Source organism: Camelus ferus, chromosome 11 (assembly GCF_009834535.1).
Source record: "Camelus ferus isolate YT-003-E chromosome 11, BCGSAC_Cfer_1.0, whole genome shotgun sequence".
NCBI lineage: Eukaryota > Metazoa > Chordata > Mammalia > Artiodactyla > Camelidae > Camelus > Camelus ferus.
In genome coordinates, this window is record NC_045706.1 from 31,399,777 (window position 1) to 31,976,492 (window position 576,716).

General features: G+C 37.7%; 6 protein-coding genes, 2 long non-coding RNA genes and 1 other non-coding gene across 21 annotated transcripts; 3 read left to right on the forward strand and 6 right to left on the reverse strand.

Moving 5' to 3' along the window:
* The first annotated feature begins 936 nt into the window (after positions 1–936).
* On the forward strand, positions 937–89,951 carry IDE (insulin degrading enzyme). 3 transcript variants are annotated; one of them, XM_032491317.1, is made up of 25 exons: positions 937–1,170; positions 28,243–28,427; positions 29,428–29,635; positions 32,749–32,918; positions 45,464–45,586; positions 49,802–49,914; positions 50,429–50,591; positions 51,291–51,383; positions 51,829–51,920; positions 52,909–52,989; positions 54,527–54,630; positions 62,379–62,481; positions 63,496–63,618; positions 65,638–65,720; positions 69,449–69,593; positions 71,461–71,571; positions 72,568–72,688; positions 75,443–75,534; positions 76,448–76,559; positions 79,245–79,412; positions 80,776–81,048; positions 82,052–82,113; positions 86,171–86,243; positions 86,974–87,041; positions 87,658–89,951. In XM_032491317.1, the coding sequence occupies exons 1-25, from the start codon at positions 1,073–1,075 to the stop codon at positions 87,751–87,753; spliced, it is 3,060 nt and encodes a 1,019-aa protein (XP_032347208.1). In that variant the 5' UTR covers positions 937–1,072; the 3' UTR covers positions 87,754–89,951. The 3 variants fall into 3 exon arrangements, with proteins under 3 accessions (XP_032347208.1, XP_032347207.1, XP_032347209.1); XM_032491316.1 differs by lacking the exon at positions 69,449–69,593 and adding an exon at positions 68,813–68,957 and having other exon boundaries at positions 943–1,170; XM_032491318.1 differs by lacking the exons at positions 937–1,170; positions 69,449–69,593 and adding exons at positions 24,083–24,227; positions 68,813–68,957.
* Positions 89,952–146,475: 56,524 nt separating this feature from the next.
* On the reverse strand, positions 146,476–189,016 carry MARCHF5 (membrane associated ring-CH-type finger 5). 2 transcript variants are annotated; one of them, XM_014558353.2, is made up of 7 exons: positions 188,842–188,977; positions 175,581–175,645; positions 174,077–174,279; positions 156,211–156,341; positions 150,431–150,614; positions 150,141–150,307; positions 146,476–149,355 (listed from the first exon to the last, which is right to left on the reverse strand). In XM_014558353.2, exons 2-7 carry the CDS (start codon positions 175,604–175,606, stop codon positions 149,239–149,241), a joined length of 828 nt encoding a protein of 275 aa, XP_014413839.1. In that variant the 5' UTR covers positions 175,607–175,645; positions 188,842–188,977; the 3' UTR covers positions 146,476–149,238. The 2 variants fall into 2 exon arrangements, with proteins under 2 accessions (XP_014413839.1, XP_006183730.1); XM_006183668.3 differs by lacking the exon at positions 175,581–175,645 and having other exon boundaries at positions 188,842–189,016.
* Positions 189,017–189,209: 193 nt separating this feature from the next.
* On the forward strand, positions 189,210–353,728 carry CPEB3 (cytoplasmic polyadenylation element binding protein 3). 6 transcript variants are annotated; one of them, XM_032491321.1, is made up of 11 exons: positions 189,210–189,475; positions 218,242–219,284; positions 248,461–248,620; positions 257,985–258,041; positions 273,658–273,681; positions 285,354–285,521; positions 287,180–287,269; positions 307,114–307,232; positions 320,114–320,228; positions 329,277–329,458; positions 349,899–353,728. In XM_032491321.1, the coding sequence occupies exons 2-11, from the start codon at positions 218,253–218,255 to the stop codon at positions 350,124–350,126; spliced, it is 2,175 nt and encodes a 724-aa protein (XP_032347212.1). In that variant the 5' UTR covers positions 189,210–189,475; positions 218,242–218,252; the 3' UTR covers positions 350,127–353,728. The 6 variants fall into 6 exon arrangements, with proteins under 6 accessions (XP_032347212.1, XP_032347214.1, XP_032347213.1 ...); XM_032491319.1 differs by lacking the exon at positions 189,210–189,475 and adding an exon at positions 215,365–215,476; XM_032491320.1 differs by lacking the exon at positions 189,210–189,475 and adding an exon at positions 217,897–218,025.
* On the reverse strand, positions 204,933–219,337 carry LOC106729447. 3 transcript variants are annotated; one of them, XR_004323880.1, is made up of 4 exons: positions 219,218–219,321; positions 217,355–218,009; positions 215,311–215,408; positions 204,933–205,731 (listed from the first exon to the last, which is right to left on the reverse strand). It is a non-coding gene; the product is annotated as an uncharacterized LOC106729447 (long non-coding RNA). The 3 variants fall into 3 exon arrangements; XR_001365863.2 differs by lacking the exon at positions 217,355–218,009 and having other exon boundaries at positions 219,218–219,337; XR_004323879.1 differs by lacking the exon at positions 204,933–205,731 and having other exon boundaries at positions 215,281–215,408.
* LOC116667121 lies at positions 300,588–310,520 on the reverse strand. The gene is made up of 3 exons (XR_004323881.1): positions 309,615–310,520; positions 307,329–307,332; positions 300,588–300,598 (listed from the first exon to the last, which is right to left on the reverse strand). It is a non-coding gene; the product is annotated as an uncharacterized LOC116667121 (long non-coding RNA).
* TRNAA-CGC lies at positions 312,042–312,113 on the reverse strand. The gene has a single exon. It is a non-coding gene; the product is annotated as a tRNA-Ala (tRNA).
* A 2,595-nt stretch (positions 353,729–356,323) lies between the features above and the next one.
* On the forward strand, positions 356,324–467,847 carry FGFBP3 (fibroblast growth factor binding protein 3). Its single transcript, XM_032491327.1, has 2 exons — positions 356,324–356,496; positions 465,980–467,847. Exon 2 carries the CDS (start codon positions 466,069–466,071, stop codon positions 466,846–466,848), a length of 780 nt encoding a protein of 259 aa, XP_032347218.1. The 5' UTR covers positions 356,324–356,496; positions 465,980–466,068; the 3' UTR covers positions 466,849–467,847.
* On the reverse strand, positions 379,909–454,593 carry BTAF1 (B-TFIID TATA-box binding protein associated factor 1). 2 transcript variants are annotated; one of them, XM_032491325.1, is made up of 38 exons: positions 454,277–454,593; positions 442,918–443,041; positions 439,354–439,468; positions 437,648–437,794; positions 430,246–430,409; positions 427,980–428,116; positions 425,517–425,646; positions 425,181–425,249; positions 424,010–424,099; positions 423,212–423,307; positions 422,937–423,113; positions 422,088–422,228; positions 421,126–421,250; positions 418,523–418,643; positions 415,630–415,734; positions 414,369–414,518; positions 413,932–414,074; positions 413,492–413,666; positions 411,806–412,009; positions 406,299–406,725; positions 405,153–405,343; positions 403,526–403,679; positions 402,990–403,099; positions 401,390–401,591; positions 400,256–400,404; positions 394,686–394,838; positions 394,335–394,456; positions 394,077–394,244; positions 392,461–392,538; positions 392,192–392,321; positions 390,929–391,070; positions 390,670–390,800; positions 388,932–389,057; positions 387,380–387,532; positions 384,331–384,542; positions 383,441–383,600; positions 382,892–383,062; positions 379,909–381,450 (listed from the first exon to the last, which is right to left on the reverse strand). In XM_032491325.1, the coding sequence occupies exons 1-38, from the start codon at positions 454,288–454,290 to the stop codon at positions 381,307–381,309; spliced, it is 5,550 nt and encodes a 1,849-aa protein (XP_032347216.1). In that variant the 5' UTR covers positions 454,291–454,593; the 3' UTR covers positions 379,909–381,306. The 2 variants fall into 2 exon arrangements, with proteins under 2 accessions (XP_032347216.1, XP_032347217.1); XM_032491326.1 differs by lacking the exons at positions 437,648–437,794; positions 439,354–439,468; positions 442,918–443,041; positions 454,277–454,593 and adding an exon at positions 437,021–437,100.
* A 33,404-nt stretch (positions 467,848–501,251) lies between the features above and the next one.
* Positions 501,252–558,241, reverse strand: TNKS2 (tankyrase 2). Of its 2 annotated transcripts, XM_032491328.1 has the most exons (27): positions 557,744–558,240; positions 544,143–544,367; positions 541,577–541,672; positions 539,997–540,033; positions 539,743–539,818; positions 539,286–539,380; positions 537,270–537,336; positions 534,940–535,126; positions 533,762–533,883; positions 531,343–531,434; positions 531,181–531,259; positions 528,297–528,468; positions 527,544–527,623; positions 524,313–524,458; positions 523,569–523,734; positions 522,790–523,009; positions 520,300–520,409; positions 519,434–519,622; positions 517,897–518,149; positions 516,966–517,048; positions 515,761–515,881; positions 512,953–513,050; positions 512,053–512,127; positions 509,589–509,694; positions 507,587–507,773; positions 504,560–504,716; positions 501,252–503,712 (listed from the first exon to the last, which is right to left on the reverse strand). In XM_032491328.1, the coding sequence occupies exons 1-27, from the start codon at positions 557,940–557,942 to the stop codon at positions 503,650–503,652; spliced, it is 3,501 nt and encodes a 1,166-aa protein (XP_032347219.1). In that variant the 5' UTR covers positions 557,943–558,240; the 3' UTR covers positions 501,252–503,649. The 2 variants fall into 2 exon arrangements, with proteins under 2 accessions (XP_032347219.1, XP_032347220.1); XM_032491329.1 differs by lacking the exon at positions 519,434–519,622 and having other exon boundaries at positions 557,744–558,241.
* Between the last annotated feature and the right edge of the window lie 18,475 nt (positions 558,242–576,716).

Consider the following 576,716-nt stretch of genomic DNA (forward strand, 5'->3'; position numbering starts at 1 on the left):
TATGAAGGATGAAGCGTCCACCTGATTAAGGGATTCTCCGCCTGAATTCCCATTTGAAGCAATAATAGGATTCAGAGCACTGTTTTTCTTTGCAGTTTTCGGTCGGCCACGTCAGGAACTTAAAAGCACTTAAGCTAGGGAATTGCTAACCCTAGTTGTGCTCTTCTTTGAAGCCTCCTGTAAAACAGTGTAACGGAAGGTCAGATCCATAACAACTATTAAATAGTTCTCCGATGCAAAACGCCAGAAAGCCATCAGAGAAAAAGGTCTTGTCTTACAAATAGAGACTTAAGTACATTGACAATAGTAGTAGTTGTGTGTGTGTGTGTGTAATTTAAACTATAGTAGTAGCACAGAGTCGTAGTTTCTATTCTGGGTTTGTAAATTTTGCCCGAAAGGCTTGTTTTGTTGTGGCCTGTCCCATCTCCACCTTGCTCTTTGAAGGGCTGCTAGATTCCCAGGATGGAAACTCCTCCCAGGGTCCTGGCCTCTCTCTGAGGGACCCTCGGTCTAACTACTCCGGCGTCCCCGACCCCGCGGTCCGCTTCTCCATAGCGCTCTAGAGGGAGCCCGCGGGTCGCGCGCCGGCAGACGACTCCTTTTTCTGGGAGGCCGCCTCGCCCGGGGACTTTGTTCCAACACCTGCACGGCGGAGCCTACAGCCGGTGGGGGCGCCTCCGCAAACATGGCCCCCTGCGTCCTCAGGGTGTTCGTGAGTCCCCTACCTCCGGCCTACACAGAGCCAGATACACATCGCCGCCCTCACGCAAGCGCCCGCTGTGTCTTAGACAGGCCCTTCCCGCCCGGGGAAGCCCGGTGGCTGGGTTCCCGCAGCTCCCCTGCGAGACTCCGTCCCAACCGCTAGCTCCGGCCTTGGCCGCCGTTCGTCCCCGCGTCCCCGTCGTCTCCGTCGTCCCCGCCCTGTCAGGCTCCAGGCAAAACCTGGAGCGGCGGCAGCTCGGCGGCTCCCGGGAGGCGGCGCGGCGCGGCGTACTGAGCATGCGCAGTGAGCAAGGCCGGCTCCGGCGCTAGAAGGAAGCGTTCGCGGTGATCCCGGCGGCCGCGCTGGGGTATGCGGTACCGGCTAGCGTGGCTGCTGCACCCCGTGCTGCCCGGCACCTTTCGCTCGATCCTCGGCGTCCGCCTGCCGACCCTGGAGCGCCTCTGTGGGTAAGCAGAGCGAAGCGCCCGGGCCCTCAGGGCCCGCGGGTCACGATGGTTTGGAGCTCGGGTTGCAAAGTGGTGATTCAGCACTTAAAGCCGCCGCCGCCGCCCCTCACGCCGCCGGTCTCGCCGGCCTGGGGCCCGGGCGGCCGCGCTGAGGCCACCCCGCGGCCCGGAAGGGCGGCTCGCTGGGCGCGAACGAAGGGCCTTGCCCGGAGAGGAGGGCGTCCCTCGGGCGGGTGAGGGCGGGAGGGGGTTGTGACCTCGGATCACCGGCGTGTGTCACAAGCGCGGGGGACACAGGCGCAGACGGAGTCACCCGGGCCCGCTCTCGGAAACCGCGCCGCGCCGCGCCGCGCCGCGCCACACGGGAGTCTGCCTGTGAGGGGCCGGGAACCCGAGGCTGACTGTCCCTTGCCATGGGGTAAAGGCATCCGAGTCCAGGGAGACCGCTTCTCACCTTCCTCTCAGCCCTTTTTCCTGTGCGGACTGAGTTTCCACTACTGTCTGGAAACGCTAGCGTGGGGAACTGTAAAACTTTGCCTGCCTGCGCCTTAGTGAGTAGCTGAGTGTTGGCTTTTCTGAGGGGGATTTAGGAGCCTGTATCTTGGCAGCTCCTTCGTTTTACCGAGACAACCGAGGCCCAGAGAGACTGTGTGATTTCCCCACAATTGCAGAGAATGTGGCAAAAACCAGGATTAGGACGCAGGGTTTTTTGCCATCCGGTGGCGTGCTCTCTCCGCTTGGCTGCTCTGTGTGTACTAGAAATATTAAGCGTTGTAGCGAACGCTGAATACGCTTTACTGTGAATTAAGAGAAATTGGCAAAGATGGGCAGTATTGTCTTGCCCTACTTAGATATATCATTTGAACCCCTCCTGGTTTAAAAACTACCTAGGATCTACTAAGGGCAGGGCACAGTGATAGTCCCTCTGTGTAAGTAATGTGAGCTGCCTTCAAAGCGGTTGGAGTGCACTGAGATGCTAGCTGAAGAGGTGTTTGAGAGGGTCAGAAGATGGGCTGGACGGACAGTACGTGTTTTAGGAGCATAGTGCGGGGCAGAGATAGAGGCCTGGCCTTTGAAGGAGAGGCAGAAGGTGGAGGAGAGGGGGTGTAATGCAGCCTACGTGTGCAGGTAGTCTGTCTGTGTTGGAGGGGCGGAAACAGTGAGCAGATTAGTTGGAGCCTTAGAGAATTCCCTTGGAGGCATTAGGAGGAACAAGTCCTGTGTTACAAAAGTAGGATAATGCTAGTGCGGGTTTTGGATTTCAGTCGGGCTTTTTCCGTTGAATAGTAGGTAGGGAGCTATTAAAAGAGTTTTTGAGGTGGGAAGAGATCTAATGAAACTTAGAGTATTAGGAATTAAGTTTGGTGGCTGTTTGCAGGATTGTGAGGGAGTGGGGAGACTTGAGGCAGAGAAACCAGTTGAAATTTATAACTGCCTGAACTAGGATGACAGTAGTGGTACTAAGGAGGCCTAACGCAAATAAAGAATCTGTGGAACTTGTCTTCCCTCTTCTATTTCCCACTATGCCACAAAATCCACTACAGCATGCAAAAAGATCCCTGAGTTTAGAGAGGGAAGTGGGGGTGCTTAGCACAGATGGGGTACCTCTCTGGGCCTCCTTCAGGTTAGAACACTTTTTGTTTTTAGTTGTTAATAGGCTGTTTCGCTCCATATTGTCTTCATTGTACAGAATTTATGATTTTAAAGGAAGCATCAATTTTTAAGTTTTATACAACTAGAATTTTTATATGTTCTACTTACAGTTCGATTTTCTCCATGTTTTTTTCTCACTCTTCTTCACTTTCATTGATGAAGTCCAGGGCTTTAGTTGGACAACCAGAGCTTCAAGATAAGGTTGTTCTCAGAGAGGGAAATTCAGGAGGTTCAAAGCATAATATATGAGATCAACCATCTAGAAAGCTCTACACTAAAAATTAGTGGCTGAGGCTATTAAGGAAAATACAGTCCAATTGAAGGGATTGGGGTGTAGTTTTAGGAAGGAACTTAATAACATCTGAAGTTACCACATATTCAGATCGTACAGAAGGTAATCAATCCTACTCAGTATAGTAGGAAGAATGTGTTAACAGAGATGATTAGTAGCTATTTACTGGAAGAGCTGGGATTTAACCCGTGTCTATCTGGTGCCAGAGCCTATCTGTTTTTTTTATATTGCCTCTGCCAGTGTTTGGACATTTATTTCCTGTTCTAATCTCTTGAGAAGGAGGTGGTCTTAAAGCATTTGTGTAAAATCAATTCATTTAAAAAGCAGCCTCATTGTTCTCTGTTTAGCCATACTGGGGAAGAAGGGGCTCTGCAGAATCACCTGAACCTTGGGAGAACCTGGAGGTAATAAGCCCAGTCCCTGGCAACCACTTGAAATGCCTGAGTGTCAGTCATCTCACTTTGCAGGCAGCTCTACTTGCATTTCTCTGTTCTACAGGCTTAAGAAACAGTGACATGCCAGGTAGGACTATTAAGATTCATGCTTTTACACTACTTTTAACTAGAACATTGTCTTTTAACAGTTTGAAAGGACAGGATCCCTTTGAATAACTTTAGCATTAGCCACACACATAAAAAGTTACATTCTGTCTATTTGCCTAAAAGGTTAGGTAGGGTTGGGGACAATCTCACTAGGGAGCAATGTGGGGAGAAGTTCAGTATAGTTCCTTGAGAATTGGTTTCTTTTTCATTTTTCTGTTGGTATTTTAAATTTCCTAAACAGGTACCCAGAGGCTCAGCCTACCTTTTAGCCAGGATGATAAGGCTAAAGCCCTCTCCTTCCATAGGGGTAGATCCTCTAAGGAATGTTGGGTTCTGGAGGCTTGGGTTGGGTGTTCCTAAATGGCTTGTCTTTAGTCGGCCCTCACTTTTCTCTATCTGTTTGTTCAGCCTTACTTGAAGGTCTGTTCTGTAGTGATCACTCACTGTGCTCAGTCAGTGATAAATTCTGTCTTCAAGGAGCTTTCAGTCAGGTGGTCAGTAGTTCCACTCCTTCACCTCTGACCTTTCACTAAACATCTCCACTTTAGGGTTCTGTTGCTTTTTTCAGTATTTTGAAAAACAACTCAGTATTACTATCGCAGTACCCTTCTTTCAAAATGGTACTTATAAAATTCTTGTAAAGTTAAAAACTGTAAAAGCTTATATTCCTCCCAAAGTACTGTATAGTTTCTCTTTGCCTATTAAAAGTGTGTAACTTAAAAAGGGGGGGAGGGGACCTTACAAGCTGTTCCCTGAGGGGAAATTATTACAGTGCTTGACATTTATCCCATGAATCCATGAATGAATGGTTTTCCTTTAAAACTGTTTTTCTTTGTTGATTTTCCTAGTTTTGCATATGTTGGTGTTACCATTTTCTCAGTTTAGCTTGAAAATTGGAGTAATCTTTGAATCTGTCTTGTCCCTTCACTGCCTATTCCCAAGACCTAACTCCCTTAAATCTTTCATCCTAAAATTTCTTGGAGTAAAGTTGATCATCTATCACAATCTTAGTTCAGGCCATAATAATCTTCCCTGATGTCTCACATCTACAAGTTTTATAACTGGCTTTTCTAGCCTCCTGTTTCCTTATTAGTGATCCTTATCAAATTAATCCTACAAATATGCCAATTTTCCCATGCCATTGTCTTGCTTAGACATCACCAGTGATTCTGCATTATTTCAAGATCAAGTCCAAACTTCTTGACCCAGCGTTTAAGCATCTTGTAAGCTGGCCTTAGCCGAACTTTTCAACCCAACTTTCCTCTTCTTCAGTCAGACTCACTAATTTACTCTGTTGTGCATGATGTGTTCATTCTCAGTTCTAGAATACCCTTCCCTCTTTTCTTTATATGATTAAATCCATCCTTCTTTTTAGACCTTATATAGGTTGTACACTTACCTTTCTGTCTTGTAAACTTAATCATTTAAAGAGATTTTGAAACATCCATTTGACACTTAATTTTTTTTACTTTTTTAATTATCTAATATTATACATGCCAGAGTATATAGAAGGAAGAAGAAAAGCAAAATGAACACCTTTGTACCCATCATCTAGTTGAGGAAATTTCCATTAACTTTGAAGTCCTCTGTACTCACCTTCCCAGTTGGAACCTTCTTTCTCCCCTGGAGAGATGATATTGTCCTATATTTGGATAATAATTCCCTTGATTTTCTTCATAGCTTAATCAGTCTTAATGTATTTCTAAACAGTATATTGTGCTTTTGATTTTTGTGGAAAATTTTCTCTGTTTTTTTATTTAAAGTTGTTTTTGAGATTCATTCACATAGATATATGCATTCCTTGTTGAATGGCAGTCTTATGTGAATATGCCACTGATTATTTTTCTATTCTGTTGTTAATGAAGATTTGGGTTATTTTATTTTATTTTTCCTATCACAAATAATCCATGTGGTTGTCTTGCCCTAGTACCCAGTCTTTGGACATCTTCTCTACCTACACTCGTGAGGATTTTCATCCAATCACATATATGTGCTTTTTCCAATATGTATCCACTAAGCACATGTGCTTATTTAAATGTAAATTAAGGGGGGAAGAGTATAGCTCAGTGGTAGAGCATATGCTTAGCATGCATGACGTTCTTGTACCTCCCCAGTACAATCTCCAGTACCTCCATTAAATAAATAAATAAACCTTATTCCACCTCCCCAACATTTTTTAAAAATGTAAATTAACTAAAGTTTAAAATTCAGTTCCTTAGTCACCCTAGCCACATTTCAAGTCTTATGTGGCTTGTAGCTGCCATATGGGGCAGTGCAAATATAGAACATATCCATCATCACAGAAGTTTTATGGAACTGGCCTGATCTTTATTTGACAATTCCCAAATGTATATCTCTAACCAGAACCTCTCCCCTGAATTTTGTATTTAGGTAATAAACTTCCTACTTAACATTTTCCTTTGGATGTCTAATATACATCTTAAGCTTACCATGTCCAAAACCTATCTCCAAATCTTGTATCTCACAACTGCTCCTGCCAGTCGTCTCCCTTATCTCAGTTAATGACATCTCTTCTTCAACTTGTTTAGGCTAACACCTTGGAATCATCCTTAGCTCCTTTTTCTTGTATTCCTCATCCAGTCAGCATATACATCCAGATTCAGACCCTTTTCACTGCCACCACCCTGGTTCTAACCACACCCTTTTACCCAGATGACTATAATAACCTCTTTTTTTCTTTTTTAAACAGGCTTCATTCACTTTATTTTTCACATATAAAACTATGTGGTGGCCACAGCTGGAGCCTGAGTCCTCTGCACGGAAACTCTGGTGTGGGTCTTTATGAGGTGGTCAGTGACTTCCTGATAGGGAGACTTGATGAACAACTTCTCTTTCCAGAGATTGGGGGTGAGATAGCTGTAGAGACTTGGAGATGACATCAAAGGTGGTCTTGCTGAAGTTGCCCAGGGTGGCAGTGCAGCCTCTCTGGCATCTGGCTGGCCTCTCACTACCTCTCTGATCTTGTTTCCAAAATAATCACTTTCACTCCATCCAGTCTTACTGGTCTCCTTGCTTGATTCACTCTTGCTCAGATTATTTGCACTGTTTTCCCTTAGCTCAGAATGCTTTTCTACCAGTGAGATCAGTTAGGGCTTCACAGAGAACCTAGTATTGGAGTAAGTGTCTTTGAAGGAAATGGAAGATTTGGATGAACAGAAAAGGGGAAGAGAAAGAATATTTTAGACAGAAGGAATGGTATTAATAAAGGCTTAGAAGTAGGACAATTCACAATGTAATCAAGGGACAGTAAGATTTTGTCCTAAAGGAAGTAGAGAGCCTCAGATACCTTTTGAGTACTAGAGTGACATGTGAAAGCTGTGGTTTTTGACAATCTGGCTGGTTTTTGGAAGCACAGTTGAAATGCAGGCAGAGATTAACAAAAAGATAGAGAAGTAGTGCAAATAACAAGGGAAGGAGAGTGTCTGCAGAAGTTAGGTGTGAAAGGAGATTCAGCAGCTTTGACTGGGTATGGGGGGAGATGGAGGCATCAAAGAGGCCTAAGAACTTGGGCCTGAGTGACTTTGAAATTAGCTAGGAGGAACCACCAGGGTAGGGAAGTCTCTTGTGAGGACATTCGGCTGCACACAGTGGGAGGAAGTCCAGCCAGGTGAGGTGTCATTGCTGCCTGGTGGGTGGCTGGTGTTCTAAGGGCATACCAAGAGAACAGGTTGGTCAGGTGCAGCAGTGGAGCACAGTGGTGCATCTTGTTGGCACTTCAAGAGCTGGCTGTATTGGGAAGTTAGATGACTCGAGGCCCCTCAGGGCAGCAGACAAGACTGAGCTGTCTGTAAACACCCAGAAAGAGAACCAGCGTGATGATCCAGTTTGTAGATTGGTAGCTCAGGGGAAGAGTTCAATGGAAAGATCATGATGATCCTTTGCCCAGTGTTACAGGCTGCTATATTTTAGGACATGTAGAATTATACTGGGGCCAGGAGCTCTGAAGGAGCAAGGGTCCCTTATAATGGTATCTCTGGTACCCAGAACAGTGCCTGGCACATAGTAGGAGTTCAGTATTTGTTAGATGAATTTGTCAGGGACATAGGCTCCTGGAAGTAGGAAGCTCTAATCATAAACACGATTCAATTTTTGCTCACAGTTTGCCATTTCCATACTCTAAATGTCAACATAGCCAGTAACTAGCATTTGTGTGTATGTTTCTTATTATAAAGAAATTAGAGGTTGGAGTGTATTTCTAAGACTTCTTGCAGTTCTGAGTTATTCATAGGAACTAAGTTGGTTTGAAAAAGGGTAGGACATAAGGGACAGGGCAGTGTGGTGGGAGAGAGCTCTACATACAAAGCCTCAATTCAATTGGATTCTGGTCTTGGTTTGCCATTAGCTTGGCTGTGTGGTTGTGGGTGCTGGACCAGTTCATCTTTAAAGTTCCAGCTACCTCCACGAATCTGAGACATTATGTTTATAAAAACTCTGATCTGTTAGAACCTCAAAAGGAATTTTGCCTTGCTCTCTAGCTGTACTGTGGCTCTCAGAATAGGCAGTTTCTCGTAATCAATTGGAATTATGATGCTAGTGCAATTGAGTTGCTGGCAGTAGAGTTATATAATTGTTTTATGAAGTGATATATAATAATAATCCTTAGACAGCTCATCTGATGCATATCAGTATTTATAATCAGTTGCTACTCTTAGCAGTTTTAATTTTTAAAATAGCTCTAGTTTCCTTGTACTGTAACATGAGAGCCTCAATCAGGATGAGTTTATGAGGAAGATAATGCTGCTTATTATGGAGCTTTTTGTCACAAAGAATCCCAGTTCTCTTGCAGTAGTAACTGGATAAAAAATATCCAACAATTCAGTGACTTGCATAATGGGCCCCATTAACTCATTTGTCTTTGTTTTTGTTTTCTTCTATGTACAAAATAAAATGGTTTGTGGGGCAAACCTAATGCATAATTGACTTTCTTAAGGACTGAGATTCTGAATTAGGCACTGGTGATTTTTCTTTTTTGAAGAACACATGGCATATTACATATATGCTAAAAATCAAAATCCTGCGCTTTAAGGGAAAACTTAAATGAATCAATTTAACATACAGTAATACAGGCAGTTTTAAGAGTTAAATAGTGCCTAATAAAAAAATGGGCAGAGGATCTGAATAGATATTTTTTGAAAGAAGACATACAGATGGCCAATAGGCACATGAAAAGATGCTCAGCATCACTAATCGTCAGGGAAATGCAAATCAAAACCAGAATGAGATATCACCTCACACCTGTCAGGATGGCTATCATCAAAAAGACAACAAATAACAAGTGTTAGTGAGGATGTAGAGAAAAGGGAACCTTTGTGCACTGTTGGTGGGAATGTAAATTGGTGCAGCCGTTGTGGAAGACAGTATGGAGATTCCTCAAAAAATTAAAAATAGAACTACCATATGATCTAGCAATTCCACTCTTGGGTATTTCTCTGAAGAAAATGGTAACACTAATTCAAAAAGATATATGCAGTCCTATATGTTTACTGCAGCATTATTTATAACAGCCAAGATGTAGAAGTAACCTAAGTGCCCATCAATAGATGAATGGATAAAGATGATTTGGGGTGTGTGTGTGTATGTATATTCCACACAACGGAATATTACTCATCCATAGAAGGAATGAAGTCCTTTGTTTTTAATTGAACTTAAGAGATTTGCTTTTATGGAGCAAGCGCATTTGAAATTTTGCTTTTCAAACAAGAAAAATGGAAACAAACATCAGCTCTATTTTTTTCCTTCTGTCTTCAGTTGGTGAAAGTTTCCACCTCCCGTTCTTCCCTGGGAGTACTCGGTGGTTCTTGTGTGCTCTTCTGATAGCTAATACAAGTCACCATGTACAGATCATTAGTCACTATCTGAAGGGCTAGGTATTGGGTGCCATTTAATCTAGGGTAAAATATTCTTGAGCTCAGAGTCTGTTCCAGGAAGATATCAGTGAAGTGGACTCCTGGTTCTGAGTTTGTACTCCGAACTTCCATCCCATGACAAAATGTCTCATTCTCTTTTTACTAGGCATTGGACTATTAAGTAGCTTCAAAATCCCTGTTTGAATAAGTTTTGATTTCTAAACAGCATTGGCTTCTGCTGATAATGTGGTTTCTTTTCTTTATTTGTGCTAAAATGTTGCTACCTCATTACTTTGTGTAGTTTTTATTTTAGGGAGTTATTCTGGACAGCTATAAAAGCATGTGGTTGTGAATCAGTAGGCTGGGATGTGTTTTGCAGTTTATATTTTTTAAATGTGTATCAGCACTTAAAAATCCCAAGAGTTTAGTCCCTTTAGGGAAAGTCGCGAGATCTGTGATGCTGGGCCCCCATTCCTTCCTGGCAGCGACTGGCCTGAGCTAAGATTTACTTTCTACTTTCCTTTCATATGGGACATATATTCCTTCTTACTACAATTTGCTCATTTACATTACCTTTTTGGCCTTGTACACATTTAAATTTGTGAGCCTTGCTAAAAAGTGATGGGAGAAAACCAGTCTTACTAGTTTTTAGTCATACTGGAGGTTTTGGGTAATAGTTAAAATGAAACAAAATATGCATATAAATTGCTGTGAAGTTACAGAAATGATTGTGTAATCAGGACTACTCCCTGCCTTGTTTATGGTTTATAAAGAATTAACACATCATGTTATTTGATCCCTATGGCAACTGTATGTGGTGGAATAAATGAAAAATCCCACCGCTCCTAAGAAGTTCATTTCAATTGGCAGCTCTGCTGCTTCTAAATTTACCTTATAGTCTAGACCCTAGGCAAGGCTGAAGGAGTTGAGAGTGTGTGAGTGTAGAAGTGTTAAGCTTGCTTCTAGGAAAATAGGTAGAGCTGTCAGCCTGGGCTAGGTGGGCACACATAAAAGGAATAGCAAGTCATTTCTCCCAATCTTTTGAGGTGTCTTCAGAGATGCCCAACAAGAGAGAGCAGGAAAGGAGAACTAATTAGTGTACAGTATATCAAGAAGATGCTGAGTTTAATGCAACAGGGGAGGGAAGACAGAGAGAAACAGGATGACTCCATTAGGATCTCTGGTAGATCAGGTCACATACCTAAGGCAGATGCGAACACTGACTCTGGGAAGATAGCATTCCTAGAAGCTGAGTAGACAATACTATCTGTTCAGTTGGATACATGGTTAAAACAATAGCCTTTTTTTTTTTTTAAGGTAAAATGGTTATTTGTTTGTATTTAAACTTATAAATCAATAAGCCAAACTGATACTAATTCTATCATGACTCAGCAAAATACAAAATATCTTTCTACAGATATTAGAGTAATGAACAAATTAGGGGTTATAGTAATAATTATAAGTGTTATATATATATATTTATATTTATAATAACTTTATTGATTCCATACAATTCACTCATGTAAAGTATACCATTAAGTGGTTTTTAGTGTATTCACAGAGTTGTACAGCCATCACCACAATCAGTTTTAAACATCTTCATCCTCTCAAAAAGAAATTCCATACCCTTTAACATTGACTTCCTATTTCCCTCTTCCTCTAGCCTCTGGCAACCATTAATTTATTTTCTGTCTCTATGGATTTGCCTATTCTGGATATTAATCATATAATATTGGTCTTTTGTGTTTGGCTTTTTTCACTTAGCATAATGTCTTCAAAGTTTATCCATGTTGGAGCATGTGTCACTGCTTCATTCCTTTTTATTGCTGAATAATATTTCATTATATGAATATGATGTATTTTATTTATCCGTTCATCAGTTGATGGGCATTTAGGTTATTTCCTGGTCTTGGGATATTATGAATAATACAGCTATGAACATTTATGTACAAGTTCCATATGGCTATATGTTCTCATTTCTCTTGGTATATACCTAGGAATGTAAATGCTATGTTGTGTGGAAACTCTGTTTAACTTTTTGAGGAACTACTAGTCTATTTTATAAGGTAGCTGCATCATTTTATATTCCTACCAGCAGTATATGAGAGTTCCAATTTCTTTACATCCTTGCTAACACCTGTTATTATATGTGTTTTTCGTGATAGCCATCTTGTGTGTGTGAGGTGATATTTCATTGCAGTTTTGATTTGCATTTCCCTGATGATTAATGATGTTAAGTATCTTTTCATATGCTTATTATCCATTTGTATATCTTCTCTGGAGGAAAGTTGGTTCAGATCCTTTGCCCATTTTTTTCAACTGGGTTGTCTATTTATTGAGTTGTAAGTGTTCCTTATATATTCTAAATATAAGTTACTTATCAGATGTATGATTTGCAAGTATTTTCTCCCATTCTGTAGGTTATATTTTTATTTTCTTGATTGTGTGTTTTGAAACAAAGTTTTAAATTTTGGTCATGTTTAATTTATCATTTTTTAAATTGCTTATGCTTTTGGTGTCATATGTAAGAAACCACTGCCTAGTCCAAGGTCATAAAGATTTACCCTTATGTTTCCTTTTAAGAGTTTTATTGTTTTAGCTCTTACCTTATGTTTAGGTCTTTGATATGTTTTGAGTTAATTTTTGTGTATGGTGTAAGGTAGGAGTACAGCTTCATGTTTTTGCATGTGGATATCTAGTTGAGAAGCATCATTTGTTGAAAAGATTTTCTTTCCCCATTGAAATGTTTGGTATCCTTGTCAGAAATCAGTTAATTGTAAAGGTGAGGATTTTACTCTGAACTTTCAATCTATTCCATTAATATGTAAGCCTGTCCTTATCCAGACCACACTATTTTGATTACAATAGTTTTATAGTAAGTTTTGAAATCAGGAAGTGTGCATCCTCTAACTTTGTTCTTACTTTTCAAGATTGTTTTCAGTATCCTGCATCTCTTACATTTTCGTACAGATTTTAGGATGGACTTGTCAATTTCTGCAGAGAAGCAACCAGATGGGATTTTGATCTATTTGAGGAGTATTGCTATTTTAAAGATGTTAAATCTTCTAATCCATGAATATGGAGTTCTTTCCATTTGTTTGATCTTCTTTAATTACTTAGAACAACATTTTGCAGTTTTCACTGTATAAGTTTTACATTTCCTTGTTAAATTTATTTCTGTTTTACTTTTTGATGCTATTGTAAATGGAATTGTTTTCTTATTTCAATTTTAGTTTATTCTTTGCTGTTGTAGGAAGTACAGTTGATTTTTTTTTTTACTATATATACAAGATTATGTCTTCTGTGAAAAGAGCTAGTTTTATTTCTACCCTTCAAATTTGGATGTCTTTATTTCAATTTCTTGCCTAATTGGTCTGGCTAGAACCTCCAGTACAGTGCTGAATAGAAATGGAATGGGTGGACATCCTTGTATTGTTCTTGATCTTAAGGTGAAAGCATTCAGTCTTTCACCATTAATTATGTTGCCAGCTTTGGCTTTTTCATAGATACCCTGTATCAGGTTGAAGAAGTTCCCTTCTATTCCTAATTTGTTGACTTTTTTTTTTTAATCATGAAGAGGTATGAAGAGATGTATTTTTAAAAGTCTCATGCTGAAAAATTGCAACTATAGTAAAAAGAGTATTTTCCTGAAACGTTTGACAGTAAGCTGCCAATTTGATGCCCTGTCACCTCCTAATTCTTTAGTGTGATTTCCTATTAACAGGACATTCTGTATAGCCATAATATAGTCATTAAAATCAGAAAATTAACATTGATACATTACTACCATTTAAACTTCAGATTCCATTTGAATGTTACCAGTTTTCCAATTATATCCTTAACTGATTTACTTCAGAATTAGTTTTGTCTTTTTTTGTTGTATTTTTTTAATGGAGGTATTGAAGATTGAACCCAGGATCTCGTGCATGCTAAACATGTGCTCTGCCACTGAGCTATCCCCTCCCCCTGTTTATATCAGTATGGGCTTTTGATGTCTTATTTTATTTAAAGGGTTTTAATACATTACTGTCATTATTTAATCTGAAGTTCAAATTGTCCCATATATGGGCAATGGGAGCCTTTTCAGCCTTTTCAGCCTTTTCCGATATCCATTTAACATCCAGTACTTATTTTTTGACATAACAAGATATTCCAGGCTCATCTTGCAATTTCCCAGCCGCAGTCCTGGAATCAACCATTTCCCAAGGAACCCTGGTTCCTTTTAGTGGAGAATAAAATTTAGAAGCCAGGTTCCAGGTGCTAAGAGTACTCGTTGCTGTTTGGGGAGAAAGAGGAGGAGGATAACTGCTTCCAGGCACTCTTAGTATCAGAGCTAGAAATACATGTATATAAATAAATAGGTATTTGATATAGATATAGATAGATATTCTGTACACACACAGATACATATTAGCATCTACATTTACTTCCTATTTGTTTATATATATTGAAAACCATGAGTCACAAGGATAACCTCCAATTCCAATAAACTACAAGGTTCATTTTAGCTTTTTTCCTTTCCATGTTTGTAGTTCTTTGCCCTGATAGTGAGGACTCTGATTCTTGTTATCCTTTTTTTCTTTTTCTGCTCTACGGTTTTTATTTTTATTTTTCCTTAATCCGTGCCTGTCTTTGCTTTTTTTTTTTTTAACTTTTTTTTAATTGAGTTATAGTCATTTTACAACGTGTCAAATTCCAGTGTAGAGCACAATTTTTCAATTATACATGAACATATATATATAGTCACATTTTTTTTTCTGTGAGCTACCATAAGATCTTGTATGTATTTCCCTGTGCTATACAGTATAATCTTGTTTATCTGTTCTACATTTTGAAACGCTAGTCTGTCCCTTCCCACCCCCTGCCTCTTTGGCAACCACAAGTTTGTATTCTATGTCTATGAGTCTGTTTCTGTTTTGTATTTATGTTTTTTTTATATTCCATCATTATCCTTAATAAATATTTAATTATTCATCCCTCTAAATGTAACCAGTATATTATCACTGCTGCCACCTCCTTCCCTTTCAGGTGCTTCCTGGGCACTGTCACCCCATGTTGGGCTGTCCTAGGAGTGGTTGCCTTTTTTATTCTGTTAGTGCTTTGACACCCCATTCAAGGCTGTTTCCTCAAAAGTATGCATGCCTTCTTCTTCTTCTTCTCCTTCTCCTCCTCCTTCTTCTGCACCAAACTACATTTCCACCAACAGTGTAGGAAGATTCCCTTTTTTCTCACACCCTCTTCAGCATTTATCATTTGTGGACTTTTTAATGATGGCTATTCTGACAGGTGTGAGGTGATAACTCACTGTAATTTTGATTTGTATTTCTCTGTTAATTAGTGATACTGAGCATTTTTCATGGGCCTATTGGCCATTTGTATGTCTTCATTGGAGAATTGTTTGTTTAGGCCTTCTGACCATTTTTTGATTGAGTTGTTTGTTTTTTGTTAATAAGTTGTATGAGCTGTTTATATATTCTGGAAATTAAGCCTTTGTCAGTCACGTCATTTGCAAATATTTTCTCCCATTCTGTAATCTGTCGTTTTGCTTATGATTTCCTTTGCTGTGCAAAAGCTTGTCATTTTAATAAGGTCACATTTGTTCATTTTTGCTTTTATTTCTATTGCCTTGGTAGACTGCTCTAGGAGAACATTGCTACAATTTATATCAGATAATGTTTTGCCTGTGTTCTCTTCTAGAAGGTTTATGGTGTCTTGAAAGACAACTCTATCATACCTTGACTTTTTCCTAGGGGTTTTCTAGGGTAGCTGTCAAACAGGTGCTGTTTGAGTAGGGAGTCTTAAGTATAGAGTGGGTTGTTGGACTTAAGTTTGTAACCGTTTATATGGGAAAAGTATGTAAGTACATTTTCTAGAAGGAAATACATTAAAAATGTTTATCTTTTAATGATGCAATCAAGGTAATTTGTATTTTCTTATACTTAATAAAAACCAGCTGCAATCAGCATAAATAGCTTTGTTTCTTTATTATATAAGTAATTATAAAAATAAAAGAAAAATAAAATAAAGCAACACAAAGTGGGTTCACTCTTTTACCTAATAGTCTTAAATATTTAAACATTGCTTTTATGGATTGGTCATAGTATTGTGGAAGAGTCCATTCTGATACATGAAGATGTATATCATTATCTTTTGGCTTACATTGCTGTTAGGATTCTGGAGCCACAATGCCTGGACTCTACCGCTTACGTGTGTGTAATCTGGTACTCATTACTGCCCTCTTCAAGCCTTTTTCCTCATCAGCAAAATGGGGACAATAATAGTATCCACCTCATAGGTTTATGGTAAGAATGAAATGAGGAAAGGCATGTAATGTGTATGTCTCCATCATATAGCTGTGTTCAATAATGTACACTAATAACAATAACAATGCCACCATTGCTATGAAGAGGAGAAGAAAGTGTTGTATATTTATTTATTTTATTTTTGGATGCAACAACAGGGTTATAATTTCAAAGTTGTAGGCAGCCACCTAGATGGGGCTTGAGGGGTAAGTTTGCTTAAGTCTGTATCTAAATAAATAGAATAGCATCTGTGGTTTAAAAATAAAAGGTCAGCATCTAGGCTGTTACTTCCTAAACTGCCTACAGTTCTTATCCTATTTGTAAAAGAAACAAAGTGAATCCTAAAATTGACAGCGGCATTGGGCCAAACCACATTAGGTCAGCAACTGAATGAGGAGGTAGGTTCCAGGATTAGGCTGTGGGTTCTGTTTGTTGTCTGCTTAAAGCTTTCCCCTTACATCACAAATAATTTTAAAAATTTGTTTGGAAATTGTACCAGTTGTGAGCCAACAAACTGGTTTCTGAAGGGAACCAAGTTGTCAGCAACAACAGTGAATGGAAATGGAACTCAGATTTTTTCTTTATTATTAGCTCTGTTGTGCTGTAGCTGATGCAAGTTAACAACAACAACAAGAAGTTCACCTCGGGCTTATAAATTTAGTAAGCAGAGACTAGTACATTCAAGTCCATTAAGTTTTATCTTTTCAGAGATTCTTTCTGTGCTGTTACGAAAAGTACAAAGATTAAAGACCACCTAATAGTCTGCTGTCCATAGATAACCATACTGAACGCTTCTGTGAGTATCCTAGGGATTTAGTCTTTGTACATAAGATAAACTTGTTAACTTGGTGGAGTGATTAAGAGCATGGTGCTTTGGTGCCTAAAGAATTGGTTTTGAATCTTAGTCCTTTTATTTAATGCCTGTGTCGCCATAGCCAAATAACTATGCAATTTAACTTCCCCATCCAGGAAAAATGAGAATAATGGAATCTACCTAAGGGCTTCATTGAGGTAGGATCCCTATAAAGAGTTTCTGAGTACTGACTGAGCGTTCAGTAAGAGTCTGTCCCGTATCCTGGCTGTGCTCCTTTCTGAGGCAGGTCCCTTCACTTGTGTACTAGGTTGTTTACTCAAGGACAAGATTTCTGCAAACCTCTCTCTTTCTTCATTATTAGGTCCCCCCTTTCTTCATTTATGCCTTTTCTGGCTTAGATTTTTAAAAATAAATAGGTGAGGGGTTTAATACATACACAGCTTTTCTGTGTTTTGTTGAGGCTATCTCCTGGTTTTATTTTAAGTGGATTAAATTGGTTGTAGTTATCCATTATTTTTGGATGATAAAGTCAGAACTATAAACTAGATGTTTCATCCTTAGCACTGTTGACCAGAGCTGGATAATTTGGGCCAGATAATTCTTTGTCATGAAGGCTGTCCTGTGCATTGTAGGATGCTTAGCAGCATCCCTGGCCTCTTCTCACTGGTTGCCAGTTGCACCCTTCAGTTGTGACAATTTAGTTGTGACATACTGTCACATATCTCCTTGGGAAGCAAGTGGTTCTGTTGAGAACCATTGACTATAAACGGTGGCTTGCCTGTAGTAATTATAAAGTGGTAATCGCTTACCTGTCTTTCTGATAGTCTTATGAAGTACCATCCTATTACCAGCCATTCCCGGAGATGATATACAACTGGAATTTGCATGAGTATGTGTTAAGAATGCCAGTAATAACATGGTGCCTGTTGAGGTGGTCTGTTTACTTCTCACCACCCTAGAAACATAATAATATTGATGATTATAAGGTTACCATTTGTGGGTGCCTACTATGTTCTAGACACTGCCTTGGTGAAGTTTATCTCTACCTATTTTACAGGAGAAATGCTGTAAAGTCTGCCCAAGTCTGATGCAACTTTAGGTACCTCTGTTAATTTAGTGCACCCATGTGAACACTTCATGTGACTCTTGATTGGCAATAATAGATGAGGACCCAAAGTCCAGTTTGACCAGAAGCGTTCAGTAGGATCCAGGATCTGAGCAGCCAAGGGGTCATTTAGTAGAAGTGAAGGTGTATAGTTACTGAACACTGTCTGGACTTGGTCCTTGGGTCACTGGAAATGGTACCAAGATGGAGAAATCGTGCAGAGGTCAAGCTTCCTGAACCAGCATTATCTGAAGAGGTCAGATTCTCTTTCTGTCAGAACCAGGATGTGCATCTGAGTGGAACTGAGCCTTCAAGTGAAGATACACCCCTCTGTATAGAATATGAGTGCTTGTGGTTTCCTTACCTTGGAGGGCTGTCTTGAGAGAATTAGTTACAGGTTGATAACTCTTCCTAGCCTTTGAATTAATCTTTAGAGACCATGATAGGGATCTTTGAGATGTCCTTGCTGTTCTGAGATCATGGAAAATCTATAAGGAAGATGACCAAAATGTAAAATTAATTCTGAGTTTGAAGAAATTCTGATTTATGTAGTATTCTTTTTGTTTTGTTTTAAATTAAAGAGCCTGTCTAATTCAGATCTTGAGTTAGAAGTTGTTTGCTGTAAATGTTGAAAATTGTTGAAGGGAGAATTTATTCAAAGTTTAATCATTTTGCCTTTATTTGGGTTACATTTATTGCTTGTCACTCTTAATTGGTTGCTGGGAGTGTCAAGTTTTATTTTTAAATCTTAACTGAGGTCTAAAGTAATTGCTGAAAGCTAGTTTTCAAATCATACATAATGAGTAAAGACTTGTTAAAAGATTTAACATACTTTATTATTGACTTACGACTCATGCTATGCTTACATGGCTCTCCTAGTTCTTGTGGCCAAGATGACATCAATGGAAATAATTGTCTCAGGACACACCTGTGAAGGTTTAGCTAATTATTATGTTAATTGGACTATTATTTCTTATGAGCCATCTTAGTTTAGCACCTGTTTTATATGAATAGCTACTTCTCTGTATCCAAGTGGTACCATTTCCAGGATGACTTTTGGTGGATGATCTTTCTAACCTTGAATAATTCATATATCTCTCTCCCCTTTTAATTTACTGTGTTTTATGGTATTTTCAAAAACTCTATTTTAAAAAATGTTTAATTGAAATATGTCATGTGTTCAGCTTGACAAATTTTCACAAACAGAACCTACCTGTATGAACATAGCTGTATAACCAGCACATGATCAGTATCTCAGAAGCCCCCCTCATATTTCCTTCTAGTCACTACACCCTAAGTCAAGGGTAACCACCATCCTAACATAAAGGCATAGCTTGATTTTACTTGTTCTTGGCCTCTATTTAAATAGGAGGAAAAAAATACTCTTTAGCATCTAACTTCTTTGACTCCACCTTACGTTAGTGAGATTCATCCTTATCTTTGTTCTTTGTTCTAGATTATTCATTTTTATTGCTGTTTGTGTGAAGATATCACAGTTTATTTATCTTCTCACTGCTAATGAACATTCGATCTCTTCTAGTTTTGGCTATTATGAATAGTATTGCTACGAATATATAACTGTATTTATTTTGAGTATATAAAACATGAATTGTTAGGTCATATTGTCAGCTTTAGTATATATACTGCCAGGTTTTGAAAATGGTTGTACCAATTTGTATTCCCACCAGCAGTGTATGGAACTTTGGATTGCTCTATTGTTAGTGGCTAGTGAGACCCCTAAATTAGGGGGCCCGTGAAAGTGTGGATCCTTGCCACCGGCTGTGAAAGAATTTGCAGGAGAAGCAGAGGGACAAAGTGAATGGCTGTTTTATTGCTCAGAAGAGGAAGAGGAAAGAAAGCACTCAAGTGGGGAAAAGGAAAGAAAGATACTGGGTGGAGGGTAGGGGGAAAGGGGATTTACTGGGGAGCCATCAGCCAAGATGGCTGGTCTAGAGACCTCTAGCCTGGGACGGGCCACGTGGACTTTTACGCGAGACTTTCCCCATTATGTCCTTCTGAGTTTGCTGGAACCAGTAGCCTTTATTTACTTTTATTTATTTATTTTTTTAATTGAAGTATAGTCAGTTTACAATGTTGCATCCATTTCTGGTCCAGTAGCCTTTCTTTTCTGTCCTTTTCTGGTTGTTATGGTAGTCTGGTAGTCGTCAACTGTCATGGCACTGGTGAATATGTCATTTAGCGTGCTAATGCATGAAAATTAGCGTATAATGAGGCTAGAGGTCCACTGGAAGTCAAATCCTCTGCCATTTTGGGCTTTGTTGGTTCTAACCAGTTCCTATTCTCTTTGTGGCTGCCTCCTGAGACTTTGATAAGAGTAATTGGTTTCTATTTGAGGGAGGGGCAGGGGTATGATTCTGGGGCAACAGGCTTGGTAACAAAAAGGAAAGTTGCTTTTAATCAGAATGCCAACAATCTGGTGGACCATGTGTCCCCCAGGAAAAAATATCTAAGGCCTGAGAGACTTTAGCTTTTCTATAAACAAGAGGCAGAGGTTGGGGAGACTTAGTTCCTACAGAAGAACTTAAAGATATTGTTATGTACATTCCTTGAGAAGGAACCAGGACCCTGCCCGAAGGCTACACTGTTGTTTCTTGATTTTTCCTCCCTTGTTTTTGTATTCCCTTCCTTCCCTGATTAGCAGCTGTTTGGATCTGCCCTTTGGAACTCAGAGGTCAAGGAGACTGACCATGACCTATTTCCTACAAACAAGAGATGGGGAACACGGAAAGATTTGTACCAGGGAGAACCACAGGTCCCGCTCGGTATCACTGTGACTTCTCCATCACTTGGTATTTTCCATTCTTTTCATTTTAGCCATTCTGATTGATAGGTAGTAGTATCTTCAGAAAATCTCCTGTGAATTTGGGGCATCTTGAGGCTTTACTCTGTCACCCTAGTTCATGGACCCACCAGAGCCTCGCTTGTTTTTCTTTCCTGAGTAGAGCCCTTCTGGATCTTTAGCCCATGCGTGATCTTTAGTGTGAACCCAGAATTGGCAAATACCTCCCAGGAAGAAAACAGGTGATGATTATCAGCTAACCTCAGAGGACTCTGCTTTCTCCGGAATTCCAGTTTATCCAATTCTCTTTGCTTCTACAACTTTCCAACATTCTTGAAAATGTGATTTGTAATTTTTTTTGTGGCTTTTTAGTTATTGAAGCTGAATCAGGTTGCCATGACCTATTATATCCCACTCAGAGATGGAAGTTGTCAGTAGATTCTTGGGATTTTCTGTGTACACAGTTACGTTGCCTATGAATAGTCTTAGCTCTTTTTTTGCTTTCTTTCTTATCTTTTTTTTTTCTTGCATTATTGACTGGTCCTAATTACTAGTACAATGTTTAACAGAAGAAATGATAGTGGCATCTTGTTTATAGGGATGGAGGATGAATACGTTATTTCATCATTAAGTATGATAATTGCTGTAGTTTTTGTAGTTTTTTTAGATGAAGAAATTTTCTCCTATTTCTAGTTTGCTGACTATTTTTAAAGATATGAATGGTTGTTTAATTTAGTTAAACACTTTACTTGCATCTACCAAGATGATTATGTTATTTTCTCCTTTTTTTCTATTCCTATGTCTTAATGTATGTTTCTGAAAAATAAATCACCCGTAACCATGCCATGTCTACTATGGTATTATTTTCATATTTCCTTTCATCCATGAGACAACTCTACACGCTCTTGTCTTTTGAAACCTGTTATACATTTAATCCTACCATACATTTTCCTTTTTATTTTTTATTAGCAAAGTAGATAATATGGTTCTCAGCCCAGGGACTCCTTTGGCAGGTTAGACACATTCTTCCAGGCTCCTTCCACTACCTATCTCTGTTTTATATAAGGAGAAATGAGTGAAAAACTGGAAGTTTTCCTTGGAGCATTTATGTTGACCTAGTTTAATTTTTATTTTCTCGTTTTTATTATTTGGAATTGTAAGGGAGGAGAATGGGGTCAGGGAAGGGCTGAGGGGTGGTAACTGGGAGCTGGGGAAGAAAGTCACATATGATTTCCTTAAGCATCACCTTCTGCTCCTCCCCTTCCCACGCTTCCTCTGTAGTTTCAGCTTTGCCACAGATCAGTTGTGTGAATATCCTTGGGCAAGCCACTTAATCACTGAGCTTTTGTTTCTCATCTGGGATTGAGGAGAATGGTCAGGAACAGCTGCTGTGACCTGCCACTTATGGAGAATGGAAAGATTCAATGAGCAGTTTATAAAGCTTATGACAGTTTGGGAATGGTTGTTAGGATTAGTTTTGTACAGTGGCATCTGTCTCACATTTTCTAACAGCTGGAAGTCTACCTGTGGAAGGAGGATACTTGGGAAACACCCTGGATCCCCAAACTATGACTGTTAGAAACCTGTAGTTAACTGTGGCAAGAGGTGTAAAATGGAGTTTTTGTTCATTTGCTTAAATCTTCATAAAGTTTCTATAAATTATTCCATGTTAAGCTTGTTGCTTTTGGAATGAACAACCATTGATATGTATGTACCAAAACTGTAACTTGCAAAAGCTCTTTTCTCTAAACCGTTACTGCCGTAGGATTCCTTTAAATTACAACAACCCTTGTTCATTTAAAGGTTTGTTTTTTTCATTGTAAACTCCTTTTTAGAGGGCATAGAGTTAGAGCAGCTGACATTCTGCCTGGAATAAAGGCAGTTCATCTCATCATGAGAAAGTAAGATTTAATTGACAGGATTTTAGTTTGTACTCACCTTTATGATACAGCTGGTGCATGAAGTGAGATACATTGGTCCCTCTAACTGAAAAGCCATGGCATAGGTGGTTCCCTGAGACATGTTATTTTTCGGTAAAGTAACATGAATAGTATTTGGGAATATGATATGTGGTCTTATGGTGAGGCATCCAAGGGCTCCTACCACCACTGCCTTGATATTCTCTCTTCCTGACCTCTGAGTTGTGCAGGGAAGAGAGGTTTGTGATGTGATTCTAATTTCAGGCATTTTCTCTCTGGGCACCTCCTCCACATTCAGGAGTGCCATAGGTAAACTTGACTTCCACCTATGGTTTTGGGAGTGAGTGGATGGATTCCACAGAAGGGAGGTTTTGACTTATAATTTGACTAATAGCTCCATCACTTACCTGTTGAGGTTTATAAGTCATCCATTTAGAAATTAGAAATGGATTGAGTCTAACTTTAAATATGTCTGGGGCCATGGGGGTTAGTAAGGACCAAAAGGCAAAGTAAAATTGCTCAATCTTCTATTCAGTTGGCTGAGACACTTAAAGAGATATGAGAAAAAAGACTATAAAGTGTCATCTGAATAAAAAATTATTTGCATAAAAGTTTTTCTCTTGATACAGGAATTTTTATTGATCTGTTTGGGAGTTTGTTTTGCAAACCTGCAATTGAGGCCTAGATAAAAGTCCATGATCTTTCATTGGAAGTTTTGCTTGTAGTTCTGTTAACATCAAGCTCTTGTTTTTCCTCTGAATGCCTCACATTTTTTCCTCACCACCATTTTTTTGCTCAGGTATTCCCTTCCTCTTATTTGACATGCTTCTACTCATCTTCTCTTTTCCCTGTCTCCCCTCTTAGAGAGAGTTAGGTGCCCCTTTCATTACTGCCATAGTACCCAGGGGATAACTTTGTCACCACACTTAAAAGATAATGACTCGTTTTCATCTCTCACAAGTCTGGATTCCTTTAGAGCACAGGTTCTGGTGCACTTGACTTTGTAACCAGTATGCATGGTGTGGCGTCTGGACCTTAACAGGCCTCCTTAATTGTTTGGATATGGGGTGCTGAGGTGGACACAGGACTGGTAGTTAAGAGCTGAGTCCTAATTGTAGATTTTTAGTGTATGGTCTTGGACAAGTAGCCTTAAGTTTCCTTACAAGTAAGATGAAGGGACTAACCTACGTGGGGATCTTGTAAAAATGCGGATTCTGGCTCAGTAGGTCTCTGGTGGTTTCCGATGTTTTGCATTCTAAGAATTAATGCTCCCAGTTCAAAAACTGCAAAGAAGTAGATAACATCTAAAGGCTACTCCAGCTTTTAACTTCTGTGATTTTAGTCACTGTTTTAAATTCTGAACAAAGTTACAAGATACGCTATCATTACTAAACATCTCCAGTTTATCAGAATGCTAAACATTGACAGTTCTGTGCCTTATTATGAAATTGTATGATAATGTCCCTAAAATTGAAAGTAATTTTGTTACTTCCAAGATTTTGACTTTGACAGGTTAAAAATATCAAAAAGATATCTGGAAAAGCATTTGAGTTAGCACTAATTTATCATCTAAAAGTCAGAATACGTTGTTGCTTGCTCTTTGGTGCATATTGGAGAACATTTGCAATAAATAAAATGCTAATGAGGGAGCTGAGTTGGATGGACATGTGATCTCATGAGTATAAATACAGAGACAGGCAAGCTGTTGAGGAATTCATCATCAGAGGAGGAGTTCCCAGTCATTTCCTTCAGTTCTCCAGAAGGTGAGAATCATTCTGTTGTAGAACATATTGATAGATATGCTATAGGTAAAGGCAGACTGTGCCTAATGAATATGGATTGCTGGGGACGGGTCTTGTTTGAAGATGTTGCTACTGTTTCATTTGGCTTTTACTTCCTCAAGAAGTCATATTTGATTTGGGAGCATTGCCAGCTTAGAAATATATATCTGTCTTTGATCTCATATACTTTCAAGTAGTCAGATTAATTTTTATGCTTGACTTACAGAATAAATCCATCTCTTTACTCTCAACCATACCAGGGATATTAACCAGGCATAGCTTCAGTGTCCGAATGAGTTATATACATGCCTATGATGGACTCTGATAATTTTTATTCCTCTAAGAAAATGAAAAGCTGGACAAGGGAAATTGAACCCTGAAAAAAATACAGAATGTAGCATATACTTGAGGGTGGTTATCTTAATTATAATGAATTTTCACCTCCCACAGAATAAGACAGTCCTTCCAAAGTGAGCTGTATTTCATCTCCCCAATATACTTATGGATTGGACAGAAGTTTTAGAGCTTGTTTCATGGTCATCATCATTATCATCATTATTACATTTTAATAATTTGTAACCCGTGGTTTCCCTATAAATCTAACTAGCCTGGGGCAAGCACTGTAGAGGGAGTTGGGTGTAAACAATGGCAATGGAACCAAAATAAATGGCCTTTGGTTTTTGCTCCCGCTTAATGGAATCCATCACTAGAATTCCAAGCCTCTCCCTTCCTCTAGCAGAGCCTTACAGGAAGGAGCTTAGGCATCCTTTGTGGTGCACGTGGAGCTTTTTTTTACTGTTGCTTTTTAATGCTGTCTTTCTTGCTGGGGGTCTTAATGGAGACTGCCTCATAACTTATTTAATCTTAATGTTGCTGCTAGGTTGGAACTTATTTTTTTAAATAGTAATGCATATTGAACCCAAATTAAAGTTTTTGAAGCCGTCTGTGTATTGAAGGCATTTGCTGCAGTCCAAACAGATTGTCCTTTGGGAAATACCTGAACCAGGATTCTTATTGTTATGACCCTCTTTGGAGGCTTAGATAGACCATTTTCTGTTACTTTAAGAATTTTTTGTTTTAACCACAAAACACCATTTTTAAAGACTTTTCACTTAGATATTTTTGTCTTTGACATTGAACTTAAGTGGCTTATGGCTAAGAAAATAGAAAGGAGTCATAAATAATGCCTTTTCACTTCCAAATTGCTTTTGAATTTTCCATGGTGGCCTTATATCCCTAAAATGTTAGTATGAATATGCTCTGTTTTTAAAGAAAATACTTCTACTATAAACAGGGCAAGATTATTAGTACTGTCTGTGTAAAGTATTATTTGTTTTTTAAAAAATCAGTATTACACATTAAGTATGACCTATAGTATAATTCCAGTGGACATTCTTAAAATGAGTGAATCTCTTTGGTTTATCAGTTGTTACCTGGAAGACTAGTTACAGATGATTTCATAGAGAAAGATAGTCTAATAAAAGCAAACTGGATTTTTCTCTCCCTTTATCTTGAGAGATTTTAACACAAAAAATAAATATTTTATCCAAAATTAATTTCATGCCTATTTATGATTTATCTTTAAATCTGAATGTCTGTCAATCTTTAAGGAGCAGTTAGATCCGCTTCTTCTGTCTTCCAGATCAGAAGCAAATGTGTTAGCCTAGGATCATTTTTTCCTCTGTAGTTTCAGAAAAGTTTTTGGCTTTACCTGATTAGTTCATTGGCCTACTGTTAATAGCAGGCTCAATTTTTGTCTCTTAAGCAGTCCCCAACATAGACAAAGATAGTGTTCATTTTTAGTCTTAAAAACATACATACCCCAGATCTGGAAAATCCCTTCAATGCAATAATATCAACTTATACTCCTACTGGATTCTGTGTGTTAATAGTCCCTTCCCATCACTGTAACTCCAGCCTTACTAGAGAAGAAAGGAGAGGACTATTGGGGGAAGGGGAAGTCCTTTGTTTGAGAAATTATCTAACATCTCTGTTAAGGTCATTGGACTGTTCCTAGTCTGGCATTCAACTCTTCACTAGATTAAAAAAATTGCCTGGAGTCCTTCCAACGTTTTGTTTGTTTTTATGTCTTTACTTTTGCTGCCTTCATAGGACAGCCCAAGTGTCTTATTTTTACTGGGACTTCGCAAGATTTTTCCTCAGTGGTGGTGTTCCTTAGGTTTTGAGCATGTGCATATCAGACCCATGAGTTCCAGATCAGCCCTATCTTTGAATATCATAAGTTTGAGTAGTGTTTTGGTTGACCCAATAATGATACTTGTACAACTTCTCACCTCACTTACTCTAGTAAATACCTCTGAAATATGTGGGAAAGCAGTTATTGGTAATTGAACACTGTTCTAGGTCAGCACACTGACCAACTCATGGCCCAACCAATTCTGTCTCAAATTCCCATCCATATGCTCTCCTAGATACAAACTGGCTCCATGAAAACAATATTGTTAGCATTTCTCTGAAAGAATGAAGGGTAAGAGGGAGGAGAGAAATGATTATACCCTGTAGATAAGCTATAAAAAGTTTCCTCTAGAGTCTAGGTCAAGATGGTGGAGTAGAAAGATCCTGACCTTACCTCCTCCCATGGACACACCAAAACTATAACTACATGTAGAACAAACATCTCTGAGAATGACCTGAGGACTAGAAGACAGATTTTCATATTGTTGTATATGAACCTCGTGGTAACCACTAACCAAAAACCTGTAACAGATATGCAAAAAATAAAGAGAAAGGAATTCAAACATAACACTAAAGAAAGTCATCAAATCACAAGCAAAGGGAACAAGAGAATAAGAAAGGAAAGAGAACTAATAATGAAAAGTTGCAGGATACAGAAAATCAGTATACAGAAATCTGGTGTATTTCTATACAATAATAACAAACTTTAAGAAAGAGAAATGCAGAAAATAATCCCATTTTACAAATGCATCAAAAAAAGGAAAGAGAAAATTTATGAAAACAATGAACAAAATGATAATAATTATATGCCTATCAATAAATACTTTAAATGTAAATGAGCTAAGTGCTTCATGATTTTGATAAGGACATAGGGTGCCTGAATGGATTAAAAAATAAGACCCGTTTATATGCTGCCTTGTAAGAGACTCAGTTTAGATATAAAGACATACACAGACTGAAAGGGAACCCTTGTACACTGTTGGTGGAATGTAAATCTGTGCAGCCATAATGGAAAACAGTATGGAGATTCCTCAAAAATTTAGAATTAGAACTATCATACAACCCAGCAATTCTAATTCTAGATATTTATCCAAAGAGTATGGAAACACTCATTTGAAAAATAATAGGCAGTCCTGTTTGCTCCAGCACTATTTACAGTAGCTAAGATATGGAAGCAACCTAAGTGTCCACTGATGAATGGCAAATGGCAGGAATTCATTATTTTTCATGACTAATATTCCTGTATGTGTGTACATCTTCTACACACACAATGGAATATTACTCAGCCATGAAAAACATGGATCATCTTGCTATTTGCAATAGCTCTAATGGACCCAGAGAGTATTACGTTAAGTGAAATAAGTCAGAGAAAGACAAATACCATATAATTTCCCTTAAGTGTGGAATCTAAAAAAAAAAACAAAACAAGCAAACAGAAACAAAACAGACACAGAGGGAAAGTTCTTGGTTGCCAGAGGGGAGAGAGGAGGGAGGTTGGGCAGAATAGATGGAGGTGATTAAGAGGTGCAGATTTCCAGTTATAAAACAGGTGCCAATGTGGATGTAGGGAATATAGTTAATAATATTTTAATAATTTTTTATGGTGGCATATGGTTACTAGACTTATTGTGGTGATCAATTTATAATGAATCACTGTCATACACCTGAAACTAATGTTGTGGGTCAACTGTACTTCATTATAAGAAAAAGGAACAAAATAAGTTTCCTCCACATGCTACTCTTTGTTTATTAAAAAAGAGAAGGCACAATCCAACAATTAATAGTTTTTTTTTCTTTTCAGTTTCCAAAGAAAGACTTACAGCAAAATGAATAATCCAGCTATCAAGAGGTTAGAAAATCATATCATTAAGTCTCCTGAAGACAAGCGAGAATACCGTGGGCTAGAACTGGCCAATGGTATCAAAGTACTTCTCATCAGTGATCCCACCACGGATAAATCATCAGCAGCACTTGATGTACACATAGGTACAATTTAAAATTGTGAATTAAGCTTTGTTCAGTTTCATTGACCTAATTTTGACATTAATTTATTAGAACTCTCCATATTTGTGTGAATAAAGACCTGGTGGTTACCAGTTTGATGTGCCTTACTTTGTATAGTAGCCCTGCACAGCTGTTGGTAATCTACAGTCGTCTGAGTTAAATCATCTTACATTTACCATTACCTTGTTAGGTTCCCAGCTAAGGTGACCTAGCAGCAAGGAAGTTCATTCCCATCCTTTTCAATAACGGTTCTGATGCCTTCACTTTCATATACTTTTTGTACACTAGGAAATACCGTATTTCCTAAATTCTTGTGTGCACATTTCTCCCACATTTAATATTGCTTTAAACAAGTTACTTCTTAATCCATGTATACATTTAGTGAGGTGTATTTCTTCTTTCCTCTATGAAAAGCTTTTTATTTCACTCAATGGCATTTTAGAATAAGGGAAGTAAGATAATAACCGTCATAAGTTGAACGAATAATTATTGCCAAGCATAGCACAGTGTTCTTTGCAGGTTATCTAATTTGTATTTGCACAACTCTCTAAGTAAGGCACATATACAAAAAGTGACTGAAGCAAGATAAAGTATTTTGTTCAAAGTTTCACAGCTAGTAGAGTTACTAATCCTCAAACCTATGCTCTTAGCACTACGCTATATTGTTTCCTGCAATGAAATATAAGAGCTAGAAAGTGTAGAACAGTGAATTCAGCTCTTTCTCTCAGTGTGATGTATGACAAAACTAATATCCATAGAAATTAAGTGTCTGCCCAAGGTCACAAACAAACTGATGTCTGAAGCTGGGACTAGAATCTAAACAGCACCATTTTAGAGTAGCCTATGCTTAACTTGCTCTGACTGTATGGTTAGATTTGTCATACTAACAAAATTTCCAAATCATCTGTGATTCATCAGTACTTGATAGCTTACAAAATTTAAAAAAAATGTTTTTTATATAGATTTGTCTCTTCTCTTTCAGGTTCCTTGTCAGATCCTGCAAATATTGCTGGCTTAAGTCATTTTTGTGAACATATGCTATTTTTGGGAACAAAGAAATACCCTAAAGAAAATGAATACAGCCAGTTTCTCAGTGAGCATGCAGGAAGTTCAAATGCCTTTACTAGTGGAGAACATACCAATTACTATTTTGATGTTTCCCATGAGCACCTAGAAGGTGCCCTAGACAGGTAATACTGAATATCCTATAAATTATCCAACTTTGTCTACTTATCATGTTTATAATAGTAATTATTATTTTTACAAAGACGTCTTCACAGCTTTATAGCTTAACAAAAGGTATTTTAACCATTTTATTCCCTCCCCCTGGGTTTTATGAAAAAGAAAATAATAATGAGTGATATCATGTATTTACTTTGTGGTAGAGGAAAAATAATGATATGACTTTAAACGAGCCTTCAGGCCTATGAAATACTTTATTGACTTATAAAGTTCTCACCAGCCTTTCCCATTCTAACTGGTATTACATATGAAACGTGTTGAAGAATAAATTGTAATAGTGTCATGGATCTCCTTTCAAACATACCCCTGTTCCAGAATGCTAGAACTTAAATATTCTATTCTCCTTTAGGTCCTTGATCCTCAAGGATACTTAGTGGATACAGAATGTTTTGACATGCTGTTTCAACCCTGGAGACATTTTGTGAAAGTATTTTCTGGAGCAAGCTCCACTAGGCCAGTTTAATTTCTTGGTCAATTTTCTATACAGCTAATAATTTCTAATTTTTTATGATATCAGTGATTTGATTCATTATTCAAAGCATAATTTTTCCTTGATGAATTTTTATAGCTTTCTGTGTTACCAAGAAAGTGTAATTCTGCAGCCTTTTGATGGGTTTATAATGAAGCTTGATTTCACAGTTTTAGTAATTTTCAGCTTTAATTGCTGTAATTACTTATATTAATAATAGTCTTTTTTTCCCCAAACCTAATAGTTTGAATTTATTCTGTAGTGCAAAGAACATTAACAAAACAAAGGCATGGATTCAGGATACATGACTGGGTCAGAGTGGCCTGTTTCTTACTCTAGCTTATGTTTCAATCTTTAGGCAGCAGCTTTGAGGTGTAATCATCTTTTGTATGTGTTCCCAGAAGGCTTTCATTAATGAGTTCCCTGGGATCATACACTGAATTTAATTTCCTGTGTTACAAATGCCTCAGCAGATGTTCACATAATAGATCTCTGTTTGATGGAGGATATCTGTTACTTGGCTCAGAGTTTAAAAAAGAAAAAACCACTTGTAGAAGAGCATCTTTTAAAAAAAATTCATTATACTATGTCATAATCATGACCTTTTCTGTGGGCTTGTCCAGCCATGGTATGTAGCTATTAGGTACTTTTCCTAGCCTGAATGTATTGAGGTAGGTAAAAGAGGTTACATGTCCAGAAATACCTGTTTCCATATCTTTTTAATTATAGACTCCAGATAGATGGAGTGTCCCTGTGGATTGGTACGTGTGTAGTACTTAACACAGTATTGTATTCAGTGTGTGCTTAAAGTAATATCAGATAATGATAACAGCCTCTTTGATGGCTGGACTGTGAGGTGTAGTTGCTGAGATGTTCGTAAACCCAGAAGTCTCTTAGGCCCACTGAATAGTAGTCCCATTCAGATCGTGCTTCTGCTCTTGGCTTCATCTGAATTCTGGACTTTGTTTTTTATACAATGGGGTCTAAAGTTTCTTAAGAATTACTGTATGAAATCATGGTTTAAATTGCAACCTGATATTAGAATTAATTTACTAACTAAAGGGATCTTAGCTCAGCTTCAGTATACCTTAAAGTATTGCTATTAAAGAATAGCCTCAAGCATATTGTTTATGTTAGAGTTACATGCCATGTTATTTGTTGAACCACTGCTTATTCAGTTTTTAAAATTCTGTTAGTGTTTCATAAAAGCCCATAATTATGTCTTTGTCAGACTACTATGTTGTAGGTTTTTCACTCCATTACTTTTTCCACTAATTAAAGTTTGTTTCCTTTTCTTCATAAGAAGGAAGCATGTTCAAATAGAGCCTTTTAAAAATGAATCACTTAGTTTGTCCTAAAATGCCTGAGTCTTAGTGATACTGTACTTTAAACTGTAGATGCAAGATTTATTGCCTAAGCATTGTCACTTGCCTTTTCCTTTTCTGGAGAATTAGCCATATACAACAGGGGTTTTCAGAGACATGCCAAATTGCCAATCTTAAATAGATTGTTGCTGTCTCATTAAGTCTGCCTTGACTTTTTGGTGCTGTGATATTGTGATTTATGATAAGAAATATATCTTTGGTCTTAGTCCGTAGTCCTGGCCCGTAGCTTCTAAAAGCTTTGGAATTTCCTAAGTAATGAGAGCCATAGAGTTGTCTTTTTTTATTTTAAGCAGGTGACTTTGGGGAAGTCCCTTGATAACCTGAGGGTGAGGGCTGCTTGCCAGGGTTAACCAGCTCTGTGATTAGAGGGTTGGAACTTTCAGTCCAGGGGCTAGAGATTGATTTCAGTCACCAATGGCCCAGTGACTTAATCAGCCATGCCTGTGTAATGAAGCTACTCTAAAAACCCGAAAGGATGAGGTTCGGAGAACTTACAGGTTGTGAGCACATAGAGATCTGGGAGAGTAGCCTGCATAGAGGGCGTTGGAAGCTCCATGCCCCTTCCCACATACCTTGCCTTATGCATCTTTCATATGGCTGTTGCTCAGTCATATCCTTTTATAATAAAACTGGTAATCTAGTAAGGAAAATGTTTCTCTGAGTCCCGTGAGCTGATGTAGCAAATTAATTGAACCTCCGAGGAGGAGGTTTTGGGAACTTCTGATCTATAGCCAGTTGGTCAGAAGCCCAGGTGACAACCTGGACTTGCATTTGGTGTTTACAGTTGGGGGGCAGGGGGAGGAGGTGAGGGGAAGGAGGAGTCTTATAGGACTTGAGAGCCGATGTTATCTCCAGGTGGATGGTATCAGAATTGAGTTAAATTTTAGGATGCTCAGCTGGTGTTGGGGAATTGCTTGGTGGTGTGGTAAGAACACATGGAATTGTCAGAATCAGAGATGTTAATCGTTATATATTTTCACTAATTATTTAACATCCCGGGGAGGGGTAGACTGCTCTGAATTTACATGTGTCCAATGTTATATTTTTCCTATTGCTTACGAATTATATTCCTTCTTTATTAGTAGCAGTGATAGTTTTTTCTGATTCTGTAGAATTCATATTTCCTATCAAAGTTTCAAGCATATTTTTAAAAGGCCACTCCTCAAATAACAGCTTTCAAATTGTTAATTATGTTTCACACCCTTAGGTTTGCACAGTTTTTCTTGTGCCCCTTGTTTGATGAGAGTTGCAAAGACAGAGAAGTGAATGCAGTTGATTCAGAACATGAGAAGAATGTGATGAACGATGCCTGGAGACTCTTTCAGTTGGAAAAAGCTACAGGAAATCCCAAACACCCCTTCAGCAAATTTGGGACAGGTTTGTCAGCAGTGGGTTTAATGCATTAGTTTTCCTTGACCTCATTTGAACCATGGCCTCTTTGTCCAGTATGGTATTTCCCAGTTCAGGGTAGAAGATTGCAGAGCTCCTAATTCCTGTTCTTTATAAACTCACAGTCTGGAGCTGATAAGTGGTTGTTACATCTCTATTACTCCCTGTTATTTTTTAAACCATGCCCCTAAACTTAAGTTATCTGCCAAGTCCCTGTGTATTTGTGACTATATTTGTGACTCATTACCTAAAAAGAAGTTAAAGCTTAGGTATATGAACTTCAAGGTAATAGATTATTAAGAAGAATGACCAAATGTGAAGCAAGCTTATTGGATAACAAGGTATGGAATTGAATTCAGATTTTAGAAATAGTAAGAATGAAGTGGCAATGATCCTTTAAAACATGTGATTAATATTTTGACTAGTAGTTCAAAAAGAAGAATGTTAAACAAGAGTCGGGCCCTTGACATTGGACCTTTTGAACATTTTTTATCAAGGTATAATTGATGTACAGTATTATGTAATTTTCAGGTGTACAACATAGTGCTTCTGGCATTGGACTTTATACACAATACTCAGGATGATATTCTCAAAATTGTAGTAACAATTACCTATGCAGTTATTTAACCCTGTAGAGGGTTACCCTGGCCATCCCATACAAATAGGGCTTGACTGTTTAAGGAGCTAAGTGCTTAGAATTGTGCATAGATATTAACCAGCATTTCAAAAGGATTTGATAATAGATCCCTTTATTCTGAAGTCTGTCTTCCGAGTAGAATGCTATACTTCAAGGCTTGTTGAATCTTCCTGCTCCCATCACCTCCACGTCTACTATCTATAGGTAGATGCATAGCGTCTGCTCCAGGTACGACTCCATGGAAGACAGAACAGTACTGAAGACACATGAGATCTCTGCTCCTGGTAGATTAGAAGTGGAGATGACAGGGAGTAGAATAAAATAAATATTAGAGATACTTGATTTTATAGTGGTACATTTTTTCTTTATTAATTTTTCATTAAAAAGAACATTTAATTTAAATATTTAAACAATACAAAAATGTTTTTTTAAAAGCAAAAACAAAAAATTGTCCATTTCCTCATCTACTCCTGCCATTCCCACTCACCAGATATTGTTAAAAGTTGCTATGATTTTAAAATACTGCTTGAAGGATTATAAAATAGCATAAAAATAATAGATTGTTTAGTGTGCTTGAAAATTTATGCTTTATACACACTATTATATATAAAATGGATAAACAACGGCCTACTATATAGCATAGGGAACTATATTCAGTATCTTATAATAACCTGTAATGGAAAAGAATCTCAAAAAGAATACATATACATGTATAATTGAATCAGTTTGCTGTACACCTGAAACTTAAACAACATTGTAAATCAACTGTACTTCAAGAAAGGAATAAATAAATATATTCTAAACTTTTAAAAACATGTATGCTTATCATGTAAGTTAATATATCCAGCAGCAGCCAGGGAATTAGCATAGCTTTATAGAAATAGGAGTTTTTAAAAATTGCAGTTAGAAGTAGTGATACTGTATTCTTTAGACTTACAATACTTGGCATGCAATATCAGCGTCATCGCTAAGGTGAATACTGTGGTTCCTAAAATGTCTATGTAGTGATTAATTGTCTAAAAAGTGGCTTTCATAGGGAATAACAGCATATGTGATATGTCAAGAAGGGAATATGGGTTTAAAAACAAATTTCAAAATCACTACATCCAATGATTGTTGTCCTTTAAGCAGTCCCTTTGGTAGGTTAGAAACTTCCACCAACACTGCTGCTGTTGTGCAGAAAGTGTTAGAGCTCCTCTTTGGGAGTTGCCTTCTGTTAAATAGTCTCACTGTTGATAAATCACAATCAGCATAATCAGGAAGCAGCCACAAATCTTCCTGAAATAAATCCAGTGAATAAGATGAGCAATATTACTTCTGGTCACAAACAAGGAACAAACTTAAAATGTCCTAGAGGAAGGTTTCAGGAGTGATGGGCAAAGAGAAACATCAAATGGTCCTATATGTATGGGTGCAGTTTAAGAGCATATTTGTTTTTATAACCACTGACAAGGCTAGGCAGTTAGTCAGCAAAGGATGAGGTCATAGAAACAGCTAAGAGGTGAATTAGCCAGACTCAGTACGAAAGTATGGAAAATCTGATATAAGTAATGCAAATGCCAAGTTACCTACTGATTCTGGAAATATAAACTAACTTTGAACTTCTTGGAGTAGAGGTTCTGTTCATTAAGATCACAGATATGTTTGAAAAGATGATGAAAGCTATATACCCTTGCCCTAGAAATTACACACATAGAGAATTCTGCAAAAGTTATTTGAATGTTTGTCAGAAATTCATACTTAGTTTACTTGTATTATTTTATAGTAACTTCAGATGTTTTTGTGAATGTGCGCCATTTTGTTCATCAAGTATTGATTTATTATTTTAATATTAATATGTTAAGTATTACTTAATATCAGGAAAGCTGGGTATTTTATTTTTCCCCCACAAAGGCTGGGTATTTCAAAATGAACAAAAACCCAGCATTATGTTATTTATTTTTAAGAAAACCTTAAGATATTTGTCCCTAACAGTGGCTTTTCATGCTTCAAAAATAGTATAGATCAGTGAATTTCAAACTTTTCTGTATACATCCTGCAGTAAGAAGCATATTTTACTTAGTAATTCAGAGTGCATGTAAGCAACTGAAACAAAAGTTTTACCAAAAAATATCTATCTTACACCTTGGGATGTAGTCTGATATCCTCTGTTATATTCTGTTTCTTAAAAAAAAAAAATCTTGCTCTGCGAGTACAATGAATTTATTTCATTACAAATCGAATGGGTCGCAGCCCATAGTTTAAGTAATCCAGAATGATAGGCAATCATTTCAGTAGACTTAGGAAAAGCATTTGATAAAACTCGTTCATGAACAAAAAGCAACAAAAAGCTCTTGGACTGATAAAAACCTATGTCAAACATCATGATTAATTCTGAAGTTTCAAAAGGATTTCTGTTGAAAGGCAAAATCAGAACAAGAATACCCTCTAATCACTTTTTCCTTCAGCTGTGTTATAGGTGCTAGTCATTGCAGGAAGTCAAGGGGAGAAAAATGTGATAAGTAAGAGATAGGAAGGAAGCAAAACAAAACTTTTCTTATTTCCATATGACATGATTATCTGAAGAAATCTTCAGATCAATCATTAAAAATAAGATAATTCACCAAGGTTGCCAAAAGAAGAGAAACACTAAAATTACATTCTTGTGTCAATCGTAATCAATTAGAAAAATGCTACAGGAAAAATTATTTCACTCACCTTATATAAATAGCTATAGATACTTAGAAATCTAACAAAAGAGCAAGAAATATATAATGGCTATAAAAGAACACTTCAGTAAATGGGGAAATAAACCATTTTCATGAATGGGTAAACTCATCACACAGATATAATTCACTCTGACTTTATCTAAATTCAGTGCAGTGCCATTTGAAAGTCCTAGAAGTTTATTATTTTTTTGACAATCTAATAATCTGATTATAAAATTAATAAGAAAGAATAAAGGGCAAAAATAGCTAAGGTAATTTTGAAGAGCACCAAAGAAGGGACTACTTCTACCAGATGTCAAGACTTACTATAAAGTTCTAGTTGTTAACAATAGTGGAATTGGTGCAGGGATACATGAAGATAACAGTAGAACAGACTATAGACCCTAGAAACACATCCACAAATATGTGGAAACTTGACATAAGACAGGGGTATATTACAAATGAGTAAGGAAAGGAGGGGCCTTTCAGTAACTGGTGCAGGGGCAATTAGTTATCCATGTAGAGAGAAATAAAATTAGATCTCATCTCACACCATGTACAAAAATAAATTCCAGGTCAATTAGACCTAATTATAGACAAAATTTTACACAACTTCTGGAAGAAAAAAAAAATCTCAGAATTTTTAAAATCTCAAGATAGGGAAATGGTCCTCAAGTACACATAGCACAAAGCATATCTTTTAGAGATAAAGATAAACCAGAGATTTAAAGATAAATGTGACTTCATTAAAATATAAAATTCCTGTTCAATAGAGACACAAAAACAAGACAAGCACATACCCAGTGAAGATATTTGCAGAGCATATAATGGATAATAACTTGTATAAGTAAATAAGTAAAAGAGAAAACAGCTCACACAAGAAATACACAGTCTGTTTTGAGTCATTTACTTTGTTTGGAAGTCGTTTTTATAGATACTCTGCTTAAATCTGTATTCACACACATGTCTTCATTGACTCCCCTGTGTGGTTCTCCTAGCCTCAGACTTCAACCAGGAATCCCACCTCCCACTAGCGTATTCCTGGGTGATTTAAAGTTTGGCCTCTAAAGTTGGGCTATACTGAGTTCTTTGCTCTGTGACTGACCAGCCAAGAGACTTGGGCCAGTTTCTGAACTTCTGTAAGCCTCAGTTTCCTCCCATGTTGGGTTGGTGTGAGGATGAAAGGAGGTTGTGCATGTGAAGTGGTTAGCCAAAAGTCTGGCCATTATATGGTGCTCAATAAATGATAGTAGCCTTTATAATAACAGTATAACAGAGGATTGGCAGCTGTGAAAGACAGCAAAACTTTGAAAAGGTCCTTGCCATCGAAGTCGTGAGGCAGTCAGGGCTGCTTCAAGAACCAGTAGGTTTGGTGAACTGACTGTAGGGCAGTGTTATTGGAGGAATGGTGTTCTCTTCTCTTTTTAAACTGAACCGATGGTTGCCATCCACATTCCCTTTGCCCCACATTTATCACTCACGTATGCCTTTATATTTTCCATAGTTCCTGATAAATTGTATGCCTTTTCTCTACCCTATTGCCTTTTTTTCCGTCCTTTGCCTCTTCAGGGAATAAAAGCAGAAGCAGTAGAATTTTTAAAAGCAGTTTGGAACAGAAAAGGGAAAAGTTAGTTTAGGTTATTTTTTAGTGATCTGTTTCTCTAAACATAACCCCACAGACACTGTGGGAGCTAGGTTTAGTCAGCTGAGAAGGAAATAAAAGAAGTCAGGATGTGGGCGAGGGAAACAAAACAGGCACTCCTTCACAAATTGGTGGAATGAAAGGCAGGGTGGGAGGGCATGTGGAAATAGAGGGTGGAGCTGGATCTAGATATGGGTGACATTTTTCTTTCTTAATTGCTGTGTGACAATTGTGTATTGTAGCACATACCACAGGATTGCAAGAATCTGAGCAGGGTATTATAAATGTGCTCAGATTCTCTCTCTAAATTGACAGGTAATTAAAAAAAAAATCCCCTTCATGTAAAATGCATTTACAAATGCAAAGAGGTATAATCAATGTCTTTGCCCTCAAGGTGCTTCTAGTTTAGTAGGAGAGGAAAGGCAAACCCAGGATTTCAGTGGAGCATAATCTCAGATTTGATTTTCCAGGATCATTATCTCTTCCTTCTCTTCCTCCTCCTCCTTGCTAATTTTTACTGAGTGTTGTACTAAGCACTTTGCCTGGATTATTTAACTTAATTCTCACAGTCTCCCCAGTAGATACATGCTCTTATTATTTCCATCTTATAGATGAGTAAACTAAGATTTCAGAGGAGGTAATTAAATTACTTAGGGTCACTCAGCTTTTGAATGCTAGAGCCAGGTCTGGTACTTTTAACCATTGATCTGTTCTGCCTGCTTTAGGGTTGCCTATGATTAATCTCTCCAGGATCTCAGAGGAGATGTAAATTGAATTTTCTTGAAGGGTGGGTAGGATTTTCTTAAGAAGAGGAAGAGACACTCAAGAGGAAAAGGAAAAGGAACAAATATTTATTGTATGAGTGTTAAATGCCACACACTGGGGTAGATGTTTTATCTAATATGATTTCACTTAACCTTTACCACAATACTGAAATTTTCATCATCTCCTTTGACAGATGCCAAAATTAATACTGACAGAATAGTTAGACCAAAGTTCCATAGCCTTGGGGGGCATCCAGGGATGTGGGAGATAGGGTGGTAGTGGAAGTGTCTGTGGGGGTTATAGAATTCAATATCAAGTCAGTCTGAATTCAAAACCTGTGTTCTTTGCATTTTAGTTTGATCCTCAAAACCATGACAAGAAGCAGACCAAGGAGTGAGCTCAGTGTCTTCTGGAGAACATGAGTTAGAATAATTTGGCCATAACAAGGGATGTTTTAGCATAGGAAAATAGGAAGGGAAGGAAAATGGATTAGAACCAAAAAATATTGTGGAATATGAACCAGAAATTGAGTGACTACTGACCTTGGGATGGTGATAATGACACATAAAATTAGATCCTGATAAAAGTTAATCATTTACTTTTAACTCCCTAACCTCCATCCCTCTTTTTAAATGAAGAATTTGAGACACACAAAAGTAAATAAAAATACTTTAATGAGCCTCACGTATGCATCACTTTGCCCCAGCCAGTCCTGTCTGATCCACATTCCCAGTCATTGTATTTTGAAGAGATCCCAGACATTGTATCACTTCACTCATAAATATTTTAGTATATGTCTTTAAAGATAATGACTCTTTTAGAAAACATAATAAAATTACCATTGTCATTAATATCATCAAATATCCAGGTGGTGTTCAGATTTCTAGTTGTCTCATAAAAGTCAAAATTTTTTTAAGTTTATTTGAATTATGATCCACGTAAGCTTCATGTTAATGATTGATATGTCTTTTAAGCTTTTAGTCTATAGATTCATTTTTTTATCTCTCACCCACTCCCTGACCTTACCCTCCTGGAATTTATTTATTGAAGAATCAGGTTGTTTGTTGTATAGAATTTTTTATAGCCTAGCTCTTGCTGATTGCATTCCCAACAGTGAGGTTTAACATATTCCTTTGTCTTCTATATTTCCCCAAATTGGCAGTTGGATATAGAGGCTTGATTAGATTCATGTTTGACTCTTTTTGTGTAAAGCTTCATAGGTGGTGATGTGTTCTTCCATCAGGGGCATATAATGTCTAGTTTTATCTCTATTTATGATGTTGCAACCATCCTAAATGCATCACCTCTCTAAATCTAATTCTATTATTTTTTCTCATCTAGATTAATTTGAATACTACTCTAAAAAGAAAATCTCCCTTTCTGCTATTTGGCTACCCAGTGGTACGGTTACTGTAGGAAAACGCAAGACAAATGTTTGATTCATTCCCTTCATTTACCAGTTTTCAAAATATTGAGTTGGTTCCCTAGCACCCTTGAATGATGACTAATTTGTTTTTTAAGTGTCGTGATAAACTCATAGATATAAAAGTATTTTATATTTCAGCCCATTTATTATTCTCTAGGTTTTTCCATGGACTTTGTTAGTGTCTTTTTTTTTTTTTCCTTCCTAGGAAGTGTGTCTATGGAAAACTAGAAATTTACTGAAAACTCTAAGTGTACAGGTGTTTTATTATGGCATTTAAGAGGTTTTCGTTTCAAACATCTTGTACTTGCTTGTACTTACCCAGCTGCAGGAGAATTGCCTTTTAAAATTTTTAGGAAAATTCATATATCTCAAAAGGCTTTGTTCTTTCCTAGGATTTTTAGAAGATTGCTATAACAAGAAGAGAGAGCTATAAAAAAAAGTAGTTTATAGAGAGGGAGGTTATAGCTCAAGTGGTAGAACACTTGCTTAGCATGCACGAGGGTTTTGGTTCAGTCTCCAGTACCTCCATTTAAAAAAAGAAAAACTAATAATAAATAGACCTAATGACCCCCCCCCAAATTTTAAAAACAAATAACGAATTTTTTAAAGTTTAAATAATTCTGTGTAACTAACTCTAGATAAATTAACCTAATCTTCAGAATCTTGAGTTTTCAGAGAACATTTAAGACCATTTATAACCATCAAATTGACCTTTCCCTGGGAACCTTATCAGACATACAGTTGGAGCTAGCTCTGATTTCTAAAACACATTTCTAAAACTTCAAACTCAGTCCTTCCCACAGAGCATAACAAATATTTGGCTGACTTCAGAATTTTCTGGGAAAATATTCCATTTATTTGAAAATCAGTATTCATATACATCAGTACTGAGTTTGTAAGCTTTTTTAAAAAGTAGAATTTATAGTTGTTATGATGAAAAGATAAAATAAAATTTACTGAGCTTTACAATTTACAAAGCCCTCTTTATATCGGTTATTACTTTTTGTAAACTTTACAACATTCCAAGTTCTTGTAAGTAACTGTTGTCTGACAGATGCTATGCTGAGCCTTAACACAGATTATTCATTTAATCCTCATAGCAATCCTGTGAGATTGGTTCTCTTGTTATTCCTATTCACTCTAGTAGTGACAGAGCCAGAACAGTAGGATTCAAGATTGTGTTAGCAGTATTTTAATTTGATATAAATGGTCCAGCTGAATTAGTGCTAAATTAAGACAGTGAATGTCTAGAGGCTGAACTGGTATTTGTTATTCCAGCCATATTCACGTTTTCCTCCACATGTGGATTCTAACGTAGAGGAAAGTCATCTGGACCATTTACTGAGCTTTCTTCCCTACCTTAGTGCCACTGTTTCTTTGCTATCCTCAGAAGTAGTAGCTGCTCCTTATTATTATGTATGTATTTTTCTGCTGCACATCAAGTATTATGTTAAACACTGTAACATTTTTAACAGATTTATTATTTGTCATAAAAGAGATACGTACAAAAGCATTTGCCAGATCATTCTCTACATAATACTTAAAGAAACAGAACATTGCAAATATAGTTTGAGCACCTGATATATACTTCCCCAGTTGCATTTTCCTCCCTGCTCCCGAGAGATAACCACTGTCTTAAAGGTTGGTGATTATCACTCCCATGCTTTTTTAAAATAAAAACATTGCTTAAAAAAAATTGCTAGCCATGCATTTACTTCTAAGCAATATGTTGTATACTTTTTAAAGTTTTATAAAAATGATATTTTATTGTGAGTAATCTCTGCCCCTTGTATTTCTTCATTCAGTGTTTTATTTGTAGTAGTTATCCGTGTTGGTGAGTGTGCCTCTGACAAGTTTTTTATTTTAATTTTTTTGCTGCTTTTTGAAAAACTATTGAATGCATGTGCCGCTATTTATCCATTTTCCGTCAGTGGAACAGTGCTGCTTTGAGCATTCTCGTACATGTTTCCGTGGACACAGAGTTCTCTAGGGCTCTAGGAGTGGAAATCTCAGAGTGCAGTTACTGTATGATGAGATATGCACATCTGCAGATTCAGCAGATACCACCAGGTTTCCTGTAGTGGTTGATCCAGTTTGCCCTCCTCAAGCAGCGTCCGAGTTCTCATTTCTCCACATACCTAAACAGCATTTGGTGTCATCAGACTTTCTATGCCATTTTATTAGATGTTAAATATTAATCTTATGCTTTTTATATGTATTTTTTTTCTAATTTGGTATAAGCCTACCAGTATCAGAACAGCAGACTGAGCCTAAGAGAAGCAGAGTGACTTGTTCAAGGTCATGCAGCCAGAAGATGGCTGACCCTGGATCAGGTGATAGCTCTGCCAATACCAAAGCTAGTGCCTGTTCCTCTGCACCTCCCCACCTGGGATCCCGGCACTGACAGTAACAGAGTCTCCTCGGTACTTTAAGGACTAAGTTGTGGAATTCTGTGCATTATGTCCTGCTTTTCCTTTCATTTCCTTTTTTTTTTTTTTTGGTGGACGAAGGTAATTAGGTTTATTTATTTATTTGTTTGTTTTAATGGAGGTACTGGTGATTGAACCCAGGACCTCATGCATGCTAAGCATACATTCTACCACTTGAGCTACACCCTCTCCCCTCCTCATCTGTTTCTTGAGAACTTCCACCAACGAGCCTTCCTGTGTTTAGAAAACTTTTAAAAAAGATTTTTTTATAAAAGGGTTAATAAACTTAAAGACGAGCCTGGCTCTTTGGACTGTTTGTACCTGATATTCATGTTTCTCTGTCAGTGTAGTGCGAGCTGGGTATCCTGACCCCCCAGTGGAGAACCTTTTCCTCTTTCTAATTCAGGAGCTTCTAAGGATATAGGGCTGCCCGTCTGGGCTGTGTTCCCAAATTGACCACAGTTTCCTTCTGTCATTACATATTAGACTGAAAAGATCTAGGCAGCAAAGAAATGAATGTGTAGATTCACAGAATGGTATCTACTTGTGGCTTAAAGCCACTTTTCAGAACAAATGCGATTGTGCCTCTGTTTCGCAGTTTGGCCAGAGATCAGCATCATTAGATTTTTGTACCTTTGGTGAGCCAGATTGCTGTTGATAAAGTGGCTCCTTTGGCTTGTTTTTCTTTTAACCTTGTATTGAAATGTAATAAATATACTGAAAGGTGTATGTGGCTCTGATAAATTGTTTCTACTTTTGCTATTTGAAGGATCAATTGAATGAATATACTGCTTTTATTTATGTATGACTCATTGAACTTTTAAAAACTCAGCGCATCATGGACCCAGCACCCAGTCAAGAAGCAGAACCAGCACCTCTTTGTGCCCCTTTGTAGTCACTATCTACCAACCCAAGAATAACCTCTGTTCTCACTTCTCATGACTCAGATTAGCTTAGCCTTTTTTCCTGCTTTATATAAATGAGATGATAAAGTGTACTCTTTTGTGTCTGGCTGCTCTCATTCAGCCTTAAATTTGTCAAGTTCATCCTTACTGTTGCATATAAACAGTGAATTATTCATTCTTTTTGCTGTATAGTATTCTTTTGTGGTCCTCTGGCACATTGTGCTGTATAGCACTGTCAGTATTTTGCCAGTGATACATATCTAGTGTGTTTGGGGTACGTTCCTGCTTTATATCTGTATTTTAAAATGTACCTAAAGATAAAGAATAGGAATTAGAATGGTAAGTTATTCAGGCACATTAAAATCAAAGCAGAATGAGCTAGAGCTAGGCAACTGGAAAGAATTTGATGTTCTAGATGGAGGCTATGATCTTGGTCTTCGTAAACTTTGATTTGAGGGTTTTTTTTTCCCTAACCAGAATACTGCCCAGATTGTGAATAGGCACATCAGGTCACACTGAGACCGAAAATCTGATTTCTATCTAACACTATCACATTTATAGTTTGTTGAAATAAAGCTTAATTTCTGCAAACATGGGTGTCCCAGTGGTCAGTCTGGTTTACATGTTGTAGGAATCTGAGTGTGGCAGTATAAGTGAGTAAGGAAGCTCTAAGGACTAGTCCCTCTGGAATTGAGGCTTTTAGAACCTTCATTTAGTAGGGAAAGAAAGTACTATAAATACTTGAATGTTCATCTTAGTATGAGAGAACTTCAAACCTAGCAAACCACCCCCCGCCCCCACTGCGAGGAGTTAGAACTCCAGATACTTTTTTAGATCACCTGGATCCCTCAGGTAGAATGAGGGAATGTCCCAGGACCCCAAGTAGAATAGATCTGGAATTGAACTCCATCTTTAGTGAAACTGAGAGGACTAGTTATGACTTGGAAACTTGACTAGCAGGCTGCTGCTGCATACAAATGTATGAGTTTCTTGCATACTCCACTAGATCCGTTGATTCAAGCATTCTGAGGCGTGAGTCTTGGCTCAGAGTACTATGTAGCTCTGCAAGACTAAACACCGAGTCTGAGAACACCACCTAGTGGATCTCTTTAGATACCCAATTTAGTGAAAAGGAGTCTCCCAATGACAGTTCATCAGCCATTACAATAACCTGATAACCCAAGGAGGGGAAAAAATACATCAAGAAAATGTTCTGCCATAGTTTGATCTCTGCAGATGAAAGATAGGAGCCCATCTAGTGTAAGCAATAATAGTAATAAAAGTTATACTATTATTATATGTTACATAATATCTTAGGATATTTCTGGTTCAAGATGCCATTTTTAGAGAACTGTCAATCATTGAAATTCCACCTCCCAGTCTTTAAATGGCAAGATCTTTATTTGAAAGGTAGTACTCAGAGAGTTTGACTATTTGCTTTTAACATGCACATTTTATCCTAATTGAATTAGTTATTAAATTTCATAAGAGCTCTCATAGTGGTATGCTATATACATCACTTGAGACTTAGAAAAATAGCATTGCCTTCTATTTTTTACCAGTGTAGATCAAATCCTTGAGAATTCACATCACAAATTTAATGCTTCAGCCAAGAATAGTAATTTCTTTCTGCAAGCAACTTGGCAAATTCCAAAAAAGATCCCTTAGTGACTATGTTCAATTAATTATGGGGCACATAGGGAATTGGAAGTTAAAGTAAGTGTGACTGGAGGCCATGTGGATCTCATTTTGTCTTGTAAGTGCTCATAATACCTACTATCTCATAGGAATTTTAAGAAGTATAATCTTTATAAAGCACTTTAAGTTCCTGAGGGAAAACTCTCTATAGGTTAAAATGTTACTAGTTTGTACTATACCATCCTGTTTATCCATCTTATGTTCAAAAGTATTTAACTAATCATTATATGTGTATACTTGGACTCTGTTTTTAAGTTTACCTTATAACGATATCAGGAATAATCGCAAAACTTTAAAATTCACATATTTTGGTTTTTCCAAGAAATATTTTTCCTTCCTTTCAGGTAACAAATATACTCTAGAGACTAGACCAAACCAAGAAGGCATTGATGTAAGACAAGAGCTGCTGAAATTCCATTCTACCTATTATTCATCCAACTTAATGGCTATCTGTGTTTTAGGTCGAGGTAAGAATCCTTAAATTTTTTTTTTTACAGAATTGGGTAATCTAAGTTTTCCATTTTGGTTTTTTCAAAATATTGGAAGCAATATATATTTCCTTTCATCGACTCGGAGGCTTTTGAAAATGATCTTGTTGGAGAATATGTGGAGGGGAATTTTGTTTTTAACTTACTAAAAAAGAAGCCTAGGTGATTTTAAATGGAGACCTGAAGAAAATATAAATTAATAGTAGGTACTCTAAGCATATTTTTAAAAAGCAAGGAAAGGACATATAAAGGATAAGATTGACAGATTTGACCTTATAAAATTCAAAAAAATTAGAAAAACATTGAAAGGCAGATGATTATAAACTGGAAAAATCTATTTGGAATGTAAACCAACAAAGTTTTGATTTAAAAAATGCAAATTAACTAATAATGTATTGTTTTTCCCTATTAAATTACCATAATTTTGGTTTGGGTTTTGTTTTAACTAACACCCATTATGGAGGAGAGGTGCTCTTTTGTATGAGTGGTAGTGTATACACTTTATACAGTTGCTCCACACTTTCTGGAGGACAGTTTAACAAGAGGCATGACCCTTAAAAAGTACATTTTTTCTTCTAGAAGTGCAACTAAGGACACAAAGTTGTTCAAACAGATGATGTACAGGATTGTTTCTTAGAAAAAGTTAGATGCAATTTAAATGTTCATTAACAGGAGGCTGGTTTAATGGTGATGTTTTAACTGTATAATAAAGCATCTTGTAGAAAATAGCATCCCTTCTCCCACTTTTTATCCTCCCACCTGCTTTATTTTTCTTTAAAAAATTTATTACCACCTAAAATATTAAAATTTTACTTATTGTTGTCTGTTGTGCCAGAATGTAAGTTACTTGAGGATAGAAACTGTTTTGTCCACTGCTTTGTACCCAGGTTTCTGGGTTAGTGCTTGGTACATCATAGGCACTTGGTAAATAAATATTGAATGAATAAACAGTTTTATGACGACCTTTTAATAACATGGGAGAATATTCTTAATGTATTAAATAGAAAACAAAAGCACCCTATAAAAACACTGTGTGCTATGTGATCCCATTAGGGGTTTTCTAAAAAATTCTAATAGAGAGATATAAGACAAAGTAGAGAAACATACTGGAAATTTAATAATGTGGCATAGTAAGTGGTTAAGAACTCCTGCTCTTGAGTCTGAGAGCTTGGGTTTGAACTCCTAATATGCCTCCTACTTAGTGTGTGGCTGTGAGCTAACAAAGTTAACTTCAGTTCTCTGAATCTCAGTTTTTGCATTTGTAAAGTAAATGTGGTGCTTCATACCTGCTGGGAAGTTTAATGGAGATAATGCAGGAGAAGTGTTTAGCATCATGCCTGGCACACAGCAAATGCTCCACTAATGGTAGCTACTCTTAGCATCCCATAGTCATGAGATTTTGGGTGACTTTTGTATCCTTCCTTTTTTCTTTTGTTTATGGTTTTTTGTTTTCTTGGTTTTGCTTTTCTAAGTTTTCTGCTATTGACAGATGTTTTGTAGGTAGAAAATAAACAACTATATATATTTTAAGTTGGTAATAGGAATGAGGATAGAACATGGGCCCATGGAGTTTAAAAAAAAAGGTATATGTTATAGTAGGTCTGTAGAGTGTTAAAAATATCCCTTGATATTTAGAGCCTAGTCCTGGGAGTAGTTGCCTAAGCTGTATTTTTGTCCATGTCGTATTGAAATAAAACACATACTTTCAATAAGCACTTGTTGAGCAAGTAATAATGACAACAGATGAATTAGACATGAGCCCTGCCCTCAGTGTTCTTGGTTTAGTAGAAGTGACAGAATAAGCATCTAAAAGAAAACAGAGAGCTTCTTTGTTTCAGTTCCCTCGCTCAGTGTGACTGACCTTCTGTGCTCAGCTCAGTGGATTTGATGACCGGTCTGGGAAAGGTGTCCTTATAGCACAGTGGTGTGAGGAGGAAACAGGATCTCTTAGAGGATTAATAGATAATCTGCTCCTTCTTCTAGGAGGAGGGGAGAGGAAGAGTAACCACGTGAAAGGATCTCTGTCACAAAAGGACAAAAAAGTTTTTCTGTGTTCTCCCATGGGCCATCTCTAGTTGTGGCAGCGCCAGTTACCTGGACACTTGACTAATAGGTAACTGTCAAGTAGAGACCCTGGGATTGCCAAACCCTGCTAATTTAGAGGTGAATGGGACTCAGTTCCCTGATCTCTGATAGCACGCAGCTTAGTGGTGAAGACAGACGGTGCATTATTGTACAGCTGCCTTACCTTTAAAAAACTACATTGTGAGTTTGTGCTTTAGGGTAGAAATCCTCAATAGGAAAGGCAAACCTAGTAGAACCTTGCTTTAAAAGGCTTCACGGTCATCAGCACTTCAGGTCGACAAATCATTGTTGACTGCTCACCTTGTTTCCAGTCGCAGGTCCCATCTGTCTCTTTATGTCTGTTTGTCAGATGTCTCTGACATCTCTTGCTCCAAATACACCCACTCCATTACTGAGTTCACTTGTCATATAACAAGCAACCGCTGGTTGGCTTTTTATTTGGCTCTGGATATTCTGGGGTCCTTCAGACATGTACAAAAAATTGAAGTAAAAATACATGTGTTTTATAAAGAAAGTGCCCATACCCACATTCATAGGCCTAAAAGACAACTTCATACTCTATAAAGGCAATTCTCCAACAGTGGTTAAGTGTTTTCTAGAGAGTTCATGGAAAAGTTTGAAATGGGCCATAGAATATCAAGGGAAATTTCTTTTTTGATTCAAATGCTTCCTGATAGTAACAAGTGATGAATGTTTATACCATTTATAAGTAACCTATTTTTGAGAAGACAGAATCAAGGTGAGTGGTTATCTTGTTTATAAAAAGATAACCTGTTTTACTTTTTCCTTTTTAGAATAACAGTAGTATGTGTACACAGAAAAAATTTATCCCACATGGAAAGGTATAAATTGGAAATCAGATTCTTCTTCCTCATCCCATCTTATGATCACTATGCCCTCTCCTCAAAGATAGTCACCTTAAAATCATTTTTTGTTATACTTCCAAAAGTAGAATTTTGTTAATATACTTATATCTATGTATGTCTGTTAACAAATTAAATGAGATTATACTATATGACATTGAAGCCTGCAGTTTTCACTTAATAGAGCTTTGAGATAATTTCATATAAGCACATAGAGATCTCTCCCTCATTAATAACTACATAAAATTCCAATGTACCGATGTTTTATAACATGTGCACATTGATAGATGTTTAGGTCATTTCCAGTTTTTATTGTTGTTACAAACAGTGCTGCTGTGAACATCTTATACATAGAGCTTTGTAAACTTTTGCAAGTATAACTCTCTATAAAATATATCAATAGGTGATAAGATAGAAGAACTTAAGTGTCTGTATAATTTTATGAACAATTACAAATCTTTGCATGAATTTGGCATAATATAATAGAAAATCATATAGTGTTAGACCTTGGGAGAGACTTGTGATATCCTACCCAATTTTCATGTTTTATAGAACCTAGGGTGGTTTGTCCAGTAGTCTTTTGACATAGTTGGTTGATGAAGTTGGGGTTAGAATCAAAGTTGTCTGATCCCCTGACCCACAATTCTTCTCACTGTTTTATATTATTCCCCCACAAACTCAATTACTTACAAACTCTAATGTTTGACTTTTAAGAATGGATTTAGACTGTGTACTTATAAAGTGAGTGTTATAATCTGTCAGCTAGTGGTTTAGTATGTGCCTGTTGGGAATCAGATAAAATAGTTTCCAAATGCCATTAATTATCCTATTATTGTTTCTAATATTTGTTTTAAATTTATTATATGATAATATATATAAAACAGTTTTTTAAACTATAAAAGAGGCAGACATGTGAAATATAATCATTATCAACATTCCATAGCTTCAGAAGTTGTATAGGCACTGGTAAGATTTAACTGAATGCTTCAACCTTCTCAGGTGGAGGTTTTAAAAAATTCTAGGTTTTCCCTTTAATAATCCTGAGATTTTTCAGGAGATCCTAAAATCCCCCTTCCCCCTTGCCCAGCTTTATTGAAATATAATTAATGTATAACGTTGTGTAAATTTAAGGTGTACCACACAGTGATTTTATATATATATATGTATAATCCTAAGATTTTAAAATACTACCTGTCATGTGTTATGATTAGTTTAAGTTCTGCTTCCATTGTCTGTTTTCTTGTAGAATCTTTAGACGACTTGACTAATCTGGTGGTAAAGTTATTTTCTGAAGTAGAGAACAAAAATGTCCCATTGCCAGAATTTCCTGAACATCCTTTCCAAGAAGAACATCTTAAAGTAAGTGCATCTATTTCTAGTATTTTCCTCTTTTAAATTTATGTACATAATATATGCCTAGTTCACCAGAGTACATGAAAATTTTTTGAGGTTTCATTATTTATAATTTGTCCACATAGTCAAATCAGCTTCACATTTATTAGGGACATGTATCACCAAAAAGATATCAGTATGTTCTGATCTTTCCATGCTAAAAGTAGTTTTGGTAGCTATAAATTGGCCGACTGTAGAAGCTGTTCTGTTATCCAGTGCTAGAAGGCAAGCATCCAAAAGTGTTTAGTTGCATCATCCCGGGGACCAACATGGACTGTATACCAACCGTAATGAGATCCCACTAACAAAGAGCCCAGGTCATTATTTCTTTGTGGTCAGTGTGATCTTCTCTGGCAGTTGATTCTCTTTTGAATTTGGGATTCTTCCATGAAAATCAGTATTCTTCATAGTTATAAATATTTTATTCAGTAGAAATTGTATGTAGCTAACCTTTTGTGATTTGTTTGTTTGTTTTCCCCAGCAACTTTACAAAATAGTACCCATTAAGGATATTAGGAATCTTTATGTGACATTTCCCATACCTGACCTTCAGAAATACTACAAATCAAATCCTGGTCATTATCTTGGTCATCTCATTGGGCATGAAGGTCCTGGGAGTCTGTTATCAGAACTTAAATCAAAGGGTGAGTCTCTTGGGCACCAGCTTCGAAGGATACCTCCACCATAATCTTTCACTCTGGCTCTCATTTCTCCTAAATATTTTCCTGTGAATGAACGTTTTTCAGATGAGACTAATCAGGGTTTATGGGAGAGTGAGGTGGTAGTTAGTGTGCTTTTGTTTTTTGCTTTGGGGTGTTTGTTTTTGTTTTTCTCTGTAATTTGTTTTACCCTTCAGTATTGAGCAGTGAAGTATAGATATTTCAAAAGATGTTGTGGTGCATGTTTTAAATAAGATAGAGGTTAAAATAAGTAAAAGCTCACATTGGATAGATATATTTTACCATCTCTGTGAAATGTCAGCAGACATTTATTTGTTTCCTCTTATCCATAAATAAAATCAAAGGGTGTACTAGGATCAGACAGTAGATGATTTCCAAAACCCTTCTCAACTCAGACTCTGTTTTTGTATAGCACTTAAGCCCAGTAGTCTACTCTTGATTTAGGAAGTGGTTTGAGGAGTCCCAAGGAAGGCTCCCAACCCACAAAATGCCTTGAATCTTCTGCAGTGTCTGAAACTGTTTTTCTGAACTGATATTTTTGAGTCTTTTCTGCACAAGGTCCATTCTAATCTCTTGGGAATATATAGAATGCATTTTTTAAAAATTCCTTGTCTTAAAAGAAGACACGCATGCAATCATGTTGATTTCCTTTGAATGTTACAGGCTGGGTAAATACTCTTGTTGGTGGGCAAAAGGAAGGAGCCCGAGGCTTTATGTTTTTTATCATTAATGTGGACTTGACTGAGGAAGGATTATGTAAGTATTAACCGTTTTGTTTTTGAATGAAAATTGATTTCTTGTAATTTATTTTTATTAACTTATTTATGGTGTGGATCTGTTTTTTGTTGTAAAACTATAAACACTTTAAGTCATACCATTTTATCTGTTGTATTTTGCATGTGCAACTTAGCCTTCATTCCATGGATGATTTTCCCTCCTTAAAATTGATTGTTATGTTGCGTTTGTGAAATGTGTATTTGGCTTTTTATTTGCTCACTTACTGCCCCAAAGCTCCTTCTGTCACATATCCCAGAGTCTGGAGGGCCATGTGTGTGGGACCCTAAAACCAGCCTCAGGGAGGTGAGAACTCCATTTCTAAGAGGGACCATCTTCTACTTACCTGACTTTACCTTAAGAGTGAGCTCATTGCTTTGAAGGATTCGAGGACTGAACGGTTTTTAAGTGTGCCCCTTTTTTCCAGTACATGTTGAAGATATAATTTTGCACATGTTTCAATACATTCAGAAGTTACGTGCAGAAGGACCTCAAGAATGGGTTTTCCAAGAGTGCAAGGTACTTTTGTTTCACCAAAATTTTTCTTAAGGAAGTTTTTCAAGAAACAAATATATGTGAATTAATTTTAATTTAAGGCCCAATGAAACTTCTAAAGTTTTTTTTTCCCCTCTAATCTAAACTCTTAAAATTTTGCAATGCATAGCAGCTGTAATTAAGGCTTAGTTGTGCTAGTTTGATTGGCTACCTGGGGCACAATTAAGGGTTAAGGCATCATAGAGCCTTTGTTAGGAGGAAAAGGAAAGAAATCAGATTGCTTTTCTATCCCTCAGGAGAAAGCCAGCAGTTTCTTGAGCTTCAATCTATCAGGGCTGACTCTATTCTCTGCCTGAGGCTGCATGAGATGTGTCATTTTCTGATCTGGTGATAAAAAATTTATAGCAAACACTCAGAAAAGAGTGAATTGTTTCATATATGGTTGTGTTCTTAAAAGTGATTTTATTGTTCTACGTATGGACTAGCCTGGTTCTTTTTTTTTTTTTTTTTTTTGGTGTGTAAAACAGAAGGTATTTGCCTTTTTCATTTTTAAAGGCTTCTTTTAAGAGTTTTTTTAAAATATGTACTTTATATTTACAGCCTATCAAAACTCAGATGTATTTTAGCATAAGAAGCATCCTCTTTACCTAGATAAAAGTTTAAAGGTATACTCTCTGCTTATGAAATTTAAGACGGTAACTTCTAATCAGGGTGCAGTTCTCTGAATGGCTCAACAAAATCGTCATCTATGCAACTGTTGGATCTCACAAGATTCCTCCACAGTTTTCCTAATTCTTTGACTAATAGTTTCAACAATTTATGCTATAGAATCATAGTCTATATTTGTTATTTTCATTTGTGTTCTGTACATTTCTAAATCAAGCATAGTCATTTTTTCAGAAAGTGTGATAGTTAAATATGGAGTAGAAAGTCTGTAGTGCAAACCAACACTAAAAAAGTTTTTCTAAATGATAGGTGACTTATGTCTAATTGGATTAACTTTCCATTTTAGGACTTGAATGCTGTTGCTTTTAGATTTAAAGATAAAGAGAGGCCACGGGGTTATACCTCTAAGATTGCAGGAATATTGCACGTAAGTTTATTGTTGTTTTCCTGTATACACTGGCGTGTATGGTATTTCAGTGATCTGGTATACATTACTTTCAATGCTACACAAATGATAAAAATTGAAGCTACAGTCTAATACTTTAGTTTTTGTAGCAACCAGCCAAACTTTCATATGACAATATGCTTAAAATCTTTTAATTTTCATCATCCTAAAAATTGTCGTCTGTAATATTTTCATTATTTAGGCATTTTGCTTATTGGGTTTAAATATTTTTCATTTCTACAATGTGTCAGGTGCTACTTACGTGAAAGCTATACATCATCCACTTTTCTCCACTTCCATTGCTACACCTTAGTATGAGCTACCATCATTTCTTGCCTGGACTGCCATCATAGTCTCTTACCTGGATTTCCTGTTTTCCTTCTTATCCCCCACTATAGTTTATTTTTCCAGCCTCAGGGATCTTTTGAAAACCAAAATCAGATTGTTTCACTCCTCTGTGTCAGGTCCTTCAGTGGTTTCCCATCAGAGTTGGAATGAGATCTAGATTTTCACCTTGACCTACAAGGCCATCTGGCCCCAGCCTATCTCACTGAATACACTCCCTATCCCACTCCGCATCCCACCTCTCTCATCCCCATTCCACTCCAGCTACACTGGCTGTCTGCCTTCAAGCGTTAAGTTTATTCCTCCCTCTAGGGCCCTTACATTTGCTGTTTTCTCTGCCTGGAACACTTCTGGTCTTTGCATGGCTAGGTTCTTCTTAGCCTTACCCGGAGGTCTCTCCCTCAGGGAGGCTTTCCCTGACCTCCCAATCATGGCCCTGCCCCTTTTAAAATTTTCTTCTAGCACCTATCACTATACTCACAGTATTTGGTTGTTTATGGTCCGCCTCCCTCCCATTTAGAATATAAGCTCCTTAGAAAGCAGGAACATCATCTGTCTTACCTACCATTGTATCCACAGCAGCACCTAAAACAGTGCCTGGCACAGAATAGGTATTCATTTCATACTTGTTGAATGAATGAATCAATCTATCTCAGTAAGTTGCTATTACTAAAAAGCATCTTCTACATTACTTTTCTTCACTAACTGAAAATATAAACCATTTTTCCCCCACAACAACTTTCTAAATGTCTGATTTCATTCAAAGAAATTTGAGTACAAATTCTGTTTATTAAAATTAAAATGTATGTGCTTTATATTAAGAAACTATAGGTGTCTGCATTTAATCATCAGATTTTCTTTATTAACAAGCACTCAGTTTTTAGTCGGAGGTATTAATCACATTTTTCTTTGAAAAAATGTGATTTTGTTGTCTATAATGTTAAGTGTATTTGGGGATTAACAACAAAATCATCCCACAGTATGAATTTGCTTTAAGTGTGGTAGGAAAGAGAAAAGATTCAGAAATTTTTCCAGTGGAGTAAAATTTAATTGAAGGGAAGAGTGGGATATAAAATAGAGGATTTAATGTGTTAGAGATCTGTTTGCTTTAATAAGTTAGAATCTGTAGTAGCCTTGCACATTTTATTTATTTATTTATTTTCCTTTTAAAAAGTATTATCCCCTAGAAGAAGTGCTCACAGCTGAATATTTACTGGAAGAATTTAGACCCGATTTAATAGAGATGGTTCTCGATAAACTAAGACCAGAAAATGTCCGGTGAGTCACTCTATAGATTTTACTGTTACATACTAAATTTTCACTAATGATTAGAATCTGAAAATTTGAAATTGTGAATAAAATGCTTTTAAACTTTTTATCAAGCATCATTACAAAAGTAGAGAGAATATGTATAATGAACCAATACCAAACTTCAACAGTCAGAATGTGGCTGGTCTTTTTACTCTTTACCCACCCCTCTTCTCTTATCCTCCCTCCACTCTAGATTATTTTAAGTCAGTATCTTGAAAATATGAAGATTCTTTAAAAAAAAACAAAAAAACAGTAAGAGATCATCTTAACCTGGCTTCTTCCTAACTCAAATATCCAAAGTGTCAGCTCTATAAAATAGATAAACAACAAGTTTATACTGTATAGCACAGGGAACTATATTCAGTATCTTGTAGTAATTATGGTGAAAAAGAATATGAAAATGAATATATGTATTTTCCTATATGACTGAAGTATTCTGCTGTATACCAGAAATTGACACAACATTGTAACTGACTATACTTCAATAAAATATATATTTAAAAAACAAAACAAACAAACAAACAAAACAAAGTGTCAGTTCACCTGTCTGATGTATAAGTAAGTGAGGACAACCTCTATTTTTTTTTTTTTTAAGTGGAAGTAAGCATTATAATCTCAGAATGCTTCTGACTGACCAGTGGTTAACCAGGAGATCAAAAGTTAGAGGAGCTCTTATAATAACAGAAGTATTTCTATTAGAGGAGGGTCAGCCCTAAAGAACTTATGAGCTATCACATGATATTTCTGCCTTAAAATTGAATTTCATCTGTATTTTCTATAGTCAAGAATATAGAAGGGATACACTTGACTGGCACATAGTTTGCATTTTTTATTTGTCTCCTCTCTTGAGCATGAATTTCCCAAATTTTCCTTGGAACTTGGTGATTGAGTAAATTTTTTTTGGAACAGTCATTTTATGAATAAAATCCAACAATCTGGTAAAACCTTTTAAAGAAAAAGTCCTCCTGACAGAACTATTCTAGCAAAGTCATTTTCCTAGTTGTCATTGTTTGAACTTTTTTAGACACATACTAGCAACTTTTAGACCTATAATAGCAACAAACTAGACATATATTAGTAGGAAGATTAAATTAAAGGAAATATTATTGATGGTTACACAAATCTATAATGTGATAAAATGACATAAAACTATACACACACGTTGTACCAACACTAGTTTCCTAGTTTTGATATTTTATTATAATTTTGCAAGATGTAACCATTGATGGAAACTGGGTGAAGAGTTCACAGGACCGCCTTGTACTATTTTTGTAACTTCCTATGAATGTATAATTATTTCAAAATAAAAGATTTTAAAATTTAAAAAAATTATTTACAATAGCAACAAAAACATTAAATATTTAGGAATGAATTAAACCAAAGATAAACAAGACCTCTACACAAAAAACTACAAAACAATGAATGCCAAGACATATTAAAGACCTTGTTCATAGATTTGGAGACTTGATATTATTAAAATGTCCATTCTCTCCAATCTGATTCATAGGCTCTGTGTAATCACAGTCAAAATCCTAGTAGCCTTTTTTTTCTTTTAGAAATTGGTATGCTGATTCCAAAATTCATATGGATCTACAAAGGACCTAGATTACCCAGAACCCTCTTGTACAAAAAAGAAAAAGTTGGAGGACTTTAACTGCCAAATTTGAGAACTTACTATAAAGATATAGTACTTAAGACATTGTAGCATTGGCATAAAGATAGACAAAGAAATCATTAGAAAAGAACAGTCTAGAAATAGGCCCATATATATATGATCAATTGATTTTTTTTATTGTGGTAAAAAAAACACGTAACAAAATTTATCATTTTAACCATTTTTAAATGTACAAGTGTTAAGTATATTTGTATTGTTTTGAAATAGATCTTTAGAGCTTTTTCATCTTGCAAAACTGAAACTATACCCATTAAACAACACTTCTTACCTCACACCCCACCATCTCCTGATAACCACCATTCTTTCTCTTTCTATGAATTTGGCTACTTAGATACCTAATAAGATGGACTCTTACAACATGTCTTTATTTCCCTTACCATAACATCCATAGAGTCATGCTATGTTGTAGCATTGACAGGATTTCCTTCCTTTTTAATGCTAAATAACACTCCATAGTATGTATAACCACTTTTTCTTTATCCATTCATCATTGGTCAATTGATTTTTTTTTTGACAAAGGCATCAACATAATTAAGTTGGGAAAGGAAAGTCTTTTCAACAAATTGTGCTCTTCTTCCTGTTGCATATCCATATGGAAAAAGATTAAACTTGACCTTTACCTCACAACAGTCACAAAAATTTAAGATAGATCATAGACCCAAGTATAAAAGCTAAAACTAGGAAACTTATTGAAGAAAATGTAGTTTGAAAATATCTTTAAAACCTTGAGATAAGCAAAGGATTTCTTGAACATAAAAAGCAGTAGCCATTAAAGAAAACACATTGATACGTTAGACTTTATCAAGATTAAAAACTTCTGTTCATAAGACAATTTACGCATTTGCTTACATGATTAAAATACACACACTAAATCATTTTAGGTAAGTAAAACTTTTTAAATATTTGTATTTTCCTCAATATAGTTTATATATTCTGGGAAAAAAATCAACCTAAATTCTGTTGAATTTTATTATATGCCTTCTAAAAGCAAAACCTCCTCTTAAAAATGAGGGGAAGAACTTAAAACTTACTCATAAAATCAGTAAACATTTTTGTAAGTTTTCTTTCAGTGTCTAGTTATGTGTGGTTTTGTCACCTACTAGTCATGCTGTCTTGGATAGATCACTTTTTCCTTTGACCAATGTTTATTGAATAACTAATATGAAACCTCAGAGTTCATTATCCTGCAAAGGGGACACATAAAAAGTTAACTTTATATAATGTCACTGGCTCTCATTTAATTCACTTGAAACTTGTCCATCTGCAAAATGTGACAGTACTTTTTCTTTCTATGTGATGCAAAATGATTTAGCAAAGTTGAACAGTGTTGTACAAATATGAGGTAATGCTATTTAAGATTATATCATACAATAAGGATGTACTTTTTTTGCAAGGAAAATCATGATTAAAATTATGTTTGTATAATTTTTGCTGCCCTAGATCCAGTAATTTGACCTAGCAACATTTTGTAGGAATGAATTTGCAGGAGCACACATTTTACTTTTGTTTAAATTGCCTGTTTCTAAATTCAATATCTTACACAGTTAGAGTTGAGAACCTCTTTTTCTCTGTACCCTCACCTTTAAAGAAAAAGCACTTTTTCTTTATAGGGTTCCTCTCTGGCTGGTATAATTGTAACTGTAATCAGTGATGTAGTGCAGAACAGCCTGGGATAATAGTGCCAGCTGCCAGGCCAGATTGGGGTTGCTCGAGGGTAAGACTACTTTCTTTAATACCCACTGAGACAAGTTTAACATTGCAGCCAAGTAAGAAAGTTAATGGGAAAATCCTTCAGAATGAAAAGAATCTTAAAGTTCATTAATCCAACCTCTATCAAGTATGTGTCTCCTATGTTATCTCTAACAAATAGTTACCAGCTCAGCCTAAATTCCTTCAAGGATGGGGAACTCGTTAAATACCAAGGTAGCCAGGTCCATTTTTGCCAGTCCTAATTGTTAGAGAGTTCTTTTGAATACTGAGACTTGCTTTACCTTTTCAAAGATGTTGCTGTTACCACTCTATCATCATCATCACCCACCTCCTTCAGTCCTATCGTCTGGTACCCATTTTACCATTTTAAACCTACAAGTACAGCTATAAAGTCCTTTGTCACATTCCTTGATTAAGTCATAAATCCATTCATTTGGGATGAATTATTCTTGGTGAATCCATGTAGGTCCTAGAGATAACTGTCTTATCCAGATGTTTGACAGTCTGACAGTTGACTGTAGACTTTTGTCAGGGATCAAAGGCTAATCCACTGGTTTATGATTTTTAGGCTACACTCCTTTTCCTTTCTGAAAATTAGAGCATTTGCCCATCTTCAGTCTTCTGCCTCTTCCCCCCATCATCCATTACTTCTGAAAGGTGATGGGCAATAATCCTACTGGGATTTGTTAGTTCCCTAAGCATTAGAGAATGTGACTTACCTGTGTTGGAATTGTGAGTTCATTTGAGTTACCTGGCTGGATCACTCACCAGTCCTGGGCTTCAACTCCTTTTTACTGTTGTTTGGTCCATTTTTGCAGTTTAAAAACTTGTGCTTCTTTCAAAGACAATGTAGAGAAATGATCAGTAGTCCTGTCATCTGCTAACATAGGATCAGCATATCACATTTTGCTTTAGGTCATATGTCCCATTGAATTATGAGTTCCTTCCAGGTAGGAACTGTGTTTTATCTTTCCCAGAATTCAAGCTAGTAAGGGCTCAGTTAAAGTTGACTGAATTCTATAAACTGTCAGCGTAACTTTTCTTATTTCCTTCTCACTTTATGAAACACTTTTTTAAAAATGTTTTTTTAAACACATCTTCATGAACCTCAATTTCTTTATCACTTTGGCCTTCCTTTCACCGTTCTTTAAGTTTGATTTTGAGTTTCATCAGTAAAATTTTTTACACCTTCTTTCTTTTGTGTGTATCTTTTAAAAATATGATTTGATATAATATTGTAGAACTCTATTAGTAGAAGGATAGAGTTCATCTAATTTGAATCCATACTTAAAATGTAGGGAAACTGAAGCCCAGAGACTTGCCTAATTTAGACCTTAACCTTGATTTTTGGCAGGATCTCAAAAAAAGTGAGTCATGGTATTGACCAGAATCCAAGTTTCTGGTGGCCAGGTCTGTGCCCTTTCTACTAATTCTGTTTGAATCCATCACAGTTACCCATGAAGCCTCTCCTCATTCTTGGCTGTCTTCCTTCTTTTCTCTCTCAGGGATTATTTGCAAAGGTCTCATGAGAATTTATTCCTTGGGGACCATATTGCCTTTTAATGTCTGTAATTGGGGTTATTTCTGGATGGGTCCCATCAGTAACAACAGCTATTCATTCCCTCTAAATACTTCTAAATGGCTGACTTGAGGTCAACAGTCAGCATTCATTCTAGCCCACTGTTTTCTTTTCTTACTGTTACAAGTTTCATTATGAAAATAAAAGATCATTTTGTCTCGTATTTCTAAGGATCATATCAGTACCATATCAGTAGCCGGTTTTTTGTGGGTAGAATTGAAGATTAACGTTGCCCACGCACACACACACACACACACACACACACTTAAGAAAAAACTTATCAGGACTATTTTTTAGCATAATTAGGTTTGTAGCAGATAATCTAAGATGCTGCAGTGCCTGTGTCAGTATTTCCCAACTGTCTGCAGTTACATATACTACAGTTCTCTGTGGTATACTTCGATCATTGTGACTTCTCTGTTCTTTTCTCCTAATTCAAGTGCTCTTGCTCTTCCATACTCTGGTTTGTAGATTTCTATACAGGTTTGACATGTGTCTACTCTGTCTCTTCTGTTATTCCCCCTTCATAATTTATTTCAAAATACATACTCTTCCATTGTATTTCAGTTTTGAATTCCTCAGTGGTACACAAACTCTTGGTCTGCAAAGGTATCTCTTTTTGTTAGGCCAGTATTTGGTATTTGCCAGGTAAGGAACTGTGTTTATCTACTTTATATATACTTCCTTTAGATCACATTTCAAACATTACCCCTACACTTTACTTTGGTATCTGTCTAAAACCCTTAGGACTGTACCTGACATATTTCCCTTCTTCCCCTCGCCCCCCCTTCTTTAACCTGAGCATTGCTAGACAGCCTCCAGGGTCTGCTTCTTTCTGTGTTACATTGTCATCCTCCAGAGCATTCGGCAGCTTTCCCTGAGTTTTTTCACTTTCTCTCTCAGAACTGAGTTTAAAAAAGTTTTCTGGTTCCAGAGGACAAGGCCACCTCAAAATGAATGCTTCAGTCCTTACAAATTGTAATCAATCCCTTGCTCATTATTCTGATTCATGGGCTGTCATTCAGGGAAACCAAAGCTGTCTTGTGACAGGCATTTCCAAAATCAAGCATCTTGTGGAAGAGAAGATGGAAATACCACCTCTCTACCCTGAAATTCCACTTCCTAACGGTTTTCAGAGGTCTCCTTGAGAGTCAGTCCATTCATTGTTTGAGAAATCAACAGGAATGGAAGCAATTTCTATAACTGAGTCTTAGCAGACTCTGTCATGTATTAAATGAATTCCCTTAAGAAACATCACATGCCCTTTATTTGGCCATGTGAGTTCTATGTACACTGTACACATATCCCTCATAAGGGATTCTCCGACTGCCAACATGTATCACTTCTTCTAGACATGATAACAGAACTCTTCCATCTGTTAAACCCTGTGATTCCTCTGTATGTTTCTGTGGAACATATTCTTATATAGCATGTTTTCTTGAACTGGTAGTGGTCAGTAGCAGCTAGGCCAGATCAGGAACATTGTAAACTAGAAGAATAGTCAGTCATACAAACAGACAGGGGAATCAGATTGCTTATCATAATCTACCCTAAAGCAAGTGAGAAGGCCAAGTCCAGTTAGCCAGGTAGAGTATTTTGTCTAGAATAAATAAGAAATAGATGGCAGTTAAGATAGTCTGGCACTGAAATTGGGGGTTCCAATCATGGGCAGGTGTTTGGACACAGGGATTAGGATTCTGAAAATGAATCAGTGTTCAGTAGAGGGGGAGTTTTGATCATAAGTATTGAGCTTTCATCTGTGAGGACGATATTCAGAGGTTAGAACCTAACCTCTGGGAAGACAGGTGAGAAGAAGCAAGAATAGACATGAACCTAGTTATCTGAATTGGGACATGAGGAATAAGTGAAACCAGTGACTTTACATCCAGCCATCCAAACTATTGGCCTAGAACTCTATCCACAAGATTGAAAATAGGGTCAGTCCCAGCCTGGGGTTGAATTTGCTGGTCAGAGTGAAATGATTCCAACTTTGGTCATTAAAAGGTAACAGAGGCAGACTTGTCCCTGATGATCCGCCACAGGAGCGGGCGTTCCACTGGTGCAGAGCTTCTTTTACTCCTCTACTTGATCTTTGGACATTATTTTACCTCTGCCTTCCCTCCCTGAGCTTTTTTTCCCTTCTGATTTCTCCTCTGGGCTGTTTGTTACCCCATCAGAGAAAGTTAGAGATATTCTTCTTGGTCTTGTCTCCTTTCTCAGCAGCAGGAAGGCCACTGTACATGTGTACATACAGCTGATGGTTGTCTCAGGCAGGAAAAAAAAAGTACAGACTTAGCAAGTAATAATAAAAGTGTGTTTTGGATTTTTTTGATCTCTGAATGAGCCAACAAGTTGTCTTAGCCATTCTTGTAACTCTGAGCCTGAGCTGTTCCTGGAAAGGAGTACTTTGTTTTGCTTTTTTTTAAAGACTTTTTTTCAACTGACTTTGTTCCTTTTTTTTCCTAGCTACTCTTAACATTTTAGTCAATAGCATTCATATAAGAATCTTTCCTGCAAGGACTTTTTAACCCCAAAAATGTTGGGCTACCAAAGGACAACAGAGACCATGATCAGAGACTTCTATACTTACATTGCCGTTTCAGCCTAAGCCTCATAGGGCTTACTGGGTCTTAGAGACTCAGCTCATTCTTTAATATTCTTCACATTTTCATGAGTCAGGTTCTACAAATTTATGTATATAATATGAGTTTATAGGTTTTTTTCTGTTTGTTTTTTTCCTTCTATCTCTAGGGTTGCAATAGTTTCCAAATCTTTTGAAGGAAAAACTGATCGTACAGAAGAGTGGTATGGAACCCAGTACAAACAAGAGGCTATATCAGATGAAGTCATTAAGGTAAGGTTACCTTATCTCCAAGTAAGCCCGACGTATGAGGGGCACACAAGAACATGAGCTCCCTAGATCAGCCAACTCCCGCCCAGACTGTGGAGACTGATGGCTCAGCACTGTCTGTACCATCACATCCCGAGAGGGTGGACAGGGAGGTGGAGAGCTGGGGCTTAGGTTTTGCATGAAAAAATGGCATGGCAGCCAGCTTCTCATGTGTCTGTCAGCCCAGCAGGGCTATAGAGCAGACTCCCAGCCTGAAGTGGTCAAAAATCGTTGAAGTCCAAAGTACTCAGGGACACAAAGGCACTAAGGCTGGCAGGAGGAGGTGAAAGTGGAGAGCATGGAAGACAGATGCAAGGGCTTCTGTGAGCCCACAGGCAGGCTTTGAACACAGGCAGGGGGCAGTTTCTGGGATGGATACTGTCTCCACTTTAGGAGGGGCTATGTTTTATTCATTATTGTATCATTGCTCTTTTTGTCAACATAAGGCTTCGCTTGAAAGTTCACATGGTCATCTCGGAGAAGAGTGGGCCAGGCCTTTAGAAGTGCTGAAGTGAAAGAAGCGCCCTTTAACCTAGTTTTCAAGCCATACATGCAAGAAACTTAGTGCAACCGAAAGTTTAACCCTTGTATAAATGACCTCTTGTCTAGCTGTTGTGCGAGTATATCTCTGTGCAGATTACTCTGCATTTAAAGAGCTAGAGCAAACATGATCTTCACACGAACCACTTAGTGGTCCACAGTCTCAGATTGTTCCTTCACCTCAGCTGGTCATTTTAGAGACGAGTAAAGAGGAAAGATAGATAAGCAAAAAACCTTGATTCGTACCAGGGACTCCAACTCAAGTTTCTTGTAAAGTCATCAATACATCTTGGGAGTAGCCTCTTTATATATGATGGAAAAGAATGCTGTGTGACATTTATCCCTTTAATATTGGCCTGAATTATTAAGCAAAATGACCCTTTTAAATGCTTGAATCAGATTCTAACTGCTTTTGTGTGTGTTTTATTATTCATCCAGAAATGGCAAAATGCTGACCTGAATGGGAAATTTAAGCTTCCAACGAAGAATGAATTTATTCCTACAGACTTTGAGATTTTATCATTAGAAAAAGATGCGACACCATACCCTTCTCTCATTAAGGTAACATGTTAGAATCAGTGATACTGAATTTACAGGACAGACCTATTACATGGGAGGGACTAGAGAGATGGTCTCTCGCATTTGATACTATGTTGATTTGGGGGACTCACACCCTAGAGATAATAGAAAAGTTGTAGAGAGAATATAAGAAATATTTAAAAAGCTAAAGATGTTAAAGCAAACAAGTAAACAAAACTACTAAACAACATAAACTCTAGAGAATTGTTTTCTTTTCAAAGAAAAAGATAGCAAGTCTGGACTATAACCACAAAATTTGAAAGATAGTGGCCTATTTTCCAGTGCACTGAAGACCCAGTAAGGAAGTAGATTTATACTGCATCATGTAAGTAGAGATAAAAGAGAATCTCTAAAGCTTGGAAGAGAGCATATCCAAGGAAAACTGTTGGATTTCCTTCCCTTAAAAACAATTCCATTTTGACAGTGATTGTATAAAGTTAATAGAGTTATAAGCTAGTGGGAAGGATGATTGAGAGAGGAGTTACATTTTTCTTTTCCAGAATGCTCTTTTCATGTCATTATTTCACACCTTGGGTAAATTGTGTAGAAAAATGGATCAAATTAGTACAATACATCTTCTTTTCTAAACTTTAAAACCAGCTCTTTCTAAACTCACCACCATAGACAAACGTATTTCTTTCTCTTTTCTTCAGATGACGTAACATTCAGATTAACTCAGTGAGACAAGAATCAATGTTAGGAATATGAAATTTAGTTTATCTCAAGCAACTAGATTATTAATGAGACAACCATTTTTCTTTAAAAATGGCATTTTAAAGAGTTACAGTTTAGGTTATTCAAAGAGAAAGCTTTTTTACTTCTCTTTTTTTTTTTGGTGGGGGTAGGTAATCAGGTTTGTTTGTTTATTTTTAATAGCAATACTGAGGATTGAACCCAGGACCTCATGCATGCTAGGCACACACTCTACCACCAAGCTACACCCTCCCCACCAAGCTACACCCTCCCCACTTTGTTGTTTGTTTTAAATAGGCTGCCTCAGAGTAAACTAGGGAGAATGTTAAACCAGTTATACCTCTTGTCAGAGTTTCAAGGTAGTTTCAAGTGGACTTTTAAAAATGTAGTGTGAATGAGTGATGTGGAGATTCAAGGGAGTGGCTTATTTGTTCCTCCTTGGCTGTGTTAGTTATCCATTGCTGTATAACAAATTACTCTAAAAGTCAGCAGCTTAAAACCACAAACATTTATTTTATCTCATACAGTTTCCAAGGGTCAGGAATCTGGAAGTGGCTCACTTTGGGTAGTTCTGGCTCAGGGTTTCTCATGGTGTTATAGTCAAGCTGTTGGCTGGGGCTTTGGTCCTCTGAAGGCTCAACTAGGCCTGGAGGGTTCTCTTCCAAGTTTAATTGTGTGGTTTTGGGCAGACCTTAGTTCACTACATGGGCCTCTTCATAGATTTGTTTGACATGGAACTGCTTCCCCCAAAGTGCGTGATCCCAAGAGGGAAAGTGAGTGATCAAGATGGAAACCATGATTGTCTTTTGTAATCTAATCTCAGAAGTATTATGCCATCACTTCTGCCATGTTCTGTTGGTCAGACAGACCAACCTTGGCCCAGTGCAGGAAAGAGGACTACACAAGTGTGTGAATTCCAGCAGACAGGGATCCATGCGGCCCACCTTGGAGGCTGGCTGCCACTCACCCACCCATCAAGGACTCCTGCATCTGCCTCCCGGTGTCCAAAAAGAGAAGGATAGGACAGTTGGTATTGGCTTCTCCTGTCTCTTTCTCCACTGTGTCCTCATGTCTTTAACCCAGAGTGGGGATAAAAGGGTGATTTCTCTCTACTTCTGGAATCACCAGTCTTCTCTCTAGTTTCCCACCAGCTGACCCTCTGAGTATGCTTCAAGGCCATGAGACAGCCGCCTCTCAGAACAAAACTCAACTATTGCCTCTGTCCTCCTCCTCCTCTTTAAGATTTGATTGAACATTTTTGCCGAATGTGTCTGTATTTCCCTAACCAAATTGTTTTCTCCATTACAGGATACAGCTATGAGCAAACTCTGGTTCAAACAAGATGATAAGTTTTTCTTGCCCAAGGCCTGTCTCAACTTTGAATTTTTCAGGTATGTAAAATGGATCTAGCTACAAGACTTCCTATGAGAAGTAATAATTACATTTCTAAAAGTTTTCTTTGCCTCCTTAAGGATCTATGTCTGGAAATAAAAGGAATTATTTAGCCTAGACAAGGGAAGGCTGCTCCTGTTGTAAGAACCAAGGTTAATTTTCCCTTTCCATTGATACATACACCCTTTAACTGAAATAATTTATGTTAGCTATTAGGGGGACCTTTCTAAACTTCAGGCTTTTGGAATCTGGGGAGACTATAGACTCACCAGAATTTTCACTGAAGAAAGATTAAATAATTCGAGGTGGTTTTTTTTTGTTGTTACGATTTTCATTTTGTATTCCTGGAACTTGCCCAGAAGAAGAGGTAGTAGTTACTAAATGATCTTGAGTCCCTTCCAGCCATTTAATTGTCTGGGGCCTTTAGATACTGCTTTCCCTATTCCTGGCTTGGTTGCTTAAAGAGATTTAATAAAAAAGAAGAAGATGTTCAGTAAAATTTATGAATAATACTACTGTTGCAATGATTTCTCAATATAAATCTTCAGTTCATCTCTGTCTACTGTTATGTATTTGTGTGATAAAGCATGTCACCCAATTCAAATTTTAGTTTGAATTTGTGCTCTATAATTTTATGTTTCTAAAATTCACTAGAATGCTTATAAAATAAACCTATCATTTAATAATGTTCAGTATGATCAGCTTTTTCATTGATTTTTGTTTGATTTGCTTGACATGAAATTAAAGCTAGATGTGTTTTACATGTTTTGGAAAAGGGAAAAAGAACCTCTAAGTAGAAAGTATGTTGAGATTGTAGGGATGTAAACATTGTGTTTTATAGCATGAGATTCATAAATTATCTAGAACTATGCTGAGATTTCTTTTTTTCAAAAACACATCAAACATGAGCTTTCTGATTATGGCTTATTGTTGGTAGAGAGCATTACAAAGCTGGTTTTATTTTTTCATAGTTCAGAGTGATATTTTTAACACTCTAAGCAACTTATCACACTTTCCCTTTTGGGTCCTATGCTTGGCTTCAGAAGACCCTTTGAGAGACCATTTGACATTTTTGCATTCTCTAATCTGCCTAGCATAGTTCTTAGAATTAAAAATGTCTGCTTCCCACCAATCCCCCTATCTGTGTTCTGGTCTCCCTAGAGGTAAACACTGTTAGGTTTCTTGTACAGTCCTATAGAAATGTTCTGTTTGTATATATCCTTTTAATCTTTTTCAGAAATAGGATTATATTATGCATACTTAAAGTTTTAAAACTCTGTGATCCATATTAAGCATATAACATCTGATTACAAAATAATATGTTTTAAATGAACAAGTGAACCAAGCATTCCACGTGAATTGTTCTTTTAAGAGTTAGTTTAGGACCCTCGCCAACTCACCAGCACAGCTGCTATGGATGCAGCTTTTTAGGACACCTCTTGGGATTGCACTCTGAGCTTGAGCCTTGTGGCTTTGAGCTTCCTGATCTGGCTTTTCACTTCCACCTAAAGGTGCCTGTGGGGATGAACCCTTTCAAGGACTCTTTTGTTTTGATGATTTTGCTTTTGCAAGTTGTGCCAGTAAGTTTCTGAGCTATTTGCCTAAAGAAGGAAGTCTGTCATCATGTATAATACTTAAAAAATTAAATGACAGAGTATATTCATTTAGATTTTCTAGGTGGAGAATGTTTGTATAGCTGTAGAATTTTCTCTTTGATTTTAATTCTCTGGGGCTAAGCATTTTGCCCCTATTTTTACTTCACTATCAGTTTTTGATGGAATTGTTGGCTTTGCTCTGAGTACATTTACTATTTGCTCTGAGTCCTATTTACTATGCTTTAGATAGAATGAAACTTTGAATTTGCTGTCAGACAAACCAAGCCAGGCACCTGCCTTAGGACCTTTGTGCTAGCTGTTTCCTTAGCCTGGAAATTTCTCCACCCAGATATCCCCAGCGCCTGCTCCTTGGCTTCCTTCAGGTCTGGGCCCAGATGTCACCTTATCAGAGGGGCCTTGAATAACAATTTTATAAATTAGAAATCTTCCTGTCTCACCACCACTACCCATCACTCCTATTCCTCTTACTCTGTTTTATTTTAGCCCATAACAGTATCACCCCCTGATGTATCATATTTAAATTTATTATTTGTCTTCTCCAACTAGACTGTAAACTCTGAAGTTAGGGACTCTGCCTGATTTGTTTCTTCTTTATTCCTGATACCTAGAGAATTGCCTAGCACTGTAGTAATGTATTTATTTGCTGAATGAATGAATCTTTTGCTTGCTTCTCATAAAGGTAAGCAGTGTCACATAGCCAAATCCATAGGTCATTTGACTTAAATTTGAATCCTAACTAAACTGCCACCACCCAGGTGACATGAGGAAAATGGTGTTTCTTATTTGGGAAATGAAGATTTAAGTTAGGTGATCTCTGCTGCCCTGTTTAGCTCTCTCAGTATAATTGTTTCCTCTCTTTTGTTCTTTTTCACTTAAACATTTTCCTATTTTTATATTTTTTCCTAGTTCTGGCTGCAGTTATATGGTAGAAATTATTAATTACTGACAGTGTTCTAGTCTGTTGGTTTGGTGGGGGACTCAGAGATAAGCTAACATTTTCATGGGTCTCAGTTTTTCTCTTTCAAATTCATACAATCCTAGCACACAAACTTCTCAAACTCATGCTCCTGTCCACCAAGAGTGTGGCTTGCTTAGAGGGAGAAAGAGGACATGCAGATGCTGTATTAGCTCTGTCAGCCATGCCTTCTCATATCAGCCTAAATGTAGGCATGCATTTTGTCCCATTCCCCCTCCATACCTCCTCCTGCGTTTCTGACTTGTCAGTTCTGCTACACCATCTGGGGTAAGCAATTCCTTCTTTCTCTTTACCAACACCAGCACACCACGTGGTATATTTCAGGCCTCTTCTTTAGATATCTTGTTTTTCCCTCATGAGAAGAGACAGATTCAAGAATTCAAAGAGTATCTTCAGGAAATTATATTAACTGGTGTTCAGTTCCTTGATTCATCTTGAAAGGCCACATCACATTGGGAAGTAATAAATCAGCTATTTTACTGTCAACATTTTCTTCCAGCCCATTTGCTTATGTGGACCCCTTGCACTGTAACATGGCCTATTTGTACCTTGAGCTCCTCAAAGACTCACTCAACGAGTATGCATATGCAGCAGAGCTAGCAGGCTTGAGCTATGACCTCCAAAATACCATCTATGGGATGTATGTAAGTACCCACGTCTTAGAGCCTTCCACTCATCAACATTTTTTATATTGATTTGATGGAAGCATTTTTGATTGAGGGTATGAGTTTAATTTCTTTTTTTTTAATCTTTGTAGCTAATCGTATTTTCTCATCATTTAATTTTTAACTTAGCTCTTACTATGAGTATTCAGCAATATCCATTCATATTATGCAAATTTTCCTTGATTTCTTTTTTTTTTAAACATCTTTCATCAGATTGTCATATTTTTCTCCTCAAACAAAATTGGACCCTGATTTAGGTTTAGCTCTCACCCATTCTGTATCTGAAGTCTTGGTCTTTGACAACAGAGAATGAAGTCTTCCTGCCATTGTAAAACATTAGGCTGGCCTATATTGTTTCCCTAGAAATTCAGATCATGAGGCTGCATATCCATACTCTTCGGTCATGTTTCTTCATTACCATGCCACTGCTTGAGGTATCAAAGCATTTCTTTTGTTTTTCTTTTTGTTAGTCGCTACATTTATGCTGATCCTCTCCATTGCAACATGACATACCTGTTTATCAGGTTATTGAAGGATGATTTAAAAGAGTATACATATGCAGCACGCCTCTCAGGTTTGAGCTATGGCATTGCATCAGGAATGAATGCAATACTTGTAAGTAAAATGAAAACCAAAGAAAAGGCGTCACACCGTTTAAGCATTATGTTGAGCTTGGGAAAACTATTAACTTCTGCATTTTAAAACAAGAAGATTGATGGTTTTTTCCTTGCACCTTTTTAATGGTTGAAGAACTCAAGTTAGTATTAGTTCCACTAACATATGATTTAGTAGAGTTCAGTGCATCTTGTGAACATGTATGTGTGCTACATTTATTTGCATGTTCCTCTGCTTGAAATGTTTAACATATTAATCCTGAAAGCATGTTGTTCTTTCCATATATTTGATTATATTAATATCTGTAAATGAAAGATGCCCATAGTTACTATTGTGGTGCTGAATTTTACTTATAAGCTTTCTGTATTTCTGCTAACGGTAGTAGAAAGTTCCTGTGTTCAAACACACCTGACATTTTCATTCAATTTGTTTTGAAGCATGTGTCATTAACTTCTTTTAAGTATGTTTTAAGAAGCATTATTAATTACATTAAATACACTAAGAAATAACTAGATCCTTTGTCTTGAGACCATTTCTGCTACATATCCAAATTTATACCTCATTTCCAAATTAATACCCGTCTTCTGGCACACATTCATCTTCACTTTTCTTGAAAATGTATTGTATATTTTCGTAGCAGCTGAAATGAGAGCATGTGTTGTGTACTCCTCTTTCTAATTCTTATACAAACGGTTTTAGGGTTTTAAATTTTATTTATTTTGCAGTGACTTTTTTTCTTCACACAAGTGAATTTTCTAGTAGTTTTTGTTTTGTAATGTATTACAACGTGTATAACCTAATCATTTTCAGAGTCCAGGGAAATTTGAAGCTGAGAGATCAAAATAAAATCCAAATAGAAAAGTAATAATCTATGGTTTATATTTCGCTATTGAGTTTTAGTAGCATATTACCATTAAAATAAATAATTTGTTATATGTGACAAGATGGGTTTTCTGCTAGTTGTCAGTATAGTTCCCACAGTATGTGATGTGTTTTTCATGGCCAGTGACCTTCACTCCTTCTGAGATTCTTGCCTATCATTTTTCTTAAGGTAGAGGCTTCCATAGGTATTTTACTTGCAATGTATCCTCTACTGCTGTGGGTGCCACCATGTGACAATGTAATAGTAGGAAATATGATAATAGGCTTCCCCTGGTTCTCAAACTGTTATGCTTTCAGAAACTATTAAAGTAAATTATCCTAAGGCAAAATCCAGACAATGTTTCCTCACTTCACATCTGTTTTGCCATTGGCTTTTGGTACATTGGCAGAACTCATCAAACAAGCAAGTAGTGAGGCATATAGATCGTTATTGGGCAACATTGAATGAGAAAAGTGGCAAAATGCCACATAATACAAAACTGGGGCCACCTGATTTCTTGAAAGATGATTTTTTAAATATTTAAATATAGACAATTTGGGGACATAGCCAATAGTTTTCTAGATAACACTCCCCTATGATTTTTACCTTCTTAACATGCTTGTAAAAACCTTAAGCCTGCCATTCCTTAGTGATTCTTTTTGAAGATTAAACTTAAATCATATTTTGTAATTAATTTTGATTTAATAAGAACTTAAATTTTCATTGTGTAGAGTGTGCTGCCATAGTTTGCCATCAGGTGAGTTTTCCTGCTGTCAATTTTGCTTAAGAGAAGCAAAATTATGCTTTTGTGTATTAGTAAACAAAGATGATTACGTTATCTTACTAAGTATTAAACTATATTTAAAAGAAGTTAAATTAATTGAATTTCTTGTTTTATTTTTATTTTGATACACTTGGTTTGGGGATTTTCTAAATGTTTTAAAGTCAAGTTTAAGTTGTTTCATGATGTTTTTAGACTTTTAATACCCTGAACTCTTTCTGTAGCTCTCAGTGAAAGGTTACAATGACAAGCAGCCAATTTTGCTAAAGAAGATTATTGAGAAAATGGCTACCTTTGAGATTGATGAAAAAAGATTTGAAATCATCAAAGAGGCAGTAAGTTTTCTGAACTTATTTTTATAATGTGCTGTTTTTTTTATTTATAAGGTAATATTGCCATGTTATGAACATTTTTAGAGAAGTCACGAGGAAAGAAGTGTTACAACCCTGTGGCAGTCATCTCACCCTATCTTTGCTAAATCCTATACTCTACCCAGGAAGAAATCCCAGCAGACTCTGGTGAACATCTGGCCCCTTCTTTGTAGGCCCTCAGAGCTAGGACAGTTGCAGCACTTACTTACTTTTCAGAGCGAAGCCTGAGGTAAACCAGTGGCTTTCAGGGACTCATGGATAGTTTCATCCAACCTTCATTAAGAAGAATGCTCAATTCTGCGGTTGGGACCTCAGTCTATCATGACAGCCTTGTTACATTAAGGCAGACTATTTAGGCTTGATGTACCTTCCACTTAAATTGAACTCACTGTTGGTCCAGTAATGGAAATATGGGATGGATAGCTACTTCAAAAGCCAAACTATGACCTTCATTGTACACCAAAAGAAATGATCAATTTTCAGGTAAACATTCAGTATTTTACGTACACATACACACACACATACATACACACACACACACATACATACATACACATACATATCCATGTTGCTTGTTTAAAGAGACTTTTGGGATGACTTTATGGTGAAGAATTAAAGAATGCCAAGAGATGGAGGTCCTGAAAACTCAGGATAACTTTCTGAGGAATAAAAGGGGTCCCATAGTGAAGATGCTTAGAGTACATGTCAGATGCTGGGGATAAAGCAACAGCCTGGACAAAGTAAAAGCAGACTCTTTAGTTTAAGGATCAGAGAGGGGACAAGAGTAAGTCCCATTCTAAATTACATAATACGAAAATTTACAAAGAGGAGCAAGAAGCAGATATCTCTGCATTCCAGCAACATAGGATTTATGCAAAATGAAGTTTGATTATAGCTGCTCTTTTGAAATGATTTGAAAAGGATTGATAACATTAATGAACCCATGTCTCCCTTCACTAGTATATGCGATCTCTTAACAATTTCCGAGCTGAACAGCCTCACCAGCACGCCATGTACTACCTCCGCTTGCTGATGACTGAAGTGGCCTGGACTAAAGATGAATTAAAGGAAGCCCTGGATGGTGAGATTCTACATAGAACCCGATGGTTTCTTCTTCTTCTTTTTTTTTTTTTTTTTCCCAAAATCATTTTGATTTATCCTGTTATCTAGGGTTTATGTTTTCTGATAACTTGTAATCTGTTAAAGCCAGCTGTGCATACTTTTTCTGACAAAAACAGTGTGGCCTTTGAAGTGACTTTTGTGTTCAGGCAGTTTTACCACATTTGCTATTTTCAACCTAGACCCATAACAATCAGTTACTACTATTCATAGTTCCTTGCAGATGACTGAATGTTTTGAACCAAGCACTTAACCTTGTTAATATTAAAGTTTTCAGAAAAGGAAAAAGGCTGAGCTGGAAAGTCACACAGGAAGAATGCTTAGGCATTTTTAGATCTGTTCAGTTTGGTTAAAAAATGGAAAATATGTAAAGCCTAAAGAGTCATCTTTTGTTGCTTTTTTCCTAAAATCCTTGATATAGTTTTCAGAGGTTTTGCTTGAAAGCCCTAAATTCTTTGAGGGCAGTGATTATACTTTCCTTTTATCTTCTTTATTTAGTATTTAGTATAGTGAATGCCTATTCAATGGAATGAAATTAAATTCAGGGTTGTTTTGGGGGAAAGAATGTAGACTGATATCACCCTTTATTAGTGTTTTATCTTTTCCATTTCTCAGCATTGCTTTACCAGTTAATCTTTCTTCCTACATGCTCAGCAATAAGAAAAAAGAATACTATTGAATTTTTGGTGATCTTTTATGACAAGTCCTTATTTATTATGTATCACTACACCTTTGATGTCTTCAGTAACAAATCAAGAACACAGTATTGAAAACTATTATTTTATTGGTTGCTTCAGGCATTGGGTAGGCACATATAATATAAAATTCATTAACTAGATCAAATGCATTTTTAATCTGGACAGTTAATATACCTTTCTTTGCAAAATGGTTATGAGTCAAATCTGGTTAATAGCAAAAATTTTACCTTTTTAAAAAATACCAAAGAATTGATCTAAAATATATTTTTGAGCAATTAAACCTGCATGCAGCATGATCAAAAATCAGAAGTTTGGGGGTTTCTCCCCCTTTTATTAGATTCTGGGTCAGGTGGTATATGAATTTTAAGCAGAAAAAGCTCTAAAGTATCTCATAGGTATGTGAAGCCTTCCTAAAATGTGTTTTATAAACAGAAAGTCAGCACTTTTTTGTTGACATTTTCTACTCTAATAAATGATCATTCTGTTTTGAGATACACATACACACACACAATAATCCAGTAGAGCCAACATGGCTTAATCTGGAGATAGCTCAGTGTGAGAGGCTGGCTTCCATGTGATTCTCAGTCAGTCAGCTATCCAAGTGCCAGCGTAGCAAGAACCTTGGAGTTCAGTGTGGTCTAACAGCATTTTCTGACTGCGTGCTATGCACCAGGCATTAGATTTCAGGTGCATAAGTGTAAACAGATTCTTTTTGTAGAGGCAGAGAGACTAGGTGTTGTGATAGAGGTCTGCAGATAGTACTGAGAGTCTCTAGTAAAGGGGGCTCCTTGCACAGTGCAGTGAGTGGAAACAGTGTGCACTTTCAAATTAGACTAAGGATCAGATGCAGCTCTGTGACTTACTGGCTTGCTGACTTTGGACAGGAAGCTTAAATTTTTTTAACTTTAGTTTTCTCATCTTTAAAACAGGTTTAATAGCACATACTTGATAGTTTATAACATTTATAAAATGCGTGATGCATAGTAAGCACTTGTTAATTTCCTTCCCATGCCTGTCTTTAAATTTCAGTTACTAATTTTAACATCCATTATAGCGTTTATTAGTATGGTGTTCTAGTAGAGAAGAGACAACTCTTCTTAACTGAAGAATTAGATCAATGCCTGTAAAAGTAACTAGGGGAATAGAAAACTCACTATTGGAATTCCATGATAATAATTGATACAGGCAATATCCACCACTGGATGCTAGAATTAGTGGGTAAAAGTTAAGAAGGGACAGGATATTTGTATGGACTCAAAGTATTTCCCCCAAAATAAATATTTAAAAATTACAGTGGGAAAAGTAGCCATTGAGGGGTAGGTGGCTTTTCCTAAGTGCTAGTAGAGTACGCATGAGTGACTTACTTATAACCAAAAGATGAAAACAGTACACTGTCATTTCAGTACAGACATCTGGCAGATAGCACCTTAGCCACGTGATCTGTATTAACATCACTAGTCCTACGTACGGCATGTCAGCATCGTGTGCCCCCAATGTGATACCCTGAGAAAGACACATTACCTCTGTGGTAGTCTTCCTAGGAATACATAAGCTCAGTTTAATCATGAGAAAACACTAGACTAACCCAAATAGAGGACATTCTGTAAAATAACTGAGAAGTACTGTTCAAAAATCGTAAGGTCATGAAAGATCAGGAAGGAACAAGAAACTGTTACAGATTGGAGGAAACTAAGGACACATGACCACTAAATGCAAGGCAGGTTCATGGATTAGATCTTGGAACAGTAAAGGGATATTAGTGGAAAAACTGAAATCCAAATAAAGTCTATATTTTAGTTAATAGTATTGTACCAGTGTTAATTTCTTAGTTTGGATCATTGTACTAGGCTGTGAAAGATGTTAACGTTAGAGAAATGTAAGTGAAAAGAATACAGGAACTCTGCACTATTTTTGCAACTCTTGTAAGTTTCAAATTATCTCAAAGTTTTTTTATTTTTTGTTTTTTAAAAAAAAAAACTTCATAGGTAGAGCTTACTATTTCTTACATCTGTTTACAGATGTCACCCTTCCTCGCCTTAAGGCCTTCATACCTCAGCTCCTGTCACGGCTGCACATTGAAGCCCTTCTCCATGGGAACATAACAAAGCAGGTAGGTGGCTGAGGTTTTAGCAATCTTTTATGGCTCAGTCCAAGAGAAAATTTTTACCCTAGTCGGTCTAAGACCACTAACCACCACTGTGTGGTTGTGTAAGCACATTAGCATTGACTCAGCCTTCTCTGCTCTATGGAGGAAGGTAGGAGAGGGCATGGGAAAGCAGAATGGTCATGGGTAACTATGGACCTACTTTTACGGCTATCTCCTGTGTTGTTGCCTGCCTTGTGCAATCACTGGAGGAAATGGGAATAAGCATCCCTACTCTGTAGGAAGCTGAACTGTGTAGTGGATAGGAGTACATGGTAAGGAATTAGATAGCCTAGATTCAGATCCTGACTCTGCCACCTACTAGTTATGTAATCCTCTGAATGTGTTCATCTCTCTTGCTTAGTTTCTTTATCTATAAAATTAGACCTATAAGGATTAAATTAAATAGTACATACCAGAAGTTTAGAACATGGAAAGATTCCAGAATTCCTGTTGTCATCTGTCTCAAGAGCCCACACTCTGTACCACTTTGCTGTATTGCCTCCAAAACAGTATGCAAGGTCAGGTGCTAATAAGTGGCCCAGACAAGGTTCTTACCAAGGTCCGTTTTATTAAAAATAAAGCTTTACACTGACCTCCTTTGCTTTGCTGTAACCCCAGCTGTCTGAGATGATGGTCAGTCACTTGGGACCAACTTCTTATCACCAGTACCACTCCAGCATCAAGATCAGTGCTGATGACTGTCTGGGTCTCTGTTTCTCTTCACCCCTACCATACTGACTATATTGCAGATTGACAAGTTCAATTTTTATCCATTTGAATAGGATCAAATGTATTTAAAATTTAAAAATCCACTTTTATTTCACAAGCGTGTTGTTTTCATATTGCATGGGCTGCTGTGACCTCTTTCTTTCCACAGGCTGCATTAGGAATTATGCAGATGGTTGAAGACACCCTTATTGAGCATGCTCATACAAAACCTCTTCTTCCAAGTCAGCTGGTTCGGTACAGAGAAGTTCAGCTCCCTGACAGTAAGTGGAAATGTTATAACTCTGATAATGAACTACTTTGACATAATATTGTGTGATTACAGGTGGGTTGAATTCACTTGGATGATAATGTATAGTTTTGTGGTAAAGATCTACTGGGATCCTCTACTATTTTAAGAAGTATGTTGAAGGTAGAGAATTCCGTCAGAAAATTATTTATAGGAGGGCTAAAGAGGTGAAACTGGAAGTAGTTATTTTGAAGAGACTGGTACTAGAATTGGCTGGTAATTGAACGTAGAGGAGTTAGAAAGTAAAAAATCATAAAGCTAAAGAAATGTTGCTGTGGAGCTCGAAATAAAATTTGTTTATAAAAAATGGAAATGAGAATCATAATATTTAATTAGAAGCCCATAGGAATCTTTGGCAGAAGACTCACAGGTACAGATAGCAACATGTATTCATTATATCCATATTTGTAAAGAATTAACATAAAGAATTGTTAATAACAGAGAGGAGGGTATAGCTTAGTGGTAGTATGTGTGCCTAGCATGCATGAGGTCCTGGGTTCAATCCCCAGTGCCTCCACCAAAATAAGTAAGTAAGTAAATAAATAAACCTAATAACCTCCCCCCACCAAAAGTAAAAATAAAAAAGAATTGTCAGTAGCATACTAGAGTTTGCAATGCTGGATTACTTCTGCAGTAACAGTGATTTCTTTTAGTATAAAACTCATTAAGCATTTTCAGTATTGTTCAAAATTGTATAGTGGAAAGTACAGGAATGAGAAACATTGATTTTTTTTTTTTTCAAGCCACACTTGATTGTCAGCTGTTCCCCATGCATGCGTGTTCTGTGCTTTTTTCCCCAGCTGGTTTACCCAGCTGTTTTTTCCCCAGCTGTTTTACTGAAATAGTGCTCCCTCCATGCCACCCGCCCTTCCTCATGGACCCTGTTCATCCTACACCCTGTTCATCCTTCCAGGCCTGTTTTATAAGCTACCTACTCCACTGAACTTTTCCTAAAAGTAATCACTTCTTCTTCTGACCTCCCAGCATAGGTTTTCTGAACTTTTCCTTATTTAAGCTACGCAGCATTTCTTCTCTGCATTGGAACTGAAGTGCATATACATCTCTCTTGTTAGGCTATTCATTTCTTAAGGCAGGGATCTGTGTCTGGCTCCTTGGAGTAGCTACTAAAGCAGCTCGGACATAGCACTACCTCAGGATGTCCTTGTTGAATGCTCAAAGTCACCGTGAGCACAGCGTTGCTGTTCTGTGTGGCTACTCGTCACAGACCTGGTAATGGTTCATTTCAAACTTCTGTTTGTTCCCAGTCACTGCCACGTGGCAGAGAGGAAGAATCAGGAACTGCTGCCATTCAGAAACCATAGAATTTGATTATCAGGAAAAGTGGAGACAGTCTGGAAACAAAATTTCAAAGTGAGGTCTGTCTTTCACAGTGACTCTTTTTACTACACTTCCTGCTTTCTCTCTCTTCTATGGCTGTCTCTTTTTGTCCCCCAAGGGCCCTCACAAACTGCCCTATGCTCAAAAATGACTCAGTTTACTTCCAAATGCTAGGTTTTAGGAAATCATTCTAATTTAGCCAACTGATCAGATGTGAATGTCTTAAATAGTTCTTCGCTATTAGTTGTTCCTCTCCATGGGACTGTATTTACAGTTTAAAAAGGAAAACTTCAGGCATTGTGAAGAAGGAGACATTTTGGGATATGTATGAAAAGGCTGGAAGTGTGTGGGGGAGACAGACTGAGATCCTGTGTTCCCCATCCTGTTCTGATGAAGGAACTTAGTGCTGCCAGTATGCAATCAGGAAGCTCGACTATTGATCAGACTTGGACCTGGTCAGAAAAGTAAATAGACAAAATACAACTCCAGGCTTCTCTGCCTCCCTTTACTGTTGATGTCTGTCTAAATCATCATTCATGAAAGTGAGCAAGCGTAGCATTTACTGCTGGGTCTGAGAAGTCTTATTTGTGTGTCTTACATAATACTAAATACTAAGTAAGCACTGTGCGTTTGCTTAGGCACATTTACTGCTCATGAAATAGTTAACAGATTATAAAGCGTGGAATACTAAAACTCAGCATATCTGAGTTTTAGTCTTAGCTCGCTCTACCATCTGACTTTGTGTCCTTGGACAAGTCACCCCGCTTCTCAGGGTCTTAGTTTCCTCGTCTCTAAAGTGAGATGTTAGGCTAAGTCAGCTCTAAGCATTGTACACATTCATGTGAATTTGTGAAGTGACCTTTAGTGTGGGTGTTGGTAATCAATATGGGGAATAAAATGCTAAATAGGTAATAAAGGCACAACTACTAATCTAAAAAATTGTTTTGTATGGTTCTTAAAACATAGATGGTATTTCTGTTGAGATTCTTACACATATTAGCTAGTTCTAATCTAGTATGTAAACTATGTTGTACATTTCATTAACTATGGCTCTCATTTAGCATTCACACATAGTCATAAAATTTTTTTTGTAAGTTTTTTTGCCCTTTAAAGTCAGTGAGTGTTTATTGAGGGCCGCAAGTATAGATCAGTATGTTAGGATTCTCTTGGGTTAAGTTTCACATTCTTAATAGATTAATTGCTGTTTGGAACTGCCAAAAGACACCAACCAAATTGAACAAGTTCAAACAGCCAAACAAAGCATGAACTTTATTAAACTGTACGTTTTTGAACGTTTTCCTCTCTTCTTGAAATTTCCTAGGAGGATGGTTTGTTTATCAGCAGAGGAATGAAGTTCACAATAACTGTGGCATCGAGATATACTACCAGACAGACATGCAGAGCACCTCGGAGAATATGTTTCTGGAGCTCTTCTGTCAGATCATCTCTGAGCCCTGCTTCAACACCCTGCGCACCAAGGAGCAGCTGGGTGAGGGGGAAGCAGTGGGCAGCAAGATAGCACAGACCTTGTCCTCGAGAACATTCTCTGCATGTACCCTCCCCTAGCATGGTGGTTCAGGCATGCTCTGCTCAGAAAGACTTGTGAAAGCCTTGTTTGTGGGGAACCTCTAGAAGATAAGCAGTTAATATCTTATGGGCATTAGAGCAATTCTTAAGGAGCTGACAGTGTGTTCACATTACATACATGTCAATAAAGAGGTCATTTTGGGTGGGGGAGAGAGGATGTTAAGGGAAGACTGTTACGGGTGGCAAGGTGGGAGGCACGCCATCCAGAGAAGCTTAGATTTACTGAATTTTGGGTTCCCTGTAGGGGCAGGTATTTTCTTTTATTCATCTTTGTATCCCAAGCATGGGACACATAGAAGGTACTCAGTAAGTGCCTGTTGAGGAAATGTTTCAGGCAGAATTGTAGGCACTTTTAAAATCTGTGGAGATCCTGGCAGGTTTGATCAGTTAAGGAAAGAAAGAAGCCCCAGTAATATACTTTGAAGAGTCAGTGAAAAAGAATTTGGGTGAGTCTCCCCAAGTAACAATCTTCTTTTTAAACAATCACCATGCTCGATGCTGGACAGTGAAAATGAATAAATTGTGGATGGTCCTTCCCTTCAAGTTGCTCACAGTCTAATCAGGAAGGCAGACCTGTAAAGGAGTAATAATAGTATAGTGTGGTAAATGCTATACTAAGAGTGTTCCAACTCTGAAGGCTTTGCTGAATGTAGGGAGGAGTGGTTCTGGGCAGATTAGCTGGAGGAGGCAAGCCGCAAGCTCAGTTTAGGAAAGATGTTGATGGGAGGTAGTGTGTGAGGTCACAAGATGACAGTGGAAGTACAACCTTCAGTTACGTGGTCTCTAAAGATCTGCAGTCTGAATGGAGCTGGTCTGGGAGTGGGTTATCTAACAAGAAACGCAGCAGCAGAGGCGAGTTCACTTAAGGAACGTGGATGTGAAAGGAAACTGAGCTAGGACAATGGTTAGGGGATGAAAATGGGTCCAGCATTTCATAGGGATGAGAATAACTTTAACATGGATAGAAGGGGATTAACTCACAGACAGTGAGGAGCTTGGGGTTGTTGAGTTTGAATGAAGAATAGGGGTTTTGTTTTTTGTTTTTTTAAGAAGAAAGTGTTAGCTCCAACTTTCTAATTATTGAGAGAGCTCTTCTGCTCTATTCTTAGGAACTGAAGATATTTTTAATTGTTCATTTCTTCAGAGGTGAATAATATAAACCTCTAAAGTGGATTTTATTTGCTCTGACAGAATAATTTTTGAAAGATTATAAATGACCCATGTCTGAAATGCCCAAGTCCTGACTGTGGGTGTTTGTGTTTCAGGCTACATCGTCTTCAGTGGGCCACGCCGAGCCAATGGTATACAGGGCTTAAGATTCATCATCCAGTCAGAAAAGCCACCTCACTACCTAGAAAGCAGAGTGGAAGCTTTCTTAATTGCCATGGAAAAGTCCATAGAGGACATGACAGAAGAGGCCTTCCAAAAACACATTCAGGCATTGGCGATTCGTCGACTAGATAAACCAAAGAAACTGTCTGCAGAGTGTGCTAAATACTGGGGGGAAATCATCTCCCAGCAGTACAATTTTGACAGAGGTAAGGCAAAATTAAGGCCCCCAGCATTCATGGTGGGTAAGTGAAACATTTGAGGGCATTGATGCCATTCTACAAAATGGTATTCATTTTGTAGGTGATGTTCCGGTATGATTTGGGAGGGGGGGAAGGGGCATAGCACTTCTAAAACCGTTGTTTAACATAACAGCACTTTTCCATTAGAAACTTTATCTTTCTTTTTTCTCTAAAAATGGAGCTGGATCTATCTGTGCCTCATAATAATGCACTAATAATAAGTCCGATTTCACTTTTTGTGTTCAGTCAGTATGAAGGTTCTGAGCACAGATGTGTAGGTATCTATTTCTCATAACACTAAATGGAGAATGTGCAGACTGAACTGTCATGGGGCGAGTGCTGTCCTAGAGGCACAGGGTTCAAACATTTGCCTTTCGGGATCTCCAAAAATCTGTCAGTGCTTATAGATTTGGGAGAGCTGTGCTCCCTAAAGTCTCCTGCTTGTCAGCTTCCTTTCGCCTTTCTTAGAGCCGAGATTAATGATGGAGTATGTTCGGCTACCCTAGAAGTCAGGAGAGTTGGGTCGTGTTCTCATTCTGACACCAACGAGACAGAGATCTCAGCCAAGTCACCTTTTTTGGGCCTCCATTTTCTTACCTGTAATTTTCTGCAGTTGGGCCCACTCACTATTAATAATAGTACCTGCCACTTATTGAGCACTTCCCATCTGCCCTAGCATCATGGTACTATCAGTTAAGTAGTTGTTACCTCCAATTTCCCGATGAGGAAACTGAAGTTCAGAAAAGTTGAAGTGACTATCCCCAAATCCAGCAGCTTGTTAGGTAGAGAGCCAGGATAACCTCTTGCTTTTTACTTGAAATTTATTCCCTTACTACTTGCAGAAGCATATGATCACTTAAAAAGATGGATACTTAAGAGTGTTGGAGTAAAGTATATTGTCATTTAGTGTGGTATTCTGAGCTACTTAAAATGGAAATATTGGTAAATTCCTGTTCAATTACTTTTTCAGATAATACAGAAGTTGCATATTTAAAGACACTTACCAAGGAAGATATTATCAAATTCTATAAGGTAAGTTCAATTTGCATATTTAGATTTTAATTGGTAAGAAACTCCTGTATGCACTGTGCTGTGTGTTCCTGGTTTGAACCTATTCAGGCAGGATTTGTGAAGGCACTTTTATGGATGTAAGGATTGTTGACACATATTAGTGTTAGAAAAAAATAGACAGTTTCTATTGAACCCAGTACTGTTTTCCTCTCTCACTGGACTGAGGACTGTAACAGTCCTTCCTGGCTTCCCAGATCTCACCTAGGTTACCCTTTTGTTTCTTCTCTCTGTTACCCACCCCAGCCCACAAAGAACACTGCTGAGCTTCTGGGGGGAAGAAAGAGCATAGAAAACAAATAAAACTTGAGAATCAGATTATTTTCCAGTCTCTGACAACTGTTAATCATCTTCACCCATTTAGGTGCCACTGTGGCTCTTTTTTTAAATAAGTGATTACTCACCTTTGAACTGTGTTCCAAGATCTTGTGAATTTTAAATGCCTATGCTCATTGAGAACATTTATCAAGAAAAAAGAGAGACACCACCATTAAAGTTTTCCCAGTACAGCTTTAAGTGGTTTACACCATCTAAAATTTCCCCACCTATAACAAAATTCTAAGAGTAGCAAAAATTTTAAGTGGGCATATAATATGTAATAAGCATGCTAAGTGCAGAAATTAAAAACTTACACTGCAGTAGAGTTGTACCTAAAGTATTAACATGTATTCTTTGTAATGTATTAGGGCCTCTAACTTGTGTAAAATACTTCTATGTCTATTATTTTGTAGGACAAGGAGCATAATTATAGTCTGTAATTACCACTGTGCCTTAGAATTATACCCTATCTAGCATCCTTAGCCACTTCTCCTGGTTCATACCTGATTTATTAGGCACCAGTTGTTTGGTCAGGAACTCAGCCCTGCCTTGTGCTAACATCACTTTGGAGGGATATCATCTGCCTTACGTTGTCATTTTTCAGGAATGTAAGTGCTCATATGAGGGTCAATACTTGCAGTTCTCATTAGGATGATTTTGTCAAGTTAGTTGTACAGTAAAGGCTAATCACATCTAATCCACCGCTGTTGCCGCTATGTGGGAGAGTGAGGGAAAGGAAATAGTCCCTGACCTGCGGGTGCTGATAGTTTCCTAGAGGAAAAGGATACCTTGCACCGTCTACCAGTTACTTAGACTTCTTCCCCCAGATCCTCTGCAGAACAAGGCTGCTGGATTCCTGCATGTGGAAACAAATATTAATATAGCCAGTAATGCCTTAGCAATAAGAAAAGAGAGACAACAGCAATTTTAGGCTTAAAATCTGACAGTAAAATGCAGCATTTTGAATGTACCTTTCTCAGCAATGGGATGTGAGTCATGTTGGCTATGGAAGTGGTTGGCTGGGCACGTTACCATTTTCTTTACCTCATGGCTCCCTTGCATTGTGTAGGGGAAGACAGTCTCATCTAAACTAGTCTTGCTCTGGCAGTGATAGTCTTTTAAAAATACATATATTTTGATAAGGGGGAGGCTAGACCTGTAAAGGGGCAGTGGGTATGTGGGAAATCTGTGAGCCTTCCACTCAGTTTTGCTGTGAACCCAAACTGCTTTAAAAAATAATCTATTTTAAAATATCTATGTATGTAATAAACACACATTTTTTAATAAAAAAATATACGAGACAAGATTCTGATATGAAGTATAAGGCCAGATACTCTGTGTGTCTATGAAGAGAGCTCTGCGGTAGGTCTGTGAGGGGCAGAGAGGTGCAGGAGCTGTGCTCCAGGACGCACGCCCGCCACCCGGCTCTCCGCCAGCCAGCCTCACTCAGTGACCTCAGCTTCTTCCAAGGTTCTCTTACCTGTGGGGCAGCAGCCGGAGCATATATGGTTTCTGAACACAGACTTAGGGCTCAGCCCCATCACCAACTAGCTAGCTCTGTGACCCTGGCCAAGTTACTTAAGCTTCCTTATTTACAAAATAGAGATTAATTGGAGAATTCGTTGACATGAAGTATGTAAAGTGGTTGGCACTTAGTAGCATTTAATAAATAGTCTTTATTGTTGTTATCTCTTTATTAGTAATACTCAATCCCAGTGATTTTAAATGTTTTAATCAGCATGCTTTAAATCAGAGTATATTTTCCTCCTTGATGTTATAAAGTAAGTTTTAGTTGTGTTGATTTACTACTTAAGACTGTTAAACTTTGTGAGGTTAGTTATCTGTTCTCAGTTGCGTACAAAAGAGGGTATTCATGTTCAGCTCTTTTGGGTTCTTAAGACATCCATTTTAAAGCATTATTAGTTATATATGTTCGAAAAGAATGATGTTTTAACATAACTTACTGTAATGTTTCCAGAAGAAATGAAGATTTGTCTTTCCTTCCACAAATTCTAACATTTATTTGAAGTTACAAGTGGTACCAGATTACTAAATTTGTGAAAATAGTAGTTATAAGACTGACTCTTTCTTGTCATAAAAAATAAGAGTATTTATTACCAAGCTTAAGCTAAATCTAGGACAGCATTTCCGTAGCTATGTTCTGTGGTACACTTGTGTTCTACAAGATAAGGGGTACCTAGGAAAAAGGGTTTCGTGACCATGTAGTTTGGGAATGACCTCACTCTTTATTCCCAAGCTTGGAGAATCACAGAGCTTGTTAGCCTTTTAAAAGTTCTAAGAAGCTGCATAGTCAAGATTTCTTTAGCCCAGCATTTGTATAGTTTCGATTAACAAAATATTTCATAAGATGATTTCACTATGGGTCCTCTTTTTTGCACAGAATATCTGTAAATATCTCCTAAGACTCTAGTGTTCCTTAGAATACAGTTTGGAAGAAAAAGCAGTGAGTCTGTTGGTTGGTTCATTGGTTTTTAGAAAAATGGGGATTGTCCTAAGATGGTCAGGAAATTGAACAGTCTCAAACTGAAGAGGGTGTTCGACTGTTACCAATACAGCTTAAGAGAGCAGTGAAAGTTTGGGTGAAAAGGGATCTAGAACGGATCTTTGGAAGCCAACCTTTACTTTTTTACTCCAGTAAGTACAATGCTCTCAGATGAGGCACTGCACGTTACTGGAGGCAAACCTGGACTAAGCTGCTGAAAGAGGCTGCTCCGCCAGCTGGCGGGAGCTGTGGTCAGGTTTGTTCTGCAAGCAGGGCTTCCACTGTAGCTGCACAGGGCCAGACTTATATGATAACTGCTCTGTAAATAACCGGGAGTCAGCTTAGCTTTGCTGACAATGTCTTCCTCTGAGGATACAAAACAATACTTCTGGCTGAGGCATCAGGGGAAGCTTCATTACAAGGTGTGTTTTCCCTTTGGAAAAGGCAGATACAGGTCCAGCACTAAGGAGAAGGAAAAGGAGGAGACACTTCCCCACGGGATCCTTCTGCCAGCCTGCCACGCCTGGCATTCTTGGCAGTAACTAAGGGGAGTCCCTGCAAGCATCGTGGTGGGATGGAGAGGACAAGCAGACCTCATGTCTGAGACCATCCTTACAGTCTGTCATATCCTCTGTGTTTTAGCATCCAAGTCTCTAAAATAGGAACCATCGTAACACTTAGCTTAAAAAGAATCAAGTGAGCTAACATAAGAGAGAGGCTGATACAAGGCAAGACTTGAGGAATGTTAGTTTTCTTCTCTTTTGGTAGGTGAAGAACCACAGCAGTGCCCTGGTGCAGAAGCTGAGAAGGTTCTTAGGGGAACAGGCGTTATGGTTGTCCCTTGACTAAGCTCAGGCCACTGTCTCTGCAGACGCTGACAGTCACTAGGTGCAGCCCTGTGTCACACCCCCATAAGTCCTAGGCTAGGTTTTTAACCCCAGCCCAGGTACTTACTAGCCTGGGAGTTTGAGCACTTCATCTTCTTGGGCTCACTGTTTTCATCTGTAAGTTGGGGTTAAGAATAATTCTTGCCTACCCTCCTAATCTTTGTTTAAATGAAATACTGTGAGGGCAAAGAAAGGGAGGCCTCTTTTCTGTTTCTGACTTTGTGAGAGGTGATACTTTATGGGTGTAAGAGAGCACCTCATTTTAGGTTCCTTAGTGAGGCAAAAGGGTGACCTTGCTATTCTTCCCGCCTAGGAAATGTTGGCGGTAGATGCCCCGAGGAGACATAAGGTGTCCGTCCATGTTCTTGCCAGAGAAATGGATTCTTGTAAGTATTGAGTATTGACTTCTTTTTTTTTTTAAGTATATTTTTAAGTACGTGATAGCTGTCCCATGCCATAGCCACATCCCTTACAGAGCACCAGGAGGTAAAGGGGCACAGAAGGTGAACTCATTGGAAACAGGGTCTAATCTATCAAAGCAAAAATAAGAGGAAAAGGGAAATGAGGCCGTGAGGGAGAGTACCAGCACCCGATGGCACAGTGCTGAGCTGGCTGACAGCTCTATAAGAAGACATGGCCAGTTGCTGGTAGGACATCTCCAGAGAAGCTGTGTGGAACCACTGCACGTGGGGAGGATGGGTGAGCAATTTGTCCGTTCAGCCCTTCCCATCTTCTGTCTCTGACTAGCCAGGGTTTGCCCCATGACCGTGAACTCCGCTGGCGTTCTCAGTTGTTTTACTGGGCCCTTCCATGTGACCAGAGGCTCAGGGTCCAGTGAGCTCAGACTTGGGCATTAAAGCAGCTGCTGCTGAGGCTGCATAAGCACAGTAACACCATCAGCCATCGCTGGGGACTCTGGATAGGAGGCAGGACGAGCAGTCAAAGCCTTGGGAGCATGCAGCCTGAGAGGCTTTAAGAAGTACATGGAGTGGGCCTGGTGCAGTTTTTTAGTGAGCTGAGTCTGGTTTGTTTTTGTTTGTTTGTTCTTGGTGAAAGTTGCTTTTGTATGCTAGTATCAGTAAGTGCAAAACATTAAACCCTTTCGTTTTTTTGTAGGTCCTGTGGTTGGAGAATTCCCATGTCAAAATGATATAAATTTGTCAGAAGCACCAGCCTTGCCACAAGTAAGAAATGTACATGTCATGTTAGGTTGCACTGTTAGAGGTTAGAGGACTCCCTACTTAGAAGGAGCTTGTTCACCAGGGCACGTAAGACCTAGAGGTTTCAGGTCACCAAATGTTCGGGCCTCTACTTTAGGGCTTCCTTAAAGACCAGACCACCATTCTTTTCCTTTTCAGCTGCAGAGACTCAACCTCTGCCCTTTTCTGCCTTTGCCTCTGGTTTGAACAGTTGTATTACTCTGCAGTGTCGTCTCCAGTCACATTTGTCCCCAGTCTTCTCCATGGTGCTTGTGCATTTTAATCATCTGGAAAGGCTGGCATTTACTTGCAGGAAGAGGAGCTGGCAGTATAAGCAGGCCCTTGCCAGATGGGCACACCATTCCACCAAAGCCTCAGTGCTGGAACCTCGGTTTGCCCACCATTGAGTGCCCAGAGGAGAGCCAAGCATCTTCCATCTGGCCCTAGAAGAGGGATCAGCAGACATAATATATAATATATGGTGTAGAAACTAGTGTGTGTGTGTGCAAAAAAAAAAAAAAAAAAAAAAAAAGGCTGATGTCCTGTTCACTCTTCTTTCTAGGCTAAATACACTAAGAGAAAACTTTTTTTTCCTTTACAGCCTGAAGTGATTCAGAACATGACCGAGTTCAAGCGTGGTTTGCCACTGTTTCCCCTTGTGAAACCACATATTAACTTCATGGCTGCAAAACTCTGAAGATTCCCCACAGGCGGAAAAGTGCAAGTGGATGCATTCCTGAGTCTTCCGAGGGCTAGGAAAATAATCTTGGCCACTTTAATAGTTTCTAGTTCACTATTAGAGAGACAAACAGGAAAAAAAAGTCATTAAATGTCATTATGTAGAAATATTTTTTAAAAATCCAAAGTAATTAAATCATGAAATCTTATAGATGTAGAGTATTTTTAAAATACATGCCTCTTAAATATTTTAAAAGTTTTCTTTTCATTACTAAGAGAAATGTCCCTTATATAACAATAATTAAAATGATCAATGATATTCCTATAGAATCTTCCTTCCCTATTCTGTAAAATAGTGACTTCTCAGAAGAAAAATACGTTAGCTTTTTTCTAAAAGCCTCCTAGGTTGACAGAAAAGACTTGGAAACATACAGCAAGGTAAATACCTTTTTAAAAGTTGATTCTCAATTTTGCTTTCTACTTAATGGTTTCACGTAAATAATGGAGAACATTACATTTGGCAGATAATGAACAGAGCAATGTAATTTTCTTTTATTAGTGAACTTGCTGATTATATAAGGCATGGTTTTAATCTTTTTGTAAAATTTGAACATGTTTTTTATTCAAACTAGTAAAATGCTGGAAAACTCTAGAACATCCTACTTATTTACAGTGCTAGAAATACAGACTTACTGTACATCAATTTTGTCCCAAACTGAATTTCTCAGGATTTCTGTGATTTGTTTCTTTCTGATTGACTTATATTGATATTCTTGTTGTTCATAGTTGGTTTGCAGTGTTCCATCATTTTCACTTTTTCCCATCAACATGTTACTGTATTTATTTAACAAATACAAATAGGGTCGACTTCAGATCCCACTGAGTGTGTGACATGCTTTTCCAACATCAGCTATTCTAAACACCTGTAAAATTGCAGTCAGTATACAAACCAAAATGTTTGCCCCATTATGAATTTAAAAGGCAACAAGTGTAAAGATACCTTTTTGAAGGTATAAAATGAAAGCTTAGGGTTCTTAAATAGTGTGATCTCCATAGAGACTAAAATCCCTTCTTGCTGCCAGTCTAATATTGCCTTAAGTATTAAGTTATTTTTTGACAATATAAATATAAACATATGAACACACAGATGGTGACTGGAGTGAACTTTTAAAGAATATTTTTTTATCAGATAATATTTTAGATGAAATTGTTACTGTAGATTTAACAGCTGTTTTGAAATATTTACTGTTAATAAACTTCAAGAGCAATTGGAAACATACAGATAATAGAAACAGTAAGTGGCCCTGCTGTCTGCTAACTCAGGCAAAGTAAAGAATGGCATTTTCAGAGGACATTTTACCTCCATATGAGTTGGTTTGCCAGGACTTCTTTCTGTAGAGTCATGTCTTTTCACATCTTAAGTTTTCACATTTGCCATTTTTCCAAATAATCTGAATTTGGGGCAAGAATGATAATCACAACTGTGGAGGCTGCTTCTGAAAGCAGGGCTCCATGTCTACTGTCAGATAAATGTGGTGCTGTAACCGTCTTTTTATCCTTACCTTCAAGAGCTTCCTAGTACGAAGCCTGTCTTTGTCCATCAGAAGGTGTGTGAGTCATCACTAACTTCTGGTTTTATGCATTTGTAGACTATGCAGCTTTTCATCAAACTGCAAATAAATATGAGAGGGATTGAAACCTAGTCCTGAGTGTTTAAATCTACCACTGGAGGATCCACCTATACCTTTTCTGTGGAAAATTATGTGCTATTGGATAACTTTTAACTCTTTTTTTTAAAAAGGGGGTGGGGGTTGAAATCAACAGTGTCATTTTTATGAGAAAGTCACATGAAGAAATCTGAAAGGCATGTCATGTAGTCTTCCAGAAACCTGTGATTGCTGTTCAACGTGCTCCAGCATTGTCTGGTTTCCAGATTTGATCTAGAACTACCACTGGATCACTCGGGCATACTAACGGATTCATCTAAATGGGTGCAAGCTGCAGTCCATGAGCAATAACAGACTACCCCGGATACGGCTCTTTACTCAGTGCCCAGTACATGAGATTTGTGAAACACACTAAGGTGTTAGTTGCCTGCGACTTTTTTTTTAAAGTCTTCTTTTCCACTAGTTGATGTGGAAGAGAGAGCATGTGACACAGCCAGTGTGTGGTGGAGTGCCAGGGTGATCCTGTTTACAATAAATCTCCTGAATTTCACTGCTGGAGTTTGCATTTGTATTATTTTTACAGTTTCAGTGTCCAGTCCTCAATCCTACCTCTCAGTATCTCGATTTGACAGTTTCTTGCTTTCATTGTTCCTAATGCAGAAAGCAGTGAGGTTTTTTTTAAGTGAATCTGAGTATGATTTAGTAGTGATGTAATCAAATAAATGGGTCAGTCTCACTCTTAAGAATAGATCACTTTCGTAAAACAGGAATCTCGGTGTGAGAGGCTGAACTCCTTGCTGTGAGTGTCGTCATTGACCCAAAACCCAGAAAGACTCATCCCAGGCATTACAGGGAGGAAAATTTTTAAGGTAGAAAGAAATATTTCTTTCCTCTACAGCTAGTCTTTGCATCTTCCTGCCGTATCTCCAGCAGCAGGTTCGGCAGATATCTTGTCTCATCCCTGGCTTCTGGCTCCCTGTCTGCTCATAATCTTTCTACTCGTGGTTACTAGCTGACTCAAAAAGGCCTTTCAAGAAGAAATTCTGCTGGTTCCTCAGTTTCCAGCCTAGGACACTCATGCAGTGCACACAGCGTTGTGCTCAGGGTGACATGACGCAGCTGCCCTATCCAGAGGCCTGGAGTCACCCCAACTTTTATGGCTTGGGGCGGTTTTCCCCTCTCTCTAGATCTCATTGGTCCATGTGGATTTCCTGTAATAATAGGTACCAAGGCCATTAATGTACTTGTGGGACAAAGTAGAAAGGCAGTTGCTGTTACATTTGTCTGAACCTTTACCTTTTCACGGGTGCCATCTTACTTAATCTCCCAACCTTTGCCTGTTTTAGAGGGGGTGAGACCAGAACTCAGAGTCTGTGTGCCTCTCCTCCAGTCCGCTGATGTTTCCACTCTGCTGGGCTCCTTTGTGGCCAGTTATCACCACTGCCTGCAGGATCTCCTTGTTGGGGTTAATCCAGACACATGCCTCCTGTCTTGCTAAGCCCTTAAATCAATTGCAGGCGCTCCTTTCTGTTGCCCCTAGAGTGGTGAGATTATCTGGCATCCTTCAAGAAATTCAGAAGAGGAGAATGGAGAAGAGTCAAGTTCACCTGTAATCCCACCACTCTGAGACAACTACTTTTTTTTGCTTTTTTTTTTTTTTTTTTGCAGTCTTTTTCCCATGCATATAGAATGGGTCATATAGCCAGTGTTACAGCTTTTTCCTTCAATAGTCTATCTGTATTGAGAATTTTCCACATGGATACTTTTGACAAAATTGTTGTTTTTGTTGTTGTTGGGGTTTTTTTGTGTCATACTGTAGTTGTTTATCAAATCCTCTTTGTGGGATGTTTAGGGTGTTTTTCAAACTTTGATCCATGATAAAACTCCTTATGCAGAATACGTGTGTGTTTTTCTGATTATTTCTTTAAATTACTGGCTAATGGAATGTGAATATATCATTTAACTTCTCTTTGGACAAATGTTAAATCTACAGAAAAGCTGTAAAAATAGTACAGTGAATGCCCATATACCCTTCACCCTGGATTCACCAGTTTTATGGTGTTTGCTGCACCTACTCCCTGTCTCTCAGTAGGTTGCAGATGGTATGACTCTCCTAATAACAAGGTCAGTGTGTAGTCGGGAGTTGAGCCTCACCCGAAGGAAAGTCTGGCCTTCGTCCCCTTTATCTTTGTTTAGACATTATATACCAGTAAATTTGTCAGCTTAGATGATAGACACAAATTACCAAAACAGACATGAAAAGAAATAGAAAATTTGAATATTCCCTTATCTGTTTGAAGAAATTGAATGAATGCCCTCTCCACAAAGAAAATTCCAAACCCAGACAGCTTTGCTGGGGAATTTTAGCAAACATTTAAGGGTGAAATTATACCAATATTACATAGGATTTTAGAAAACAGAGGAGGGAACCCTATTTATGAAGCCAGCATTATCCTTATACCAAAATGAGACAAAGATATTTCAAGTAAAGAAAGCTCCAAGCTAATTACCCTTTTAAAAAGTCCCGAAAGTCTTCAACAAAATATTCGCAATTTGAATCCAGCAATGTTTGAAAAGGAATTTTTTATACAGTTGATTATTATAATATTTGAAAATCAATTAGTTTTATTTACCATAGTGACAGAGTTGAGGAAAAACCATGTGATCATTTCACTGGATACAGTGTTTTACAAACAAGGAATGGAAGGGAACTTGCTCAGCCTAATAAAGGGAATTCACAAAATACTTAACGGTAACATCATATTTAAGGATAAAATATTGAACACTTGGACCCTGCACCAAGATGTATGTTTTCACTACTTCTCTTCAGACTTGTATACAAGGTCCTGGTCAGTGCAATAATGATTGGGAAGAATGAAGTGAAACTGTATTCACAGATGGCATGAGCACGTACCAAAAACAACTCACCAAAACCCAAAAAACCCTAAGGACTAGAAGAATGCTACTAATAACTGAATTAACAAGGTTGCAAAAGATAAATCAGCATTAACAAATCAATTTTATATCTGTATAATGTGCACAAAGTTCATATATACTTTTCAATAGCACCAAAAAATTAAGTAGGGGCCAAATTTTCAAAAATGTGAAAAAACTGTACACTGAAAACTTCAAAACATTACTGAAGGAAATTTTTTTAAAGACCCAGATAAAAAGATGCATCATATTTATGGATTGGGAGACAGTTCCATTCTCCCCCATTTAGCTGTAGATTTCTAAAGCAATGCTGGTCAAAATTCCCACAGGCTTTTTGAGTAGACATTTGCGAACCGATTTTAAATTTTACATGGACATGCAAAGAATTTTGAATAGCTAACATAATTCTAAAAAAGAACACATTTATCCTTGATAGCAAGGCTTATATGAAACTATAATCAAGCTAGTAGATATTAGCCTAAGGATAATCATAGATCAACGGAAGAGAAGAGCCCAGAAATATATCTCCACATTTATTTCAATTGATTTTTGACAGAAGTGTCATGGTACTTTGATGGGAGAAAAACAGTCTTTTCAACTGATATTTCAAGAACAACTGGATCTCCTTATGGAAAAAAAAAAATTGAACCTTAACCCTTATCTCACAGTATATACAGAATTAACTCAAAAAGGACTACAGATTTTAAAACTAAAACTAAAAGTTCTACAGGGAAACGGGAGAAAATCTTTTTGAAGTTTGGTAGGCAGAACTCAGTCACTAACCATCAAAGAAAAAATGGACATATTGAAGCTTTTCAAGTTTAAAACTCCTCTTCTAAAGACCCCATTAAGAAAGTTAAATGGCAAGCTGCTGACTGGGAGGAAGTATTTACATAAATCAGACAAAGGACTTATATACAAGAATATATAAGACAATATATATATTGTCTTCATAAAGAAGACAATACTGTTGGAAAAGAGCTCAAAAGATGCTTCACTAAAGGAGATGGAAGTAATGGTCAATACATACACGAAAAGGTACTCAACATCATGAGTCATCAGGGAAATGCAAATTAAAGCCAACAGGAGAGGCAAAACGGCTGTGAGAAGGAAGACCAGTGATTGCCTGGAGATGCAGGCCAGGAGATGGAATCAAATGACGTAAGGAAACTTAGATAAGTGGAAATGTTCTGTGTCAATAAAATTTTTAACAACCAAAATGAGATACCATTTCATGCAGACTAGAATAGTTAGAAATACTGACAATGCCAAGTGAAAGCCTCTAGCTTCTAGCTTTTTTTTTTTAAAGGTTTCTTTTCCTGCCATAGAGTAGATGCACTTTTTTCTTGTAGCAAAAGATCATATTTTGGAGGCAGCTTTTCACAACTATAAAGTATGCTGAGTTAGAATTATGGAGTTAATAAGGGAAGTATTTTATTAAAGTTCACCTTAGAAAACAAGTGTTGATAATTCCACTTGATGAAGTTGATGGACAGATTTGGGGGACAGTTTGAAATTCTGTAAATAGTACTCAAAGTAGTTTGTAAGGTAAGTGTAGCTAAATTAATTCTAAAGGCCCTAGGGGAAATTATCAGCCAAAGGAACCCAGTTGTGAAGCCTTTTGCAAAGGGAACGTTATGTTTTAATACTGAGAATAATCACTTTCTCATCTATCTGTTTTTAAATTTTATTTTTTTATTATAGAAGGCTACACCTATTATGTGATAGAAGTCACTTAGCAAGTACTAATGAAAACTTGTAGGTAATAAATACTATTTAAAAGCACAAGAGAAGAAAGCCAAATATAGCATCTACAAGTGGGGAAATGATATGCTACTGAGTGCTCTTTTGGTTATAATGTTCTGGATCTTCAGTAGCATTTAAGAAAAATTAAGAATGTTAAGACCAAGAGAACAACTTCAAAGAAATTCAGGAGAATATTATTATTGGTGGGCACGTTAAGTGGGCCTATTACGCTTGGTCTCTATAGCTTTCAGGAGGTTTGTTCATCACTTGGTCCAATTGTACCAGTTTTTGCAAGTCACAGTCCAGTACACTGAATGTTCTGACTTGAGTCTCCTTTAATCTTCAGATTAAATTCCACCAGAAGGAGGAACCTGGTGTTCTGGTTATCCTAACCCACCATGTCAAATTGTGCTTCCCTCCCAGCTGCCCTGTTTCCCTTATCTTGGTCTTCCTCCCATCACTGCTTTGGAGCAAGATAAAAGCACTTTAGCGATGTAATCTCTGCCAACAACCATCACTGCGGGTGTAATTGCTATGATTACAGTTAGATCAAGATGGGCATTTTCCTTCCCTTCCACATATTTGGTAAAGCACAGAGGCTATTGATATATCTGCTTTGGCTAACTCCCAAAGAGTGACCAGACTGGGCACTAGACTGGAATTTTACTGGCTAGATTCTTCAAAGGCCTTCATTTATTATAGGTGACTAGCTAACCTTTTTACCAGTATCTGAATCTGTCTCAAAGCTTGTGAGTGCTGCAATCCTTTGCACAATCTTATGGGGACATCCCTTTCATGCTTTGAGTCCCTATTAAGATCCTATTCCTCAGTGGCCGACTGATCGAACTTTTAAATTGGAAATATTTCTAAATTGGTAAATTTTTAGAGTGCTCTCATTGTAAACAGCTGTTTTATTGGTCCCTATGGAAAGACCAAATTAAAATGTGGGTACAAAGAAATATAACGACTAACTAACCTTAAGAACTCCTTTAGTTAAAAAAAAAAAAAAAAAAAGCACACCTGTTCAGGAAGCCTGTTTGAATTTTTGCTTCCCTCACTGGGTCCTTCAAATGCTAATAAAAACATATTAAGTTAATGAATGTTAATTAGGTTCACTAGGGAATAGAATGGGTTATTAAGGGGAAAGTCATGGGACTTGTCCCAGCAGGATGGGAATCTTTAGATTGTTATTAAGAAATGGGATAAATAAAACTGACATTGATGGGATTAAAACAAAGTCTTTGGTAAAGCACTACCTAAGGTTGGATGTGCCAAAGGAACCTTCTAGGGGTCCACTCAGCATTAAAGAGCCCTAAACAAGTTCACTCTATGTACCCCAGTTTGGAAACATTTAAGGGGCTGGAAGGAAAAAATTACACTGAGAGACCTCACTAGCAATTGCTTGGAACAACAGTTAAGCCAGTTAATCAAGTTTAAGATTGATAAAGGGGCCTGGATCCCTCGGCTCCACCCCTCACTGGGGACCCCAACGCCTTTTATACAGGAATGGATTAAATGGCTGTGGGATAAAAAGGAAAAGTTTCTGGGAATCCTTTTAAGATCAAGACTTGATGGGGTTCTAACGAAGGCTAAGGTTAAGGATAGAAGAGTTGATGGAGTTGAAACAAAATCTGTAAGAAAATTGGTCTATTGAGCAGGCTTTGTGTAAGATGGTTGCATCTCTTTTGCATGATTACATTGTGGGGATAGACATTATGTCCCACTGGGGAATGCTTCCCCTGTGCCTGGTGTTATAAAACAGGGCATATAAGTCTGCCCTTCAGGTAATGTTCATTGAACATGCTGAAGAAAACCAGTAAGGTTACCTGAGCCCTTAAAGTGTGAGTTAAAAACTTGGGGCTTATATTCAGGGGCCACTAGAAACAGTAATGGAGACTCTTACCCCTAGGGTCAATTGCCGTAGGGTTGACTTATGTGTTTGGAAAGAGGGCCTTTGTTGAATGCTTTTGAATACATTGAACCCTGAAGTTCTGGAACGTAGAAATCTTTTGACTTCTATTTTAATTGGAAAGTTTCTTACTGATACACAGAAACAAAATTTTAAATGTAGTTGAGCAGATCCGTCTTTCCAAAGCTCAGTTCTTTGGGGAATTAAAAGTAACTGTTTTTGTCTTGCCTCTACGAATCAGAAGTGCAAATACAGCCCACCATGACCTGAGACTGAGTCTGGTTAACTCAATCAAGTAGAACCTAAAACCAAAGAAAAAAGAAGAGGCCTTTTAAAAAGTACAAGCTGCTGGCAAGTATCCCTCGCCCAAAATCTAATTTACAAAGAGCTCTGTTTAATTGGCTTAAATATAAGCACTTATGGATTAAATATTTCTAGATACAGTACAAACTAACCCAGTTGTTTTTCAAGTTCACAAGATCTAAGATTAATCTCTAGTAAATAAAAGAAAATTTAAAGTTGATTTAAATAGACATGTCTTTAGAATTATCAACATTAAATATAAAACTTTTATTCTACCTGGGTTTACTGATCAAATAAGTTCATGTTATCTGTTACAAAATTTGTCAGCAAGAAAAATAACTTGGTATGATGCTATTTCCATAAGTAAATTAAATGCAAATCAGAGTTTTTAAGTAAACTCTGTAAGAATAATTATGTTCTTTGGTATGTCTGCTTAAAAATAGTTTCTCCAAACCTTTCTGGTAACTTGAAACTGTAGAGTTTCATCATCTAAGCTAAACGATGAAAATTTATTATCTAGATCTCTCCCAGGTAAGATATACTGAAACATCAGTTACTGGACATAGGCTTCCTTTTATAGAGAAACTTAAAGATATTTAGGACTATTCATAAATATGTCTGGTGCCGTACTGAGAAATTTTCTATAAGAAAGCACGTTTTTAGAAATTATAAATAACATTTCTAAGTTTGCCAATCTACAGAATGCTAATGTAAAAGACAGTTTATAATTGCTTACTTTTTAGCTTTCACTAGGAAATAAGCTTTTTTTTAAATTTAGAATTCTAATTAATTTATATATATATAAGTTGAAATTACTAAAATTGATAAGAAAAATGTTTTATTTGTAAGAAAAAGAAATATAAGAAATAGAAATGCATCTTATTAAGAGAAAAGAAAATAATTTTGTCCTAAAGAGAGGTTAAGAAAGAGAGAAAAAGAGGAAAGGAATTTACAAGATAAAAATCTGAAGATAAAAAAGGATGCTGTACAAGATTTATGGAAAAAGAACCCTGAGAAAAGAGTTTTGTGTATGTTTAGGACTGGCTAAAATTAGAATAAAGTAAATGAATCAATATTAAAAATAAGAGGGTAGAAAATGAGAACTTGGTTCTCTCTGTTAAGAAGATAAAGCTTTCTTGGAATATTAATCTGCTTTTGATAACAGTTGTAAAGTTTCTTTACCACTTAAATAATCTTGTAACTTTCTGTAATATGCCTTTGAAATTTTTTATTGTCACTTTGGCTAAATTAATAAGTATTGTTTCTCAGTGACCTATGATCCTAACTGATCAACATTTTTTTTTTTTAACTTTTGATATCTTTGATAAACTTCCTCAAATCAAATTCCAAACTGAGTCCTTTGGACCTCTAGCAAACTTTCAGGGTGCTTCAAAAGGCCCCTGAAACATCTCAAAGAGAGATATTAAACGAGTTAGGCTTATTTGGTATGTTAAATTACATAGGCAGCATTGTCAAATGAATGATGATAAGCCTTCTTAGATTATATGGGTAAATGTTATTAATATAAATGTTCTAGAAATTATATGAGATTCTTAAAATTAGATATGTCTTGATATAGTGTTATCAGTCATAATTTTAGTTATTACCTTAAAATATTGTATGTCACAGAAATAACAAAATTTCCTTGTCAATTGCATTGTAATCAGGTCTTTAACCATGCCATTTTAAGTCTTTTGTCATTTGTAGACAGTTACTGTTTTGCTCTGATGCTTTTACAAAAATGAAGCTCTTCAAGAAGATTCATAGAAATAACCTTTTTGACAAATATGGATTTCTGATAACTTAAATCATACCACTGAACTGGGTAAGAAATTACAGAACTCTAATGGGAAACCTGATGGCTTCATCTACTGAAACAAAAGATCAAGATTAGCAAGAATTAATTACATGGGACTGAGTGAACTGATGTATATGATTTATAATTTTTATGACTTTTGGTCTGAAATATGACTGGCTTTTAGTCTTTGTTTTCCACTTATGAGGAAACCTTTCTTTTAATGCTAATTATGACTTACAGAAATTTGATGAAGCATACCTATATAAACAAAGATGAAACATTTATCTTTTTCTCTCTACCTGATCCATCTAGAATTTGGCTTCTTCAGGGGGCTCCCCTCTGGACTTGGTAGTTTATTGTGATTCAGGTTGCAACTGTCTATACTAACTGCTGTTCTAACTTGTTCTCTCTTTGTTGTTTTTAAACTATGTATGCTTTGTGTCTCTTGCTGCTGTACCATATCCTTATTAATGTTGATGGTAATATTATTTATATCTTGTTTTATGATTGTTGTTTCTTGCATTATCTGATGTATAACCAGCTCTCTGACACAATTAATGATGGCTAAGCGTCTTGAGGCAACTGATCTCATCTATAGCTCTATATAACATTAATTGTAATAGATACAGGAAGAAGCAACAAGGGAGAAACATTTCCTGGATCATAACAGATGACTAAGACAGATGATCCAGAGAATTTTTAGGTTATTAACAAGACCTAGTCCAGTTATAGCACATGAATGGCCTATCAATGAAATCCTCACTTGACCTAGAATGAGCTTTCCTAGTGCTGTGGGACAAATTGGTCATGAAATGTCTCCCAAACCTTGATTGAATTTATGGCCAAAAGGGGAGAGACTCTGAACAAAAAAGAAGAGTGTTGCTCATTATCCAGTTTTACAAGGGTTAAATCCAGCCCACTGCAGTCAACCACAAACAGTGCACCCTGAGGGGATTCAGATGATAAAACAGGATGAGGCATTCTAGATAATTTGATGCATCTCTCGGGAAGAATTTCAATGATCCCAGGTTCTTGCATCTTCTCACACATGGAAAAGTCTAAAATCATTAACTTGGGATATCTGTTCTTTGTGATTAGCAGTAATCTTTTATCAGGATTTATGCTTGGGGCAAGGGAGATAGCTCAGTGGTAGAGTGCCTGCTTAGCATGCATGAAGTCCTGGTTCAATCCCCAGGACCTCCATTAAAATTTTTTAAAGTTTTTTTTTTTTTTTAAAGAGAGGATGTATGCTTGACTACATGTATTTCCCAACCAAAAAATTCATATGTGTACTGGCTTCTCCCCTACACAGAGCTAGTGTGGCTATCTCCTGAGCTATAATTCTCAGGAGTTACCAAACTTGAACTCACAACTCTCATGTTGTGCATTTTTCTTTAGGTTAGCCCTAGAAATGCAAGAATTGTGAGCTCCACACCAGAATACTGGATCAAGTCTGCCTTTTCACAAGATTCTCAGAAGAGTTATAGGTACTGTAAAGTTTGAGGAACACTGTCGATTATATCCCATCAATTAAAACTCTCCCACTTAAGGTTAAAAATACAAGGAAGGCTTGAGTGTTACAAAACTATTTTTGAATATCCTGTCTTGCTTTTTTAACTTTTTTGCCCTCAAGTGCACAAAATGGTTTACAGCTCAATGAATTACCACAAAGTGAACGCTTCCATGTAATGACAATCCAGAGGAAGAAATAAATCATTATCCTTTCCCCTTACAGTTATTACCTCTCCCTGTTACCTAAACGTAACCACTGTCTTCACACCTAGCAACTTAGTTTTGCCTGCTTTGAACTTTATATAAATGAAAACTTTTAAATACATATTGTTTGTCCTATTTGTGCAAAATTGCATTTGTCAGATTACCCATTTATTATGTGTGTAATTCTAGTTTTTTCCACTTTTTTGTGATATGGAATTTCATTGTATGAATATATCACAATGTATCCATTTTACTATGGAAGGACATTTAGTTTTCCAGTTTTTGGTTGATGTTTGCTATAAACATTCTTAAGCCTGTCTTTGGGTATACACTCATATGCATTTCTGTGGGGGTATCTAGGAGTGAAATTGCTGTCATAGACACCCATGTATGTTCAACTTTAGGAGATGCCGTCAAACAATTTTCCAAAGTGGTTCTACCAATTTCCACTCTTACCAGCAGGGTATGAGAGTTGTAGTTGCTTACCGTCACTAGGAATTGTTACTCTCTTCAATTTTGACCACTCTAATGGGTGTGGTGGGTGAATACTTTGTAGTTTTAATTTGTATTTCTTTGTATACTAGTGAAGACGAGAGCCTTTCCATATGTTTATTGCCTATTTCAGTATTCCCCTTTGTGAAGTCTCTTGTCCATTTTGTGGGGGGGAGGTTGCCAGTCTTTTTCTTAGGGAGTTATAGGAGTTGTGTATCTTCTGGATGTGAGCTCTTTTGTCAGTTTTATGAATTGCAAATATTACTTCTCACTCTCTGGCTTGCCTTTTCACTCTTTCAATGGTATGCACTTTGTACAACTTTAATTGTTGTCTTCAGTGAGAGGGTGCAGAACCATCTGGTCAACCGTTGCCAGCAGCAGAACTTGGTCTCCTTTTTAATAACTAAATTTAATATCAATAACACATGCATCACGATGAAGGCTGAGCCATGGTCAGTGGGAATTCATTTGTGAAGGCTTTTGAAAAGATAGCAGGCTGAGGAGGAAGCTGATTCCGGCAATGTAAGATTTAATGAGCAAAAAGATGCAGGGGAAAGTAGAGTCTGAGTGTGCACCTAAGATACTGTAGGGCTCTGTGTTCTTAGGTGAGTATTTACACTCATGGGAAGAGGGAATACTCATTTTAACAAGTTCTGGAGGGAATTAAATGAGAAAATACACGAGAAAGTTTTAGTAAATACATAAGGTATCAATATCGGGTTGAAAGTACTTGATAGCTTTTTCCAGGGAGCAGTCTGATAGTGTGTGTGTGTGTGTGTGTTTGCTCATTGTCTCATCGTAGGAAGAGTCACTCAGGAAGTAGATTTAGATTTCTGATATTCTTAACAACTCCTTGATGGTTTCCCCTCTGGCAGGTGGAAAAGGGCCTCTGGAAGATTACAGAATTCACCTACGCAGATTGCTCTTTTTCCTTGTAACAAGCTTACAGGAGCAACAAATGTCCAGTGTTCATCACTGATTTAGAGCTGCTTCTAACTCAGTGGTTCTTAACCCCAATTGCACATTAAAATTAGCTACAGATCTTAAAAAAGAACAACACAGATCCTGGGTCCTATTCCATACCTTCTGACTGAATTAGCCTAGGGAGGGGACCGGGCGTTGGGCCTGTTGAACAAGCACCGCTGGAGGTAACCTCAAGTGCAGCCTGGCCTGAGAACTTCGGCTGATGTTGCAAAGATAAGGTTGTCCACCAGAGGGAGACAAAGCACTTCCCCGTTAAAAAGGAAAAAAAATAGAAGGCTCTGCTCAAAACCCTTTCTCTGTCTTCACAGCTGCACCGACTCCAATTTATGTAATGTACCCAGCAGGGCAAAAATGTGGGAAGATAGGTAAAATTATCTTTTGTACTGTTGCTTGCCAACCAAAGAAATTCTTGCCACCACTGGCAAAAATTCCAGGTACTAACTTAAGAAATAACATGTGGATAAAAATACATCTTATTCCCCCAGAACTAGCATCTAGAAATATTTTCAATTCCTTGTCTAGCTCACTTTGATAAAATAGACCATATGAACTGACATCAAAACTGAAAATAGAAAAGGACAGTAATATTGTTTGTATATTATAGAGTGGAAAATTTTGAAATAAGGTCACTCTAAGAATTACGTAAATAGAAATCAACATCAGCTTAAGATATGCTCACAGGATTTTAGGAAATATTCAGGCATAATAATGAACCTTATAGTTTATTCCTAAGTCTGAAACCCTAGATTGGCATTTCTCAACTTTCATTTCTCCCATCATGTGCCAAGCTCTACCATAAAAACTACAAAAGCTACAATCTTCTTTTTTTTTTTTTTTTTGAAGGGGGGAGGTAATTAGATTTATTTGTTCGTTTATTTAAATGGAGGTACTGAGGATTGAACCCAGGACATTGTGCATGCTAAACATGGGCTCTACCATTGAGCTATACCCTCCCCCAAACACTACAGTCTTGATCTCTGTCCCCTTTTAGCTACAGATGGTCAATGAAATGTAGGTAAAAACCACTAAGGAGGGCTTCCCTTCTGGAATGAAATAAGACTTAGTACCGGAGATTTCTCCCTTGTTCCCCTCTCCTCCTGCCCCATCTTGTTGGAGACACAAAACTTGGAATGAGAGCAACCATCACTGTCCACGAGATGACAAGTGTGAGGACAAAAGCCGGTTGAAGTAAGGACGGCAGAGAGGACAGGCAGAAGGAGTCTAGATCCTTCCTTGAATGTTATCTGAGCCAAAATCCATAGTTTGACATATCACTTGTAGGGTGACTATTTTCTACAGAACAGGACTAGAAAAGTCAGGAAGTCCCATCACCTTACCTGACAGAGCCTGTGATTTCTTCAGGGTCGGCGCCAAATTAAAGTATATAGCCCCTGCTGTGACCAAACACATAGTCAACAGAATAGAAATAATAAACCAAATAGTAATAGAAGACAGGTATTTGTATCAGCCCAGGGCTGATTTTGTCTTGAGAGTGGACAGATGACAAACAAAGGTATCCAATTGGAAAATGAGCTGGAAAAGAAGAAGATTTTTATATTTTGATTAAGGAGAGTTTGCTATTTGATGGCCAGGATATTCAGGAGAATTGCTATTCTAAGGTTCAGTGTGGGAAGATTTAATAGAAGTGGATTTCCTGGAAATCTGGGGTTGTTTAAAGAACTTGGGGGAACTGAGTTGGCAAAAAGGAGGGGAAGATAGGATAGGCATATGATGTCTCCTTGGAAAGGCCATAAAGGTGTGGGTGGGCCCTCCCTGAAACACAACATAGCACTGTGTCCTCTGGAGCTGTGTCATTCGCTCCCTCTGGGAGCTGCCCAGGGGACAGTGACCGTGTACTTCCAGAAGGCGAAGGTAATTGGCTAAGAAGTAGGAGGAAGTAAACCTCTTTAAATTCTGAACTTCATTAGGGTCTGCGTCTGATACTCTTCTCACTTTCAGCTTGTTTTACACGCTGGTAACTCTCAAGTCTTTATCTCTAAACCTAATCTCCCTGAACTTCAGACTCCTTTCCAGCTGCCCCCTGGTTATCTACAGCTGGAGTTTTGCACAGTCATTTCAAACTCACAACGTCCAAAAAGGAGCTCATTAAAATGTCGTCTCTTCCTGTGTATTCCTGTTCTCATTCTGGATATTTTTTGGACAGCTTTTATTCAGTGCTGTGTGCCCTCGCTTTGCTAGCGCTGGTGACACCAGGAGGAGCAAACCAGACGTGGCTCTGCCCCACCGCGTTCTCAGGCTAGAGGGGCAGACTGCCACGAAACAAATAAACCACAAATGCTTACACACTTCAGTCTGTGATGACAGGAGTGGACACAGGGGTATCTGAGAGTCCACAGGGGAACTTCTGTCTATTTAGGCAGAATATCACCCACCTGGTCACCCGGGCGTCATCCTCTCTTTTCCTTCTTAACATTCACATACAACCAACTACCACATCTTGCCTACTTGACCTCCTAAATATTTCTCAAGCCCATCTCCTCTTTCCCTTCTCATCATCCTAGTTGATACTGTCTCCATCTTCTTTGTGCACAGGGCATTACTCCGTGATGCTGGGCTTTGTACATTTCCCCCTTTGTCCTCTCTGCCCCTCACCCTCCACACGGCCACCAGACAGCCTTACCCAAAGCCTAATCTGACCATGTTACTTTCCTGACTAAAGTCTTTCTAGCAGTTTCCCATTTTATGTTAAAAATCAACTTACTTTTTTAAAAGATCATGTTTTATTTTGGGGGGAAAAGTTTTAGGTTTATAGAAATATTCAGCAGAAAGTACAGATTCCAAAATACCCCATTTCCCCCCATTTTCCCCCTCAATACAATTTCCTTCATTATTAACTTTTTACATTAGTGTGGTACATTTGTTACAATTAAATCAATACTGATATATTATTATTAACTTAAGTCTGTAATTTACATTAAGGTTCACTCTTTGTGTTGTACATTCTGTGTACAAAGGGTTTGACAAACACATAATGTCACGTGTCCAGCATTACAGTACAAACAGAATGGTTTCACTGCCTTAAAAATCCTCTGTGTTCCACCTATTCATCTATCCCTCCCCTAGAACTTCTGGCAAGCATTTTACAGTCTCTCTAGTTTTGCCTTTCCCAGAATGTCAGAGTTGGAATAACGCAGTATGTAGCCTTTTCAGAAGGGCTCCTTTCACTTCACAATATGCATTTAAGTTTCTTCCAAGTTCTTTTTTTTAGCTTGATAGCTCACGTCTTTTTATTGCTGAATAATATTCCATCGTCTGGATGTACCAGTTTGTTAATCCATTCACCTATTGAAGACATTTTGGTTGCTTCTAAATTGGGGGAATTATAAGACTGCTATAAACATCTGGGTGCAGGTTTTTGAGTGGACATAGTTTTTGCCTCATCTGGGTAAATGCCAAGGAGCACAAATGCTGGGTTGTACAGTAAAGCTATGTTTACCTTGGTGAGAAGCTGCCGCACTGTCTTCCAAAGTGGCTGTACTGTTTGGCATCCCCACGAGCAGTGAGAGTCCCTGTGGCTCCGCACCCAGGCCAGCATGCAGCTCGTCAGTGTCTGGGGCTTTAGCCCTCCCAGGAGATGTACAGTGGTATCTCCTTGTTTCAATTTGCAATTCCCTAATGATATTTGACATTGGAGTAGCATCTTTTCATCTGCTGTTTACCATCTTTGGTAAAGAATCTGCTCAAATATTTAGTCCACTTTTTAATGAGGTTGTTTGTTTTCTTATTATTGAGTTTTAGGGTTCTTTGAATCTTTTGGATACGAGTCCTTTACTAGATATGTGTTCTGGGTATATTTTCTCCCAGTCTGTGGCTTTTCATTTCATTCTCTTAAAGTTGTCTTTCACAGAGAAGAAGTTTTTAATTTTAATGAAGTCCAACTCATCCATTTTTTCTTTCATGCGTTATGCTTTTGGCGTTGTACCTAAAAACTGTTGCCACGCCCAGAGTCACCTCAATTTTCTCCTATCCTGTCATCTAGATATTTTACAGTTCTATATTTCATAGTTAGGGCTATGATTCATTTTCAGTTAATTTTTTTTAAAAGTGTGAGGCATGTGTCTAGGCTCCTTTTTTTTGTTTTTAAATGTGGATGTCCAGTTGTTCCAGCACCATTTGTTGAAAAGACTATCCTTTCTCCATTGACTGCCTTCGCCCTTTTGTCAAGAATTGGTTGACTATATTTGCATGGGGTCTATTTCTGGGCTTTCTATTCTGTTGTGTTGATCTACCTGTCTATTCTTTAATACACACCATCTTCATTACTATAGCTTTACAGTAAGTCTTGAAGTCAGTAGTGTCAGTCCTCCAACTCTGTTCTTTCGGTATTGTTTTGGCTATTCTGGGTCTTTTGTCTTTTGATATAAACTTTAGAATCAGTTTATTGGTATTGGAAAGGAACTTGGTAGGATTTTGATTGCAATTGTGTTCAATCTATAGATCAAGTTGGGAAGAACTAATAACTTAACAAAATTAGTCTTCCTGACCATGAATATGGACTATTTCTCCATTTATTTAGATCTTCTTGACTTCTTTCATCAGAGTTTTGCAGTTTTTTTATGGAGATCTTGTACAAATTTTATATATGTATAATACAACCACATGGTGTCTAAAGGAGACTTATTTTGGATTCAAAGACACAAAGAGATTAAAAAGATGGAAAAGATATTCCATGAAAACAGTAACCGAAAAGAGCTGGGGTAGTTACATTATTACCAGACAAAACAGATTATGTCAAAAGGTTATGAGACAAAAAAGGATATTATATATTGAAAAAAATTTCAATTCATCAAGAATATGTAAGAATTATAAAACATACCCATCTAGTAATATAGCCTCAAGATATATGAAGTAAAAATGGACAGAACTGAAGGGAAAAATGGACAATTCTACAATAATAATAGGATATTTCAATACCCCACTTTTAATAATGGATAAAACAACCAAACAGAAGCTCAGTAAGGAAACAGAAGACTTTAACAACACTATAAATCAGACCTAAGACACACATACAGAACACTTCACCCAACAATAGCAGAATGCACATTATTCTTAAGCACAAATGGAACATTCTCCAGGATAGACTACATGTTAGTCCACAACCAAATCTTAATAAATTTTGAAAGACTGGTATCATACAAAGTACCCTTCCTGATTTCAATGGAATGAAACTAGAAATCAATAACAAAAGGGAAAAAATGGAAAACCTCACAAATATGTGGAAATCAAACAACATACACTTAAACAACAAATGGATCAAGGAAGAAATCATAGGGAAATGATGAAGTATCATAAGAAAAATGAAAACAAAAATACAATATATCAAAAAGTATGAGATACAGCAAAACCAATGCTAGGAGGGACATTTATAGCTATAAATGTATATATTAGTGATGAAGAAAGACTTTAAATCAATCATCTAATTGTTTACCTTAAATAACTAAAAAAGAAAGCTAAACTCAAAAGTAACAGAAGAAAGGAAATAATAAATATTAGAGAGGAGATAAGTAAAATAAGTAATAGAAAAAAATAGAAAATCAACAAAAGCTAAATTTGGTTCTTTAAAACGATCAACAAAATTTGTGGGCAAGAAGTTGTGTATAATATACCTCTATTATTGTTTTAATGTCAGTGGAATCAGTAGTGATAACCTCTTTTTCATTTCTGATACTGTTTTTGTCTTCTCTTGATCAGCCTGGCTAGAGGCTTATTGATTTTACTTGTCTTTCAGCGACCAGTTTTTGGTCTCCTTGACTTTCTCTCTTGATTTCCTATATTCAATTTCATTGATTTCTGCTCTTGTTTTTGTTTTTTTCTATTTACTTTGGATTTAATTTGCTCTTCTTTTCTAGTTTACTAAGGTGGAAACTTACAGATTTTAGAATTTTCTTTTCTAACACATGCATTCAATGCTATACATTTTCCTTTAGCATCACTTTTGCCGGATCCTACAAATTTTTGTTATATTTTCATTTAGTTAAAAAATTTCCCTTGAGACTTTTTCTTTGACCTGTGTGTTATTTAGAAATATGTTATTTAATCTTCTACTATTTGGGGGTTTTCCAGCTACCTTTCTGTATTAATTTCTAGTTTAATTCCATTGTAATCTGAGAGTATAATCTTTATGATTTCTATTGTTTTAAATTTGTTAAAGCATGTTTTATGCCCCAGAGTGTGGTCTGTGTTGGTGAATGTTTCACATGAGCTTGAGAAAATTGTATACCCTGCACTGGTTGTATGAAGTAGTCTATTGACGTCAACAGACCCAAATGATTGATGATGCTGTTCAATTCAACTACATCCTTACTGATTTTCCGCCTGCTGGATGTGTCCATTTGTGATGGAGGGGTGTTGGAGTCACCAGCTAACACTGTGGATGGATTTATTTCTCCTTGCAGTTCTATCCATCATTGCCTCACAAATTTTGACCCTCTCTTGTTAGGTTCATCCATATTAAAGATTGATATGTCTTCCGGGGGAATTGACCCCTTTATCATTACGCCCCTCTTAATCCCTGATAGTTTTCTTTGCCCTGACTCTGCAGCTGGAATGCCAGGGCTCTCCGGCTGCAGACTCGGCCTCTGAAGTTTCTCCACCGTTTTCGAAGGGGCAGGCAGTCCCTGTTAGCCTGACGTTGCTTTAGATGACCTGCTGTTATCTGCAGAGGAACAGCCAGGAACTAGTCAGGAAATGTCTCAAATCAGTGTCAGAATTCTGGGCCTTATCTGTGTCCACATCCACTCCCGCAATGGCTTTTCATCTCGGCTCACAGTCCAGTCTGACGGGATGAAACCGGTCGTTTCCACTCCCCAAGCTCCTCACGTTCTGCGAGTTGGCCAGAGTCAAAGCTCTTTTCACCCTCGGTGGGCGACTTGCAAGTGAATTTGTCATTGTCGAAGTCTCTGCTGGTGCTTCAACGCCTCCCGCAGCTCCGCCAGGCTCTGTGGTCCGTGCCCGGGGAGCTGGGGCTCCAAGCGCGGCCGCGGGGCCATCGGCGCGAGGCCGGCGTGCGGCGGACACCCGGGCCCTCGGCGTGCAGCCCGCGCCTCGCGCCCGTCGCGTCCGTTCAGGATACTGGTGGCCGTTGAGGATGTGGATCCGTTACCAAGCTGCTACCTATAAACACAGTCACAGTTTGAACTCCATCAGAGATAATTCAGTTATTACGGAAGAAGGATTGGATCTTACTTTGGTACCTACCTTGCAATTTATTTAATATTTGGGAGATAGTGATTCTCAAAAAATGCATTTTATTTTAACCAAAAATGAGACTAATTCCTAGTAATAGACGGGCAACTGAATGTGATTACAGAGCCTCTGAGATCTCATGGTGGAAGGACGTCTGCTTAGGCTTTGGAGCCAGAAAGTGGGTTTGAATTCTGGACAGACATCTGTCAGTTGTGCTGTCTTAACCCCAGTTTCTTTCTCTTTTAAAGATTGTTCAGTTATGTCTATGCAAAGGGCAGATGGATCATGGTGAGTAACAGTGGATTACCAACTTAATCAGATGGCCACTGATTTAGCTGCTGTTCAAGATGTCATTTCTTTGTGTGAGCAAAGTGACATGTTCTTTGGCACCTGATATATCTAAGTTGGAAGTAATTTACCTCCTGAATTTTGTTTATATACATAAATAATATATGTCATTTTAAAGAATTCAAAAAATACAAACAGAAACAAGGAAGTAACGGTAGCCTGAAAGCTGCAGCCTAAATTCACCCCCAATATTCAGGAAGCCCTGTGGACAAGAGGCCAGAGGGTCTGTTTGGTGTGTAGACTCTCCCTGGTTCCCGTGTTTTCAGCACAGCCTTACTGCCTACAGGGGAGGCTGGGGCCCCAGAGTCCAGGGCTTTGTTGAATTAACATCTCCGGGGAGTAAAAGTCTTGGGCCAGCGGAGAGGGGGTGTGGGCTTCCAGCCACTCTGTGTTCAGACTTGCAGTGACTCCCCTGATTGTTCACCCACCAGGCCCGGCACGGGGTCCCTGAAGCCTCCGGTTCAGAGCTTTTGAGGGGCTGCGCGGGGCAGGGCTTGCTCACACTGTGCCGCTGCTGGCTTAGGGTCTGGCTTTCTCACATTTGCCAAAAGGTTGCGACTCACACGCATGCGTTCTTGCTTCCAAGATTTTATTGCCGTCATCTCTCTGCCACTTCTGTTTATCCTTGTGGTTTCACCTTTTAATCTAATCCCTTTACTTTCATTTCAGTGTGTTATCAGAGAGTAGGTTCTTGCCTCATCACAGAATTTGTAGACGACACAGAGGTCAAGAAAGCAAAGAGAGGATTTATTAAGCGATAGTACCTTCTCGAGGGGAGAGCAGGCAGACTCCAGGTGAGTAGCTGGGTTTCTTTGGCATCTGGTTATGTGGGGTGTAAAAAAATGAATGGATGGAATATTCATTGGGGAGGGAGGGGTTTGGGGTCGAATTCTCTGATTTTCATTCCAGCTCCACCTTCCTGAGAGGAGGAGGGATTTTTGTCCTTATTTAGTCTGGATGGGAAGTGTCATGGCGTCAGTGCATGAAGGTACTTACCTACAAGGCTAATTTTATTGTAATGAGGGCATAATGAGCAAAAGGTTACATTCAGACACTGGAGATTACCTTTTCTCACCTTTCTTTGTCTGCCTCTAGGATCCTCATCACCCCAAAATGTGTGGTTTCTTGTCATTCTGGAGGTTCCTGCTTTTGTTTGCCCAAGGACCCTCATTGTTTACAAGATGTATGGTTTCCTGCCATTTGGCCAGTGCCCCCACTTTCTCTGCTCATATCAAGCTACCTACCTGCTCTAACAAGTAGAGTTATAGGAGAGAGTAGAAGTAAATTTTTTGTTCATTTTTTGGTGGTCATTGGGAAGTATCTCATAAAATTCTTAGACACATTTTATGTACTATTTAAATTTAATCTAGTGCCCTAGAGAGTAAGTTTAGTGGGCACACATATGTGTTTGTGTATTGAGAAGAGGCCATCAGCACTAGACTCAAATGTTTAGTTGACCCTAATTTTATACTATTACTATATTTAATCACAAATGTAATCTTCTTTGCTCCTTTCCCCTCATATTTTATAAATAGTTTAAGTTTTTAAATCTATTTTTTCACACATTGGCCTTAAATCTATGTCAGTTTGTTCCTTTTCAGGAACAAGTAGAACCTGCCTTGCCTACAATGTAAAAAATTTTCAAAATACAGTAGGATCTCGTCCTTTTTTATTAAACGTGGTTTTGTCCCACTTACACATATTAAGAAAAACTAAACTTTAAAAACTAAGAAAATTGTAAAGAAAATAAAATTTATCAAAGATCTTACAGAGCTTGCAAAAATAAATCTACAATCATTTCTATTTTTTCCATTTCCTTCTGGTATGAATTAAAAGTAGTCCCACATAAGTCCATTTATGGCTGTAGTCCAAATAGAATCAACACATGTTAGTGCCAAGTTTATTCAAATATTTGTTTATTCCAGATTCTCTTGGGTACAAGTAACAGAAACTCACCTCAAACTAACTGGTTGAAAAGGTAATTTGTTTGAATACCTGGCCATTCCAAGGGTGCATTCAGCTTGAGTTACAGCTGAATCAAAGTGGGTGTCAAATGGTATTGTCCAGATTTGAGTGTTATATCTATTCATCAAACATTGTTTTATGAAAATTTTATCATGCTGTGGAGAATGATATTTAAACAAATATCCAAACAAGTGTTTCCATTTAAGGTGGTTCCCTCAGGAGAGTAATTTTTCTCCTGGATTTTCCTTCTGGTAGTGTGGATTAGAGCCACAGAATGAAATCAGTCTGGTAATTTTATAATCATAGTTCATTCACTGGTCCCCACCTGATATGCTTTCCCTTATGGACACTTCTGTATTGTTTTAGTCTGCTGAGCATCTGCAATCCGTTGGATATTTGGTCTTTCTCCAACCTTGTTAGCCATAGTGGGATGCAGAGGTTGCCTTACCCAGTGGGAGATGAAAATGCCAGACTCATGCTTTCCTAGGCTCCCTTGCATCTAGGGCACGGTCCCAGCTAGGGCATGGTCTAGTGACTTAGTGACTCAGAAGCAGGAACCAGTGACTCAAAGAGATAAAGGCTGAGAGCCTCCACTTGGCTTGAGTTCCTGTGGCAGCAGGGCCAGGAGTGGTATGCCGGATGCAGTGCTAGAGGGGTTGGTGGTACAAGACTAGAGTCTTGTGCTTGCCAGTGGTGGTAGGGATGTCCATACTTGATGAGATGTGCCATTTGGTAGCGGGCATTGATCCTGTGTTTCATAGAACCTGGCACTCCATCCATATTGGCAATTTCATGATGTACCCGACATTATAAATTCCTTTCTTGTCGAAATCACCCTGAGTTGGTTTCTGTTGCTTGCATGAACTGATGGCCCTCTCTTTCTCTGTGTCATCTCTCCTTCAGTTCTATACTTACTTACATCTTATAGTACTCCCCTTGGCCTCTGCTACTGGAATCTTCTGATAGTAGCTGGAAGAGGGGGTCTGGGAGAAGAAATCAGGAGAAGAGGAGGGAAGGCCATACTGGGTCTGGGAGGCAGAGAGGGCCCTGCTGGAGGGAATGCTGGGAGGGGAGGGGCCTGTTTGGGATCAAAACCATGATTTCCTGGGCCCCTCAGAGCATCTGGGCTGTTCCACAGGGCAAGAATAGGGAGTGAAGTCCTTGGTCTGAGCCTCAATTTCTCAAGAACAGAAACAGCAGAGAAGTAAATGAAGGATGCCGTGACTGCAACCAGCCAGTGCTCATTCCTACACCAGCTGTGAGGTTAGCAGGCAGAGTCAGGTGGGATGAGGTCACTGCTGAGGAACTAGCTGTCACCCAAATCAGTGCCAACCAAGGGAAGCATTTGGGAAGAGGGTGGTGTGTTGTGTATTCAGACAAAGGCTCTCCCAGGACAGAGATTGCTCAGAGTCCCTGTCACCAGGGAGACCAACAGCCCAGGGGCCCCCAGAGGAGCCTAATGTCCCTACAGTCCCCTCCACAATCCCAGTCCCAGAGGGCGGTGGGGGAGGTGAATGCACAGACTGGAAAGGGGTACAAACACCCGTTACAAATGCCAGCTCTGGGGCTGGAGGGAGGCCAGATCCCCCCACCCCTCATCTCTGCAGCCCCAAAGCAGCGCCAATCCCACTCGCCTAGGGGCCAGGCCAAGGTCAGGCAGGCCGTGCTGGTAGTTTGTGAGTAAACAGCTATGCGTTCTAACTCATTGCCTGTGTTTATCTTCAGAGCATCCCTTCTGGCCACCAGGCGGAAGAGAAGAGGAAGAGGGCCAAGGCAGGAGCAGGGCTCCAGGGAGTTCGGCTTTTGGCTCAGGTGGGCGAGCCCGCCCCATTTCCGAGCAGCCAGTCCTCTGGTGCCCGGGGCGGCAATGATTCTGGAGACCCTGTAAGTTCGGGGGTCGAGTTTCAATCCGTCGCGCTCCCCGCCCACCAGTCTCAGCCTCACCGGCAGCTGCTGGCTTGAGCGCCGCGCTTCCCGGCATCATCTCCTGTCTCAGCATCATCTCCTGTCACCGCATCACCTCCTCAGGCTCCACGGACCTCGCGGTCTCCGTCCTCCACCTCAAGTGTGGAGGCCGCTGGAATTTCCCCATCATTGTTTAATCACTGCCTCGGCTGCCCACCATGTGAGGATGCAGTGTCTCCCCTCTGTCTTTGATTTCAGGTTCATTTAGGTTCCTCTGACAAACCTCAAACAAAAATTTCCTCCTGTAGAGTTGAACTTGAACTTCCTGAAGGAGCTTCCAGTGGCCCTCAGCCGGCCGTGGCCATTGTCGCGGGGAGAGGCTGGGGTCTCACCTCAGGGCAGTCAGGTCAGGCATCTGTCCAGTGCCCCCCTGTGGGCGGAGCCCCCTTCGGACAGACCCGGGCTCCACTGCAGATAGACCGGAGGGCACAGGGCCACGCGGGGTGGGGCTGTGCCGGGCTTGGGCTCCTCGCCGTGCTCTCCACGCCGCGGGGCCCCGAGGCCCGGTTGGGCTGCGCTTGGATTCCTGGTGCAGGCGGGCTGGGGAGCCCGTGGCAGAAGCTGAAGCCACGGTGGCCCTGGACCTCGTGGTCAGGCTGTCTTTCAGGCTCTGCAGGGAGGCCTGGTCGAGGCTGGTCCTCCCCCGAGGACGTGGGGGATTCCTGCTCTGATTTGTGCCGGCGGAGGGCTCGCTGTTGGCTGGGGGACAGGGGTGGTCTTCTTCCCACGCTTGCACGTTGGCTGTGCCATGACCCTCTGCACTGATCCTTCTTGGAATCTTCGTTCCTCCTCCTGAGTGATCTTAGAGGAACAGTTAGAGGTGGGAACCACAGGCTGCTGAAAGTGTGCTGCTTGCAGTTGGCAGGGACCCTGCACTGTAAGGGGCGTGGGGGGCAGGGAAGGAGCGGGGCTGTTGGTCAGAGCAGCTGAAGGCTGAGGCTTCAGGGCGACTGCATAGCTCCCCTCAGATCTCTCATAACCCAGGAGCAGGTGCTGGAACGTTACCTCCTATGTCTGGCTTATCAGTGAGTCCCGATCTCTCTCTCCATGTGTAACCATGGAAACCATGAATTCAGTCTGCCCAGGGTCCCTGTAGTCAGAGTGGCTCCGTGTAGAGCTTTCTTTTTCATATCCATGACCCACAATAATCTACGATTCATGATTTGCTCTTATTTCTTACTGAGATTCAGATTTCTTAAACAGATTTTCATTCCACAAACATGTAGAAGGGAATATAATATATTCTATTCTAAGCACCCCTCAGCAGCTCCTTGAAGTTGTCTATTACAAGGCAGGAATCCATCCGCCAGAGTATATAGGTTAACTTCCTGTGGTTCTTCCCTGGAAGATTTGCGAGACAGCGTGAGGGCGATTGCCCCAGAAGGTATCCAGCTTGTTGTAAAAGGTGAATTTGTTGCTGAAGCCAAAGTCTGATGTTCGTGTTAGCATCCACCAGCAGCTTTTCTGCCCTTAAATCCCCATGGACAGTACCCTCCTGGTGGCCGTCTGCACAGCGCACACTGTCTGCTGGAATCTGCCTTCGGCCTGTTTGCTTTCCTATTGCCATGAGCCACGAGGTACTCAAACGCCTCTCCTCCACTAGTGTCCTTCCTAACGAGGTGGAGAGTTTCCTCAGCTGCTGTCACTTCAAATATTCACTGTGTTGGGATGATTCAAGCCTTTGTGATTCCCACTTTGCGCCATGGCCTTTGGAGGCTGGAGGAGTCTGTTGAGTCTCCTCAGTGATTTCCACGGCTATCGCTTTCCCAGTCAGGATGTGCCGGCCAACTTCACCGTAGCCGAATCACCCTTGCCCATGGTCTCGAAGGTCTGGAGGAGATCGTGCGAATCTGAGTCTTTCCTCAGCAGAGACAGCTTAGAGGCCTTGCAGCACTTTGGGCTGACTCTGCTGAGCTTGGAGTCAAGATGTCCTAAGGTCAGCTTACATTTGAGAAGAACTGGTGAGAACCTTGGTCTCAAGCACCTCAAAAAAAAAAAAAAAAAAAAAATCAGTTCACCTGAGGAACTGGTCTTTACAATGGGATCAAAATACAATGACAGACAAAAATAAAAATAAACTAAAGCAAATACCAACACACTATATTTAAAAAGAAAAAAAATGAGGGAAAAGAAAAATGATAAAAGCAAAATTAAAGAATAAAGAAAAAAGAAATGAGAGAAAAAAATAATATAGGGGGAAAAAAGAATCCCCAACCACCAGAACAGACCAAAATGCTGAGAAAACAGGCTGACTTTGGTCAAAGTCCCTCAGGTTGCAGAAAAGCAGCTTCCTGAGCCAGAAGGACTAATAACCTAGGCCTAACTAGGTGCTTATTTGGTTCTTAAAATTCCAAAACAATAGCTCCTTATGAGGTCATAGGAAGAAACCGACCTATCAACAAGGTTGGGGATAATTTGCAGTGATTTTCTCACGTTTGGATCTCAAGTGAGACTCATTACTCTTTTTTTTTTTTTTTTAAATTGAGACCCTCAAAGAGCTTTTTGTTTATATGGGTTGTGCCTGCCTATCAATATCTTATTTGAAAGTAAAACCTGTAGTTGCTTCAGTACCTTTCCATTTCTAGTTTGAAAAGCTGTAACTTTGGCTTTTAAAGAGCTCATAAAGTCTACACTTAAAATAATCAATTTTCTTTTTCACTATATGATTACTCTCAAAACAATGCCACAGCTTAACTGGCAGCATGATACTGTGTGAAAATGTTCTGTTGCATGAGACACAAGATACATTATTAACATCTATTAAGGAAAGATAGTTGCCAGATTTTCTTAATTACAATTTCTCCCAGTTCTTAGGAGTAGATGCCTCCCTTCCACGAGCCAAAGAACTCACTATGTCAATTTCAGCATCTTTAAATGTAGAGGTTGCAGCTGTGAGTTGAGAAAGCATGTTTTCTACTCTTTTTAAGCCAACAATCCACCTTGCTCTCTGTCGCTCTGACTCAGCATGGGATGGGGGATCCGGGTGTCTGGGTGTTGGACCTGTCTCCTGTAGCTCAGAGGAGGGAACCAAGATGCCCTTGCATGATTTTTTAAAAATGTTTTGCCTATAATATAGAAAAGTACATAAATCATCAGTGTGCTACTTGGTGGCTGCTCACAAATTGATGCTGGTACTTAACCAGCATCGAGATCAAGGAACAGGATGTTACCAGCTCCCCCAATACCCTCCCACCCTGCCTGTCCCTTTCCAGTCACTTTCTCTGTGATGGTAACCACTATTCTGTCTTCTAATAGGATAGATTAGTTTTGCTTGTTTTTGAACTTTACATAACTGGAATTACATGGTTTAAACCCTTTGTGTCTGCTTGCTTTGCTCGCTATTTTTGTGAGCATCTATATTGTTGACTTTGTTGTAAGTGCTGTACAGTAGCCCATTGCTTGTGCATTTTGCTGTTAGTAGTCAGATGAGTATTTCTAGGTTTTTGGATGTTAAGAATAGTGCTGCTCTGAACATCCTTCTCCAGTGTTTGGTGGACATTTACATGGCTTTCTGTTGGATATATACCTAGAAATGGGAGTGATTGCTTAAATGGTATGCATATTTTTAGTTTTTGTAGGTGCTGTTTGTGCTAGTTTACAGACCCACCAGCAGGGTAGGAGAGTTGTTTCCTCTCGAATACCTAGTATTGTCTGCCTTTTAACTGTACCCTTTCTGAGGGTATGTGGAGGTGTGCATTGTGGTTTTAATGTGCATTTCCCTGATGCCTAATAAAGAAGAATGCCTTTTCATAGGCTAATTGGCCATTTCCTTTCCTGTGGAGGGCCGGTTCCAAGTCTTTTGCCCATTTTTTTACTGAGTTGCCTTTATTTTTCTTATTCGTCGCAGGTGTTCTTCCATAGTTTGAGTAAGAATTCTCTGTTGGATGTGGCCTTGTGTGCACTTCCTCTCCTCCCCACCCAGCTCTGTTAACTCTGATGCTGCCTCCTACTCTTTTATCCACTGATCTTCCCTTTCCAGCCATTGGCTTTTTATTCTTTGAACATCCCATCCCAGGCATGCTCCCACCTCAGGGCTCTGCTCTAGCTCCCATTTCTGCTGGAATGTTCTTTCCCAGAGATCCACATAGATCTCTTCCCCATTTCCTTCAAGTCTTTGCTCTATTGTCACCTTCTTAGTGAAGCCTTCCCCGGTTTACTTTTCATCTTGAAACACTCCTTACACATCCTATCTGCTACCCTATCCAACACTTAAAAATGAACAAACAAAAAACATTTGTACTAATGAAATTTTCAAATATACACAGAATTGGGAAGAATAGTATACAGGCCTTTCCTCATGTATCTACCATCCAGCATCAATGATTAGCAACATTTTTATAATTTTATCCATAAGTACTTCAGTCTGCATCTTTAACAGATAAGTACTTTATTTTGGGAGAACACAGTCACCATAACATCATCGAATCACCGAAAATTAATAGTACAGTAGCAGTCCACATTCAAATTTCCCAGTTGTCCCAAAGATGTCATGTTATAGTTGACGTGTTTGAATAAAGGTCCAAGCAAAGTACACACATTGCCTTAAACCATTCAAAATGCTATTTGTTTTACATATTTAGACCTTATTTTCTGTCTCATTTGAATATCAGCTCTGTGAGTGGGATTTTTGTCTGTTCTTTGCTGTATCTTTAGGATCAAAAATTGTTACTGGCACATAGTAGGCTTGATGAAGTTTTTTATTGAATGGATGAATGAATGAAGTTGGCAACATGGATCTAATGGCCCAAGGAGTGTGTCAGCATGATCACATCTGTTTACTTTCCAGCTCTAAAACTTTAGGCAACTTTCTGAGCTTCAATTTTCTTATCAGTAAAATAAAACGAAATGACACCAACTTTGCAGGGTTGTTATGAGAATTAGACAAAATATGTGTACAGTGTCTGGCACTTAGCACACGCTCAGTAGAGCTGTCTTCATTTTTCAATGTAACTGCCTTTATAAGGCGTAAGCAGGTGAAAAGTGTGTGCTCGGCCTTATCCAAATTGGTCTGGCCTTTGTCCCTGGTTCTTGGAAGGTACCCTTTAAACCCCCTGGAATTTCCCAAGTGATGGGAGTGTCTTTGTTATTCATGGTGGGCCCCTTAGCCCACACCCGATGATTTATGCTAATGAGGTGACTCAGAATGGGCTGCTTAGCCAGGTGATAACAGCCTGACCTCCAGGGAACAGGGTAGGGCTGGAGACTGAGTTCAATTCCACAGACAGTAAATCAATTACTCATACTAATGGAATGAAGCCCCATTAAAAATCTCGACACTGAAGCTTGGGTGAGCGTCCCTAGTTGGTCACACCCCACACACATTGCCATACATCAGTATCTGTGCACCGAGGGCCATATATTGAGGACAATGGAAGCTTTGCATTTGGAACCCTCCCAGACTCCACCCTCTGTATCTCTTCTGGCTGATTTTGATCTGTGTCCTTTACCTGAAATAAACTGTAACTGTGAGTATGACAGCTTTCCATGAGTTCTATGATTGATTCGTTTAAGTAAATGAATTACTCACCCTGAGGGTGGTTTTGGAAACCTGAACTTGCAGTTGGTGACAAGGGAAGTAGGACCCCAGAGTTCTAGTCCAGGCTCAGTAGATGGCTGTGGGAACTGGGAAGAGCCACTTGGCCTCACTGCTCATCTGTGAAACGAGGAGGGTAAACCAAATGGTCTGTTGGCTCTTTGTAGCCTTGTTGTTAAATGAAGCTCTTGTTTTCTCAGGGAGCATATGTCTCTGCCTGTCCCTCACGTGTGAACACACAGATGTGTGCAGAAGACCCCTTTCCTGGAGTAGTTGAGCTGACTTGATGAATTAATGAATCAACTTGTTCTTTCTTCCCTGTTCCCTGGAGAGAATCAGCTGTGTTTGCTTCCTGGGTCGAGGAGTGCCTGCAGATGTGGGGACAACAGGGCCTTTGTGACTTTGCAGAAATGTGCTCTGCTTTCATCAAGTTCCTCCTGAGGTCCTGCACGAGGGCCGTGACCACATCAACCCTCCCCACCCAGCCCTGTACCCATCTCATCCCTTCCCTCCTCATTTCCTTCCCATCCTCCACGTCCCACTTAAAGACTGGAGGGAACGGGGGCACGTAGGGTTTCCCTGCGATTCCCCCACTACTCCAAACCCCATGTGTTCTAATGAGTCCTGGAGCACTAGTTAGGGTCCTTCCAAGCCTCTTCACAATGCATGTCATCTCATCCTCACAGCCCTAAGGGGGAGAGATGATTATTGTCCTTTTGCAGATGAGGAGCCCACTGCCAGAGTGGTTAAGTAACTTGCCTGAACACACTCAGACAAGGAAGTAGATTTGAATCCAAGTCTGGGGGATCCCGAGATGTTAATGATTCTGTTGTTCTCTGGGCCTTTCTGACAGTGGGGTCTTGGATTTGAAATCAGGGCTGGGATGGCATAGTAGATTGATTATGGCCCCAATTTTTCAGCCCTCCCTGGATCTACACCTTTGATAGTATCCTCCCTTACTGACTCTGGGTTTGGCCTCATGAGTTGCTCTGGCCAATAGAAAGTGGCAAAAATGGCAGGTACATCAGTTTCAACCCCTAGGGCTTCAGAGGCCTTGCATCCTTATGTTTTCTCTCTCTGGGCCCTCTACTACCACCTACCAGAGGATAGCCGAGCACATGGGATTTAGCCCAGGAGCCTAGTCTGGGCCATCCTAGACCAGCCTGCAGACCTGCCCCAAACGAAGATAGTGGGATAGTGAAGAGATAGTGGGAGATAGTGAAGCCATGATCAGCAGATCCCACAGCTTATAACAGCTGTATAACTGAGCCCAGACAAGACCCAGAGAACCACCAAAATGATCTGTAAACTTGTAGGCAATGATAAATTCTCGTTTAAAGTTGAGTTTGGGGATGATATGTTATGCTGCAATAACTAACTGAAATATGAGGAAAGCCTGGTCACAAGGTCCAGCAATTCCTTAGAGCAATTAGAAAGAACTTCTAAAGTCCTTAGTTCCTCTGATTTCTTCTCTGACCTGTAATACCCTCCTTTCCCATATTCCTTTACACCATTTCTCCCCCACCTCTGAAGTAACCCTGTTCCTGCTGGCCATTGACATGAACGTTCTAGTCTTCTGTGCACGACTTCTCAGACTGCATGTCCCTCCTGCTCCACAGGCAGCTTGCCCTCCTCTCAGAAGCCCATGGTGTTTCCTTTTCCTTTTTTTTTTCTTTCTTTTTTTCAAATGGAGGTACTTTTTAAAAATGGAGATTGAACCCAGGACCTCATCCCTGCTAAGCACGCACTCTACCACTGAGCTATTCCCCACTTCCTTCTTTTTAAGGCTGAAAAATACTCTACTGTATGTGTACACCATATTTTCTTTATCTATTCATCCATCGATGGATATTAGGTAGGTTCCCTGCCTTGGCTATTGTGAAGAGAGCTGCAATGAACACGGGAGTGTAGGAATCTCTTTGAGATTCTACAGATGAACCTGTGGACATGATGCTAAGTGAGATAAGCCAGTCACAGAAGCACAAATACTGAAGGATTCCTCTTACATGAGGAACCTAAAATAGTCAAGCTCATGGAAGCAGAGACTAGAACAGGGATTACCAGGGGCCAAGGGTGAGGAGGGGAAGTGGGGAGTTGTTAAATTGGTATAAAGTTTCACTTTTGCAGGATGAATTAGCCCTATAGATCTGCTGTCCAGCATACTGCCTGGAGTCAACAATATTGTGTCATGCCCTTAAAATTTTGTTAAGAGGGTAATCTCATGTATGTGTTCTTGCCAAAAACCAAAACAGAACAAAATGACATAAGGAAACTTTTAGGGGTGATGGCTGTCTGTTACCTTGATTTTGGTGATGGTTTTGCAGATATATGCATATATTCAAACTCATCAAATTGCATACAATTCATATGGGATATATATATATATAATATACCTCAATAAAGCTGGTTAAAAAAAGACGGCAGCAGCCAATGGTACAAGTGGAACCAGTCCTTTCAACACAACTGTATGCTGTGGAGTTTGATTAAATTGGCCTGTTGGTTCATAGGAAACAGGTGAAGCCAGTTTCTCCTCCATCCTTTAGCGTTGGGAGCACGAGGGTGGCTGCTGGCAAGAATGCTGGAGTTCGGGGAGCAGAAGATTGGGAGGAAGGGAAGCCCTGCTGTCACTCTCGGCCTTCCAGCCTGTGCTCTGGTTCCAAGTCCTGCCTCTGGAGGCCTGCTGGAGGTAAGTGCTGCTCTGGGGGCCCTGAGAGTAGCTGGTGGGCCAGGCTTCTGGATGCTCAGGTCCTAAATCCAACTCCTTCTGGTACTTTCAGTCTCTCTCGTCCTTTCTGGGTGAAGGAATCACCATTGCCTCAGGATGCACCCTGATGACAGGTCCAGGAACTGCTAAACTGTTTTCTTCAGAGGGCTTTGAGCGGAAGCAGAAAGGATCTCACATTTTAATAGGATCCTTCTGGTTGCTCAACTGCCAGGGAGCAAAGGCAGAAGCAGTGACACAAGTCAGGAGGTGAAAGATGGTGGGGCTTGGATTGTGGCTTGGTCCTGGTGGAAGCCAGCAGTGTGGTGGGATATGGTTGGATTCTAGATGTATCGTGAGGATAGAGCAGGTTTGCTGATGGAAATAGGTGCGGGGAATGAAAGAAAATGACTTTCCCTAAGCATAATACTCTCCAGGTCCATCCATGTTGCCACAAATGGCAAAATTTCATTTTTTATAGCTGAGTAATATTCCATTGTATATGCATACCACATCTTTATTCATCTGTAAATGGGCACTTAGGTTGCTTCTGTATCTTGGCTGTTGTAAGTAGTGCTACTATGAACTTTGGGATGCATGTGTCTTTTTGAATTGGAGTTTTTGTTTTCTTTGAATAAATACCCAGGAGTAGAATTGAGGGAAAGACAAATACTGTATGTTTTCACTTATATGTGGAATTTAAAAATAAACAAATACAACAAAACAGAAACAGACTCCCAGATACAGAGAACAAACTAGTGGTTGCCAGAGGGAAGAGAAGAAGGGAGAAGGGTGAAATAGGTGGAGATTAAGAGGTACGAACTAGCAGTTTTAAAATAAGTCACAGGGATGTAACGTACAGCACACGAAGTACTGTCAATATTTTATAATAACTTTGTGTGGTGTGTAATCTGTAAACACATTGAATCACTATTTGTACACCTGAAACTAATTGAAAGTCTATACTTCAATTTTAAAAAGCCCCTTTAGTGGGGAGGGTATAGCTCAGTGATAGAGCATGCACTTAGTATACACAAGGTCCTGCGTTCAATCCCTGGTACCTCCATTAAATAAACAAGTAAATAAATAAACCTAGTTACCTCCCCCAAAACAAAAACAAAACAAAACAAAACTAGAAAGCCTTCAAGATTTTGAGACTGAGCAACTGGTAGGGTGGAGAGTAACAGAGGTTGGGACAAACAGGTTGCGATGAGTTGGTGAAGATAAAGAGTTCAGAATGCGGGATTGGGACCCCAGAAATCAAAGCCCTGGTACCAGTTCTGCTGCACACGAATCAGCACTTACTGATCACTTGCAGGCTTACGAGGCCCTCTCCTCAGCCTGACACACATCATCTCATTCTCCTCACTGCAGCCTATGAGGCTGACTTCATCATGCTTACTTTGCAGAGGAGAGGAAATGGGCTCAGAGAGCTTAAGTGATTTGCTGCCCAGGGCCACAGAGCAGAAAAGCCAGGACTCAAACCCAGAGTGGATAACTCCAAAGCCCGTGCTTCCACTACCCTCACCCCATCCCCACCGCAGGCACAAAACTACCTCCTGAATCCTATATCCCCTAGCTGGGCCTGATCAGGGGGCTGAGGGAGAAACTGGTACGTCCTGATTCTGAACATGTGCTTAACATGGGCCTCCCTCCCTGACTGCGGACTTTCAGTGTGACACTGGGTGCACTGGCTTTGACAAATAACTGCAGTGAAAGCCGGACAGGAAAACGCCCATTTGACCCACATTCTCAGCTTGAGAATATTGTGGTGTATTATGAATGGGTCCTTCTGAAGTATGGTTGAATACCTACTTAAATAACAATTCATTCTCTGCCATGAGACATTCTGAATGATAGGCGCTAATAATATTATTCTTGTGAATCGGAGCATTCCATTAAATATGACGTTACGTTCTTTTTTGTCATCTCTAGCTTTCTCCTTTGGGGGAGGGGGTGGTGGTGGTGAAACCGGAATTTCTGTGGAAAGCAGAGGTTCCCAAGACCCTTATATGCATTTTTTGGATGTCATTAACAAGTCAGTCTTATTGGGAACAGGAGGAGAAACAGGTTCTTGTTCCAGGATTTTCACTCACATATTAAGACCTGACTCTCGACTGGGAAGTAAGTGTTCAAGGCTCTGGTCTCTGGGCCAGGACAGATGTCTGTGGAAGTCTTGGTTTAACTGTTTATCGGCCAGGAACGCCGTTACAGATAGCAGCGACCCTTTAGAAACCTTTGCGATTTCTCCTTCGACCCGAGTTATTTAAAAGTGTGTTGTTTGATTTCCAAATATTTGCGGGATTCCTAAATTTCCTACTGTTTTTGATTTTTAATTTAATTCCGTGGTGGTCAGAAAACATACCTCGTGTGATTTCAGTCTTTTCCCATTTATGGAGACTTGCTTTTTTATCTTGTTATTTTTATCCTGGAGAATGTCATAAGCGTGCTTGAGAAGAATGTATAGTCTGCTGTCGCTGGGTAGAGTGTTCTATAATTGTTACTTAGATCTAATTGGATCTAAGTTAGATCTAATTGCTGTATATCCTTCCTGAGGTCCTGTCTGGTTTTATTTCTTGTTGGGTCAGCTTTTTGAGTCTCTGTTAGGTGCATTTACAACTATAATCATTATATCTCCTTGATGTAGTGACTTTTATTATTATGATAGGTCCCTCATTGTTTCTAATATTTCTTATCTTAAAATCCATTTTGTCTGATATTAATACAGCCACTCCAGCTCACTTCTGGATACTGTTTGCGTGGGTACGTCTTTTTCCACTCCTTAACTTTCAAATTAATTATGTCTTTGAATCTAAATTGTCTTTTATGTACTTTGCTTTTTTGTCCAATTTGACAACTTCTTTCTTTTGATTGGAATATTTAGCCTATTCATAGTTAATGTAATTATTAATATGATTAGATTGAAAATCAGCCACCTTACTATATGTTTTCTTTATGTTTCATGCCTTGTTCATTTACTGACTTCTTTTGTGTTAAATATTTTTAATGCATTAATTATAATTCTTCTGTTGATTTTAAACTGTGTTTCATTGGATTATAGTCTCAGTGACTGCTCTAGGACAGTGGTTCTCAACTGGGGGTGATTCCCTGCCCTCCTCCCGCTGCCCCCCACCCCCAAACATCTGGATGTATCTAGAGACATTTTGATTTACCACAGCTGGGAGTAGGGTTGCGCTATAGGAGGAGGCAAGGATGCTGCTAAACATCCTACAGTGCAAAGGACAGCCCCCCACAGCAATTATCTGACGGAAAATGTCAGTAGTGCCACGGATGACAATACACATCTTCATGTATCACAGTCTTCTTTAGATGACTACTACCTTAATCCTGGTAAAATGTAGACACTTTCTTCCAATAAATCTCCATTTCCTCCCCCTCTTTTGTGCTATTACTGTTACATGTATGTTACAAGTCTAACAGTACACTGTTAGAGTTTTTGATTTATGCATTTTTACACTTCATGAACATTTTATTGAGATTTAAGTTATGTCCCATAAAGTTCACATGTTCACAGTGTACAAATCAATGGTTTTTATTATGCAGTCATATTTTATAAGAAATTGAGAGAACCAAGAAGCATTTATATTTATGCACTCTTTTAAATTTACCCATATATTTAACAGTTTAGGGGCACTTCATTTCTTCTTGTGGATTTGAGTTACCATCTGTAGAAGGACTTCCTTTTTATTTTTTGAAAAGTAGGTCTGCTAGCAACAAATTCAGATTTGGCCTCTTTTGTCTTCAATTTTAAAGGATGGTTTTGCTGAATCTATAATTATTTGCTGACTTTTTTGTTTTCTTTCTTTTAAGTTCTTGATGGCATTTTACTGCCTTTGGCCTCGTTTCTGGTGATGTCAATCATTAATTGTATTGTGGTTTTTCTGAACATACTGAGTCATTTTTCTCTCGCTGCTTTCAACATTTTCTCTTTGTTTTGGTGTTCAGTTATTCAACTATGCTAAGTCTAGTATGGAGCCTTCGTGTTTATGTTACCTGGAGTTTGTTGAACTTTTCATGAAATTTGGAATACTTCTAGCCATTATGTCTTCAAGTATCTGTTATATCTCTTTCTCTCCTCTCCTGGGACTCTCCTGACATGGAAGTTGCTTTGCTTAGTGGTGTTCCATGGGTCTTTGAGGCGCCATTCATTTTTCTTCATTCTTTTTTTTCTCTTTGTTCATCAGGTTGGATAATTTCTATTGATCTGTCTGTCTTCAGGCTCACTGAAGCTACCTTCTGCCCTCTCAAATCTGCTGTTGAGCCTATCCAGTGAATGAAATTTTTTATTTTGGTTATTTTATTTTTTAACTCTAGAATTTGTGTTTTATCTTTGATCTAGTTGATACTTTCTTTTGAGATTCTCTATCTACCAAATTATTGTCATATTTTCCTTTAGCTCTTTAAATGATTTTCTTTAATTATTTGGGCATATTTAAAATAGTTGCTTTGAGGGAACAGTCTGCAGAGCTTTCTGAAAGACTGTCTCCAGGGTTATAATCTTCAGGTTGGCTCAAATAAAATTTTCCATTTCTTTCTTTAAAAACAAAACAAAACAACCTCCAGTTGCTTTGAAATTTTTATCTGCTATAATCAACACCTGGGCTCATTCAGAGTTTGTTTCAGTTGAGAGTTGTTTTTTCTTTGTGTGGACCACATGTTCCTGTTTCTTTGTAAGACTCCTAATTTTTTATTGAAAGTTGAAGAACATCCAACATATGCTGTAGCACCTAGAGACTCTGATTTGCTTTCCTGAGGGCTTCTTTTAGTTTGTTTCTTTGTTTTGGTTTGTTTTGGGTTTAGTAACCCACCTGGACTTAACCTGCAGTGTCTGTCTTCCTCACAGTGCAGAGCAGTTGGTGTCTCTGCTCAGTCATTTTATTCTTATTTTTATTTTTAGCCTGACTTCCTAGGGAACCCCTGTGTCAACATAGCTTAGTAGTTAGCTATTGATTCGGGCAGAGGCTGTGTTTAAACACTTCGAGCCCATGGCATTTTCACCCTCCACTGATGAGTCTGTGTGTGAGGTGGAGAGGGCATTCAAAATTCAGGCAGTTCTCAAGTCTACCTTGGCTAATACATTTCCCTGAGCCCTCTCATGCTCCCCGAACACGTATATCATTTTCCAGACAGCCAGAGGCATATGGAGACCTTATTTAAGGCTTCTATTGCCCTATCACTTCCAGAGTCTTCCTATTAATCCTCCAGCTGATCCACCACTCCCCTACCTGGGACAACATCCCCAGGCCAGCAGAGCTGCAAATTTTCTGTGTTCCTTTTCTACTGGGCTTGATGCTTTCCTGACAACGCTAACAAACATGGACTTTTCACTCTCCATTCCAAATCAAGTTCCAATTCCTGCTGTAATTGCAGCCAAGTTGGTTTCCAATTCCTGTCCTGTCCTGGTAAAACAACTGCACCTACAAGCTGGGTAGTGGGATGGAAGCCATCCTGGTCAGGAAGGCTGCAGACTCCTCTTATTCTTACAAAGTTCCAGCAAATTCTTTAGGAATAAACATCTCACAATTTGTTATTTGCATTTGGTTGCTTCTCCAGAGCCTTGAAATGTTTTGATTTTGACATTTTTGTCCAGTTTTATTCTTGCGTTTGGTAAGAGATTTGCCTACCTCTTCATAATACTGTCATAGCTGGAAATCTCATTTCTGCACATCTTAGTTTTTAATACCTGTGGTCAAACCTCTCTCAAAAAGGCTCCACTTGCACCAGAAAGATTTACAAGCACCGTGAGACAGACTTTTACATTTTATACTGGTCTTAGTTCTCCAGACCGTGCCTAACACTAAACGGGGCTTCTTACCTGGTTTTAGTATAAAACTCATGCTCTATAATGGCAGAATTAAGTTATATATTTAGTGTTTTTCAAAGCATTCATAAGTAGAAATCAGAAAGTGACCTAGGGAATTTTAAACAATTATAAATAAATATATAAATATTCTTTGCTTCTTTCTTGGTCTGTTACCCTTCAGTTTCGATGGGAATATGGGTTTGGGAAAAAAATCTAATATATTGGCTTATTTTCTTAGCTTAGGGAGATAGGGAGTGTAGGTAGAGGAGTGAGGGTCTTGCAAAGGGCATATCTGGCCCTAGTAAGCTTTGGTGAAATGAATCCAGATTTCGTAAGACAAATAGATTTTGGTAGTTTATGTATATATGTATTTATATATATTTATATATGTATTTATATATTTTAATATATATTTATATGTGTATATATTTTTAAATATATTTACATATACATATATGTGTATATATGTATATATGTGTACATATATATATTTTTTAATGGTACAGTCTTTATTGTTTGCAATGGGAAGTTAAAATGGAGGGGATATGACAACTTTGGTTCCTGGGGCGGCCCCACATACTCAGTCGCCACCCTAGAAAAGCATGATATTTTAAAGATAAAATATGTGTGGTATTTTTTAAAACCTCAAACAATATAAAAAATTTTTATCCTAAAAAGTCTCCCAACTGTCAGTGTCCCAGTTTCCCACCCTAGTGGCAACCACAATTAACAGTTGTTTGCATTTTCTTCAAGACGTATTCTACATAGATTCAAGGATGTGTGTGTGTGTGTGTGTGTGTGTGTGTGTGTGTGTGACCCCTTTCTACACGAAAGGTAACATTTTTTTCACTCAATAATATATTTTGGAGATTATTCCATATCAGCACTAATGAGTTCTCTCGTTTTATTTTTTAGGCTTGTTCATTTTGAATTTTGGAATAATTTTAGGTTTGAAAATAAAATTGTGGGGGAAGGTATAGGCCAAGTGGTAGAGCACTTGCTTAGCATGCACGAGGTACTAGGTTCAATCCCCAGTACCTCCTCTAAAAATAAATAAACCTAATTATCTCCCTCCCACCAAAAAGTAATTGTATAAGTAGCACAAGAATTCCTTTATTACCTTTCTACAGCTTCCTCAAATGTTAACATTATCTACAAGCCACAGACAATTATCAAAACCAGGAAATTAGTATTGATATATACTAGTAAGTAGCATATCAATATACTGACTGACTTTATTCAGGTGTTTCCCATCATCTCACTAATGATCTTTTTCTGGCCGAGGATCAAATCCAGGATCATACCTTGCATTTGGTTTTCATGTCTCCTTAATTTTCTCCCATCTCAGAGAGTTTCTCACTTTTGTTTGCTTTTTGGTTTTTTCTTTCACAAACTTCACACTTTTGAAGAGCACTGTCTGATGATTTATAGAATGTCTCTCAGTTGGGGTTTATATGATGTTTCCTCATGGCTAAATTCAGGTTATGCATTTTTAAAAGGATATCACAGAAGGGATGCTGGGTCCTCCTTGCATCACCTCAGGAGGCATGTGATGCTGATATGTTGCATTCCTAGTGCTGTTAATTTTGAACAGTTGATTGAGGAGGTGTCTGCCATATTTCTCCACTGTAAAGTTACTATTTTCCCCTTTGCAATCAATAAGTATCTTGGGAGAGCTACTTTGAGACTACATAAATACGTTTCTATCCTACATTTGCTTATGAGGTTTGGCATCCACTGATGATCCTTGCTTGCAATTATTATTACTGTGTTATTTGCCAAGTGGCTTTTTTTCTATTTCAATCCTTTCTTGTACTTTTATTTAATTGGAATTCTACTCTAAGGAAGAGCTTTCCCTTTTCCTACATTTTAAAATTTATTCAACTATTTATATCACAAAGACCTAGAGATATTTATTTTACTGTGGGCAGTAATCCCTCACCGTCATCATTTTGTTGCTCAAATTGTACCAGATTTGGCCATTGGGAGCTCCTTCAAGTTGCCTCCGGGCTCTGATTCTTTGTTCTATTTTAAGTCCCCTAATAATTTTGAATAATAATTAGAATAACAAATTTACACTTGATGATTTCTAAAGCAGTTTCACAATTATGTCATATGATCCTTGTCAGACAAGGCTTTTATTATTTCTGCAAAAGACAGAATTCATTGCCTGCCCAACCAAGCCTTATCAAGGACAGATCTTCCCCAACCTACCCCCACCCACAGTCCTGGACCAGAGGTGGAGCTCTTACTCATCAGCCAATCAAAGGCCAGCTAATAGTCTACGACTTATATCCTTACCTTGACAGGAATGAAATGATCAAGTGAATGTCCTGTTTTGGAGTTGATTTAAGAGACTGAAAGGGTCATAGTTGTTGTCAGGTACTCAAGCTGGAAAGGAGAATGGAGGAACACAGTGAGAAGCAGAAACCATCTAAGAGACAGACTTACTCTGCCCCCAGGAGAGGAGACAGAAAAATCCCAGGGAGCCCGACTGTGCCTCATTTTCTGTGCTTGGCATCTGTGCCAGCTCTCCCCCTCCCCACTCAGTACCAACACAGACATGCTTTGCCTGGGTTGGCTTGAGTAAACTTTGATTTCTGGTACCCAGAGGACCGCAGAGTAGAACAAACCCCATTTTACAGTGGAAAGGCAGGCTTCAAAGTGTGAAGCATCTGGTCCTGAAGTTTGCAGCTGGCTGGCTATGGAACTAGAAACTGAGTCCCAGGTTGCTCCCCTCTTCTCACCAAATCACAACAACTTTCAAAGGAAGTATTTTAGAGGATACTTTTAAAGTTCTGATTGTGTTCCTCTAACCTAGAATGGGATGAGGAAACATGAAGGAGATGTTGTCTCACTCAAGGAATTTTTCTCAACTAAATCTCATCACAAATGTTCTCTTCCAAAAGACAACCATGGATCATACTGATTATCGAAGGTTAGACAGAAAAAATTGATTTTAAAGACTTGGTAGGTCCAGAATAACTCTATACTGGTGATCTGGCCAGAGAAGTGTTTTAATTTCTAGTATTTCCAAAGCTTGTCTCCCTAAATAGGATCAAAATCAATGGAATTTGGGCCCTGCCAGCCAGCCCTGATGCTTGGGGAACAGGGGCAGGCTGCAAGGAGGTACATCTTCATATCCTGGGCATGGCATGAACTCCAGTTCACCCATTTCAACTTCCCCTGTTGGATCAAGGAATATCATTACAAAACAAAGCAAACAAAAAAGAGATGACAGCAGCAAGTTATGGGTCCAAGGGGGTTCTGAACCCTTAATAATCATCTCCAGCCCCATCCAAACAGGAGAAAGTTTCAGACTATGAAAACTTCCTCAGTCTTGGGCTGGAGTGGGCCTAATAAGTCAGACCTCCCTAAACCATGCTGGCAGGCTAGGAAGGTTTTAAATAGAGCCTATTTCCCCAACAGCATTATTATTATAGCTCCAGAGAGGTTAAGCATTTTGTCCAAGGGACCCAACTACTAAATGGGATTGGACCTCCAAAGCCTTACACATGCTCCTAACTGTTTACACCGTATTTATTGCACAGGAACCAGCCAGTGCACTACCAAAGCAGCCTCCCTTCCTTTGAGGAAGTGGGGGTAAACGGTGTGGTGATAGCAACTTTATTCTCAATCCTTTTCTTATACACACACATATTTTAGAGTTTTATTAGATATGTTTGTACATGTACACATGTAGCCTCCTTATTCACTTAACACCGTATCATTAACATTGTCCTATATCAAAACTTTTCATAAACACTGTTTCTAATGGCCATATAATAACATCCCCCAGAGGACGCTCCCTCTTCCCTGATTCCCTTCATTTCTCACTGACTCAATATTTCTGTTAGTATGTATGTATGTATGTATGTATGTATGTATTTATTACGGTTTTATTGTGAAATATAGAGAGAAGTCCAAATAATACCAATGTATAGTTTCACAAATAATTGAAGGTGAGCCCAGGCCAAAAATCCAGTGAAAACCTGTCCCCAGAGCTCCCCTGTGTGCTCTCTCTCTCCTCCAGACTTGCAGCTACAGCGTTTTAAAAGGTCAATGTAATACGATGTTCATGATCTAACAACTTTGTACCACATTAGAGGAGCAACCTGTGTCCAAAAGGGGAAAGATCATTTTCTTGGGCTTTGCATATAGCTTGGAGGCATTTTTTGACTCCCCAGAATTTGTTTAAAATTGCACGTCTCTTGACATTCATTCAAATACCACAGCTTTGTCCTGACACTCTTTTGCTCAGAGTCACTGGTTTTCAAGATGTTTCTAATGACCATTTCCAAGTGTCTTGATCTGCTTGTCCAGCAATCTGATCTAGCATCCCTGTCCCTAAAAATAGACTCCTTTTATGCTTTACTCTGGCTTTTCAGGTCTCCGCAGTGGTCTTTCATCTGGGTCCTCTCCTCCTACCAGATTACCTCTCTCTTGCAATCTGTTAGGCAATTCTCCCTTCTCCAGTAATGCAATGTTAACCCATTTCAACATGCACTAATTAGACCTCTTTTCCTACTCTAGGCAGGCAGGAATACTCTGAAAACTACATGGAAGGGATACAGGCATTTTTGTCATGTTTCCCTACTCCTAAATGTACCTCCTACTTTGGAGAAATGATGGTCTGAAATTACACCACTGGGGTTATTCCCTCTAGTCCTGAAAACCTTTTGATCTTTTAGTATTTTTGTTATGGGTGCAAAACTCCTGGGGGTGTAAATATCATACATGTCTCCCACCCTGCAGTGCCACTGGAGGGAGCAAACATTGAGCACACTGTGCTGATGGAGGGGTTCATACTGCCCCAGCCACTCAGAGAGGACAAACATTGTAAATGTCAAACAAAAAGCTGAGTGAGATCAACCATGGAAACCATGTAGCATAAATCAGAGATATCAAGGACAGAGTAAAGTAACAAGATTTTTGAGATGGAAAGTAAAAACAAAATCTGTGAACACTTCGGTGACACTCAACCTAGGTCACCTCTGCTGGATGTATATATCGACATTGGTCCCTCCTGTTCCCCTGGATCCACCCATGCTTTTGACTTTTTTTCAGTCAAGTGGTCTTTTACAGTTCTTTGAGGTTTCATCCTTAGTAACTGATTATTTGGAAACATTGTCCAAATTAGAGCCGTTCTTATTTGTCTCTGGCAAACTTTTGGCTTATTTTCCTTGTTCTTGCTCAGGTCTCAGCTCTTCTCCTCCATACTGCTTCTCTCACTTGGTTCAGAATTCATAGGAGAGAATTCTTAAGAGAGGATGTGTAAGGGTCACTGGAGTCCTAAGAAATGTTAGGTTTGGTTGCAAGTGACAGAAACCCAAGCCAAGCTGGCTTAAGCAATGAAGGGAATGTCTTAACTCTGAGAAGTCCAGGGTAGTTTCTGACTTCAGAGCCACTTGATTCAGAGGCTCAAACAAGGTCATTTGGACTGATCTCTCTCCATCTCTCAGCTCTATCTGCCTTTGAGTTGGCTCTGTTATAAGAACCAAGGTGTATGTCTAGAAGATTGAGGAATAAATATTAACAGGAAAAAAAACAAAAACGAAAAAAACAGATGCCTACTGCATAGGCTTAGGAGCAATAAGCATACCCTAGTAGAATGATTTCCAAGCTGTAGTCCAGGCCTGACTTTCAGATTTGTCTTGTCTTTTTTGTTGTTGTTGTTTGTTTTGTTTTTTGTTTTTGCTTTTAATGCAGAGACCTGCTGAGTCAGGATATCTAGGGATGGGGTCTTTGCAATCCATTCATTTCTCTACCTTTCCCATTGACTCAGATTTGCAGCCAGGTTGTGAATTTCTACGGCAACTCATAACGATGGTTCAGGACCAAGGATAGCGGTCCACGTGCCCTACTCTTACCACAGACCATCGTTGGCTTGCTCAGTCCATGCAAGAGAGGCCTGGTAGAAAGAGGAGCAGGGCTCCAGAAGGCAGGAAAGTCTCCAAAGAGACCTCTCCTGTAGAAGCCCCTTGTCAAGGCATTGCCAGATGAAAGAATATGAAGCTGCTCTTCTTTGCCATTTGAGTGCTCACATCTTGCTTTTTCTGTCCCAGAGCCTTTGTGCTGGCAAAGCCAGGTGCTTCCTTTGTCCTTTGGCACCTGGATTCAAGGCCTTACAAAACTTTAATCTTTATTATTCCCTTTAATATGGGAATAAATCTATAGCCATTTCCTGTGAAAGAGGCACCACTGAGAAAAAGGAACGCAGCTGCTGGCTTAACATTCAATCTTTGTCAAAAAAGTTGTGTGAGAGGGGAAAATGTTTTTAACACTCATCAGTTTAAAAAGATCAATGATATTATAGCAGAGGCCTCTCACAGATCTCCCAGATGTCAGCAGCTCCAAGAACTCCAATCTAGAGTGAAAAACCCTGTCTTACAGTCAACAGAAATGGTCTGCCCACATGTCCCGAGGATGAATAGGAGGAGGCAGTCTGGTGGAGACCAGCCTGTGCTCTCTGGTGGAGACCATACCTTTTACGGCTCTCCGAGAGTCCACCCCTCTTCCTTTTCTGAGAAGCACCCAGATTTCCTGTTGAAGAATCACCTCTTCCCCATGGGGAAGTTGAACAGAGATTAGGTGTTCTTTAGGGGCTCTTCCCAGAGCTTCCCAAATTGTAATGTGCACAGATATGGGGACTTTCTTGAAATGCAGATCGTGACTTGACAAGTCCAAGGTGGGGCCTGAAATTCTCCATTTCTACCCAAGTTCCCAGGTGATGCAGAAGCTGCAGGCCTGTACATCCATTCTCAAGCTCCTGGCAACTAGATGCTTCCAGATTCTGGAATCAGAATCTGAGTGTTGAAAAGCTTGGACTTGGTTCCTGCCTCTGCCCCGTGTCACCTGCAAGATCCTGCCTGTTTCTGGTCGGGGCTCTCCAGCCACCCTTCCCATCCTGTGAGCTCCAAACATTGCTGCCTAAAAATCCCCTTTCCTTCAGTCAGCCTTGGTTTCTGAGAGATGCAAACCAGGGAGCTTAAGTGATGTGGTCTCTGAGCCTCAGCTTCCTAAGCTACAAAAGAGGGATACTAATCCCTAGTGGGAAGGTATTAACGATGCTGGAGTGACCGAGATGCAGCCCCACCCTGAGGTGCTGCTAGTCCCATGGTTCCCGCCAGGAACCCTCATGGCTCTGCCTTCCCTCCAACCACTGCTTAGGTCCATGTAGCAGTTAGGATAAAAGAACAAAGGAAGCTATTAAAACTTTCAGCTAAGAGATTGATTTTTCTAATTACCAGTTAATGTCTTCCCTTCTGGGCCTCAGAAGTCCTGTTCATTCTTATTTAAAATACAAATTGTTCAGATTTTTCTTGTGTAACTAGCTTAATGTAAAATTCTTTATACCCTAAAATATACTTTCATTAACTGACCTGTCTAGTAGAGTGCCTTTAAGTGATAATGATATAATTTTTCTTCATTAGTAATTACAACTTTCCCTATTTACTGATTTTTGCTTTCTTGAGAAGTGATGGTAATTATAATAGGGACTATTTATTAATCTTATTGATAATGATAAAAAATTAAGAACCAATATTTAATGAGTACTTAAGTGTGCCAAGTAATAAGCATTTTATATATAGTCTGTATCATTTCATTCTTACAATACACCCTATGATACAAGAACTGTTATAATTCTCATTTTACAGCTGGGGATATTGAGGCAAAAAGGAGTTTGGTATCTTGCCTATTACAAAGTGGTAGAGTTGGAACTGAAATCAGTCCAGGCTGTTTCAATCCAGATGACTAGTATAGAAGACTTCAGAAATGCTGTTACAAATGTGTAAAAAGGAGACAACCAAATGGATTGTGTAAATAGGACCTAGTATTTCCAATACCATTGAACACTACACAACTATTAAATAGTCAAGACAGAGCTAAATGAATAGACACGGAAAGAAGCCCAAGATATATTGTTTATGGAAAATAGTATGTTACGGAATAGATGTATTGTGTTAAAAAAAAAAAAACATGTAGAGGCGAGGGTATAGCTCAGTGGTAGAGTGCATACTTAGCATGCACAAGGTCCTTGGTTCAATCCCCAGTGCTTCTTCTAAAAATAAAATAAATAAGTAAGCCTAATTACTTATCCCCAATAAATATTAAAAAAAAAAAAAGAAGTTTCTAGGGGAAGGATGTAGCTTAGGGGTAGAGTGAGTGCATGTTTAGCATGCATGAGGTCCCAGTACCTCTGTTAAAATAGGACAAATAAACCTAATTACCTCCTGACAAACAGACATACAAAGTTTCAAAAAAAACCCAAAACAAAAGCTCTTTATACCAGAAGATGTACTCCACTTAGAGAGGGAAGGAGGAGGGGATGAAGAAGAGGAGAAAGAGGAAGAAATAATAATCATCAGATCAAGGAAACAGGAAAAAAAAAAAAAAAAAAAGAAAGGAAACAGGAATCCATTATCAGGACTGCCTAAATGGAGCTTTTGTGTGAACTATGAAACAATTCCTCTTCTGTAAGGATGTAAGAAAAAAGGATCCCCTCCATGCAGTTGCAGCTGCCAGGATGCACAGCTTGTTGAGCCAAGAATGGACTAGATTTCTTCCTCATTGTCCACTCAGCTGGGCACAAACAGAGGCAGCTCTACTCACATGGAGGAGAAGAGAAGAGAAATCCCGGGATTTTGATTGTGACAAATCTAGATAGCAAGTCTTCCAGTGTGGAGCAGGAAGGCAAGGGCTCCAGGAGAAAAATATCTAGAAAAAAAGGGAACTAATATATTAGAAAGAATGGAAAATATTACTGATAAGTATGTAGCAGATAGCATAGGATTTGGGAAATTTTTAAAAATAAGAACATAGAGGGTCAGTCAAATAAAAAAATAGGCAATTATGAACTACAGGAAAAAATGAAGGGATAATAGAAAAAAAGGGGCGTGGTTCAACAGTAAACAATGTATGTAGTCATAATAATGTGATATAACTATATGTTGGGGGGACTAGAAGACAGGAAAATAGGCGTTGGCCTTTTGAGAGAGCTAATTCCTATATACTAGAGTGAGAAATCAATAGATAATGGTGAAAAATAGATAAAGCAAGAAATGACTGTATACATGTATTATTCAGACCTATGGAGATAGATGCTAGGGGAAGTACCTGAAATTGTTGAGGATCTACCTTAGGGAATGAAATTTGGAGATTTGGTGTTTACAAACATAAACATGTATTACTTTGATAAAAATGAAAATTAAACAGATTTCCAGGTCCAGATATAAAATAACTGTGCATGGTAAGCAGTACCTGGAAATCTTAATTTTTGATAAAATGACCTGGAATTGTCAGGTCAAACGCAGTGCAGTTGCTCTCAGCAGTGCTTGAGGAAAATAATGTGTTAGTAGAAGTTGGTCCTTGGCATTAGTGTTCATGCCTTCCACTTTCTGACAGCTCAGTATTTCCTGGGACTGCAGAGAGGACTCCTGTGGGCTACTGGGTGTCTAAATGTCCCCCCCTGGAATCCCACATCTGCAGAAGCTGCCAAAGAGATCCAATGGCCAGGGTCTAGTCCTGTTTCTTTTATTATTAGTTGCTGGGCCCCAGGGAAGCTCATAGAATCCACTTTAACTCAAAACCTGGTTGAACTACTGGATTAAAAATCATCGCAGAGATTCCTCAGAGGAGTTGTAAAATTGTTTAAATTGTATTTGGTAAAATGATAAATGTAGCTCTGGTGAGTAATGTGTGAAAGGAGAAAAACTTTTAAAAAAGATGAGTCAGTTTAGGATGTTAAGAACTCCTTTTGAGGTTAAGATGGTAAATATTATTTTTTAACCACAAAAGAAAAAAAACTGGGGGGAGCTATAGCAGATAGTTTGGTGAGAAGCTTTGAAGAGAAATAATTATCATTAATATCTCAGAAAAAGAGGAATGTCAAATTGGTTACACATGGTTGTGTCAGAAAGTATGTTTTTGATGAATTACTCTGAGAAGGGGCAAAAGGACCATTAATTGACATGCAGTTACAATGGTGTGAACAACCAACCAAATTAGGACCAGCAGCTGCTGGTGAAAAACAGGGCAGAGCAAAGCCTTCAAAGCCTCTTAGAAATCTACCATGGCAAATTAAATTAATGGCAGTATTCACTAGAAGTAAGAGATTTGTTATATGAGTAGACTACAAGCTCCGTGAGGGCAGGAGTCACGTCTTGTCCGGCTCATTGCTGTAGCGTACAGGCTCGTCACACGACAATTGTTTGTGGAATAAATGAAATGCACTATTTGGTCTAAATGCTAATCTTTTCTGATTCAGTACTATAACTACAGAATTTTAATTTTATGTATAGCAATAGATTTCTTTCTATATACAAATGAGGAAATAATTAGAGTTATAATTTGAATTATCACTATCCACATAATTAAAAATTGGGGTTACGTGGTTATTCAGCCAAAGCCATCAAACACTTGGCAGTTGTTAATCCTCTTCTGTAGCAGCCTGAGGGCTGAGGTAGCACATTAGTTGCAACCTTAACGACCTTTGTGAGAATTAAATCACAGTAATGAGATACTATTACTACACCCACCAGCATGGCTAAAATTAAAAGACTGTTCGTAGGTGTCTGGATAGGGTTGCCTCTGTGGGAGGGATATATTAACTGGGAAAAGGATATTTTCTAGGGAGATGGAAATGTTCTATCTGGAGGGTATGGTGGTCACACAGCGGGTATACAATTGACCCTTGAACAACACGAGTTTGAACTGCGTGGGTCCACTTATGCACACATTTTTTTCCAATAAATATCTGTATGTGTAAAAAGATCCACTGAGTTGTTACCTTTAAAAATTGTCTATTTTACTGTATAAAATTAAAACTCAGTTTTAAAAAGGTCTCACATCATTGATACGTGGGAGATGTCACAGTCTTGGGGAATGAGCAGACAGAATAGGCAGAGAGAGGAGAACCTTTGAGGCACTTAACCTCTGTGTTCTCATCTGCTAAATGGGGATAGTAAACAGTGTAGATCAATAGAAAACAAGTACATCTGGAATGGGTTCATAGGTGAGACATCTAAACAAAAGCCAGTTGAAATTGTCCTGTTTCTGCTCTGAAGACTCAAACGCTTGCTTTTCTTGGTCACTGAAGACCAACCAACCGAAAAACTTTCACAAGGAGGCTGATTTCAAAATGCCCATTTATTAAGTTGTGGTGAGATTTACAGTTCTCGTATGGACAGACTAGCACACTTGTGGCCTCGTAATCAGCGTATTCTCACCCAGCGATCAAGCTGTGGGGAAAGACAGAGATCATTTATTAATTGGCCATGGGTGCCAGAAATTCAGCCTGGTCTCTGTGGGCCTCAGACTGTTGTCTGGTGGACACAGCACCGGAGGAAGAGGAGCTGGATTGCTCCAATATGTATTGGCTTCAGGGTGAAGGACCTTCATGCCTCTTTTTTTTTTTTAAACATTTTTTTTTACTGAGTTATAGTCACTTTACAATGTTGTGTCAAATTCCAGTGTAGAGGACAATTTTTCAGTTATACGTGAACATACATATATTCATTATCACATTTTTTTTTTGCTGTGAGCTACCACAAGATCTTGTATATATTTCCCTGTGCTATACCCTTCATGCCTCTTTACCATAGCGATGCCCTTAGCAATGGAGCCAGAAATACTTGAGGGCCACCCGCTAAGATGCCTCACACCAGTAACTAACCACTATCACTCTGTGTCTCGGTTATTTATTGCTATATAACAAACTCCTTCATTTTGTTTTGTTGGTGACTTTGTGTGTCAGGAATTCAGGAAGGGCTGAGCCAAGTAACTTATCTCTGATCCACATGGCATTAGCTGGGACAGGCTGGGGCAGGCTGTGGCTGGAGGATCCATTTCCAAGATGGCTCCATCACTCTCACATCTCCCTTAACCCCTCTCTCTCCATGTAGCATTTCACCCTCCAGGCGCTCTTTATGTATATGAAGATGTTGAATAGGAAATGCTCAAGTTGGGAATTTATGGGCTGGGGATATAAATTTGGGAATTATTAATATACACTGTAGATGGCATATCATCTGATAGATGATCAGAAGTCTGGATGAGTTCACTTAGGGAGTGTAAATGAGAAAAGTTCAGGGACTGAGCCCTGGGGCAATTCAACACTTAGAAGTTGGAGAGATAAAAAAGATTTAACAAAGGAGACTGGAAATGAGCAGTCAATGTGATGGGAGAAGAAACAGGAATGTGGTACTCGGAAAGTCAAATGAAGAAACTGTTTCAAGAATGAAGCATGAAGGAACTCTCCTACATTGTTGGTGGGAATGTAATTTGGTGCAGACACTATGGAAAACAGTACGGAGAGTCCTTACAAAACTAAAAATAGAGTTACCATATGCATCCAGCAATCCCGCTTCTGGGCATATATCCAGAGAAAACTCCAATTTGAAAAGATACATGCACCCCATTGTTCATAGTAGTGCAATTTACAGTAGCCTAGACATGGAAACAACCTAAATATCTACTGACAGATGACTGGATAAAGAAAATGTGGTATATATAATGTGGTATATACAATGGAATACTACTCAGCCATTAAAAAGAATGAAATAATGCCATTTGCAGCAACATGGATGCACCTAGGGATTATCATACTAGGTGAAGTAAGTCGGACAAAGACAAATATCATATGATATCACTTATATATGGAATCTAAAAAAAATCATGCAAATGAATCTATATACAAAACAGAAACAGACTTACAGACATAGAAAACAAACTTATGGTTACCAAAGGGGCAAGGTGGGGAGGGATAAATTGGGAGTTTGAGATTAGCAGATAGAAACTACTGTATACAGAATAGATAAACAACAAGGTCCTACTGTATAGCACAAGGAACTATATTCAATACCTTGTAATAACCTATAATGAATGAAAAAAAATACATACATAACTGAATCACTCTGCTGTACACCAGAAACTAATACAACATTGTAAATAAACTATACTTCAATTTAAAAAAATTTCATGCAAAAACAAAAAAAGAATGAAGCTATAACTTTGTCAAATACTTTAGATAAGTTAAGGTGAGGACTAGGAATTGGCTATTGGATTTAGCAATGAGTTAATTGATGACCTTGGTTAGAGTTGTTTTGGTGAAGTGTGAGATGTAGAGGGTTAAAGTATGATTGGAGAAGGTTCAAAAGAGGGTCTGCCCTCCAAAAAAGAGAAAGGGCCCAAATGTCTATGAATTGATCAACCGATAAACAATGTGTGGCTTTATCCCTACAATGGATGATTATTCAGCCATAAAAAGGAGTGAGGTACTAAAACATGCTACAACATGGATGAACCATGAAAATATTATGACAGAAGTGAGACAAAAATGGCCACATAATATCTGATCCCACTTAAATGAATGTCCAATATAGGCAAATCCTGACAGAAAATAAATGAGTGGTTGCCAGGGACTCAGGGAGAGGGCTTTGGGGCTGACTGCTGATAGGTGCAGGGTATCTTTTGGGGGGTAATAGAAATATTCTGGAATTAGATAGTGGTAATGGTTGCATAACTGTGAAAATACTGCTATACTTCAGTATAAACCACTGACTTGTACACTTTTAAACAGTGAATTTTATGTTGTACAAAATGTATCTCAATAAAAACATTTTAAAAAGAGAAAATGGGAAGAGGGAAAATGGAGACATGAACTACTCTTCTGAGGAGCTTTGTGCTGTAAAGAGAGTACAGAAATGATAGTATCTGGAAGAGGGAATGGGTCAAAAAATTTTTTTAAACATAGAAGACTTTGTGTGTGTGTGTGTGTTTATGTTTATGTTTCATTAGAAAGGAGAATGTTTCTGATACAGATAGTCTTGGATAGAAACACTGACAGTTTGTCTAATGTATGAGGAGGACAGGTGGATTATACTATATGTGGGAATAGATGGAGGTAGTTTTGAGGGACTTGGAGGCGTTCATGGATTTTATTCTACTTCTAATTTCTCAGGGAAGTAGCAGACAAGAAGCAAGGTCATCAGTTGAGAGCGAAAATGGGCAAGGAAGGAGGTGCTGGAGATTTGAGGAGAAAAGAAAGTGTGAAAGGGTCTTCTTCATGTGAGATGCTGAATATACAGGCAACATAGGAGATTCCCTATTTCCTTACATCCTAACCAATACAGTTGGCTAGCAAAAGTTTTAAATTGACTCATGTTGGAATTTAAATGGGCTAATACACATAAGGATTTTTTTTTTGATAATCATGATGATCTTGATTATATTTGTATTACAGTGATTTATAACTTACATTATCCGAAAGATATTTTTTAATCGGCAAAGGATTATTTTGTTTTTTTTAATCTATTTTTATATATAGTGGTTAACATTTGTGAATCTCATACTCCCAAATTTATCCCTTCTCACCCCGTTTTGTAAATAAGTTCATTTATGTATTTTTTTTCAGATTCCATATATAAGTGATATCATATAGTATTTGTCTTTCTCTGTCTGACTTACTTAGTATGATACTCTCTAGGTCCATCCGTATTGCTGCAACTGGCAACATTTAATTCCTTCTTATGGCTAAGGAATATTCCATTGTGTTTTTATTACACATCCTAAACCAATTGTCAGTTGATGGGCATTTGAGTTGTTTCCATGTCTTGGCTATTGCAAATAGTGCTACTATGAATATTGAGCATGTGTATCTTTTTGAATTAGAGTTTCATCTTTTCTGAGTATATGCCCAGGAGTGGGATTGCTGGATCATGTGATAGCTCTATTTTCAGTTTTTAAATAAACTTCCATACTGTTCTCCATAGTTGCTGTACCAATTTACATTCATGCCAACAGTGTAGGAAGTTTCCATTTTCTCCACACCATCTTCTGCATTTATTATTTGTAGGCTTTTTGATAATGGCCATTCTGACTGGTGTGAGGTGATACCTCACTGTGTTTTTGATTTGCATTTCTCTAATAATTAGCAATGTTGAGCATCTTTTCATGTGCCTATTGGCCATCTGTTTGTCTTCTTTGGAGAAATGTCTATTTAGGTAGGTCTTCTGCCCATTTGATTGGGTTGTTTGTTTGATATTAAGTTGTATGAGCTGTTTATATATTTTGGATATTAACCCTGATAATTTTAATTTGAATTTTTTAAAATTATGAATTAGGCTAAACATCTTTTTATATATCTCAGTGCCATTTTTTTTTGTAAACTGATCACATCTTTTGCTATTTAAAGAATGGGTTTTGGTACTGAATTAAAGAGACTTGTATAAGTAAAGAAAATTAGTTCTATATAAGTTGTGACATTTTCCATTTTGCATTTAGCTCAGTTATTTTATGCAGTTCTTAATGAAGTTAGAATTTTCAGTCTTTTATGATTTCTTAAAAAGACTCCACGCTGTGAAATTATTAAAAATACAACTCTTCCATGTTTTCATGTAGTATTAATTTTTAAAAAATTAATAGACTTTATTTTTTATTTTGCTCTGCATTTTGCCAACACTTGGTAATTGTCAGTTTTCTTGATTTTAGCCATTTGGAAGTTGTTGGTATCTTGTTATTTTAATTTGCAGTTCCCTAATGATATATGATGTTGAGCATCTTTTCAAATGCTTTTTTTTTTTTTTTTGGCCATCTATACATCTCTGTTGATGAGGTCTATTTTTATGTTCAAATCTTTACCTTTTTTCTTATTAAGAGTTCTTTGTGTATTTTGGATATAAGTCTTGTCAGATACGTACCTTGAAAATATCTTCTCTCTTTTGTAGTGTTTTAATGCTTAAATTTTTCATGTTAAATCTTTCATTCCAACTGGACTTTATTTTGGTAAAGGGAATTTCCAGATGGCTACATTACTCCAACACCACATACTGATTAATCCATCTTTGTTTTCACTGATATAAATGCTACCTTTTCCATACACAAAATCCCCCGTTGTATTTGGGTCTCTCTTTGGACTTGTAGTCTTTCCAATGTTTGTCCATTTATTACAGTTCTGCAGTTTTAAATGTCTCCCCTTTTCAATATGAGTATACGAGGCTAGTATCAGTTATCACTTTTCTGTTTCAGAATTTTCCTTAAGACACTGTGCCTTTCCACGTCCCTTTCTTCCTGTCAAATTCATATTCATCTCCTAGGATCTGCCTCTAGGAAGCTCCACTCCCTGCTACCTCTGTACCTCTTCTGCCAGTGCACTTTCCACTTTGCAGTGGGATTTATGTTTTTCTTCCTATCTCTTCTACTAGGCTGTGAGCTCTGAGAGCAGAGGAATGTAATCCTGGGGAACTTACTTAAAAATCGAAATCAGGAACAGAGTGCCTCAGTTGCCTTATTTGTGACATATTATACTTTGTGTGTGGTATAAAAAGAGTACATTTGGGTCCTTGTGAAGATTAAATGAGTTAATATTCCTTCCTAGAGTAGTGCCTGGCACATACTAAGCACGCAATGAATGCTGGCTATTACAATAGTCATTATTATTAATTCTGAATTTCCTGTGCCTAGCATAGTATCAGATAGATACTAAGTTCTCAAGTAATGTCTATTCAACAAATGAATGATGAATGAGTAATAAATGTGCAGGATATGTTAATTTCCTGCTTTAATAAGTTCTAATAGCCATTTTTATGGGCTGGGTAGCTTTGTCTCAAAATTCACTCACCTGTGTAAACTCATGGACAAAACTAGTTGTAAAATGTTCTATCAAAAATGAATTTTATGGGCAGCAAATTCAGTTCAATAAGCCTTTACTGACTATCTACTTGAAGGAGATGTAAAATTACTTCTCAAAAAAAATCACATCAGTCTTTAGGAAAAAGAAACTATTGTCATATAGTTCAAATGTTATCATTGCCAAAAGAAACAAAAATTTCTATTTGATTTTCAGTACTATATCCTCAGTGGGAAAATTTTCATTCTTAGTTATTTTAAAAATAATATTATCAACGTAGTTAGAAAAATGTATAAAAGGTAACAGTAAAGGATCTCCCTTGTACTCCCAACCTCTAACCCCTCAATTCCAAAAATCCTGTAGTTAACTAGTTTTCTTACGTATCTTTTCAGGGATTTTTAAAAGGCACAAAGAAATGTTTGTGATTCCTCCATCACCCATTTTCCACTAGTAGTAACATAGTCACTGTTCTACAGCTTGATTTTTTACCTTTTAACAATATTCATTAAAAATATTTTCATATCAGTATGCATGCAAACAGCTTTCATTCTTTTTTTATAGCTGTATAGTATTCCATACACCATAATTTATTTAACCAATTCCCTACTGACAGACATTTAGGTTGATTTCAATTTTCTTATTACATATCTGCTGTAAGGAATAACTTCATAGATTTGTTGCTGTATTGAAGTGCAAATATATTTTAAGATAAATTTCTAGAATTAGAACTGCTAAGCCAAAGGGCACATGCATCTATAATTTTGAAAGATACTATTTGTCCTCCATACTGATTTGTATCACAACCTATAGTATATAAAAGTGGACCATTTAGCATCCTGGATGATATAGTATTAAATCACTTATTGTCCTTTCTGTGAATTAAGTGCCAAGTACTATCAGTTATTAACCGAAAAGAGGTCAAGCTTATGTTTCTTTGTGGTGGGGGTGGGGTGGGGTGGGGTAGGGTAGAGTCAGAGATCAACTAGGAAGAGCCACCAAGAAGGAAACTAGTTACATGCACCAACTTTGTTTCTTGGTTCCAGATTCACTCTTCTTTGCCCAATTCTGTGACATGGAATTGGACCCTGTAAACATTTTTCCTTTGGAACATTAGGCTTTTCCAACAGAGCATGGGAATGATACTGCAAGGCTACTGTCAGGGAGACACTTTCCTCCCAGGTTCCAGCCTCTACTATAACCTTTCAGCAGGAGCCCAGGAGCCTGTGCACAAGTCAGGTTGCCCCCTCCTCACAGCGCAGCTTCTACAGACCAGCTCCAGCCGGCTCTCTGGCAAGTTTCCACCCCTGCCCCTCAGTCACACCCTCTTCAAAGAGGTCTGAACCTCAGCCTTGAGGCAGGGGAGAGGCCTTCCCTTAGTCCTCACCTGTCATCTACCCTCCTCCAGCCTAGAGGTAGTGTCTGGTTTTCATTTTTGTTTTTTTGCCCATGCTACTTTCCTTTAGTCCTCTTTTACTCCTTTGAGTACTTACTTCCTATCAGTTAACAATTCCGTATATTACATTTTCCCTGTTCAAATAACTGGTGTGATTTCTATTTCCAGACGACCCTGATACATTACATGTGATCATTTTGTAAAAATTTATCAAGATTTATAAAGATTGTTGCACTCAACATGTCTTATTTTTGGTGTACAATTATCTGAAATGATAAATACACTAATACATAAGAGTACACTAAATGTGTATTATTAAAAGATCATGAATATATTACTTCAGTCCCTGTTATGGATTGTTTCTTGCTTATTTTAAACTAGAGACAGCCCATATTTAAGTAGGGCACATCTAGTATTCCAGGTTCAAAGGATTCTACAGTGGCCCATGAATACTGTTAATTTACAGAGTATAGCAGTAAACAAAAGTGGGAAAAAAACTCCACATCCTTCTATCTTCCATTTTTATGTTGGTAATATCATAATAAGTTTAAGTAAGATCTGTTGCGTACTTTTAAGATTCTAAACATCTCAAAGCAGGCTTATTTCCCATCTGCCCCAGGACTTAGCACAGTGCCTGGCTCATACAGGTGCTCAGCAAATATCTGATAAAATAGGATACACAGTTGACGTACAGTAAGCTTGGCAAGCTGCTGTTATCAGTAAGATAAGTCCACGGTGGTGGTGGTGGTGGTGGTGGGTCAATCAGAACAGCCTACCCTGTTTCTGGTACAAGCCTTCTACAGTCATTCAGCTGCAAACCTTTCTTTTCCATTTGCTCAGGATCTTTGTTCCAGGAAGGCAATTAAGCAAGACATTCAACACTCCCACTTCTAATGGGTATACAGGGGGCAGGTAGCAGAGAAGAGGCAACCTTGAGGTCCCAGGGGACCAAAGAAAGAGTATGGTCGAATGAACCTCTACATTGGCACAGATTTATTAAAGTGTCCCAGAATGCTACCTCACTTAATCCTCACAGTAATCCAAGAGGTAGGTTTTATAATCTTCATCTTGAAGAGGAAACTGAGAGTCTATCTGAAAGATAAAGTAACTTGCCCTACAACTAATTAAACATCTGCTAGCTTATGCATCCAGGACTGTCTGACTCTGCTGTTTCTCCTCTGCTGGTCTGTATCTCAGATGACCCAGATACAATACAATCCCCATGGATGGAAGGGCCTTTAATTGATGTACTAATGTAGAAATTATAATCTTCTTCAGAAATTTAAGTTCTTAGTATTTCAGAGGAGGCAACTTAGTGTGCTCCCAATCCACTTGAACATACTTTAAGATACCCCATGACATGAGACCACCCAAAAGTTTTGTCTAATAATAGTCCAACTGGCCCTGAGGGTAGATGAAGAGATTGATTTTAAAAATTAAAACATACTTGGAATTTAGTCTAGCCTGCTTACAGAATAAAGACAAATTCTTCTATAGTTTAAAAAAGAATTCGTATTTTTACTAAGACAAAATCTCACTAATATCTCAGTTACTATGATTTGAAAAAGAATTATGTAGATAAAAACAAATTATGTTTTGGAAGTTGTTCAACAGACAAAGTACACCTAGAGAACATAAAAATTCTTTATTTAACCTAAACCAGCCAGTGTCGAGATAGTCTGCTATGTTAAAAACAAGACGTTTAAAAAAATTACAGCACAGTTAGCAAGGCAGTGACCAATTAAGTCACTTAGTTTAATTTATATTCTTCACAGTCATTTGATAATCATGTAATGATGAACAATAGTTTCAGCCACTTTGGAGATAAGTTAAATTCTGCAAAGAAGAGAATTCTACTAGTTGTCATTGAATTTTATAAAAGAGGTTTAAAACATTAATGAAGTTCATAGAAATAACACAGGAAAGCAACATGAAAATAAACTAGAAAACACAAAATATACTCACCCATCCCAAAAGTCTACAGCATCCCTTTGATCTGTCTCCTAATGACTCTTTTACCTCCTCATTCCCTTTTCCTAGCGTCTGAAGAGACTTTAACAATTAAGAAACTACTGCTCTGTAGGGGCTATTTTGAGCTTAAAGTGCCTCTGTTCCTTTAATTTCTCAGTTAATCCTAGAAATAGCCTTCTGAGATAAGGACTACTTGTATTTCAGAGATGAAGAGTAGCTGAGTCACTTGGCCGAAGTCCTAAGTACAGTTACTAAAGCAGAATTAGAATTCGAACCCAGGTCCAGCAACTTCAGTCAGCCCATGCTTTTGTTGCTTCAAGGTGGTGCGGGACACTTTCTGAAGAGACTGGTGCATGGTGCTTCTTGAGCTAAGGATCTTAAGATTCAAAAGTGTTCAGTTCCAGGGCTGAGGCCACTCTGGTCCCCAGGCACGCACATTCCCTCCTCACAGCCCTAGAAACTCCCCCTCCTTGCCCCTTCAGGATTTGAGTTGTTTCTCTGGCCCTCACAAGCCCTGATGCAAATAAGCCCAAGCAGCTACCTCCGTATTTGGGGCAAAAAGTAGTAAACGGGGAACTGTGTGCTTGTGTAACTTTAGTAAAGGCTGCCAGAAGCTGTTCTATATAACAAAGTTATTCAGGAAATATCTAACATGTTTTTTCACATTGAAAATTAAAGAAAAGCCAATTTATCTTATAATTATAGCTATATAATCTAAGTTATTTTTATATACAATCATAGATTTTATATTTCCCCTTCAGAACTGTAGCAGTGTTCTCAATAAGGCTCACTGTCCGTCACATATGCCCTTCCTCCCCAAATAATTACAACTTTGAATGTTCAATAGCCATTCATAGAAACTTCATGTTAAAACTCAGTTAAGACATTCATACTACAGAAAGGTACCAGTCTTAAATTACTAAAGTTAACATACATTATTGCAATCTAACATAGCTTGATACTCCTAAAGAGAAGTGGCCATTTATCAGTAAGGGAAAAATGTTTATATTGTCATGCATTAGATACTGTGAACAAGAAAATAAATAGGATTTTTGGAGCTATCTTTAAAAAATTTAATATTAATTCATGAAAAGAACTGCAAGATCATTCAGATTGCTGAACATTAAAAGGGCCACTACTGAAAACATCTTCAGATAACTGCTTTTGAAAAATGAATGTAAGACTAGTATAACCGTGATTATTAAGGTGCTAGCCTCAATATGACAAGCAATTAAAATTTTAAGCATTAGTATTATTTTTTTCTTAAACTGACAAGCCCCAAACAATGACCTTAATATTTACTCAAGACTTCTTTGTTTTCATAATTATCTCTTCACTGACTAATATAAAAACAAAAGAGCTCAAGGCCTCACCTTGGTTTACTCACTGCTGGTTTTCTTTTTGTTGAAACCTAGACTGTAAACTACATAAAAGCAGGAACCAAGTCTGTCTTGTTCGCCACTGTATCCCACAGCACCACACAGTGCCTGGGCAAGTAGGAGAGTAACACCTGAATAACTGAATCAATGAGAGAGGAGAGGAAAATAACTTTATTGATTTTTTGCAAATCATTCTCTGTGCTCAAACTACTATAAACTGGCAGCTCTAATTTCTAGAAATATGAATTTAAAAACCTTACTCCAGTAATGGAAGGACCTGATGACTGACTCTCTCTCTCTCTCTCACACACACATATACCCCACACACAGACAGTAATTAAGACTGCATGAGTCAAAATTACATTATGAATTATGAGATGTCAACATTATATAAATAAAATTTAATAGTGAAAAAGTGATCTGGAAGCCCTGTGAATTTTTACCCTACACATTTTGGAGGACATCACATGGGTTAAGAAAAACACAACAAAATTGCATTTGTTCAGATAATAATTTCAATGTTTACATACATTTTTGGTTTGTTATTTATTTATAACTAATTTAATTTACATTTCCTCATATTAACATAGATTCCTGTTTAGCTTGTAATCAAATTATGCCAGTGAGAAAAATCCTCATAGTACCTTCATTGAGTTGCTGATTCTAAGAAAACACTGAACATGAACATGTACAAAAGAGGCATTTGAATAAAACAGCATGTGCATTTTTAAATATTTGCACGGTTTGATCTTTACATTTCTGTCTGGAGAAAATAAGAACAAAACTCAGGTTCACCATGCTAAGATAATGAATGGTTCAGACGACTGCCATAAAAGAAGTACGTACAAAACAAGGAAAACCAATCACATCCTTAGGTTCCGTGATTACTGAGAGGGTTTCCCCTGCCCTAAGTGCTTTATTATATTTCTTAAAAATACAAGAGCAGCAGCTTATCACAAGTCTCCACTACTGTGCATTAATGATGGAATCAAAACAACAGACTCATAAGGATGAGAGAACTGCAGAACAACGAGAAGTCAGTTTTATGCTTCTTCTTGCTCTGGATAATTTAGAATTTTGCGATGCGCCTGACGTAAATATTGCTGCTGTTTGAAATACACCTTGAATGCTCCTTTAATGGCAACAAAAGCAATTCCACCCTAAAATAAAAAGAAAAATTAGCTTTTTATAATGCAGATTTAGAGAAACGTAACAAAAATCATTTTACTTAAATCACAAAAGACACAGGCATTGATACTAATTCTGCAAATGAAACAGTTCTCTTTTCTACTAGGGAGAAAGGGAGAGAACACTAGTACTACAGGTAACAGAGGTCAGAGATGCTTTTGAGTATCTCTGAGTAATCTTTCCACTTAGCTCTACATCCATTCTCATAGTAGAGAGAATGCCCAGGCACTATTTTGCAGGCTGCCACCAGAGGGAAAAGTGGGAATAATAATGGCATCAAATAACAAGAGGGCTTACTATGTGCTAGTACTTCAAATGAATTATCTCATTTAATTCTCACAATAATCATGAGGTAGCTACCATGACTATCTCCACTCTACAGACATAAAGAAGTCAAGAAATTTTATTTAGGTTTCTCAGCAAGGCAATGTCTGTGACAGCATTTGAACTAAGCCATGTGACTGCAGAGCAGAAGCTCTTCACCATAATCTTGTTGGCAAGAGGGGTGGGCGTGATGATTCATGCATATTCCAGGAGGGAAGTCACCCACGGTGCAGTTCCCGCAGGCCGAACCACTGCAGTGGGTCCTCTCCTGCTTAGCGCTAGTGGATGACCGCGGGGATCAAACAGAGTTTAAGGCACAGGAGCCACAGAATGAATATTTTATATAGTCCCATTGGGTTTTTCTTTAAACAAATATACAGTTTGTTCTCTTTTGTATAGTCACTTGAAAAAAGTAATATTAAAGCCATCTTACCAAGATTGTCCTTTGTAAATTAGAGTTAACGCTACTGAACATTAGTTTACCAACTATTGTCGCAATAGTAGGAAAGACAAGGGCTCCACACAAAATTCGGGTGGCAGAGACATGATCTGCTAAAGGATTAGCCTCAGCTGGAATTCGAGGAACAGGACAGCCAATCCCTAGAGAAAAAAATGCAAGGTGATAGTGCTAATAAGTCAATAACTAAAATATCTTTGCATGCTAGGATTCGCACACAATTATTAATTTGGTATGCTCATTACACCCACAATTCAGGGTCTTACCTGGAAATATACTGTTCAAAATTTGTAGTTTATTTGAGTATTTGCGCCATAGTCTAAGCACATAGTCTTCCCAGCGAATCATCTTGCCTAATATCAGCATGACAGGGATAGTAGGAAGTCCAATTAAAAGAAATAAAGGATCAGCTCTCTCCATAACATCCAGACCTTCTTTATGGCCTACAACCTGTAAAACAAATGGGATTTGCTAGAATCATTTCCTTATCTAATGAAGGGCTGCATGCTTGAGCACAATTCACTTTAGAGGAAATGCTAAATTTCAAAAGAACATTGAAATTAAAAGTTTTAAGAATAAGCTGGAAAGCTATCAGTCCTAATTTATTTATAAGAAATGTCTCTCATTCAAGGCGGAAAAAAGCTCCCAAGCTGTTTTATGTTACACTGGAATAAAAGCTTTAAAACTCACATTGTTTACGTTTCAATAGAGGCGAGAGGACTTCCGGTTCTTGCTTCCATTCCTCTCGCTTAATTTGGTTAGACTGGACTATAATTCTAGGTCCCAGGTGTCTTCCAGCAGAGCATGATGTCCTGCTTTTCCTACTAGGATGTAAGCATAGCCAGCCAAGGGGCAGGACTGGCCTTTAGGAGATGGCCCGAAAGCTTATTTCTCTTTGGCTCTTTCTCCTTACTCAGTGGTGTCTGGGATAGAGTGTGATTTCTCTAGCTGATTAAATGCCTGATCTACAGACCTAACTCTCTTAAAATGCAGTTCCAAGGTCTAGATTTGAGGGACTGCAATAGGGGCCCAGTTTTGGCTACAGTAGGTTCCAGTCACTTTTTCTAATCCAGGAACCCTAGGGTGCTGTACCCATGGAGTCATGAAACTAAACAGCCCTTCCCCTCTCATCTGGATCTTGGGGTTATTTCTCAATTGGTTTCGATCCCAGAGGGCAAGAAGCAAACTCATGAAAAAGTAAGTGGGATTTTTTCAAAAACGAGATGCCCTTTATTAAAATGTAGAATTTTTTAGGTGGACTTGAAGGAGAAGTGAAATAAGGAAGCTGAGCATGGTCAGTGCAAAGTGAAATTCTAGACAACAGACTTGATCCAGGTAAAAATATTTTATAAAAGTATGTGGGTGCTTGAAAAATTTCAGCTAGGGATACAGCCTGGAGTTTTGTACTAATTTATCATTACCAAGGGGACTAAGCCTCTTCCAAATGGTCAAAAACCATGATATTGGTATCTGAAATTCTTCTGTGTCTTCAGGTAGAAACTTAGTAACTTCACCTCTTACATGTGAAGGGTGAACACTTTGAGCTGCCCTAAAGTAAAACAGTCTGGTTCACTATATTTCATAAACACATATCCCACACTGGGGCCAAAAGTAGATTAGCCCAGAGACTGTCTTTACCGTTAATGCTTTCCCCATGACATTTTATTTTTTTTTAGTATCATTTTACTATTTACAATATGATCACTTTAAAGTTGTAAATGTGATTAAATGTGATTTGAATACTCCCAAAGTGCTAGCAAATAAATTCAGAAATCTGAAAAATTCCTTTGTTGGGTTATGTTTTCTTTTTGGAATTTAGGGTTTTAAAGGCCCCTGTTGCAGCTAAAGTGGAGAGAAATGCTTTGTGCTCAAGCTGAGGATGACCATACGCATGTACTTGCATGCACTCATTCAACTAAATACTGATTATGCGGCACATACAGGCCTAGGTGTTGGGAATTAAATGGTGAGCTAAAAAGATGTCTTTCGGAGGTGAGAGATAATAAATCAGCAAGTGTGTAAATATAAATATTAAGGAACTAGTGTAATGTAACATCTGTAATGTTACACCACCTGCTACTACAGTCAGACTGAAGGGTAATAAATGACATCTGAATTAAGCAACGGGGCTGATTTAACTTTGGTCAATAAAAAACCAGCAAACGTTGTGTACAATCATGTACATTCTGGTTTTCTGTCCCAAGACTTTAAAAATAGGTTATTTTTAAGACTTCAGTTTTGAGATGAGATTCAGGAACTACAGAATGTCTTGTTCAAGAATCTGTTATATATAAAATAAAGGCCTATGGAATTGTAGGTTTAGAGAAAGGTTTGTTTGTTTTTCTGCTTAAGAGCTAAAAGCTAGATCTCCTTAGCTAGGCCTGCAGTTCATTGATGCTGGAAGGCTAAGAGTTTTAATTAAGGCCTGATTTTTTTAAAGCACTGCCTATAGAACCCTACTTTTAAATGGGAGGCTGGAACAGTGATGAAATAATAGGTTTTCTTACAGAATGAAGGATAATTCAGTGTAATATAATTAAGAATGGACAATGCTTATGAGGGTTGTCTTTATACTACATGTGGAAGTGAAACTAGGCTGGATATTAAGGTTCCATTGTTCCAGGATAAAATGTTCCAGCTGTCTTTGGGACCAGGTTTTACTTAATAAGCCCTAGATTTAGGGACAAGAGTCCTAATGCTTCTTCCTTACTGTGTGGAACTAGACATGTAAGCTCTCTGAGTCTGTAAACTAGGAATAATTGACAGTATCTATGTCATAAGATTGCTCCAAGAATTACACGCATCAGTGCTTGAAAAGCGTTCAGTCTGGTGTCGGGAAAAAAAAAAGGTTAACTATCATGTTGTCTTTTCAACAGAAATTTAAGTGGAAGGGTCCATTCAATTTCTTTACAACAAACAGGGATTGAACCTAAGACTGGTTCATGAAGAAATAAATGGGAGTAAATGGGAAAATAGTGATCTAATTCCTTAACCTGATTTACTTGAACAAAGTCATCAGAGAACAAAAAGGAAAACAAAATAGTCAAGTGTTAAAAAGAAAACCCTAAATACTGCTGATGGCATATGGGGCACAATTGCTATGAAATATACTCAGAAAGGTAAAAAGTCTTCCCAACACTCTCAAATCATACAACAGTACCTACTTATTGTCACAACTAATCTCTCATTTCTGCGCTAAAAAAACCTTTTCAAGTGAGACAGTACATGTAAAGGTTATTTCTAAATGGTAACACATAATATATATATAATATATATTATCATAATTTTAGATCTTCCTTTCTGTCACCATTAACATGTTCATTTTTTTTTGTCTCCTTGCTCATATCATTTCTTCCTCTCTACCAATCCAAATTATTTCCTTTAAGGGGCAGTTCAATACTTACTGTTTTCATAACTTCAAATGATCTTTCACTTTTACTGAATTAAAGTACTGTTAATGTAGTCTTCTGCATTCTCTTCATATTTTTTACATAACCTTGTAACTGTTCTCCAGCTGTTCACTTAGGTTAGACTAGATTCCTTAAGGCTGGGGATCAGGGCTTTCAATTTGTTTTGTATTTTACACAGACCCCAGTTCAGTGCTAACTTTTTGAATGAATCATACCAATATGCTTCAAAATGCCAAAATACAACTGGTAGCCCTTCTTAGGGGATACAAACTATATTCGTTAATTGGCTCTTGTTGTTGAAGTGTCTCATTAATTATCAAAATTCTTTTTAAGACTCAGCTAGCCTAAAATCCTTTCCTTAAAAAGAGCCATCCCACTTCTTATGGTCCATTAGGTCTTAAAGAGTAGTCACTCAATCTCAGAGGGACTTAGTTTCCTCATCTGCAAAAATATACTTCTGTATAATGTATTTATTTGAATGTTAAATAATGTATAAGCTGCTCTCTGTTTTCAGGTCTCTGTTAGTCCCAGTGAATGGTCCTGAACTTCCTTGATCTAATGATACACTGATACTTGTTACTGGAATTTAGCAAATTACTTACTGCAGAGCATATAATCAGTCAAAGAAACCTGTTACTACCTGATAGAACCAGTCATATTAAAAAAAAAATCAGTATTTATGAAAGCCTTTTCAAGTTAGTATCTGTGTGTATGCTATACAGGGAATACATACGTATATCATAGTCTCTACTTTTAAGAAAATTATGCTGTAATAGGAAAAGTAAGGCCTGAATACAACAAAAATTAAATAATTTAGGTAATCTATATAAGAAATAGCACTTGGTCAACAAAGGATTAACTGCCATTTGAGAAATAAAAACATCATAAACGTAGAGGAAAGAAGAAATCACATTGGGCAGGAGTTGCCTGGTACATTTCATGGAGGAACAGTGGTGAACTAAGCCTGGAAGGAGGGTTTCTATTAGGAGGAGTAGAGAGAGGACTGGAAGGACAGGTATTAGGCAGGGAGGGTGGCATAAGCCAAAGGACAGAGGTAAAAAACCTAAACAACATAAGGATAGGTTGGAGGAGACAGCCCAATAGGCCTCAAAGTAGAATGAAGTACGATTGTGGAGGACCCTGCATAGCAAATCAGGTTAAGGAAATGGAATTTTTTTTAAGTCAGTGGTTCTCAATCTTTATCCACTACCCTTATGACAAATGATTTGTGATTCATTCCAGTGACTGTATCCAGACTTCTGGGGTGTCATCAACATTTTATGAAGAAGTCTTGCAACATTCTGTCTCACCATGATTATTAACAGAGCAACCAGAAAGGCTGCTCACTATCAACCTGGCAAACAGGTTATGTGCAATTTCTAGAATATGACATATAATTCCTTCGAACCCTTTTTCTTTCATGTACTATTTTTGGTAGAGAAAAGCAAGTTATATCATCTACAAACCTAAGTGTGTTAACTATTACTGAGTTTGCTATGAAACACTTAACCAACCTAGGTGTTGCTTTTGAAAAAAATTATTTAAGCAGAGTATGAGATAGTAAGCTTGAAGTAAGATGTTGAAGTAATTATTACTTTAGGAAGATTCATTTGGAAGGATGGACTGATAGAAGAAAATGACATTAAAGAAAACAAGAGGCTCCTTTAACCATTGAGGCATGAAGGGGAACTGACAATAATTCAGGCTGTGGAAACAAAGCCAAAATGGAAATTGTTTGGACTTGGTCAGTGGACTAGATATAAGGCTATGAAGTAGAAAGTATTAAAGGTAATCGTAAGAATGTAGGATATAAATCGAGTAGATGGGAACATTGTACGAATCAAAGATATAGAGAAACTGGGGAATAAATATGGGTTTCAAACTGAGGAAAAGACAAGTTTGATTTCAGCAATATTCAGTGTGAAGTCGCAAGAGGTCATTTAAGGAGAAGGGCCAATCTGTCCTCATAGGATTGGATTTGGGAAAAGATTAGGGTGAAAGACATAGATCTGAACACAAAACGCAGTTATGATAGCTGAAAATATTTTAGGAAGAAGTATAAAAAAAGAGACAAGAGTCAAGGGCCTGGGACTAATCTTGAAATTTAAGTCTCTCCAATCTTCAGCAACAGTTATTGACTATAGCATTGTTTCATAATAGCAAAAACACTAGAAGTAAACAACGATCTATTCAATAAGAGACTGGCAAATAAACTGCTGAAAATCTATACAAAGAATGCAGATTTCTCCATACTTAACACAAAAAAGATCTCCAAAGTTCTTGCTGTTTTAGAAAAAAGAGGGGTTCATCTCAAACGTATTTCCTTTTGAGGGTAAAATGTATTATTGTGTGTGTGAGAGGATATTGTTTTTTCTTACATATGCACAAAGAAAGTTTAGAAGAATATATTTGAAACTAGTAACAGTGGCTACCTGGGGAGAAGGGGAACCTGGGCAAATGAAGGAGAGGAGTAAGAAAACTCATCCCTAGATTTTTTTTTTTTATATATTTTCTTATTTCTCAGCCATGAGAATGTTATTACTTGTTCAAAATAATTTTTAAAACTCCTAACAAAAATCTACTTAACTGATCTTCGTATCAAAAGTAACATCGTCAAACAGAGTAAAATAGTGAACCTGCATCACTGTCACTGCTCCATAAGTCACAGCTGTCCAATAGATAGAGCCAACCATTATTCCTGCTGCAGCAAATGGACAGGCTTTTGAGATCAGTCTGTCTGCAAGATCCAAGACGTAAACAACTGGACCTATAATACAAAGAAAATGAGTTAAAATTTTAACAAAAGACAGATTAAAAAAAAAACCTCGTTGAATATTTTTCACAGATCTAAAATATTTTTAAGAAGTTGGATGTTCTCATGCTTCAGGAATAACTGTTGTAATGGAAATCTAGATTTGAACCGATTTAGAATTGCTCAGTCATTTGCATCGATAGCTAAGCTTTACTTCCTAAATTCTAGGAAAGAGCCTCTTCAAATTTTTATCTTTATCAGTAAATCCTCAAACACAGCTGCTTTATAAAAAGGAAAATAGTTCTTACTTTTCTCTCTTAATCACACTGGCTACTGCAGAATGTCATGGCCATTTCAGCTTACTCTTCCCAAAAATTCCTGGTCACAATGAGATTCTCTAGTACTTGGTAAGAGTATCACTTCTTTGACTTCACTCATTACTTCCTTGTTAGTGTGTGAAGGTAAGCGAGGCCATTTTTTTGTAGTTACACTAAGTCAGTCTATCTTACTTTGATTTTTGATATGCTATACTTAGTTGAGCATTATTCTCTAACAAACTTCTTTCAGTGATCATGCCAGTTTTTATGTCATTCTAACAGCTGTATGTACCAATTAAGCCTCTATTATTATATGCTTACTAAGTGAAATTTGGTTACTACCCCCCTCTGGTAGTTATTTGGAACAGCTACATGTGGAGGAATTCTAATAACTGCCATTAAGCTCAATATAATTTAGCTCCAAATTTTTTCAGACTAGTGGAAAGGTCTCAGGCCTGAATTAGAGCAAGCCCTAAAGAACTGAATATTTAAGTTTAACTAAAGGAACATGAAAGTTTGACTTAGTAATCATCATATTTGTTGAATGCCCTCTACATACAATTACTTAAGATATTTTCTTAAAATGTCTAAGAATTATTACCTGCCTCTGGGGGCTTACAATCTACAGGAGGATACTGTAAACAAAATTTTATTTCCATTGTACAATTTATTTCCATTGTACAAAAAATTAACATATCAATATATGATAAAATCATTAAAAGAACAAGCATCCATCTATGGAGCCCTGGTCAGTACTTCCCCTGATTGCCGGAGCCAGTAATATCACTAGTCACTGTATAAAGAGACCACACTGTGAAGAAGGAAGAACATTAGGAGAGACATCAAACAGACCTATGATTTAAATTTAGCATATTTACTTACTACTGGTAAAATTTAACTTACATAATAACATTTAAAATTACGACAAGGTATCTTTTGGGACCAAAGAGATAAAGTAAGCCTAGTTCAGTGCATACTGACTCCACATTGTCTAGTAACACTCAGCAATTCTTGACTACTTCCATGATAGCAGGTGTTGTGCCACACATTATATGCACCATTATTTAATCTCATAATGTAGGGTTTAATCCTTAAAATACACAAATTGGCTGGGTTATGTTTGTAACTCGCTCAGAAGGCACAATAAAAAGATTTCAGTGAGTCACCAAAGATCCCTCAAATGCTGGTACTAAAAGTTAAAGACCATAGTTATATATAAAACCTCAAAACTTCAGCTTTCATATTCTCTACTGATAATTCTTTAATCAGAAAATTTAAGCCACAAGAAACTACAGACTCTTTACAGCGCATGTATCCACCTACCAACACCACACCTACCTGAAGTCAGTCCCTTCACTTACATACCAGATCCCACCCCCTCACCAACTCAGTTACAGCACCTCTACTCTCCTACATCATTTCCCCCCTACCCTCTACTGGATTATTTCCATCAAATAAGCATGTCATTATTTCTTCTATCTTAAAAAAACAAACAAAAACTCTTTTCATGATCCTTCTTCTTTCACTGTTCCATTTCTTTGTGCTCTTTACAACAAAATCATTCAAAAGACTTATCTGTTTTTACCCTCCTTCAATCCTCTCTTGAACCGACTCCACCAAAACTACTCACCAAGTTCACTAACAACCTACACATAGCTAAATCCAATGGGCTAATCCCAGCCCTTCTCTTATTTGGCCTATCAGCAACATTTGACACAGATGTTCCCCGCTTCTTCCCAGTATATGGTTTTTCATTGCATTTCCAGGATATCATCACCTCTTGGTTTTCTTCCCATCTCACCACTCACTCACTTCTCAGTCTCCTCTGCTGGTTTCTCCTCTTTTTGACCTCAGAGAGGCCCACCTTGTCAACTTCTACCTCATCACACTCCCTTTTTGATTACTCTGCTCTTTTTCTTTTCCCCAAAGCACTTATCACCTAACATATTCTAATTTACTTATTAATTAGTAACAGAATTACTTATTAATTCTATTTTCACCTACTAGAATAGGGGTTGAGAAACTATGACCCATGGGCTAAATCCAGCTGGCTGGCTGTTTTTGTAAACAAAGTTTTATTGGAACATGGCCACATGCAAAGCCTGAAATACAGTTAACCCTTGAACAACATAGGTTTGAACTTATATTTTGGATTTTTCAATAGTAAATACTATAGTATCATACAATCCACTGTTGACTGAACCCACGGGTGAAACCGCAGATACAGAGGACCAACTGTAAGTTATACATAGATTTTCAATTGCGCAGAGGGTTGGCACCCCTAGTTCCCCGTGCAGTTCAAGGGTCAATTGTATTTACTATTTGTTTTTTTACATGAAAAGTTTGCTGACTTCTGAATTAGAACATAAGCTCCAAAGGGGCAATAACCTTTTTATTTTGTTTATTGATGAATCCCAAAATCCTATCTCTTAAAATTTTTTTGAATTCTCTTCTGAGGTACTAATTTAAAACCATGATATTAAAATTTCCAGGTCTTCCTTTTTCATTATTCTATATGAAACCCAAGTTATAAGACTATTTTTCTACCCAGTCAGAATCAGAATTTATTAGGAGAGAAGATATTTTGCATACTTTCAATTTGCCTTCTCCCCACCACCTTTTCAAAAGGATGCTTAGAAAGATCTACTGATGGAGTGAATCAATGTAATTCCTAAAAAAAAAAAGTAATAGGTCATTTAAATGAAAACAGTTCCTAAAAAGTAATCCATCACAACCAACTTTATCTATTATGAATACGGACAAAATAGAGATGTTTGAATTGTCTGTTGTTTAAAGATCTCAAAAGGTTCCAACCTAATAAGCTCAATTTTCAATTTTCTTCCTCAGTCAATGGGTATGAATTCTTTTTATACAAGTGAAAACAAACAAATCCTCATACTTCCTTCTGGAAATTTTTTATTCATCCCTTGGGTCATATGCAACAGATGTGCTGGATTAAATAAAGAACTGGCTGCGTTTTATAATCTCTAATTCCAGTTTTTCTGACAAAATTCTGTCCAGGCTTTTGTCTTAAGTTTATTTTGCCTAAACCTCTCAAGGCTCTTCCAGATAGACTAGTCCAAGATTAGTTTAATATTTAAAAGGAAGGATATATGCCTACTGGTAAATATACCATTAGAATTATAAACTGCACCCAGAGGAAGTCTTTCTCAGAAGCAAAGATTACCCAGGCAAGCTATTTGATGAGTAAGCACAATCACTGAAATCCTCTGGATGTCAGTCCCTCAATCATACTTCTCCTATTTTTTCCTATTAGGAAGCTTATCATGTGCTACTATCCCATGATTTGGGGGTCATAAAAGGAAAATAGCAACAGTCACTAGATTCTTCTTATTGTCAGATTACAGGAAATGAGGAAGGCAAATAGTCTATCCCTTGAAGACCTCAATTCTAATGGGGAGGAAGAAGTATGAATAAATAAGCCTCACAAGTTAAAACTATAAGGGCATAAAAAAGTTTCAGTATTTTAAAAAGACACTATTGAATTTTAATGCCTCAGTGGGCTTAATCACTTATGTTTTCAATAGTACTGTATTTACACAATGAGTGGAAATGGAAGCTTTGTGTAAATACAAGTTTTGAAAATTCAGTAAAATAAAGGGCATTAGGGAAACCTGCAATTGAAAAGAAATCTATCGTAATTTTTTTTTGCACAATAAAGATTTTGTGAAGAAGATAACTACACCCTAACATTTTGGGTAAATTCAAATATTCACATTTCAGATTTGAATGGCATCGAACAGTGAGTTGAGAACTATTAGGGAAACTCCTAAGTCCACATCCACTGAAAGAGAAGTAATCAGTTTTATCTGGCAAACACTATAAAAGTTGATTTGCTATGGTTGTGATTTAAACTCAAGTCTATGCATGCAAGGTATTAAAGGCACATCTTAGAAGACAAGAAATTAATAACTGAAGGGGCAGGTAATAGTGTTCAAAATCTGCTGGTACTGCTTGCAATAATACCAGAATTCCCAAGACCTTTCTTGGTGATAGAAAAATATTCTCAAAAACACCTCTGACCAATTCTTGAGAAATAATTTCTAAACGCTGACAGAGTGCTAAAGTTTCAACATAAAACATAATTGAATGCTTCACAAGATAACCTTGTATAAGTTCCCAAGAAGGTAACAGCTCCCATGAACTCCAAGGTTTCTGTTAAGTGGCCAAATTTATAAAAGAGATTTAACAAACAAAACAGACTGGTTGCAGAAGTACTCAAGTTTCCAGGTTTTATTGGTTTGCTTTTGCTTTGCACAGAACCAGCTTTGACCCAGACCCAACTCAAATGCCAACTTGCTAAGCCAAAACATCAACCACACTTTCAGATTCAGAACCATCCAAAATTGCAGATTTTGGAAGCCACCAAGGGTCTAACAATATAGTTCTAAACTTCTTTCCTTGCTCCAAGTCTTCTTTTTATTGCATACTATTTCTGGAATGTCCTGTCCCTACTTTGATTAAGTCTGTATGAAAACCCAACTTCCTAATGAAAATTGATAGTGCTTAATTGCTCTACCCCACCCTGTTCATGTCCCACGAGACTTCCTTTACATACTGTTGCACAAAATGCACTTACCCCTTTGCTTGTGCATAATGTTAGTACTTTATGTTCTTGTTCAATGTTTGTTCAGTTGTCTCAATATCCTTTATGTCTGTCCATGTCAGCATCATCTTAGATTGAAAACTCCCAGGGGGCAGGGGCCATGTCTGTTTAACTCGTTTTGTACAGTGCCTAGGATAGAACCATGTACAGATAGGTGCTTAAAAAATGCTATTTTAATGATGATTGGCCTCACTCTCAGGGACTCTCTAAGCTACAGCTACCTCAGCACATGGCACCTGGCAGTATATCAGGGCACTTTGGCCTTAAAATATAATGGCACAGGACCTTGCTACAGCACTCTGTGGCAAGTATTTGACTTAATCTGTTGTTAGAAAAACTTTAAAAATTAATTATATGGTCCCAAGTCAACAAATGTGTATTTTATTGAAGACATGAAATAATATCACAACCACCAATTCAATTAAAAGTATGTGGGAACTATGATGGGATACTAAAGTTTTCGCTTTTAACTCTTCAGCATTCACCACTATTTTAAACACGAAGACTCCAGAGGCTAGGTGTAAGAGCCTCAGACAAGCAAATGTAAGTGTCATCTTTAATTGCTCTGCTTGTAGGTTGAGATTTTTACCATTTTTTATGTAAAAGCAAACATCCTGCAAACTCAGGCTATAGGTTACTTTGCTTAATAATAAGTTATTAGATTGTAAACAGAAGAAAGGATATGTTCTCGGACAATTTTTTTCTTTAACCGAACTAGTAATAATTGGCCAAAAACCCCTCAAAACAAAACAAAACAGCACTGACGAATAAAGGATCCAGAGTCAAAGCAGATGAGTACCGTGTCTCTGCATACAGTGTATTACCATGAATATTAACTAAAGATCATCACGTAGTTGTTTATTATTACAGTTTGTGCCAAAGGAAAGCTTAAACTTATCCTCGTTAGAACAAACAGCCCATAGAATACATGAGGGCTATAAGGTCAACCACTAAGTACTTATTAAGCACCCATTGTACATATAGCATTTTACTATGTAGTAAAATAAATGTAAATAAATGTAACACACTAGCCTCTGCCTCCAAGGAGTCTACAGTCTAGTTAGGGGCAAACTATAAATAGACATTAAACAACTGGAAAACTTCACAGCAAAATTAACAAATATATGATAGTATCATACAAACTATACAGATTAATGTTAACAAAATTTAAAGTACAAATTAGAGAGGAAGTAATGATACAAAGAGTTTTAAAATTATGTATGTATGTATTACATACTAATTACTAATCAACAGAAGTGAATCTTGACCTAGAAGTCTATGATCTGAAAAGGGGGACATGCTAAAAGACCTTCCAACAACAGGCAAAAGACTTTATTTGAAAGGTTGGTATATTTTTTAAAAGCTGCTGTGCCAGCTTTTGGGGGTTAATTGATGGGACACTGTGGCCAGATCTTTGAAGACCATGACACACTAGGCAGGAAGGAAGCTCCTGGTGACAGACCTGCTAAAATGAGGAAGATATTTTAAGAAAACTAAGATTATTTAAAGTCAGAATAAACTAAAATAAAATCTACAAGATTTTGTATCCAAAGTGAGTACAAAAAAAGAGAAAGTAGTATCAATCTAAAGTAGGTTAATATACAAGAGTTAGGAAAGGATCAAGAAATAATAAAACTTATTAGAGAAAAGACAATGTTTTGTCTGCTTTTTGGAGAAAACAGTGCCTCAGGTATTAAATTCTCTGAATTTCAAAATAAAAAGTTGAAAAAGTTAAGGGATGATGAAAGAAACACTACCATCAGTTATCATTAATTAATACATAAAACAGATGGCAATCCTAATTATGCATACTATATATATGCCAAGGAACTGTTATTACATATTCTTTTTTACACATACCTATATTTACATGATGAGAATAAATATTTACATGATGAGAATATAATTACTTTTATTAATAAGAAAAACTACTTTTTAGAGACTAACAAAGCATTATCATAAAATTCAGGTAACTATACCCTGAGGAAAGTCAACCTGACAATACTATTTCATTTTCTTTTTCCCTTTATATAAGAAACTCATATTAGGTTCCTTAGGAGGCAAAACAACAAGGTGGATAAGGATTAGGTAGGCTCTGCTGTGTGAATTTGAACAAAATGCTATCTCTGGACCTCATTTTCCATATCTGTAATGATAATGAAAATAGTATCTACCTCTGAGTTTTTGTGAAAATTAACATGTGAAACTCTTAATACAGTACTTAGTGCTATAGTGTAACAGTAAGTGTTAGATATTAGTTCTTTCAAAAACGGCCAACTAAGTTAAGCATAACAGAACTCTGGAATAAGAGGTAAAATCCAAGACAGATGTCTGAGAAAAAATTTATGGTATAAGGCTCTGGTATAAAAATAAGACTGTTTCAGGAAAATGTGAATTAAGAAATAGAGGATAGATCTCTTTTGCTTAACGGTCTGGAACAAGAAGGAAGAAGAAAATTCACGAAGCTAGAAAATCTGAGAGTGGAGAGGCAGAAAAAAGAAACCAGGCTACAATTAGTAGTTACTTTTTAAAAAATTTAAGATTCTGTAATTGTGTTTTGGACCTATAATTTAGCTATCTGTATTTACATATATAGTGTGCACCTAGAAAGCCTCACACTGTTGAAGATACTTATTAAGCTAGCCCGTATTTAAATCTCAGGGAAACAAGACTAGAAGTGATCAAGCAATATACACAAGAAATCCTTATTTCGAAGGTATCCTAGTCATTTGCCTCTTAAGAGGGTATATGAAGGCCAAGGAAGACCTAATGAGATGCCTAACTGTAAACTTTGACTTCAGAGGGTATTCAAAGATTGAGTCATTATGGATTAAGATTTTGGTTTTTAAATTCCTTTTTTTTGATCATTCATAGAAATTAAGATATAAAGCAAAGAAAAAACAAACATTTCTTTCACAGCTAAGCGTAAATATTACTAGAAACTCATAATTATATGAAGAAAGTACTTGAATTCTTAAGCCTCTGGTTTTCAAGTAATAAAAGGAAAGAACACAGCAATATATTTTATGAGAGCAGTCAGGAAAGTAACAGATTGCATTTATGTAAGTAACAGAGGGCCATGTGGTTAAAGGAAAACAATGTAGACTGTTCTTTGTACCTGACAACTTAGAAAATATTAAAAATGTAAAATTCTCATTAAATTGAAGCCATGAAAACCTTTTTCAGATTTGGAGAAAATATATTTAACATTAACTTTGTAGTATCCTTTTTCAGTCTACAGCATTCTAACTTGCTTTACAATGGTTTAGCCACCTCACTTATAATAAAGAAATGTAAATTAAAACTATAAGATACCTTTTCTAACCTAACAGATTGTATTGACAAACTACAATGTTAGCTGATCTTTTGGCAAAGCTGTAAGTAAACAGGCATACTCATTCACTGCAGGTGCACATACAAATGGTATAGTACCTATGGGGGGGAATTTAGAAACATCCAGCAAAAGTATGTGTGAAATTCACCTTTGGATCCTTTGTCAGTTCATCTAATAAGTATTCTAAGCTAATAAATGCTGGGAAAAAATGAAAGAATTACAGTGTCATTCCTCTGTACCACCTAATGAAATGATGTAGAGGCAATGAATGAAAAAAATTATCAATCTCTGCTAAAACCAGTAGATAGAAGCTGATAGGGAATTATACTGGATGCATCAGGTTGATTACATCTGTACCCACGGACCAGTCTTATAAAAAAGATAACTACACAGTTTCCAGCTTTACTGAGATATTATTGATATGTAACATATATAAGTTTAAGGTATATAATGCGATTATTCAATGAACATATATATTGAGAAATAATTACCACAATAAGGTTAGTTAACATCTCAATTCTTTTACATAATTATCATTTTTGTGGTGGTAACGCTTAAGATTTACTCTCTTAACCTTTATATATATAACTGTTTTTAATTGTCACCACACTGAACACTGATTCCCCAGAAGTGATTCATCTTTTAGATGGAAGGTTGTACCCCTGGACATCTCCCAATACTCTGCAATTCGCAGCTCCATCCACTCTATTATTTGAATTTGGATATTTTAGATTCCATACATAAGTGATAACATACAGTATTTGTCTTTCTCTGTGACTTATTTCACTTAGCATAATGTCCTTAAGATCCACCCATGTTGTTGCAAAGGCAGGGTTTCCCTTAAAAAAAGAAAAGGCTGACTATTCCACTGCATATATACATCCATCTAACAGTGAACACTTAGGCTGTTTCTATACCTTGTCTACTGTGAATAATGCTGCAAAAAACATTGAGGGTGTAGATATCTCTTCGAGACAGTGATTTCATTCCTCTGGATATCTACTTAGAAGTGGGATTGCTGAATCACATAATAGTTAAGTTTTTTTGAGTAATCTTCATGCAGTTTTCCATAGTGACTGTTCTGATTTACATTCCCACACAGTGCACAAGAGTACCCTTTTCTCCACAGCCTTTCTAACACTTGCTGTCTATTGTCTTTTTGTTAATTGCCGTTCTAACAGGTGTGAGGCAACATTTCATTTTAGTTTTGATTTGCACTTCCCTGATGATTAGTGATGTTGAGCATCTTTTCATGCATCAGTTGACCCACTGTACATTTTCTTTAGAAAACTGTCTATTTAAGATTTTTGTCCATTTAAAAATCAGATTGTATGTGGTTTTTGCTTTTGGCTATTGAGTTGTATGAGTTCCTTATATATTTTGGATATTAATCGTCTATCAGATAGATGGTTTGCAAATATTTTCTCATATTTCATAGGTTGCCTTTTCGTTTTACTAATTGTTTTTTTGCTGTGCAGAAGCTTTTCAGCTTGATGATTGTTTATTTTTGCTTTTGTTGCTTGCAGTTTTGGTGTCATATCCAAAAAATCACTGCCAAGACCACTGTCAAGGAGACCTTCTCCTATGTTTTATTCTAGAACTTATATAGTTTCTGGTCTTACATTTAAATCTCTAACCCATTTTGAATTAATTTTTGTGAGTGGCATAACAGGGACCAATTTCATTCCTTTGCATGTGACCACCCAGATTTCCCAACACCATTTACTGAGGAGACAATTCTTTCCTCATTTGAGTATTCTTGGCTACTCTGTCAAGTATCAGTTGAACGTATATGCATGGGTTTAATTCCAGGCTCTCAATTCTGTTCCATTGGCCTACATGTCTTTTTACGCTAGTATTGTTTTGATTATTATAGCTTTGTAGTAAAGTTTGTTGCCACCTGCTTTGTTCTTCTTTCTCAGGATTGCTTTGGCTATCTGGGGTTTTTGTGGTCCCATACAATTTTAGGATTATTTTTCCTACTTCTGTAAAAAATGTCATTGGACTTTTGATAGGGATTGCATTGAATATATAGATGGCTTTGGGTAGTATGGACATTTTCACAGTATTGTTTCCTCCAGTCCAAGAGATAGCTTTCCATTTATCTGCCATCTTCAATTTCTTGCATCAATGCCTTATAACTTTTAGTTTTATTCCTAAGTATTTTATTATTTTTGTTATTATAAATGGGATTGTTTTCTTTCTTTTTCAGGTATTTTGTTGTTAGTATATAGAAATATAACTGATTTTTATGTTGATTTATATCCTTCAACTTTACTGAATTCACTTATTACTTCTTAACAGGTTTTTGGTAGTCTTTACAATTTTCTAGATGTAAGACCAAATCATCTGCAAGGAAAGACAATTTTACTTCTTTCTTTCAGACTTGGATGACTTTTTCTTCTTTTTCTCGCCTAACTGTTCTGGCTGGAGCTTCTAGTACTGTGCTGAGTAACAGTGGTGAGAATGGACACCCCTGTTCTTGATCTTAGCAGGAAAGCTTTGAACCTTTCACTGTTATGTATGATGTTAGCTGTGGGTTTGCCATATATGTCTGTTATTACCCAGCATGAAAGGACACTGAATTCTGTCAAGTGTTTTTTCTTCATTCATTGAGATGATAAAATTTTCATATTTCATTCTGTTAATGTGGTGTATCATACGATTGACATGCAGATGTTGAACCATCCTTGCATCCCAGGAATAAATCCCACTTAATCATGTGTATGATCCTTTAATGTGCTGTTGAATTTGGTTTGCTAATATTTTGTTGATAATTTTTACATGTATATTCATCAGGGATATTGGTTTGTAGCTTTCTTGTAGTGTCCTTATCTAGCTTAGGTATTAGGGTAATGCTGGACTCATAAAATGAATTTGGGAATGTTCCCTCCTCTTTAATTTCTTGCAAGAGAAGAATTGGCATTAATTCTTCCTTAAATGTTTGGTTGACTTCACCAGTGAGACCATCTAGTCCTGGGCTTTTCTTTGTTGGGAGGTTTATGATTTTGCTTGTTATTGGTCTGTTTACATTTTTGATTTCTTCATGATTCAGTCTTACAGGTTGTATGTTTCTAGGAATTTATCCTTTACTTCTAGGTTATCCAATTTGTTGGTATACAATTGTTCACGGTATTTTCTTTAGAGTCTTTGTATTTCTGAAGTGTCAGTTGTAATGTCTCCTCTTTGAAAGACAGCTACATGTTATGTACCTCATGTTGTTGATGTAGTTAGGAAGTACACAGAACCATCTATAAAATATTCTTGCCAAAAAGTCATATATAACCTCATCAATGAGCTCTCACCGCCAGTATAAAAAATGCATAGAATAGAGCAACATATTACCCAAGTATTCTTGAGTTGTAAGTAATAACAAAAATCCAGGAAATGGGAAGGTCTATGATGACATTTTTTTTTTCAATGAAGAAATTACAAGGAAAAGCTAAAATACTGAGTTTTACAAGTCACACTAGGTTTTGGGCCCATACAAAGTTGAGGGCTTGACCCTCAAACCCTCAAAAGGGTAAGATAGAAAAAAAATCCACAGGACAATAAAGTTAGCCAACAAACAAAACCGCCTTGTTGTCAAGCATAGTTTCCTCTAAGAATTTGTAAACAGAGTTACCTGGTATGCTGATTTCAAGTTGAAATCTGTCTGTGCTATAGGAGAAATCCCAAACCCATAGATTAAAGCAATCCCAGATTAGTATCATCCCTTGGCATCTGCCAAAAGCAAATGCAAATCCTTTTTGGAGTTCCTTCACCTGGAGGATATCCACAACCTACAAATATAAACACAATTCCCACACTCAAGAGAAATAAAGCATCATGGCCAAGAGTCAGAAGAAAAACAATAGATTTAGGCTATCAAAGACTAGAAAATGGAATTATATATCTGATCATCAAAACTATATAATAAAATACTAGATAAGTATAAATGAACAAGAAGCAAGAGACTATAAAAAATGACTAGGCACATTTAAGAAACAACTAGAACTTACACAGAAAAAAAACTCCCTGCAAAGTAGACAATGCTGAAGAATTTGAGACCTGAGTAACAGTTAAGAAGAAATTATAATGCTGGAGCGCAGAGACCAAAAGATGAAAAATATAGAAGAGAAGAGACATGAAAGGTAAAATGAAAATATCCAACACAATTCTAATCAGAGTTCTAAACATTTAAGCCATAAAACAAGTCTTAGTCATTTAAAATGACAGAAATCAAAATATGTTCTTTGATCACATGGAATGAAATTAGAAATCAGTAACAGCACTTGGGAAATTTACAAATATGTGAAAATTAAACAACACACTCCTAAATAATTAATAGGTCAAAGAAGAAATCCAAGCAGTGTTTAGAGAGAAATTTATAGCTATAAATGACTATATTAAAAAAAAAAAGAAGAAAGATGAAGAGAATGAGAAGACAAGCTTAAGACTGGGATAAAATATTTGCAAAAGACATATCTGACAAATTACTGTTATCCAAAATACACCAAGACTATTTAAAATTTACTCAATAAGAAAACAAACTGATTTTTAAAATGATCGAAAGACTTAACAGACACCTCACCAATGAAAATACAAGATTGCTAATAAGTATAAGAAAAGATGATCAACATCTATGTTATTAGGAATTGTAAATTAAAACAATGAGATAAAAATGGCTAAAATCCAAAACACTGACAACAAGAAGTACTGACAAGGGTACAGGAACTTACTGCTGGTGGAAATGCAAAATATACAGCCATTCTGAAAGACAGTTTGGTAGTTTTTTAATAAAACGAAACATACTCTTACATATGATCCAGCAATTACGCTCCTTGTTATTTACCTTAAGAAGTTGAAAATATATGCTCACACAGAAACCTGCATACAGATATGTACTGCAGCTTTATTTGTAATTGCCAATACCTGGAAGAAACCAAGATGTCCTTCAGTAGGCAAATGGATAAATAAGCTGTGGTACATCCATAAAATGGAATATTATTCAGTGTTAATATGAACTATCAAGCCATGAAAGACATGGAAAACTTTAAATATAAATTACTAAGTGAAAGAAACTAATCTGAAAAGGCTACATACTGTAAGATTCTGACTATACGACATTCTGAAAAAGGCAAAACTATGGGGACAATAAAAAGACCAGTGGTTACCAGGGGTTAGGGAGGAGGGTGGGATGAACAGGTGGATTTTCAGTGCCATAAAAATATTATGTATTATACTGTAATAGTGGATACCCATCATTGTGTATTTATCCACAACCACAGAATGTACAACACCAGGGCAACTAGGCAAGAGACTGAAATAAAAGCAACCGGACTGGAAAAGATGAAGTAAAACTGTCTCAATTCACAAATGACATGATCCTGTATATAGGAAATGCTATGCAGTACACTAAAATACTTAGAACTGTTAAATGAGATCAGAATGCTTGTAGGATATGAGATCAAAATTAAAAAAAAAAATCATCTCTATTCTATACACTCACAATAAACAACCTGAAAATAAAATTAAAACAATTCCATTAAAATAGCATCAAAAAGAATGAAATATTTAGAAATACATTTAACAAAGAAGAGACCTGTATACTAAAAACTGCAAAATATAAAACTTCTTTGAAAGACATTAAAGAAAAGTAATCTAATGTGAAACAGTCTCTGCTACCCGTGAGAATCAGGAATTCTGCCCCTAAGATGGAGCTGCTCTGAATCCTCCTGTTTAGCTAAACAAGATAACTATCTGGTCTTAAATTTCATGGAAATGCTTTATTTTTAATGGAAGACAAACTTTTTTCAGCTGATATTCTTGTCACATTTAAATGTTTCAATGCTTCTTAAATTTAATGTGCATATAACTTACCTGACAATTTCATGAAAATGCAGATTTTGATTAATTATAACTGGAGGTGGGGGGAAGGGGCTACGGTTCTTCATTCTTAACAGCTCTCAATAATTCTAATGTTGTTGGTCCTCAGACCAAACTTTGAGTAGTTTTTAAGTACCTGTAGCTGCACATGTACTACTGTCCAAACTCACTAGAAGAAAGCAAACCGTAAGATGGGTAGCAAATAATGAGACGAGTATAAGTCTGATGATTCCTCTAAGTTTTTCATAACTAAGCACAATATATTCCCTACGGACAATTAAGAGCACACACTCGCCACCACTCCTCCATTCTGGCTACCATTAAGTACCAGAAAAGAAGCAGACTTTGCCAGCTAGCCAGACAGACTGAAGCTAAATCCATATGGAAACTTAAAAAAAAATCTGTTACACATAGGTCATCTTATTGAATGTTAACCATCATCTCTTCCTCTCTGCATCTTTCCTCTTGCCTGTCTTCTCTTCCTTCTTCTAGCCAGTGTTTCTTAAGTATCAACTGGGGACCAGTGATGGTCCCTGGCATTCAATTAACTGGTTTACTACAGATAATTTGATAAAAAATGAAAGTTTTTATCACAAACACTTCACATATTTGAAAGGTAAGATTAATTATGACTTTCAAGGAAATTCTTTTAGGTTCTTAATTGTTATTAGGTACCAAGGGTCACACATGCCCTGCAAGGATAGTTAAAAGGGGACAATTTGTTTTAGTTAACAAATTTTGGTATCATGTGAATTGTTCACATTGGTTAAATATGTATTTTGTTCCTATCATAATGTGTTAAATCCCCAATCTAGGAAAATGAATCAATGCCTCAAAAGTATTCACTGAAGAGTAAAGTGATAAAAACACACCTGACTCAGAACATCATAAATGATAAATAGTATGATCTTATAGAGTGAAAACAGTATGATCTTACTATCTCACTATGGCTGGGACCAGTGAATGACAAGTTATTAGTTTGTACTGGGAGACCTCCTTGTTCCCACTGTACTGTAATACATTTTTAAATGGACTGAAACATTACAGAACAAGGACAAGATGCCACTGAAGAATTCATATAATTCAACCACTCTAGTAAACCAATCAAAGCCTTATGAAACTATGAATTTTGTTACTGAAAGCAAAGATAAAGAACTACAGTCCAAGAAACTTGAACTTATTTGAACAAAAACACGTATACTATGGTCAGCATCAAAATTAATGACAAATACACTCAGAAAGAAAACAATCTATTGGTAAATCTCTATCATCAGATGACACTACTGGATATTACATATTAGGTACAGTATACAGTGAGGAAGAACAATTACTATCACAGATGTATGTTCTTAAGTATTTTGGTTCACGGCTACATAAAATCGCTAGTATTTAGAGTATGAATCAACTCTTGGTGTGTACATAATATGCTATAGAGAAGGGATTCTTCTTTAACCAACAATCATTTTTGAACTTTGACTTGAAAAGGTACATTAGGATCAATATGGCCAAGAGCACTAGCCATGTGTGTAACAAGGAAGAGTACAGAACCTGTAAAGTCAACTCACACATGGCTTAAGAGACAACAGTTGACATTTGACAATGAGTCTTCTATTCTTGAATCTGTTAAAAACTAGAAAATTGTAAATATAATTCAAACTGCAGGCCCTGAGCAGATATCTTCAGCATGTTATATCAGGAAAAAAGAATCAAATACAACACCTGCTTTTCTATCTTGTCAGGAGGAAAGATGCTAACAAAACTATTCAAATGAAGGATATATTTTTTTCTTTCCCTCATGACACTAGTAAGGTTAGTAAAAAAATTCCTATGATTACCTGTGGCTTACTCAAGTGGCAGCTCTCCATGACATACAGTATAGTGAATAGCTTGAACCTAACATTTGAAGCTGAAATAACAATTCTTAAGGATAAAATACAAAGACCAAATCATGATACACACGGCTTAAACAAAAAGTTTGACTTTTCCAATATCTAGCTATTTTCTTTCCTTGTTGTAGAAAGAAATCAGTGTCTTATTATTAGGTATATTTTTAAAAAATGCATTCAATTACCAATTAGACCTAAAAGCATATTTCCTAGAACTGAAAAACAACCAAGGACAGATTTACCCACTGCCATCTTCCAAACTGAAATATTTAACTTCACTGCTGAGTGCCATACATATGTCAATTCAGTGCCTCACTCGATATTCTATGTAGCTTTCAGTGAGAATTCTTACAATAATTTTTGTATCCATCCATCTGAGTATATAAAACATGTATACTCACTGCTATTCCCAACAACCTATAGTTGAAAAGTGGAATTTCTGATTTAGCAGAACTAAAGAGTAGGAAAAGAAACAGTTAAAAGGAAACCTTAACTCTGACTTTGGTGAGACAGATATCAATGTGGAGAAAGAATGCAGCAGTAATTTCTTTCCATAATGTTTAAATTATTTTAAAATAATGCTTTGAAATTATAATTAAAATTTTTGGATTAATCTCTTACTTTATCTAAAATTAGTGTGCATGAAGATGCATCAATGTGGTCCATAAATTCTAAATGTCTGAGAACACTACTTTCTCTACTACAGTATTTTCCTTTTATAGGAAGCTACAATTTCTTTCTATGCATTATGTTAGAGAAATACAGACAACCACTGAAACTTTGTTTGCCCTTATCATCAATCTTCTCACATTAGAAAAGCACTTCATCACCTGCATTTATGTTGCCTCATTATATATAAAAAAGGGGGTCTGATTTCAACATGTATAACATCTAGAAAAAAACATATCTAATAATTATTTTCAATTTCTAATCAAATCCTACTCCCTGCAAAGTCATTCTTTCCTTCTGACCTTCCCAGAACCCAAAATGCCTTCATATAACTCTTGATTATAGTCAAGGGTGATACTAAAAATGTTTAACAACTAGCACGGAATAAACACCAAAGAGAATGACACCAGTTCACAGTCACATGGCTGTGCTAAACATGCAAATTAAATATCAGCCTTAGTTACAGCTTCCTTTAAGCAATATGCTACACTTATTTCAATGCTAGCCACATTCTCAAAGACCTTTGGTTATTTCTTGCCTGCCAATTCAGAGAAAAAGGAAAGCAGTTTTCATGAAAGACATCCACATAAACTGTATTCCAAAGATAGTTTAACACTGTCTTTTATTAAATCTTTAATTTCTCTACTTTTATTCCTTAATAGAAGAATTAAGGATAAGTATTAGAAAAAACACACTATTGTTTTCTTTCTCCCACACCAATGGTTTCCAGAGAATGAGGTTCTTTAGTCAGTTTTTTATTAGAATTTCGTTATTTGATTTTATCCAGCTAGATGTCCAAGTTCATTATCCACTCAACTAAAACGAGAACATTTAATAAACAGACAAACGGATGGATATGGGGATATATAAAGGATAAAGTAAACTGTTAGCAAAACAAATGTCTGACATTTAGAGAGAAAACAACAGAAAGGGGATAGAGAAATTCACAAAAAAGCAAAGAGATGGGTCACTTAAAAATAAATGTAGGATCATAAGGTTATGTGTAGTAACATGACATATATCTGTGTTGTTTCTAAGGATCTTCTTACCCAACTTCGGAAAAACTATTAAGTATTCAGCATTGCACTGAGGACATGCCACTCTCGCTGTACTGTTTCCTCTTTGTTTTTCATCCACCCAGCGCTGTAGACAAGCCTGGTGAACCCATTTTGTAGATCCTCTGCATCTGCATGGTCTCACCCATTCAGCTGTTCTATCATCTTCATCAGTGGCAAAACACACCCAGCAACTTCTGTAAATTAAAAAGAGAAAATAATGTCATCTTTAAGATCCTAGCCTCCTCTTCACTGCAGCTCTTATTTAATGGGATGAGATATATGTTATATTATAGAACTTTTAATTCTGTATTAAAAGACTATATATTATATGACTGAAGAGACAAAATAACACATTTCTAGTAGGGTACTTTCTTCTTTTTGTTTTTCCTCATGAATACACAAGATTCTGCAGATCTTGAATTTTGTGTTTTTGTAACCTCTTCCCTTTTTCAAGCAATTCTTCACATTCTCTAATGAACCAGAATGCAAAGAGCCCACCCTGAAACTGCTTTTCTTTTATAAGACCTAATAATTCTTTGAGAAGTGGTAACTACAGGAATATGTGAAATTCAGTGTATCCGTCATTTCAACAACATTAACCTCTTAACTTATTGAACTTGGAGAACTAAAGTATTACACAAGTGATTTCACATATGGTCTCATTCAATTTTCAACTGAGAGAGAAAAAAACCCACCCATTTCTCTGTCTGGTAAAGTATGACTATAAGAAGAGAGAATGTTTATTAAATTGAAAAAAAAAAAAAAAAAGCACAAGGGGGAGAAGAGATGAAGACACCAGGATAGATTTTTTTAGGATGGTGATATGATAAATTTGGGCCTATGTTTCCATTATAGGTATAACTGGTTTTCCTTTTTTGGTGGGAATTATATTTATTATATTTGAAAGCTAGACATCTCAAGATTTTTAAAAATTTTTAAAAATTCTATATAGATGGCTAATTTTAAAATATTTTCCCATTTTGATTTTAAGGGCACTTCATGAAGTCTTACTTGTTCTTGTAGAACTAGGTTGCAGTCTCTCCCAATTAACACAGGTTTGACACTGATTTCCATTAGGGCAAATACAATTCAACCCTACACCATTCACTCCCCTACCCCCACCATTAAAGTTTGACTGCACAATTGGAAACAACTGCTAATTAAATCTTGTTACCTACTGTAAATTTTTCACTTAATTAGATAAGTGGCTTCTGTCAGGACAACTAGCTTAAGTATGCTCAGTGGGAAAGACTATAAAGTCAGGTACCACAGAGGGGTGACGTTTCCAGTCTTTGTAAAACATGAATTTTAATTGTGTGCCCCAATTAAAACTTTTCAGTTAGAATAGGGAAAAAACTCTGAACTGAATACATGGCAACAATATCCAAAATTGTGCTTTTACTCAGCTTTCAAATTCAGTCAGGTTTCACATGATCTACTGTGGTAAAAATTGGAGATAAGTAGTATGTTTAAGCACGCTGACCCTCTAACCTACCTCAGGCAAGCTGTCTGGGACTTCATGCTATCTTATGGTTATCCAAAAAATGCCTCCTCCTCCACCTTATTTAAAAAAAAAAAATCTATTGCAGTAAAATATACATAACATAAAATTTACTACTTTAACCATTTTTAAGACTACAATTCTATATCACTAAGTCATTCACACTGTTGTCCAACCATCACCACTATCCACGATTTGACTGGGTTTCAACCTAGTTTTTTTCATAATATTTCAACTGACAAGTGTAGAGCAAATAGACCTAATTAATTGAGGTGTTAGTATATATTTTCCCCACAACCAAGGTAATTTTGTAAATATATCTGTATACTTCTGGGACATGAAATGTATTATTTTAATAACAAAACACAGGCAGAATATCTAGAACCTAGAAACTTTCTAGGTTCTTACACATTTTCATATCAACAATGAAACATACATGTAGTTAAGCACAGCAAAACCAGCATACTTAATCAATATTAAGGGGAACTGAATTTTAAATTGAGCCAATTGCAGTCATCGGGAATAAAATAAAATGCAGAACAACAGCCTTAACAGGTTGAACCAAATCAAACTACCTCTGTTTGTCTGTTTTGACTTATGTAAATGGCAGTTTCATGTATCAGTCTAATGGGAATACTTGTATAGCTATAATCCCAATAAATTCTAGATAAGTATATTTCCCTCCAATATTTAATAGGAAAAATTTCAATTTCAAAAAATGTTGAAAAACTGTTCAGTGAAAACCCATATTCCAAACATCTAGATTCTACAATCCTTGTCATTTTGCTATATATTTGCTTTACCACATATTCATTCACCAATCCCTTTTTTGATGCATTTCAAAGTTGCAGACATTAGTGTATTTCACCCCTAAATACTTCAAGTTTTATTTTTTAGAAGGTATTCAACTGACATTTGAAACAGGCACTGTCAGATTTTTTTCCAATTTCACAACTATGATAGATAAGATCAAGGAATGATAATATACAGTGAACACTTATTAGGCCTTATTAGAAGTGTTAATCCCAATAACCCTGTTTTTATTGTCTGATTCATAGTGACAGTGAGTATACAGCTTACAAATTTGGATTTTGAAGCTAATGTTCAGAGATCAAATTAAATTATGCTACAGAAGAGATGTTTTTCAAAAAAACCTTATTGATGACAATACTCTCAAGAAGTTTGCTGATTTTCAACATCTACTAACTTACCACATCCATTTTCTACTTATTCCAGTCGTTCAACAGTTAATCTGATGATGGTCATCTGAGATCAAATAGTATTGCCCACAATATGTAAACTTCCGACAACACCAAATTACTTCATCTAAAAATTATAGTTTAAGATACAAATAAATATGAAGTGGAAACTTCTAACTTAATAATAGTACAAAACAAGCAAGCAACTAAAAATTATAGAAATTGCCAGCAACATTTACTGAGCATTCACTGGCTCCATGTGGTTGCACAAACAAAATAAATGGAAGATTGTATCTATCTGGAAAACCCTATAACTTAACTGGGGCTATATCCAGTCAATAAAATTGATTAAAGGTTCTAGTGAAATTACCACAGTACACCCATTTTAAGAAGAAGGAAAAATCAATCTGCATAGATCAGAGAAGGCTTCAGGGAGGAGTTATAGTAGAAATTAGCAGGGGCAAGTGATTTTATTACAGGGATTCTCAAAAATAAAACATCCCAGGACCAACTGCTCAGGATCACTAGTGAACCTGCAAATTCTCTTGCTCTACACCAGACCTAGCAAATCAGAAACTCTAGAGGAGGGGAGCCTAGAAATCTGTGTTTTAACAAGCCCCCAGGGTGATCCCGATGTACAATAAAGTTTGAGAACTGCTAGGGTATAAAAATGGCAGGTAGAAAAAAGCAGAAAGACTGGAGAAAGCAAACTGTGTGAAAGGGACAATTACTGGATTTATTCAGGTTAGAAATAACTGCTTCTGATGACTAAATATTTTAATATAAATAACAGTACAGAAAATGTTAAGTTCTAGAGAACTTATTAACTGATTTACTACCTTACTAGGTACAGGAGTTTAAGCTACCTAATATGGAAAGAACATTCGTCTGTGAAGTAAGGGCCAGGAACATGGGAAATTAACTCAAAGCTTATAAAAATGGTCATATGAATGTTTTGGGGTAAAAAGCCTATAAGGTAGAGTTATTAGTCTTTAGGATTAGAAATGAGGAGAGAGAACAAAACATGTATAGCAATCTTTTCTTTCCTCATTAAAAAAAAAAAAGTCTAACAGACTGATCAGGAACATCACCTGAGAAGGTCTTAAAATTATGCCTTCCCTCTTTGTTTCCTCATACCCTACTCCCTCCTTGATGTAATCTATTTCAGTTATTCATCCCCCAATTCCTCACTTCCTTCCATTTAAGGAGAAAAGAGGTGTTCAAAAATGATGGGTTTATAGTTTCTCAAGATCTTAGAGGGGAGAGTAGAAACTTGTGGTTTAATGTACAGCATGATTTCTCCTCTTCTTTAGGAAAAAGTATCCCCCAGTTTTAAAGGAAAACTATTCTTCCCTGCAACATCAGCTATGTACGTAGTGTAGGCAGGTAGTCCCATAGTCCCAGCTCCAGGAAGAGCAATCCTTAGACTTAAGGGAGTATCCCAAGCCCTAGACTACAGTGATTGGGAGGCTGGGCACTTAAAGCTGGTTGTATCAGAGTGAACTTCAGAATTTCTGCTGGGAAAGTTGGTAAACAGACTTTGTTTTCTACTGGGCTTGAAGGCAGGAAAAGCATGAAGCTAAACAAGGGTGTGAGGCTACTGCTGCCAGAAGAGCCACCATATGGAGCCTAAAGAACCCAGAGGAAGCTGAAAGATGGAAAGTGATGGCTTTATTTGAGACATGGATCAAGCTGTGCTTAAAGCTAAATATACCCTTGCACTGCTCACTTACATAAACCCACAGCTTTTGGGTTTTTTTTAGTTTAACCAGTTTGGGGGCAGATTCTCCATCATGTGCAACCCAAACAATCTTGTTATAGAGCGTGAGAAACTGGGTATGAGATAGCCCCAGAACAATAATATAATGTAAACTCCTAAGAGCTTTTATATGTACACACAGTATTTTTTGTCAACAGCTTTGTTTCCTACTGACAGGAACTTGAGCGGAAAAGACTTAAATAAACCTAATTCCCACTGCAAGGACTTTGAGTCTTCCAAGTTCTTCTGTTTCTCACACAGGGCAAAAATATGCTCTTGATTCTGCTATTGGCTCAGATCATTTCTCAGCTAAAAACAGCCAACAAATATAAAACCAAGTATTTTGAAATTAAAAATTTTTACTTATAATACCATAATATTTGCATTGCAGGATCAATATAACTTTAATTCTACTTTAAGTTATTACATATTTTAATGTTATAATTTATGGGATGGCAATTTTAATACCCTTTAAAAAGGTGAATATAATTGGCTATTTTCTATTTCAAAGGACAAAGCCAAAAACCTTTTAAAGTCTACACCCAAGAAGAGGTGGTAATTTCTGACCAAATTCTAAATAACAGTTTTCCTTTAAGTCATTTCCTCCCCTTGTTCTCTTCAATCCTCCAATCTCTCAGAAAGCAGTGCTTAGTGTTACGTATAAGTATCTTCTGCGAACGTGCTAGAAATACAAATTCTCAGGTCCTACCCCAGACCTACAGAATCAGAAACTCTTGAGGATGGGACTCAACACTACATTTAAAATTTTTATTTTAACTGCTTTTTAAATTATGTTTTTTATTGTGGTAAAGTATATATAAATACAAAATTTACCATCTTAACCATTTTTAAGTATAAAGTTCAGTGGTATTAAATACATTTAAATTTTTGTGCTACCATCAATCACCACCACCCATCCCTACAACTCTTTTCATCTTGTAAAGCAAAGTCTATGTGCTCATTAAACAATTCCTCAATCTCCTCTCCCCTCAGCCCCTGACAACCACCAGTATACTTTCTGTGTTTTAATTTTGACTAATCTAAGTACTTCATATAAGTGAAATCATCCAGTATTTAGTTTTTTTTTAATGTCTTCAAGGTTCATCCACGATGTAGCATATTGCAGAATATCCTTCCTTTTTGAGGCTGAATAATATTCCATTGTATTCCACATTTTGCTTATCCATTCATTAATCATAGATACTAGGACTGCTTCTAAGTTTTAGCTATTGTGAATAATGCTGCTATGAACATGGGTGTACAAATATCTCTTTGAGACTCTGCTTTCAATTCTTTTGAGTATATACCTAGAAGTGAAATTGCTAGGTCATATGCTAATTCTATTTTTGATTTTTTGAGGAATCACCAACATTGTGAAGTCCTTCAGGTAATCATGATACCTAAAGTTTGAGAACCTCTGCTCTGGCTATTCTTCTTTCCTTTTTCCATATTTCTCCCCTTTGTAAGTTTCCTCGACTCACCATAATACAAAAATAAAATTTCATTTTACATTCAACTTTAAAGTAAATACTTTAAAGTCATTTGGTTTTAAATTTAAACAGTAAATAAAATGCTTGAGATTTTTTTTTTCTAAGGAAAAAAGCTGGCTAAATTTGGGGAAAAGATTTTTTAAGTTCAGGATATTCTAACTAGTTAAAAAATTTGGGCTTTGGAGCCAGATTGCCTGAGTTCAAATTCCTGCTCACCACTTATTTTAGGTTTAATGACAATCTCTTTCAGAGTTTTTTTTGTAAGGTAGGGGTTCCTAATTTGAGGTCCATGAAAAATTCACGGGGCTGATAAACCTGGATGGGAAAAAAATTACACTTTTATTTTCACTAAACTCTAAGAAAATTTTAAATTTTTTTCCAATGATGAATGTAAGCAAACCATTGTCATATTTGCAGTACAGCAATTAGAACTTAGTACAGTGACCAGAAATTTTCATATTACAGCTGTACAGATCCCAAAATAACATTTAGCCCATCACTAATTTGAAATTATCCATTGATAATAGATAAACCAATAGATTTTGTATTTAAATGTGTTAAAGCCTATACTACTATGCCAGATTTTTAATATTTTGATAACTATTTCAACAAAATTGCTTCATTTCTGACTTATATGTTTTGTTTTATTCTTTCAAAACAGTCTAAGAAGGAACCCATAGGCTTAACTAAACTGTCAAAGGAGTTCTCAGCATAAAAAGGTTTTATGTTAAGATTCTCTATTGCAAAGGATTAAACAAGTGATCATGAAACTGGTTAAGAATTGCCTGGAACATATATAACCACCAAATTAACAGTAGCAATAATGGCACCTATAGAGATGAGAAAGATGGTGTCAACTTTACATCTCTGCTTAGATTTTATGAATGCATTTCTTGCCTAAATTAATGCATAAAACAATTCTGCTTGGCACCCTGCCATTCGGTGGAAAAAAGTCCTGGATCCCTAATCACCCCCCAGTTCTTCTTCATAGGTCAAAATTACTGCTTAAAATATTCATTAAAGTCCTCAATTCATTTTCTTCTACTCTTCTTTTCCTTCCATTGGGTTTTCTAAATGCTGCCTGTTTGCTGATATACACAGTCACTGTTTACTTCCACACTTTTCCACCAGCCAAGGTAGGGCTCATTAGTTTATAAAGAGAGATCTGGGAATTATCATGCTCAGTTCAGAGATCAAAGAACAAATCACTATTATAATATGAAAAACTAAATTAGACCAATCTAAAGAATATTACTTATTCTTTAAAATAAATGTATAGCCTTATTGGCATTGGTAATATCACTAATCCGTATGTATAACATGCCACTCTTTATAAAAGATCAGTTATTTAATTCTACATGATTTTAAAATTATAACTTTTTTCCAGTTACATATCCTTCTTAATAGTAAAATTTATAAACAGTTTGAGGAATACATGGTCTGTCTTAAATCTAAGTATTCAAGATCTCTTAATCAACTTGAGTACCTATTAAGTATGTTCATTATTTGATGTCACAAGAAATACACAGTCTAGTTAAGGAACAAATATATGCAAGAAGGACCACATAAAAACAACCACACAAAACATAAAGTGCCAAGAAACGATGTTAGTGACCATACAGAAATATGATGAAGACCACATGAAATACAGGATGAAAAAGCTGAGGTTTCATGAGAATGAAGAACTACAGGTGAGATGAGGACTGGAGAATGAAAAGAATAAGGGTATTTGAAGTAAGAAAATCAGCAGAAACAAGCTTAGAGATAGAAATGAGCATATCGTTGCAATGAGAAGACCAATGTGGCTGGAGCAGAAAGGTTTTAGAACAAAGCCAGATATTACAAACCAGTTAGGAAATGATGGATGACAAAGGTAACCTGACTTCACAGGGTTCATTTGTGACTAAATCATTGTTTATATGTCTAAGTTAATTATTTTAAAAGTATGTGGGGAAAAAAGGGGAGGAAACTACTCATCAATAGAATAGTTTCTCACTGGCATGTAAATTAACTAAGCAAGGTAGGTATGGTTATCTAATAAAACAGCTGGCAGTAAAGCCTATCTTTGCAGACTCAAACTGCAGGTGTTTATCTTGGATTATTTGAAACATCTGGTAAATCATAGGCTCCTGCCCTAGAGATCACTCTGATGAACACTGGAGTGTAGCAGAATAGAAGAGTTCTAGAATATAGGACTGAGAGCAATGAAACAAGCTTTAAATTGTTGTTGCTGTATTATATATGGTGCCTTAACAATGTATTCGCATGACTGTTTAAAGAAAGAGAAAAAGTAATGTCCTTAATTCAGGACATACTTACAGAACCATCCTCTGGTTAATGTAAGGAACACCCCATTTAACAATGGAAAAAATGCAAACTGCTTGCTTTGTCTCAGGATTAAAAGTGTCACATCCCATGTATTCTGAACAGGAACTATACCATCAAGACTAAAAATCCCTTTGTATGTCTGTTCACCCAACTGGAATGGAAGTCAAAGTATCTGGATTCATCAAAGAGTTATAACCACAATCATGACACATTCTGAAAGAGGGAAAGGGAAATATACCACAAGGAAAGTAATCATTTACTAAGCATATATTCATGCCATGCCCTCTCTCTCTGATCTTCATAAACTCTGCAAGCATAATTATTTCCATATTAAATAAATAAGGGAACAAAAGCCCAGAAGGGTTAAATGCCCTGCTCAAGGCCTCATGGTTAAGTAAAAAGGCGTGGATGCAACCTAGGCCTCAACTCCAAAGCATCAGCTTTTTTCACAGCACCATGCTGCCATGTGGATGGGGTATTCTGAGAAAATTTTCCGTCTCTCATTTCTAAGGAAATTATAGCCAGTACAAGAGATTACATGTTTCATTTTTGCTACGGTACTTTTAAGCAGCCATAAGGAGCTTTCACCAGAAGTCTAAACCCATTGTTTAGACGCTAAACCCATTGTGTACTCCAATGTGCCATATAAAAATTACCATCTCTCATGTTATGAACCATGGCATGTAAAGAGATGGGAGGCAGCTATGTATGTCTGACATGTAAAGGACTGCTACATGGGTCTGGAGAAAGAGGGAAATATTTCTGGCTGAAATGGTCAGAAAAGCTTTATAAATGAGGCAGAAACTAAACTGGATCTTGAAGAGTGGGTAGAATTTTAAAAGACAAGATGCTGAAAAGGACACAGGACAGTGAGCAAATCAGTTTGGCCTGGGCAAAAGACATGAACTTTATGCATTCTTCCTTAAAGAGAAGCAAAACTTTAAAAAGGTAGTTGGTGCCAGCCATATACTCAGTGTCTTAAGCATAATAGGGAGGACAACAAGTATGATTATGGAGGATCTCAAAGGCCAGGCTAAAGAATTTGAACTTAAGCTTAACAAGCAATTAAGAAAACACAGAAGGTTTTGAGCAAAGGAGGTATTTTTAAAATGGTGCTTCAGTAAGATTATTCTAGGCATTGATATGTCATAAATATTGAAAAGAAAGACATTATGATTCTACAGTGTTTCCAATGTACTTTCCCCTTGTGGGGTTATCTGTCCTCAGTGAACTGCCGCTTGAATGTGCATGGCAGTAGTAGTAAAGGGTGTGTATGGAAGGCTCTGAGACACGGATAGGTACACTAAAAAACTGCAGTAGTGTGATGTACTATGATACATGCACAATGGTTCTATGGAAATACAGGAAGAAGTAACTCGTTCTGTTTAAAGGAGCTGTGTAATGCTTCAAGGTGATACTTGAGCTGAATTCCAAAGATGTGTCAGAGTTGGCCAGATGTCAAAAAGAGGAAGTAATCTAAAGCAAAAATAAGAAGATGAAGAACAAGATATATTCAGAGAACAATGAAGTGGAGTGCAGAAGAGTATGGTTAAAGTAGGTTGGGGCTGGATTATATCAATAGAGCTAAATCCCTTCACTAGGGTCTTGAAAGGTTAGTTCTTATCCTATAGGTGATGTAAAGACTGGCAGGTTTTAAAGCATGGACATGACATGACTGTGCCTTGGCCAATTCTAATACCACTCTGTAAGTCAAAATGGAAGAGAAAAACTGAAGTCAGAAAGAAGAATATACAATATTTGATAAGCAAGTGGATTTAGAGGAAAAGAAGCAAAAAAGAATGAAAGAAAAAAAAGAGATGTAGGTTATGGCTGATAGACTAGAATGGATCTAGTAAAGGCCAGAAATTGGGAAGTCACGGTAAGTAAAAGCCAGAGAAGTGTTGGTAGTTTAGTTTTGGATAGGTTAAGGCGCTAGTAATACTGTGTATACCCAAAGTGTGGGAAAGAGGCCAGGAATAAAGACATACATCTGGGAGCCACTCATATAAAGGTGAGATAGTAAGTGGGTATACTTTTCAGAGAATGGTAAACCCTGAGGATTGAACTGTATTTAAACGACTGAAGGGAGTAAAGGTAAGGTGATACATAAGGGAGAAAAAGCAAAAGACAAATAGTGTGACAGAACTGAACACAGTTTCAAGAAGCTAGGGAGTGGTGGTCACCATTTTCATCTTCATGACATAAATGTCAAGTGATGTGAAGACCAAGAAGAAAAGTCATTAGGTTTACCAGTTAAGAAATTACTGGTAACTTTTAGTATACTTTAGGAGAGCTAAGGACAAGAAAGGTGAGTGAAAGTCAAATTACAAGAGAGAATGAGAAAATAAAAAACTAAATGTCATGAACAGGGGAATGGATTAAGAAAGAAGAGTGGAATGTTAATACCATGGATTATATATATATTCTCTTTAATTGCTGTGTATCACAGATCTCAATATTTTCAAAAGCAAGTTGCAGACTAATATATTTAAATTTCAGAAAAAAACAGAACTATGAATTATATATAGTATATATAAATGCATTAAACAAAGACTGGAAGAACATAAACCTGTTTATGATAGTGTAGTGGGGATGGAGAGAAGACATGGGACTGGGGATAGTGTTCAAAGGGGACTTTATCTGTAATGTTTCCACTTTTTACATAGAGATGGAAGGAAATATAACTAATTGCTAATGTTTTTAAATTCCAGGTATTGTTCTGTAATCGTCAAAATGGGACAGTAATGTGATTGAGGAAAAGATGCCAACTGACAAAGAGAATGAGAAGGTGCTTTATTGGTAACTATGAGATGTTTATATAAATCAGAAGATAATACAGCATAGTCCTATCAGAACACTCTACAACCTCTAAAGGGATGTACATGTGTGGTGATAACCACTTAGAGTGAGGATTCTAATTCACCTTGCCACTGCAGGAGGCAGGTGGGGAGCAGATTATTCTCCCTGCTTTTCTCCTCATCTGACTGTTCTGGGGACACTGGTTACGTTCCTTGTCTACCCACCAGGCGCCAAGTAAGTGATGCAAAACAACCTCAACAGATTCCTGAATGTTTGCTGTGAGAAGGGTACACAAAAGTCAAATTTCCAGAAGTATTTCTCACCAGGCTTTAACTGAGGTCCATTCTTATAGTTTGTTATAATATTATTTGTATTCTCTATACATTTAATTCTAATTTTTAGAAATAAAAGAGAAAACAAGAAAGTAGATGGTGACAGAATAATATACAACAGATTTCTTTAAAAAGTCTGGCAAAGAAGGAAAGGAAGAGAAACTGACCAAGATTCAGAGAGCCTAATGTAAAGACTTTGAGTTTATGAATGGTTATAATTTCAGGGCAATGATGTGTGACCCCAAATCATTCATGATACTAGAAAGCCACCCCTTTTCCACTACTCTCAAACAATTTAAAAGGTTCAAACGATAAATTTACATAAAGCAGCTGCTTGTTATAAAAATGAAAGGCAATCAAAATACATACCTATGTATACTCTTTCCACCTATAAACACTGGAGTAATAAAATTTATCCAGATAAGTAACTGCTAAACTAAATTTAGTTATTCACAAAGGACAAGGCAATTCAATTTCAGCTATTAGTAAGTAACTATTAATTAAAAACCCCTGAAAGACTAAATATATAAACTGAACATACCATTCATGTTATAGAAACATAATCTTCATTTTATGTAACAATTTATGGAACACAAATCTCACTAAAATTTAAGCTCCATATAAGCATTTTTGGTTAAGCTCACTACCACAAATACCAAGGGCCCAGAATGGTACCGGGCAAATGCAGGCATCAATATTTAATAAATCAACTCAATGAATACAAATGTTTAGTAAGCACTATAAAATGCCTAATTTTAGCCTAGAAGCAAAAGAACAATGTGTGTTATACACATTTCCTTACTCTTCTCAAGGATAAAACTTGCACTGAAGAAATCAACATATGGGCAAGATTCTGAGCTAAATTCTCTCCCTCAAAAATTGCCAGAGACCAAGCTTGTGGGGGAAGCCAAATTCATGGCAAGAATTCTGGGTCCTAATAGGTTGACATATTTTAGTCTGTTGGGCCTGTCAGTATCCCTCAAATGAACCTATCAAGTATCTTACTGTTCAGCTTGCAGGTAGGGCCCACCTAGATTAAGATGATAGTAAATATGGAGATGGGCATGGGGCGGGGATTGCTACTCTGGTTGGTTACACTATAATCTCAAGTACCATCTGTGTGCCTAACATCTGAATAGTATTTTACTGTTTTACGAAGTACTTACTTGTGTTCTCATCTGCTGTGGTCCTGTGAGGTAGGACGTTATCATTTTATAAATGAAGATGTAGAGACTCAGAATTTAAGTCCAAAGTCACAAAGCTAGTAAGTGCAAAATGAGAATTTCAAGATTTCTGCCAAGCTTTTCTTATGAACCCATACTATCTCTTCTCATGAAATAATCCCTTAGGGTTTATAGTGGTTTTCAACGACAACAAACATGTGGAAAGCCTCTGAAAATATACATGCTCAGGCCCCATTCTTCAGAAATTTGTGAACTAACTGGTCTTGGGCAGAGCCAGGCATCCATCTATACCCCAGGTGATTCTAACATGAAGCCAGGTTGCAAAATACCGACTCAGATAATAAAGATCTTTGAGGAACTGGGGGTATAGATCAGTGGTAGAAAGTATACTTAGCATGTTGAGGTCCTGGGTTCAACCCCCAGTACCTTCATTAAAAAAATAATCAAAAATTAAAAAAAAAATCTTTGAATGTCATCTTAAGAATCTACCTTGAGGTATGTCAAAAAGATACAGAAGATGAGGGAAGCCAGTATTATAGTCACCTGCTTCAGTAAATGCAACCAGAATTTTCAAGTTTCTGTTGAGACATTTTAAACGCCTCACTAGCACTCCTTGGATTTTTTACTTTTATGGAAATCTTCAAAGAGTGTCTGAAAGCCATATCAGCTTTTGGACACAAACTTTTCTAAAAGTCACCTACCTAAAAATGGAAGCAGCAGGCCCTCCGAAGGAAAAAAAAAAATTATAAAATACCCTGTACCAGAATAGGGTCTCATTTGATTGGAATTGGCAGTGGCAGGAGATGGGCGTATTTCAGTAGTCCTATGTAATTTGCCAGTATGGTAAATTATCAGACCCCTAGAGAACTGGGGAAAATGACAAAAAAGTTCATGCATTTGTCACGAAACAAGTATTTACTGATAACTTCCTAAGTACCAGGCTCTGTTGTAGGATTCAAGATAAATGGTAAGTTTCTGCCTTCTAGGAGCTTGTTAAACTGCTTACATAAAAAGAGGGTGGGTAGTCAATACAACCTGACCTGAATGCTCTCCTTAAACAAGGGCTAGATTAATCACTGGGTCACCCCAATTGAAAGAATTCAGTAACATGCTTTCTTATCAACTTAGATGTCTCAAAATTTCAAGCCCTAAAGGAAATGCCTGTCGCTCTGGGAGGACACGTGTTCTGGGTGGGGCAGATCCAAACTGCACTGAACTGGGTATAATCTCATTTAAGGGAGGCCTTTCATTTAACACCTTACAGTTGGACCTTTTCTCAGTACAGAGAGCTGTCTCACCTGCTGAACAGAGTGGCAAGTGGTCTATCAAGAGTTGTAGGCAACCAAACACTATGCATTAGCCTGTAGCATGGCTATGCCAGGAAGTTAAGGCCTGGTTTAGGGGAAAATGTGGATTAAGGGTCTTCAAAAAACTCATGGTAGAACCCATGAATCTGAATTCGAACAGTAGAGGGCGGTGCAGCCGATTTCACAGAGTTTTACCCACTGGAGCCCCCCAGGAATGCACAACTGGCCCCACTACAAGATAAAGCTTTCTTAGTGAACTCAACGAATGGTGAAATACGCTAAGAGTTCAAGGTTGGACTCGAGGCTGTTTTCCATAACCTCTACTCTGGTCAAGTCCCTTGCGGATACCCTTGACCTTACAGTTTGGGGTGGGGATGGGATGGGGAAAAAGGAGTGAAGTCAATCTATGAAGCTTTCCAGAAGAATGTCTATCCTTGGTTTTTGGAAAAAGTGTTAAAATTGGAGAAGGATCATTTCCCAGAAAGACGGTCTGATTCTTCTTGCCACTGACATCGCTGACAAACACGTTACAACATAGTTTGAGGGGGAGGGGAGGAGGAGAGTAACAAAAAGAAACTGACTGTGGGTTAACATGAGCCCCTCGTACTTCGCAACGTCGTTCCAGCAAAACTATACGCCACTCCTTAACTTAGTTTCGCTTTAAGTCTACGCACCCGGGCCGCCCGCTCTGCCCTCCACCAAGAACGGACTGCAAACTTTCTGCCCCGCACCCGGCCCCTAGGCCGTGGAACTCCTCCCGGCACGCGGGGGTCGGCTTCGGAAGATCCCTGAGGTCGGGCGCGGACAGGGCCGGAGGCGAGGGTCCGCGGCTCGTCCTCCCCCAAGGCCACCCGTACCTGTCCAGCATCTGCTGTAGGGCTTGGTCCGGCATCTTCCGCGGAGCCGGAGCACTCGCCTCCCCGGTGGGCCCGGTCAGGGCCGGGCCCAGGGACAATAGCACTGAGAGGCGACGGAGTAGGCCTCAGTCCGGCGGTAGCCGCGAACCCGCCACCCAGCCTCCGTGGGCGTCCGGAAGAGGCGGTGGGGAGCGAGGAGGAGGAGCCTGGGGCGGGGAGGCGGCGATCGCGGCCCGGGTTCCTGCCCGTCGGCCCAGGGTTCCGGTCCATGGACCGCGGGCGCCGAGCTGCTGCCGGCGGAGGAGCTACCTCTGTGAGGTAAGAGTCACCGCCTCCGTGCGCGCCGGGGTCACGACGCAAAGCGGCCCAGAGCAGCCTGGGAGATGTAGTCCTCGGACCGTCCCCGCTAGAGGCTGCACAGCCCGCCCCGACCACCGCCGCCGCGCCCGCCGCCGCGCCCGCCGCCGCCCGGCCGGCGCCCTCCCGTTTCCTTCCTCCAGGGGGAAAAATGTCCTGCGGGCCGCTTTCCAGGAAGCAGCAGGATGTGCCGCTCCACTGTCAGTAGCATCAAGGTCAGCCCTCCCTGCCTATTTCTTTTCTCCTCGGCTCTTGCGCTCAGGTGGGACCGAGCCAGGTGAGGGGAGGGGGCTAAAGGGCCATGTCTCGGCAGGGTCCCCAGTCCCAGCCGCGGCGTCAGGCGGGCCGTGGCGGGGGCGGGGGTGGCAGAAGCTCCAGCTGAAGCCTTCGGCGCTGGAGGCAGCCTCTGCCGCGTCTGAGCTCATTTTGGGGAGTTACACAACCCCCGCAAGGGGTCGGATGCTCTAGTGAGTGCGGTTATTCCCGAGGGGTCGGGAGGGCAGGCGCTGCCTCCACCAGATGGTTCCCACCCGAGCCTCTCAGTGTGTGTTTGGCCGGGGTGGGAGGGGGAAGCGGGTTGGGGTGGAGAGATTATTCTCTCCCTCTCTAGGAACCTTCTAAAATGTGCCTGGGCTTTCAAGGGCTCGCCGATAGTCTCCAAATGGAACATGTTCGTGAATAAACAGCTCTTGCTTACTCAGCTGTGGGTTGTCAGGGGTGTTTGTTTCTCGGTCTCTGCTGCTGGTCACTGTTAACCATTTCTAGTTGCCTTGACACCTCTAAGCAGGTGGATGTGTTGGGGAGGGTGGGGGTGAGATCAAAAGGGGAAAATCATAAATCTCTCGTTGGGTTATTCTCTGACGCTCTAGGGACAGCTTTGGCGGGAGGAAAGAGCTGTTGGCTAAAGCGAATGCGTCTTTTGGACGACCTGTGGCGTTCTCTAGTGCTGTGATTGGTAGGACGTCTGGTAGTTTTCCCTTGATTATGCCTAATTTCTGCTGCAAGATGTTTGATTTTTGTGTAAATTAAAATGTGTTTTTTAAGCTCTTTTATTAACGTAGAATTTTGCAATCAGCTCTTAATTTTCAGTTTAAAGTTTGCTTCCTGAATATATTTGCACTAGAATGTACATTGCCAGGAAGAAAAACAAAAACAGCATGTGACCAGAAGTTTATTTGGCCTCCAGTTTCTGAAAGATGCTTTTATGAAAGGCTTTGGGAATTTTCATGACTAATTATAATTAATCCTTCACCTTTTTCTCATGAAATGAGAAGCAGGCCCCTGATAGGGGGGTGTTTGATATTTTAAATTCCTATGTACTGCTTGCTACTCCTATTGCATAAGCCTTCCCTTAGTGTATTTATCTGTTAAGCAATTGTCAGCCACAGGAGATGGATATATTTATAAATCCTGCTCAAAAAATAGAATTTGATCCTAGCATATTGACTAGTGCAAGCTCCATTTAGTTCTATGATTTGCACTAAAAGGAGTTCTCACCTCGTCTTAGAATTTCTATGTGAACCCCAAATTGGAAAGTATTATATGCTTCTGTAGATAGCAAAGCTGTGTGCAGATTAGTCTTACTATTTTTTAAAGGATTTATATTAGCATTTTCATGAAAATTCTGTTTCTTGGCTGTGTCAAAAACCCTTTGAAATAGAAAAAAAAATTCTGCTTTTCATCTAAAGGGTTATTAGCAGAAAAAAAAAGTGATTAGCATCTGACCTAGTAATTCCACTCCTTGGTATCTACCCAAGAGAAATAAAAACATACATCTGCACAAAGACTTGTATGCCAACATTCCTAGCAGCATTGTTCCTAACAGCCAAAAAATAGAAACAACCCAAATATCCATCAGCTGATGAATGGATAAACCAAGTGTGGTATATTCATACAGTGGACTATTATTAGGTGATAACAAGGAGTGAGGTTCTGATACCTGAGACAGTATGGATGAATCTTGAAAACATTATGCTAAGTTGAAGGAGCCTGTCACAACAACCACATGTTGTATGATTCCATTTACATTAAATGTTAAGAATAAATTCATAGAGACAGAAAGTGGATTAGTGGTTGTCTACAGCTGGAGGGCTTAGGAAGAAATAGAGGAAGATTGTAATGGGTATGGGGTTTCTTTTTTGGGGTGACAAAAAATGTTCCAAAATTAGAGTGATGTTAGTTATACAACTTTGTGAATTATATCTAAATTTTAAAAAATGAGGTAAAATTAGATTCTGGAGATGGTGGCACAGTTCTGTAAAGATACTTAAAAAACTGAATGTATACTTAATATGAGTTAATTTTATAGTACATAAATTACCATTTCAATAAAGCTATTAAAAATAATTAGCTCCATGTAAAGTGTTCATAAGGACATCTAAAGAGAAACAGGTAAACAGATAACTGATAATTCTTTATTATCAAACTTTGTTTCCTGATTAGTATGGGCAAAAATCATGACTGATAAATTAATTCATGAAATAAATTAATTGTTTGTATTTGAAATAATTCTACACATACCTTGAATTTCAATATTGTTTGTCAGCTTTGTTTTCCTTGGCTCTTATGTTTTCAAATGAGACTAAGAATAATTAGAATTATAATTCACTTTCTCACTTTGAAGGGGAAAAGTCTCAATTCGATCTTAGTTGAGTCCCTTCCATCAAATAAAAAGTTAAAATGCACTTCTGCATTTTACACAGGTTAAAGATTTATGGTAAATGATATTTAGTCAAGAGAGTAACAGCATGACCACAGCCAAAAAAATATTTTTCTCAGTGATGTATTTTGAAATAGAAATTAATCTGTTGAAAATATTTAAGGATTCTTCCAACCTCAGAGGACGAGAATCAGGATTGACAATGTAGAGTATCCTAAAGAGTTACGGAATTTGTTAGTAACTTTGTAATGGATTTAGAAATTTCTGAGTATGGAACTGTTCTAAATATGTTAGGAAATTTAAAATAGTGCATTTCTTTAATATTCTCCCATGACACTTGTTTTGAACTGTCTGCCAAAGGGGGCCCTGGAGGTAGTCCATAGAGATAATATGAAATAGCCAGGTGCCCTCCAAGGAGAATTGTCAATTGCCAAATTTGGTGATAAACCGCAGGCAGAGTCCATACTGCAGGCCACAGAAAGTTCTTCATTAATTTATTCAGCAGACATTTCCAGAGGATTTATGATGTGCCTGGGTACTTGTCTCAAATTAAACAATAACTACCTTTTTCAGAACATACAAGCTGGGGAGGGTATAGCTCAGTGGTAGAGTGCATGCTTAGCATGCATGAGGTCCTGGGTTCAATCTCCAGTATCTCCTTTAAAAACAAACCAACCAACCTAATTACTTACCCCCCAAAATAAGAGAATATACAAGCTACCTAACAAAGCTTATAGTTAAAAAAAAAAAAAAAAAGGCACTTCCGTATGAAATACTACATAATGTTACAATGACAGCATATGATGAAGTGCCAAATGAATAACAGAAATACAAAGTGATGTAGAAATTTAGATGAGACTGTTATGGGCTGGTGTGATAAAGAGAACTTTGTGAGATCAGGGGAAATTTAGGTTCTCCCTTGCAGCAATAGGAGGAATTACATACGTAAAGAGGTGGAAAATGGTCTTGGGTCAGGATAAGAACAAAAAAAAGGAGAGAGGGGAGTTAACCTCTGTAGTTGGAATGGTCTCTGTTGAGTAAAAGGGAGAAATATGGTTGATTGGTTAAGTAGGGAATAAATGGACTTGAAGCTATTAATTCTTTCAACAAGTATTTCTTGAATAATGTTTATGTGACAGGCACTAAGCTGGGCACGGGGGATACAATAAGGAGCAAAAAAAGGCACCGTCCCTACCTCTGTGGAGTTTACCGTTTATAGTGGGAAAGAGAGATAATCACATAAATATATTTTTAGGTTGCAAATGTAGTACATAGTGTTGTGAGAGATAATAGCTAGGGTTTTTACCTAGACAGGGAGGTCAGAAAAGTTCCTTTTTTACCTAGACAGGGAGGTCAGAAAAGTTCCTCTCAGGCAGTGTCCATTATGCTGAGCAGGAGTTAATTGGACAAAGGGAGGAGGGAAGAGCACCCCCAGCCAAAGAACAGCACCTGCCAGTACCCTGTGAAGGAAAGCCCTGGCTGATGGACGAGGACAAAACCATACAAAGAGGGGACTTGGGGTAAGATGGGACCAAAAAGGTCAATCAAGTGACAGACTGTGAAGTGCTCTGTAGGCCAAAGTAAGGAATTTTGCCGTTATCCGAGAATCCTGTTGGGAGGAGTTTGGGCAAAAGAAATTGATTCCATTCTGTAGAAAATGGACAGTTAACTTGTAGTGGTTCCCAAACCTGCTGTGTGTCAGAGAATTTCCCCAGAAATTCTGATCCATGTGCCTTGTAGTTGTGTCCAATTAGCAATTTTTTAAAAACAAGTTCCCTAGGTGACTATTAGACCAGTGGTATCTCTGCAGAAATACTTGCAGTGGTTGAAAGCTTCAGCTCAAGCCTATGTTTGAGTCTCAGCATTGTCACTTAGAGGCTCAGCAATTTTGGGCAGGTTACTGAGTCTTTTTAAGCTCAAGTTTCCACATCTCCAGGGGGAGAATTACAGAACCTACCTCACTGGGTTACTGGAAGGATTAAGTGAGAAAATTCATTTAAATTGTTCAGGAAAATGCTGGGCACATGGTTAACGGCTCCACTGGTGTTAGCTCTTAATTATTACTAAAAGTTTTGAGTCAGGGTGAGAGTGATTTAGGGGGATTAATCTTGCAGTGGTATGCAGGGTAGGTTGGGGACAAAGAGAAGTTAGTGCTGGGCTACATCTCAGTAACTTAGCCATGCTCTGTTACTATTTCAGAAGTTTGCTTTAACACAGCTGTAAGTTCTTGAAGATCCTTAGATAGGCTAAGTAGTTCTCAAGTAGAAGATGTTCTTGGGCCTCTTTTATGAGAAGATGTTGGTCCTCAGAATATGTTTTACTGGCTTAGCATTTATAGGATTACTTTGAATTTACTTTTTAATTCTGGACAGAAGCTTTACTGGCCACTTACAGAGGACAGGGTAAAACCTGTCGATTTATCTTCATTTGCTACTCAGAATAGAATTCTAACAGCTTATATCCACTGTAATGGAATAGATATTTACAAAGGGTAAATAATTTTACAAAAATGTCATCATTCACTAATTTGCCTTCTCTTCCTCCTCATAAATATTGTGGAAGACCCATTACTTTTCATTATCCTTGCTTAAATTCCTCTCTCGGGGTTTGGTGTCCCTGGGATATGCAATGTGCATCAAGGGGGGGGTAAAAAATCACAGGATAATATGCCATGTCTTCCTTCTCATATCTTGTTCCAGGAGTATCCATTTTATGAGAAAATGTGTGTGTGTGTGTGTGTGTGTGTATATATATATATGTATATATATATATATATAAAATTATTTTCCTTTTTAAATAAACATGGATGTCATAGAGCAGTAGTTCTCAAAAGGTGTTCTAGCAGGCCCCTAGGGCTCCCTGGGAACCTTTCCAGGGGGTATATGAGGTCAAGGCTATTTTTATTATAATACTAAAACATTATGTGCCTTTTTCACTGCATTGACATTTACACTGATAGCACAAGCAGTGGTAGATGAAACTGCTTATATGTTAGCACCATTAAGGGCTCTGACACCCAATATATAGTCTGTACCATCACACACATGGAGTCAAAACAAAAGTTCACTTAGGAATGTCCTTGATTATGCAGTAAAAAAGTATTCCTATATTAAATCTTGACCCTTGGATATGCATGTTTTTAATATTCTGTGTGATGAAATGGGAAGCATGTACATTTCTGCTGCATCCAAAGTATGATAGTTGTCTCAGAAGAAAACACTTACATGATTAAGATGCAGGCTGAGCTGGCTGCTCATGGCACACGATTTTACCTGAAAGACTGACATGAAAGTGTTAAACTTTTGTGCTATTAAGAAAGTGAAAAGACATCTCACAGATGGGAGAAAATTTTGGGAAATCATATATCTGAAAAGGGCTTTGTACCTGTAATATATAAAGATTTGTTGCAACTCAGTAATAGAAAGGCAAATAACCCAATTAAAAAATGGACAAAGGATCTGAATAGACATTTCTCCAGAGATATGCAAATGGCCGGTAAGCACCTGAAGAGATGCTCACCAACATTAGCCATCAGAGAAATGCAAATTGAAACTATGATGAAATACCACTTCACTCTCTCTAGGATGGCAATAATGAAAAAAAGGGGAATAATAATAAACACTGGTGAGAATGTGAAGAAGTTGGAGTTCTAGTACACTGCTGTTGGGAAGGTAAAATGGTGCAGCTGTTTTAGAAAACAGTCTGGCACTTCCTCAAAATGTTAAACATAAAGTCTCCATGCAACCCAGCAGTTCTACCCCCAGGTATGTACCCAAGAGAAATGAAAACATATGCCTACACAAACATTTATACATGAATATTCATAGCAACATTATTCATAACAGCCCAAAGTGGAGCAACCCAAATGTTCATAGGTTGATGGATGAAATTTGATACATCCATACAATGGAGTATTATTCAACAACGAAAAGGAATGAAGTACTGATAAATGCTGCAGCATGGATGAACCTTGAAAACATTGTACTAAGTGAAATAAGCCAGTCCAAAAGAGAACATATTCTATTTATATGACGTGTTCAGAATAGGTGAGTCTACAGACAGAAAGTAGATTAGTGGTTGCCCAGGGTTGGGGGAAATGGAGTTTTGAGGAGTGACAACTAAGGTATGCAGGGGTTTCTTTTTGAGATGATAGAAGTATTCTAAAATTGACCGTAGTGATGATGTGCAACTAGGAATATACTAAAAGTCACTGAAGTGTATGCTTCAAATGGGTGAATTTTTAGTGTTTGACTTATACCTCTGTAAAGCTGTTATTTAAAATAAAACCAGATAAAACCTTAAAATCCATTATTAGTTGACTGATTTAATAACTTAGGATGTATCAATATAACCGTATTATATAGCTGAGCCATTGAAACAAATGAGATATTTCTGTTTAGGCTATTGTGAAGAGTTGCCCAAGATGTAGTAGCCATCTACAGTTAGGATATTTTTGTTCCACAGGAATCAACTCTAGCTAATTCATTCTCCCTGGGGGACATTTGTTAATGTCTGGAGACTTTTTTGATTGTTACACTAGGGATGCTGTTTGCATCTGGTGGGTTGAGACCAGGGATGCTGCTAAGCATACTATAAGGCACAGACCAGCCCCTCACAACAAAGAATTATGTAGCCCAAGATAGCCAGTAGTGCTGAGGTTGATAAACTAAAGCAAAAGGAAACTTATTGGAAGGATATGGGTGAGCTCACAGGATTGAAAGTAAGGCAGAGTAGCAGCCACCACAGAGAATCTTGTTGCAGGAACATTCCATGCTATCATATGGGTTCAGCACAGGAACAGATAAACTCCAACTGTTTGTATTCTGCTCACAGTTCGATATCTAGGGAGGGAGCATCTAATCAATCTTCCTTGCCACTTGGTTAAGGGAGGGCAATACACCTTGAATGAAGGCAATTTGTCAAAAGGTAGTACATTAATTAGAGAGCACATACTGACTACAGTTATGATCCAGGTGCTATTTAGGTGCTGGGGATAAAGGAGAGCAAAAGAGACAAAAATAGTCTTGTGGCATTTTTATTCTTATGATGCTAAATCAGGGCAAACCTTTAGGTAATAACTTAAAGAAGGTTGAACAGTTGCCAAACACCAAAACCAATAAATACTACCTATATGTTAAGTGAAGAAAAGCAGGGAGTAGATAGTATCTATAGTATTATCCCATTTTTTTTAACTTAGCATGTGTATGTAAGGAGATTTTTTTTTGAGATATACATAGGAATTAAAAAAATGTATAGTACTTTGGATGATGAGACTAAATATGGGGAGATATTTTCATTTTATTCCCTTATGATTTCATTTTCGCCACGAGCATGTATTTTAGAGTTAAAAATTTTTAGTTAAATTTAAAAAGAAAAGAAATACTTGGTACAAGTGGAGGATGATTAAAGGCTTTTAAAAAGTCACATTATTGTGTTTTGCTTATTATGGAAAAGCAGGAAGAAAGAAACAAAATCTGACTGGAAAGTGTGGCCTGTAATCATTCAACAAATATTTGCTGAACACTTGGCTGCCTTAGGTCCTTTCTGGACAAGGTGGAATATCAGTAAATAAAATATCAAGTAGCAGCCACATGTGAGGCACTCTATGAAGTGCGGTGTCTGGGAGGGGATTGAAATTTGAAAAAGATATGACAAATGCCTTCAATGGGCACTTGTTGGCATCTACTTACTGAACACCAATATGTGGCATGTGCCGGGCCCTTTACACACATTATTTCCAATCCTGACAATGACCTTATCAAATAGATGGCTGTGTCTCCCATATCGTAGATGAGAATACTGAACATTGGAAAAATGAAGTCATAGCAAGTAAGTTGCATAGCTGACATTTGAATCCAGGTATATCTGACTTCACTGGATAACAGTGTATGAATATGTGGATAGTTAACTAACAAGTAAAAAAGAAAGTGATTTATTGCAAGAGCATTCACAGGACTACCCATGACTAATTGTTGAAGAATTTTACAGATAAGTTGCCTAATTGCTCAGAGATGGGAAATGAAATTGTTGCATATGGGAGTGATCTGGGCAGGCTTCCTAGTGGAGGAGTGGTTTGAATTGGGACTTGAAGAAGTATATGGATGTATAAAGAGTAAGGCTGAGTGTCAGTCTTTACTAAATGCCTAGAGTTGGGTCTAGAAACATCTTACCTAATCACTTTAGCTCCATTCGAGAGGTGAGGAAACAGCCGTCCTCCTCTTACCCTCACCCCCTGCCAGGTATAGGCAGTTAAAAGGCATTAATTTTTGGTGATCTGATAGGTGTGAAGTGAGATTTCATTTTTATAGTCAAATGTTTATCTCTGTTTTATAGCTTCTGGGTGTCATCTCTTGGGTACAATGAATTAATGTTAGAAGAGAAAGTGTGCATAATAAACTAAAAAATCAGGATATACTCTTTTGGGAGAATAGATATTCAGCGTAAGTAGTTTCCTTCTTCTTAGAGAGTTTTAGGCCTTTATGAAGGTATTATGGTTCAAGACCCTGCAGCTGAAATCTCAACTTGGTTAAGTCTGAGGAAGATTTATTTATTTATTCAGCATCGTTTCTTGAACTCCACCTATGTACCAGACACTGTGGATGATATTGGGGATACAAAGATGCGAATAATACATTGTTACACTGTTCTTGTCATCAGGTTGTTTACTATTTAATAGAAGAGACAAGTAGTCATATATTTACAGTATATGGAAATCTGAGCCAATATACATGCACACACTCCCTGAAACCTAGGAATCTTCCTTAAGTCGTCTTTCTCCTTCATCCCCCTGCCCTTAAGTCAATCACCAAGTGTGATCCATTTATCTCCTAAATATCTCTCAAATCCACGTACTTGTTTCTATTCCCCCTGCTTTCACCCCAGTCCGGTTGACTGTCATCTCTTAGCTGGGACCACTTACTAGTCTCATAATTGGTCTCCCCACATTTGCTTTCATCCCCGATCAACTGATTTGACAATTGGCCTCTCCAGTCTACTCTTTTTTCCTTTGATTCCCTAATAGAGTGACTTGTTAAGAACTGTGGAACTTACCATGTTACCTGCTTAAAATCCTTCTGTGGCCTCTTTAAATCCTGGTGAGAAGGAGCCAGTAGAAAGCATACACTTAGCAATTTGGAGAGAAGAGGAATAATCCATAAATTACACCTTTTAGAATCTAAGCTTCATGAGGACAGGACAGGACCATACTTGTTTTGTTCACTATTGTAACCCCAGTGCCTTGCACAGAGCATGGCCCTTGGAGGGTGTTCAGTAAATATTTAGTGAATTAAAAAGAGAGAGATTTCTAAGGTGGGATGTTTCATGGGAATTAGAAGTATGAATACAAACTCATGGTTTTATAGATACAGATATATAGGTAAACCCAAACAGATGTGTGCATACGTATGCTTTTAGCTCTGTCTGCTGAGAGGGCCTAAAGCAGTTATACCCCAGAACCCATGAGTATACCTAGTGCTATTTCCAGTAAAGGGAGCCAGGGCTTTTTGGAGGAATTGCTAATTCTAGACTGGTATGAAAAGTACATGGGCCTGGAACATCTGCAGTGCCAGGAAGTAGGAATGTGCTAAAAAAAAAACAAACAAAAAAACGATGGGACTATGTCAAAAGGACCTAGAAGTCAACTTGAAGGGATCCTAATGGCTAAGTCAGGGATATTTTGAGTAACATGATAAGTAATAATAATGAATAATAACCCATAGAATAAAATATGAATCCATGAGTCTGTGCTTATAAAAATACATTAGTAAATCAGAGGAGAAGGAAAAACTCTTACAGGAGCATTCCACCTAATTAGAAGGGTTGATGAACACCACAGGACTAATTGATGTAGGCAAGCATCATTAATGGATGCTAAAATTAGTGGGTGAAAGTATGTTGATAAACAGGATATTCATATAGTCAGGAAGTATCTTCCCAAAGACATTTAAGTAAAAAGGGAAAAAGAGGAGCTTTACATTGGAGAAACCTGGCAGACAGTACCTTAATCACGTGATCAAAGTTATCTTCACCACAGTGGGACAAATCCCCATCATGTTCCTTCTGACATGATGCACTGTCTTGGACACAGCATGACTTCTGTGTATTATTATTGCCAAAAGTGTGTGACCTGAATCTGATCATGAGGAAACATCAGAGACACCAAAATTGAGGGCCATTCTACCAAATAACTAGCCAATGCTCTTCGCAAGTGTCAAGGTCATGAAAGACAAAGGCTGAGGAACTGTCCCATATTAAAGGAGACTAAGAAGACATGGCATCTAAATGCAATGTGTGGGACATTAGTGGGCCATTGGTAAAACAAGCTCTGTAAATTAGAAAATAGTATTGAATCAATATTAATTTTCTGTTTTTGACAATTATGCTGCAGTCATTCAAGATGTTAGTGGGTGAAATGCGGGTGAAAAGGATAGAGAAATTATTTTTTGTAACATTTTTGTACTTCTGAAATTACTTCACAATGAAAAGTTTTTTTAAAAAGTAAAATAAAACCCTACTTCTAATGGCTTTTGTATTGCCCTTGCTTACAAACTTACTTTACTCCCTCCCTCAGCTTCCCAACTGAATCCTGAGCTCTAGCATACTAGCTACTGGCTTTCTTCTTTAGTTCCTTGAATATACCATGTCTCCTCTTCAGAGCCTGAAGGCAGGAAGAAGCATGATGTTCTCTTTGAATGGAACCTACTTCCTTTGAACTTTATCCTTTTATTCTTTAAGGCTCATCTGACTTACTTTGGAAATCCACTCGGTGGCCTCCTTAATCCAGGTCCCAACATTATATGGTTTGATAACATCTGGTACTTTTCCATAGAATTTTTATCACAACTACCATGAAATTACTTATCGTGGAATTTACTATTTAAAGTGTCTCTCACTCACTAGAAATAAATGGTCTTAAGGGTTGGAGGGATCATGTCTTCTTGCTCGATGTTATTGTCTTAGTACCTTGCACAGATTCTCAATGACTATTTGAGTAATTAGTGCAAGTCATGCAATGGAGCACTCCCCCCAAATAAAAACAAAACCAACTTGTATGAAACTGGACACAGGAGATGTTTTAAGTTTGAGGAGATGAAGTGGGGGCCAGAATTGGTGGCAGTGACAGAAAAGGATAGATGGAGGAGTCTTATCACAGAAGGAGCCATAGGACTCGATAAAGGAAGAGAAAGGTAAAAAATGATTCAGGGTTAATCATCAGCTGCAGAAAGGTACACAGCTGAAATGGCACTTGAGTCACTTTTCCAGCAGTATTTTTTAAAAGTATGTTTCTAAACATTTGGACATAAAGTCTGTTTATTTTTAATAAAAATGCTAAATGTCCCTGGTAAAATACTATATAATGTGGTAAATACTAATCGGCATGCTAATCAGTATTTTTGGTAGAATAAAAATTACTAGAGTATTTTAATACAAATACTATATACCCATGGTAAAATACTGTGTGCCTCAATAAATATTAAATGATAAAAATAACTATGAGAATCTCTGAGTGTCTCTGTCGTGGATTCTGCGGTGCTCCAGTCCTCTTCATGAGTAATGTACTCATTCCTCAGCTACTGGGAATTTTAGTTCCTGGTGGTGCAAAGCTTTGTCCTTTCTGGGCATTGCCTATCTTTGGGCTATGCTGCCAGGAACTCACAGCCAGTGACTGGCTGATTTAAGATGCAATGACCCAGCTTCCTTGCCCCACTTGAGGACAAGTCTGAGGGACCACCACCACAGCTATCACAATTATTGACTGAGTTGCAACCACTTTGAGGGGTCAGTGTCTCCCTCTCACTATTCTGGCCTTCCTCATTTCATTGCTGATGTATATGCCTCAAAAAAATCACTTGCATGAAAAACTTGGTCTCCAAGGAACCAAGGAACCTACCTTACAACACTATCTAATCTGCCTACTCTCTAAAGGTTGCCATCATTGGAACCTCTTTGTGTGTGTGTCTGGATTTTGTTTTTGTTTTCTTCCCCTTATGTACCAAAAAAGTACCCAAATTAAATGTATAGCCTGATGAATTTTCAAAAGCTCAGCTTTATTTTTATCAAAGAAAGAACAAGAAAATGAGTTTGGGTAGTGTGAGAACCACCTACATTTACAACTTCCTCATGGTGAAAACTTTGAGAGGGAAGGGGGTGTTGCCAAGGAAAGTTGGAAGTTTCTCAGATTTTAAAAGAGCAAACAGTTTTGCTTTTTTGGTTGACTGCAGTGCACTCTGAAATGAGAGGAACATTCTAGGTATACTTCGTAATGCATTTAGGTGAAATGGGGCAAGTAATGACTATCAGGAACCAGAGGAGAAATTGAATCATTTCACGAGGAAGAGAGAGGAAAAGATGATCTCCCTGAAAGTTAAGTGATGATCTCCCTGAAAGTTAAGTATCTACAAATCATACATGTCAAAATACTGCTAAAATTTTGAATAACCAAGATTTTTCTATTAATCATGCTCTTTATTACTGTTTTTCTGATTTTTAAAGTAAAATTTCAAGACTCCTTCCATGTTTTTGTTTATCAATGATACGTATAGCTTTCACTGAGGGTATTTAGTTCACCTTGTGTTCAATTCTTTCTGTCTCTAACACCACCACCCTCGTCCTCGTCTGGATGATACAGTAAGTAGCTAGCCTCCTAGTCAGCTATCTCTGTTTCCACTCTTACGCTCACCCCAGTCTGTTCTTCACACACACAACCACGGTGGCCTTTTTAAAGCATAAATTAGATCACGTCATTTCCCTGCTTAATACCCTCCAGGGGATTCCCATCACACTTAGGAAAAAAATCCAAAATCTTAATTTAGCCTAAAAGGCGTCGTGCCAAATGGCTCCTGCCTACCTTTCAGACCTCGTCTGGTACCGCTTTCTCTTTGTTTACTTGCTCTCTCGCTTGGATGTTCCTCTGAAGCAGGGATCAGAAAACCAAGAGGGGCCAAATTTTGCCAGAGGCCTATTTTTAAACTGCTGGTGAAGTAAGGAGGGTTTTTACATTTTTAAAGGATTGTAAAACAACTACTACAATAGGGACAAAAACAAATCTGCAACAAGAGACCTGTGATTTGCAAGCCTAAAATGTTTACTGTGTGGCTCTTTTACAGAAAACTTTTGCCAACTTCTGCTCTAAAGGCTTTTCCCTTCTGCTTTAAGATCTTCATTTGAGCTGTTCTGTTTGCACCCTCCACCACCAGTCTTCACAGCGATGGGTCCTTTTCATTCACTCACTTCATCATGGAGGCCTTTAATGACCAGCTCCCCAGATATACCTTACCCAGAAATACCTTACCAGATTCTTCCAATCACGTCACCCTTTTTGTCTTTATAGCACTTACCCGTATCTAATATTTCTTATTCATTTTTATTTTTTCAATTACCATACCCCTGGCTCCCCCTGTGCAGAAAGATCTTTTCTTTCTTGTATACCACTTTTGAGTTTTCTTGATCTTGCATTTAGACGGAAGGGATAGTGAATGTTGGGAGCCTACTATATAGTTGGTGCTCAGTAAATGTGTTGAATAAGTGAATCTGCAGATTATTTTTACCTTTGAAGTTTGGAGATTGTGCCTTTTTTTTTTTTTTTGTCCTCCCTGGGAGACCCGCGGTGTAAACTGCAGCGAAGAGCCACTTTAGAAAGGAGAGGCCAAACACAGAGAACAAACAGATGAATTTCTCTTTTCCTCCTCCTTGCTTTCTCTGGGAGAGGCCGCTGATGGAAGAGTGGGATGTTTCAAAGGGATGTCTCAAGGACTTATTTTAAAAAAGACAAAAAAAAAAAAAAAAAAAAGAGGAGAGAAACCATTTCTTCCTTTCATCTTTTTCTTTTGAGAGAGGGGCTCTTTTTGAGTGGTGAGGCTAATGGAGGCCTCCTTCTCTAAGAGGCTCCGAGGCTTCCGGCTGAAGAGTTTAGGTGGAGGTCTCTGCTTGGGAGAGGAGCCAGGCCTGGGCTCAAAACAAGCTGGGAGCAACCTGAATGGGGCTTGTTCTAGGTAGTCAGGTAGCGGGGGTGGGGGCGGAAGATAAAGGCCCAGTAAGCCCAGGTCCTGGAGTTTTCTGGAGTTTAGTTATTTCAGTTTGTCAGGCCACATGTTTTGACTTTTGGTTTAGAAAAAATATGGTCACTAAAGCACTGGGAGGCAGAAACCTGACTGTAAAGAAAATACAGGCATTGTCCTCCAGATTGTGCCTGGGTGTGGCAGGATGTGAGGTGTAAGAGTTAAGCTTTAAAGCTTGAGTTTTGGAGTCAAAACAGACCTGAGTTTATTCATCTCTAGTTATGTCACTTTGGGCAACTTAGCTAGCATTTCTAAACCCTGATTTCCTTACCTGAAAAAATGAGAATGATAGCTTCTCTCTTTTAGGATTATTACGAGGATTAACTGATAAGGCATGTAAAATGTTTATTTAGATGCCTGTATAAATAAGTGATCAGTTAGTATAAACATCCTCCTCCTCATCATCATCACCAGATGATGAAGAAATTCTGTGAAGCTACAGATTTTGAAACTAATAAACAATGAAATCTGTATCCTCTAGCAGTTTAAGGATATGTTCCACTGTATTCTGCTTCCATAAATAGGAAACAGGCTATGGAAAGAGGATAAGAAATATCTGGGTAGCAAGATCATTGTTGCTAGAAGTATGGGCTTAACACAACTCAATTTGACTCCCAATATTAAGTAGAAAAGAGACGAGGAAATCTGCACATGAGTGTAGACCTTCCAGATAAACTCATCTGCATGTCAGTATTAGCTTTGGATTTCATACGTTGACCTCTACTGTTTTATAGTTTATTAAAAATGCCCTTGTACATGGTAATATAATTCTGATGATTTAGGTAGGGCAGCTGTTGTTATCTCTATTTTATTCTAGAGGAAACAAAGACTGAGAAATTGAGAATATGGATTTTAGAGTCGTATTGCTGGGGTTTGAATCCTGGCTCCTCCACTTCCCAATGGTATAACCTTAGGTGAGTTACTTGAACTTCCCAGAGCCTCAGTATCTTCATCTGTGAAATGGAGGTAATGAAGGTACATATCTCTTAGGATTGTGTGAAATCATTCATCATGTAACAAAGTGCATGGTATGACAAATAGTATGTGCTCAGTAAATATTTGTTATTGTTATCGCCCAGGCACAGGCAGCTAATAAGTGGTAATGCTAGTATCTAAATTTAGGTAATTGGATTTCATGCCTCATGTCCTTTCCACACACCACCTCCCGTAATATTAATAATGTTGACTCCCTGCCACCGTGATGATGTATGATCCGTAACATTAGGACAGGTGGTCTAATTTGTTTTTTCAGAAGTGCTAGGAGATCCCTCTTGGAACAGTTGGCACACATATCTGTTTCTTACCTTCCTCAGTAGGAGAACAGCTATGGCTTCAGGACAGAGCGACACCAAAGAGCTCTGGACTTTGGTTCATCTGGTTGGAGCAAACTGCTGAGGATACCAGTGTGCCACATGAGAAGACTAAGATAGCCTACATTAAACTGAACCAATGGGAGACTTGTATCGTTAACTAGTTAACTAGTTGTTAACTAGTAAGTTGGAAGACTTGAATTCTAACCCTGAATCTACCGCATATTAACTATATCTTTAACATCTCTGAGCCTGAGTTTCTACATCTTTATTTTTTGTTTTTGTAGCTTTATTGAGGTATTATTGACACCCACGTATTTAAAGTAGGGATTCCAACAATCTTCGTTGGTGCTGTCTCCTATTCACATAGTCCCTTTGTGAAAATTTGGACAAGGTGCCCTTTCCTCCAGGCAGATGCAGCCCAGCCATGAAGGTCCATTAGCTTGGTGAGCAAAGCAAGTACTAGATTTCAGTCGCCACTAGCCTCCATGGCCAGCCTTCTGGTGCTCTGAAAAAAACAAACACGAGGGCCCTGTCTGTGCTGTCTTTCCACTGCACAGGGCTGTTAACATCAAATGAGATAATAAGATCAAGGAGTTTGGAGAAGTCTAATCCCCTCTGTGACTGAAAGGCACTGATACCACATAAACACTATTTGGTTTCAAATACCAGGATCCCAGGGTGACCTGGGTACACTGACTATTGCCCTTCCCTTTGGTTGTGATGATCCTGGTGGCTCATTAACTTGTACAACACCTATTGTGTACTTGTACAGAGGTTGTGGTCAAGAAAGTTTTTCTCCATCATTTTCAGACCTGGACCAACCTTGCTGTCTAGATCCTTGAAGACTAAAATCAGTTCTTTTGATGAGTCATCCTCTCGAAGACAATCATGTTTTTAGAACCTCCTGGACTGAGACTGACTCTTGCCCGAAGGTGGAATTTGGAATCCTTTGGATAGAGCTTATCTCTGGTTTTCAGGCAAAGGTCATTGTTTAAAAGCTTTGTGTCAATGAGAGAAAGAAAAGTTGCTGAACTACAGTTTGCCCTCTTTTCACACCTTTGAAGCTCAAGCTGTCTGCTGAGCTGTTTAGATCAAGTAGGACCAGAGGACCTGCTTATATGAGTCACTAACAAAAAGACAGTTTAGAGTCAGACAAACATGAAATTAGGTCCCAGTTCTGACACTTAGTAGTTTTGTGACCTTGGGCAGGTCAGTCACCTTTCTGAGTTTCCATTTTGTCATCTGTAATTAGGGATAATAATAGTACTTACCTCATAGATTTATTGCGTGGATTAAATGAACTAATATATAGAAAGCACTTAGCACACAGTATATGCTCCATAAATGTTGGCCCTTATTACCAAGCTCCCTGCAAGATACTCTACCAGATTTTGAAGAAAAACAAAAGTATAAGTTCCAGGGCCTTCCCTTTAGAACCTTAGAGTTCTAGTTGGGGAGTTAACATAATTATACTAGAAAAGGTAAGTAGAAACGCAAAAGCTATGAATGTGTCGTACAGATAGATGCTATTTTTAAGAACTGGTCTTTGAACTAAGCCCCCCAAAAAGATGAGATTAGTATAAGTAGAGAGGATGAGAAGAAGGGTATTCCAAATGGAATCCGTAATATCAACAAGGTTCAGAACCATGGGTAGACTGATTTGCCTGGAGAAGTCAGGATAATGCTATCTGGGAGCATAAGTTGGGATTGGAAGGCGAGCGCCCTAAATACTAGGGTGAGTGTTTGCTCTTTTCCTGTAGATAATGATGAGTGACCCGATGGATGAAACTGGCATATAGAAATGTCCAGCAGACAACTGGAAAGCTCTTGGGAAAATGCTCCAAGCTGTAGCTAAAATTTGGGGGATGGAAGTTGAAACAATGGAAGCTGGTGATACTTCTAAGGCTAGCTCCTTGAGAGGTACCTGTTGATTCCAAGTTCATGGGAGCAACTTTTGAACAGCATTTTTTAAAAATTGAAGTATAGTCAGTTTACAATGTGGTGTCAATTTCTGGTGTACAACACAATGCTTCAGTCATACATAAGTATACATATATTCCTTTTTGTATTCTTTTTCACCGTAAGCTACTACAAGATATTGAATATAGTTCCCTGTACTATACAATATAAACTTGTTTATCTTGAACAGCATTTAAAGTGAAATGGTGAAACTGTCAGGAGATTTGAAGAACAACTTAAAACAGTAAGTGGCTAGGGTTTTCCTCTCCGAAGTCTTTGGGAAGCACACATGGCCTTCCAGAATAACATTTTAAAATGAAAATTTTAAATATAAAATGGCAGTTGTTATAGGTGGAGAAGAAGTAACCCACGTAAAACTTAACTATATTTTCTGAAATCATTCTGCAGTTCTTGCAGTCTCCAGGAGGTTCTTGTAACTGAGTTATGACAAAGAGTAGGAAAATAAACAAGGTATGGTTGACTGAAGGGAGGTATGCTGTAACAAAAACGTTTTGTAAAGGAGAGGGCATTGTAGTGGGGGAACTCAATTTACCATTGGATAAAATCTAAAAATAGTGTGGGATGCTTTTTTAAGAGTACAAATCTAGTCTCTTTGTAAGTTTACAAATTTTTGATGCATAAAACTTTTTATATAAAAATAACTGGTCTACTGAACATTATTCAGACCCAAGATAAACACAGATACATGAAATATATATGAATATTAAGTTTTTTCTTTTTAAAACTGAGATATAATTGACATATAGCATTATTGTTAGTTTCAGCTGTACAACGTAATGACTTGATATTTGTATATATTGCAAAATGATCACCACAATAAGTCTAGTTAACATCCATCACCACTCATAGTTGAAAGATTTGTTTTCTTGTGATGAGAACATTAAAGATTTACCTCTCTTAGCAACTTTCAAATATATAATACAGTATTAACTATAATTTCCATGCTGTATAGTACATCTCCATCCATAACTTATTTATTTTATACTGGAAGTTTGTACCCTTTGACCACCTTCATGAATATTAGGTTTTAAAATAAAATTAAGTATACTGAAGTCTAGTAACATAGAAACATAGACGAAAGGTGTTCATCTTTTTCTCTCTAAAGGAATAGACAAATGTACGTATTTATATGACATTCTTTGAAATGAAATCTCCAGCTGATAAACATAGACTGTAAGTACCTATCTACTATTTCATTATCACATGAAAGTATGTTGAAGAAGAATGACAAAGTATTAAACATATTAGGATGCTAAAAGGGGTTTAATCTCATTTGGCATATCAAAAGAGTAGAGACATTTTTCTTCATTAGGTTATTATCAGAACAACCAGTATATTATTCTTTATTGTATGCAGTATTCATACATTGTTTTCATATTAGAAACTCATTTCTCTAGGAAGTATAAACTGCAATCTTTCTTAAAAATTTTGTTAATATGTATCAAAAGACTTAATAGTATGCCTTTCAACCAAGTCGTTTTTTCTTTAGAAATGTGGCTTTAAGGAAACAATCAGTTTGGAAAATAGTGAAAACTTAGAAACAAATTAAATGCCCTGCAACAGGAGCAAGGAGAAAAATTAATTACACCAAATTTTAGTATGGAATATCTTCACTAAATATTAAATGTAGTGTCATTAAACATAGTGTTCTAAAATAAATTTAATGGCAAGAGAATTTCTCTTCGTCTAAAGTTAATTTAAAGAAGTGCTCTCAGCCTCTATAAATTGAGATAAAAGATACTTTCTCCTTTTTCTCTATGTTACAGGCCCAGTGTTTGGGTTACAGAGATGAATATAGTCCTGATCCTGGAGCTATTGCAGGAAAGACAGATGTGTAAACAGATAATTGCACTAAAGCATGAAGAATTTTGTAATAGAGATGTATGTGTGGTATAGAGGTATATAAAAGAAAAAAATAGGCAATTCTGCTCACATGGTCAGGGAAAGCTGCAAAGAGGTGACATTTGAACTGGATTCTAGTGGGTGAGTAGGAGTAGGTTACCAAGAGGTAGAAAGTTATTTCAGGCAGAAGGAATGTGTGCAGAGGCATCTGTGGGAGAAGAGGTGCTGTGGGATCCTCAGAGAGAAAAGTTGTTAGTTAAATAGTGGTTTGGAACTTAACAAAAAGATCTGGTCTGTGGGGGATGGTATAGCTCAGTGGTATAGTGGAGTGTGTGCTTAGCATGCACAAGGTCCTGGGTTCAATCCCCAGTACCTCCATTTAAAAATAAATAAATAAGCCTAATTATCCACCCCCCCCACCAAAAAAAAAAAAAAAAAACCAAAAAACAAAACCCAAGAAATAAATTTAAAATAAAAATAAAAAAATAGTTGGACAAATTTTTTTTTAAAAAAGGAAAGAAATGTGCAAAGTAAAATATTAAAAAAAAAAAAAAAAAGAAAAAAAGATTTGATCTGGAATCCCAGGTAGTGATGAACCTAGTTTCCCAGTTCCTTGAATGTCATACTTTCCAGGGAGAGTGTAGGATTAGGAGAACCCAGGGGGAAGCTGTATTTAGTGGCCAAGCCACTGAGAAGAAACATCAGAAGTAAAGAACCAGGAGAGCAGTGTCTTCAAAGAAAATGGAATACTGTTCTGTTCATTTCCTTCTGCTGTGTTACAAATTGCCACAAGTTTAATGGCTTAAAAAAAAAAGTTCATTTAATAACATGGTTCTGTAGGTCAGCATGACTGGGTTCTCTGTCTAGGGTGTCATACCCATTTTCAAGTTCATTCTTGTTGGCAGAATTGCAGTTACGGGACCAGGGTTCCTGTTTTCCTTCTATCCTGGAATGTTGGAGAGTCATCTTAGAATTCTGCTTACTACAAGTGTTTTATGAAGGATGAATGGCAAATAAAATAAAATAAAAATTGAAACAGTGTCCATTAGTCATTGGTGACTTTGGTAAGATCAGTAGCAAGAGCACTTTTAGCAGGATGGTAGGGGCAGAAGCCGGATACAGCAAGTTTGGGGAGTCAACTGGAAGTGAGAAAGTGGAGCTAGGATTTAGAGATTTCTTTCAAACAGCCTGTCTGGAATGAGAAGGAGAAAGTTGGGCATAATTAACTAATGAACTGAATCTCAAGGAAACTAGATAGAATGAGCTCTAGACTACAGATGGAGGGATTCATTGTGGACCTGTAGGGGACTCAGTTTCTTCTGAGATAGGGGGAAGGAAGTATGGGTGGGGATACAGATAAGTTTGTAAGTGGGGGGCTTGGTGGTAGGGAGCTGAGAAATTGAGGAAATTACTGCCTAATAGCTTCAGTTTTCTCTTAGAGTTTAGTGACAAGGTCAGTAAGCAAAAACAGGTGAAATTTTGGAATCGCTACTTTGTGTCTAGGTCTCTCATAAAGTTGCTGAATGAATGAATGAATGAACTCAAGGCTAATGGATAGAGAGGCAAGAAATACAAAGAACACCAGGTGCTCTTCAGATTGCCTACCGAACCACATGTGACTCATGTGGCTCCCCTTTGCTCCCTTTCTCTTGTTTTGTTCTCAATTAGTCTGCCCTAGACTTGTTTAACAGGTCCTTACTCAGAGGATGTGGACATCCTGCTTGTAAATTGCCTTAGGCTTTAACAATCTTAAAACTTTCTAGGTTACTTAAGCGATATCTAATTTACCATAGTTGACCAAAATTATTCTTCCCTCCTTAGGCTGTGAGGTCTTTGAAGTCAAGGAATTTGGGCTTTTTTCATCTTTGCACTTAGTGTCTCTAATACAGGTCTGGCACAGAGGAAGCCCCCCGTTTATTTCTCTCAGATGACCCAGACTTAAGCCTTCGTATTTGGCCAGATTGTGCTATTTTTTTCTCTTTACCCTACAGAAGATAGTTAACCCTTACAAATACATGTATATGTTTTATAAATTTAAAGAAAGTTTAACAAAAATGTAGAAAAGTGCAAAAATCATTGTGTCTAGTTTTCTGCATTTTTGAAGTCAATATACCTGTGTAACAAGTGTCTAGTTCAAGAAAGTGTATCACCAGCATCCCTGCAGCCCCCTTTTATGTCCTCTACCAGTCGTTCTCTGCAAAAGTAACCAATATGCTATCTCCTAGCCCCATTAATTAGTTTTATTAGAACTTTGTATAAATGGAATCATGTAGTCTGTACTCTTCTGTATCAGGCATCTTTCACTCAGCATTGGATTCATGCAGTTCATCTATGTTTTCCTATAAAGTTGGAGTCTATTCATTATCTTTGTCTTATGATATTTCATTATATGACTAGATCACAAATTTACTTTTCCAATCTATTGTAGATGGATATTTGTGTTGCCTCCAGGTTTGGGCTATTAGGAATAATGTTGGTTTGAACATGTCTTTTGGCCAACATATGTTTGCATTTTTATTGGGTATATATCTAGGTGCAGAATTGCTGGGTCATAAGGTGTGTGAATGTTTGCTTTAACAGATCCTGCTAAATAATTTTGCAGTGTGGTTGTATGCTTCCGTCAGCAGTGTTTGAGAATGAGTTGCCTCACACCCATGCTAATGTTTCGTGTTGTCTGCTTTTTCCAATTTTAGCCATTTTTTTTTTTTTGCATTTCTTGGATGATTAGTGAGGTAGAACACTTTTTAATATGCTTTTTAGCCATTTGAATATCTTTTGTTGAAGTCTCTTGCTCGTTTTTCTTTGGGATGTCTACCTTTATTAATTTGTAAGGGTCCTTTATATATTTGGATTAAAAGTCCTTTATTGAAAAATATATATACTGCATATATTTCTCTCATTCTGTGATTTTTCACTATAATGCTGTCTTTTGGTAAACAGATGTTCTTAATTTAATTAGTTTAGTTTACCAAAATTATCCTTTGTTACTGTTTTTGTGACCTGTTGAAGAAATTGTTGCCTATTCTAACGTCATGAATATATTAGCCTGTGTTCTTTTGAAGGCTTTATTGTTTATGTTTTACATTTAGACCCACAATCCATCTGGAATTGATTTTTGTGTGTGGTGTGGCAAGGATGAAGGTCTCTTTTTTGCCATATGGCTATACAGTTGACTCCAATATCCTTTACTGAAAAAAACCATCCTTTCATTACTGCAGTTTTACTGTTTTCATAAATCTGGTCATCATACACATGTGGATCTGTTTCTGGAATTTTTTTATTCCATTTGTCTGTTTGCTTATCCTTGAGCCAAATACCATACAGTCTGATTACTATAGCTTTGTAATAGGTCTTGATATCTCATAGTGTGAGTCTCTCCAGGTTTATTTTTTGCTATCAGGATTGCCTTGGCATTCTTGGCCCTTTGCATACAAATGTTAATTTAATTCAACATATATCTACTGGATACCTATTTATTATGTGCTAGGCACAGTGATGGATGTTGGGAATATAACTGTCAGTAAGATGGGCCTGGTCTTTTCCTTACAGTTGGGAAAGCTATTCATAGAGAATGAGATGAGAAGAGGGCCTAGGACAGAACCCTGAGGAACTCAATGTTTAAAGTCAATTAGCAAAGAAGACTGAGAAAGAGACAGAGCATGTGGGTGTGTGGTGTGTACGCGCGCCTGTGTGGGCTAGTGTGTAGAACCCCAGGTATAAGAAAACCAAGAAAGGACAGCATGAAGGAAGCCAAGGGAAGAAGGTATATCCAGAAAGTGTGGTCAGTTATGTCAATGTTGCTGCAAGGTCAAGCAAGATGAAGACTAACAAAACATCCACTGGACTTAGCTCTGAGTGGCTATTGTGAACTTTCTGTGGAAGGCCTGGGCGTGTATCTTTATTACACTGTAAACTCTTAGATGGAAACAAAGTTCTCTGTTCAATTTGTGCTTAATGAATGTTATTTCATGATGATAATCCTACATATTGCTGAGCATCATAAGGGCCAAAATGGTTTTCTATTTTATACCACTTCCCATTATTGCAGCTAATGAAAAAGTAATTGCTCTTGTAAATGGAGAATAATTTAATACTTACTCAAACCTTGGCTGTTTTAGATAATCAAAAACTATACTTCATCCATCCATCGGTCACTGTCATCGTTCAGCCATCAAGCATACATGGAGCAACCACCAACTACCCAGGGCTCATGAGCGTTGTGCTAGAGATGTGAATAGGGAAGGAAAGGACAGAAGGAAGCCTAGAAAGATGTATTTGACCTAGTATATCTCAATGAGTTAATTTTGAAATTGCAATCTCTATTTTTACAGCTTTCCATGACCATTCAAAAAGGGTGTACAGTTAAAGTTTTGTGACTTAAAGACAAAATTTCAGAAAATGCTTCTGTTCTGCTTAAATGAAAAAACAAGATTTCAGCAGAGAAGGTCTTTGTTCTTGTTGGGGAGCATCCACCTATAATTTATTGTTTGCCTGGTATTTATTTACACCTTGGTATTTATGTCTGATTCATTTTCTTTTTAAATTTGAGTGCTCATTTTAGGAACAGAAGAGCAGAGACAGTTCATTTTCAAATACAATAAAATTATAGTAAGTAATGGCAGTGCTAATTATTTATTGTCATTTATCAAGTCAGAGGCCAAAGTTTATTTTTCTTCATTGTGTGAATTACTAGTAGACCTGTACTTGGGGTCAGGTGGATTGATAAATGCCCAAGTAAACCATTTTCAAGCACACCTGAAAATTTTAATTTCTACTCTACCAATAAAATCTAGACATATTAATTTCAAATAATTTTAAAAATATTTCTTAAAACAAGTCTATGTAAGGATTTTATGAGGGAATTAAAAAAAAAACTTAATTGAAGTATTTGCAAATGTTAAAGTTTGGAAGGTTAGGGAAGTCTTCAGGAATAAGATTAACCTTGAGTTGATCCTTACAGACTCTGGAATGAACATGGTAAGTATAGCACATTGGCAGAAGTAAAGCTTTCTTTAGGAAGGTAGAAGAAGGAAAAAAATGGGAAGTATATGCTAAGTTCACAGTGGGAATAAGAAGACCATTTAGTTCTTTTAAAAAGAGCTTTTGGCAGATTGATTCAAAATGATTTTTTTTCCTCTTAAATTGTTAGTTTTGTTTTTTCCTTAGAAATAACTGGAAACAAAGACTACTGACTGCTGCAAATTGGTAGTCTCTGGTAATGCTACTTTAGTTCTATTTGATGAAGAGGGGAAATAGAAAATTATGACAGTTTTAAATGATGCTTAACATCTTTAGTTCAGTCAGCATAGTCATCAACTGGCATTTACTCTGAACCCCTTGAGTAGATGGTATTAAACCAGATCCCACAAGAAATAATATCTCCTGCCTATGTGAGCAAAGTGGTAGCCGAACTATTGCTCTCAGAAGCTCTAGGTAATACTGGTTGATGTTAAGATGTGAGATTCATGAGGTTACAATAGGAAAAATGAACACTGGAAAAAAAAATTTTTTTAATAGAAATTGTATCTACTTTCTGTCTTGAATAAAGAAGTCATTGTCCTATGCAATGAAACACTAAATATGTCAAATTACTTTAAAATATTTTACCAAAGATTATCTTAAGATTAAAAGAGTTGAATTTTATTTGATTGTTCATTGTATGAATAATGCAAGGTAAACTTTCATTTTGACAAATAAAATAAGGAGGTGAGTTGATTCAGAGCATATAAGTATAATCTTGAAATAAGTGATTTGTGCCTTCATTGAAAACTCAAATACAGGCAATTTTGGTGTATAGATAAGATGTCAAAAATTTGTGACTGAAACCTATTTTTAACCTGCTCTCCAAGTTTAATATATTTCATATTAAGGTAATTTTCAATTTATAATATTAAACATATTTCTTTTAAATGTGGCCAGATTTTAAATATTTATCTTTCCCTAGTAGTTCCTCCTCCCTTTCTTATCCCCCACCCTTTCTCTTTTGCTCTGGTAGGGTTCCTATTGCTGGCTACCCTGTCATTACAGGTCTAATGCCATTTAAGGTAGCTCCGCTGGGTTTATTTATTTTGAGTCCTAAAATCTAGTTTCTCTTTTAACCTGACTTACTAAATCAAGTTGACAAACCAGTTTATTTTTCACCCTTTGATTTATATTGGTTAGGAAGATACAATGTAATCCGGCACAGCCTCTTTCTCTTGGAATCTGTATTATCGAGGCTTCCTGCTTTCCTGGCTGAACGTGCTTAAATCGGGCAGAGTACCTTGTGAAGGACTTCAGCCCCCACAGTTCCCTGTGTGCGCATGCCCTCTCTTCTTACAGTTGTCAAAGTGCTTTTGCCAGAGCGGTCACATAATCAACCTGAAAGAAGAAAATAAATACTGTACACTTTTTAATTTTATCGATCCTTAAAAACTGGACACTCAAAGGTAACTGCGGCTAAGAATTTATTACTTGAGATTGGGTGATTGCATGTAAAGGAAGATCTATTGTGTATGTGGTGGGGGGAGGGGAAGGAGGTATCTATTTCTCGGACTTTGCTGTAAATAAGCAAAAAGAAAGAAAGAAACAAAAAACCCACCCAAACGAGCAAACTGTACAAGCAGTTGCTGACATTGCATATTAACTTTGTAAATGTTCTCTTAATCTATTGCTTATCTTTTGTTTCAAAGGGTCTTATTTGTTAAAGATGGGTCTTGACCTTGACAGTGAATTTATGCAGAAAGTGAAATTTATGTCTTTAAGGAGTGCTGAGGAGAAATGCGTGTTCCTGGTATGATAAAATTTTTAAAATTCAATAAATATACTAATATTAATTACAGCCTTCTTAAAATATTCTGAGGCCAGCTTACTTTTTTGGCTTTTTTGCTGTAGTACAGCATTAATTTTTCCACCAAGAACATATAGTTTAAACTGAAGGCATTAACAAAAAGCATTGGAGAAGCTGAGTGATATTAAAATTATAATCAAATGCATATTTCAGCCATCATGATATGCCTATTGTAAAGACAATTCTAGCCTACTGGAAGAGACTCAAATCCCAGATTATAATGGTTTACTGCAGCACTGCTTAAACCAAGTATGAAAATGTCTCTTTCTGTGTCCATTTCCTTTGGCAGCAATAGAACTTTGTGCTGTTGGGAATCCATGCTCTGCTTGCCTCTTTGTGTCATATTTTACAGTACTGATCAAAGCCATTGTTTTAGACCAAGGAAACTAAGGAACACAAAATCAAGCTTAAGTAGGTTTTACTGGTAGTAGCTAGTAATTTGTGATGTATATTATATTGGGTTGGTTTTTTGACCGGGGAAGTTGGGGAGGGAGGAGTAGAAAAGAGAGTAAGGTGGCTGTGAAGCTTTTCCTTGAGCCCACTGTTTTGTCTATGTATGAAACTTTAAAGTGAAAGATTAACCATTTTAAAGATAGTCTTTAATAAAATAGTAGAACTATTTTTAATCCCATTTCTTAGTCTGACATATTTCCCTTAATAGTTAAGAGTGGTAGCCTATCCGTTTTCCAACACATTTATTTTACAATAGTTATTATCATGAGAATGTCCAAAGGCAAAACTTCTGTGTGTATCTGAATGCCCTTTCACAAGTGCCCTGAGAAAGATGCTTCTCCAAGTATCTGAATTAATTAACTGTATTAAATATATTAATAACTTTGCAATTATACTGAATCATCATCTAAAAATAATTAAATATTTGGTAATATGCTCCTTGAACATTGCAAAATATTTTTCTGGGTCTCAGCACCGTAATATTCATATATTTAAAACAATTAACATGTTCTAAGAGACATCCTCAGTGATAACTATGTATAGAAATCTGGTTTTTGAGTGATTACTATTTTCATCTTTGAATGATAAAACAGGCTATGTGGCAGAGGTGAATATAGCCCTTCTATGCGAAATGGAAAATACCATACGCTCCTTATATGGCTAAATGAAGCAATGATGGCAATGCACTATAATTACAATGTATGAAAATCTGGGACTTTGTACTATGCTATTTTTAACACTTTAGCTAGCATATGGTAATTCAGGGTCTTCAAACCATAATCTTTCACTGCTAATACTAGTAATAAGAGAATGGATTCTAAATTTGCCAAAGTCTTGTGACCAAGGCAGCAGCAGGAGGATTCAAAAATGAAAATCTGGCAACCCCAGAATTATCTTGACTTTCCGCTTAAATCTCAGAGGGATTTTTTTTTAAAGCCCCACCCCCACCCCATCTCACAGCCAGTGTGCCCTGCCCTCCCGTCCTCTTTTCCGCTTTCTCTCCCTCTCCCTCTCTCTCACTGACCTCAAATCCAACCAGAACATTTCTTCACTCTGCAGAGAAATTCTCAGGCTCCTGTTGAGACCTGAACCACTGAGATGCCAAGAAATCTCTTGTGTGGCAGAATTGGAGATGAGAAAATTGGAGAATAAGCAGAAAAACCCTAATCCTTAAAGTAACAAGAAGGAAGCACTTCCAAATGTTTCAATAGATATTTCTCTTTAAAGGCGATGGTTTTTTAATGCCTCCTAACAAAATGGAGTAGCTAAAGCTACTGGGAGGCCAGAGAATGATTGTGCAGCTGAGTCCTCCTCCTAACAAATGCCAAGGATTTCCTCCCTCGTGGCTCGCTGCTGCTAAATGAAACAATTATCAAGGCAAGAAGGCAGTTTGCTAATAAAGGGGGGAAAGACTACTGTTTCTTTAAAGTGCCTGAGCAGGAAAGGGGGAAAGAAAGGGTCGTGTGCGGTGTCTTTTTAACCTTGTTGAAGGACGCAGCAGTATTTATTGACGTATGCAAATAACTGGGGGAGGGTGGTGCTTGGGAAAAAACAGGAACCAGAATCAGTTTCTCATTGCAGGGTGAACGCTCTGAGTTCCGGTGAAGGGAAAAGAGACGTGGCGAAATTGCTGTCTTTCTGTCTTATAAGCACATCTCTCAATAATACAGAAAAGGAACCTAGACATCAGAAAGGGTGAAGACGCTCTCAGTATTTTTACAGACCTTGCACGAGCCCCCCCACCCCCACCCCAGCCCGACCTGTTCTTCTAAATGGGAGATTATGGATTTGCATTGCAATTGGCTAGTAGCGGTGGTACTGGATTTTCGCAAGTAAAACACCCGCCCGCTTCAGCGAGGGGTATTAACGAACACATTGACAATAACGCGTCTCTCTTTTTTCCCGTTTCAGCTGCGCAAACCATGCAGGATGATTTACTGATGGACAAAAGCAAAACCCAGCCCCAGCCCCAGCAGCAGCGGCAGCAGCAGCAGCAGCAGCAGCAACAGCAGCAGCAGCAGCCGCAGCCCCAGCCCGAGCCCAGCGCAGCCGAAGCCCCGTCCACGCCCCTGTCCTCAGAGACCCCCAAGTCGGAGGACAGCAGCGCAGTGCCGGCCCTCAGCCCCGCCGCGGCCCCGCCGGCCCCCAACGGCCCCGACAAGATGCAGATGGAATCGCCGCTCCTGCCGGGCTTGAGTTTCCACCAGCCCCCTCAGCAGCCGCCGCCACCACCGCAGGAGCCCGCGGCGCCGGGCGCGTCGCTGTCGCCGTCCTTCGGCAGCACCTGGTCCACAGGCACCACGAACGCGGTAGAGGACAGCTTCTTCCAGGGGATCACCCCAGTCAACGGGACCATGCTCTTCCAGAACTTCCCGCACCACGTCAACCCAGTCTTCGGAGGCACCTTCTCCCCGCAGATCGGCCTGGCGCAGACCCAGCACCACCAGCAGCCGCCGCCGCCCGCGCCGCAGCCCGCGCAGCCAGCGCAGCCCCCGCAGGCGCAGCCCCCGCAGCAGCGCCGGTCCCCAGCCAGCCCCAGCCAGGCCCCCTACGCGCAGAGGGGCGCCGCCGCGGCGTACGGTCACCAGCCCATCATGACTAGCAAGCCGTCCTCGTCCTCCGCTGCAGCGGCCGCGGCTGCGGCCGCCGCCGCCTCGTCTGCCTCGTCCAGCTGGAACACGCACCAGAGCGTGAATGCCGCCTGGAGCGCGCCGTCCAACCCGTGGGGCGGCCTGCAGGCGGGCCGGGACCCTCGCCGGGCGGTCGGCGTGGGTGTGGGCGTGGGCGTAGGGGTGCCTTCTCCGCTCAACCCCATCTCGCCGCTCAAAAAGCCCTTCTCCAGCAACGTGATCGCGCCGCCCAAGTTCCCCCGTGCGGCCCCGCTCACCTCCAAGTCCTGGATGGAGGATAACGCTTTCCGGACCGATAATGGTAACAATCTGTTGCCATTTCAGGTAATGCTCCAATGCACCTGCACACGCCTTCCTTCTGCCCCGCTCCCTTTGCCCCGTACTCCCTGCCATTTAATCATTCACTGATGTTTATTCTTTAAAAATGGCAACGATGTCCAGCTCCCCTGACCCTTTCCAAAGCCTTCAGTTAACTGGTGCTGTTCCAGTCCCTGGGTCAAGAGGGTGGGAGAACATTGTGACAGCTTGAGGAATTGTATTTATGCACCCTGACAAGATGGAAAAGGGCCTTTTTCTTTTAGTTTATTTTTTCCTTCACCGTGCTTGTGCCTCTTATTTTGACCTCCTTTGACTAGTAAAGCTGTGAGTGTATGGCAGGGTGCCGGCATAATCCCAGGATGAGTAGGCTGAGATTCCTGTCGTTTTAAGTAGCTACACATTTCAGGTTATGCAATCCCGGGCTCGGGGTGCCGCCTGAAAGCTGTCCACTCCCAAACCACCCTGGCCCTATTCTTAAAGAGGTTAACAGCTCTTGAGTGGTGCTATTTCAGACAGTTGCATATGCTCAATTAAACTAATGTGAACACATGTGTTTATGTCTCGCTAAGGTGCTGGCATCATTAATAGCAATCAGCATATTGCCCCTGCCGGGAAAATTATGAGTGTGAGATTCCAGTAAACACTGGAACTCTATCAGGAACCGAGATGGAAGAGTGGAAATTCTAGGGGTAGCCCTTGCTATGTTACCTAGAAGAAAGACTTAGAAATTGCTTTTTTCCAGAGGAAGGAGACAATAGGACGCGACCTTCAGAGCCATATTGCAATGGAGTCTATTTGCTAGCTAGCACTGAAATATTTAAAGCTGCAGTGTCCTTCAGTTGGGTTATTTAAGAAGACAATGCAGATCAATTACATCATTTGAAACTGGGCAAAGTGAAAGTCTTGCAACTTTAATGAAAAATGAGCCTTGTGTCTTGGTGTTAAATGCCAATGAAAAACCCAGGAAGTGCCCCAGACAGAAAGGTTGAATGGAGCGTCCTTATTCTGTTCTTGCTTTCTGATCCAGCCCACGGCCACACTGGTTGGCTGTGTCCTGGACATCTTGAGTTGGAAAGGGGTGGTGAGGGTGAATGTTCACTGGGGGCCTTTGTTCTCAGCAAACATTTATCCTTCACTGACAAATTGATTTGGCCATACGCTTCCAGGCTCAGTTGAAAAAGAAAAGAAGAAAGGAAGGAGAGAGGAGGGCTTTGGATAAGACACTGTTTGGATCTTTGGATCCAAGGAAATGAAACAAATCCTTTGAGCATTGCTGAAAAATGGCAGAACCGACATTTGACAGTTTAAAGCGTCAGGTGCAATTGGAACCTTCATTTTATTGCTCTTTACATTTCAGATGTGTTGTTTGGGGTGACTCCCATCCATGAAGAAGGAGATAGGGTTATTAAGAAGCACATGATTCTCTAAGCTAGGGCAAGGATTTTTAACCTTAACAATTCAAGGGGGTCCATGAAACTCATAGATTGTACGTATGAGAGTTTTTAATGAGAAGAGGATCTTACCAAATTTTTACAGGGGTCCTTCAGGAATGGAAGATTTTAATATTAAAGTGTATTTCTCCCATTATTCTAAAGTTTATTTTAATAAAATGATAACACCTTGCCAGCTGGGATTAGATTGATAGAGAAAAAGAGGACTCTGCTTTCTGGAATTTCACTATATGCTTATTTGTATGTGAAAGGGGAGGCTGGACAGGAAGCCTAAATTTGGTAAGAGAGCCCCTCTTTTTATTCTCATGCCTTCTACCCAAGTCCAATCTTAGAGGGTGACGTAAAATCTGATGGGGAGGTTTAGGGGGTTGGAAAGTGGCGGTGTAGACATCAATTATCTTTTTCTAGGAGTTGGATCTGAATACAACTAGCTTTTGATTCATCATCTCCAGAAATGGGGGCTGAGAAGAGATTAAATCCGTAAAATCTCCCCTAAACTGATACTGACGAGTAATGTGGGGATTGCCAGTTGTTTCTCAGCAAGCCGTATACCAGCCATGCTAATGAGAGCCAGATGGACTGGGTTGAGTTTGGTCTCCTATTTTTCGGTCCGTGGTCATGCTATCAAGTAGGGGAAGATAGCCAAAAGATTTGTAGGAGGAGAGATTTTATTGAAAATTGAGCTTTATAAATTTGGCCTCAAGAAGAATTACATGGGCTTTTTGTCTCATTTCTTTTCCTTACTTAAAATGGAGCTTCAGAGTTTTGAAGCCTTATTAGAACCAGAGTGGGAATAAGCTGGCTGTGTTTTGGCTTGGAATATTATCAGACATAGTTTGTGTTGATAAGTATACCAAGTTTAAAAAACAAAAACAAAACACTGTCTTGTGTGCAGAATTGTACATTCCTGTCTGTTTATTTAAATCATTTTTTTAATACAAAAGGGAGAGAATACCTTAAGTAGTTCTTTTTACAAAAATTGTTTGTTTTGACAAATAGGACTTTTTTCTTTAAGTAGAAGAGTTTATTTCATAGAATACTGACCCAGTTTTTTATTTCACAGACTCTTTGAGCCAAAAGGGACCTTCAATAGTGATTTACTCTAATGTATCTTAATCTTAAAAAAATATATATATATATATATATATGTGTGTGTGTATATATATATCTCCGCCTACTCCAATAATACAGCTTCATCTTGTTTTGCCAACCAACACTATAGAATTTTTGGAGCTTTACTTCTGTGGTTTATGTTGTGAAAGCAATAATTATATTAAATGTGGTTTTTCAAGCTGCACTTGCTTTCTTATCCCTTCCCTTAATTCTAGCAAGTTGATTGATTTCTCTGAGTTAGGGTGGCTGCTTCCTTAGGGACTACTTGTATCTAAAAGCCATCTCATTTCTATAAATAAAGAAACTGAGGTCCTGAAAGTTAGAGTGACATAACTCAGACACTAGAGCTTTGCCTAATTTTGCTGATGTGTGTCCTTAACTTCCCTGTAGCACTAGTCCTGTCAGGTAGAATTCATTTTAAGTCAGGGTCTCCTTGGGCTCCATTCAAATGGACTTAGTTATGGAACTGTCTCGTGGGGTTCTCTGACTGCCTCTTAGTGATGGACCGTCCACCAGCAGAGCTCAAGAGCAGTGAGATACCCCACCTGGGGAATTATACATTTGCTTCATTTTATATTTGTATAAGACAGGGAAGCCTACTTCTGTAAAAGGACTAGAACAGAGGTGTTTTCTCTATGCAGTGAATTTGAGTTTAAATAACATTATTGTCCAGAGAAGTTTAAAAAGGACTTTTGAGGGCACCTATTCCACTTAGTCTGCTCATTTTCTGTAAGAGGAAATCAAAGTCCAAATACGTGAAATGACTTGCCCAAGTTCAGGTGGGTAGTTTCTGTCAGAAGCGGACTTTGGAGGTGGGTTGCGTAGGTTCAGATCTCACCTCTGCCAGATCCTGGCCTCATAATCTTGAACAAATTATGTCACTTGTAAAATGGAAATAATAGTAATTACTTGCTTCATAGAGGTTCAAATGAGAAACTATATACAAAGTGCTTAGCACAGTGCTTGGCCCTTAGTAAAGTGCCATATTAATTGGGTTCTGATTGTTGTTATTACAATGGTGACCAGAGCTCTGCATGATCGTATTGTAGTGTGGATTACCCATTTTTCACACAGTGCAATCTGAAAACCCCCAAACTTCTATGTAACGTCATTTAGTCTCCTTTTTCTGTCTGAAGTACCTTCTGGCTATTGTAACAATGTGGTAATCCACCATTTACCTATGAGCCAGGCCCTGTGCTAAGCACTTTCCATGTAGTTTCTCACTGGAACCCCTTCAAGGTAGAGGACTGTTATTACCCTCATTATACTGACAAATAAATTGAGGGTTGGAGCATTTACATTATTTCCTCAAGATCACACAGCCAGTAACTGGCAGAGCTGGGATATGAACCCAGGCAATTTGCCTCCGGAGCCAGTGGAGGCGTATAATACCTCTAGCACATCAGTTAACAATGCATTGTAGACAGGAGAATGGGCAGAATCTGTACTTGATTTCATGATATACCCTGGAAATTGTGTTTTTAAAGTATTTTGTATTGATAAAAACAGAGGAAGAAAAATACAGTGCCCATATACATATACTACCATTTAAATTCAACAGTAGTCAATATTTTTCCCTATTTATTTGTTTGCTTAATGTATTTTTGAGTATTGTATCTTTCGGAAAAAAATTCAAATTATGTTCTGCTTTCTGTCTGCATTCCTACCTTCTTTTCTCACCCTAAGTTGAAACCGATTATATAGATTTTATATTTTCTGGCGTAAGTCTGTTTAAATGCAATTTAGTGTTAATTGTGCTGTTATCTGTGACAGAGGAAGAAATTCCTTATGTGAATTCATGGGAATAGAAATTATTTTATAGAGTAAATATGCCGATTCATAATAAATTTTGAGGCAACGTCTGTATTTTCAACGTCTATCCCCCCCCCTTTTTGAACCATCTTTTTAGAAAGTGATATAAATTGTCTAGTTTATGCTTGCTTTTGAATAAGGATAGTATGACCTAGATTTAAAACTAGAGACTCTTCTGTAGTTGGTTTCTTAACTACTGCTCTAATGCAAAACCACTTAAAGTCCACCCAACCCCACAAACTGTTTCAGAACCTATTATGGCATGGTTGATATGTATCCCAGCAAAGCCACATTATCTATATTCGATTTAAAAGAGGCATTGGTTAGGAAATATTAGAAGGTTTTCTATGCTACTGAAAACATTAATCTAATAATATAAACTGTGTACTTTAAAATTGCATGTTGAATAGTACTTAGCTTTAAACTCTTCATGACCTTGCAGCAAGCTGATATAAAAATACTCTTTCAGAAATGTGAAGTTTTTAGATATTCTCTAAGACACAATTTTCTACTTAAATAGCTTTCTCCGTTGGTTGGCCTCTTTTGCTATCTTTCAAAGGCTACATAAGGCATAATGCTTGTCCATTTGGAACTTGTCATTGCTCAGGTAGTTTTTGTAATGTTTTAATCTGCAGGTATTGAAAGATTATGGCTTTGTTTACCACAATATGAAAAGTTTGATTAAGCCATGTGGATTTTACTGAGGAAAGAAATGGAGGGCATAGAGTAGCGGACAGCCTGTGAAGCTTGGAACAAGGAAGATTCTGATTGAAGCCCCAGCTCTGTCACTGGTGATTGGAGTCAAGTCATTTATCCAGTGGTTCTTTTTCCAAGAAGTCTTCAAAAAATGGAGAGAGAGAGAGCGCCTATCTTCTGGGTTTGCTTTATGAGATAAAGTATACAAAATGTTCAGAAAATTAGATACTGTTATGGCTCTTAAATGCCTGCCTAATTACTGGTAATGATAGTCAGTTAGAGTTTAATAGAGGAAATATTTGTTGATAACCAGTTGTCCAGAGTTAAACACTAGTTGATGGCATCTGGAAGTAGAGAGGGCCTAGAAAGAGGTGTCCAGCGGGGATGGAAGAGCTTATGAAAGGCTCTTTGTATATTATGTTGACTGCCCGTCCTAGAAAGCCAGTCATGGTGCTCCAAGGGTTAGGGAGTGTATAGACTTCTGTCACAAGGATGGTGTGTATTTGTAACTACCTGCTTCTGCTTATGGCTGACTCACTAATGCAAATGTGAGAGTTTTCCTTGCTCTGTGAACCTTTTAATTGGTGATGGGAGAAATGATTAAACTCTTTATTTCCCAACTGTTTCCAGTGTTGATAGTTCTGGAGTTCTGGAGCTCCAAAGGCTCTAATTCGAAGTTCCTTGTAACTTTCCTGAAGACCATTCCCTGGCTCTCTGGAAGGGCCAATGTGGTGGTCAGAGACAGAATTCAGAATAGAGCCCCACGTTTGGATCTTGAGAGTTGAGAAATATAGTCACAGCTTCAGAGGCGCTGTAGGAGGCAGCCTCACAAGGAATTTTCCATCGCTGGTCCTTATACTTTGTAGGTGGCTTGTTCTGTGGGGGGTTCTGTTATGCTTCAGTTCTATTGCATTTAGTTTTCGTGTTCTTTACAGGTACTAGGCATGTAAACTTATTAATGTGAAACCGTTGTAATGTTTGCGTTTTGACTTAACTTGAAATAGAGAAGTACTAGTGAATTAAAATGATACAATAAATCAGCATCTTGGAATCGAGACCACTTTTCTCTCCCAGAAGCACTATTATATAATTCTCGGAAATAATGAATATACGACATGAATCCTTGTTGGCAGTCTTCAGAGGAGAGAAACAGAAATGGGTACCAAACAGCCTTTATATCATTTGAAGTGATCATAGAATTAATGTACACAAGGGGAAGGAGATACTGTGTACTCATATTGTGTGGATAAGACTGTTGTACAGCCAAATATCTTTATTCCTCAAGCATTCAAAATTATTTCAAAGTCAAGATCAAGTACAAGAGAAAAAATAACTATCTTTAGTAGTCCAATGCAACAGATTAAATGGTCAATTCTACCAAAGGAGCCAGTATCTAGAAGTTCATGAGCATCTAACACTTAGTGGGTACTCATTAAATGAATGCATAAACATTTAAACCCAAGTTGGTATAGTTTTGTCCTTTCTACAATGTAGTATAATTAGTGATTTGAACAGATTCTCTATATGCTCTTCATAGAATATGGAAACATAGGTGAATATACAGAGGGTGATAATGGACATCTTCAACTTGTGAAAATAGAAAATATTATATGGGTTGGATGTCTTTATGGACATCCCATAATTTCTAGGCTGTGACTCTATTTGTAGGTTTGGTATGCTAATAAGTAAGCAAGATTCTTGCTTTGATTAAAAGATTTTGGCAACCAGTAGATGGGAACACTAACTTACATCTTATTAGTTAAATTTTTTACCCCTTCACTGTTAATCAACTCACTTTTGTGGAGTTAATTTACCTTATTATGGTGTTCTGTTTTATTCCTGTCTTCCCAAATCAAGTTATTAATATTGGAAGTGACCAGAATGAGGGTCAGAATAATTCTGACAATAACACTTAGAAATATTAAGGATAGAATTCTTTGGTCTAAGAGGTTGAAAAGAGTAAGTTGTAGTAGGCCTGTTCAGCCAGACATTCGTTTGAAGATTGTGAGATTGGAAAGCAGAGATGTAAAGTGCAAAAGACTTTCTATCTTAAATATATGGTAGGGTTTGGAGACTTAGGGATTAAGATACTTCAGAGGAAACGTTTTAGTGATCTGATATTCTAACCCCCTACCCAAAGTCCAGGAGACCTAGTTCTTAGGTTTCAGATAAGCAGCAATTAAAAAGGACAAGAAGTGTATGTGCCCAGAAGCACCTCTCTTTTGCAATCTGCTGTGGAAATTTTCCTTTCCACTTTTGGACTAGAGAAATATAAACCAGATACGCAGGGGATTAAAAATAGTGAAGACCAATGAAGTTTATGAATAAAGATTGTGGGGAAAGGCTGAGAGAGAGAGTTTTTTGGATCATGAATCTGTTTTTGTGTGTTTGCGCTTGATTTTATGGGTAAACTATTCAACTCTTTGCACATTGTTGTTTAAAGCAGTTATAATCAATAGAATCCTGGGTTCAAGATAAACAATTAAGAAGGATAGCATATGTGGTATTTTTGTTAACCGCATATCTATGACAGAATTCCCTGATCAAAGGCATGGGATTCACATTAAGTTTCTTTTGGCATCTTCCCTCGTAGTCATAATCCACATACTCTAACTTTTGGATGTTGAATTATTTTTGATGCCTTCTTCAAATAGATACAGTTGACACCTACAGGGGACCCTGCATGTCAAGCACTGGCCTCATCTTTTTCACATAAATTATCTTATTTAATCCTTACATGTTCTTGTGAATCAGGATGATTATTCTACTTGAGACTCCGAGAGTGTTAGCTGACTAGTAAGGTGACAGAGGAGCAACGGAAACAGAGGACTTCTGACTCCATATCCAGTTCTTCCCTTCTTCTATGCCTGCTTGCCTCTTACACTTACCATCTTTCAATATGCCTTTTTCCCCTCTGGGGGTGAGCGCCAGGAATCTGTATTTTATTAAGCTTTTAAGGGGATTCCTAGGCATGCCAAAGTTTGTGGAATACAGGAAAGGTGTTCTGATGGGACCTCTGAAGTTACACCTCACTTTTCTTCAATTTAAAAATACCTGTTTGGCTGCATGAGAGTTTGAAAAAAGGAAGCCATATTCGGCCTGGGGAACAGACCCAGCATATGCCAGTGACTGCAGTTCCTTCCATATCTCTCTCCCAGTAATTCTGGTTTGCCAGAAAGACTCTAGTATGCCTTTGATGTTGTGCTCTTTCTCCAGATCGTCCCTGAATCCCCTCATCCCACATGGTCTTTATAGCACTTGTTACTCTCTGAAATGAGCTGTTTTATTTATTTCTTTTTGTTTCTCCACACTAGAGTGTAGGCACCACAAGGGCAAGGACCTCTTCACTGCGGTGTTCCCAGGGGTTGTGACAGTACCTGGGGTATTTTAGGCAGATAGTAAATATTTGTTGAATGTGTTAATGATTTACAGTTACAAATGACTGATAAGACATTTATTGGTCATTTGCATGTAGCTAGCAAAATAGAGCAGTTTCATTTTATGAACAATTAACTGGCCACTACCAGAGGTCAGGCACCAAGGATTAAAGCTGAACCATGTCCTGTCCTCAGACAGGTCCCTGACAAACATGAATTAACATGTAAGATGATAAGGTTTATAACTACGTGTAATATGCACAACAAAGAGAATGTGTACTTGGATTGAATCAGAAGAAGGAATGAGTGTGTGTGTGTGTGTGTGTCTGTGTGTGTGTGTGTGTGTGATTGGGAAGGCTCCAGGAAAGTCTTCATAGTTTAAAATATTTTCAAGGTTTTTCTGATTTTGAAAGTAATACATATTCACTATTTAAATTTTGAGATGGAAAAATTGCTTATAATTCTATTACCCAGGGTTGAGTACTCTTAATGTTTTGGTGCATTTTCTGCCAGTTCTCTCTTTTTTATGTGTATGTATATTGTAGTATATTGTATTTTATGTGGTCGAGATGATTCTGTGTAAACAATTTCATAGTCATATTTTTTAGTCTTTCGTATCATTAAATTTATATACATTATTATAGCATGATATTCCATCACAGGAAACCATTATAATTTAACAAATTATTTCTGTATTTGAAGGATTTAGCTTTTCAGTTTTTAACTCTTAAACATAATGCTATCATGAACATCTTTGGGCATTTTAAAGCTGTATTCAGAGGTGAATGGGTAGGGTTTCCCAGACAGACCAGGGCATAGGGGTAAGGGTTGCAGCAAAGAAGATTTGTTTTAAGCCAAGGGAACGACAGGTACACAGGTAAGGAACACGTGGTATGCTGAGGGAGCAGAAGATTCACGGTAGGAGCCAGGCAAGTGAGAGATGAGGCTGGAGATATAGATAGGGGCCTGATCACAAAGGCCATTGCAGCGTTCCTGCGCCTTCAACTCTGTCCAATAGGGACATTGAAGGATTTTTAAGCTGAGAAAGATAGCCATTGTGAGGCTTTGAATTGGTGAATGAACTGATCACATCTTTGTTTCAAAAAGATTATTCTGGGGTACGGACTGTCAGAAACCAGACAGAGTCAGGGAAACTGGTTAACGTGTAAGGACCCAAAGTGATTGAGAGGAAGGGACTGACTTGAGAAGTAAATTAGGAGACCACTGGAAGGACTGGTGATTGCTTGGATGTGGGGCATAAAGGAGAAGGGGTTCAGAATGACTCTTCAGGTTTTTGGTTTAGGCAGCTGGGAAAAATGATTTAGAGGTGAAAAGGCTTAATCGTGGCAGATTAGAATTTTTATGACTCATAAGCCCAGGTGGGTTTAGACTGGAGGAACTTCAGAAGGGAAAGCTATGTGTTGGGAATATTTGAGCAAGTGATTTGACATCTCTTATCCACCCATGCTTTTGTATGACTCTTAGTGCGTGGGAAGGAAAACCTTATTAAGATAGATTATTTTGTGGTCTACTTACTTATTAGAACACTAAATCTGAGAGAAGAAATAACTGCTATTCTAAGTCAAGAGCTTTTTTCTGATTCTAGACTGTTGTTTTTTTTTTATTATACCCTGAGAATTAGAGCATGAGTTAGCTGATTAGTCATCTTGTTTATGGCTTACAGCATGGCACTGCAAAGAACTATAAGGAGTTACTAATCCATCAACCATAGGGGAGGATCACAAACAGTGAGAGAACTGAGACCTGGCATCCATTATTGTTTAAGTTGAATAAACTCACTTGAGAAGTCAGTATATGTTATCAGCCAGTCTGAAATATCATTAATAAGGTCTTAGCAATTGAGATTGATCTTATACAATTTAGTTCTGCTATACTACACAATGCTTAGTTTTTTAACACGTGTAAACATGATGAAATATTTTGAAGCTTAGGATCCATAGAGCCACAGGGAGATGAGTTTTCTGAGAGGGTGAAGGAGAGGAAGATGGGGCCAGGGTATGAGATCCACCAGAATTGAGTGTTTATCCACTTGTATTTCTAGGGAGGGAAGTGGGCTGTAATGTTCATTTAATTTCCAAAGCAGCCCATAACTCAAAAATGGTTAAGAATCACAGATACAGAGTAAAAACACTGCTGCTGCATGACATCCAATAAACCTTTAAAAGATTTTTAAAACTTAGGCATCTCATAAAATTTGTTCTTCTCCCTCTTCATAGCTCAGAGAAATTTTGCCCAATTTTAGTAAGAGTACTTTCTAAATAGAGGGGGCCCAACTCCTCTTTTATCTAGCTTTTTCTAGAGCATTCAAATTAACTTTACATAATACAGATCATTTTGTGGCATTCATTTCATTGGTTTACATATGTTAAATCACTTATTTACAATAACACTAGCATTAAAAAGATTAGGGTACAAACCCATCACCCCATTAGTAAACTTGCAGCTAATCTGGTAGGACAGAGATTTATGGACTCATTAGTCATAGGTGTTGAATGTACTATGGACATTTTTTTTAATTGGGAAGGTGGAACTCATGGCTTAATCTGGAAAGTAAATTAAGCAAAGCTTCAATTATAGTAGATGCTAATGTATTTGAATAAATAAATGGACTTGAAAGTTTTGATTCAAGAGAGAGATGTTGTTTCATTTCCGGTATCCGAGATACAACTTAGAAATAACGACTTTCAATAATGACTATTGCTCAGTGGTAGAGCGCATACTTTGCATGCATGTGGTCCTGTGTTCAATCCCCAGTACCTCCATTTAAAGAAAAGAAAAGAAAAAAAAGAATGACTTTCAGAAATTGCTAATATAGAAATGACCTCCTCTCCCCAGAAGAACATTTCCACTCTCCCATTCATGTCTTTGTTGTTGTTATTCCTACTATTGTGACCTAATGAAGAGAGTAGAACTGGGGGAGAGGGTAGAAGCTGGGGGTTTGTGGGGGTAGAGGGGCAGTGTCCTGGATCTCAATGGTAGACCTGCAACTCACCAAGAGAGGTGAACCAGATCTTAAGGTTTTCACGTAGAAACAGTGTTGCCTATATGATGCAGGGTTTTTTTGTTTGTTTGTTTTTAAGCTTTGTAACCAATTAACTACTTATAGACCAGTGTAGAAACCTAACTATTCTCTATTACTTAGTTTCTACCGGTAACGAAATGTTTTAACTTTAGCGCATTTTGGAATACAGTTTATTTAAGATGTATGACATCAAGGCCTGGTAAGAACAATTGACCAAAGTTTTGCCAGTTCTGAACTCTTTTGCAGAATATATTCTGCATATACCTAAATTAAAACAAAGACTCTATTTTGTTTGTTTGCTTGTTTGTTTTAATGTGACAGTTTAAGATGAAGCTTTACCACGCACCTCACTGCCATGGTGCTCATTCAAAGGTCAAAAGTTATCTGGAGAAAAACCAAAAAAACAGCATTTTAAAATTGTTGGCTCTTCATTATAAAGTGACTATAACTCAATAAAAAAGGAAAAAGTTTAAAAAAATACAAAAAAATGAAATAAAATAGTTGGCTCTTAAGCTGCAAAAACACAATCTAAATACTTTGAACCATTTTACAGTGCTGATGAAGCTCTTCTGCAATGTTCGTCAAATTAAACTTTGTGTTGCTTTTAAGCAGAATAGAGACAGACTAATTTTGCTAATGCTTCAGGGTGTTGCAGAGTAAAACTTGGTGAATGGAAAAATGTAAACTTGACTTTCAAAGGCATTATACATTTGGCATTTTAGAAGATTTGGGACTGGGTGGGGAGATTGATTTTATCATTTTGACTTTGAATTCCTCAACATTCCAAAGACATAAGCTCACCTGAAGGTAGCAGAATTATTTGGTTAACGTTTTTAGATCTGACTGCCTACTTCCTGCTTATTTGCCGGTGTAGCTGATTCTACTTGACCTATCAACTTTGGTGTGATCTAGCATGTGAAATGTTATTCCAGAGTAGCTATTTTAAAGTTGGTGAATCATCCAGGTATAACACAAGATTTTCATTTTAAAATCCTGTGGGATATTTGATATTCTAATTCTAATTTAGGCCTAGATTCTGTTAATTGTGATACACAGAAGGAGACTTAAAGGAAATTACAGCTTAAGGTCAAAACTGCAAGACCTAGAGTGAGGAGGAAAGGAAGAAAAATCTCTTTATAGTGAATATATTCCTTTACACTGAGGGATGTAACAGAGGGCTGAAGCAGACGAGGGAGTAGAAGTGACACATTCTGTTAGAGGGACATAAATAATAGAGAATGCATTGAATACTGAGACGTCAAAGGACATTGAAAGACAGTGAAGAAGATTTCAACGAAGAGGACAAAGCGAGGTAAAAGGATGCTTCAGCTTTTGTTACGATAATTAAATATTCAAAAAGGCAGCCACTTTATCCTGTCCAGGAAGTTAAGCAATTGCCCATTTCATATTCCAGTTTTTTTGTATGCAAGCCATAGGCAAGTAAGCTGACATCAGGGATTTATATTAAGAAGTTTCTTCTAGGGAGTGTCAGAAGCAAGTTCAAAACCCAATCTTTTAATCTCCTGTGGCACGATCATAATATTCATGATGCCTGTAAGACACTTCATGTTTGTTCTAAGCCATCAAAGAAAGATAGACTGTGTGTTCAGCATAATTTGCATTGTGTATATTATTAATGATCTTGTCTGATAACTTCTTACAATAGTCAGAATTGTAAAAAGACAATCTATGTAGTAAAGATGTTTTGTAAATCTGTTCTGTAGAAACAGCTGTGGAAACTGTGCTGTGCAAAATTCTTATATACTATTTAATATATTTTCTCTTTATTATAAATTTGTAGAAATTCACATGGCAATGCTGTTAACTGGAATTTGAATTCAGTATTCATGAAGTACATTCCGTGTTCTTGAACTAGTGTTGGGAACTATGATGACACAGTTTATCTGAGTCCTGTCTTTAGGAACTAATGTACGTGTGACAAAGCATTAAATGAAAGCAGATACCAGATTGTGAGATGTGTTAGTTGCCATGAATGGTCAAGTAGAGGCAAAAATAATTTGGCCTAGAACTTTTTTTTAAGTGATAATGTCCCTTTAGCTCCATTTTGAAGGATAGATAGGATTTGGCTAGTTATGATAGGAATCCAAAATAAGGAAAGAAAAATGAGCCATTAATGGGGTTATTGATCAGACCATCCTGAGTAGAGCAGGTCTTTATTGGGAGATAAAGATGGTTGGTTGTTCTCTAGGATTAAAAAAGTAATAATAAATTTTTATTTACTGGATTCCACTTGGTTTTAGAAAGCATTTAAGCTGTCTTTGTACATACTACACTATAAGAGAACTTAGATTAGCAGTAGGTGAGATAAAGGTGATATGAGAGTAAGGATGTAAAATGGAGACCCGAATTAGCCTAGTACTGATGATGTTTACCGTGAAAGTGACAGTCTTGAGTGTCTGGCTTAGGAATGTGGGTTCTCCTGCACACAGAGGGGAAGCTAAGTCCCTGAAGGACTAAGATCAGAGCCGTGACACAATAAAAATACATGTTTAGAAGGACAAGGCAGGTGAATTGGAGAAGTGTGTGCCTGCCCCAGTGCAGCCTGGGGGTAGGGAGGCTGCTGAGAAGGCATGATAGTTATCTTGGGTTTGGCACAAATCTAGGGAGGAGGTACAACTGTGAGAAACCTTACAAAGGAAGATAGGATAGGAGTGCCCGTAGAGACATCTTGAGTAGACCATTTAATTGCAAAGTGGTGTTAGTGATCTAAAAATCAAAATTTCTCTTTAATTTTGGAATGCTGTTTTATCAGTGGTCATTCTTAATCATTCTTAATTTTGTTAATATGGACTGATTGATTTGAGTATTCATTGATGGTGGAGAAAAACTTAAGAAACATGCTGAAAACCAAAGTAAAGCTGCCAAAGTTTCATAATTGATTGTGGCTCATCTTATTGATAAATCAAGTAAATATGTTTTTGTCATCAATGCATGATTCCCAAGTTGGGAAAGATTTTTATTCTGATGTTCTGTGGTTAGGTTGCCATAGAATTTGGAGGGTATCTGATGTCTTTGTTCATTAAGAAAATCTTTTAACTTACTGATATAGAGAACACTGGGAGAATTGAAAGAAAATGGTTAAAATAAGTGTGGTTGGGATGGGTGACTATTTTAGGGTAAGTAAAAATGTGTGTTGCTTGAGATTAACATGTGTACAATGATGAAAAGTTCAAAATTGAGTCATGTCTGTTTTCTGTTTAGTGATTTCAGGATATATTTATATATTTAGTTTTTCATAAGTATGGCCTATTTAAGTAGCTGTAATTCTGGAGGTTAAATATGGCCATTGTTGGGAATCAAAATGGCAAGGTGTAATTCACTCTGTACTGGGGAGACTTGGTGGACTTCAGCTAACTTGCCACATTATAATCAGCTCTAGACTAGGGAATTTATCTTGGCTGGGTGAGCTTTAAAATGGTGTTCTACTAAGTCCTGAGACTAAAAGAAAAGTAGTAGAGATGGCTATATTTGTTTCATATCTGCCTTAAAACCCCACCCACTTCTACTTTAAAAGACTCAGTCGGGTTGGGTACCAAATCATGAAAATAATAAGGATTCTGCAAAATCTACACATTTAGATTATGTTTCTAGCCTGTGTATAAGACCCAGAAACCTGAGTGAAACTGATATATTGTACCCGTTGTCTAACTTAGTGCTATGTTCTCCTACTGTGTCAGAGCAGGAACCTTAGTGCCCATATGATTTGCTCTTTCGCTTTTCCAAAATAAGGTAGATTGGTGCAGGTGTGGATTTTAATCCAAGTAATTTAAGTCACTAGATAGACTTATATATAATTGCTTTTTTCTAACTGTTCCTGTTACACATCCTCTATACAAAATACTACGTTTTACAGCCCCGGTATTGATTGACTTTGCCAAACCCTATAGAAGGACCACCAGGGAAACGTGTTGATCATACAAACCTGGGTTTCCTAAACTTGTTGAGCCAGCACCACTTTGACAGTCTTGAGAGTGCCTTAGAGGTGGGGGAGCTGGAGTACAAATACAGAGTTTTGGAGGCTGAGGTCAGTCACAGGGTGGTTTTAGGTCAGAAAGCACAGTTTGGGGCAGGGGTTACTTACATTTGTAGTCTAGTTGGGGAATAGTCAGTGATCTTAACTTTGAAACACAGGAATTCAAGGTGAGTTACCATTAACTTTATTTTTGTTTAGCTGTGCTGCCCAATAGAAATAGACTGCAAGGCCCATAGGATAATTTTAAATTTCCTAGTGGCATAATTAAAAAGCAAAAAGAAACAAGTGAAGTGAATTTTAATTATATATTGTTTTTAAGCTGCTGTATCCAAAATATCGTTTCAACATGTGATTGATATAAAAATTAATGATGAGATATTTTACATGGTTCTTTTTATACCACGTCTTCAAAATCCAGTATGCGTTTTATACCTTCAACACATCTCAGTTTGTTCTAGCAACATTTCAGTTGCTCTCTAGCCACGTATGGGTAGAGGCTACCACATTGGACAGTGCAGATAAATAGTCTTGTCTTAGAACAAATGGGTCTGAATCAGCTGGTATTTAAAACAATTTTATCTTAGTTTGCATTTTATGTCATGATTTGGCAGTTTATCTGTAGTGCAAGTCATAGTAAAGTTTCATAACTTGTGGTTTCTTTTTCATTTCTCACTTTAATGCATAAATCTATGGTTTGCCATTTGCATGCCATCATTAAAACAACATATTATATAGAGAGATACAATACTGATTTGCAAGGAGAATGTAAGAGTTTTCTTGCATGCTTGATAGACTGTCATTTAGACTAAGTCTTCACTTCTGATAGAATGTTTCATCAGATTTTCTAAAGCTAGTGAGTGTTTTGAACAACAACAAATATTGCCCAGTAATGGCTAAATGCGTATATTGTACTGACAGTTTCTATTAATTTTATCTGGTGGTGCTTTCTTTGCAGTTGACAAAAGCATTTTACATCTGTTCTCATTTGTTATCACTAGAGATATGCCTAGGTATTATCTTTGAACTTTTAGTTTTGCATTTTGAATAAAATTATTTTTATATAGGATAGATGAGTTGTCAACAGTCATAAAATTATTTAAATGAAAGTATTTTTTAAAGCACTTTGTATCCATTTGAAGTTTTGTTCATACCTACAGTGATTACAGATTGTTCAATAGTTTAGGTATTACTCACCTAAAATGTATGTGTGGGGAGAGGAGGAGCGCTTTGTGTGTGTGTGTGTGTGTGTGTGTGTGTGTGTGTGTGTGTGTGTGTGTGTGTATAACATTTTCCCTCCTCTCTTTTGGTCCCCAACAACTTTCCTATCTTCTGTTTTTTCAGAATAATTGCTTTAGGTTTCTCATTGCCTTATATATATATTCAGTTCCTCGAATGTAATTTACTTGCCACTTGAGTCTTTCATATTTCCATAGTTATCAGCCTGTAACTCATGCCTTGCTTTTGCCTTGGTTCATCATTACTACATGAAAAAGGAACTGAGGTTCATTCTGAACTTCCGCACCATGGCATATGACCACGTTCACTTCCCTGCATGACGACAGAGGCGAATGCTATTCATTTGTTTATTTATTTAACACTTACTTGGCACTCCTTTAGGCTGCACAGTGTACTAAGTGCTTTCCAAATATTATCTTTATAACATTCATGTAAGGTAGATATTATCGTTACGTGCATTTTTCATATGAGGAAACTGACTCACAGGGAGGTTAAGTAACTCGTCCAATTCTGTTGAAATTTGAGTGCTCATCATGTGTTTTGATTCATGAGTTGTTACGTTTATCTAACTGCAGAGCAGCAGAGTGTTATCTTTCTGGCCACCACTGGTCATCTCAGTGAAAAGACTGATTGATTATCTTGTGTATACAGTTGTTCAAATAGTGAGTTCTGTCTGCTTTTTCCAGTTTATTTCTTCTTGGCTTTTCTCCCCCTTTTCCTTTCTCAAATTGTGTCTTGAAATCCTCTTTTGAGTCTTTGCTTTTAGAATATTGTATATACCCTATAGTTTCACTGAATGAGGATAATCATAACACGGGCATTCTGCTTGCTTGTTTTTTTCCTCTCTCCAGAAGGCAGAATATATTCTGGTGACAGTAGAATCCATGGAAAGAGTAACATACATGGGTTTCTACATAAATACGTATTTATGGTTATATATTTATGTATATTCATATATAATTTTTTTACATTGATACCTTACTTTTTAGGCAATAGATGTTTCTACAACATTTGGGGAATAAAATTAATTTTTGTAAATTGAATCAGTTTAAGAACTCCAAATAGCTATACCTAGAAATGAGGTCCTACTTTACCTACCTTTTGAAAGCAAATTATTACTTAAACTTTTTCACAGAAGTAAACAGTTTCCTCAAAATAGGGTTGGAAACACAAATTGAAGTCAAACATTAGGGTTTTTTCAGTCCTTTTTTAGATGTGGGAGAGAAATTTAAAATTATAGACAGAAAAAAATGCTTTAGAATTACCCATGTTTTTATTTTTCCTTGCTCCTGTGGGATTCAGCTTAATGAATAAGAAGCGATAATGTAAGAAGGTACAGTTCTCTTTCACACACACACCCCACACCAGGAATAGTAGAAAAACAATGGTTAGATGATAACGAAAATGAAAATTATTAGCTAGGAATGATTATCCAGTGTAGACGCAGAAGAGCTCAGTGGTTTTAAGGTTCTGGATTGCCTGGGTTTGACTCCTATCTCAGAAGCTTCCTGTGTAATGAATTGTGCCTCAGTGTTCTCACTTGTCAAATGGGATAAGAATAGTATTTACCACCATAGCCTTTTATGGGAGGAAATGAGATGAAATATGTGAAGTGCTTTAAACAGTACTGGGCACATAGCCAGGATCGATCAGTTCTGGAGATTTAATTACAGGAGATTTTGTTAGCCCTGTTGTTGGTTTAATAAGAGGAGAAAGGTTCTGGGATGTGTTGAAGTGGAATAGGGCGTGCTAAGTGAGGCTCAAAAGAACACCTTAATGAGGTTCAGAGGAGCAAGGGTATGTGAAAATGCTTTATGAGATGTAAAATACTCTATAAATAAAAGGTAGTGGGAGGAAATCAGATTATTTGTAGCCTTAATGTGCTAGAGAATGGTATTTGCAGATCTAGCTTAACAGATAATGGTAATAATATTCCCCTCCACATCTCCAAAGCTGAATGCCAGGTAAATTATTTAAGGCCACAAAAAAAGTCTTTAAAATAAACTTAGCCTCTATTGTGGTAGAATATTATTCCAATGTTGGGCACATTCACGCACAAATTAACCTGATACCGTCCTGGAGAAAGGATTTCTTAAGCTACATCCTTAAAGTTAACAGTATTTACAAACGAGTCTTATCTATTTATAGCCTATAGTGTATATTTCCTTTGAAGTACCTCTGCTTGTGTCCTTCCAAATTTCTTGAGCAGGTGGGACCCAGGCATCTGTGGACATCTCTGCGCCTCTAGCCTGCGTTTTCTGGAAGCATTTTTTCTCTCTCTGTCATTTGTGCTTTCATAATTTCAAGCACATAGCTCTGTGCTTGCGTTTACGTCGTTCTATTGTAATTATCTGTAAACTAGACAGCTGGCTTCTTGTGGACAGACTATGCCTACTTAACTTTTTAATCTTTAATGCTTGGCATATTAAAGTTTTTGATAAATACATGTGGAATAAATGAAGAAAGCATAAAACAGCCCTCAGCACACTTGGCAAAGTCTTATTAGCACTAACATTTGAAAGTAATACAGAAGGCTTTTCTAAAAAATATTCTGTGATGTAGACATTTTGGAAATTCTGACTGAACTTCCCTTAATCTAAATTATTGCATTTTACTGTATGATCTCTAAAGTACCTTAAAGTAACATTACTAGAATGATACAGGTATCATTCTGAACTAAATTTTTTTAAACTTCCAAATACCAAATATTCTAATAAATGTTGATGCTTTGCATTTTAGATGCTTTAATGTGTTCATCATAAATATGGTAACATTGAAATGAAAGATTAGGTTGATTTATATATGTTCTTTTCTTCCTGGAATGCTTACATAACAGTTTGTGTGTGGTTAGCCTTCTTCCAGGACACGTGAATGTATTAAGAACTGAATTTAATATTTAGTTTCCTCATCTGTAAAATAAGAATTATAATATCTACCTCATAGGACAGTTGTAAAGATTAAATAAAATAATCCAAATAAAGTACTCAGCACAGGGCCTGGCACATATTAATTATCTGTTATATGGTAGGTATGACTTAATAAATTCTATAAGGCTTTTTATGAAAAACAATATACCCCTCCATTTCCCTCTCCCCAGAGGTAGATTGGTAGCTATTTTTATAAACCATCATTATCTTGTGTCAGAGACAGTAGGGCATAAAGGGGGAGTAAGCCTGTTGAAATTCAAAAAGAATAAAGCTTTAAAAATGGTTGACATTTAGAGATTTTGACCATACTATCCTATTATATTTGTTTGGTTGCTTAATCTATTTTTATTATTGGTCTCATCTGGAATCAGATGAGATTGTACAATAAACTTGAGATGTAGGGGCTTTTTGGTTGGGTATTTTGTTCGTTTTCCCCTCTACCATTAGAAGAGAGGGGTTCAGAAACTGAGAAAAAATACAGTGCTTCCCTTCCTCTGGTCCCAGTCCATCAATGTGGAGTGAATGTGGAGTTTTTTGGTACTCACCAGGTTCCCTTCTGAAAAATAAACACACATGCACATTGGTGACCTCTCTAGTGGCAGCCAGGGACTGATAGTGAAAAGCTATAGTTCCATAGCTGTTAATCTGCCTGTACGCTGGGCATGACATCATCTGTTGGTTGCTGAAAAGGGGAAGAACCCTAAACAGGTGCTAGCCCAAAGTGGCACAGTTGTTGCTTTATTGCTTTCATTGCCATAGGACTATTTGCATAAAAGCAGCTGTGTTTGGTGATACGCGTTTTTAAATGCAAGGATCAGAGGGTAACAGGGGGCCACAGCAGAAGCGTTCACGTCGCGGCCCCTGTCAGATTCTGGTGAATCTGCGAATTCTGCTGTGTTGCCTCACCTAACCATTGAAGTTGAGTTGAAGTTTGTTGAAGTCAAACAACCTGAAACACCAGGGCAGACCTTGGTGTTTATGGACATAGGTGTCTTTTATGATGAGTAGTGCTTCTAGGGAGACACTGGAGCATATCATTCTCCGGTTCATTAAGATGAACACATTAAAGTGTCTAAAATGCAAAAGTTATAAATGGGATGAGCTGGGTCTCTGCAGAACACAGTATATTCCTGTAAGACAGGAATCTCTGGGATGGAAAAAACTCATCAGAAACAACAGGAGACATGAAAAGATGCTGTTTGTGGGTAATATGGCTAATAACTGCTTGTAGGTTTTTAGAGGACCATTAAAGACATCCTTAGAAATGTAAATGATACATATTGTGACAGTGGATAGCATTAGTTATTTGGCTGGCAGTAGGGTTGCCTTTTGAACTTTATTACTATGTGATTTAGGTTTAATTATCTGGGTCCTTCAGTGGCTCCTGAATGGAACAGCTGGAGTCAAGACTTTGCCTTTCAGTCATAGCTCAAGAAGGTTTTAGGTCTTATGTCCTATAACTAAAGTAGATGATTTGCAGGTAGTGTCATAGTTCCTATTAAAGCCTTAGAAAAGTTTTTTTTTTAATAATAGCTTTATTGAGATATAATTCACATACCATGGAATTTATTCACCCTTTTAAAATATACAATGCAGTGGGTTTTAGGATATTTACAAAATTCTGTGCTAGTCATCAGTCATCACTATCTAATTTTAGAATATTTTCATCATCCCAAGAAGAAACCCCATACCCACTAGCAGTTGATCCCCATTTCCCTCCTGACTCTGATTAGCCCTGGGCTATGGCTAGTCTGCTGTGTGTCTCTGGATAACTTGCCTGTTCTGGACATCTCATATGATTAGAGTTATACAACAAGTGATTCTTTGTGACCGACTTCTTCCACTTATCATAGTGTTTTTAAGATTCATCCATGTTATAGCACATCAGTATTTCATTTTTTATTGCTGAATAATATTCCATTGCATGGATATACCACAATTTGTTAATCCATTCACCAGTTGGGGGGTGTTTGGGTAGTTTCCAGTTTTGGGAAATTATGAATAAAATTATTTAATAAAGTTGTTATAATCATTTATGCACAGGTATTTGTATAGACATATGTTTTTTATTTACCTTAAGATTGCTAGGTTGTATTGTTAAGAGTGTGTTTAACTTTATAATTAACAAATTGTTTTTCTAAAGTGGCAGTACCATTTTTGCATTTCCATCAGCAATTTATAAGAGTTCTGGATGTTCCATGTCTTAATTAACATTTGAAATTGTCAGAGGTTTTCTTTCTTTCTTTTTTTTCAGCCTTTCTAATAGGTGTGCAGTTCTTTGTTAGTTTTAAATGAAAATCTTGCAGTGTGAAACCATCCACCAGGAGGATGATTTAAATACAAAGTAAGCATTTACTGAATGCTTATTATGTGCCAGGCCCTCTACTGAGTTAGGAATATGGAGAAATAAGATACATCTCTGCCCCTGTGGAAGTTACCGTTTATTGAAGATGACAAGCATCAGTGCTAATTATCTGGGATGAATATAATTGGGTTGGGGAAGGAGAGTCCAACTATACCTAGAAGTGGTCAGTTTTGTGAAAGGATTTTGACATTTATGATCAGTAAAAAGAAAATAATATGAGGAGCTACACGTACCTTTGCATAATGTTCTTTGGTTGCAAAGATCACACTCCTCCTGCATTGTCATGTCTAATTATCAATGCCTGTTAAGCTACTTGGGATAATATTCTGCTGGATAACAACCCAGTGATTTGGGCTCCACCAGCTAGTCACATGTGCACAATAACCAGGGGAAGGGGCAACTTTAATTTTTGTAGTTCCTTGACGCTTGCTCTTTCGACTTTCGACCACTGTGCTTGCTGCTGTCCCTTGCTGTGTCCTTCCTAGGTCTAGGTTTCTGCCTTTTACTTAGCATGTTGCTAAACTGCATAATCACTCCTTTTTAAAGTGCATATGTACTTAGGTCTGGACTGTTTACCACAGAAGAGGGAGTAATAGGCATTTGTACTTTTTGTCCAGGTGACCCTTCAGCATTTCACCCAGCTTAGATCTGGCCTCCATATGAAGGTCATTTCAGGTAAATAAGACTTCAAGAGCCATGTTTCCCTATGTTTGATAAACTGGGCCTCTTATCTGACCTGTGTGGCAAACCAGTGAGAAGAGCTGTGAAGGAAGATTGGAGATGGGAGCAGAGAGGGAGCAGGAGGAGACTAGAAGGAAATGACTGGATTGTGCCTCAAGTGGTCATGCTCAACTAATGGTTGAGCATCTCTCAGAGCAGGTCAAACTTCCTTTTGCTTTTTAAAAAACTTCTTGAGAACCTTAGCATGGTTTGCTGTCATGCAGCAAGGAATAGTATGGTCTGACAAGGAGTTTATTGTGATTAGAATTAGTCATCCTCAAGAAGAAAAAGATGAGAAAGCAGTAATTTCTTTATGGATCCTAATCCTATTCCAGGCTAGGTTGAGGGTTCTTGAGAATTTCTTGCATGGAAGACTGGGTTTAACAATCGTGTTAAATCATATTAAAATTCATAGCAGGTGCTGATCAATTATGTTTTTCTAAGAAAAGTGAGAGAGGTTTCAACATTGTAAGACTTTAGGTTAGATATAAGGAGCATTTGCTTGCGTTTGAGTGACTGAAGGAGAGAGTCTAGAATCACGTTTTCTGAAGGGCTACACCTTCCATAGTTTCATTTCAGGTGGTTAAAATCTACTGTTGACTGAGGACTTCATACCTACTAAAGATGGGATGAAAATCTGCATTTGAAAAGTTATTTTTTCTTTTCCCCTCAGGTTAGTGACATTGGTTTTCCTTTATTCGGGAAAGGTTTTAATCTAAGGGCAAATGTTTGTCAAGCTCCTTGGTACTTTAAGTACTATAGGGTACTATCGTAAAGTTCAGTTTGATAAAGCAACCTCATAGGTGCTGACAAATAACAGCAGTAAATTGGTTTAGAACTACAAATTCCTAGACTTCTACTTGATGACACAGAAATTTTATGTTACTACTCATCTAATTATTTCCTGCCCCTGTCAAATACTCATTATTTAATGTTCTTTCTGTTCTTTATAGTTCTCTTAAGCAGATTCTGTGCTTTAAATCACTATGTGTTGATCTTCTGGATGTATTGCCTCTTTGGTTTTTACTCAGGGATGTCAAGTTCCTTAGATCCTTACATTTCCTTAGAAGTGACGTCCTTCATGGAAACCAGGGGTCAGGAAACCATTGTGCCAAAGTCGGCCAAGCATAGAAGAGAGGCAGTCAAAGGGCCAGAACAGAAATTTTGAGAAAATTAGGGGATAGGGAAGAAACCTCAAAATCAGAAGTTATCTTAGAGAATGTACACTGGAATGATTACTTGATTCTTTTAACATAGTCACTATGCCTTTACTTTGTAGGAGGCATGTGTGTATGTGTTAGCAGGCATGCCAAATGTATGTAGTGGTCTGAAGAGAGTTCAAGAAGACAGAAGGATTGGAGATTTTTGCTTTTCCTGTAGTATTCTCTGTATGTATGTGTTTGAGAAGAATAAGTTCATTTCAATTATGTAATTAAATATCCATTCAAAAATAGGTAAAGCATATTCATTACCCTTAAACAATTTTTATAGTATATACAGGGAGCTAAGAGAGTTTCAAATAATGTAAACTAGTTAGAAAATAAAAACAGGTGGGTAGTGATTCAGAAATGGCTAGTTTTGTGGGTTAATCCTCTATTATGTGTTGAATACGTTTAACTTTGAAATGTTTTATCCATACATATGTTGAAGCCATGTGATAAATAGAAAGACCTTCTTTTAGGAGTTCCTCCTCTTTTTTTTTTTCTGTATCATTTCATTATCCCATTTATCCTTTGTTAGCCCTTTCAAACATCTACCCACCTTTTGATTTTTGATCCTGTCTGCGCCCCTTTGTTTTAACCAAGCCCCCATTGTTCATGGCACGCGCGGGAACTAATCAGTATAGAACATTGGGAAGTTACTGGTGTGGATTTAAAAGTCACAGATTTCTGACCAGCTTTGTGACTTTGAGCAGTTACATAACCATCATTAATTGTATTATTTGGTTCCAGAGCTGCTTTTTTTTTTTTCAGATGCTCTTGGCCCCTGGCAGCCTTCTACCTTGTATCTCTAGAAGAGGAAATATCTGAGGATAAGCCAGAAAGGGTAGAAAAGAAAAAAGGCAGGTAAATGAGATAGTGCTGGGAGAGGCAGACCTGGGGTTATGCTGGAGGATAGATCAAGCTACTTGTTGAATTTAACTAATTGTCAGTAGAACAAGGGTGATTGACCAAGAGGGCTGGCTTGCCTGTGTGGCTGGGTGGGATCAAAGAGCCCTCTCTCTGATTGTGTTAGGATTAGGTTGAAGAGGGTGTTTGTGAAAAGGATTTAAGGTGGAGGAAGTAAGAGGCAGTCAAGGAAGCAAAACAGTGAGAGTCCTTAAGAGCAGTCTGGATTTGATGGTTTGAGTCCTGGCTGTGACTCTTACTAGCCCTGGAACCTTGAGCCAGTTATTTCATCAGTCCAAGATTTAACTGCTTAATTTATAAAATGGGGATAAAAGTTACCTACCTCATAGAGTTGTGAGGGAATGCATTAGCATGCTTAGAACAGTGCCAGGCACGTATTAAGTCCTCAATAAATTTATTAATATTAGGTCAAGCTAGGGGGAGAAGGGGAGCAGGGCTGATGAACTGAGTATTGGGAGTGGGCTGCCTCTGTGTGCACTAACTGGTAACATCTGTCCTTGGTTATCTCCAGAGGAAAAGATACATTATTTATAAGTGTCCTAATACTTCCTGATGTGTTTGCTTGGTAAAAACAAACTCAAAAAGATGTTTTCCTTACTTGTTATTTATTCCCTTTGTCTGGAAATAAAACTTACGAAAAAAAAAAGGCTTTCAAAGACTAGTTGCCACTTGAAACCTTTGCAGTTAAGTGATAAATTGTGCTCTTGTTTTCTCTATGCATAATGTCCGTTGAGTTTCACTGCAGATTTTTTGGTTTTTCTATCCTTTTTGTTGTTTCTTACAGACTTCCTGGTTAATCACATTTCAGCAACATTTACTACTTATTAAACAAAAGAAAGGGTGAATTGTATGCAAATATAAATTGATGAGGCATGGATAGAATTAATTTTAGTGAGAAAATAAATCTCTTAGCACTGAATTTTGTTCAGTTAAGAAGCCTGTGCAAATTCTGTTGTGCATTTCACATGTTTTCATCTGTCAAGCACTAATGAACCCTGTTAGGTTAGCATCCGTGAACCTCTAGGTTTTAAAATCTATGTTGCAATACCCTGAGGCAGCATCACAGAAATCTCTTTGTGTTCTCCATAATATTCCAGTAGCCAGGTGCCGTGTACATTGTCATTTAGTAGTGAAATCAACCATAAGAAGAAAATTATTATCACTCCCATTTTATAGATGTAGATAACCAAGGCTTAGAAACTTGTTCAGAGTGACATGCCGGCAAGTGGCAGAGCCAGAATTTGAAAATCAGAGGTCTAATTTCAAAGTTTGTGCTTTTAAAACCAGGCCACCAACTGCTTCTCTCACCCACAATCAGCTTGAAGACTGCAAAGCTGACCCTTGGCAAAGTAGCCGGGCTTGTTTATTTCCTGCTGCTGTTTAGACCCTCACTTTATTGTCCCGTTTTACTGATCAGCTTCATGGGTGGAAAGCCTTAACTGGAAGAATCATCCAGTCTAGTGGCTCCCAAATCTAGCCAGTCATAAGAATCACCTGAGACTCTTATTTTTTTTTTAATTATGAGTAAGTTGGTTTTAGCTGGAGCCTGGGAACCTGCATTTTAACCATTTGACAACATATGATTTTAGCACTCTAGCAGGTTTGGGGACCACTTCAGATACACGAATCAATCCCCTTCCAATTTTCCTGACAGGTAGTCATCTAACATCTGATAGTCTTCTGACAGGAATTCACTACCACCTCGCCAGCAAGGTCATTTCATTGGTAATTAGATGCAATGCTATCTATGCTTCTATAGAGCTTTCATGTACTGCCCCATATGGTTTGGATCAACTTCTTTGGACAGATTTTTACACATCTTAGGTACTGGCTTGGAGGTCAGATCCAGGTTTGAATGTTCTCTGACCCTTACCTTCCTTGTGCAAAATGAGTATGTTGTTATCTACCTTGAAGAATAATAACAAGAATTAAATGGGGGGGAAAAAAAAACCTGTCCTGGCTGGAAAGGTTTTAGAATGCCTTCAAACAGCCATTTCTTATAGTTCCTTCACCTCCTCAGCCTGTTTTGGAAACAGTCCCATGTCTGCCAGTTCTAGTGAGAAGTGTGGGCCTATATGATAGAAGGTTCCTTGACATTCATTCTGGGATTGTCAGTGTCAGGAATAGGCCGTCGTTTTGTCTACCCATCAGCTTTTTTTTTACCTCTGGCTTTTTCTTTGGGCAAAGAATGTGATACCTCTTATGGGTACAGATTAGCCTGCATTTCTAGAAACTCAGCGTTACTCCATAAGTAATTGGAGTTTCCACTGGTAACTTGACCCCAAAGCACAACGGTTGATCTGCAGCAAGACCCTAAAGGCAGAAGAAAAAACCTTCTTAAATGATACAGAGACCAAAATGGAGAACCAAAGAAAATATTCTGTGTCTCTTTCTCATCCAGCCATGGAGACAGAAAACTGCTGAGTGTTCAAAAGGGAAAAAATGGAGTAGAGGTAGAAAAGAGTGGGGGTGGCAGTAAAGATAGAAATTTTTGAGTACTTGCTCTTTGGCAAACACAATGTGAGTAAAATGAATACATAAGTAATTTCACCCTAATCCTTACAGGTAAGATTCTGTTGTACCAATGAGAATACTGAGGACATTGAGAATGTCCAGATTCAAGACACTTAGGACTTTACAGAGTGTGATTTTTTAAAAAATTACAATACACACACAGATAGACGTTCTTTTAGATGTGACTTAGTTTTCATCGTACTGCACACATTCCTTTGTCAAAACACCTATACTCTTATTTTAATTGGTTGTATTTCCCTCTATGAGTTACTTGCAAACAGGGACTAGGTTACAGCGTTCATCTCTGAATCACCAGGGCCTAGCAGGGAGTTGGCTCATGACGTGTGCATTAAAGGTTTGTAAAGATGGAATTTCTCTCTGTAGCACTTGAAAACATCTATGCCCTCCACCCTTTCTTGTCATCTATCAGTTAAAAAAAAAAAAGTATAGAGTTGTAATGGATGTTGTAAATAATCTAGCCCAATCCTCTGATTTGTATAAAGGGAGGAGTTTCAGGTGCAGACTGAAGTAGATCGTGGTGTACCCCAGATCCACCGACTGCTTGTAGTTGTTCTAGCACTTTTCCTTCTGGTTCTCAGTTCATGGCTCATCTTAGGACCTGCATCCAAACTTACTGCATTCATTCACTCAGTAACCTTCTGGGTTCCTCCTTTATGCTAGTGCTGAGGAACTGCCACCTTCCTTTCTACCTCCCTGGATAGGCGTACAGCCATACTTTCCAGAAGCCAGAAGGAAACAGCTTCCCAAGAGTTTAAGACCAACTAGAAAATGATCACTGTAGCTGAGGTTTTTACCTGTTGTATCCCTTTTTGCTCATCTAAGCAGTCATTTTTTTATTCTGTTGTTCATAGAAGAGGATAAGTGATCATTTGCAGGCTGGATAAACTCTTCAAAACCCTGGAAAATAATCTCTCATCGCTGTAGTTTGATTTGGTGTGGTTGTTGAGGTTTATGTTTGTCTGGCTTTTCTTTAACAAAAGCAAACTGAATCTCTTCTGTAGTATTAAATTAGGCCATGAGCTGCACTTCCTTTTAGGCTCAGACGAAAATAAAATAATTTGTAGGTGATGGTCTCCCATGGGCTTGAGTATTGAAATGTAGTAGAACAATTTTTTTCTTCACTTAGTTTGTGTTAGCTCTCTGTTTTCAAAATGTTTTTGTATCTAACGTCATGAAAACACACAACCGTGGGTTCAAGTTTTTTCATGTGAATGTTTTTAAAAAGTAGTTTTAGTACTTGGATACATTTTAATTTTTATAAATCGAATATATGGAACTTAACAGGTAATAAATATGAGAGATATTCAATAAGATCACATTGAAACTGCAGTCACTTTTTGACTTTTCAGGAAAGTGATTCTGTTTGTAGACTGAGAGTTCTTGATTATGGTCTTCCTCTACAAAAAAATCTCTGTTTATTTGAATAGAATATTCATTTGGCAGTAGAGGCAGGGGGTGGAGGGAGGGAAGGCAAAGACAGTTCACTTGGCTCTTCCTTTTGAATTTACTTTTTTAGTTCATTTGAGAGAAAAATCAGTCTGGAGTAGTGGGGCATATACATTAAAGAATTATTAGGGAAAAGGATGCAGTTTAATTAATTATGGAAACTTGTATTAAACTTAATGTTGCCAAGTCATTATTCTTAATGAAAAGAATAGCTGTGTTATTAAAACTATCTGGAACTTTGGTTCATGTCATCAATCCATGGCAAGAAGCAAATGATATTGTTATTAATTTTATGAAGTAATTTTATGTATCGTCTTGCTCTGTGTTTTTATTTTTAGGACCGGAGTAGGCCCTATGACACTTTTAACTTGCACTCGTTGGAGAACTCCTTAATGGATATGATAAGGACTGATCATGAGCCTCTGAAAGGTAAACACTACCCTCCCAGTGGCCCACCAATGAGTTTCGCTGATATAATGTGGAGGAATCATTTTGCAGGTTAGGAATATTCATATGTCCATTCCTTGCTTGGTGTTTTAAGCAAAAATCAGCTTTTTAATAATTGTGATTTTTTTTAAATTCTTGGTTTCTTTTGTTTGTTTGTTTTTGTTTGCTTCTGTAAAGCATTGTGGAATGTACTTAAAGTTGATTTTTTTAAACCTGTGTTCAGCTACCTACCATAATCAAGGTTGATTGCTTTAATCATAATGTCTCGCAGAAGCATGTGTTGGGTAGCTGAGTTTGCAGTTTATCGCATGAGACCAGAAGCCAAGTTTCCTGGGCTTTGTGCATTTGGAATCCTAAACTGAACCTGGATAATTCATTTAAATCCAAGTATACAGCAAGGAAGTATGAGATTTAGTCAACCATTCTCTAAAGACTACTTCAGAAATCTTCATAGGAAAGGATTTCACTTCACTAAAATACAATCGCTTTCCTAGTGTAGGAAGTATCGCTACACAGACTTTTAAGAGCAGGCAGTGGCCCTTTGCATTCTCCAAGACTAAGCACAAGAACAGGTTTTGGGTTAAATATAAGGCAGAAAGTCCCAAGGTCAGCAATATTAGGACTTCCTATTTTTAGAGTCCATGGAAATTCAGGACAGAAGCTGATGCCACATTCATGATTACAGATAGTTCTTTCCATGTGTTCTAGGACTTTTTAGGGGCCCCTGATATTTTGAAATACTGTAATAGAAATTTTCAGAGGAAACAGCCACTGTACTTGGGTTAAGAGCCTAACTATCTGAAAACTGTGAAGAGTTAGCCACAGGGATGCCCATCTTGTATGGACCCTTATATCCTCTAGAGTGGTGAGGAATTTGATCCCCTCTGGCTCACTGCAGGCTCTTATATAGAGGGTATGACTGACTGTGGACACCTCATAGTCATTTCCTCTGCCACACCAGAAATCTGTTTCATCATTTTCTTGTCACACTCATGATTTTCTGCTGCTTTCCTCAATTTCCAGTGAAAAGAAAGTAGTTAACAGGCTATGAAGAAAATAAAAGATTTTAGGAAAAGCTATATTTTAAGGCCTCCAGAAGTAGGAAAAAGACCTCTGATTTATTCATTGTTAAATTTAGTCACCATTACCACATCTTCCTTAAGTAAAGATTACGTCCATGATGATTTCACTAAGACGTGAGAATGGTGTAAAAAAAAATATTCATATAGTCGTGTGTCTTTAGTATCTTCTAAGGCTGAATTTATCTTCCTTCTCTATTGTGAACAGCTATTAGGCTCTCCTAATTATTCTAAAATATTCAGCCCTTGTTCCTTATGCATACCTATTTTATCTTGGTCTCTATTCTTCTAGCAATAAAAGATTATGGAAGGATCTTAGATTATAGTCTGTAAAATAGTTTTCTAGAATTTTGTAAATATTGATTAAGCTCGCGCTATTACGCCTTGTTGAGCGTAGCACTGACAAAATGTAAGGAGGTGGTACCTCACAAAAGGGGCCACCACAAGTAGAATAAGGAATACATTATCCTTAGTGTTATCCTTATTGCATGTCCAACTACCTCTGCATACGTTTCTCCACTGCATTGGAAAATGTGAGTTTTCATCTGTAAAAGCCTTCTGCGTTGTACTTATAACGTGTCCTACTAAGTTGGAAGACACTTAACGTGTACGTTTTTACAACTGCACGGTGGTTGCAGCTTTCCACTTCATACCACCTACATTGATTTCCTATGAATGAACTACTTCCCATGGTCAATTACATTGCCATGTTATTGTCCCCTGGTTAGTTAGGGTGTTTGAGCTTCCTGCTTCCCTTTTCCAGCTGGGAAACTTTTACATAGGGCATCATATGTTCGATCCTTAATTACTTCTAAAAACATAATTATGATGTTAGCATTTTAAGGGAAAGATTTTAAGTAATTTTTGACTTTTTAAAAAATGGAGAAAATTATAATAATAAAAAGATAATTAAAAAATAAAAGAAATACTGTGATGATGTATCCTTTTTTAAAATTTCCCACATAAGCATCATCTATGTTTTTATCTGGTCTTCATAATTTATTGATAGACCTTTACTTTTGCCTCTTAGGTTGTTTCCAGCTTTTTCTTCATTGTAGGTAATGTTGTCTTGGACAAGTTCTTGCATGTAGCTTTTTCTTAAGGTAAATTCATAGAGAGGGTCTTTGGATCAAAAGATGTAAATATCTAGGTGAATCGAGCATTAAGAGAAACGTGGTAGTCCCGGGACCTACCACGTGGCTTCTATAGGAGTCAGTCCAGAAACACTTCCCTTTATCCATCCTGCTCTTCCTCCTACCTTTAGTATCCTCTTCTTGCACTTGAACATGGGTACACTATTTTGAGGGCCTCAAAACTCAAGTTACAGAGTCATTGGGGTTTTTTTTTATATTCTTATTTGTTTCGGTGTTTTTCTCTGGAGTTCGGTTTTCTTTAGGAAAAAAAATGCATTCTTGCTCATTGTTAAAAAATTCAAGTAGTACATAAAAAGACAAAAAGGAAAGCGAAAAAACCACCTGAGATTGACTTCCTAGAGATAACAAAGATTACCGTTTTTATTAACATTCTTCCAGACATTTTATTTTCTCTGTATAGGAGATGAAATTTCAACTCAGCCTTTCTGACTCTGCTGTCATTCAAACCTGGGTTTGAATTCTGGTTCTGCCTTTAGTTGGCTATTGATCTAGATAAATTAGTTTAGCCCCTTCACAGCCTTAGTGTCTTCATCATTAAAATAAAACACCTACTTCATAGAGTGGGTGTGAAGAAGAGATGAAGTCCCTGACACTAGAAACCGCTCAACAGTTTTCTATGATTTTTCCACTGGCACTGGTAGTGGTGTGCTTACTGTCTGGCCTGGGTAATAAAGTAAACCTTTATATCCCTACAGTATTTACTTCTTTCTGGCCAGACTGCAGCTAGCTGTTGAGAGCTTTTGAATGCAAGCTGTCAAAATTTTGTATTTGTCTTAGATATAGGTAGTGGTTATTAAAGGATAAATATTCCATCATTATCAGAAATCACCTGAAGGAGACAGAAAAATAATCCTTCTAAGTTATGTTGGCTTTCAAAAATTGTATATCTGAATAATATAAAGAAACTGTAATAGAATATCACATTCATGATGTACTTAAAGTGAATGTGGTGAAAATAACGTTCACAGCAATATTTCATCTTATGAATGTATTCAGTAGAAATCCCTTTATTCAACTGTCCTCTTGATTCAGGGGGAAAAAGGATTAGTGTGAGAAATGACAGAATAGGAAGTTCAGGATGTAATAAGACTTCTGTTTTAGTAAAGAGCTTTAACAGTTTTCCAATCATGTTTCTACCTGTACTAGGTCAGCCTGGAAGATGTAGGAAATTTTTAAAAATCCTCTTCCTCCCCTCCATGATAAAAGTGTCAAGGAATGTAGAGGAAGAGTCAAATTGAGTTTTCTTTGCAAAACCCTGAGGAATGTCTTCTACAGTGATGCTCAGATCACAGAACCTTTATTTAAATAAAAATAAGACTAATTTTTTGGCTTCTTAGATCTCAAACTACAGTTCTCGGTTGTAGCAGAATAATATTTTAATAATTACCTATTGTCTCTTACTGTACCTTGTGCATGACTTTTCTGACTGTTCATTTGAGAGGATGCCTTTAGGAAATGAAAAAGAGGGTTTTAAGAAGAGTGATGAACTAATGAAAACTATCCCTTCTGTCCTTTTTTTTTCCTATTGGAGTTCTTTTTTGGGGGGTGGGGATGGAAATTAGGTTTTTAAAAAATTTACTTATTTATTTTAACAGAGGTACTGTGGATTGAACCGAGGACCTCATGCATCCTAAACACGCACTCTACCACTGAGTATACCCTCCCCCTCTCCCCCATCCCTTATTTCTTTCCTAAGTACAGAAATCCTTGCATCAGTAGAGGTGTGAGTGAGGCCTGGGTAGGGAGAATTGTCCTCTGCCCTCTTTTCTAGTGGACTGTAGGGAAAGCCAACTCCTCTCATAACCACGAGGATCAAGGGGATTTCTGGGATCGGGAGAGTTAGGATTAGAGGCAGGGAAAAGGTTCATCCTTTTACCCTCCTTACAGCTGTCCCCTGACTTGCTACTAATGTAAAGGTTCACCTAGTCTATGGGGAACCCCTCTGAAAACCCCGGCACATTAGATTTGATTATTCTTACCCTCAAAGAAGACAAAGTGATGAGAGAGATGAAGAGGGAAATAGCAACCACAGTGCACTGGGCAGTGTAGGTGATACTGGAAGCAAGGTCCTGCCTCCCGGCTGGGCTAACACAGTGCAGCAGACGTCTTGGCAAGATGGAACGAGTCACCTTTTTCTCATCCCATGTGGTCTCCCTGTTAGAACAGAAGAGTAGGCTTGGTGACCATTTGAGGGTAGTACCTGATGAAACATTTTTATGTATTTGAATTTCCTCTTCCTTCACTATTCATGGAACTGAAATTTGAAAAATGAAAAGAGCAGGTGTCAGTTGAGAACTGGTATTGAAGGGTTTGCTTTTCAAATGTATACTGAATCTGAGAAAGAATGGCAGCTATCTTCTGACAATGGTGCTTTAAAAGATTTACATAACAGACACTTAGAAGGAATAAATGCCACCCCTTTGGTGTTATAGAGGCATTTTTTCTTTATCCATCACATTTTAAATTTAGTATCGTAGCACCTTCCATAAAATTGGCCCCTTCTGTGAAATGTTGAGCTCACCTTGTTTTAGAAAAAGTGCACTTTCATTATATTTAGTTTATTCAGAAAAACGTAGAGTCTCTTTACTTACTTGAATTGTTGCTCCAGTTCTGTTTTTGTACTGTCTCCCTTTGGCCCATATCAGTCTGTCTAGTATAAAAGTTAGCAGATTCCACAAACAGGGCACAGGTTCTAAGTTAGCACAAAGTAATTGTTCTTTTTCTACACAAAAGGCAGGACAGTGTATAGAAGTTGAGTGATTTTTTGTTTGTTTGTTTACAGATACCTCCAATTAATTTGCCCAGTGATCCTTTCAATATAGCAGTATAAACACCGGAGAGTTTTAAAAGAAAAAGATTATGGGTACTTTAATCCTGGGTACTACCCCCTGGAAATTCTGACTTAATTGTTCTAGAGTACAGCCTGAAATGAGGAAACTTACACGCAAAGGAATTGATAACACATCAAAAATTATTCACCACTGGTATGCAAAGAAACTAGGATTTGACGTCAGGTCAAAGCCCACCTCTTTCGCTTCGTGGTTCTTTTGGACATAGCTGGAATATGATACTACCTTACTTCTATCAATTTTCCTTAAAAGGGACTTGAAACACCATTGTATTGTATTCTTACATATCATATTATTGTATCTTATAGATACTTTTTCTGAGGAACTGTCTTTTGAGCTTTATAGAGAAAATTGGTGGAAGACAGAATGCATTAGAACATGCATTGTGTCTCAGTGTTTTCTAGAACACAGCGCTCACATTCTGTTATGTAGAGGTCTCCAGAGGACTTGACTTTCTAGAGCGTGTGGGGATGATTAGAGGAAGATACAGCAGCTGTTCCCTATCTCATAACGTATTGCAGAAGTGAAGAGGTGACTTTCATTATTAATTATGAATTAATAAGAATTCCGGTTTTTATTTTGGACATATAGAGGTATGGGTTTAGTCTGAAACTTTGAATAACAGTAGAGGCAGTTTTTTTTAACATGAATGTGAATTGAGCTTATGAGACTATGATTTTTATAGTCTGAATAGCCATAGGTAACCCTATTCTCCAGTCTCAGCCCAATCTCCCCCGGCCCTTTCTATCAGGCCTGTGCAGTGGGGAAAGTGGGACACAGTCTCAGGTTTCCACAGCATCATTTAACTCAGTAAAACGAAGTATGCCTTCCAGTTTTCGAAACCTTATATTTTACACTATACTTAAAAGATAGCTAGCTGACAAGAACAATTTAAAAATAGCAGACCATGGACAGGTGACAAAATGTCACGCTGGCAGCACCAGACTGCATTAACAAAAATCACCGGATGTCACACACTTGATTCTATTTTCACAGCTGATTAAACAGCAGTATTTGTTGGACAAAAGGAAGAAAACAGAATTGGCCTCATCTGAATTTGGAATCAGTTTTTCTTTTGCTGTTGTATATTTTCCCTCTCCTCCAAAATCCCATGATAACTGTATAAAACTTAAGGCACACAATATATTAAATTAAAAAAAATTATAAAGAAACCTTTATACATCTCTACTCCCTAAACTGGAAGACTATAAATCAAAATGTTAACCAAACTTGTCTTTGGTGATCTTGTTTTCTTCATTTTTCTATATTGTCTAATTTTTCTCCAATGAATATAAGTATATTGCATTTTATCATCTAAACATTAATTTTTGAAGAGGTAAAGAAAGTATCTTAAAGAACCGTATGTGGTTTTATTAAAAGTAATTTGCACTTAGTTGGTAAAAAATTAGATTACATTTAAGTAATTGGTTCTGATGAGTGTGACATTGACGGAGAGTTTCTTATAAAGTCTTTGGTTGATGATTTTGATCCTGAGGTCTGTTTAAGTCAAAGAAGCCAACAGAATTAGGAAGGATACCAGGAAAAAGTTTTTCTACCTTTCAGCAAGTAGTCATGCCTTCATCTGCAAAACATTGCCTAAGGATCCTGTTTTGCTGTATCTTTAGAAAAACTGAATTGAAAGTAATCAGTGTGGGATAGAGGAGGATAATTAGAAAACTTCCAAGCTTCCTTTCAGTTTCATCTTTTCAGGTTGAAAAGTCTCAAAACCTCATGGAAAGAGTACAAAAGGGAGCCGGCATCTGGAGGACTATGGAGAGGGACACCCCTTAAAGTGAGGGAACATAAGTAGTCCCAGAAACATAAAAACTGTTATTTGATATAGTGATTGTAAACTATGTAGTTCTTTACCATAAATGATTGTAACAGAGGAAATAAAAGAAGTTGAATGAGCTCAATTTGGGCTTGCTTGGTTTTGCTGATAACTCTTAATTATTCTGAGAATATTTAGGGAATATCCCGAGCTTTTAGAAATCACACCCACATCTGAATATTCCTGGGTCAAGGATTGTAGAAACCCTCTCTTTGTGCCATTTCCTTAAATTCTGATGGGCAGTGATTTTGAACTCATTCGGTTTTTAGACAGACTTTCCAGTGACTGGTTATTTACTGTTAAGTTTGAATACTTCAGAGTACAATGAGTAATTCACACCTAGTTCTCTTGGATGTTAGTATTTAGTGATAATCAATCCATACAGGATCTTGATTATCTGAAAATAATGAAAGAGAGAACATTGATATAGCTAACCAAAACCAGAATGTAAATTCTCCCTACTGTTCTTCTGGTGACGATATTTCCTGTAATAGGTTCTGACTAACATGGTGTGGTAAGTGATTGCATATGGTGTACATTAATTTTTAGGGATTCTGAAATGACTTAGGAGCTGGAAAAATCATACATAAAGCAGTTATATATATAGACATTGTTAAGTGTATCTTCTATCAGTGGGTAATTTTTGAAACTCCTAATAATTAACTTCTAGTAAATATGAAAAGATCTGCAAAATCTATAAAAAATAAAGTAGGCAATTCCATTATTTAAGAGATGATTCTTTAGTAATATGATTTTTCCATAGAAAATAATAAAATATATTCAAAAAGAATTTTCTGTAATGTAAATGCTAGCAAAATAGTCTCTACACAACTAGAGATAGATGTACCTAATTAAGTAAGTTTAACATAATAAAGACTAAAAATAATTTTTACTGGAAGTCCTATGATGCGCCATGGTAAACTAGAACAGTTTCATCAGAATCCATCAGTTACTGATGATTTTTCTATTCTCTCTCAACTCCCCCTGCCCCACACACATATCCATCAATACAAGTAACATTATGCTTATGGGAGTTTTGTCTTTTCCCTATCCCTTAATATGAAATGACCTTTCACAAATTACTGTGACCTGAAGGTCTTTAAGAAATTAGGGAGGCCTTGTCTAGGCAAAAAATTCTTTTTACTAGAAATTGATGATCCCTCCTTTTCATTAGAAGCAAATGCTCTGCTTTGTTCACTCTGATATCTTCTCTTTTGGGCCAAAGGAGCTTGATAATGCTGTTTGCCTTCAGCACCCTGTAACAGGGTTTAATACCAGATGGTGACTGACCTTTTGCAATTACGTAACACTATATTTGTTCTAATATTCAATCACTTCTTCCTTATCTCCACCTTACTCTATCACTCTTCCCAGAAATACTGTTGACATTTATTTATTTAAAAATTGTGACATAAAATTAACATTGTCCTGAGAATTTCATGATAACCATCAACATATTTGAACATGAAAAAATATATATATATCATCTTTATACAAAAGCATTGTTCCAAAAACTATTTTGTTGAAGGAATTGGTCAAGAAAACTAAGTACATTTTTTTCCATATGAGACTCTCTCTGTTACATTTTTCTTTTGATACATCCACCTACTTTCCCCAAATAATTAATATATCTTCCACTCTTAAACCCGGAGACTGTTAGTTGAAACATCTCATTTGAACTTGTCATCTTATAGAACAGAGGATGGCAAACATTGTCTGTAAAGGGCCAGAGAGTAAATATTTTAGACCTGTGAGCCATATGGTCTCTGTTGCACCTTATTCTTTGTTTTTTTAATTTTTGTGTTTGTTTTTACAACCTTTTAAAAAGGTAAAAATGATTCTTAGCTCGGCATATGAAAACAGGCAGCCAGCCCCCTGTTACTGTAAGGACAAAGGTCTGGAGACAAGCGTTATGCCCAAGGTCATATAACTAGTTAGTAGTAGGTAGGAGCAGCATAAGAACCCTAAATTTTTAGGCCAGTCATTGTTACCCACTCTATCTGCTGTATAAATCTTACATCTTTCTTCTGGTCACTATTCTGATCATTCTGTTGCATTTTTGAGCCACTAAGAAACCTTTATCTTTTAATTCCCTCTAAGCTTAAAATTTATATACTTCTTTGAATTCATTGTTTTGCTGCTTGAATTTGAAGGGCAGTATAAATTGTTTAAATAAAATGCTTAATCCAGGGAGTTGGCATGTTTAAATCGGAATGCGGGAAATGCATTAAAATTTCCTACTATTATACTGGAAGCTTCTTTTTCGTTTTGTTTTGCTTTATTTATTTGTTGTTATTGAGACTTTGGCTTTGTTTTAAGATTTTTCACGTGTATGTATTATGACTTGATTTAAAAACTGTTGTAACTGCTATGGCCTTTGATAGCATTGTTATAGATTAATCTGCTTTGGGTTTTTTGTGATGTTTATATTGTACAATGTATTTATGATTATATGAAGCATTCTTTTCTTTGTGCTTAAAATAAAATTGCTTTATTTTTTAGGACGCATGGGAATAAATTTCCATCATCCAGGAACAGATAATATTATGGCACTTAACAGTAAGTCTTCATATGAAATATTCTATAAAATTAGCTAACAGTCGAGTCTACACCATGTAATTTGCACTTTCTCAGTTGTTCATTTCATTTCAACCTTCCACTGAGTGCAGTTTAGACCATTATTCTACACCGGTGGTTTTTCAAAGTATGTTCTCAAAGTGTGGTCCCTGGATCAGCAGCATCAGCCTCGTTTGGGAACTTACTAAAAATACGAAATCTCAGGCTCCCCCTACAGAGCTGCTGAATCAGAAACTCTGAGGATGCGGCCCAGAAATCTGTGTGTCACCAAATCCTGTAGGTGATTCTGATACAGGCTAAAGTTTGAGAACTGATGCTCAATACCAGGGGTTGACAAACTACAGCCCTGTGAGCTGTAACTGGCCCGCTGCCTTTTTTGTAAATAGTTTTTTTGAAACACAGCCATACCCATTCACTTTTGGATTGTCTATGGCTGCTTTTGTGCAGAGCCCTCCAAAGCCTAAACTGTTTATTGTCTGGCCCTTTGCAGAGAACTTTGCTATCCCCTGCTGCGTACCACGGTGATCAGGGAAGGAAGTAGGGAGGCAAAGGGAGAAAGGGAGTGGGATAGAGAATGTGAATGAGTAAATCAACGTATTTACTTGTAATTCAGAATTCTCTCATTGTGGTAGATAGCCAGCAGTGCTTCAAACTGGACATCAGGGGTCTCCCGTTAGTGGAGTTTGCGTAGGAATAGTGTCAGTAGCTCCGCTGCTTAGAGATGGTTATGTCAGTATAATTGTTGGGTTGAGTTCTGGAGCATTGAAACCTTATTAAGTAGAAAGCCATTGTATTAAATAATACTGGAAGAAATATCTGGCTGGCATCAGTTCTCCTTCCTAGTGTGGACCAAATAGCTTTGCAGAGAAGAACAGTCTCTAAACAGAAATTGTCTGTTGTCTAAAGGACCCTGCAAGCCCTTGAATTCCTCAGGATTTAAGTTTTCTCCTCTATCAAATGAGTGAGTGATAGCAGCTTGTCTCCTCTCACCCTCCCTAAGATACAAGCTGACTCCCGTTACACATGGAAGACGTACCGGGTAAACCTAGGGTTGTTTGTAGTATTACCCATTTTTCCTCTTGCTTAAGTAAGGAAGTTGATATGCCAGTGGAGTTCCTTAGGGCATATTTTAGGTTATCTCTAAAATATGTATGTTCTATGTTTTGTTTTTTGTTTTTTTTTTTTGGTTCTGACATGTAGTCTACCTTCCAGCAAGCACTGTTGAGAACCACTGGCATTGCTTGATAATCCTCAAGCTTGATAAACCTCATTCACTCCATGGCATATTTTCTAAATAGCTAGAATCCTCTCTTTTGGAAGCTCTCCCGACTATCTACCTCTATTTTCTAATTTCTAGAAGAAAGGTCACTTTACGTTCAGATTCTGCTACCTCTAATTTTTTTTTCTAAAAGTAGATATTTTGGGGTGAGGATTAATAAACACACTTAACTTGTTGAGCTACAGCAATTTTGTGAAACTTACTGAGAACAGTCAGGTGATGAGATTTAGAGGTGAATGCAAAAGAAAAGAACAGTATGATAGTGTGTCTGCCTGAAGGAATGAATATGTATTTTAGAAAAGACTGAATTTGACATGGTGTGAGTCCTCTTCTTCAAGGAGAGGATATAATTTGATTTCCTGTGTAAAAAATGAAGCAACGATTTTCTTTTTAAAAGGTTTTGATTCTCTAAGTCTCTGCTTTTAAATAAGAGATTTCATTTATGTTTTTCCCACTGTGTGCATGTTGCTGAAATCCCCCTTTGAACCTTGAAATTTACTCATCTGCAAGAGAAGGGGATTGAATTAGGTCATCTTAATGATTGCTTTCAGAATGAAGATTCTGCAATTCTGTAATTTTTTTAAAAGTACCAAAGGGGTTATTTTGTCAATATCTGTATCAGATGTTGATGAATTATGCATATTTGCAACTTTATGGCAGATACCAGAGCACATCTGTCTCCAAATAACTCTGTGGGTACTGCTTTGTTGGCTCTTCAAAGAACTAAAAACAAAAAAAGTTTGACATTTGCATTATTTACTGCCAGTTCTTTTCCAAAGTTAACTTCAACTTGAAATAATCAGAATAAACAAACTATCCTCCTTGGGAGATATTTGTGAGATCTACAGGTTTTGACAAATTTGCTGTGATAAAGCTTTTTTTTGCCTTTTGTATAGTTGGACCCAGCCCATCTGGTGACTTATGTGTGTAACACGTGCACTAACACACCTGTACATTTTTTGTCTTCCCTTTTATGCCTGCCATTTGTCAGGCCAACAGCTAATGTCCTGTGCCTGTTCTGTCCTTGTTACTTTCCCTGAACCTTCTTATAGATGGGGTCACAAATGACTAAACCTTTATTAATACAGAATTTGCGATTATTGAAAGGGGCTGGGTTGAAGTTGAACTGTATTTTCAGACAATTAAGAAAATGAAAAAGAATTGAGTCAATGGTTAAATTTTTTTAAAAAAAGGAAATGTGAATCGGTTGTAGTTCCTTTTTTCTTCCCCCTTTCTGCTATGCAAAATCTATGCTTCCTAACTCTTGTTAATAATGCTGCCATTCACTGTCTTCAAAACCCCTCCCATTCTTCTTTTACTTCCTTGATCTCACCAAAACCCAAATCTCTCCTGGAGACACCGTGTGCTCAGTTCTCCTGACTTGATGAGACAGACAGAGATGTCTGGTGAGCATTCTCACTTCTGAGTACTGCTGCCCAGCTTTGAATGGGCCAGTTTCCCATTTTTGGTATTCCTAGTGCATGTCTTCCAGCTATACTTTCCTCTGAGAATCACCACTGCTGATGTCATCTAGAAGCTAGAAAATGAAACTTGGGAGAAGAGGGTAGCATATCAACTATAGAAAACAATAAACTTGTAGACGTTAAGGGTGTGGAAGGACTTGCAAGATTTGTGTAAAGCCAAAGAATCTACTAATTTTCCCTATTCAAGACCATGAATCTAGTTAGAACTAGCTAGAACTTTGAGGAGGAAACTAAGAGACACATCTAAATTTTGGCTTTTCTCAAAATATTAGTCCTCAAGTGTTGTAGATTACAGAAGGAGCGATGGGAAGAAATCCCGACCCATCAGTAAGATCTGCCACTTGTCCAGGATTTCCAGAATAAAGTTAGTTCTGAGACAGTGTGCCCCTTCCATGTAAACTGTTAATATGTTTTTTTCTTAACTTTTTAATAATTCTCTCTTTTTATCTTCTTTACCCTTCCACCAGAAACACTAGAAATTTGCATAATGTGTTTTTATTTTTCCCACTGGAGAAGGAAGGAAGCTACTGAGAGTATTTCCAGCTATATCTGTAGTATTTCCATCAACCAGATTTTTGCAAACACTAACAGTAGCTGGTGGTTTTTGCTTCTTTGGTTGTGGATTGTGTATGTGTGTGTGTGTGTGTGTGTGTGTGTGTGTGTGTGTGTGTGTGTGTGTGTATGATTATACTCTAGGTATAGAGTTGAGTTTAGCAGGTGTGGGCTTGTACAGGATTGATGTCTGACTTGGTGCTTCTCCCTTTATAATGATGATCCTCAGAAAAGGATATTGGTGCCTCTAGCATTAGTATAATGAACCAAATTTATGATCAAATTAATGTTCAAGACCAGAATGCCTGGTCTTATAATTTACTCTAAGAGAATCACTGCCAAGTATATCCATTTTATTCCTTTTGACTGGTCAGCTCTTTTCTGCAAGTAGAGAATGGGCTTAGAAAAACAGTGGACTGTCAGAAAGTTGCTTGATGAGTACAGAATTAGAAACAGAGGGAGTAGGGTGCTTAAGGGATAGTATCACTCAGCTTCAAGGAGATGTCTTCCAAGTAGACTTGTGACACCTAAAGTTGGAGCACTGAATTAGCATAGCCATGAAAAGTGTTGTCTAGAATCTGGCGGATCTGGCTCCACCTTCCACAATCTATATGACCTTGGGGCCACATTCTTAACTCCTCTGCCTCTGGTTTCTTCACCTGTAAAATGGAGATATTGATCACCAAAGTGGCTATATATAAATCTTGTAAAGCTTAGCATAGTGTCTGCCTAGTAGATAATTAATGTTCAGGTGAACTGCTCTTATGATTGCGTGTACTGTAATAAGGGTTGTTTTATTTAAATTAATGCCATTTGTTTCTTGATATCTCTCAGCTTGTAACCAGAGTCTGTTCCAAGTTATAAGAGGCAAATACGAAATTTGAAGTTCCACTTTCCCTCTGACATGGAGAGGTGATTGTTTGCTGTCACCCTTCCTTATCAAACTTTTAAAGACACTGATAAGTTGAGGAGTCCTAGAATAAAATTTTGGATATTTGAAGACTTAAAACTTTAATATCTTTAAAAAAACAAAACCCAAAAAGACGTTCACCTGCTTAAGAAACTCTGAGGTCCCTGGCTGTTAATACCTTACATACAGCTGATACACGAAGGAACTTGAAGCTTTAGATTATGCTGTCTTCCACTTTTCCCCTCTTATTAATGCCTGCAAAATATTTTGGAAGACTCTGCTTATATTTCTATCTGAATTGAGAACTGCCGGAGCATTTGTTGAATCAGAAGAAACGTGAAAGGGTTTTGCTATGAACTGTGTGTTGGGCAGACTCCCGCGTGGCCTCTGAGCCGCCTCTTCCCCGCCCTCGCATTCTCTGCGGAGGGTGAACTCCTCCGGGAGAGGCTAAGCTGAGAGGAAGTGGCAGAGAGGGAGCTGAACACATGATGCTTTTATGCCAGAATGGGAATAGAGCCAGGCTTGCTAGAATTCCAAATGGAATTTTCCAAAAATTGAAGAGTGCATTGTATTTCAGCTCACCATGAGTGGATATAAGTAAATAATTTATTTTATTTTATTTTAGCAGAATAGTAAGATAGTGAAGGCGTTATTCTGAGATTCTCAGATTGAAGACATTGTGTTTGAGTATTCTGAACTTCTAGAAGACAAGATCCCTGTTTCTATCTGAACAGATTTAGAAGTAAAATTAGTATACAATTGTGGTGTGAATATATTCTAAATGATGACTAATTAAAAAATGGAAAATGGTAATCAGAAAGAGATGTCATGATCTATAAATTCACTCAAGTTCCAAAATGTTTTGGAGAGATGCTGTACATGAACATGGTAGGGAACCTCAGGGCATTGTTGTTTTGTTTTGACCTTTTCATTTTACAGATGGGGAAGCTGAGGTTCAAGAGACTGTGTGAATTGGCTAGGGTGACATGATGGAGCCAGGATCAGAACCTTCTGCCTTTAGGTTGAGGGTGATAACTTAATTGTTAACAGTGGTTGCATTATTTTTATGCTAGGTTAATACAAACAAATTCAGCATCTCTGGGAAAATCATTTTTCTAATATTACTTGTCACCTTGTTTATGTTTTAAATGCTTAATAAATTCTCTTTTGCTGAAAAATAGAGTGATAAACCTGGTCTACATGGCCTGACATTGAATATTATAATATTCAATGTAAAGTAAAGTAAGTAAAGTCTGAAATATTCTTGGCTGGCTTTACTGGACTTTGGGAGAAGTACCTTGTGTGTGTGAATACGTCTGAAGTGCCAGGAGTTGGAATCAGGTGCTTCGAACCTAATAATGAAGATGTAGCAAACTAAAAAGTTACCTGCTTTTCCCTGTGGACTTCCCTGTTTGCTTTCTCCACTTGTATAAGCAGTAGAACCTGGAACTCTCTTTTTATAGCACTCACCACACTTGTAATTAAGTGTTTAATGTTGGTGTTTCTCTTTAATACATATACTTCAGAAGGCAGAGACTAGCTTTTATTCACAGCTGTTCATTGGCTTCAAGGGCAGTGCCCAGCCCATGGAGTAGGTACTCAGTCTGGGAGACTGGAAGAGGGAGGAGGTATCTGAGAGAGACTGTGCGAAGCAAAGTGTAACAGCCTTAGAGACTGTCTAGTCCACCTTAGTTCCTTCCTAAAGATATTTTTAACTTTTCCTTTTGGAAGATGGTAATAACATATATGGATGTTGCAGTTAACAGTTTACAGAGTGCTTTCACAGATCTCTCGGCCTTTGTAACGCTTCAAACGGTTTGCCAGGACGTGGTCAGGACTTGCCTTGAGCACCAGTTTTACCCCAGAATTATTCCCTTATCCAAACAAAATATGGCTATGTGCTAGAGCAGTGTATAAAACTGAAATGCAGTTTTTAAGATAAAACTAGAGACTTCAGAGGGTTTTCTAGATTTCAGCAAGTTGTAAGAATGCTCCGTGATCCGTTGCCCTCTGCTTTAGGGGCACTTTGATAGAAAAGTTGAGAGTCAGGGTCATCCTTTCATCTTTATTGAGTTCTTGTTTGAAACATGGCAGTGTCTTCATTTCTAAAAAAGGTAAAAGAACTTGCTGATGTCATACAGCCAGCAAATAGCCATCTATGACTCGGACACACAGGATATTCTGCCAGCCAGCAGAAATCCAGTGTGATTTCTTTTCTTTTGGGTTTTCCAGGAAAGATCACTCAGGTTTTCTGTAGCAACAGTTAGCTAAATAATGTGTTACTGATTGTGAAGAATTAGTGCACTTCCAGAAATGATCAGTTTTACTTTCAGAATGTAGTTTCCCTTGTTAGTGGCAGGAATTTTAACCACGCTTCCACTGAAGCCTCTAGTATCTGCAGACTGGGAATCTGAGATTTGACTGAAGACTTGGTATGTAGATCACCTGGAGGTAAAGTTAAGCATGTGAAACTTCACCTTTTCTTTGTTACCCTCCACACACACATACCTTTGTTATCTGACTAGAGTTTTTGTCTTTGTTTTTGTTTTTGTTTCCCCCTCCCCGGCTTAATATAATGGAAATAACGCAGTTTGTGGGGACCAAACAGATCTGAGTTTAACTCCTGGATCCATCACTCAGTTGTTACGTGTCCTTGGGGAAATTACCTGTGTTTTTTACTCCAAATGGACACATTAATCCTTTTTACCAACAGTAAGGTTAAGTGTGCAATGCTCGATTTCCAAACCTGGCAAGAAATACCTAACAAATGCTAGTTTCTGACCCTTCCCTCTTCTACCCCTCCGCCTCCTTTTCTTCCTTTTGAGTTAGCGGTGATTCTTAATCCTGGTTCTGCAATCAAAATGGGAACCAAAATAGAAAACACCTGTGACCACGCCAGCGCCTGTAATTTAATTGGCCTGGGATGAAACCTGGTTGTGGGAGTGGGCGGGACCAGGGGTGGGTGGAAAAGACCGCACCAAGAAGCAGTTATGTCTTGAGAGACCCAGTGCCGCCTGCCCACTCCCTACAGGGTCGCTCTTTGAGCATGAAGGAGTCAGGTATAAGGTATAAGGAGTGTGTGGTGCATTCCCTCCTAGTCTTTCTTTCCCCTCGAGGCTTCATCTGTTTTACTGTTCCCTGAGGTTTTTCCAAGTCCAGCCTAGGAGAGGAAACTGCATTTGAGAGGTCTGGACAGGTGAGGGGAGTGGGCAGTTCTCCCTGTTGCTGGAGTTCTTCCCAAATTCTCAGGTCAGTTCTTTTCCATAAGTTTCTTCCATGAAGGAACCCTCCTTCCCGCACAAGGGGAGCCTTGTTGCTCGGGAGGAGACGGGGAGAGCTGATGAAGGGCCCTGAGCACAACGGTACCCGTTTTGTTCCCCCTCTCTTCCCTCGATATAATCTCTTACCTGTATCGGGGGTTCAGATCTGTAGGATTAGCAAGCATTGGCTGTCCTGAATAATGTAAAAGTTAAGTATTTATGTAAAGTTTGAAGAGACCTCATGAGACTTTGACATAGTGGTTCAAAGAAGATGGTTTATTGAGAACATATGCCAGCTATTTGTTTGAGTGCTTGTAGGAGGCATTTTCAGATGTGATTTGGACAGACCGGTCCGTGTAAAATGTAAAATACTCTGTCATGTGATTAGAATCCTTAGAACTTTGCTTGATTTTCTTGCTTTGGGTGGGGGCAGTTAGTGAGCCATTTGGCAACGTGCTACTGAAATAAAAGTAAGGTGGTAATTAACGACTCTCAGTGGAATAATGTTGGGCCGCAGGTGTGAGGGCGCGTGGACATCAGCTGATGTGCGCGCATGCGTGCTTACTCTCTCCAACCAGTGATAGCGCAGTGATGCAGGGATTCTTTACGTAGGTTCGTTTCCAGAAAAATCTTTTCAGATTACAAATTTTGAATGATCTTTCTCAGTTTTAATGAGAAATTTAAGACATGGACTTAGAAATTCTCAAGTGATTACTTTGATAACATGTCACATATTGAGAGGTTTAATTAGTAATCCATATGGTAAGTATGGTTTAGAAGTTGATACCTGGTGTACGTGGACACTGCAGGATAGGATAGCGAAGACTTGAACTTACATTTTGGGCAAAATAGGAAAAATAATAGTGGATGGAAATGGAAAGGGTGGTTAGGGGTTTCCTAGGAAGCAGAGAAGAACAGATGTTAAGGCGTGTGTATCTAGAGTCCTATCCTGACCAGATAGGTGAGTATATTATAATGATACATTCAGAAGAGTGGGTTGAATTGGTGTGACTGGAACATATGAGTCTGATGTATGGAATAGTGGGAATGAGGATCTGAAAGTTGGTTAGAGGTCAGACGGTGAAGGGCCGTGGATGTTTGCACGAGAAGCTTGGACAGACAAGTGTTGTCTTACTGGAAAATTTGGTTTATCTGAAGGAGAATATTCAAGATGATATGGGGTATGGAAAACCATTTCTTATGAAGAATAGCTAAATATAACTTCACTGTAGAAAAAAAGATGAAAAGGAGATAAAGTAATGGCCCTCCAGTAAAAGTGGCATTAGGCTGGTGTTTGTGGTTATGATAATAGAAAGACAGCTGCGAGAAAGAACTTGCTAACTAGAAAGAATGGTCCTACCATGGACTGTAAGTCTTTACGTTTCCAGTCATGTCAATGGAACCCCAACATCCAGGGAGATTCTTTAAGGGCCACTGTGGGGGAAGGATACCTGACAGGTGGGGCTCTGAGTCCCTGTACTCCTTCAACCTGAACAATCTTGTTCAGGGAACAAATATCTCATATTTATTGGGGCTCACTTGTTGGAAGAGAAGGTTCTGGTCCTTAGAAAAAAAGTTTGGGGAAAAAACTTCTGGAAGAGGCTGAAATGAGCTTCCTTATTCCTTTACCTTAACTGTTTTTTTGTTTGTTTGTTTTATTAAACTATAGTCAGTTATAATGTGTCAATTTCTGGTATACAGCATAATGTCCCAGTCATGCAAAAAAAAATATATGCACATATATTCATTTTCATATTCTTTTTCATTAAAGTCTTTTACCTTAACTGTTGATTAAGGTATTCTAGCAGAGCCAGATAGAATGTCTTTGTGTTGGTCGTAGAAGTAATTCCTGTTTTGTTTGGGAGACTGATTAAAGATCTATAAGTTTCCTATAAGATTTTGTAAGCAATGAAACAGAATGTTGTAAAAGTTCAGTTGCTTAGCATGTAGGCTATAGTTTCATATGTTATTAATGACAATTAGATTTTCTGACCAATCCACAAAAATACCTATTACATTCTGATTGTAATTCATTAAATAACAGCTTTAAGTGTAGTGGTTAATAAAAAAAACAACAGTGTGATGGTAGTAATGATGAAATGAAACAAAATTTGAGTGAGAAGTTCCTTTTTATTAATCTTAGATTATGATACTAAAAGCAAACTCTTAGAGGGTGATAAGTTTGTGGAAATCCTAAATTAGGGACTTTCTGGGTACTTCCAAGGACTTTATAGATAGTTTGAAATACTGGCTCTGAATTCAGTCTTGGTGGTGAAGAGTAAAGGCTTTTCCAATGTTCACTGACTGGTATGTTACTTGACTCGGGCTGCTATAACAGACTATCCTAGACTGGATGGCTTCAGCAACAGGAATTTATTTTCTCTTAGTTCTGGAGACTGGAAGTCCAAGTCAGGGTGTCAGCAGGATTGGTTTCTCCTGAGGCCTCTCTCCTTGGCTGGCAGGTGGCTGCCAGCTGTGACCTCACACAGCCTTTTCTCTGTGCCTGGACTCTCCTGGTTGTTCTTCTTCTTAAAAGGACATGAGTCCTGTTGAATGAGGGCCCTACCTTTATGGCCCCATTTAACCTTAATTACCTCTTTAAAAATCCTGTCTTCAGGGGGGAGGGTATAGCTCAGTGGTAGAGTGCATGCTAAGCATGCACTAGGTCCTAGGTTCAATCCCCAGTACCTCCATTAAAAAAATAAATAAACAAACCTAATAACTACCTACCCCCCCCCAAAAAAAAAAAAAAATTAAAAAAAAAAAATCCTGTCTTCAAATACAATCACATTGAAGGTTAGGGCTTCAACCTATGAATTTTGTGGGGGACGCGTTTCAATCCATAACAACTGGTGAATGGATAAATTGTGGTATGTCCATACTGTGCAGTACTACTCAGCAATAAAGAGAAATGAAATATTAACACATGTAATGACATGGATACATTTTGAAAACATTTTGCTAAGTAAAGGAAATCAAATATATTGATTCCATTTATATGAAGTACAGAGGGCAAACAAAACTACCATACAGAAAGCAGATTGATGGTTGCCAGGGGCCATGGTTCGGAGGATGGAATCAGTAGCAAAAGGGCACAGGGGAATATTTTAGGGAGATAAACTGTTCTATGTCTTGATTATGACGGTACTAGTTACATGACTGTATCTGATTACCAAAATTGATCATATTGTAAACTTAAAGTGAATGAGTTTTACTGAATGTAAATAATACATCAACTTAAAAGGAAAAAAAATTGCTTTAGAGCCAGTATGGACTTCGATTCCATCCCAGCTCTGCTCTTTAGGTAGCTGAATAAGCTGGACATCATTCTCTTTGGGTCTCAGGTTGCCCATTTGGAAATGTGTATTATGGTAGTTGCTTCGGTAATTAGTATAGACAACATCAGGTGCATTTAGCATATAACGCCTGGAACATGGTAAATTATCAGAGGTTATTTTATTTTATGATTTTTCTTCTTTATAAACTGTGTAAGTAACATTAGTATTACACTTGACGGTTATTAGTGTTGCTTTTTAGGCTTCAAATAGAATGGAAAGATTTTTCTGAGAAAAATGGTAAGAGTTAAAGAGAGAACAGTAGGAAAAAAGGGATTCTATTTTATTTCTTTTTAGGGGGAGGTAATTAGATTTATTTCTTTTTAGAGAAGGGACTGGGGATTGAACCCACGACCTTGTGCATGCTAAGCATGCACTCTACCACTTGAGCTACACCGTTCCCCCAAGGGAGAAGAGATTTTAAAATGTCCAAATACTTTATGTGAATGTAGCAGATGAAAATGTATCCCATTCCTTCAAGCATTCTTTTTACCTACTAAATTCATGTTGGTTTTGGAGGAGTTGATCTTATTATAATTTGCAAGATTTGAGAATTATTGGGGTAAAACTATCTTACATGGCATTTTAAAGACAAAAATAGAGGAAGAGCATTTATGAGACAAACTCCATCACTCCTGCTCTTTGAGAATTTACAGTCTAATTAGGGAAAAAGGCATATTTTTTATACTAACTTTAAGATCTTAATCCATCTTGTGTAGAATTTTTTGCGTCACTGATACTTAGATGGAAACTGGAAGGGACCATTAGATGTTCGAAGAGAATTTAATTTTGTATACTAAAATGGTACTCAGAAAATAATTTTACAAGGTGTTTTTCAGGAAACTGATTTTATTGCAAGGAAGGTAATTAACAGTTTATTCCTACAGTTGACCTTTAACAGTCTTAACAGATATTTCCAAGCCAGTTAGTAAAATGTTGTACCAAGATCTTTGTATCTTGTTCATTTGTTTTCGTAAGTACAGCATCCCAGGGGCTCTGCTCAAGTTCCTGAAATGGGTATGTGTTACTTTGATCCGAAAGAGTGGAGATAGAGATCTCTTTCCTTCTCTGCCTTCATTCTCCCTTTTCTCCCCCTCCTCTCTCCCTCCCTTCTCTCTCTGCTGAGCCACGCATGAGCAGTTTTGAGCCTCTATGTTAGAATCTGTATGTGATATTACTTTGTTTACAGAAACTTCAGCAACTTTGGATAAATCCATGTAGCTGAAGATTTAGTTTAGATTTTAAAATCAGATCATAAGTTGCCCTCAGGGAATCACAAGTATGAGTGCAGCCATTCGAAACCGAGTGCAGGCCAAGTCATAAGGAGTAACAGATGATCCCTCTTCAGTGCTGCCTCCTGCACCTAGCAAAGCACAGTACCGTCAGCACGGGGTTGCAGCTCACAGTGTGCTAGTCGTTGGTCCTGTACACTGATTTTTAGAATAGCTCTGGCATATCCCCCTGCAAAGTGCGTGCACCCTTTTGTATTTGTTCTGATAGATTGAAAATAAGTCTTGAATTTTTTTTTTCAGTTTAAGATTATTCAGGTTTAGGATTTAAAGACTACAAAAGTATTAGCATTTTGGACTTCCTGCATTAATCTTACAACCTTTATCCCAGTGAACCAGTCTAAAATATTTATAATATTTTGTTTTCCATTAAAGTATAATATATATGCCAAACAATGCACAGATCATAAATATGTCTTGATGTATTATCACAAATTGAACGCAAATTAACCAGTACCTAGATAAAGATCAAAACATTATGAATACTCCAAAACCCCCCTCAGGCTTTCTTCCAGTTAATACTCCTAGCCAAGGGTAACCACTACCTTGACTTCTAGAAAGTAAGTGTAGTTTTTTTATGGGGCCTAAAATTGTTTAATATATAATGAAATAGTAACAGAATTTTATCTGTAATGATGATGATGATTGATAATAAAGAATTAAAGTTCTTGGAGGAAATAGAACTTTGAAAGTTTATCACATCTTGTATCTAGTATAAATCTATACTAGCATAGGATATATTACATAGAATTAGTCACATTACTTCCTTTTTTTTCTATGTGGAATCGTTTTGTGTTGCCTCATGTAAGTTTACGTACTCAGTATTCTTTCTTGTTTAAAAGTCGTATTTGTTCTCAGGGGAAAGCACTACTTTTATGCTTCTAAATTTCTCTCCTTGATGTTCACTTCATTACCTCTTCCTTAGGGAAGAGTTTGACTGTAATTAGTCTATTTGCAAATGGCCCTCATGAGCAAATGTTTAATCACCAACAGAGGTGGCCTACATTCAGAAGGCCATCATGGCGTGTATTACTCCCTCTCTTGATTGCACACTCAGTTAACAAGCCGTATTTGTTGAGTATCAGCTTGATACAGAGCATTCCACCAGGTGCATTAGATATTAGGAGAAGTGTAAGATATTGACTTTGTCCTCTAGGAATTTAACACGATAGTAAGGTGGTTGAAAGTGTAGACTCTGGAGCCAGAGTGCTTAGATTCATATTCCAAGTCTACCACTTCCTGAGCTGTGTGATTTTAGGCAAGATACTTAATTCTGTGTCCCATTTTCCTTGTTTGTAAGAAGAGGCTAATAAGAATACTTAAGTCATAAAGATGTGAGGTATATTAAATGATACTAATACATATAAAGCTTTTTGAACTACTCCCCTCATGTAGTAAGTACTCAGTAAGTTTTAGCTGCTATAATAATAATCACCATAGAGATCATAGATAAAACTATTGAAATTTGGACCAAGGTAGCACATCATTATTCCATAATGAATGAAAGCAAATTGAATCATCTCAGATCACTGCTTTAAATTGGCTGCCTATTCCATATGACATCTTGCCTCCATGTTATCAGAGTCTCCAGACTGACATGAACCAATTTACTGTCTTGGATTAAAAATGAGAAAAGAGAAGAATCTATAAAAATTGTGAGAGTTTAAGGAAGCTTTGATTAAAACTCCCAAATGTATCTTTTGCAGCTTTTCCCTCGTCTCCAATTCAGGATGCCCCTCCCCACGCCAAGCCTTTCTGGATCTGTCCACTTTGTGTTCTGTGTTACCTGAATATTTAGCAATTGAAGACTTGAGTGAGCAGTATTCTCATTTATCCTTTGGGGTGTTAAGGTCTGATGAGTCATTTGTGCCTTAGTATGGTAATCAGATTATTTTTCTTTGAGTATCTCCCAGAAATCATATACAATGAAAGAATGGGAATGTGTTGTTTGGGAAAGAAATGAGTAATTTTGAAATACAGAATGTTTTATTTCCTCTCTAAATAGAGGTTTTGCAGTAAGGGGGTGTTGGGCAGCATGACATCATTGGGGATGGAGGAAGGGACAAAGAAATAAATGGTAGGATGCCAAAACTTATTTAATCTCTTTTTCAAAGTGTTGTCTGTTAGTATTGATTCACCCATATTAGCATATGTAAAGCAGGCTTTTTGGGGGGCCAGGCTAGGAAACTACCATTTATTATACATTCTTTGGGAAGATGAATTCCAGGTTCTAAAAATAAAAAGTGTGAAAGTTCCTTAATTGTTTTTTTTTTTTTTTTTGAATGCATTCCCTTTGTAAGTGAAGTAAACAGTAATTGCTATGTAAATTATGAAAAGCTGTTTTTCACTGAGAGTTACAGTAATGGAAGGAGTTAGAGTAAGTAGGGTTTGAACTGGAAAATCCTTTTAATGTTAGTGTCAAAGGTGCATAGGTGAGAGAGAGTGTGATGTCTGGAGAAAAGTGGGAACTAGAAGGTGAGATTGGCCAAGTGGTATTTCAAATTTCTAGCTGAAAAGTCTGAATTCTCTTCCTAGTAGAGAAGTAATTTTCTTTAATGCTTCTTTATACTGCAAATGTAACCCCAAATTATCCTTGTTTTTTGATTTTAAGTGAATATTATAACATTTCAATCCTTTAGAAAATGGATTTGAGTTTTCATTTATTTTTATAGAGCCCGAGGTTTCAAATTTGAAAAACTTTCCACTTTGAAGGTCACCTTAGATGACAAGAACTCCCAGCAATATATGTATGATACCACAGTCTAGCTCCATTGAACATTGTGACAGTGTGTTCTGTGGGCCTTGAGTTTTGAAGGGGAAGAAAATCTTGAAAGTTCTCTGTTCTTCAGCTTAGCCTGGCGTGTACCCATTGCCTTAATCCCTTTCTCCTTTTTCAGTTCCCTTTCTAGATGAAAAAGATACTGTTTCCCCCCCATCTGTGATACTGTATGGAAAGTAAAATGAGGAAACTAAGAGAAACTTCATAGAAAAATTTACGGAAACACATTCTGTAAAGCAAGAGCTAATTGTAAAATGTCTGTACAGTTTTTAGGGGCCTCTGTGAAGTGTGTGTGTGAGTGTGTGTGTGTATGTGTGTGAATGGTTTTTTCCTTTAAAGTGATGTCTGGTGGTAATATATAGTACAAATGATGATTTAGAAATCAAAAAATTTTCAAGGACTCTGTTTATCTATATCTGATGTAGATAATGGGCCGCCATATTAATCTTTATACGGCTTGTGAAACTTAAGCACCCATTGTGTCTTTTCCAGTGGCTGCCACATCCAGTTGAATTTCTCTTTAAGCTTGTGATTTAATTTGTACTCCTTAAAGATTTTCTTATAATATGTCTGTAGTGAAGTTGAACGGTATCCCCAGATTAATTAATTCTGAGAATACTTAGAAAAGGTTTGTGTGAATATTTTTTTTTATTTCTAAATTCACAACTTTGATACAAATACCCATGGTTTTCTTCTGTGTTTACATGCAGCCAGGAGCTATGGGCGGAGACGAGGTAAAAATTTTTTTAATGAGATCTTTTGCTTGCCAAATTGTAAATAAGTATGAGTGTGTGTGTGTTTATACCTGTGTGTGTGTGTAAAGCAATACTTATTGTATGATATGTTGTTCTAGCTTAATTATTTTAGTGACATAATTCTCATCATGTTCACTATAATTATTTTTCATTGTTGGTTGGTAATTTTTTTTTTTAATCCTAGTAAGAACATAGCAAAGACTATTTCTAACTGGAAGTTTTTGTTACATGGTTTATTGTGAATGATCTTGAGAAAATAAAGACCAAGCTTTTTTTTCTTTTTTTCTTTTTTGTCCTGTCTTCCACTGTGTTCTTTTCACACTACTTAGAAGAAAGAAGCTAGGTTTTAGAGGGCAGTTCTTGATCTTAGTAGGTGGACTGGTGAATTTTTTTTGTGTTTACAGCCAGAGGTAGATTTACCTTGAAGCTAAATGAAACTTAAGTTTCAGGAGCCCTCACTTTCATGGGTCCCTGCTAAGGTCTTTATTTTTGTATTCTTTTTCTGAAAGAGGGATCCTCAACTTGCACAGATTGTAGTCCCCGTAAAGCTTGCATTCTCTCCTGGTCGCACCCAAGCTTTCATTTGTACATTGCTGTAATCTTTCTAAAGCATTTCATATCTGTAATTTGTTCACATAATTTCATGAAATAGGGTGAGTCTAGTGTAGTAGAAAAAGTATGAGATTTAGGGTCAGAGACCTAGGTTGTCATCATAGCTTTATCACTTACGTCTGGTATCGTCATCTGGTAAATCATGAGGTAATAAAACCAAGCTTGTCCAACTTCAAGAATATTAGTTGGTGAAATTATAGTATTAAAAAATGGGAGAGGAAAACCTCTCCATGCAAACTAAAAGCATTCCACAAATGTCATTTGCTGTGGTGCTCATTTGCAGAAGCTGGGAGAGGTGAAGTCATTTTCTTGCCATGTGATCTCAAGTTAAAGTCAGAGCCAAGTCCAAAACCTTTGTCTTTTGGCTGCTTACTGGGTAACGTTTATTGTTCATCAGGCTGTCTCTGACTTTGTAGTTGAGTACTGAAGACAGGATAATAATATTATATTCATAGTATTTTATTATTTATTCCACAGTAAATATTCGTTGAATGGGTGAATACTGGTAAAACCTATGTATTTGCTTTACCATTGAAACCTTCCTTCATGGTGGAATCATACAGTTTTTTTTTTTTTAACATTTTTTATTGATTTATAATAATTTTACAATGTTGTGTCAAATTCCAGTGTTCAGCACAATTTTTCAGTTATTCATGGACATATACACACTCATTGTCACATTTTTTTCTCTGTGAGTTATCATAACATTTTGTGTATATTTCCCTGTGCTATACAGTGTAGTCTATTCTACAATTTTGAAATCCCAGTCTATCCCTTCCCACCCTCCACCCCCCTGGTAACCACAAGTCTGTATTCTCTGTCTGTGAGTCTATTTCTGTCCTTTATTTACGCTTTGTTTTTGTTTGTTTGTTTGTTTTTGTTTTTGCATACAGTCAGTTTTGTTTTCACTTTATGGTGAACAGAAATATGGTAAAGTTGATTATTTTTTAACCATGGAAGTAAATGCCATCAAACATTTTTAACCTTACAATTTTAAATTTTCAAGTGTAGAAAATAATATTACTAGAAATTATTTTGTAAGATACATTTTTTTTCATGTTGCTAGAAAATGGATCACTCTCAGGAAGGAATAGGGAAGGCCACCATCTGGAGGGTAGAGAGCAGGGGTTATTCTCTTCTTAGACACTGATCAGTTACCAGATCTTGTCTGGTTTCTTATTTCCCCTCTGGTTTCTCGGGCCTTGACCCTCTCTTTCCATTTCTTTTATTTCATCTTTCTGAAACACCACTTTGTCCATCTCACCCTCTTTCTCCATTCAGAATGCCCCATCATCTGGCTTCTCCCTGTTTCACCCACCTCATCATCTGCATTTTTTTCCCACCTCACCTTCCCCTGACCAATCCCTGTGCTTTCCCACTGTCGAGCCATTGCAAGTGCTGTCCACCTTTCCTCTCATTTACTTACCTAAAACCTGTCCTTAGTTCATGCATCCACACCTAATTCAAGTCTTACCCGCTCCCAGGAAGCCTTGCCCAGTGGCCTCACAGGCAGTGTTTCCCTCTGCTTCTGTTCCCTCACATTCTTCCTGCCTTCTCTGTATGCCCTGATTCTTCAACAAGGACAATTGTCTCTTGTGCCTATGACTGTGACCTACATAGAGCTACCACTTATTAAGTGCTTATTGTTGAGAATTGTTTTTGAAGTAAAATCCCAGATCTGTGCAGACCAGAGTTTGGTATTATGGTTTTTTTTTTTTAAATTATCTTATATTTTAAAATCATAGTATGTTAAATGCAAGAACATAAGACCACCTGTAGTTTCTGAACTCCTGCAAAAATAATTACTCTTCCTGCTTCTGTGTTGCCTTCCCCATATCTATTTGTAAGGTTTGACTTAATCGTTTTTTCAGAAACCATGATCATTTTTGCATCAAGAGCTAAGCTAAACACTCCCTAGAATGACTTGGTCACTGCTCTCTATAAGTTTGTGGTTTGATAGTTGTAAATGAAGAAAATAATGACAAAAGAGAGAGAGTAAGTATGGGGCAGAGAAGGGGAGAGAGAGCACTGAAAGACTTGAGAGTTGATTTTCTGTAATGAGAAAAGACTAGGCAGAAAATTTTTGTTTCATGCTTTTAGTCTTTTCTTCCCAAGCTGAAAAAGAAAAGCCATCTTCATAAAGTATAGTGACTTAGTCATATGGGATGGGCAGGTGTACCTCATATCCAGTCTCATTCCCTGAAATATACTCATCTGGGCCAGCATCACATAGTATACATTTGATAACCTGGCAGATTTCCCCATACTCAGTTATTTGTGTGATCAGGAGTTATAAGTTTGATTTCTTTCCTCCAGACAAAATTTAGATTTCCCCCCAAAAGCATAAAAAGTGAACTTGTTGATATATGTTACTTTAACTGTGATTAAAGTGTAGCTGTAACTCAAAATCTATGCATTACATACATGTTGGTAAATATTTTAGGAATAGAGGGCAAAGGGAATTATCTGTGACAATTTTGAGATCTGTCAGCAAGAATTAGGCCAGTGGAATCTTTCACCTCTCCTGATAAACCTGGAAAAGCTTCCTGAAATAGGTAGAATTTCAGGAACTATTTAGATGATGGAAGGGGAGTGGGAAGCAAAGCACTCCAGGTATCTGATTCAACTTAAAAAAAACCTTCGAGGTGAGATTGGTATGACCAGATGCTTGGAGCATGTGTCCGTGAGTGTATGCAGTGGGGGCCAGCTGGAGAGGAGACGCTGGCAATGAGATGGGCTGTGCTGCCCTGATGAATAGTTTTTGACACAGTTATGTCAGGCTTTACAAGGAGAGTTTTCTGATACAAATAAGGAAAACAGGAGAGAACTTGCACATCAGTTGACGGCGTAGCCGGGGAATCCAGTATTGGAGGGTAGACTCTTTGGCAAACCAAGCACTTCCAGTAGTGTGGTTGAAATGGTAATAGTTGGAAAGAAGAATTAGGTGTGAAAGGATAGGATCTGAAAATGCATATTGATTGTATATAAAGTATGTAAAAATTCAATTCAATTTCCCAGTGATACCCACTTTTATTTTCGAGGTGCGTACCAGTAGACAAATGTTGATTTCCCTTGTGGAATCAAAATGACAGCAAAGAATGTTAACATTTTCTTACTGGAGTGTTTCTGACTTCCAGAAGCTTTGACATGCATCTTAGCTGCAGCCCTTGTTAGAAACTAGCCTGATAGCTTGTGTCGTGCATGATCTTGCTTACAGATTTAGCAGCACACTTGATTAGAATATATGTTGTGTTTTTATTCTGCATGAATTTTTATGGTTTCTGGGAGACTTTTGTCTGTAAGTAGAGATGTTGGCTATGCCAGCGCTCTTGGTGTTTAACAGAATTTCTTAGTTAAAGGGCAGCAAGAAAATATAAAAGATATTTTAAAATAATGTAAATGAGCAAATGCAAAGAATGATTGGAGTTACTACTGGATTGGTGTTACTGTTGTAAAATGTACTTCTGTGTATATTTATTCCTTACAAATCTATTGACATTAATGGATGATTTAGTCAATAACAAAGGCTCTAAGAATCTAATAAAACAAACTTGCGTAGGAATTGGGTCTTACCGCCAAAAGCCTGCTCAAAGGAGAAGAGATCTGCTGTGTCAGTGAGACTGTGATACAAACATACCATCCTGCTAATTCTAACCCGGTTATGGGAGCTTTCTTGTCTAAAGGAATGGGCGGTCCTGGAGTGACACATAGACAGCTGAAGACATTTCTGAATTTTCATGGTTATAATACCTGAAATGTTACTGCTTATAGTGGTAGGAAAATTTGAGCACAAGTGGTGGTGAGGGAAATGAGACCACTAGATTTTCACTTTTGTAGGAAGTTGGTCTGGGAGGAGCCTAAACTAATAATGAAGGAGGGGTTCTGGGCTGTCCACCCTAATTTTATTTAGTAAGTTGTTTGTGTGTTTACTGTGGATCAGATGCCATGCTAGACTCTAGATCTAGTCTCCCTGCTGAATGTTCACTCTAGTGGGAAAGAAAGACAGTAAGTCTATAAGACAGAACATTTTTATACTCAAAAGTTGTGATAAGAACTAGGCAGGAAAAATGGGAGGTTCCCTCTGAGGTAAGATAGTATTCTCTGAAGAGATGTTATTTAAACTGAAATCCAAAGGATGGAAAGGCAGCTATCTTTAAATAAATTTTTTATTATGGAAGTTTCCAAATATACACTAAAATAGAATAATTTAATGAACTATATACCCATCACTTAACTTCAACATTTTTGCTGATCTTGTTTCATATAATCCCCCACTTTTTTCCCTTAGACTATTTTAAAGGAAATTCCAGACATCGTAAGACAGCTATTTTAAGAGGCTTGAAGCATAGTACTGATAAATACTGCAACACTGATAAACCTTGAAATTCACATTACGCTAAGTGAAAGAAGACAATTACAAACGATCACATATTGAATGATTCCATTTTTATGAAATGTCCAGAATAGGCAAATCTGTTGAGACAGAAAGTAGACTAATGGTTGCCCAGGGATGAGAGACGGTTCAAGGAAAATGGGGAATGACTGCTAATGGGTTAAAAGGATGAATTGTATAATATGTGAATTACATCTTAATAAAGACGTATTAAAAGGGGGCAGTTGGGGGTGGGAGGGCGGTGCTTGAGGCAAGAAAGGGCTTTGTGTGTTTGAGGAAGTACATGGAGCCCAGAATGGCTGAGTCTGGTGGGAGAGAAAGGAGGGTGTATTAAGATGAGGTTGGAGGAAGGAAGGAAATCTGATCTTGCTGGGCTTTAGCTCCTGGTAAGGTGTTTGAACTTGGTCCAAGTACAAGAAGAAAGCTATGAATGTTTTAAAGCAGGGTCAAGTGATCGGATTTATGTTTTTACAAGAGCACTCTGGCAGTTGTTTGGAGTGGAGTGAGAGGAGTGGGTTGTCTAGTTCAGAATGAGGGTAGTAGTCTAGGCAAGCGATGACGGGGTTTTAGGATAGGGTGATGGCAATGGAGTTGGAAAGAAGTGGATAAATGGAAGGTATATTCTGGGGGTAGAATCGGCCCTCCTTAACGGCATTAGATTGAAGTACTGAATGGGGAGAGCAAATAAGGAAGATTCAAAAATGATGTTCGGGTTCTAGCCTGAGCAATTGGGTGAATTATGATGCCATGTATTGAAATGGGAATGGGAGAGAATAGATTTAAAGTAGATGTCAAGAGTACATTTAGAAACTAACACAACATTGTAAATCAACTTTGCTTCAATAACTAACTAAATTAATTAAAAGGAAAAAGAAAAGAAAAAGTTCATTTTTAAACACATTCAGTTTGTGATGCCTAAGAGATACTGACATTGTATTACCAAGTAAGATGTATTTTTATCTGTTTGTATATTAGGGTTTTAGGTAAGATTTTTGTGTAGTAAAAGGAATGCCACTGGCTGCCCCCAGAAATTTGAAAACCATTCACCTAGTTCAAATCTCTCATTATGTAAATGAGACTCAGGTAAGTGAAATGTCTTGTGCAAGATCACAGAGTAAAGCCTAGGCTGGAACCTGACTATCTTGACTTCCAGGCATTTTTTTTTTTCTAATGGAAGTCATGCCTCATAATCTTTTTAAAAGAATTTTTTTTTATTTTTAAATCTTTAAAGTGACTTATGTCTGAGCTAGTTGATGAAAAACTACGATGAAAAGGGTCAGGCTTTGAATGAAAGTATTGGGACAGGGCCCTGGAGCGTGGGCCCTGGATTGATAGCAGAGACTTGGGAGCTCAGAGGTGAGGTCCGAGCAGTTTTGGCAGCCCAGCATGGCCAGTGGGCTTTTGTTTTCCTATCATAAGCTGCAGGAAAGGGAGGGTGCTGGGCAAGAGTTCTTTTGGATAACGCTTCCATGCTCTAGTACTTAGCAGGTTTCTTATTTGGCAGTTGTCTTACCAGGCTCCTTTAGTTTTAAATCATCTCTCCATCAGAGAGTGTTTGTCCAATTACTGGATCAAAAACTACATTCTGGTTATTAATTGAAAATAGAGATGAGAAAACCAGACCATTGTTGGAAGAGAAAGCCAGATGGCCGAAGTGCAGCTGCCGAGAAGCATTTCTCCTGCTTCTGTTGAAATATTGCATATGAATATTTTATGTGGAAGTATCACGAGATTCTAAAACAGATTCATATGCTAGGTACGTAAGAATATAATTTTTGGTAAGGAACGTGACTTACTGACAACATTTCAGTCTTGGGGAATGCTTTAAAGAAAAGAAGTATGTCAGAGAGATGCAAGTTAGTAGCAGGGCCTCTCATGGGACACAATTTGGGTACAGCCTCTTAAGTTTCAGTTCCTAGTAACACACATCCAGGAACTAAAATTTTATTTACCAGTCTTCCCAGGGACTATTTGCCGTAGAGGGATGATTTATGCCAACCAAATGAATGCACGAATACCCACCTCTCGAGGATCACTGGACAAATCAGAATACCAGTGTTTTAACTTATCATGGGGATGGATGTAATAGAAATACAATTTCAGTGGCTGAGTATTTGTCTACTAGTTCAAGAGCCACCTCTTCACAGTAGAAAGGCACTAAATTAATTAATAGAACAGTCTTTCAGGATTTATAATCAGAGCATAGAGAAATTTATGGTTTTCAGGCTCTGGAAACATCAAATGAGCCCTTTTGTCCCACAGAAGAGTATTCCCACCAGTATGATAAAACCCACCTATCTCCTGTTGGTTTGTACTAGGCAAACACTACGGTTTCTTAATCTACTCTTTTGTCTTTTATTTTCCATTATTATTATTTTTTTTAATTTATTTTTTTTTTTGAAGGGGGAGGTAATTAGGTTCATTTATTTATTTATTTTTAGAGGAGGTACTGGGGATTGAACCCAGGACCTTGGGCATGCTAGGCAGTCCCTCTACCACTGAGCTATACCCTCCCCCAACTCTTCTATCTTTTTAATACTTCCTGCAGACTAACTCTTTGTTCCATCAGCACTTCAGGCAGTTATGTTACAGTAAGGTTGACTAGATTATAGATTTTTTATGTTCTATTTCTGAGGATCTACTTTTCTTAACATGTTTGACCTTGGATGTTTCCCAAGGCTCCCATATACTTCACACAGTGTCTCTCTTAGTGCCTGTCTTCTGTGGACAGATAATCTGCATTTCGGTGGTTCTTAAATTTGAGCTTAGGAATCACTGGGGAAATTTGTTAAAAGTGCTGATTTTCAAGTTTGACCTTCATAATTCAGATTAAGTAGATCTGGGGACTGAGCTCTGAGACCTATATCCTTAGTTCTTACCTACAGTTAGAGAGATACATCATGTGTGTGAATTCTTAGCAGTTTCATTTGCAGGGGCAAGTTTATTACTAGAGTCTATGGCACTCTATATAGTAATAATAAGACAGAGGCTTGGTTTTAAACCTTGGAAACTTTCTCAAGTACCCATAAGCGATTTTTAAAACAGTTCAAATTTTTACAATTAACTCTTGCTTTTATTTTCTTTGCCAAAATACTCTGGGGAAGCTGTGGTTATGTTGGCCATGCAGAAAGAAAAGTTCTCTTTGTTCCAGAATGTCTTGAACATCAGCTGCTTCTCCTTCACTGCTCTGGTTTGAGACTTCCTCATCTCTTATCTGGACAATCACAGATTTCTTCAGACTCTCACCCCACCCACCCTTCTCTCCCTGGGTGCAAATTACTGGTGGAGGTGATGTAAGATTTGGGGTAGTGGGAATAACGTGGTCAGAGGCATCTTAGAGACATCATTCTGACGGGATGGAAGATGGATTAGATGGATGTATCAGAGTCTCCACGGAGTGAGTGTAGTTTTTTTTTTTTTTTTTAAAGCTAGTATTAGAATGAAATATTAAATTTGGAAAATGGGGAGATTTCCTGTTGCTTTTGTAATATAGAGTACAAAATCTAATGCTTGAACAAATAGAAGCAAGAGAGAAGGTCTCAATTTTCTAGGAACATGGTCCCATCTCTTGCCATCCTCACACCTGTATACTGTGTTCCATCATATATTTGCACTTACTGTGTTCCTTTTTTTTTTTTTTTCGCTGCTGCATCACTTTTAACACTTACTGAATACCTTATATATGCTCTTATTAGGACCTGAAGATACAGAGGTGAATGAGATTAAATCGGTCCCTGTCCTAATAGCGCTTACAGTTTAATGGAGTTGGGGAACAAGATACCAAATACATACACACATGATAGCATAATGGTAACGGAAAAAATGTTTGAGAACGTGCTGTGAGTGGATAGGAAAGGGCATCTAATCTAATCTAGAAGGTCAGGAAAGTTCCACCTGAGTTTCAATGACTTTTCAGCTTAGACCTGAAGAATGAACAGGAATGAACTATGCAACGGAGGAGTGGAGAGGAAGGTGTTTGTTTTGGGTCGGGGGACATCTTGTCCTTAGGGCCTGAGGCCGGGAGGAATAATGAGGAATTTCTAAGGAGGTCTGTGTGATCGAGGGCTTAGTGAACCAGAGGGACAGGCGGAAACTATGACGTAGGAGAGGAAGGCAGAGGCCTTACAGTTTACAGTTTTTGTACTTTATCCAAAAAGGGGGAGAAGGGATTTAAGGATAGGGGTGAAGAGTGTGGTTACACATTCAGATTAATATTTGGAAATGGTGACTATCTGTTTGGTGCAGAAAGCATTGTGGGGCACAAGATCGAAATCAGTCAGCTAAACAGGCTGTGGTGTAGACTCATTACACTGTTAGTCAGGGCAGGGATGATGGTGACCTGGACCAAGATGTTAGGACTGGAGATGGAGAGAACCAAATGGACTGAAGAATTATTTTTGTGGCTTGTGTTGGTAGGACTTAGTGAGAGATGGGTTAGATATGGAGTGTGAAAGAAAGGGACGTCAAGGATGACTCCTAGATTCCTAGATTGAATTGAGCATGGGTAATAGTCACTTTTGACTGAGATTGCAGGGAATGCCAGAGGAGCAGGTTTGGAGGGAAAGGTCAAGAGCTGTTTTGAAAGTCCTTTCTTCTTCACCTTAGAAACTCCCACTCCCACAAGAGTCCGCTCAGAATTGCCCTCCTCTGAAATCCCTCTGAGGGTCCCCTGCCCATTTCCCAAAGAACAGTAAATTGTGTTCTTGTGTCATTAGGTAAAGTCTTCTCTGCGTACTTCTCTCTCTATTTTAGTTATATACTTGCTTATCTCTCTCACGAGACTTGACTTCATTGGCAGGGACTTCCAAATAACTATCTTACTTGTTTGCTGTTCCTGGAATGTGGATAAATATTTCTTCAAGTGTTTTCCACTGAGTTATGTATGTATGCTGAAGTTCCCTTTATCTTAAATCCAGGTAATGCAAGATGAAGCTATTTTACTGCAGAATTTTTCCCAGTCTGGGTATTCTAATATGGATTGTGAATTTCTGAGACGGGCATAAGATGTGCAGTGTTTTCCAATATTATTAGGTTCTCTTGACACCGTCCTCCACCAGCTCTTGTTTTCTGAGCATCTCATGTTACTAGTGTTGAGGGTAAGGGGTGGGGATAGGAACATAATGTGGGAAATGCTGATGGGGGTGTGTGCCTGTCAGAGTAAGCATGTAATTCACTGAGTGTGGACTACATGAAAAGCAAACCTGACAGCCGTGGGGGAACATTACTGGGTGTCTTTGGGAAGCTCACTTTGCCTGCAGTTGCTGCAAACCTAGTTCGTTTACCCGCAATGAACAAAAGAGACATCAAGGGATGAGAATTTACTGTCTATTATTTGTCCTTGCCAGGCTCAAAAAGCTAGGTGACACGAGGTGACAAATTTTGTTCTGTTTCTTTGTAGCTAAGCTGGGAAGAGCTGAACAAAAAATTCTTTGGTCCTTTTATTTATTAACTCTCAACGTCAAAACAGTGCCTTTCTTATACCACCTGGGTTGTTCATAAAATAAATAGAGTTATATTAGTAACTATTTTTTTTATAAAAGAAATAAATGGTCTGTATTTTTCTAAGGCTATTTATATTCTGTTTTAGAGAGTTGACTGTAGTGATGCAGAACCTAGGTCTCAGGGAAATATAGACAGCATAGACTAAATGGGGAAGACTGTCCTTTATTTTGAAGAGTGTATGAATTCATTTTAGAGGGAAATTTTTCTTTTTTTCAAAAATTAGAGCACTCAAGATAGCTCATTTTTAGAGTGGAACCTAGCAGAAAGTTTTACTAGGAACTAACTGACTTACCCAGGAAATATATATTTTTTTTAAACTTAGATTTTATTTTGTAATGCTGGATGGCATTACTGTGTTAGATTTATTAACAGATTCTAACTGCTGGCATCTTCCTTATAGTCATGTGGAGGGGGTAGGTGCCTTTGCTCTGCAAACTTTGTTTGGCTCTAGAGTTAACAATGAAAATAACTTGAGTGATACGAAATACAGGTTAGGTGAATAAAGATGTCATAACCACATCCACATCTATACTCCTACATCTTAATGCATGTGTTTTCATTTACTTGCCCCACCCTTTATTACTGCACATGTTTATTTCCAAATTGGAGTAGCTGGGAATGGCAGGGAAAACTTTATCATTTTTAGTCCGGCTGTCAGAGGAGTTTTCAACCTCTGTCATTAGTTTAATATTCCCTCGGCTCTCAGGTCCAATCTTTAGAACTGAACCTCCGAGGTCACCATAAAGAGCAATCAAAATCTGTGAATAGAGGTTACTTTTGTATTTATTTTAAGAAATGCCCGGGGAAAGGAACAATAACCACTGAATACTCTTCATAGCAGTGATAGGGACTGTATGAGTAAAATGTAGTGATTTTTTTTTTTTTTAGCAGCGAAAACAGATGCAATTTTTGTTGCTTCTTCCTTAATGCCAGTCCTGTCATTTCTGTGGTATACCTACCTTTACACAAAAATGGTGGTATAAACTTGTCCAGACCTGGTAATCTGCAGTCACTTATTCTCTTGAAAAAGTCACAGCTCAGGATATATTTTTTGGAATGCTTCACTCTGTGCTTTGGCTCCTAATAAAGCATGTGTTTTCCAGGAAAATAATTTTAACCGTAGAAACTCCCACATTTGTTTCAGGTCGGTCTTCTCTCTTTCCCTTTGAAGATGCCTTCCTGGATGACAGTCACGGCGATCAGTCCTTGTCATCTGGCTTAAGTTCTCCCACTCGCTGTCAGAATGGAGAGCGAGTAGAACGCTACTCTAGAAAGGTGTTTGTTGGAGGCCTTCCTCCTGACATCGATGAAGGTACTATGCATTCACTAACGACTTTATAAAGGCCAGATCTGTCATCTGTGTGAGCTGACCCTGCCTCTCCTCTCCAAGGTGGCTTTAGGACATTCATATCTCAGTGTCCAGAGATGAGAATGTTCGATAGATGGGGGGAGTGATAGATGGTGCACCTCAGGTCTGCTGTTCATATACAGCAGTCTCCCAACAGCTTCCCATTTCCTAGTTACTAATTTGGGGATACATTTAATAATGAGAGCTAATATTTATGGAACTCTTACTATAAGCGCATCAGTGTGCTAAATGCTTTATGTTGCATTATGCCATTTGATCTCCATGGCTGTCCTATAAGGCGTCTCCTACCAGCTCCATTTTGTAGATGAGGAAATTGAGGATCAGAAAGAAGCAGTTTATCCAGGGTTATGTAGCTAATGGTGCAGCTGGAATCAAATTCACTTGGATTCCAGAGCTTTTGCTCATATCCATCACACCATTAGCATCTCATACTTTAATGTAGATCCCTGTTAATGAAAAACTCCCTCTTGCCTTTAAAAGAATGAAGACTAATTAGAACATTTCTTAGTAATGTTTTTGAGATACTACCAATCCAAAAGTGAGTTCCACTTATGCCTAAAGCCAATCAGTATGTAGTAGATTGTCAATAAATATTTGTTGAATGGATGAATGAAATAAAATTGTGACAAAGTTAACTCAAGGGAAAAAAACAACTGGAGTTCTCATAGACTTTAGATCTACTATAAAAACATTGTCAAAACAGAATTGTTTTGCCAGCATTATTCTAGCTATGATGTTTGTCTAATTTGTCGTGATTTTCTTTTTTTCCATGATGGGAGAATAGTCTCTAAAATAGGTTTATCTTAGACTTACTGCTTTAAAGTTGTACGCAGCTGGAGACTCATTTCCCTCCAAACTGTTGTCGTACTGGTGTTAATTTCATCTGTAGATTTTTTTTTCTTTAAGACAAAATGTTTGATCAAGGCTGAGAGAGTGGCAATTTAGGCCTGATTAGGAGCTTAGTTATAACCTTCTGCTTTAAGTCAAAGTCAGAAGGAAAAGATAAATGGGTTAAGCTATAATTTTTGAAACATTTTCCTTACAGGTTGTGTATTAGGAATGTATGAGAGAAAGAGAACTTTGACTTTTAACTTTTTCTTACCCCTAAGTAGAATTACCTACTTACTGTCTCTACTCCTCACCAAAAAAGTAGTACCTATTTCTAAAACACTCTTAAATTAATAATAATAACCCAAGATTAGTGATTTTAGAGATTATTTCATGCAAGTGCAAGTATATCTTAAACACTTGATGTTCTTTTGCCTTTTTTTCCTAAAAACTGAGAACATTCCTATTTTTAGAATCTCCTTCTTACTTGACAGAGAGGTCACCTTAGCTAATGTCAGATTCTTTTTCTTCCAAATTCTTCATGTCAGGCTTATTGGAAGTGAAAGGAAATGAATTATAGTTAGAAACATTCTGCATGGTTGACAGTGAATAACCCCTTAACGATGGTATTTCACTTAGTAAGTTTGAACTTCTGTAAAAATGCTTTAGAAAATAGCTCTCCAAACATTTTCAAATAAAAAGACATGTTTTATGATATTCTGTTTGCAGTATTTTTTTTTCTTTTTTGCTAAGATTCCTTCTTTGTTCTGTAGATGAGATCACTGCCAGCTTCCGCAGGTTTGGACCTCTCGTCGTAGACTGGCCTCACAAAGCTGAAAGCAAGTCGTATTTTCCTCCTAAAGGTAATGCACCTACAGTATCTCCACTGCCTGCCTGTTGGAGAGCTAGCATGAAGGTTCAAACAAAAGGCAGCCTTTTAACTCTTGAAATAGCTGTTGACTCCCCCCCTCCCCGCAATTAAGAAAACATTTTTATGTTGATCATCTTTTTGTGTTTGACTGTTTCTACTTGGAGACTGTTCTCCCAGGAGCATGCTGATTGTTTCATGGCATCTATTTTTTTGATAGTAAGCTCCTGTGCATCTGTTGTCAATGAGCCTGGTGCTAACTTTCCACTAATTGAGAGAGAAGACCTAGGGTTTTGAGGAATGTCAGCAATGGAGAAGAAGATTATTTTGAGTCAAATTTTATTTGTATCCCATAGCCCTCCCTGTGGTTTTATAGATCTTATAAATCCCAGACTTGGAAAAGCAAGTGGCTGAAGAATGACATTATATGAAATTACCTTTATCCATGTCTGTATCTTAAGTGACTTAGCCTGTTGAGAGGTAGAGGGCAAACTAGCAATGGACTCTTCACATGACCTTGCTTCCTTTATTTTGGGTAGGCTCTTTTGATAATTTATGAGGGCATGAAAATATATCACTTTGCTTATAGTTTATCATTTCTGTGGAATCTGGGGGACTTTTCTGATAGTAGTAATTTTGGGTATGTTCCTGGGTTTATATTGAAGAGTGTTTTGAGCTCAAGAGAAAGTTTTCTTCTTGTGTTATGTTCTGTACGTTTCAAGGATGTCTTTCATCTCTAAGGAATTGTATTTTTGGTATGTATTAGCGTGTAGCAATGCCACAAGACGGGGGAGTCAAAATACTTGTCCTTCCTGTGCCTTGTATAGGGATCAAATTATAGCTCAACCTAGGAAACCGCAAAAGGCTTCCTTTTATGTCTGGTTTATTAGGTTTCTTTGTTACTTCTACTTCTCCCTACTCTCTCTATAGCCTATGAAAATGGTTTACTCACTAAATAAAGGCTGTTTGTTTGCTTTTAACATTTTTCTGCTAATCCTCTCCAATAATTTGCAAAATTAAAATTAAGTTTTATAGTAAGCAAAAAAGATAAAAATCTTCATGCTGATTATTTCAGTGAAGGAATATATTCACCACCTTGTGGTACATGTATGACACTGTTTAAAGAAACATATGTTTAAAACATGTTTTAAAGAGTGCTGATGGTTTGTTGAATCAGAGTAGTGGTATTTCAGTGAATGAATGAGTTCACCACACTGTGCTGCATGTCACATACTCTGTGAAGTCACATGTATAGAAGGATGCTTCTGTGAATACTGGTTGCACATGTGAACGAAGGCAGTGTTACTTCAGTGAAAGAACGTACTCACCACACTGTGGTACATGTAACATACTCTGTAAAATGACATGTATGAAAGGTATTTCTAACAGTTACAGTTGAAAAAAAAATCATTCTGAGAAGGTTACAAAAATGATTCTGGGATAAAAGATGTCAGATGATCATTGTAAAAAATAAAAATGAAGATAAGCATTTATGGTCATGTCCAAAGAATATTATCCCAAATCTGCCTCTATCAGAGGTAATCACAGTATATATTTCATTAAACATCCTTCTTATATCTCTTTATGAATATATGCATTTATATGAAATTTTAAATTTTAGGTAGATGGGATCACACTATACATGATGTTTAATAGCCTGCATTTCCCCCCAGCAATGTCAACATCTTTCTATAAGAAGCCTACATTATCCTTAATCACCGTATTTTATTTAATCAGTCCTGTTGATGGACATTTAAGCTGCTTTCAGTTGTTTTCTCTCATAGATGATGCTTCAGTGAATGTCCTTGTGCCTGCACTTTTTTGCTTTTTATAATTGCCTCTTTGGGTGAATTTCCAGAAGTGAGGTACATGTTTAGACATATTGCCAAGCTGCCCTCAACAAAGATCATGCACATTTATGTTTCCATCAATGGTATTTGATTTACAAAACTCAGTTTTATTGAGGATCAGGAGATTTCAGTCTTCGCCAATCTGATGGTTAAAATAACATCTTTTTTGGCATTGTTTTTCTTTTACTGGCCATCGGAATTTATTATTTTACTTTTTTTACATTGAAATCTCATTTCTGTCTGGGATTTATAATGAAGTAAAGCCTCGAAAGGATCCAGCTATTTTTTCTAGATAGCATGCCAGTTGTCCCAGCAGTCATTCATTAGCATTGAGTATTGATTGGAAGGTCATCTCTCCTGTTTGTCTACATTTAGATTTCAAAGACTTAGTTTTTAAAAAAGGTTAAAGATTTCATTAGTAATTTTGTTTACATGTTAAAATGATAATTTGGGGAAAATATTGGATTAAATAAAATATATTAAAATTAACTTCACCTGTTTCTTTTTACCTTTTTAAATGTAAACATTGGAAAATTTTAAATTACGTAAATGACTCATGTATTTATTGGACAGCAGAACAGGGGTCAGCAGACTGTTTTTGTTTGTACGGCCTGGGAGCTAAGGATGGTTTTTATATTTTTAAGGGTTGTAAAAGCACACACACAGAGAATAGGTAACAGAGACCAAATGTGGCCCTAAAATCCCTTTACAGAGAATTTATTGACTCCTGTTCTAAAATGGCCCAGAGAATTGCTCATTTAGCTTCTGAGACATTCAGAACAAAAGAGGCAGTTGATTTCAGAGAAAGTCTGTATATTTGCGGGCCTAAGCAATTATTAAATTTTTTCTTCTACTGAGTCAAATGCGTCCCTGCAGTCTTTACCCACTGATCAATTGTGTCCAATAAAGTAAAACAGAGCCAGTCATTGTGACATTTACCTCTTGGTACTTAACGGACTATCAGTTTCTCTTTAGTCTTCTCTTTTCCAAGTTAAATATTTTTACTCCTCTAGTCGTGCTTTAAGCCTAATGGTTTCTGGACCCACATTATTCTTGCCTGCCTTTTCTGTGTACATGCCATGTTTACAATATCTTACTTGAATTTGTTACTGAGAGATGACGAGAGAGCATTCGGGTTGGTATGAGCAGCACGGAGTCGAGCAGCTCTGTGAACTCTGTGGTGTGGGTCCCACGCCTGTGTAATGGCGTAACAATGTACAGCATTAGAGCTGGGGCCCTTATTTTATAGCTGAGGTTGAGTGTTGAGATGGACTAGTGAGAGCCAGGCCAAGAGGAGAATCTGGATCTTCTGATTCTGGTCCTCAAGCTTGCATCCTCAGAGAGCAGATTGCCTTTCTGGTGATTTTGGGGTCAAGGAGGAGAAATAATTATACTGTTGGCTCCTGTTGTGTTTTGCTCTCAGCCAAAGTCTGATTGACCTATTTTGGGAGAACCTAAAGAAATGTTGGTGTTATTCCAAGACTGAAGTAACTTTGAGAATCCATGCCCATTGCTTTGAACATTGGGAACATCTAAGTAGTTCACCTCAAACTGTTCTGTGCCTTTTAATAATGCCCCCTCATGCTGTTTCTACTTTTCCTTAAATTCCTTAGGTTTTAATTTAGGTCAGTGCCTTCTTGGTGATGCCCTTCTTGCCAGTGATACTTTTCTTAGGTCACCTCAGCTTGGCTATAAGGTGCAGTTTCTTTGGCTGCCCATTTTAGTCTTATGTGTAAGTAGAGAGGAAAACATGAAATATCCACTGTTAAATCTTTCGGCCTTTTTCTCAGAAAGTGTGTACCTAATGAAATAAACAGAATCATTCATTTATCCAGCAGGTTTACCTGTACAGATGTGGAGTAGGGTTTGTAAAATTATGACCATTTTAGTGGACTATGGAGAGCTTAGTATCCATGTAGAGAAACAGTGGCCAAGCACCTGAGCTGTCCCCTTAGGTGTTGTTGGGCCAGTAGTAGGAGGTGATGGAGAGTGAGTTTCTCCAGCACGAGGCCACTGAGGCCTTTGATCAACTATTTGTGGATGCAGAGCCCTCTGGATCAATTTGTCTGTGGGCCACAGCAGGTGGTTGCTTGGTGTCCTTCAGGGCACCACTGAGAACCTGGAAGGCATCAGAAAGCATGGCAGTCAGACTGCATCTCTACAGGATGTATTCTCGGACCTCATGAACTTACAGTCCCATGGTGGAGATAAGAAAATAGTCAAACAGTCACAGAATAACACAATTAATTACAGACTAGTAGTTCTCTAAGGGAGAAATGGAGAGTGTGGTGACTTAAAAAAAGGGACATAGATTTGGATTGGGGATATGGAGAGAGCTTCTCTGAGAAAACAGCAAACCTGAAAATTGAGTTAGCTAGAAAGTGTAGGGAAGGAAGTTCCAAGCAGAGGAGTACCATATGGGAAATAGTGAGTGTGAAAGGGGCTTCAGTACCTTTGAAGAAATGAAGGAAGTGTGGTTGGAAAGTTTTGAGGGAGAAGAAAATGATGCAAAAGAAAGCCTTGAAGAAGTATTTTTTTTTCCCTTCCTTGAATTGCTTTAGTCCCCCAGAGACAGATGTAAAGGCATTTGTATGGTGTTTGTCTTTGAGGTGGAGGGAGAATGAAGTTGGGTCAAGTAGAAATAGCAGTTTAAAATACTTTCAAATAGCTGTTGATAAAGATTGAAGCAAAATCTTGTTTTGTGTTTTCTATATTTGGTTCTTGATGATGAAAAGAAATCCAGTTCTAATCAAAATATTGAGGAAAAGTTTCCTGAGATTGCATTCTCATGCTGTTTAGTTCTGAAATAGTAGAGTTGAAATTGTGAGTCCTGGAAAGAGAGGATCTCCCAAATGTTAGTGCATGAACTGAATCCTGTTTTCATACAAAATACTTACTAACAGCATTATGTACATAGCAGCTTGTGTGCAGGTAATTTGAAGATAGTTATTGCAAAGGGATGGTGAGAGAACAGAATAAATGCAAACAGAGGGCCCAGGTCCTGGTGCAAATGGTCATGCAGCACTGGGGACATCAGTCCATCTAATATTTGTTGCACATCAGTCCGTGGAAGAGTCTACTGTTTGGCCTTGTGGGGGATCTAGAGAAGACATCATTCTTGTTTTTGAGAAGGCTGCAGTTTTCCAGAGAAGACATGAAAATACAGATGAGAAACATTAAGTAATGGTAAAGAGCATGGATTCTGGAACAGACTTGCTGAGCTACCCTGCGTATTAGTTGTCTGACCTTAGGCATGCTATTGAACCTTACTTTTCCTTAGTTTCATCACCTGCGAAAGAGGGATAATAAGAGTACCTACTTTATAAGGTTGTGATGAAGGTTAAAATGAGTACATCCATGTGGAGTGCTTAAAATAGCCCCAGCATACAGGAGGTTTTACGAGTGATGTTATTTTTATTGAAATACAGATGAACTTACAGTTAATGACAAGTGAGTAAAAACTATTCTCTGCATCCAGAGGAAGAATAGATTACTGTGGGTTGTGCAAGACCTTGGTCTCAAAAGCTGAACAGGAAAAGAAGAGGCAGAAATTGCAGGAGGCTAGAATAATGATAATTGGGACGGCTAACATTTACTCAGGGCTCATTGTGAACTGGGCAGTGGGTTACCATTTTCTACACTTAATCTAATTTAATCTTCCCAACTCCACAAGGTAGGCACCCTTATTATTCCCATCTTAAAGAGTAAGAAACAGGCTTAGAGGAGAGTAATTCATCCATAGTCCTGTGTTAAATGATAGGACTGGGATTTTAGCCCAAAAAGGCTGACCTCAGCACCCCACATTTATTAAATATGGCACCACTCTGTTGTCGTTAGGCAATAAGGATGGCCTGGAGGTAGGTGCCTTCAAGGCAGGCTTTAATTAAGGCGGGGTTATGTGGTAGCCTCACTGCCAGGCCGAGGACTGAGGCCCAGTAGGGCTCTCTGGAGGCCAGGTGGCTTTGGATTTTGTGTTTTCCCTGTTATTCTTTCTGCCTGTCACTGAATCTATTCTTTTAAGGGAAAGAGGCCCCAGGGGCCCTAAGCCCCAGCCCAAGCCCTTACGGGTTTTAAAATTAATTAATTAATTAATTCCTTTGTGCCTTACCCCCTGAGCTCCAGGGAGGGGTCCCACTCACCCTGTCCTCTCTCTGAAGCCCAGGCTGCTTCTTGGCTGGCAGGCACTCCCGTGCCATTTAGCTGTGGATAATCCTGGCTGGGAGAAGTAGGGCAGAGCTACCAGCCCCACTCTCCCAAGCAGTCCTTTAGCCTCTTTTATACGTCTTATTTATTCGTGTGTGTGTGTGTGTGTGTGTGTGTGTGTGTGTTGGTTGCTTTCTTTTTGTAAGACTCCAGAGTGTTGTGTATGGTTTCTCTTCACAGCCCAGCTTCCCCATGGGCACTTCCACGAAGAGAGGGGATTTCTCAGAAAACGAGAGGGAAATCCCTTAGAGCAGGGAAGGGCGGTGCCTGCTAGCTGTTGTGGACCTTCCTGAGAAATAAATATCCCCTAAGTCAGGAGTACAGGCTCAGCATACACAGGAATGAAATGCCATTTGCAGCAACATGGATGGGCCTAGAGATTACCACACTAAGTGAAGTAAGTCAGAGAGAGTAGTCAGACAAATATCATATGACTTAGCAAGTAAGTCAGACAAATACAATATAGTAATGCTTATATATGGAATCAAAAAAAAATGATACAAATGAACTTATTTAAAAACAGAAATAGGTTTACAGACATAGAAAACAAATTTATGGTTACCAAAATGGAAAGGGGAGGGGATAAATTAGGAGTTGTGGAATTAACAGATATAAAATAGATAACCAACAAGGACCTACTATATACAGCACAGGGAACTATGTTCAATATCTTGTAATAATCTGTAATGGAAAAGAACCTGGAAGAGAATAGATTTACATATGGTATATGTATAACTGAATCACTTTGTGTACACCTGAAACTGGCACAACATTGTAAATCAATTATACTTCAATTAAGAAAAAAAAAATGCAGGCTTTGGAGTAAGCTGTCTGGGTTGGATTCTTGCTCTGTCACTTCCATTGCTATATCTTTGGGCTGATTATGAGTCTTTTTAAACCTCTTTTCTCTTTTTTTTAATCTACATAATGAAAACAATAATACCACTTCTGGGTTTTTATGAGGATTAAATGAGATAGTGCACATAGAATACTTTCAGTGTCCAGATATCACTGAAGACTTCTTTTTTTTTAAAGCAAGAGGGGAAGTTGGACTTTTTATTTGGTTTTGGTTTTGGTTTTTTTAGCCAGAGTCAGAAAAACCGTTTAGGAATTTTCTGTAATCAAGTTCATAAGAAGTAATAAGGACAATGAAATCCTAAGATAGTAGCATTGAGGTATTATTAGAATGAGGAGAGAAAGGCCAGGGGTCTCAGTGGTAGAGCAGATCGTGATGACGATAGATTTGATGGCAGGGCTGTGCTGCAGTTCCTTCCCCGGAGTGGGAGAATCATGACGCTGCTGTTGAATGGAGAAGAGTCAGTAGAAAGAAAACCAGTTTGGTGTCGTGTTGATTCGATTAAAGACATGTAGAGTTTGGCATGTTAGAGCATCCTATGGGAGTGGAAATTCCTAATGGGGAATTGGAATGGTGGCTAGAGAGTTTGGGAAAAGAGATGGGAGCTGGAGATACACGTTTCTTGAGAGTCATCTTTACAGAGAAGAGGGAGAAAACGAAAAGCAGTTAATCAGCAAATTTTGTGAGGAACCAGAAAGAAAAAGAGGACATGGCAGTGGAAGTGTGGGTGAGTGAGGGACTGAGAGCGTGTCTGGCTACGGAGGCTAAAGGAAAGAAGCTTCAAGAAAGAACAGCCAGCACCACCAGATATCGCAGGGTCACTGAGGAGTCCTTCTTGGACTAGAGATGCGTGTGGCCCTCTTGTCAAGTACACGATCACAGTCATTTCTATTGTTATCCTAATTCTAGGCCTTAATATTGTAATGAAGTAGTAGAATCAGTACAGAGCAATCTGGTTTGAAGTGAGCAAGTGTTATTTTATAAGCAGTAAGAGTAATCCTGCCTCCCTAGCAGAGCCAACCGTCATCGTTTTTGTTTTCCTCTAGTCTATATTCATATATATCTTTTTTTGTTGAGGGTTAATAATAGCAGAGATACAGTTTTCTGTTCTCTTTTCTCCCATGTTTCTGGTTAATTTTTATATTTTTTAAGTGACTGCCTAACCCATTGTTCCACCACAGTTTACTTGCTTGTGGGTCATGTAGGCTATTATAAATAATGCTTCTGTTAATATATCCCTGTGTATAGTTTTTCTTTCATAGGATTTTCTTTGGGATAAATTTGCAGCAGAAGCTTAACCAGAGTTAAAAGAAATGAAAATCTTAATGACTCCGGATTTGCTATCACATGGCTTCCCAAAGCAATTTTCTTTATGAAGTTTATGCTAATTTGGACATCTGCAGTGCATTTTTTTTGCTTAGTTCCAAGTCAGATAAATGGTACACTGCAGTTGCGGACATACCTTTTTGCCTGTGGGTTTGGAATAAATGGACTTCTGCAGAAACCAGGAACCACAGTGGTATGAATCTTGTACTTAAAGCGTTTAAACCTTTTTCTCTTGGGTCTCATCTGTTGAATCTTGGGTGTTACTTGACATCATGTCGTATCGTTCTCTGCCTTCCCTTCCCTGGCCACACTGACTTCTTTGCTGTTCTTTGAGGTAAACTAAAGCTTCTCAGGGCCTTAGTACTTCCTTTTGTCTGAAGCCAGCTTCCCCCAAATTTCTGAATGGGCTGCTTTTCTCTTCCCTTTGACAGACTCCTGCTCAAATGTCGCCTTAGCAGAGAATCTTTTCTGACTTTCTTGTCTAACATAGTAGCCCCTCTGCCCTCTTGCTCTCTATTTCTCCTACCCTCATTTTATTTTTCCTCAAAGTACATATCATGACCTAAAAAAAAATTGTATGTGTTTTTCTGTCAGTTTTCCAAGTTGGAATGTAAGTTTTATAAGCGCAGAGATTTTTACGTTTTGCTCACTGTTCTGCACTCAGCACCTCGCACACCTGCCTCAGTGGCTCGCCCTCAGATATTTGTTAAGTGGATGAATTTTATCTTTGCAGATGATGAGTTCATTACTTGTTTGCAGAGTAGAGCCCATCAAATTTTAGAGCTAGAAAGTTCCTTAATGAAAGTCTCATTCTAATACAACCTTTTTTAAAAAACTGAGACTCAAAGACGTGAAGTGTCTTTTCATAAGAGCACACAGCTGTTATTAGATAAGCTTGAACCTGGCAGACCAATAGTTGATACTATTTTTACCTGGTGAATTATAAAGGAAATAGTTTTTTTTGTTGTTTGTTTTGCTAGTGTTTATCATTTGTGGGCATGGAGGATAGGTTTAAACTATATAAACTGATAAGTTATGCTGTTATTTACAAGGCTGGATTTTATATAAAAGTTAGCAATTTAATTTCTGTGACACATGGTAGGCTTCCACAGGTATTTAAAAGTGAAGGTGGTCCTTGGCTTCTCCCTGAATTCTTCTGTTCTGTTGGCCATATTCACATAGCTATTTCCAAAGACCTGGGTTAGATTGAGGCTGTTGGTCTGAGCTGCCCTTTAGCTGTGGCTTAACCTTGGGGTTCTGCCTCTTGGGCGATGCCACACCATTTCTGGACATGAGTGCACTGCTTAGTAGTAGAATTTGACTACAAGGATCAGTGAGTTCTCTTGTGCTACTTCAAATCAGGGATGTGGTTATGAGTGACAAGGGAAGTCCCAAAATAGGAGCCAGGTGTCATGGAGACTGTGCCTGGGGGTGGCAGGCTGTGGGGATTCGAACAGTGGGAGCTGTTAATTCTTCACTGTCGTGTTCCACCATTATCATGACTCAGCTCTGTGCTCCTCTCTGTGCTTCCAGCAGGTAAACTGCTTTCATAATTCTACTGAATTACAGAAGGAGAGAATTCGATTGGCTTGGTTCATCTTTTAACCCCTAGATGTGACATGGGCCATCCTAACAATAGTGGCCTTAGAATCCTTGACTGTTTAATTAAAAAAAACCAAAAAACCCAGCTTAGTTCCACTTCCTTGAGCATGGGGCTGGGAATGTGGCAGCTTGGAAGATAAGCTGGGGAGAGCAAGCTTTTATGATGATAGATGTGTTTAGCATAACCTCCCTCATTGCCTCCTTGAAGAACAGCCTATATCAAAGTGGCTATCACTGAGCTACGAAAAAATGTCTGCCCACTCTGAGCTTCCACCTCTGCTTCTGCACTAAGCAGCTGCTCCTGATTCTGCCAACAGTCTCACCTCTTGTGGTGGGGCTGGGGCCAGGGAGAGGAGTTGGCATCTCTTGGGCCGTGAGCACAGCTGCACTGCCACTGTTGGCAGAGGCCGCTGGGGCCAAGGCAAGGACAGCAGCCTGTTGCAGATGTTGGACAGGCAGTTGGCCACGTGGCTGTGAAACTTGTGTTCAGAAGTTGGCGATGCTGGCAGCGAAATGAACGAGGCTGTCATCCTCAGCCCAGAAGGAAACCGGCTTCAGCTCCAGCAGTTCATGTGCACAGCCAGGTGACGGGGAACAGTAACAGACACGCATATTATGCAAGAGTGACCTATGCCTTACACTCTGATGATGCCCGCCTACCTTGAGGAAAGTGTGTACTTCTCAGTGGCTCTCTTTCCTGATGATCATGTTATTTCCTTTGCACTGGCTGGGCTGACTTGACTGCTAGTCCTTGTGAGCAAGGTCATGCAGTTGTGGAAGTTTATACAATACCAGCGTGGTTTGTGAACCTGGCATAAGCCAGGCCACGTGGGATTCAGACTGACTTTGAGCTGACCTTAGCTAAGGCTTGGGATGCTGTTGGAAGAACAGGAAAGAGGGTTGTACTTGAAATGGGCAAAATAGGTCATTATGACGCTGCAGTGGGCTGGGTTCACGGCATCTATTTCTTTTTCCTTGAGTTGGTCTAAATCTGGCTTTGGAAAGTTTTCAAGCTTCACATGTTTTTTTTTCTCCGTAGCATAGCTTGAATAGAAATGTCAGTGTTGTTTTAGGCCCTTTTTCCACCTTCTGATCAAGTTGGGAACCTAGTGGAGCTTTAGTCTGTGCTTAACCTTTTGCTTATTAACCTTTTGCAGTTTGTAAGCTTTTGAGTAATACTTTGTCCTTTTTCTTTTTAAAGACACAGGTACTGGCTTACAGTACTCATACTCTTTGGTGGATTATGAATCCTATATTTTAATATTTATTTGATTGAAGCTTTCATTCTCAGGATGGATTTTCTTGTGAAAACGTGGAAACTGCATTTCAGAGCAGCAAGAGTGGGCTTCTTGCTCTGTTTTGTCCTGTTTTGACAGATGGAGCTGCATTCTATTGATTGTTTTAAAAGCTTAGCACAGCCTCAGTTTAAACTGTTCTATTTAACACCTATCTCTTTTGCATTGTATTAAAGGTGAAGAGTTAGTAAGAGTTAGTCTTTGATTTCGAAGCATTGATAGTTTTGGGGACTGTAGAGAAAGAAGTGGGCAGTAAGAATGTTCAGGCCACAGGACAAAGCCATGTAAATAACAGAGACATCTTGTATTCTGTCACAGCAGTATCTGTGCCCTGCCCAGGCAGAGACTCTGGAAAGCGGGGGATGCTTTTAGTTCAGAGAAGCCAAACCCCCCCCCCCATGAGAACTTTCTTTGGAAGAGAGTAAATTTCAGGCACTGAAGCGGCAGGTGCACATTTGGTAGGCTGAGGCAGAGAGAATGTTTCAGAAGAGGTGTAGCTCGGGACAGGACTTGCTGACAGGAATTGCATAGGGGTGAGGCTCTGAGCAAGTGAGACCAACAGAGGATATGTAATTTGAAAGAGTTCCCAATGGGAAGCTGACTGAGAGGACCTGGTGAAAAATTTTGAAAGCTGAGAACAAAGACTTGGGCTGTCTTTCAAAATAGAATGGATAGCCTTAGTCTTGAGAAGAGGAGATGGTGGCACAGAGAAAACCCTTCGGTAGCAGCATTAAGAACTCATCAGAAAAGTATTAAACTGCTAGGAGGAGGAGGAATTCAATTGTCAAAGTTCAGGCAATATATATACAGGGCCAGATTAAAGCGTCATCAGCAGGCAAGTGTCTACCAGGTTAAAATTTAGAATTTGCCAACTGTCTGATGCTGAATGAGGCAGGGCATCACACAGTGGGGCAAGGACTAGATATTTGTGGCCTCTGACGTGGACATTAGCAGTTACTAGTTGTATGACCTTGAGCAAGTTATTTAATCTCTGAACCTCAGTTTACTCATCCAAGTTAATACTACTCACTGAGATATTCAAAGGATTATGTGAGACAGTGTACATATGCACCAGCACAGGCTTAATAGGTGTCAAATAATATTAGTGTCCTTCCCCCTGATGAAAATGTGATGTTCACTAAAAATAAACTGCCCAACTGGTTTGACCAGTTCCTGCCCACACCCCTAGTCTGGTCTCAGTTTTCTTGGTCAGGTGATTGTTGGAACTGACCGTGACCAGAACTGACAGGTTGGCAGACCTCACAGGGACCTCTTTATATAGGGAATGTGTGGTTACATAAACAGAGCAGACTTTAAGCCCAGATGCCCTGGGTCACAGCCCTGGGCTGCAGGACTTTACTGAGAACACAGGGAGCAGACTGCCAGTTTTTGACTCTGAGGTGGTTCTACCCATCAGACTTGTTTTCTTGTCCATTTGCACCTTCCCTGCCTCCACCTGCCAAACCACAAGCCCACCAAGAAACAGTTGCTAGTGTAATAGAAAACACAAAACAGGCTAGAACCAAAACATTTGAGCCTCAGCCCTATGTGGTAAATATAGTCAAAGAAATAGGTAGGTTCTGAACCCAGAGGGAATGTTTAGGAACCCATGGACATACCTGCTGAGTCATCTCTACATCTTAACTTAGGCTAAATCCTTCCCTTGGAATGTCCTCCATTTTTTCACCTGTGTCAAACCATTAAGAGCTGGCTCCTATGCCACCACCAACAGAAAGTCTCCCCTGATTTCTCTGTCCACGTCTTCACTGAAAGATCTGTCTTCCTTCTATGAAGTCCAACTTTTGAAGATATGTTTTAGGAAATACCTCTAAGGGTCCTTAATGCATTGTTCCTGGATTAGCGTTCTCTGTGTACTTATTCTTCATGGACTGGTTTATAAATTTCTTGAGAACAAGGGCTTGCTCATGTCAGTATTCCCCTGCAGTGCCTAGGGTGCATAGGAAGTGTTCGGTTATTCTTGGAGATCTGATGTTCTTATCCAAGAGGAGAGTGAAGAAGGGATCCAGTTCAGAGACCTACTGTGTTTTCCAGGCAGCAGGCGGGAAACTGATGAGCTGTTTCATCTCTCCCCGCCCACCTGTACTCTAACTGATGAGCTCTGTGAACTCTACTCACTGTTTTCCAAATGATCTGACCCTTTGACCCTTCCAAGCCTTGGCCTGTGCTCTTTCCTGAACTTGGAATGCCTTTCTTTACTAGAAAAGTACTTATCCTCCAGCCCGGATATGGTCTTTGCTCTATGGCTTTCCCTGATGTTTGGACGCCTCTGCTCCATGTATCTCTCACCAGTGTCCTATAGGACATAACCCAACCTCGCCCTTTCCTATTTTCTTAGTCACATATTTACAAGCTGAGCTTTTCCAGGGCAGGGTTCTTCCTTGGCGTATTCATCTTTGTGGCTTCGTGTAGCTAGTATCATGCTGTGTATCTCCTAAACAATTTTGGTTCTATTGAAATGGATCCAAAGACAAAGACTCCTGAGGCAAACCAGGTAAGTCCTCTGACCTGAAAGCCAAGGTCAGGGAGAATGTTTGGAACAGACTTCCCTGTGCCAAAAAAGGTCTGAACTCAAGCAGCTCTGGCTGGAGAGGTGCCCTTCAGGTCTCTCTAGGAAGGTCACAGGAAATCAGGGAGCCTGGATTCTGTGCAGGGAGAGATCCAGACCTTGAATCCTTGCTCCTGGGGCTGATCTCACGCTGTAAGAAACTGGCCCTGCCTTGGTCAGTCACCGTTTCATGAATGCAGCCGTAGCTCAGGGCACAGCTCTGCAAGCTGGAATGGTTTTCCCACTGTGGTCAATGCTTGAAACATAGAAATCACTAAGAGCATTAGCTGATTTTAAGAACTAGCAGATCTTTCAAAAGATCACAAACTCTTCAGAGAGTGGGAGATTACATTACCTCCTTCTCCGGAAAGGCCTTGTGGTTTTAATTTCTTTCCACAAATTTTTATTTTGAAAAATTTCAAAACCTACAAAAAGTTATAAGAATGGTACAGTGAACACGTACATCACCTTCCTCTAGACTTGCCAGTTGTTAGCATTTTGCCATGTCTGCCTTCTCTTTGTTTCTGTCAGTATGTGTATATGTACGTTTGTATATTTTGAGGAACCATTTAAGAGCAAGTTGTAGCCCTCAAGCCTCCTTGCTCCTAATGCTTTATCATATGTCTTCTGAGAGCAAGAAGTATCCAGGCTGTTCTAGTAATGTCATTGAGAGCTGGTTTTTGTTGCTTTTTTTTTTTTCAGGATCCAGTCAAAGTCTAGCCTTAGGTTTAGTTGTCATGTCTCTTTACTCTCCTTTAATTTAGACAGTTTCCTAGACTTTTTGTCTTTTGCATCATTTGTAGAGTTTGCGTTGAATGTTTTATAGAATACCACTTAATTTAAAATGACAGTTTGTTTCCTCATAATGAGATTCAGGTGAAACACTGTTAGCGGAGAGACTGCGTGGATGACGTGCTGCGTTGAGGACATAATGCAGGAGGCAGGGTTTGCCCTATGTTTGGTGACACTAAGTGTGATCATTTGGTTAAGGTGTTGTCTGCCAGATTCCTCCACTGTAAAAGTAGCTCTTTCTTCCTTTGCAAATACTGATTAGTCTTTGATAACTTAAGATTGTATGAATCTGTTGTATCCCCTCCCAGATTTACCCAGTGGTTTTAGCATCCATTGAAGATTCTTGCTCAAGTTGATAATTAGTGTGATAGTGATGTTCATTTTATTATAATCTTATTTACTTCAGTGAGATCTGCTCTTTAACTCCCTCAAGAGCATTAATTCTAAGTATACAACGTAAAAATACATTGAAAACCAATAAGCATCTTTACTGAATAGGAAAATTTGATTGACTTAAAGCTAAATCCGAACTTCTGATTATTTTGAAATTCATCATTTCAACTCTTCTTAATATAGTTTTGTGGGCTTTGGAGCAAATATATCTACATAGTTCTTAGGGCAAAAGCACAGGCGACCACTTCTTGCCACTAAACCACTGTCAAATGATCACTGTTACAAAGGTGACAATAGACAAGTACTTATTTGCTAGTGATACTGAACATTCTATCTTATCATTTTTAGCTGAGACAGTGTAGGTTAGTGGATGAAGACCGAGGACTCTGGACGCTGCCCTAAATTCCAATCCCACATTTAATCTCTAGGATTTAATCCTAGGTGTTGCGTAGCCTCTCAGAGCTTCAGTTTCCTCATCTGTAAAATGGTGGTAATGACAGCCGTGTTTACCTCATAGAATGACTGCGAGGGAAAGCGGTTATTAATTAGCAAAGTGCCTTGCGCATTGTAAGCACTTACTAACTGGCATTTGTGGTGGCGATTGTTGTTGGTACTAGGGATCAGGTATTAAAAAGTATAATCTGAAAAATGATGTACTTAAGAGCTCAGGAAACTTTGTGTTCGAAAGGTAGCCAAGAACATTTTGGAGGTTGTTATACTTAAAGTGTTCTCAGGTATTAAGAGAAGAAAATATTTTAATTCAATGTGTCCTTCACAACCTGGCCCAGATACCATGGAATTACCCCGGTGAAGCCCACCGCCCCTCTCCCCCCAGCCCTGTACCTCTTTATCCCAGAGGAGTACATTGGTCAGCTCAGGCTCATCCAGAATCCCTCCCTATTCTGCCTTTCCTCCCCACTCCCCAGCCTGTTTGGCACCAGTGGGAAAGCAGGCAGTGTCCTGCCACCCACTCTGCCCATTACCTGGGGTGGTGATGGTGACTGTGCCAAGGGATCCTGCTGCTTCCCCGAGAGCCCGTATTTCCACCCACAGACTGGCTGGGGCGGAGGCCTCCCGCAGCTCAGCGCGTCTGTGAATCCCTCTCAGACTTCTTAGGTACTTGGGTAATAAGGTCGCCATTTCTGAAGCTCGAGGTTTAGAATCCTGTTGTTTCTCGTTGGCTCAGAGGGCAAGAGAGAACGGAGGAAGTTAACAATTTTTTGGCCAAGTTTTTAAAATGCCTTTCAAACTAATAGAAGAACCTGCCATCATATTGACAGTTTGAAGAGCTTGATTTATAGGTATAATAGACTTTTATTTAAAGAATATGTTAAAATCAGCAAATGATACCACATCTGATAGTTCTCTCTCCTGGTGGCAATGGCTAGTGGTATATGAAAGCAAATGTTCAGTCATTTTATTATTTGTTTACAGTAATATTCAGCCTCTCTTTCAAAAAACTTTAATTAAGTTTTTCTTTAGTATCTAGACTACTTCCCTTTATTCACCAAATGCTTGCAAATGCAAAGTAGAAAGTGTATCTCATTCATTTGAACTCTAATTTTTAGAATGAGACCATACGCAAAACTCAAGTTTTACATATCACAATAACTGAAAATGCAGTGAAAGAAAAACTGACAGTGACATGCTAATCCTAGTTTACAGAGCACTGTGCATCTATTACCTCACAGTCTACATCTCTGTAAGATAACCAGGACAAGTACCTAGTCTCTTCCTTTTACAGAGAAAAAGAGCCAAGACTCGGAAACTTTAAGTAAACATTCAAGTTCACGATTCTACCACTTATTGGTTAACTTCAAACAAGTCTCTTAATCTCTCTGTGAAGTTTCTTTAACTGGAAAGTGGAATTTAAAATAGTGCCCACCTCACAGGGAGTGTGTGACGATGAAAGGAGTTAATACACGTTCAGCACTGAGAAATAGTGCCTGGTACATAGTAAATGCTCAGTAAGTGTTAGCTATTCGCCGTTAGGACCACACAGCTAGTAAGTGTCAGGACTAGGGCCCAAATCCAGACCTTCTGACTCCTAGTCCAGAGCGCCTTCTGCAGTGCCACGTGGGATATGCCTTTTAGTCAGTCATTGATTTAACTTCCGTCTCACGCTGACCTTGTTATTCTTGAAGGGATCTTTTTCTGCTTTGTTTACTTTGACTTTGAATTTCTGAAGCTCAAAAGGGAAACGTGTTTGAAGAATTCTTCCTTCCTGATTTTTTAAAAATTCTCTGATTTCTGTTGTCATCTGGGTTTGGTTGACCCTGAGGTATCAGAAAGGGTTTTAGGAGATGAACGTATGATAAACTTGTTTTCATGGGTGATTTGGTGTTTCTGGTGAATTTTGTTTGGGTTGGAAGGCCTGAGGTAGGAAGTAGGCTTTAAGGAAATGGTTGGACCTGAGTCACACCCCTTGTCTGTGATGCTGAGAGAATATTGTCATTATTGAGAGTGGCAGCTTTCTGATCAGAGAGTAAAGATGATTTGTTGTGAAAGAGCCATTCCAAAGAAATTGCTGGAGTATTCTGGTCCATTCCCTGGGCAAGGGAGAGAAGTTGTTTGTAGACATTTTTCTTGGTAATAATATTTGTAGCAGGCTTTTACTTGTGACTCCCAATTGTTTTTACTCTGTCTCTTGCAAGTACTGACATTTACGGCTGTGAGAGAGGCCTGAGTGAAAATCTGCATGCTTTCGTGGTAGCTTCTCTAGGGGGAGACACCCTTGCTCTCCTCCGATGCTCAAGTTGAACGCAGTGCAGGATTTGAAGTGGAAGGTGGTAGAAGGTGGGCAGCGACGTATAGGAAAGGCGCGGCCAGCCTGGTAACCTTGCCGAGGGGAGGAGCTGGAGGAAGCCCCAGCGCACTGAGCATGCCCCGCAGCACATAGTGTGCACAGGCGGGGTCCTCTCTGAGAACAAGACATCCAATATGCCTCTCGGGACCTTTGTGGAAGATCCGTACCAGGATTTAACCTGGTGAGGTTAGAGAGGACGTGCTAAGACCTCCTCTTTGTGACATTTGCATTTTTTAACTCACCGATCTCTAATATTCTCTTTGCCCAGTGTAATTAATGTTCTCACGTTAAATGAAAACACTGAAGTTTTAATAGACTCCCTGGGACGTGGTAATCATTTGATGCTATTTCCAAAAGAGACAGAGTATGAAGAAATGATGTATTATCCTTTCTAGTTTTGCAGTTAGGTTTTATTTTTCTTGCCTGGCCACGTGCTGAATCCTTTGACCCATCTAAGCCTGGGAGTAAAGCCCAGAAAACAACTCTGGGTCCTGCCGGGTAGGCGGCCTCCCTCTTATAGCTCCACACCCACTCCTGTGAGCTTGGCACTTTCCCCCGCGTGCTTCTGCCTGTTGCATTGGCCACTCTTGGTGTGCTGGAGAGTGGTTGATTTTTTTTCCTACTATGTTTGCTTGGATGCTGTCTCTAGTAGATGAGGAGTTGGGGGAAAGGATAAAAAAAAGAGGACTCGTTATTCATTGTCCACTGTCACTGTCATTACGTGCTGCCCAGGCCTCCAAGAGAGCTTTGCTTCTAGGCCAGTCGATTAGCATCTTTGTTTGATGTGTGAGAAGCTTCTCAATACAGGGGTTCTTATCCTTCTTCACCACTTACATCATCCTGGCACACAGTGCTCCAGAGACCTATGCTAGTGATGGCGTCCTTTGAGGTCAGGAGCAGGACTGTGAGTGGAGGTGACAGCTGAGAGACTTAGCAAAGCTAGAGGGATTGTGGAGAGGCTGAAGGGCTGAAGGTTCAGGCTTAGACTAGCTCATGATGGGCCTTTGCTCAGCTGCCAGTCATGCATGCCAGTGGGGCAGCAAGTGCCAGAGCTGGCCCCTTTGAAGTCTTTGCTGATTCTCTCAAGTCACAGACCTTGCTTGGGCGCCCGTGGCACTTTTCGTCCCCACTTCCCTCCCTCAGCTTTGTAGCGAGTGGTTAATTGTCTAAAAGTCTGTGTCTTCTACCACGCGAGTCTCTTGGCCGCAGAAACCTAGTCTCGTTCATCTCAGTTTTCTCATAATCCATAGATTGTGTCTCGCTTGTAACAGCTGCTCAGTAAATCTTACTGAACTGAGCTAATAAACAAAGCTGGCTGCATCCATGGACATCCTGCAGGCAGCATCCACGTTTACAGAGCATGTACTCGGCCATGAGACGAGAGTATCCTTGAAGAAACAGATCATCACATCAGACATAATGTGTAAAGATACCCTAGGTTATTGTTGGGCTTTTGTTTTTTGGGTTTTTTTTTGGACGACTTTTGTTAAGATATAATTCACAGTTCACCCATTTAAAATGTACAGTTCAGTGGTTTCCAGTATGTTCACAGAGTTAGGCAATCAATACCACAATCAATTTTAGAAAATTTTCATCATGCCCCAAGGAAACACTGTACCTGTTCCCTCCGCCCTCTCAGCCCTAGGCAACCACTAATCTATTTTTTGCCGCTATAGATCTGCCTATTCTGGACATTCCATATAGATGGAGCCATACAATATGCGATATTTGGTGCCTGGCTTCTCTCCCTTAGCTTAATGTTTTCAGGGCACATCCTTATTGTAACAGGTGTCAAGCCTAAAGGTTGGTGGAAGTTGGAGGGCAGGGGATGTTTGTTTCCTGTCTGGCAGTTGTGAGACCAATGGTGCATCTGCCTGCTGTCATTAAAGATGGCCAAACCTATTCCATAGAAATGTTCTGAACTCGCTCCCCTGAGTAATTATGGGAATTAAGCAAGGCAAAGTCTTTGAGCCCCTAATACAGTGCCTGACACATGAGGTCCTCAGTGACTGTTACTTCCCTGGGTCACACTTCAAGTTCTTAGATTTTAGTAAGAATTTGCCAAAGCGAAATGAGATGAATTTTTAATGACACTTTGAGTTTAATTTACTGATTCCTCCCCCCACCCTTTTGTTTTTGTTCTCTCCAAGGCTATGCCTTTCTGCTGTTCCAGGAGGAGAGCTCAGTACAAGCTTTGATAGATGCCTGCCTAGAAGAAGACGGGAAGCTGTACCTGTGCGTGTCAAGCCCCACCATCAAGGATAAACCGGTAAGTAACACTCAGCCAGCCGTTGCTTTCCCAGAGCTCGTGTGCAATCAGAATAGCTGATCGCCTCCTCCTTGTCATGGGAATGCTGGTAACTACGATCCTCTTACCTGGGGTGACCTTGCTGTGCAGTGGAGCTGGACTGTTGTTGATGGGAAGCTAATAACAAATTACTCAGTATTTTGTTTTGTACCTTTGGGACCACGTGTAAACAAATGTGCCCTTGTCTTTCACTTTACAGCTCTTTTAAGCTAATTCCTATTCAGAAACTGAATTGAAGTAAATAATGCTCTTAGTGGTTTTGGCAGCTGGTTTCTGTCATTATTTCAGATCAAGGACAGGAGTAATTTATTTATTATTTTTTAAAAGATCGTAATCATCTATGTTTATGTGCCTTTGTATGCAAGGCATTGTGCTGGGTGGTACCCACAGCTGGCTAAATAGAGCTCTCTGGGCCAGGAGCGTATACCCTAAAATGGGTATCTTCAAACAGGGCAAGGGAGGGAAAGGACAGAGAACATGGACCCCGAATCATAAATAAGTGTACACTCATACAGAATTGTGGTTGAGTTTGTGGTTTCAAAGAGTGTGAGGGGGTAAGTCACAGGGTAAGAGAGAAAGATTGCTTCCTTTCTCCTGGCAGAGAGGATACCCGTGAAGAAGGGGCAAGACTGTATTTAGAGCAGAAGAAAAAACTTAGTTAACACGGCAGAAGTAAGGCTGGGAGGGAAGTGAGCTGGTATGTCAGGACTTGATGTGAGGAGCGGGAAATAGAGTAAACATAGCAATGTGGATAAGGGAGTAAGGCAAGTGTCTATCATGGGGCCTGCAGAAGCCCCTGTAAGGCTTACACCAGAGGTGTGGGGCTGGCTTGACAGCTAGTTTTATTCTCAGAAATGTGTCTGGAGAAAGAGTTGTGGTTGGACATAGAAGTTCCCAGTTTGATCATGTAAATATCTTCTTGACTCTGAATGAAGTCACCTAATCCCTGCTGCATGTTGGTTTCCTTATCTATAAAATGAGAATAATGGTTCCTCTCTGGGATGTTGAGATACTCAGATCAGCGGAAAATGAATATGAAGGCATTTGGAAGGTTGGGTACTTGGGCAAATCGTGCTATTAGCCCTACATAGCACTAGAGGATTCAGGAGAGCAAGACTAGAGCTCATCTACAGAGTAACATCTTTTGAAAAGAATGGTGACACCTAGAACAGGGTTTGCAATTGGCTGCAAAAGAACGATGCTGGACCTTGGCTGCCTGTGAGCAGGAGAGTGTGGCTTGTGAGGAAGAGGGAGTTACTAAAGACTGGGGATACTGACTCACAGCACAATAACTGAGGCAGAAGAAGAAGCAAGGGTTTTAGCGAGTGTGAAAGTACCACTATAATTTTCAAATTCTGGAGCCATTACCAAATTTTGGTAACAACAGTTAACAGTGTTGGATAAGGTAGCTATACAGGAAAACAGTAGAAAATAGTGGGTTGGGAAAAAGAGCAGGGAGCCTTTGTTGACTTTAGTCTTAATTTTAACAGTGTGGAGAGGCTGTGTGTTATGAGGGAGAATGGGAAGATGCACTATTTCTTCTGGGTAAATAAGAAAGCTGCAATAACTTCTGTATCTTTAGAATAATATGAAATTAGAAAGACTGAACCCAGTTCAGCTGGGTCTGAGATACGATGTCTGAGGGGTAAATGGTCAACCTCCAGAGAGCCTCGGCCACTGGCACATCAGTGGAAGGGGAGTGGGAGTGATTTGGGAAGGGTGCAGGTGGGGTTGGTCGTGCCCTGGAGGAGAGATTGGAAATGTGTTTATATCTAGAAAGTGGCAGAGGGGTAGGGGTACACACTGAGGTCATCATACCCAGAGCAGAATTGAGGGGAGGAGACGGAGATGACCGGATGGGACGTGTATACCTTGGAAGGGTCAAGGCACCGGCTCCGTGGAAGGAGGAGGAGAACACGCTTCATCAGGGCACGTTCTCACCGGGACTGGACATCCTGTGAGAGGAAATGAGCCGTGGTGGTTGCAGCCAGAGGTGGTGTGGAGGCAGCACTGTTACTTTTGAGTGTTTTCACTCCAAACACATGTATTACCTTCGGCATGGAGGACTTTTGAAATTAATTAGTGTAATTATCTGTTTGGGAAATGTTTATGGGGAAACTAACTTTCATTGTTTGTGTTTCTACGAATTTCTGCCTTATTGCAGTTCTCATTTTCTGAGCTCGAGTGGAGCAGTTTTATGAGAGCTTGGTGAATTCTGAGTGGTGGCTGCTGATTGCGTATTTCTTTGACCCAGGCATACTCAGAATTTCCAGCACAAACAATTTAAATAAAACTTAGGATGAGAAACACAGAAGTCCCTAAGTACCTGTAATCCTAATGAACTGGATCTCATTTTGGGTTCTGGCTCTTTTGGCTCCATTTTTGAAACCTTCTCTTTCTTGGCTTCAGCCCTGCATCCACCACTCCCAGCCCCCTTTGGCCGCACTTCCCTACCAGATTTCGGTACACTCCGCCTGATTTTGGGTGTTCCCGCAGAAAGTGAGAGCTGGGATACATCTCTCGGAGTAAGTGAGGACCTGGGCTCAAAGGAGAGTCAGCCTCTAAAGCTCATGCACCAAACCTTCTGAGCTGTGGCTTTCTCGGTTTTTCTACTTCTGAGCTTGGCTACCTTTCAGGATCCTAGTGCCCTCATTCTGTTGTGTAGTTCTCTCCTCTCCTCCCTGAATTTCTCCTTGGAAATATATACCATGTTCCAAAGCGACCTCACAGATTTTCTATCCTTTGCCCTTCTCCCTTCCCCCAAATCATTCCCCGACTCCCTTTGTGTGGACTAGGTCAATCACATGGTTTAAGGCTGATCTTGAAAGATGGCAAAAGAAACTGTATTTATGGCCTGATTAATTGGCCCCTCAGTCCTAACGAATGGAAGACAAATTGTCAAGAGCAGGAGTGATGGCAAAGCTTATAGATCTATAATTTTTTCCCCTCTCCTCCCATAAGACGAGTTCCACAGCCCAGATGCTGCCAGCATACCCAAAGAGAGCTGTGTCCTTTTCCATGCTTCCAGTGAAGCAGGCAGACATTGTGACAGCGGTCCTCCTGTTGAAGGGACTCAACTTTTTGAATGTATAAATAGGCTGAAGCTGAAGGTTCAAGACAGCAGGCTGATAGAACAGGAAACCTAAGAGGGTCTAGCAGACTGAGGGGCTGAAAAGGAGGTGAGGAGGGAGATAATATTGTGGTTCTGACCTCCTAGAACACTTGGGCCAGAGATGTGGGATAGCAAACACCTGGAGATGAGTATCAGAGAAGTTTCCTAATTCTTCTTCCTTATGATTTATAGCATAATCACAATCTATAAATATCCTGAAATAAGACAGGTTGACTTTGCTATACACTTAAGAATGGTCTTACCAGACTGAGGTGTGCTTACGTAAGGTCAGTTCTTCAGGTTATTGCTCAGGTCATCCACTTAAAACTAGAAAGACAAAAATTGAAAAAAAAAATGGTGGGAAAAAAGGAAGCTGAAAATAGAGACTGGTTTAATTCTTTAATTTTTAATTCTGTCTAATCTGTCTGTCATTCCAGTGTCTCCTACCCCCATTTATATATCAGAGGAATCTCTAGCATTTTTGATCACTTTTTTTTAGTTACAAATACAGTCCAGATCCCTTTGCCTAGGATTTAGGACCTTCCCAGTCAAGCTTCAGATTTTTTCCAACCTTAGCTTTTTCTGCTTTTTCTCCTGAACCCCAATCAACAGAAATATTTCTGCCCCCATTTCAATTTCTAATTCCTACTCTTATTTACAGACCCCTCACAAATGCCATCTCTTTGCTGAAGCCTTCTCAGATCACTACACCATCCGTAGTGAATCATGCCTTCTATGATAACCATCTCCAGCCCATGTGCAGCCACCTTTTTAAAATTCTGTGCCTGCCTTTCTTCCTTCAGACCACATTTGACTGCCTACTGTGGGCGACACATTAGTACTGATTACTGTGAATTAGAACTTACTTTGAATCAGACATAAAATCCTGTGTTCAGAAAGCTAATAGTATAATAAGTAGATAAAACAAGTGTATAAATACCCAGATCTATAGAGCCTGGCACATAAAAGATTCTCAAATATTTGTCCAATTAAGAAAAATAACAAATACAATGAAGATATAGATTAAGTACTTTAAACAGTTTATATGCACTTGGAGTGATGAAAGAAAGCTGCTTGGATGAAGTGATGTTTGAACAAGGCCTTCAAGGTTGGAGAGGGTTTGGAGATTGGCCAAAAGAAGTGTGGAGGTGTGGGGGAATAGACATTTTGGAGAAAGGTAACAGTAAGAACACAGAAATGAGAAATGGTGTGGTATGAATGAACACTTAGGTTGGTTGGTTAAATGAAACATGAATGTGAGAAAGGGAATAGAGGGAAATTAAACTGGGAGAAATAGGTAGGGGCTTATACGGCAGTCTTGATTGATGGTTTCAGCCCTTGGGTTTGTGATATATGTCCTCAAACTTTCATTCTCCACCTACTGCCTCCTAAGACAGTAAATATAATTTTATCCTGGCTCAGTTAGATCCGGTTTTGTGTCATGTCCCACCTTGGAAAGCTTTAGCACTTCTGATCTTGATTTATTTGTTCCTTGAATCCTCAGTCTAAATTCATGGTTTGGGCACCTTCCATCATAGGAATTTCTCCAAAGAAGGAATTCCTCCTCTAAAACGAGAGAGAACCTCCTATTCATTAGTTTCTTTTTTTTTTTTTCCTAGAGGGGAGGTAATTAGATTTATTTACTTAATTATTTTTAATGGAGGTTCTGGGGATTGAACCCAGGACCTTGTGCATGCGAAGCACCCACCCTACCACTGAGCTATACCCTCCGGCAGTACCTCCTATTCATAATAAGTCCTATTTTTTTCCTGCTGAGTCTCTGAATTTGCGAATGGGTCCAGAGTTTCTCAGCGTTTGAGTCTTTGGAAGCTGTGATTCCTTTCCAGGGAGGTCTGAAAGGTTTCAGCATACAAAATGGTATCCAGTGGACAAAACAGCCAATACCATCCCCTGAGGAATCATAGTCAATGTTTTCCAAAGTGTGTTCTAAAGAACATGTGTCTCATCAAACACCGGTCTCTTGAGAGGATGGTTGATAGAGGTTTGCTTATGATAATAATAGATGTCACTTACTGAGCACTTACTTAATGCACTTTATATCCAATTTCTCCTCTAATTAAAGATTCCATAGCCAAAAACATTTGGGAAGCGTTGGTGTATTAAGGTTTCTGAGGAGTCTTGCGATAGATAGATTTGTGTAATACTGTTTAATCCAGCACATCATATTACTTCTTTGGGGATAATACTTGAGAAGATTTTGGTGGAATTCATATTCCATGAAGCTCACTCAAAGAATAGGCTTCTTTCCAGGAAAAACTTAGGTCATTTGAACTTTTCTGTGTACATTCCTCTCAGGAGTTTTAGTGATCAGCATGCCAGTGACAACATCCTTGTCCTGGCACCATGGAGCTGAAAATACACATTTATGTAGACATTGGACAGAATTGTCTGGCTGCAGAGCATGAGTGCCTGAGGCTATGAACCTGGAAGTTGAGGTGGCTGTACTGAGTGCCAGTTTCATTGCCAAATCATTTTCTTGAGCTTTTCTAACCGCTAGTTTTGTTATAGCTTTAAGAAGAATCTGTGGGTCATTTCTTAATGCGCTGGAAATGGGCCAGATGAGTTTGGAGAGAAGACAGAGGCTAATCGCTCACAAGTGAAAATGCATTTTGACTTTTCCAGGAGACTATCGGGAAGCAGAGCTGGTGGCCAGTAGCCTGGATGACAGAGAGCCTTGCAGGCACACAGGTCATTGCAGTGGGAAGAGTACACAGACACTTTGGGTCAGATAAACCAGGGTTTCAGTCCTGAGTTGACGTCACTCTTCTGAGCCTTAGTTTCCTTATCTTTAAAGTAGGGATAATTTTTAGAGCATAGCGGTCATGGCGAGGGTAAACATGACAGTGTGTGTAATGCCTAGCACAGTGGTGCAGCGTAGGTGCTCCAAGGTGCTTCCTTCTTTCAAAAGGAAATCTGTTACGCTTACACTTTCCAAGTGTTGCAGGAACATCAGCAGTGATGATGACCCTAGGCAATTCTGATCACCGAGGAGGTCACCTGGTGACATCAGAACTTGGCACTGAGGAGGCCCACACCCTGGGGCGCTGACTGTGAGCAGACACACTGTACTTCCGTACCTCTGGAAGGCAGCTGTCAGTGGAGTGAGGAGAGTGATCTGGGAGCTGTAGAGGGCCAGCTGCTGGGCATCTTCTTACAGCGCCGCTGTCTGCCCTCAGGAGAACCTCCATTAGTTCACCAGAACGCGGATGAGCACAGAGCACTCACTGAGGGCTGGCACTGTGCGGGGCAGTGGGGACCCACACAGAGAAATGGTCGCAGCCTCGGAGGCCCCAAGAGTCCGATGGAGGGAAATAGACCTGTGAACAGTACGTGGAGTAAGAAGTCGGAGGTGGTCTGGTGGAAGTATTACAGGGAGTAGTTAAGGTGGGGGGTGGCTCAGAAGGCTGAGTGGTCAGATGTTCCTGAGGGAGTCTGGAGAGCCTTTAGAGTGAAGGTGTCTCCTTGAATCTTACACACACTGTACACAGGCATTAATCATAGCATCTAATTGATAATGGCTTTATTTTATCAAGCATAGAGGAAGGATGGACATCACCATTTTCTGGGCACAGTTTATACATGCTCTATGTTTTGTACTGGGTGCCCTTATGAAACAGCACACAGAGTGCTGCTTGAATTGTTCAACAGTAACTGAAGGTCCCAGTGGGTCTGTAAGCCTGTGGTTTCCATGCATCAGGCAAGCTGTGCAGCTTGGTGCATTGGCACCAGTTTCCTTTTTGTACCTGGACTATTCCTGGATGCTGATGGTGGGCCTGGAGCATCCCCAGGGTCACTTTTGGCTCCCTGTCTGGGAGGAGTCCTCTCTGTTTATTGAGGTTCTCTCAGACCTGTGATCTACAAGTATCTGAGGATCAGGAGGAACAGTGTGAGTGTGAGTTAAGAGCTTTTTGCTTTGAGTCTCAGTGGAGTTCTGCCTGGAGGCCCCAGGCTGCCCAGGGTGCAGAAGTCTTACCAAGGCCAATGACTCTGAGCATCTGTTAGGTTCCTTTCTGTCCACTTCCCCCAGAAGATACAGGGAGGGTATCTCCTTTTTCTCACTGGGTGGAGGGCAGCATTTGAGAATAGGTAGCACCTAAACTCCTCGAAGTTGGATGAGCTGTTTGTAGGGAGCTATGCGGTAAAAATTAGGTTGAAGTGAGATACCAAATATGAATGTACTTTGAAGAGTCCAAATCACAATTATTGCTGTTATGGTTGTTAGTTTTGGTGGTTAATAATAATAAAACAACCCCTTACACCATGGAAGAGATGAAGATGCCTCATAAACCACAAACTGGTTTGTTTGTAATACTGTGGGGCACTCCAGTCATTCTGTGAGGTCTGTGATGCTTAAAATAGAATTGCTGACAACCGGGGTGGGTCTGAGTTCATTACCACTACAGCCGAGCCGTTGCAGCTGTATGTCAGCGGACCTAGGTTTAGCTGACTCATCCTGGCTGTCAGAAGAGCCGGGACGCTGCTGCTAATTGGAGAGAGCAGTCCTGATGGTTCTGCAGTATTGTTTTTCCAATTCATGTCGATTGAAAGGATTGTTGGTTTAGGGAGAGAAAAATGGAGACTTTTTCCTGAGGAACTTGAGTAGGAGTTTGAAGGGTATTGAAAAGAGGAAAAACGAAATGGGGCAGGGTTGGGGGTTTGCTGAGCCATGTGCTTTATGGATAACTTGTAGAAAAGAGAACAAATGGCAGGGAAGGGGATTTGGTCAGGCAATTTCCTGAACTGGCCACCAGATTGCACTGTTGTCTCTCAACAGTTTGGTTGCTTTTTGGAGCTGCCTTGAGACAGATTTTGAAAAGGCAGGCACTGTGCAGTGGAATGCTCATGGGATGGATGTCTGTAAAAAGAGAGGACCAGACAAGGATGAAATACAGGGTGAGATGTTCAAAATGAGCTCAAGATAACACTAGTTATCGGTAGATGAATGTCAACAGTCTAAACAGTTGTCTAAACTGAGAGAATTCTAAAGCTATATGGAGACTTGGTCATGTTCAGAAACTTGAAGCCCTAAGGTTTGTGTTTAAAACAGTTTTACTAAAACTGTATTTCTCTTATCGGGTTATTAAAGATATAATAAAAATGCATTTTCTATTTAATTTTAACTTAGAGGCTTTTGCAAATTTTCAGTGAAATGTTCTTTTAGGAAATGATGTTATTTTAGAGCATCCTGTCCAAATGAGTGACCTATATTGCATTTCTTAATATTTTTCCCTAGCACTTGATCTAACCTTATCCCCCATTAATGACTTCCAGTTTTAACTAAGATGAAGCTTTAGTTAACTCTTTTAGAGCAAGAGCAGGAAATAAGTGAGGGAGAGGAAGTTTCTACAACATTTTATTCAGTTAGTTCAACCTTATGCTGTATTTTGATACGTTAAGAGTAAGATCTAATAGGACAGTATTATCCAAAGTGTGGCTATTGATGGGTGTTAATGCAGAAAATAGGTTCAGTGGAAATAATTTTGGAAATGCTGTGTTAAACAACATTTGAACAGGTTCCTTTCCGTGGAACTTCTTAGAGCCTTCAATTAATATACACCAATGGGTGCCATGAAATTCCAAGAAGGAAGGGGTAGTTTATAACTTCTCCCAAACACTGCTTCTCTGGCAGAACAGCCATAGGGACCTGCACTTCACAGAACATCCTTTGGGAAACTTTGAAAAGAAAAATTAATGCTTTCAGGACTAACTGTTGCTATTATATATTAATGTTATAGTCTTTGAGATTTCTTGAAGGCTATCTGAGGAGACTATATGATACAAATTGGTATTTTTTTTTACCACCAAGCTTATGTTTGATTTTTCCCTTTGTCCTTAAAAAGATTTTGTCTTTGGAGATAAGCAGTTCTACAAAGCTGATTAATAATCAGGAGATAAGAATTTAGAAGGTAAATAATTCAGCCAAAGGTAGGTTTATGATCCTCACCAGAACTTCCATAGAAATACATGGTTACAAAAGAAACTAAAGAAAAGCCGTTTTTTAGCGAGGCGGGGAGGGGCAGGTGGGGTGGGGCGAGGGGTGGGGGTAGCTCAAGTGCTTAGCATGCACCAGGTCCTGGGTTCAATCCCCAGTACTTTCTCTAAAAATAAATAAATAAGTAAATTTAATTAACATTCCCCCAACCCACGCCCCCAAACCCCCCATTTTTGTATTTTCTCTCGTAAGTGTTTTTATAGAACAAAACATTCCATTGTGAGCTGTGTGATAACTAAACCTTTCGAGCCAGAGATCATAGACTGGGGTCCACAGAATAGATGTGGCCTGCATATAATTCTGTTTAGCCTGTACAAATGACTTTAACATTTGAGTTAGTTCCCAACATCAAAAAATCTTGATATTTCACATAAAAACATGAATTTCTAGCGGCCTTTGAGAAATGAAAAATTCTGACAACACGTTGGCAAACGATAACTACTCAGCTGGAGCTGCAAGTGCCTCCTTTAAAAGGAGGGGTTTACTCCGCTGTGTCCCCACCAGCCTGCTAACCACTGTCCTGTCCAAAGGCTTGACCCATTGATGCTGCCTGTCCAGCCCTACAGACATTTGGTTTTGAATAAACACTGGTGTGAGGACATATCCTGGCCAAAGGGCTCGTGGGTGTCGCCTCCCAGACAGCCTCTTCCTAGAGCCGCCTTTGTAAGCAAGTGTGGTCAGGTTTCTTCAGGAAGGGGTGTTGGAGCCATGTCAGGCTCGTTTAAGGTAATGGTCATCATTTCTGGTGACGTCCTTATACCTGTTCTTAGGATGCTGAGGCTTTTACTGCCCAGGGTATAGCCTATTTGACAGCATAAGGGAAGAGTTATTTCACACACGGAAAACACACACACACAGTGATCCCTCTATATGTAAAAGTTGTTTTGCCAGAGGCAATTTATGTTGAATTAGGGCAGAGATCTAATGTCATACTTTCTCAAAAATAATTATTAAAGAAATAAAGATAATTAAAAGACCAGGTTTTTTTTGTTTGTTTTTTATTTATTTATTTATTTTTCATTTTTTAATTGAGTTATAGTCATTTTACAATGTGTCAAATTCCAGTATAGAGCACAATTTTTCAGTTATACATGAACATACATATATTCATTGTCACATTCTCTTTCGCTGTGAGCCACCACAAGATCCTGTATATATTTCCCTGTGCTACACAGTACAATCTTGTTTATCTGTTCTACATTTTGAAATCCCAGTCCCTTCCAACCCTCCGTCCCCCTGGCAACCACAAGTTTGTATTCTATGTCTATGAAAAAGACCAGTTGTTTTACTTATATTCTACCCTTCTCTACAAAATATTTGACTCAGCTTATAAGTATGGGATTAAAAAAAGTAGAGAAACGTGTATTTGCTCCCCTGATATATATACCAAGACCAGAGAGTATATTCATGGAGTAAATCAGAAAGATAGAACGTGGATATTAGGCCCTGAGATCTGAGAATAAACCTCAGAAGATGGAGAACATGCCCTGTGTGTGAATGGGCTTGTATGTCTGAGAGAAACCAAAGTGTGAGTGGAACTTCTCAGCACAAACAGCCCCACAGTACTGCTTTCTGCTTAGCGTGTAGAGTGTGCCGGTATTGGCCCGTGTTGACATTTCTCTGATTCTGCAGTGGTGTGAGCCTCTGAGAAGCTGTTTTGTGATGGCAGCTGGGAAATGTGGGTTTTGTGAATAGGGTTAATCATTACTGTCTCCCAAGTCCTCTTCCTGTGTTTTTACTAAGAATAGGGTAAGGGAATGGGTTGTGTATGATGTAATGAAGTGGGGGGGTGGGTCGGAGGGAAGAAGAGGCAGTGAGGAAAGCTCTCAGCAGGAAGGTTTGACATCTTCTGCAGAGTTCTTTTGAGCAGCAGTAACCTCCAGCTATTATAGAACCCGCATTTTCTCTACTTCTGAATAAATGAAAGCAGAACACTATGGATACTACACAGGAATTTTTTTCATTTGTGAGCCACATGCTCAAACTCAAGTATCATAAGGTGAATAGAATTACCTTACCAGGTCCTGAAGCTGCCTTAACTGCTTTATTAGAGACGAGACTAGAAGAAGAGAGGGCTCTGTATAGAAAAAGATATGCCCTACTTTTATTTATTTGTTTATTTTTTTTAATTTATTTTTGGTGACATTAGAATCCTTTTTCTTACAGCGTCAGGAAATTGTGTTTTTAATTAAAAATTAATAATGGGCCCTCATGAAGTCATTTAAAAGTGGTGTTTTATGGTATTAGCAAATCTGCCTTTGTGGTAAATGTCAAGAGAATGATCATTTAGTCAAACAGACCAAATTTTACAAGGAAAGAACTGGACTTTTTTTTTTTTCCCCAATGCAATAAAGGTGGAGCAAATGCCTGAATGTTAACAGAATTGCAAACAGGTCCAAGGTTTCAGCATCTCTGGAAGAAGTGGAGATTTTATGGCTTCTGGCTGACTGGTGGCCAGAAAGCTTCTGGCTAACTGGTGAAGGCAAATGGGTCATAAAAACCCCAAAAGTTGGGGTGGTTTGGTGGGGTGAGGGATTCTGTAAAAATTATAAGGAATGTGTAGCTTGTTTCTAATGGGGCAATGCCGGTTTTAGAGTTGATTCAAGGTGTTCTGAAATTGGTAGATTTACTACCTTTCAAACGGGACTACCCCTGGATATAAGCCACACCACATGAGAAATTATCACGTGTTTCCTTGCGTTAAGTGTTGATGGTTGAGCAGTGCGGAAAATGAAGAATTTTGTTGATACTAAGGAAATGAAAATTCAGCTGCTTTGTTCCCTGTCTGAATCTATGAGGGAAAAGGAGACGCATGTTCCTCAAGGACAGACCCACTTCACAGAGCACATGGTCTGCTGAGCGACTGACTGGTTTTCAGGCAGTGCTGAAACTCGCCTTTCGGTATGGGAGGGATTTTTGGTGGTTTTGTTTTAAGCTGTTCTTTGATGATTCAGTTATGAATTGAAAGCAATATGTTTCAAGGTTATGCTTCTCATGATAGTGTAAACTATGGGCAGGAAGTCATTGTCCCAGTGAAGAGGTATTACCAAATAGTAAGAAACACGTCATAGACATTTCTTTTCCTACTCCTCAAAAATTTACTTCTGTTTCTAGGCTGACCTTTATTTAACCAGACTTGTTTAGGAAAATCAGATAAATCAAAAGTAGATAACTCTGTGTCCTTCAGTATTTGATACTGCAGGTAGTCACGTTCTAACTTGATGAGTGTTAAACTGTGTTAAATCTTGTTGCTGAAAGAGAAATGTTTCCATTTTAGCGGGTGATAATTTAAAAGCCAGACGTTTAGATAATTTTTAGAAAATATTCCTACATGTTCCTGTTGCCTCTTTGGGTGAGTTTTTTTAAAAACTAAGAGCTATGCTGTGACAGGTTATAAACAGTCTATCATGTGTTAAAATGGATCAGATTCAAAACCCAAGACTCTGTCTCTCAAAGACTGCCCTTTTTTAAACCACAGGTAGTTTCTGAAGGTTTCATGGTATATGTATAGAGTGTCAAGTATAATACCCATAAGTAGATTCCCCAAGAATTCTACTGAAAGGCACTTAATGCAGATTACATTAACTAACAACTGGATTTTGTTTGGGTTGTGTATGTTGTAAAATGCACAGATCAGTGGGTTTGTCTTTAGTCACCTTATTCTCATGTGGGGTTGATGGAAATGAAGTAAGGACCAAGTAAACAACTTTTTTTCAGGTGCAAATTCGACCATGGAACCTAAGTGACAGTGACTTTGTAATGGATGGTTCTCAGCCTTTGGACCCCAGAAAAACTATCTTTGTTGGGGGAGTTCCACGACCCCTTCGAGCTGGTGAGTGGAAATAGTAACACCAAAACAACAAAACCAACAGCAACAAAACCAACAACAACAAAATCCCCAATGCATTTAGTCTTTCTCGGTTTCCAGTCGGGTATACACAGGCTCCAAAAAAGAAGGCTGTCATGTCAGTTTCGCTGAGCTGACCCAGGATTAAATGTTTTCTCCTACGATGCTCTGTTTTCTTATGGTGCAAGAGTGAATTTCATTAAACTGTTGTTTTAGAAGGATGAATTCTAATTAGTGCTTCCCTATTCAACCACATTTTAAAAAAAATAATAAAAATACATTTGGCAGTGTGCATTCTTATGCCAGTTAGCACTGTTATATGTGACAGAAAAAGAAATCACGCTATCAGAAATCTATCCAGTGCAGCCGTGTGCCCACTCGGTGACGAACCAAACCACTGCTGGAAATTGTGTCACTGGGAATCAAACTGAACTCTTCCCAGCTGAAACAGGTTCCTATATTTTCTTTGAAAAGTGTATTTGAGCATCTTTATTTTGACTTTTAAAAAGCTTCCCTGTTTTTTGTTTGTTTGTTTGTTTTTTTAAGTTCCTTTCCAGTGGTTATATAATTGTGCCTGCAGGGATTAGGCAGAATCAGAGTTGACTGGGGCATTTGAAGTGATGTTGCGTTGATGACTTCAAAATGTAAATCCAAAACATAAATCTAATTAGTTGTGGGTCAGTGTTATTGCCCATGGAATATAATAAAATTACTTGTAACAGCACACTTTTTAAAGTGCTTAAAATAATTGATAAAAAGTTAGTTTTTAAAGATGAAAAACAATGTAATCATTGCCACTGTAGTTGCAAAAGTGCAGTGTTATGTCTGCATTAGATGTAAGCAAGCAGACTTAGTTCTAACTTAAAAGAAAAAGCAGAGATCATTAAAATCAAGTTGTGAAACAGAATTATAAAATGTACTTACAGTGGTTTGGCTGTATGACTTCGGTGACTTCTTAATTCTGAATGCTCCTTAACATTTCTAACATATTTCTTCAAATGTCAACTCCAATCTACTCCTAGAAGATAACTTTAGCTCTGTATAAAGATATATTCAAAATTCCTTTTTGAAGGACTTTAAAACATATAATGACTGTGGAGTTTATAATTGTATGGTATTTCAGAAAGCCAAATATCTTTGGGTCTTGTTCTCATTCCAATGGAAACTGTGCCCAAAGAAAGAAAGCAGAGCAGCAGAGATGCCTCCCCTTTATCTGCTGTCAGAGAATAAAGTCTCGGAAGGGCTAACTCAGACGTGAACAGCATTATGAGATGAGCGCCTATGCAGCCCTTTGTTTCTGAACAGCTTGTGCTTTAAAAAAAAAAAAAAAAAAAAAGGGTAGGGGCGCGCTCTGGAATATTACTGACTTTTTCTAACTGGTGTGTGTTTAGTAGTAGAAAGGGAGAAAACTGCCCTTTGATAGCCTTTTAACTGCACATGTATTCTACAAAAATGGACATTTATTGGTAGTATTCTAGCTGTTCTTTTTTGCAGCTAAATGCAAGCACAAATTAGTTTTAATATTTTAGCCCCTCTCCATTTTTGTTAGATGGGAATCCGAAAAAAAATTTTCTGAAAGAAAAGATCCCACAGTTATAGAAATGAGAGAACTGGCTTTAACCTCTATGTCTATTTTTAAGTCACAGACACAGTAGTTTATAAACTAAATTCCCTTTTTTATTACTTACCCTTTATTCTTTCCATTTAAATGATTTGAAAGGATAGGTATGGGCCTCTATATCATTTTCTCTCTTTAAATCTTAGGATGATCTGTTTTTCACACTGTTCTATGGTCACACTGACACTCGCCAGGACAGGAAATCCAAGATACTAAATTATATTCTTTCTCTAACATTTTGTATTTATAAAATGCTGCAAGTTTCTAGAGTTAAACAAGAAATTATATTTATTTATCTAGGCAGAAACGGGATTTTGTGTCTCCTGCCTAGATAGTATGCCTTTTATAACTTTCAAAGTTCTTTTTTTTTAAGGTAAGCTAAAATTTTTTGTTTTAAAATTTTGTTTTTGCTATTATTGGATAGTAATCTACAGACACTTGGTCCAATGGAAATTTTCCTCCATGCCAACACCTCCCATAAGTATAGCTAGTCTCTGGAAGGCTGAACAATCTATATTAGCATCTTAGAATTTTACTATTTATCCAAGACTTCCAGATTGGAGGCCACATACTCTGGACGAAAAGTTAACATCTGCAGCTTTTATCTGTGTGCATAGAATTGGATTTCTTTGGAACACACTGAGCTTTGTGGACTGGTGTGTGTCTTGGAATAGAAGGCTCTTTTCAATGTAACTCATTTTGATTTTGCTAGACAATCTTAAATTGAATACAGAGCAGTTCACTTGAGCAATAAACATTTATTGAGCATCCACTGTGTTACTGGCACTGAGAAAGTACACATCATGCCAAACTGAATGAACATCCCACTATCGTGTTGAATAGGTCGTCATCCACAGAGTCAGAGATTTCAGAACAGAAGAAACAGAGAAATCTATGAATAGAATACTAACTCAGAATTAATTGGATGCTAAATTATACTCCTTAACGTAATGATTCTCAAGTTTGGTTTTTAAATACTTCAGGGAATTTTTTATTATTTCTGGGGGGTATTGTGGTTATGGAATTCTGAAAGGTCTTAAAACTATTTATGGCACTATATACAAGGTGATCCTAGACTAGATACCAGTGATGGTACTCAACAGGTGAGAGTTTTATGTCTCCAGATTGATTTTCACCTTATCCTGGGCCAAAAGTGGTCCTTTAATATGTTATAATGACTAAAATGTTATCACTCAACAATTGTTTCTTTGCATCTTGTAAAGCTTTTTATCTTTAATATTTTCCCATTGTAAGACAGGGACTATTATCACTAATAAATTATTCTAAACATAGTCTATTCCACCAAATAGAAATACACAAACACTTCTAAAGAAACAAGACAACCTGTTTAAAGCAGTATTGCCTGAGTTTAGATTGCTCCTTCTGATCCTTTGACAAGCCTGCCTGTTAAAAATTCATGTTGGAGAAACATCAGAGGCCTAGAAAAATTAACCTGAAAATGGGAAAATATCACTGGGAAACCTAGATGGGTTTACCCACAGTTGAATTGCCTGATTGTTTGACCTTCTCTAGGTCAAATACGATACATTCCTACCATCTCTGGTCTCTCCCTTCCATCATTCCCATCCATGACGGTGACAAGCCAAGGATGGTTTGCCTGAAGTCTCCTGGTGTTTCTGAGGTCTTGTTTTCCTTCGACTTCCCCCCCTTCCCACCCCCCTGCTAGGAAAGGCTGTAGGTAGACTCACCATGCCACCAAGTGGCTTAAGAGTACATGCTCTTCAGAGAGTCCGTGCAGGGAAAGGAGTGGTCTGTCTGGTACTCCCTTGACACCGCCTGGACATCCAACAGCGTGTTGCCACTCTTCTTTCACATGATGTAAGCAACGTGTCTGCCTAAATCCCAATGTGGAAATAGCCCTGTTGTGTATCCCTATGGCATCAGAACGTCTCCAGGATGCATCTCTTTGCTCTGAGAGCAAATTTAAGTACCAAGCTTGGGAGTTACGAGGAGACCCCCAGGAAAAAGTGGAAAATGAAGGGTCTGCTCCCTGTACTCTCCCCCACTTTGTAAACATGAGTATTCTCTGACTCCAGCTTCTTGGCTTAGACATCTCACTTGAGGGCTGCCGTAGTGATCAAGCTTTGGGACCCATCCACTTCCAACTTCGACCAGGCTTGAAAAACCCTCAGTCCTCCTTTCTCATTAGTGGCATGTGAGCTGGTGCTCCCAATCCCGACTGCCTCCTGACAGCTTATCTGGCCGGGTCCTGCAGAACAGATCAGTCTTGAGTCCTTGGAGCCTACCTTGTGCCCATCATCTTTGGGTCTCCCGTCCTTCCTAACCATCGCTCTGATGATTCTTTCCTGTCTTTTTCTCCCTTTCTGATATTCTGTGGTGGATCCTGAAGTTTCCTTCTCCACCTTTTTTCCCTCCTTTGACTATTGTGAAGATGGCTTTTCTATGGAAGGAAAAAATTTTTCTGAGGTAAATATTCAGTGATGTATGGCATAAATCTAGAGAACATACTTGCTGAATTTTTCTGAGAGCATTTATTTCAGATATTCTGTGCAAACACTGGCGGTTCACATGTATTAGGAATCACATCCTGATTTGTGATTTTGGGAACAAGAGTATTGTAGCCATATCCTTTTTTGTTCAGTGAAGTGGTAGCAAGCAGAAGCCACATGTCAAGTTTCTCAGCACTAGAGGCTTTTCTTTCACCACATCCCAAGTTCAGTATGAGTTTTCTCAGATAAACTCCAAATTCGGCATACTGACTTGATTAACTGCGTCGCCCTTAGGGCTAAGGATTTTTTTTAATGTTGGTCAGGTTCATGTACTCCCTCCTCCAGCAAAGCAAACCCTCACTCACAAGCAGTGCCAAAGTTTGCCCTGTCAGTAGCAGGTTGAGTAATACTAGCATACAGCCAAAGCCAGACTGGGATGAATTGGTGCTTCTGGAGCAGGAACCAGGCCAAGTTAATGTTAAGCAAAGATTTACGAGTAGAGGGAAAAACAACCCCTGGACGAAACTGAACATTTGAGCACCAGTCTGTGCCCAGCAGAGTGCTCAGAGCTCTCTACATGTTTAATCCTCATGATAACCCTCTGAGGTTGTAAGGGGTTGACTTTTTATCGTATACATAAGGAAGCAGAATTCAAAGGGGGTGATTAGTCAAGGTTGCACGAGTGAAAATGCCAAGATTCAAACTCAGATCTCCATATTTCAAGTTTGGGGCTCTTTGCCTAGAAGGAAGCTGCTTTATTGAGCTGAGATCTGAGATGATCTCTCAGTCACAGTAATAATGATCAACCTGGGACCAGTACGATTCAGTCAAGTTAAACACTCTTAGCTCTCTGACTTAGTTGGTTGCTTGTACCATTTATTTGAAAATATTCTTAGCAACGTCTCATTCAGAGTGGAAGGTTCTGAGCACATTTCCTCCACCAAAGATGTGTGAACCAACTCAGCAGTTATAAACCTAGTTATCCACCTTCAAGATAAAGTTTCCTTTCTTTCAGAAGTCCGGACCTCTTCGTCATCCTGAGGTGCCTTATACCTCTTTCCTGTCTGCTTTATTATTTCCAAAAGGAGAAGTGTAGCTTTTGGATTCACAGTTTGGAATCCTCATTCCTGCTCCACCCCATTTGGCTCTCACAGTATGTCAGACTTATACATTACCTTAGACTAGCTTTGAAATCTAGTTCAGTGATAGAAACAGGACCCTGGGGTGGGGCAGGGATGGGGAGTCATCATGATTTCCTTTTCATGAGCTGATGTCCCTTTCAGATTTCTGTGAAGAATTAGGAGCAAATCCAAGGGACCATACGTTGGGGTTCAGATTCAACGTTAGAGGCATAGTCACAGCAATTCAGAGGAATTCATAGAAATGCTGTGTCTACTACAGCTGGAGTATTCCCATTTCCCTCTCTAGTCTGGGACACCGTGAAGATCATAAGAGCCAGTGTTTGGGTTAGACTCATAGTAGTGTACTGTTACCATGGAACAGTTGTTCATGAGATGACTCGAGGTATCTCAGGAGCATAGATCATCTTATCCAAAGTACAGAATGCCCTTGGCTATAGCCACCTGAACTCCTAGTTTTGTACCCCCGTGGTGACCAGACAGGCCTGGTCACTACACTGTCTGATTAGGAAGAGGAAAAAAAAAAAGTGATTTGGAGACTCCTGACTTCCTCACCAACTCTGTCTGTGTCTGCTGTCACCTTCATCTGTCTGAATTTCAGCCTCCACCTGTGTGCCCAGCTCCGGTTGCCTCATCTTCCTCAGGTTAAATGTTAAGAATGAGCACCTGGGAGCTCCACTGTCCTTGTCCTCTACGGAGGATGGTTTAGAATGAGGATTCACTGTCATAGGTTTCGTAGGTAGTTTGGCTACATTTTCCAGATAAGGCACATGCTTGATCATGGACTCATATTTCATGAGCAGGGTTGAGGTCACAAGATGGTTACAGACTCTTGAAGGTTTTAGTTGACTTCTGCCAGATCCTTACTGCTTTTCTTCTGTTTTTCTCTCTTCCTCCCAAGTAGTCAAAATGGTAGTCCTTTTCTTGGCTCAGGTTTGCCCTCATCGGAGGAAGGGATTTTGTATGGGACTCTCCTGTGTTAACTGATAATACCCACTCTAAAGAATCCTTTAAAAACCTAGTTTCCACAAGTAGTTGGATATTTCTGGTATCAGTAGGTGAATTTGTATCTTCCATATAAAAAAAATATTTTCAGATTGGAAATTTGTAGGACTTGAGGAAATCTTGCTCGGTGTTTGTTAATTACCAGTGTAGTAGATGAATTAATTTAGTCTTTTTTTAAAAAAAAAAATGCTATTTTTACCAACTGGTTACTTTTCTCAATAATTAGAAAGTCTGTTTAACACTTAAATAACATCCTTCTGGTGCTTGAACCCAGCGTGAGTTTAGCCTGCCGGAAGTATGCTTTTAGTGAAGACTGGCTGACTGAGGAAACAGCAGCTTGGCCATTATTTCCTTTTTTCCAAAGGTCATCACTCTGTTAGACCTTTTGCAGTTAAAATACAGATTAAGGTAGAGAGATGGGAAATCGTCATACTCTTCCCCGCCAAAACTCTTTCTTTAGTCACCTTGGTTTCTTCTAGCTTCTCAACAAACTGCTCTTACGTGAGTGACTTCATTGACTCAAATGTCTGCAGACTTTTGGGTGCCAAGAAAATGGCTGTATGAGCTTGTTCACAGAAATTATTTATTTATAGTTTTCATAAAAGCATGAGCAAGGGTTTCGGCTTCCTATCAATAGTCCTTAACTGCCAGCAAAATCAGCCAAGATCTAATCTTTGGCACCTAAAGATGACTTTCCAGCAACTAGATTCACAAACTGCTTGGGGAAGACGCCTTCTGTGGCATCTGAGGATCCCCAGGGCCGCTTTGGAGACCACAATGCAGTAGAAGACCCTGTGGTTACAGTCGCTCTTTTCTTCAGCTGGAACTTCAAGCTTATAGCTGGTGTGTATACCTTCTTTCTAAATTAGACACTTTCTGGAGTCCTTCCTAAAAGGGGAGACGAGTGCCATACAGTCCCTTCCCAGCATTCTTCTCCTGCCGTTCACGAGGTGTGGGGAGAGCTCACTCTCTCCTTCCATTCCAGAGGATGCCAGGTCTTTGGAAAATTAGTGTTTCATTTCCAGGCCCTGAGGTTACATATTTCACTAAGCCCGCTTGACCAGTAAAGGAAATTCATTAATGCGGTTAGTTAATTCCACCCTCAGTTTCTTGCTCTCTGTAACTGGAATAACAATTCAGGGTACGTGCATGATTCTTATTGCATGGTTTGAATGAACATGATTCCTGGATCCTGCCCCGAGACTGCAGTCAGGGTCCACGTGGGCTCTAACCAGCAAAGCTCCCTTGGCTGATGTGACTCAGTCATTCTGATCAGAATGGGATCACTGGGCTAGCTTTCTGCTTATTCTTGGGCTTAGATCTTGCTAGCTTATTTTCTCACCTTCTGAAATTTTACCTGTTGGTTGCAGGCCATTCTTCCTATTAACGGGCACTTAGAAAGCAATTAACAGTGTGAGGCAGTCTGGTTTGTGGAGAGATTTTGAAGAAGTTAAATAGAAAGTCAGCCTTTCTGTCATGATGACACAGCTTTCCTGCTGCCTCAGCAACTTCCTATTCCAGGAACCAGTAGTCCTTGGTTTTCCTTCTGTTTGTAGAAATCCGGGGAAGTTCTTATACCGTTTGGCCCTAAAGCCCTGTGTCTGCTGCAGAGTTCTTCCTCTGCCCTGCCAGGCTGTGCCAGCTTTCCTTCTCCCCAGGGACTGGCTCCTGTGGAGCAATACCGTCTGATGGTCTTTGCACGCTGGCTGTGGCCCAGGTCATCATCTGTCTTCCCTGTCTGCTCCTTCCCAAATACCATATGTAGGTGTTTGAGGAAAGTAGGTTCTTGGATCATTCACCAGGGGTAGGGCTAAGTCTTTTGGACTTAAACCGTATGAGTGGCCTGAAAGAAATGGCCATACCTGGAGGAGGTGCCATCCAGTATCAAGTAAACAATTACCTTCAGGCAGTTCGGATCCAGGTAAGTAACTGCTGTATGTCTCTCCATGGTACCTTTTTGGTGAGGACAATTTTAGAAATATCAGACCTTTGGAATGGTCCAGTTTTCAGATGCCTTCTGTACAAGTATTTTGCAGATCTACCAATACGAAGGTATATTTAGAAGAAATCTGGTGAGGAGTGCAGATCCGACCCCTGAACTTATAGCAGGGTGCAGGATGGGTATGTTTTTACTGCCTTTGCAGCAGCTTAGTGTTTCCTGGCACATTGTAAGTGCTCCATGAATGTTCATTGCTGCTGTCATCACTGTTAGTAGTAGTATTTAGAATTTAGTGTGGAGATTTCTCTACTGGGATAGAATGTGCTCTAAAAATACTTTTTTTTTTAGTTGTAGAGATGTAGTTTAAGGCTGCAAACATATTGCCTCTAGTTAAAATGAGTTAATTCTTTCTATAGCTTTATCTTAATACAGTAGTGTGACTTTAGTAGTGTGACTTTAGCAATTGCTTTCAGTCCTAGAGGTCAGTAAGTAGAGCTGTTTCTTATTAACTTGTCAGGGCTCTGTGAAATGCTTTGCCCACCCAGCGTCCGCTCCAGTGGACTAAGCAGCTAGAAATTAGAGCAGGAGGGTTACTGATAGATTATTTCTTTTATACTGTTGATGAAGTTCTGTTATGTAAATTCACATGTATATGTGTCTGTGAATTTTTAATTTTTTTCATTTTGTTTTCCAATATTCTACAAAGAGCTCCCCTACTTGAGTTGTAAGGCTGGTGTGGATACTCTTTGTGGGTTTTCCTCTTCTTAATTCCACTGCATGATTCTTAAAGAATCCTTCCTTCTGGGAAAAGAGGAATCGTGTTTATACAGTTTGTACAGAATCATGTTTATTTTCTTACAGTTGAACTGGCAATGATCATGGACCGTTTGTATGGTGGTGTCTGCTATGCTGGCATTGATACCGACCCAGAGCTGAAGTACCCCAAAGGTGCTGGCCGCGTGGCGTTCTCCAATCAGCAGAGTTACATTGCAGCCATCAGCGCTCGCTTTGTGCAGCTCCAACACAATGACATTGACAAACGGGTAAGCAGCTGCTCAGGGTGTGACTGCTGTGGGAAAACAATGAAGTCTGTTCTGTGGGCCCCTGGGGAGAAAGCACCTTGTGGTCATAAGTGAGCAGCTCTGCCTTACATGGCACTAGTCCCCGAGTCCATCTAGATGGCCTGAGAAAGAGAGCACCCCTGGTATTTAAGGCGTTAATGAACCCTCTGCCTCACCCATCCCCAGGGTGATGTTACACTTATGAAAATAACCCTGCAGAATTTAGCATACCAAACCAGTGCTGTTCAGAAGATGACGCCAGCAGTGCATTAATGAAGGTTGAGAGCTGATAACCTGTTTGACCCATGTGGTACTCTTAAAACAAACACACTGGGACTAACAGTTAATGTTGATATTCAGGAGTACACATAAAATTTTGAAGTTCGGTTCTTCTTAAAATGGCAAAATCATACATGATAGCAATTATTGGAGCCAAATAGCCGCTGTCCCCTCCAGCCCCCTCTCCACCTCCTTGTGGTTCTACTGTTCATACCAAGTATGCATATACAGCGCCTGCCTCTTTGCTCATCCATGTTACCTGCCTGGCCACGAGGGCCATGCCGGTTCGATCTACTACCTCTTATCTAAACAGAGGACAGTGGAGTTGTAGGGAGTTGGTGTTCTCTGTTGGTTTTGGGGAGAGGTTTAAGTCCCTTAAATGTAAGCTCTGCCACCATTTGGAAATTCAGGGGAATAGAAGGTGGTAGGAGGTAATCTGGGACCTATATTAATAGATTAAAGGAGCAAATGAGAGAACAGCATCAAGTCTTAAACGTTTTCCTGTGCCAATTGTACAGGGACGTTAATGCTTCCAGCAAAGGGTGTTCTTGGGCATACACTGGACTGGAATAAAGTAGTAAATATGTTCTGTTATAGAGTTTCACCTATACTTTCTGCAGTTGACTTTGACTAGTTTTGTGAGGCACACTTAAGTTTCTTAGGAGGTGAAAGTTTCAGCTGGTGATGGATTTTTTTTAATATATTCAGCAAGATTATGTTTTCATTAATATATATTTTTGATCAAATTACAAAAGCCAGTGCTTAACATAAACAATCTCTTTGCTACATCACTGGGATCCTTAAAAGTAAGTAGTGGTTGTTTGTTTTGTAAAGAAAATGAGTAGAGTGATTGTTTTACAGAATTTTGAAATACTCTTTGAATCAGTAGAAACTCAGAGGGGTGATAAGGATTCGACTCCATTCCTAGTTTTCAAGCACCCACAGCATCCTGAGCTTCCCCTTTTGTAAAAGTAATTCCCCTGCGGACTGTAAGCTCATAAAGCTAGGCACGGTGTCTGTCCCATTCCCTCCTTCACTCCCAGTGCTTGATGTGGAGGTGAAGTGGATGCTGGATGAACCCTCGCTGAACTGACAAACGGTGCTCAGACGGAGGGTTCTCCTAACCACTGCCGCTGGTGCTGGGACACCTGCTTGTGCTTAGACCTTTGTGAGTCTGAAGCCCCAGATTCCCTCACATGTAGACTGCCATTGCCCCATCGCTGGTGATCCCAAGCAATAACCTTAACCTGAAGAGCCTTGTGTTTGCATCTGCTGGAGGGGGCTTTCTTTGTTCCCTTGTTTGAGTCCACACCAGAGGTAGGTCCTAGAGATGATAAAAGAAGGTTCCACATCCCCATGCTTGGGTCTTTCCTTTGCCCCCACCCTAACAACCTCCCTGCCTGTTCCTTAGTAGAAGGAAGTACACTTGCTCCAGGGATTATGGTAATCTTTGGGCCCCTTTGAGAATCCCAGTTAATTCAGGCACTGCTTGCTTTACGACCTACCTCTCCTCTCACCCCTGCTATACTCAGGCCCTCGGCATTTCCTCCCACAAGACTTAGACCAGATGAAAAAGAGAGAAGTGGCTTTTCTTTTGTTGGCATGGTTATAGGCCATGCTATAAAAATATATTTGGCACGTCAAGCTTCTCAGGACTCAGGAAAGCCATAGACTGTTTTCTTGCTTACTATGTTTAGGTTGACCACCCTCCACAGCTTACAGTGGTCCTTGATGAACATTTAGTGTAGCAGCCGGTTGTCATGGAAGGACTATGGAGTTTGGAGCCAGAGCAGATTCCAGTACATTTAAACCTCTGTTGCACCTATCACTGGTGACCCCACGGAAGTTACCTAATGCCAGGAGCCTTGGATCCTCATCTGTAACTCCCTTGTAGGGATGGTCTGAAGATTAAATGGGATTTGAGGATTGAACAGCCAGAGTTGTGTGACAGTTGGATAGATGTTTAACTGGCACTTGCTGGTTAACGGTATTCATTTTGCTGCGAATGCACTTGATAGTGATGTTGTTAATATTATGTAGCTTGTATTTTATCGGGTGCTCTGCTCAAAAGGTACACTGGTTAGTGAAAAGAGCCCTGGGCCAGAGTCAGATGGTCGAGATCTGATCCTGTTCCCAGGGGGCTATGTGACTTTGAACAGGTCACTTAAATTCTGAGTTTCAGTGTGTCATGGGGGCAGTAGTAATAGCTTTGTGTATCCCACAAGATGGTTGAGAAGCCCAGAAGAGATAGCAAAGAAGAAAGCAGTTTATACAGTGTGACTCACGGGACACATGTATCATGGGACTGTTGCTGTGGTCAAGAGAATGCCGCCTCCATCCACACGGTGTCAGAAAGGGACCTGTCAGCTCCTTCAGTGCCCCGGGATAGGGGTCACCTAAATGGGAGAACCTGAGACTGCTGACAGTGGGGGACTCTCGCCCTGTCCCCCAGCTCCATCTTCATGCTCTTTAGTTGCCTTGACCAACGTGGAGACCATTCTCTTCGTTATGGAAGATGGAAAGCAGCTTGCATCTTGAGTTGGGCTCCTTTTTCACTGGTGAATATTATACTCCCTTCTTGTTTTCTTCTTGCTTTGAGCATAACCAGCAGTACCTTATTTTGTTGTCACTGGCATTTTGAGTCTCTGTTAACTGCACCCTTGGTTGTAGATGCTTTTTTAGGTTCATTCCGCTTTTATGCTTACGTATCTCTCTTCTAAAGCTGAAGTTGGAGCTTTCCAGAGAGCTCCCATTAGATAGATGCACAGGAGTATTTCCTTAGGTAATGCCCTTTTTCTTTCTCAGGGGCTCTGTTCTTGGTTGTCTGTGGATAATTTTTATCATTGGGCACACCCTTCCCTGCTGAATAAGTCTTCCAGGTTTTTAGTCTTATAGCTAAGGTTTTGAAACTTTGACAGTCAGGAGCAGATGTCTGCCTGTGCCCGCCGATCCCTTCTCCTTGCTATTGCAAATTCCAAGACGCTGCAGTCTTTTTTTCTGCTTCATTCTGATGTTAGCCTAGAGTTGCTTTTAGACCAAGGCCTTGACCATTTTGAATAGCTTCAACATTTTTTTACCTTTCTGGTCAAAGGACTCTCCTTTGCTGTCTGTATCATTATACATGCAGATTCAGTGGAACCAGCAGATTAAAAAAACAAAACGAAACAACTATAGATAGCATTGGACAGGCCACTTGCTTCCTGTTTGCAGCCCTTTGCCCTTGGTCTGCCCGCTGTGGAGAGTGGGAGAGGGCCCCCTGCAGAGCAGCAATGCCTGGAATCTAGGAAGTTCTAGGACCGTTTGAGGTGTAGTCTCAAGGTTGCACTTTTCCTAGGTAAACTTGGTATGCCTGGTTCTTGGTATATTTGATCTGATTAGTATATTTCCTTGACCTCTTTTGAATCCAACGAACTTTTTTCAAAAAAGACATCTTGTTTGAAAGTTTCTATGTTTAGTATTGCTGCTCTTTAGCTAAGCTCTTAGAAGGAGTGGTTTATGGGGAAAATACAGCCTTTATAGGTTTGATTTCTTCTCACCGTCCTAGAGACTTTTGGCTTGCCTATGCATATAAAATATGTCAATATGCAGTAGTTACAGAAACAGTCAATCCTGTGGCTTTGGGTTTCATCTCTGCTGTCGTTTTACTCACCCATAATGTCATCATCTTTAAGGAGGAGGTGGGCTTTTTATTTTTGTTTTTTTTTTGTTTTGGTAGCAGCTTTATTGAGGTATAATTCACGATCATGCAAAATCACCAACTGAAAGTACCCAGCTCAGTTTTTAGTGTATTTGCATAGTTGTACAGCCATCACCACAGTCAGTTTTAGAACACAGGAAGAGGTCTTTTGCGGGGTTTTTAAGAATTTGGGGGGGGTGAGGGGGAGGTAATTAGGTTTATTTATTTATTTTTAATGGAGGTACTAGGGATCAAACCCAGGACCTCATACGTGCTAAGCATGTGCGCTACCACTTGAGCTCTACCTTCCTCCCCAGGAAGAGGTGTTTTAATGTGCAGCCTTCAAGTCTGCAATAAAAGGATCAATTGTGTCATAACCCCAGTGAGAACAGGGAGTTGAGGGGATACTGTATTTATTCTGCATAATTTTACTCAGCTCATTATAGGGAGGGGATCCTATTTATTTAACCTGTGCTCTTTGAAGTCACAGGAACAAGGTAGCTCAGACTGTTGGGGCAAACTTCTGACTCCCATTGTAGCTGTTATTAGGCTCCCCCAGGAATATGTGACTTGTTGGAGTGGGCTGATGACTCTACACCTCAGCAAGCTTTTTGCCATGGTATATATAGCAGTGGGAGGACCAGCAGAGATGGAAGAGGCTTCTAATGGTAGTTCCTTACAGAGCTGCCGTGATCCTGAGTCTGCCACCTGTGCCCAGAGGCCTGAATGGGAGTCTTTAGCACCTGGGTGGCACGCGGCATATAGAATAGTTAGGATGGCATATGGGATAGCAAGGACTAGAAGCACCCACGAAGGCTGACGATGATACTGGAGTGAGTCACTCTCATCTCTCACCTGGACGTCTAGAGTAGCTTTCCCGTCGGTCTCCCCCGTTCAGTTCTAGCCACTCTCCAATTCATTCTTTACGCAAAAAACTAGTCTTTTGAAATCATAATTTGAATCTTATCTTCCCTTCCTTTAAACCTTTTGATTATGTTCTACTGCATTTAGGTTCAAGGTCAAGTCCTTAATTAACACTGCCTACGTGACCCTTCACATGCTACAACTACCTCTGCCTGAGCTCTCATTTCCTCCCTGTTGAGCCGGTCACAGCTGGTCCTTCTCCCTGTTTCCCAGAGTCATCATGGATATTGTTTCCCCTGCCTGCGTAGAACTCACTCTTCCTTCAGGTCTCAGCTTAATTGTGATGTTTGTAGGAATCCTTTCTTCAGCGGAGCTTACATCTCCCCCATGGATCATTGTCGTTGCACCATCCACTGTTCCTTGGTGACATTTAGTACCTCTACACTGAGGTGATGATTTGTTTAATGTCCATGTATGCTGCGAGACTATACAATAGATGTGAGAGTGGCTGCGTATCTCTCATGTTAGCCAGTGTATACTCAGTAACTGACACACAGTGGATACACATTAATTAATTATATCTGAATGAGTGAGTGAATGAGTAAGTGAGTTGTTGAATGAATGCTGATTGAGAGCTTCCAGAAAGGAAGCCCTTAGATACCTTTATATCCAGCTGTCCACCAGAGGGCGCTCTGAACAGCTTTCTTTTTTTTAAACTTAGGTAAAGCATTCACTTGAGTAAAAAAAAAATTTAGGTTTCACTGTTCAGCATATCAAAAAGTTTTCTTTGACACTTATATACATTAAGCTAGGCATGCCCTTGTCCACCCCCCTTTATTTGCAACAGAGCAGAATCTAGGAGAGGTTGCAGACCCTCAAGACATCTGTTAGTTAAGGGCAGAGCTGCCTCCGCTCATGGGACTCCCTTCCTGAACCTTGCTGCTCATCCGGGGTCTAATGTTTCTTCAGACCCACTTCTATCAAGTTCTTTTCCCACAGACCTAGGTAGGAGCCCCTGAGTTAGATTATAGATCCCTTAGTTAGTTTTATACACATTTCCATAGTCCACGTAGCTTTTCAGGTGAACGTTATATACTGCACAGAGCGGGGCTCATCTGGAGTTTGTTATTTGCTAGTATGACCGTAGGTCATTTTGAACATTAACAAAATGAATTTGAATTATTTTGTTTTGGGTTTTTTTCTTGCAATTGTTCTGCTTTTGCTTTTCATTTTTATATTGTCTTCATGTAAACCCCTTTTCAAGCCAGTGTGAGTCAATGCAGCTCCACTGGATTATAACATTTAGTGAAGCGGTTTGACATTTTCAGTGTCATAAATGTTATTTGAATGTTATTATAAATTAAATGCAATTCATGCCTCAGTTTTTACTTCAAAGGAGAAATCATTAATATCTTGAAATAAATCCTTTAAGGCTTACATTTATGCATATTTTATGACTAATGTTCACCGATTATTGGCCAATTAGCTATTTGTCCCTATGATAACAGTATCAAGGCTGTAGGATACCCTGCACAGGGTTCTCAGTGTTTCTTCTGCCTTGGCGCACCCTCTCATGGGTAACAGAGGCTTTCTGGAACACTAATGGGGTGGGTGTTCATGCATCTAAGTGGGGGTAGTACACCCCCCACCCACTCCTGTCCTCACCACCACTGTTGTGGAAAAGTGTCCTGGCTTGGGACTTGGAAGAGCTGAGTTTATACCCCTAGCTCTTCTCCCAGTCATGATGTGACGTTGGGCAAGTTACTTAACCTTTTAGAGGCTTGACTTTATTGATTTTATTGTCCTATAGTAGTAAGAACACTAGCCTAACTATCTTGGAGTTTACTCCACAGATAAACTATGGCAGAGGAGGTGCTCTGGGCAGATGCCGGACTGCACGGATGTTGACTTGTACTCTTGCTGGACCTGGCCTATTTCAGCTGTGCTGTTGTTGCCTGGCCATGTGTCCAGGGCTCACGGTTGACTCTTTTTCTTTTTTTCCTTTTGAAGTGCCTACTCAGTTCCACTAAGAATCTTTAGTATAAGAATAATCACATAGTTGAAGCTGACACTTAGAAAAAGAAAAAAGAAAAATTAGCCTACGTGCCAATCTAACATTGCTGGTTGGATGTTAGTCAAGACACATATATAGAGACTCATAGGTTACTTTTCTAGATGTAAACACCTGGATGCATTTTCTGTTTAAAGGATTGAAGGTTTTTTTCTCTTTAGTCTAGAAAGAGGTGTGTTTACCAGTAACTTTTTTTCTGATAAGAAAAAGACTTTGAACCTGAAATTGAGTAAAAAGTTCGGATTCAGTTTTGCTCATATTCCTTTGAACAGTGTTTCTGTGAAAAACTGGAACAGTTTACAGTATTTAAGTACAACAAGGGCAAAAGAGGGCACCTGTGCTCATTCTGTCTGTTTTCATGGTATTTTTAGAAGTGATGCCAAATGAACACTTAAGATGTGGAGGCTCTGCTAAATCCAGTTTTCTTTATAACTCAAGTCTAGGTCACTTACATAGGAAAGATTTTTGTAGAAAAGTGAGATCATTAGAAAATGGTTAATCTTTTTACATGGCCATCTTTCTGCCCTTTTGCTCTCTGTGGTCCTGAGAAAATTTGTAAGGGTGGAATTTAGTTGACTCTCCCTTAATCTAACAAAACATATGATTTAATTGATGTGAACAATTTCTTTATAAAAACCTCAGGGGTCCCCCTCGCAGCTATTGTTTAGCACAGCTTGGGCACGTTGTCGCCTCAGCGTTTATAAGTCAAATGTTTATAACCTGAAATGCATCATGCAGTAGACGCTGGGAGAAGTTTGCCAACTCAGCCCTTAGCGGTCTTTTCACTAGTAGAAAGGGTACTAGACTAGAATGAGCCAGTCTGGGGTTTAGTCTTAACTGTACCCACTTACTGTGTAGCTTGAAGGAAGGACATGTGTGTATGTATGTTAAAGTGCTTTTTTTTTCTTTTAAAACCCTGATTTTAATGAATAAATTCTATTATCTGAAATGGCGATGATACCATTTGTATACTCCACTATTGTATATTTAGGTTATTTTGTGTTAAAGTGCTTTTGAAGACTGTAAAGCCCTCTGTCCATGTAAGAGTGTCGATATACAAAAGTTCACATTGATTTACATGAAATCACAAATCATAAATGACTAATATTTGAGCTATTCTGGAAGACGTTTGTTCGACAATCTAACTGGCATTTCATGTGATAAAAAGAGATAAGTATTCCAGGCAAAAGAGGGGTAAAGTTGGTTATTTGAGTTTTTGAAACAAGAGGAGGAACTCTCAGCAGGCAGGTCTGCCCTGGTCAGGAATCTGTCCCTAAAATTAGTTCCCTTAAATTATCATTTCCTAAATTGTTCTCTGTAAAACATGAATCCCTTGGGATTTTTTATTTATTGAAGTGTAGTTGACTTACAGTGTTAGTTTCAGGTGTACAGCAAGGCGATTCAGTTATATATATACATATACGTGTATTTTTTCTTTTCAGATTCTTTTCCATTATATGTTATTACAAGAAATTGAGTATAGTTTCCTGTGCTATGCAATAAATCCATCCTTGGGATTTTACTATTTATTTTTACAAAAAACACCCTCAACTTCCTCTGAGTTTGGAAATGCTTTCTTAAAACCAGTTAAATAGATTGGTTTATTCTAGGGCTTCTTGGAATCTTTTATATATTTCTCTTCGTTGTGAACATCCAAGAAGGAGACAATACGCAATGTTTCACAAGCTTTTTGATCATGGAACTTTTCTGAAATGTACCATGTCTTGGGAATAATGTTCTAGGGAACCCGGTTGGGAAATGAGTGTTTTCAGCTTCTTTTCTTCTTTTATGCTCATATTCAAAATTTTAATAAGCAGTTGATTGTTTTTGCCTTCCTCAGCCCTTTTTCCAAGTGTGTCCCACCCACCGTATAGTTTCTTTTATTTTAATTATTTTTTATTATTTTGGTGAAAAAGCACATGAGATCTACCCTCTTAACATTTTTCAGTGACTAGTACAGTATCATTGCCTCTAAGCACAGTGTTGTACAGCAAGTCTCCAGGACTCTTTTGTCCTGGGTACCGGAACAGCAGGTGGACTCTTGAAACAGCAGCTCCCCACTCCCCCTGCCCCAGACCCCTGGCAGTCACCATTCTGTTTCTGCTTTCTGTGAGTTTGACTACTTTAGACATCTCATATGAATGGAATCAGGCCGTATTTGCCCTTTTGTGACTGGCTTATTTCATTTAGCATAATGTCCTTAAAGTTCATCCATTTGTCACATGTGACAAAATTTCATTCCTTGTTAATTCTGAAAAGTATACTGTTTTATGTATAGACTACATTTTCTTTGTCCATTCAGCTGTCCCTGGGCCTTTAAGTTGGTTCCACATCTTGGTTATTGTGGGTAATGCTGCAGTGCGCATCGTAGTGCAAATACCTCTTCAAGATCCTGATTTCAGTTCTTTTGAATACCCAGAAGTGGGATTTCTGGACGTACACTTTCTATCCACAAAGGGTTGGGGCAGGGAAACAGCAGCTGCCTATTCATGATGGTGGGGAGGGCTTTGAAAGTGTGATAGATATTCCCTTTAGTATTTACAGTTCTTCATCTTTTGATTACTTGAGATTATCTTTTGTATCTTGCTAACACATCCGTCTCTATGTAAAAGGGAAAATAGTTTTGAAATCAATATACTATCGACAAATAATGTTCCCTTGACTCTGCTTTAGCTTAGTGTAGAGGACCAGAGAGTCTGACTTTCGGTTAGTTAATTTGGGGCTTCCTGATCCTTTTATCTAAAGAGCGTTGTAATAGTTAAGCCATAGCACATAATATTTGCTTTGAATAGCAAACTTTAAAAAATAACCCATTTTCTATTTAAAGAGATGATATCCATTGCACCTTTCTTCGCAAGCACTTGAAGTACTTCACATGTTTAATCTTTTATTCTCTCTTCTTTAGAAACAGGTGGGGCCCGAATTTTAGCTAAAGATTATCAGAGGCTTTGTATTCATAGCCTGCATGACGATTAATATGACCCATACTTACAGAAGTGCTGATAGTACTACGCTTTGTCCCTGGCTACCGCTGGAATATATAAGATGACTCAACAGCAGAAGAAGTGAGGGACCTGATGACCTGTTCCCAGACTACTGCTCCTAGCCTCAGTGTGGGACCCCCACAACCCAGCCTTTATTTTGCTGCTATTACTGGCCCTTGCCTTGATCTGGCTTGAAGGTTTCCCAGCTGTAGGTGTAGCTATGTTTGATTTGATCCTTTGAGAGGAAGCAATACCCAGAAGTGAGTTCAAAGATCACCTGAACTAATCCTACATAGGCTTATTGTGAAGCACTGGGAGTCTCAGAGCCTTTGACTAGAAATAGTTTTTTAAATGGAGTTTGGGTCATCTAAAAAAAGAGAGGAAGATATTCCTTTTCCCCGAACGGCATGGCACCTTTTTGTCTTGTCTCTCCTTCCTGGTCTTGACCCCTGGTCTCTGATGTCCTTGCTCTCTTTTTATGTCTTCTCCTGCAGAACTGTGATAACTTTTTAAATGAAAACTCTTAAAAGTGATTAAATGTTCTATTTTCCAGCTGATATTTGAGTATAGAGGCTGTTTATGAGATTATTAGTGGGAAAAAGACACCACTATTTTTTAGAGTAGTTATCTCAGCAGGACAGTCACATTCTTTGACCCCAGAAGTCAGGGGTATCAGTCACTTAGCAATTTCTTGGTGAGTGCTTATTCTTACTTGGGAGAACTGGTCCAAACCTTCACATAGTCGGGGAAACTGAGGCCTACACGGTTACGATGCACCAGTTAATGGATGGAGCCGGTATACTCCTCATTTCTGCGTCCTAGGAGGTGGTGGTGGCAGTTGTGCATTTCACAGATTGCTCATGATTTTCTTACCATTTGTTCTCCACATGACATACTCCTCTGCTACGAGCACTGGTATCCTCGCCTCCAGCCCCCTCCCAAGCAGAGTAGAGTGAATGTGTGGATTATGCGGGAGTCTGTCAGCTGGGCCTTCTTTGTTTCATGAAAAAGTTATCTTAAGGTCCAACCGAGCACTCACACATCTGTCCGTGCTGCGTACACCCGTGGCACAGGTGTCAACATTAGCACACGTGAGTGCGTTCTGAACTGTGGGAAAGCCACGAGGGTGATTTTAAAACCTTTCTTCCCCTGGCACTCAAAAATATGAAAAATGGTAGGTCCCATCCTTTGAAAGGTAAAAAGAAAAGAAAATTCAAACCATTTCTGCTGTGTTTTTCTTAATCTACCCCAGATTTCTTCTAAAATTAATAGCTGCGAATTTGCTATGTCTTGGAAGGTTGTGTGGATAACTTTGTTACTAAGGAAAAGCTATTTTCACATCGCTGATTTAATTTCCCAGGCATCTGTCATCTGCTTTCTAAACAGCAGGATTCCAGCTCTTAGTTGAAACACTAAAAATTTATATTTAAGCATTCTTAGCATAGCCTGCCAGCGGAAGACTTGCTTTAGCAACTGTAAAGACACTGCTTTTTCTGTGGGAATGGTAATGAGGTTACTGTGGGTTTGGGGCCTGGATTGATGTACTCTGTGACACATGCCAGGAAGCTTTGGGGCACATTGTGTTTAAAGCTTTGAGTATGCCAAATAAAATGGCTTTTCCATGTTGCTCCAGATGAAAAGAAATGGCCTACCTGACTTCTGGGCAAGCCTTTCCAGACAATTATCCCTATTAAATTATACCTCTTCGCTTGGCCTCTTCTCCAGTTTGTCCACTCTGACTCCATTATCTGAAATCGAGGCTGGTACTCATCTTCCAGCCACGTGTAAACATGCCTTCCCTGCCTTGGGGTGGCTGGGTACCTGACAGATCTAATTTGTTTTTTCTTGTCACCAAAGGACAGACTACAGCAGCGACCAGCCTTTAGCTGTTCATAGTATGACCTTTAGTGCATCACTCAGACCGAGCCTGACCTTGGCTAATGCCTCCTTCCTCATTACTACCACCTTTCAGGTCCAAGGAGAGAGAATTCTGGACCTGTGAATAGTTTACGGTCTCTTTGGTATCACCTCTCTGCCATCAAGAGCTGTTTGTCATTGCTTTATTTACTTTGGGAGGTCATTTTGTTGGCTGATATCAAAAGGACTGCCGACCAAAGCATTTTCCCTAACTTGTTAGAGACAAAACAATGTCAGTATTGAGATAAGTTTATTAATGTATGGGTTTTTTCCTTTGTCTGTATCATTCTACATATATTATTCCCTTTATCCATCTTCTAATAGCCCCTTATCCAGCATTCCACAGGCTTCCTAACCCTTAATAGTCACCTCTCATCAGTAAGTTACACATACTCTTCAGCATCCTTGGGCATGGTCATCTCCCAGTGTACCATATGAATTCAAGTATTTCTTGTAGGAAGTTTTCGTCTCCTGTGCCTGAAAATCTCTTTGAAGCAGAGGGTCAGCTTGGTGATCTGATTGGCTCCTCATAGGGCCCTAGTATTTGGACTTTAATGGTAGTTGTAGGTCAGTAATGTGATCCCAGTAGGTTGATGTCTCCAAAGTGCCATAGGTTAATGATATTCCAGGTGATTTTGGTGGTTAACAGAGAAACCTGTTTTTATTTTAGTAGGTATATATCTGTGTGTTGGGAAAAGCAGAATTAATCTGAATAGTCAAGTAAAACAGCAAGTAATAGTAAATACAGATGGCATGAGGATATGGCAAAAACTATAAATGGTTGGGAATGCCTTTAAGAAACTCTCAGGTAGACCATAAATTATTTTAGGGAAGAACTGTCTTGTTCTCCATTGTATTTCAGTTTTTAATATGGTAGCTTGTAAGGAATAGACATTCCATAAATAGTCATCAAATGAATGAATCCATTTGAGCTGGAATAATCACCCTTCTTGGGCGTCGGACCACCTGACTACCAGTGTCCTCCATGCAGCTACTTCTCTGTTGATATAAATTGCCAGAGGTACTGCTTGACTGGCCCTTTGAGAGGTTGTGGGAGCCACCTTGCACATATGTGTTTGTGGATCATTTTGAGTTTTGGTGTATGTCTTGTCTACTCTCTGGATCAGCCCTTGCACACAGGTGCTGGAAGTGGCTTTGCAGTAATAGCACCACTCGCCCTGGAAGGCAGCCCTCTGGAAATTGTCAGGAAAGGCCTCTAACAGCACAAGGCACTCCAGAAGTCACATCCTTTAGTTTTTTTTGGCTTCATTCAGAGTCTTGTTTAATACATTAGTCTTAGCAAAAGTGATTGTCTAGCCTTTCAAGCCAATTAAAAATGATTGGAAGTTGCAAAATTATAAAGGGTCCTTGAAAGGTGTTAACAGAAGTGGTAGCAGGCAGACAGATTTTGAAGGAGGTGACAGAAAAAGTAAAACCTGTCCACCTCATTGTATCCCCTGAGTTACTATAAAGGATGTCCATGGTACCCCTTGCTTAAGAGGGGGAAGAATAAATAGTATATTTTAGGAAGATTTCTATCAAGAAATGTCAAAATTTGGTGGTTTAGCACCAAAAAAGGAAAAAATGCTCCACAAAAAAATAACTTATGAGGAATCCATGATTCCCTAATTAATTAATCCCATGATTAAAATAAGGCATCAGTGGGTGCCTGGGCCCAGTGCCCCTGGCCTGGTAGGGTTTCATGACAGAGCTGCTGAAGTACTGTGTTGACCAGATCCCTCAAAACCCCTCAGCTGGTGAGGAACGTTGGTGCCAAGTTCAGCTGGAAGCCTGAATACACAGAAGGTGCAGGTTATTCACATTGCATTTTCAGATATCAGCATGCATGTGTTACTTGACCTTACAGTTGTTTGTTCAGCGTTTTACAGTTTGCAGTAGGTGTTTGTAGCCATCATTCCACCAGAGCTTAATATCCCCATGTTGTGGAAATCCTTTCAATCCAGCACTAATTCAGCCTTTTTCATGACTGCATGATATTCCATAGGGTATTCAGGACAAGGAAGACCTTCTTAATAAGGATTAGAAACCTAGAAGCTTCAGAAAGAAATAAATATATTATACTATGTAAAAATAAAATATATTTAAATGGCAATGATTCCACAAGGAAAGTCAAAGGCAAATGATGGATTTGGGAAAAAAATGCAGATTATCATTTATTCCATACAAAGAACTGTTAAAAATTGTCAAGAAAAAGACATAACACAATAGGAAAATGTGTAGAAGATAATTCACATAAGAATGCACAGGCATAAACAAACAAGGTCCTACTGTGTAGCACAAGGAACTATAGTCAATATCTTGTAATACAACCAATAATGAAAAAGAATATATATATGTGTAACTGAATCACTATGCTGTACACCAGAAACTAACACAACACTGTAAACCAACTATACTTCAATTAAAAAAAAATCACAGGAAGGGACAGACTGGGATTTCAAAATGTAGAATAGATAAACAAGATTATACTGTATAGCAAAGGGAAATATATACAAGATCTTGTGATAGCTCACAGTGAAAAAGAATGTGACAATGAATGTATGTATGTTTGTGTATAACTGAAAAATTGTGCTCTACACTGGAATTTGATACAACATTGTAAAATGACTATAACTCAATAAAAAATGTTTAAAAAAATCACAGGCAATCCACATAAAAAGATGTTCGGTTTAGTCATAGTCAGGAAAAAGAAAATTAATGTCACTTCATTCTCATTAGACTGGCAAACATTTAAAAGAGATGATAACTACTTCTTGTCATTTGCTGATAGAAATGTAAATTGCTGCAACACTTTAAAAAAAGAGCAAACTTGCAAATTCTTAAAATTAAAAATACCTATACTCTTGGACCCAATAATCCCACTGGTGGTTGTTAATGCTTGAAAATAAAACCACCAGATGTGAGGACACATGAGAAGTGTATTTAGTGGAGAATTGCCAATAGTGCCAAAAAACTGGAAACTAAGTAAATGTACACCTATGGGTGTTGTTACCTAACGGAACTTGCGTCCACTTGCCCACCAGGAAGCAAAGCCATTTTCACTGACTCTGGGTTGTGGTGAAGGACAGTATAGCACTGATTGCAGGGCCAAGTGAGAACAGGCAGCTCATGCTCAAAAGACCTGAACTCCCTGGTGCTTTTCAGGGAAGGGCTTTCAAAGGCAACATTTGGGATGAGGGTCATGACTTTCTTCTGGATGGTTGGTGGTGATGTAGCAGAGTGGTGGTTCAGGAATCTTAATCATCAACTGTCTGGTTCCAACCAGTCTGGGGTCTAGGTGCTTGTGGTCAACAAGCAGTCACCATCCTTGGAGTTGGGGAAGGTGCCTGGGGGTTGGGTCTTAGTTCCTATAGAGCAACTCAAAGGTACGTGTCAGAGTGTTATACATGTCCCTCACGGAGAAACTAGGGCTCTGTTTGATCTGTTGTTTCTTGACTGCTTTCCCTTTGTTTCTGCATTCCCTCACTTCCCTAACTAGTAACTGCTCAAATCTGCCCTTTGGAACTCAGGGAAGGTCTAGGAGCCTAAGCCTTTTTCTACAAATGAGGAACCAGGGGCACGGAGGGGCTTTTGTATCCCGGAGAGCCCCACAGAGTCCTGTTCAGTTTCAATGACATTCCCCTTTTTTGATACTCCTCAATTCTAAGAGGAACTGGGGGTGGGATAAGAAAGAATAAAGTTTTGCATAGAGAGGTTAATAAACTATAAACTCAGCACGGGGACTTGGTTTCAAAGCAAGTCATTTTACCGGCGTACACCTACCTGGTGGTATGTTTTTTCTGATCAGCCCAGGCTGGTCCTGGGGGAGTTTGGGTATGCAGTTTTAGAATTCATGTCAACTTACTTCTTTTCCTTATTATTATTTTTTCTTCTTTTGGAACTTTTGTTATTTAAAATGATAGGTTCTCCTGGATCTATTCTAAAATGTCTTATTTTTCCTCTCTTTTTAAAATTATTTGTTGCCAGAGCTTCGATGTATTTCTACCACTTGATCTTCTAGGCCACTAAACTGAATCTCAGTGGTGATTATCCTTCTTCAGTTTATCTGATAATTAGTCAAAAAGTCACAGTTTAGATTTTTTTAAACTCCTTATAAATAAAAAAGTATAGAGAATAGTGTAATGAATCCCATCATCCAATTAGTTATCAGCATACAGTGTTCTTATCATCCAGTTTCACTAATTATCAACTCGTGACTAATCTTGTTTCATCTACACCTCTACCCACTTTCCAACCTTCACCCCAGATTATTTTGAAGCAGATCCAAGACACGATATAATTTCATCCTGAAATAATTCAGTATGTATCTCTAAAAAGAGTTCTTTAAAAAACAAAACTGGGAGTAAGAGATTTCCTTTTCGAGTGATGAAAATGTTTTGAAACTAGACAGAGGTGGTGATGGCACAACACTGTGAGTGTATTAAATGTTGTGCAAACCCCTGGATTGTTCACTTTAAAATGGTCAATTTTTTATGACTTTAACCTCAATTATAAAAATTAATTTAAGGTCATTAAAAAAAAAAAAAAAACCTAAGGGGAAAAAACTGCCGCATAACCACAGTACTGCTCTTACACCTAAACAAAAGTAACCTTTTAAAGAAATTTATTACCAGAAAGTGCCCTTTGTGCTAGGCTGAATCTCCTTAAGTACTCTTTTCCTATGTGTGTGTATTACAAATGGCTATTGTCTTTCTCCTCCAGCAGCTTGCTTTTGCGAAGTGTGAATTCTCTTTGTTCAGACCAGTCCCCTCTGACTGCTGGATCCCCTTTGCTAGGCTTTTCGGGGCTGGAGTAGCCTGAGTATAGGTGGCTACCCCTTGTAGAAGCAAAGCGGTCCTCAGCTTCTGGACTGGCTGTTCCCAGTCCCTTGCATGCCTGTCTCTCCCAGTAGCCCTCCCGCCTCGGGGCAGGGGGGATTCAGTCCACCACTTTGCTGCTTCTTGTCCTACAAATACAAGGAGATCGGGCCAGGTTATACATACTCTCTACAGCTCCGTTCCCCCAGAAGCCCACAGTCTCTGCACACCACATTCTTCCCCGGAGCTGCCACTATCCTGTCTTCTTCCAGGACTCTGTTCTCAAGTTGCTTGAAGATAAGGAGAGATGCTGACCAAGGCAGGACTGTAGATGGGAAGTGCCAGAGGAGCGGCATTGTGGGGTATTATTAAGTTCAAAGAAGGAAGAGATAGATCCCCATGGGACTGACTAGTTGAAGGAGGCCTCTAATGGATTTTCAGCACGGTTGCCAAGACCATTCAGTGGGTAAAGAACTGAACCATTCAACAAATGGTCCTGGGGCAACTGGATATCCACATGCTAAAGGATGAAGTTGGACCCCTACCTCACACTATCTACAAAATTAACTCAAAATCAATTAACCTAAATGTAGAAGCTAAAACCATAAAATTCTTGGAAGGAAACAGAGGGGTAAATCTTCATGATCTTGGATTTGGCAGTGGATTCTTAGCTAAGATATCAAAAGGAAGGGCAGCAAAAGATAAAAATAGATAAATTGGACTTCCTCAAAAGCAAAAACTTCTGTGCATCAAAGGACATTTTCAAGTGAATGAAACATAGCCTACAAAATAAGAGAAAATATTTGCAAATCATGTCTGATAAAAGTCTAGTATCTAGCATATATAAAGAACTCTTACAACTCAATAACAAAAAGACAATCCAATTTAAGAAGTGGGCAAAGGACTTGAATAGCTTGTTCTCCAAAGAAAATATACAAATGCCAACAAGCATGTGAAAAAAGTGCTCGGTGCCATTAGTCAGTAGGGAAATGCAAATCAAAACCACAATGAGATAGCTCTTCACACCTACTAGGATGACACAGTCACAAAAATGGAAAAGCAAGTGCTGGTGCATATGTAGAGAAACTGAAACCCTGATACACTGCTGATAGGAATGGAAAATAGTCCAGCCTCTGTGGAAGACAATTTGGCAGTTCCTCAAAAAGTTAACCACAGAATTGCCACAGGCCCCAGCAGTTCTATGCCTATGTATGTGCTGAAAAGAAAACAAGTTTTGAGACAAACATATGTACACACACGTTCATACCAGCACCATTCACGATAGCCAGTAGGTAGAAACAGCCCAAATGTCCATCAGTGAATGAAAGCATAAACAAAGTGACACACTTACATACATATATATATATACATGAATAATGGGGTATTATCCAGTCATAAAAAGGAATGAAATATTGCTACATGCTACAACATGGATGAACCTCAAAACATCATAAGTGAAAGAGGCCGGACACAAAAGGTCATAATTATGTGACTGCATTTCTATAAAATATTCAGAATAGGTAAATCCATAGAGACGGAAAGCAGATTGGTCGTTGTCAGGGGCCAGGGAGGGAGAGAAGTGGGGAGTCACTGCTTAGCGGATACAGGGTTTCCTTTTGGGGTGATGAAAACATTTTAGAACTAGATAGAGGTGGTGGTTGTGCAACATTGTGAATGTATCAAATGCCACAGAATTGTTCACTTTAAGATTGTTAATTTTATGTTAAGACAGAAAAAGAAAAGAAAAATTGTTGGGTGGGCTGAGCATTTAAGGTGGGAAGAAAGTGCAGGTAAAAATACAGACCAAGTCGAGTTTGAGATGGGGGACTAGTCGGGAGAGAGACTGGGGCAAATCATGAAGGCTCTGGCTTGTATTTGAGTCCTAGCGGACGGGGGTACCCTGTTCTACTCAGGCAGCTCGGCTTAATCCTGCAGGCAGTGCAGAGCCTGAATGGCTTTTGACCAGGAGAGGAACACTGAGAAGGTAGGTGACTGAAACATCAACACGGACATAGGAGAATGGAACCAGGGGAGGCTTGGAGCTTGGTGGTTAGTGCAGAGGCCTGTGATACTGCGCACATGCAGGTTCAAGTAGTGATGGCCTGGTCTCGAGAGGAAGCAGGAGGAATAATAACTACGCTTAGTTTGTGCTTGTGATGTGCCAGGCACTGTTCTGTGTGCTTTATATGGTTTAATTCATTTGCTTTTCATAAGAACTCCATAAAGTATGAACCCTTCCCCCCACCCACCCAGTGTACAGATAAGGAAACAGAGGCTTAGAGTGCCTGAGAAACTTGCCGAAGGTTGCACAGCTACTAACGTGGCCTAGATCTGAACTGAGGCCAATGACCCCAGTGCCACTGGACTTTTGGTTACGATGCAGAGATGAATGTGAGGGATTTTGTTGAAGTCCACTCACTCACCTGTCAGGCTGAGGAGGAGGAAATTGGGGGAGGGGGACTAGAGCCAGAGAAAAGATGTTTTCCCCCTGGGTAACCGAAGGCTGGGACAGGTCATCTTGGGTCTTCCCAGCAGAAGTATCTGGCTGGCCACAGCTCTACAGACTGGAGCTCATGGCTGGAGATGCATCTCCAGAGGAGGCCAGTGAAGGGGCCTGGAGACAGGAAGGACCAGGAGCTCGAGCATCCAGGCCTAGGAAGTCCCCGCCTCCCTGCTCACCTTATGCTGACCCCCGCTGCCCCTCCAGGACCCTGCCTGGTGCCCAGCTGGAACCTCCTGGCTGCGTCCAGAGGCAGCCTGAACTGTCAGGCAGTTGGCTCATGTCAAAAACCATGGGTCCTCGCCTCCACTGCCCCGGCAGCCGCAGTGGCTGCTCTTCCCCAGAATGGCTCTGGAGGTTGGCGTGGGAAGGAGCCCAGTCGCAGACTTGCCGCCTTCCTGCTAACTTCTGACACGCCAGATGAGAACATGAATGATGTTCCTTTGCCGAGGTTCTAGGGAGCGGACTTGAGGGGAGACTGTGGTAACTTATGTTCTCCCTTGCTTTTGATTTTCATATAATAGAGCGTTGTTTCATTTAGAATAAGATGCCCCTGAAGGGCTGTGATGAAAAGTTCTCTTCTTTTAAACCTTCCACTCTTGGGGGGAGGTAAAGGCAATAAAATCCAAAAAAATTTTTAAAGCCTCAATTGTTATAGTAGCTTCTTAACATCTCCCTGGGCCCCCTGTTCCCTCCAGTCCATTGTGTACAGTCCTGGGAGGTTAGTCTTTTGAAAGCCTTGTCCTAAAACGTTCTAGCCCAGAGCCTCGCGGTAGGGTCGCCCTTCCGCCGGCCTCAGTGTGACTTCCCCTCCAGCCTGGCTCCTGCCAAACCATTCCCCAAGTACGCACCCTGCCTCTGCCTGCTTCTGTCCTTTGTCCTCGCTGGTTCCTCCCCCTGAAACGCTGTTCCTTGTCCTGCATTGCCGAGTGCTGCCCAGCCTTTCAGATTCAGCCCATGTGCTTTTATATGTGCTTCCTCTATGAATCCTGCCCAGCACTCTTTGAGGTAGACCCGGTCATACCCATGTTACAGGTAAACAAATGTGTGTGTCCGTGCACAGCATCACACCCGTCTTACAAATCTACAGATAGGGCAAACAGAAACAGAGGTTATGAATTTACCTACCATCACACAACTAGGAAGTCAGGGAGCGGATCCCAAAGCCCAGCTGAGAGCTGCTGTTTGATACCAGCTGAGTTCAGAGCCAAGTCAGACGGAGACGTATTAAGCTATGTTATAAACTCTCAAAAGGAAGAAACGTGGGGAAGCTTTGCTAAAATCTTCCCCCTTGTCTTTCCTCTCTGGGTCCAGGTGGAAGTGAAGCCCTACGTGCTGGATGATCAGATGTGTGATGAGTGCCAGGGCACACGCTGCGCCGGGAAGTTTGCCCCGTTCTTCTGTGCCAACGTCACCTGTCTGCAGTACTACTGCGAATACTGCTGGGCGAGCATTCACTCCCGCGCCGGGCGGGAGTTCCACAAACCGCTGGTGAAGGAGGGAGGCGACCGCCCTCGGCACGTCCCGTTCCGCTGGAGCTGAGCCCAGGGCAGACCCAGCCACAAGTACTGGCATAGATAACAAGGAGGGAAAAGAGAGGGCACTGCCTCAGGGCTTACAGTGTTCTGGAAATCTGTGCATTCGTTCTCGATTTTTAAAGAAGAAATGGGTCTTTTTATTATTATTAATTATTATTTACAGTCATATTACTGAACTCAGTGTCCAGTATAATGCAGAATTGCAGAGTGTGTAACGGTACTGATTTGCACTTTGATTCACACCTTTGTCTGCTTGGTACCTTAATTTCTTATACCTGATTTGTCACTTGTAGACTGCCATTCTCATCAGCGGCCATCAGGTTGATGTCTGTGATTTTTTTGTTTGTTGCTGTTGTTGTTGTGTTGTTGTTGTTGTTGTTGTTCTGATTGTTTTTGAACTGGAGCATGCACTTATTTTCAGAAACTTAGAGAATCGCCCCTAGGAGAAGACTTACCAAAGGTAATACTCGTGAGTAGGTGGCAGATGTAGCAAAAACTTCACAACAGTTCAGCAGTCATTAGTTGGGGTCATTTAGAGTAAGAGTAACCCTTAATGAAAATAAGCCTTTAGTTGCTCTCTATTTTGACATGTAAGGATACCTCATAAGCTGAATCTTTATTTTTTCCTTCATGTTTGATTTTTGTTTTGCTGAGGATTTTGGTTAGATCTTTTAGTGTTACGTAAATTTATGCTGCAATAGCTTTTGCTGCTATTAAAATGGTATTATTAATACCATAATACTCTATTCAGGCTAAGGTATCAATTACAAAAAACCCAACAACACACTTTTGTGATTTAGGGATAGAATCAGCTGCCGAGAGGAGATCAGAGTAGACCTGAGAAAGCTTCGACGGAAGGTCACTATTTCTGACTGCATGTTTACTTAATCAGGTTGCTGCATGCAATAAATTTTATATCCGATGTCTAGTATAAAACCTTCCCACACTGCACAAATTAAGGATCTATATAAGCTATAAAATACTGATTTTTTTAAAAAAGATTTTTTTCATTCAAAGAATTGGTAATTCTTGGATTGGAGGAAGGCATGCCTCAATAAATGGAATGCTTCTGAAATTGGGAAGAGCCCATAACAGAATGACCTATATTACAACCAATATAAAACCTAGGTGTAGGATATTCTTAAAGCAAATTTGTGGATGGTAGATGAAGTACTTTGCGGTGCTCTGTTATATATTGTGCAATTTATTTTATATAGTAAAGTGATTATGTCTAACTGTGATCAAACTTAACTGTTTAAAGCCTCTGTGTCAGACATTAACGAACTTGACAGTTCATAACTGGTATATTATTAACTAACACATGAGCTCTTAGTTACAATCTCCTAGTGCTTGCACCATTTTACATAGCTTCAGACCTTGTCCAGAAAACCAAAGAGCTCATCTTAGCTTACAAACACTAGGAATATATACAGTATATAGAGATAAGTTGTCAGATTGACAAACTAGGCACATTTTAAGAAAGTTGCGTGATGGTGATGCTAAAGAAATGTCTGTACAAAATAAGACGGCCTGGGCAGGGTTGGTTGTCTGGGTGAGAAATTAACTACTTAATTCCCTGGATTTTATCCTGTAAAGCTTGAATAGAATTAAGACCTGCTAGTACTACCATGGACATTTTTTTAGCACTCACTCCTGAGCTGCAGATAGGTGATATATAAACACACACAATGGTTATGAGACTATGTAAATCTTTTTTTAAATCTTCTTCCTATGTTTTGGGATTCTGGGGACAATCTGACTGGATATGACACTGCAGAACAGATTTAAGTCGCTGTGTTTTATGTGCTGTGATGTCCTTGTATTGTCTTAAGTTAGTATCGCTTGGTTTGGTTCGGTTTGGTTCTGTTTCTCCAGTGTTCAGTTGCAATTACCAGCTCTCAAACTATAGTTTGTTTTCAAAAAGGAAAAAAACAAAGTAGTTTTTTACTGGATTAAAAATGCTTATTAGAATTCTCCCCCTTTGAGGTTACCTCTGGGCTTTTTGGTAATAATTGCTTTTTTCCAGCCCAGCTGTGGTTTTCTGTTTGTTTGTTTGTTTTTTTCTATGTTTGTGGTTTTTTTCATCTGTACAAGGAATTTTGTTATGCACTACTACTTTTTGTATTCTAGACAGTTTTCAGAAGTTGGCTGAAGAGTTTTTTGTTTGTTTTTAAGGAAAAAGGCATGCTTTCTGACTGACATGATCTTTTGCAATACCTCAATTTTGAAATATAGGAAAGAAAATGATATTTTCTAAGTAAGTTTATTCAGAAAAATATATATTAATTTAATTCTGCAAGAAAAATGATTTAACAGATGGGTAACTTTATTTTTTTCATGCTTATTTGTGTTTTTTGAAAATGAAGAAGTTAGAGCTTTATAACTATAATATTAAAGATCATATCTAACCTACAGAAATCTACCTAATTATGTGAAAGAAGCAAAACTTTTTGAAGAAGCACCCCTCTTTCATGTACTAAAATAACACTGAGATTTAAAAAAAAAAAAGCTGGAAGATTGTACAGCATAAAGCTGAAGTGAAGGCAAAAAAAAAAACATTGTCAAGAAGAACAGGTTACAAAAAACAAACTCCATTTGGTGCTGAAAGTTGTGAACAGGTGATGGAAACTACTTTCCCTTAATTTGTATATTTATAATCAAGCGTTGATTGTGCACGACTGACCAGGATTGTGAAAGAGTTCTTCTGTTTGTATTTTTTTAAAGAGAACTTTTTTAGTTTATTAAATTATAACATGTTCCCTTTTGTTTTGTAAATAAATGTGCCCCCAAGTTGTTAATGTTATATTAAAAGAGAGGGTCCTTCAAAAAAATTATTTTTTAAAACACAGAGGTGTTCTGACCTGCAACTTGATGGGAAGCCCCTGGGTATCACAGGTCCTGTTGTGGCCTTTCCTTGATGTGACACTTGAACTAGTCGATTTTTTGAAGGCTATAACCTAACCTCGACTATTTGTTGTTATGTGCAATACTGTTTGTACTGTTTGTATAAAAAATAGAAAAAAAAAGAAAAGAAAAAAGGCATAAATCTTTATTGCAGATTTATTTTCATTGCAAACTTTAGACATTGTGATTCACTGAAATCATTTTTCTACTGTCAAATATGTACCTTTTCTTCATGCTGGTATTTTTTCAATAGTAATGTAGCCTTTGTACTGAGACAAATTTTCATTGTTATTTTTAGAAAGATTTTTTGCTAAGAAAAAAATTAAACATATTTACATATTTTTCATTTTATTTCGTATTTTCTTTAAGGAGTGCTTTCTCAATCATTAATAGAGCTGTTTCTGGGAGGGACTTTCATATCTGGTCAATGTCATAATATTATTTTGTATTTTTACTTGGAATAAATTAATTTTATGATGCTAATTCTTTAAAAGTTTATTTTTTTCATTTTCAGTTATTTTTGAAGCTAAAACCTTTGTAATATTGTTACTAAAGTGTCTAGTTTTTTGAAATGCAAAGCTTTATGTATTAACTTGCTGATGTGGTTTACAATAGTGTGACAACGATGAAAATGGTTGGTTATGTAAAGTGATTGGAAAATGTAATGGATAATTGGGTAATAAAATGACAGAATGAGCAGAACATGTGAGATTCTGACAAGCCTTTTCCTTTATTGCAGTGGCTTAGTGTAAGACTAGGGATGTCACAGTACAGCTCTCTAGGGATGTCACAGTGGATTTATACAACACCAGTGCAGCCAGATCTGTGGCTCTGACGATGAAGTCACCCCTTACAAGGTACCACCAGGTTGAGAACCTGGCCAGGTCGACAGAGTGGTTCATTGCTTTCCCCTCTAACTCTTCATTATGTCGTGTGTGGTGTGTGTGTGGTGTGTGTGTGTGTGAATCTGCCACCAACTGCTGTCCACGTGTGAGGCAGTGCCTTTCACCCAGGCTGAATCTTTTCCCTGCATTTACAGTGGTGACATCTGAGAGTGAAAGGAAGTCACTGAGCGGACCCGCCCTCTGGGTAGACTTGGATGGTGTGTCCCACCCGAGTGACCTCCTTGTGTGGTGTGGGTGGCCGGGTGAGGCACACTCGGACATCACCACTGTACACAGACAGCCTCAGACTTCGTCTTCCTCCACCACCTCCCAACACCCCCCCCCCCCCCGCCTGCTCCCTATGCCCCTTGTTTGTCCCTTATTGTGGCGGCACATCTGGCCACTCCAAGCATGATCTGTCTGCCCTCCTGCTTCTTTTCCAACACCCAAGCTCACCTTGAAGCTGCGCTGTTAAGGCAGCATGTCACTGTCATGGCACCTAAAATTAAACAAAAAACACAAACTGCAAAACTGGTGTTGCGTAAACAGAACATCCAATGACTGGCTCTCGACAGACGGTGTGTTTTTCCCAGTCCTTGATGGCCTCTTCCACGCCTCCTACCACGGAGCCCAGGTTATCAATGACTCGGAGAAACACGTGTCCAGAGTTGGCTCTTGGGTATGCTCTATGTATTCAGTTTTGTAAATAATATATAGATTAGATCAAGTTGTGATGTAAAATTTTAACTCAAATTGGGTACTACTGGTTGGAATTTTACATTAACTACAAATAAGTGATTAGGAACAGAAGAAAAGAAATTGGGAAATTTTTGCTTAGTGGTATAAAGATTATGCTTAGATTTCTGCCTATATCTTGTGTTTTATAGCTTGTTAGTGAGGCATGGGCTAATGCAGAATGTACTGCATTTATGCAATTAGCAAATAACTGCTAGTTTTCATTTTATCTATTATATTAGCAACAAAATGGCATTTAACTGGGTAAAGCTCCTACCTAAGTATTTGAGTATTGTGACATCTCTACTTGCAAGGTTTGAGTGAAAGATTAGTCACAGATTAGTGAAAAAAAAGCATCTTTTTGTTAAAACTGGCTTATTTGTATGGATTGTTGCTTTTTCACCAGTTTGTATGGTATGTCAGCTAACATTTTCTGTTTGTTTTTTTTTTTATAATAACCAAACTTCTCTATCTCAGCTGCAATAGTGTTCCATTTTACCACAAAGTATTTTATAATTAGTGCTGTTGACTTTATACCCCAAAATGGGTCAAGAAACGGATATGTGATTCGGGGGTGTTCAAATTTGTAAGACGATGAAGTTCATCACAAGTAGAAAACCTGGGTGCTAATACAGGACAACTTCTGCTCTTTTTCTTTTCTGGATACAGTTCTGTTGGGGTATAAAGTATTAGGTAATTTGTATTTTTGCTGTCAAAATAATGGACATAACTTTTAGAGTGTTCACAGCTAAGATCTCTGTATTTGTTTTTCAACTAACAACTAATTTTAAATGTATTGTATCTTTTATTACCTGTTCTCTTGGATTGTTTTTGCTAGTAACCCTTACTCAGCTTCCGCCTGCGGGGCTTGGACTGACATTGCTTGTGTGGAACTGCAGTACTGTGACTAACCATGGAGCTCAATGCAGCTATTGCTTACAACTGCTTAAACTTTGTAGTTTGGACTTCATTTTTTTTCTGTAATAACAACTTATTAAATCTAGTTGTATGAAGTACTGACACTTGTCATCCTTTGCCAAGAAGTATCTCGGAGTACCTGGATTGCGTCTGGGAGCGGTTGCACGCTCCCATTTGCTTGATAAGCTTTTGGGGAGAGGGGAGACAGATTTCTTTACAGCAGATTAAATACAACAAAATCCACCTTTTCTTTGACACCGACAAAACTAAAAAAAAAAAAAAACACGAGTGTATTTGAAACAGGAAGGTGTTTGTTGACACAACGTGAGTGTGTATGCAAGGTTTTAAGGTGCAGATGGGTGTTCATACCTGCACTTGCCACATGAAACCAATTTTCAAAATTAAAACCAAAAGAAGGCAATGAAAACGTAAGTACGCCCCCTTTCGTTTTATTTTTTACGCTAGGCTCTCAGGGCTCTCATCTCTGAAGATGGGTCCTTTTATAATTCCGCAGCAACTTTGGATATGCTGGAAGCTCTCTCGTAAGCACTAACTCCAACCCTTTTAGAAAACAGATCACAGTGGCCGCACAAAAGAATTCCCGGAGAGCTTTTTAAAACTGCAGGTGCGGGCGCCCGACCCCCAGCTGGAGTTCATGGGTGGGGGGTGGGGCCTGGCGCAGGTGTTTTCGGGCCCGGGGCTGCGGCGCCGCCCGGGAGCCTGAGGGCGCCCGAGGGGGCGTGGCCGGCGCAGCGCAGGAGCGGGCAGGCGGGGCAGCTCCCGCGGGACCAAGGGGCGGCGGGGGCGGCCGGGGTCCTCTCGCGGACCTTCTTTGCTCCTCCTGCAGTGCGCCCCTTCCCGCCGCCGGTCCCCATATCCGGTTCCAATCTGCTCCTCCCCCGGGGGGTCCTGACGCGTAGCGGCGGCCTGCAGGTAAGCTAACCCCGGGCGGTGCGCGCGCCTGCCCCGCCGCCTCCCGGGCTCCGGGCCCGGCTGCTTCAGCACCCGCCTCCCGAGAGAGGAGCGGGGCCCGGAGGCCTGAGGCTCCTGCGGGAGGCCCGGGGCTCAGCGCAGTCGTGTCGCCGGATGGCCTTGACCGTTTGGAGCTCTGTATCTGCCCCTGGTGCAAACCCCTCCGAAAAGGGAAGAGGAATACTATGTTTCAGGTCCCTTTTACATTTGATTTTCTAAAAGTGTACCATGCACTGAGCAACAAATGGAATCTTGTTCATTTGCCCCCTAGCAAAAAGAAGGGTTCCAGGATCCTAGCTCTTGGGGTGGAGGGGGAGTAGGTAAGTGAATGGGGCCTTCATGGCGAGTAGCTTATTTCTCGGGGTAACCTGCGGGAGTCCTGGCGTTCCCGGGGCGTGAGGTTGGAAGCAGCGGTCCTGAAGCAGCCCCCTTGCCGGACGCCAGGCCCTCGCCGAGGGGATGTGCGGGACAGACCCTGAGAAGGCTGCGGTTATGTCTAAGATACTTGCTTTACAGAAGGAAAACTCATCACCCCCAAACACTGATGAACACTTAGCATAAAAACTGTACTTGGGTGGGTTTTCACCAAACTCTTGGCACCTGGGTCACTTGGACGCTCTTAAATTGGAAGACTTACAAATCATACATTTTAACTAGAACAGCTGTACTAAATAGTTAAATGATTGTTAATGAGATGAGGGGAGTCCAAACTGAGGGGTCCTACTGCTATTCACAGGATTGTTGGGAAGAAAAACTTTCTTCTACCAGTCTAGGCTCAGTGATCAGAAGCCTGTGTGGCAAAAGACAGATTGAGGGGAGAAAGGACGAAGCTTGCTCATATGCACATGAACTGCACAGAAGTGGCTCCCTACATAATTAGAGATAGGGGTTTATAACCTAATTTAATAGGGGAAAGGACGCGGGAGAAAAGGGCTTCTATGGGAAGATCAAATGATTTCTTTTTTTAAAATCAACTTTCCAGTGCAGTAGTTTTTTAATTTAACAAAGTTTTAAATTGAAGTATGGTTGACTTATATTAGTTTCAGGTGTAAAACGTAGTGATTCAGTATTCTAGATTTAAGAAAGACAGTGGGTTTTTAGGGGAACAAATGGGAGATAAGAAAGTTTGTGAGAACGCTTGCAACAAAAATTTTCTCTGCGTTCTTTCTGGCCAGTGAAACTTTACGCAAGAGGCCGTTGATTACAGACAGCCTTGTTCTCAGAATTTTCTGCCTTTATTCAGATGAAAAGGGAAGCTTTGAAAAAGCTTTTTTTGCATCTATTGAATTTCAAATATCTTCTGTTTAAAATCATCTTTGTATCAACGCTGGGGGTCTGAAGGGTCCCCACAGGTAAAATGGCTGGAATGACACTGTCAGTGGAACAGATAACTAGAAGTTGCTGTATTCTGTCTCATCATGTAGTATGTATGAAGGGAATGAAACTCCGAGTGTGGGCATTGTTTGTGTTTAGACAAAGAACTTGGCTGTAACTGGTGTACCTTCACCTCAGTATTTAATTCTGGCCCTGTAAAGGTCAGCCCAAGTCGTGGCATCTTCTTTGCTGTTACTGGTCAAGTCTTTGGTTAAGATGGTTTGAGCGGAACTGTTAAGTATAAGGGAAACATTCCAATTTGCCGTCTTCAGCGCAGACCTGAACCAGGTGAGATTCTCTTTGGAAGAAAGACTCTCTGGGCGAGTTCTGGTCCCTAAGGTGAGGAGTTCTCTTGTGTGCCTGGCGTCTCCCTTCAAAAGGGCCCTTCTGCTCAATTTCATTACTCATCATTAAAACCAAAACACAGTTCTAATGCATGCCCACCAGAAGAGCTAACTTCTAAAAGACCAGAAATACAGAGCATTCGGAGGAATCTCTAGATAAGTACTGGTAGAGCTGTGAAGTGGTGCAGCAATATTGGAAACCTGTTTCCAAGGGCTGAATGTGTATAGCCTGTGATTCCGCCTTTTCACGTTTAGGCATAAGCCCAACAGGGATGAGTAGTGTTTTCCCAAAAGACACATACAGGAACCATCCCAGCAGGACTGTTCCTGCAGCCCCTACCTGGACGCTCTCCCAATGCCCTGCAACGTTAGAATGAATATACTGTAGTAGATCCACAGATGGAATAGTGTGTAACAATGCAAGAAGGAAGATCCACTGATAGATGTCATATTACAGAAGGATCTCACAAACTTAATATTGATCGAATAAGCCAGACACAAATAGTATGTATATAATGTATGATTCTACTTCTAAATCAGGGAAGGAGTAACTGAAAGGGGGCATGGAGGTGGCTGCTGGTGACTTTCTTGATCTGGGTGCTGTATACAAGATGTGTGCAATTTGTGAAAATTCACTGAGTCATACACTGAGATCTGTGCACTTCTTTGGGTACCAGTGAGACGTTAAAACAAAAAACAGGCTCTGTGAAAGGTAAATGCTGATGCTTGGCACATATGCGGTTCTTTCCAGGCAACCTCCGTGTATGTAATTCACTCTCGTGTTCCTGAACCAGATTGCTTTTTGGGCTGTCATTGCTACCAGGCACCCATCCAGACTGGCCTGCTTTCCTAATCACCCAAACCTCAGTTTCCCTGCTCCCCACCTTTCCCCTCCCATCTCCAGGCTCCTTTCAGCTCTTCCTTAGGCCTACCAACATCCAAGAGGATTTATTGTTTTGTTTCGTTTTAGTCAGTTTGGGAGGAGAGGTGGAATAGAGCATTAAGAGTTAAAAGAAAAAACCTGCATCCATTAATCTCTGCAGTTGGTGGTTGAGCGTCGACATTGAGAGCCAGTTACTCTCACGGTAAATGGGCTGACTGGCTGGCGTATGTGAAGTCTTAACATCTGTGATCTGTTGGCCCCACTTCCACATTATGGTCTGATTTTTTAACATTAAACCTTTCCTATTTTTCGATACTTCTAGATTCAAATACTGTTGTAAGAAATAAGACAGAGAGAGACCGTGTATTCTTTACCCAATGTCCCCCTAGCAACTTGGAAGATTGTATTAAATATTATACCCAGAATACTGACATTGATACAGACAAAAGGAAAAGCAGTTCCATCACCATAAGGAACACTTGTGCCACCCCCCTTCCTCCCTCTCCCACCCCGCTAAGTGTGGTCATGACTAATCTGTTCTCCATTTCTCTTTCTCATTTCAAGAATGGTATATAAATGGAACCGTACAGTATATAACCTTTTGGGGCTGGTTTTTTTTCAATCACAGTTCTCTAGAGATTCGTCTTGGTCATTGTCTGTATTAATAATTCGTTCCTTTTGTTTGTCAAGTGCAATTCCATGACATGGATGCACCATGGTTCGTTTAACCACTTATTGAAGGACAAGTAATCTGGATTGTTTCTAGCCTGGAACTATTTAAAATAAAGCTGCTGTCAGCATTCGTGCACAGGTTTTTGTGTGAACCTATCTTCATTTTCTCTGGGGTCAATGCCTAGGAGTGCAATTACAGGGTCATATGGTAGTTTCATGTTTAGTTTTTAAAGGAATTACCAAGCTATTTTCTAGAGTGGGTGTACCTTTTTACATATCAGCCAAAATATATGCGGAACCACGTTCTCTGTATCCTCTCCAGCATTTGGTTTTGTCACTACTTGTGAGCTTAGTCATTCTGATCGGTGTGCGGTAGTGTCTCATTGTGGTTTTAAATTGCATTTCGCTAATGGCTAATAACGTTGAACATTCTTTCATGTGCATGTATCCTCTCCTGTGAAATGTGTCTGTATTTGCGCACTTTCTACTTGGTTTGGGTTTTTTAATCAGGTGACTTTTTTATTCATTTTATTTGATCAGATAGTACGAAGTTCCCATGCGCTCCCTTCAGTCCTCTCCCCTCAAGTTTCCCCTGTGAACATCTTGCATTAGTGTGGTACATTTGTTATAATTGATCAACCAATATTGATAAATTATTAACTAAAGTCCATAGTTTACATTAGGGTTTATTCTTTGCATTGTACATTTCCATGGGTTTTGACAAATGCATAATGTTGTATATCCACCATGACAGTATTGCACAGAAGCCTTTCACTGCCCTAAAAATCCCATGTGCTCCAGCTATTCATCCCTCCCCCTTCCTTCTGGCTACCACTGTTCTTTTTACTATCTGTGTATAGTTTTGAGCTTTTTGCAAAATGTCACATAGTTGGAATCATACAATATATAGCCTTTTCAGACTGGCTTCTTTCACTAAGCAATATGCGTTTAAGTTCCTCCATGTCTTCGCATGGCCTCACAGCTCATTTCTTTTTAGTGCTGAACAATATTCCATTGTGTGGATGGACCACAGTTTGTTTATCCATTTACTTTTGAAGGATATCTTGGTTGCTTCCCATTTTTGGCAGTTACGAAGAAAGCTGCTGTAAACATCCATGTGCAGGTTTTGGTGTGGACATAAGTTTCAGCTCATTTGGGTAAATTTCTATGAGCATGATTGCTGGATCATATGGTAAACTTATGTTTAGCTTTCTTTTTTCCTGTAGCACTTTAAAAAAAAATTACAGTTGATTTACAATGTTTTGTTTCTGGTGTACAGCATAGTGATTCAGTTATACATATTATATATATATCCTTTTTCATATCCTTTTTCATTATAGGTTATTACAAGCTATTGAATATAGTTTCCTGTGCTATATATAGTAGGACCTTGTGGTTTATCTATTTTATGTATAGTAGTTTGTATGTGTTAATCCCAAACGTCTAATTTATCCTTCCCCCCTTTCCACTTTGGTAACCGTAAGTTTGTTTTCTATGTCTATGAGTATGTTTCTATTTTGTAAATAAGTTCATGTCATTTTTTTAGATTCCTCATTAAGTGATATCATACGATATTTGTCTTTTTCTCTATCTGACTTCATTTAGTATGATAATCTCTAGGAAACATACAGTATATAACCTTTTGGGACTGGTTTTTTTCAATCACAGTTCTTTTTTTGGCATTATTCCATTCTTTTTATGGCTGAGTAGTATTCCATTGTATATATACCACATCTTCTTTATCTGTTCATCTGCCAATGGATATTTAGGTTGTTTCCATGTCTTGGCTACTATGCAAATAGTGCTCCTCTGAAAATTGAGGTGTATGTATCTTTTTGAATTAGAATATTCTATGACTATATGCCCAGGAGTGGGATTGCTGGATCACATGGTAACTCTGTTTTTAGTTTTTTTAAGGCATCTCCATACTGTTTTCCATAGTGGCTGCACCAAGTTACATTCCCACCCTTGTGTTCAGCTGTGTAAGAGACTGCCAAGCTGTCTTCTAACTGCCTATACCATTTTGCATTCCCACCAGAAATGAGTTCCTGTTGCTCTACATTCTTGTCAGCATTTGGTGTCGTCAGCATTTTGGATTTTAACCATTCTAAAAGGTGTATTGGCATCTCATTGTTCTAATTTGCAATTTCATAATGATATATGATGTTGCTTTTTTGTGTGTGCTTGTTTGCCCTCTGTTTTATTGTAGGTAAGAAGTCTGTTGAGTTTTTTAGCGCATTTTTTACATTGGTTGATTGTTTTCCTTCTTGTTGAGTTTTAAGATTTCTTTGTATATGTTGAATACAAGTCCTTTATATGTTTTACAGATATTTTCTCCCCATCTATGACTGTTCTTTTCATTCTCTTAGCAGTGCCTTTCACAAAGCAGAAGCTTTAAATTTTAATGAAGTTCAACTTAGCTTTTGTCTTTCATGGACCATGCTTTTCATGTTGTATCATGTTGTATCATTGCCAAACCCAGCATCATTTAGATTTTTTTCTGTGTTATCTTCTAGAAGTTTTATAGTTTTGCATTCAACATTTAGGTCTATAATTTACTTTGAGTTCATTTTTGTGAAAGGTGTTAAAGTCTGTGTCTAGACTCACTTTTTTTTTTTTTTGCATGTGGATGTCCAGTTATTCCAGCAGCATTGATTGAAAAGACCATCTTTTTTCTCCATTGTATTTTGCCTTTGCTCCTTTGTCAAAGATCAGTTGACTATATTTGTGAGGGTCTATTTCTGGGCTCTAGATTCTGTTCCATTGATCTGTTTGTCTATTCTTTTGCCAGTATCATGCCATCTTGATTACTGTAGGTTTGTATTGTCTTGAAGTCAGGTAGTATTGATCTCACAACTTTGTTCTTTTTCAGTGTCGTGTTGGCTATTGTACGTTTTTTCCTTTTATATACAAACTTTAGAATCAGTTTGTCAATATCCATAAAATAATTAGCTGGGATTTGGATAGGGATTGAATCTAAAGATCAGCTGGGGTGGAACTGATGTCTTAACAATATTGAGTCTTCTTATCTATGGATATGAAATCTCTCTCCATTTATTACTACTTTTATTTCTTTCATTAGAATTTATAGTTTTCCTCAAATAAATCTTGCACATATTGTTTAGATTTATAGCTAAACCTTTTATTTCTGGGTGCTAATATTGATATATAGGAAAGCAATGAACTTCTTATTTTTTACCCTTATAGCCTACAACCTGCTATATGATCTCTTACAAATTCCAAGGGTGCTGTGTTTGTTTTGTCCATTCTTTGAGATTTTGACGTAGACAACCCTATGTCATCTGCAAACGAAGACCATTAGATGTCTTCCTTTCCAATCTGTATCCTTTTATTTCCTTACTGTATTAGCTAGGACTCCCAGTATAATACTGAACAGGTGTGGTGAGAAGAGACATCTGTGCCTTGTTTCCAATCTTAGGGGAAAGCATCTAGATTATTAGCCTTAAGTAAGATGTTAGCTGTAGGTTTTTTGTAGTTGTTCTTTCTCAGGTTGAAGTTCCCGTCTATTCCTATTGCTGGTTTTTGTGATGAATCGGTGTTGAGTTTTGTCAGATGCCTTTCCAGATGTAGGTGATCATATGATTTTTACTTCTTTAGCCTGTTGATGTAATGGATTATATTCCTGGATTTTTGACTATTGAACCAGGCTTTTATAATTGAAATAAACCCCACTTGGCCATGATGTATATGATTCTGTTTGTACATTGTTGGATTTGATTTGTTAATATTTTGTTGAGGATTCTTATATCTGTGTTAATGAGAGATACTGGTCTGTAGTTTTCCTTTCCTGTAATGCCTTTGTCTGGTTTGGTATTAGAGTAATGCTGTCCTCGCAGAATGAATTGGAATATGTTCCCTTCTGCTTCTGTTTTCTGAAAGACATTGTAGAGGATGGGTATCATTTCTTCCTTCAGTGTTTGGTCAAATTCATTGGTGAAACCGTCTGGGTCTGGTGCTTTCTGTTTTAGAAAGTTATTCATGATTGATTCAGTCTCTTTAATAGACATGGGCCTATTCAGAGTATCTGTTTTTCCTTGTGTGAGTTTTGGGAGATTGTACTTTTTAAGAAGTTGGTCTGTTTCATGTAAATATTCAAACTTGTGGGCACTGAGTTGTTCACAATCTTGTATTATCCTTTTACCGTCCATGGGCTTAGTAGTGGTCGCCTCTTCATTTTTGATGTTAGTAATTAACGCCTTCTTTTTTTCTCTTTTGGTTAGCCTAGCTAGATAGAAGTTAATTTTATTAGTCTTTTCAAAGTACCAGTATTTTTGGTTTCATTTTCTGTGTTATTTTCTTTTTTTTTTAAAGTATAGTTGGTTTACAGTGTTGTTTTATTTTCAGATGTATAGCAAAGTGAATCAGTTACATGTATCTTTTTCAGATTCTTTTCCATTGTAGGTAAATACAGGATATCGAGTATATTTCCTTGTGCTATACAGTAGATCCTTACTGTTTATCTGTTTTATTTATAGTAATATGTGTCTGTTAGTCCCAAATTCCTAATTTATCACTCCTCCACCTTCCCTTTGATAAGCATAGGTTTGTTTTCTATGTCTGTGAGTCTGTTTCTATAAATGAGTTCATTTGTATCATTTTTTAAGATTCCACATAAAAGTGATCTCATATGTTGTTTTTGTCTGACTTATTTCACTTAGTATGATAAACTCTAGGTCCATCCATGTTTTACAAATGGCATTATTTCATTGTTTTTTATGGCTGAGTAATATTCCATTGTGTGTGTGTATCTATCTACATATATATCCCCCACATCTTTATCCATTCATCTGTCAGTGGGCATTTAGGTTGCTTTCATGTGTTGGCTATTGTAAATAGTGCTGCTATGAACATTGGGGTGTGTGTCTTTTTTTTTTTTTTTTGAAGTACAGTCAGTTATAATGTGTCAATTTCTGATATACAGCACAGGGTCCTGGTCAGGCATATACGTACATGTATTTGTTTTCATATTCTTTTTCATTAAAGGTTATTACAGATAGTGAACATAGTTTCCTGTGCTATACAGAAGAAACTTGGTTTTTTTCTTTTAATCTTTTCATATACAGTAGCTAACATTTGCAAATTTCAAACTCCCAAATTTATCCCTTCCCACCCCCTTCCCCTGGTAACCATAAGATTGTTTACTATGTCTGTGAGTCTATTTCTGTTTTGTAGATGAGTTTATAGTATCCTTTTTTTTTAGATTCCACATATGAGTGATATCATACAGATTTTACTTTCTCTTTCTGGCTTCACTTAAGAGTGTCGAACTCTCGGTCCATCCATGGTGCTGCAAATGGCATTATTTTATTCTTTTTTTATGGCTGAGTAGTAGTCCATTGTACAAATCTACCACAACTTTTTTATCCAGTCATGTTGATGGACATTTAGGTTGCTTCCATGTCTTGGCTATTGTATATAGTGCTGCTGTGAACATTGGGGTACATGTATCTTTTTGAATTAGAATTCCATCCAGATATATACCCAGGAATGGGATTGCTGAATCATATGGTAAGTCTATTTTTAGTTTCTTAAGGAACCTCCATACTGTCATCCATAGTGGCTGCACCAATTTACATTCCCACTAACAGTGTAGGAGAGTTCCTTTTTCTCTACACCCTCTCCAGAATTTATTATTTGTAGACTTCTTGATGATGGCCATTCTGACTGGTGTGAAGTGATAACTTCTTGTAGTTTTGATTTGCATTTCTCTAATAATTAGTGATGCTAAGCATCTTTTCATGTGCCTGTTGGCCATCTGAGTGTCTTTGGAGAAATGTCTATTTAGGTCTTCTACCTATTTTTTGGTTTTTTTTTTTTTTTTTCTTTTTGTTATTGAGCTGTATGAACTGTTCGTATATTTTAGAAATTAAGCCCTTGTTTGTTGCATCGTTTGCAAATATTCCCTCCATTCTGTAGGTTGTCTTTTTGTTTTGTTTATGGTTTAAAAGCTTGTAAATTTGATTATGTCCCAGCTGTCTATTTTTGCTTATATTTCTTTTGCCTTGGGAGACTGGCCTAAGAAAACATTGCTGTGATTTATGTCAGAGAATGTTTTGCCTGTGTTCTCTTCTAGGAGTTTTATGGTATCATGTCTCATATTTAAGTCTTTAAGCCATTTCGAGTTTATTTTTGTGTATGGTGTATGAGGGTATTCTAACTTCACTGATTTACATGCTGCTGTCCAGCTTTCCCAGCACCACTTGCTGAAGGGACTATCTTTTCTCCATTGTTTATGTCGAAGATTGACCATGGGTCTGTAGGTTTCTCTCTGGGCTCTCTATTCTGTTCCATTGATTTCATACGTCTGGTTTTGTGCCCGTTTTTCTGTTTTCAGTGTCACTGATTTTTTTGCTCTTACTTTTATTTCTTTTGTTTTGCTTGCATTAGGTTTACATTACCTTCCTTCTCCAGGTTAGTAGAGTAGAAGCTTAGGTTTTGATTTTAGATCTTTCTTCATTTGTAATATAAAATACTACAATATTACTATTATTTAAAATTTTATTTCTTTTTGGGGGGGTAATTAGGTCTATTTATTTATTTTTAGAGGGGGTGCCAGGGATTGAACCGAGGACCTTGTGCATGCTATTCATGCGCTCTACCACTTGAGCTGTACCCTCCCCCTTACAATATTATTACAAAATGATAAGTTGTATTTTCATTTAGTTCAAAATACTATTTTAATTACTCTTGAGATTTTTTTCTTTGACTTATGTGTTATTTAATCTCCAGATATTTGGGGAATTTTCCATCTATCTTTCTTCTGTTGATTTCCAGTTTAATTCCATTGTGGTCCGAGAGCATACTTTGTAAGATTTCTTTTAAGTTTGTTGAGGTGTGTGTTATGGCCCAGAATGTGGCCTATATTGGTCAATGTTCCATGTCAGCTTGAGAAGTATATATATCCTGCTATTTTGTATTGTTAAGTTCTCCTGCATCTTTACTGATTTTTTTACCTGCTGGATCTGTCCATTACTGATAGAGATGTGTTGACACCTCCAACTATAATGGTGGATTTGTCTACTTCTCCCTTGAGTTCAATCAGTTTCTGCCTGTTCTGTTGTTAGGTGTGTACATCTTAAGGTTGTCATGTCTTCTTGGAGAATTGATCCTCTTTTCATTAGGTGATGACCCCCTCTTGTTTTGTTTTGTTTTTCAGTTTTATTAGGTAGAATTGTTACAGTTTGACTGCACATATACAATGTATTGCATATACATACATATACACAATATACTGCACATATTTTTAAAAATGTACATATATGTAGTGTTCATTGTTTCTAAGAGCATTTATAGCTTTACTTTTTAAACTTACATAGTTGTCAAAGGAATAAAGCCAACCACAAAATAAGAATTAATTTAAAAAGATACAGACACCTTGCTATTAACAACAACATTATTTATAATTGCCAAGATACGGAAGCATCCTAAGTGCACATCAGTGGATGAATGGATAAAGAAGATGCAGCATATATAAATAATGGAATAAAACTCACCCATAAGATAGGAGGATATTTTGCCATTTGCAGCCCTTCATTCACTTTTTTTCCCACTTCAAAAACCAGAATTTTGTAACTGGCATAAACATTTCCATTGCATCAAAAACAAAAAAATACCTAGAAATAAACTTAACCAAGGTGCTTACCTATACTCTGAAAACTGTAAAACACTGATGAGAGAAATTGAAGATGATACAAAGAAATGGAAAGATATCTTGTGCTCTTGCATTGGAAAAATCAACATTATCAAAATGGCTGTACTACCCAAAGCAATCTATGGATCCAATGCAACCACTATCAAAGTACACACAACATTTTTCACAGAACTAGAACAGACAATTCCAAAATTTATATGGACCCATAAAAGACCCCAAACTGCCAAAGCAATCTTTTGTAGGTCTCCCCCCCTCCCCTTCTTCTTTTTGTTCTCTTTTCTTATGGTTTGATGACTACAGAAGTTCCTTTAACATTTGTTGTAAAGCTGGTTTGGTGGTGCTGAATTCTTTTAACCTTTGTTTATCTGTGAAGCTTTTGATTTCTCTGTCAAATCTGAATGAGAGCCTTGCTGGATAGAGTATTCTTGGTTGTAGGTTTTTCCCTTTCAAGCTTTAAATATATCATGCCACTCCCTTCTGGCCTGTAGAGTTTCTGCTAAAAAATCAGCTGATAACCTTATGGGAGTTCCCTTGTATGTTGTTTGTTGCTTTTCTCTGGCTGATTTTAATATTTTCTCCTTATCCTTAATTTTTGTCAGTTTGATGACTATGTGCCTTGGTGTGTTCCTCTTTGGTTGATCCTGTGTGGAACTCTCTGTGCTTCCTGGACTTGAGTGACCAAGTTAGGGAAGTTTTCGGTGATTATCTCCAAAAATTTTCTCAGGTCCTTTCTCTCTCTCTTCATTCTGGGACCCCTGTAATGCAAATATTAGTGCGCTTCATGTTGTCCCAAAGTTCTCTTAAACTATTCTCATTTTTTTTCATTCTTTTTTCTGTTCTGCAGTAGTGACTTCCACTAATCTGTCTTCTAGCTCAATGATCTGTTCTTCTGCCTCATTTAGTCTATTTTGGTTTCTTCTAGTGCATTATTCATTTCAGTGATTTTATTCTTCAGCTCTGTTTGGGTATTCTTTTTATTTTCCAGCTCTTTGCTAAAAACTTTACTCTGTGCATCTATACTCCTCTTGAGTTCTCTGAACATCTTCACCATCATTACTTTAAACTCTTTCTCAGATAAATTCCCTCTCTCCTCATCACTTATTTCTTCTTCTGGGATTTCGTCTTGTGCCTTGCCCTGGAAGATACTCCTCTGCCGCCTCATATTGCTTATCTTTCTATTTATATTTTTAGGTAGGTTAATTACATTTCTTGACCTTGGAGAGGTGGCGTCCTATGCGTCCCAGCAGCACACTCCTCTCGTCACCCAAGGGCTGGGGTCCAGCCGGTCCCAGTGTAGAGTCTGGCCTGTCTGGATTCCTTCCACAGGCTTTGGGATTGTTGTTTTCTTATTTCTGGTATCTGCCCCTGATGAATGAGGCTGGACTAGAGGCTTATGCAGGGTTCCTGGCAGGAGGAGCCGGTGCCTGCCCACTGCTGGGTGAAGCTTGGTCCTGGACCTTTGGTGGGTAGGGCTGTGTCTAGAGGCCTTTGTGGCTTTGGAAGTCTGCTGATGGGTGGGGCTGTGTTCCCACCCTGTATGTTGTTTGGCCTGAGGCTTCCCTGCAGGCTGTTGGGTGGAGCTAGGTCTTGGTGCTAATGATCCGCCAGTCAAGGTGTCAGCCTCCAGGAAAGCTCATGAAGATTAACACTCCCAGAATGTCTGCCGCTAGCTTTTATGTCCCCTGGGTGAGCTGCAGCCAACCCTTGCCTCCCCAGGAGACCCTCCAAAAACAGCAGGCAGGTCTGGCCCAGGTTCCTATGAAATCCTTGCCTCTGCCTTTGGACTTGGCACACTCAAGATTCTGTGTATGCTTCCCAAGGGAGTGAAATCTGTTTCCCCCAGTCCTGTGGGGAATCTGGATCTAGGCCCCACTAGCCGTCAAAACTAGATGTCCTGAGGTCTCCTCCTCCCAATGCCAGAACCCGGGGCTGGGGAGCCTAATTTGGGGCTTAGATCTCTTACTCCTGTGGGAGAGCCTCTCACTCCTGTGGGAAGGCCTCTGTGACTTAATTATTCTTCAGCTTGTGGGTCGCCCACCCGGGGGTATTGAACTCAGTTATATCATGAGCACACCCCTCCTACCGTCCTACTGTGGTTCCCTCTTTATGTCTCCTGTTGAAGATGATCTTCTTTGCTAGGTTCCAGTCTTTTTTTCAGTGGTTGTCTAGCAGTGAGTTTTGGTTTGGTTGTACTCGTGAGGAGAAGTGAGCTTGTGGTCCTACCACTCCCATGTAGTTCCCTTTTTTATCCCTGATAATCTTCCTCCTTCTGAAGTCTGCCTTGTCTATAATTAATGTAACTACTGCAACTTTCTTTTGATTTGTGTTAGCATGGCGTATCTTTCTTAATCTCTACTTAAAATTTTTTTTTAATTTTAGTTGTGGTTTTAAAAAAAAGCGTGTTACAAAATTTACCATCTAAACCATTTCTAAGTGTCCAGTTCAGTAGTGTTTAGTATATTCATTGTTGTACAGTGAATTTCCAGAACTTCTACTTCCTGCACAACTAAAACGCTATACCCATTAAGCAACAACTGCCCCACCCACTTTCTCCCCAGCCCCTGGAAACCACCATTCTACTTTCTGTTGGTATCAATTTAACTACTCTAGATACTTCATTTAAATGGAATCATATAGTATTTGTCTTTTTATGACTGGCTTATTTCACTTAGCATAATGTCCTCAAGGTTCATCTATATTGTGGCATGTGCCAAAGTTTCCTTCTTTGTTAAAGCTGAGTAATATTCCATTGTTTGTCTATACTACATTTTGTTTATCCATTCATCCATCCATGGTTGCGTACTTGGGTTGCTTCTACCTTTTTGGCTATTTTGAACAATGCTGCTATGAAAATGGATGTGCAAATATCTCCTTAAGATCCTGTTATCAGTTCTGTTGGATACTCAGAAGTATAATTGCTAGATCAAATGGTAATTATTAATTTTTTGATGGATTACGATACTGTTTTCCATGGTGATTGCACCATCTTACACTCTCATTACAAGGGTGCCAGTAGGTTCCAGTTTCTTCACATCATTGCTAACATTTGTTCTTTTCTTTTTCACTAGTAGCTACCCTAACGGGTATGAGGTGAATCCATACCTTTACTTTTAATCTATGTGTTTACATTTAAAGTGGGTCTCTTGTAGATAACATGTAGTTGGGTCTTATTTTTTTATTTGCTCTCTCAATCTCTTACCTTTTAATTGGTGTATTTAGGTCACTTACACTTAGTGATTATTGATATATTTGAATTATTATCTACCATATTTATAGCCGGTTATTATGCATTGCTCTCATTTTTGGTTTCTTTATAAATTTTCTCTTTTTCTGCCTTTTCTGGATTATCAGAGCAAATTATAAGATTCCACTTTCTCTCATTTCTTAGACTCTCAATTATAGTTCTTTTACAAATTTTTTTATTGGTGGCCCTAGAGTTTGCAATTTACATTTACACTAATCTAAGGCCACTTTTAAGTGACTTCATGGGTAGTACAGACACTGTTTCAGAGTATTTCCAGTTCATCCCTCTGGTCCCTTGTAACATGGCTGTCATTCGTTTCACTTCTATATGAGTGTTAATCAAGAAATAACATTTTTGCTATTATTTTGAACAGTTATCTAATAGATTAAGAGCTTTAAAAGTAGAAGGTTTTATTTTACTTACATTCCTTTTCATGTTCTTCCTTTCTTTATGTAGATCCGAGTTTCTGAGCTATGTTATTTTCTCTCCGGAGAATTTCCTTTAATACTTGATGCAGGTCAGGTCTGCTGGTGACATATTCCTCACTTTTTGTTTGTCTGAGAAAGTCTATTTTTCCTTCATTTTTGAAGGATAATTTTGCTTGATCCAGAATTGGATCACCACTTCTTTTTCCCTACAGTTCTTTTCACTTTTTTTCTTTCACCACTTTTTTTTTCCTTCAGTTTTTTTGGGGCAGGGGAGGGATTGATTGATTGATTTTAATGGAAGTACTGGGGGTTGAACCCCAGACCTCCTTCATGCTAAGCTCTACCACTGAGCTATACCCTTCCACCTCTTTGAGCATTTTAAGTACTTCGCTCTAGTCTACTTACTTGCATGGTTTGTGAAGAAAAGTCTGATGGTAATTTTTTTTTTTTCTAAATCATTGTTCCTTATAGGTAAAGCATTTTTTTCCCTCTGGCTTCTTTCAGAAATTTTTATCTTTGGGTTTCTGCAGTTTAAATATGGTATGCCTAGGTGTAGATTTTGGGGTGAGGGGAACAATTTATTCTGCTTGTTGTTCTCTGAGCTTCCTGGATCTGTGGTTTGCTTTGCAACATTAAATTTGGAAAATTCTCAGTCATTATTGCTTAAAATATTTATTTTGCTCCTTTCTCTCTGTCTCCTGATATTCCATTATACCTATGTTATAGTGTAGTCTCTGAATTCGTGAATAGTGTTGTCTTTATCATTTTTTTTCTCTTTGCATTTCAGTTTGGGAAGTTATTTTTTCCTACCAGTTTTATTAAGATAATACTGACAAACAGCACTATTTAAGTTTCAAGTGTACAGCATAATGAGTTGACTTACATACATTATGAAGTGATGATCACAGTAAGTTTAGTAAACATCCATCATCACATATAAATACAGAATAAAAGAAATAGGAAAAATTTTTTTCTTTTGATGAGAACTGTTAGGATTTACTCTTTTAATGATTTTCATATAAAACTCATAGCAGTGTTAATTATATTTATCATGTTGTACATTATATCCTTAGTACTTATTTATCTTCTACCTGGAAGTTTATATCTCTTTTTAAAAAAAATTTGTGTTTCTTAGTTTATTTTCATGCTGTTTTTTTTTAATACAATTTTTAAAGGTTATATTCCTTACAGTTATTATGGGAAGTTTTTACTGACATATCTTCAAGTACACTGACTCATTCATTGTCAAGTCTACTGGTGAGCTAGCTGATAAAAGGTATTTTTCATTTCTGTTTTTTACTTTTATTTATTTATTTATTTATTTATTGAAGTACAGTCAATTACAGTGTATCAATTTATGGTATGCAGTACAGTGTCCCAGTCATGCATATACATACATATATTGGTTTTCATTTTTTTTCATTAAAGGTAATTACAGATATTGAACATAGTTCCCTTTGCTATACAGAAGAAATTTTTTTTTCTTTTAATCTAGTTTTATATATAGTGACTAACATTTGTAAATCTCAAACTCCCAAATTTATCCCTTCCCACCTCCTTACTCTGGTAACCATAAGATTGTTTACTATGTCTTGTGAGTTTGTTTCTGTTTTGTAGATGAGTTTATATTGTCCTTTTTTTTCCTTTTTTTTTTTTTTTTAAGATTCCACATGTGAGTGACATACGGATTTTACTTTCTCTTTCTGGCTTCACTTAGAATGACGAACTCTAGGTCTACCCATGGTGTTGCAAATGGCATTATTTTACTCTTTTTATGGCTGAGTAGTATTCCATTGTATAAATATACCACAACTTCTTTATCCAGTCATGTTGATGGACATTTAGGTTGCTTCCATGTCTTGGCTATTGTATATAGTGCTGCTGTGAACACTGGGGTACATGTATCTTTTTGAATTAGAGTTCCTTCTGGATATATACCCAGAAGTGAGATTGCTGGATCATATGGTAGGCCTGTTTTCAGTTGTTTGAGGAATCTCCATACTGTTTTCCATAATGGCTGCACCAAACTACATTCCCACCAACAGTGTAGGAGGGTTCCCTTTTCTCCACACCCTCTCCAGCATTTATCATTCATGGACTTTTGAATGACGGCCATTCTGACTGGTGAGAAGTGATACCTATTGTAATTTTGATTTGTGTTTCTCTGATGATTAGCAATATTGAGCATTTTTTCATGTGCCTATTGGCCATTCATATGTCTTCATTGGAGAATTGCTTCTTTAGGTCTTCTGCCCATTTTTGGATTGAGTTTGGTTTTTTTTTGTTATTAAGTTGTATGAGCTGTTTATATATTCTGGAAATGAAGCCTTTATCAGTTGCATCATTTGCAAATATTTTCTCCCATTCAGTAGGTAGTCATTTTGTTTTGCTTATGGTTTCCTTTCCTGTGCAAAAGCTTATAATTTTAGTTAGGTCCCATTTGTTTATTTTTGCTTTTATTTCTATTGCCTGGGTAGACTGCCCTAGGAGAACATTGCTAAGATTTATGCCAGAGAATGTTTTGCCTGTGTTTTCTTCTAGATTTATCGTGTCTTATCTTATATTTAAGTCTTTAAGCCATTTTGAGTTTGCATATGGTGTGAGGGAGAGTGTTCTAGCTTCACTGATTTACATGCTGCTGTCCAGTTTTCCCAACACCACTTGCTGAAGAGACCGTCTTTTCTCCATTGTATATTTTTGCCTCCTTTGTTGAATATTAGTTGACCATAGGTCTGTGGGTTTATTTCTTGGCGCTCTGTTCTGTTCCATTGATCCATATGTCTGTTTTGATGCCAATACCACTGTTTTTATGCCAATACCACTGTTTTTATTACTGTAGCTCTGTAGTATTGTCTGAAGTCTGGGAGGGTTATTCCTCCAGCTTCATTCTTTTTTTTTAATATTGCTTTGGCAATTCTGGGTCTTTTGTGATTCCATATAAATTTTAGGATTGGTTGTTCTAGTTCTCTGAAAAATATCCTGGGTAATTTGATAGGGATTGTATTGAATCTGTAGATTGCCTTGGGCAGTATAGCCATTTTAACAATATTGATTGTTCCAATCCAAGAGCATGGGATATCTTTCCATTTCTTTAAGTCATCTTTAATTTCCTTAATCAGTGTTTTGTAGTTCTCCACGTATAAGTCTTTCACCTCCTTGGTCAGATTTATTTCTAAGGATTTTTTTTGTTTTTGATGCATTTTTAAAAGGGATTGTTTCTTTACTTTCTTTTCCTGCTAATTCATTGTTAGTGTAAAGAAATGTGAATAACTTTTGTATATTAATCTTGTATCCTGCTACCTTACCAAATTCTTCCATCAGCTGTAGTAGTTTTTGTGTGGAGCTTTTAGGGTTTTCTATATACAGTGTCATGTCATTCGCATATAGTGACAATTTTACCTCTTCCATTTTGTTTTTATTTAAAGGGGGAGCATTCCTGTGTAGACTGTGTGCATCTAATAGTTTTGTTTCAAGGGCTGTTCTTAGTATGGATGGTTGCCATGTGTTTCTTCTGTGTGTATTGGCTGTTATCTGATTGGGGGTGTGGTTGGTGTTGTGGTGATCAGAACCTGTCCTGATTTTGTTGTTGAGCAAGGCCTCCTTTTTTGTTCTGTGGTTGTCACAGCCCTGACAGGGTCCCAGTCTGCACCCCTGTTGCTGGAAGAGAGGCTTCTAGACCCGTTTCTGAGCTGCACTGTGTGGTAGGCAGGGTTGGAGCACTTCAGCTGAGAATTAGAGTTGCTGAGTGTACCTCTGCAGATGTCCACTGGAAAGTGTCCTCTGTGGTGTTGTCTTGTCATTTGTTATGTGGGCTTACAAAGTATTCTTTGTTGATGCTACCTTTGTCCCTGCCTTAGCTGTGGTGATGTCAGCCACCAGCTCTGGTGTTCTGGGCCCCAGTAACCACCAGTGCAGAGCCACCAATGTCAGGCACTATGACCCGCCATAGCGAGTGTGCAGTCACACATCCATGGTGTGCCACAGTGTCAGTGCAGACCCCAGCCCCACCTCCGTGTACGGTACTAGGTACTACGGTACGCTGGCCTGTTGTAAATACCTGTACTCACCCCCACTGTGCGCCAGACCTCAGCTCAATACCTGTTCATCCCAGAGGTGCAGGTCCACAAAAGGTCCAGAGAGGGCAAATCCACCCTCTCTGCCTGGGGCTGTAAGCAAATCTCAGTCCCCCCCATGAAGATGCACGGCAGCTGGGTATGGATTCAGCTTCAGCCCTGCCTCCGCGCAGCAGTGATGGCTGTATCCAAGACCCACCTCTGTTCGAGAGAGCAAACCAGCAATGGAGCAAAGTAGAGAAAGTGGCTATAGCGCAGCTGCTGTGTGCCCCTCCGCCCCACACCAGCAGTAGTGCTTTTTTATGGGGGGGTCCCAGGCTGTTGTATTCCACACACACACACACACACCCCCAGCCAGAGCTTACACTGCCCTCCAGTCCCCTGAGGCTGCCTCCACACAGTGGGCCCCAGCTACTTCCTCCTCGGAGCCTCAGAAGCTCTGCTTCTGTCCCTGCTGACCTCTCAGCTGCAGAGGGGCATGCCAGTGTGAGGGTGCCTTTCTTCCTTTGCCACTCCCTCCCTGCAGGACTGGTCCTGCACTGATTTTTTTTTTCCTTTTATCTCTTACCAGATTTTGTGATAATCCTCCTGTATTTTGAAGTGAGACACTGCCAGAGTTCAGTAGGTGTTCTGTGTGATTCAGTGGGTTTGTAGATGTAATTCTTGGTGTATTTGTGGGAGAGGGTGAGCTGTGAGCCTCTCTACTCTGCCATTTTGGCACCTCCCTCCCCTCTCCTGGAATTTTGATTGGAATTGTTTTGTGTCTACAGATCAGTATGGGGAAAATTGAAATCTGAACAATTTTGTTTTGAATCCATTAAGTGTATCTCTATATAAGGTCTTTTTTGTTTTGTTTTGTTTTTTATACTAAACAAAGGTATTTTAGTTTTCAGTAATAAAGCTAAAATGATAACTGGTATGACTCGGCTTTTTTCCCTAATGCTCTGATGAAGATATCACTCAGAAGTAGGAATAATTGTTCTTTCTGTATATACCATTAAAAGATGCTATGAAGTGTAATTTCAGATCAGTTTTCATAAAGTACAAGAAAATTGTCACAACCATCTGTCACTGATTAATGAGAATAATGCACAGGCAAAAATTACCCTTACCATGAGTGCAATACGTTGCACTTCTCTTACCTAAACACCTTCCAAAGTGTGTGTACGCATGTAACTTAACCTTGGCACAGAGGAGGCTGGAACCTATTACATGACAGATGTTTAAGAACAAAATAATTCTAACTAATATTGTTTTTAATCAGTTTTGTCAGGGATTGTTGGTTGTAAATTGGTTGGTTTTAATTGAAGTATAGTTGATTTACAGTGTTGTGCTTCTGGTGTACAGGATGGTGATTGTTATACATATATATAATCTTTTTCATATTCTTTCTCATTATAGGTTATTATGTTATTGAATATAGTTCCCTGTGCTATACAGTAGGACCTTGTTGTTTTCTTATTCTGTATGTAGTAGTTTGTATTTGCTAATGCCAAAGTCCCAGTTTATCCCTTCTTTTCCCTTTGGTAACCAGAAGTTTGTTTTTTATGTCTGAGTCTCCTGTTTTGTAAATAAGTTCAACTGTGTCATCTTTTTAGATTCCACATATAAGTGATACTTAAGTATTTCATGGGTTTTAGTGCTATTATATAAAGTATGTTTAAAATTTTCAGTTTCTAATTTTTTATTGCCAAGTATATAGAAATGCATTTGACTTTCTGTATATTGACTTTCTATTCTGAGAATCTGCCAAACTCAATTTTAGTAGATTCCTTGTAGATTCTTTGGAATTTTATACAATCACTGTTAAGTCAGAACAGTTTTGTCGCTTACTTTCTGATCTGTATGCTTTCCTTTTATTGCCATATTGCAGTGGGAAGGACTTCAAGTGTACCTTTGGTTTATCTTTATGCCAGTAGTACCCTCTCTCTTGAATAGGAGTGGAGAAAGTAGACCCTGTATATATAAAGCATCTTACATATATATATGAGACTGATTTCTTGAAATTTGCCAAGATTTGCATTGTGGCTCAGCACATGGTCAGTTTTGATAAATGTTCCACATACACCTCCAAAGAATGTATTTCACAATTGCTGTATATATCTAGATATATCTCAATTAAATCACATTTGTTAACTGTGTTAAAAATCTCTAACTGACCTTGGATCTGTCCATTTCATTATTGTAGCTGTCTATTTTTGCTTTATGGACTTTGAGATGTGTATCACTTTAGAGTTGTTATACCCTCTTGGTTAGCTGATCACTTTATCATTATGAGACAGTCCTCTTTACTACAAATATTTTTTGCCTTGAAGTCTACTTCTTCTGAAATTACTGTAATTATATACCAGCTGTTGGCTTAGGCATCCTCCCTCCTCACTGGTCTTTGTGCTTCTACCATTGAGTTTGGTACAGAGTAGGAAATGATCAATAAGTGTTGTGCATATGACTGTCACTCAGTTTTCTTTTTCAAGTGTGAAATAACCATATATGTGATTTGTTTGTATATCCCTAAAAATCATTTTATTTTTGCCTATTTTTAGTCTTTATATAAATGGACTCAAATGGTAACGTATTTTTTTCATTGAACCTTGCTTTTGAGATTTATTCGTGTTTTATTATTCATTTTAATTTTATTTTTCACTGCAGTATAGTATTTCACTATAGAAATAACACCCCATGAAATCTCATTTGGTCCCATATATACCTTAAAATACTATCTTCCAAATTTCTCTCTCTAGTCTTGATCTTTCCTTTGAGCTCTAGACTCCTGTATTCACCTGTCTGCGCAACATCTCTAATTTGCTATTATAAGAATCTCAAATTTAATGACCAAAAGATAATTCTTGATTTCTTTTTCTTCCTCTTCCCAATTTGTTCCCTTTTCAGTATTCCATGTCTCCCCATGACACCATTCACCTTGCTGTGCAGGAAGCAAAATCAAGATGGAAACACATTGAGCTTTATGTTGAGATATAAGCAGGAAGACAGACTGACTTGACTGGGGTAAATATGGTGGGATATGATGAGAGAAAATCAGAGAGATGGGCAGGGGTCAGAACCTGTAGGGCATGTATACCATGTAGGGAGTTCAGATTCAGTACGAGAGTTTTAGGAAGTCATGGGAGGCTTGCAAGCAGGAAGACCAGCTAGAATATAGTAGTCCAGAAGAGTTAAGATGGTAGAAACTACAGCAGAGTGGAGACAGAGAATGGTGCACAGACTTGGAATATATTTTGGAGCTAGAAATGGTAGAGGCTGCTAATAGACTGGATGCAGGGGTGTGTAAAAATCAGACCTAAGTCAAAGATGACTTCTTGTCTCTTTTCCCATCTCCTTTTCCTTCTGAACAACTCCCCCCACCCAACACACACACACACACACACACACACACTAACTGTATTATTAGGTGCTCTCATTCCATCTCCTATGATTTTTGCCTGATCTTCATATTGTCTGTCAGTTCATCTCTGTATCCCATCATAGGTGATTTTGTAAGATCAGTCTCCTAGTTCACATTCTCTCTTCACCTGTGTCTAATCTGCATTGATAACTATCAAGTTTTCAATTCCAGTAACAAATTTTTTTCATTTATGAGTCCTTTTCAAATTTGCCTAATTTTTAAATGCTTTCCTTATATCTAATTATCTTAATCATATTTTATGGTCTTTCAGATTATTCCATTTGCAGTTTTTAAAAAAAAAAAATTTCCTATTTGCATCTGCTAACTCTTCCTCCTAGTAGTTTGTTGCCTACTAAAGATTTTGAGTATGTAGAATCTTTCCCCCAATGGAAATGCTATGGGACGCTCTCTGAAACTGTTCCTCTAGGGCAGTTTTGTATTTGCTTCTGCTAGGGTCCCAGAGTTGACCTGCTATTTTTCTTGATTTCTGGTTTCTATATCTATACACTCAGCCTAACCCAGCCTTAAGCTTACCTGTGGCATAGGCCTGGGATTCTCATTTCTCATAGATGACTTTGTGATACTGGGCTCTTGGATAGTTCTACTAGTCTTGAGAGCATGAATTCTTTGTGGCTTTATGGAGAGGATTAAGTTACAGCTCTACTGTCTCCTGTAAGCCTGAAACCAAGGCTCTTGCCCCTACACAGGTGGATCTGAGCCCCTATAATCTTCAACGTAACTTCACTGGTCGGAGAGAATTTACCAGAAACTGGTGGGAACTCTTTCTTGAAGCAGAAGGCAGTTTTTGATGTCTGACACTGAGTATTCACTCTGGCACTTGATAACAGATGTTCCTGCAAGCAATTTCACTTTAGATTCCACTGATGCCAGCATGTATTCTGGGAAATTGAGGAGGTCTGTCTTTAACCAGGAAGTGTTAAGATTATATTGTGATTAAGTATTTGGAACAGATGCATGATGTGCTTGTTACTTTTCTCTGATTTCTATTATGCTATTTAAAAAATTTTTTAATTCCCCTACTTTTGCTTCTAACTGGTCACATTCCCAAACAGCTTCCCTAGACTTCACTTAGCTACCCAATGCTCTATGTACAGTGGATGTTCTATATAAAGTCAAGAGTTTCCTTTTGGTCTTCTACCATTTGAATACCTAATTAGTAAGAAGAGAGATCTTGAGTTTTTTAAGACTCTTCATATCTAGTAATTTTAATCTTTTGCTTTTCCTAGTGATCTCATACAAATAACACACAGTTGTATATATTTTACAGTTTAAATCATTTTTTATTCTCTTGTGGAATGCTATGTTTAATGTTACAGTATGGTTGTCAAAGCTACTGAAATGTGACACATGTCCATGTCTAAATGCTGCAGAACAGTATAATTTTATTTAAACAAAAAAGGTTATTTTACAGCTGAGGTCTGATGGTTTTTAAACCAATGCCTATGTGTATGGCCAGCCACAAACCTGGGTGGTGTTTATTACCTGTACATATATATACAAATATATCCCATACATTTATATGCACACAGGCATGTATTAATTTATGTGTGAAATTTATAAAATTATATACATACACATACATGCATATCTATATACATATACCCACCCTATTGAGCTCACTTTTCTAACACTAATCAGCTCCGTGCCCAGTTATTATTGCTGTCCAGTATAACTACATGATTTTAGTGCCAATACCAAGCACCCTTTTGGATGCAGGACAGGTACATCTGTGCATATAGATATGTGTGACTATGTATGTTTGTGTATATAAAGGAATCATTGTCTCCCTTTTATGCTTCAGTCATGCATTACTACAATAAACAGTCTTTTCACCATAGGTTTTGGAGTTCTAAACAAACAGTGTAAAATCTACTTCTGGAAAACTGTATATGTTCATAGTTACGAAAAATATATATTATATATATGATTGAAACCTACTGAGTACATATGTTCTCTGAATCTGGCTATGTCCTAGCCCTTAGATAAATTAAAAAAACACCCTCTTAATAGGATGTTATGATAGCCTTAAATAGAACATTACCTGTATTTAGAATAGTTGATATATTTTAAAAGTTGACAAATGATGTTAAAGATTTGAAAAACACTATGCCTCTGCATAAATATATAAAGGTTTCCACCAAGGGCCTGGTTCAATTCATTGTCTAAGATTTTCATGTTCCAAGAGTGACCAATATTGTAGTCATTGTTCTTAAAATTATGGCTCATTAAGGCTTTTATACAAAAAAAGCCCTAGTTTTAATCATTAAAAAACAAGTTCTATTTAAAAGAAAAAATGTACATGAACACTAAAGTACTCATGGATATTATCCTGTACAAAGTGACTACGTAAGATAAGAGGCTCGTTCCCAGTAAGAACACCTCATGGTAGCACATGTAAACCTGGTTTGGTTCCTCTGCTCTGCAGCTATTCAGCATGTAAAATTTAAACCATTTCACATTAACATTTAAATTTAATACAGTGCAAATGTTTGAGAATAACTTGTTCCCCCCAGTGAAACAAGAACCAGCGTTATGCTGAAAATTCTTCAGATCTATTTACACATTGAGCTAAAAGTTCACCATAAACTTTGAAATTTGCTGAATATCAGCAGAAATGTTACTGAACTAGCAGCAATTGCATTTATAATATTTGATAGTTATTTGAGAGAATGCATAAAATTTTCCAGGCTATACTCTGAATCATATTGCTCTTGATCCCAAAGATCACTCAGGTTTTCAAGGATTGATTTCATACTTGCTTTTCCAGAAGTAGAGGTGTCAGCTTTCTCTGCTTTGCCATCCTTAAGAAAAATTGGCAGAAAGATAAAAAGATTAACTTCAGAAGTTATATTTTCCTTTAAAATATCACTTATTTCTAACATTACACTTATTCAACAGAGTTAAACACTTCAGAGTGATGGGAAAGTTCATGCTCTCATAGGATAAGACTGTTCTATTTTCCTACAGCCTTTAATAATTTGTCATTTTATGCTTTTTATTTGAGAATTTCAAGAACTCACTGTTAACTGGTTCACATTAGTTTTTTCATTCTCTCTTCTGTATGTATACATGTGTATATGTAATGTATATATTAGATATATAGTTAAATTATCTGCTTTTTCCCAAAACCATTTGAGAGTAAGTTATAGATACTATGCCTCTTTATCCCCCAAACAAGGACATTTTCCTACATAACCAAAGTACAAAGATCAAATTAAGCAGATTTAATATTGAGATAATAAAATGCTCTACTATCTATTCCATATTCAGATTTTGCCAGTAAGTTCCTTTATGGCAATAACTCTTGGTTCCCTGGAGCACAGCTTTTCTTGCTCAGAGTCACCCATAAGAAGCAGCAGTCCGTGTTTCTCTTAGCCTTTTTTCTAGATTTCACAAATCTTGTTCTTCAACTTTACATTACACGGTATGATTGAAGAACCTTTCTCCATTCTGGCCATCTTTTGAGGATTTACTAAATTGTTATGGTTTAAAATACAGCACCCAGAACCAGATATAATATTCTAAATGTGGCTTAACCACATGAAGAGGAGAGTGGAACTTTCTCTCAGGTTTGGACACTATAATTCTGTTATTACAACTAATTTAATTGCATTTCTCAGCATAATTTATACTGAGTGTGCAGTTGATTTTCTGAACTTTATACAGGACTTTAAATCCAGCCCTGTCAGTTTTACATTATTAGACTGACCAATATTTCTGGTTGGTGCATCCTTTGATTATGGATTGTTATCTGATGTATTAGTTCCATCATCCACAATAACAAAAATTACTACTATTTATTAAGAATCTATACTAGGTACCCTTTCAAAGTTCTACATTATTTCATTTTTATCTTGGCAACCATGTAGTAATAAAGGCATTTGTTACTCTGCCAAGGCTGACGATGCTCAGAGAAGTTAATTTGCCTAAGGTCACCAGTTAATAGGAGGCAGGGCAAGAAATGCAGACCCAGGTCTTACTCCTGAGATAGCTGTCCGTTAGCACGTAGACTAAGGAAAGAAAACCTGGGGCAAGACAGTGGGGACTTCAATCAAAAAGTCAAAACTTCAGATATCCCCTATGTCCTGGAGAGTTTTATCTGGACATCAAAAATTCCCTCAAAGGGTTATCTAGCTGATACTAAAGTGATAGTTCTTGCTGCTCCTTTTAATACTTTCACCAAGCAGTCCCATGAAGTCTCGGAACATATTTAAGATGTAACAAATTGTGTAAGTTCTTTACCTTATCAAGAGTAAACAGATCAAGGAGCTGATCTGTCCCCATGCTCTGTAAACTAGAATTTTCTTGGCTAATAACAGTATTTGCTATGTTCATCTTGAATTTCTGCAAACCCATTATCTTCTCTTCCAATGTTCCTCTGGTTATCAATCGGTAGACATTAACCACACGTTTCTGAATGAGAAAAAGACATAAGCAACTGTAGCACAAATAAATGGATAAGCTTTGAGATTCACCAAGTCCAGGGGGCTTGCATACCTGTACTAAGGACTTAACTACTAGTGACTTAGGATTGGGTTTTCTTTACCTGGGCCCATGAGCTTAAAATGTTTGCAGACGACCACAGAATATTAAGAATGGACAGTGTCCCAGGTTTTCTTAGTCCAAGCACCTAATTTAATTGCATCAGGAAGTGGTGCCACAGAATTTAGTGATGTGCCTAAGGTCGTAACACTTATTAACATCAGAGTAGGAACTTAAACCAACACTCCTTGTCTTTGGGGGATTATTCTTCCCAGTGCACAAGTTAACACCTGTGAGTGGTGACTTTACCTGCCCAATGCGATGGGCCCGGTCCATGGCTTGTAGATCACGCATAGGATTCCAGTCGTGCTCCACAAATACGACCGTGTCAGCACCTGTTAGGTTAAGCCCCAGGCCACCAACGTGAGTTGTAAGTAAGAGAACATCTATGGATGGATCATTGTTAAACCTAAAAACACAGATGTTAAAAAATAAAATTAGTACGTTTCTCTCTAAGGTTCCAATACCAGAAACTGAATTGTTTAATAAAAATCAAAAAGCACAAATGAGAACACTGCTTAATAAACCCATGATACGGACATTTCAGTGGCCACTAGAGTCAGGAGTCAAACCGGGGTCCAAAGCCCCTTCATGGGTCTCTAACTGTATTGTGTCTAACAATCTCTTAGGGTTGCTTGTTAAAAATGTTCACTCTTAAAAAGTCAGCAGGTCTGGGACAGAACCTAGGAATCTGCATTAAAAAAAACCCCTAAGATTTCTAAAGCAGCGGGGGGCAAATCACACCTAAGAAACACTGAACTCAGCAATTCCACTTCCTGGCTAGGCCAGCTTCCAACAGAGATACAGGGATCAGGCTAAAGATTTTAGCTAAACCATTTATTTGCTTCCTCCCACCCCAACCACCCAAAATAGGTGAGGGGAAAGTGGTTATCTCTATTTTTTGTTAATACCTTACATTTCTTTCATGCCCTTCAGAGTGCTTTCCTAATACGCTCACTTTTTTCCCCTAACGATTCAATTATATTTCTGCAGCTCTGTATTTTAAAAATGTAATAATAATAAAACACACTTGCAGATAACATAGGCAAAGAAAATATTTCATGAGGCAAACTTCTATGTATGTAATAATAATATACATTGATGTAGCTTGATTTATAGGAGTTTTTGGATCAACTTACCGTGAAACAATGGAATGCCTCTGACCAGGAGGTATGCTGCCATCTAATCTCAAGTAAGTGACCGAGGGTAAGTGAGGCTTGAGGAGATCATGCTCTACTATATCAAGCATGCTTTTAAGCTGACAGAAGATCAGTACCCTGTGCTGGGCTACGACAGACTCTGTGCCACTCTCGGAAGTGCTGCCACTTCCCAAACCACAGTCCAACAGCAACTTGAAAAAAAGAACCAATTGTTAGACAAGTGTTCAATAAAAGTAAGCAACCAATCTCACCAAAACAAATTATTTCTTTTTGTGGTGAGAATAGGTTAACTTACCACCTAGAAAGCAGATTAGCACTTTGGGCTGCAACCTGTCACCCTGCAGCACCTGGAACTAGTTTTGAGGTGCTCAGGCTTAGCATTTCCTGGTCACCTCTTCAGGAGATTCTGCAACAGGCATTTCTCCCCTTTCCTTGGTTTCCTTGAGGCTCCTTAGATCCTCAATGAATGTTACTGAAAATGATGACAGTTCTGAAGACACCCAAGCAAAATGGTCCATGAAGGGTTATGAAAGATTAGAATGTGAAGAAACATAAAGGAGCAGCTTAATTTGGCAGCAATCAAAATCACAGAAGAGAACCAAAAGCACCTAAATAGATCTCCTGGGTTCCTGAGCTTACTACTGGATTTGGAGGCCAAAATCTTTAATAGCAAAAAACACACTGCTGTAGATCTTTTCTATTTCCTGCCACTTAAGTGGTTCAGTGCAGATTCAATAAATAAATGAGTGAACAAAATCCAAGAGAATCAGATTTAGATCAGTTTGGGAAACTAATTTACCCAGTAGTCATCTCTATCCGTAAGATCTCCAATCTTAGATACTGAACTCTGCTCAAAATGTAAGACCTTAATGCGTGCAGGATGCTTTCTCCTTTCTCTGATGAAACTTACTTAGAAAACCAAAAGCTCAGATGGGAAAGATAATCAAAAGCCCATCCAGGCAAACTCCAAAATCAATGTAAAACTCTCAAGGTATTGTGCAGGAAAAAATTAATATAGCAGGCTGGCTTGCTTTTCTTAGAAAGTCCTGCTTGCAAGGTTGGCCCTTAGCTGAAAGAAGTCTGGAAATTACATTTTGGGAATCTTCTCATCATTCCATAACTGTGCTTAAACTGGTGTGCAAAAAAATATGATTTATGCTGAGATCTGCTTTCTTTCTGGGAGCCTAGAATTTTGGTATGAACTAGGCAGAGGGAATCTACGTCATCAGACCCAATAAAAATTTTAGGCACTGAGTCTCTAATGAGCTCCCTGGTAGACACCACCAGTTATTCTCAATAAAATTTAAGCCAGAGTAACTACTCCTGGCTTATTATATTATATATATTACACCAGTTTCTAAAAAAGCTTAGAGAAAGCTAAATCAATAACTAAAGTTCAGATTTTACAATAAGATCTTAATTTTTAAGGCTAGTTAGAACTAAAAGGTATTAACATTGACATTAACTTGAAATTAGTTCTTTCAATTTAACCTTTTACAATTTTAGAACTTTTCAAAATCCCATTTTTAAAAGTTATACCAAGAGTGACAAGGGCAAAATGGTAGAGTAGGCAGTTCTCAGAAAAATAAACTCAAATAGATCTACACTGACACACACTATAATCAAACCACTGAAAAACAAAGACAAAAAGAGAATCTTGAAAGCAGTAAGAGAAAGGTGACTCGTCATGTAAAAGGGATCCTCAATGAAATTAACACCTGTTTTCTGATCAGAAACTACGGAGGACATCACTGAGGAAGTGAAAAGACAATATGGAGAATGGGGGAGGTATCTGCAAATCATGTATTTGATAAAAGCTTAACATCCAGAATACAAAGTCCTAAAACTCAACTAAAAGATAAATAATCCAATGAAACAATGGTCAAAGGATTAAACAGGCATTTCTCTAAAGAAGATACACAAATGTCCCAATAAGTACATGAAAAAACGTCATTAGTCATTAGGGACAGCAAACCAAATCAATGAGATACCACTTCACACCTACTAGGATGCCTATAATTAAAAAAAGGAGAGTGAGTGTTGGTGAGGATGTAGAGAAACTGGAACCCTGGCACCTAGCTGGTAAGAATGTATACCATGCAGTCTCTGTGGAAACAGTTTGGCAGTTCCTGAAAAAGTGAAACCATAGAATTGCTATATGATCCAGCAATTCTACTCCTAGGTCTGTATCTAAAAGAACTGGTAAGAGGGACTCAAACAGATACTTCGAAGCCAATGTTCACTGCAGCATTGTTCACAATAGCCAAAAGGTGGAAACAACTCAATAGTCCATCAACACATGACCGGATAAACAAAATGTAATGGTGGTAATAAATAATAATAATAATAATAATAATAATAATAATAATAATAATAATAATAATAATAAGGGGAAGAAGAGGAAGAGGAAGAGGAAGAAGAAGAAGAAGAAGAAGAAGAAGGAAGAAGAAGAAAAGAAGAAGAAAAGAAGAAAAGAAGAAGAAGGAGAAGTAGTAGTAGTAGTAGTAGTAGTAGTAGTAGTAGTAGTAATGGAGGAATATTATTCAGCCATAAAAATGAATAAAATACTGATACATGCCACAACATGAATGAACCTTGAAAATAAGTGAAACAAGCCAGTCATAAAAGACAAATGATTCCATTTGCATGAAATATTTAGAACAGGCAAATTCATACAGACAGAGTAGATTAGAGGTTACCAGGGGTTGTGGAAAGGAGAATGGCAAGTTACTGCTTAAAAGGTACAGAGTTTCTAGTTGGGTGACAGGAAAATTTTGGAAATAAATAGTGGCGATGATTACATTACACTGTGAATGTAATTAATGCCACAGAAATGTACACTTAAAAATGGTTAAAATGGCATATTATATATATTTTACCACAATTTCTTAAAAAAGCTGTATAAAAAATTTAACAAAGCAAACTTTAAAATAAATGATAAACACATCAGTAATCTCTTAGAGAAGCAAATTTACTAGTGTTACAGATCAGGAATGTGCAACACACATCTAACACTTAAAAGACTTACTTGTTTCAAAGCCGAGAGTTTAGGGGCATGTTGAATATCATGAAGAGAAGAATTCTGAACTGCCAGTTTTTCAGTAGTACTCTTGAACTCTGGATGCTGAGGTGTTAAGACTAATGCTGGATGGTTGCACAGTTTACGTAAGTACTGTAATGCCTTTAAGAGGGAAAAGAGTATATACAAGTCTCCACATGCCAAGAACATTTTTCAGTATCGTTTTCTGTACTGCTCTGTCCATCTAGAATGCCTTTCTTCCTCTCCTCACTACTCCCACTCATTCTTCAAGAACCAGTTCAACTATCTCATCTGTGTTGTCCTTATCTGTGCTTCTTATGCAGTTTGTATTTATTTTTATGAGAGCATTTATAACATATAAGTTATAGTGCTTATGTCTGTCACCCCACTAGACAATGGGCTTCTCATGACAGGAAAACTCTTATTTATTAGCTCCTATAGCTAACCCTATCCCACCCAAAGTGCCTGATAATGCTTATAGATGCTTCTGGAACTAGACATTATTTCCTGAAGAAGGGTTTCTCAAACTTCAGTAGGTATAAAAACTTCTTGAGGACCTTACAAATCTGTAAATCTCACCCCTCTACACAGTATTTTGATTCAGCAGGTCTGGAGGTGGAAAGGGAAAGGTGGAACTAAGGTGGTTTTAAGTGGTTGTGTTTGAGAATCAGAACCCTAAAGGGTCTCTTTTTCCTCTTCTGTGATTCAGCCATACCTTTTCTCTTTTGTCATTTACTTGGCTTATATTTGGGTCTCACCCTTGGCACAGATTTGTATTAGTAAGCTCCACTGGCAAGACTCAAGAGACTGCTGGGCACTACGATAGAAACTGTGGACCCAGGTATAAGCCTTCAAACACCACCTTTTCCTTGTTCTAGCTTTTAAAATGCTACAGTATTTAATTTATTGGTGACAAGGGGTTTTGGAGGTTTTCTATGGTGGGATATTTCAAAAGGGAAAGAAAAAGTGAGTTGATACTTTCCATCTCTTTTTTTTCTAGAGCACATTTATCATGTGTCTCAGGATTTCTGTACTTTTTTGTATCCTCTGCCTGGAATCACTTCCTCCCACATATCTACGTGCCTCAGCCCTCCTTCAGATCTTTGCTCACGTCTCCTTCTCAGTGACATCCCTGAGCTTTCTATTGAAAACCACAACCTACCCTGACTCCTATACTATATAACTCCATACTTGCCTTTATTTTCTTCTACACGATATACGTTTTACTTACTCATTTTTCACCTCTACAAGGGAAGGGGTCTCTTTTGTCCACTGCTTTAATTAGATGTTCAAATATTTTTTGAACAAAAATATCTCTTTTAAAACGCTCCTTTTTGTGTAATATACAAACATATTGCATTCTGTACCTTTAATTTTAATATTAGTTATGAATATGAAAAAATGGTACTTTCACCTATTCAAGAATATACACAAAATATTGAAAAAATTAAATAAACCCATATTTCAGTGTTCCATGTAAAAACTGCTACACTGAAAAACATTCTTCAGCAACATTTAAAAAGTAGATTGTAGTCTATACCTGGAATACATGGCCTGTAGCTTTAAGCTTTGGTTTTTCAGTTTCTTCAGAAAGTGCAGCTGAAGAAACTGTTTCATCAACATCACACTTGGCACGAGACTTAGCAAAATCCTCATAGAGCTGAACCTGTAAAATTGCCCCCATGAAAGCAGTAAGTATATTTATTTTCAATTGTTCAAAACAACTAGCAAAGGACAATAAAATCAGTAATTTAGATCAGCTCTCATCAAGAAAATAAATTATGATACCTGTATTTCACTACTGATTACAAATCACTCACTGTATCCTTGTAAATTCTTTTTAAATTACATTTAGAAAGCAAGTGTAACACATTAAGTTTGGCTGCTAAAATATTAAAAAGAAAACTAGTCAAATAGTTCTAGACACCATTTTTCTACTCTGTTCAAGAAGATAAATATATTACCAATAAAAGAAAGCCTGAACCTTTACAAGTAAATGAGGAAATCCTCCTTAAATGAAGTTATATGGTCAAGACCCTAGAGGTATGTTTCAAAAGACCAAGTTTTTAAAAGGATGCCACTGCTACCAAAAAGGGGAACTCACACTGAGTTTAAAGGATTACCTTGGGTTCTGGGCCCCTGCCTTGTATATACTAAAACAATGTGAAAGGGAAGAAAATCTAGAGTGCTTTCTAGAAGTCACAGAATAAAAACCTGTGGATGCTAAACAAAACCAAATGTCACTTCCCTCCCCAGGTCCTTTACTCCAGACTACTTCAATGTGTTTTATGCCATTGTCATAATACCACCACAGGCTTTTTAAAAAAAATCATCATCACAGGTTTTTTTTCTTTAAAAATTCTTCATCTCATTACCTTTAAAATTTTCCTTTCAAGAAATATTAATCCAATTTTTGCAAATGAGGACTGGAGGCTCAAAAAGGTGAGGTAGATAATATAAATGATTAGAGCTTTTAGCATCTAGATTAGTGTCCTGTCCACTAAACTCAAGTTGTACAGATAAATACTAAGTCTATAAATATAACTGTCTATACACTGCAGGGGAAAGAAGCTAAGTTTTCAGGTATGTCTGTATGTCTTTTATTCATTTGAAATCATAGTAAACCAATTCTAATACTGAAACAGACTGATGTACACTAACCCAGAACACAAAGTAAACATTCAAACAGAAAATTCTGATCATAGGTCACATCTTAAGATCTAAGAGACAGTTTCTCCTTACAGAAAAAACTACACAAGGCAAGGCATACAATAAATTCATTTGATAATGATCTCTCTATACAAAATTAAAACTGTGCAGAAGCCAAAATTTACTTTGAAAATTTACTGTCAATACTTTCCCTATTTGCAAAAATGGGGATTGACAATACCTATGATGCTGCTGTGAGGATATGACATAGGCAGATTTCTGGCCCTTATAAACAATGACTTACTTCTTTATCATTTTAACCTTGCAATTTTTAAAGTTAACTAGACATATAAGAAAGCAACTATAATACTGGATTTTGTCTTAATGCTGTATTCAAAATGCACATACCCAAATGTCTTATGTAAACATATCCAAACAGATGCATTTTGTTTTTATCTACACCTGTTTGAAGAAAAATATTCCTAAAGTCTAGGGAAGTAGAAGGTAGATTATAGTGATAAAACCAAAGGTTAATGCCCTTTATTCAATACTTTTCTGACTTATTCAAAGCACTCTACTAATAAACATATACCACCAACAACCATAATCACCATCACCAGATTCCTAACCTGGAGAGGACTAAGAGTACAGTAATAGTCTTGAATAATTTTGGGTGGTAGATCCTGCAAAACATCTTCTTTCATTCTTCTCAAAAGAAATGGCAGGACTTGGCGGTGCAGTGCATCCATCGCGAGAACACCTGTTATTATTAACAGAATTTTATTCCATTTTATTGTGATTATGCTTATTAATTTCTTGATTAAAGGGCTTCAAAAAATTAGAAATAAACTACAATCACTTGCACAGAGTATATCGTTTTTTTCATACCTGCTTCTTGCTCTCGACTGGAGCTTCGAGCATCCCTACTTGCTAATATAGGTTTACCATATCGAGCAGCAAACTGGCGTTCAGTCCCCAAAAATCCTGGCATGAGGAAATCAAATAATGACCACAGTTCCAAAACGTTGTTCTGAATATAAGAAAGGAATATCAGTTATCTTGTGTACTAGGATTATTTCCTTACACTTAAAAATGGAACATTAATGAAAGCCCATTGTGATAACACAGATGAGACATATTATCGAAGTATGAGCCTATATTTTAATGTGTAAAAACCAGAGAAAATACTCTGGTGGAGGAAATTTTCAAGTCTCCTCTACCAGAATAAGCCTAATCAGGAAAGTAAGAGAGCCTTTAAGCAAACAAAAAGAACCCCCAAAAACCTTTTGTTGTGAAAGCTATAATCTGTTTAAAAATACTGTGATGTTTCCATATAAAGAAAAACAAATTTTGATAAATCAAACCTAAAAAGTGATTTTTTCCCTTTTAAATCTACTTTTTCTTACTTCCATTACATTTTCAAATGTTTGTAATTACGTTATATCTTGTGGTTATTAAAATCCTACATGTTCACTTAACAGACAAAACCCTAATACTTGAGCAATCCATCCATCACCAAAAATTTAAAAGAAAAGTAACAAATACATAAAGAACCATTATCTTTTTTAAGAGTCAGAAGGAATCTCAGAGGTCACTTGGTGCTTACCCTCTCACTAACTGGAGGATAATGGAGGGTATCTTCCCTTCCAAGTAGTATGATGGGAAGCTAGGTGTAAACATTTGCAACCTATTCCTCTGGAAGATAAGAGAATTTCTCAAAAGTATCTAAAGACATCTACATACTCGGCCATCTCTCCCTTCCTTTTCTAAGATAAACTTCTATACTCTCTTCCCTTCAACTGCTTCCTAACCTCAGGTGTTCACACCTCTACTATATGATGATTCACTTGTGAATCATCTCTAGCTTTTCACTGTTAAATCAGTGTGGAAGAGAGCGTGCCTCATGTCTCCCATACTTTGGATGCAAGACTTCTATTTACATAGCCTAAAATTACATTTTAAATATGAGTTTTAAAACCTGGTTTGCTCCAGTACTGCTACATACCAAATGAAACATTATAAAAGCAAGATAATTACTGGAAATTATCATTCCCATAGACTAAAAAACCTCTTCTTCAACTCACTGTCAAATGTCAAATCTTCTCTCCACATGGCAAATACTAAAAAAAATAAAAATAAAAAAATAATTACCTGGATTGGTGTTCCAGAAAGAATAATCCTATAATTAGCAGTCAGTTGTTTTACTGCTTTTGACAATTTTGTTTTTCCATTTTTGATGACATGGCCTTCATCAAGAATACAGTAGTTAAATTTAATATTTCTAAGGAAGAATAAACAGAAAGTGTTACCATTTTTTACTATATGTCAGGAACAATATGAAGAGTGTTTGAGGCAGGAAAATATTAAGTCTCTTTGAATTTGGTACTAAGTTTTTCTAAAAAAATTTTTTAGATTCTTACCTGAAGAAATCTATGTCATTCCTCACAACATCATATGAAGCCACTATCAGATTGTGCCTTTTCACTTGATGTTGTAACCTGTATTTAATAATAAGATTAGAAAATGGGGAATCTGCAAAGTTTATAATACACTTTCAAAGGGGAAACCACAGCTACCATTGTATAAAGTGCTTTTAACCTGCCTACTAAGCCCAACATTCCCTCCTGCTCACTCTACATCCTCGACCCTGCTATCTGAAGGCCATTCTTCTTAAGACTTGGCCTTCTTGTCCTCAGTCTGATTAGAAAAGAGATGGGTACCTCACTCAAAATGTGGAGGACATTTTAACTTTATTTGCCAATACCTCTTCCTTGGAGGCACTATTCCTTTGCCATAGCATGTTGTGCTGGGGGGGAGTGCAGGAGTTATCAGTCACGTCCCCATAATCACCAAAGAGATGAAGCATTCGAATCAGGTTAAGCCATTTACAATATTTCATCCCCTGACCATAAAGGCTGGTTTGGGGGCATGACCCAGTCAAGACCAGTCATCTCCAGTACTGACAGTCATGATGGGAGAGAGATCTGTTTACTGTAGTTGCCAAGCTAGGAGAATATATGCCTAGGACTGCCCATGGTCATCTTATCCACCAACATTAGACTAAAATCCAATAGAGACCAACAGAACAAGTTGTACATGGGGAGGAAGAGCAAATTAGATGTACCTGAAGCAAGAATTCACCCCATGAGATGTTCAGTTTAATCAATGAATTTCCTGTTGGCTTAAGCTAGTCTGAGCAGAGTTTCCACCGTTTGTAAATGGATGAATTCTTCTACAGTAAATTCTCTAAGAGTGCAAGCTATTGAGCTGCCTGTGTTCAAATCCTCATTCTGCCCCGTTACTTAGCTAAGTGACCTTGAAAACAGGCTCCATGTCTTAGACGCCTCATCTGCAAATTGGGAACAATACTAGTGCCCATACATCATAAGGTAATTATGAGAATAATTTACATTTATGTAAAACTACTAAGAATAATGCCTGACCAATAAGTGCTCAATGTATGCTAGCTGTTGTTAACACAAGGGAAGTAAGTCTATGGACTAATCAGCAATCTGACTATCCAAGCGTTAAAAGATGAAATGGAATCAATGAGATTCCACTCTTCAACATTTGTATTTAGGAACGTAAGAGACATACTAGTTAACAGAAAAAGGGTAAAGCTAGTAGAAGTCTAGTGCTTCTATACTATCAGGGTAGCTAGAGCAGCCATTATGGACCAAAAGCCCTTTTGGGGACACGGAAGGACGAGGGAGCTCTTAGGGAAAGAGATACAACAGAAGCAGCGAGGAGATGCTATGATCACAAGACTCCACAGAAGGCCACAGACAATGACTGATTCCTGATAGTTTCCTAGCTCCAAAACATAGAAAGCCCAACTGATTTTTTAACAATGGCTAAAGTCCTTGAATCGGATGGGTCTCACTGATTATATCTTTATTATATTCACTCACCTTTCTTAAATAAATTTCTATGTCTGACAACGAAAAAAGCTAACTAAAATTCATTTTTAATAAATTTTATCCTACCAACTACTTAAAGCAAAAGATTAAACATTTTTTGGTTGTACAGTTCTTACCTTATTCTTTCAGTGGGAGGCCCAGTATAATGCAACGGATTGAGATACTCTCTGGAGCAAAATTTACCTACTTCATCCACCCAATGACCTGTTAATGTTGGCGGACAAACCACCAAGGAAGGAAGTGGCATACATTCTGCCAGTTTTGATCTTGCATATTCCTGGGCCCTTTACAACAGCAAAGTACAATAAATTAACCAGCTTGTTTACATTTCTCAGCATCTTAAAGCCTTCTTTTAAAACAGCTTTTAAAATTACCTGTGACAATGATCTCCTGCTAGAATGCAGATGGACTGTAAAGTTTTTCCTAAACCCATGTCATCACATAGAATTCCATGAAGCTTATACTTATTAAGAAATGCTAACCAGTTCACACCATCCTGAAAGGTTGGAAGAAAGAAAAATGATATGTGTGAACAGATCATAAATTTTTTCTTGTAAAGAACATGTTTGCACAGACCAAAAATCCGTATTTTTACAGGCAGAGACACCAAATGGGTGTAAGACACTAAACACAAGAATTTACTAAATAAATTTTTTAAACTCTTCAAGGTACATTTGAAGAGAATAGTCACTATTAATATTTAAAAGATAAGTATGAAACTTTACCTGCTGATATTTTCTGAGTTCAGCATTGATTGGCACTGGAATTTTGTAGTTTTCTAATTTTTTCCCATCTAGCAATTGCTCCAAAAAGTGTCGCTCCTTGGCTTTCAATTGGATTAATTCTTCTGACATATTTGGAGGGTCTGGAATGCCTGCCTAAAATTATTGTTTAAAGTGTATGAAAACTTTTTGCTATGATTTATTAATTTTCCCATCCTCAGGTAATGAAATCATTTCAAGTCTTACCAAATATAAACAGAGATAATACAATATTGTATATCAGCTATACCTCAATTAAAAAAATACTTGATAAAAATACATACATATAAATGCAAAAAAGCAATTCAAAAAATATGATTTTAAAGACTCATTTTGAAGATTTTAAAGAGAAATAATTAAGAATTTGACAGGTATTAAAAGTGCTATAATGAGACTAATAAATGAACACATATAAGGTAATTTAAAGAACACAGCAACAACTTAATTTTTCCCACACCATGCATTACTTGACAAACAGGCAAATAACGTTGTTAGCTTATTTTAAGTGAAATGCTGTTATTGGAGCGTCTTAACTTTAGTGTTATGATACACCATAATTTGGTTCTCAAAACGTGATTTGCAGACCCCTTGGGATCCCTATCTTTTCAAATGGGTCACTGACATCAAAACTATTTCATAATAAAAGAAAAATATTGTTTGCTTTTTTCACCATGATAATGTGTTGACACGTGCTCTGATGTGCAACAGTAATGGTGGGCAAAACTGCTTGTGCCAAAGAAGGAAGGCAATGGCCTCAACTGTACGAGTAATCACTGTACTCATAGCCATGCATCAGCATTTTTTTAAAGCTAGTTTCACTTAAGAGTGTCCTTGAATCAGTAAAAATAATTTGATTAAACCTCAACCTTTTAACAGCACATCTTTTTAACATTCTCTGCAACAAAATATAAAGTACACATAAAGCATTTTTGTTGCATATCACAAATGTGAAAGTATAATATGCTGAGGAAAAGCACTTCGCAAGGCTGTTTATAATTGTGAGCTGACCTAGCCATTTTTTATAGAAAAACATTATACTTGAATGGACTGACAAACTGGTTATTCTGACTTGGGTTATTTGGCTGACATTTTCTCAGAAATAAATTTGTCACTTCAAGGAAAATAACTGACATAACGCATTGCCGATGATGATCAAGCTTTCAAGGGAAACTTATTAGCACTGCAAGTGCTTCCCAATATTAAATAATTTTCTGTTGGTGATATTAATGAGTCTGATTTTTTGCTATTGTATGATGAAATGTTTCAACCCTTAAAAGACTTGTATAACTTAGTGAACGAATATTTTCAAATGACCAATGCATGTTACAAAACATGTACCAGTAAAAGACCTATTCAAAAGTATAAGATAAACCACTTTAATGTAAGAGATTTATACATTTATCGATAGGACTTCAGATTCAAACAAGCTTTCTCTTCTTGAGTTTTGACATGTTATCAGACAAAAGAATATCCACAATTATTTGAAAAGGTTGTCAATATACTGTTTGCTTTTCCAACTACCTACATCTATGAGGCTGGACTTCCTTCCTGTACCTCAACTGAAGGAACATGTTGCAAGAGACTAAATGCCCAAGCAAAGAAACCAGCTATTTACTGTTAGGCCAGGCATAAAAGAGCTTAAAAAATAGTTTTCATTAAAAAAATGTTACCTGTGGTAACATCTATGGGTTTATTATTTAAATGAATTAATAAATCTTTTTACATTTCTCAGTTTTAATTTCTATTATAGAAAATATGATAAACAAAAGCACAATGGGGTCCTCAATTCTTAGGAGTGCAAAGAGGTCCAGAGCCAAAAAGTTTGAGAACTATTGCCCTATAATTAAGAAATGTAAAGTTAAAGTTAAAAAATGTAAAATCCTGAGAATTTCAATTAAATTCTACTAAAATATATGTTTCTTATAATACCAGAAAAGAGTATCAGGAGTGAAGTGTGTAAACTGAGTCTTAAAAATGACTGCATGTTATACTTTCAGAAGTTCTTGTAATTAATGACATTACCTAGTAAGATAGAAACCAGCATTTTAACACATCTAATATTGTAATGATAATCATCAAAATGAGGCCTTTCTGCACAGTGCTTTACAAGAAGTAACAAATCTTCTAACACTTATCCTCATGGACTTTTTAATAAATGACAACCAGATATAAGGCAATACAATAAGGTACATTTCTGAACAATGATTAGGACTCATAAATATTATTCAGGGCCCTTCCTGTGAGAATCTTCCTCAGTCCAATTCCTATGAAATCAGCAAGAGTTACTAATAGGGCAGGGAATTAAAACTTCTGTCAAAATCACTGGTTGATATTCCCTGAATCCTTAACAGTAAATATTTCAGAAAAGTACATGATTCTTCCTATGTAGATATAACAGAGCAAATCAAGATAAAGTAGAACAGGAATGAACCTGCATGACATTCTTCCTTCTACTGTTACGTCTTCAAACTCACAGCATCTGATCTGCTATTAATCCAATCCAGCACGTGTGGGTTTTTTTAGACATCTATTTACTCTATTTACAGCTTTTTTTTTTTGAGGGGGGCGGTTATTAGGTTTTTATTTATTTTTAGAGGAGGTTCTGGGGATTGAACCCAGGACCTCATGCATGCTAAGCGTGTGCGCTACCACGTGAGCTATATATATACCCTCCCCTTCGATACATTGTGTTTTTAATTGTAATGACATTTTCCATTTCAAGAAGTTCAATTTGGGATGTTCTCATAGCTTCCATTTTGCTCATTATACTCATGCTTTCCTCTGCCTTCCTGAACGTGTATTTTACCGTCCTTGTGTACTAATTCTATTTTCTGGGTCATTTCAGGGTCTGTTTCTATTGGCTGCACTTTCTTCTGGTTACTGGACATATTTTCATACCTGTAAATTTTTTGATGGGTGTTAAACGTCCTAAGTTTTATGTTGTTGGATGTTGGACTATTAGGGGCTAAATATTTTATGGTTTTTTTCTGGGGTGTAGTTAAGTTACCTGAAACCAATTTGATCCTTTTAAGGCTTGCTTCTAAGCTTTAAGTGGGTTCAAATCAACCTTTTGTCAAGGGCTAATTTGGCCCCACTACTCAGGCAGTGTACTTCTAAGGACTGTATGGTAGGTCTACATGCCCTGTATGGTAAGTCCTTTGACTCATCTTAGTGGCAATACAGACTATTCTTAATCCTGTGTGAGCTCTGGGAATTGTTCTGCCTACTCCTTTCTATGACTTTCTCCCCAGGCTCAAACATAAATTTTCATACATATGCCCAGATGAACACTCAGCCTTTGTGTGCACCTCTGAAGCTTCCTCTCAGGCACTCTACCTTGCACTCTACCCATCTTGTCACCGCACTCTCGCTCTCCTAACCTCTGTTTAGGTTTTGCTTCCCTGTCCTATGGTCTGGAAACTCACTCCAGGAAGTAACCTAGGGTGCTTCATTTGATTCCCTTCTCTCATGAATCATTATCCTGTGCTACCTGTTGTTCAGCGTCTGAAAACCACTGTTTGATCCATCTTGTCTGGTTTTCTAGTTAAGGTGGGAGGACAAATCTGTTTTTCTATCATGGCTGGAAGCAAAACATGCATCATATCCTTGTAATTTTTCACATCTATCAAAGGGAACCTCACTACTCTTTTCTCAGACTCTAAAGTCCAAAATCTCTTTTCTTTGCCAATCTGCTCTCTCTTAAAACAAAAAAAAGTAGTTTAGACCCTTTATCACCTCACAGTGGATCTGGTTTCTGTTTAGGGGTACTTCCATTCTAATCCACAAAGAGCTATCAAATTGATTTTCCTAAAACATGGCTTTCAGCTATTAGATTAATTTTCCTAAAACACTGCTTTCATCACCTACTCCTTTGCTCAAAAAACACACAATGGTTTCCCATCACTCATTGGTTCCAAAGCTTGGAAAGACCAAGGAGACTAATTATAACCAATTTAGTTTACAGATAAGATGATGCAAGGCCCAAGAGTTAAAGGATATGAATAAGAGCTATAAGGCAGAGGCTAGAAATAGTTCAGGAAATGACACTTGGGTATTTCAATACAGTAGTCTAGTATGTTTTTTGGTCACGCTGGTTACTTTAACACCTTTTATTGTGGAATAAACATTCATGCAGAGAAATATATAAACAAATTATAATTTAATAAATTATAAAACAAACACCTTTGTAGCCATTGCCAGATCAAGATCAACAGCTGTGCCATCATCCTAGAAGATCCCATATGCTTCCCCAGTGATAATCCACTCTCCTTTCCTCAAGATGTAATCATTTTACTGACTTTCATGGCAATTTCTTTCTTGCCTTTCTTTATGCCTTTATCACCTAAGTAAGCATCCCATGTACTGTTGCCTATTTTTGAGCTTCATAAAAATGGAATCTTATGTTAAGGATTTGCTAATATTGTATGTGTCTGTACTTTGTTCATTCTTATTGCAGTATAATAATCCACAGTTAACCTATCTATACTCTACAGATAATGAATATTTGAGTGGTTTTAGACTATTATAAGTAATGCTAATAATAGATATTCTTGAAGATGTATCTTCGATATATATGAATTTCTCTAGGATATATGCCTAGGATGGATTTGCTAGGTCACTGGGATGGGAGTCTTCAACTTTACTAGATAGAGCCAAATTTTTTTTTTTCAAAGAGGCTATGCAACCATGCTCAAATTTTGCTGGTAGAAATGTAAAATGATAGTTACTCTGGAAACAGTTTGGCAGTTTGTAACAGAGTTAAACATCGTATTACCCAGTAATTCCATTCCTAGATAGCGAAATAAAAGCATATATCCACACAAAGACTTTTTATAAGTGCATGTTGATTGTAGCATTACTCTTAATTACCAAAAGCTGGTAGCAATCTAAATGTCCATCAGCTGATAAATGGATAAACAAAATGTGGTATGTCCATACAACAGAGTAATTTTTGGCCATAAAAAGGAAGTATTGATACATACTACAATACAGATGAACTTCTTGCTGATTTCCTGAATTACAAAAATCCCATAAAAGTATATTAAGTGGCTTAGTGGTAGGGTCCTGGCTCTTCTTTTACTTCAAGCCACTTGTTTTCCTGCATTGGCCACATACAGTTATTTCTGCCCCATGAATATACTCCAGAACTCTCCAACTTTAACCTTCTAGTCTGCTTTCTCCAGAAACTAATAGACTTCTGTTTGCTTTTTACACTTTCAATTACCATCTCTCAAATGTACCTTTCATGTAAACTTCAGAACAGAATCTTTACCTAAATGTTACCAGGGATACTTAGGAACAATTCCATTTCTAGAAATAGCATCAATAAATTATCATTCTTTTAGGAACCACAATTTTATTTAAAAACACTGTTAAAAAAAAAATCACTCACTGCAGCATAAAATTCTTAATGCTTATAACGTAAATATATTCAAAAATTTTTTTTAAACCTGATATGTTCTTTAAAAAGGATTATAATTATCATGAAGTTACAGAAAACATTGAGTCCATAAACCAAGTTATCTTCAACTTACCTCAAGTGGCATGAGTCTAATTAGTGTTGCAAAGCACTGCGTAGCCATGAATCTTACACTGTCTGTCTGATCGCTCATTCTTCCTAGAACAGGCACAACTAAAAGGACAATATATGGAACAATACCAACATCCAGTTGTTCCATTACACCTGAGTAAGTTATTAAGGAAATTTCCAATTGGTTCTGAGGTAGATGCTTTCACAAACTGAATCACCAAGACTCTAACTTTTAAAACGGTTCCTCATTTTCTCATCTGTATTATGAGGGGATAGACCAACTGTCCTTTAAGGCCTATGGTTCAATTGTAACAGCATTTGCACACTGTTGCTCCTTTGTAAACATTATGTAACTTTCCCATGATAAAGAATATAGAATTATGTTTTTCATCTAAGAAAGGCTGGAGGAAGCTTTACTAATAAGATTTTTTTCATAGAGAAAGTTTCTGGAATTCTCATACCAAAATAGTTACACTGTAAGCAAGGGAGCACAATTCAGTGTCACTCAAGATTAATTCCAAATTCCCCACCAGGATCTTAACAATCACAAACTGGACACAGCAGGCCCAGTCAGTTCAGTCCTTGTGCCATCTTCATCATTTCTGAACCTGAGTTTCTACTAATTTGGTCTGCGTCTATCTTGCTCTTAGAAATATCTTTCAAGTATTTTGAGTTAAAGATTGTCAGTGGATGCCATTCCCTTGGTAAAAAGCTTGCCTATATATTTCTAGTTACTTAATTTAGTCATTCCCCCCCAAGTAATGAACAAAGTGAACATAACATGTTTATAAGGACTACCTACATAGTATCTGATTAATATTAATAAAACACTGATAATAAGCCAAATAAATAGAACAGTTACTAGATAAATACACAGTTCATGAAGTACATAAAATTATCTTTACCTGTAAAAAGATCTTACTTTCTGTGTAAAATTTTCATAATAACATGTAAATATATTTGTAATATACTTATAATGTAACATAAACATACTTTAAAATAAATGTTAAAAAGTGGTTTTCTTTTTGGAACAAGGCAGGTTATTTATGTGCATATCTGATTAAATAAATTTTATTTCAGTCATTCTTAAATAAAATGAATATAATTCTGAACAGTTTGTCAAAATAAAAAAGGATACAGGCAAGTGCTTCAATTGCACCCTCTTGTTTGATATTGTCATCAATTGCTCCTAGCCATGGAAGAACCTTCTCCAAAAAAATATTCATTGTTTCCATGGTAGCTATTTTGCTCATGACCCCCACACAACGAGCAGCCATGTGCCTCACTGCAGTGCTGGGGTACTGAAGGCACATATAAAGATGAGGCAAATGCTGTACCAACTGAAAACAAAAAGTTTAAGACAATGAGAATATTCATTAGGGAATCTACTGTTTAAAACATAACTTTAATAGCCCGTACTCAGAGGTTCTCAATATTCTAAGTGACTCTACATCCAAGAATATCTCCAGTTACCCAAAACATTATTGTCAAAACATCCTCAATAAAAATTGAATCTAAATCTAAGCTAAGTTATTATAACTCTTTTAAAAAGAAAAGAAAGGTGCATAACTTCTCCCCTGTTCAAATCCTTAGGCATCAGGGAACACTCAAATTCTTTCCAAAATCAAAGGCACTTACAGGATTCTCCTACTGAGGCTGGGGAAATGACCCCATATATCATCAGCCCCCTCCAAATTTGGTAACACTGGCTTAGGTTTAGGTACATACTTTTTATTCACTGGGTTGAGTGATCCTGATTTTGTTGTAGGCACCAAACTTTGGTAGGTATTTTCCATTTTAACTTCCTGACTTAACATAGGCAGTATGACCACAAGAGCAAGACATCCTGTTATTAAATGTCTGCTACATGGAAGCCAGAGTTAATGCTGATGAGAGCCAGGTACTTGTTCAACAGACTAGTCTTACAGCTCAGCTGAATGCATGCTATTGCTCATGGAGGGTGAGCATATATGGATGGATTATGCCCTTCTTTACTAATGATTAATCAGTGAAATTTTAAAGTAAAAGAATATGCTTTATTACTGTGTAAACAGAAAGTTCACTCTCCTCTACTCTCTCCTAGATTCTCTCTCTTATATTACATATGAACAGAACTGGAGCTAGCACCCTTCAGTGTTATAAAACTGCAGAGAGCTTCCTACTGCAGTTATATGGAAATAATACTTTCTTCTATGGGAAAAACAGACAGTTAATTCTCTAGTCTGTGTTCCTCCTCCCTCTGTTCCAACTTTTTGGTAAGAAATATTTCACTAGTCAAAAACAAACCAGTGTTCTATCTTTGCCACTGACTAGTTTGATCTCAGGTAGTAACTTCCTTCTACCATTACACTTATCTTGGGAAGAAGTTTTATTATCTGTGCTCTTCCTTTCCTGTAACTATATTATTAAAATAGTACAGAGGAACAGGGACGCAGTCTTCTTTCGTGTTTATACCTGGCTTTCGTGCCATCAGAGCCCTGTCTCCACTGCCCGTATTCTAAGCTCCCAGGGTGGGTTTTATATCCTTCATGTACCCAGTTCTGCCTCAAAGCCTGTGAGAACTGTTCTGTCAGGGAAGAAGTAATCTAGTAATAGCATATAAAAGAAAATGCAATTACTAGAGATTACATCAAAGTTGCATTTTTCAAGCCTTACGACTTTCTAAAAAGACTTATTTAAAAAAAAAAACAAACGACTTATTTTACTAGAAAAAAATTACACTTGCATTAGTTAGTTACCAAGGGATGAAGCTCAGAATCCATTGACACTGCTGCTGTTTCAAAAACTTGCAGAGAATTCACCAATTCTTGGGCAGAGCCATCTCCCTTTTCCAGGAGGGACTTTCCATCTATTAAAATACATTGATTTAAGTGCATATCACCTTGCAAATAATTTTTCAAGATCTAGAGCCCACAAAAAGTTTTAGCACTTCCCCAGCTACCATGGGAGAGTCTACTTTGCTTTATAATGTAAAATGAAATGCCATGCCCTTAATTTAAATGCTAAGGTACTACACTTAAAGCAACTAAAGTTTAAATAATGATCCACTTCAAATATCTCTTTCTAATATGTAACAGAAAAAAGGAAAAGGAAAAAAAGTATATGAATTGACATAAAAATAAATTAAAATGAATGAGTTTACCAACCTTCAATTTAAAAACTTACCAGCTGGTCTGGAATAGAAAGGTATAGGCACTGTTATTTTATAAGGATGTATGTAATGGATATACAGTGAAATCTGTTAAAAACTCAACTAAGAAAACTATGTACACACCAAAATTATTTATGTCGATTGTACTCCTCAATGGACCAACCATAGCATCCCAGAGATGTGGCAACTTCACTGCCATTTCACCACCAAAATGCTTCACTATAGTTGTCAAGGCAAATTCAGCTCCTCTCCTTTGTACCAGGTAAGGCTTCTGGGCCTAAAATCAAATGTTAGTTGAAAACAGAATTTCAGAAAAAAGTATAATGCGTTTGAAATATTATCAAGAGAATTTGAAAGTCACCTAAGAATTCACAGTGTGACAATTAACTAATTAAGCAATTACTGGACATATTTATCACAATTATAAACATTTCTCAATAATTACATTTACATGGCATAAAATTCCAAACTAGATTTTTACATCCAAAGCAAAATACTTTTTTGGGGTTGGAGATAAGGAATAGAATATGTGCTGTTTCTAAAGACAGTCCTAAGTGACATGTTTTTCCTTCTTCTCTCTACCCCAAAGAAACTTAGCAGGCAGAGAGTAGAGAGTTAAAATGATCCGCCCTTATTTACATTTGATTAAGAGATAGAATATGGGCATCTGTTTAATCTAACCACTGGATTAATAACCTCTTACATAGCAATTTTATAATAATTAAATACAAAAAAACTGTCCCCTCAGAAAGATACCTATATATTTTAAAAATTATTTTTAGGTGAAGGGAGAACTGTGCAAACCATGCAAGTATAAATATTAAAACCACAGTAAATTTTTTATTAAAATTATTATGGAAAGAACGTAATTAATAAGTTTTCACATTCATAGAATACTTTAAAAGGACTATAGACAACTAAGATTTTGATTAAAAAAAAGAAACTTAAGATAGGCCTATATTTTATAGAACTATATAGAACATGTCTTTTATTTAGCATTGATAATTTATTGCTGAACTCAGGTAAATTTCTATGTCTTGCTACCTAAAGCAGTCATTCCATGGTGAATGTGCCTGTAAGATTTTCAAAAACAACACTTTTTAAAATTGTCTTTAAAGAAGACTGTACTGTAGAACAAGTAGACCAATAAAACAGAATAGAAAGCCCAAGGAGATCCTGACACACATGAAACATGATACTTAACAGAGGTGCCATTATAAAACAGGAGGAAAAGATTCGACAGTTAGGTACCTGGTTGTTTATATGGGCAAATAAATTTAGATCCCTGCCTCGCATCACAGAGTTAATAAATTCCAAGTTGACTAAAAGTCAGGTAAGTAACAATTTAGTTGATACTTGTAATCTTATCCTCTGAATATCAACAGTAATTTCTGACATTGACAGGGCTGAGAAAAGTTAGCTTTGGCTGTTATTTAACATCTCTGTAGTCACTATTACAGGAGTGAATTAGTTTATATTTATGAATGACTTATGTAGCCACTATTGAGAGAATTTCTTGCCTAGGAAGATATTCAACGTTAAGCTGGTAAAAATAGTAAGAGGTACGAAAAACTTGAAGTTTGCAGTTTTTTTGGATCATGTTGCTGGAGTACCCCAGAAAGTTACTGGTCCCAGTTCTTTCACTTAAAAATATAAAATACAATTCAATAAGCTGATACGACAAATGTAGCTAACAATCTGTAAGATATTTGTTTAAAAATCAGAGTATTCAAAGAAAAGAATCATTTACCTCATCAAGTTCAACAAGGATATTTCCACTACCTCCTGCAGGAAGATCTGCTATTTGAGCTTTCACTGCTTTGGGGGTAGGACCTCGCCTACTTGTGATAGCAAAAGCAGCTTTCTGATGCCTATAGAGTGTAATTATACCCCTGTGCTTGGTGACAGTATGATGCATTCCATCTTTTTCGGAGTTAGACCCTATTAAGGAAAAAAGTTTAATAACCTTTAAAGCATGATGTAGGTGACCAAATGCTTCCCGCTCCAAAAGAGATACAACACATTTTAAAACTGTCTTTCAAGCTTCAATTTTTATAGGCCAATGATATTTTCTTAAGACAAAGAAAAGTTAGTAATTAGATATTAAGTTAAAAGTTTTGGTATTTGTATAGGACCATACTTAATACAATCAAAGGTGCAGAAATCATGTTAACAAGAAGAAATATCACATGTAAGAATGACTATGGCTTCAGTTAAAGTACATTAATTCTTTAAAAATATGGATGATTGTTTCCAGGAATAAAGAGAAAGATTAAAAAAAAATACTGTAAGTTCTCTCTAAAAAAATGTCCACAGTCATGAAAAATTTAGAAACATCAACTGTTAATAAAATATTGCTGCCTCACATAGCTCTTGGGGAGAGGGTTGGGGGAAATTTAAGACTAAAGCATGTGAAGAAACATTGGTCCTTGAGACCAGCCTACAAAGAGCAGTTATTTTCCATAGAAATTTTCCGGATAAAAACAGGGAAGTTGTTTAAGCATTGTTTTCTAAAGGTAATAGAGTCCACTTATCTCATGAGACGTGTACTACAAAAACCACAGAGTGTTATAGGAAGAACTTTCATTCACCAATTGATACACAAGTTTTCTAGCTCAGTTAACAGTAAACTCTATAATAATGGTCTTGAAAGAGAAGTTAAGGGTTAAAGCCTGTCTCATAGATTTCAGTCATCTTACATATATCAGGTCTTTTACGAAGAGCTTATTTGGATTTAGAGTTTTAATTTTATTAGTAATATGTGCAAATTCTCTCAAAATGGGAAAAAGCTCCAACATACACTGGATTTGTGCTTAATTATACCCATAAATAAATAAGAACAAATTTAAACACTTAATTCTTCCTCTACCCCAAATGAAGGTTTAGATATATATACCTTTAGAATTTTCCTGGCCACTTTGTGTTGGTACCGGACATGTGACAGAAGGAGTTAGATATGGGTCCACACAAAGTGAGCTACAGAGGTTTTTAATAATTTTTGAATTGGGACAGGGCGTCCTTGTTGTACACTGCTGAAGTAGTTTGGCTATGCACTGAGCTGCATAGTTTTGCACTAGTGTATTCTCTTCTTTTTTAATTGTCTCCATTAATGGTTTTATAATAGGATTTAATTTCTCCGGAAGTTGCTGCAAGCTCACAACTGCACATGCAGCGAAGGTATGCACTCTCAACTGCAACACTTGCCACTCCTGGTTGGTCTCTGTAACTGTCATTTGGACCTGCTGTCGTTTACTATCTAACTGCTGTAACACTTGAGGATTTAAATCGAAAGATGATGTGACTTCATTAAAAACAGTAGTGACCTATTAAAAAAGAGAAATCAAAAATCATTAATGACATCAACCCCAAACAGCCTATAAACTCCTAAAGGGCAGAAAGGAAGCTTTTTGTTTCAATTTCAAGTTTCACATTATCTAGTACTATTTTACTATTCGTTAACTAAATAAATGTCTATAAACCTTTCAAATAAACTTTAATCTGACTTAATTTAACATTAGTATTATATTCTTTAAGAAAGAGACAGTCTCTTGAGAAGCACAAAATTACCTGCAGTTTAAATATATATAATAAATTTCAGTGAAAAATCACATTCAATACCCAAATAGTACTTTGGTGAAATGAGAAACCTGCAAGCAAATATAAACTAACTGCTAAATAAAAATGGTGCAATAGTCATTAATTCTTTAATTACCAAGAACCACCTAAAGCTTTAAGATTATATAGCTTTATATAGATTATGACATCAGACAACTTTACAGGGCCCATTAAAAGACTGTTCAGTACATCTTTTTTAACAACTTTATGAGATGTAATTCACGTACAGTACATCATTTCGAGTATACAATTCAATGATTTTTTATTACATTTACAGAGTGTTACAACCATGACCACAATTTTGGAACATTTTCATCATCCCCAAAATAAAACTCAATACCTATTAGCAATCTTCCCTCATTTCCTCCCAGCCCTATGTATCTATTTATTTACTTTGTACCTTTACAGATTTGCCTATTCTGGACATTTCATATGGATGGACTAAAATACTGTATAATCGTTTGTGACTAGATTCTTTCAATTAGCATAATTCTTTCAAGGTTCACTGATGTTGTAGCATGTATAATTACTTCACTCCTTTTTCTGTCAAACAATATCCCACTCAATGGATATACTATATTTATCCATTCATTACTTGATGAATGGTTGTTTCCACCTTTTAGTTATTATAAATAATGCTGCTATGAACATTTTACATACAAGTTTTTCTGTGCACACATTTTTAAAAATTACCATCTAAAGACAGTGTGATGGCTAACATAACAAAAATAGTCTTGTTTTATAGGTAACTCTAATCATAAAGAGGCTCCATAAATAGATCCAATCTGATCAATGTTGGTCAGAAAAGCCTGTAACACTGAAGAACCTAACTTTTTCTTAAAATGAAGAACCAATTTTTTAGACTTAGAAATGATCAATTCCTAAGTCTCATGGACAAGAATGATAATGCTAGCTTCTTATTACTAAAAACAGAACAGGCACACAAATAAGATCATCTTTTGTCATTATAAAATGCCAAAGACTTTATATTGAGCTATATCTGCTTGACCTTGATCTGCTTACTGCAAAGGAACACAATCACTTCTAGCTTATACTCTCCACTTTGCCTTGTCTGTTTTATGTATTCAAGTTCTGCATAAGATTGTCTGAAATAGGGTTTCACTACTAAAAGTTTAAAAACACTGTCCTAAATAAACTATGCTTCTGTCAATTTTCAGTGATTCTAGGCAGCTTAGGAAAAGCTTTTCAATTACCCCAAATTCATTTATTCAACAAATATTTATTGAGTAATACTACAAGATGAGGAAAACCAATGTCTTTATACACTCAAAAAATGCAGAGGCTACTGTGGGAGACAGGTATGTAAGTAAACAAGACAGTGTAACATATAACTGAGGTAAGTGCACGCTGCTGTGGTAGCATATGGGTAGCTTAACTCTTCTTAGGTGACATAATCAATGAAGGCTTGCCAGAGGAGGTTAAAACTTACGCTGGGTTTTTAAAGAACAGGTTGTTAAGTCTGGAGTTATGGGGACATCTTGGTAAACAGAGTGAGGGAGGAAGGGAAAAGCAGGGCATCAACCAAGGAACTGAAAACAGCTTATCATGGCCTGAGCACAGGATGCAGATGAAGGATTGTCAAGAGATGATCCTGGGGTGAGCATAGAGGGCTGGGGGTAGGAAATTTCTGGCAAAAGAAAGAGGAACTCAGACACTGAAGTGAGAATGAATCAAGTATAGAAAGTGGGCGAGGGTGGTGTACTTCTGCAAAAGGAAAGCTAACTAGGGTTAGGTGGATGAAATTTGAGAAATAATTAGGAGAAAAGAGACGGGGAATTTAGATAAGGTGTTGAAAGTAAGAAAGAAAGAACTAAAATCAAGGAAAAAGAAAATGTTTTTAAGCACGGGAGGGATTGTTTCGAGTTGGTTCTACAGAACTTTTTACTAGTCTGGCACAAAAAGCAGGATGAAGTGAACCAGAGACTGCCTGGAGCCTTGGAGATGAGTCAGGACCTAGTCATAAAGTACTAAGGCCTTCGGGTTGTGGTGACGAAAACAGAGAAAGGATAAACATGTGGAACTTTCTGAAGGAAATGTTAGAGATTTGAGATTGTGGATAAAAAGGGCTATTTCCTGTTAAAAAATAAATTCTGGTTTTGGTTGTGTTAAGTTTAAAGTGACTGTGAGATACATATCCAAGCAAAAATGCCTAACTGAAGAACATAAAAGATCAAGAAAAGACAGTACAGCACATGGGTAAGAACTAAAGAGTAAGAATGTGATAGACAAAGGAAGATCTTCGGGAAATACCTATATTTTGGCAGGTATGAGAAAAAGAGGAATGCAAAGAAAGATACAAAGGGCAGTGGCTTCTAGCCAAGGCTAGAACTCTTTTAAAATTGCTCTTCCCTGAAATACGCTCTTCCAGAGACTCCAAAACCCCAAGTCAAAACCACTGGACTAATGAAGCTGATGACACAGAACAGTAGCTTCTCTGGGGAGTAAGAGGTCTGAATACAAAAAGCTTGAAGAAGAGGCCATATAGTAGCTTTAAAAAGAAACGTTTCTGGAGACAATAAGAAGGGATCTCAGACCTTAAAGAAGATTTGAGATTTCATTCCAGGAAGGCAAATTTCGGGGAAGAGGAGGCAAAAAGGAGAAATTACAGAAAAACAACAACCAAAAAAACCAACTCAGAAAAAACTGCAGCAATTTTAGCTTTCTCTCACAGGTGAGAATTAAAAAAAAAAAAATTCAACTGTATTATTTTTTAGTAAGAAATGAAGCGTGCTATTTCACAGGGACCAACATAAGTAAAGTGGCTGCGTTTCTGATCCTGTAACTCAAAAAAGGAAGAACTCATTTACATCATCTAACTTCAAGGACTTACTAAGTACAAAGCTACAGTAATCAAGACATTGGTGCTGGCATAAGGAGAGAGAAATAGATTGAACAGAGCCCAGATACAGACCTACACTTAAACTTCAACTAATTTTTGACAAAGGTACCAAAGCAATCCAATGGGGAAAGGAAAATCTTTTCAATAAATGATCATGGAAAAACTGGATTATCTATATAAAAAACAAAATGCAATCTCTACTTCACACTATACATAGACATTAATTCAATATGGATAACTAAACATAAAAACTAAAAGCTTCAGAAGAAAATTTATGTGCATACCTTTGCCACCTGAAGATAAGAAAGGGTACCTTAGGTCACAGAACACAATAACCATAAAAGAAGACAACTGATAAATTAGACTTCATCAAAACTTAAAAATATCTGTTCATCCAAAGACACTATTAAGAAAACGCAAAGGCAAGCCACATAACACTGGGAGAAAATATTCGGAAAGCATCTATCTGACAAAAAGAACTGGTATCCAGGATAGATAAAGAACTCCTACAACTCAATAGTAAAAAGACAACCTTATTAACAATAGACAAAAGATCTGAACAGAAATTTCAGAAAGGAAGATCAACAAATGGCCAATAAGACATAAAAAAAGTGTTGAACACATTAGTTATCAAGAAAATGCAGGTTACAACCACAATGACATTATCACACAACCATCAGAAGGGCAAAAATTAACAGGAGTAACCATGACCAAATGTTGGTGTTGATGTGGAACAACCAGAACTCTCATATAGTACTGATTAGAAAGTAAAATGATGCAACCACTTTGGGAAAAGTGCAATTTTTTATAAAACTAAATAAACACCTACCATATGACCCAGCAATTCCACTCCTATGTGTTTATCGAAGAGAACGGAAAATATATGCCTACAAAAAGACTTGTACAAGAATGTTTATAACAGCTCTGTTCAAAACAGCCCAAAACTTTGGACAACCCTAGTGTTCATGAATAAGAGAAGGGCTTACACTAATTGTGGTATATTTATACAATGAAAGAAAACTCAGCAATAAAAAAGAATGAATTATTGATATATATAACATGGATGAATTTTTAAAACATGCTGGAAAAAATTCTTAAACCAAACAGCACAGAGTGTATGATTCCATTTATATGAAATTCTAGAATAGGCAAAATCTATGGTGAAGGAAAAATTAGAACAGTGGTTATTTAAGAGCAGGCAATTGACAGGGAAGTGGTGATGGCACTGTATCTTGACTGAGGTTTGGGTTTCATAGGTATATGCAACTGTTAAAATTCATGAAATGTTCCATTTGAGATCTGTACAATTCACAGTACATAAATATTACCTCAAAAAAGAGGAAAAACATAAATATTGAATTTTAGTTAATGACACACATGTTGAAGTGTACTGATACCTGCAACTTACTTAGTAATGCATCAAAAAATTAAGATGGATTGAAGTTTGAATAAAGGGGTAGAGAGTTGCATATGTAATAAAGCAAATGTAATAAAATGCTGACTGTGGATTCTAATTGGTATGTGAGTATATGGGTATACAAATGGTCACTGTATAATTCTCTTACCTTTATTTTTAATGTTTGAATATTTCCATTATAAGCTGGGAAGTGAGGGGAGAAATACTCAGGAACTTAGAATCAACTTTTTTCTATACTCTGCCAGTCTTAAGCAAAACTGAGAAATGACAAATAATGGAACAGCTTTTTCTAATAAAGGTGTATTGGTTTGTCAGAATCTGAGACATAAAAAAATTTACTTCCCCATCTTCTTATTTCAAGAAAGTCAACACAATAAAATAACCTTTCTAAAGGGCAGGGATGATAGACTACCAAGCCACAAACAGATTCAACAAATTAGTTTTTGTGGTAAATGTGACATGACAAATTTATTTCATGCTCTACAATTAATAAAGTTACTTCTTTACTCACCAGATCATTAGCTTGATCTATTGTAAAAACATTGTTGTTTACTCTATTACCAACTTCAATATGTGCATCAGCTAATGATGAAATAAGCTGTTTACACTCATTCTGCATTCGTGTGAATGGAACGGCAATTTCATCATAATATAAATGTTCTGAAAGGATATCAAGTAAACGTGGCTGCACGGCTAGGGTAACAGCTCTACACTCCTAAAATATAACAGACAACAAATATTCAGGGCAAATATGTAAACATAATTCTAGAAATGCATAAATCTTCACTTGCAAACTACCAAGTCTAAATTCCTACTGACTTTGAATCTATTTTCTGTTATCTCCCAGAACAACATAGTTAGTTGCACAGAGAAAAGGTATTACATCCAAACTACTCTAAAATTTTAATATGAATGACTATAGAACATGCATGTGAACTATGACAATTTCATTAAATTTTCCACCTAATTACTCTTACTTTATTCTGAATTTATTCCAAGTTTATGTATGTATTATATAGCACATAAAATATACAACTGTAAAAAGAAATCAGTCAGAAAACACTTAGCATGCACTAAAAATGTTATTTAAAAACTCATTAGATTTCTTAACAGCTGAACCCATAGCTTCACATGCCATACTGTAGAAATGGATATATAATTTAAAAGCTACTTACCTGCCCCCAAAATTAACTAACCCTTCCCACTCTCTCTGGTTGTTGCCTGCCCCAACCAGAGGGGGAATGACCTCAGTGGTGAGCCATGAGGGGTTCTGTGGGATCTGGGTGATCAGCCTGGGCTTCACAGAGTAAGTCCAGAGAAGCTCTGTGAGGGTCCAGAAACCGAACTGTCAACACTTGCTGCTGAGTCTGAGAGGCACAAAAACACAGCATCACTGCCTCTCCAGCACACCGAGTCCTGCCTAAAAACAGACGAGCCTTGCTTCTTTCCAGAGGCAAAGCTGGGGTCTCAGTTGCAATAGAGCATGGCTCAATTACTTTTAGACATAACTTTGACAAACTGCTAAGAGGCAGTAACAAGCAACTCTCACAGCAAGTGCAGACAGTTAAATTTCCAGAATTCCAGTCAATGGAATAAACAAAGCCAGCAGGAAGTTTCTTTGATTTACAGAAGCAAGTCTTACACAAAATCATACATCTTACTAAAAGTTAAAGATTACAGGGGCTGCAAGGGAATGGCTTATTTGGAAACAAAGATCTAGGTTTAAATGTGGAGATTTTATTCTTCCTGTGACTAAAAATCTGCCCTTGCTACTACTCACACAAATGGGTTTCTATTACTCAAAGCCTCTTATCTGCTGTAGTTTTAAGTAATATCTGAGAGAGATACAGATAAATAAATGACCAACAGTTTCTGGACAGCTTCCATACATACACGTGTTTTTTAGAAGGAACATTTCTGAACAGACTATAGGATCAAGAGCAAATATTAAGTATGGGCACAGCTAGCAGTCTCAGGTATAAGACAGAGGTCTAAGAAAAAAGTCTAGGGTGAAAGGCAAATGAGAGAGAAACAATGTTTCAATATAATTTGGAATACTTTCCTATAACTGTTGGATAAAATTTTATAGAGAAAATTTTCACTTTTATGTTTATAAAATGTAATGAAAATAATCTTAACGGCTAATGGAAACTTGTTTACTTAATTTGTCTTCACTACTTTTGGGGCAAAATCTTACCTTCTGTAAAGCAGCCCATTCACAGATTACCAAAGCTACACTAATTCTCTGTAAGGCAGACTTGGAGTTCAAATGGAAGAGTAGTAACTGGCCAAGGGATTCAGCTGGTTTAATTTCTTGGGTTACCACATTTACACCTGGATCACAAATACAGCAACACAGTGCTCCTAACAACCTAAGAGGGAGAAAAAAATAAGTTAATATAGAAGTTGAAGTAAAATTTCCTCTACTGAAACTATTAACTTTTCCCAAGGAAGACATAACTCTTATCTTATCTATCTTCAAAAAATATATATAAATCCTGTTTTTAAAACTTTAAAAAAGTTGTTTTCTTACGCTTTAGTTTTTTCTTCCTCTGTAACTAGTGTGATGAAGGAAGGACTGACAGACACATCAGAGGAATCTTTTGGTTAAATGACTTTCAATTTATATATACTTACTTGGCTGCCATCATTCTGGCCCGCATAACTACAAAATCTCTGGTGGCAGGATCTTCCATGATGGTATCTGCACCTGCAATGTACTCCTGAAGTACTTCTTTACTCTGGCTTTGGCCTTGGCGCACCTTAACACCTGTTTTTTCCTGGAGGGAATAAGGGGGAAAACAATAATCAAAGATTAATCACTAAAGTTTAATACACAAAAACAAAAATACTCTCATTTGTTATAATCCCAATAAAATATAGTTCTTTTCACAAAATCTCAATGGATAAAAACTACTATGCATTTTGTCAAGGTCCTAATAAAATAATTTTATGTTACATTAATGATATCACACTTATAAAACAGCAGTACACACTTCTTACATGGTTACATGGTTACTGTATTAATAATTATAAGCTGAACATACAAATACATTATGTCCCTCTACACTTACCTTGGCTCTAGCTTTTACTTCCAGCAACATATTTAAATCAATAGGTAAATGAGAAGGCTGCATCATTAAACAAAGCCAAGCACCCATCCATGGACAAGCAGCTGCTACCACATACTGAACTGAAGCCTTGCTCAACAATTCCATCCAAACCTACAGAATAGAAGGGGAACAATAAAGTAAAATTTTCCAGCAAGGCCTAATAAAACCTAACACTTATTTTTAAAGATACTGAAATGAAAAAAATAAGTAGGAAACAGCACAGAGATTAATTTTAAAATTCAATGTAGAGGCTTATTTCTAAATACTGTTTTTGGGTAGGTTTGTATACTAAAAAAAGTAATATAAAAGGAAGTTTTCAAAAAAGGAATAAAAAAAATCTTCAGTTTTTTATGAAAATCATCTAAAATAAAAGGTACTCATAAAAATAAGTTATCAAAATCTCAGTAAGTGTCTGAAATCCTTTGTATGTATCATAAAGCTTGATGCAGTCCTATATTCAACACATGCTGCAATATATAACAGCCCCTGATAAATACCCTCTGCTAAATTTAGAGGTAGTAATATCCTAGTATAAATTAATAACAGTATAAGTCTTGATTCATGATCTTACTCAATAAGGTAACTTTCTTGATGTCTAACATTAAACAGGCTAAGGCCAGCATGTAGAAATAACACCACTGTTAATCTAAGGCTGTTAACAATGAACCACCTCAAGAGGTCAATAATTCAAAACTAATTTAACAGGTTTTAAAGGTATAATAGTGCCATTTCCTTCCATAAATATTATTAAATATATCAAATGGCTCTTCTTTAAAGGTTCCAACACATATAAACAATCTTGCTAAGTAAGGGGAAGAAAGTACAAATCTAAATTATGACAATCAGACTCTATGTATTAACAATAAATCCCAAAAGATACTTTGCAGGATCAATAAGCATATTGATAAATAGCAAAATGAGTGATGGAGAAAAGCAGTCTTTCCTTCATTTTATTTTCTGTATTGAGGCTATAAGAAAGCACTTAAAACACTTGCCTAGTAGGTCATATAAGTAGCATGGCCAACCCAGACTTAACTATTATACTCTGTAAGAAGCCTATTTCCCTGTCTCATCTTACAGATCTCCAGACTGTTCAAATCTTATAAATGAGTTCTAATTTCTTTAAATTCCTAATCAGCAAATAGTACAGCAATTATGAAAAATTTTAAAAATCTACCAAGATACTGGGAAAAGGAGTACAAATATATTATTCACTGTGTACCTTGTGAATGAGGTCCAGAATTTCCTGGCTGCTTTCTAAAACACAGAACTGAAAAATGTGCCGAAGCATATCAGGAAGGATAGGTATAAGCCAAGATGAAGAGTTCTAAAAACAAAAACAGAATCAAAACTATAGCATATAATTCTTGGATGTTAGCTTACTTAAAAAGTTATGTCAAATAACAGAGGTATAACCATGAAAAGACTATACGACTTTACCAAAAAGGTTCAACTGGTGATAAATTTTGAGAAGATTTTGGAGCAACAGTACCATGTTTATTATTCCAATAGATTGAAGAAATTAAATGGCATTCAATCACTAGGAAGCTGGAGAAAGTCTGATTATGATTAACAACACTGAATTTTGCTTCTCATAAATTGAAATCATCATCTCTCTAGAAGCAAGCTCTAACCGGCAACATCTCTTTGGTTATATTAGGGAAATGCGAAAAAAGATCAGATTACTGCTGCTATGCTAGGTGATCAGAGGTAAGTACTATGTGATCACTCTTCATGCAGTAGAACTGAACTGCAATTAATGGAAGTAATGAGTAAACTGTGAGATGATAACCAACCCAGAAAACTGAACTTTGAGTTCACTACAAAATTAAGGCAAAGGTTCTTAATCTATTTTGGGCCAGGGATTCTTTGAAAATTTGATGAAAACTATGCACCTCTTTTCTTAGAAAAATACACTTACATACATACTTAGGTATAACATTTTGCTTTCAATTTCAGAGGGTTCAGGGATTTCCTTAAGCCCAGGTTTAGAAACTCAATCTAAGGAATTTTTCAACAATTCAAAAGCCCACTCAAATCAAGCAATCAAATAGTTCTTAATTAAATGTCTATTGTGTGCCCAGAATTCTAAAAAAAGGGATCTCACATGTTGTCTATTGTTGTTCAAATAATTACAAGCTCACTGAATAAGAGCTAAAAATTCTATTAACTAGTTCACAGTACTTATTATCACTTCCTTCCACAATTTTTTTTTAAGCAAAAAATAGCTGTGTGGAAGAGACTGAAGAAAAATTTGAAAAATTTAAGCCAGAAGGTCTAGGAGATAATGCATAACTTAGAAAGGTACCTATAATTTTCTAGCCAGGAAAATTAATGAAAAAGATAGAACCAGAGTTATATGTTTCTCAAAATGGTTTGAAAGACTGCAAAATAATCAGCTAGGGGAGCTACTTTTCACTGAATGGGAAAGGGAAGTTGGAAAGAAGAAAAGTTCTCTTTCTTTTCTCATCAGAGAGAATTTAGGGACAATCCAAAGAGAATCAGGAAAGCTATAATAGCAACAAGCAAACAATTTAATATTACTCTTCCATAATCTCTTCTCATTTTTCCCATCATATTTACCAATTTCTTAACCCACCCCAACACCATCATTGGAAATCCAAAGTTGCTTGCAGATCCTAAAGCCACACATATAGAGAAAGATTCCCCCTCTATAAACAAAAAATGTGGTATAAATTGTTGTAGACTCCTCAAGCTATAAACTTTGTTACTCTAGTGAATTCTACCTTGTAATTATTAAAAACAACCAGGGGAAGGAAGGGATGAAGAGAGAGATCACAGCGGGGTTTTGGGGTAGAGAAACTATTCTGTATGATACAATAATGATGGAAAGATGTTATTATACATTCATCAAAATCAAGAGAATGAATGTGCAACATCAAACTTGAAGCCTAAAGTAAACTATGGACTTTGGTTGATAATGACACGTCAATGTTTGTTCAGTGATTATAACAAATGTACCACTCTGATAAGGGATGCTGATGGTGAGAGAAGCTATGTTTGGGAAAGGGTAGGAAGTATATGGATGGCACCCTGTACTTCTTGTTTAATTTTGCCATGAACCTAAAATGGCTCTAAAAAGTAAAGCCAGTAAATAAAAATAAAATTAAAAAAATAAAAACCTAACCAAACAAACAAAAAAATCCCATCCCTAGGATACACAGGGCAGTATCATTGAAGGAACCAGTATTTAAAAAAATGCAGATTCTCCAGGAGCATAAGATAAAGACTGTTTAGCAGAAAACACAAGATGAGGCTAGGAAAACAGCTATAGGCCAAATGCAGTCCATCTGAACAACTGTGCAAGCATCTCCTTTTAAATATGGTTGCAAAAAGTTACATGCTTTAGCTCATTATTAGTATTTTCTTAAAAAAATCATTTGTTATAACTTGGCCCATCCAGAGTCAGTCTGCCTCTTGCAGATCAGAAAGTGGGACCACCTGTTTTCATTAATTTTGTACCTGTCTTCCAGTAGGCACTGATTTAGGCAGGTAACCTCAAAGTGTCGGCTTGCATTTATCGGTTTATTACATTGGATTGGCTGGACAGTGGGGGCACAGTGAGGGGTGCGGCACTTTCAGCCCTTTAGAAATTATCCACCTTGGGATTTTCCTCCCACAAATTTTTAAAAACAGTCAGTGGACTTCTAGTATGCTACTAACTAGGAGTCTACTAGTCAAAAATTTTCCTCCTAATCTTAGGCAAAGTAAAGTTCTGATGACTGTTTAGTACTAGTCTATCAGTGTAATCTGAAACACAGAAAAATTCCTACCACAAACTGTTTACTTCACCAAGTTTAAATTAACTATAATCTGGATCACTACAACCCAAGTTATAAGTGAACTCATGTTTTAAGAGAGCTTTAAGTACTATTCCAAGTGCTGGGAACAGGAACACAACCTAGAACAAAGTATTAAAATATTTCTGCCCTCATGGTGATTCTATTATATGTCTACATGGTCATGGTCACCACACCAATTTTAGTAGGTCCAGCATTCCCCTGGTCTTTATATGTGATCAGGTCACCCTTCCTACAGATTTCCTAAAATTAATTTATATAAATTTCAAGATTACTACAGTTATTAGTTCTTACCTGGTCCTGTGTTGATAATAACGTGAACAGAGTTTCCAACGCTGCTCTTCGAACTGATGATATAGTGTGATGCAAAAAAGGCCAGACACGTGGAACTAAAACTGTGAGTGACTGTTGAATACTAATAAAGAAGACACAAATTAATCTTACTCATTCTCAATGGGAGCTCTGTTGGTTGATACATTATCTACATATCATTTCTTTGTGGACCTGGCATCTTTTTTGATTAATAATTCTAAATAGATAATACAATTTCCATATGAACATTCATTTAACACCCTCATTCAAAACTGTTTTACAGTACCAGAATAGCCAGAGCAAATGCAGTCATAAAGAATAGAAATATTAACATTAGGTTCTTCTATGGCACTAATGCCATGAATTACCTTTATCAAATTAGAACTTTTCAGTATAACTGCCCTATTCTCAGGAAAATGGGACATGTATCTTATCTGATAGTCAGCCAACACAAAATTAGGATTGCTAATACTTACTCCTTTCCCATGGCTAACCCCAATGGGTAACCAATAGATACACATAACTTACATCCATCCCTCTTTCGGGCCATCTCTATGACATATCAAAAGAGCAAGAGATGATATGGTTGTAGCTTTGAAATTTGTTATCCTGATTTAGCATTACTAAGTTAGGAAAACTCAAATTATCTTCCTTCTCACAGATTAGACTTTAAATGGGAAAGCAAGCAAAGCCACATCTAGGCTAACAATTTGGATCATAGGATTCCTGTCACATCCGTGAGTCATACATAAAAGTTATTCAGAAAAAAAAAAGTTACTCAAATTAGGGAGTTATTTATAAGTAGGATTTGAAATATATACCTCTGTAGAAAAAACATGAGGAAGAAAGAATGTCAGTGTAACTATCTATTCTTTTGTGGCTCCTCTCAGGAGGCCCATCATTTAATGCTATTTTCGTTACTTGGAGGTTTGTATGAACATCATTTCTTACATTTATGTACACATTTAGTACATTTATGTATAAAATTATAACATAAACACATGCACAAACGGACATAAAACAGCCTCAAATATGTAAAAGCATTACAACAGGTCTTGTTAATAGTGTAACTGTTCATGCTCCAAATACATGCTGCATTTCTTCTTACATAAGCTAGAAAGTATCTGCCAAATATCACAATATATGAAGCAAATTTTCTAAGGCAATTTTGAAAAAAAATCAAAAACTATATTATTTCACATTGAATTAACAGAATTTTCACCACATGCTTTCATTTTCTTACATCATCTAGCTTTCCTGACACTGTCCACTTGATTTAAAAAAAAAAAAAGCCCTAAGCCTTTATTTAGAGCAGGTGCCAACAAACTAAGGCCCACAGTCCAAATTCACTCCACTTGGTTTTTTTAAATAAAGTTTTACTAGAGCATAGGCATATTTATTCCTTTATGTATTGTCTATGGCTGCTTTTGTGTTACAGTGGCAGAGCTGAGTAATTTTGACAGAGATCATATGGCCCACAACGCCAAAACATCACTATCTGGGCCTTCACAGAAAGAGTCTGCCAACCCCCAATATAGAGTAATGAAAAATTCTTGCATTCTGCAGCTTCAGAAGGGCTTTTACATAGATTAACTCATTTAATCCCTATACCAGTGAAAGCATTTGAAAATTAGGAAACTCCACATATGCACTACCACTTTAATTTTTCTGTTAACTTTATAGGCACTTATTTTACTATTCCAATTTGTGGGATGTTCTACTAGTCTAAACACTGAAGTACTACCAGGAGGTCAATATTATTTGAAATATTCTCTACATGTTTTTCACATATCTATAATTTTCAATAGAAACAGACTCACTCACAGAACCAGAAATCATTCATAATCATAATCATACAACCATTCATTGAACACACTCACTGGGCTAAGAAGAGTAATTTTCTCATTTGTGATTTTTTTAAAATTGCATACAATTTTTTTTTCTGTATCTCCAAGGATACTATTAATAGAAACAATAATATTCAGGACCCAGTCTAAAAGGTAGGGAATTAATCAGCTGAGTTTCATTTCAAATATCAGAATAGGAAAACAGATGACACTTTAAATTTTTGGTTTGTTTTGGCTTCACTTAGTCTCTGTCTTTGGACATTCTGTTACATTATTATGTACTCACTTCCTGATTAGCAATTATTGAAATCAAGAGCAAGAGTTGAAGTGAACATTACAAAGAAAAAGTTCACAGAGTAGCAAATTTTGGAATAAGTAATGCTGATGTTCAATGATAATTCTGTTAACTAAATTTCACAAAATAAGGCTAAAATTCTATATCCTGCGCTAGAGGTAAAAGTAATATGCAATAATTACATTTCTAAAGTTAACTATTACAGGATGAACAAGAAAAAGAATTCTATAGCCAAAGTAACCCAAGAATATGAGCTTTTTATGTTCCTGACCCTAAAGTGCTGGTGGGTAGACAGTAAAGAAGAAAAGGCCTCCTGAAAATACTCTTTGGCATCCCCAACTTACAGTACTGTTCTAAAAGGTGCTATTGTATTTTTAGGCTTAATTATCTGGAAATGTATGTAAACGTTTTTTTACTTTATTCCACTGAACAAAAAAAATTACCTGCATTGCTGAACCTGAGGATAAGTTAACAAAGATGAAAGAAGAGTCATAATACTATTTGTTGAAGCTGTTAGATCATCTAGTTCCAAAAGAGCATCCCATAATGTATTTATAATGAAGGGTACCTGTAAGATCAGTTATCAAGAAAAGTTATTAATTTTGCACAAAATATTCACAAGCAATGCCAAATTGTATCTCAGTAGTCACAACTGATTTAACAACACATCCAATCCCAATGACCTCGGATAGTGCCAGTTTTGAGCAAAGTTAAGAAGACATTATATGCCTCTAACAATTCTCTGCCCCTCTTTTTAATACCATTCAACTCTACTATGGCACTTCCCTTTCTAATGAAGCTCATAATGTGATGCAGAATTCAGGAACTAAGAAAGCCAATACTCTACATTATGTAAAAAACTAAACTTTGGAAGTAATACAGTGTAGAGACACAAGTCAGGACCCTCTACGTAAAGTAATTTTAATATATTTAAAATATTCCTAAGCATTATGAAAGGACAAAATTTGGTTTCTTAGCTTTTAAAATACTGATTGTTGCACTTACAAATGTAAGTGTTCTGGTTTTGATAATACAAAAGGCAGTCAGATAGACCTTAAAAGAGGAACTTCAAAAATGAGACCAGATTAAAAAACCAAAAGCCAAAAACCAAAATCAAAACAAACAAAAACCTTATATGCCTAAAATACTAGGAATAACATAAAAGAATGATTGATTTCTTCTCAAGGAAATTCTCTACATATTCTGTACATGAAAGGGAAAGATAAATAGACACAATTCACTCCTCCTAAGGACAATGTATAATCGAGATCCCATGCATCAGAGGGCTATCTGTGATAAGAAAAATAGAGAATGGAGAAAAAAGTACTCAGTGTTTTCCCTAATACTCTACATCTCAAACGTAAACAAGCTCTACAGGAAGAAAATACAAAAATATTTCATTTACTTTTTGTGTCTGAAGATACACAAGGCTTTCTACCACAGGTACTAACGATGCTGCAGCAACAGCTCTGACATCATCATCAAGGTCCTGGAGTCCTTCAATTATTCTACTTAAAACTTTAGGCAATAAAGTATTAATTACATCCTGTAAAAGAGTACACCAAAATAAATTAATTTTCTATAGTAGAATTGTTGTGCTTAAACATCTTTTATTAAATTTATATATAAAAGCATAAATTTCAGTATCTATTTAAAAAAGAATCACACAAACAGAAACAAAAAAATAACATCAATAGATGCGTATGGAACTAATCTCATCTGAAAAAGACTACAATGGTATCAGGTACTTCTTTACTCAATGTGACCTGAAACATTAGAACATGTTTTCAAGGCAAGACTGAATTCCCAGTGTGAACACACATACATACAAAGCCCTGTGCTAGAACCTTAACTTTTAGCTCTTACTCAACCACTGACAATGAAAGGGAGTGTGAGAGATAAGGGAAGAGAAAGTCAATCCCTTTCTGCTTCTCACTATTCCAAACTACTCTCTCTTCAATTGCCTCAACAGAGTCAGCCGCTAGAGGCTATTCCTGCGATCATACACTAGGAATCTGGCTGAAAACTGGTCTTCCCATGAAATAGCAACAGGTTTCCTAGTTTATCTTTTAATTTGTACTTAAATTCTTATTAGCATCACCTATGTCTATGATACTACCTCAAGAAAGCAAATCTTGAAGGACTGGCTTATTTGTAATACTAAGAATCTAAGGCCATTTCATATAATTAATGAAAATAAACTTAAGAGGGGAAAAAACTCTCTCATAAATGCTTCAAAAACTGAAGTGTTTACCTGACGAACTGCCAAAGCATATTTTATTCCTAGCAGACCACCATGTCTAACTTCCCACTGTTCTTGTGTAAGTAATTTAAGCAGCACATCCACAGTCTTATGAACTCCTGTTTCATTCATGTGTTTTAACACCACACCTAATGTTTGAGCACAAGTTTCACGAACTGGTGCCACAACCTACAGATGAGAAAGGAAGAAAACTCATTATTTGCAAAAATGTATTTTTGCAGAATTTGAAATTTAATTGGGTAAAACCTCCCTTAGGAGATACTTACTTCATCAGAAACAAAGTCTCCAAACCTGTCCAATGCAAACACACAAAGAAGTCTAATAACCAAGTCTTCCAACCACTCTTGATGCTGCTGAATCATCTGTTAAAACAATCATTTTTAAATAACAGACAAAGATTATATTTTGTATCTGGGATTGGGAAACATATTAGGTCCAAAAACTATAATTCAACTATTATAGTACAGTAACTAAAATGAAAATACTGGGACAGTTATTTTAGCTGTAGGAACAATAACCAAAATATGGAATAGTCCCAATTACTAGCTTTAATATTAAACACACCCTCTTTGATGATTATTAGATGTACTATATCAAAATCTTTAAAATTCATAAATTCCATTAAATTACTTGCACTCCAAGAGAAATTAAGAAACCACTTAAGGTTGCTCTTAATTAATCATGTTATTGTATTATCTGGCCCATTACCAGTGTCTCTATGTAACCCCAATCATATTTCTCACTGACCTCTAAACTATCCTCTTATTCATTTTACTCTACATTCTAATCCATTATATCCTGCTCAAATACTCTTGCTTCTACATATTTTTCCACTCAATGTTTCTGGACTGATCTTTCTCCTGAACTCATTCTTCCTCACTCTATAAATAATATAAACTTCTTTCTAACCTTTTTACTTTCTTTCTTATATTCACCTTTCCATATTTATTATTTATCTCTCCTTTCTACTTCATGACACATGCTCTATTACTTCCCTGTCTTGGAAAAAGAGGCCAACTACTGAAACTTGGTGGTAATTGTTGATTTACTACATTAAAACTCACCTCTTCTAAAGTGCTGTCTCCTATTTTACCACCACTTTTCCCATGAGCTTTAAGGATTTCCCTAAGTCCAGTGCCTGCACCATGTCGAACCTAAAATGAACCAAGAAATAAATATCAGAGGTTAAATGCTTAAGGAACAGTGTTTAACTGTTCTTCAGTATGAAAAACTTTTTTAGATTTTTAAGAAATAAGAACAAAGTGGCACTTCATAAGAATGTTTTTCTTCAACTATCCAAGAATTACATGTTAATTTCACAATTTTGACTATCTGGAATTTAAAAAAAAATCAAGCTAGGAAAATAGCTATTCTAAATTCTTTCTGAGATATTAACTCCTTCAGCTGTCACTCCTCTACCCTCTACTTTCATTCAGTATTATCCACAGCAAAGGAGAGAAAAGAAAGCATCAAATATTGTTCTTTATAGCCCAAATACTGTATGTATCTCCAAACAAAGTTCCAAAGCCAACAGTGTTAAACATCAAAGGAGACAGTTCAAATAAAATGTCTCATGACTAACACTTTACTGTAGCCCTGTAGCCTTCTGCAATGTTATCTGGAAGGGAAAAAACAGGCTACGGACACTGCATCCACTTATTCAAGACTCCATTTGAGTTAAGACTTGAATAGCTTTAAATGGTACACAAAGGAGCAGAAAAGGATGCTAAAAGGTACTCCAAACAGTGTTTAAAATCACCCAGAGGCCAGTTGAAGTGGGACAAAATTGTTTGAGACTACCAACTCTCAACCGCAATCACGGGAACTTCACTTACATCTCTTTTACATATTGTGAACTGTTCGAGACTTTCTTTGAAGAAATTATTTCTGAGGCTAACCTACTGCTTGGGAACTACTGGTCTTGATCAAAATTGTCCACTTCCAGAGGAAAGTTTTACTGTCTGAGAGATACACAAATCTTTGTATTATAGCTAAAAGAATGGAAACTTAGATGAAAAATTCACTAAAGAAATATGGCAAAAAGGGTACAAAAGGTGAAAATCAGTCTAAAGTTTTCTGTTTAGGAAGTGAGTGATAAGAAGTGCCCTGACCAGTGGTTCTGAGAGGGACACAGGAAAGAATGAGGGATTCTGACAAAATAGATTATGCTTTACATGGTTTCCATCATTAGCCAAGAAAACAGAACTAAGAGAAAGTCTAATGAAGAAATCTTACCTCCCAGGAGGGATTAAAAAGATCATTGCAAAGTTCTTCACAAAAGCTTTCCAAAGGCCATTCATTTGTCTGAGTAAGAAAAACAGAATTACTACTAATTTAAAAGATTTTTTTTTTGGCTAATAATTTAAGCAATAAGGTGTATTTATTCGAAGATCTAGTAATAACAGTCAGGCTTTAAAATTTTTAAATAATTAGAAATTTTTACTAATGAAGTAAAGATACTTAGATTTTTAATAATACAGTTTCCTCAATTGACAGATTATTAAATACCATCTACTGACACATTAGTATGAAAAAAATTTCAAAGGACACTTTAGGGCATTTCAATAGTACCTCTTCAATTAAGGGAGAATTGTCTGGAATATTATCAATCAGGACTTTGGAATCATTTGCAGACTGATTAATAACAACATTTGCTATTTTTCGTCTCTTTTCTTCTGGTTCCCCATCAGTGCTATCATTGCTTTGGAAAAAAAAAAAAGTCACCATTTTAAAAAGTGAATAAAGAATAACGTGACCCACAATGAATGTAAGAGAATCCATCATCTGAATAAATGTTTTGCCATATTTTGCTTATATGGCTTCCTTAAAATATCATGTATCAAATAACTAAGATTAACTGCTTAAAAATGTTTAAGCAAAATATACCCTACTACTCTTATTGATAAATGTAAAATAGGTCAATGACTTCTTGCTTTCAAACTGGATCTCAAATTTAACAAGCCTTTTTTTCCCCGTCTCTCCTACATCCAGCTTCTCTCCTTTTTATATTTAAACTCTCCTGGTCCAACAACTAAATCTGGTCCAGCATAACTTTTTTAAGCTTTTGTACCCTGGAGAAAACCAATATACTGAGTAATATACTATAATCTTACTAGTTCTTGAAAAATATAGAGATAAGACAATTGGCTAATGAAAAACATGTATAAAAAATTTGAGAAAAAATTTTATGACAAAAAGAACAAAAACAAAGGTTAGCTTAATTACAAAATATTACAAAGGACAAGACAAGTACAAAACAGCTTTACTGAATATTAACAGAAAGAATTAGCATTATTAAGGCATATATAGCATTATTTTCTACAATTATCCACCCCTCCCCACCTTCCATCTTGGTGTAATTTTGGCCAACCATTTTTTCTATAAAGTGATAAAAAAAAAAATCTGAGTCTGTCTATTATTATTCTCCTAATTCTATCTAATTCAATCTAGCCACACTGGTTGGTCATTTTACTGTCCTTGAACTTGTTAGGCATGTTTCTACTTCCACGCTTTTGTCATTGATATTCCCTCTATTCAGAATGTCTTTTCAAGGGTTAGCATCCGCAATTCCGTCATATCTTTCCTGAAAAGTTACCTCTGCAAATTCATGACCATGCTATCTAAAATTTCACTCTCCCCACTAAACATTTCACATGTTCCTTCCTTGCTTTACCTCTTTCTTCCTTCTTAACCCTTACCATTAATATGTTCTCTCTCTCTCTACATACACATGCACACACACTATACTTGCTTATTTATCTTGTTCTTCATCTGTCTTTCCCTCTAGAATGAAAGCCTGACAAAGACAAGAATTCTTATCTGTTTTATTCACTACTGAATCATTAGAGCTTAGAATAGTACCTGGCATGTAGAAGGTATTTAATAAAGATTTGTGGAATGAATGAATCATGTGTTCTGAAAAATAAGATCTCATATTTCTAACATTCAAATATTTGGGTAAAAGTCTTACATGATTATAAGCTAGCAGGAACATTTATTAGGCTACTACACGATCCTAATGAGCTGTAGTTAACAAGATCAGTAAAGATTTTATACTTAAAAAAACAACTCTACGTAAAAATTTATACCAAGCAGATGCTTATTATTTATCCCTCATGTGCCTGGCTTTTAAATAAATATGGTAAACACTTAACTTTTTAGCTTTATATGAATGGAAAGAACACCAAAAAGTTCTGTCATCTGCAATAAAACTTTATTTTCATAGACTCTGTGTTTATTAATGCATCTACTCAAACATTCTTGGACACCATTAAAGATTCTGATTTAAGATTTGAGTCCAAGAATCTACATTTTAACAAGCCTCTCAAAGTGTTTATGAAGGGGGTTGTTTTGAACTACCCTTTGAAAAATGTTGCTCCGAGCCCTACAGATATCATTTCTATGAACTCATTAAGAAAGTGAGAGGGGGATGATATAGCTCAGTAGAGCCCACGCTTAGCATGCACAAAGTCCTGGGTTCAATCCCCAGTACCTCCATATAAATACATACATACATACACACATACATATGTACATACAACTTAATTCCCCCCCCCCAAATAAATCATAAAAGTAAAATAAATAAATTTTTTAAAAAACTTAAAAAAAGTGAGGACAGGGATTTTACCCAGAGGTCTTTACTACAACAGAATTAGGAAAACAAACTGGATTATTACTATTTGGCTTAGCCCCCACCGGAAGGAATGAGTGATGTAATACTGCTGACAGTTTCCCCTTTACAAAAGCAGTATCCTTAACTTGTGGCCCTCAGGCTCTTTCTCCGACTTCATTACTTTCAACTCTGACTTCTGTCCACTCATCCCAGCCATACTGCTTTTCTTTCTGTTTCTTGATTATTCCATGACTAATGCATTCACACTTGCTCCCTCTGCCTGGAACGCACTCGCCTTGGAAGATCTTCAAGCCTCACTCAGAGTTCATAATTAGTTAGGGAAAAAAATTTTAGGAGTCAAGCAGACACAGATTTAAGCTAACCAGAATTACTGTTTTAAATAAACAGAAAAAGATTACCACCTCTTCTCATTAGTTTCCACTGCATCCCTGGATCTCTGCTTTGCAAATAACTTGGCCATTCTTTTAGCTTTGTTCTTTTGTCTATTGCTCATTCCTGTTCGAAACTCTGAGTCTATCAATTCAGCAGCCTGGAGAGTCTAAAAGAATAAAAGAATGCTGAGTTTGAACTTTTGAAGCTAAAATAAATACCCACAGCCTCAGAAGAGGATTAAAGTCCATAAATTTCACTATATACAAATTAATTACATCCTTCTTTGACAGCTTCATGTTATTCTGCCATATGGCTATATAATTTCATTTTCTTCTTCCTTCTTCCTTATAGTTCCAATTCCCAGAAAATGTTTGTGTGTTTCTTAACTTTATGTCACTGATGTGACACAAATGTATGATCCTAACCCCTACTCAGGACTCTTGAAGAGGTGAGATTTCAAAATAACCATAAATACCACCCAAAAGTTATAATAATAAAGAATGTCAATAAAAAAAAAAACTAAGCAGAAAAAAATTAAAATAATTATGGCCATAAGTGATTGGTTCAGAATCCTATAGTTAAGTTAGCCTACATGCTCCTTTCCCCTTAATCAATCACTACATACTGTCTTTGCTCCTCTTTTCCATTCATGGGAGACATTATAAAGGCTGTGAAAAAAAAATGCTTTGGCCCAAGCCTAAAAATCCTTTCGGCCCTGAACTGATTAAGACTCAACTGAGATGTACACTTCTACAACCAAGTAGGTCACTGGTGTGACTGCCCCGCTGCAGACTTGGTCCAGAGGCCACCAGCACACACAAGGCAGCGCAGCAGTGATGACCCCATGGCAACAACCAGCCTCAAGCAACTCTTGCCAAAGATGTGTGACATCTAAGGCCAAGCAAATTTGGATACTGCAAACCTCAAATTGGCTGCTGCCCATCCTATATCCAACCATTCTGTCCACAGCCCATTTTCTCTAATACACCTGCCCATTCATTTCCTTACACGATGTCCAATTACCACACTGTGATCACATTACTACATTTTTGTTCTCCTTTACTTTATTCTATTTTCTTCTTTATTTTTAATTTTTATCTTATGTTTCCCTTTGTACCTCATTTCTTTCTGTTCCTTCCTGGTTGCCAGCATATTTTCTGCCTCTTTATCCTCTTCTTTTTCCCTCCAGAATCTGCCTTTTTTTCTTGTCTGCAAAAGTTCTTCATCCTCACACACCCCTAATCCTAAAAAATGTATTTAAAAATTCTGACGGTTTAAAGGACAACTAGTATAAAGGTAAACAGAACCATTCTCCACTTAAGCAAAGGCTAAGGGAATGAGACGATATGGGTTTCATGTAAAGCAGGAATTCTTAATGGAACTCATGGATCCCTAAAAGGATATTGCAGGGGCAAGAGAAAAGAGTACTAAACCCCTTATTAAAATGTAGTATTTCACAATTATGTGAATTTTTCTGAGGAGAGAGCCACAGCTTTTACTGGAGCTTAAAGAGTCTAAAGTATAAAAAAAGAAGCACACAGGCATCCACTAGTAATTGGGAAAATAGAGAAAAAGGAGAAATATAGACCAAAATCATGGTACAGCCATATAACAAAACAGTACAATGCTGTCAATAAAGAATTTGATCAATCTGCATATACTGATGTATTAAACTATAGGATTTGGAAAAAAGTAGACATGGCTTACAAGGACTTGTGCATACATAGAAAATTTTAGGAAGGATGCACAAATAACTTTAGAAGGGTTGCCTTGGGACATAGGGACATGGGTGCCCATTAATTACTGAAAAGAAACTTCTTTTGCTTCATACTGTATGCCTTTTTGCATTGTTTGAAAGGTTTCTTTTTATCATATTTGTTATCTTCTCACATAAAAGAATAAATCATAGCTCTAAAGATTTCTAGTATCATCACATCTGACTATGGCAGCCCCTACTATCTCCCCATTCTCTGAAACATTTACTTTTTTTCCCCTTCATTAAAAAACAAAGGAAAGAGCAATTGATGCAGCTAGGATTTCTCAATACCAGTGGTCCTACAAGGTCCACCACAGCTTTTATCTAATAGTCCGGTGTCTATGAGGTAGGTTGAACCTCTGTCTCTTTAGAATCTGTCGCTAGAAATCCAACTTTACGAAGACACTAAATTATGGTAAAGCTAAACAACAAAGAGCAGAAATAAGGAATTCATTTTTTTTTAAATTGCAATTTATAGCAAAATAAAGCAAACCCTTTGTATTATTACTTGCAATCAAATAACCAAAGGTTTTACCTACAGGTTGTTTGTTTACAAGGGCTGCTGAAGTTGGGGTATAATCCAAATCTTCATCATTGAAGAGTTCTTCAGTGCTCATTCCAATGGCTTCTCCCATATTAAGGCCAAGTTTCTTCTGTAATAGTTTTCGCTGGCGTGCTATCCTCTCTTTAGGATCCACTTCACCTTTAAACAAAAAAGAAATAAATTTCCTCCAAATCACTTGAGAAGTTTTTTAATATGTGAAGATCAGACTTGATTAAAATTTTTAAAAAATGTTTTAAACTATCAGACTACCTCTCTGACAATAAAACAAACCACGCTTACAAACTGTGATCATGTTATAAACTTTATTACCGGGGAGAGTATAGCTCAGTGGTAGAGTACATGCTTAGCATGCAGGAGGTCCTGGGTTCAATCCCCAGTACCTCTGACAGATAAATAAATAAATAAAAACCCAATTATCCCCCAAAATAAATAAAATAAACTTTATTGTCTAATAGAGTAAATATTTTACTGGAGTTAGAAAACAGTGTTCTAGCTAACAAAACACTCTACAAGTTTTCATTGATCCATTTAATCCAACTAAAAATGAATTAAAGACCTAAATATAACACCAGATACTATAAAACTCCTAAAGGAAAACATAGGCAGAACACTTGTGGACATACATTATAGCAATATGTTTTTTGAACCAGCTCCTGGAGTATTGGAATTAAAAGCAAAAATAAACAAATGGGATCTAATCAAACTTAAAAGCTTTTGCACAGCTAAAGATACCATCAACAAAACGAAAAGACAACTTACAGAATGGGAGAAAATATCTGTAAATGATGTGACTGACAAGGGACTAATTTCAAAATATACAAACAGCTCATGCACCTTAATATTAAAGAAACAAGCAACCCAATCCAAAAATTGGCAGAAGACCTAAACAAGCAATTCTCCAATGAAGACATACAAATGGCCAGCAGGCACATGAAAAAATGCTCAGCATCATTAACTGTCAGAGAAATGCAGATCAAAACTACAATGAGATATCACTTCACACCAGTCAGAATGTTCATCATTGAAGAGTCTACAAACGGTAGATGCTGGAGAGGGTGTCTAGAAAAGGGAACCCTCCCTACACTGCTGGTGGGAATGTAGACTGGTGCAGCCACTACGGAGGACAGTATGGACGTTTCAGTTAGACTTACCATGTGATCCAGCAATCCCACTCCTGGGCATATATCCAGAGAAAAATAAAATTGAAAAAGACACATGCACCCCAATTGTCACAGCAGCACTATTTATGATAGCTAAGACATGGAAACAACCCAAATGTCCATCAACAGATGTCTGGATAAAGAAAATGTGGTACATATATATATAATGGAACACCACTCAGCCATAAAAAAGAATAAAATAATGCCATTTGCAGCAATGTGGATGGACCTAACAGACTGTCATTCAAAGTGAAGTGGGCCAGAAAGAGAAAGAAAAATGCCATATGATATCATTTATATGAAGAATCTAAAAAATAATAACAATAATAAGGACACAAATGAACTAATTATTATTTTGATTTCTTGAATATGTGTAAGCACATCTGACTGTCCTTTATGATTGGATTACCACATTCTGTTATTTCTTATTTTGTAGTTGGCTTTATTCCTTTGATAACTATGTAAGTTTAAAAGGCTAAAGATCTAATCTGTTCTTAGAAACAATAATTAGTACATATATGAAAACTAAAAAAGTATGCCATATACTATTTATATGTATTTACATGCAATATAATGTGTATGTGCAGTCGAATTGTAATAATTCTACGTAATAAAAGTGGGGAAAAAAAAGTTTTCACTGAGATCCCCCCATTGCCCTACTGTCAATTATCAAATATATATAAAATAAGATCCATTCCTACGAAAATAAACTAATCTTATTTTATAGCTATACCTTGTACATTCTCTGAAAGATCTAACCAGGTTTAAAAAAAATCTAGATTTTATTTGACAGGAAAAGATCTCAACAAATACATGCTTATTCCAAGTGTAGCCTTTATGTATTCTGAGATAACACAGTCCTAATGGCCTAAATAACAAAGAAAAAGGCATAAAAGCAGACAGATTTTGAATGTCCCAAGTAAAACCCTCAATATTTCAGTGGAAAATATATCAAAAGGTACTATTTTAAAAATAAAAATTTGGGTATAAAATAGCTAAGTTGCAAGAGATGGTTCTATACTATGGGAAAAAAACAGTTAACATTTTAAAAACAATAATGACTTGGGGGAGGGTATAGCTCGGTAATAGAGTGCATGCTTAGCATGCCCGAGGTCCTGGGTTCAATCCCCAGTACCTCCATTAACAAGAACAACAACACGCTTCTAATAATGGCTGAGTAAGTTCTCACTGATGACTAACCCTCCACAGGTAACAGACTCTAGCTCAAATACAGAAAGCAACTACCTGCAGGCACTGAAAGAAAACAAAACAAGGCATTTACTTGGGGGAGGTATCAATATCAGGAAGAAGGGCATGGCACTAAGTGAGTTTCCCATTTTTGAAGCTTTTTAGCCTAAAGGTAGATCCAGTCTATGGTATGTAGAGCAGTCAGGCCCTACATTTAGAAGTTGGATAAAAATCCAATCTATCTGACTTGAAGAACTAGAAGGAAGAAAGTCAGGTATCACTACAGCCACTGGAAGATAGAGAAAACCCAGAAAAGAGCGAGCCAGAGAGAGCCCAATTTCTGTGCACTCAGCCAAATCTCTGACAGATCTCTGAACTATGTATGCACAGGGCAAACTCCAAACAGTCCCAACTAAAGTTAAAACTGAACTGAGATCTGAATTGTTACCCACCGCAAAGGAGACTGATTTTGCAATTTGAGTTTCACCAAATTAAATGCCTATTAAAACAAGCAAGCAAAGACAACCAACCAAATCATACCAAATCACTCTTTGGAAGAATGTAACAGAATCCAGGCACACAGTTTAACATTTACAATGTGAGGAACACAATCCAAAGTTAACTGACATAAGAAGAATCAATAAAATGTAACCCATTCCCAAAAGAAAGCCAATTAATGAAGATCAACCCTTAGATTACCGAGATGTTGGAATTAGAAGACAAGATTTTTAAGCAGCTAATGTAACAATGCCCAATGTAAAGATATTATCATGATGAAAAGAAAGGATACCTCAATAGAGAATCAGAAACTATTAAAAAAAAAAAAACCCAGAAATGATACACTTAAAAAGGGTGAATTATATGTGCAAAATATGCCAACGGTTTTTTTTTTTTTTTAAAGAAGTAGGTCTGGAACTGAACAATACAGCATCTGAAAATTTTAAATCAACAAATGTGCATAACAGCTGAATGGAGATAAAAGGACAAAGTGTAAGTGAATTCAAAGACAACACTATACAGTGTACCTTATCTAAAGAACAGGGAGGGAAAAAAATTTAAAGAAACAACCTGAATATGAAATTAAGAAAGTAATTCTACTAACAATAGCATCAAAAGCAAATCGTATAACTTATATTCTGAAAACTACAAAACGCTGATGAAAGAAATTAAAGATCTAAATAAACGGGAAAACATTTCATATTCATGGATCATAAGACCTAATATTAAGATAATAATACTTCTCAAATTGATACACAGATTCAATGTAATTCCTGTCAAATCACTGGCTGGCTTTTTGCAGACATTGACAAACTGACCCTAAAGTTCATACAGAAATGAAAGAGACCCAGAATATCTAAAATACCCCTGAAAAAGAATAACGAAGTTAGAGACTCATACTTCTTGATTTTAAAAATCACCAGAAAGCAACGGTGATCAAGACAATGAGGTAATGGCAAAAGATAGACATCAATGGGATAAAACTGTACGTCTACAGCCAACTGGTTTTCACAAGGATGTAAAGACAATTCAGTGGGGAAAGAAGAGTCTTTTCAACAAATAGTACTGAGATAACAAGATAGCCACATATAAAGAAAAGAATGACGCTGGACACTTTACTTCACAGCACACACAAAAATGAACTCAAAACAGATCAAATACCTATAATAAGAGTTAAAGCTATGAAACTCTTAAGAGAAAACACAAGGGTAAATGGCCTTAGATTTTGCAATAGCTTCTTATATATGACATCAGAAGAAAAAGATAAATTAGATTTCATCAAAATTAAAACCTTATGCTTCAAAGGATACCATCAAGAAAGTGAAAAGAAAATGCACAGAATGAGAAGAAATATTTGTAAATCACAAAGCAGGTAAGAGGTTTGTACCTAGACTACATAAAGAACTCTTACAACTCAATAACAAAAGAACAAATATCCCACTTAAAAATGGGCAAAGGATCTGAATAGACAGTTCACCAAGGAAGATACACAAATGGTTGATAAACACATGAAAAGATGTTCAACATCAATGATCAACAGAAAAATACAAATCAAAATTATAATCAGATATCACTTCACACTCACTAGTACGGATATAATCAAAGTCAATTAATAACAAGAGTTGGCAAGGATATGGAGAAATCAGAACCCTTGTATTCTGCTAGAGGAATGTGAAATGGTGAAGACCATTTGGAGAACAGTCTGGCAGTTCCTCGAATGGTAAAACATAGTTACAGTATGACCCAGCAATTCCACTCTATGTATCCACATAGGAGAAATGAAAACATACACTCACACAAACATTTGTACACAAATGTTTACTGCAGAATTATTTATAATACCCATAAGGAAAGAACTCAAATGTCCTCAACTGATGAATGAATAAACAAAATGGTATCCATACAGTGGAATGTTATTCGGCCATACAATGAAATAACTTCACACCTATCAGGCTACTATCAAAAAACCAGAAAGTAAGAAGTGTTGACAAGGATGAGGAGAAACTGGAAACCTCATACATTAATGGTGAGAATATAAAATGATACAGCCGTTATAGAAAATGGTATGGTAGTTTTAAAAAAATTAAAAGTAGAATTACCATATGATCCTATATTTCCACTTCTGGGCATATATCCAAAAGAACTGGAAGCAGGAATTGCACAGATATTTGTACACTCATGCTCACAGCAGCATTATTCACAATAACAAAAGGCAGAAGCAACCCAAGTGTCCACTGACAGATGAATGGATAAACAGATGTGATATAAACATATACTGGAGTATTACTCAGCCTTAAAAAGGAAATTCTAACACATACAACAACATGGATAAACATGAAAGGAGATTATGTTAAGTGGAATGAATCAGTCACAAAAGGACAAATACTGTATGATTTCACTTATATGAAGTAACTAGTCATCAAATTCATAAAGACGAAAGGTAAAATACTGATAGCCAGGGAATGGGGGAGATAGGAATGGGAATTGTTTAATGGGTATAAAGTTTCAGTTTTGCAAGATGAAGAGTTCTGGAGACTGGTTGCACAACAATGTGAATGTACTGAATACTACTGAACTGTACACTTAAAAATGGTTAAGATAGTAAATTTTATGTTACCTATATTCTATCAAAATTAAAAAACTGATACATCCTATAACAGTAATAAACACTAATTAGGAAAAAAATGAAAAAAGTACTGATATATACTACAATATGGATAAACCTTGGGAAAGTTAAGTAAAAAGAAGCTAATCACAAAAGACCACATACTGTAGGATTCCATTTTTATGCAATGACCATAATAGGCAAATCTATAGAGATGGGAAGTAAACTAGTGGTTGCCTAGGGCTGGGAAGAGAAAGGAAAGTAGGGGACCAGGAGGATGATAGTTAAAGAATGTGGGATTTCTTCCTGAGGTAATAATGTTCTAAAATTGACTACATACAATATACTCAAAACCACAGAAATGTACACTTTAAAAATGAGTGAACTGTATGGTATGTGAACTATATCTCTCTAAAGCTATGTTGAAAAAAAATTTAAGGTTACTCTACTCAGAGGGAAAAACCAGACATCCAAAATGAAGACTACTGGATCAGAAGTCCAGTACACTTACAAAGAGCCCAAAATTGGTCCTCTCATTCCAGGACAAGTCCTATTGGGGAAAATAACCAACACAACTGCAAAGGAAACTCAGGCCAGCACCTAAACTAATCATGTATGTGTTATTCATAAATATGTAGAGACCAACACAGAGGAGCAGACATTCAAAGAAAACCTAATTAGAGGGTTTTAATGAGCATTCTTCAGTATGCTATGATTTACCAGCATTAAAAACTGAGTTTCCAAAAAACTGGAATTCCAAATCCTGCTTACATATCAGAGTCATCTGTGGAGGTTTTTCTTTTAATATATAACTTCCCAGAGCTCTCCACAGATCTATTAAATCAGAATCTCTAGGATACGACCCAAACACACTTTTGTTTTAAAGTGACAAAAATAACACTAACTTTTATCCCTGGATAAGGGCCAGTGATCTCTTATGATGTCCATGGGTACATTAGTAAGATCAGTAAACTTACTGTTTTTTAGAGATACTATTTTTTTCAAAATAGCAAGGTTTTGAAGACTTCTATTTCCCTTATTAGAAAAACTATGCTCTTCTGAAAACTTAAGCAAATTCTCCTCCCTTATAAGGCGCTCCATAAATAATTAAACTAGATCTCTCAACAGAAAGTATATTAGGCAAGAGGAAACAGGTATTTGACTTTTTAAGATGTACAACTTGAATATCATTTCATTAACTTAGCTAAATAGATATGCTCTGACTAATGATTAATTAGCAACAAAACAAAACACTGTTCTGTTTTGGTTTTAGTCAAAAAAGCAACTTATTTACTTACAGAAATCCATTAAAAACATCAAGGTTTTTTCCACTCAAGGCATCAATCTTGAATGGCCAAAACATTTATTTTATATCCAGATGGATTCTGTAAGTTTAAAGATAATGGGACAATTACCTATCCAAAATTTCTTTTTCATTTTTAGTTTTTGTTTTGGTCACCAGCATAAGCAGATTTAATTATTTAAATATTGAAAACACATGATAAAAAGAAAACTATCATAGCCTCTTAAATTTCCAGAATTGTGAAAACGTTACTACAATCTGTACCAATCCTGGCTTTTAAAATCCACTCAACTGAAGCTCTTGGGTAACACTTTACAATTTCTATACTGAGACACTGAAATTTTAATAGGTATGCTGAAATATTAATGTGTATCTATTAATGATGCATATATAAAGTACATATTCAATTAAAGGAAGAAAAATATTCATATGGTAGCTTTAGACAAATTGCTTCTGGTTACCTTTCCCACCCATATGTCCCCTACCTCCAACAGCAAACTCTAGTGAATTTACATGTCACAACATCTGTTAGATTTTGCATGACTGATAACACAGCACACCAAATGACAAATTGGTTTGAACACACACATTTCAGACTTTTTTCTACAGGACTACTACATACCTGACTTTTCATCTTGTACTTCAAACTCCGCACCAGCAGATCCCAACAGTGATGCCCCATGTTGTAACAATCTACATATATCAAATCTGTCAAAATTCAATCGATCTGTAGTAGATGAATCTTCCATAGCACTTTCTGAAGGAGTTTCTAGATGAGGTTTAAAAACATTTAATTTGATTAAATAGCCAAAAAGTATAGAATGAAAGAAAATAGCCTTACTTCAGGTGGGTGGGTAATATTTTAAGAAAAGTAAAAGATGGAGGTAGTAGAAAAGCTACTGTGGACTTACTTATGATCAGTTCTTACTTATGAAAAAACTGTTTGGTAGGTGGCTCCCCTTCTACAAACTATCAGAACATTAGTGGGTGTATGTGTAACTTTTTGACTATGGAAGCACGATGTTATACAGAGAAATGCATCCCCATGTTGAAATATGTATGTTAAATATCATGCTGTCTCCACTGTTAAACACTTAAAAAGTATCAAGGTAGTTTATTGTAATGGTAAACTGGAAGATAAAAGAATATATTCATAAATAAAACTAGTGAGAACCATCCCTCCCTATAACTTAGGAACATCCAGGACAGAAAGCAACTACTTACTCAATAAGACTCATTTCTCATAATATAAGCAAATTATAATCTCCTGGCAAATTGCTAGAATTATATATCCATCTGGTACTGAAAAATATCTATAAATGTTCTGTATTCCTCCAAAAAAGGTTATGCCATTGTAAATTTTAAAATATATTGTAACTATTCACCGACTTAATGGTTTGTTTAGTTGGCATTTGCATATAATTCATCTGTAAACTAAAGCATAATTGCGAAACTTAAAAGGAACTGCTATGAATATCTTAAAGTTTTCTAATATTAGTAACCTTAATTACTATTAAATTTAATGGTAGTGTAACTAAAGTTATTTTTAAAAAGAATCTGAGTCTGAGTATCTCTACATATCAAAAAAAAAAAAAAAAAAACCAGGGGTAATAAGCTGGAAAAGAAAAGAGTCTTTTCTAAAATAAGTTATAACTTCTTCTAGTTATGTATTTCTTTTGATGAGAGAAGACAACACAATCACTCAAAATAATAACAGGTGCCAGCAAATTAAAGCAAAACTTTCAGACATATGATTTAAAGTGATATTATCAAAGTGACTTGAAAATGAAATGCAGTTGCACCATATTAAATTCTCACTTAATTAACATGTATACCTTTATAAATTTAGAAAAGCATACATTCATTTTTGAATGCCATAAAGAATAGGCAGTCAGAAAACAAATAATTTCCACAAGACATCTAAAAGACAAATAAAAAACTAAAGACTTACCCCTCCAAATATCCACATATACTTGTGCTTAAATTTAGTAAATAATTACACTATTATTCACCCAGTAATAAGAAAAAATAGACTATTTCAAATGTTTATATTGTATTATTTTTTAAGACATAAATCCTTGAGGGACGTCATCATCTCTGTAAATCAAGTACACTGTAGAATTAATAATTTAAAATATTTATGAAAACATTGTTTGTCTAGTATTTTTTTTAAATAGTGAAAATCACCTTATTCAATGTCATTTCCTGACAAAGCATGAAAATAAAGCCTTTAAATTAAAAGTGAAATTATTAAACATTAAAATGCAAAGAATAGTTAATTCTATAATTAGATTTTTACTGCAAACTACTTTTTCCACTTAAAAGCACCTTGTCTGGTTCTTGGCACTGGATTCCACTCAGGTACATTTTTCACTATAGCTTCAACAGCTTGTCCTGCTGCAATCCGAGTATCCCAATTTGTACTCCTTAAATATATCAACACCTTAAAAGTTACAAAATAAAATAGTTATAAACCCAAAAATATTGTTTGTTCAAGGTGGCCAGAACAGAGAAAAACCAATTTACTTGTTATTAACTTTTAATGTAGCAGCCCTCAAATTTATATAAAACATTTTGGAATTACTAAAATCATTTATAAGATTTATCATTCACAGGAAATCACTACACTTTAAAAAAAGGAACTAGGAAACTTTAATAAAAGAATTCTTAAGTACATTTTAAAAATAACATAGTTTTTAACATACAAAGGGCATATTATTCATTAAGTTCCATTACAAAATGCAGAGTTAAAAAGACTAGCAGAAAAGATAAATGAATTCAGCAAGATAGCAAGATGTAAAATCAATAAACAAAAATCAACCATATTTCTATACACTTTCAACAATCTGAAAATGAAATTAAGAAAACAATCCCATCTATAATAGTATCAAAAAGTATAAAATACTAAGAATAAATTGAGCAAAAGAAGGACAAGACTTGTATACTGAAGACTACAAAAAATTCAAAATATTGTTGGAAGAAATTAAGTAAGACCTAAATAAATAGACACCTCACGTCCATGGATTGGAAGACTTAATATTGTTAAGCTAGTAATACTCCCTAAATTGATCTACAGACTCAATACAATTCCTGTCAAAACCCAGCTGGTTTTTTGTTGTTGTTGTTGTTTTTTTGCAGAAATTGACAAGGTGATTGTAAAATTTATGTGGAAATATAAGGGACCCAGAATTAAGAAAATAATCTTGAAAAAGAATAATAAAATTGGCAAACTCAAACTTCTTGATTGATAACTTACTACAAAGCAACAATAATCAAGACAGTGTGGTACTGGGAAAAGGACAGATACATGATCAATGGAATAGAATTTAGAGTCCAGAAATAGTACTATGTATCTAGGATCAACTGATTTTTGACAAGAGTGCCAAGACAATTCGATGAAGAAGGGATTTTTTTCAACAAATGGTGCTGGAGCAACAAAATAATGATTTAAAATCCCTACCTCACACCATACACAAAAATTAACTCAAAATAGACCATAAGCCTAAAAATAAGAGCTAAAACTATAAAATTATTAGAAGAAAACACATGGATAAATCTTTGTAACCTTGGGTTAGGCAGGGTTTCTTAGATATGATCCTAAGAGCACAAATGATGTGTTTTTAAAAAAAAAAAAAAAAGGTAAATTTGACTTAATCAAAATTAATAACTTTTGTGCTCCAAAGGATATCATTAAGTAAAAAGACAACCCATAGATTACAAGAACACATCTGCTAATCCCATACCTGATAAAGGGCTTGTATCTAAAATACACAGAACTCTTACAATTCATTAATGAAAGTACATATAATCCCACTTCAAAATGGGCAAAGTATCTGATTAGACAGATCTCCAAAGGAGATATAGAAATGGTTGATAAACACATAAAAAGATGTTCAACATCATTAGCCATCAGGAAAATGCAAATCAAACTACAATATCACTTCACATTCACTGATGTGGATATAATCAAAGTCAGTTAATCCTAAATGTTGACAAGAATGTGAAGAAATCAGATCTCATACAGCGCTGCTGGGAATGTAGTATGGTGGAGCCAGTCTGGAAAGCAATGTGGCAGTTCCTCATAAAGTAAACATATTTACCGTATGACCCAGCAATTCTGCTCTCTTATATACACCCGTGTATGAAAACATACATCCACAAAAAACTTGTACACAAATTTTCATAGCAGCATTATAGGCCAAAAAGTGGAAACAACCCAAATGCCCATCAACTGAACAGATAAATAAGATACAGAATATCCATAGCCATACAACAGAATAATATTTGGCAATAAAAAAGAATGAAGTAATGAAACATGCTACAATACAAAAGAAACCTGAAAATACATTTTAAGTGAAAAAACCAAACACAAAAGGTAATACATTTACATAAAATGTTCAAAATAAGGCAAAGAGATTAGTGGTTGCCTAGGACTAGACATGGGAGAAGTGATGGAGAGTGACTACTAATAGGACTTCTTGAGAAGATATGTTTTAAAATTAGATTGTGATGATGGTTGCACACATTTTTAAATATACTAAAAATCACTGAATTGTACACTTTACCTGGGTGAATAGTATGGTATGTAAAATACATTTCAAAAAAGCTGTTTAAAAAAATAAAACCAAATGGCAACAGGAAAACACTGAGGGCAGAGGGAATAGGTGGTGAGAAGGTGCTAAAAACAAACTTTGCCTCTTTTGGAATTATCTAATGGCAGCCATATGCTGGGGTCTGAGCTATGAAGACCAGAACCTCACTTGGAATCCTGGAAACCTTTTCTCAGTTCAGCACAGGTTAATCTTGTTCATTCTTAGTTTCAGCTCATTGAGCCCTCCATCTCTTCCCTTGGGATGACAAGAAATGGGTATGCTCTCTATCCCCACATCTTACACATGAGTACAGTATTACCTAATATGCATCCTTCTCCATTCTGAGAACATGGAGCCTATAGATGTCAAATCAGTTTCTTCATCTATACCTTGATTAGAAAGTTCTGATAGTATCTAAGCGGGAAGCATGCTGGAAAGAGAGTCACTGTTACGTCAGCCCTTATGGTAGGAACAAAACAGTGGAGATATGTATATGCTGACTAAGGGCTTAGAACTCCTACTCACAGGAATCAGGAAGGGGCAAATCAGAGTGAAAGGATGGGATAAGACTGGTGGGAAGAGATATCTTGGGTCTTCCAACTGGGTCTGGGCTATCATATTGTTCCCCACCCTATCCTCTAGCCACCTCCTCCCACCCCCAACACACATACAGAACACTCCTGTTTTTACTTTGCATGCCAGAGAGTTAAATACATGGAATTTGCTGCTTATTATCATAGTCACACTTCTACAAGCCCACAGAGTTCAGGGGAAAAAAAAAGTCATTGCTTAAGGAAAGAACATGGGCTAGGATTATGAAGACACTGATCCACCAAAGCAGAAAGCCTCCACTTTCAAACAGCTGATAACTAAGAAACTAATGACAACTAGTTTCTCATCTATTTCCACCACTGTCCATACGTACTCATCCATTTGAAGACTACCAACTGTGATATAATTATTATCCGCTAAGAACAAGTCAGACCACTAACAAACAAGATTAACAACTTAGTTCATGACCAAATTGAATCAGATTTAAATATGTGCCACAGGCCAAAGGTTCTATGTTGTCAAATCCATTAAACTATTAAACTTGATGCAAAAAACAAAGTATTTTAAAGCTTATGACAAACAAAAATTTAAAATAGCAAAAAAATTTAAATATTTGAAGAAATACTGAGATACCTAATGGAATCTGAAGACTACAAATTGCCAATAATAACACAATTTCTTTCTCTATTCTTATGTTCTTATCCATGGACAAATTTCTACAATTATATTATACTAAAAGAATTCTTACTTTAGATAAGAGATTATTTAGTTCATGGGGATGAAGCTTCACCACTTCTCCAAGTTGCTGTGCAGCAGCTTTTCTTGTAACTGGAGTAGTGCCAGTATCCAGTAGGATAAAAAGACGGTCAAGCCTAAAATAACAAAAATAAAAGTTATTCTGAAATGTGTTTCCTCATATGTATAAGTATGAGTCAGTAAATGTATGTATTCAGCATCTATGAACAGAGATTTATGCTAGGGTCGCAGGAGGTCATCTAATCTCTACTTTCAAGGAAACTGTCATGGGGGTGCAGTGACTAGGTAAGGCAAGTACACAAATAATTAGAATATAGGATACAATATATGTATCATACATGTATATTCATGTATGATAAGATACATGTCAGAAAAGAAGAACAAAGTATTTCGAGGAATAGGAATGAAGGCAGCAAATGCTACATTTCCAACTGTGAAATACTAAAAAGGCTTCCTAAAAGAAATAGTGTGTGAGCCGGACCTTAATGGCAGAAAAAGATTTCAATACTCCACTAGTGGAGATGCGGTGGTAAAAGAGAAGAGCGGAGAAATATCTGGAAGAGGAAATAAGAAAGAACAGCAATAAGGAAAGGGAGACTATATTTAGGGAAGTGAGTAACACAGTCTGGTTGTAATTGAGGGTACACTTCAGAGACAGTGGAAGATACAACTGCAAAAGTAGTTAGAGCCCTACTGTGGAGACCTCTGAATTATAGTTCAGCCATGAAAGTCTTGGGATAAGAAAGTGATGGGACTGGAGCTATGCTTTAGGGAGATTAGTCTGGAAGCAGTGTGAAGCCTGAAGTAAAATGGAGGTAAACTTTTAGAGAATTTTAGGCTAGAAGTACAGACCTGAACTACAATCATGGCAATAAGACTAGAAAGAAGTTGGGAGAAATGCTACAGAAGTAAAACACCATGGTATAGTAATTCAATTAAAGTATCAAGGAAACGAAAGGGTTCTGAGACTCTGAATCTTAGAAAATGTCTTTAAAATAAGTGGGAAGAACTGGAGGAAATGTTACTGGGAAAAGATAGTAAGTTTATCAGTGGCAGGAACAGGAGAGCTGGGAGAGATCAAAAAGGATAGTTGGAAAAGAGATCTGATGTTCAGAAGAAAGTTGAGACTAAAGGCATAGGAGACATTTATAAAGATAGGGCAGTAAGATCTCTGAGGAAAGAGTTCATAAAGGCAAAGAGCATAATGGAACAAATACCAGAGCCACAGCACATGGTTCAAATCCCAGTCACTTAGCCAACAAATAGTTTGGAATAAAATCACAATGCCTTATACCTGGAATAAGTGGGGAGATATGGAAAACTGTGTCACTTTGTTTCTGGGATATAGGAAAATCCTAAGATTTTTAGAAGGCACAGTACCAAGTAATTGCCACTAGCTGTCCACCTATCATACAGGGCTAGTCCTTCCACCACACTACTAATCAGGCTCAATGAGGCAAACGAATGCCACAGGTAATGAAAGGAAGGTGGCTTCACATGTGGAATAAATTGGGACTTTTTAAACAAGATGAAGGGTGAAAAGAGGCAAGGCTATATTAACTGTGCCCAATCCTATACCAGGGGAGATTTAGAGAGTACACCTTCCAATCTCATCCAGTGAGGAAGAGAAAGCAAGCAAGGTTCCGAAGTTAAGCATGAGCATTAAGCATTAATAAACGGCAGAGGCTCATATTTTACTTCTGGGATTATTTTTCTTTCCCAAAGGGCTTAAAAGTTAGAAGGCAAAGCTTCTAAAAGCCTTTTATAATATAAAGGTATAAGGCACAAATGAAATTGGCAGGGTTTTTTCTTTTTTCTTTTTCTTTTGATGGTATCTAGTCACTAATAAAGCAGAAAAATCATTGTAACTGATAAAAACATATAGCTAAAATAGAACTTTTTCAGTCAAGAAGACTAAGGGTACAATGAAAACTTTTCACCTGCTTCAGAACAAAACACTAAGAGCAAGGTTCAAATTTTATAGTTAAGGGTATGTAAGAAGGACATTCAAGAAAAATATCTGAGGCAACTAAAGCCAGCAACACAAAGAAAAAAAAGAGTAATATAACAGTTTTTGCTTCCAATATACTTTAAAGGCACACAGTGTTTATAAAGAAATTAATTTCTATAAGACATGCAAAAAGATTAATTTTTTTATACATACAGTGTGTACAATACATCCCACCTTATGACACAGTATTTCTCCTTTTTCATTCAAGGCCATCTAAATACTTGTCTTTACCTATTCACCCTTCAGGCTCTGCTATAGGATTTGGTGAACAACAGTGACTAAGATAAAGTGGGACAAAAGGGAGAAAAAATTTTTTTCTGACAATTGGTGTTCTTAAAAGTTCTAAGACTAAGTCAGACCCCAAACCCCTTCCCCACAAAATGATTTCCCTCATCCATCCCATACATAACTCTCAGAATGCCCTTTGACTTTTCATTTTTAAAACTGTGATGTTAAAGTTCCTAAAAACTCTCTATGCATATTGCCATGACTCTGATTTTGAATGCTTGTGCTCAATGAAATTAGCAAGAAGAAATTTTAAATATCTATAAAAGTATCAAAACAAATACTCATTTTAAATCTATATTCTATGGCAGGCAAAAACTATCAAAAATTAAATGTTTTATTATAGAAAATATGTCAGGTCAAATTTATGCAACAGTAGATATATTTGTATACGAGGCATGTATTCTCTATAACAATATCAGGCTCTCTTATGTGTGTACAGATCACATAAATCCAGGACTTTCCTATAGGAAAACAGTGATAAAATGGGAAACATACTACACTGGAAATTAGAAGAGCTTTAAAAAGTACTACTTGTGTCACTTATTGGAAGACTTAGAGAAGCTCACTTAACTTCACTTAACCTCTTATTTTATAGGGTAAAATTGTATAATTTAGCCATATTTTACAGCTTCACACCATTGCAGTTTTTTAAAATAGTTTTCTCCCCTCCTTATATACCATAATGTTTGTTCTATCTTTGATTTATTTGATGCAAAGTTCCTTACACTGCACCTCTGGAAAATTTCAACTACTTCGTAATTCCTTTTTAATAATGGAGATTCTTTCTCTTTTTGTGACTAAAAGCAAAGCTGGCTGCAAAATGAACGCTCTAAGGAAGTGACAATACTAACCTGGCTTATAAATTCATGTGTAAACAACTAAAATAAAATTGACAGTTTTCCAAGTTTTTCCCAATCATTTCCACTTTCCTCAAGCCCCAACCAACTGCCATCTCCTATTCCTTTAAAGAAATGGACTAGAAAAAAAAAAAAAAGCAAAAAAGAAATGGACTGAGGAGATCTCTATGTTATGGAACATAAACTATGTCATTCCCTCCTTATTAACTCTGAAAGTCTTTACACTTATCCTCTCTTTCAATTTCAGATGAAAAGATAGCCTCACTCTTCTTCAAGATTTAGATAATGTCCCACTATTTTCTTGATACCATCCCCTTCTACCCTCATTCAATTAACTTTTCTCCAATATCTTAAACCACTGCCTGATTAACCTGTTTACTTCCATCTTCAAATATGCAGAGATCTGTCTTTAACAAGAGGATAAACTGCTTGACCTCCATCTTCTAGAACACTCTTTTTACTGCCAAGCATCCTGAGTGTTTAAAATCACTTTTTAAATTTCCTCACCATACACAATTTAATCTCTGCAAATCATATTTACTGCCTTCTCTACTACCAAAACAGCACACCTGAGGGTCACTAATGAACACCTAAACTCCAAATCCAATTTTTTTTTTGTAAATCCAATTTTCTTGACGCCTCTGTGACATCTGATTTCAGCAAGATCCCTACTTTTAAAATTCTTTCCTTCCTAAATTCACAACATATTACCACATTCTCTGAACACCTAATTCTTTCCTTGGTTTCCCTACTCTTACTATTCTTAATGAAAACACTCTCCCAGATTCAATCCTTGGCTGCTCATTGCTCACCAATTTCTCCCATAGGACACTGTAATTTGTTCAAAATATAACACAGTGCAAATAATCCACAAATCTAGCCCAACCGGGAGCTCTAGTGCCACACCTTTAACTGCCTGATGAGCATAACTCCATAGTAATGTGATCTCATTGCTAAATTTACTTCCTAAAGCTTCCTTTACTTCTTTTGACCAAATTACTATCTTACTCTAAAACTTTCAATGGCTCATCCTTACCTACCAGACAGTAATTAAAAACAAACAAACAAAAATCTCCCAACATGGGCCATTTTGGTTTCTACAATTTTGTCTACACTTTTCCTCTACTTTTCTTGGTCCAATTCTTCAGCTAGCTCCCACTTACCATGATTCAATTCAAGACCTTTCCTCCTGAAACCATCTCAGCCTACTACACAATTACTTTCCCTTCTGAAATGCACATGAATTCTTATCTTGAATAATCATTCCGGCATTTATTTTGCATTTCTGTGGCATCTCTTACATTAATTTGTCACATGAAGTTTTAGCTCCCCATTAGGCTTCACCTTCTTCTTTTTGTCCCCCAAATACTTGGCACAGTTTCTTTGCACAGTATTCAAATATTTGTTGAGTAACTGATATTTACTGTAATTAAAGTCATAAAGAAAAGTTCAAGTTTCTTGGGGACAAGTTTAAGCACCATTTTTAAGCAAAAATATACTATAATTTTTTTTTACTTCGAGAAACATCCTTAATCTGTCATAGCTATATTACATAAAAACAAGTTATAAAAATAACACAACTGACGCTAAGGCAAGATTTCAATAAGTGAAAAATCAGCACAGCAGTACCTTAGCAATATGAACATCAAGGCAGTGACGTGTACTCCAAACAGCAAGCTGAAAAAGACCATGCAATAGGCACTGCATTCCTTCAGTAATTTCCACCCTTCCTAAACTTTCCTTTAGCCCTCTGCTATCCAGCTTCATTAGGACCGCACTCCTACTCAAAGACCTTCGACTCGTCTCTAACTTAACGCTGACCCTACCTCTCCTTTCTTCAAAGCCTTTTATCCAATGCCACCTGCCTGAGGGTAGCAGATCAGCTCACTCTCTGATCCAATTCCAGGCCTATATATTTTCACATCTCCCACCTTTCTGGTAGCCAAACTTGCCTCCCTGAATAGAGGAATGGGGATACAAGAATGCTTCTTTGGTCCTCTCGACTCAAAGCTCCTTTTGGAGTTCATTCCTCTTTCCAGGACAGGAGATTAGATGCCACAAAAAAGAAGAACAAAGGGATGAGCATACCGGGATCTCACAAGAGGGCAGTCTGCCCTACTACCCTAGGAGAGCCAGCTATGAGGCAAACAGGGTAAGTATCAGGGCCAGGTCAGAATGAAAAAGGCTGGTATAATGAACTGGTGGGAGAGGGAGAAAGGGCAAGAGACAGGGTCAGTGTTATGTTAGAGGGCAGACAGGGCCCTCGGTGAGGGAGAGGTCTGAAGGAAGCTAGGTGCTTAGAAGAGAAAGGAAGTTAAAAGAAGGGCTGATTGAGGGAGCACAGTACCTAGCACGATACTTCTTTTGGCTAAACCTTCTCTTGCAGAATGGCTAATAGAATAAAAATATCATTCTTCATTCTCTGAAGGGATACAGATGGAGGAAAAAGAGGTAACAGATGTCAAGCTGAATGGAAGGTACCAAAAACTCCAGAAGAATAAATTTTAAAAAACATAAAGCAAGTATATTTGACAATATCCACCGGTTATGAATCTACTCATGATGACAATCTGGCCTATTTTCAATTTGGATTTTAACTCAGAAATAACTACATGACACGATTCGTTTTTATTTTACCAATCTGTGATTTCAGAAAACTGCTCTAAATACTGCCTAAAAGAAGGAAATAGTACATGGGAGTCTGTAAAGGTTATGCTGGCAGCTGAGATCTAACTCCTCTTCAGTTGTCTGTATTATGACAATTCATAAAGTAAAAATAAAAAAAGAAAACCATATGCATTTTAAACTATAAAACATGTCCTAGATTACTATTTCATCACTAATTAATATATACTGCACTTACACTCCTAAGCCATTTAAGAATTAAAAAAAAAAAAAGGAAACACATAAATTCCTCAATCTACATCCAATCTCAACATTCTCAGAATAAATTCAGTCAGTCTGAAAAATTGTGGAAGGTCAACTCATAATACTTCACAAGGATGGCTTTGTAATCTTAACTAAATGGGAATGATCAGTCAAGTCTGTTCATTTTGTCATACTTTTTTTTTTTTACATTTACTATTTGAAGTTTTATTTTTCTGTTACTTAGGGAATAAGAAAATAAATATCTGATATGAACACTATGCTTCATCCTACATATTATCATTAAGCAAGAAAGTGATGGTCAAAAGAAACAATTTCCAAGAAATTGTCCAACTGATTGTTTTAAAATGTATGTTTTCTACTTCCTATTGTGGGTCATCTGAAACTATGTTACATTTTTTAAACAAAAAAGTATATTAATTTAAGATACCACATACAACACTAAGAACAGATATGAAGATGTGAAACCACACTAAAGTCAGGTGCAAAGGCAGGTGCATGCTAGATCATTTACATTCCCCCACTTCCACTCTACAGAACATAAACTCCATGAGAATACGGACTCCATTTTTGTTCTCTGCTGTATCTCCAGCACATAGAACATAAAGATTCTGTATATACTTGTTAAATGAATGCTGAAAAAGGACAACCAACTTGGGTTATTTCCTTTAGGGCATTTTTTTCTAACCTCCACCACCTCTTGCATGACTTTATTTTAAAAATAAAATCTAGGTTCTTCAGGAGAAATATCTGTAGTTTTAAAACTTTATTTGAAATTGTACATTTTAAAATGGTTAAAATGATTAATTTTACATGCACAGTACTTTGAGAAATAAAGAAACAAGGAGGAATTTATCACAGGGATTAAAAGGGGTATGCTTATATAATGCCTCCTCTCCCTTCCCTGGCTTTTTGTCCCTAAATTTTTTAAAGTATGAAATATTTGACATAATTTACAACAGTGCCTTCTGTCAATCTTACAATGGATTGAAATTAGCAATAGTAAAGGATAGTGGAGAAATAGGCCTAGCAAACATAAGAAACCTAATGCTGTCCTACAGGTAAGATCATTTTAGTATTGTCCTGTCAAGAGGAAGGACCTACTGGAACTTTCTTCACAACAAGAAATTTCCTTTCATTGGCAATGTAGGCCTGTTAAAACAAAGTTTCCCTGAAGTATCAGCAGTGCAGAGAGAGAATTAACAAAACTGAGCAAAGTTCTGCTCACATGTAGCAATTTGTTTCTTCCATAAGAGTGTGTTTCATTTTTTCCCTGAATCTATTCTAAACACTGCATCATTTTAAAATGCTAAGATATATGTCACAGACTCAAGGTATGGCTTTTAAAATGCTCAAGTCATAACTACTGTCCAGACTTTTTAGACATGAACTTTATAGCAGAGATCACTGAGGAAAAATTACCTGAATTATATTTATATTTTTTCTTTATGCAATCAAGGAAAAACTATGTTCATAATAGCCAATCAATGTATAACAACAGGCAATCAATTGTGGCATAAACAGGCAAAGGTATCAAAAACAGTCTTTAAAAAAACACCTGTATTAAGCCATGGAACCCAACTCTGTCAGATTCACCCACCACCTCTGTAATGAACATAAGCTTTAACAAACCCTCTAAGATTTCCTTTGCCTTTACTGTTGGTGGCTCAACTCTAGCTAGGGGACAAATGACACTCAGAGAAAGGGTCACAAAACAAAACAGTATTCAAACATTTAACAATTATGATTTAAAATGCTTGCAAAAAACAATGAAAGCGTAATATGTAATGTGTTTTTTTTTTCTTTGTTTGCTGAAGTTGATTTTATGGAAGCAAGTCAAGTAGCTAGTGAGTGAGTTTAGCTGACTTTCCAGCATTCATATCTTAAGAGCAACATTGTTCTCTACTCCTACATTTGTATGCTGTCTCTTTTACTAAGGGTTTATAGGAGTCATACACGTTTTGGTAATATCTCCCTGCATTTTATGGAGAACTTCAAATGCTGTATTTGCAATTTTAGAGAGTCACAAAGTTGGGGGGTGCTTTGTTTGTTTTTGGGAAGATTTAACTCACTCATAGATAAAGAGTTCACCATGCATTTCATACTTTGCTACATTCTAATAATTCAAGGTACTACATTAAAACTAGGCCTTTATAAAACTTTTAAGTGGGGTCTAAAAACTGATTACACAAAATGTAGGGTTAATTATAACAAATTTGCATTATAAAAGACCACACTATCACAATTATACTAGATTATAAACTTACAAAAATAGTTCTGATAATATTTACTATCTTTTTTAAATTATAATTTTCACCAATATTCAAAGCTATAATGAACATTTTTCTCCCTGGGGGAAACTGTAAAACTCAGAACCACACATTGAAAAACACTGGAAACATTCCGTTATACATAAATGGAAAAATCATGACCGGAATTAAAAGAAGAAACAAAATCACTCACTTATCCATTTTCTGAAAATGTACTGAGCACCTACTAGGAGCTAGGCACTCTCTGGGGACAGAAAGAGCAAATACATTTCCTTCTCTCACAGAGATGTTAACTCCAGCAAGGGAGAGAACAATTAAACAATCACCTACAGGGTATGATGAATATAACTGACAGGAGTATCCACTGGTACAAATAGCTCAGATGAAGTAAAACCAGAGAAGGCTTCCCAAACAAAATGATGTATGTATGGGCTTAGACTCAAAAACTAAGGTTGGAATAAACCAGACTTGGAGGGTCAGGGGAGTGGACGCAGGAAAGATGATCCAGAGATCATGACTAGGAGGTGAGAACATAGATTGGAATGAAGGGGAGAGGGATAAAAGAAGAGAGAGAAAGAGAAAGAGAGAAGAGATGCAGAGAACTTGACATAAGATGAAGCTAAAAAGGTAAAGCAGGAACCAGATCTCAAATGATTTGGGAAGACGTGTTTGTTAAGGAAGTTGGACTTTATCCTAATTAGAAAACAACTAAAGGGTTTTAAGCAGAAAAAAGACCACATTAAAATGGACACATTAGCAAATAATAGTAAGGCTGAAGTGAAGAATAAATTATAAAGACTTCCATGCCTCCAGGGGAGGCAGGGAGAGCAGAGTGGCTGCTGCTGCAGGTGTCTTGGATTAGAGATGATGGTGGTATGCAGTAGGGCTATGGTAACTGCTACGGAAAGAAAAAAAACTGGCCAGAGAAAGATCAGAAAGAAAGAACTGATAGGGCTGAATTTGGGGACTGGCTACCTGGGGGGAAAGGGAGGGAGGGAGAAGTCAAATATTATTCCTAAGTTTCTGAATCTGACAATTGAGGGAATCATGTACCAACTTACTGTTTTCTTTCCATTTGGAAATATTTACAAGGTTCTAAAATTATTAGTTTCTTTGCAGTTATGCACATTGATATAAACAGTGAAAAAACATTTTAGATTTGCTTCTAGCAAAAATGATTTTTATCTCTTGAACCATCTTCCACCTGTTCTGCAACAAAATAATATTAAAATGAGTCTGTATTCCACACGAGAAAAAGGAAATTTAGCTAATAAAGATATGTGCTCAGTGCGTGGAGAAGGCCAGTTTGAAATTAAAGTCTGCTATTCAAAGTGAATCCTCAGATGAAGAAGCAAGGGCTGACACTATCCCCAAATCAGAAAGTGTCTCAAAAGTGCCTTCCTTGAATCTATTATATAACCAAAATAAGCACAAGACTAGCTTTCATAAAACCACGGCAGGCTTTCTTTCTTAAATTTAAAAGAATTTTGGCAAGCTGAAAAAAAAAAAGATCTACAGAAAAAAAGAGCACTACCCTTTGAAATCCAATGTCAATAACAAAAAGCAGTTGCTTTCAAAACCCACTCATTCACTCAGAAATTTAGGTGCCCTAAACTTTTATGAATAGATTACCACTGGCCAAGCAGATTAGGCACATTTTAAACACTTTCATTTGTCCCTATAAAACTGTATCCAATACTGTGAAAATATACATAGTCTGCTCAAGAAAGGAATTTCAGGGGCTACTCATTCCTCTAAACATTGTACCACCTTATAAACAGAATACCATATTGTTTGTGTATCAATATATTTATAATGTATATTTTATATATTCATAGAAGAGGTAACAAATCAGAAGATACACCTTTTTGTATTTGCATAAACTGAAAATACCACTTGTCTTCTCTGAAGGCATTTTTATATATTACAAAATAAGAATTTCCTCACATTGAATGGATTCAACTTATCAACGAAATAAAAAACAGATGCCCTATATAGTACAGGTACCTTGCAACCCCCTTCATCCAACTCCTAAGGGTTTCTCCTACACAATCTTTCATCAGTTCTCTAGAGTCTGTGAGGGATGGGTTATCTTTTCGCCTGCAAAACAGTAGTGTGTTCAATTAACTATGGAAAATGAGTAAAAACTATGTTTTTTGAACTATCAACATTTTTCCCTTCAGTCTGTGTGGAGAAGGACCCATTTCTCATGAAAACTAACAATAAACTTGGTGGCTCCTTCTGACTGCTATCATAGGAATTACCTGTACGTACGTGCACTAACATCAACCCTCTGACAAAACGTATTCCCACCATCCTCTCATATTGGAGGAAAGGAGGACTTTCCTCCTACAGCTATACAAATAAATATCTTGCTGGTTTTCCTATATTTCCCTATTGATAGGCATCACTTTAAAATAACTTAAGATTTGTGACACATTTTTCAAAGCTTAGTTAAGGAAGATGATGCTAATACAATAATTTGCTAAAGATCACTACGCTGATGACTGAATGTGTACTGCCAAACAAAAGGAACAATTATACTGTAATATAAGAAGCCAGTCCTCAAGAAAGAACATATCCCTAAAGCCGTAAACAACAAAAAAAAATCTGACATAGCTAGAAGGTCATTTGGATAATAGTAACTCGAATCTCCCCGACTTCGATAGTTACTACCAAGTTTTCCCGTGAAATGGAGGTTAGGGGTCGCCGTTAGAATACTAAGAAAGAGAAGAGACTCTCCCAGAACTGAAAGAGGGAAGAGAAACCAGAGAAGAGAAACAGGGTGAGGAAAGAGAAAAACTAGCTCTAACGTGCCAGAGTCTGTTCAACCAGAAAAAGACATTTTTGAATCGATTTACGAGCAGTAACCCGAGCCCAAAGCCCCGCAGACCGAGAGGCGAACTCTGGAGTCTGGGGAGGAAGGCGTCCGAGCCCCGTGACAATGGGAACTGCTTGTTTCTAGGAGTCGGGGCACCGAGAGGAGACCGTGCCTCGCGCGGGCCGCCTTCCCGTCCGCCCGTGAGAAGCCAGACCCACCTGGACACCGCCATGGCCGGGCGCCGGCGGTTCGGAGCTCCCCGCGAGCGACGCGCCGCGCCGCTGAGGCGCTAGCTTCCAGAAAGCCGAGCGGCGCAGGCCCAGGCCACGGAGCAGAGGGGAGCGGCCGGTGCGGCGCAGGGCGTCCCGGCGCGGGCCCTGGGGCATCTGCCCAGCCGCCTACCCGAGCTCGTCCCCGCGGCGACCAGGAAGCAGGGGTCTGAGACGGCGGCGGAGGCGGCACTCCTCCAACCCGCACGACTTCAAACCGGGTGCCCCCAGCCCCGCTCTTTGCTGACGCAGGCGTCGGCACGCCGGACTAAGCGTCAGCGCGCCGGAAGTGACGTCAGCTCACCGCGAGGCGCTCCACTCCGCAGCTGAACCAGAGGAGTTCCGGCCAGTTCAGCCTGGTCCCGGGCACTGGAGTTAAAAAGCTAATTGTGCTCACCTGGAGGAAATCGTTGCTTTTCAAAACAGGCGGGAAAGGAAAAAAAAAAAAAAGTCTCCTTATTTTTTAGAGAAGGAAAAAAGGCGATTTAGCCAAGGTTCTCGAAGTTCAAAACCTTTGTTTCTATTTCTCATCGCCCTAACCGTCAATCTCTCCAGACCGCTTCTAGAGAAAGCAGGATCCAAAGGACCACAGGAGGCCCTAGTCCTTTGGTGGCGATGCCAGTGGGAGGGGGTGACATCAGGAAAGATCTGCAACGGCAGTGAAAAGCACGGCTCAAGTATTTTCCGTATTTCTGCCAAATGTTCTGCGTTGATTCTGGCGGGAGGGTCTTCTGCCAACCATTTTGCGAAGTTTAATTTCTTACTTGTTTATGTTGTTGGTATTATCATTTTCTCAACCAGATTTGAAAACTCTCAGCCAGTTGTCTGTACTATTTGCTTAAGTGGCTATTCAATCACTTAACTTGTTAAGCTTTTAAATATTTTTCTGTCACCTAGTGCAGGCCCTTATCATCTTAAGCTTGGTTTTTAAGACAGTAGACAAAGTAATACTCCAGCTTTTTCAGTTGAGCCCATCTTAAAGGCCTCCAACAGGTTAATCTTAAAGAAACACTGTTTTTATCGTGTCACTCCTCTGCTTATAAAACTTGTCCATTGGCTTCTCATTACCTGAAAAGTCTATGCCTCAGCCCGAGTCTTTTTCGTCTATAAAATGAGGCTAATGAGAAGTACTATAGAAGGTTACGGAAATTTAATGAGGTCATGTATTTAGAAAAGCTTACAAAAGAGTTTATAAACCATAAGGGAAAGAAACTAACTTAAAAACCTGCTAATTGCTAGGCATTTGGCATGTATTATCTCATATAATTTGTAGGCAAACCCCGTAAATTTTAATCTTCACTTTATGGGTGAGAAAACTAAGCTCAGAAAGTTTAAGTAATTTACCCAAGATCCAAGCTGCTAATATTTACTGTTCATTCATTCAACAAATATTAATTTGGCCCCTGCTCTATGCCAGACACCCTGTTAGGCAGTTTATACTATTAGACAAAATCTGACTAAGCTCATCTTCAAACCTCTTCATGCTTCACAGCCTCCTCCCACCTGCTTTCTCAATGCATCTCCTATCACGGGAACCAACAAGCAGGTACTATTTACTGATTATATACTACATTCATTTATTCAGCCAAAATTAAGTACTTACCACATGCTAAACTCTGTGCTAGAGATAAGGGCTTCAAAAGAAACCAAAAAGACACACTCAAGTTGAACTTACAGTTATTCTAATGAAAGGAAAGAGAGTGAACAGGTAAACAAGAAAATAGCATGTTTATATTCTATGTAAAACAGAATGATGGGATAAAGAGGGTGATGAGATTCTAGACTAGGTAATTAGGAGAAAACTAAGGAGGAGCTTCAGCTGAGGCCTGAATGATAAGAGGGAGCCAGCTATGTGAAGACTTGGGGAGCCTTCCAGTTAGAGGATACACCTAATGTGAAAACCTAAGAGAAGCTGGCTATCTTGGGAGATGAGATGAGACAGGTAGAAAGGGGCCACTGTAAGGGATTTGGATTTTAGTCTAGATGCAATGGAAAGTCATAGGAGGGTTTTAAGCATGTGAGTAAAATGATCTGAGATACATTTTTAAGAAATCTTGCTCTTTAATAGCCAAAAGGGAATCAGATATATAATTCGAAATGACACATAGAAAGGAGGAAAGGGTTGATGTTATAGCTTGGTAAGGCCTTGTACAATAATCAAATATACTGAAGTCAGACTGACTTGTTTTTAAATCTTTCCTCACTACATTTAGCTGCTATGTGTCTAGAGGAATTGCAGAACTTTTAACTGAACCTAAGCTTCAGTTCCTTCTTCTGGGAAATGGGAAATAGTACCTTATAGGGTTGTGATAAGATTAAATGAGGTAATGAATATAAAGTATTTAACCAAGTGACTGCAACAATAAGCACTCAAAAACATTAACTATGTTGAGTACTCTTTTTGTTAACTATGCAACCTTAAGCAAATGACTTAACTTCTATGTCTCACTGTCCTCAGCTGTGAAATGGTAATAATAATAGTACTGATACACAACCCTTATCTGAGACTCTGGCTACATGGTTTTCTAAATTTAGAATTCGTTAGATTTCGAAAAGGAATCCAGTGTACACACCTTGTATTATGTCACACCTCAGCAGCTTCTATGGCAGCACCCCATAATCAAATCCATTTATAGTTCTGCAGCAAAGTGTATGAATAGTCATACTAAGAGGACTAAATAAGAGCTGTAAATAGCTGCGTGGCAGCTTAGGTTAGGTTTTGCCACCAAATGAAGTTTTTTTAAAGTATCATTTTACAGGTCTTTTTCAATTCTAGAACTGTAAATAACAGATCATGAACCTGTACTTTTAAAGTTGTTGTAGGGATTAAATTTGATGTATGATACACTTAAAAAAAAATACAAAGTGCTACTTACATGTGGAATTTAAAAAATACAACAAACTAGTGAAAAAAAATCAAAAAAGAAGCAGACTCACAGATACAGAGAACAAACTAGTAGTTTCCAGTGGGTAGAGGGAAGGAAGGAGGGGCAATATAGAGGTAGGGGGATTTAGAGGTACAAACTATTATGTATAAAATAAGCTACAAGGATATATTGTACAACACAGGGAATACGGCAAATATTTTATAATAGCTATAAATGGAGTATGAGTTTTACAAATTGTGAATCACTATATTGTATACCTGTAACATATATTATACATCAACTATACTTCAATTATAAATATACATATAATAAATTTAAAATGAAAATATTAACTGACCAGAAAAAATACTAAGTGCTAAATAAATATTAGCTATTTTTTTAGTCACCAAAAAGGTAGCTTCAAAAATCAATGACGAAAGAACTGTTAAAGAATGTTGGACAATTGGCTCTCCATGTGGAGGGAAAAATCAAATCCCTACTTCATATCATATCCCCAAATAAATCTCAGATGGATTAAAGATTTAAAATTGAAAAATACAACTCTGAATCTATTAGGAGACTATATTGAAGAATATTTTGACCTTAGGATAGAAAAGGATTTCTTATTGCACAAGAAAAATTTACCATTGAGGAGATAAAAATAGATAAACTTGAACTCAGTAAACTGTACAACTTGTATGCTGCAAAAGGAAAACATCCAAGGGAAGGCAGAGGAAGAATGGCTTTCCTTGAGTCTTTTTAAGAGCAGGGAAGAACTTCCCCAGAAGCTGACAACAAACTTCACAAAGTATGCAGAATTGGGTCACACCCATAACTACACAAACCTTTCAATGGGGATGGAATTATCCTTAAATCATCAAGAAGATGAGAATGAAGTCAGCTTCCCCTGAGACACAAGTTCTACTGGGAGAGCGGAAAGGTGGCTCCTTCACCTCCAGGCATCATACATCTAGGAAGAAGGAGGAAAATGAAGAGGAGTAATGTTTGTCTCAAGAAAGCAAAAATATTCCCACTAATTCTTAGTAGACTTATATTTCATTGCCAGAACTGTGTCACATGGCTACTATAACTGCAGGGAATTCTAGGAAGATTGTGGAATGATACTTCCATTAACTTCATACTTCTCACATGATCAAAGAGATTTTGATATGAATATAAAAATATGGGTTGTCCAGTTATATTATTTAGACTGTTACATCAGTTGTTAGCTCTATAATGACGTTACCTCATGCTAAACACAAAAATAAATTTTAGATGGATGAACAAGTTAAATTTTTAAAATAAAAACAGTCTAAAATGCATATATATCACATTTTGCATATATATATAATCTCAAGTGAAATTTGATATGGATGAGAACTTTTGCGTTTCTGCAGTCAAGGGAGAGAAGAGCAATTGTGAAAGGATGCGGAAAAGGAGACCCAGCATAGCATCCCAGACATACCCAAGTCTAGGGTTGAGATAAACACATGGAGGAAAGCTTGTCCATGAAGGGTGAGGATCTTGAATTATTTTTTTTAAATCTACTTAGGCCTAAACACTTCTTGAAAAGTTTTTGGTATCCTCAGGGGTACAAACACACCAGTTTAAAGACCACCACTCTAGTTTCATAGATTATGCATCTATCAAAAGTCATCAAATTGTACATCTGAAATATGTGTAGTTTACCAAAATTATATCACAATAAAGGTGTTTAAAATAATTTTAAAAAAGAAAGAAAAAAGATAAAGACCACCACTCTAGGGAGCACTCTTGTACACGAGAAGATCTCTACCAGGGTGTTCACTGCAGCACTTTTAATCATCTGGAAAACCTAGAAATGACCTAAGTGTCCATCAGTAGAGTGATGGATAAATTAAGTGTAATATAGTCATATAATCAGAAACCAACAGCTGTAGTTAAAGTAAATTAACTAGATCTGCATATGCCAATATGGACAAAGCTCAAAGGTCAATATGAAGCAGAACAATATTTACAATGTCATATGATTTCTTTAAATTCTAAAAGCTATATTCACAAAGCAATACTATTTGTATTTTTAAATTATGAATTATTTCCAACATACAGAAAAATATAGAGAATAAACTCCACTTATGTGCTCCCCACCCAGTTTTAACAAATGTTAGTATTTTACCATATTTGCTTCAAATAAACTTGCACGAAATTAAAGGTGTAACTTTTACTTCTTTCTTAACCCCATTCTCCTCCCTGCCTTCCCAGAAATAACCGTTATTGTGAAGTTTCTGTGTATACTTCCTGCCCATGTTTTTTATCATTTCACTACATATATATGTAGCCATAAACAACAAAAAGTATAAAATCATTACAAGTGGATTGTAAGAATACACTGCAAACTTAGGATAAAATGCTGATGACTCCTTGGTGGGAGTGGGGTGGGGAGGAAAATGAGGTTTATGAGGGGTAATGGACATGGAAGAGTTACTTGGCATTTTTTTCCTAAAAAAGTGTAAAAACCGTCTCTTCAATAAGTGGTGCTGGGAAAACTGGACAACTACATGTAAAAGAATGAAATGAAAACATTCTGTAATACCATATACAAAAATAAACTCAAAATGGATTAAAGACCCAGATATAAGACCAGATACTATAAAACTCCTAGAGGAAACATAGGCAGAACACAGCGATATTTTTTTGGATCTGTTTCCTAAAGCAAAGGAAATACGAGCAAAAATAAACAAATGGGACCTAATTAAACTTAAAAGCTTTTGCATGGCCAAGGAAACCACTGACAAAACGAAAAGACAACCTACTGAATGTGAGAAAATATTTGCAGATGATGCGACCAAGAAGGGATTAATATCCAACATATATAACAGTTCATACAATTCAACATCAAAAAAACCCCCAAACAATCTGATTTAAAAATGGGCAGAATTAAACATTCTTCCAAAGCTAACAGACACGTGAAAAGATGTTCAGCATCGCTAATCATCAGAGAAATGCACATCAAAACCACAATGAGATATCACCTCACACCTGTTAGAATGGCTATCATCAAAAGGAACACAAATTACAAATTTGTTGGCCAGGATGTGGAGAAAAGGGAACCCTTATATACTGTTGGTGGGAATGTAAATTGGTGCAGCCACTGTGGAAAACCATATCAAGGTTTCTCAAAAAACTAAAAATAGAACTACCATATGACCCAGTAACTCTATTCTTGGGTGTCTATCTGAAAAAAACAAAAACACTAATTCAACAAGATACATGCACCCCAATATCCATAGCAGCATTATTTACAGTTGCCAAGACATGGAAGCAACATAAGTGTTCATCAACAGGTGAATAGATAAAGAAGATCTGGTATATATGCGTATTATATATATTATTTTTATTTATAATTATATATATATTTTTTACACACACACCAGAATACTACTCAGCCATAAAAAAGAACAAAAAATTTTGCCATTTGCAGCAACATGGATGCTCTTGGAGGTCATTATGCTAAGTGAAATAAGTCAGAGAAAGACAAATACTGTATGATGTTATTTATATGCAGAATCTAAAAATATATCAAACTAGTAAATATAACAAAAAAAAGCAGACTCACTGATACAGAGAACAAGCTAATGGTTACCAGCAGGTAGACGGAAGGGGGGAGAGACAAAATATAGGGGTAGGGGATTAAGAAGTACAAACAATTAGGTATAAAGTGAGCTACAAGGACATATTGTACAACATAGCCAATATTTTATAATAACTAAAAATGGAGTATAACCTTTATTTTTTTTTAGTATAACCTTTAAATTTGTGAATCACTATATTGTACACCTGTAACTTATATAATATTGTACAGCAGCTATTCTTCAACTCAGTCATAATGCAGGTAACTTAATTTTGAAATCAGCTGACTTTGTTATGTTTTTTATGTTGAATGTACCATTAAAATTTTTAAAAGAAAATTGAAATAAAATTGTGGAACACAAATATGGCAAGATATTAATATATGCTAATTTTAATGGTAGGAATGGTAGTTAACTTTAACGGTAATTTAAAAATAATTTTTGTTATTTTCTATTTTTTCCTCCATTTATTATGAAATTTTTCAAAAATACAGGAAATCTAGAGAAAATTATTCAGTGGACACTCATATACCTACACCTAGATTCTACAATGAATATTTTACTATATTTATTTTATCACATAATTCTACTACTCATTTCCCTTTATTCATGCCATCTATATTAATTTTTATATGTTTCAAAATAAGTTGCAAATATCAATACACTTCACCCCTAAACACTTCAGCATGGAGTTAATAATTAACTTGGGTTTAATAATTGTTTACAGGTTTGGGGGGGAGAGAGTTTGGTAAAATTTTCATACAGTGAAATACACATATCTTAAGTGTAATCCAAGTCTCTACCAAGATATATTGCCATAACCCCTAGAAAGTTTTTTTTTTTAGTATCCTCTCTTGGTTAATACAAGCCTCACTCATGCCCCAGAGGCAGCCCTGTTCTGATTTTTTTTTCCACCATTGGTTAATTTTGTTTGTTCTAGAACTTTATATAGATGCAGAACTTTATACAGATACAATATGGGCTCTTCTGTATATGACTTCATTTGCACACCATTATGGTTTTGAGATAAACCCACTTTGTTGTGTGTTGCAGAAGTTATTCCTTTTTATTGCTGAGTAGAAAGCAGACTGTATCACAACTTGTTTATCCACTTACTTGTTGATGGCTAACTCGATTGTTTCCACTTTGGGACTGTTATGACTAAAAGGCTACAGACGTTCTTGTACCTGTCATTTTGCTTTCATTTCCTTTATGTAAATACCTAGAAGTCAAATGGCTAGATCAGAGTATTTACTTTATAAGAAAATGTCCATTTTTTTAAAGTGATTGTACAATTTTATACTCCTATGGGCAATGTATGAGAGTTCAAGCAATCAGCTTTTTGCCTTGAGCACTGAATTAGGTACAAAAGAAATTGGAAAAGGTATCTTTGTCTAAAAATATTACAATATAATTTGGGAGATTAGGCTAATACACATGAAATGAAGAAAGGTTGAATGTTAAACTCTGCCAAGTTGATTTTACATGCAGGAAGAATTATGTAAGAAATTGAGAGGCAGGATGCCACCTTCCTTTACTCATCCACCATAGAAGTTTTTCGGGCCAAGTGCTGCAGAAACCTTTTCTAGGGGAAGATGGGAAAGAAGGGATGCTTAGACTCTGTTTCTTATGGTAAGATTTTTCCTTTGTAGGATTCACACAGGGCAGGACCAAGCAGGCAGTCACTGAAATCATCAAGAAATTTTACCCCATTCTAAACTATTAGATGTGAATCCAAACAGGTCTGTTGGATTACTGATGCAAAGAAGATTATTTTTAAAAATCAATATTAAGATATATATTTCATCTTTTCTTATGTATCTCATTTCATGATACTTTAAAAAGTATCTTCCTTTGGACTACATCAAAATTTAAAACTTTTGTGCATCAAGGGACACTATCAACAGGACACTATTTCACAGAGTGAAAATACAACCCACAGAATGGGAGGAAATATTTGCAAATAATATAACTGATAAGAAGTTAATATCTAGAATACATAAAGAACTCCTACAACTCAACAACCTGATTTTAAAGCACACAAAGGACTGGAATAGACATTTCTACAAAGAAGATATACACAAATGGCCAATAAGCACATGAAATGATGCTCAACATCACTAATCTTTAGAGAAACGCAAATCAAAACCACAGTGAGATACCATTTCACACCCGGTAGGGTGGCTATTATAAAACACACAGACACACACACACACACACACACACACGCAAGGGAACAAACAAAACAGTAAATAACAAGCATTGGCAAGGATTTGGAGAAACTGGAACCCTTGTGCTCTGTTGGTTGGAATGTAAAATGACGCAGTCACTACGGGAAACAGTATGAAAGTATGAAGTTCCTCAAAAAGTTAAAAATGGGTGTGCAGTGGGGGTATAGCTCAGTGGTACTGCATGTGCTTAGCATGCCCAGGGTCCTGGGCTCAATCCCCAGTACCTCCACTAAAAACAAAACAAAACAAAAAGTTAAATATAAAATTACCATATGATTCAGTAATTCCATTTCTGGGTATATATCCCAAAGAACTAAAAGCAGAAAATCAAACAGATATTTGTACACACATATTCCCAGCAGTATTATTCACAAAAGCCAAAAGGTGGAAGCAACCCAATTGCCCATCAACCAATGAATGCATAAAAAAAATGTGGAATATACATACAATGGAATACTATTCAGCCTTAAAAAGGAAAGGAAATTTGACACATTCTACAAAATAGATGAATCTTGAAGATGCGATGTTAAATGACATTAGCTAGTCACAAAGGGACAAATACTGTATGATTCTACTTATATGCGGTAAGTAAGACAGAAAGAAAAAGAAAAATATCATATAATATCACTTACATGTGGAATCTAAAAAAATGATACAAATCAACTTATTTACAAAAAAGAAACAGACTCGCAGACATAAAAAACAAATTTATGGTTACCAGTCGGGGAAGGGGGTGGGAAGGGATAAATTGGGAGTTTGAGATTTGCAGATACTAATTAATACATATAAAAGAGATAAACAAGTTTATACTGTACAGCACAGGGAACCATATTCAATATCTTGTAGTAACTTATGGTGAAAAAGAATATGAAAACAAATATATGTATGTTCACGTATAGCTGAACCATTTTTCTGTACACCAGAAATTGACACAACACTGTAAACTGACTATACTTCAATAAATATATATATATTAAAAAAAGAAGTTTCCCCTTTCTGACATGACACAGCACATCTGTGTGCCCTTAATTTTGTTCTTGGGGCAATGTTTATGACAGAAAGCATGGTCTCTAGAGTAACTTTCTTCATCATGACTTTTCAATAATAAATTTTTTCATTGTAATTAGTGAAGAATGTCACAAGATGTCACTCTTTAGCTGAAAAAGTACTCCAGTTGGGTTCTGTAGTTGATAATATTAAGTAATGCCAGAGCATCAGATAGAAGCCTGTAAATACTCTGTGCTTTGCTCATGTAAATATGGTTTTCTGGGAAAGAGAATGTTTCCATCTGTGAAATGTATTAATCAGCTACTTTGTTTATGAAATGTATGTTAATATTTCTTAACTTCATCAGTACTAGTTGTTTTTCAGTATAAACTGAATTGGTGTAATTAAGATATAACTAACTTTGAAAGTGACAGTAGTGAAATACAAAGCTTAAAGGTAAAAGATCATTGATCACTGACAGTCAGGTGCCTTGTGGCTTTACCACTAAATGATGTGTGACATTGAGTAAGTCCTTTAATCTCTTTGATTTCACCAAAGTGGTGGCAATGTCCTTTCATAGGTCAATATATGCTACTGTCTATTCACTATGTGCTAAAACATATTTAAATACATTTTAATTCTAAAATATTTTGGTTTTTGTAGTAGTAATCAAATTATAACTGTTAGAATACAATACCAATAGGAGCTCAGTAATAGAAAATACTGTCCACAGGAAGACATTAGGAAATGTAAAGAGATTTCTTGACATCCCAGAGAAGTATTGTAGGAAAGTACTTGTATAAAACAATTATAGTCAGAGGTATAAACTCTTGAAATAAAAAAGTCACATTTATTACTGAGAACATTTTCTAAAAGATAATGGGATATCCTGAAGTGTAAAAAATAGCTTTGCTTAAATATAAAATTTTCAAAATTCAAGAACACATTAATTTGAATTGGTAATAGTGCCCTGCACTATAATCAAAATAAATTTTTAAAAATTTCAAATTTTTGTAAGAAGTTTACAATGGATTTATAATACCTAAAAATAATCAAAAGACCAAATGCTCACCCCTGGGCAGTATAATGTATCAATAAACTAGGATATTTTTTATTATTAGTAACAGTTATTAGGATTAAGTTATAAGGATGAGAAAGTCTATCGGAAATGATGGGTGAAAATACAGAACTCAGAATGATATGGCGTATAAACAGTGCCTGGTTTAGAATATTGGCAGTTGCTTTGTTTCATTTCATTTTGTTTAACTCTTAAAACTTACATCTCTCTGTTTAACTTTTATTTTCAGATGATTAAATATATAAAAGGAAAGAAAAGAATGGTTTGTTAAAATTCCCGTGATTATTTTAAACACAGGAAGCATTGCCAAGTCTATCATACGTGTGTGTGTGTGTGTGTGTGTGTGTGAGTGATGGTGGTGGGAAATCTCCCAGTGAGAGAGAAGTCTGGGAGGGCCATAGTGGGGGAGGCCCCTTCGGTCCCATTGATAACACATTCATTCACTGGGAGCCGACTAAAACAGACTAATCCTTCCTGCAGTCATTTCCTCTACCTTAAGGCTCCACCACCTCTCCTAGAACTCGGTAAGTTCAAAGTGCAGTAAAGGTGCATTTTTCCAAAGAAAAACCTGAAATGATTGTGTAGATAATTTACTGGAGGGTAGAGAAGGGAGGGGTGGAGGTGCTAATTATCAGGCATCTCTTTGCTATCGTATTTGCACGTGGGAGAAAATCTCAATACCCAAATAGTTTCAAAAAGATTATTTAGACAGTAATTGGCTTTTTCCCAGGAAAACTTTTCAGAGGGGCCCCTCGCAGGCTGCTGCTGCCCACTGGAAACTAGCACCCAGAAAGTCAAGGGAGGGGGATTGGCAGGTGCATGTGCCTGGACCAAGGGCTGCGCCCGGCTCAGTCAGTAGCCGTCTTTGCCTCTGTCCCCAGGTTCAAGGGATGCTGCTCTCCTGGCCCTGCCACCACTGAAGCATCCAGGGGTCCCTGGGGAGCCGACCTGAGAGCAGACACCGAGAGCCATGAGTCCTCTAAGGCTGCGAGCGTCGATCTCGCTGCTGCCGCCGCTGCTGCTGCTGGGTGGCTGCCTCCTCGCGGCCGCCCGTAGGAACAAGGGGGCGGCTAGCAGCGCGGCCGAGTCGGCCCCGGGCCCCGCGGACGGCTCCTCGGGCCGCTTCATCAGCCCCGAGCGGCACGCGTGCAGCTGGCAGCTCCTGCCGGCCGCCCCAGGGCCCGCACTGGGCAGCGAGCTGGCGTTGCGCTGCCAAGGCCCGGACGGGGCGCGCCACCAGTGCGCCTACCGCGGGGAGCCCGGGCGCTGCACCGCCTACGCCGCCCGCCGCGCGCACTTCTGGAAGCAGGTGCTGGGGGTGCTGCGCAGGAAGCGGCGGCCCTGCCACGACCCCGCGCCGCTCAGGGCCCGCCTGTGCGCCGGCAGGAAAGGCCACGGCGCCGAGCTGCGCCTGCTGCCCCACGCGTCACCACCCACGGGCCCCACAGCGGCGGCGGGCTTCCCCCGGGATCCCAAGCTCCGGGCCCGGAGCCGGGGTCGGCCCCGGGAGCCCGCGCCCGGCCCGGCCGCAGGGGCCCCGCCTCCCCCGAGCTCACCGCCCAAAGAGAAGCCCTCTGAGAAGACCAAAGGGAGCAAGAGGAAGGCGGCCTCGGACCCGGACGCGGAGCCACCCCTGGGGACCAGATCCGATCCCGACGGGCTTGACGAGAACGCGAAGCTCACGGAGACCTACTGTGCTGAGAAGTGGCACTCCCTCTGCAATTTCTTTGTCAATTTCTGGAATGGCTGAGGCTGCGGGCCTGGGGCCGGGGGGCGGGTGTAGGAATTGGGAGACGAAGGAGGGGTCATGTGCGCAGCCGGGGAGGGGAAGCTGAAGGCATCCTAGGCCTCGAGATACCGAGTAGCCGGTGGGGATGATTCCAGGTTGTAGAATGGGGCTAGGATGGGGGTGGGGCTTGGGATGAGCGTGTCAAAGGCTTGGAGAGTCTTTGAGACACCGGAGAAGTTAAAAAAAAATTGAGTCTGGACCTTGATTAAGAGCAGAAGAAATAGTGGAAACAGAAGTAGGCGTACCTGAAATGTGCAAAAACTATAGACTGGGTGGAGAGATGCATACAGAGAGGCTGAAAAAACAAGGGTCAAAAGTGGCTAAAGTGATGTGAGGCTCCTGTGAAAAGCAGGATACAGTATACACTGTTTAACACACTTATATTAAAATGTAATCACCAGCAATGGATAACCTGAGCCAGGTTGAGTGTTCAGTGTCTTCTCACCTTATCAGCTGACAAGATTACCAACCTTTTTCCTCTTTCGAAAATTACTATTAACTTGGGTGCTGTTTGGTATTATAGGTATCTAGAGGGAGAGAAGCCATTCGGAGGTCAAAACTGGGTCCAGTGAAAAGACTTTCAGGATGACTGCTTTTGAATTCTTTTAGAAGTACTGCTTTTAAATGGAGTAATGCCTCATGTTCTGAAACTTTCCCATTAACCTTCTAAATTCAGAAGTGAATTATAGAAGTTGAGTACTCCAGTAGGTTTTAAAAAACAATTCTGTTTATACTTGATCATATTTTAAAAAACAGGAAAAAATGTAGGTATATACCTCAGAGTCATCTGGACCGTTATGGAAGTCATATCTCTGTTTCATGTAATTAACTGTTAACATACTTCATTTTAAATAAGATGTAATGATAGACATTGCACGTGTTAGGTGCTCAATAAAAACTGTATGGCTTGATTTAAAGAACTGGCAGGACAATGGAAATTCTGGCTGCATTTGATCTAGTTCTGAGTATACCTGGAGTAAGTTCTTAAACACATCTTGAATGTGCGGGGAAAGACAAGAAGTAAGAAGTCTGCATGAGGGAAAAGTCACAAACTGGCAAACCCTGGGCCCTACCATTACTATGTCTGGCCTCTGTGTGTTTGTCTTTCATTTCCCCTCTCTCTCTCCCTCACTCCCCACTGGGACTGTTGCCAGCATTTAAAAATTAGACAATTTCTTATAAAAAGCCAGATTTCTGAATTCTCTTGTAAAATTAGATCTAACAACATTAGACACACCTTTCCACGTGGCAACAATTGGCTCACCCTGAACATTGGCTGCCCTCTTTAGTACGTTTTCTTGAATTTTCCACCACCCCTGCACATCTTATCAACCGACTTTATTCATTTATATTACAGACCTAAACCCATGAGACACTTAAGCCCCAGATGTAAGTTTTTTTTAACCTTTTTTTTTAACTGACCTTCTGTTCTCATTTCCTTTAAAATAGTGGTAGTTGCAACCATTTTACAGATACCAAACATCTCCTAAACTTTTTCCTCTTTGACCAGCCTCTAAGAAAGTAGACACTATCTTTTACCTATTCTCTACATTCTTCACACAATTGGCAAAACATTCAGATTGCCCATGATTTAGACTAGGTTTATGAGGTCACATTCTGAGTACCATTGACCATTACATAAAATTCATCTTGGCCAAGGAAAGGAAGCTCAGAGTAGCTGGAGACCACTCCCTAAAGTTAGGGAACGATACACACTTCCTCTAAAAAGGTCGGCAAAATTTGGATGTCACCAGAAAAAGGTATTAAAAATGAAACAACACTGTCTAGAGCCACGGCTAGAATCATAATTTTACCTCTTCATACAAAACTGTCAGTTCCTTCCTGTGTGCCCTTGAGTAGTCTGATGAGCTAGAGGGAAAAGCCACACTCTGTAGGCCCAAGTATAGAGTGTAGGTTGCTACTGTCTCTGCTCCTCTACACTTTAAGAACTATACCAAGACACTATCTCCGAACATAATAGGGACTGGTAGGGGCCAGCTGCTTGCAGTGGAAGGGAAATGGACAGATCCTACCATCAGCTTCTAGAGTGACTTCGGCTAAGTCCCAGGGTCTCTGATCTGCACATTCAGGGAGTTGGGCTAAGTTAAATCTGAGGTCCCTGAGACACACTAGTGGCACTCTAGAATCCTGTACGTAGTTTCGCACAGAGATGATAACATGTGAACCTCAAATACTATGTGTAGAGTACTGCACATTATAACCCAAGAAAGATCATGGAGTTAGAAAAGATCTAGAGAATGATAACCAGAATGGCCAAGGAAATAGAGAAGGCCTCCATATCTGGAGCATCTAGAAAGATTTAGGTTAGGTTAGAAGAACAGATCTGCAGTTGGGAGAAGACAGCATCAAAATCTTTAAAATAACGAGGAGGGTGGACCTGGGGAACATAGATGTTTTCCCCTGCAGGTGCCATTAGAAATGAAGTGAAAGTTACCAGGGCACAGCCAGGTTTACTATCAGACCTGGGATCTGCAGGGACATCAGAAATGGCAAGATATCTGCAGCTCCGTCTATGGGAGGCAGAGAATTTATTTAAAGCATTGGAGCATCTTGTTCTGGTTATATTTCCCAATTTATTTAGTTTAGAGCTAAAGACCATAGAAAATGAACTCTATAGCCAATTTGCTTTTCTGCACTCATCTCAACTAGGCAAAATCTTTTCAACCCCCAAGTCTGTATTTTTTTTTGGTTTGCCCAACACACTGCCAACATATTAATCCTCCTAAAACAACATTTTCATGCAATGACTCAGTTTACAATTTTAGAGACTGGATCAGTAGAGTGTCACAGGAAGTTCTAATGGAGCCTGAGGCAAAAGCAAAATCAGTAATACTGATCCTGTCTTTATTGTGACTTGCTTCTAACCTCAACAGGCTGCAAAAAAGGCAGTGAACTGTCACTTTCATAATTACATCACATAATATCATGACTTCCATCCTGCTCACAGGCTCCATTGACTCTCCTCCCCTTTGCTGAATTTGGAGTCAACCACCATCTGGAGAAGCACACTTGGCAAGGAACTGAAGGCAGACTCTACCTGATAGCCAGCAGGGAGCTGAGGCCCTCAGTCTGACATCCCCGCAGATCTGAACCCAGTTAACAACTGTGAATTTGGAAGCAGAGCCTCCCCCAGCTGAGCTTCAGATGAGACTCCAGCCCTGGCTGATACTTTGTTTGCAGCCTTGTGAGAGATCCTGAAGCAGAGGATCCAGCCAAGCTGTGCCTGACCCATGGGGCGTGAGATGATGAATGTGTGTTGTTTAAGCTGCTCAGTTTGTGGCAATTTGTTATGCAGTGATCATTGACTATTATAAATATACATGAATAACTTTGACATTATTTTATGGTGCACATATGCAAGTATTTATTTTATTTTTTATTTTTATTTTCAAATTGTAGACTCTTTTACCTTTTGTGTGAGTGTGTGTGTGTGTGTGTGTGTGTGGAGGGGGGTGGCAGGAGGTAATCTGGTTTATTTATTTGTTTAATGAAAGTATTGGGGATTGAATACCTCATATATGCTAGGCACACACTCTACCACTGAGCTATACCCTCCCACCGCCAAGATAAATTCTTATACATAAAATTTAAGTTAAAAGATACATGCACTTAGGACTTTGAAAGGTATTGATAAATTGCCCTCCATGACATTGTTTTAGCTTCGATAAAGACATTTTCATCTTAATTAAAATTTTCTAAAATATAGATGCCTGAAAAGTAAAATGTGAACATCCTTCTCCTTTTCATAGAAGTAACTGATTTGATAGGAACCATCAGGGTTTTTTCCTCTGTGGATGTGAGTCAGGCCACATCTCAATGGTTTATAGTTGAGGTTCTTAATCTAGGGTGAATATAAGGTTTCAGATCTTGTTCTATACAAGATATGTATATGTTCTATACATATATTTACAAATACATTGATTTTTTTCTTTCTTACCTAAATGGAATCCTGCTATACTAATTATTCTACAGTTTGCTTTTCATATAATAATATATTTTGGAATTCTTTCTAAATTAGCACATGTGAATATACATGTCCCTTATGCCTTTTCTTTGGTACATAGTACATACATGGTACAAAGCATGAACAGAAAATAGGTATTGTTTTATTTAACCACTTCCCTCTTGATAGACAGAAACTAAATCTCTTTAGCTATATAGGAAATGAATACAAAATTGAAATCATCTGAGTACTTCCACAAAGTTTTATTCTATGCTTCTACTGTTTAAAACAGTAATTGTATTAGTTTGCTAGCACTGCTGTGACAAAGTACCACAAACTGGGTGGCTTAAACAACAGAAATTTATTGTTTTATAATTCTGCAGTCTAGAAGTCCAAGCTTAAAGTACTGGTAGGGTTGGTTCTCTCTGAAGGCTGTGAGACACAATCTGTCCATCTTTCTCTCTTCCAGCTGCTCATGATTTGCTGGCAATATTTAGCATTCCTTGGCTTTTAGATCCCTGTTCTCTTCTTCACATGGCATTCTTCCTGTGTGCATGTGTCTGTCTCCAAATTTCGCCTTTTTGTAAGGATAGTATTCCCTATAAAAGTACACCAAATAAGAGGCCCACCCCACTCCAGTATGATCTCATCTTAACTGATTACATCTGCTATGACTCTATTTCCAAATAAGGTCACATTCTGAGGTACGGGGGGTTAGGGCTTTAATCAAATTCAGGGGGGACACCATTCAACCCATAGTAATAATAATGAACCTCCCTGCCACATACACAAAAATCAGTCCTTTTTTATTATACACAAACATATTCCCTTTTCCTATGAATATTGTTTCCATTTACTTTTTTTCTTTCAATTTTATCTGACTGTAAAGAAATGTCTGCTCCAAGAGACTGTTCCAATTTGACTGTAAACATGCTTGGCAGTCATGGGAAGTGGCTAGTCACAATATGCTTGGCACACTGTCAGTCTGCCCTGCATTTTCAATCCAGAAAACAAATCTGTACAGGAATATTATTAGGCTTTAAAATGCCATACTTCTACCATATCTCCTTGCCTGGGCATACTGTCACCTGAAAAATGTGTCTTAATTTTTTGCATTCTGCTGACTGAAAGAAATTTCTAGGGGTAAACTTCAATAGGACAAGGCTCAAGGCCAAAACAAGATTCCTTGAAAAGGTCAAGCTAAGAAGCAGCAGAAATTCAGGCCAACCTGAGAGGAAATAAACAAAGGAGGCTTTAAAGGAGAGCTGTTTCCCTGCCCTTTCTAGTTTCTAGAGGCTGCCCACATTCCTTGGCTCATGGCCCTCTTCCATCTTCAAAGTCAGCAATCATCTCACTCCTGACCTCTGCTTCAGTCACCATGTCTCTTTCTCTGACTCTCACTACTCCTGCCTCCCTCATTTTCTTAAAAGGACCCTTGTGAGTATGCTGGTCCCACCCAAATAACCCAGGTAATCCCCTCATCTCAAGGTCAGTTGATTAACAATCTTAATTCCATCTGTAATCTTAATTCCCCATAGCCCTCTAAAATATTTATTCACAAATTCTGGGAATGAGACATAGAAGAGACATGGACAACTTTGAAGGGGCATTATTCTGCCTACCATAGTGGCTATGTTAATATCCAGCAAAGTAAACTCCAAAATAAAGAAAAAGGATAAAGAGAGATACTACATAATAATAGAAGAATTGCTTCACCGAAAGGACATAACAATCCTAAATGTAAATGCACCTAACAATGGAACTACAAAATACATAAGGCAAAAACTGATACAAACAAAAGGAGAAATAGACAAATTCACAATTGTATCTGCAGACTTCAGTATATTTCTCTCAGTAACTAATAGAACAGAAAATCATGAAGGATATAGAAGGCCTGAAAAATATTATCAACAAAGTTTACCTAATGACATGTGTGGAACACTGCATCTATTAACAGCAGAATACCAATCTTTTCAAATATACATGGAATATTCACTAAGATAGATCATACTATGGGCAATAAAACAAATTGTAATGCATTTTAAATAAGTTAAATAAGAACAAAGAATGTTTTCTAACCATAAACGAATTGAGCTAGGAATCAACACTAAGAAGAGATTTGGAAATTTTCCAAATATTTGGAAATTAAACAACACACTTCTAGATAACCCATGGGTCAAATTAGAAGGGAATCCAAGGGAAATTAGAAGATATTTTGAACTGAATGAAAGCAAATATAGAACATATTGAAATTTAAGGGTTATAACTAAAGCAGCACTTGGAAATTTATAGCATTAAATGCAATGTATTAGAGAAGATAAGTGGCTTCTTGGTGGCAGGGCTAGAACAGAACCCAGGTCTCCACAGGCTTTTTATGATATAACATTGCCAGTAGTTTCAGGATTAAAAACATACCTCTGGTTTTTGATTACTCTTTGTGGTAAACTATTAGTTACTTACCCAAAATCTAATCTCCCTTTCTTCCTGGGTGCATGCCACCCAGCCTGAGACATTTTCTAGCCTTCTTTGCAGATAAGTGTGATCAATAACTAAAATTTTGCCAGTGATGTGTGCAACTTCAACATGCTTTAAAATAATTGCTTCCTTTGGACTTCTCCTTTTCCTACCTGGGAGATGGAACATAGATATTTTGGGAACTCAACTTTAGCCGTGCAGAGGAATAGAATACCCCAGAAGGTGGTAGAGCAACAAAATGGAAGGAATCTGGGTCTCTGATTAACCTCATGGAAAACTGCCTCACCACTCTACATGGGCCAGACTTTTACATGAGAGAATAATATAACCTATGGTCAATCTTTATTACTTATGGATTCCATATTTACAAATTCTCCTATTCACTAAAATTTATTTAGAACTCCAAAATCAATACCCATGGCACTTTTGCAGTCATTTGTAGACACATGTATGCACAGAATCATCCAACATGCATTTTCCCAGCTGAGGCTGAATTAGGCAAAGCTCTGCCTTCTAGTTTCTTATACTGTAAACAAGTCTCCTTTTCCTGGTATGTGTAGTGCCATGTTCTGTTGCATTTCTCTGTTCTTTGTTGGTAATTTCACAGATTAAAATGGCCCTTAAGCATAGTGCTAAACTGCTGTCTAGTGTTCCTAGGTGCAAGGAAGCTGTAATGTGCCTTAAAGAGAAACTCCGTGTTTCATAAGCTTAATTTGGGCAATCATGGTAGAGCTGTTGGCTATGAGTTCAATATTAATGAATCAGCAATATATATTAAATAAGGTGCCTTTAAAGAGAAACATACTTAAAACCAGGTTATGCGTGGACCAGTTGATGAGAATGTTGCAGCCAGACGCTTGTGAAAACCCAATCCTGTATTCCCCCAGGAGTTCAGTATTCGCTAATTCTGTGTTCACATCAACTTTATAGAACATAACTACTGCAAACAGTGAGAACTGACTGTACTTCTTACTTAAACCTTTATAGTCTGGGATTAACCTTTGCCTTAACTGATACAAGATTCTAGTGCAGTTACTATTAGTTAGAAATGAATACTGTACTTACTGATTCTAAGGAGTATGTTGTATCATCGGTATTTCTACAGGAAACATATGAGACACAGAAGAGGTAATGGAAAAATTTAATTAAGGAACTATTTACAAAAGTATAGAGGAAGGGGACTGTACTGGGTTGAATAGTGTCCCCAAAGATTCATATCCTTCCCAGAACCTCAAAATGTGACCTTATGTTGAAGTACGGTCTTTGCAGAGGTAGTTAAGATGAAGAATGAACCCTAAATTAATCATGATTGGTGTCCTTAAAAGAAGAGGAGAAGACAGGGGTGGGTATAGCTTAGTGGTAGAGCACATGTTTAGCATGCACGAGGTCCTGGGTTCAATTCCCAGCAACTCCATTAAAAAAAGAAGATGACGATGAAGAGGAAGAGACACACACACACACAGGGCACAAGGCCATTTGCAGATGGAGGCAGAGTCTGGAATTATGCATCTCCAAGGTAAAAAATGCAAAAGACTGCCAGCAAGCACCAGAAACTGGAAGAGGCTAGGAAGGATTTGTCCCTAGAGTCTTCAGAGTGAGACTTCCTGGCCTTCCTAGCACCTTGATTTTAGACTTCTAGCCTCCAGAACTGGGAGAGAATACATTTCCGTTGTTTCAAGCCACCGGATTGTGGTACTTCGTTATGTCAGCACATGACATACATGATACAGGGATTAATATAGGACAGTGGCACACCCTGGGACTAGCAATAGGGGGAGTATTACCAGCCCTAGTCTCAAAGGAGCAAAGCAAGAGGGTGTTTCCAGAACACAGAGGGAGACCTGGAGCTGTAGGAAGAGGGTTGCCCATGAGGAACTATAGACTTCAGTACATAAATGTAATTATTGCCAAACCTTGCCCCTACAGGGAGGGCCCCAAGAGATTAAACATCTTAATCTCTCTCTCTCCAACTACACTTGGACCATTTCCTTTAGAACACCAATGCAGGAATCTAAAGGGATTCAGTCTTAAAGGGCACTGACACAAAATGGTGATCAACAACTCACCATCTCAGCTCGGAGCAGCATAAAAAGAAACAAGCAAGAAATGTGTAGTTGTAGGCGGGAGAACTGTCTGATGAGGAGAACACAATACAGCTGCCCTCCCAGCTCTAGGGCTTTCTTACAACTTCAAAGAGTGGCTCTCCTTACTTCCTGCTTGATGCTTACAGCTGCAGAGCTTTGATGAACTTACCCCAAGTTTGTCCCTCCATTGACCTCTGGCTCACAGCATTCAAATTCTTTCCCATTTCAATTTTTAAAAACAGGCATAAAAGCAGACCAAAGCCCGCCTCTCCCTTTCGTAAAGCAAGAAGGCTGCTTTGGCTATATTAAAATTATTAGGGAGTCATTACATACAGACAACAGCAGTTAGACAAGATAATGGGGATATTAATAACAGCAACCCAAGGTAAGATACCTAAGAATAAACTCAGTAAGAAATATAGAAGAGCTATGTGAAGTACACAGAAATACTTTTGAGGGCAGAACAGAAAGACCGGAGTAAATGAAAACATATGGACATTATTATCATTATTAAAGAAGCCTAAACATTTAAAATGTCAGTCTATAAATAATCTATACATTTCAACATGATTACAACAAACTATCAAAAGGACTTGGTGGTGTGAGAACTGGGCAAACTGATCCTAAGTTTCCAAAGGAAAACCGAATTTGGGGACTGGAGAGATACAGGGTCGTATGTTTTAGTGAGAGAGAAAAAAGGATGCTTTCATTAAGGGTACAACTTGAAATGGCTAAATACAGAATTTCCCAAAGGACTGTTGGCAGCACAGCGCAAAACAATGCAAATGACGTGAGGGGGCTGTTTCTAGGTAACCATGGGGACTTCCCATAAAAGGCTAGAAGCTTCCAACCAGCCGTTCAGTTGACAGTTGCTGCCTTTGAGCTGGGTGGCCATGTGATCGTGGTGGGGCTGAGGACCCCAGACCTTTGATCCACATGTTCTTTTGTTCCCACGCACAATGATCACAATGAGAATGATTCTTCTCCAAATCGAGACAGGGAGAGGGCCCTTATGCACTGATTTTAAGATGTGGGGAGAGAGGTGAAGGGAAGCTGGCCAGTGTGGGATCCCCAGGAGGGTGAGATGCCACAGTTGATGTTTAATCATGTGGAAGTATTTCTTGGTAGTGTCACGGGAGGAAATATTTGCCAGCCTTTAGAAGCAGCTTTTTACCTTTTTCTCTTCTTATCCCTTCCAATTACTGCTCAAGGATTGGCAGTGCCCTCAATTAGATTAAAAAAAAAAAAAAAAGCAAAGCAAAAAAAACACACAATACAACAGAACACACATCTCTCTCTCTCTCTCTCTCTCTCTCTCTCTCTCACACACACACACACACACACACACACACACACACACACACACACAGAGGAGGATTGGAGTATTTTGAAAACTTACTGCCAGCAATGTGCCTAGAGGAAGGAAGATTTTTAAGACCGTCAGATCTTTCATTCCTTAGCTCACACCAGCGGTCTCAACACGTGGGTAATGCAGCCAGCTTCTTCCATGGGTTTGGATATTCCTGCAAAGGCCTCTTGAAATCCACAACACAAACCCTCAGGAAAATCTGGAAGGTTGAAATCACTTTGAGTAACTGTGAAAACTTTCAGTGAGTCACCCCGCAGGAAGGAGGACTTCAGTGCAAGATGACAGCATGTGTACCTACAAGCAAGTAGGCTGCTTTAAGGCGGCTGGGGGCAGATTGAAGACTGGAGAGCTGAAATTATTTGCAGGAGGAATAATTAGCCTCATAAGGACCAGCTGGTAGGATGTAAGAGGGGAGGAGCTGGAAGTGGCCAGCAGGGGCAATTGGCTGCAGCCTTGGGTTCCTAGCAGCCTCAAAATTTGGCTACTACTTAGTGGTCAATTTGTTCAAAATAGCAGAGGAGGCCTTTTCTTTTAATAGCCATGCAGTTTCATTTGCCATTTAAAAAAAAATAATAACATCAACTATTGTTTAATGGCTAAATGATTTTCTTAAATTTTGATTCTTTAAAAATTTGAAAATAATTTAGAAAACCATTTAACAGACATAGAAAACAAACTATGGCTACCAAATGGGAAAGGGGGTTGGGGACAGGGTTACATCAGGTGTTTGGAATTAACATATACACACTACTGTATATAAAATAGATGAACAACAAGGACCTGCTGTATAGCACAGGGAACTATATTCAATATCTTTTAATAACCTATAATGGAAATGAATCTGAAAAAGAATATATATGTATTTTGGATCACTTTGCCATACACCTGAAACTAATACAATATTGTAAATCAACTATACTTAAATTAAGTAATTAAAATAAAAAGAAAACAATATAGGCATAACTGGTGTTCTACTTTGGTAATAAATGCAGCTTTTTAAAATTCAATATCAATAACATAAAAGTTGCTTTGTTTTTCATTTTACTGTTTATCTCAAAGTTCACAATTAGATCCTAATTGAAATTCATTTAGGTCCTTGTTAAATATTGAAAGTGAGAACTCAGATCTAAGAGTGAGAAGGGCTAATGAGCGTGTGGACTTGTGTTGGTGGCCTGTCCCGGTCTGAACCCTGCACGTGTTGGGGAATGATTGCTGCCTATTAACCTCCCAGGTGGAACAGCTGGTGGGGATTAAAGGCACCCTGCACTGCGTGGTGTTGCTCAAACTGACTTCCCACCTAACCCCTAGGAAGTCGTGCCAGGTCCCTAGGGAAGGGAGGGCTGCACTAAATCTGGGAGCCCATCCCAAAGAAGGTCTGTCCCACTAGAGTCTCTCTGGAAGTGCAAGAGGGAGAGGGTAAGCCACCAGGGGAGGCCACGGGGTAAGGGATTGCTTCTCAGAGCTTTGGCAATAGGGGTGGGAATACTACAACTACTTAGACAGAGACCTCACACCAAATAGCCATTCTCTGTTTAGGTCCTCCTCCAGTGTTTGCAGGGCCTTCAAAGTCATGCAAACATATTATTTTTCATTTTGATTTCCTTATGTTTTATTGGAATGTCACTTTTGTTCATAGGTCATATGTGGCTTCATTCAATTTAAAGAACCAATTTTCACTAAACTTAAAAAAGTATTTTTAATCCTTTTAAAAGTGAAACAGGCAATTTTGAACCTATGTATTATTCTTATAAGCTTTTGATAACCTTATTAACAGTAAGTGATACTTACACCAAATAAGTGTGGCTAGAACACATTTAAAATTAATTTCATTTTCTATCACCAAACAACCACAATTTATCTTTCATTTGAAGATATGTTGTTCCACGTAACTCGTCTCACACATCTTCTGTCTTGTCTAGGTTAAGCCTAACTGCTTTAGAGCATTTAATAGGCTCTCACATTTTATGTCTAAAAGGACAATTTTGATATGCATTTCATCAAGATGTGACATTTCTGGGCAGATCCAGAAAGTATCACTTATAATGTTTGAATTGTTCCAAAGAGTGGCACTGGTGTTATCAAAGTTGAGGCCGTGTCTCCTGATATAAATTCACACTGTGCACTGCACTGCCCAATATGGCAGCCATTAGACACTCAAGGCATTCTGCTCTTTCTTTTGTTCTTTCAATTTTTTTTTTTTTTTTTTGCTAGAAACATCCTCATGCTGGCTGGCAGAAGGATGTGATGGCCATTTCCCAAGACCCTCAGCCCCTAGAAAAGTTCCAGAGGTCTTCTCTTTTTCATCTAGCTTACCAACTTCATGGATGTAATTTTCTTGATCTCCTAATAGTCCAGAGTAGCATTAGAGGTTTTGATTTTGGATTTAAAAGGAATAATTCTTTTAAAATTCTCATTGCTTTGACTAGTCATTACTTCCCCATTTAGTAAAGAATTTGGAGGTGCAGAGATTTTCCACACTTATTCGAGCTGTAGATATGATGAAAGTAATTTTCTAGCTAGATTTCATTGTTTTGGTAAGTAGTTTAATATTCATAAAAGAATTTCTAATGCCCCTTTTGCGCATTTTATATGGTCAAGTCCTTCAGTTTACAGATCACACCGAAATAGTTCTATTTTCTTTTTCCTTTCAGCTTTTTTTGTGTTCTAAGTTCCATTTGGATAATTTCTATCACAATCTCGACTAGTGCTCATTCTCAGTGATCTAAGGGATTAAAAAAATAAAATGTAATGATTTTCAGTGGCTACAAAAATTCAATGTATCTTTACTAAAAACGTAAATTTTTAAAAATGAAAAATCCAACATTTAAATTATTTCTATACGTTTTAAAAAGTTTACTTTATCCTAAGCTATTAAAAATTATCTATTAAATTAAAAGAAAACACAAATGAGAGCTAATGCATTTCAAAATTTAAAATCAAAATTATTAAAATAAAGCTGAAATGGTAATTTAATTTTGGATTTTATTAAATCTTAATTAAATATTTGTATAAAAATTATTTCTAATTTTGGCATTCAATGTCCATCTCTAGCTGCCAATGTAAAGCACTACTATAAAGTTTCATGAATGTTTTGTCCAACCCACATATATACAAATCAAAGAGTAGTATGAATTGTTAACTATCGAAAAAAATTTTAGTTGGTATGTGTATTGTAAATACTTCACTTATTCCTTTGTTGTTCTGGAATCATGAACCAGAACACAGAAGAGATACAAGAAAATTATCTCTCAGCACAATTGGGAAATACGTATTTATATAATTGTCACATCTAAGAATTTACTTCATTCCTGCTCTCTAAAGGAAGGACTTGACAGGTTAAATTTAGCTCTTTTTATGCCTAAGGGTTTCTGCTGACAAACTTCCTTACACTCTGAAGTAATTCAAACTCCAACATCAGAAGCATTCACATGGCCTCCTTTTGTTCCAAGGATATAGGGCAAAAAATACGGAGACTCATTTCCTTGAAGACTACATGGTGTGTCACAAAAGTGACGTTTAGGGTTACAGGTCATGCTATGCCAGTACCCAGTCCTCCCAGATGATAGAGGTACTCACATGGTCATTAATAATTTTTCATAAATGTATTTGTGATGTGCAGGCCCTCTCCCTGGTGAGGTTCAGTTATGTCCTCTTATCTACCTCCTGAGATGGCATTTTATGAGTGAGGAGACAGGTTGAGACACATCCAGTGACTTCTCCAAGGACACAGAGCAGAGCTGAAACTTGAACCTAGGTCTTTCCATTACTGCACAACTGTCCCATCCTCAGGCAGCAGACCTTGAACATCCTTCAACAGCACCTCAGTCCTTCGTCCTCTGTGATTCCTTGTTTCCACTGAGTCAGAGTGACTTTCTGCCAATCCTACATCCACAGGTTTATAGATGCATCAGAACTTCCCCCTTAACTAAGAGAGAACCACTCTTGGTGGTTTTGTTAGACTTATGGGCCTAACCTCTTCCGTCTCGGTCTGCAGGCTCCGCCACAGTAATCTGGCTACATAAAGGTGTATCTGATGAACATCCCCTTATTGGTAAAATGATGGTGTTGGCCCACACGGGCAGACCCAAAGTCAGTTCATCAGGAGGCTTATACCTGTCTACCAAAAAATGAGAAAAACAAAGCAACTATAGCCAATTTTGATAGAGCTGAGTTTATCAGATCAAGCATCATTCTTTATTCTGAGATTACGTCCCTCCTAACTTTTTATAGGGAGTGGGAGGGAGATAGGTTTAAAACACCCTTTTATAAAATAATTTGGCTAGTATTATAGATGGTAATTTAAAAAATTCAATGTCTTCACTTGGCAATGTAATGAAGTGGCAACCTTATGTTTTTCCCTAAAATGTGTTAGGAGGTTTTAATGGTCTTGGAATTCCAGAATCAAGAAACCACTGCTTTAGGGGATGATTTAACATCCTTTGACTCCCAAGTGTCCTCAGTGGGATCATAGAATACTAAGTCCCAGATCTATGTCTTACCATATCACACTTACTAGACAAATTACTTATCCTGTTTCAATACCCTCATCTTTGACCTGGAGGTAATGTTCATAGTGCTAACTCTGTAAGATTGTTCTGAGGATTAAATGAGGTATACAAAAAGCATTTAACTTAGTGTCTGGCACATAGTGGCATTTATCATAGACACTCCAGAAGCAAAAGGCGAAAAGGACTGTAGGAAAAGAATTCTGAGGTCCACATACAGGACAAGAAGAGTGACAGGACTTGGGGAATTTTAACAATGCTTTTAAAGCTCACCTAAAAAGAGGAAACAGAATGGTTTTATTTGGGTTTGATCAGAGATGTTGTAAAGCAGCAAGGAAATCATTGAGAAGTAAGAGAAAATGGAAAGACTAAGAGACTTTACAGGACACTTGGCTGTGGAGAAGTCTGGGGAAAGGAAGCTTTGTTGCATCAGGACTGGGTCCGACCACAGGGCAGGGAAGAATGTTAGTCTGCACATGAAACCCACAATTTGTGCCAGAAGCTTAACAACAAAGGATTTCTGTCAAAATCTTGATTTCAAAATGTGCTAACAAGCCTTGGGGATAAGACAGATCTAGAATAACCACAGTCTACAAATTTAAACTCCAGAAATGTGCCAGAGAGGCTGAAAATAATAATTGTAGAGCATAATTACTGTAAACAGAAAACAGAACTGGATGCAAAGCATGAAACCTTATTGGATTTTGGATTTTTAAAAAAATTTAGTTAAGAGGCATTTTTTGAACAACTCAGAAAATTTAAATATGGCCTATTTTTAAGTGATATTATTTAATTAGGATAATTTGGTGTGATAACAGTATTGTGGTTATGAAGAAAAACATCCTTAATCCTAGTTACTGCATGTGAATTATTTCAGAGTAAGATGTTGTGAGATCTGCAATTTATTATTTTTTTAAAAACAGATTTGTTCATGTGTTTTTTTCTTTTTTGTTTTTTTATCGAAGTACAATTACAATGTGTCAATTTCTGGTGTATAGCACAATGTCCCAGTCATGCATATAAATACATATATTCATTTTCATATCTTTTATTAAAGGTTATTATAAGATATTGAACATAGTTCCCTGTGCTATACAAAAGAAATGTTTCTTAAAATCTATTTTTATATAGTGGCAAGATATTGAACATAGTTCCTTGTGCTATACAGAAGAAATGTTTTCTAAAATCTATTTTTATATAGTGGCTAATATTTGTAACTCTCAAACTCCCAAATTTATCCCTTCCCACCCCTTTTCCCTCATAACCGTAAGATTACTATGTCTGCAAACCTGTTTCTGTTTTGTGAGTTCATAGTGTCTTTTTTTTTTTTTAGATTCTACGTATGAGTGATATAGTATTTTTCTTTCTCTTTCTGGCTTACTTCACTTAGAATGACGATCTCTGGGTCCATCCAAGTTTCTACAGGTGGCATTATTTTATTCTTTTTTTTATGGCATAGTAGTACTCCATTGTATAAATATGCCGCAGCTTCTTTATCCAATCACCTGTTGATGATTTTTAGGTTGCTTCCATGTCTTGGCTATTGTAAATAGTGCTGCTATGAGCAATTTACTTTTAAGTCAGGTGAAGGAAGTCTGTCTATACAAACAATGAAGCTCTTATGGCAAAATGCTAACAAGTGGTGACTGCAGATGGAGGACAGATGAATATTCATTTGTCTTCTTATACTACATTTTCAACTTTTCTGAAGATTCGAATGTTTTCTAAATAAAAAGTCTAAAGAAAAGCTAACCGGAAACTGATTACGTCTCTACTTGGGAATATAATAAATATTCAGAGAAAGGGAAAAAAGTAAGCGAGTCAGGGCCACTGTCTTGCTGTTCCCATGTGCCAAGTGTGGAGGAGGCTTGCCTGGGCGCTGGCTTCAAGCCTCTTGTGGGCGCTGTGCAAGGGAGCTTCGCGGGCCCCACGATAACCTTAAAAGTTTTCTTAATTACTTAAATTGAGGTGAGACGATGTGGTCCTAAGGAATGTAACCATGGTGATTAAGTGGTGAGATTTTAAAAAGCAAAAGAGAGAGACAACACCAAAGTGTCATGCGTACACGCAGGGGGAAATGAAATTGGCGAGCTGAAGCGCCGCGCGCTGTGCGCTGGAGCGGGCGGTGCTCGGCGCCCGGGCTATGCTGGTTGAGTCCGGTGATGCTCGGCGCCCCGGCGATGCACCAGCATGGGCGCGCACAGGGTTAACGGCAGGCCGAGGGGCCGCGCATCCCTCCGCCCGCCCACATTCCGCGGCTGAATGGAGGCGATGGCCTGATGCCGGTGGGGTGATGTCGCGGCTCCGCGACGAACCTTCCCACTGGTCAGGCCCGCACCCCTCCCGGGCCGACCCTGCGCTCTGCAGTGACGTTACCTTCGCCACTGTTCACGCGGCCCTGCAGGGTTACAGAGCGGGACATTAAGAAGTCTGCGGACGTCGCAGAATCTAGAAATGCTGGGCCAGGAACGTGGAGACAATTACTGTGGTTCTGAAGGCCCCCATTGACAAGCCCAGTAACCTGACCTCTTCCGTGATGTGACAGGAGGCCTGTGTTTGCCGATCTGTTTCTCTGTCTGAATTTTGGAAATAAAGCGTGGTACAAACTTCAGAAATGTGTGTGTGCTTGCGTGCGCACGCCCTTTCATTAAATCCATATGAACTAGACAAAAAGGAGACGCTTTTACTGATTTGACCTTGTCTAATTTTATAAAGCGTATCTCATAAAATATAAACTATTTTAAATAGAAGAACCAGTTAAGTCTACTGAGACCTAAATGAAAATAAGTTATTTTTATAAATAATGTTCCTGCACCAAAAACTAACAATTTATTCTTCTTGTAAAAACTATATTTTGATCTTTTATTTGATAGCTTCAGCTGGCAATATTTTATAAAATATATAAAACAAAATAATGTAAGTGCTTCATTTCTATTACCTATCTGATGACCATGAAAATTTGATAAAGTGTGATTAAGTGGGCAATGCAAAATGACATTATCACCCGAAAGAGTAAATTGGCACGTACAGGATGAGTAAAATGAAATGTCCAAATAGAAAATTAATTCACTCCTTCAACTAGTACTTACAGAACCCACAATGCCCCAAGCTTCCAGGTTTCAAGGGTGTGTGAGACACCAGCACTGCCCTGCTCTCCATAATCTCCCAGCATTCTGCGGAAGAGCACTGAGTGAGGTGGCCAGTATTATGAAAGAGTAAGTACCAGATGCTGCTTGAGTCCATGGGAGGGACACCTGACTGGGTAAGGGTCATGGGTGTGACTGGAGGTGACGGGGAGAGGGGGAATCAGGGAAGGCTTCCTGAAGGAAGAAATACTGAGCTGAACCCTGAGGAAAGATGTTAGGCCAAGGATTCCCTAATTTTGTGGACATCTGAATCACCTGGGGGAGCTTTTAAAAAATCCCTGTGGCCCAGGTCACACCCCACTTAAACCAGAATTTCTGGGGGTGAGAGCCTTGACACAGTGTCTTTTTGTTTGTTTTGTTTTGTTTTAATTATTACTATTTTTAAACCCAGGTAACCCCAATGTACAGCAAATTTGGGGAATTACTAAAGTAAAGGGAGGGAAGTTAATGTTTTTTCGTTTTCTGAAGGAAAACGTTTGCCTAACAGGCAGGTAGTAGTCGCTGGTCATCGTTCTTGCTTCCAACTCCTTTGCACTGCCTTGCCTCTAGTACATATTCTGGAAATGTTTACCGGAGTTGAAGCAAAAGCGAATCAAAATCTGGATGTATAAGAAAACCAGGCCGTCCTACAAAATGCTGGTTAGCACTCACTGTTGACTAATTAGGGTCTAAAACTTACAATGGCAGGTCCTTCCCTAAAGAGAAGTTAAAATGCAACATTTTGACAACTAGGGGAAAATGCTGTAATTGTCGCTTCATAGGCAACAGTTAAGGGATTATCTTTCTACCTTCAAATGGCTTCCCTCTCTTTATTAAAAAAGCACAAGTCCTGCCAAGATTGTGAGTAATCATGAAAGGTCAAGGACAGCCTAAAAAGGAGACCAACTCGAGAGACTATATTCCTTCACGTTGGAGGCACGCTGTGTGAGCCGGCAGCCAGGGATGGCTCCACCCCCAGGCCACCTTCTCCGCCTGCTGTTCTCAGGAAGCGGAAGCATTTGTGCATCACTTTGAGCTAAACATTTGAACACCGTGTTGGCGTTAAAGGGCCTCTTGTAATTTATGTCTTGTTTTAAATGGCAGTTCCAAGCTTACAGGCACTTTAAAAAAGGGAGAAGGGAAAGCAGAAGTCTTTTAACACTGAGGCAGGCTGCACTGTCAGTAGTTCCAGAGACCACAGAATATCAACTCCTTTTTGGGGGAGGAGGGGGTACTATTCTCTGACATTCTAGGTGACCCACTGAAGCCCTGAAGAAACAGCACGATGTCACACCACTTGTGGAGAGCCCCAGGGAGCCAACCCCCCACGGGCTCTATTTTATTAACCCCTATGACCTTTTCATTTCTCTGTAGGAAAGCGGAAAGGCAAACGCAAGGCATTTATTCTGTTTCATTGGTCCTTCCCTGAAGCCCTGGGTGCTCTTGCGACCCAGTGGGATTAGCAGGGGCCATCTGTAACCTAGATTCAAGTCACAAAGGCGCTTCTCAATCCAGGGGACTCTGAGGGGACTGGGCCAAGAATGGGTCTGGAGAATGAGCACTTTTTTCCTTAGTCCCATACCCAACGCAGTAAGAAGGCTGAGCTTCTGAAACCAACCAGTCGGCACAAATCTCTGAAAAGGGAAGCTGACATGAAGTCTCAGGCAAAGCCCATGGACAAGGAAGGAGACGGTGTTTAGTAGGAAAACAAGTGTGGATTTTGCAGCAGGCTCCCCAAGAGTAGCTGGGAGCTGTTGCTGACCCGTGAAAATCCATCAGACTCTTCCAAATATCTTTTATTCTCGGGCAAGGTGAGGTAACTCCTCCTTACATTTATATGCGGCTGATAACTCTGCCAAGTGTTTTCACAGGCAGGATCTCATCTGATCCCCACAGCCACTCCGTGAGGTCAGCAGGGCATGTGCGATCTCCACCCCCACATTTAACTTTGTGAGACACTGAGGCTCAGAGCGAGTGTCTTGTAGGGAAGAGCTGCCTCCTGAACCCACGTCTGACTCTTAAGTGCTCTTTCTACTCATTGGTATTTCTTCAAATCTGGGCTGAGCATTATTAGCTCTTTTTAAACCTCTCAGAGAGTTCATGAAAAATACAGATTTCTGGATTCATCCCTGATCTTCCGAAAGTGACCTTCTAAGGCAGCACTAGGGAGGCCATTTTATTTATATATTTATATTAAAAAAAATTTTTTTTCTTTTGCCTGTGTGCCTCGGGCGGCCCTAGGACGCTCACAGCTCCCACCCACCCCACACCGCCCCTCCAAATCGCCGGGCCGCCAGGCGCTGCTCTACCCCTGTGTTGTGGCCACCGGGAGCAGCGGAGCTGCAGGCGGGCAAAGCTCGAGGGGATTGGGGGGGGGGGGGCAAACCCAGCCCCAGCAGGGCCTGCATACTGGCAGGTGCCAACCCCGCCGCACCCACCCACACTCACCACTCAACTCCGCGAAACTCTGGGGAGGCCATTTTAAACCTGCAGGTTGTCCAGGTGATTCTGGTTAAGAATCACGTTTGGTAGCGTGGCACCTAAACAAGACTCAGGTGTGTTTCATTTTGATTCGTGGTTCTTGTGAGTTCTTGGGCCTAGGGTTTCCTTGGCCTTGCATCAAGCAGCCCTGTGTGCTGCTGGACAGATCAAGTGTCTGCCTACTGCCTTCTTCCCGGAACGTCCTCCCAGTGGTTCTTCTGGGATGCCTGGAGCGTCTACTCTTTAAGTGGTTCTTTGGGTTTGGGTGGTGTGGTGGTGACTTGCACAGGTGTCACCTGGAGGAGCTGGTGAAACATTCTGCTGTCAACTTAGGACACAAGGTGTCCTGAGAAGGCTGATGAGAGTTCTGGCATGAGGAGAGAAGGATGTGGACCTTGCTTGGGAGACCTTCGTTCTGGTCCTGCTTATACCAGTTGGGTGGCCTTGAATAAGTTGTTCAACCTCTCTTGGCCTCACTACCCTCTTCTGAAATCCAGGGAGGGTATATCAGGCCCAGATCCTTAATTCTAACAAAATCTTCTGCGTAACACCAATGTGTAAAACAGGGGAAGGCTGAATGAGGTTAGGAGACTTTCAGGAGGAGCCTGATATGACAGATTCCAGGTGTCCACCCGGACTTAGGAAGTCAGAGAATGCAGAGCACACGTGAGGCTTCATTTTGTTTTACCTCCTTGCATCACCTTTCTTCCCTGACAACCATGGTTCACAGAGATGGAGATGCAAATAAAACAAACTCCAACATTTTAAAACAGATTGACCTCTCAGAGTTTTTCCAACTCTATGAGAATCTCAGTCTTGAGCTAAACTGCTTTCTGGCTGGATGAGAAAAGACACTTAAAGAAAAATAATGATTACAGCTGTAGCACACTGGAGTATAACTAGAAAATTCCCCTGTAGATTGAGGCAACATGATCCTAACATGGAATTATCTTGGAGAAAAATTGTAGACAGAAATGAAAGCAAGGTGTCTTGTGTACTACTATTTGTATTTAACAAATTAAGAGAAAGAAGAAATCCATATATACTTATATATTTGATTGTGCACAGATTCTCCGGGGAAACACACAGGAAAGTGATAATGCTGTTACTTCTATGAAGGGAACTGAGTGGCAAGGGAGAGTGTGGGAGAGAGGCTTGCTTTTCACGCTACACCTTTTGGTACCTTTTGATTTTCACTACGTGTGTTTTACTTTTTTAAACTACACTTTGGTCTCCCCCATCATACCCTTTGACCAGCAATTCCAATTCTGGGAATTGACCCAACCCACATACTCACGCATTCAAAACATGACATGATCATATAGTTGTTCACTGAAGATTTTTTTTTTTTGTAATGGCACATGTTTGAAACCTCATCAGTACCCATCAGTAGGAGAAGGGTAAAACAGATTGTGGCACATCCACAAAATGAAATACCACGCATTGTGAAAAAGCCGAGGATGCTCTCGATGTGCTTATAATCCGGAGAGATCCATAAGATACAGTGTTGAGTGAAAAACAGAAGATGCAGATGAGTGTGTATGATATGAATTTTAAAGGTGGGGTCAAAAATATATATCCATATATACATTCATATTTGCATTAAAATCTCTGGTAGGGTACTCTAGAGACAAATAATAGCATTTATCCAATGTGGGAGAATTGGTTGACTGGGGATAGAAGAGACTTTCTTTATTGAATATCTTTTTTTGCATTTTAGTGTTTTTGAATCATGTAAATATAATACTGACTCAAAAATTAAATAATTAATATTTTAAAACAAACATATATAGATATAAATTACACTTTGGCCTCCCACCCCTCTTTCTTTATTCCAGGCATGGCCAATATGGTTTTGTTTCAGGGCCAGAAAAAAACAAATCACTCTTTTAAAGAAGCCAGCCCATGGACCTCCCTTCATCCTTTCAAACAGTGACTTACAGAAAATCCAAAGCAGCATCTCGTCCCTCTAGCTCCCTAGCCTTCGGAACGGCTCCATGCTGGCTATTTATTCCCCCTTTCTTCTATCTACCCCCCCCCCCTTAATCAATTCTCATCAATCTTCCCTGGGCCGCCCCTCTGAACACGGCTGTAGCCTCCAGAGCTCTGATTTATAGCACAACTTCGTGCTTGGAATTATAGACAAGCAGAAGCATGGCTCTGAACATGAGCATCCCAACAGCTCCCTAGGCCTGGCCAACTCCCGTCTCTATGGCAAGCTCGTAACTGGCCCCACATCTCACTTTCCTCAAATGATCGACATCCCTGGGCCCTTGAAGGGGTAAGTAATTGCCTATTACATATTACACTGAATTAGTCTTCTCACACTCAAGGCTAGCTGAGCCTGCCTCCAACGCTTGCTAAACCCTCTCCTACCCTGGTCACCCATCACGTGCTTATCCTCACCTGCTTCCTCCAGTTACCTCCCAACTGGCCTCAAACTGGTTCTCAGAGCCTTCAGCACCCTCCATGGAAGCCAGTGATGAGGTCTAAATAGGCTGTCACTCAGGTCTTGAATCAATGAACTCCCAAGGATATCACTGCATTCATTTAAAACATACGTCCACGTCCTTGGGCGGGTTGCTGGAAGACAGTCATGAACAGACTGACATGGTCCCTGTCTACGTGCAGCCAGCAGCCCAGCTGGAAAGGCAATTGAACAATGGATCAAATATTGCGGCTCTCAACTCTGGCTGCACATTAGAATTTCTTGGGATTAAAAAAAAAAGCCAATACTCTTAAGTCCCCTCTTGACCAATTGAATCAGAATCTCTGGAAGTAAGGCCCATGCAGCAGTTTTTAAAATCCTCAGGTGATTCTACTGGCAACCAGCGCTGAGAACCCCACTCTAACACAAGGGAGTTACATAACCTCCTACTTTATAAGACAATCTAAATGATGCCTAGATGACAGTCCTTAATTGAATCCTAAAACTTGAATTTATTTTCTATAGATATAAGGTTAGGAATGAGGGCACTGTTCTGAAAACCCATTTTTATATCACCAGTAACACAAACAACAACTTAATCCTGAAAATAAATGACAAAAAGCCCAAATACATGTTTTAAAAAATATCTAGTGGCAGTCATACAATAGTATAACATGCCACAGAATGATCAGGGCTTACCCATGAGACAGGGTGGAGTACCTCGATGGTAAGAGTCCTGGGGAATCAAGAAAGTATTTTCCAACCTTAACTTACAGGGTTTTCTCATAACATTTCTTGGCTCCACTCCATTCATTAGAGGGTTCCAGTGGAATTTCGACTACAGAGATAAACTTCTACCACTCAGTTATCCCTCACCTCTATGATCGGGGGGGCCTGAGTATGTGCTGCTGTGATGATGGAACTCTTCAGTCAGCAGGCCTCAGAGGACGGAGCTTACTCCTTCCACACCCTCTCTGGCGGGCAGCTCTGAAGACTTCAGAAGGCAGCTGAAGAACTGTGAATGAGGATTTTCCTTTAAACTTTACTTGGGGCAATGGGGGCTAATGCTTTTAATTTATTATCTCTATTGGGACCAAAAGAAAAAATAACAACACATGGGAAATAGTGTCAGAACAATGAAATACACACAGCTTACAAATATTTAACCCCTACTTTCCTGATCTATAAAATGGGCATCATTATAGACAAAATAACATGTTTGCTATGACAACTAATGCTTATTTAGGTAAAGGGTCTGATATATAACACCACACAATGGATGATATTTATTATTATTTCTTTTACTCTCTGAAAAGGAGGGCTAGGAAATGCTGTTTTATGATTTACAGATTTACAAATTAATCTCCAGAGGGGTCCCACCAATATGCACTCCCACCAACAGTACATGAGAGTACCCATTTTTAGCACCTCTATCACAGAGCATCATTCTTTTTTTTAATTCTAATTTTTTGGGGGTTGAGGGGAGGTAATTAGGTTTATTTTATTTATTTTTAATGGAGGTACTGGGGATTGAACCCAGGATGTCGTGTATGCTAAGCTATATCCTCTACCACTGAGCTATCCCCTCCCCACCATTCTTTAAAAAAAAAAAAAAAAAGCCAATTTGATAGATAAAATTGAAATTTTTAGTTTTTGTTCATTTTATTAATTATGATGTTGAAATTTTTCCATATTTCTGATCTATGCTGTTTTTCTTTTTTTTTAATTTCTCTATTTTGTACGTATCAGAATTTAAAACCACACCTCAATCTTTTGATGTATAAATCTTTCTTTTGCTTTTATGCTTCCTCATCTTGAGGTCATAAAAATATTCACCTTTGTCATCTTCTAGCTCTATAAACTTTTTTTTTTTACTTAGATCCATATGGAATTTTTTTCAAAATATGATTTCAAAATGAAGGATTTACCTTAATTTTAATTTTTCCTTCAACAGTTAATCACTTCCATTAGGACCTCTTATATAATTCATTCTTTCCCTATTGATTTGAAATACTATTTTTATTCTGTTTCACTAATTTTCACTCTTCTTACAATAATCACACATATTTTAATTATTATATATAGCCTTATGTTTTAGCATCAGTTGCTGCAAATTCAGGGGAAGAGTCTAAACACTGCCTCTTGTTTGTGTGTCACATGCTTGTTCATGCACATTGTCCCCTGAAGTAAAACATGTTACTTTGGGTAATGCAACCTAAGTTGAAACACTTTATATGATAGAACACTATGCAGTCATTTAAAAGAAGCTTTTCCAAAAAGAGCTATTTAGTAACATGGGGAAATGCTTTGGATATAATATGAAAAGATTATAATTCAGGTTAACCAATATGATCTGGCTTTGTTAAAACAAAACCAACAAATTACCTGTCAATATGCAGAGAAAACAGGTTGCAAATAAATACACTAAAATGTTAACAGCAAGCTATTTGTAAGTAATGGGATGATGGATGAGTTTTACTTAGATGTATTTTTCAGTCTTTCCCAAATTTTCTACAATGATTGTGCTTTACTGTTACAATCAGATCAGTAATTACTATTACTTAAATAAATGTTTTAAGGCCCGCCTCCAGCGCTTGTCAGGGCGGTTGGAGGAGTCAATCCCACCCCAGAGAAAAGACTGGCTCTTTCTCTCCAGAGGGAGTCATGGGCAGGTATCCAGCCCTGAAAGGGTGTGCATTTACCAGTTCAGTTCCGTCCCTTTGATTGAGGGATGCTGCCATCAGAGCATGTTAAATGCCAAATAATATCATCTGGAATCTCACAGTGACCCTTTGTGTTGCCAGCTGGGAGAGGGCTGTGGGTGTCACCTCCTACTCACCCTCTCCAAACCCCACCCAGGAGGGCTGGGAAGACAGAAAGATGGTGTGCTACACCAGGGCGGTATGCAAATACCAGCATGTCTCCGACCTGCTAATCCTATCAGGAATGCTTAGGGTGTTAATTTGACCATGTTTCACAGCTCATAAATCTACTTGGGGGCAAAGCTGAGCTGCCAGACGCCATCAAGCAAAACTCCTTCTGAGGTTGGCAGTTTGAGTAAAGCAGCCGGGATCATGCCTCAATAAAGTCCAATAAAGAGCTTTGTATGTGGGGGACTGGAAAGCAGCTTCTCACATTTGGATACAATGGAACCAAACAGTGGATGTCTGATTATCTGGACTGGTGGTCTCCCCTATGCCCCGCCTGCCCACTGAGCCATGGATCCTTATTCATTCACAATTCTTTGCACGCAGATGGATCTATCCTGTTCCCAAACAACTGCCTGCACAGACTCCTGTCAGATTAGCTTGTTTAATCCCTGTCTATAAATACAAATGGACTATATTCCCTTCCACTGGAATCAGCTAGCCTTTTTATATTAAAATCTACTAAACTTCAGCCAGGTTATTTCTGCCTAGATTCATTCTTCCTTTATTCAGTGGTCAGAACAGAAACATTCTCTTCTTTCTGGTACAGAACACTCCCCTGGAAGAGTTGCCATTATTCTTTCTTGACAAAAATGTGGGGTGAAAACTATCAAAAGAAATCAGTTTCAACCTCTACATTACAGCTTCATCCAGAATCCATCTGTTCTTCCAGCCATTCAGTTTAAAATTCAGCTGATTAGAAATTCTAAGTAAAAACATCCTTTCCAGCATCTATTTCAAGAGGGGAGGCACTGAGGCAGGCACAGTTAGATTTTTATCAACTTCCTTCTCGGTCCAAGTCTCTCCAAGGGCATGGTGGCAGTTTTCTGCTATTAGGGTCAGAAAGCTCCTCTGACTGATTCTGCACGCCGACAGAGGGGTGGGGAGGAGTGCTGGCTCCGGGAAAGGCACATGGCAGTGACCACGCATCATCTGAGACTGGACGTACCAGGAAAGTCGGAGAGACCTACCCATCCTGCAACTCCAAAAGGTACAGGCAACCAGTAACATTCCCACAGAGCCTCGATGAAAGACTGCTGTCTCCCCGGGGCTGATTTACTGCTCGCCAAGAGTACAGCACACTCAGGAGGGTTGAGGAACACAGGCGAAAGGGAATGGGAAAAAGACTTACTGGCCTTGGTTTGGGGCAAGTTTCTTTAGCTCTGGAGCTCCAGTTCCCTTCATGTGGGATTATCTGGTTTATGAATTTATATATGACTATTGTGACTACTGATGTAACTGACAGTGAATTGATAACTAATTGTGGTTATTGATGCTATTACTGATGGTGAGTTTGAAAAGTGATGATTATTGGTGTTACTGTTATTGCTGGTAGTGGACTTGATACGTAACTATGTTGTTGTTGCTGTTGCTGCTGGTAATGGCACTACTAGCCATTTCTCCATACGTGGTGAGGAGACTAAAAGAACAAAGATCCTGTAAGTCGATTCATTCACTTAACAATTGTTTATGGAGCACTATCTATACGCCAGGCACTGTTCTAGGCACTGGGGCTACATCAGTGGAATCTATCCTTGTGAAATTTACCTTTTGGTGCAGGGAGACTGAGAATAAATACGTCAAGTAAATTATATGAATTGAGAATTTTAGTTTAATAGGGAAAAATTGAAGATCGGGAGTGAGTTGTGGGAGCTGGGGTAGGATTCAATGGAATATAAAGTAAGGTGGTTCTGGAGAACCTCCCTGAGATGGTGACATCTGAATAACCAGGAAGGAAGGTGAGGAGTAAGTCACGAGGAATGCTGGGGAAAAGCATTCTGCAAAGGCCCTGAAGGTCGGGGCATGGCCGTGTTACAAGGCTGGAGTGGCCAGGGGGAGAGGGGCAAGTGTTATCACAGGAGAGCTGAGGCAGGTCACATAGGGTCAAGCCGGGCATTTCATGAACTTCAGCTTTTTACTCTAAGTGAAATGCGGAGTCCTGCAGGATTTGGAGCAAAAGATGTGACATAGGTGACTTATGCTTCAACACAATCACTGGCCCCTGAGTTGAAAGTAGACTAAGGGATCTGGGGGTGAGTTTGGGGAGGGGGCAGTAGTGGACCAGGGTGGCCAAGTGGGTTGATGTAGGCTGGGAGGGAAACAGGATGCTGACTTCCAAGGTTTTTGTCTTGAACATCTGGAAGCATAGAGAGGCCTTCCACTATGAAGAGGAAGACTGAAGGCAGAGCAGATTTGGGGGACTTCTCAGTTCAGCTTTGGTCACACTTTTGCAGACTTACAGATTAAAAGAACTTTTTGATATTATCTAACTCAAATCTTGTCATTAAACAAATTATATTTTTAAGTGAGTGCACAGAGCACATGAGCTTAAATATAATAAATACAGAATGGAAAGTTAGCTTTCATTCCATTCCTGTCTCATACCACCCAGATCTCCTTATCGTTACTACTTCCTTGAATCCACCTCGCCAAGATAACCTGTGCGCAAATGAGCCTGTATGTTGGTGTTTCCTCTCTATTTTTTACAATGTATAGTTGTTACTACTATATACACAGTTCTGAATCTTTTTTTTTTTTTTCTAGTCAATAATCCATCTTGATCAGTACCTGTAGGACTCGCTCATTCTATTCCTGACTCCAGACTATCTGGTGTATAATTTAACCCATCCCCAACTGGAGAGATGCGCTATTTATAACTTTGTTTTCCCAAATAGTGCTGTAATGTATTTCCTTATCACAAGTCTTTTTACTCTAAAGGTATACCCATTTAAAATTTGGACAAGTATTGCTCAGTTTTCCTTCTAGAGCATGTTTCTCAATGATGCAAGAGAGGTATTCTCTTCCACAAGGGCTAAGTAGCTGTTGCACCAGTGGGACTGTCCTGGGTGTTAAGTATCAGCACTTCTGTACCCACTGTTAACTAGCTGCTGCCCCAAATCTGCTGAGTGCTCTTCTCTGATACCTCAGAGTTTGAGTTCCCCCACAACCTCCCACAATCCAGCCCCTAAAGTATTAACACCAGGCACAATACGGAGGCTTCAGAATCTGATCTCACTGACCAGTGCTTGGGTGTTAAAATATTTTGAGTATCACGCTTTCATCTTTACTAATAGGAGAGATGGAAAATGGTATCACAGTATATAGTTATGTGGTATTTTTCTTCTTTAAGTGCCATTTTAATTTCTTTTTCTGTATATTGCTCATTTTCTTTGGGTTGTTGGTATTTCTTGATTTTTGAGGAGCTTTTAATATTAAAAAAATAAATTCCTTGTTCATTGGATGCAAATATTTGTTAGTTTGCCATTTATCTTTTAATTTTATTTGCAGACACAAAATTTTTGTGAAGTTGGATTTATCAATCTCTCTGTTCATAGCTTTTGGGTTTTGTTTACAATTAGAGAGGTCTTTGCTTATAGTATTAATTCGTAACCTCACTACGCTTTACTTCTTGTAATTTTGTAGTTTTATTTTCTATCATTACATGACTCAACTGAAATATTTTTGATGTGTGAAACAAGGGTTCAACTTTATTTTGTCCAGATGTCTCTTCAGTTGTTGCAAGACCATTATCTTTCCCACAGTTTCCTAATATCCTACCTTTACCATACACTGTGGATTTGAGACCATTTCATTCCAGTGATTAGCTTATTGCCAGTATTACTGTTTTAGTAATAGTTTAAAACATATTTTTAATATGTGATATGGCTAGCAGCCCTTCTGTATCCTTCTTTCCCAGATACTTTTTATAAGAATCCTTGTACATCTGTTTTTCCATAGTAGCTTTAGAATCAGTTTGTATAGTTTCCCACCCCTTCCCTCAAAGGGGTTGTTATATTAGGTCATGGCAAATTCATATACTTAATTAGGGAGAACTGAAATCACTGTAAGAATGAACTTTTCTGTCCAAGAATAGCATATGACATTCGATTTGTGCCACTTATTTTGTACCTATGTAACATTCAATATTTATTGTTTACTCAGATTACATTGTTGTTATAAATAGGATCATTTCTTTCATTACATCTTACAACTACTTTTTATGTGTAAATAGGAAGTCTATTTTTAAAATTAATTTTGTACCTATTCATTTTACTGAGCTTTTTTGAGTTTTTCAGATAATATAAATTATAAGCAAAAATGTTTACATTCTCCTTTAATATTGTAACTTTTTTTTTTTTTTCCCTTCTTGACTAACAGCATTAGCTAGTACTTCTGGAAAAATGTTAAACAGTGATAATGGACAATCTTATCTGACTCTTGATTTAAATGCTTCTAGTGTTTCTACATGAGGCTAGCTTCTGGCTATATTAAAACTGATTTATATAATACATATTAGGAGGTATAATACTTCTACTTTTATTTGCCAAATGCTTTTTCATCATCTAGGGGGATGATTATCTAATTTTTGCCCTGTGAGCTACTGATAGGGTGAATTACAGTATTTTCTAATGGTGAACCATCCTTGTTTCTTTGGTATGAACTCTTAACTGGTCTATTATTTTTACCACTTTATTGAGGTATAGTTTACATACCTTATAATTCACTCATTTTATATATATAGTTAACTTTCATAAACCTGTAACATACATGTTCAAAATCCACTTTAGTTTGTTTCTGTCACCTGAAGTTCTCTCACATGCAGATTTACAGTTAATCCCTATTTCCCATGGGTAGTATTCTGCTGGATTTTGTTTGCAATTATTTTAAAGGTGTGTGCATTAATATTCTTTTTTTGTATTACCTTGTTGAAATTTGATATTAATTCTATGCTCTATCTTTCTTTCTTCTTTTGCATTTGGTTTTAGATTTCTTTCTTCCTGGGGCTAGTTTTGGTCATTTATGTTTTACTAGAATATCACCCTAGGTCTCATATACATTTCTTATTTGCATGGAGTTGAGCAAAAATGTCTTTAAAATATTCTCTGTATTTGTGGTTACCCCCCCCAATAAAAATTTTATACTGTGGATTTATGATTTCCTTGAATCCACTTCATTCCCTTAAAGAATTAGTTTTTGCATTTATTTCTTCTATTCAATTGTTTTCTTGAATATTCATTAGTTCCTGCTTTTATTTTTACTAAGCCCTTCCCTTGATTTACTTTCAGTTCTATTAGTGACCTCTTATTTAATTATTTTGTTGTTTCTTATTCTAAGTATTTAAGGTATCAAAATATTTTAAACACTGCTTTCAGTGTCACATATTTTGATAGTGTTCTTTTTATCCTATTTAGTTAACTATTCTGCAATTTCAGCTTTACTTTCCTAGTTGAACCAAGGAAATGTCTGTGAAGTATCCAGATATTTATGGTTTTTTGTTTGCTACCTTTGTTGCTAATTTCCAGTTTTGATGAATTGTTATCAGAGGATGTTGTCTGTGTTATTTCTAGTTTTTGGAATTTATTAAAGTTTTCTTTATGATCAAGTGCATGGACAATTTTTGTGACTGTCCCACAAGCACTTGGGGAATAAGGTGATACACATGTATGATTCCTTCTTTCTGCATAATCTGTAATGCTACCTCTGGTGTATATAAAAATCCCATTTACACTCTGTTCATCAGTTGGTCAGGTGAACATATCCCTGAACCAAAAGTGCACTTAGTTCCTGGAGTATGGATGCTATCCTTGACGTCTGGTCCTCCTGCCTTTTTTTTTTCCCCTTCAGCAATGTTGAGCCTATTCTTAGCCCTTACAGATATTTCCTAGTCACTCTAGATTCTTTCACCTCTTTTAGGAGAAAAAAGTACATGAGTCACCTATTATTCCCGTTTCTGCTGTTGTTATTCATTTTTATACCTTTTTTCCACCTTTACAGTTCTATTTCTATTCATTTAGTAATTATTCCTAAAATTTTAGTGTGCATACTTAACAAGCTCTGAAGTTTATCAACATGTTAGTTTCTATCTTCTATATTGTCAAGCAGTACTTTAAATTCCACCTTGTTTTTAAAATCTCAAATCTATTACTTCTATAGTATTTTTATAGACAATGGTTAATTATAGTTTTATTTAAATGGATAAAATAGTCCTGCTAAAAAATTCAAAAAGAATAAAAGAACGTACAGTAAAAGGTCTCTTTAACACCTCTGTCCCCCTGGCACCCAGGTGTCCTCCCAAGAGTTTGTGTATCCTGGAGTTATTTTATGTATAAAGGAGCAAATGTATATTGTACTTTTTCCTATTTTATACAAACAGTAGCAAATTATACATATCGGTCAACTCCCTGCTTTTTTTCACTTACTGTATCTTGAAGATAATTCCTTATCAGTTAATACTTACTTACTCTTTTTATACATGACTATGATTTCAGTCTGTTTACCAATTTCTTTGTTCACCATGCTTCTTTGCAGTCCACACCTTCCTTCTGGATTCAACTGCTTCTTTCCTGAAGAACAATCCTATATGGGTTCTTCCAGCAAAATCTGAAGAAGTGTTTTTCATCCTCTTTTGAATGCTAATTTCTCTCTATAGAATTCAAGGCTAACAACAAGTTTTTTTTTTTTAAGCACTTGACAAGTGATTTTATTGTCTTCTGACCTATATTGCTGTCACTGAAAAGCCTGCTACCAGTGTAATTATTCCTTTGCAATGTCTTTTTTCAATTGCTTTTAGCTTTTTCTTTTGTCTTTTGCAATTGTACTGTATGTCTAGAAGCAGACTTGTTATTACTCTCTCTCCTAGATATTTGTTATGCTTCTTCAATTTGAGGATTCATGTCTCCTTTATAATTCTGGAAAAATCTTCAAAGCTCTTCCGTCCCCTATTCTCTGCGTTGGATCTTTTCCTTCTATTCTCCATGTCTCTTAGCCCTTTCCTGTTTTCCATTCCTTCCTGTTATAATCTGGGTATTTTTCTAATTAATCTTTTAGTTCATCAAGTCTCTCTTCAAATATGCCAAATCTGTGGTTTAATCTGTCCACTGACCTCTAAATTTCATTAATTATACATTTTTTAGTTCCAAAACACTTAGCTTTTCAGATCTACTTTGCCTTTTTCACACTGTCATCTTTTCTAATGGTTTTTATGTTTTCCTCTCCCACAATCATTTTAAACATTCTTATTCCATAGTTATTCTACATTAAATTTGTAGCAGGGGGGCAGTCCTCTAAGGTTGTGTCTGCTGACTTGCGCTTACAATGGATTGCTTTGGACTTTTGATCACGAGCCCATTTGAGAGGTGCTTGTTTCTTCTGTCCCATGGAAATGATGCAGCTTGGGTTGTGGGTATGTCTTCCTCCCCCAACCAGGCTGCTGTAATGTCTGTGTGCTTTCTCAGTCATTCCCAAACAGATCCTCAGGCACCTAGGGACTTATATACTTCACATTTTGAGCTTCTTAAGATTTCATCTGAACAAAGGGATCAGCGGCTAATAAATTTTGCTGCTTTAAAATTCTATGTTCTGTTATCTCCATAACAAGCAAGAAAACCCAATCCCTGGTCCTGGGGATTCAGAGAAATAATAATATAGTTACAATAAGCAGTTTCTGGCAAATATAGCACTTAGTGGCACATACAGAAAATCATTTAGCTCAACAACCCTATGAAATAAGTACTATAAGGCTTATAAAGGTTATGTAATTTGTTCAAGGTTGTAAAGTTGCTGAGGGGTAGGGTAAAATTCAAATCCAGATCCATCTGACCCTAGAGCCCAATCACTTAATCACTATTCACTCCACAAAAATTTACTGAGCAAATTATTATGTGTCAGTATGTGCTAACTGACGGGTCTAGTGGTAAACAAACACATGGTTTTCTTCTACCTTTCCAAATTATCTGTGAGGCACTAATTTTAAAAAAATTTCTTCTTTATTTCCAATTTGTTGCAGACCAATATTTTAAAGAAATTAAAAACTTTGCTTTGATGTCAAACTGCTATAAAAGTTCCCTCTCAATTTTTGTTTTCATCTCTCCATGGGCTGGTAACAGTTTGTAGACCAACCCCACCTGCAGGCCACTTTTGTGTAGCACTGGTCTAGAGCGTATTACTGGCAGACCATCTGGGGGCAGATTTGTGTGATGGTGATGACAAGTGTGAGTGGATTAACAAAGTGGAGAAGACACCTCTAATAATGGTGGCCTGTATGTGGAGAGCAAGAACCTTCTAAGAGGGCAAAATTTAAGTATTTTAGGTCACAGTCTTCCTCAGCTGGTAAGCATGAAAAGGAGGAGGTGGGTGGAGATTCAGGAGATGGTGAAAAGGCCACATTACAGTCTAACTTCATAAAAAGCTGACAGTTCTCCCTGTGAAGGATGTATACTACTACTTGCTTCCTCTGTTACTCTAGTTCTCTAACAGGATAGGGCAGTAGGTAAAGGGCCAATCAGGAATACTAATCACAAAAACTTAGGCACATTTATTTGCAAGTGTTCTTTCCTCATCACCCTGCAAATAACTGGATCACATCATACAATGGCATGCATGCTTAGGAACTAGCAAGTGAACACTCTAATGTTATCCCAACTGAAGCAGTAAGATAAAGCTGCTGAAAACTATTTCAAAGTCAAATGACTTACGGGTTATTTGCACCAATATTCTCCTCTTATGGAAAGCAGGGAACTGATCATAGACACTTAGCATATTGAAATCTAAAGGGGGGAGGGTATAGCTCAGTAGTAGACCCAGGTTCAATCCCCGGTACCTCCACCAAAATTAATAAATAAATAGATGGACCCAATTACCTCCCCCCATGACAAGACAAAAAAAAAAAAAAAAAAAAAAAAAGAAATCTAAAATACATACCTTATTGTATTTTCTTTTAAGAGTATTAATACCACTAAATTTAAGATTTGTAAACTTCTAAAGAGACTTCCTATATGACACAAAAGACAAAAAATATATTCTTCTTTATAGGTTAAAAAGATAGATTTCCCAGGAATGAGCTTTAAGGTTTGCCAAAACTTGTGTTGGATGGACAAAATACCTAAAAGCATCTTATAGCTACTTTTACCTTAAAGCATCCGAGTAGGTATGGTCAATGACATTCAGTATTTCGAATTTTAAACTGCAGTCTCTATCACTATTAGACTCAGAACTACATTGTTTTCCTACAACTGTGGTTTATTGTAATCTTAATCCATTTTCTCAAGGACCATTCAACACATTTATATTATTCCAGTAATTACCATGCTACCCAGAAAAACAAGTGAACAGTTTATTAAGAAGTAAATGAGGGTAGGGTATGGAATGTGATACAGTACAAGTAAGACACTCAAGATGGATATAATAGTACTACTCACACAGAAAGTTAAATCTCTTCAAAAAAAATTACAAGACAAAAGAAAAAGCAATTCCATCATTATAAAGCAAGATATTTCATGCAAAAACTTCAAAGAAATCCCCAGCCCCCCAACCCCCCCCAAGCTCCTAACAAACAAAAAGCTATCCGAAATATTGTCATGCTAACGTATTACCCACAATATAATCATTCATAGAAAAACAACACACTAATTAAGCAATGGATTAGATGAAACAACACAGGCTGCAATATTGTAAACTCATAGACCATGACGATTTTACATGACAAGCAATTCCAGATTCACTCATAGGGTGAGAAATATGGGCTAAATGTTGAGAGATAAGGTATGCAAATATAAACTCCATTAATTCATTTCATTATCTTCTAATTAAAAAATCTGGAAGCTTCCAGAACCTGAAAAATTATATAAAATTTGGCATACTCCATTTATGTTCCAAGAAATGACTTTAGGATCACATTTGCAATTATTAGAGAGCTATATAAAAGCACTTCATGGTCAGGAATTGACCTCTTAAATAATGATCACAATTTATATCATAGAAACAACTGCAGATATGCATTTGCTGTGATTAACTCTTACTCAAGACAAGAAACATGATTTTCTAGCACTTTATGTACAAGTTACTGCAAAGGCCCAGTTAATTTAGAGACCAAATAAAATGTAAAACAAACCTGAACTGGTACAGAGAGTGAAAGGGAACATCCTCATTAACAAAGACTTAAGAGGGTAATAACAATCTTGGCCAGCCTTCTGAAGGAACCAGAGTCAATAAATAGACTGCCAAGCTGCAACTCATGTCTCTGTACCAAGATGCTTTAGCATACTTCATAGAAAAGATAGCTTTATGCTAAAAAATAGGAATGGCATTTTATGGGATAGCATTCCCCTCCAACAGCTGCCAAACAAGGCCGGTCACCAGGTGGTACATAAACAAAGTGTATTTCCAATTGGGAGTAACATTATGATGAGGCAACCCAGGAGCAGAAGCACCCATCTCACTGCACCTGCCCATTCAGGAGGTCAGGAGAGAACTGGGACACCTGCATCTCACGGTTGTGGGCTGAGCTTATCTATGGTGTATACACTGGCTGCCAGTATAACAGTAAGACCAGAGGAAAAGAACAGGGAGAAAATACTTAGGAGAAAAAACTACCCACTCCCATTTGCTACTTTTTTTTCCCCTTTAGATTTCAGGTAATTAGAACATACTGGAAAAATTTCAAGATTACCCTTTCCATCTCTGAAATTCAACTTCCTATTTAAATTTCATGAAAAGAACATTATAATTGTTCAGTGGCAGAAATTAGCCTCTCTAAAAAATAGAAGTACTTGCTCTAATTTTCACAAAAGGACATGAGAAAATTTTCCAATGTGAAAATTTGAGTTTGAGGCCAATAAAGAAGTGTCTTTAATAATCCGGACCATCATAGTTAGAGCTCTTTGGAATGTGTGTTATACGTACAAAGTTATCACAAATTAAATTCCCAGAGTATTCAGGAACCAAGTTCTTAAATGGGAAAGATGTCTTAGGAGAGACAAATGCTTTCATCAGCAAATAAAATCTGATAAATCAATCTTTCCCAACTGACAAAGTCTCTGCTAACAACTCAACATAGCCTCTGGAATCAAAGGTAAAAGATCACTCAATCATGATGATGCAAGATGAAGTACAGATGAGCAGTCCATATGAAAAACATCTGTAAACCGCTGCAGTTCTAAAACAGTAGATTTATATTACAAAGCAATGTAAATAAATATTGGGCTAGTACAAAAGCTCTTATTTACAGTTTTACAAATGAAACTGTATTCAGTGTAAATGCTGTGTTTTAAAGAACACAGTACTATATTAGTAAAATGAGTTCTGTTGAGGGGAATTACAGTTTCTGTTAGAATCAATGCATAATGTATAAAAGATTCAAGTTAACTCTGTTTATAATTTAGTACAGACAAACCCAGTTTAACCTGGAATGGTATCTGTTAAAGTGCTGAAAAACAGGAAATATTTAGAAAACACTGTACATTATTAAAGCTTTATCAAGTCAGAATGTTAAAACTCTTTCACATTTTTTTATCCTTTTGCCACAAGCTTGTGGACCAGATGATTTTTCTCAGGAGTAAAACTTACGAGGCCACCAGCTGCTTAGATGATTTTAGGTTCGGTGGTGTTAGTTTCCTAAAACAACTATTTATCCATCAACCATACCTTCAGGTCTTACAATCTGGTAAGTAATTAAATATTCAGGATAAGCCTGGAAGAGAAAGATTAATTCAAATACTGGTAAACAAATTTTTTGAAAGGAGATCTCTTATAAGGATTCCTAATCTTCTAAATTAGTGCTGTGGCTCAGTATTGTCAAAGGGCATTTTCTGCAAACCTTACCTTGACTCCAATCCGTTAGATTCTGAACAGCAGGTCAAGGATGAGTACTAAGCACGTGTTTGTCTGTTTTTAGTAACTGAGCTGAGTCTGATACATATCCCCAGTTCAGAAACTGCTCTAGAGATGCTTCTGACTGGATCTGTCACTAACAGCAGGAGGGAATTACATATTTCTTTGCTACAGAGAGGTTAACTATTAAGTTATATAGGATTCTGATTAATTATACTTTACAGAAGCTAAAAAAAAAAAAAGATCCAGTATAACTGAAAATCTCAATAAAGTCTGTAGGTTAGATATAATATTATATTAACAGTATTTTCCTGATTTTGACAATTTTAAGAGAATGCCCTTATTTTTAAGAAATACACATTGACGTATTTAAAGGTAGAGAAACATGCCTATAACTTACTTCCAAGCAGTTCAGAATAAAAAATATGTGTACACATATACATATGCACAGGGGGGGAGAGAATGATAAAAGAGACTAAGAGAGAGAATGCTTAAATGTTAACATTTGCAAGACATGGGTAAAGTGTATAAGGGAATTCTCTTCACAATTTTTGCAACTTTTCTGTAAGTCTGAAATAATTTCCAAATAAAAGGTAAAAACAAATCCAGTTTTTAAGGTAATATGCATTGTCAGTTTAAAAGATTAGTAAGAGGTTAAAGTATGGCTCTAAAGCATTTTTGAAGATGAACAAATAAAACTGAATTACCTGTTCTCCTCTGTAGATAACATATTCCGCTAATGCTAGGCCATTTACACTGGGTCTACCAGTGACTGAGTGATGTCCTGGAGGAGAATGTGCCATTTTCATTGCACTGAACTGCAGGAAAGACTTTCCTAAGGTTACCCGGCAAAAGAGCAGCTGCCTGTAACATGTAAAAAGGAAGACAAAGCAGTACATGACAATCTTCTTCATGTACATACAATGTATAAGATTTTTAAATGCATTTTTACATAAATGCTTATAATTGTTTTTTATCATTTCACCCTTAAAAAAACTTTGTAAGAATGTCTTCTACTACTCTCACTAATGAAAGAATTTGTCACTTTAATTAATCCCTATTTTAACTATAAAACAATATCTTACAGAGATGTAATAATCTCACAGAGATGCAGGCTCTGCCTTCCTGTTTGTATCCCAGCAAAAGCACAAATCACAGTCCAAGTGGGAGGGAGGAGGAAGTTTAAGGGGCTTCCATGAAGTGCCTTACAAAGATGGACATTTATCCAAGTAAGTCCTGTTAATTCCACTGTCAAAATATGTCTGAAATCCATTCTCTTAATTCTACTGTCACCATTAAGTCCACATCACCAAAATTTTCACCTGGACTATAACAATGGCTTTTAAACTAGTCTTTCTGTTTCTATTCTAACTCCTGTTAAACTATTTTCCATCCAAGCAACCAGCGATTAAGGGAAAAACAACAAAACTCAAAAACCATAAATCAGATCACATTACTTTTCTGTTTAAAACCTTTCAGAGGCTGCTCACTGTGCCTAGAAGAAAATCCAAATTCCTTACAATGGCTCCAAATCCCTGAATTGTACTTTGTGTTCATTATGCCCAGGCATATTAGTTTTTTCCTTCTCACAGGCCAAACCTTCTTACCCCATAGCCACCATACATACTATTTCCTCTACCATCTGGAATGGTATGTATTCTACCACTCTTCAACCAATTAACATTCATTTTTCAGGTTTCAGCTAAAAGGTTACTTCTTCAAATAGGTCTTCCCTCACCAGAGGTTTAAGTATTACTCCCCCATTCCCCACAGGCTTATGATTGGCCAATGAACTTTTTACAAAAATTACTTGATTGTTTCTATAGGTAACAGGAGATCTGGTGGACTGATGATTCTGCAGCGGTTTACAGATGTTTTTCATATGGACTGCTCATCTGTACTTCATCTTGCATCATCATGATTGAGTGATCTTTTACCTTTGATTCCAGAGGCTATGTTGAGTTGTTAGCAGAGACTTTGTCAGTTGGGAAAGATTGATTTATCAGATTTTATTTGCTGATGAAAGCATTTGTCTCTCCTAAGACATCTTTCCCATTTAAGAACTTGGTTCCTGAATACTCTGGGAATTTAATTTGTGATAACTTTGTACGTATAACACACATTCCAAAGAGCTCTAACTATGATGGTCCGGATTATTAAAGACACTTCTTTATTGGCCTCAAACTCAAATTTTCACATTGGAAAATTTTCTCATGTCCTTTTGTCCAAAGACAGGCTATATAATTTTTATTCTAAATATGTCTTCCAGAAACCTTCTTTGCATGGCTAATAGACTCTCCATTATAGTCACAATCAGTCCCATGATAATCCAGCATAGAGAAATCTTAAGTTAATAAAACTTATTTCCAGACAACCAAGCATTATGTTCCAATGACAGTGCGAAGAGGTACTAGAACACTACTTACTACTAATAATCAGAACAATTTAACCTCCAAAGAATAAATGACAAGTAAAAATAGCAGTGTTCAATTTACAGAATCTTAAAAATTTACAAGCCCCCTAACCAGCCCAACTTATGATCTAAAATAGAAGTGGGCAGGAGGTCACTCCTAGCAAGGCTGACTTTATAGACACCTATTTGAGTCTAAATTAAGGGGGAAAACAATAAGCACAAAATATAAACAGTGTGTTTCCCTTCAGGACTACAGTCCTTCACCTTGGCAACCTTTCAAAATCAGCTGGGAAGCTTTTAAAAATCCCAGTGCCCACATCACACCCCAGACCAATTAAATGAGTATCTCTGAGGGTGGGACACAGGCATGAGTAGTTTTTAAAGCTTCCCAGGTAATTCCAATGTGCTGCCCAATCTGAGAACTACTGCCCTAGGGCTTCTAGGTAAGTGATTAGAAGCTTCAGCAGGACCTGGGAGCTCAGTAGAAATTCAAGTTCTAGGGCCCCAGCCCAGACCTACCAAGTCAACAACTCACAGGGCATGGCCTAGGAATTTGTTTTAACAAGCTCTACAGGTGATTGTGAGCTTGCTAATGTTAGACAGCTACTGTTCTAGGTCTGTATAAGTAGTGCCCTAACTACAAAATAAATCTCAGTAATTGATCTTGCTTGATTTTTCCAATGGCAAAAGGTAATTTATTTACTTATGAGCATTTTATCAATTAGGGCCAAGTTATCTGAATGATTTTAACAACCGAGTTAGACCAGGGTAACTAAAAGTAGGGGAAAAAAGTATAAAGTAGTTCTTTGATAATACGGTGCCTTCTGAAGGGACTGATGTATTTTATTGTAACTTTTCAAGTAATGATATGACAAACTGAGGATTAAGATCATACCATGGTGGGAGAGAGACTCCCTCGTGCATTGCCATGAAATGATTAGGTGTAGCAAGTAATACCATGTTAGTATCTGAATATTAGACGTTCAGAGGCCAGAGTCCTATAATATTCAAGAGCCACAATAAAATCTCTTTCATGCTCACTGATATGTTCTATTCCATATTCTTTAAAGCACCATGTGTTCTAATGATTAAATGAGTTGAATAGATCGAGTGCTTAGAACTGTGCTTGGCCCATACAGATCATTAAATAAATATTAGCTTAAATTATTATAAGTGGTGAGAGGGCCAAAAGCAACATGAAACATGCTTAGCTTGGATTCCTAAAGTTGTCCGAGATAATGCCTTGCCCTGAAAACATCAAGTATAAAGCCAGTTCTTATCTGATTCTTATAAAAGTAAATGAGAATAAGTGATTTCTTACCTGTGGCAAATGTAACAAGACCTGTCTTTGTGAACTGGACACCCAGTGCCTCCTCCAATTCCATATACATACTGATTGCTTTTGGAAGAGTTTTCAGCAAAATAGATCCCGGCTCCAAACATGCCACCTATGTAGGCATGCCTTTCATCAAAGCCTTTGTGGATAATTGCATTCACAAAGGGAGACCCTAAAATACATATAAAATTTTATCTTAGAAGAAAAACAACAAAGACTAAAGTCTCTTAAAGTGAAATTATTCAACATACACATACCACAACCACAATAAAGCAGAATCAAAACAGAAGGATATAACAAGTTAACTGTCAGCTGGCTCACTACTTGAGAATAAATTAGTTATTTTAGAAGAGTTCCTAGAATCAATGAATTTTCTAATAGGGTGGTGGTGCAGATGACAAAATAAGGACACATACAGATTCAACTAGAAAAATGAACAGAACACCTAAAATATCAATGCTAGCTTTATCAAATTCCAGGTTCCAAATTCATACAAACCCAGAACCAAGAGTCTTATAATTCACCTCGTATGGCAAAGCTGAATGCAATTAGGCCACGCAGTGACACCCACATCTATGTGCTTTCTCTAGATGTCAAAAGTGGCCAAGTGACTTCCATGTTCATTCTTTTCTTTATACCTCTTCTCTCCTATCCGTCCACTTCTCTGCCTTTTATCACTTGCTAATACCAGATTCCGTCTGTAAATGTAGTGTGTCCTTTCATTTCTTACATATTAACTTCTTTCTCCTCCTTCCTCACATGTGTGCCAACAAGGAGCTTAGCCAAAGAGGAAGAGGTACTGAGCACAGGAACCAGGCCAGGGAATGGGGTGAGAGTGGGGACTGGGAAAAGCAAATATAACACAGCTAACTGATTCATCAAGATCAGTCAGTGTCCCTGTTCATAAAGGGACAGGAAAATACACTGAATTCCACTTTACAGAAATACTGAAGAACAGAATAACTTATTCGAATTAATTTGGAAAAACCAAGTCCATTTCTATTTTAAACTAGAAAAAAATCATTCATTACAACCATCAAGTCAATACATAAATATGCTCTGTGCCAAGAGAGTATCATGATGATTTTAGGATTTTGGAAGAAGTACCATTTAGATATTACATACCAATTCAGTCTGTTATAGCCATTCTTCCAGGGGACTGTGAAATTTAAATGCTGTGTCTTATAGAACTTTACCAGTCTCTAAAAATTTTCTGTAGTCTAAGCCAAATAAAGAAACAGGCTGAAGCTATAATGTGCTTGAAGACTTGATAAACACTATTAATATCTACACTCATTTTTGCTATAAACTTTAAAGATCAATCAACCCTGCCAAGCTGCAACATAAACAGGAAATTTCAAGAATGACAAGTAATGGTGCTCTCAGTTCAACAAAAGTTCTCAGAAAACTCCACAGATTCAATGACAGTGGCTTTTAACTGAAGTTAAATGTAGCCTTGACATTTAGAATCAAAGTCAGAATAGAATGTATATATTCTTCTGAGGTGAATTTCAGATCTTATTTTTAATTTTAATTCAATCAACCAGTTAAAAATAAAACACCATTTTTCAGAATGATCATAATAAAATCTATTTTATAAGGGATAATATTAATAGTCAATATTCTCATTTCTATACTCTTCCCATTAAGATAATTCTACTTACAAACTGTCCATTGTAAAATATGCAATTTCAAAAGTGGTTGGGGGGGGAGGGTACAGCTCAGTGGCAGAGTGCATGCCCAGCATGTGTAAGGTCCTGGGTTCAATTCACAGTACCTCCATTAAAAATAAATAAGTAAACCTAAATTACTTCCCCCCTGTTGAAAAGAGGTTGAAAATATAAATGTAAATGTCAAAATTTACAGAAATAATGTTTATTTTTTTAAAATGACATGAGGAACATACAAATACATCATTATCTCATACCTGACCAAAAACTCGAATGTGGAAGAGGATGGTGGTAGGGGAGGGAGAGAGTAATCTTACCATGAAATAGCATTCTTTCATTTGCGTGGTTGTGGTTTTCTTCAGAAACTTCTTTTCTCCTGTGAGTATATCTTTCCCACAGTTTCTTGTTACAAACTTTCTGAATCTAAGAAACCAGAAAAATAAAATCTTTAGGTCATAATTACTTAGCTATTTGTTAATCTTCACCAAAAATGGGCTACACATATGGCCAGAAGAGAGGCAAAACGTTTCTCTGAAATATAAATTATATGTTATTTTTGGTCAACTAAAAAACTGAGTCCTAACCATAAAGATGAAAATATAATTACATTTTGGAAATAAAAAGCTACAAAGGGGAAGAAAGCTACATATGGCTATATATAAAGGTCAAGAGTACTGTTTTGTTTTTAATTGAAGTACAGTTGATTTACATGTTGTGTTAGTTTCTAGTGTAGAGTATAGTGATTCAGTTATACATATATACTCTTTTTCATTTTAGGTTATTACATGTTACTGAATATAGTTCCCTGTGCTCTAAGAGTACTGACAGAGTAGGATGTTATTGCTTATCTAAGAGTACTGTTAATTGATTAAAACACTTCTCATTGTTTTAGAATTATTACTAAAACATCTCCAAATCAGACATGCTGAGTTCTGTAGAGAAGTATAAGACAGACAATGGTATCTTTCCCACCCTTCTGCTTTATCTGGCTCAAAGTACCATCGTTATCTGTTTTTAATTAAAAATATCTGAAACAGCCACCCCCTCACCCCCACCATACCCACCTACTACTAACTTCCTCGACCCTTTCCTATTCTTCCGTTACTAAGATTTTTGTCTGGAGGAGAGTTAAAGATGGATTTGGTTTCATTAGGAGTATTTCCAGGATCAACACTCACAATCCTACTGTTGTTTCTTAGCTGTATGTAAAGTGCTTCAGCCCCCTCCGGGTCCTACAACACATCTGGGAGCTGGTGGTTTTAGTCTTGGTTCAAATTAACTCAGAATACCACCACAGACACAACCAAGGAACATAACTGGCATAAAGAGCTCTCATGAGTGTTAAAAAAAAAAAAGTTTTATCATTGAAAAAATTTTCATTAAATACTGCATTAAAACATTTTATAGAGGAAGAAAACAGCATTATCTTTCCCAAATTCAATACTTTGGAAATCAAATACATTTCCTCTCTCCTGCCCTCACCCTTAACAAACCTCTACACATTGTTTGTTACTGCCTACAAAGTTGCTTGACTGAAATTTGCCTGTAGTAGGCATAATTATTTATCTTATTAAAAATTATTACATATATGTCCATGAATAGAAATCTCAAGATGTCATCTTATGTCATACTATGATATGACCTAATAAAATACAACTCCCAGAAGAATGACCCTACACCTGAATAATGTGTGCTTGTTTTGCCTCTTATTTCTGGGGGGAGGGTACATAGCTCAAGCAGCAAAGCACATGCTTAGCATGCACTGAGGTCCTGGGTTCAATCCCTAGTACCTCCTCTATACACAAATAAATATAAATACATAAACCTAATTACCTCCCCCTTCTCCACCAAACAAAACAAAACAAAGTAAATCTTATTTCTAATAGTATGAACATAGCAATCTTGACAAACAGATTTAGAATTCAACAACTCTAAAATATGACATCTATTATTATACTCATAACAGTATATTATTGTGAAAGAGTAATACAACATGGCTGAAAGATTTGACATTGTTAACTTTTGAGTTTAAAATTTAGGTATTAGAAAGGTATTTGCCACATTTTAATTCTAACTGTAAGTCTTATATTTACAATTATTAAGAGTTTATCAATGTAGTTAATACAAAATCATTATACATCTCCAGTAGAATATGCAGTTTTGTTTGCTATATAGCTCAGAAAAACAAGCAAAGTTGGAAAAAGTCCTGAGAAGAGTAACTGATACACACCAATAAGAGACAGGACTTCCTTTAAAACATTTTTAAAGACTGCTTTTGGAAAGATAGAAGGTATAGAGGGAGCAATAAAATTACAAAAAATGGTATGTATGGGGAATCACAGACACCTGGAGTAACCACAATTAGGAAAAATTAAAAAAACAAGCAAACCATAAATAGTTACGGTGTAACTATAAAGACAGAAGTCCTCCCATGAGCCACAAAAAAATTCAACTTGGTTACAATAGCAGTTTATATATTAATAATAGTGTATATATATTTAAAACCCTAAACCTACAGGATTTTTCTTTACCCCAAGATAAAGCATAATCCTTAAACTTAAATATGCTCAACAGAAGATAAATTAGTGGTTATGAAAGCAGTACAGGGATCTGAGGATCTTAACCTTCCAAAGACATATTCTTTCCCAAGATATCTCCTGGGGCCACATGAAAGACTTATTGGGATGGGCAGATCATTATATTCTTATGAAAGAATATAATCATGGCTTTAGGCTTTGAAAACTATGTTCTCAGCAAACTTTATTTTCACCAACTTATTACCTTGAGAATATTGTATCTGTTGAAGATTCCACCTGCATGACCTCCGTCTCTATGCTCTCGGACTGTACTTTGCATCTGATGAGAAAATATTTCAAATATATGTACATTAGCTTTTATATCTTTTCTGATTATGGTTCTTGATGCATATGATTCTATTTTTGAGAATACAAAATGGGTTTCTAATATTTCTGCTGTTTAAGGAATGAGTTCTGTAAGTTCACAAGTACTATTTTCTAAAGATAGCTATTAGCTAGTACAATCTGAAAATATATATAGGTGAAAATTATATAATGCAAACTAAAGGAAAAAAAAGAAACAAACAGATGCATGGGTGAGCTAAACATACGAAGCTTGACATACTAAAAAAAACCCTAAAGATTTGTTCCCATTTGTTTTGTTCTAATAAAGCACAATTTGTATTTCATTGAGAGTTGGAGTTTCTTGAGCTTTAGAACTAAATCTCACTCAACTTTATATCTCTGTGCTCAACTCACAAACATAGGGTATAGTGTTCTTCAGAGTATAAGGCATTATTCAAAGATTTTAGTGAATCCAAGAGTTTCGTGAAAAGAAAGCTAGAAAAAAATTTCCTAGATAAGCAGCACCACATATTCTGGGTTTTATCTAAGATACTGGGCTTTGCTATTGCCTTCATGAAGGAGGAGAATATTAGCCATCTTCTCTCCAACAGAATTTTGTGTTAATATTAATTGTAGTGCTGAACCAAATTATTAGAATTAAAGTTTACAAAGATAGTGTACCTTAAATGCTAATTTCAGAAGTTTTCCAGGTGGTAAAGAGTTAGGAACAATTAAAAACTGCTACATGTTCTAGTAGATCTGGAAACTTTCTGGAAATTTAGTTATTGAACCAACATTTATTTAAGGTATATGAACATACCTCTTCCTCCACAGACTGAAATTCTTTATCATCTGGAGACAGATCTATGAGAATAGTTCCACTTCCAGAGGTGTTCAAAGTTAAGTATGGGTTAAGACCTATCAAATGAAATTTGAAGGTAAATAAATTTTTTTTTGCCCAAAAAACCAATTGACATTAGCCCAAAATAAACACCTGATTTATTGGATGCTTACTACCATTTAAAAAAACGTTTTATTTTGGAATAATTTAGATTTACAGGAAGGCTGAGAGCACAGAGGGTTCCTGTGTACCCTTCACTCAACTTCCTAATGTTACCATCAGGAACATTAATGTTCCTTTAATGTTCCCATTTTATACACCCATAGTACACCTGTCAAAATTAATTATAGACTTTATTTGGATTTCACCAGTTTCCCCCATTAACGTCCTTTTTCTTTTCCAGGATGCAAATAAGAATACCACACTGTATTTAGATTACTAATTTTTGACCTTAGAAGTCCTAAGGTTTTTGTGAGAATAGTTCACAAAGTCTTCCTGGTCTTTATCTTTTATTTGTCAATGTTTTCTTCTTCAAATTATTTCCTTTACTAACTAGGCCGCCCTTTCAAGCATTTAGTTCCTTTATTTTTTGTAAAAATGAGGAAGAATCATGACAGAAACCTCCATGGTCTCAGGTAATTTTAAATCATCCTAGAATGAGAAGGCATAAAGTTTACTAACTATGGAATGCTTATTATAACCCATTAATAGAGTTTTTAATTTAGCAATAAATTTGTCATATTTTCTGAATGTCAACAGTCACGGAAATCATACATATTTTTGTATCTTTACTCTCATAAAAGCTTTTAAAATGAAATCTTATACAGAATTTTCTAATTTCTTTGTTCTGTCTGTAACACAACTCTCCTTTAATCTCTGTAAGATCTCCAAAGTGCCACCGTTTTCCCAGGTAGGGCTCAAGTCCTTTACTACTGGGTAAATGCATGGTGTTTTGCCTATGGAGATTAAGAGCACTGCTCTGGTCTGAATAATACGACTACCACCAATATGCCAAACTCTCATAAAACCTTTTAGGTATGGCTGAATTACAAAGTCTATAGGAAGTATGGAGACGATACAAAAGAGAATATTTTACAGAATAAAGACTGTGACAAATGTTTGACTAAGGCATCTTTGGGCAGCCCCAAGAAGACATCAGTGCTGAAAGATCAGGACAAGTAACCTACTGACTTGATAACACAGAATGACAGCTAAGGCTGTTAAGTCAGCTAGATGAGAGACTCTCAGAAGCTTGCCACTGGTTCCAGCTTACAAACTGAGTACAATATAGGTATAGAATATTGGCTTCAAACAAAGATGAGGAATGTGGTAACTTTATGGAGGAAAGTGACCCTGATGTGCTAGGTCAGACACAGTCATTCCGTGTTGTAACATTTTTCCTCCATGTAGGAATGAAAGTTACTACCCAATCGTAGCTGGATGTTACCAGAATGACCAGAGGACCAGAGGTGGTATGGAGGTATGTACCTCTGACACTTGGAGGCAGTGTATCAGTCTCCCTCACTGTTTCCTGAGCCTTTCAACACAGACTTAACTGCTATCCTACCAGATCTGCAGTGTTTCCTAGTAGTCATGATGGCAGTCCACAACAGAGGAATTTAGTTCCACTTCATACTAACATTCCAGGCAGCCATAAGGTGTCCCTCCTCTTCATCTTATAAAATTTTGTCTTCTATACTAGAAATATCCAAGACTATCTCCCATGTTAAACATTTTGCCCTGGTTCCTACCAGGCAAAGAAAGAGCATCTACTTTTAATCAGTTCTATTCCAGAGTTCTAGTTTAAAGCATTCCTTAACTTCAATCACCTAATTTACAAAGCTCTCTCTTTTTTTTCTTCAAGGGATGGACCCTATCCTGGCTAGCATACACTCTTCCCTAAAACTTCCCTCATTTTTGCTAATGGAGGTTTATTTTTAACCCCAGTTGTACGGCCAGGTCTTCAATTATAGGATGCTTCTGACCCCAGGATACATCATTCCCTCAGTTTAACAATGAACTTAAAAAAATAGTTTTGAAACCTAAAACAATTCATCTTTTATAACAAGGACCTGATATGCAGGAAGTGTTAATATCTGCTGAACAAATGCAATTTGTATTTTCCTTAAGTATCAACATTCAGGACAAATGAAAATATTATTCAACTTTATTTCACTGTTTCCTCAGTTACAACATTATTGTTTCCCAATATTTTAGCTGTAAGTGTTTAGAATGTAACTATTTACAACCAAAGAGATTCACAATATTATTTTATGGAAGGCCTGACCACCTAGTCATTACCCATTATATTACCACATGAGATACCCAAATTCCAGACCTCTTAGAACAACACAATTTTAGAACTGTAACTTCAGAATGGAAATAACAGAAAAAACTTCAGATTTAAGGCAACACCCAGATTTCTGAATGGCCCAGAAACTTCACTTAGGTTCACAGAGTTTAACAGTAGCAGATTTAAGATCTGATCTCAGGTTTCCCAAATCCTAGTTAATACTCTTGGTGGGGAGAGTATAGTTCAGTGACAGAGTATGTGCTTAGAATGCACAACGTCCTGGGTTTAATCCCCAGTACCTCCATTTAAAAATAAATAAATAAACCTAACTACCTTCCACACAAGACAAAAACAAATAAATAAATGGATCCCCAGTTAGTGTGCTTCTTATTAAGTGGACTCTCTCTTACAGATTTTAAAATTATCATTTAGTAAGTTGAGGGCTGCCTTTATAGAAACTGTTAAAATAACAGGAATGATTTAAAATGAAATACCTTGTTGTCCAGAAATAAGTCTCTCAACTCCTTTAATTAGTTTGTGTCTATGTCCATAAGCATTGATTCCAATCTCCTTCAGTTCCTTGTGCCCCATCTCAACTAATACATCCAAAGTGATCTTACAAAAGAGGATGAAACTGTTTAGAAGACTCGTTTGGAAGACATTCACATATTGGTGTTCTCACAATGTATTAGATTTATACATTTATTGCAAATTATTTTGAACAGATTAGAAACAAAAGCACATCAGTTGTTAAACTGAAACTGAGAAGTTGCAGCTAATTAAACAAAGCTGAGTCACGAACTACCAAAAATACCGTTATTTTCATTTAGCATAAGGACCCAAGAAAAACTAAACTGCAAAACAAAAATGCATCCTCAAATTAACCACATTTAGGCACACTATTTTATCTTTTCCACCATCACTCTGCATTCAACCTATTGGTACAATGTCTTAATGTAATGCTCCTACAGACTCTGGACTATGCTGACTGATATTTCAGCATCATTGTTCAAACTAACCCTTTTACGTCCTCAAATATATTATTCCCACTGTGTGAAACTGAAGACATTTTTAAAAAATCTGTTTTATTTACAAGTTTTCCATGAAGCTTTCCCTGAATAGTCCACCTTGTAGTAACCCTTCCTTTCTTTGAATTTTTACTCTCTATACCAAAAACTTAACTCTTCACATGTTCCTATCATATCTCCGTAACTAGACCCAAAGTTCCTTAGGGGTAAAAGTCTAGAGTAATTTTATTTTCTGAACTCAAAATATCAGTAACTATATTCTGACAGAACACTTTAAATTCGGACTGGTCTAGAAAAGCTCAGATATATAGTTGGTGTATACCTCTCCATAATGGCTGGAGAAGTGTCAGGCTTAGAATGGGTTGTGATTGACACAATAGAACTGAACAAGCTGAGTTCAAGGATAACTTACTTTTAAGAACTGGATAGGCTAAACTTATTCAAGAAAGCTATTTTACTGTTACTATATGAGAATCAATTTTTATGTGCTAATAAACTGAACGGATATTCCAAGATTAAGCCAAATTAGAAGAGATTGATTTCCAATCTCAAAAAAAAATCCTTCTCACCTGTCAACAGGTTGAATGGTTCAGAGTATTTCAAGCATGTCCCACTTATTCCCTTGAGGTTCTAAAAAATATCAAACCAAGCAAAACAATTCATGTATTTACCTGTTCTCTCTCAAATATATCCATTAAGTGTTCAAGCCCAAGATTCCTTACAAATTGAGTTATGCTAAAATCTACTCCTGGAACTGGAAAATAAAAAAATCAGAACATATAAAATTTCATGTCAGAATAATGTACATCAACATTATAATAGCAAAGTTTTATGATACTGTTATGTGCATGAAGATTGTAAAGATGAAGCAAAATATTAATAGCCATTTGGGTTATAATATTAAGCATAACATTAAAAATTGCAAAGAGAAAGCTATAAAATTTCCACATCATTAGAAGAAAGGGTTAAACAATGGGGCACTCTCATGTTACAAAGAAATCTTTTTTTTAAATTTTATTTTTAACTGTATCTTTACAATAAGTTCCCATTCAGCTTAAACTAATACAATTCTGTCAATTATATCTAATTGAAAAAAAAAAAGTTTCCCTACCTTTGAGGATGTAAACTACTTTATAAAAAAACTTTGAAAACAAGGTCCACATGTTGCATAGAGTGAGATGGATTTTGACAGGTAAAAGGTAAAGAGAACAGTTCAATAGACTGTAGGTATGTGTGTCTTTTTCTTTTTTAAAGTGATATTCAAAATTAGGTATTTTGATGTAGGGTTGAAAGTATTTCATAATTCTGTAATAATACACTGGAAGAGGTAAATAAAGGCATAACTACTCAAGTAAAAGCACTTCTATACCTTTCAAAAAGCATATTTATATCTAAAAAGTAGGTTAGCAGCAGAACACTCATGAATTCTCAACTTGGAGAAACTTTCATTAGGAATTCTAATAATAATGTAAATAAAACAATAAAAGGTATGTTAACTAATCTGATACTAACAGTTGTAGTTAAGGTCAAAAAAAAAAAGACCTTAGCAATCCAAACAACAAATATGTGGCTACGTTAAGTTATTTTGGCTGAATGTCTCACCTTCCTTTTTCTCCAAACTGGATGCACCCTCTGTTCCACTTGAACTAACAACTGAGGACAGTTCAGAAAAACTGGCAGATAAGTTGTCAAGACTGCTGGCTGCAGAAAGGCTTGATGGGCTGGATGGACCTGAAGACAGAGCATCTGTGGTGGGTCCTGGGCTTCTCACACCATTGAGCACTTGAGGTTTATAACATGAAGGCAGAGCAGAAGGGGGCATGGCTGCTGTCAGGAGAGCGCTGACATCATCTGCCTATGGCACAAGTCAGAGAGAGAGAAAACCTGCAGTAAGCAAGTTTTAAAATTCTGCTAAACTCCACAGAACACGTTTAAAAATATGACAAAAACCCAGCAGATATGAACTAGAATCAGACACTCACAGTTGGTATATAACATTTTAAAATAGTATTAGCATAATTTATTGGGCACTGTTTATGTATCTGATACCATGCCAAGGACTTTGAGTACATCACCTCATTTAATTCTCATATCAACCAGATCTATTTTTTCCCCATTTATAGATCAGGTAGTTGAAGCTTAGAGGTTACACAATTTGTAAGACTGTACAATTATAAGTGGTAGAGCTGGAATTCTAAGGCAAGTCTGTTTGATTCTAAAGCCCACGCATGTTCTCTAGAGCACTGTTTCAATGTCACTTAATTATAGCTGGTGGACTAACATATGGGCAGATTAAATTAGAAAATTTCACTTCTAAGGTAGTTTGGAACTGGAAGGACATTTCCCTGAAGAAATGTTACAAATATGGTGGGGTTGTCAGCCTGCTAAGAAAATTCTATTCAACTCTCAATGCAGCTGAACTGAATCAGCTTCTCAATGTAACCTGCAACACTGGAATCTCTCTCAGTAGAAAGCAGTCTGCAGGACAGACTCCTTTTCCTTCCCACCTCAAGAAGAACCTCTTCTCCCTTTCCCTCCACTGCTCTGGGTCACCGTCCTTAGTGGCAGAGGCAAGAGAGGCACCTGTGTCACAGGTGGAGAGATGGAGGCCACAATGGAGACACCTACAGGAGTTTCCTTGGGAGAGGAAGGAAAAAAGGACTTCCCAGGGAAAACTGGAGGAACAAACTTGTTCCGTGAATAGTTTTGGTAGGGTAAGCAATAACATTTTGGGGATGAGGCAGTGTTGGGAGGGAAGAAAATCTCTACAGCAGAAGACCTTGCAGCTGCACCCTGAGGGTAATGTTCCCAGCTTGGTAAGTTCATAAGGCCCATGGACCTGTACCATCTTCTGTTCTGTGTGCTGTAACAGCATTCACTGAAGGCCTTGCCTGTTTTGTTTCCCAAATAATGTAAGCAGCTATACCTTATACTTCTTTTTCCCATTTTTAAAAGCACTCAGCATACAATAACTGATTGATAATTCTATTTACTTTTTATATTACCTAAGTGGTCCTAAATTTAAATTGGGCTAAAAATCAGATTTTGCCACATTCACCATGAAGACATTTTATATATACCAAGTGAATTTTACAAAGTAAAGAAAGCAGTGAGATTTTTCAAAGAGCCCATGACTTACTGAAACTAAATCTAAAGGTGTTTGTCCTTCCTGATTTTTAAGAGTAGGATCAGCTCCATGGGCCAACAATAAAGCACAAAGCTGTGTCCGTCCCTTTTGGGCTGCTTCGTGCAAAGGAGTGAAAGCCCATTTGTCCGTAGCATTAACACATGCATTATACTTTATTAGCAAAGCTGCTACATCTACGTGCTGTGAAAGAGAAAACTCCTGTTACAGTCTGAAATATTACTTCATCACACTTTAGTTCTTAAAAAGAAAGTAGCTATATACCTATTTTTCCATAGTTTTAAATTTACTCTAGAAATGAAAAACTGTTTCTTCCCACCATCACAATTTGTGGGTGGTTGATTAAAAATTACAGTAGATGTTTTAATAATTTGAGAAACTAGATAATAGTTAAGAATTCTACACAGGAGGGAACTAAAACTAAAATGATAAACAGTTTCTCATTTATTTAAGTGTTATAACTGCTAAACATCAATTTATAAACCAGCAATCGTCCTCAATTACTCAATTGAAGATGGTCAGTACTGATGTTACTACTCAAGGATATTGTAAGTCAAGAACAATGCATCTGATCTTTACCAATTCGTATGAATCCCAGCGGGTTTTCTGGGCCCCAAACAAATAAAATCATCAACATCTCACAGAAAATAAAAGATATGTACAAGGAAAGACAAAATGTGCTGCATGTCACACAGCAAGCTACAACAGATTTAGATTTGAAAATTCGAAGTAACCTCTTTGGTTCTCAAATTTACTTCTCTGTAAAATTAGAAAGTCAAACTAAATTCTCTTTTAATTTCAATACTGATTCTCACTTTGAAAATTTCAGAGATTTTTAAAGGTAACATGGAAGAACTTACCCCATAAGATGCTGCATTGTGTAAAGGAATAAGTCCTCCTTTGTCTTGAGCATTCACATCAGCTCCATGTTGCAGCAGATACTCTGCAACTTCTAAATTATTATAACCAGCTGGTTAAGAAAAGAAGTAAAATTACTTTCACTTTTTCATATAAAAAATAGCTACACATATGTATATATCTATATATAAAGAACAGACATGATTTTAAAAATAAGAGATTTTATAGAAATCTGAAATTCTTCAAAGGAGTCTATTAAAGATTTATCTTATGGGAAAAAATTGCCCACTGGCCTCAGGTTGGAAGCTTTCAGTAATGATACCCATTTGTTTTAGAGACTCTAAAGTTATACTGATTGATTTACTTAAATCTTTCCTTTTAAAATGTTCCCACCAAAGTCCCTGCCTTCATGGTTGTTGTATACACAGTTTCTTGAACTCAGATACATGGTCTCAAAGCTGCAAGCAAAAGGCACCCAATCTATATAAAAGCCAAGTTAGGAACACAAGTGGCTGACAGAGCAGAAAACACACCAGTGTGGGTCTCAGGGCCTCATATCCCCAGAAGGCCACAAAGACATGCTTTTTGTTAGAGAGAATGTAGAGGTACACAACTCTACAAGTCTGGCAGCAGAACCAATTGCTGCTAAAGCCATGAAGTAAAACTTAGCATTTTATAAATGTACCATAACTCCCCAGCTGTCACCCTGAGAACTCAGCTATCTTAGTACATGCTCATGGTAAAGTAAGTATATTTCGTTTGACAACCATAGTTTGAAAGTAAATCTGGAACTTAACTTTGCCAACGTAAAACCGGGTATCACCTGAAACTTTAAAATAGTTCAAAATACTTTATTCACATTCATTTTCACTGTAGTTTTTTAAAAAGCCTTTTGCTGAATGATCTAAAGCAAAAAAACTTTAGTAAGGTCAAGTAAAGAAAAACAAAACTACGAAACTAACATAAGCTAAGTACTACACCAAATTCAAAAGTCCTTCCAGGTCTCAAGGTGTAATACCACATAAATGAGGAGAAATATTTTGTGTATACAACATATTTGCCACTTACAAGTACAACACAGACAAATAATAATGTTAAATGTTCTAGATAAGCTATCATTAAAATACAAAAAGCTTATATAAATAAATATGCACAGCACAATTCAAATCAGAGGTCAGGCTACATCTTGTCTTACAGGGACTAGAAACTCCTGACTGCCAGGAGGAGGAGGAGAGCTTTTTCTCACCTTGTTAGCATTTGTGGCTTATCACTTCAAAATGTGTCTAAAAGACACACAGATGGAGTAATTCTTTTCCACTGACAGTGGGGTCCTAACTTACATGGGGTCATAATTTAAAGGTAAAAACCACATACACTAAAATTATCTCTTAAAAACTAGGAACATAGCTGCTCACACTGTGAGACCAAAAGGAACTGAGAGAAGACTGTGCACTTCCATCTCCCACATTACACAAAGTGGCAAGAAACACCTGCATTCTTTTTTTCTCTTTTTAAACCGTATGTATTCAGATAAACTTGTATGAATCAAATGTGCCTATGATGCAGCTCCACTGAAGTACTAGCTGTAGCTCAGTGTTTTAATGGCCCATTCCCTAGCATCTTTAATACAGCTGAAAAAGATATACTGTGCCACTTTCATGAATGGAATCTTAGAACAAATGCCACGTACTGAATTGTAGTCCCCAAATTTCCTATGTTGAGCCCTAACCACTAGTATCTTAGAAAGTGACTGTATTTGGAGATAAGGCCTTTAAAGAGGTGATTAAGTTCAAATGAGGTTGTTAGGGTTAGCCCTAAGTGAATCTGACTGTTGTCCGTATAAGAGAAGATTAGAACACAGACACACCAGGGATATACACAGAGAAAAGGACATGTGAGGACACAGAGAAGGTGGTCATCTGCAAGCCAAGGAGAGAGGCCTCAGAAGAAACCAGTCCTGCCAACATCTCCAGAAGTGTGAGAAAATACGTTTCTGTTGTTTAAGCCACTTAGCCTGTGGTAAATCAAGGCAGGCCTAACAAACTAACACAACGAATAACTTGAGCAAGAGGTTTATGTAACTCCTGAAAGACTTTAAAGATTGTTTTCTGCTTGTGCTTAACAGCTATCATCAGAAGAATGGAAAGCTTTAGCTTCCCACGAGGAAGGATGGCTCAACAGGCATATTTTTGAAATTTCTGTAGTCAAAACACACACATCAAAGATGATTCACACAGTATGACCTGGAATAGAGGTTCCAAAGCACATGGTGACTGACAGAGCCCGTTTCAATTGTTCTTAGTGAATATAACATGCTGGTACCAAAGTGGACGTGAAGTACAGTTGCCCTGTACAAATACACTAGAGTATGATGGAAGTACTAGAAGATACTTGATTTTAATCTTTCAAGATTACTTATAGGAAATATTTTATTCAGGTAAAATGAATCTTACATTTCACCAGCCTAAATCTGAGACACTTCATCCACTTACCTGCTAAATGTAAAGGTGTTGAATGCCGGCCTTGGGTATCACGACAATTTACATTATCTGGAGAAGATAACTTCTTTACTCTGGCCAAACAACCCTTCTTGGCAGCATCCAACAAAGCTGCATCTCCCCTAAGTAGATCTTGGATATCTGTATCCCCATCTTTAACAAGATCCAAAGGAGTATTTCCATCTCTGTTTTTCTTTGTAGGGTCTGCACCATGCTGGGCATGTGAAAAACAGAAAGCGAGGAAATGGCTTAAGTTTGCCCTTGGTCAATGAGAAAATAGTACATTTAATGATACTAAGAGACTTTACCTTAAAGATTAACATGATTGTTATTAATGCTTAATTAATATACAAAAACTTACAATAAAAAATAGAAGCAGTTAAATATTGGGCTTTTATAATGCAGTAATACAGTTAAAAATTTAAACTTTCAAAATAAGGTAGTATCTCATTAAAAATTACCTTTCACATATGCTATTTTTAGTTTTCACGAAACTTCAACGTTGTGTAAAGTATAAATGTAACTATACTCTTGTTTTTTTACTGTAAAGTATCTATATCGGTACCAGTATAGAAAAACCAGTACTGTTAATTTCATCAGCGCTAAATAAAGCTGGCTTATAGTGTTCATGACATCTATTCTGAAATCCAGGTTCAGAATTAGACAACTTTGCTTCCTACCTCCTTACTAGTTTAACTTTATATTAGTTGTTAGAAATATCATAAACATATTTTGTATAATACACTCCGTCCACAGTAAGTACTTAAATATACCTGGAGCAGAAGTTTACAAATTTCATATTTTCCTTTTGCTGCTGCTTCATGTAAAGGTGTAAATTTCCATAAGTCAGCTACATTAACTACTGCTCCATGCTTAACAAGAAGTTCTGCAACTTCATAGTGTCCATAAGAACATGCATTGTGCAAAGGTACAAGGCCTCTGAAATGGAAAGTTAAATGAGTAACACAACACAAAGATACACTTTAATTTAAATTATTACATATAGCAGATAAATTTCTTGAACTGCATATGGGATTTTATTGATTGTATGTTACAGAACCTAAAATCTGAAAGCAGAAATGAAATTACTTTGTGAGGGGGAGGAAGGGAGGAAATTTCAAAAATATTTAAAATTGCAGAGAATGTAACAAACATCTATATACTCAATATCTAGAACTGAGAAATATACATTTTTAAAGAAAAATAATTTTAAGATAAACTGGAATAATTCAAGTATCCTCAATGCAAACTAAAAAATTTACATTAAAAATCAGTATCACACTAATGCTGTAATCTCCTTGGTCATTACAGAATAATAAAAAGGCATTATGCAGCTTTTTACATAAATGCTAATCATAAAGTCTTGACTGAAATTAAGAAGCTGTATTTAAGCCAATGTTAGCAAACAGACTTCTCTGAAAATAAAAGAGCTACCAACTATCTTAAAAATATTTTCAGATTTTCCTGCAAAGGCCAGATGAAGGAACAGAGAGGCCCCGGTGAGTGCTGGTACTTGCCCTTTATCTTTAGCATGCACGTCAGCTCCGTGTTGCAGCAGGTATTCCACCACAGACACCCGGTTATAGCCCGCCGCAAAGTGGAGCGGTGTGGACTGACGTCCTTCAATGTCTCTGCAGTTGACACTCTGAACAGTACATAACTTCTGTAGGATGGAACACAGTGTACACATGATGTTACATATTCTAACTTCTTGCTTTCATTTATCTAATAGAAATTTCCAACGTCTCATCATTATCAGTATTCTCAGAAACTCTTTGCTATTTATTCTCCTTACTTCGTCTTGTCATTTACTGGGAATCTCTCTGGTCCTCTTATCTATAATCATCTTCTTTTGCTAAAGCTCGTAGGTCCATTTTATTATTACCGTTACTACTATTTACATAAAGGTAACATTTAAGTACCAATTATCAGCAGTTGTAATTTCCATTTTGTGGTAAATATATGTATAGGTACCCTGGATCATAGGAGCACTGGCATCACCTGGGAACTTGTTAAAAACTCTGATTCTCAGACTTTTACCCACTGAATCAGAATCTGCATTCTGACAGGATCTCTACATAATCTGTAAGCACATTAAAGTACTGTTCTAGAACAGTGGTTCTCAAATTTTCATGTGCACTGGGTCCTACCTCCAGATTTCCTAATTTGTTATGTTTGGGATGGGGCCTGAGGAATTATACTTAGAGAATTATATTGTACTACATGGAATGAATTAACTAATAGAATGCTATTGGTTATATATAATCCTTGGGAGGATTAAGAAAAGTAATTTTTTGTCTTTTTTGGTTCAGGTGAGAAGTCTAGCTGAGAAAGGCTTGTAAGAGTAACACTCAAAATACTCAAGAGTATTTTACATGGAAAGTATGAACATTTGGGGAAGGAAAGCAACACAGATAATAAATCATGGTGCTTAAAAAAAGATCAAAAGAGTATTTTAGGTAAGAATATTACTAAAAACCCTTTCCCCCCCTTTTTTTTTTTTACTCCCCTACCCTACAAGCAGGCATAACTTAAGCCTAATAAACCAAAGGAGCCAGCTATCAGTAGGTTTACCTCAAGGGGGTTAATAACAGGTCTGATAGAACTCTTTAGTGCATTCCCAACCAGAGCCTGCTGGATATATACATTCAGGGTCTCACCATTGAGAGATGGTGTTCTGTGGCTCTGAAGTCGGGCTCCGGGAAGGAGGAATTAACCCATATGTCAAGTGCTGCTAGGTTTGGTCGTTATCAATGGCCATTCTAACTCCCTAGCTCTCAGTTTAATTTTGTCCACTGAGACAACTTTACTAACAGTAGGTGTCCAAGAAAGTATCTAGCCTGAGAGCTCACCACTAAACAAACACTACTGAGCACAGAAATGAAGTGCTCACTGGGCAATCTGCAGATGTTATTGTCCTAGCGATTCATACCAAGCCACTGGTCTAGAGATATACAAGGAATAGAAAAGTTGATGGAGATAAATTTCCATTAAGTGATTTTAAAAGCAGAGTTGAGGAAAGGCAGCCTAATGTCTATCACAGGGAGAGGGGAAGGTATTCCTCAATCCAATGGCATTATTTTATTCTCCAAGTCCAATTGCTGCCCCCAGTCTTTTCTCTTGATCTATTTCTTCCTTCTAGCCCTCTTCTATCCTTATGAAAACAAAGTCTGGTCTTTAATATTAGTGTACTGAATATAGTTTTACGTTCCTTAATATATGTAAGTGGATGACCATTACAATTTTTTATCAGTAATCCCCCTTCCCTGCCAACAGCTAGTTGACTCTAACTCCATCTGCCCACCTAACGTAATTTATCATTCCTCAAAAAAACAAAAACAAAAACAAAATCTCAGCTCACTATCCTTAACTCAAGTGATTTGTTTTTCCACAAGTCATTAGTCAGTAAGAGAAACAAAATCCACCCTTTCAAAATCATGTTAACCTCCTAATTAAGGGCATGAGAATGAACTAAAAAATAAGTCAAACAATAAACTGCATAATAGCATTTTTCTTTGAAAAATTATTAAAAAAAATAAAATCTTAAGTTATTTGGAAACGACTGCACTATCTACACAGATAAAGCAGTAGGAAAGGATCACAAAGACTTTTAAATCAACTTTGAGAAATCTCTTTATTTAAAAGGACAGTGAATAAATTTCCTCAGAGCTGAAGGTTAGATGAGACCAATATTTATATTTTGTTCTCAGAAAATCTAAAATTGATTTTGTGGGGTTAGTCTATTCAGGATTAAGAACACCATAGAGAAATATAGTGAAACTGTTTCAAATAGTGACCTCTGCCACGAATCAAATCAATAAATTAAGCTTTTTATAAAACTTATTTCCTATCAGTGCCACCGCAAATAGGACCAGCACTGCTTTGAAAAAGTCTGTGTGTGGTGGGGAGAGAGGACACAACAGTGTTCTTTTCTCCCTTACTAGCTCTGGAAATGAAAATAACATTATTGCATTACTGAAGAATTATCTAATTCATGAAACATGCTGAGTTAATTTTAATTTATATTAGTTGAACTGAAAAGTAGTCTTGCTCTTCCAAAATGTTAGTCTTCCGAGTTAATTATTCAGATGCACAGTTTCTATAGGTAATAGAAGTATCTGGTATAGGCAATAAGACATTACATATGATTCTACAGTAAAAGCAAAGCTTGAGGAAAGGTTGACCATTATAGGAGATGGGTCCTAGAAGGGCTAGTTGGCTCTTCTGAGAAAGAAAAAAAGTATTTCAGAGTCGAGATAAACTGAAGATTACTAGGAGACAATGGCTCTGAAAAGTGGTGACACTCTATTATTACTATATTTAAACACTGGGTCCTCACAGATGTAGAGGGGGCAAAGAAATGAAGAAGCCAGAAGAAAGATATAGACAGAGTGATACACTGTTCAGTTTTCTTCCCTTCCTGTTTTAGGTGTCATATGTAAACAATAATGGACAATAATTTGATATGCGTTATTCTTTTAAAGGGACAAATAGGTTCTTTAAACAAAATGCATTTCTATAAACATGAAGTTTATTTAAATTTGTGACTATGATGTATTTATTGAGATGTGAAATCAAAGTTTCTTTCATTAATGATCCTTATTTGCAGAGCAGAACTAGATTAGCATTATTTACCTTTTAAAACAATGCACATATAAATAACTTGATTTTTCGTATTAACAGTACAGATTCGTTAAATAGTTAAAATAAAAACCCAAAGTTAACAAAACCATAAGATCGTATCTTACTTTTACAGTTTCTACATCTCCAGCTTTTGCAGCTTCCAGCAATTGTCTGTCGGCCTCTGAATTACCTAATGGGATACCCTCTAAAAAGAAAGAGAAGGAAAGAGTGATTAACTCCTGTTTGGAAAGGGGCTAGGGGGGCTTTGGAAGGGGGCTAGGGGGCGAAGCTTCAAGGGAGGCATCGTATCTGAAAGTAAAGCTCTTTTTACAGTTTGGTGGTAATTATGTAGGAAATCTCCATGGTAGTAGGGGAAAAGCAGTAAAAACTTTTTGAAACATTTTACACACACACACACACATACACGCACACACGCATATGTGAAATGTACGTAAATGTGAATTATAAAATGAGATTTAAGTAATATAAAGGAACATAAATAAGGTAGATAATGAAAGATGGCCTGACCTATAACCAAGTTTAACAGTATTTGGGCATTGAGTACAATGAGCTGTAAGAAGAAATAACAGCTTATAAGGACCTACTGTACAGAACAGCAACTATATCCAATTTCTTGTAATGAGCTGTAATGGAAAAGAATCTAAATATATGTATGTATACGTATAACTGAATCGCTTAGTTGTACACCTGAAACTAACAGTCATCGACCACACTTCAATAAAAAGTAAGAATTTTAAAAAAAGAAACAGCCAACAAATCTAAAAACACTTTCTTTTTACTACCAACTCTTATATGATATGTAAAAAAAAATAAAGGTTAATTTAAAAAAATAATAATTTCATGGAAGCATTCAATACCTTGAAGAAGTTGCTGCACATTTTCATTTCCCATCTGTAAGGCAGTAAAGCCCTGAAGGGATATGATGTTAGGATCACACCCATAACTCAGGAGTAGGCGGCAGGTTTGCAGATGACCACAATGTGCAGCTCTGTGCAGAGAAGTCTGACCGAGATTATCCAGAGCATTAACCTTAACAATGCAGAAAAAGCTAAAATTAGCTTGCAGTGCAAAATTTTAAACTGTCCATTCGTGTATTCAGCACTTGTTACTAATTTAAAAATTTCAACTATTCTTTTATGAAGCCTATTATCCAGTGCCAATGCAAGTAATTTTGCTCAAATCAAAGTATAAATTCACCAATTCATGAAGGCAGACATCAGAAGACCCAATTTTGGATTAAAAATGTTAAGATGTTGAAAAACAGTTGTGTTTATTAGCATTACAGTATTCACAGATTTACTGCATTTAGAGCTAGACATTGCCTAAGAAAGTCTAATGTATGTATTTTAATGGATCTCTGAGGTATAGAAATGTTGAAACTAACTCCAAGATAATAGTAACAAAGCCAGAGACTAAATTATCATTAAAATACTTATTTCTATTGGCTTATTCTTCTAACTTATTTATCATGTAAAATATAATCTGTATGGATCAAGACACTATGGTATATTCACACAACAGAATATTTCTTAGCAATAAAAAGGAACAAATTATTGATACGTGGCTTAATCTCCAAAACATTATTCTGAGTGGAAAAAGTCTTACACCAAAGAGTATATATTGCATGATTCCATGGACATGAAGGCCCAGAACAGCTGCATCTAATCTATGTTAGAAAAAATCAAAATGGTTGTTGCCTTTAGGTGTGGAGACTGCCTTGGATGGGACACTGCATTTGCTATAAGATAATGTTCTCTACTGTCATGAGTTTTAGTTACGCAGGTATATGCATTAGGCAAAGTTCAGTAAATGTACATTTAAGACTTGTACATTTCATTGCACATAAATTTCACATCCAAATAAAACCTGAAAATAAATATTAATGTCTAGCTGAATCCTACTAAGAGAATTTAGGGAGAAGTGTACAGTAATTAGCAAATTTTTTAAAAAAAAGTTTGCCAAAAAAAGAGATATTGACGGATAGAGGGAGAAATTGGTGGATATAAAAGAAAACAATATGGTAAAATGCTAGTGACAGAATTTAGATGGTGAGTATATAATTCCTCTCTTTAAAATTCTTTCAACTTGGTTGTATTTTTTGAAATTTTCCATTAAAAAAAAGTCACCTGTAAGACTCCTCCTATCTCATCCCCATCCCCCCAACCAGCCAGGAAAATAATTCTTCAAATCATAACTGAGAAATCAAATTCCTCAGTAATCAATCATATGACCACTAACGTGTTTTGAGACACTGTCTAATTCATATTCTTAGAATCAGAGAACATCTGAACAGAAGTATATAATAAGACTTTCTCAATGAATCTAAAAGTAGCCTATAAAACTAGTCTCCATGCTTATTGAATCTGAAAAATCAATTTAAAATGCTTAAGGCAATTAATTTATTTATTCACATAAAAAACTCACTGAAATGTGAACTACATTTACTTGAAAACTTTATCTGGGTACCACTCTGTGTAAAGATCAGGTGACCAACTTGTCCTGGTTTGTCTGGGACTTTTCCAGTTTAAGCACTGAAAAGTCCTGTGTTCCCAGAAATCCCTCAGTCCTGGGACAAACCTGGATGGTTGGTCACCTTAGTTGAGACTGTTTCACAAATCAAATTTAATTTGCATCCAGACAGTCTTCACATAATGCACCACACGTAAGAAAAGAGCAATCAACGAAAAGTTACAGAACAGGCAGACAAATGAGGTATGCCAAGCAGTCAAGCAGAAATAAACTTTATTTTTTCAATACTTTACAATAAGAAAGATTGAGATTATACATTATCAAGAATTCCCCCAAATCGAAGAGAAATTAGGACACTGAGAGGCAACAGAAGAAACTGTAGAATCAAAGTGGTTCCTTGGGTGGAAACCCAAGGAAGGACAGATCAGAAAACAAGTCTACAAAGTTCATTTGAAGAAGAGCCTCAGGGGGCCCCAAGGGTAAAGGGATCTCTCTTTCTTCTCGCTTCATCAGAGCAGCTGAATTCTGTTCTACAACAACTACCCACCAAAGATTTTGTTTGAAGAAAACAAGGATCTGTGGCTAAAAACTGTGAAAACTGTTGAATTAGGTGACCGTTATCTCTTCCAATATGGGATGCTATCTATGTGTATCGTTTACTGAGTAACTTTTTTTAAGTTCCTAGGTAAGAAATTGTGATTTTTAGCCTTGATGAAAACATAATTATTCCATGAATAAAATGCTTTGTGTACAAATGTTAACTACAGAACAGTAACTTCACAATATGAGAAGCTACATTTTAAGTCAAGTCATTTAAACAGTTTAACTATTTCATTCTGTTCCATGTTCTTTGGCTTAGTCATGAAATAATAGAGGGTAAGAGAGACTGTGCCTGGGGTAATAGCAGGAGTTATCGTGGTAACCATGGAACAGAAGATACCAGAAGAGAATCCTGGAAAAGATGATAGGTCAGAATATGGATGTCTCTGGCTAGGGATATTCTCAAGAGTGTACTGTTAGACCTGAAGGATATTTACCCAGTGTGGTGTGGTTAAAAGGAAGGGAGAAGGAAGGATATGTAGGAATAACATATCTTTGAGTAAATCCATAGACTTTTTAGCAAAAAGATATAGAAAAAAGTATCTGCAGGACTATTTCGAGGAAAAAAATAATACTTATGAGAGAGTAAATAGTTTAGGAAGTCAGGCATTTCATCTGCTAAATAGAAAGTAACTCACTGGATTACCAAAGATTACCAAAAGTGAAGTATACCTTTGCTTCATGTTTCACCACTACTTCAACAACATCGTTATGAGCTTTCTCAGAGGCCACATGTAGAGGAGTCAAGAATCTTAAAGAGAAAAAGCCAGACAATGAAGTATTTTCCAAAAGATAAAAATGTCAATAATTTTTAATTACTAAAAGCATACTTACTCTTTAGTCTTCTCATTGATGTTTGCTCCTTTTCTTAGCAACAGTTCACATATTTGCTTTCTTTTGGGATATGGAGACGCGGCAGCACAATGCTAGATAATTTAAATTGCAGCATTAATCAAGGACTATACAGAACTGGTTTTTATTTAAGAACACTTGTGCTTCCAATCAAGAACAATCAAGGAGTTACTTCACACCTTTGTTTCATTTCTGACCTAACTTTGCTCTTCATAATATGTGCAATGATCACTAAAGTCTGACAGGGCTGGAAAATCCTATCTACCAAGGGATATGTTACTAAATATTCTGATCAGGCTTTATACTTATTCTACATCTCTGAAAAAGCTACTACTGCTATGATGAAAAACTTAAATTGTGACCAATAGTCCTTTCAAAACTGTTCCCATATAGCACGATGCTTATGTCATTTTTTAAAGGTTAATAAAACACTCCAATGTCTGGGATTTCATTACATGAGGTAACAACAAAATACTCATCAGCACTGGATTCTGCCTGGTAAAACACCGACAGAATAGCTGACAAATTGGGTAGTATTTATTTCTCTCTCAGTGAGTTGTTCTAGCAGAATAAGAAGCCTGGATTACCTGTTTGATAAAATCAGTGGCAGAAAATAATACACTCTCAGTTGGAGGCTGCAGGATCTATGTTTATGATGTATCAAAGAGGAAAGGAGACACGAGGTAGGGATTTGCCGGTTATAAACCTAATTAGCATCTCATGGTCATGTTCCAGATCTTTGTACCCCCAACATCCAGGATTATACTCATAAACAACAGGTGTTCAATAAATGTCAGAATGAGTGAATAACCAAATCAATGTATGAATGTTAAAACTGAAAACTGACAATTCATGGAATAGAAGTTCTGGATAATTATCAAGCTAAATTGCACCATACATCTAAACTCAGTACGTATCAAATTTGTTCTCTGATTTTAATCTGTTGTTAATCATAAAGCTTATCTGATCTTTGTAACTGTTTCAGATTCATTCTTTGATATTGTTGCTGCCACCAAAATCATTTATTTGCCCTCAATAAAACCATTTCTAACTGGTGAACATACCTTCCTTGGTGTGTTTTCAGTAATCATCCCAGGACATCTACCAGGATGGCACAGAGAATGGAAATAGTTCATACCCAAGAATTCTTGAGCTCATCCATCTCAAGTTAAACCCTTACTCATCTGCCCCATCCTGTTACAGGCAGGACCTGTGATTGCTGGAAACTTGGAAGACACTGTCTCTGCAGCACAACTATCTACCAACAGTTAACTCCTTGTCTGTTTTAAAGTTAGTAACAAAAGATGAGTGGTTTAACAGTAGAGAACTTAAGAGAAAATAACGTAGAATTAACTTTTCAGACCAGAAAATTTTCCCCATCAGTTTTTCCAAGTTTCTCTGTACCACCTTGATACTGTTATGATTTTAATTTTGCACTGGCACTTACCAGTCTGCAACTTTGCTCTTTTTTTTTTTTTAACATGGATTTTTTTTTTTTTTACAAGTAGCAAAAAAGATCTAAAATGCTTTATAGACAGGTTTCTACATAAGCTTCAGAGTTTATATCATGGCATAAGGAAGAAAATTTACCATAAAGATATCAGATAAGTAAGGCTACTAGGAGTTAAATCTGCCCCAACACATTAACTTACTTAGTGTCATCTTCCCTCATCCGAAGCACATTCTAAAACTCATACAGCTTTGTTCCTTTTAAATTTCTACTGTTAAGGTGGCCTCTGATGACGTCATTCCCTTATCTTCCACCCCTTACCTCTGCTCACTTCCATTCTGTCCTGACTGCTTCTCCACAGACCGCTCCACCCTTGCCTACTTTGTTAGAGCTCCACAGAGCCGGTATGACCTCTCAGGGATGTGATGTTACCTTACCATTCACACAGATACCTTATTCACACAGTACAGAGGGGCTATATACAAACTTCAGATCTGATTTTGAAAAAAAATTACAATACTGAAAGGAAAATTAACTGGTTTTTATCTTGACGGCAGGATTATCTTATTTTTCAGTGGGTTCCAAATTTTCAATCATAAACATCTATACTCTTCATAGTAAGAAAAAAGTAAATGATACATACAATTTGTGATAATAAAAGTTACATATATGGCAGTATGTGAGCAAAATTTTTCTCTGGAAGGCTGCCCAAATGAACAACAGTACTGCCTTTTGAGGGGATAAGGTGGTTTATTTTTCTGTATTCAAAATTTTTTCTTTCTATATCTGTAGGCATTAATTTTTAAAAAGCACATATTTTAAGAACAATGCTATTATTAAAAGTAGGATATTATGTTAGGTATCCTGTATCATCAAAAGAAGTAGGACATTATGATCAGTTTAGCATGGTTTTGGCTATTTTATTTTAAAAACTTAAACCTGAATTATTACCAATGCTGTTTCATGTGTCTGAGGATGCTTAAAATTCACCATTTCCAGAGAGAGATGTTTTTTGATTCGTGTAACATCAGCTTCCCGTGCAGCTTGAAGCAATGAGTGGCCTTTAAATTCATCTAGATAAAGAAAAAGCATTTAAATCTGCATGAGAATTATCAAATTTATGGGACTTACCTTGTGAAAGATTATTTTCAAAATTATCTACCAAAGTAGTCAGGCTCTAAAGATATGCTCCAAATATAACCCCTGAAAGGGGAGACAGTGGTACTGCAGTTCCCCTTGGTTATGATCCAATTCATCCCTACATGTATACAACATGCCAACTCACGTATACTCATGGCCAACTCAAGGTCTATTTTGGTCTGGTATCTGGATTACTGCAGTATATTTCCAGACCAGAGACTTCTGAGAATTTTCCAAAGCAAAAAACTTTTCTCAGTAAAGAAATAAAAAGTGATTATAGTCCCTATATTAACATTATGGAGGTAGCAGATGGTTTTGTAAATAAATCAGAGAACTGGGGACTAGACTAGTTGGATATTTCCAAGAGCCACCTACTGATGAACAAATGAAAGAGTATTTTCTCAAGATTCCTCTCTTTTATTCACTGGACTTGTGAAACCACCCATTACCCTTTACTATTTCAGAGTAATAAGCTTAACACAAGTGTTCTATTTATGTACAGTGATACTGTATTCGAATTAGGTGGCTATTTCTCACTACATCATCTATTTCAGTTACAGACAGAAAAGCACAGAAGTGCCCAGATACCAAAGAATATTAGATGACAAAATCTAGAGACTATGTTTGTAAAACAGCAATCTTACAAATAACACTTGAACTTCATGGCAGATAAAGAGTCACATCAAAGACAGGAACAAAACCCAAGTTCTTTCTTTTCAAAAGCATACCATCTATAAGACTAACACATATAAAAAGCATTTAACCTGACATGAGAAAAGCAAATACAAATATACTTTCTTTTCATAGCATCTTAAGAGCAAAATGAGTTGAAACTTTCAAATGATTTAATGTGCTAGTCTGAACAACAATAGATATCCATGGCTAAGGAAAATATTCTATTATTTTACTATTTCTAAAAAAAAAAAACCAAGAAAAGATTTTAGTTTACTGATATGAGTCTAGCTGAGCATTCACCATTTTATACTTACACGCTAGTCTTTCTTTTAGCTGTGGTGTGGGAGCCAAGTCTATAGCACTTTTATTGTGACAGTTCAGCAGTGTTGGATCTGCACCATAACTTAGGAGAAGAGAACACACTTCAACCCTGTTCTTGGAAGCTGCCTCATGAAGAGGAGTGAACTGCCACAAATCCATTGCATTGACGCAGGCACCATGCTGAGGGGTTGGGGTAGGTAAAGTATATATTTAGAGCTCAATTTTTAAGAGACTTTAGAATTACTAGTACTGTGTAATTTAACATCACGCAAGCTTAAAAAGATAATGTTCCCAAAGGTCACTTTCAAACCAATTATTTCAGAAAGAGAATACATTTTCCCCATAGAAAAATGGTTGCCTAGGCCTACCCATTATTATTTACTACCCAAGTGCCTATTTTAACTCTTCTTTTGTTAAAACAGTTAAAACGAAGCTTTAGATTTAACCTTCATCTTTTCCAAGAACTATTTTTTTTCTTTGATATAATTTACATATGGTAAAATGTACAGTTCTTAAGTGTACAGTTCGGTGAGTTTTGACAAATGTATATACCCATGAGATCATCACTCAATTCAAGATGCAGGATGTTTTCATTACCCGAGAATGGCCCCTCATACTCCTTTTACAGTCAATTCCTGCCCCCTTTCTTACTGTTGGTACTACATACTAGAATTACTCATTCTTGAATTTTACTAAAATGGAGTAACAAAATATGTACTTGTGTCTAGCTTCTTTCACACAATGCTTTTGAGAATCATTCATGCTGTTGTATCAAGTTTTTATTGCTGAGTTGCATTCCATTGTGCAGTATTCCATAATCCATCATCCTGTTGATGGGCATTTGGACTGTTTCTAGTTTTTCACTATTATATATAGGTTGTCATGAACATCCATGTACAAGTCTCTTTATGAATACACACTATCATTTCTCTTGGATGTATCCCTAGGGGCGGAATTGCTGGGTCATATGGAAGTTGTATGTTTACTTTTACTAGAAACTGCTGAACAGTTTTCTAAAGTGCTTGTATTATTTTTGCATTGCCATCAGCAATGTCTGAGTTCCAGTGGTCCACATCCTTGCTAACACCGTCAGTCTTTTCAATTTTAGACATTTCCATGTACTAGAGTTCGATGGACCACAGAAGTCATTCTAGTTCAGCCTCTCATCAAACACAAAACCCCTGTCATAGCATTCTGGCAGAAGGCAAACCAGCTACTTACTCTTTAGTACTTTCAATGATGGGAAACTAATTCTCAACTAATTTGGCTTTTTATAATTACTAGATAACTCCTGATTCTCTTGAACCTGACTACTCTAGTAATTGCACCCTCACCTCAGTTAACTTCCTCTATATACACAACCTCTAACCAGCCTCCCACTCTTATTTAGCTAATACTAGGTCTTGGGAAAACATCATTCAGTTGTCTGTAAGTCCCAGTACAATCTGTGATGTTTCACTCTCATCCACAATAACATTCCAAATATTCTGTTGAATTCAAGATTCAGTTTTACAATAAGCAAAAGCACTACTGTTAAAATGTATAATATTATGGCCACATTATAAATTTTATAAGGCTTATGGGCTATTTAGAATATCTAATCATTATAATTAAGTTGTTTCTGTGGGAAAATGTATTCTGTGGTAGCACATGCCTCAAAGGAAGCAAAGAGGCATTGGAAACAAATGTCCTCTTTCTCTTCCCATGACAGCTGATGACAGAATGAGTCAAAGTTTTAGAGGCAGAATGGGTGAAGAGTGAGAGAAGTCTAAAGAATGTGGTCAAATACATATGTAGAGTCTGGGGGACAAAAAGAAATGAGTGTAAGTAACATTTTTGGATCCACTCTCAAAGAGAATACGTAGCTTCTATTGTCAACCAACAGGGGTAAACAAGGAGTTGCTTGCCAGTCCTGGGAACTTGCTTGTTAAACAGTAGTCACCCAGCATACTGGAAGAAGTAAAGCTTACCAAGTGAGCCTGCTCTAACCCAAAGTACAACTGGGCAGGTCTTGCAAATGTAACTAGTGGTTTTAATATTATATGGTTCACTACAAATTGCTTTCTGTTATTTTCAAGAGTTTTGAAACTTCAACCTTTAGCCAAAAATTTTAGATTCACTTAATCCAGTATTTGCAAAATGGTAGTTATTTTATGTATAAAATCTGAGGTATCTCAAAAATCTCAAAAAAGTCAGATAGATGCTAACACTTTATAATGATTATAAATACTCCTATATCCACCAACACTAAAAACACAAAACACATATACTATGTATTTCAAGTAATTTTATATAACTATAAGAAAAGTACACAAGAACTAACCTTGACCAGAAGTTCAGTTACTTCATAATGACCATAGGAACAGGCATTGTGTAGGGGCACCAGATCACTACAATATGAGAGGAAGGGAAAAGCCTGTGTTATTAGGTTTCCTAGGCTTAGTTTATTTGATTTTAATTAAATTTATGCTTAAATTTAAATAAAGTTAAATGGTTTATGAGACCTTCTAATAAAAATGTATGAAATTTAACAGTATCTAGTCGAACCCTACTAGTTCTAACAATTTCAACTCCCAAGTCTCTTTCAACTTCATCTTTTTTTCCCCTCCACCCACTGCTACCGCCATTGCCTCAGTCTGGGCCTGTATTATTTCTCCCTATTCTATTGAAACAGTCCGCAGTTCAATTTATCCTACAAGTTATAGCCAGATTTTTCTAAAAAGTGAATCTGATGTGGTTACTCCTTGTTTTAATATCCTTCTTGGTTCTCCCATGCTTTCAAAAGATGGTTCCAATCGTTTAGCTTGGCATACGATGATCTGACCCTCTCTGGCCTTACCCTTCAATAATGGAATGCTAAACTACCTGAGGTTCCCTGAATGCCATACTACTCCCCAGGTGAAACAGGAAAGATTTTCCCTCCCTTCTGACTTACTTCTGCACATTTTTCCAAACTCAGAGCTCCAAAACTGGCTCTTGTTTGAAACATTTTTTTTTTTTGAGATTCTGTAAGATAAATTGCTATATTCCTTCATATAAATCCCAATTCCTTCATGACAGCAATGGAGGAAGAACTTTCTATACAGGAAGGTACAGAGGAATCTTGAAATCCTGACCCAAGGTGTTCCTCCTTGGGAATCACTCACTAATTACCAAAGACATCACAATGGCCTCTGCTGAGTGATGGCCATCCATGGCTTAGTCTTTGGTTCTATCAGCTCCCTCTTTAAAGGTTTATGGCTTTCCTCACTGTTTTGATTATACAATTTCTTACTTCCTGAGCACCAATTTCATTCCCAACTATCTACTAGCTACCTCCACCTGAATTCCCATCATCAGCTAATAAAACCAAGACTTCTAAAAGTGAACTCAATGTTCTCCCCACAAAACAGATTTCTCCTCTTAGATTTCTGAATGTGTATCACTGGGTTTCACTTATTCATCTTCAGAGTCTGAAATGTAGTCATCTCTTTATTCTTTTCTATCTCATCATATCTAAATATTCAACAAATCTTATCCATTCTTACACTGTAGTATCTCTCACATCTGCATCTTCTTTTCATTTCCTCTGCCACTAACTATTATAAAATTTACTATGCTTGAACCCATAAATGCTCACTCTCCTCACTGCTTTTTCCTCTAGTCTTCTTCAAGCTACCTGACACATTGCTGCCAGAATGCATTTCCTAAAACTTTTTTTTGAAGAATGATTCTCTTTGCTTAAGATCCTTCAATGGCTAATGTGGCTCACAGAATCAAGTTTGCATTCCTTAGGCTAGAATGCCAAGTCCTTTAAAAGTTGGTTCTTACCTGTTTTCCTAACTCTAACCTTTATTTCTCCCCTATGTGAATCACTGCTTTAGCCAAGCTGGTCTAGTCATTGTGTCTTTGATATGCTGTAATGTCTGCTGTAGCACCTTCTCTCACACCAGTTCTCCTGCACAGAGTGATGTTTCTTAAATTCTCTGCTTTCCTGAACTGAGTCCAGGGCAAATATCACCTTCCCAAAGGATCTCCCAACCACTAGCCTGAGCATTGAGTATCTGCTCCTAACAAATCCTGTAGTACTATGCCTTTCTATTTACCACCTCACACTTAGTAGAGAACTTATATCGTTAGGTATCTTTTCATGCCTTCTAAAGTGTAGTGTAAGCCCTATGGATGGTGACTTTAAGGTTTTATAATTTCCTGTGCTCTCAGAGGAACCTGCATATTCTAAAAGCTCGATAAAAATGTTTACAATATTTAGTAAAAAATATGATTTTTACAAGATTACAGAGATTATCATAAGCACAGTAACACTTAAGAAATCCTCATTTTTGTTCAAATGCTTATTTACCCTTTATCTTTAGCATGGACATCAGCTCCATGTTGCAACAACAGTTGTACAATCTTCACTCTGTTGTATCCTGCTGCCAAATGCAATGGTGTTGACTGAAATATTAATGAGACAAATTAATGAAATGCAAACAATAGCTTCAAAATTGCACGAAAAGGTAAAAATCCAGAGAAAACTTTATATCTTCATTGTCTAAATAATAGTAATGACTGAGTTTTACAAAATCTAACATATATACCAGAGGGATAGTATAAAAGTTTGTTTAGAAGCTCACTATTGCAAATAGGAAGCAAACTAAATGCTTATTATTAACAAAGTTTTACTAAGGTTAAGAATTAATCCAAATTATTGCTTAAAACATCTGATGAGAATGTTGATATCTTCTTTTAAGTAAAAAGACAAACACAATTTCATGTTATGAGGAGACGCACACAAACTTAGTTGCAAAAGGAAGTACCTTTCTGCCGTCACTTGCATGGCAGTTGACATTTAATGGTGTAAGCAGAGCCATCATTTTCTCCTCGTTGCCACTCCTAGCACACAAAAAAATGTATTAGCAATTTGTATTCTTTGTCAGATCCTACCTGGAGACGTTATGTGACCATTAAAAAAAATTCATTCTCTTTTAGAGTTTGCTTATTGTTAAAAAGTTAAAATTAAAGGTGAAGTATTTATGGTACATATTTATAACAACAGTACATATTTACACACCTGGCACTTTCCAAGAGTTCATCTTTCTTATATTCACCTGTGAATTAAGGGAAAAAAATAGCAGAAATCAAGAAAATTTATTTACAAAAGTAATGTCAGTTTTATACATAAAGTTGCTCACTGAACTATATTTAAAACAGAAAAAATTTGGAAATAAATTTCCAATAAATGGAAAATGGTTAATCAACAGAATACTGTGCAGTTTAAAAATATTTTCATGTAGAACAAGAAATATCTTTGTTATGAAAGTGAAAAGGAATGATTCAATGTCATATAATGAAATATGACCACAACTATATGAAAATAATATGCACAGAAAAAAGAAAGCCAAGAAAGAAGTACACCAAAATTTTAACAGTTTGTCTTAAGTGGTAGGTTATAGGTCACCTTTTTTCTTTTTCCTCCTCAAATTTCCTAAAACCAGTGTTATTTGTTTAATACAGAAAATGCACCTACTTCATTCAAAATTAAAACAAATAAAGTCAAATACACCAATATTACAGAAATTATAAAGGATATTCTACAGAATCACAAATTGAACATAATCATTAACATTTTTATGAATCGAGAAGATTTTTTAATGCTAAAATTGTTTTATTATAATGCTACTTTAAATACATACAAATAAATATAGGACTAAATATAAACTCTTTACGCCTATAGTTTTTACTTGCAATACAAGCAAAAACTTTAAAATGAATACAATTTAAACTAACATAATAAACAGTGTTTATTGATCTGCTTAAACAAAATCTTAACTGGTGTCCACAAAACAAATTGTGTACTGATTATTGTGCAAAGCTTCTTTTAAGCCCCAAGACTTTTCTAAAAGATAGAAGTAGGGAAGACCATGGAATAGTGAAGGAGGAAAAGAACACTGAACTTTCAGTTACAATAATAGATCACTTTGCTAGAAACCATGCAGGGAACTAATTTACATTTTCTCAGTAATATCAGAAGAAATATCACAAAGTCCAAGCACAAAAGCTCACAGCAGAGCTCTTCAGGCTCGTGACTCAGGCTCTTGACTATCAGACATGATTCTAATGGTGATCATGCAATAGGTAAGAATCCAGAAAATAATACAGCAGAGAGCTGCTTATGAAGAAACCCTCTGATAAGGGAGAAAACATGTGAAGCAGATACTAGCAGTCAAAAAAGCTTGACGTCTAAAATCAACCTAAACCTAGAGACCACAGTCTTCTAATCTTAATAGGTTCCAAGGGCATGAATTAGTTCCACCAGAGCACAGTAACTAGCATTCCTCATGGTACTGAAACTGATCTGCCCAGACTCTTCTGTTTAGAAAAGCAACAGAATGGTTATAACACACAATTATCTACCATCCCTGCCCCTAATAAGGCAGGAATCACAAATTTAAATACTAATAAAAAAAAAAAAAGTCACCTTTCTTAGACAAGAATCAAATGTTAACTGTCCAGACACAGAAAAGAATAGCAACTGAACTGACACTATTTAAAAAATCTAGCTGAGGTCATGAACTGCAGGAAGCTGACTATCTACTTAGCAGGCTCATCCTTTATATTCTTCCCGGAATACTCAACAGTGTGCAGACTTACCAGTCAGCACTGCTTTGGCAGACGGGTCTGCTAAATCCAGTGCTGTCCTTCCATCTGTATTTCGGATAGTTGGCTCAGCTCCATGCTGTAAGAGCACTGAAAAAGAGCAACACTACCTTTCAAAATAGTAATTGTGACAATTTGATTTTAGTAAATCACTTTCACAAAAATTCTGGTCCAGAAGTCTCAAAGTTATTTAAAAACTTTTCATATCCTGACAGTATGGTAAATGTTATATTTTAAAGATACAAATATATAAAATATTCCATTATTTACTGTATTAGACCATTAAATAAATATCCCCTAAGCGCAACGTCAGATTTTGCTTTGCAAGTAACTAAGGATGGATAGAGTGTACAAGGAACTAAAAGACAAGTTTGCTTGAAAGCTTGTTTTCTGTTTTCTCGTTCCAAATGAACATTGCCTATGCTAGAAAGATTATTCTGTTATAACAGAAATGAAATTTCTAAAGGTATGAATAGTCTAGTAATAGAGATCTGGGATTTAAAAAATAAAAAGTAAAAAACACCACAGGTAAATTCTTAAAAGAAAAAAAGAAAAAGAAAAACAGAAAAAAAAAATTCTCTGCAGGGTTAACAAACCCCAAATCAAAACTGCTACATTAGGGTGGGGGGTGGGAAAGGACAGACTGGGATTTCAAAATTTGTAGATACTGACAGACATATGCAGAGTAGATAAACAAAATTATACTATATAGCACAGGGAAATATATACAAGATCTTATGGAAGCTCACAGTGAAAAAAAATGTGACAATGAATATATGTATGCTCATGTATAACTGAAAAATTGTGCTCTACACTAGAATTTGACACAACATTGTAAAATGACTATAGCTCAATAGAAAAATGTTAAAAAAAAAAAAACCGCTACATTATATCTCAAAGCACATAAAAAGAGAAGACTTATGCTCTACTCTGTACATACTGTTATATGTTACATAAAGCTATTCCAGCACACTATAAATAAGGAGCTGGGGAAAGACAGGCAAATAAATACATGCAAAAAGGGAAGCCCAGCTCCTGTTCTTTAATAGGGTTAAGGTTCACTCTACTCTACTATCTGTAACAATGATATCCAAGAGAAATAAAACATGAGTCATAAATGTGAGCTACATATGTAGTTTAAAATTTTCTAGCAGCCACATTATAAAGACGTTAAATTAATTTTAACAAATCTTATTTAAACCAAAATACTCAAAATATTTTTATTTCAATATTTACATTTATATTGTAATCAATATAAAATTGAGGTATTCTGCACTCCTTTTTTTTTTTTTTTGTACTGTCTTTGAAATCTATGTATTTTTCCCTTACAGTATATCTCAACTAGCCACATTACACATCCTCAACTACCATTCTGGACAGTGCAGATCTTTAACTGTATTTGGAAAACTCTACATTAATTATTTGTATGTCTGAAATTGAGGTACCAGAAAAGGATTCTGAGCAGAGGCAGTAGCAATTTAAGATAACACACAAGAAAGAATTGGGCAGAGGTTACTAGGTAATCCTTTTCTTATTTTTATAAATTGCCTAATTTCAACTAAACTGGTCACTTTGGCATAAAGTGATTTGGGGTTTTGGGGGAAAGAAAGAACAATTTAAATCTAGCATAGAGCCCTTGGACTTTCCCTAGTGCACAGAATTGGCTTTCTATCTGTCTTAAAGATTTCAACTGCCCCCGTTTTACATCAGGAAATAGAGGTAAGGTAGCAGAGTCCAAAATCCCTAACTCTGTTAGACTCAGAAAAGTCAATACCCCATTACTGAAAATTCTCAAATAAGCAGCCTTCTCACATATAATTTTCTGTCAGTGATCAGCCTGTCAGGCAAATCCTATTTCATTCGTTAATTTAAAGTATTCTAAATGATTGATATTTTTTTCTTCAAATGCTTCTTTATTCTGCCATTTCTATTCTATAACCATTCTAGTTGCATGCCTGCTTCATTTCTCATGTGCCTTATTCTACAGCTTCCTAGCCAGCCTCCCTAATGCCATCCTTTCTATTCAGCCCTCTACCACATCACTCTTTCTAAAATATACTACTCTCAGCACACAGTACCCTCCTTAAAATCTTGAATGATTCCACATTCTACATAACAATATCAAGCTCCTTAACCTGGAGTCTGAAACTCCTTATAAGGAAGTCCCTACCTACCTTTTCAACCTGTCTCCCCAAGACTTTCTGGGAAGACTCAGGAAGGAGTGACTCAACTCCAGCCTGGTCACTGCACTCACTGTCCTCTAATACTCTCTGTTCACTTCCACCACGCCTCCCTCTGGTTCTTTGTGTGTATTATTCCCAAGAGAATTCACATTTCTAGAGAAGAGGAATTTTGTACTACTCTGGTCTCTAAAAAATTTAAGCCCAGTACCACCTACAAAATAACATTCAGTAAACAGTGGTTGGATTAAATCATGAAGTGTTCTTAAAGATTTAAATTTAGCCTGGCAGAATTTGATCACATTAACAAATAAATTCAATCTAGATTCAGAATAGTTACAAACTACTTTAAAAAAATTCTGGAATGTAAACAGTCTTACCGATGCAAACATCAATCTTTCCTTTAATTGCAGCTTCATGGAGAGGAGTGTAATTCCAATTATCACGAGCATTTGGGTCTGCACCATGTCGCAAAAGGAGATTGACTACTTCAGCATGACCAAAAGAGCATGCATTATGAAGAGGAATAAGGCCCCCATCATCACGTGCCTGGACATTTGCACCATTCTGAAGCAAATATTCAACCACATCTTTCCGCCCAAAACCTAGAAGAAAACAAATTATTCACATTTAAGTTCTCCAAAGAAAATAAATTAAAATAGAATCAGTAAAGTAGAAGCCATGCTAAAATACTTTTAGATGGAAAATAGTAATAGATTCAACAATTCAGGAATTCACTGATAAGGTGAAATACATTGCTAACTAATCTTTATGAGAAAGCCAAAGGGTCTCTCCAATACCTTAGGTCATACTACTAACTTCAGAGAAAGGTTAAAAGTGACTGAAAACCCAAAGTTCAGAAGTTTCCCACTCTACAACAGCATTTCTAATTGCAAATGCAGCATTCTGCATACTTAGTGTGCATACATTATCAGGTATTTAAAATACATGTATCGAACCAACTTGGTAGAATCCCTTTCCCACATCTATCTCATAAAATGTTTCTACTAAACTGGCGGACTCTGGGATAGCAACAACAGTTTGTATCTGTCGATGGAGTGAAGACAGAGGTGATACTAGGCAAAAGTGTGAAATCAGCTGTTTTCACAGGAACCCCTACTTTGCCACTTGTACAACACAAGCAACTTCTTTCTAGGTAGGAGGCCTCCTTTAGAAACCCATGTCCCACAGTTCTGCTGTAATGGCCCCCATAAAAAACAAAACAAAAAAAGGCTGACAACTCATTTACACTGGTTTATGGATTTAGTACCAATGAGTTTCAATCTCTTACCATTCCCACATAATAGCACCTAAAATCTTTTTAGAGTTAATTGTGAAAAGAAAAGGACATGATAAAGCAGATGGGGAAGTATTTGTGTATGTTGGGAGAGAGAGAAAAGACCTTCTCATTCACCCAAAAATTTATCAGAATATTCTTAAAACTACCAATCTTGAATGTAGTCCTTCTAAGAAGACCAGAGTGAAGCTGAAAAAGCAATGACATACAATCTTTCCAAGGTCTATGTCTGGGGCTGGCCTAGCTGCAGCTAAGGTAAGAGTCAGCAGATGACTGAAGAGATTAACTGGATTCTTTATTAGTTTGTTTTGTTTCAATATTGCTAAGCACTATGTCACAGAAGTGGGTATCTTTGATTCTCTCTATTCTTAGAGAGCTTACAATTTAAGATGTGGAGAAACAGTAAGAACCAGTAATTTCAATACACACTAACTCATTATAGAGGTATATATAAAGTGCTACTACAGCTCAAAGAAGGGAACACCTACATTGGGGGAAAGCAGAGAATAGGAAGGACAACCCCAGAGGAGACTCTAGTGATGATATTGGAGCTGAAGACTTACAGAAAAATTAATGGATCATTAGGAGAATGAGGAGAGGAGAGAAGAGGTAAAGGATGGGAAAAAGCTAAGCAAGGAAAGAGCACTGCACTCCAAGCGGAAGAAAGAAAATGTACAGAGCAAGTCATTCATAATAGCCAGGGCACACAGAATACCCGAAGCCAGATGATGAAGAACCTGAGATGTCCCCCCTAAGGTGGTGTCTAGACTGCGTCTTGTAGACTAATTTTGTTTGTTTGTTTTAGACTAGTGTTTTCCAAGCTACTTTCAGGCAACAGATTTTCATGAAATATTTTTTGGTCTTTTAAAAAAATTGATATAACTTATGTATATGGTTGTATTAATTCTAGGTGTACAACGTAATGATTTAATATTTGTATATACTGCAAAATGAACACCACAATAAATCTAGTTAACATTAAGATCTACTCTCTTAGCAACTTTCAAATATATAATGCAATATTATTATTAACTATAGTCACCATGTTGTACACTACATCCCAAGGACTTATTTATTTTATAGGAAGGAATTCTATCTAAAGGAAATTTATATCTTTTGACCACCTTTACCCATTTCACCCATCCCTGCACCTCTGGCAAACACCAATCTGTTCCCTGTATCTATGAGTTTGAGTTTTCTGTTTTAAGATTCCACATGTATGAAGAAGGATATAGCTCAAGCGGTAGAACGCACACTTAGCATGCACAGGGTCCTGGGTTCAATCCCCAGTACATCCTCCAATAAATAAACCTAATCTCCACACCCCCCCGGCCAAGGATTCCACATGTAAGTGAAATCATAGTTGGTCTATTTCTGTCTGACTTAAATCACATAGCATAATGCCCTTAAAGTCCATCTATGCTGTTGCAAATGGCAAGATTTCATTCTTTTTTTACGGCCGAATTATATTCCACTGTGTATATATGCCACATTTTCTTTATCCATTCATCCCTGGATAGTCACTTAGGTTTTTTCCTTGGCTTGGCTATTGTAAATAATGCTGCAATGAACATAGGGGTGTGTAAATCTTTTTGAGTTAGCATTTCCTAATAAAATCTTACATAAAATACCAATATGTGTCTTGTTTGCTGCAAAATATCCAATGCCTATTACACAGCTGGCTCTCACAGAGTTGCAAATTAACTGAATTCAATTTAAAATAATACTATTCAGGTTGAATCCTAGTTCTCCTTCACAAAGATCCAAAGGAAATTATCCCTATATTCCAGAGGCATCTCTTAGAAACAGTCTGAAAAATACTGCTACATCAATGGTCACTACAGGACAAACAAATACCTATCTATATCTATACCTACATATGTATATCTACCTATATCTATATCTGTATCTCCTATTCTGTACCTTCCTTTAAAAAAAATCTAGAAATAAACTATTATCAGCATCTATTTTATGGATTTCAAGTATCAAAACTTAACAGTTTTTTTCTCATGAGTAGTTAGTAGTTGTTTCTAATCTTTTGCTACTGCATACAATGTTGACAGGAGTAACTAAAGAGAGAAGAGAAAACTGACAGCATCTGGTGACTTCTTTAATTTGGGTAAAGGAGAGAAGGAATGGAGATGATTATCAGATACCTAAGATACAAGGTAAAAAAAGAGGTTTTGTGAGATAAGGTAATTTGCTTTTGGAAATGCTGAGTTTGAAAAACAAATACCCAGAAAGTAGAAGGTTCTGGGCATCTTGAACTAAGGAAATTAGTCTGAGCTAGAGACTGACATTTTGGAGTCATGACCATAAAGATGGTGTTTGAAGCTATGCACAAAAATAAATGAAGTTGGAGTAGGGAGTACTAATTTTCTACCTGTTTTGTTGAAAGTAGTGTACTTTTATCTAAGATCTATGTGTTCTCACCTTGCACTGTGGTCCTTTCTTACCTTTTCAAGGTCTTCATTTGCTCCTCACCCACATCAATCTCTCCCTTTCCACCAGATCATTCCTAACAGTATGTAATATGTTTTGTATCTTCCATTTTATTATTATTTTATTCACATTTCCATTTCTCTGCTTCCCTGCATTTTCAAACCATTAAGGACTGTCACCAATTCTTTATCTTCCATTTACATTTCTCCCAAATATAGTTTGGGTTCTTCTTTACAACTGCTTTCATCAAGGCCAGTAACAATCTCCATGTCTCCAAGCCCAAAGAACATGTATGTCCTCATCTGACTAGACCTCTCAGCGATATTTAATGACTACTCCCTCCTCCTTGAAACATCCTCCCCAGAGTTTCCATGACATCAGACATTCCTGGTTTTCCGTATCTATTCATTTAACAAACGATCAGGGAATATCAACTATGTAATGAACATTTTTCTGGGACATACCAGTGAACAAAACAGATGAAATCTCTGCCTTTGAGGAGTTTCTATTCTATGGAGGTGAGGGAGATAAAAAATAAATGCATAAAACAAGTATATTAGAAAGTAACTAGAAAAAGAGCAGAATAAGGAGTGATCAGGGTGTATGTAGGGGGAGGGGGTCATAAAGTTGAGATTGTGACATTTGATTAAAGATTTCAAAGAAAGAGAGCTAACCTTACTGAGCAACAGTAGGAAAGGCAGAGTGACTGGAGCTGACTGAGGAAGGGGTAGCATAGAGGCAAATGAGATTAGAAGTAATGACAGCCAGCCAGCCAGGTAGAGAGACTTGAAGACCACTGTAAGAACCATGGCTTTTTTACTGTGAGGAAAATGGAGAGTCACTGCAGGGTTTTAAGCAGGTAAATTAAATGATATGACTTATATTTGAAAAATACCCTCTAATTGTTGTGCTGAGACTAGATTTAAGGGGGTTTAGATTAGAAGTAAATCAGACTATGGTGGTTTGGACCATAATGTAATGGCAATTGTCAGAATAATAAGTGGCAGATTCTGGGTACTCTGAAGGTAAAGCTAGCACAGTTTGCTCATAGATTGGATGCAGAGTGAGGGTAAGGGTGAGGAGGTAACAGAGGCTGGGGGCAAGAGAGGAGTCATGGGTGACTCCAAGGTTTCTGGGCTGAGAAACGGAGGGGTGAAGTTTGCATCAACTCAGATTAGGAAGGCTACAGACAAAATAGGTTTGTGGCAGAAGATGAAGAATTCAAATTTTGGACATGTTCTATCTCCCTGGGAGCTTCTTGGTTACTCCACCCAATTTTTAAATGCTGGGATTCCTCAAGACTTGGTTCTCTACCCATTTTCCCCTCTTGGATGATGTCATCTACTCCTATGGCTTTAAGTACCACCTAGATATACACAACCCTCAAATTTAAATCTCCAGGCTAGACTTTTCACCTGAATTCCAGACTGTTTACTGGACATATCTCTACCTGGATCTTTAAAAGGCATCTCAGATTCAACATGTTCCCTAACTTCTCTTCACTTCCACCGACACTGCCCCAACCCAACCACCACTGCCTCCAGCCTGAACTATTGCAAAAATCTCCAACTGGGCCTCTCATTTCTACCTCTGTCCCCAGTGGTCTTTAAAAACAATCATCATAGCATACCCCTGTTCAAAATAATTCATTGGCTTCCCACTGATGCTCTTAGAATAAAATCCAATCACTCTACTGTGGCCTACAAGGCCTGCTGCATGAACTGGCAGTTACCTACTTCCCTAAGTTATAGAACTTCATTACATACCACTCTCCCCTTTCTGAACTATGATCCAGCTTGCTTTCAGTTCATCGAATATGCCAACCTTCAGCATTCAGTGGTACATGCTGCCCATTAGCTTGGACTGTTCCTCCCTTGCTCTCTGCATCCCTCACTTCTACTTACTGTCTAATCTAAATGTCTCCACCTTAGGGAGGCCATCCCTGATCATCCTATCTAAAGCAGTCCATTCTGCACAACCATACATCCAATTCAGTTGGTTTTCCCCTCTCCTCCACTAGAATGCAAGATCTGGAGGAGGAGGAGGATGACAACGACGACTCAGAAACTTTTGTTCATTGTTCACAACAATATCTTCTGGCACTTATTAAAATTTGTAATTACTGTTTTGTACTTATCTCCTAGGCTCTTCAAGTCCACAAAGGGCAGGAGCCATGTCTATCTTAGCTCATCATTACTTCCCCAGGGTCCTTCACACTGCATGGCACATAGCAATGTTGTTATTTGCTGAATTAATATATCACAGCATGAGAAAAGGAGACTGACAATTAAAACTTAGAAACTATGGCACTGTAGAAGCCAAATAGAAAATTTCACAGAGGAAAAGGCCAAATTTGCTGCCACTATGCTCTGACCTGAATCTTCCTTATCACAGCCTGGGCACTGTTGAACACACTGTCCTCCTCATGTAAGCCACTCACAGCTGCCCCAATCAGTGGTTCTGCTATCCCACCCACTTAGCATCCATTCGGAAGAAACACTTTTAGAAGAAACTTCTTAAGTTGGAGAGTAAGAAAAAAGGAATCAAAATAAGAAAAATTAGTAAAGATATCTCTTCCTTTGGAAAGTTACTTAATGTAACCAAGCACTTAGAGAAGGATCACTATTTCTTCAGTGGTAATCAACACATCTGAAGAAATCAAAGTGGCAACTCACAGAGTAACTTCCAAAAAACGGAGTGTGAGGTGGGCACTATCTCTAGTTGTTACAAGAGATGGAGTCAATTAATAAGATAACTGTTCCAAAGGATTGGTGACCTGAAGAAAGGTCAAGTCTGAAGAAAGGTCAAGTGTAGCCTTTTGTAAAAATATCATTGGGAACAGAAGAAGGTTGCTTCATTTTGCACAGCAAAGGAAACCATAAGCAAAACAAAAGGACAACATTAGGAATGAGAGAAAATATTTGCAAATGATGTGACTGACAAAGGCTTAATTTCCAGAATATATAAACAGCTCATACAACTTAATAATAATAAAAAAAAAAAAGAGCCAATCCAAGAATGGGAAGATCTAAACAAGCAATTCTTCAATGCAGACATACAAATGGCCAATACATGAAAAAAATGCTCAGTACCGCTAATTATCAGAGAAAACAAATCAAAACTACAATGAAGTATCATCTCACACCAGTCAGAATGGCCATCATTCAAAAGGCCACAAATGACAAATGCTGGAGAGGCTGTGGAGAAAAGGGAACCCTCCTATGCTGCTGGTGGGAATGCAGTTTGGTACAGCCACTGTGGAAAACAGTATGGAGATTCCTCAAAAGACCAGGAATAGACTTAACCTATGACCCAGGAATCCTGCTTCAAAATGACACCTGCACCCTAATGTTCATAGCAGCACTATTTACAATAGCCAAGACAGGGAAACAGCCTAAATGTCCATCAACAGATGACTGGATAAAGAAGATGTGGTATATTTATACAATGGAATACTATTCAGCCATAAAAACTGACAACATAATGCCATTTGCAGCAACATGGATGTTCCTGGAGAATGTCATTCTAAGTGAAGTAAGCCAGAAAGAGAAAGAAAAATACCGTATGAGATCGCTCATATGTGGAATCTAAAAAAAAAAAAAAAACAAACAAAACATAAATACAAAACAGAAACAGACTCATAGACATAGAATACAAACTTGTGGTTGCCAAGGGGGCGGGGGGTGGGAAGGGACAGACTGGGATTTCAAAATGTAGAACAGATAAACAAGATTATACTGTATAACCCAGGAAAATATATACAAGATCTTAATGGTAGCTCAGAGAAAAAAGTGTGGCAATGAATTATATATACGTTCATGTATAACTGAAAAATTGTGCTCTACACTGAAATTGGATACAACATTGTAAAATGATTATAAATCAATAAAAAAGTTGCGGTATATTTATACAATGGAATGCTACTCAGCCATAAAATAAAATAAAATAAAATAAAGCCATTTGCAGCAACATGGATGGACCTGGAGCTTGTCATTCTAAGTGAAGTAAGCCAGAAAAGGAAAGAAAAATACTATATGATATCACTCATATGTGGAATCTAGAAAAAGAAAGAAGACACTAATGAACTTATCTTCAAAACAGAAACAAACTCATAGACATAAAAAAAAAAATTACAGTTACCAGTGGGGAAAGGGGGTGGGAAGGGATACACTGGGAGTTCGAGATTTGCAAATATTAACTACTACTATATAAAATAAATAAACAAGTTTCTTCTGTATAGCACAGGGAACTATGTTCAATATCTTGTAGTAACCTATAATGAATAAGAATAGGAAAAGGAATATACCTATGTGTATCTATGACTGAAACATTACACTGTACATCAGAAATCAACACACTGTAACTGACTATACTTCCATTCAAAAAAAAAGAAGAGGGTTGCCTCAAACCAGAGTTAAAGAGAGACAGAACCAATACCGATGTGTATGACTAAACACTGAAACTGAAATTTTAGCTAAGGAGGAGATATGGGTAGACAGGTTAAGGTGATTTTATCTACATAGTTACCAACAGTCCAAGACACAGATAACTTCTACTTCAATAACTGTAGCAAATGCCTCCCTAGCCTTTAAGATGTCTGAAACCGGTCTAGAGTGACAGAAATCAGCATGTTTTCAAGCCACATTGTAAGGACTATAATATGTGTGTAGAAGTCATCCTGAAAGAGTAGACAGTTTGAGATTTTCAATGTTTGAAGCCATTTCTCGACATGAAAGGACATTATTTACAGGGGGTCAGTAGATAGCTTTTTCAAATTTTAAAATATACTGTTGGAAGTTTGGTAAAACCTTTAAATTTAAGTGGCTTCCCAAACTTTGAGGGCTAATTCCTGATGAAATCCACATTCTTACAGTCTCGAGTTTCAAAGCACTTTTGTTAAGTACTCATTTCTTGAAGAAAAAATAGCTTTGCAAGGTACATTCTGATCATGCTCTCACTGGCCAGGTACAACATGAATAGGCATATCTTTAGAGTCAATGCCAATCTCCATATACTGAGGATCTCTTTACAAAGGAATCAGAAGGCTACAGTTAGAAGTCATGGCTGCTCAGGATACATTGTGGTTGATTTTCTAATTATGGAACAGCAGTCATCTTCAAATATAAAAATTCTGATGAAATCGTACATTGAGTTTGAATCTACTATAAAGCCCTGACAACAAAACAAGACAGGTTTATCTGGAAAGTAAATTTGCGGATCAATAAACTGTGTTACTTAAAGGCAGTTATTGGGTTCTGTTCATTTCTGTTAACTGGCCAAGGCCATTATCTGGCATGTAGGAGGAAATGATAAACATCTGTGTAGTGCATGTCTAATACTTTGTTGGAACAGTAAGCAAATGACCGACAGAAAAAATGGAATTAATGATTTCTGGCCACTAAGAAAAGCAGTCTATTCTATTTCTCTTGTCAAGTTTCATTATCTTTGAGATGCCATTCGTTTCAGCAGCCCCAGGAACTGTCCTGCCAACCATGACTATTGTTAACAGTAACATGTTTTGCTGCTATACAGGGAAACATGCTTTCATCTGAAAGGCTTCCAAAAAGCTGTGAAGCACTGGAAGTCACTATAGAGAAATCGACTTACACTCTTAGGAACCACTACCTCCCCTTTTTTACAGTCCAAAGGTGGAATGGGCCATTGATGACGCAGCTGGTCCAATATGAAAAGAGAGTGATGTCTTACCAATCTAAAGGCAGGCTGGTGTCACACAGGGCATTGTCAGAAGGAAACGTTCAAAAACAGAAAACGTCAATAAATGCCATGAAACAGAGAAGGCTCCTGTCGTCTAGTGGACGAGAATGTATAATCAAGAAGCCTTTAGCTTGACTTACACCATCAGGACTTTTGTCAGATTTACGTAAGGGACGTCATTTTAAACTTCTCTTTTACTATTAACTTTAGTTTACTAAGAACGAGAAAAAATACTTCCTGCATATATTTCTTGAGCATGAGGAATACATAGGAAGTTTTGCCTAGCTCAGTTTGGGACAAACAGTCTAGTCAGACTAGGAGAAACTTGGAAAACGATGCCATGGCCTCTGGGGAGATGAAATTCTGACAATCTAAATGTGGAAGTACTGAAACAAGTACTCCAAACTCGTTGTTACTGAAATCAACTGCCTACTTCTAAATCCAGCAAGACCTGAGGAAAAAGGTATAGCTCAAGTCTTGATAACATACTGGGAGATCTGATAAATAAACTAAAAAAAAATCTGAAATCGTAAATAGACTGTTTTTATTTGATAGTGGGGTTTTCTACTCTTGCAGAATTTAATTCTCCCCCACAGCAAAAACCAATCCTGGACACAACAGTTCATAATTTTATTCCTACATAAGAAATATGGTTACATTTTGTGCATCTCTCAAACTTATGATGTTGGCCTACAGCCAAAAGAAGGAAATGCTTTGGAAACAGTATTGAAGGTCTTCAAATAGCACCATTTTGGTACAAGTTATCAATGGCAATCACAAAAACTAAATCTCTGGTAGCTGAATTGTCAAACCCTCAAATTAAAGGAATCATTCCACTTTCTTACATAACTCAGATTCTGACCTATTGGTCCAACTGCCTACCCTATACAGAAGTCCTTTCACACTATCTCTGAGAGGTGCCAATCCAGCCACTGTTTGGAGACTTCCAGCCAAGCCCTCAGTTGAGTAGATTGTTAAAGGCAGTCTGACTCCTTGTAATCTTTCACCTACTGGCCCTAGTTTTGACTGCCACAGCCACCTAGTCATACTTACTTTTCTACTTGACTATCTTCAACATATATGAAGACAACAACATTGATTGACCTTGGTTTTCGTTCATCTCTAGAATAAATAACTCTAGTTTTGATATCAGTTGCTTGTATAATAAATTCCAGATGCTCTAATTCCACTTCCTTCTTTCAAAAAAAAAAAAAAGCCCTCTTATATGCAATTCACACAGTTGAATATAATAATCAAAGTTAAGTCTGACAGGCCAATGTACATGGCTGAGTAGCATACCACAAATATAGGACAGTAACATACTACAAATACAAAACAAGCATTACCTTTTTAGCTAGAACTAACAATGCAAGCCTTTTCAACTTGTCATTCTCCAACTACATACACACACCCACCATCTCTATACCTGAATTCCTTGAACCTAGTAAATTATTTTACATACTTTTCTACTGAATGATATCTCTCTGCATACTCCAAAGAGTATTTAAGATTCTCAAGCCAGGGAATTCTACTCTCCCCACGTCTGTCCCCTGAGTTCTAAGATTCTAGAGAATGCTATTTCTGTCTTTCTTTGACTATACTGGATGATAAGATGACTCTCCCAAAGTTCCTGACCCTCTTCATCTTTCAGAAATAAATTCAGAGAAACAATCTCTTCTACTGAAATCTGCTGTTTTCTAGGGGATTATACTGTCAAGAATTTCAGATGCTACTGCTTTTAGCAAAATTAGGGCTGCAGCCTCCTTACCACCAACTTGCCTCTACAAGTTTTGTGATGTGTCACAAAAAAAACATTCAGATCCTGTGTGTGGTGGGGAGGGTAAGTAAGGAGTTGGTGGCAGGGGGATTGAAGAGGAAAAAATTTTTCTCATAAGAAGTGACTTCTTAGAAGCATACTTATCTAAGAAGTGTAATCTAGTTCAAAACAAAAAGCACCTAATATGAAAAAAGCTCCTGTTTATGTTGATTATGAGGGCTGGCAAGAGATTATTCTTTTAATTGAACTAAATATTTTAGATAAAAAGACAGACCAAGTTTTTTCTAAACTGTTATATTCTGATTAATTTTCCTTGGTCTGCACAGACCTCCCATTCCTCCTGTTCCTTCGAAGTCAAAACAAAAAGGCAAAACCATGTCTATCCCCCACCAATAAAAACCTCCAAACTTTAACTGGTTAAAGGGGAAAAAAAAGATTTTTCTCCCATAGCTTACAAGGTACAAACACAAGAAACTGCTCGGACAGGCAGTCACAGAATCCCACCACCTCCACTGAGCTTCCAATGACATGCTTATATGCACATCAACATGACTGATAACTTACCACCAACAAAGAGTTTATAAAATGTATTCACACATTAAGAGAAAATGCAGTTGGATGTATTTATTTAAAAATTAAAAACAGATTCTCTCAATCTAATTAATAATTTAGGTTGAATTTACAAAGCAAATTTAAAAAAAAGTTTCTTATATATCTGGGCTTAAATATAGGGCTTTAAAGCTCCGGTTTAATGTAGACTATTAGTAATTTTTATTTTATTACTTCTTTTTATACTTTAAATTCTTAATCTTATAACCTGTACCTGATAGTTTGGGTAAACTGTGAGGGGTAGTTCCTAAAGTAAGTTTTCCATTTCCATCTGAACAAATCAAGTGAAATCTATGTAAAAAGTACTTTGAAATGTTGGGACAGAACTGAGGATGGGATGGTTGGGAGGAACAATAAGAAGCTAATCTATAACCTTAAATCTGTAAATATTACTATTTTCAGATATGAACTCATTAATACAACAAATTCTTGAAAGGTAGCAACTAAGATCTTTCTTGGTTATTTTTACCCCACAGATCAAGTGAACAGAATCTAAGTAACACTACCCCTTGGATTATGTATCATTTAGTTATGACAGTTTGCCAAATCAGTTGTTTAAATATTGACTACATGGACATACAGAACAATCCAAATTAGCTGAGGAAAGGCAGCATTGATGAAAAAAATTTTCAGCAAGAAGAGTAACCGGGAGATTTGACTTTAGTATTTTTCTCCCTTCCCCTTCTGCTGCCCACAAGCTGTTTCTAGTTCTTCCACCAAAGGTCCCAAAGCTTCTTGCTTAAAAGCCTCCCCAGTGAAATTTGTAATTTATCAAGAAAGCGTATCTCCCAGTAGTGGTCACATTTCAAAACAGGTACAGGTTAAAAAAAAAAAAAAAATCTCCCGTTGGTACAAAGTGTAAAACCAATGTCTGTGAACAAGGAAATTTTTCTTATGCTCCTTCTCTGCTCATCATTCCTACTCCAAAAACCCAGAATGCTTTAAAACACTGCTTTTTTTTTTTTCTTTTTCCGTAGATAATATATATTTCTTAAGCTGAAGTGTAGTCGCTTTACCCTGTTGTATTAGATTCCGGTGTACAGCATGGTGGTTCAGATACACACATATATTCCTTTTCCTATTATTTTTCATCACAGGGTTATTACAAGACATTAAATACAGTTCCCTGTGCTATAAGGTAGGATCTTGTTTACTTTAAATATAGTTAAAAAGCTGCTTTTGCGAAAAATTATTTTAAACGATCAGTAATACACGAAATGAGAAAATCAGGATTATCGGAAATACAAGAAATCTACTCCCACTTTCAATCGCGCATGGCTCACTTGAGGATAGCGACCGTCAGTCACTATCTTTCATCGAAGTAAAATGTACAAATGCTTTATAGAAATAACCTGTGTCTCATCTCTAGTTTTTAAATTCAATTAAATCTAATACGCTTATATCATAAAGTGAATCTAGTAAATATTAAAAGAAAGTAATTCAAACGATCCGAATCTCAGAATGCGGCGAGGTTAGTCCCAATTTAATAGATCCAAGCTTGAGTACCTGCACCATTTTTCCTCATTTTACTACTTTCCACCCCACTAGTGTGTGCCTGGCAGAGACTACCTGCCTGCATCCAGTCTAAGTCAGATATCAGTTCTCTCCAACTAGGCTAGTTACTGTTCTAGACTCTCCAGAAACTTTCTAATGACTAACTACCCTGATAAACCTGTTAACGTTAACGTGTCAGTGGTCAGCTAAACTCCTCCTCCTAAATTACATCCTTGCATTTTACAAAAGACTTTAACCCAAAGGATTGATACGCGTTACAGAGAAAAGCGCAAGAAAGATAGATTGCGGAGATAATGGCCTTTAAAAATCACAAGGTCTACTACGTCCCCTACTCTTTCTTGTGTGTAGAGGCCTTTTAAGGTAGTAAGACCGGAAGTTGGTACAGGTATTGTTGATACAAAACAAAGAAGAAAAAAAAAAACTTCCAGTGAGTGTGGCACGCTCGCCCGCTAGTCCCCTACCCCCAATCTCCCCAGTCCCCAGTCGACGACCTCGAGATGGCTGGGACCGGAGTCCTAGCGGGGAAGGCCGGGGGCTGGGGGCTACTGTGCCTGGTTTCGGGCCTGCGAGCCCGGGTGCGCAGGTGGGGTCTGGGACGAGGCGAGGAGGCGCTGGCCCCGGGTTACCTGCGGCGAAGTGGAGCGGGGTGGACTTCCTGCCCGCCGTGTCGCGGCTGTTCACCTTCTCGGGTGTCACCAGCCTCTTGACTCGCTCCACGTCCCCGTTGCGGCACGCCTCGAACAGCTCGCGGGCCGCCGGCTCCACGGCCTCAGCCGCCGCGCCCGCGCAGGCCGCGCCCCCGCCCGCGCAGCGGCGGCCCGACATGATCCTGGCCGCCGCCGCCGCCAGCAGCAGCGCCAGCAACGGCAGCAGGAGCCCCGGCCCCGCGAGCAGGAGGGCGAGGCCCCCCGGAGGAGACGCGCTCAGGGCCCGGGCCGCACGGCTTCCCGCTGTCACCAGGCTCGGCGCAGTCCCATGGCCGCGCCGCCGCGCGCCCCTCGCTCGGCCCCGCGACCCCCAACTGCCCCGCGGCGGCAGAGGCGCCGCAAACCCGCCGTTCGAGATCTGAAGCGACGCGGCGGCGGAAGCTGGCAAGGCCGCTCCTGCCAGCTCCGCCGAGCCCTGGGAGCGCCCGTGACGTCCAGCCGCGCATGCGCAGTGGTCATAGACTGGCGGGGCCGGTTTCGGCGAGCGCAGCGCGGAGGGGCTTGTGGGAAATGTGAGGCGAGCGCCTCTGGCCGCGGGAGGAGAAGGGGCTTTATTCCACCGCCATCTTTGTGGTGGGATTCCCTGAGGTCGAAAAGAGTTTGCTCATTGTCATTTGTAAAGAGTGGATTTCCTGATCTGAATTTCCTTATTGCTGTTAAACTGAAAAGAACCCTTGGAAGTTTTCCCCCTATCTTGCATATTTTTTTGAACTTCTTATGTGGAATTTACCCATTTTTTCAACTTCCACAATCCCTTTCTCTTCGGGGATTTTTTTTTTTTTTCTTTTTCTCCCCACTGTCTCTTCCCTTACCCCACAGCTGCTGTTTTGTTGTTTCTTGTGAGCCACTTTTTGGAAATGAATGAGTTGCTTGATGGGAAGGTTGGATGAGCCGCCCCAAGACCATTTAAAGACAATTAGGAAAGTGATGAAAGTTTGTTCCAATTCCAAGTAATTGAGAGACATGGCTCAGATTAATTACTCATTCCGTGGGTGTTAACTCAGGACTAACTGAAGGGCCCATCATAAATCAGTATTATGCTGACTTAGCTGAAGTGTGGGCATACTGGGTATACACATTGCTGACAAAGTTTAATGAGTTGAGGATTTTTACTTACCGTTACAGCAAGAAAAGCACATAATTAATTATCGCTTAAGGTAGTAATGCAGCTGTTATTGATCATTCCCTACTCTATACCCTGGTCTTAAGAAACTGTTCAAAAGAAAGGTATGCTTACATAAAATTATACGTGTTGACCTTTGGCGTGTAGACAAGCTTCCCATCCCCCACTCTGCACCCCCTCCTCCCCACCACCCCAGTCTTAACCTGTTTTTCAGCAAATTCAGTTTTTGTTCGGAATGTCTACTCACTGTTGTGCTAAAAGATACAGGTTGTACACTTTGGAGAGTATTTTAATAAACATGCAAATTATGTAATTATACATGTACATAATAATACATTAAGTATAGGTTTGAATTATGTTGTATATTAATAAATGGATATCCATGAATGCACCCAAGAACTAGAAAAAGACCAATACTATTGCATCTATCATTTTTCTTTCATATTTTATCCTCTTGACAAATATATTTTCCAATTTTATTCCTTGTTTACTGATTTGTATTTATTAATCCTTTCCCATGTGTGTATTCCATTCCTCAACAACATATTGTTCAGTTTTGTTTTTGAGCTTTATAAAAATATGTCTGAGCTCTTTTTTCACTTGGGATGTTTGTAAGACTCATGCATTCATTTTCATTGTTTTATAAAGTTGCCTTGTGTGAGTATACCACAGATTTACAATTCAACTGGCCTTTGGTTTGTTTCCAGTTTTTTTGTTATAAACAATAGTGCTATGAACATTCTTATGCATTCTTCTGGTGCACATGTGCAAGTATTTAAAATGAGAGGCACTGAAACTTTTTGACCACTACTTACAAGAATATATATGCACCTCGTGTAAGAAATGCACTTGGTGTCTTCAACAGTAAACACACACACACACACACACACACACGTATGTATGTGTGTGTTTATATATATATATAAAACAAAGGTTTCACAAAATAATGAAACAATATTCACTTCTCCAGTGTTTAGAACTATGACTCTCAGTTAATGGATTACAGAACTCACAAATGAGTGGTGACACAAGGTTTAAAAATCACTGCAGGAGTGGACTACCCAGTGGAGTCACTCAATCATAGGGAATGAACGTTCCACTTTACAAGGTAAAGCCAAATCATTTTTCAGAGAGATTGTTTATAATATACATGCACATCAGCAGAGTGCAGGAGTTTTTAAAATCTCTGCCCTCATCAACCCTTGGTATTGTCTAATCATTTTTTTCCAATACAGTGGGTGTGAATAGTATCTCAAAGAGGCCTTAGTCTACATTTTCAAAAATACCAAATTTCTAAATTTCTCGTTAAAGAAATACAAATCAAAACCACTATGAGATATTACTTCACACTCATAAGGATGACTACTATTAAAAAAAATGAGAAAATAAGAAGTGTTGGTAAGTTTGTGGCAAACTTGGAACCCTTGTGCATTTCTGGTGGGACTGAAAAATGGTACAACTGCTGAGGAAAACTATGGCATTTACTGAAAAAATTTAAAATAGAACTGCCGTATGATCCAGTAATTCCACTTTTGGGCATATGTACAAAAGAATTGAAAGCAGGGTCTTGAGATATTTGTACACTCATGTTCATAGCAGCATTATTCACAATAGCCCAGAGGTGGAAGCAACCCAAATGTTCATGAACAGATGAATGGATAAACAAAATGTGGTGTATACATACAATAAAACATTTTTCAGCCTTAAAAAAGGAAACCTGTCCTATACAACAACATGGATGAACTTTGAGGACATGGTGCTAAGTGAAATAAGCTAGTCACAAGAAGACAAATACTATATGTTTCCACTTATATAAGGTGTATTAGTTTGTTAGGGCTGCCATAATACAATACTGCAGAGTGGGTAGCTTAAACCACAGAAATTTATTTTCAGCAGTTTTTGAGGCTAGAAGTCCAAGGTCAAGGTGGTGGCAGATTTGATTTCTTCTGAGGCCTCTCTCCTTGACTTGCAGAAAGCCATTTTCTCACTGTATCCTCACATTGCCTTTCCTCTGTTCATGTGAATCCCTGGTGTCTATGTGTCCAAATTTCCTCTTTTTATAAAAAGACATGAGTCAGATTGGGTTAGGGCCCATCCATATGACCTCTTTTAACCTTAATTTCCTTATCTCCAGATACAATCACATTTAGAGGTACTCTAAGGCTGCAGCATATGAATTTTGGGTGCCCCCCCACAATTCAGCCCATAAAATGAGGTATCCAGTGTAGACAGAAGTGGAGAGGAGAGTAGCGTGGTGTTTACCAGGGACTGGGGAAAAGAAGAAATGAGTTGTTGAATGAGTATTAGAGGTACAGTTTTGCAAGATAAAAAAAGTTCTGGAGATCTGTTGCATAATATGAATATATTTAACACTACTGAACTGTGCCAAACTGTATAATAATAATTTGTTGTGGAGGTTTTCTAGATGGTCTTATTATCTGTGAATGTGAGTGCGTGAAAAAAGTTTCTCCTTTTCCCATCTTAGGCCTTAGGTCTTACTGAGTCGGCTAAGACCTCTAATGTAATGTGGAATAAAAGTATTGATACTGGATATGCTTGTCTTATTCTGTTTTTTAAAGGACATTTAACCTTTTACTATTAAGAATGATGTTTTTAAAAATGCTATTTTTGTTAGTGTTTTGGTGGTTAGACTTTTTTCAGGTAAAAGAGTTTCCTTCTCTTTGCACTTTGCTAAGAATTGTTATCATGAATAGATGTTGAATTTTTATGAAATGCTTCCTTATTTGTTGAGTTTTTTTTAAAAAATCATAATTAGATGTTGAACTTTATCAAATGCTTTTTTCTTACATCTATTGAGACGCATTTTTCTTCTTTAAGCTGTTCGTGTAATCAATTATGTTTATGGATTTTCTAATGTCAAACCAATCAATAATTTAAAACTTTCCCACAAAGTAAACATGGAATCCAGAGAGTTGTTTTGGCACATTCTATCAAACTTTCATAGAATAGATAATTCCAATATTATTCAAACTTTTTCCAAAGAATACAAAAAGAGGAAACACTCCCTAACTCATTTAATGAAGCTATTTTAACCTTGATACCAAAGCAAATAAGGACAAGAAAGGAAAATTACAGGTCGTTTTCAATCATGAACATAGATGTAAAACTCCTAAATAGAAGATAAGCTAACAGAATCTAAAAAGGTGATGAAGAACCAACTGGTGCTTAAATATACTCAATATACTCAAATATAAAAATACTCAAAACAAATACACACACACAAAATAACTCCAGAGTTGTTTTATACGTATAACTAAAGCAACTGTGGGATTGAATCCGACAGTAATTTTCTTAATCGTAAGCAAGATATTTTCCCTTGCCAATCTTTATTCTTCCCTTCATTAAAAGGGAAGTGAACAGCTTAGACTTGGATATGAGTTAAAACAGAAATAAGAAGGTGTAGAAGAAGACTATACCAGGCTGAATATTGTTGTTCCCCTTTGCCCCCAAATTCGTATCCACCCAGAATCTCAGAATGTGACCATGTGAGGATGGAGGCACAGATCGGAATGATGGATATACAAGCCAAGGAATGCCAGAGATTGCAGGCAACCACCAGAAGCTAGAAAGGCAAGAAAGATCTTTCCCTAGAGTCTTCAGAGATAGCACAGCCCTGCTAACACCTTGATTTCAGGCTTCTAGCCTCCAGAATTGTGAGAGAATAAATTTTTTTTTTTTGTTACAGGAAACCCAGTTTGTGGTACTTTGTTATAGCAGTCCTAGGAAATTAATAATAGATTATGGTACTAGAAAGTGGGGTGCTGCTGTAACAAATACCTAAAAATACGGAAGTGATGTTGGAATTGGGTAGTGGGTAGAGGCTGAAAGAATTTTTAAGTGCCTCATAGAAAAAGGCCTAGATTGCCTTGAAGAGATAGTTGGTGGAAATAGAAGTTAAGTGCAGTTGTGGTGAGGGTCCAGAAAGATGTTAACTGTAGAGAAAGTTTCTATTGTCTTAGACCATACACATACCATCACTAACAGAACGGTGCTAGAAATATGAATGATAAAGTGCTCCTGGTGAGGTCCCAGACAGAAACAAGGAACATGGTATTGGACACTAGAGGAAAGGTAATCATCATTACAAAGCAGCAGAAGATTTGGCTGAATTACATTCTACTATTGAGTGAAAATAGAATTTATAAGAGATGAACTTAGATAGATTTTCAAGCAACATGTAGAAGGTGCAGACTGGTTTTTCCTTTTCACTTACAGTAAAATAAGAGAAGAAAGAGAGAAATTGAGAAATACACTGGTAAGGTGAAAGGAACCTGCAAATGATGAATTGGAAAATTCTTAGCATACTCAGCACGCTCTGGAAACAGCGCCAAGGGTGTGGCTGGACAACTGTTTGCTATGGAGATCAGGTGTGTGTGATTTATGGCTCCAATCAGCCATCTCAGTAGCTGCCAGCAATAGAGATGAGGTTATCCAGGAATCTTTGTGCCTAATGATGTGGAGCCTCTTGACATCCACAGAAGATTGACAAGGTTTTGTAGAATTTTACCCCAGCAGAACTCTGCCGACTGGGTGTAAGGGGACAGAGATGGAATGAAATGGAGAAAGAATGACTCAGGGCTGAGCCATGAATGCAGAGGCCAGAGAGGGTGGAGCTGTCAACCTCGGAGGGCTGAGAGGGCAGAGCATCAAACCACAAAAGATTACTCTTAAGCCTTGAAACCTGATAGAATTTGCCTTTTTGGGAGGCGAACTGCTTTAGAGAGGTAATCTCTTTACTCCCCCTTCCCCCCTTTTTTTCCAGTTTAAGAATGGGAATGTCTATCCCATGCCTGCCTCATAATTGTATTTTGGAAGCAGACAGTTTGTTTACTAGTTTCACAGGCCTGTGGATAGAGAAGAACTTTGCTCTACGATGGACCATATCCAGAGTTCCACCCATATCTGATTTAAGTGATTTATATGACAGAATTGGGAATTTTTTTTCTGAGGTGACAATACTTTGGACCTAGATTTAATGCTGGAATGGGTTAAGACTTTGGGGGATTTGGGGATGGAATAAATACATTTTGTACACAGGATGGAGGAGCCAGATGGCAGACTGTACTGAGTTGATTAGTGTCCCCTCTAAAATTGTGTCCAATTTGAACCTCAGAATGTGACCTTATTGGAAATAGGGCCTTTGCCCATGTAATTAAGTTGAGGTCATATTGGATTAGGATGGGCTCTAAATACGATCACTGGAGTCCTTACAAGAAAAGATGAGGACACACAGACACAGACAGAAAAAGATCATGTGAGGATTGCTGGCCACCACCTGTAGCTAGAAGAGGCAAGGAAGTCTCCTCCATAGAGTGATTCCAAGAAAGCATGGCCCTGCCAACACACGGATTTCAGACTTCCGGCTTCCAGAATTTCAAGGGGTTGAATTTCTGTTATTAGAGGCCTCTCAGTTTGTGGTACTCAGTTACAGCAGCCCGAGGAACTGAATACACAGAGCCAGTTGTGAAATAATTGTCAAATGTACAAATGTGTAGGGCTGAAAGCTCACAAGAGCGTGGCAGAGTGGGCAAGTGGGTTAAATGCACAAGTTGTGAGGGAATGAAAAAGGGTTACTAACTGACCTCTGCTCAAGGGTCATGTTGCAGGAGCTTGGGAAGGAGACAGCAACTGCAAAATGATTCAGTGGGAAAGCTTTGGCTTGGCATTTCACTTGCTACCCAATGGGAACTGATTATATGCCTGTTTACTTTTCATTTTTTTTATTCCTTTGAATTCCTCTAGATAAACAGGGATGGTATTTTGGCATTTCAATTTCCATGGTACTTTCAGCTATTTTATGTTCATGACAGAAATTTTGGCATGTTGTGTTATTGCTAAAGTAACACATTTAGACAGAAATACATTCTCATCTTATTTTGTTAAAAAATGTTTGTATGTTTTTCTTTTCACAAAATGTTTGTTTTTGAAAGTTTGGAAAAATAGAGGTTAGCAAAAGGAAAAATATGTTAACAAAGGTTAACACACACTCATTAATGTTTATGTCACAGCTTGTGTTCTTTGGGAAGCTGACTCTGAAGTGGAGATTAGTGTGTAGGATGTTTACTAAGGAACGGTCTTGGGATCAGTACTTGTGGAAGGGAGGAGAAGGAAGCAGGACAGGACAGAGGGAGAAATTGAACTGAGATACAGTCCCAATCAACCATCTTGATGACAAACTCTGGATCTCAGATTGCTCTTCAAAATTGTCCCAAATTTGGGCAAGGGGAACAGACACTTATAACTCCTACTTGATCAGCCATTGGATGAGCTACTCTTGGAGGGGGTATGATCTCGGGTCAGTTTTTTTCTTTTCTTCAGGCAAAGCAGTCCCCAAAGAGGGCTGAGAGCTAAAGGCTGTCTTCCTGAAGCACTTCCAGTGGTTGGGGGAACAAGTCCTCCAGTTCTGGATTGGCATCTGGGCGGCACATTGCAGCATCTACCACATATTGTTACAAAAATTGAGTTAAACATTTTTTGCAATTCATGGCTGCTGTGGACTGAATGTTTGTGTCCTCCCAAAATTCACAGATTGAAGCGCTAATCCCCAATGTGATGATTTTTGGATGTGGGGCCTTTGGAAGGTAATTAGGTCATGAGGCTGGAGTCCTGATAATGGGATTAGTGCCCTTAGAAGAGACATAAGAGAGATGATCTCTGTCTCTACCACTTGAGGATACAGCAACAAGGTGGCACCTGCAAACCAAGAAGAGGGCTCTCACCAGACATGGAATCTGCTGGTCCTTGATCTTCGACTACCAGGCCTCCAGAACTGTGAGGGATGAAATTTGCTGTTAAAGCCACCTTGTCTATGGAAGTTGTTATAATAATCCAAGCTAAGCAGTGGAACTTTATCACCATCCGTTCTGACAACATTCCCTTATTTCATTTTTTTCCCTGTTAACTGAACCTTAGACCGATACTTCTCTCTCTGATATGTTTGGGGTACATCTTTGATTATGTATGTATCTTTGAAAAATATTTAATACTGTTTTGTGTGTTTATGTATTAAATTTATATCTTTGCCCTTCTTTTATGAAATTGCCTTTCCTATATGTGGACTTTATTTTTCTACACAAATATTAGAAAAAAGTTTGATTTCTCCCCAAATTCTGGAATTGTAATTAGAATTGCTTTTATTGATTAATTGGGAGGAAGACCGACATATTTACAGTGTGAATTAAGATTACATTATACTTGTTAGATCATTAGATAACATTAGGTGCAGCTGGGGATACTGGGAAACTTTCTGGTTGAATGATATGGTGTTGCCATTCTGGAGAGCAATCTGTCAATGTTTAATAAAGTTAAATATGTATATATGCTATGATGTAGCAATTCCTCTCAGGAGTTTTTACCCCAGAGAAACTCTTGCACAGATGCACAAGAATGTTCACTGCAGTTGCTTATGGTAGCCAAGAATTGCAGACAACTTACATGTCCATCATAAAGGAATGGATAAGAAAAATATATAAGCATATGATTGAATATGATGCAGAAGGAATGAACTGGGTTTTCATAGAGCAACATGGATAGACGTCGAAAGATTGTACAAAAACTGAAAAAGAATGCAATGATAGTGTAATTTCATGTGTGTAAATTAAGAAATACACAAAATAGGATGTGAGGGTAATCTGGCTGTGGTATCTGTCACCCCATTGATCGTCAGGGTTGATTTGGCTGATCTGGCTGGCTAGGCAGTGTCCCCTTCCTCCCCCACCACTCCAAGTGTGTCCCTCCCAATGCTGCACCCTCGGGCTGGGTCAAAGAGAATGACCTTCCCTGATAGAGGAGAACCATTCTTCTCGGTCAAGGGTAAAGAGTAGCTGCACTCCCCTGCTAGAACCTTCAACCAGCTCTCAGGAAATACACAAAATAATATCACATATTTTCAAGGACAGATATATGTATGAAAGGTAGATTGGAAGAACATACATTAAATAATACATATGTTGGGATGTAGAAAGAAAATGGAACTGGAAACTAGGGTTAGAGATGAAGGGAAACGGCAATAAATACATCAAACAATTTTTAATGGGGATTAACTTGGATGCATAATGATAGCTTGCCATGAAATTAATATTATCAGTTCAATTCTATACACCTGAGGTAAAAAACTGCTAACAGTTCACTAAGGTGTAACACTTTTTGAAAGGATTCTATTTTTATTTTGTAAATATTCTAGGTAGATTGTCTATACCAATATGAAATAAATGAGCTATAATTAACATCTTGCTTCTATCTTTTAAAAAAAAAACTGCACTTTACTTTATTAGGTTAATGCAGCATACATTTACACAAAAGGAGCATTTCTATTTCTATGAAAACCTTACCAAGTTTTTTTTTTTTTGCTTTAATCTTGAATAAAATTTGTTCTCAATGTGCTTCATTAATTGCACATTTATTTTTTATTTTGTATATTTATTTTTCTCATTTATTTCTTGACAATTAGTCCAATGACAAGTTATCTTAATTAAATTCATATTTTGTCAAAGGGCACACTAATTACTATACAGTTGGTATTTAGAGACAATTCTATACTTGATTAAAAAAAAAGAGAGAGGGAAACTCTTATTCAGCAGTCTAACTTCCTGAAGCATAATCAATAGTTGCACTGGAGGGGAAGCCAGCTCTTACACTTTGTGGCTGGGACCGCTATTTTTAGCATGGCCAGAGTACCTTACGGCAGAAAAATGCACCCTTTAAGAATAACTAGAGAAATTGGATAAAACAACCACCACAACAAATAAAATCTCTCTATGGGTATTGGAAAGCTGCTAAGGCAACTTAGAACTTGAGAAGTCAAGATTCTGGAGAGGGGAAAACCACGTAGATCTGAACTAACATTCTGCAGATGTGTTTTTCCAAGGGGAATTTCACAATTCTGGCCTCAAGGAATGTGGGTGAATATGCAATAAAAGTCTCCATCAAAGGACTGGTGCTGGAAGGCAGAGAAATGATTAGAGCATTTGGTAACCCTGTGGGTCTAAAGGAACACAAATTAGATGCTGGAGGGGCAGAAAACTGAACTCAACCAGTCAGGTTTTTCTGTTTTTTTTTTTAAAGTATTTTTCTGAATTCTGAAGTTGTAAGGTATAGGAGGCTAAGAAGCTAGGCAGAAAGTTTTTGAAAAGCAGAGTGGAGTTTCTGGCTGTCTCAGACTACTGAGCAGTCAAGGATTGGAGTTCAAGTCCTGGAGGAGGGGCCCTGGGGAACTTACCCAGGCTTTTAGTTGGAACTCTGCAGGCTATGCTCTAAGGTGGGAGTGATGAAGAGGTAGAAAGGGCTGTAGTAAGACTTCAGCAGAACCCTGAGTCAGCTCAGTCTGTGATTGGATTAAGGTGGTCAGCCCTAACTCTACCTGCCCAGCAGAGGACATGGTGAACCTTCTCTGCAGATTCCCTCATCATCCAGAATTTCTACTTTTCAACACAATATCTGACTATCAACCAGAGAGTATTAGGCATGCCAAGATATGGGATACAATGAACAAAAATATAAGGAAAAAAATCAGACAGGTGGTTCAGAATTATAGATACCAATAAAAAAATTTAACATAATTATAATAAATATATTCAAGAAAATAGAGAAAAAGAAGAAAAAACTAGATTAAGAAAAAGAGAATTTCACAGAGACATATAGAACATAGCAAATATGTCTAATGTATAAGTAATTGGAGTCCCAGTGACTAGGAGAAAAAGGGAAAATAAATGCTCCAAGATGGAAAAAGGAAAGGGAAAAAGTGAAGCACAGTGAAAAAGCTAAATATATGGGTAAATATAAATGGACTTTGAGTGTATAAAACAACAGTAATGTTCCTTGCAATTTAAATACATGAAATTAAGGGGATGTTATAGCTCAGTGGTAGAGTGCCTGCTTAGCATGCACAAGGTCCTGGGTTCAATCCCCAGTACCTCCATTAAAAATAAATAAATGAATAAACCAAATGAGTTCCTTCCCCAACCACCCCCACCCACAAAAAAAAGAAAAGAAAATAGGTGGAATTAAATCTGTGATAACAGTAACACGACAGACAGGAAATGGTAAGTGGAATTAAAGTCTTCTAAAGTTTTAGTATTGTCAGGGAAGCAGTAAAAGTAATAACTAATTTTAAGCTATGTTGTGAGTTAAATTGTGTTCCTCCTAAAAGGTATGTTGAAATACTAACCCTCAATACTCAGAATGTGATCTTGTTTGGAAATAGGGTCATTGGAGATGTAATTACTGAAGCAGAGATAAGGTCAGACTGGAGTAGGGTGGGACCATAATCCAATAGATGTGTTTATAAGAAAACAGCCATGTGAAGTCACAGAGACATAGGAAGAATGTCATGTGAAGATGTAGGCAGAGATTGCAATGACACATCTACAAACCAAGGAATGCCAAGGACTGTTGGCTATCACCAGAAGCTAGAAGAGAGGCATGGAGTAGTTCTCCCTCAGAGCCCTCAGAAAGAACTAACCCTTCTGATCCCTTGATTTTTTTGGACTTCTAGCCTCCAGAACTATAACAGAACACATTTCTGTTGTTTTAAGCCATCTAGGTTGTAGTACTTTGTTATGGCAGCCCTAGGAAATTAGCACATACTGTAATACATTATAATATTTAGGCTAACCACTGAAAGAATAGCCTAAAAAGTATAAATAACTATTAGATGGAGAATATAGAATAATATAGCATTATTTAATTAATCCAAAGGAAGATAAGAAATGAAAGATAAAAACTATCTGGGTGAGATGTAAAACAAGTAATAAAAGAGTACACATGTTGTCATTATATTATGTATTTATCATTACATTACATTACATTAAGTGTACATTTAATTATATTAAAGGTAAATGAACTAAATATTCCAGTGATTGACCTGATTGACAGTAGTGAATGACAAAGATTGTCATACTGAAAGGAAAACAAAATCCTACTATGTGCTGCTTACAAGAAACATACCTTGACATAAGAACACAGAAAATTTGAAACTAAAAGAATTAAAAAGAATTAATGAAAAGAAAACTGATGTAACTATATCAATATCAGATAAGAACACGTTATGGCAAAAAACATTACTAGGAATAAAGAGAAATATTTAATAATTTTAAAGAAGTGAATCCTTCAGGAAGATATAACAATTTTAGACCTATATACTCTCAATAAGATAGCTTCAAAGTATATGAAGCAAAAATTTGGCAGAACTGAAAGGCAAAGTAGAGAAATCCACAGTCATAGTGAAATACTTTAACATGAAGCTCTCAATATCTGTTAGAACAAGCAGACAAAACATCAGTAAGTATAAAGATTTTGAACATGATTAACGAAACAACTTAACTGACATGTAGAATGTTATACATGACAACATAATACATATTCATTTTAAATGCACGTGGAACACTTATCAAAATTGATCATATGCTGGATCATATAGAATGCCTCATAAAAACATCAAAGGTTTGAAATTATATAGAATGTGTTTTCTGACCACAGTGAATTCAGTTAGAAATCAAAAACTGTTAACTAGAAAACCCTCAACTTTAAGGAATTAAGCAACATAATTCTAAATAAGTCATGGCTCAAATAAGAAATCACAATGGAATCTAGAAAGTATTTTGAATTGACGGATAATGAAGATGTAACACATTAATACCTGTGGCTGTGACTCAAGCTGTGTTTATAGAAAAATATATAGCTTCAAACATACAATCAGAAAAGAAGGAAGACTGAAAATGAAGAATCTAAATATTTATCTTTAAAAATTAGAAAACAACAGCAAAATAAATCTACAGTAGAAAAGGCAAGTAGATAAAGATAAGAGTTGAAATTTATTAAATATATAACAAATGCACGATAGAGAAAAGCAACAGAACAAAAAAGTTGGATCTTTGAAAAGACTAATAAATTTGCAGACCTCTAGCATGTTAAGCCAAGAACAAAAAGAGAGAAAATACAAATTTCCAATATCAGGAATAAAAAGAAGACATTCCTACAGATCTTATAGACGTTAAAAATATAATAGATGATCTATACAACACATGTTGTATAGTCTCATATCTGCTAAACAAGTTGATTCTTTAATTAAAAACTTTCCTATAAAGAAGCTTTAAGTCCCACATGGCCTTATGAATGAATTCTTCCAAATATTTAAGGAAGAAATAACATCAACTTTACACAACTCCTCCAGAGACTAGAAAAAGATGGAACACTTCTAATTTATTTTAAGAGGCTAGCATAACTTTTGGTACTGGAGTTTGAAAAGGACATTTAAAAAATGAAAATTATAGGCCAATCTCTTTCAAGAACAGATATATGAATATCCTAGACCAAGTATTAGCAAAGTTAACCCATTAATATATAGACAGGATGATATATCATGACCAAATTTGCTTGAAATGAAAATTAATCAGTATAACTTACTAGGTTAACAGAAAAAAGAAAATTTATATGATCATGTCAGTAGAAACAGAAAAAGCATTTGATCATGCAACAATCATTCATGATTAGAATACCTTAGTGAACAGAACAGAAGAAATTTCTTTTATCTGATAAAGAATATCTACAAAAAACCTAGAGGAAACATACTACCTAAGAGTAAGTTAATTAAAAACACCCCATTGAAATGGGCAATGAGACAAGTTCATCTTCCATCACCACTTCTACTCAACATTGTACTGGAGGTCCTGGCCAGTCCAAAAGAGGCAGAAAAGGAAGAAGGAAACACATTAATCTCAGGTGACATGGTTATGTATACAGAAAATCCAAAAGAGGTCATGAACTATTAAAACCAATTACTGAATTTAAGCAAGGTTGCAGGATACATGATAAAAATGTAAAAATCAATTTATTATATACCAAATCAAATTTAAAAAGACCAAATTTATAATTGTATCAAAACATCAAAATCTAGCAATAAATATAATGAAAGATGGGCAAGCCCATCACATCAAAAAACTGCAAATCATAATTGAGAGAAATTAAAAATGATCAGATTAATAGAAGTCTATGCTGTGTTCATGAATTGGAACTTTATGGTATAGAAGTCTATACCGTGTTCCCAATTTGTGAAAATGTATCAATCAGGGATCAATAAGAAAAGCAGAATCACTAAGATAAATAAGTAAACACGCACAATATACATACATGAGCATGTATGAGTAATATATGTGTATATACATGAGATTCGTTAAAGGAATTTGACCTTATGCAATATGGGAGCTGGTTAAATAGTCTCTGTAAACCTGCTATCTTTGTACCTCATGCTGGAGCTTGAAATCTGTATGGCAGGCAGTTGAGAAGAGAGGATAGATATAAAGCGGGTAGAACAAGGGCAAGCTCGAACACACGAGGACACATGTGTGAGCTCAACTCTCACTGCCTCTAACCTTGATGTTGTGGGGGTCCTGCGGGAGATACTGGAGCCCGCTGTCAAGGAGTCAGAGAAGCTGAGAGAGGATTCAGAGAAGTTAGAGCAATTATAGGTCCCATTGCTGCTCCCACACCAAGGTGAATCAAGAGATAAGTGGCAACGTATATGAGCTCTAATAATGCTTGCTCTGGAATTCTGAACATAAAAATTGTGACTGCTGCTTCACTTCTGCCCTCCAAATCTCATGCAAAAAAAGCTCTCCTGTGGCTCCCTCTAACCAAAAAACAATCAGGGAAGGGAATTCTGGGAGATGTAGTTTTGCTTACCTAAATTGACACATTATAAAGCCGCCACAGATACCAATTTTCTTCAAACTGACTTATTGATTTAATCCAATTCCAATAACAATCCTGACAGTTGTTTTTATTCCCTCTTAGAAACTGACAAGTTGATTCTAAAATTTATCTGGAAATGCAAAAGAAAGCAGTCAGTAGAAGTCTGAACAAGGCTGGGGGACTTAGACTAAAGGTATCAAGGCCTGCTATATCGTTAAAATAATGAAGATAATGGAGCCCAAGAATAGACAAATAGACCAATGAAATAAAATAGAAAGTCCAGAAAAAAAGCCATATATATGTGTGTGTGTGTGTGTGTGTGTGTGTGTGTGTGTGTGTGTGTGTGTGTGTGTATACAGTTACCTCATTTGTGACAAAGATGAAACTGTAGTACAGTAGTGAAATGATGGTCTTTTTAATAAATGGTGTTGGGACAATGTAACATCCATATAAAAAATGAGTTTTTGCCCCGCCTCACATCATATACAAAAAGCAATTGCAGATGAATTATATCTAAATATAAATGGTTAAGTAATAAATCTTCAAGAAGAAAACATAGAGTAATGCATTCGTAAATTTGGAATAGGCAAAGAGTTTTAAAAATAGGACACAAAGAATGTGCTAACCGTAAAGAAAAAGAAGATGATAAACTGGAATTTGTTCATCAAAAATACCACTAAGAGAGTAAAAATTTAAGTCCCAGAGTGGGAGGAAATGATTGCAATAATTTATATCTTTATATAAATAACTCCTACAAATTAATTTTTAAAATGATACAAAAGACTATAGAAAAATGAACAAAAGACTGGAATGTTCTTAACCAATAAGTATATAAATAATTTCACTTGGAAATGCAATTTAAAACCAAAATGAGATATTACTGCTTACCCATCAGAATGGCTACAGTATAAAAGGACTGACAGTACCAAATTCTGGGGAGGAACTAGAACAGTGGAACTCTTATATCTTGCTGGTGGGAGTATGGATTGTTACAACTACTTCAGAAAAAACTGGTGATCTCTATCAAAGCTGAATATATGCAAATCCCATGACCCAGCCATCTCGCTCCTAGGTATATACCCACTCCAAGAAATTCATACACATTTTGATTTAAAACTTCATAGAAGCACTATTCATAATAGTTCCAAACTGAAAATCATACATATCCTTTAATTATAGAATGAATAAAAAGTTGTGATATACAGCAGTGACAACAACATGGATGGGACACATAAACACAATGAGAAGCAAAAGAATGGAGAAGATTCATTAAGCTTCAAAACCAGGCAAAAGTCATCTATAGTATTAGAAGGCAGGGTATGGTCACCATTGTGGGGAGGTCACCATTGTGGGGAAGTAACCAGGAGGTAGAATGAATGAACTTCTGGGTGGCTGTAGCATTCTAATTTTTGATCTAGGTGCTGATTTCTTGGGTGTAACCAAACAAATAGCAAATAAAATTTAAAAAGATAAAATCTATAATTACATAAAAACAATCATGTTCATTTCACCTTATGAAAATTTATTGAGCTATGTGTTTACAATTTGTGCACTTTTCCTTAGTTACATTATACTTCAATAAGAAGTTTACAAGCACTCAGTCAAATAATGAATCATCAAATACTAATAAATAACAAAGCAGGTAAGGAGAAGAAACAATCTCATCCATAGGTCAGAGTACAAATTGTAGCATATGATAAATTCTACTCAATAGATTATATTTTAACTTAAAAATACCTTTATCACCTGAGGGGGAAATGCAGAACAAATGTCAACTGTAAATAGCAATAGCCAATCTCTTCTTCCAAATACCGAACACTAAATTTTTATAATCAACAAGCATTTTTAAAATCTGAGAATATGAACAGTAATTACAAAAAGATAATTTGATCTATGTCTTTTAGTCTTTCTTCTGGGTGAAACTCCTTACTTCTTTAAGAAATTTTTCCAAAGTTGTTTAAGGCACAAACTTGTAATGAGTAGAAAATAAGTCCTAGAGATCTGAGCATTAGTACTGTGCAGTGCATAGAGACGACAATGTTGTATTATAATTATCACACTTGCTAAGAGAATTTAGTTGATCCAACCCCGTAAATAAATGATAGTTATGTAACACGAAAGAGGTGCTAATTATCTCTACAATGGCAATCGTGTTACAATATATGTGTAACAAAATAACATGTTGTACACCTTACATTTACACAATATTATAGGTTTAATTAAAAAAAACTTCAACCTGAAACAAATAAAATTTGTTTATTAAAAACACATTACATTTTTAACATTTATTGGCTTTTTCTAAAGTGGGGGCTCAAAAGTGGATTCACAGTTAGAAGCTTTGTATTAGTACATCTACTAAATGGCTGCATATCTACTTATCTTTGTAAAAGGTAGGCTTTAAAATTTGCAAATTGCCACAAGCTGGCATAGCTCTTATAGTTCTTGGTAAAGACTGCCATCTAGTGGAAATGATTTTACTCATTTTTAAAGACTGACAAATAGAATGAATATGAATCTTCAGCCCAACTGTAAACTGTAATGTTGGTTTAAGGCTTAAAAAGAAATATTAAAAAGAAATTCAGACGCTTCCTAATCTTACATCCAGGTCTGAAAGTAAAGCGGGGGAGGGGAGGCAAGCTGTGGGGTAGGGAAAGAAATTGGTGCTTTGGACATGGTCCAGGGAATAGAGTGCCATTAGAATAGAGGGAGCTCTGGACTCAAATATGCATTACTTTGAGCTGCATTGAATGCTCCTTCAAGGAAGCAGGAAGAAGACAACTCTGTAGGGTAGCAGGAAGTTTCTCAATGAAAGCTGAACTAGCACCTAGATGTGATGTAGGAAGTTTAGTTAGTAGCCATCGACCCAGTTAGAGTTCCAGGATGAGTATTCCTTTAAGTTGATGGTTTAAATAAGTGAAGCATTGTGCAATACCAAATGCACCCCAACGGCTCCAGTTCTGAGAAGGAATGGTGTAAAGCAGAGTCTGAATTAGGGGTGAGAAGACTTGAGTTAGGTCTGCTTCTGGTGTGTATAATCCGTGTGATTCTGCTCATTTTACTTTTCCAAATTACAGTTTTCTTGTTTATAAAAACAGGGAAGTATAGTAATAATACCTGCTCCCATGACTCATCCCTAGGAAGAGAAAGAGTCTCTCCTTTCAATTTGTACCTGAAACCTTGGATGCTAGTTGTGAATCAGTGGTACCCAGAGGCACAGAGTAAAACACTCTCATCATAGCTCACCTTCAATCTGGGTTTCTCTGACTTTTGATGTCCACAGACAACTTAATGGATTTTTAAAGCATATGCAAATCAACAAATTTAGGCTTAAAAATCCCTTACTATTAAAAATAAAATATATTAAAATTATTAAGAATAATCTCTGAGAGATTTGATTATGGGTGACTCAAACTACAGGCTAGGTTTTATGCAAATATTCTTTTCTTACTCTTTAATTTTTTTCTAAATTAGAACATGCTAATTCACAATTATAAATCATCAGAAGTGGGTGCAAATGTTTGCTAACTTTGTCAGACAGTTTTGGATTTTTGGGTTGAACACAGATCCAAAAATGTAGGAGAGAGTTTTCTTTGAACAGCACATTTGGTTCTCTTCTCGGTCAGATGCTAATGTTTCGAATGTTTCAAACATTTGGATGTCAAATAACACACTCTTTGGTTATGTGTGGCTCTAAGGAATATTTCTTAATATTCTGTTGCAGCATCTGAGTACTTTTAAAACATGCCCACTGATATACCATAGATTTCTTTCTTTGAAGAGTAAAGAGAATTGGCAGAGTGAAAATCTTGATTGAATCACTTTCACTGCAATTCAGGTTTCTTACGAAATCTCAGTACTTTAACTTCAACATTATAAACATCATGATAGTTTTACCTTAAAATGAAAAGTTCTGGATAGTCAAGATACTAGGTATATTTCTGAGATATGTGACTTAAGGAAGCCATCTGAAATTTAAAAAATGGTCTTACTAGCATTATCAGAATCTAGTCCAAAATTTTATTCTCAGTCTTCATTTAAAATACTTGTGTGATCAGCTGGCAT

Bases quoted from the DNA above. Each gene is read 5' to 3' on its own strand.
- CPEB3 (XM_032491321.1), top strand. From the start codon at position 218,253: ATGCAGGATGATTTACTGATGGACAAAAGCAAAACCCAGCCCCAGCCC. The intron at 248,621-257,984 runs GTTAGGAATATT...TTTATTTTTTAG, and splicing joins GTGGAGGAATCATTTTGCAG to GACGCATGGGAATAAATTTC. The intron at 307,233-320,113 runs GTAAGTAACACT...ACTTTTTTTCAG, and splicing joins CCACCATCAAGGATAAACCG to GTGCAAATTCGACCATGGAA.
- BTAF1 (XM_032491325.1), bottom strand. The intron at 412,010-413,491 runs GTAAGATTTTGC...GTTATATTTTAG, and splicing joins AATGGGCTGCTTTACAGAAG to GAGTGTAGAGCTGTTACCCT. The intron at 387,533-388,931 runs GTATAGACTACA...TCCCTCTTAAAG, and splicing joins CTACAGGCCATGTATTCCAG to GCATTACAGTACTTACGTAA.
- TNKS2 (XM_032491328.1), bottom strand. From the start codon at position 557,942: ATGTCGGGCCGCCGCTGCGCGGGCGGGGGCGCGGCCTGCGCGGGCGCG. The intron at 531,260-531,342 runs GTAAGTATGCTT...TTTCTCTTTAAG, and splicing joins ATCAATGAGAAGACTAAAGA to ATTCTTGACTCCTCTACATG. The intron at 517,049-517,896 runs GTGAGACATTCA...TTTATTTTCCAG, and splicing joins CAGTTTGGAGAAAAAGGAAG to TTCCAGGAGTAGATTTTAGC.
- MARCHF5 (XM_006183668.3), bottom strand. From the start codon at position 188,876: ATGCCGGACCAAGCCCTACAGCAGATGCTGGACAG. The intron at 156,342-174,076 runs GTAAGAAGATCC...TTTGTATTATAG, and splicing joins AATAGTTTTTCCGAAGTTGG to GTCCAGTTGTTTACGTCTTG. The intron at 150,308-150,430 runs GTAAGACCCTGA...TTTTTTCTCTAG, and splicing joins TTTGAACAGTATATTTCCAG to GGATTGGCTGTCCTGTTCCT.
- FGFBP3 (XM_032491327.1), top strand. From the start codon at position 466,069: ATGAGTCCTCTAAGGCTGCGAGCGTCGATCTCGCTGCTGCCGCCGCTG.
- IDE (XM_032491317.1), top strand. From the start codon at position 1,073: ATGCGGTACCGGCTAGCGTGGCTGCTGCACCCCGTGCTGCCCGGCACC. The intron at 45,587-49,801 runs GTAAGAATCCTT...GTTTTCTTGTAG, and splicing joins TATCTGTGTTTTAGGTCGAG to AATCTTTAGACGACTTGACT. The intron at 49,915-50,428 runs GTAAGTGCATCT...TGTTTTCCCCAG, and splicing joins TCCAAGAAGAACATCTTAAA to CAACTTTACAAAATAGTACC.